Source organism: Carettochelys insculpta, chromosome 3 (assembly GCF_033958435.1).
Source record: "Carettochelys insculpta isolate YL-2023 chromosome 3, ASM3395843v1, whole genome shotgun sequence".
Classification (NCBI taxonomy): domain Eukaryota; kingdom Metazoa; phylum Chordata; order Testudines; family Carettochelyidae; genus Carettochelys; species Carettochelys insculpta.
The window spans coordinates 207,281,219-207,849,442 of record NC_134139.1 but is presented as its reverse complement, the minus strand read 5'-3'; the positions used below and the strand labels follow the sequence as shown (position 1 = coordinate 207,849,442).

The 568,224-nt window shown below is 52.8% G+C and overlaps 5 protein-coding genes and 18 non-coding genes across 35 annotated transcripts; 3 read left to right on the top strand and 20 right to left on the bottom strand.

The window, feature by feature from the left end:
• The first annotated feature begins 83,128 nt into the window (after positions 1–83,128).
• DRC1 (dynein regulatory complex subunit 1) lies at positions 83,129–105,822 on the top strand. Of its 2 annotated transcripts, XM_074989058.1 has the most exons (17): positions 83,129–83,302; positions 85,144–85,231; positions 86,437–86,549; positions 87,704–87,887; positions 89,945–90,082; positions 90,612–90,698; positions 92,240–92,362; positions 94,166–94,305; positions 94,615–94,749; positions 95,747–95,982; positions 98,653–98,798; positions 100,088–100,177; positions 101,725–101,811; positions 102,148–102,308; positions 102,570–102,713; positions 104,844–104,946; positions 105,639–105,822. In XM_074989058.1, the coding sequence occupies exons 1-17, from the start codon at positions 83,163–83,165 to the stop codon at positions 105,693–105,695; spliced, it is 2,172 nt and encodes a 723-aa protein (XP_074845159.1). In that variant the 5' UTR covers positions 83,129–83,162; the 3' UTR covers positions 105,696–105,822. The 2 variants fall into 2 exon arrangements, with proteins under 2 accessions (XP_074845159.1, XP_074845160.1); XM_074989059.1 differs by lacking the exon at positions 102,570–102,713.
• Positions 105,823–109,108: 3,286 nt separating this feature from the next.
• On the bottom strand, positions 109,109–381,614 carry OTOF (otoferlin). Of its 8 annotated transcripts, XM_074989051.1 has the most exons (48): positions 381,496–381,614; positions 357,288–357,346; positions 331,376–331,464; positions 303,131–303,230; positions 300,083–300,294; positions 294,908–294,994; positions 264,512–264,588; positions 259,365–259,491; positions 258,636–258,690; positions 258,037–258,168; positions 253,551–253,613; positions 251,878–251,962; positions 247,289–247,448; positions 245,070–245,256; positions 242,995–243,181; positions 242,204–242,427; positions 240,261–240,369; positions 238,632–238,815; positions 156,164–156,284; positions 154,523–154,623; positions 154,023–154,113; positions 153,448–153,564; positions 151,263–151,415; positions 149,046–149,235; positions 145,722–145,846; positions 144,840–144,974; positions 143,309–143,470; positions 141,129–141,248; positions 140,622–140,783; positions 139,854–140,016; positions 138,673–138,803; positions 136,768–136,797; positions 136,056–136,187; positions 131,927–131,993; positions 129,530–129,654; positions 127,324–127,458; positions 125,623–125,760; positions 123,734–123,861; positions 122,513–122,683; positions 119,735–119,895; positions 119,205–119,347; positions 116,954–117,042; positions 115,874–115,972; positions 114,241–114,482; positions 113,580–113,758; positions 111,176–111,276; positions 110,698–110,901; positions 110,134–110,267 (listed from the first exon to the last, which is right to left on the bottom strand). In XM_074989051.1, exons 1-47 carry the CDS (start codon positions 381,572–381,574, stop codon positions 110,721–110,723), a joined length of 6,108 nt encoding a protein of 2,035 aa, XP_074845152.1. In that variant the 5' UTR covers positions 381,575–381,614; the 3' UTR covers positions 110,134–110,267; positions 110,698–110,720. The 8 variants fall into 8 exon arrangements, with proteins under 8 accessions (XP_074845158.1, XP_074845152.1, XP_074845150.1 ...); XM_074989057.1 differs by lacking the exon at positions 110,698–110,901 and having other exon boundaries at positions 109,109–110,267; XM_074989049.1 differs by having other exon boundaries at positions 110,208–110,901.
• Positions 159,296–159,459, bottom strand: LOC142011701 (U1 spliceosomal RNA). The gene has a single exon (XR_012645172.1). It is a non-coding gene; the product is annotated as a U1 spliceosomal RNA (small nuclear RNA).
• LOC142011711 (U1 spliceosomal RNA) lies at positions 163,890–164,053 on the bottom strand. Its single transcript, XR_012645182.1, has one exon. It is a non-coding gene; the product is annotated as a U1 spliceosomal RNA (small nuclear RNA).
• On the bottom strand, positions 168,495–168,658 carry LOC142011708 (U1 spliceosomal RNA). Its single transcript, XR_012645179.1, has one exon. It is a non-coding gene; the product is annotated as a U1 spliceosomal RNA (small nuclear RNA).
• LOC142011714 (U1 spliceosomal RNA) lies at positions 173,089–173,252 on the bottom strand. Its single transcript, XR_012645185.1, has one exon. It is a non-coding gene; the product is annotated as a U1 spliceosomal RNA (small nuclear RNA).
• LOC142011707 (U1 spliceosomal RNA) lies at positions 177,694–177,857 on the bottom strand. Its single transcript, XR_012645178.1, has one exon. It is a non-coding gene; the product is annotated as a U1 spliceosomal RNA (small nuclear RNA).
• Positions 182,299–182,462, bottom strand: LOC142011706 (U1 spliceosomal RNA). Its single transcript, XR_012645177.1, has one exon. It is a non-coding gene; the product is annotated as a U1 spliceosomal RNA (small nuclear RNA).
• Positions 186,903–187,066, bottom strand: LOC142011705 (U1 spliceosomal RNA). Its single transcript, XR_012645176.1, has one exon. It is a non-coding gene; the product is annotated as a U1 spliceosomal RNA (small nuclear RNA).
• Positions 191,506–191,669, bottom strand: LOC142011704 (U1 spliceosomal RNA). The gene has a single exon (XR_012645175.1). It is a non-coding gene; the product is annotated as a U1 spliceosomal RNA (small nuclear RNA).
• LOC142011703 (U1 spliceosomal RNA) lies at positions 196,110–196,273 on the bottom strand. Its single transcript, XR_012645174.1, has one exon. It is a non-coding gene; the product is annotated as a U1 spliceosomal RNA (small nuclear RNA).
• On the bottom strand, positions 200,715–200,878 carry LOC142011713 (U1 spliceosomal RNA). The gene has a single exon (XR_012645184.1). It is a non-coding gene; the product is annotated as a U1 spliceosomal RNA (small nuclear RNA).
• Positions 205,319–205,482, bottom strand: LOC142011734 (U1 spliceosomal RNA). Its single transcript, XR_012645198.1, has one exon. It is a non-coding gene; the product is annotated as a U1 spliceosomal RNA (small nuclear RNA).
• LOC142011712 (U1 spliceosomal RNA) lies at positions 209,914–210,077 on the bottom strand. The gene has a single exon (XR_012645183.1). It is a non-coding gene; the product is annotated as a U1 spliceosomal RNA (small nuclear RNA).
• Positions 214,519–214,682, bottom strand: LOC142011709 (U1 spliceosomal RNA). The gene has a single exon (XR_012645180.1). It is a non-coding gene; the product is annotated as a U1 spliceosomal RNA (small nuclear RNA).
• On the bottom strand, positions 219,123–219,286 carry LOC142011715 (U1 spliceosomal RNA). Its single transcript, XR_012645186.1, has one exon. It is a non-coding gene; the product is annotated as a U1 spliceosomal RNA (small nuclear RNA).
• On the bottom strand, positions 223,718–223,881 carry LOC142011710 (U1 spliceosomal RNA). The gene has a single exon (XR_012645181.1). It is a non-coding gene; the product is annotated as a U1 spliceosomal RNA (small nuclear RNA).
• On the bottom strand, positions 228,324–228,488 carry LOC142011723 (U1 spliceosomal RNA). The gene has a single exon (XR_012645190.1). It is a non-coding gene; the product is annotated as a U1 spliceosomal RNA (small nuclear RNA).
• On the bottom strand, positions 232,745–232,908 carry LOC142011743 (U1 spliceosomal RNA). Its single transcript, XR_012645207.1, has one exon. It is a non-coding gene; the product is annotated as a U1 spliceosomal RNA (small nuclear RNA).
• LOC142011718 (U1 spliceosomal RNA) lies at positions 235,446–235,613 on the bottom strand. Its single transcript, XR_012645188.1, has one exon. It is a non-coding gene; the product is annotated as a U1 spliceosomal RNA (small nuclear RNA).
• A 25,788-nt stretch (positions 381,615–407,402) lies between the features above and the next one.
• Positions 407,403–451,076, top strand: CIMIP2C (ciliary microtubule inner protein 2C). Its single transcript, XM_074989048.1, has 4 exons — positions 407,403–407,476; positions 424,800–425,073; positions 427,112–427,224; positions 450,932–451,076. Exons 1-4 carry the CDS (start codon positions 407,403–407,405, stop codon positions 451,074–451,076), a joined length of 606 nt encoding a protein of 201 aa, XP_074845149.1.
• A 23,442-nt stretch (positions 451,077–474,518) lies between these two features.
• Positions 474,519–537,176, bottom strand: SELENOI (selenoprotein I). Of its 5 annotated transcripts, XM_074991502.1 has the most exons (11): positions 537,028–537,147; positions 503,864–504,007; positions 493,835–493,903; positions 493,399–493,507; positions 485,270–485,344; positions 484,490–484,752; positions 482,764–482,872; positions 481,127–481,175; positions 480,413–480,593; positions 479,024–479,206; positions 474,519–475,362 (listed from the first exon to the last, which is right to left on the bottom strand). In XM_074991502.1, the coding sequence occupies exons 3-11, from the start codon at positions 493,862–493,864 to the stop codon at positions 475,246–475,248; spliced, it is 1,116 nt and encodes a 371-aa protein (XP_074847603.1). In that variant the 5' UTR covers positions 493,865–493,903; positions 503,864–504,007; positions 537,028–537,147; the 3' UTR covers positions 474,519–475,245. The 5 variants fall into 5 exon arrangements, with proteins under 5 accessions (XP_074847603.1, XP_074847599.1, XP_074847604.1 ...); XM_074991498.1 differs by lacking the exon at positions 503,864–504,007 and having other exon boundaries at positions 537,028–537,176; XM_074991503.1 differs by lacking the exon at positions 503,864–504,007 and having other exon boundaries at positions 537,071–537,126.
• Positions 537,177–545,106: 7,930 nt separating this feature from the next.
• On the top strand, positions 545,107–558,392 carry LOC142010653 (interferon-induced very large GTPase 1-like). The gene is made up of 2 exons (XM_074989047.1): positions 545,107–545,144; positions 550,974–558,392. Exon 2 carries the CDS (start codon positions 550,978–550,980, stop codon positions 558,298–558,300), a length of 7,323 nt encoding a protein of 2,440 aa, XP_074845148.1. The 5' UTR covers positions 545,107–545,144; positions 550,974–550,977; the 3' UTR covers positions 558,301–558,392.
• Positions 558,393–568,224: the final 9,832 nt, after the last annotated feature.

Below are 568,224 nucleotides of genomic sequence, written 5' to 3'. Positions count from 1 at the left end.
CCAGTTTCCCTGCATTGTGTATATCCCCAGGCCTCTGGTCCACAAGCCACACCCTCAGGTCAGGTGAGCACATCTCGTAGAATCGCTCCAGGACCGCCAGCTTGACCAGGTCCTTTACGGACTGGGCTCCCATCCCGAACACCCACTTCCGGTAGTATTGCCTCAGGCAGGAGGCCGCATCTACATAGGTTTCCTCTGGCCTCCTCTGCGCCTCCTGGAACCTCTTCTTGTACATCTCCGGAGTCAGCCCGAACTTATGCAGCAGGGCCTGTTTGACCTGTTCATAGTCCCCAGGCTGCAGCCCCTCCAGCTGGCTGAGCACCACTGTGGCCTTCTGGCCCAGCAAGGGGGTGAGGTGCCGGAGCCATTTGGCTGGGAGAACCTCGCACAGCTCACAGGCTCGCTCAAAGGCGGTAAGGAACTGGTCCATGTCCCCTGGGTCCTGACACTGGGCCAGCACGCGCGTCTCCAAGTGACTGGCCACCCCGAGCTGCCTGGCCGTCTCCCCGCTTACCGCAGCTGGGGCCTCTTGGCGTCTCACCTCCGCCATGGCCCGCTCATGCTCCCGCTCTCGCTCTCTCTTCTCCCGCTGTCTCTCTTGTAGCTGGTGCTTGTGCTCACGCTCTCTTTCCCGCTCCTGGCACTCGTGCTCATGCTCTCTGTCCCTTCCTGGTGTTCCAGTTCCTTTAATCTCACCTCGAGCTCCAGCCATCGCAGCTCTGCAGCGGGGGACTCTGCCCATGATGGACTACCGCTAGCTGAGTGCAGCCTGGCGGGCACCGTGTCTGTCTGACGGTGTCGAGCCCCTGCTCCTGTCGGAGAGTCCGAAACGCTTCCCAAGGGTGACCGGCCACTTCCAGCCGGGACAGGATCTGGCCCCCTGGAATGGTCATTCTCTTCCAGCTGGGCAATCAGCTGGGCCTTGGTCACCTTCCCCGTGGTCAGGCCCCTCTCTCTGCACAGCCCTGCTAGCTCTGCCTTCAGGAGTCAGGTATAATCCATCTCCCCACTGTCTCCCGGGGTATCCACTTACCAGCAGCAGCTGCAGGAATTGCTCTGTTCCACCTCTGGCTCTTGTGAGGCCCATTCCTTCTCTTGTGCTTAGCCACTGCTGGGATCTCATCCGTGGGTGCAGTGCATCCCACTGCTGACACCAGTGTGATGGGGTTCATGGGTCCCCATGCACTGCACTCCGTCCGTTGGCAGGAGTGACTCTCACTCAGCAGGTACAACAGGAGGTTTATTAGGCAACAGATGCCCAGTTTCTCACAGAAGCGTTAGTACAGCAGTCAGAGACAGTCATTCCAACCCGTCCTGGGGAGAAGAGCCCAAGAGGTGCCCCTCTGGGGTGTAGCTTTCCCCCTCCTCAGGCTGGCTGCCTTCCAGCTCCCTCTCCCCCTAGCCTCTAACTGCCGCCCTCGATTCAAAACCAGCTCGGCTTCACCCTCCTCTTTGTTCAGGGCTGAGGTGTTACCTGCCAGCCTAGGTTATAGCCCCAGGGTCATCCTTAGCCACTGGGAGCTGCTCTGCTCGTCTCCCACACATCCAGCCTGAGTTTCACACATGCACTCCCCCAACTCCATCACAGCAGACATTCACACAGAAACATCTCTAGGACACAGGGATTAAACTATTGCCATAAAAAAGTACTTTATTAACAAAACAAAAGATGAAAAACACCAAAAAAACACATAAGCATACTTGTCTGCTGGGTGTAATAAAAAGCAACTAAAAATCACCAACCACAGAGAATTACTTCCCCAGGATTCATCTTAGAAGTTATAGAGTACAGGGGAAAAACACATCAACCAGCTGAGAAAGTCCCACACCAATCCAAAATAAAAATAATCTGATCGTGTCTAACTAAACATTTCCTTTCTACTTACATATCTATGTTCCGATTATGATGTGGCCAGGAGATTTACTTGATTAAGCCTGCTTAAAGTCCATCATCTTGGTCTGTTTCTTGCTGCATCAGCCACACAAAGACTCCCTCTCAGCAGGCAATTGTTTCAGTTTAAAAGAATTATTCTTTCTCCACATTGGCTCCCCTGACTGCTGTCCCCCCCAACCCCCAAGAACCCTGTCTCTGGGTTTAACCCTTTACAGGCATTCCTTCATTGCAGAGGTTCTGTCATTATTTGTGTCTGTCTGTGTGTTCCTTGACAGGAGTGTAGGCTAGAAGGCTATGCCATTTACATGTGTCAGAGAGGTTGCCATGTTAGGCTGTATCTGCAAAAATGATGCGAGGTCCTGTGGCACTTTATAGGCGAAGAGATTTTTGGAGCAGAAGCTCTGGTGGGCAAAGACCCACTGTGTCAGATGCAGAGCAAGGCCTTGCAAAGGGAATTAACACCAATAGCAAAAAGATTCTGTAGCTGTGTAAACAGAAAAAAGAGAAGTAGAGCTGCTAAATCCTGAGCATGGGGTGGAGATTAGGGGTTGTCTAAGCACGGGTCCTTCTGGCCTTAAAGCAGATGGAGAGAAGGTTTCTGAAGGTTCTTGCAGTTTGTGAACAAACACGCACCAAGGGCCAGGGGCTGGAAGCTGGAGTCTGATAAATTCAGACTAGAATTAAGGTGCTGTTATTTTACAGACAGAGCGAGTACCATGGGAACAATGTACTGTATCCAGGGACAGGGTGAATTCCCCATCATTTGACAGCTTTAAATCAAGACTGGATGTTGTAATACCACAGCGGTTCTGGGCACTGCCAAGAGAACCTAATCCACAGCCAAGAGAACTTAAATCTGGGCACTTGCAGCCCACGCCGTGATTTTCTTCTCACTAAGACAAACCAAATCGGCCACAAACGTACCTCTGCCAGCCCCACTGGCTAGCCAGAAGCCACACAAGCAAACCCACAGATTCTCCAGCTGTTCCAAACACACAGAGCAGCAGCCCCATTTACTCTCGTGTTAAAACCTTTTTCACCAAATCCACACAGCTTCTTCTGGGCCCCAAAGGGTCCAGCCACAGTCCCTGGTCAATATATACTTGGATCTTACCCAAATCACAGTGTCGTGCCAATCCTTGGGAATCTAAAATCTAAAGGGTTATTAATAAAAAAGAACAAATAGGGTCAGAGAAAAATTGTTAAAGTGATACGTTGCATACATCAATTGCAGCTACTGATGCAGGCCAGTGGTGTTTTTGCTGATTTCTTGAAAATCTCTGAAAACACAGGCCATGAGGGGTGGGATCCTAGGTCATATAGGCTTAGTTCATGGAGATGGGAAAACTGAAGACCAAGCTGGTCACTGCCAGGGCCTACTTTATAGTTTTCCATATGGAGGGAAAATTTCCTTTCTTCTTCCCATAGGCAATGGAGGTCAGGGTCACCTGACCCAGGTGGGCTGTCGTGGCAAACTGCCATTGGTTGCCAGTTTCATCAGCACGTACATTTATAGGGCATGTGGAATGGATGTCTGGGTTCAGCCCAGGTCACCTGACCAGGTGGGCTGCTGTGGCACTTTGCCGTGGGCTGCATTTCATTGACAAGTCCAAAATTCCTGAGTTGTGTATTCGACGTCTGAGCCTTTGCTTAGTCCATCCTCCTGGCCGGGGTGGTGATCTCACCTCCTGTTGTGAATCTTAGCACTGAAACATTTCTACTACAGCTACAATATCCATAACTTCACCTACAAACGTGACACAGACTTACAAGTAACACAGACAGATTCGGGGCATTGCCAGCTTTCATTAGACACCTCACTTGGCCCACCTGGCACAAGATTTGGTGCCACCGTGTACAATGGTAACCCACATGGCTTCCATCATCCATTTAAAAACCCAGTGATGTCACAGATGTGTCTTTCCATAATCTCTCCTCTACCTGCAACAGAAGTTTTGGGCTTGGTCCAGGAGTCACAGCACAAGTTCTCTGGCCTGTGCTGGGCAGCAGGTCAGACTGGCTGAGAATACTGGGCCACATAGTTCTAGGAATGTCGGATGAGAGTGGACACGTTGCTATGGTTGACCTATTTCACCGCCAGTCAAAGCATGCAAGAAACAAATGGCTAACGATAACCAGCTGGCACTGCACACACTGTGCCTGGAATGGGAGAGGGGCTGTCCGGTTATGGAGCCCTGCCCGTTATACCTTTTATTTTGGGGTCTCCTGGGGGGGAGTGTTTTGTGGGGACAGCTTGGGAGAGGACCACCACTGCCCGCTACCCCTGGTTTGTGTTGGACTCTGACTGATCCTTAATGCCCACTCCTAGGGGATACGCCTGGAATAAGCAGTATGTGTAACACTGGCCAAATGTATGTTACACCTCCTGCCACCAGCTGCACCAGGAGAAAAACACCCACCTGCGAGCCAATGGAGTTACTCCTTTAGCTCACCTGGTCTGTGCTAAGAGACCAAAATTCAGTCCCTGCTGTTCCACCCTGTGGGGGGTTGGTTACCAGTGAAATGCCTTTTCTTTGGACTGGATGAAAACCTGAACTGACCCTCATGAGATTCTGAGTTCCAGCTCCCAGGAATTAAGATGAACAAACCACAGAGCTGTCCCCTCCGGTCACCACAACACTGTTCTAATTTTTTCCATCCGGGGTGGAATACATTTTGTGATGTGCAGCTGTGCACCCTGAGGAGAAACACAGGCTGCCCACAGCGGGTGGCTGGAGGAGCTCGACTAATCAGCTGGGTGGCTCCTGAATCTCTCCTGGGTGGCTGTGCCACTGCTCAGCTCGCAGGGAACCCTGCACCAGAAACATCAGTATGCTTGTCATAGCAAGGAGAAGCTGGCATCTAACGCCTTGCGATGTTGCTACTGAATTCTTGGGTGGTCTCCCCAAAAGAAACACACACCCATATGCAACCTTTTGACCTATCCCACCTGGGCTTTGAAGGGGTCCCACTGCAAGCCTCAAACCTGAATTAGTAACATTCAAAGCACCGGAAGAGGCTGGCTGCTACTCCTGCTCACACAGGGCCACTTTTAAAGTCCAGCTGAAATCAGCTGAATGATTGGCTCAGCCAATGGAGCAGGCCCCAAAAGCACCTGTAATTAGGATAAATTCACAAGGGCTTTTCAACCCTATGCTTCAGGACAAACCCAGCTGGTGGGAATTTCACTTCCCTGTCCATAATTAGTATTTAGGGCCAGGGAGGTGAAAACTGTCTCTGAAACTTTCATTGCAGGCTAGGAATGGGCCGACAAGATGGCCCTATGGTTGTTCCCAGCTGGTAATTCTCACGGGCTTCTAAAATACAAAAGTAAAGCTCACGTTTGCTGCCTGGTGTGACCAGCTGTGCCAGTGGGAGAGGTGTTGTCCTGTCTCATCCTGGGCTGCTGGCCAGGTGAGCGAGGCTTAGGCTACGTCTACACTACCAGATTTTATTGAATTCTATTTTATACCACTGGGTTTTATAAATTTGATTTTGAATTGCTTCATTTCCCGGCAAAGTCCAACCAAAGTCGCGTGAGTGCCGCCACATGGAATGGCCAAACATCGACTGTTGCAGCAGTGCATTGTGGGAACCTATCCCACAATGCCCTCAGCCGCGCATTCTGCGCCCTTCCCCGGGCCCTGCTGTACCTCCGCTGCCAGCAGTACCCACCCTGCTGCGTCGTTCCCAGGTCCCTGCAGCTTGTGGGAGCTGGGAAATTGACCAGCGCTGCTGCGCCTGGTTTGCTGGAGCTGGGAGCCAGGCAAAGCAGGTAGCCAGGTGCAGCAGTGCTGGTCAGTTTCCTGGCTCCCATGAGTGGCGGGCAGCCGGAAGCCAGGTACAGCTGTGCCACTCAGCCTCTGGAGGCGAATGAATTCGATTCAAAGACATTGCGCTTCCACACCAGCCTTCATTCCAACTTTTAAATTCAAACTTGACGCTACACCCAGCCAGGTTCAATGATGTTCTGATACGGGTATCGAGCTAACGGTATTTACGGTGCTGACAGTCACTTGGTACAATTGAGCCAACTGCCTTAAATGTGAATTTATCTGGTGGTGTAGACGTAGCCTTAGGGCCAAGGGAACTGGGTGACACAGCAGAGTGGCCTCTCTCCATCCTCTTTGTAATTCCCCTTCAGGTGGTTGAAGCTTGCGATCAAATCTCTCTCTCTTCTCCTTTGTAGATTAACGAAGCCTCGATCCTTCCAGCTCTCCTCATAAGTCATGTGATCCTACCCCCTAATCATTTTTGTTGCCCCCCCCGCCACTGGACTCTCTCTAGTGCATCCACACCCTTTCTGTAATGGGGTCCCCAGCATTGGACAGAGTATTCCAGCCGTGGCCTCATCAGAACATAAGAACGGCCAGACCGGGCCAGACCAAAGGCCCAGCCAGCCCAGCATCTTGTCAAAAGACAGGTCAAGAGTTCAGCCAGAGCAATCCCTGTTGCAGGGGCTGTGGAATTGTCGATTTGTTGCCCGAGGACTCTTTGTAGCAGTGTAAACAATGCAGTGTTCACACAAGCGTGGTGCCGGTAGAAAGATGGCAGCAGACAGCTGATGAACGTGCTTGGAACGGGTTGAACTTCACCAGCAGAAGTGCAGGGTTTTGCCTGCAGGACTGAAAAGGGCGCATGCACTCATATAGGCTGTCAGAGGGCCCATTTTGCCTGTAAAACTTTGCAGCGTAGCCCAGGCCTGAGCACATCACAGCTACAGAGTTATCTCTATCACCCAAGCATGTCATCACATCATGGAATGCAATCATGTTGGTTTATTATAGAATGAGGGGGGTTGCGCTACAAAGATGTCTGCAAGAGAGACCTCAGAGAGGTAGACATTGAGCTGGACAACTGGGAAGAACTAGCAGACGACCGCAGCAGATGGAGGCAGGGGTTACACAAGGGCCTTCAGGAGGGCGAGATGAAGATCAGACAGCTAGCAGAGGAGAAGCGAGCGCACAGAAAACACAGTAAGGACTTGCCAGACACCCACCACATCTGCAAGAGATGCAGCAAGGACTGTCACTCTCATGTGGGTCTTCATAGTCACAATAGACGCTGTAAATGAAGTTGTCAATTGAAACTTTAAAGGGCGTGATCCATAGTCTATGCAGACTGAAGGATGCCTACTACTACTACTACTACTAATACTGAGGGGGGTTGCCATTAATATGTTCTTTTCCTTTAATTCCTTATTAGATGAATCCTGTACCAACTTCTCCTTATTTTATGTGGGACTGATGTCAGGCTGACTGGCCTACAGTTACCTGGGTCATCCTGCTCTGCTCTTTTTGTCTTTGAATGATATCAGCATTCATGTAGTCTTCTGGAATTTCCCTGGTAGTCCACGATCCATTAAAAATTAATATCAATGGGCCAGAGATCCCCTCAGCCAATTCTTTTCTCACTCTTGCATACAGATTCTCTGGGTGTGCTGATTTGAAGCTGTTTGTTCCGAGTAGCTGTTGCTTAACATTCTCCTTAGTTACCAATGCTACTTCATCCTCCTCAAGTGATGCTGGTATAGCGTCAGCCTCATCCTCCCATGTCTCTGAAGTCTAGGATAGGCAGCTCAGGCAATTCCATCAGTGTTATTACTTCGTGACTTCCTCAGAGGAACTGAGAGATGCTCACTAGTGTCTCACTTGTTGTCTGAGATGTGCTAATTAAATGCATGAAAGTCCTTGGTCCTCTGCACCGAAGAGCTGCACAGAAGAGCTGGGTACAGCAAGCCAGTATCTCCGGAGCAGTTTGGTTCTTTGGGACGTTTTCTCTCTGGAGTACATCTCCCCAAATATCCCGGATTCGGAAAATCACCAGACATGGCTTCATGGCCCCCTGGGCAGCCACCTTTTGAGGGGCTGAAATGGCAAGCCTTTCTAGAGGACCGTAGCCGCTATGCATCCTGGCCTTTACTCATCCAGGACCAGGGGTCAACTTGGAGTGAAGCCAAAGTGTAATATGTCACATTGGAAAACCTCAGAATCCTTTAAATGCAGCTTTTCAATTTCCCCACGCCGGAGCCTTTGCTTCCCTGCTGAAGAGAACAGCATCGTTAACACTGACACCCCCTCCTCAACCCCTGACTCATTCAGCTCCATCCGCACAGATTAGCTTCAGTATCAGGTGCCTGATAGATGCCACGGTGCTAGGTGTGGGACATACACACAGAGACAGACTTTGCCCTGAAAACCTTCCCAGGATCATCTGTCTATTAGAGATGGCGACTGACAGACACTCAACCAAGGCCCTGCAGCAAGTCAGTGGCAGAGACAGGAACGAAGCCCAGAACTGCAGATTTCTAGGTCTTAGCCACTGGATCATCCTCCTTCGCTCCCTCTTTGGAGCAGCCAAAAATAGCCCGAGAGATACAGCTGGCACCGCTCTCCATCCAGCCGTCCCACACCCGCCTCTGGCCAGCTCCACGCTCGGCCGTCTCAGACGAGAGTCAGTTTGCCGGGCAGGGTTATTCATTTCTTTGTGACGGGTAATAAATAAAACAAGCAGCATTTTCCACCTCCAGGAGAGGAGACTTCTGAGAAACGAATCCCGACCAGTCCGTCTTTCCTCCTCACACCAGCGCCTCCCAAATGTAATGTGGGAAAGCGGATTGTGCCATACAGTGGGCCCCCGGAGCCCAGCCACTCCTCAGTGTCACAGCAGCCGGGCCAGCTGGGACCCGTTTATTGCATTGCCTGGCATGCAGGCCTGCAGAAGGAGTCACCTGGGAAGCAGCACACTGGCCGGGGTGTGTGTGGAGAACACACGGGCTCGTCAGCTGGGGAGGTGGTGATCATTATTTAGAACTTGGGGGGCTGAGCTGGTTCAAGGAAACAGACCCAGCCCACCGGTGGTACCCCCGCCTCACCCCTTGGCTGATTAGGAGAATGGGGTGACATCTGGGGTTTGCAAAGAGCCAGGCAGCCAGTGAGGAAGGGGCAGCAGCATAAACTCCCCTGGGAGAGGAGGAAATGCCTCCCTCCCCGCGCCCCAGACGAAGCACTCCGAGAAACAGGCAAGGAAGAATCCCCCGAGCAGGAAGGATGAAGAAGCACAAAGAGGCAAAGCCCCTGGGAACAGGAGCTGCTGGCTGAGCATGTGGTGCCTGGCCAGGGCCGGGGGGTGGCTGGGAATTCCTCAGGCTGGTGAGCAAGCCAGTGGCTTCCCTCAGGCTGCACTAGTTCATGAGGCTGAAGTTAATTATGGGCTTTGGTGGACACTCTGAACCGAGCCTTGATCGAGCATCTAGCATAGCGCATGGGGAATTTTGCTCCTGATTTACACCAGTGTAAGGGGAGTCGGAGTCAGGCCCAGAGTTCTAGGCACCATCTTGCTTTTATTAGCAGCTTCCTGGCCAGCCTGGGTTGGAAAGCCGAGAGGCGGGGAGATCTCACAGGTCACCTGTTCCATCTCCAGGAGTCCATCACGCCGCAGCAGCCAGGAACGCTGCAGGCCAGCTGCCTCCTACTGCAACAGGCCAGAGAGTCAGTCCCACTTCAGCCAGGACCCTCCGGTGGCCTGGCCCCAGCAGCCTGCCCCCAGGACTTTAGAGGAGGCTGAGAAAATACGCTCTCAGTGAGGTGTCTGCCTTCTCCTGAAATTCTGGCCCCTCCCCTGCACTTCTGGCTCCTCCCCATGGGTGGAGTTACAGGGCTCGGCTCACTTTATAAAGGGGCTTTCCCGCCTCCCTGGTAGTTCTCCACGGAGGTGTCCCCTGGGCCACAGGCCTTCGCTAAAGCACCACCAAGAGTTTTGCCCCCAGGAGCAGACTGTGGTGAGAAAGGTGTTTCATTTTGAAAGGAAAATGCTGCTGACTGACTGGGTTCTTGTCTCTCGACTGTTTGGGTTTTTTTCTTTTGAACCCGTTCCATTTTCTAGGGTTGCCGTATTTGACCTTCCGAAAGAGAGGACCCCCTGAGCGGGAGTGTATCTGTATCAGTACCTACCAGCTCACCTTGTGTTAATGTGTTATATATACATGTAACCCTTCTGTTAACGCCAGATGCCTGCCAGAAGGGCCGGGTTCAACTCTTGTGGGGTTTTCCTATCAAGGATACAACCAACCGGCTCGAGCCCCCACCCAGTGGCCTGGGACAATTTCACCCCCGTGCTGGGTGCCTGTAAGGCGGTTCTCCCCCCGCCTCGCAAGCACAGAGTCTGAGATAGAAATGGCTTGTTTAATGACCGTAACCTACCCCAAGGTTACAGCGACAGATGCAGTATATCTAAGCAAAGAAGAGACAAAACCCCCTTCACCCAGATACCATCCCCATATGCAGTAGAACCCAGTCTCTTGCTGGGGCTCTTGGCCCTTTTCCACACACACACAGTTACAGGGTGTACCCTCTGCAGTGCAGTCCCAAACTCAAAGCCCACAGATACATCACCACGGCAATACTAGCTGTCCACTTGTCTGTAGCCTCCCCTTGCTGTCACCAGCCATCTGCCAGTCACCATCATCGCTCCTGCCAGCCGCCCGCCATCATCTGCTGCCATGCCACCGCTCCTACCAGCCACCCGCTGGTCCCGCTGTTGTCTGCCAGTCCTAACCCCACTGCTTGGGACTGCCCTAAGGCAGAACCCAGTGATTTCAGCTCTGTGTGGCCCCAGCTGCCACTCTGTGGCTACGTCTACACGTGAACGCTACATCGAAATAGCTAATTTCGAAGTAGCGACATCGAAATAGCCTATTTCGATGAATAACGTCTACACGTCCTCCAGGGCTGGCAACGTCGATGTTCAACTTCGACGTTGCTCAGCCCAACATCGAAATAGGCGCAGCGAGGGAACGTCTACACGCCAAAGTAGCACACATCGAAGTAAGGGAGCCAGGCACAGCTGCAGACAGGGTCACGGGGCGGACTCAACAGCAAGTCGCTCCCTTAAAGGGCCCCTCCCAGACACACTTTCATTAAACAGTGCAAGATACACAGAGCCAACAACTAGTTGCAGACCCTGTATATGCAGCACGGACCCCCAGCTGCAGCAGCAGCAGCCAGAAGCCCTGGGCTAAGGGCTGCTGCCCACGGTGACCACAGAGCCCCGCAAGGGCTGGAGAGAGAGTATCTCTCAACCCCCCAGCTGATGGCCGCCATGGAGGACCCCGCTATTTCGATGTTGCGGGACGCGGATCGTCTACACGTCCCTACTTCGATGTTGAACGTCGAAGTAGGGCGCTATTCCCATCCCCTCATGGGGTTAGCGACTTCGACGTCTCGCCGCCTAACGTCGATTTCAACTTCAAAATAGCGCCCAACACGTGTAGCCATGACGGGCGCTATTTCGAAGTTACTGCCGCTACTTCGAAGTAGCGTGCACGTGTAGACGCAGCCTGTGATTTCAGCTTTTGGTATCTCTAGTGCAGGGTTTCACAAACACCCTAGTATCCAGCTCTATCTTTTAACAGGTGGGGAGGGTTAGTGAAGCCAGGCTTATAGCTATTTGGCCAAGGTATAGGCAGGACCAAGACACTCAGCAAGCTGGCTCAACCAGTACCCCTCCCCTCCTCTCTCACAATGCTTTAAACCGGGGAGCCCTGTGTAATCAATGTCATATGCAGCTAAGGCGACTGCCCTGTCCCCCACAACAACCCAGAGCATTGGTGAGATCTCACAACTCCCACATTAAGTGTCAGCTTAAATTGTGATTTTACAACTACATGTTTACAATAGACCAAATCTCATGGCTGACTTGCTACCCATTAGGCTTTGCCTGAAAAGGTATCACACATGCACACCTTTGCATTCTCATGCAAATGACCTCTGGGAGACACATTCCTCCCAGCCTTCAGCAGCACTGCGTTCCTTCTGCCACATTCCCTACATCCATGAGTGTTGAATCAGCACAATCTCCGACAGTCCACTAAACTGAAAGTGTACGAGGCTGTAGTCCTGACCAGCCTCCTGTATGGCTGTGAAACCTGGACCTTGTACAGAAAACATATAAAACTGCTGGAGCACTTCCACACACGCAGCCTGAGGTCAATACTGCACATTCGATGGCAGGACAGAGTTACGAACCTGGAAGTCCTGCATAGAGCAGGAACCATGAGCATCGAATCCATGATTCGGAAAGCCTAGCTTCACTGGACAGGGCATGTAATACGAATGGAGGAGTCGAGAATCCCCAAGCAACTTCTCTACGGTGAACTCTCCCAGGGCAAAAGGCATCAAGTCAGGCCTCGCAAGAGGTATAAACACTGCATGAAGGCCAATATTGCTCATGCTGGTTTAAAACCAGATCAGCTAGAGCAGCATGCAAAAGACCAAACAGGCTGGCGTGCTCTCATACGACACACATATGACAACTTGGAAGAGCAGCGACGCGTACGCCTCATTGATGCTCGTGAGAGGCAGAAAGCAACAGCAGCAGCCGCACCAACAGAGCCAGGACAATTCCCTTGCCCCCACTGTGAACGCCCATGCCGTTCAAAGCTGGGACTCCTCAGCCACATGCGAGTCCACAACAGATGAGCCTGTGCAAGCTCAAGACGTCATCGTCAGACACGATGGACTACCTACAATATACGGTGATGCATTAATACAACATGAGTTCTGCCATCTGTCACCACTGAGAGCAGCCTCTTGCTGTCCGCTTTGGAGCCCCCCTTCAGGTAGTTGAAGACTGCTAGCAAATGCCACCCCTGAATCTCTCTTGGGCGGTCACCTAAGCAGCCAGCTTACGAGGATCACTGGCCCCGACCTGGCTAGGTTAAGGCATAGCCTCTACGGGCCCATGTACAGTGCCTGAGCTGCTGGAGTCACGTGATTATGTCAGGGTCCCATATTTTTGGTTTGATGGGTGCGGGGTGGGAGAAGTACATTTCTGGCATGTGGGGTGCTGAAGAAAAGCTGCCAAAGGCAACCGAAAGGGCAGCAGCTGCCTGAGCACAGACAGCCTGAGAATACACCACGGAGGCATCTCCCCAGGGGGTGAGCTGCACAGATGGCTGTTTTGAGGGAACCTGCTGATGCAGAGGTAAATATGGGGGAGCCCCCAGGCCTGGCCCCTGCCTCTCTCCACACGCCCACCACTCTGCGGGAGAAGAGGGACACCCCCAGCCCCTGCGACTCCCAGTGGCAAGGGCGCAGCGGTGGGGGAAGGGATGTGTCGGAGGCCCTCACCTGTGCTCACAGAGTCCCAGTACAACTCCTGGGGGGCCCTGCCTCCCCGCTGATCCTGGCTGTGTGGAGTCTCTTAGCGCGGTAATTGTTCTGACAGGCTGCCCGGCAGGGATGCCGCGCAAAGTCGTTAATGACCGGCGACGGAGCACTGGGAAAATGAGAACCGGCTATCGAAACGTGAGCGATGAGTATTATCCCTGGGGGTCACCTTCTGCAGAGCCCGGCAGGCGCTGATCCTGGCTCCAGCGGGAAGCCTTTCGTCCGGCCCGAGTGGGGTGCTTTTAATCTACCTCACAAATCCGCTCTTCCCAGCCAGTTCATGGTGGCCGAGGCTCTGCCCCCAGATCTGGGGCTGTTTGAGGGAGCTGCTCAGGACCGCGTGATGCCCTGGCAAAATGGGGCCGGATTCTGCACGGGGTGCGGGGGTGAATGGACACCGCTCCTCGCAAGCCCTCTGTGGTGCCTTAACGAAGGATACCGAGCCCCAGGCAGTCAGGTCAGGGCGGGTTAGGGGAGAGCCCTGGCTTTGCTCACGCACCCAAGCAACCCTTGATGTGGCGGGGGACTGAGGCGGCCCTGTGAGGCCACTTCTGCAGTGTCAGCTTTGGGAACCCAGCGGCCCTCTTGCGCCTCAGGGGGCCTCATTCTGACAAGGCGAGAGTCCTTCCTGGCTTCCAATGGCTGCACCATTCCAGCCGTCCAGCCTGTACCCTGACCCAGCCTTGGTAAATCCCCTCCTCAGCCGTCGTAAGGTTTTCTCCCAAAATGCTTACTAAATCCCCAACCCAGCCAGCTCCCCCATCAGCCGAATGGCGTCTTCCGGAGCCAGGATCGCCGCAGAGTTATCAGAGGACTTAATTCCATTTTAATTGCTCGGCCGTTCTTCCAATGACATCATCGCTTTCCTCCTGTCGGGAGTAATTACCTTTTCTTATTGTGTGCCTCGCCAAGAGACATAAAACGGTCTGAGCCGTCGCACGTCTGCAGCCTGCAGACAATTTCCGTCCGCCCGAATGGGTCCGCATAAGGGCCTTTTGCAGTGTCATCCACCCTGAGAAGGCTTCTTATTGGCTGAGGCGGATGGGAAATGTTGGAATAATAACACAAAGGGGCTATTTTAAGCAAAGCAAGATTATGCACAAGCCCCCACGATCCCCCCTCACGTTTCCCCCCAAGGGGCAGCTCAGCTCTGTAGAGTGCATTGGTTTAAAATGATCCTTGCTGACCAATTTAGGAAAAATTATATGCACACAGACTCAGCCCTTGGCTTTGCTTTCCAGAGCCCTTTCATGGGACACCTCCCCATCCACGCCACCAGGCCTCTTGCACGTGGTCAATAACAGAAGCAGTAAAAACTGTTCCCAATCTGCTCCCCAGCCTGGAGGAGATGACTGTGTGACCTGAGCGAATGTGTCTGTGTGGGCCCGTCTACACTACAGAGTTATTCCAGAGTAGCTTATTGTGGAGTTGTTATTCCAAAACAAACTATTCTGGAATAATGCGTCTACACTACAGAGAAGCCCCAAATTAAGCAAAACTTATTCTGAAATAGTAACAGAGTGGTAGCCATGTTAGTCTGTATTCCAACAAAACAAAGCAGCAGAAATGTAGCACTTTAAAGACTAACAAAATGATTTATTCGGTGATGAGCTTTTGTGGCACAGACCCACTACTTCAGATCAATTTCATTTCCAATAGACTGACATCTTCTTTGGTTCTCTGTATTTATAAACGTCAGTCTGTGCTGGAAATGCGATTGATCTGAAGAAGTGGGTCTGTCCCATGAAAGCTCATCACCGAATAAATCATATTGTTCATCTTTAAAGTGCTACGTTTCTGCTCTTTTATTCCGAAATAGTGTGTCCACACATAATAGAGCCTATTTCAGATTAGAGCCCCTGGAAACACTGCTACCAGGGATGCTAATCCAAAATACTCTGTCTACACAGCCACGTTATTTCAAAATAAAGTATTTTGGAATAAAAAAGCAGCCCAGTAGCACTTTAAAGGCTAACAAAATAATTTATTAGGTGATGAGCTTTCGTGGGACAGACCCACTTCTTCAGACCACAGCCAGACCAGAACAGACTCACTCGCTGAAGAAGCGGGTCTGTCCCACCAAAGCTCATCACCTAATAAATTATTTTGTTAGCCTTTAAAGTGCTACTGGGCTGCTTTTTTGCTTTGACAGTTTATAGACTAGCTGGACTCTCTCTCTGTTACTATTTTGGAATAGTTTATTTTGAAATAACCCCTAGTCCCTGCCTTCTCAGCCCCGTTCTGAAATACCTGTTTTGATATAAACAACAAGAAGTCCTGTGGCTCCTTATAGACTAACAGATATTTTGGAGCATAAGCTTTCATGGGCAAAGACCCACTTTGTCAGATGCATCTGACGAAGCAGGTCTTTGCCCATGAAAGCTTATGCTCCAAAATATCTGTTAGTCTATAAGGTGCCACAGGACTTCTCGTTTTTGAAGATACAGACTAACTCGGCTAACCGCCTGCTATTTTGGTATAGGCGCTGTTCCTCGTGGAATGAGGTTTACCAACTTCAAAATAAGATGGCCACTATTTTGAAATTATTTTGAAATGATTTCCAAATAGGGGTTGCATTGCGTAGACGCTCGCAGCGTTATTTCAAAAGAGCGTCTGTCCTTTCCAAATAACTTTGCTGTACAGACACTCTCTGTGCGAGGATGCAGAGGGAAAGGTGGGTCAAAGAGATGGGCTTTGCATTTGGTCCTGAGGCCCAGACCTGTGTTCCTGTCTGGGAGAGAGCTCCTCTGGCTTGGCCCACTGACGCATCCCGCCCAGGTGGATGGGTTTTTCATTCTGCTGGATCACCGCTGTGGTAGGTGGGCCTGAGACGGGGGCAGGGTCTCTCCTGTAGCCCAGGCCACAATAGGCTCGTGCATGAGGGCAGAAGGCCTGGATGCTGTGCCCTAAGGGTTGCCAGTGCAGGGTGATGTACTATGGAGCAGAGGGGCAGCTGAGTTCTGTCCCACTGGGGTTCTTCAGGCCACACGGTTTTGTTCCTCGATAGAATGAGCTGCAGCAATCCAGCCTACAGCTCATGAACGCTTGTCTCAGCATGCCCAGGTCTGTGCCAGCTGTGGCAGGAACTCATCTGCTCACCAGTTGCAGGTGGATGTGGGAACTTTCCACGGCTTAGCCTAGGTAGGCACCTGGGAGCCTGGAGGAGTCCAAAACACTATTCTGAGAGCAGCGTTTAGCTGCAGAGTTGCTAGTGTGGAATACACGTGTATCCCAGAATAACCGCTGTAGCGCAGCCATAGCCGTGGGTCTTTAAAGCAGGCCCTCAAGGCTGCAGCAAGGCCTAACAACTTGGCATAGGGGTACTATGGGGGAGGTGTGTTCTCACCTGAATCTCACCTGAGTTCAGCTTTAGCCCATGGCCCTTCATCCAGGGCTGATTTCAGCTGGCATAGGCTGGGGATACCTTTGGTTTTTATGTGTTGTTCTAAACCGTTTTGTTCTTAGAATTGCTGTGTCCGGTGCCAAACAGACTCACACACTGCGCTCTCCCCTAGAAACTTTACTTTTGTTCTTTCTTGGCTCTGCCTCCCACCGTATTCTAAAAATTAATGTCATTAGATCTGGCTACCCCTCCACACCCCTAGGCTTTACAGGGATCTACATAGCACTATTAAACCGGTGCCCTTATGCCCAACAGCAGCCGGGGGGAGAGGGATGGTTTTTAAAGACAGGCTTTTACACTCTTCAGCAAAACGTTAATGTTTTTAAAGTAAATTTTAAACTAAGGGCCTGTAGTCTAACACAGTAAAACTGACAACGCACACCCGGTGACTGGCTTCATTACCAACTGAGTGGCTCTTGCACAAGCCCAGTGTCCTGCTAACAGGCCTGCTGGACGGCTATTTCACTTTTAAGGTAGCTAGTTCATCTCTGGAGGGAGGCTCACGAGGCTGCAGCAGCCACAGAGCAGGGATAGCAAGAGGAGGCTGGGTGGGCATTAGGACCCAGTGGTGCCCCAAATTTCTGAGTGCCCTACGCAGCTGTGTGTTCTGTGCATGGGTGAGAATGGCCTGGCACACACACACACACACACACACACACACACACACACACACACACACACACACACACACACACACACACACACCCACCCCCCGCCAGGTGGCTCAACATTCATGTCTCTTTAATGACCCAGATGATAGATACGTAATGCAATACAGTATATGAAATACTAGATTTAATGTAGCATGTCATGGATGCAGTGTGTGGAATACTAGATTTACCCACCATTGCCTGGGTCCTTAACTCAATTAATTTGTGGTTTTATTGGACAATGAAATGAAAATGTACATTTAAGTCATTGCTGGGGAGGAGGGGGTGCAGAGTGCAGCCTGCCCCAGGGGAAGAGGACTACCCTGGCCCTCTCTCCCTTCAGCAGCTGGGGGCCAGGTGAGAAGTGCTTCCCCATGGCTGCTGCAGCTCCTGTGAGCACAGCCAGGGCAGGGGTGCATGTCCCCTCTCCAGCTGGGGCAGGTCCAGGTTCATCTGCTCCCCGGCACTCCCTAGCCAGAGGGAGAAGTGCAGCAAACTGTGTTCTTTCCCTGGCTCTCTGACGAAGGGGAACAGCCGTCCCTGTACAAACTGGGATGGGGAAGCTGCAGTGAGAGGCTCAGGGCTGGGGCAGTCCCAGGTGTGGGGTTGGGGGGTTAACCTCAGCCACGTGCTTTCACCAGCCTGGTGATTCTGTCTCTTTTCCATCTGGTTTGACGGGAAGCAACCCCATTTCAGGCACACCCTGTTGTCCTGGTGCAGCCGAGCCCTGCCTTTGCTTTGAGCGATGAGACAGAGCGGCTGCCTGCTGCATGTGGGAGCCTAGTGCTTACTGTTTCGGAAGAGTTCTGGGGCAAACAAAGGAGCTCTCTCAAACATAGAGCCCGTGTCTACACTAGCCCAAAACTTCGAAATGGCCAGGTAAACGGCCATGTCGAAGTTTACTAATGAAGCACTGAAATACATATTCAGCGCCTCATTAGAATGCCAGCAGCCACGACACCTGGAAATTGACGCGGCTCACCACTGCACGGCTCGTCCCGACGGGGCTCCTTTTCAAAAGGACCCCACCAACTTTGAAATCCCCTTATTCCTAACAGCAGATGGGAATAAGGGGATTTTGAAGTTGCCGGGGTCCTTTCGAAAAGGAGCCCCGTCTGGACGAGCCGCACGGCGGCGAGTCACATCAATTTCAAAGTGCCGCGGCTGCCGGCATGCTGATGAGGCGCTGAATATGTATTTCAGCGCTTCATTAGTAAACTTTGAAATGGCCACACTTGTATTCGTCTTTCGAAAGAGGCATGCAAATGAGGGAAATTGCAAATGCAAATGAGGCACAGATTTGCATGTCTGGCACCTCATTTGCATATTCTTATTTCAAACTAGCTTCTTTCGAAAGTAGAAAACCAGTGTAGACGCTGCGCTTTCGAAAGTAAACCCCATCTTCGAAACAATCCTTCTTCCCATAAAAAAGAAGCTATTTTGAAATAAGAATATGCAAACGATGGGTCAGATATGCAAATCTGCACCTCATTTGCATGTTCGATTTCCATACCTCTTTCAGAGAAGGAATGCAAGTGTAGACACAGCCAGAGTGAATTAACAATGCCCTGTCCTGGTGCCCCCCCCCGTGGGCTACACTTAGGGAATATGACCCGTCTGACCATCTCCAAAAGAGTCAGGGGACAAACCAAGCTTTGAATTCTGGCATCCTGCGTCCCACAGTCCTGTTGGAACCATTAGCCCACCGCTTTCTGACTGCAGAGCAATGCACCTGCCTGGTCAGAGCCTTGTTGCCGCCTGTCCTTTGGTGGCACAGGCTTGTAGTGCACTGAATGTCCCACTCTTGCAAGGGAAGGGTTAAGACCCCTGGAGCACCACCTGCCAATGAGTGCAGGGTTTGCAGAGGCAGCCAATCAGAGGGCAGCTTGCTGGAGCGGCCTTGCATATAAAGAGCTGCTCCAGCAAAGCTGGGTGAGTTAGGTGGGGGCCAGGGAAGGTGCAGGATCAGCTCCTAGTGTGCACCAGCGCCTTAGGCAGAACAGGCTCAGAGGAGCCAGGGAGAGGCTGCTGCTGGCCCTGACAGAGAGCCCCCGAAGGTGCAAGGCATCGCAGGGGAAGTAGCCCAAGGGCTAAGCCAGTGAAGGGGAGCGAGCAGGAGGGCAGGACGTGGCTGCTGCCAGGGGGTCACTGGGCCCAGGCTCTAGGTAGTGGGTGCGCCTGAGTCCTTTCCCTTGCCCTGCACCCAGCCACACCACCTGCGGCTTGCCCCCGAGGTAGGGGGCTCGCCAGAGTCTGTAGCTGGCCACACTGGTGAGTGCCCTGAACGTGGGCTGCTGGGATCCCCCAGAAGGTGACAAAGGTCTGCAGTCGGCGCAGGCCCCAAGCAGACAGCAAGGCTGAGCGGTGGCAGACGACCCTCCCGCCAGAGGGCTGCGCTGGGCTGGAGAATGAGCTCACTCCTTCACTGACCAGCAGGAGGCGCCGTGGGGCGGAGTTTGCCCCACGCCGAGGCTGGTTTGTTTTACTTCGTCAATGGGGTACACCCACCTCTGGTGTTTTCCCCACGGTGCTCCCTGTGCAGTTCCAGACAGGCGCTAGTAAAAGTCCCCCTGCTGGCAAACATCCAAGTGTTGTCAGAGGAGCAAAACAAACAAGCACAAAACATCCACCGCCTGGCTGCTTCTCTCCTGCAACGTGCCTCCCCGAAGGACTGTTCTGGGCTGGGGCGGAAGGCTGCTTGTACTCGACGTCTTCCAGAGAGCAATCCCAGGCCAAACCCAGAAGGTATTCAGGGATGGTAGAAAACAAACCCGCTGATTGACAAAGCGGCTTGTCAAATTAAAGAACAGCAAGCCCAGTTTCGCTCAGTTGTAGAACGCCAGGGCTGGAAGGGACCTCAGGAGGTCGTCGATTCCCGCCCCCGGCCCAAAGCAGGAGCAACCTCAACTAGATCATCCCAGCCAGAGCCTTGTCAAGCTGGGACTTAAAAACCTCTAAGGATGGAGATTCCATCACCTCTCTCAGGAACGCATTCCAGTGCTTCAGCACCCTCCTGGGGAAGTAGTTTTTCCTAATATCCAACCTAGGCTTCCCCCACTACAGCTCTTTGTCCCTTCATCTGTCACCACGGAGAACAGCCTCTCTCCATCCTCTTTGTAACCCCCCTTCAGGAAGTTGAAGGCTGCTATCAAATTCCCCCACACTCGTCTTGTCTGTACACTCAGTTGGCCCAAATCCCTCAGCCTCTCCTCAGCCATCATGTGCTCCAGCCCCTTAATCCACGTCAAATCAGATGTAAACTGCCTCAAAGTCAACAGAATAAATTTAACATGCATAAAAGGAGCTTCTGTTATGTTTGCAGCAAGAGCCAGACGACAAGCTGTCATATATCATGAAAGAGCATCTCGCTGTTGACAGCCACCCTCCAGGGTCATCAGCTGGCTTTGAGCCTGAGCATGGCAGTGTTAGAGCACAGACGTCAACCCCGGAAAATGAACCTTGTCCGCAGACAGCAGTAGGAGGCTGTTATCTTCTGTGAGTCAGTCACTAGACAGGGACATAACACGAACTTTACATTAAAACAAACAAGCAGCACTTTGAAGAATACAGGTACATCTAGGCTGTGTCTCCGCTAGCCTAAAACTTCAAAGTGGCCATGCAAATGCAAATGGCCATTTTGAAGATTGCTAATGAAGCACTGACATACATATTCAGACCTCATTAGCATGCGGGCAGCTGCGGCAGTTCAAAATTGCAGCGGCTCGTCCAGACAGGGGCCCTTTTTGAAAGGACGCCACCAACTTCAAAATCCCCTTGTTCCTATCAGCAGATATCAGCAGATAGGAATCAGCAGATAGGAATAGGGGGATTTTGAAGTTCCCAGGGTCCTTTCGAAAAGGACCTCTGTTTGGACGAGTGGCGCGGCAGTGAGCCGCGTCAATTTCAAAGTGCCGCGGCCATCCGCATGCTAATGAGGCACTGAATATGTATTTTAGCACTTCATTAGCAATCTTCGAAATGGTCATTTGCATGGCCATTTCAAAGTTTTGGGCTAGTGGAGACATGGCCCTACACTTGCATTCCTCTTTCGAAAGAGGCATGCAAACGAGGTAATTAGAAAATGCAAATGAGGCACATATTTGCATATTTGGCCCCTCATTTGCATATTCTTATTTCTAAAGAGCTTCTACCAGTGTAGACTCTTTTATAAGAAGAAGGATTCTTTTGAAGATGGGGTTTATTTTTGAAAAAGCAGCTTCTACACTTGTTTTCTTCTTTTGAAAGAAGTTTTTTTGAAATAAGAATATGCAAATAAGGTGCCAAATGTGGAAATATGCACCTCGTTTGCATTTTCAATTTCCCTCATTTGCATACCTCTTTCAAAAGAGGAATGCAAGTGTAGACACACCCTAACAGAATAATTTATTAGGTGATGAGCTCTTGTGGGACAGACCCACTTCTTCAGACCATAACCAGACCAGAACAGACTCAATATGTAAAGCACAGGGGTCCAAAATATTGTTATCAGGGCTGGCAAATCAGAAAAATTGTTATCAAGGTTGGCAAATCAGAAGAGCAGAGGGGTTGCAGGAGGTGGGTGGGGCGAAGAAGTTCAGAGTTAGATAAAACAAAGTATGTAAAAGAGTCCGTATAATGGACCAGGTAACTGCTGTCCGGGTTCAGACCTGGCCCGTTATAAGGATTCTTTTACATGCTTTGTTTTAGCTAACTCTTAACTTCTCCACCCCACCCCCCGCCTCCTGCTGCCCCTCTGCTCTTCTTATTTGCGTCTGTTCTGGTCTGGCTGTGGTCTGAAGAAGTGGGTCTGTCCCACAAGATCTCATCACCTAATAAATTATTTTGTTAGGCTTTAAAGTGCTACTGGGCTGCTTTTTTGTTTTGATGGAATACAGACTAACACGGCCGCCTCTCTGTCACACTTTAAATTGTGATGGGATCGTTATTGTGCCTCAAGTTACCAAGCAGAGCCCATCACTAATTAGCAGTCATTATGCATAGGCTAGAGGAGGCTGGACCTTAGGGTCATATGTTTGCATCCTGCTCCCGCTTCCCATGCGGCAGGAAGATCGGGAGCAATTTGTACAAGGGCCGGGGGACCTGCAGCCCATCAAACGTGTAATTAGACAGCAGAGCTCATTGCCACTAGAAGTCACTGGCAGCAAGTCCTGCCAAAGCTCAGGGAGAGACTGGTCACGTCTGTGGGTACCAGGAGCAGCCAGGGGCTATAACCCCAAATGCTAACAAGCATTAAATCTGCTCCTGCAGGGTTGAACCCAGCCTCTGGGGATGAAGTGCTGCGGGGAGGCCAGCACAAGCCACAGGAGGTCTCACCTCTGGTTTTCTTGCACCTTCCTCTGGCCAGCATGAGAGCTGAGGCGGCTGGTGACTAATTTAGCTATAACCACTCAAGAGCAAGATCTTGGCCTCGTTGGGGACAGTTCTCTGACAACGGCCCCTCAACGTGCTGCAGCAGTCGAAAAAGCAAACAGAAGGGTAGGAATCATTCAGAAGGGGTAGGCCAGTGGGTCCCAAACTTTGAGGCATCACACCTTCCTTTTGATTTTTGAGACCCTCACGCCTCCCACCTCTTCTTTACCATCCTCCAACCCCCCTTTAACAAGCAATTGAATTCGTAATTTAAAATAAACACAAAAACTTGATATAAAAATGTTACTTACAATTAAAAATAAGCACGGAGAGTTTTTCTTGGCCCCTTGTGGATGACTGGTGTAGCTCCAGCTGGACAGCTGCCTGAGCCCAGTGCCAGCTGCCAGAGCTGACTGTGCCAGCTGACCACCCGCCTCAGACTTGGGCTGCCAGAGCCGCCCACCCAAGCCCTGCGCCACCAGGGCCAGCCACCCGCCCGCCCGCCAGCTGTTGGGGCCCAGCCACCCGCCTGCCTGCCGGCCGCTTGAGCCCCACACTGCCAGGGCCAGCCAGCCACCTGCCAGCCCAAGCCACCCAAGCCCCATGCTGCTGGGGCCAGCCAGCCACCCACCAGCCTGAGCCCCGTGACCCGCCCTCCTGAGCCCCTCCTATCCCCCAAAGCCAGGCACCACCAACCCCCAGCTCTTACTGCATCCCCATCCCCCTCACCCAAGCCAGGCACCCCCGGCCAACCCCATCCTCCTCCCCCTTCCCAACCCACACTCACTCACCTTTGCAGGAGACCCCCAGCTCCATGTGGGTCTTCATCGGCTGCCTGCTTTTTATAGCGGCTGCACCAGGTCGCCCACATAAAATAGCAGGGGCTGAGAGCCGGAAGCAAAGGCCGGCTCTCTTTTCAGGTGAAGGGATAATGGGGGCACTGGGTTGCCTTGTCCCCCCCTCTGGAATTGCTGCATGCCCCCCAGTTTGGGAAACCAGTGGACAGAGAATAACATGGAAAATATCTTATTGCCTCTGAATCCATGGGACGCCCCCGTCTCGAACACTGCGCCCAGATGTGCTCGCCTCAGCTCAAAAAAAAAAATCTCGGCATCGGAAAAGGTTCAGAAAAGGGCCACAAGAATGAAGAGGGGCTTGGATGGGTGCCACGTGAAGAGAAATGAGAAAGTGTGGGGCATTTCGGCTTAGAAAAGCAGAAACTAAGGGGGGACCATGCTTAGAGGTGTATGAAATCATGAAGGTGTGGACGGAGTGAATAAGGAAAGTGATTTACTTGTGCCCCCAAGAACGAGGGGTCACCCAATGAAATGAATGGGCAGCAGGTTGAACCCTAACACAAGGAAGTTTTCCTTCACGCAGCCCAGGGTCGGCCTGCGGAACTCCCGGCCAGAGGAGGCTGTGAGGTCCAGGCCTTTAACAAGGTTCAAAAAAGACCTGGATAAAGTCGTGGAGGACAGGGGCCTCAGGCTGGAGTCTCATCAGGGCAGGGCTGCTAACTCAGGTGTCCTGGGTCAGCTTATGCCTGGGGATTGGCATCTGCTTTGCAGCCCCTGCACCCCCACCCCAAGATGCGCCGCTAGCGTAAGCCAGGGCTGGAGTGGTGTGAAGGCGGGGGAGAACTCTGCCCTCCCCGGCTCCTGGGGCTGGTCGTGGGGGCCAAGGCAGGACCTCAGCAGCCGTGGGGAGCCAGAAATGCGGCCAGGGCTGGGATCAAGTGGAGGGGTCTTGGCCAGGCGAGCTCGGTGCAGCAGGGAGGTGTGGTGGACTCCTCTTCTGACTCCGTGGGAGGCGGAAGTTGGAGGTGGAAGGACTAAGGAGTGGACCTGGACTAAGGAAGGACTAAGGAGCTGTGGACCTGGCGGGCCAGTAAGGGGTAAACAGGGATCCCTTCATGTGGATTCTGTGTCTGGCACTCACAAAGCAACTTTCAGAAAGCAGTTTGGCAGCAAATTCCCAGATTGGCCTGGGAGAGAGAGAGAGAGACAAAGGAGGGGGCAAGATCCTGGCTCCGGGGTCCCTTGGGGTCTCGTCTCCCCCACATGGATTGGACTGACTGTCCCTGCCTGCTGTACTGACTCCTCCGTACAATGCTGTGTCCTGTCGGCTAATAAACCCGCTGTTCTCCTGCTGAGTGAGAGTCACTCCTGCCTGCGGATGGGGTGCAGAGCCTGGAAATCCCTGAACCTCATTACAGCAGGGCAAGTAGGAGAAGGGCTCTGATGCCAGGTGTGGCCCCGAAGGGTTCCCCTCATGCCAAGCAGTGCTCTGAGGGCTGGTCAGACCAGCTAGCCACCTTGGCTTTCTTCCTAGGGCAGAAACAGAGCATCCTGGCGTCTCCCTGGCTCTTCCCCTGCCTCGAGGTTCCTCTGTCCACCCCTTCTCTGAGTCACCCCCAATGACTCCTTCCCCCTTCCTGGCTTGTTCTCCCACTAGCTCCTTTTCCCCAGGGTGGGTGGGAGTGGCAAGGGCTCTGCCTGGGAGTGCAGGCAGTGTGGTGGGGTCGGAAGTGGGTCTGGCCTGCAGGAGGGGGCTCTGGGGTGGGGAAAGGGGTTGGGGGTGCAGGCTGCAGTTGGAGGTGTGGGGCAGAGGTGTTTGGAGTAGGGGGGGTGAGCTCCAGGCTGGGGCAGGGGGTTGGGGTGCAGAGGGTTGAGGGCTCTGGGCTGGGGGTGCAGGTTCCAGGTTGGGTCATAGAATCACAGAACCCCAGGGTGGGAAGGGGCCTCAGGAGGTCATCTAGTCCAGCCCCCTGCATAAAGCAGGATCAACCCCCACTAAATCATCCCAGCCAGGGCTTTGTCAAGCCGGGACTTAAAAACCTCTAGGGATGGAGATTCCACCTCCTCTCTAGGTAACACATTCCAGTGCTTCACCACCTCCTGGGGAAGTAGTTTTTCTGAATATCCAACCTACACCTCCTGCTCTGTAACTTCAGACCATTGCTCCTTGTTCTGCCACCTGTCACCACTGAGAACAGTTTCTCTCCATCCTCTTTAGAGCTCCCCTGCAGGAGGTTGAAGGCTGCTATCAAATGGCCCCTCAGTTTTCTCTTTTGTAAACTAAACAAGCCCAAATCCCTCAGCCCATCCTCATCGGTCTTGTGCTCCAGCCCCTTAACCATTTTTGTTGCCCTTCACTGAACCTGCTCCAGCACATCCACCTCCTTTGTATACGGGGGGGGGGGGGGGGGGGGGCCCAAAACTGGACACAATATTCCAGATGTGGCCTCACCAGTGCTGAATAGTGGGGAACAGCCACTTCCCTAGATCTGCTCGAAATGCTCCTCCTAATACACCCCAAGATGCTGTTAGGCCTGGTGACGAGGGATGTGGAATGCAGGAGAGGGCTCCAGGCTGGGGCTGAGGGGTTTGGTGTATGGGCTGGGGCTCAGGGCTGGGACAGGGGGTTGGGTGCAGGCTATGGGCTCCAGGTAGTGCTCCCAGGACATGGTCAGCCTGTCCCTAGGTGCAGGGAGCTGTGGAGTCAGTGCTGAGATAGGGGGCAGTGTGAGGGGTCTCTGAAGCCCTCCCTACACAGAGGAGCCAGAGCTCTGCCAGGTGCTAGGTAGGGAGCTCACCAGCCCTCTGAACAGTGCAGGGAGTGGTGCTGGCCAGGGTGCCAGGGCCCTTTTCGACCGGGTGTTCTGGCCAAGAACCAGACCACCAGTCACCCGGACATCCTCTATGATTCCTCCAGTGGGAAAGGACCTGTCCTGCTCCACCGCTGCTGCATCCTGGCACAATGCCGCAGCTGCAGAGTGCGACCAGTGCCGACCTCAGGTACACAGCCTCTGCCCCAGAGTATTGCACTAGGGGTCTCCTGATTTACACCAGCCTGAGATCAAAGAACTGGCCTGGCCGGCACCTGGTCCCTCTCGAGGTCCTTTCCAGGTGCAGTGTTCAATGATGTTCTTGCTTGCAGGACTTTTGGGCCCAAACTCTGCTCTCTGGTGTGACTCCACAGGCTTTGCACAGCTGGAACCTGATTGGCTTGCACTGGACTGAAAAAGTGTAAGTGCCAGTGCATTGCACCAGGTGTGAACAAGAGCACGACCCAGGCAGGGCACAGATCCCAGGCGCTCTCGTCCATGACAGTTGTGGTAGCGGCCGCATGTCCAGGCATCCGGCTGCCGTGGCTCAGCGCTGGTTATCTGACGTGACTCAGCCCATCGCTACTGTTCTCCTGGAGCCATTATAACACTGGGGAGCCTGTGGTGCAAAGACACCTCCCACCGGGGAAATGAGCTGCTAAAAAGAGCAGCCCCCGGCTTCAGCGCAGACCGGAGCTCCCCTCGCCGACTGACGACGCGCTGCCCCGGCCTCAGCGCCAGGTCACTGGCTGCTCCTGTGACTGCATGTCGAGCCCGGCTGTCAAGGGCCATCAAGGTCAATGGAGGCAGAGCCCAGAACATGAGCCAAGATAGACCTGCCAGCTGGGGGCATGCACGGCATTCGAGAGGCAGCGTTGCCTAGTGGGTTGGGCACTGGCCTGGCGTCTGGAACTAGCCCAGGCTGTGCCACTTTGCTGCCGTGTGACCGGCCCTTGGGCAGCTCTGTGCCTCCGTGTTCCCCCGCAGCCTTAGTCTGGCTTTTCGACCGTAAGCTCTGATTCCAGGGACTGGCTCTGTCTTTGTGCCTGCACGGTGCCTAGCCCATGAGGCCTCTATCTTTCCATAGGGCCTGCAAGCACTGATCCGAACAACAGAATCACTCAGTAACGGACTTGCACAGCACGCAGGCCTGCAGCGGGTCCTGCGCACAACTCCCACGTGGACCAAGCCAAGCCTGGCAGAACCCCCTGCGGTCTAACCCCCTGGACCTTGGCAAACTTGCTCCGGCGTCCGCATAGCCAGCACCAGCCTTTACCGCAAAGCAATTTCATGGCACTCGAGACCAGAAGGGACCAGTGTGGTCAACCCTGCATGACAGCCTGAGTCCCCGCGCAGCTGCGGGGGGGTCATTAAAACAGCCCAGGCGGCATCACAAATGGTCAGTGACAGAGACCCTGGGGGAAGGGTGTTAGCGGTCAATTACCCTCGTGGGATAAACACACACCTCTCTGCCAGGCTGGGGGATCTAGCTGCAGCTTCTGGGCACTGGTTCCCCATTGTGGATGCTTAGAGCCAAGGCTACAGTTCGGTCACGGATTGTGGGACTTTCTGGGACTTTTGGAACGTGGGAGAGGAGTTCCAGGCTGCAACTGAGGAGTTCGGTATGTGGGCTGGAGCTCAGGGATGAGCTGGGCTTTGGGGTTTGGTAGGGGGCCAGGGAATGAACTCCGGGCAGTGCTCTCTGGGGCAGGACCAGAGCAGCTGGCAGCCCCAGGGCCGTTGGAATGGCTGAGCGGTAGCCAGCCCTGGGGCTCCTGGAGTTGGGTCAGCCCTTGGGTCGGGAGCAGCAGGAATCAGCCTTTGCTGCAGGACTTACAGGGATGGGACCAGCTGCAGGCCCGACTGCACTCTCTTTGCCCCAATGCACATTTACTGCAAGTCAGAGGCAGGCCGTGGGCATCCATGAATTTTTGCTGTGGCCTGTCCACGACTGTGACTAGAAATACCCCCGCTAAGACCTCTGTGTGATGGAGTGGGGGATACGTGTGTACCTGTGTCTCACACAGGGTGTGGGGCTCCTGCTGAGGGTAACCTGGCGACCAGGTGACACCTCTGGGCTGCAGACAAAGGGGGAGGTGGAGCCTGAGGGGTTTGAATTGGAACTGGGAATTGGAAGCAGTGAGTCTGGGCTGAGAGAGAGCGAGACCAAGGAGGGCACAAGGCCCCGGCTCTGGGGGCCCCTCGGGGCCTCCTCTCCCCAACATGGATTTGACTGGCTGTCTCTGCCGGCTGCACTGACTCCTCTGTACGACGCTGTGTCCTGTTGGCTAATAAACCCGCTGTTGTCCTGCTGAGTGAGAGTCACTCCTGCCTGTGGCCAGGGTGCAGAGCTTGGGGGACCCCGAACCCCATCACACTCTGCCTTACTCCTAGACTGTGATCAAGTCCCACCTTGGCTGCCTTGCGACATGAAATAGAACTCCTCCAGTCTGGCCCTGCAGGGCAGGTGCTCCGACCCTTTAATCAGTCCCAGGGCCCTTCTCCGGCCCCTCTTTGATTTATTCTGGAGATGCTGCACCCAACACCGGCCACAGGGGTTCCAGCTGCAGTCGCACAGCGCCAAAGACAGAGCTGAGATCACCTCCTTGCTCATGCTCCAGCTTCCAGTGCTGCTCAGACAGGTAGGGCATTGAAACAGGCAAGCCAGGCAAAGGGGCGAGAGGGGAAACTGAGGCAGAGCGAGGGGGGCGGGGCGTGGCCTGCTCAAGTTCACACAGCAGGGCAGCAGCAGAATCTAGCTCTGCCTTAACCCTTTGTAGCCCCCTCCCCAGCCCCTTCCTCCAGCACCACAGCACGGCCTCAAGAGAAGCCCCGTTTGCAACGTCACTTTCATACTCGTTCCTTGCTGCTGCTAAACGAGCCCCTGGGCAGCCTCAGCCGGGGAGTCGGTGGAAGCCCAGCAGCTGCGTATATAATCAAAGTCCGTTGGGGCTGGTTTGATGGAGGTAAGACGGGCCGAGCCACAAGCCCAGAGTTCTGTGCCGCTGAGTCGTCCCTCCCCTGCAGGGCCATTTCCTGATTTCACGATTGATTTCGAGCTGCTGTCCCTGGCAGAGCCGCCTGCCGTTACGGCCCAGCACCAGAGGCTGGTGCAGAGTGCCGCTGCTGGATGGATTCCCCTGCGGCGGAACGGCCATCGGAGCGCTTTGCGTTCCCCTCCTTCGCTGGCTGCTGCACCCTGGCACCCTGGGCACCTGCCCGCCCAGCTGGAGCTCTGAGTGCCAGCCCACGTCCAACGGCAGCTGGGCACCTCTAGGATTCTGGCCCCACGTCCACAGCTCTGTACAGCTGCGGGAAGGCTCCTGGCTGGCTCTCCGGTCCCCACCTCCACTCCTGGCGCCCCCCGTGTACACGGCCAACTGGCGAGATTGGCCTGGGGTGTTCCCATGCTCTGGCTATTCCCAGAGTTCCCACACTTCGGCTGTCCCCGAGGCTGCGATCAGGCAGTGGCTCCCAGCGCTGAGGAGAGGCAAAGGTCTCAGGACTGCTGCTGGGACACAAAGGGGAGGCCACTGCTCCTGTCCCCTCCATCTCTGCACCAGTCTCAGCTCAGGGGGACCTGGGCCTGCGCTAGCCCAGATCTGTGACACTGCAAGGCAGGCCCGGCACTCCAGAGAGAAGCCACCTCCCCAACCAGCTGCCCTGGCTTCCTGCCCCTTGGGGATCCCTGGGCTGGGCTCACAGTGCTGCTCTCTAAGGCCTTTTTCTGCGGCCCCTTTGAGGCAGCAGCTGCCATAAACATATCAAGAAGCAGAGGGGCGGCTGTGCTAGTCTGTACCCGCAACAGCAACGAGCAGTCCTGTGGCACCTTCTAGACCGACGGATTTTATGGAGCGTGAGCTTCCGCGGGCAAAGACCCAGAGGCATCTGATGAGACACCAAAGCTTATTGTCCAAAAAATCTCTCAAGGTGCCGAGAAGCAGAACGTCACAGCTTCTCCTGCCCTCCAAATTACATCGAAACACCTGGACAGGAGCTACTGCTGTCCCCCAAAACCAAGCGGTCCTGGAGCACCGCAAAGACCAGCACTTTGATTTCACCTCCCGTCTCCAGAGAAAGATTCGGCCCTCAAGCTGTGCCCAGAGAGCTTTGTCTGATCGCCTTCGGTCTGGCAAGGGAGCCCTTCTCCAGAGCACGAGCCTGAAATCGAGACAGCTTTATTGTCTCGCCTTTCTGCTCCCTGCTTCGCTGCTATTTGTATTCTGGCCGGGTCTAGGCTCGTTTCTGGCTGGGGCATAACTCATTTGGCAAGGTATAAATGGCGGCGGGGCGTGATAGGGCTGGAAGAGGCTGGGATTGGGGAGAACTGCTGTTGGGGAGGTCTTTGGTTCGACACGATTGGTTCAGGTTCAGCTGGGCAGGGCTGACTTTTAACTATAGAAGCCAGGCTCCAAGGGGGAGGTCTCGGGAGCTAACTGCAGGGTACAGAGTGATGTGCCAGACCTCAACACCGTCCCGCTATCGCGGGCCGCAGCTGGGGTGCGCAGGAGAGCTGACCGTGCCTGGCACCCTGTCGTACTGGGAGCGGTGAGCAGGGGCTGCACCAGGCTCAGGGTATTACTGTGTAAGGCTCTTTTGCAGCACGAGGCCGGCAAACCCACAGAGAAGCGAGCCCTGAGCACTAGGAGCTGGGTAAGGGTCCGTGCCTTTTGCCGGGCGCCCTAGGAAGTGGACCATGACATGTTGGCACCTAGGCTAACTGGGTTATCTGCAGACAGATGAACTGGGGTGCCCAGAGTACAGGGGCGTCAGCTCAGGTCGGGGGGGACAATGGGGCTGACAGCCACCCCAGGCTCCAGAGCAAGGCTGGAGGCAGCCCAGCCTCCACTCCTGCCGAAGAGGTGGGGCTGGGGCAGAAGGGGCGGGGCTGTGTGTGGAAGGGGCGGGGCTTAGGGCAGCCAGCCTTCAAGCCCTCTCCCACGCTGGCGGAGCGGCAGGAGCACAGCATCGCCCCAGCCCCTGGGAACTGCTCCGGGTGGCAGTTCAAGGGGGCCAGGAGACCCCAGACATCCCTGAAGAGCTGGCCTGGGGCAACTGCCCCTGCTGTTGTGGGGGGCTGGGCTCTCCCTTCCCTCCAGGTGGCTGTGTGCACACGCCTGCGTTAGAACCGCCCCCGCTAGTGACAGATGGGTGTGGTGCCGTGGGGCCCTCGTCTGAACACACACGCCTGCCCCCAGGGATGGCGCCCATGGCGAAACGCTGCTCGAGGATGAAAAATCTTAGTGGGAACAGTGCCCCACACACCCCCCGCCCTGAACCCCCACCCCAACCCCCTGCCCTGAACTCCCACCCCAACCCCCTACCTTGAACCCCCATCCCTTTGCCCTGAACCCCCCCAACCCCACCCTCTGCCCTGAACACCCCACCCCCTGCCCTGAACCCCCCAACCCCCTGCCCTGAACCCCCACCCCCACCCTCTGCCCTGAACACTCCCACCCCCCCGCCCTGAACCCCACACCCCCACCCTCTGCCCTGAACACCCCGTCCCTCTGCCCTGACCCTACCAACCCAACCCCCCTGCCCTGAACGCCCCATCCCTCTGCCCTGAACCCCCACCCCAACCCCCTGCCCTGAACCCCCCAACCCCCTGCCCTGAGCCCCCACCCCAACCCCCTGTCCTGAACCCCCCACCCCCACCCTCTGCCCTGAACACTCCCACCCCCCCGCCCTGAACCCCACACCCCCACCCTCTGCCCTGAACACCCCGTCCCTCTGCCCTGACCCTACCAACCCAACCCCCCTGCCCTGAACGCCCCATCCCTCTGCCCTGAACCCCCACCCCAACCCCCTGCCCTGAACACCCCCATCCCTCTACCCTGACCACACCACCCCAACCCCTTGCCCTGAACGCCCCATCCCTCTGCCCTGAACCCCCCACCCCAACCCCCTGCCCGGAACCCCCCATCCCTCTGCCCTGAACCCCCCACCCCATCCCTCTGCCCAGAACCCCCTGCACTTCACCCAACACTTACATTTCTCACAGGCACTGTTTTGTCACAGTGGGGGTCGGGGGAAAGGTGGGGACAGTCCACTACCCATAAAAATGTGTTACTTGCACCCCAGGTTATGAATAAATGCAAAGATTGGAAGGAGGTTCCAGCCCAAGTGTTTCTCTGTTGATTTGAGAGTATAAACACCATCACCGTGACATTCACAGAAGATGCTTAAGTGTAAGAGACTCTGCCGCCCTCAGAAATGTTACAAAGTCCACAGGAGCTAAGCTTATGTACCAGCTGGAAGAGAAGCAGAGCACAGGAGACACCCAGCTATAAAATGGCTGGGTGTTAAGTGCAAGGAGTGGTTGTTTCTGCATAGTGCCCACTAGCAAAGGGGTTCTGGGAGAAAGCCTGTTTCAGGGGGAGGGATAGCTCAGTGGTTTGAGTGTTGGCCTGCTAAACCCACTGTTGTAAGCCACAGAATCACAGGGCTGGAAGGGACCTCAGGAGGTCATCCAGTCCAGCCCCCTGCTTCAAGCAGCATCAACCCCTACTAAGTCATCCCAGGCAGGACCTCGTCCAGCTGGGACTTTAAAAACCTCAAGGGATGGAGAATCTACCACCACCCTAGGCAATGCATTCCAGTGCTTCACCACTCACCTGGTGAAGTAGTTTTTCCTAATATCTAACCTACACCTTTCCCTCTTCAACTTCTGACCATTACTTCTTGTTCTGCCATCTGACACCTCTGAGAACAGTTTCTCATCCTCCTTTTTAGAGCTCCCCTTCAGGAAGTCAAAGGCTGCTATTAAATCGCCTCTAAGTCTTCTCTTCTGTAAACTAAACAAGCTCAAATCCCTCAGCCTCTCCTCATAGATCTTGTGCTCCAGACACTTAATCATTTTTGTTGCTCTTCACTGAGCCTGCTCCAGCAAATCCACCTCCTTTTTATACTGGGGGGCCCAAAACTGGACACAGTATTCCAGATGTGGCCTCACCAGTGCCTAATAAAGAGGAATAATTACTTTTCTAGATCTGCTCGAAATGCTTTTCCTAATGTACCCCAGTATGCCGTTAGCTTTCTTGGCTACAAGGGCACACTGTTTACTCATATCCAGCCTTTCATCCACCATAACCCCTAGGTCCCTTTCCATCGTACTGCTGCTGAGCCAGTTGGTCCCCAGCCTGTAACAATGTTTGGGATTCTTCCGCCCCAGGTGCAGGACTCTACACTTCTCCTTATTGATCCGCATCAGATTTCATTTGGACCAGTCCTCCAATTTATCCAGGTCCTTCTGGATTCTGTCTCTACCCTCCAACGTATCTACCTCTCCCCCTAGTTTTGTGTCATCTGCAAACTTGCTGAGGGTGCAACCCAGTCCCTCATCCAGGTCATTAATAAAGATGTTGAATAACACCAGCCCCAAAACCAAGCCTTGCGGCACTCCGCTTGAAACAGACCACCTTCCAGATATTGAGCCATTGACCGCTACCCGTTGGGCCCGACCATCAAGCCAGCTTTCTATCCATCTTATAGTCCAAGGATCCAATCCATATTTCCTTAACTTATGGACAAGAATGTTGTGGGAAACCATATCAAAAGCCTTGCTGAAGTCAAGGTATATCACATCCACTGACTTCCCCATGCCCACAGAGCTTGTTATCTCGTCAGAGAAGCTAATCAGATTGATCAGGCAGGACTTGCCCCTGGCGAATCCATGTTGGTCCAACCCTTGGAGGGCCATCTATAGATCTGCAGCAAATGGATTGAAAAAAAATCTGCTAAAGATGGAGATAGGTCCTGCTGTGGGTGCTGGACCCTGGATGAGATGACCTCTGAGGGTTCTCCCAGCTCTGTGAGATAGGTATATCCCTATAATTCAGAAGGGCATTTGCTACCCTGCTGAGGAATCAACATTTGTGTGTAACCAGCTGGGGCCCTCCCCGTCAGCTGACTCAGCCCATTTCCAAGGAAAGAGTCTCTCAGGCAAGGGTGAAATGAAACTAACTGGAAGAATAGGTGCCCCACGCTGTCACTCCCCCCAGAATTGGTGACTTGGAATAAGAGGGAAGTTTTCAGAGAAAGATCCCAGCAAATGGTCCTTCTTTAGCCCTGCTGCTCTCACAGTGAAGCATTTCTAGGTGATAGAGCAAAGAATGACCAGTCGGGGGGGAGGAGGGTGGCAGAGAAGAGTGAAGTAGCTTTTTCAATGAGTGTGGCTGGAGGTAGGTGGGGGACTCAGAGAAACAGCAGAGCCAGAGATGCTTAAAGGACGTGTCCTGCCTTCCTTCCACTCCTGGGCAGAGGGGAGGCAGGAGCCAATGTCCTGCAGTGTCAGGGCTCTTGCTGGGTGGGGGGGCTGTCTCCCTCACTCCCAGGATGTCCCTACTGCAGTGTGTGGGTAAAACTGTGCCCCCTGGCCAGTGAGCATGGAGCCCATTGGTACAACGCACGGTTGGACCCGCCGTGGCTTGGTAGAATTAGCGTTCGCCAGTGTCTGATGATGCTGAGGGCCTCACGGCTGCAGGGGAAACTGGCGAGGGAGACCAGAGCCTCCTCCATCACGGAGCTTTGCAAAACCACCCCCCGTTGCTCAGCCTGTGCCTCCTCCAGTGAGCAGCTGTCCTGCTGCTGCTTCTGCCACCTCCCGCCTTGGCTGGGAGCCGGCAGCTGGCGCTCCGGTTGCAGGAGGGAGATGCCAGAGCGCAGCCTGTCAGGAGTGAGGCTGTTAACGGCAAAGAAAAGAAATGGGGTGTGTCTACACTTGCATTCCTCTTTCGAAAGAGGTATGCAAATGAGATAAATAAAAAATGCAAATGAGGTATAAATTTGCATATTTGGCAACTCATTTGCATATTCCAATTTCAAAAGAGCTTCTTTCGAAAGAAGAAAGCCAGTGTAGACACTGCTTTTTCAAAAGTAAACCCATCTTTGAAAGAATCCTTCTTCCCTTTATTTAATGGGTGCGTCTACACTAGCCGGCTACTTCGAAGTAGCTGGCACAATGTCAAAATAGCACATGTTGCGTCTACACGAGCTGTGAGCTATTTTGACGTTGAAATCGACATTAGGTGGCGAGACATCAAAATTGCTATTCCTATCAGCAGATGGGAATAGCGCCCTACTTGGACGTTCAACGTCGAAGTAGGGCGTGTGTAAATGATCCGTGTCCAGCTATGTCGAAATAGTGGAGTCCTCCATGGCAGCCATCAGCTGAGGGATTGAGAGACACTCTGTTCAGCCCCTGCGAGGCTCTATTGTCACCGTGTGCAGCAGCCCTTAGCCCAAGGCTTCTGTCTGCTGCTGCTGCTGCAGCTGGGGGTCCATGCTGCATGCATGGGGTCTGCAGCTGGTTGTCGGCTCTGTGGATATCGTGCTGTGCAGGCCGAGTGTGTCTGGGAGGGGCCCTTTAAGGGAGTGACTTAGGGCTTTGCTGGCCCCTTATTTCGGCGGGGAGCGCTTGTGTGTGTGGACGCTCCGCATTTCCTTCCAGGGCAGCTCCTTTCAACGTTCTCCATCGCTACTTGGATGTTGAACGTCGATGACACCAGCCCTGGAGGGCGTGTAGATGATACGCGTTGAAGTAGCCTATTTCAATGTTCTTATGTCGAAATAGGCTACTTCAACGTAGTGTGCTAGTGTAGCCGTAGCCAATAAGAAGAAGGAGTCTTTCGAAGATGGGGTTTAATTTTGAAAGAGCAGTATCTACATTGGCTTTCTTCTTTCGAAAGAAGCTCTTTTGAAATTAGAATATGCAAATGAGGTGTCAAATATGCAAATTTATACCTCATTTGCATTCCTCTTTCAAAAGAGGAATGCAAGTGTCGACACACCCAAAGGGAAGAAGGATTCTTTCCAAGATGGGTTTACTTTTGAAAGAGCAGCGTCTACACTGGCTTTCTTCTTTCAAAAGAAGCCCTTTTGAAATCAGAATATGCAAATGAGGTGCCGAATATGCAAATTTACACCTCATTTGCATTTGTGATTTGCCTCATTTGCATTCCTCTTTCGAAAGAGGAATGCAAGTGTAGATGCACCCCATGGTGGCGGTGGAAACACTGCTTCCCTGGGGCCAGCTGTGGCTGCTGACGAGGGCCGGCTCCTCCATGGTGAAGCCACCTGCCCTGCACTGCAGGCTCGTCCCCTTCCCCCTTCTTTCAAGACCCCGGGGGCCACACCGAAGAGCGGGGAAGAAACAACGCAAGCTGTCAATCATTGCTGCTTTGGCCGGCAATGCAGAGCTGCATTTATGTGAGCTGTTGATTTGCCTGTGGCCTTTGCAGCAGGGACACTGATCCCTGAGCTGTTTCCATCTCCTCCACGCTCTGCGATTCAGGGCCGTATCCGCAGCTGACCATGTAAACCAGCACCCTGGGTGTCCACAGAGCCCTACCCAGCCTGGTGGGCTCCAGAGCAGCCCCAAACTTTCCGCCGAGAGCTCCCCAAGAGCGGGAGCGTGGGGGAAATGTGCTAAGAGCAGCTGGGGTGTCGTTTAAATCCCAGCTTGCTCACAGGCAGGCGGGCGTGGATGGGAAAAATGCTGCAGATGCCATTTACATCAGCCAAGGAGCCTGTGGCGTTTGCTGGGGTGGCTTGCAGGGGGATGCAGAGAACAGCCCCTTGGAAGCAGGAGGTGAAGTGGGTGTGATCCTGAGACCTGGACCGAGCCCAGGGAGTCACGAGAGCTGGGTCCTGCCTCAGCTTTGACGCGCTGCAAGGCCAAGGGCAAGTCTGTCTGCTTGCCTCGGTTGCCCCATCTCATGGTGCCGCTGGGTGCGAAGCGCTTTGAGTTCTGGAGCACGTGGCTGGTACCAGTGAGACACCAGACTCCGGCCTCTGTCTCCCGGTTCCCAGGCCTGGGGCTTGGAGCCGGACCGGGAAGGAAGGGGGTTATTTTGAGTAACCGCTTGTGCGAGGCCGATCTGGAAGGGGCTGTGAGAGGAACTCTGCTCGGTCTCCTGGCCAGAGGAGAGCGACTGCCAGCGATGTGCCAGCACAGGCTGGGAGCTGGAGGGTGGTGGACGATAAGAGGGGGAGAGAACCCCAGTGCTCTGTCAGCCTGGATCATTCCACTTCGGTGCCCACACGTCCCAATATAGGGCACCTTGTCTTAAACACTCAGCTACGCGCCTCCCCACCCGTAAAAAGTGCCGTCATCCTGTACACTTGCTATCTGCTCACTTGATACGAGGCTAGAAGGCCCACCGCCCTCTGGGGACCACCAGGGTGTTTGCCACAGATGGCAGGGCTGGGGAATCTTATACAGTCTCTCCCCAGAGCTGCCTTCCAGCTCAAGGGATGCCAGAGGTCTTGCAAGCTGCATCAGTACAGACTCCCTGAAAGGCAGCCACCTCTGGGGAGGCCAGCAGAGAACAGGCATGAACCTCTGCACAAACAGAGAAGGCAGCGTCGGGTGGGGGGGCGGAAACGGAACCACCCCATGGGCCAAGAAGGAGGTCGCTACACCCCTGTCCTGCACCCCCTCCCGCCCAGAGCCCGCACCCCTCTCCTGCACCCCCAACACTCATCCGAAGCCCCTGTTGGATGAAACAAGTTCCGTGGGGGAGGCTCAGGGCCCTGGTGATGCCATCTGAGCCCCCTGGCTGGGACAGGCAATAACAGCGGGAGGCTCTGGCCCTCTGGGCTGCGCAGAGCAGCCTGTGGCTGGAGCCCCCAACAGCTGCACTTACTGGCTAGTGCAGAGGGCCGGAAGGGGACCCAGGTCCGCCCTGCTCCTCAGCTGGCAGTGCCGTCCCCTCCCAGTCAGTCTGCACAGGTCATCCACAGCAGAGTCCGGCTCCATCGTCCCACTTTCTGGGGGGTCACAGCACCGCAGCAGGAGCCTGCCCCACACGCCTTTGCTCCTCCTCAGCTGTCCATCCCCCTGGAGCAGCAGGGGCGGGGGGCGTGGCCGGCTGGGCCCACAGTGATGGCTCAAGCCCTGGTGGCCCCGTCCCCAGGAGGGCTGTGGGATGTTGGCTCCAAGGAAGGAGATGGGATGTTTAAAAGGGGGAACAGGTGGGACCTGGAATTGAATTCTCCTTGTCAAAATCACAGGCTGCCAGGAGACAAGGCTGCCATTGACCCTGGAGAACAACAAGAAGTCCTGTGGCACCTCATAGACTAACAGATATTTTGGAGCATAAGCTTTCGTGGGTAAAGAGCCGCTTCATCAGATGCTTGAGTTGGGGGGTGGTTTCAGAGGGGTATTTAAAGAGTGGGGTCCCAGTAAGAGGGAGGGCCAGGGCTGACAAGGTCCATTCAGCAAGGTGGAAATGGCCCAGTATCAACAGCACTTATCTAAATAAGAAAAAACAAGTTAGATCAGACAGGGGGATGTGAGCCATTGTCAGAGTCTAATGGGGAGATATTAACACCCAGGGCAGAGAAGCTGGTTTTGTAAGCTGTGAGCCACTCCCAGTCTCTGTTTAATCCATGGTTAATGGAGTCAAATTTGCAAATAAATTGCAGCTCAGAGATTTCTCTCTCCATTTGATTTTTGAAATTTCTTTGTTTTTGTCCTCAGCCTTAGTGGGGGTTGATCCTGCTTGAAGCAGGGAGCTGGACAAGACCACCTCCTGAGGTCCCTTCCAGCCCTGGGATTCTGGGATTCTGGATCCCTGGCTGATTCCCTGTTCTGTTCATGCTCTCTGGTGCACCTGGCATTGGCCACTGTCGGCCGACAGAGTAGATAGACTTAGTTCTGACCCTCTCATGCTGCAGGTACAGCTCTGGAGAGCCTCAGGGTGGATAACCCTGTGAGGGGGCTGATCTACTAACGCTGGCATGCAGCCAGTAACAGGAACTGAGGCAGGCTGGCTTTGGACCAGTTTCTGCCTCAGTTTCACCTTCCTTGGCCAGCTCATTCTCCATGCAGGCTGCACCGCCAGGGCCCAAAGAGGACTGGCTGTGTGAGGCCATTTACGCTGTGGGATGGGTGAATTCATACCCCTCCTCACCTCTGAGACACTCCCTCAGGGAGCCCTGGCTGCCCAATTTATCACTCAGCGGGGCTGGGTCCGAGTTATTCGGCCCTAACTACGTGACCTCTGAACTAAATCTCTTTATCACAGGTGGAGGGGTGCACCTGGCACAGGTCAGGCTCCACCCCAACCCTCCTTTCCTCCTGAGAAACGGTTCCACCCCTACGAGAGTAGACGAGTTCAGAGGACGGCCATGGGAGTGGTTACTACTACCACTGCTTCACCCTTGTACTCCGCGTGGAGCACAGGTCATCTACACGTGTCCTCCACTTCATCTGCCTTGGGACAAAGCTTCTAGCTGACCCCAGGAGTGCTCTGGTTGTTGTCCTTCAGTCTCAGTAGATCTTCTCCACGTTGTCCGAGGTCTTCCTCCTTTGCATTTTCCTTGAGGGTTTCGTGTGAGAACTCGACGGGCTGTGCTGGGTGATGGTTTCCTGAGAGCGTGGCCTGGCCATCCCCACTTTCTTCTCTTCATTTCAATGTCAGTTCGTTCTTGTCCTGCTCTGTTCCCAAGCTCCTCAGTTGCAATCAAGTCTTGCCATTGGATGTGACGGACGTACCTCCAGCATCTCTTCATGAATGTCGGTAGCTTGTGACCTGAAGACTTTTTAAGCACGCCAGGTCTCGCGTCCAGGCAAGAGCGCACTCTTCACGCTTGTGCTGAGGATTCACAGTTTCATCTGTGCAGATATTATTTGTGAATTCCATATGGGATGGAGAGCCTTGAATGCAGCTGCTGCTTTCTCTATCCTGGCACTGATAGCTGTTCCTCCATCTCTGCCCATAACGCTCCCCAAGTAGGTGAACTGCTCCGCATCTTCCAGGTCATCCCCTCCCAGTGTGAGGGTGGTGGTGTTGGGCTGGTTGATCTTAATTATCTTGGTCTTTCCCTTGTTAATGCTCAGTCCAGTCAGTGAGGGAGTGGATAGGGGCTGGGAACAATTCTAACATGACCAGCCATTGAAAGGGTTGGGACTGCGCTGTTTAGAAAGGAGACAAATAAGAGAAGCTGCAATGCAAGCAGTGAAAGTAACGAATGGTTTGGAGAAGAGCCATCTGGAGCTTCTGCTGTCCCCCATTCACGTCGTGAGCCGGGGGGCTGGCACTGAAGTCAAAGCAGGCAAATGCCAACCTGCTCAATGGAAATACTCGTCTACAGAGTACTTAGACAGGGGAGCTCCCCACCACCAGCCGGGCACTGCCTCCTGGCCTCTGCGGGGGTTAGCATCTGAGACAAACACCCTCGCCCACAGTTTGAGGGGCATCCCGCTGCCTGGCCCTCTGGTCTGCAGCTTCCCCCTTCTCCAGGAGCTGCAGGGTCTTCTCCAGGACGTTGCCCAGCAGCAAGGCCACTCAGCACCCCCCTTCCAGGGAGAGGGTAGCAGCAGTCCTAGGCAGGGGCCCCATTCACTGCCTGAGAGCTCTGCCTCACCCTCTTTGGGGTCCCAGTCCAATAACCCTCAGCTTAACAGCTGTGAGCTTTCCTCCTTCTACCCTGCCTGCCATTTCCTGCCTCTGGTTCCCCTCCTTTCTCCGGGCCTGCCAGCTCCAAACCTCCTCCCAGGGCTGCCTGCCTTCCTGCAGCCTTTCCCGCTGTGGCCCTTCTCTGTTACCAGCTACCTGGTGGACAGCGGAGCCTGCTTTCCACTAACTCCCTGCTCCCCGCTCCAGGTGTGGCCTATGGACTTAGCTGGCTCCTTCAGCCCCCTCACAGGGCCATCCACCCTGAAGGTCTCCAGAGCTGTACCTGCAGCGTGAGAGGGTCAGAACTAAGTCTATCCACCCTGTTGGCTGACAGTGGCCAATGCCAGGTGCACCAGAGAGCATGAACAGAACAGGGAATCAGCCAGGGATCCAGTATCCCAGAATCCCAGAATCCCAGGGCTGGAAGGGACCTCAGGAGGTCGTCCAGTCCAGCCCCCTGCTTCAAGCAGGATCAACCTCAACTAAATCATCCCAGCCAGGACCTTGTCCAGCCAGGATTTAAAAACCTTGAGGGATGGAGAATCCACCACCTCTCTAGGCAACGCATTCCAGTGCTTCACCACCCTCCTGTGAAGTTGTTTTTCCTAATATCCAACCTACACCTCTCCCTCTTCAACTTCAGACCATTGCTCCTTGTTCTGCCATCTGACACCACTGAGAACAGTTTCTCACCCTCCTCTTTAGAGCTCCCCTTCAGGAAGATGGAGGCTGCTATTAAATCACCCCTCAGTCTTCTCTTATGTAAACTAAACAAGCCCAAATCCCTCAGCCTCTCCTCATAGGTCTTGTGCTCCAGCCCCTTGATCATTTTTGTTGCCCTCCACTGAACCTGCTCCAGCAAATCCACATCCTTTTTATACCGGGTGGCCCAAAACTGGACACAATGTTCCAGATGTGGCCTCCCCAGTGCCAAACAGAGGGGAACAACCACTTCCCTAGATCTGCTCGAACTACTTCTCTTAATGCACCCTGGTTTGGCGACAAGGGCGCACTGTTGACTCATTTCCAGCCTTTCATCCACCATAACCCCTAGGTCCCTTTCCGCCGTACTGCTGCTGAGCCAGTCGGTCCCCAGCCTGTAACAATGTTTGGGATTCTTCCGCCCCAGGTGCAGGACTCTGCACTTCTCCTTGTTGAACCGCATCAGATTTCTTTTGGCCTAGTCCTCCAATTTATCCAGGTCACTCTGGATTCTATTTCTACCCACCAACATATCTACCTCTCCCCCTAGCTTTGTGTCCTCCGCAGACTTGCTGAGGGTACAATCCCTCCACTGTCACCCACTCCCAGCCTCTCACAAAGTCCAGGAACACCAGCCCTGCCCAGCCTGGCCAATAGCCACAGATGGAGCTGTCCTCCAGGGATTTATCCAGCTCTTTTTTGAACCGTGTTACGGTCTTAGCCTTCACTACATCCTTGGGCACAGTCCAGTAATACATTTGGCCCTGTCCACGTTTCTATAGATACTGAAGTGCAGCCCAAGAGCCAGCCATGACCGGCAAATCCCTAGAGTCGCGACTGCCTCCCTGGGATGAGAGCCAGGACAAAGCAGGCCGTTTGATGGCTTTTAGAGCTGGTGATTTCAAGCTCTGCTGGAGATACAAGTCCTGGCAGCTGTTAGGGTTGTGAGCAAAGTTCCTGTTAGATTACAAAGGTTCCACCTGTTCACAGCTGTTCGCAGACGATGCTGCTGTAGTGTCTCACACAGAAGACCAGCTTCAAAAACTGCTGGATCAGTTCTCCAAAGCGTGCAAGGACTTTGGGCTTACCATCAGCCTAAAGAAGACAAACGTACTCAGTCAGGATGTTGCTGAATCCCCATCAATCAACACTGACAGCTATACGTTAGAGGTCGTCCACGAGTTCGTTTACCCCGGGTCCACCATCACTTACACCCTGTCATTGGACACTGAGCTAAATAGGAGGATCAGAAAAGCAGCCACAACTCTGTCCAGACTCAGCAAGAGAGTGTGGAATAACAACAAGCTGTACACTCACACCAAAATGCAAGTCTACAGAGCCTGCTTCCTCAGCACCCTCCTTTATGGCAGCGAGACTTGGATCCTGTATGCCCGCCAGGAAAAGAGGCTGAACGTCTTCCACTTGCGCTGCCTCAGGCACATCCTTGGAATATCATGGAAGGACAGAGTGACCAACACCGCCGTCCTCGAGCAAGCTGGAATCCCAACCATGCACACCCTCCTCAGGCAGCGTCGACTCCGCTGGCTTGGCCACGTCCACAGGATGAATGATGGAAGGATTCCAAAAGACATCCTGTATGGTGAGTTAGCCTCTGGCAAAAGACCTCCCGGACGCCCCCAGTTGCGCTACAAAGATGTCTGCAAGAGAGACCTCAGAGAGGTAGACATCTAGCTGGACAACTGGGAAGAACTAGCAGACAACCGCAGCAGATGGAGGCAGGGGTTACACAAGGGCCTTCAGAAGGGCGAGATGAGGATCAGACAGCTAGCAGAGGAGAAGTGAGCACACAGAAAGCACACTAAGGACTTGCCAGACACCCACCACATCTGCAAGAGATGCATTACGGACTGTCACTCTCGTGGGGGTCTTCATAGTCACAATAGATGCTGTAAATGAAGTCCTCAATTGAAACTTTAAAGGGCGCGATCCATAGTCTATGCAGACTGAAGGATGCCTACTAGACTACTACTACTAGATGTACACTCACACCAAAATGCAAGTCTACAGAGCCTGCATCCTCAGCACCCTCCTTTATGGCAGCGAGACTTGGACCCTGTATGCCCGCCAGGAAAAGAGGCTGAACATCTTCCACTTGCGCTGCCTCAGGCGCATCCTTGGAATATCATGGAAGGACAGAGTGTCCAACACTGCCGTCCTCGAGCAAGCTGGAATCCCAACCATGCACACCCTCCTCAGGCAGCGTCGACTCCGCTGGCTTGGCCACGTCCACAGGATGAATGATGAAAGGATTCCAAAAGACATCCTGTATGGTGAGCTAGCCTCTGGCAAAAGACCTCCCGGACGCCCCCAGCTGCGCTACAAAGATGTCTGCAAGAGAGACCTCAGAGAGGTAGACGTTTAACTGGACAACTGGGAAGAACTAGCAGACGACCGCAGCAGATGGAGGCAGGGGTTACACAAGGGCCTTCAGAAGGGCGAGATGAGGATCAGACAGCTAGCAGAGGAGAAGCGAGCACACAGAAAGCACACTAAGGACTTGCCAGACACCCACCACATCTGCAAGAGATGCAGCAAGGACTGTCACTCTCGTGGGGGTCTTCATAGTCACAGTAGACGTTGTAAATGAAGCCCTCAATTGAAACTTTAAAGGACGCGATCCATAGTCTATGCAGACTGAAGGATGCCTACTACTACTACTACAAAGGTTCCACCTGTATGCAAAAGTCGTGCAGAGACTGGCACTGGGCATTTAGTGCCCCTTCTGAATAGCGTGCCACCAGACCCTGTCACCAGACAAGGGGTGTGTTATCCCCTTTGTGTGTTCATGGAGAAACCGAGTGCATTCATAGGAGTTCCGGGCCAGTGGACAGATTCCATGCTTGCCAGGACCTGGGTTCTGGCAGGTTTTCTGGGGTAGTTTCTGGCTTTTATGTCTGAGTTGAAGATGGCCCCAGACTCACCTGCAGCATAGAGGCTGCCGCCAACAAAATTGCAAAAAACCAGCAAGAGAGCCACTAACGTGTGAGATATAAAATACAAGGCAAAATGCTGCATTCCTGCTGTGCAAGGGGTCGGGCTTTGGGTGTTCTGTGGGGCACTGCACAAGAAAGCATTGTAAAGTGGGCCGCAGGGCCCCTGCCTCAGAACCCCACTAAGACAGCGACGCAGGGGGTCAGGAAATACATTACCCAGGGAGGCAGTGGAATCGACCTCACTGGGGGTGGGTTTAAGAGCAGGATGGACAAACGGCTGCCAGGGCGGGTCTAGACAACATCCAGTCCTGCCCGGAGTGAAGGGGCCTGGGCCAGACGACCTCTCGAGGTTCCTTTTAGTCCTACGAAGCTATCGGGATGGAGGGGTGGGGAGGGGCGTTGTCGGATTGTCCCACGTCTGCCCGAGACAGCTTCCATGGAAGCAGCTGGTGCTACCACCGCCAGAGACAGGGCATGGGGCTAGGTGGCTTGTTCTGCTTGGGGTAGCCCTGTGCCCCTCCGCTGCCCTGCTCTGTGACACCTCTGTTCAGACCGAGGCGCAGGTTGTCCAGTGACCGGACGATAGAAGTGATGGTGACACCCAACCTCAAGGAAGACTCACCAGCAGCCACACGTCACACCACAGAAATACTAACCCGGGAACCTATCCCTGCAACAAGCCCCATTGCCAGCTCTGGCCACATCCCCATACTGGCGATAACCACAGCAGCCACACCACCAGGGGGTCGCACACCTGCACGTTCACTGCTGTGATCTATGCCCCCAAGTGCCAGCTGTGCCGCTCTCCCATGTGCATTGAACAAACGGGACAGCCTCTGCACCCAAGAGTGAATGAGCATAAAGCTGACGTCAGGCACCGGCACACTCACAAACCCGGCGGGGACCTCTTGAATCACACAGGACGTTCCGTAATGGACCTGAAGGGAACCAGCTTATCACGAAGGGGTTTTACCACCGGATTACCAAGGGCGACCTCCAAACTGGAATTCGTTTGCAAATGTGACACGTGTAACCTGGGGATTAACCAAGATCTCAATGATCTTACACATCACAAGGACAATTTGCCCATCGTTGATGTTCGGATGAATGGCACCTACCCCACTTCATAGGAACATAAGAACGGCCAGACTGGGTCAGACCAAAGGTCCATCTAGCCCAGTATCCTGTCTGCCGACAGTAGCTAATGCCAGGTGCCCCAGAGGAGGTGAACCGAAGACAATGATCAAGCGATTTGTCTCCTGCCATCCATCTCCCGCCTTTGACAAAAGGCTAGGGGCACCGTACCTTACCCCTTGCTAATAGCCATCTATGGACCTAACCTCCAAACATTTATCGAGCTCTTTTTTAAACTCTGTTAGAGTCCTGGCCTTCACAGCGTCCTCTGGTAAGGAGTTCCACAGGTTGACTGTGCGCTGTGTGAAGAAAATCTTTCGTTTATTAGTTTTGAACCTGCTACCCACTTCACTTCATTTACTCTTCCCAGAGGTCCTCTTAATGATCAGTGACTTCCCTCCCTTTTTTCTGTTTTTCCTTTTTCTTTTTCCTTTCCTTCTTTTTCTTTCGTCCCCACTCCCTGCTCTATATTCACCCCGTTCGCTCAGTTCAGCTCCAGAATCTGATGAAGTGGGTCTTACCCACAAAAGCTCCTTACCCAATAAATAAAATTGTTGTCTGTAAGGTGCTACAGGACTGCTTGTTTTGGGGATTTTTTGCATGTGTGCGAAACTGCAGACTAACATCACTCCCGCTCTGAGATTAACGCAGACCCAATTTACACAAGAGCAAAGCTTTGCGCACCAGGACATGTTGCACTGGTGTAAACTGTGTGTGCACGAGCCTTTACACCACTGGCTAAAATCTCTCAGGAAACAGCCTTGACCTCGCATGAGAGCTGAGCCAAGCACGGCTGACGATGCCTGTGAAATCAATGGGAGTCGGATTCAGCCCTTTGCAGAGTTGAAATATGTTCGTGCCAACCCTCCTTCTTATCTAATGTCTGTATTTCTCGGATGCCAGCCGCCACCCCTCAGTCCCTGCCGAGCCGGTGCTGTGTGCAGCCGGCTTGCTCTGCTTTCCAAGCTGATCGATAATAAGCTATTTAAACGGTGCTGTGTTTGGGGTAATGGCATTAGAGAGTCTGGATGGGAATTAGAAAAACAACACCCGGCTTTATTAAGAAGCTTAACTCAATTGCCCTGAAGGAAAGTTGAAGCTTTGTGCCTTGATCTCGGCCCCCGCCGCTCTCCCTGCAGGGTTCAGGGTGGCAGCAGCGGAACAGGGCAGAGAAACAGACCGAGCAGTGCAATCTCTGTATTGCCAAAGCGGTTGGGCACCGTGACAAAGCGGACATTGTGTGAATTTTAAGTCAGGTGGTGTGTGCTTCCTCCTGGCCTGTAGTACCACCAGGTGAGTGCCTTAGTTTCCCAAGGCACAGCACCAGTGCACAGTGGCGAGGGGCATTTTGGGGGGGGGACTTCTCACATGGCCCTCCATGGCCTTTGTAACCTAGCAACAAGATGCCACCTATTCCTTAGGAAACAGGACAGTGGAGGGAGGAGGGGCCTGGCTGGATTGGAGCTGGGCTGGGGAGTGGGGCCGTCTGGTCTGGATGGAGAGGGAGGAAGGGGGCCAGGGCCTGGCTCGGGGACCCCTCTGGGCCCCTTTCCCCGGGGTGATGGTACTGACAGCTGCTGGTTCCTGTGCTGACAAGTCTGTTCGACGCCTTGTCCCTCTTGCCTCATAACCCTCCTGTTCTCCCTGCAGAGTGAGAGCCACGTCTGCCTGCGAATGGGGGGCAGGGCCCGGTGTGCCCCCCCGGCTGCATGACAGCTCCTGTGGCCAGGCTGGGGCATGCTCTCGACTGCTGTACTGGGAGACGGCTGCAACAAGGCGGAGTCACCTCCAGTCCTGATGTCACGTCTGGGGGAACAGGATCTGCCCTTAGGGGAACACCAATTCAAGGCCAAGCTCTGCTCTCAGCCATGGCCCTGTTTGTGCATCCCACTGTGAAGTGCCTGCAAGCTGCCAGGTGCAGAAGAACAGAAGGGCCACACTGGGTCCAACCAAAGGTCCATCTAGCCCAGTGCCCTGTCTTCCAGCAGTGGCCAGTGCCAGGTGCCCCTGAGGGAGTGAACAGCACAGGGAACCAGCCAGTGATCCCTCCCCGGGACCTGGGCACGCTGGGCATCATGTTTCCAGAACGACTTAAAGTGACCAGGGAGGGGCGGCACATAACCCAAAAATAATAGGTAACTGAGGGCCCATCATTGCATCTTCAAAGCAAAAGAAGAACAAGCCCAAGCCACTCGCTCAGGAAATGGCCAACTGGCTGGCCAGCTTCTCAGGGCTCTCCCAGGCCGGGGTTCTGGGCAGGTCCATCGGAGCCATGCAGCTGGTGCTGGAAAGGACGCATGAAGCACCGGGAAGACAATACGGCACATGTGCTGGGGCGCTCTGATGTCACTGGATTTTAAAATGAGCACGAGAACCATTATTGTAGCCCTTGCCCTGGGTGGGCACCAAAGCTTGTGCCACGAGGACCAAGTGAGGTGTCTAATGGGAGCTGGGGATCCATTGAATCTGGTTATGCTGCTCACATGTTTGTATCATTTTGATGTGTGGAGTTATAAGGCTGGCTCTGGGCTTGTATGGGAAATGTGAGTTTCTGGGTGACCGCAATAGGAGACACGGGAGCAGGTAAAGCAGAAATTAACTCCAATCCACGCCTGAGGAATTTGGCTGTGGACATGTCGCCCGGGAGACTGCCAATAGCAGAATGCCCAAAATGGACATGGACAGGTGACCTGCTCGTGGACAGGCTCCATCTCCGACGTGCTTCCACACAGGAAGGAACAATGGAATTCCCTCCACATGGGCAGGGGCGTAAGCGGACCCTGAGGCTCCTCCATCTTTGTCTTCAGTCCAGCCCCTCACTTCAGGAGCACCTCTGCTGTGTGCTGAGCCCGGAAGGATTGCTGACCCATCTGAGCAGAGGAGGTGCTCCAGAGACTTCTACGATAGCAGCCTCTGCTGCAGCCTGCATCAAGCACTTTGTGACCGATGTGCGTAATTTGGTTGCTTTAACAATTTGACTCTCACCTTCTCCTTTCTGTTTATTAATAACCCTTTAGATTTTAGCTTCTCAGGGGCTGGCACAGTTTGCTCTTTGGGGTAAGATCTGAGGTATATTTTGACCTGGGAATGTGGCTGGTCCTTTGGAACTGGAAGAGCCTGTTTGGATTTGGTGAGGTTGGTCTTCATAACCTCTGTCCTGAGTGAGGAGGGGACTGGCCGTGGCACAAGAGAAGCTGGAGTGTCTGAGGGAATTGCTGGCGTGACTTCTTGCCAGCCAGTGTGGCAAGAGAAGTGCTCTGTGATGGGTTTGGTGCCTTATAGTGGAGGAGTCCCATTCTTGGGCTGCAAGAAGGCTCGTTTAAGCAATTTACCCATGTTTGGCTCTCTCAGCAGTGCCTGGGAAACCTCCGATATTACAGGCCCACTGCAGAGGTGTGCCCTGAGCGACAACAAATGTAGGTTTTCCCCTTCGATGGTGGAACTTCTGCTGCCGAGGTGTTACTGGAAAGAGGTATTTTTATCTCTCTCGATGCCTCCTGCTGTGATGCTAACGTCTCCTGCTGTGGCAGTCTGCAGAGACAGTGTCACACCGCAGCTGTTTTATCACGCCTAGAGAGCTGAGGAGGGTAACCCTGTTACGGAGCCGCTTCTTCGGGAGGCTCGAATGATGAGGTCTTGATCTGCCCTTGCCGCACAGGAAGGGGCTGGGCTGCTTGTGGGTGACGGGCGGGGCCATGTGGAGGGCAGCTGGCCCGTGCCACATGCCACTGGTGGCAGAGCAGGGGGGAGGCACTCGGTGGCAAACAAGGGAGGTGTGTCTGCTGTGGCATGTCTCTTCCCCAGCTGCAGCGAGGTAGCTCACATGAGAACGGGATGGACTCCTCCGACCTGCAGTGCCGTCTCTTGTCCGGCACCTGGCGCCAGGGCTGTCCCATGCATCCACTCACTTTGCTGCTCCAATCTGCACCCCACTTCCCAGCCCTCATCAGCCACACCCTGCTCACACCACTGGCTCCTCAAGGGCCCAGCCCACGCCCCCAAGCTCCCATCCCACCTCCCCCGGGCCACCAGGCCTCAGCATGCATCCCTGACTTCAGCGTTACCTCCTCTGCCCAAGCATCCCATCCCGCAGCTGGGCTCACGCTCCCCACAGCACTGCTGCCTCGGCCTCCTTGCAGTCCCACTGAGGGCAGGTCTGTGTCACCGGTATCAGCCACCAGCAACTTCGCTGGACTGGTGACACGGTTTGGACGTCTGATCGGCGCTGCCCAAAACCGAGTCTGGTTTCCGAGTTGGAGGAACGCCAGAGGAGAAGAACATGGCACTTTGCAGCCCAGGGTGAGCCAACTCCAGAGTCAGGCTTGGCCCCTTTCAGCACAGCCATGCAGGCAGATGTGGTTCTCCAGGGCTGGGGAGAACCCTGCTGGCCAGAGAGGTGCTGTTTGAGGCCGGGTGGGCTGGAGGTACGGTAGCCAGACCCCACGAGGGGGGACAGTCTGTGAAACCTCCTTGCGTGAGAGTTCATTGGAGGGGGAAACTGAGGCTGGGGTGTTGCCATTTGTCAGGCAGTGAGGGGGTCCCCAGGCCTTGCCCCCACCCGCAGGCAGACATGGCTTTCGCTCAGCAGGGAGAACAGGAGGGTTATTAGGTGACGGGGACACAGCGTAGAACAGCCTTGTCAGCACAGGGACCAGCAAGTATGATCCACCTTGGGGAGAGGGGCCCAGAGAAGTCCCCGAGCTGGGCCCTGTCACGCTTCCTCCCTCTCCAGCCAGACCAGACTGCCCCACTCCACAGCCCAGTTCCCATTCAAACCAGCCGGGCCCCTCCTCCTGCCTTTCTCTTGTTTCCGGGGGAAGAAAGGGGGCACCTGGCTGCCAACAGCCTGGAGCCCCATTGCCTCCGTGTGAGAAGCCATCGCACCAAAACTCCCATCACCGCTGTGCCCTGAAGCTGTGCCTAGGGAAACTGAGGCACCCTCCACACATTACACATCTCATAGGGCTGGAAGGGACCTCAGGAGGTCATCTAGTCCAACCCCCTGCCCTCTTGGCAGGGCCAAGCACCATCCCTGACTGAAACCTATTTGCCCCAGACCCCTAAACGGCCTCCTCAAGGCTTGAGCTCACAGCCCTGGGTTTAGCAGGCCCATGCTCAGGCCACTGAGGTTGCTCCAGGATAGCAGAAAGCACACGCAACCCAGCCAGGGGGATGAAATCCCCCCACGCACACGCACTTTGTCACACCACTCTGAGCAGCTGCGACTGTGTTGGAGCAGTGCCCAGGACAGCAGCAGCCCAGTTGTGACTGGGTGATCTCCGAGCGCCGGAGCAGCCTAAGGGCCCTTTCCACCACTCCCCAGGGCCGATAGGAGACGGGAGTCCTTCTCGCGCACGTCTCAGCCCTCGGCCATCGCCGTTTTGTTCGGCAGAAGTTCTTCCAAAGCCTCCTCGCTGCCAGACCCGGGGCCCAGGCGCCTGTCGCCGAGTCGCTGGAGGTGAAAGGGGAGGGGGTCAGTCGTGGGTGTTCTTTAGCTCACAGGGAGGAGATCGCCGTGGGTCCGGGTAAAGAGGGACAGGAAAGAAGAAGAGCCAGTAACTGTGCAGGGCAGAGGCTGCACGTGTTCTGGCAGTGGCCGGGTGCGTCAGCCAGAGGACCCCATGAAAATCGTAGCGTCACAGACCTATAAAGCTGGAAGGGACCTCGAGGGTCATTGTGTCCAGTTCCCTGCCCAAAGCAGGACCAGGCTCCATCTATAACATGGTTTCCCAAACTGGTGGGGGTGTGAAAAAATTCTGGGGGGGAGGTGAGGTGACCTGGCCCTCCCCATCATTCCCCCCAGCTGAGGAAAGATCCGGCCTTTGCTTCTGGCTCTCAGCCCCTGCCACGTTACGTGGGCGACCCGGCGCACTGGCTGTAAAAACAGGCAGCTGGTGAAGACCCATGTGGAGCTGGCTGTCTCCTGCACAGGTGAGTGAATGTGGTTGGGGGCGGGGAGGATGGGGTTAGATGGGGGGCTGGGGGTGCCTGGCTTTGGGGGAAGGGAGGGGTTCAGGTGGACGGCTCGTGGGGCTCAGGTGGCTGCCTTGCAGGACTTGCAGGGCTTGGGCAGCTGGTCCTGGCAGCGCAGGGCCCAGGCAGCTCGGGCTGGTGGCTGGTCCTGGCCACGCAGGACTCAGGCAGCTCGGGCTGGCAGGTGGGTGGCTGGTCCTGGCAGCGCAGGACTCAGGCAGCTCGGGCTGGCGGGTGGGTGGCTGGTCCTGGCAGTGCAGGGCCCAGGCGGCTTGGGCTGGTGGCTGGTCCTGGCAGCGCAGGGCTCAGGGAGCTTGGGCTCGTGGCTGGTCCTGGCCGCGCAGGACTCAGGCAGCTCGGGCTGGCGGGTGGGTGGCTGGTCCTGGCAGTGCAGGGCCCAGGTGGCTTGGGCTGGTGGCTGGTCCTGGCCGCGCAGGACTCAGGCAGCTCCGGCTGGTGGGTGGGTGGTTGGTCCTGGCAGCGTGGGGCCCAGGCAGCTTGGTCCTGGCAGCGCAGGACTCAGGCAGCTCGGGCTGGCGGGTGGGCAGCTGGTCCTGGCAGCTCAGGGCTTGGGCAGCTGAGACTGTCATGTGGGCAGCTGGCCTGGCAGCATAGGGCTTGGGGCCGCTTAGGCAGCTGGCCCCAGCTGCACAGGGCTTGGGTGGCTCAGGTGGGTGGCTCTGTCAGCATAAGTCTCGGGCAGGCAGCTGGCACAGGGCTCAGGCACCCGGCCAGCTGGGGCTGCACCAGGCACCCGCAAAGGGCCAGAAAAACCGTATTTATGCTTATTTTAAATTTGAAATAACATTTTTGTGTCAAGTTTTTGTGTTTATTTTAAATTAGAAACTGAATGTTTTGTTAAAGGGGGGTTGGATGATGGTAAAGAAGAGGTGGGGGGAGGGTTTCTCAAAAGTCAAAAGGGGGCGCGATGCCAAAAAGGTTGGGAACTCCTGCGCCAGCCCATCCCTGACAGGTGTCTGTCTAACCTGCTCCGAAATATCTCCACTGATGGAAATTCCACAGCCTCCCCAGGCAATTTAGTCCAGCATTAGATCCCCGGCCACCTTGGCTGACAGCCATGGATGGATCCTCCCCTAAGCTTACCCAGTTCTCATTTGAAGCCAGCTATAATTTGAGCCATGCCACATCCTATGGCAATGAGTTCCACAGGTTACTTGTGCGTTGAGTGAGAAAATACCTCCTCTTCTTTGGATTGTTCCTGATGCCTCTTGATTTCATCCCTGCTTCTGCACTAACTCACACTTCTCTGCTCACTTTTTCCACACCGTTCACGATTCTCTCATACCTGCCCCATCGTTGTCTTTTCTCTAAGCTGCGCAGCCCTCATCCCTTTAGTCTCTCTGATACAAACCACTCCACATCCTCCATCACCTTTTCTGCCCTTCTCTGGACCTTCTCCTGTTACTTCCCAACTTTTCTGAGTGAGAGCAACAGGAACTGGACACTCTTTTCAAGGCGTGGGTACAGTAAGGATTTATATAGTGGCATTGCAATATTTTTCTGTCTGATTATCTGTCCCGTTCCCAGAGGTTCCTAACATTTGGTTAGTTTTTGGCCTGCCACTGCTCCGTGAACAGCTGTTTGCAGAGAACTACCCACGGTGACACCTAGATCTCTTTCGTGAGTGATGACACAAGTCCCATCATTGCCTGTGTGTCACTGGAATTATTTTTCCCAACTTTTTTTTTTTGCATCTCTCTGGGCTGTGAGGTGCTGCTGTGTCACAGGCAGGGAGAAGGCAGGAACTTGGATCAGCCCTGATACCGGGCAGAGCTTTGGCACTGTGATGGAGTGGGGGATTCCTGTGTGTGTGTGTGAGTGGCTCACAGAGGGTGTGGGTCTCCTGCTGAGGGTAACCTTGACAACCAGGTAACACCTTTGTACTGGAGACAAAGGGGGAGGTGGAGCCTGAGAGATTTGAATTGGAACTGGGAGTTGGGAAGCAGAGAGTCTGGACTGAGAGAGAACGAGACCAAAAAGGGGGCAAGGCCCCGGCTCTGGGGTCCCCTCGGGGCCTCCTCTCCCCAACATGGATTTGACTGGCTGTCTCTGCCGGCTGCACTGGCTCCTCTGTACGATGCTGTGCCCTGTCGGCTAATAAACCCGCTGTTCTCCTGCTGAGTGAGAGTCAGTCCTGCCTGCGGACAGGGGGCAGAGCTTGGGGGACGCCGAGCCCCATCACAGGCACGCCTGCAGAGAGAATGAAATGTGACTCTCCGGGGATGTCTACACTGCAGTGACCTGGCCTGTGCCAGCGGATTGGTGCTGGCTCTGACTGCAGGGCGATTTCACTGCCACGTAGGCATGCACCTGGGGTGACGCTGCAGCTCAAGATCTGGGACCCCCGCACCTCGCCGGGTCCTAAAGCCTTGCAGCCTCCCAAGACTGAACATTTACGCTGCTGTAAAACAGCTCTAGCTCGAAGCCCATGAGCCGGGCTCAGCTGGCACGGGCCGGCCGCAGGGTGTCCCTTTGCATTGTAGCCATCAAGCGTTTGTGTTTATTTTAAATGACAAATTGACTGTTTTCACCATGGCGCTCACCATTACTTTGCTAGTCTGCTCCGGGGACAGCGGTCTCCAGTGGGGAGTGGCTGGGCGGTGCAGGCACAAGGTTGATTTTGCTGTCCAAGCAGGGAGGGGAGAAAAGAACAGCACTTCCCTGCAGGGCGGTGACTTGTAGCTCCGCTGACATGGATCCATGAGGACCGTGCGCTGGCTCCGTCTGAAAGCACCGTTAACTGGCGGACAAGCCGGCCTCAGCTGCAGTAGCCGGGGCTGGGATCCCAACACATCCAAGATCTGGCTGAGCAGACGTTGGGGCAGCAGTGAAGCCCTGTGCAAGAAGTGCACCGCACAGTCCTGTAGCAGGAGGGCAGGTCCCCTGGCTCCAGTGCAAAGACAGGGGAGTAGCAGAATGCTTCCTGGACGTCCACTGAGCACAGGGCTCATGGCTGTGGCTGGCTCTCGTATTGGACATGCCAGGGGCCAGGGCTCTGTCTTTGCTCAGGGACTACCCAGCCAGCTGACGCTGAGCTGGCATAACTGTTCCCCTGTCCCTGCTCATCTGCCCAGCACAGGGGGCGTTGATGGGCAGAGGGTGTCCAGGACTCAGCACCCAACGCTCTGCTGAAAATGTCACCACCTTCCATCCTAGCCAGCTGGAGCAGTGAGTGGTCAGTGGTCTTGCACACCCGGCCCTGGGGCCACCCAAACAAGCAGGCATCCCAAAGATGTGGCAGCTCTTGGGCAAAGTGACTTGCCCATGGCTATGAGGTGAATCAGTTGCAGAGCTGGGATTAGCCTTGAGGACCTTCATGCTCCCTGCCCCATGCTCAGAGCATTCACCCTGAGCCAGTCAGACTGTCAAGGGCTGCTTGCGGAGAGAGAAGCAAAACAAACAAACTCCTCCATGACAGTTTCAGTAAACCCCCCCAGCAGGTCTGGCAAGGAACAGCTGCCTGAGACGTGCGCTTTCATCCGGTCTGCTGCAGCAGCGAGCAGCTTAAGGGATCTGATGCTGGTGAGTTTTGAAATGGTAAAGTTGCAAAGAAAGAATTGGCCGTGCTGTGACATTCCATAACCACTTCTGCAACGCACGCAGGAGGCAAACAGATTAATCGCCCATAGGACGGGAACCCAAATGCGTGTGTGTGGGTGGGGTGGGTGTTTATTCAGCTTGATCCACACTGTCCTGCTCCCCCCCCAGGTCTGCAGAATAGCTGAGCTGCCTGTTCTGTCTTACATCGGCGATGCTTTGATGGACAGATGTCACTCTAGTGTCTTACCAGCACCCTTCCAGAGGGATTGGCCCAGCAGTTCTGCTTGCGGCGGGGAGCGGTGTGGAGTAACATGCTCAGTTCTTTCTCCTTTTTCCATTGTGCGGGGGAACCAGACATCCAGTCTGCCGTTTGGAACCAGGGCTTACTGCCAGAAAACCAGCACCCCCACCCAAGCGACGAGAAGCAGCGTGTCTTTCCCGGTGCTCTGTGAAGCAATGAGTCATTATTTGATTTGATTTTTGCAGCGGCTCTGAGCCCCTGGGGCTCCCACAGCACCCAGGGAAATTCAAGCCAATTTCTGATGCCCCAGAAGGGATCCGGTTCTCTGTCGGATGAACTCACCCCAAGCATTTTACAAAAAATCACATCTCCTGTGTTTTCCCTTTAGTCTCGTGCCATCTGTAAGGAATGTGCCAGCAGGAGCTCAGTGCTGCTGAAGGATCTGGGGAATGTGTCCTCCAGAGGTCATTTGCATGAAAGTGCAAAGGTGTGCATATGTAATGCCTTATAAACAAAGCCTGATGGGAGCAGGCAAAGCAATGACGTTTTGTCTATTGTAAACAACATGTTGTAAAGTCACATTTTATACTATCACCCACTGTAAGAAATGTGGAGTCTCAACAATGCTTGAAGTTGTTGTGGGGGTACAGGGGAGCCACCAGTGCTGTGTAAGATATAGATTGCAGAGGGCTCCCTCCCTCAAAGCATTGTGAGGAGAAAAAGGGGGTGGGGGACAGTGGTTGAACCAGTTGGCTGGAACCTGTTTGGCTATACAGCTGTAAGACCAGTGTGACTAGTTCTCTCCCCAGCTCCTGTTCAAAGGCAGACCTAAGGGTAGGTCTATATTTTTTTCTGTGAGAATCCACCTCGGTGGATACGGAGATGCTGTGGCTAGGCCCATGGCTGAATGCCACTATGAGCTGAAATCGCGGGCAGCTGAAGCTATGAAGAGCTAGAATCACAGGGTCTTACCTACAACAAAACCCACAAGACATCAGTGGGTGGCTGGCAGGTTTGATTGGCAGGCAGGCAGCAGGCGTGACTGGGAGACGGCAGGTAAGAGAAGCAGTGGGAGGCAGGCAGGAGCAACCGGTGGGGCAGCTGGCAAAGGCAACCAGAAAGCCGGACCAACACAAAGGGGGCATTGCCTCAGGTCCAATGAGGGAACGCATCAGGGTGAGGGGTCAGGGCCTGCACGGACTGGGCCGAGTTGTAAGTGGGGCAGTTGAATTGCGGGTATGGAGAAAGTTTGGGTGTGTGGATTGGCTGGTTACAGTATTGGACTGGTGAGCCTGAGAAGCAAAGGACACGGTTCAGTCCATTTGAGCTGGGACAGTTACTTGAGGGTTGGTTATGAACTCTGGGTGTGGTATTTTCCCAAGTTTATGCCAATTAACTTTTCTGCCTTTTCCATTTAAAGTTTCTTTTCTACACTCAGCCTCTGCGCTGGCGAGTGGGGAAGCATTGCCTCTCCGAGGCGCCCAGGGGTGTGTGAATTTCCCAGGCTGCTGGGTGGGGGCTCGAGCCAGTTCTGCGTGAGATGGATGAAAAGGATGTTAAATCCAGCCCTGGTTGCTGCCAGCTCCTTCCAGCAGAAGGGTTACACACGTCTCTCTCTCTAAAAGCAACCGTGGCTACTACGTACCAGTCTCTCCGGGCCTTAATGGTCTCTGCCGTCTGCCACTTTCATCGAGAGAAAGTTCTAATTGTGGTATCAGTAAATTTAGCTGGGGGACAGGGGCAGAGTGTTATTCTCCTGGATGAAAACGTCGCAGGAAAGCTGTCATTCTCTTGCCCTCTGCCATATGGTTTCATTTTCCATACGGCTGTACAACAAAAATCTAATCAGGAGAATTCTCAGCTCCCTTCACGCTTGGTGGCTCAGTCGAAAAGCCCTGCAGAATTATAACACCTCCACTGCCACGGAGATGGAGAAGCTAGTGGTACTTTTCGCCGGTAACTCTGCACCGGATGGTGAGAGAGAGAAGGGTTGTGTGATGGGGTGCAGTCACAGCGGACCCCTGGGGATGTTCCCTGGTGTTCTGACACCCACCTTCTCGCTCTTTGGGGCTTCCCCCCACCCCATTCTGCTGGGTCAGATCCTCTGGTCTCCCCCAGCTGAGGCACAGTGTTGGGGTTACCACCCCCCTGCAGAGCAATGCTGCCACTGGTTAACCACAGCTCTGGGGGGAGGCAGTCGTAGGGCCCAGCACTCAGGGAATCAACCCCCAGAAGGGATAAAACCCCAAATGTCTCTCTCCAGGCAAAAGAAGTGCACAGGGAGGGTGGGTTAGCGAGACCTTGGAATTAGGGGAAGGAGACATGCCCGGTGCTAGCCCTCCCCAGGTGACAGCAAAGTACTCGGGCCTTGATTATAGGCAAAAGAGTTTTTATTAAGCAAAACAGCAGACCAGGGTCAGCGACCCTTCCGAGGCGGCGCGCCGAAATTTCACCTCTGTGTAGAGCTGGTCTTGGGGGCTGGCAAGCCGGGCGGTCACCACTTTCACGGGGCTGCCGCACATCCGGTCTGGGCTTGGCTTCTGTCTCCCCTGCGCTGGGCATCCCCAGCAGGCACTCGGCTCCCACGTGGCCCCCGACACTCCGCCTGCACTCTGCTGCTGGGCAGGGGCTCTGGTCCCAGGCCAGCCCCGCCGGGCTGTGTGCTCCAGGATTGGCCAGCTGCGGGGTGTGGAGGCGGGGTGGAGCGCTGGGCTTGGGGTTATTGTGGGGGGCCGCCCTTTTCAACCTCAGTCCCCTGTGCTGAAAGCTCAGGGCTTCCAGAAGCAGCTGATGGCACTGGGGCTGCAGCGAACCACCTTTAGGGTACTAGCGGCCCCCTGGGGGGCCCGTGAGGGCTCATGCCTCAAGAAGGTGTTGTGTGCCGGGGCAGGGATCCATCCACTTGGGTCTGCCAGGCCTCATCCAGACTGAGAGCACTTCAATCTCCTGGGCCACACAGTAGCAGACTTAAAAGTAGCTATCCTACAGCAAAAAATTTCAAGACCAGACTCCAAAGAGGAATTTCTGAGCTACAATTCGTCTGCAGATTCGACACCCTCAGCTCAGGCTTAAACAAAGGCTGCGAATGGCTGGCTGAATACACAAGCAGCTTCCCCTCCCTTGGTGTTCACACCTCCAGATCAACTGCTGGTAGTAAGCTTCACCCTTCCTGACTCAGCTAACCTTGTTATCCCCAGCCTTGCTCTGGCTTATTTATACCTGGCCCTGCAGATTTCCAAGACCAGCATCTGATGAAGTGAGTCTGTGCTCACGAAAGCTCATGCTCAAAACTTTTCTGTTAGTCTATAAGGTGCCACAGGACCCTTAGTTGCTGTTACAGATCCAGACTAACACGGCTACCCCTCCGATACTTGACATCCAGCTTCCCGCGTGCCAGGGACAGCTCCCTCTTGGCCTGCCCAGCCCCTATGTCTCCCACTCTTGGTCCAGGTGCCAGCAAGCGCAGAATTTGCAGAGCGCTCTGGTATAGGGCCAGAGGAGCGAGGAGGTGCTGTAGAGAGGCCCAGCTGGCAGCCGAGGGGCACGTGGGGCAAAGGGACTCGCCTCCCAGTAGGAGGGCAGGGGAGAGGGCATGTGCGGTGCCCACGTGGGAGGCCTAAGAAGGGAGCCGAGGGAGTTGAAGCAGGTGGGGAGGCTGGTGTCTTGCCAGGGTGCCTGGGAAGAGACAAGAGTCTTTCTCCTCAAGGAGGAAGTGAGATTGTCAAGCCATGAGAAGTCATTCTTACTCTCTACTCCGCGCTGGTTAGGCCTCAGCTGGAGGATTGTGTCCAGTTCTGGGCACCACACTTCAAGAAAGATGTGGAGAAATTGGAGAGGGTCCAGAAAAGAGCAACAAGAATGATCAAAGGTCTAGAGAACATGAGCTATGAAGAAAGGCTGAAGGAATTGGGCTTGTTTAGTTTGGAAAAGAGAAGATAGAGGGGGACATGGCAGCAGTTTTCAGGTATCTAAAAGGGTGTCATAATAAGGAGAGAGAAAACTTGTTCTTCTTGGCCTCTGAGGACAGGACAAGGAGCAATGGGCTTAAACTGCAGCAAGGGAGGTATAGGTTGGACATGAAGAAAAAGTTCCTAACTGTCAGGGTGATCAAACACTGGTATGAATTGCCTGGGGAGGTTGTGGAATCTCCATCTCTGGAGATGTTTAAGAACAGGTTAGATAGATGTCTACCAGGGATGGTCTAGACAGTACTTGGTCCTGCCATGAGGGCAGGGGGCTGGACTCGATGCCCTCTCAAGGTCCCTTCCAGTCCTAGCATTCTGTGATTGTATGATTGTTCTCCCGGTGCATTCACTGCAAGGCTTCCTCCTCCTGGATCCAGACCAGGAGTGCTCAGAGACCCTGGAATCTTGGGGAGTGTTGTACCTGTGGCTGGGGTGGGGCCAGAAGGCCTCTGGGGAGCCTTGCAAGCTCTGCGCCCCTGTAGAAAAAACCGTTGCATGTGGCACACACTGCACCACTCAGGGTTCCCAGGGCGGCTTTCGAGAGCGCCAGGCCCCTCCCAGTGACGCTCATGGAGCAGACGTTCCCTCTCGTTTTTTTTCCATTCACAGGCAGGATAAATTTTGTTCTGTGCACCGAGGCTTGTCCAGATGCGCACCTCTCTTAGAACCACACACTGCCAGCTGCAGGCACTTGGCTAATCATCTGGATGGCACCTGACTCTCCTCTGGGCAGCGGCCCAACTGCTCAGCTCACGGGGCTCATGACCTGTTCCCATGTTCTCTCAGGCAAAACTCCTGAGCCCACAGCTGGCCTGCGGCTTAGTGACCTGAGCCTGCATACAGGCTAGCAGAGGAGGGCATCTAAATGGGTTGGTCACCTTTTGAGTTCCAGCCTGGCTGAGGTCGGGGCCCCTTAGCGCTCGGCTCTGAACAGGCGCGTATTGAGAGACTGCCCCTGTCCCGAACAGCTTGTGGGCTAAATAAATAAGCCAAAGAGTGGGGAGGAAAGTACTGTCTTCCCCACAGGTAAGAGGGGAAACTGAGGCACAGAGCGGGACTGTGACTCCCCTGGGTCTCTCAGGCAGCCTGTAGCAGAGCAAAGAACCGAACCAAGATCATTTGGATCGAAGTCCAGTGCCATAATCCACAAGGGGATTCCTCCTTTCTAGCCCAGAGACCCCCGTTACTGCCAGCTCTCGAGCCCCAGGGGAGAGCTTACAGCTGCTTTCGGAGCTCTGCATGCGAACGCCTGGACTTTACGGAGACTCATGATTAGGCTTTTGTGAGCACTCCGTACGTGGGTGCGTCTGGGCAGCCATTCATCTAGTAAGCCCTTAATTCAGCTCCTGGCACTGTCCACTTCTCTGGGGCCTATCTGGTGCCTTAACGGCCGTTCCCTGGGTGCCAGCATTCGCATAGTGCACCCGCTGTGCAGGGGACGAACGGCAGGGTGCAGGCCGCACACTAAGCTCCGACGTTTGTCGCCTGGCCTCACGGCGCTCTGATGTATGGCAGGCTCTCACGTGCCCAGCGTGGGAGGAAACTGTGCAGTAACTGACTCCTCAGGCTTTTTCCTCTCCCTCCATCGTGGCTGTGAAGACGGGGAGGTCACTTCATCCCTGACGGACATGGAGTCAGAGCCCCGCACACAAAGGAAGCTGCGGCGTGGGGGCCGCACAGACTCCAGCTGCACCCCTGGTCAGCTTTCCGCACGAGGCAGACCCTTCTAGTAGAGTTTTGCCCATTGGGGTTTCCATTTGGGGTCTCCATCGAATTTGGGTGGGAGGTGGTTTGAGTCAGACCCTTCGATACCGTGGATAGACAGAACAGAGCCCAATGTAACCGCCCAGGTCTCTACCCAGCCCTCTCGACCCGCATCCGACCCCCTCGCACGCTTGCCTCTGTTGACACAAGTGGTGTCTGCGCCTCCTTCCGCGTGTGTGCGGAGGTTCTGCTTTGTTAGGGTTTTGCTTGTGGCGAGGGAGATTATTATGGTCTACGCAAGACGCCAGCAAGGCCTGGCACAGGTGCCATGACTGGCACACAAGCTAATTTTCATCGGCACCCAGGGTGGGAACTCACAGAATCCCAGAATCCCAGGGCTGGAAGGGACCTCAGGAGGTCGTCTAGTCCAGCCCCCTGCTTCAAGCAGGATCAAACCCCACTAAGTCATCCCAGCCAGGACCTCGTCCAGCTGGGACTTAAAAACCTCAAGGGATGGAGAATCCACCACCTCTGTGGGCAACACATTCCAGTGCTTCACCTTCCTCCTGGGGAAGTAGTTTTTCCTAATATCCAACCTACACCTCCCACTCTGTAACTTCAGGCCATTGCTCCTTGTTCTGCCATCTGACACCCCTGAGAACAGTTTCTCACCCTCCTCTTTAGAGCTCCCCTTCAGGAAGTTGAAGGCTGCTATTAAATCACCCCTCAGTCTTCTCTTCTGTAAACTAAACAAGCTCAAATCCCTCAGCCTCTCCTCATAGGTCATGTGCTCCAGCCCCTTAATCATTTTTGTTGCCCTTCGCTGAACCTGCTCCGCAAATCCACATCCTTTTTATACTGGTGGGCCCAAAACTGGACACAATATTCCAGATGTGGCCTCACCAGTGCCAAATAGAGGGGAACAACCACTTCTCTAGGTCTGCTGGAAATGCTCCTCCTAATGCACCCCAATATGCTGTTAGCCTTCTTGGCTACAAGGGCGCACTGTCTACTCATATCCAGTCTTTCATCCACCATAACCCCCAGGTCCCTTTCCGCTGTAGTGCTGCTGAGCCAGTTGGTCCCCAGCCTGTAACAATGCTTGGGATTCTTCAGCCCCAACTCAGCCCGGCCCTTCTTCCTGTAGGGGGCTGGGAGCTTGCTTAGCCCCACCTGCAGATTAGCGAAAGACCAGCTAATGCTACCAAGCGCCACGTCCCCAGGAAAGCTCTGCCGCTTAATCAATTTATGAATAAAGCTGTTGTAAGTAGGACTATTAGTGACTTTAAAAAGTCTCACCAGCATTGGGACTGTACACAGTTCTCTGCTTCCACCAGGTAGCTGGCCCCCTGGTCCATGCATTGATTGCTCTGTCTCGCATGAGAAAAGAAAGGTGCCTGCTGCTTGGCAGAAAGAAGGGGCAGGTCCTTATTTCTGGGGGGAGTCTGGGACTGGTCCCCAAGGGCTGTTGTGTGTCTCATAGAGGAGCTTTACCCTGATGGTCAGGAGCTCATTATCTCCATACCTATAGCCTTAGCCTCTTGCTCATTAAGGCCATTGTGGTGGTGGGTTTTGGGATACGGAAGTTTTGTACGTTGGGCTGAGACCCATCAAACTCATTTCACCTGGGCCGTCTGCCAGGTCTGTGTGGTGAATAATTCACTGCTTCCCAGCCTGAGAGGACAGGCAATAGCTAATGGAGGCCTGGGCCTTAAAGTGGCTAAATCAGTTCAGGACAGAGCTGGAAGGCAGAGGGCAGGGCACACGGACAGCCAAGATCTGGGAATGGGGCCCCGGGGGTGGGCTGAGGAGAAGCCCTGAAGGACAGAAGAACCTACTGCTCTGGAAGGAGACATTTCTGTTATGACTTGGTTGGAGGCTAAGCCACAGCTCCAGCCCAGATAGGTGGGGGGAGAGCTTGAGGAAGGAAACTGAGGCGGGGGAGCAACCCCCATGGCACCATGGAAGAGCCAACTTCTCTTGGTTGCCACTGAGCAGTACTGGGTTCTAACCAATGCCCAGGAGGCAAAAGTCTGCAGCCCATTGTCAGCTGTCCTGTTCCCCATTGTGAAAGATGGGCCGGCAGATATTAGCAAGGTAGTAAATCACATTATGCATTTATCAGGGCTGCCTCCCACCTCTGACACTCTGAGTGCACAAAGAGGCGGCCTGCAGAAACCTTAAAAATCCCTTGCCTCTATAGGCTCTGCTTTAAAAAGCTCCCCAAGGTCACAGATTTCCTGACCCTGGGGAGTAGTTGCTACTGACACCACCAAGTGAAAAAGCCCCTCTTAACACTCAGGAAGACACACTTGGATGCCTCCCTGTGGGCTAACCCCGGAGCTTCACGCTTTCCTTGGGAGACGGCTTGAAAACAAAGAGCTGCAATCGGACAGCTGACCTTGCTCTAGGCAGGCATTCACACAGACACTCCTCTAGGACACAGGAATCAAAGCACTGCCTTAAAAAGTAATTTCTTCACAAAACAAAAGATGAAAAAATGCCAAGACAGTAAATAAACATACTTGGTTGCTAGATATAATCAAAGCAAGTAAAGACTATCAATATTAGCACACAGAAAATTACTTCCCTGGGATTCAGCTTAGAAGTTACAGAGTACATAGGAAAAAGCATCAACCAGCCTGAGAAGTCACTCACCATATCCGAAATACAAATAACCTGATCGCGTCTAACTGACATTTCCTTTCTATTCACATATCTATGCGCTGATTATGATGTGGCCAGGAGATTTACTGGATTCATCAGTATTTTTGGTCTCTCCCTGCTCCAGGTGCAGAACCAAGACGAAGATCCTTTAGCCTACAATGGTTCCATTCAAAAAATTAGCTTATCTGGGTGTGCCCTGCAAAGACCTCCCGCCCCTCTGGGTTTGCAGACATTCATTCACGACAGCATTAAACATCTGAATGTTGATTCTTGACTGGCTTTCCTCCCCTTCAGCTCCAACACAACTCTGGCATGTCCACTACTGACAAGCTGTTTGTTACATAAAACACTCCTCACTTCTCCACTGTCCGGGTATTTCGACACAGTTCACAAATGGGAGAAGGCTCATTCTGGAGCCTGCCCAGCCCGTCCCTGTGGCTGCCAGGTGGCTCCCTCTAACTCAATGTCCTTTTTTGTAGCATTTCTGGAACTTGCGCCCCAAACTGAAAGACGGTGGAGAAGTGAAACTGACCTCGGAGCAGACAGAAGTGCACCTGGCCAGAGCTGAGGGTAAGCCCACAGAGTCCAGATTGCGCCCGGCCTTCAAACACGAGGAACAGAAAACAGCCTGCAGCCAGCATCGTGATGTTCATGGACAGAACCTTTGGAGGCCCAGGGGAACTCAGGGTGGTCTGTGCCTTGCAGTGGGTGGCTCTGTATTTAAACTAGAGCGTGGGAATTGGACCATCCAGGTTCTCCTCCTAGGTCTGTCACCAACCCCTCATGTCACCTTGTGTGAGTCCTGTCACGGCTCCGTGCCTTGGCTTCCCCTTCTGGAAAAAGGGGACAATGAAACCTGCTTCGGAAGGCTGTTGTCAGCTGAGCTCACTGACGTCCGGGGATCGCTGGAGGGCAGGCGCTACAGAAATGCGCTCTGTTGGGGGCCCGCTTACACCGGATGGGCACAGACTGGCAGCAGGGACAGAGCAGAGCCCCCCCGGGAAAGCCTCAGCAGGCTCAGGCCCCCCTGAAGCAGCAAGATGCGCAGTGGGAGTGTACAGCTCTTGTGCCCCTTCGCAATCCCTCTGTTCAGTGGTAGCTCCGCCTTGTGTCTCGGATCCCTTGGGGTGGCTGGTTCCTCTGCCTGGCAGAGCCCCCCAGATGCCTTGGATTTCGGGGAATAGCTTTCCTAGTCCTCTTTCTCCCCTCCTCGCCTGAGCTGCAGCCTGGCCCAGTCCAGGCCCAGAGCCTCCAATGGTGCAAAAGCACCTACTGCGCAGCTGTTTCCAAAACTCACCCGCCTCTACCCTGGAAGTAAACTGCCTCTGTGCTCAAAGACACCATGTGCGATGCCAGCCCGGGGCAATAGTTATTTTCAAAATGATTTAAAAAAAAAAAACAGGCTCAGTTCTTTATTTGCATACTGTGCAGGGACTCTCAGTCAGGATCGGGGCCTCTAATGAGGCAGTCTGCCCCTTTAAGGGCAGGAGGTCGGCCCTGTCCCGTGAGCCCAGCTGCCGCACCTGGGATGGGACGTGCAGGTTAACCAGAAGAGCCACCTGGCTACAGAAGGGCTGAATCCCCATGAAGAGCATCAGGGAGAGGCTCGGGGGGGCGAGGAGAACAGCCAGTGGGAAGGTGGAGTTGAGTGATATCATAAGACGCACTAACAGGATTGTTGCGAGCAAGACCCGAGAAGTCATCCTCCCGCTCTACTCTGTGCTGATGAGGCCTCAGCTGGAGGATTGTGTCCGGTTCTGGGCACCACATTTCTAGAAAGATGTGGACAAATTGGAGAAGGTTCAGAGAAGAGCAACAAGAATGATGAAAGGTCAAGAGAACAAGAGCGATGAGGGAAGGCTGAAAGAACTGGGATTGTTTAGCTTAGAAAAGAGAAGACGGAGAGGGGACATGATGGTGGTTTTCAAGTACCTCAAAGAGGGTTATAAGGAGGAGGGGAAAAAATTGTTCTCCTGGGCCTCTGAGGACAGGACAAGGAGCAATGGGGCTTACACTGCAGCAAGGGAGGTTTAGGCTGGACATTAGGAAAAACTTCCTACCTGACAGGGTGGTCAATCACTGGAATAAATTGCCTAGGGAGGGTGTGGAATCTCCATCATTGGGATATTTAAGAGCAGATTAGACAGACACTGGTCAGGGATGGTCAGATGGTGCTTGGTCCTGCTGTGAGGGCGGGGACTGGACTCGCTGACCTCTCAAGATCCCTTCCAGTTCGTGTTCTATGGTCCTTTGTGGGCAGGGTTGCAAACCTAGTGAGGAGGGCTTTAAACTAGGTTTGTCGGGGGAAGGTGACACAAGCCCAGAGGTAAGTGGGGAAGGAGGAGGGAACAATCAAGTGGGTTTCCTGGGTGAAGAGGAGAAAGTGGGCCAATTGGCCCCTTCTCTAAGATACTTGTACACTAATGCCGGAAGCCTGGGGAACAAACAGGAAGAATTAGAGGCCCTTGCACAGTCACACAAGTATGAGGTGGTTGGAATAACGGAGACTTGGTGGGACAATTTGCATAACTGGAGCACGGTCATGGACGGTTATAAATTGTTTATGAAGGACAGACAGGGGAGAAAAGGAGGGGGAGTTGCGCTCTATGTGAGGGAGCAGTATGATTGCTCAGAGCTCCAGTATGAGGAAGGAGAAAATCCGGTTGAGTGTCTTTGGGTTAAGTTTAGAGGTGATGTTGTAGTTGGTGTCTGTTATAGGCTGCCAGATCAGGGAGATGAGATAGATGAGGCTTTCTTCAGGCAGCTTAGTGAAGCTTCCAAATCACAGGCCCTGGTTCTCATGGGAGACTTTAATCATCCAGACATTTGTTGGGAGACCAATACAGCAGCACACAGACAATCCAGGAAGTTTCTGGAAACTACTGGGGATAACTTCTTGGTACAAGTGCTGAAGGAACCGACCAGGGGCCGTGCACAACTTGACCTGTTGCTCACAAACAGGGAAGAACTAGTAGAAGAAATAGAAGTGGGCGGGAACCTGGGCTGCAGCGGCCATGAGATCGTAGATTTCAGGATCTGGACGAAAGGAAGAAGGGTGAGCAGTAACATACAGACCCTTGATTTCAGAAGAGCAGACTTTGACTCCCTGAGAGACCGGATGAGCAGGATCCCATGAGAAACGAAGATGAAGGGGAAAAGAGTTGAAGAGAACTGGAAGTATTTTAAAGAAGTCTTACTGAAGGCACAGGAACAAATAATCCCGCTGCGTAGTAAGAAATGCAAACATGGTAGGCAACCAGCTTGGCTTAACAGGGAAATCCTTAGTCAGCTTAAATTCAAAAAGGATGCATACAAGAAATGGAAATGAGGACAGTTGACTAAGGAGGAGTATAAACATACGGCTGGAGAAAGCCGGGAAGTAATCAGGAAAGTGAAAGCACAATTGGAACTGCAGCTGGCAAGGGATGTGAAGAGTAACAAGAAGGGTTTCTACAGACATGTGAACAATAAAGAGGTTATCAGAGAAGGTGTGGGGCCATTACTGGATGAGGGAGGTAACCTAGTGACAGATGATGCAGGAAAAGCTGAAGTACTCAATACTTTTTTTGCCTCAGTCTTCACAGACAAAGTCAACTTCCCAATGATGGTCCTAGATGATGCAGTACGGGAAGGTGGAGGGCAGCCAGCTGTGGGGAAGGAACAAGTTCTGAGCTATCTAGAAAAACTAGATGTGCACAAGTCCATGGGTCTGGATTTAATGCACCCCAGGGTACTGAGGGAATTGGCAGAGGTCATTGCTGAACTTTTGGCCATTATCCTTGAAGACTCTAGGAAATCGGGGGAGATACCGGATGACTGGAAGAAGGCAAACGTAGTGCCCATCTTTAAAAAAGGAAAGAAGGACAATCCAGGGAACTATAGACCCGTCAGCCTTACCTCAATCCCTGGGAAAATAATGGAGGGAATCCTCAAGGAATCCATTTTGAAGCACTTGGAAGAAGGGAAAGTGATCAAAAGTAGCCAACAGGGATTCACCAGGGGCAAGTCCTGCCTCACCAATCTGATCACCTTCTATGACTATGTAACAAGCTCTGTGGACATGGGGAAGTCAGTGGATGTGATATACCTTGACTTCAGCAAGGCTTTTGATACCATCTCCCACAACATTCTTGTCCATAAGTTAAGGAAATATGGATTGGATCCTTGGACTATAAGATGGATAGAAAGCTGGCTTGATGGTCGGGCCCAACGGGTAGTGGTCAATGGCTCAATATCTGGATGGCGGTCTGTTTCAAGCGGAGTGCCACAGTGCTCGGTTCTGGGGGTGATGTTATTCAACGTCTTTATTAATGACCTGGATGAGGGACTGGGTTGCACCCTCAGCAAGTTTGCAGATGACACAAAACTAGGGGGAGAGGTAGATACGTTGGAGGGTAGAGAGAGAATCCAGAGGGACCTGGATAAATTGGAGGACTGGGCCACAAGAAATCTGATGCAGTTCAATAAAGAGAAGTGTAGAGTCCTGCACCTGGGGCGGAAGAATCCCAAACATTGTTACAGGCTGGGGACCGACTGACCCGGCAGCAGTATGATGGAAAGGGACCTAGGGGTTATGGTGGATGAAAGGCTGGATATGAGTAAACAGTGTGCCCTTGTAGCCAAGAAAGCTAACGGCATACTGGGGTGCATTAGGAGGAGCATTTTGAGCAGACCTAGAGAAGTAGTTATTCCTCTTTATTTGGCACTGGTGAGGCCACATCTGGAATATTGTGTCCAGTTTTGGGCCCCCCAGTATAAAAAGGATGTGGATTTGCTGGAGCAGGTTCAGCGAAGGGCAACAAAAATGATTAAGGGTCTGGAGCACAAGACCTATGAGGATAGGCTGAGGGATTTGGGCTTGTTTAGTTTACAGAAGAGAAGACTTAGAGGTGATTTAATAGCAGCCTTCAACTTCCTGAAGGGGAGCTCTAAAGAGGAGGGTGAGAAATTGTTCTCAGTGGTGTCAGATGGCAGAACAAAGAGTAATGGTCAGAAGTTGAAGAGGGAAAGGTGTAGGTTCGATAGTAGGAAAAACTACTTCCCCAGGAGGGTGGTGAAGCATTGGAGTGCATTGCCTAGAGAGGTGGTGGATTCTCCATCCCTTGAGGTTTTTAAGCCCCGGCTTGACCAGGTCCTGGCTGGGATGACTTAGTAGGGGTTGATGCTGCTTGAAGCAGGGGGCTGGACTAGATGACCTCCTGAGGTCCCTTCCAGCCCTGTGATTCTGTGATTCTGTCCTATGAAGCCTACAGGCAGGAAATGGCTGCTGGGAGTGACTGGGGTCTCACAGGGAATCCAGAATGGAAAGGCCCCGGTCAGCGAAGGCTGTAGAGACCCCAGCGGGAAAGCCTGGACTTCATCTGGGGACGGATTTGGTTTAATAAATCCAGCACCAAGGATGGTTGTGCCTGAGCCAGTGTTTGTTTGAGTAGTTTGATGTAAGTGTAGTACCCAGATGCACTGAGACCTCATCTGGGGTGAGTGAAGTCTCTGCTTGAGAGCCAGCTGGCCTTTAGCTCATGTGGTAGAGTGCAGGGCTTTAGACCCTCTGCTTGCAGGTTCCGTCCCTGAGGCTGGCAACCTGGGATTGCCAGCATTACCTCCGGTTCCCTGAGCTGATGAGGGAAATGGCAGCAAGATGGCTGTGGCATAACATCAGACCACAGAGGGGGCTCAGGAGGCAGCTGGCTAAAAATAAAGTGAGCTCAGGATGTCCACCTGTCCCTGCAGTGCAGATGCAACCTGAGGTTCCTATGGGGTTATGGAACTTGGTGACTAAGTTCCCTTGGTGCTTTGAAAATCTCACCTCTGATGACTCTGGAGGCCTTCATCTTTGGTGCCTGGCTTGCCACACCCTGAGAAGGTGTGGGGTATAGATACTTTTAAGTACACACAGAGCAACTTTCCTTCCATTTCAGGCACCTTGGGTCGGGCACTCCAAATTGTTCTCAGTGGTGTCAGAGGGCAGAACAAGGAGTAATGATCAGAAGTTGAAGAGGGAGAGGTGTAGGTTCGATAGTAGGAAAAACTACTTCCCCAGGCGGGTGGTGAAGCACTGGAATGCGTTGCCTAGAGAGGTGGTGGATTCTCCATCCCTTGACGTTTTTAAGTCCCGGCTTGACCAGGTCCTGGCTGGGATGACTTAGTAGGGGTTGATGATGCTTGAAGCAGGAGGCTGGACTAGATGACCTCCTGAGGTCCCTTCCAGCCCTATGATTCTGTGATTCTGGGGGAGACGATTTGGATGAAAAACTAGGCTTTGTCCACGACTTTTTCTTTTTAAAGAAAAATGTCACTTTGGGACATTTTTGGCCGGACGTTGCAAAGTAGAACGGCGTTTGTCTGCAATCGAAGATTTTGCGGTGCTTTTTCAAAACCTGGAAAATGTTTCAAAGTTCAAAACTTGAAGCTCTCCCCAACACACAACACTTTCTTGACACTAAATGCAACTAAATCATGCCCAGTTGTGGGATGTCTCCCCCCGTCTTTTCTTTTCTTTTCTTATCTTGCCCCGGCTCTTTAACTCTTCAGAACTTTCCCCAGCTTTGGGGAAGTTGGAAAGCAGCAAAAGAAACAGCAAAGCTCCTGTTATTGTGCAAGCAGAGGCCATTTGTCATTTGCAAATGCTGGTGGGTTTGTTTGACCAGTTCAAACTGACCCGATTAAATCTATTCTCTTCCCTTTGCTGTCAGTTTCCTACCACAGAAGGCCAGGTTTGCTCTCATCCATCAGAGCCATGCCGCGGGTAAGCCCAGTCGTTCATCTGTGCATGGAGGATAGCAGTGGAGGTTTCAAATCTCCTGCCAAGCCTGAGTGTGTTACCTCTTGTCCAAAAGCCGTCAGTGATTTTCCCCCTGCACCTTCATGACCAGCAGCCTGCTCCTTTCCCAAGCTGCTAAACACAGTCAGTCCAGCTCCCTGGCCTAACAATCTCCTTTCATGACTGTCTCTCAGTGGTGCAGTCAGCCGTAGGCTCTGGGAAGGGCCGCCAGCTGCTTGTTTTGAGCCCCAGCTGCGGAGGGAGGCTGATACCCTGTGCTCTGAGCTGGCCTCTGAAGAGAACAACCGGAAAAGATTATTTCTTCTTTCGCCTGGCAGATGCGCCACCCAGTGGTAACAACTGGCTAAACTTTCAGCAGGGCGAGGAAGATGTAATTATTTAGCAATTACGGTTGCTAATTTGCATGTCCCAATTACATTATTACATGGATTTACACTAATTAGAACAATTAGTATGCATGGGGGGAACAGTAACCATTTTGACCAATAGAACAACTTTGCTACACCGGCACTGAGTGCTCTAGGGAATAGGACCGAGACCCCGAGAGGAAAGGCTCATGGCTAACCCCAATGGACAACCCCCTTCTCCAGTTAGTCCCCTAGGCCACACACCCAGACCTTGTCCGACATGAGGACTTGGCCTGACTCCACCTCTGCCTCTTCCTTGTGGAGACAAGGACCAGTTTCCAGCTGGGGCAAGTTCCAGCTATGCAAATCACAGCTCATCCTGTCTACAGGAGCTTTGCTGGGGGCTGGTTAGGCTACGGCTCAGTTCTGTTTCTGCTGCTTTCTCTTCTCTTCTCTTCTTCTGTAGATTTCACCTTCTGGTTTATGGGCATGCCCAGCCTTCTGGCCATCTCAGAGACTGCCTCTTCCTCTCCCGGTCCCCCACGATAGGCCTCCTCATGATTCCACTCACCCGGTTGCCCTCCCAAGCTGAAGTAGTAGGACCTGGTGACCCAGTGGAGGGTCCCTGGCTTTGCAGGCGTTGAGGAGCTCCACTGGCTGTATCTGGTAACTTGCAGGGCAAGACACCTTCATGGCTTTTGCTTAACTCCAAGTGGGCTTCCCTGGTCAGCAGGTGGGAGAGAGGGAGGCCGTTTCGTGGTAATGCTAATCGGTGTTAATACCAATGGAATTCCACAGTTGCAAACCAGACTGGAATCTGGCCCTACATTTCCAGCAGTTGGAACTGTTATTGTCTTTGGGTTTTCCATCATGATCAGTCCTGGGTAACTAGAATAGCCTCTGTGTGTGGTGCTCTTCCGCTTGACTCTACTTGTCCCTCATCTGATTTATCTGTTGTCCATATAAATCCCAGGGTGGTTCTTGGTTTCCTTCAAATGAACGGACCACATACAAACACTTCTGTCATAGAATCATAGAATCCCAGGGCGGGAAGAGACCTCAGGAGGTCATCGAGTTCAGTCACCCCCCTAAAGCAGGACCGTAGCGAGCCACTGCGGCCTTCCAATAGTCTCAGAGGTGGAGGAGGCTGCTCAGAGGCCCCCGGTAGGCGGGCCCTGAGCAGGAACACCGGTGCCCCGCCCCTCAGAGGGCGGGGCCTAAAGCCACAAGGGCCAGGGGCGGGGCTCGGGGTCTATTACCTGCTGGGCCGCCGTGCTGGGAGGAGGCTCCTGCTTGGGCTCCTGGGTGCCAGGGGCAGGGAGTCCTCCGCCGCCGCCCGGCCTGTCGGCGAGAGCTACCCCCCAGCTGCCCTGGGCAGCTACGGATACGGATGCCACAGGGGACCTATCCGGACTTCCCAGATCTACCAGGACCCTCACGCCGGTGGAGAGGCCCCTCCCCAGAGGGCCCGCCAGGCCCAGACAGATGGCCTGGGGCGAGCCACCCAGAGGCCCCAGGAGCAGCTGACCCCGGAGTTCAGCCGGACCCCTGCAGTGCAGAGGGTCCCGATTGCCTTGGACCCACCGTGCTGCCGCCGCCAGACTACCCCAACGACGTGGAGATGTCGGACTGGCCAGAACCCCCGAGGGCAGACGACTTGGAGGGGACCTACCCGCCAGGACCTGCCGACCAGGCTGACTGGGACCCTACCCAGATGGAGGTGGAGGTAGGAAGTGGACCGGAGAACGCTTCACCGGAACCCATGGCGGTGTGTTGCGGCCTGGATCCCCACCGCCACGGGCAGGTGTAAGTGACCCACAGGGTCCCGGGCCGGGTCGCAGTGGAGTGGGAGGGCCTGCGACCCCCTACCCCCTCCCTGGTGGGGTCAACCCTCGCCGGGCTAAAGCCAACCCCGCGCTGCGGACAGCCGACTCCATGTACCTGCTGCCCCGCCCTGAACTGAGGGCTGGGCCTTCCCCCAAATGCTGCGTAACTGCAGACTTACCTGTCGCCCCACCCCGCCGCAAGGGCTGGAGCCATCCAAACTGCTTGCGGGCTGCCTGCTGCCTTGCCCTGAGGGAAGGGCGAGCCTTCAGTGCCACCTCGCCCACGCCAGAGGCAGCCTCCCCAGCTGGGGCTGACCGCCAGCTGGTCCCTTAAAGGAGGCTAAGCCCGGGTCCCGCTAGGACCGTGGGCAAGCTGTGGTAGCCCGTGCCACCCCGCGGGGGGCACTGTCGTAGCACGGGTCTCTACAAGGACCAAACCCAACTAAATCATCCCAGCCAGGACTATGTCAACCCAGAAATCAAGAAAACCTCTAGGGATGGAGATTCCACCCCCTCTCTCAGTAACACACTCCAGTGCTTCACCTCCCTCCTGGGGAAATAGTAACAGAGAGGGAGCCGTGCTAGTCTATATACTATCAAAACAAAAAAGCAGTGAAGTAGCACTTTAAAGACTAAGAAAATAATTTATTAGGTGATGAGCTTTTGTGGGACAGACCCACATCTTCAGCCCACAGCCAGACCAGAACAGATTCAATATTTAAGGCACAGAGAACCAAAAACAGCAATCAAGGTTGACAAATCAGAAAAATATTATCAAGGTGAGCAAATCAGAGAGCAGAGGGGCAGAAGGGGGGGAGTGAAGAATTAGATACAGCCAAGTATGCAAAACAGCCCCTAGTTTTTCCTAATATCCAACCTAGACCTCCCCCACTGTAACTTCAGACCATTGCTCCTTGTTCTGCCATCTGTCACCATTCAGAACTGTCTCTCTCCATCCTCTTTAGAGCCCTCTTTCAGGAAGTTGGAGGCTGCTGTCAAATCACCCCTCAGTCTTCTCTTCTGCAAATTAAATAAGCTCAAATCCCTCAGCCCCTCCTCATAGGTCATGTGCTCCAGCCCCCAAAACATTTTCATTGCCCTCCTCTGGACCCACTCCAATGCATCCACATCCTTTCTATACTGGAGGGCCCAGAACTGGATGCAATACTCTAGATGTGGCCTCACCAGTGCCGAGTAGAGGGGAATAATAACTTCTCTAGATCTGCTTGAAATCCTTCTCCTAATGCACCTCAATACGTCGTTAGCCTTCTTGGCTACCAGGGCACACTGGTGACACATGTACAGCCTCTCATCCACTGTAATCCCCAGGTCCTTTTTAGCTGCACTGCTACTTAGCCAGTCGGTCCCTGGCCCGTAGCAATGCTTGGGATTCTTCCATCCTAAGGGCAGGACTCTGCCCTTGTCCTTGTTGAACCTCATCAGATTTCTTTTGGCCCAATCCTCCAATTACTCTAGGTCACCCTGGCTCCTATCCCTACTCTCCAATGTATCTACCTGACCCCCTAGCTTAGTGTCATCTGCAAATTTGCTGAGGGTGCAATCCATCCCCTGATCCAGGTCATTAATAAAGATGTTGAACAATAGTGGCCCTAGGACCAGTCCTTGGGGCACGCCATTTGAAACTGGCTGCCAGCTACTGGAGCCATTGACCACTACCCTCTGGGCCAGTCCATCGAGCTAGTTTTCTGTCCATCTTACCCTCCATGGATCCAATCCATACTTCCTTAACTTATGGGCAAGAATGTTGTGGGAGACTGCATCAAAAGCTTTGCTGAAGTCAAGGTAGATCACATCCACTGACTTCCCCATGTCCCCAGAGCCAGTTACCTCATCATAGAAGCTAATCAGATTGGTCAGGCAGGAGCTGCCCTTGATGAATCCATGTTGACTACTTGTGATCATTTTCTTCTTTTCCAAGTACTTCACAGTGGATTCCTTGAGGATCCACTTCATGATTTTCCCAGGGACTGAGGTAAGGCTGACCAATCTATAGTTCCTTGGATTGTCCTTTTTTTTTTTTAAAGATGGGCACTACATTTGCCTTTTTCCAATCATCTGGGATCTCTCCTGAGCTCCACGAGTTTTCAAAATTAATGGCCAAAGGCTCTGCAATGGCATCTGTGGGTTCCATCAGTACCCTTGGGTGCATTAAATCCAGACCCATGGATTTGTGTACCTCTAACTTTTCTATGTAGCTCTTAACCTGTTCTTCCCCATCAAGGTCTGGCCCTCCTTCCCATCTGGCATTGCCTAGTGCCACAGTTTGGAAACTGATCTTATCTGCGAAGACTGAGGCAGAAAAGCTGTGAGTAGTTCAGCTTTACCTACATCATCTGTCACCAGGTTACCGCCCTCATTCAGTAAAGACCCCACACCCACCCTGATCACTCTCCGATTGTTAACATGCCTGGAGAAATCCTTCTTGTTGCCCTTCACATTCCTTGCCAGCTGCAGTTCCAATTGTGCTTACGCTTTCCTGATGACTGCTCAGCATTCTCCAGACAATATATTTATACTCCATATTTATACTGTCATCTGTCCAGGTTTCGACTTCTGATACACATGGTTTTTGAGCTTGAACTTGTCAAGGATTTCCCTGTTAAGCCAAGCTGGTTGCCTACCATGTTTGCTTCTCTGTAAGAGAGACCTCAGAGAGGTAGACATCGAACTGGACAACTGGCAAGAACTAGCAGACGACCGCAGCAGATGGAGGCAGGGGTTACACAAGGGCCTTCAGAAGGGCGAGATGAGGATCAGACAGCTAGCAGAGAAGAAGCGAGCGCACAGAAAGCACACTAAGGACTTGCCAGACACCCACCACATCTGCAAGAGATGTAGCAAGGACTGTCACTCTCGTGTGGGTCTTCATAGTCACAGTAGATGCTGTAAATGAAGTCCTCAGTTGAAAATATAAAGGGCGCGATCCATAATCTATGCAGACTGAAGGATGTCTACTAAACTATGCAGTGGGATGGTTTGTTCCTCTGCCTTCTATAAGACTTTAAAATACTACCAGTTTTCCTGAACTCCTTTCCCTTTCATATCCATTTCCCAAGATATCCTGCCCATCACTTCTCTGAAGGAGTCGAAATCTTTTCTTCTGAAATCAAGAGTCTGTATTTTCACTGCTCGCCTTTCTTCCTCCTCCAAGTTGAGGACTTGAGCCCTGCAGATCTGCAGCTATGCATTTTATATCCATGGACCGCTTTTGTGGCTTCGATGGAGGTAAACGCTGTGTACCTGTGCAGGGTTGTTTTAATGACTCTTCACCTGCACTCGCTTTGAACATAGTCTAAATTGTAGTTGAATCTAGATGCCGATGCCTCGAGATATTTTATTTGTGAGATTGAATTTCCTCTTGCACAAGCCGGGGAATTCCGAGGGGGAGGAGGAAGGCTTTATTACCTCTTTATAAGAAGCTGATAAGGTGAGGTTGATTTTTGGGAGAACACTTCAATCTCCCTGGACACGCAGTAACAGATTTAAAAGTAGCAGTCCTGAACCAAACCCAGAAAGAGGGAGGGCCAGAGTCTTACTCTGACCCCACTCCTTAAATACCCCTCTGAAACCACTCCCATGACTCAAGCATCTGATGAAGCAGGTCCTTACCCATGAAAGCTTATGCTCTGAAATATCTGTTAGTCTATAAGGTGCCACAGGATTTCTTGTTGTTCTTGAAGATACAGACTAACACGGCTCAGTCTCTGATACGTGTCCCATCATTGAAACATCTGAACGCTGGTGTGAACGCTCTGCTTTGCTTATTCAGAATTATTTTCAGGGAACATAAGTACCAGCGAGGAGGCAGTGTGTTCCAATGGGTGGAGCCCGGCCTGGGCACTCAGAAGACCTCTGTGCTACTTCCAGCTCTGCCACTGGCCTGTTGCATGAGCCTGCGTAAGTCATCTCTCTCTACCACAGTTTCCCCATGAGTTTAAGTCTTCTGTGAGGTGCTTTGATAGATCCCAAGGCCAAACTGGAGTGTTGTAATCATCTGACCTGCAGGGACACTGAGGCAGGGAGCCAGAGTAACCCAGAGCCTGGCACTCTGCAGTGCAGGGAGAGTCCGCCACCACCAACACCAGGAACTGAGGTGACCGAGCAGACACTTGCTACAACACTCCACGTGTACAAGAGCGAGCTAAGAAAGCCCCTTCCCAGCAGAAACGCTGCCATACGGGCCAAGGAGACGCTGGAGCTGCACGCGGAGAGGAAGGATATCTCGGGAGAAGAGCTGAGCCCGGGGGTGCAGGCAGGTGAAGTCGGTGGAGATCTCCCCAGCATCCAGCAATCCCAGGAAACCCCTGAGGCACCAGGCCCTGAGCAGCTGGCCAGGTCCATCTTTGGCTGTCTCATCGCCGGGCAGGTTGCACACGACCTGCAGCTCAAGCACCTGATGGAAATGCTCAGCAGCCCCTGCCCTGCGGCAGAGCACGTCCCAGTGGGACACTCGCTTTGCCAGCAGTGCCGCAAGGTGTATCCAGCACAGAGGGAGGGGGAGAAAACTCCGGAGGAGACTCCAGGGGCTGGGGAGCTGAATGGTTTTCATGACATCGTGGTTCCACCTGGGTCCAATAGAACCGTGAGTTCAAAGTTGTCCCAGGACCAGCCACCACGGAGCGTCTGCAAGAAGTGCAGTAAGCGTCGGCGGAAGAGGCCCGCTGGCTCCACAGGGGCTGATGTACCCAGAAGATCCTGCAGAGTTCCAGAGGGATGGGCTCCAGGAGACACCCCGGCACCATCTGACCGCAGCACCATGCCTGTGGTGTGGCTCCTTCAGCCGACAGCAGCCAGACGCGGGATGGAACGGGGAGAAGGGCTCCCACCAAGCGTCCCAAGATGGTGTCCATTGCCACCAGCACAACAGGGCTTCCGCAGGCCAGGGAGAAAGCAATGGGGAGTCCTGACCCTGCTGCTCCAAAGCCCCCCAGAGCTAGGACACCACCCGCTTGCAAACCTTTGCCAAACTTCACAGCAAAGTGAAGTCCCGAATGGCCCAGGACTCTGGCACAAATACACCCAACACTCGATACAACAAGCCCCTTTTGGAAGGTCAGGACCTCCCGGGGGGTCCGGTTCCCTCACTATTGAATTCCACCCTCCCAGGGTGCAAAAGCCACCAGTTCCCAACACACCCAGCTGGACGATATCTTGTTGAGAATTGACCCTTACTTGGCAGATGCAGCGGATGCCCTGCACAAAAGGTCTCCTCTTCCTCCCAGGATTCCTTCACCTCTGTCCTGTGGAGTCCCAGTTACTCATCCCTGGGAGAATCCTCCCGGAGCTGGTTGGAGCCCCTTGGCCACACCAGGCAGACGGTGTCTGTGCTGGGCTGGGAAGGAGCCACTTGTCCCATCCAGACCCAGCTTCCCTCCAGGCCTCCTGTCCAGAGCAGCCCAGACTGGCCAGAGCAGCTGGCCAGGGCTCACTCCCGGAAGCATTCCAGGGCAGCGGCACTGAGAGGGGAAGAGACCCAGGATCAGAGCAGAGCGTTCCAGAAGGGCTGGCAAAGCTCAGGCTCCTCTGGTTCCTCATGTCCCCCAACCCCGGTACAAGATACCATCCTGGAGACAGGCAGGAGGGACACTGAGGCAGGGAGCCAGTGTAACCAAGAGCCTGGCACTCTGCAGTGCAGGGAGAGTCCGCCACCACCAACACCAGGAACTGAGGTGACCGAGCAGACACTTGCTACAACACTCCACATGTACAAGAGCGAGCTAAGAAAGCCCCTTCCCAGCAGAAGCGCTGCCACGAGGGCCGAGGAGACGCTGGAGCTGCACGCGGAGAGGAAGGATATCTTGGGAGAAGAGCTGAGCCCGGGGGTGCAGGCAGGTGAGGACAGTGGAGATCTCCCCAGGATCCAGCAATCCCAGGAAACCCCTGAGGCACCAGACCCTGAGCAGCTGGCCGGGTCCATCGTTGGCTGTCTCATCGCCGGGCAGGTTGCACACGACCTGCAGCTCAAGCACCTGATGGAAATGCTCAGCAGCCCCTGCCCTGCGGCAGAGCACGTCCCAGTGGGACACTCGCTTTGCCAGCAGTGCCGCAAGGTGTATCCAGCACAGAGGGAGGGGGAGAAAACTCCGGAGGGGACACCAGGGGCTGGGGAGCTGAATGGTCTGCAGGACATCGCGGCTCCACCTGGGTCCAATAGAACCGTGAGTTCAAAGTTGTCCCAGGACCAGCCACCACGGAGCGTCTGCAAGAAGTGCAGTAAGCGTCGGCGGAAGAGGCCCACTGGCTCCACAGGGGCTGATGTGCCCAGAAGATCCTGCAGAGTTCCAGAGGGATGGGCTCCAGGAGACTCCTTGGCACCATCTGACTGCAGCACCATGGCTGTGGTGTGGCTCCTTCAGCCGACAGCAGCCAGACGCGGGATGGAACGGGGAGAAGGGCTCCCACCAAGCGTCCCAAGATGGTGTCCATTGCCACCAGCACAACAGGGCTTCCGCAGGCCACGGAGAAAGCAATGGGGAGTCCTGACCCTGCTCCTTCAAAGCCCCCCAGAGCTAGGACACCACCCGCTTCCCAAGTCCCCATTCTGAAGCAGGTCTTACACCACCTGAAGCAAACCTTTGCCAAACTTCACAGCAAAGTGAAGTCCCGAATGGCCCAGGACTCTGGCTTAAATACACCCAACACTCGATACAACAAGCCCCCTTTTGGAAGGTCAGGACCTCCCGGGGGGTCCGGTTCCCTCACTATTGAATTCCACCTTCCCAGGGTGCAAAAGCCACCAGTTCCCAACATACCCAGCTGGACGATATCTTGTTGAGAATTGACCCTTACTTGGCAGATGCAGCGGATGCCCTGCATGGCCACACGTAAATAAAATTTTGTTCTTGCAGATGTCGAGGCCACTTGTGAACAGAAGCCGGCCGTGCTGGGAGCAGAACAGGCAACCCGCTGCGTGTTCAGAACCGACCTGGGGCTGCACATCAAAGGGGGGGTGGCAGTGGGGGAAATGCCCTAACCATGTTTACAGGGAGGTGGAAGCAGACGACTCCCAGGGGAACATGCCCGGCTGAGAAGCGACACGTACCCGTAGCCAAAGGGCCGGGCTCTGCTGGGGTGAGGGGGTCTGGAATTGCCCCGCTGTGGACACAAAAGCTGAGGGAGGACTGGGGCAGGTAGGAAGGGAGGTCCAAGAAGCACAGAGCAGGAGGTGGAGAGATCTGCTACAGGCCAAAGCGAGTGACACCCCCATGGAGGGTGACTGATTCACCCTGGCCCGCACAGCACCCAGGAGCTGAGAGGCCCAGGGGCTCGGGGCAGGAGCGGGGCAGGGAGACCCTAAGGGCTCAGGTGGGGTGGGCAGTCCTTTCTGGTGGGGCCACGCCAAGATTTTGCAAAGGGGTCAGGGCTGCAAATTCTTCTGCAGGCGGGGCGAGGTCTGGGATGGAGGTTGGGTGCAGAACGGAGCTCGGGGCTGGGGCTGGGGTACAGGAGACGGGGGGCGGAGGGAGGTTGGGGGTAGGACGTGGAGGTGGACATCCAAGGGTGGTGGCTCTTGGCGCTTCCCCTGCTGCTTCCGCCCCCATTAGAATCTCCCTGCTCCTGTTCTCCGGAAACCGGCCAATGGGAGTTGAGAATTTGTCCTGCACGGCCGCCACCCACAGCCCAACCGCTCAGCTCCCATTGGCCAGTTTTGATGGGTGTGGCCAGCACAGGAAACTCTCACCTGAGCAGTCACAGGGCCGGCCGTGAGCTGGATCAAAAGGCTTGGTGGGCCAGATCTGCCCCCAGGAGCGCAGCGCGGCCAGCGTGGGGAGCAGAACGGGAACCACTTCCTCGTGCCTGGGCAGACCCGTGGCTGGGGGTGAGGTGCTGCTCACTCCCTTGCAGAGGCAGGTTCTGTTCCAGCAGGACTCCTGGGCCTCAGAGGGACAGCAGCCCTGAGTCCTACGTTAGCTGCCCCCAGCCCCACGATGGGAGGACAGGACATGACAGGCGGCACTAGGACCCAGGGAATGTGCTGTGTGTGATGGCCCTGCAAGGAGCTGCTCCAGCCTGGGAGCTATTGGGGTGTCAAGCCCAAGGGGCTGAATGAGAACAGCCTACGAGAAACCCAGGCACTGGTTGCTCTTTCCCAAGCCTTAAAGGCGCAGGAGGGTTTGGGGCCTAGTGCAGGAGGGTCGGGGTGAGGCTCTGTCTCCTGCAAGGAGAAGTTCAGAGAGAGGGTCCCAACCGTCCCCTCTGCCCTTAAAGTCTATGGAGCCCCCTGAGCTGGGAGTGCTGCAGGAGGGGTCCCAGCTGAGGAGCCCAAAGCTCCTTGAGCCCTTCCAGGGGCGAGTCCTTCTGCTGCCAAGCTCACATCCCTTCCCCCTCTGCCTGCTGCTTGGGGCAGCCCCACAGAGCACCTGCCACCCCCTTCAGGCAGCTCACTCCCAGAATCAGGCCCCACTGGGCTTCCTGAGTCCTGCCCAGCTGTGCTGAGCCCGGCCCAGCCCCAAAGGCCCAGGGCAGTGACAGGTTTACAGGAGGAGCTCACTGTGCACCTGTGTTTCTGGCCGTGCACTCAGCAGCACCACATCAGGGAGGGTCGGAGTTTAGCACCTAACTCAGCTGCAGGGACCCATCAGGCTCCTCTCGGTGACTGGCAGCACCAGGGGGACGTATGGGGAGGTGGGAGACCCAGCAGCCAGTCCCCTGCACCAAGGACTTTTTAAACAATTTCCCCCGCTGGGGCACAGCAACAGGACGAGAGCCTGAGGGAGCCCCTGTGTGGCTGTCCTGCAGCCAGTGCTCAGAACACCCCACCCCTGGAGGTTGCATCTCCCAGTCCAAATTCTTCTTCCGTCACCAGGAGGGAGGGACTTGAACCTGGGTCTTCTCCTTTCCCAGGCTCTGCGGATCCCTTTCTGGGGGCTAGGACACCACCCGCTTCCAAAGTCCCTGTTCTGAAGCAGGTATTATTGTGTCTCAAAAAATACATCTCCAAGCTTCAGAGCAAAGTGAAGTCCCAGATGTCCCAGGACTCTTGCTTATAAATGCCCAAAACCACATTCTCCAAGTCAGACTTTATCAAGGTCAGGTCCTCCCAGGGAGTCTGGTTCCCTCGCTATTGAATGCCACCCTGCCAGTGTGCAAAATCCACCAGCTCCTCCACCCGTCACTGGACTGGTTACTTTATCGCTTTCTGGAATCGATCCTTCCTAGGCTGTGCAGCGGGTGTCCTCTGTGTCCTCACGGGAATAACATTTTGTTCTTACAGCTGTATGGGCCAGTTGTTGGTAGAAGCCGCCGTGCTGGGAGGAGAATAAGAGCCAACCCACTCCGTGTTCAGAACCGACCTGGGGCTGCACATCCAAGGGGGGCGGCAGTGGGAAATGCCCTAACGATGCTTATAAGGAGGTAGACACAGGTGACTTCCAGGGGCGCATGGGCCGTGCCCAGCTGAGAAGCAACATGTACCAGAAGCCAAAGGGCCAGGCTCTGCTGGGGTGAGGGGGTCTGGAATTGCCCCACTGTGGACACAAGACCAGAGGGAGGACTGGGGCAGGCAGGAAGGGAGGCCCGAGAAGCACAGAGCACGAGGGGGAGAGATCTGCTGCAGGCCAGGGGGGCTGCTGCGGAAGCCCACCCTGGGTCACCTGGAACTCCTGCAGCAGTGGGTCTGTCCCACCAATGCTCATCGCCTAATAAATCATCTGGGTAGTCTTTGAAGTGCAGCTGGTGTACTTCTGTGTTTTGTGAAGAGGCTCTCAGGGGTTGTACGGGGGGTGCGGGGGAGCCATGCACGGAGAGAGGCTGTCAGGTGTTGCACGGTGTGGCGGGGGAGCCAGGCACGGAGAGAGGCTGTCAGGTGTTGCACGGGGTGGCGGGGGAGCCAGGCACTGAGAGAGGCTGTCAGGCGTTGCACGTGGGCGGCGGGGGAGCCATGCACGGAAAGAGGATGCCAGGCGTTGCACGTGGGCGGCGGGGGAGCCATGCACGGAGAGAGGATGCCAGGCGTTGCACGGGGGCGGCAGGAGGGCCATGCACGGAGAGAGGCTGTCAGGAGTTGCACGTGGGCGGCGGGGGAGCCATGCGCAGAGAGAGGCTGCCAGGCGTTGCACGGGGGCAGCGGGGAAGCCATGCGCAGAGAGAGGCTGCCAGGCGTTGCACGTGGGCGGCAGGAGGGCCATGCACGGAGAGAGGCTGTCAGGAGTTGCACGGGGGCGGCGGGGGAGCCATGCGCAGAGAGAGGCTGCCAGGCGTTGCACGGGGGCAGCGGGGAAGCCATGCGCAGAGAGAGGCTGCCAGGCGTTGCACGTGGGCGGCAGGAGGGCCATGCACGGAGAGAGGCTGTCAGGAGTTGCACGGGGGCGGCGGGGAAGCCATGCGTGGAGAAAGGCTGCCAGGCGTTGCACGGGGGCGGCGGGCGAGCCATGCACGGAGAGAGGCTGTCAGGAGTTGCACGGGGGCGGCGCGGGAGCCATGCACGGAGAGAGGCTGCCAGGCGTTGCACGGGGGCGGAGGGGGAGCCATGCACGGAGAGAGGCTGCCAGGCGTTGCACGACAGCTCCCCATGCACTGACGCCCACTGCCGCCCGCGGAGCAGGCTGCGGGGCCAGGCCCGGCAGACGTGCAGACTCCTGCAGGAGGACGCGCCCCGGGCCGCAGACCGACGCCGCGTGTGGCGAGCAGGTGCCCGGCACTGAACCCTGCGGCGGGGGGAGGGGGGGGGGGGAGGAGCGCACGTGCACGTGGCGGGGCGGGGTCGTACGTGCGCGGGGGGCGGGGCCGGAGGGGGCGGGGCCCCCCCGTCGCTCTCTGCCCCGACTCCGCGCGCCGCGTTGCCTAGCGACGCTGGGCCGGGCCGGGCGCCATGAGCCGGGCGGCGCTGGCCGAGGCGCAGCCCGAGGGGCCCGGGGGGCCGCGGCGCCCGTCCCTCAACTCGGAGGAACAGGAGGAGCGGATCGCGGCCCGGCGCTTGCGGATCGCGGCCCGGCTGGAGGCCAGGCGCCGGTGAGAGCAGGGCCGGGATCGGGCCCTGACACCCCCCCCCCGGAGCGGGGCCGGGATCGGGCCCTGACACCCCCCCCCCGGAGCGGGGCCGGGATCGGGCCCTGACACCCCCATAGAGCGGGTCCGGGATTGGGGCCCTGACACCCCACCCAGAGCAGGGCCGGGATCGGGCCCTGACACCCCCCCCCGGGAGCGGGGCCGGGATCGGGCCCTGACACCCCACCCAGAGCTGGGCCGGGATTGGGGCCCTGACACCTCACCCAGAGCTGGGCCGGGATCGGGCCCTGACACCCCACCCAGAGCGGGGCCGGGATTGGGGCCCTGACACCCCACCCAGAGCGGGGCCGGGATTGGGGCCCTGACACCCCACCCAGAGCTGGGCCGGGATTGGGGCCCTGACACCCCACCCAGAGCGGGGCCGGGATCGGGCCCTGACACCCCCCAGGAGCGGGGCCGGGATCGGGCCCTGACACCCCACCCAGAGCGGGGACGGGATCGGGGCCCTGACACCCCACCCAGAGCGGGGCCGGGATTGGGACCTGACACCCCCCCCGGAGCGGGGCCGGGATCGGGCCCTGACACCCCACCCGGAGCGGGGACGGGATCGGGGCCCTGACACCCCACCCGGAGCGGGGACGGGATCGGGGCCCTGACACCCCACCCAGAGCAGGGCCGGGATCGGGCCCTGACACCCCCCCCGGAGCGGGGCCGGGATCGGGCCCTGACACCCCACCCAGAGCGGGGCCGGGATCGGGCCCTGACACCCCCCAGGAGCGGGGCCGGGATCGGGCCCTGACACCCCACCCAGAGCTGGGCCGGGATTGGGACCTGACACCCCCCGGGAGCGGGGACGGGATCGGGGCCCTGACACCCCCCGGGAGCGGGGCCGGGATCGGGCCCTGACACCCCACCCAGAGCAGGGCCGGGATCGGGCCCTGACACCCCCCGGAGCGGGAGGGGACCTCGGGAGGTCATCGAGTCCGGCCCCCGCCCAAAGCAGGATCAACCCCAACTAAAGCCTCCCCCCCAGGGCTTTGTCAAAACCTCTGGGGATGGAGATTCCACCTCCTCTCTAGGTAACCGATTCCAGTGCTTCACCTCCCTGCCATCTCAACAGAAGGGGTCAGGGACTCCTGCCAGCCTCTCAACCTCACGGGCAGGTGATGGGGGCACGTGCGGGTATAAATGGAGGCGGTGGGTCTCAAGAGCTGTAAATCCATCAACTTCACTCTGAACCTTAATGTTTGTTAAACAAACAAACAAGGATTTGCCTAGAGTCAGAAAGTCAGTGTTTGAGTGGGACAGGGGCACCGTAGGAGTCCTGTTGTGAGCCTGGCACGACCAAGCCGTCCTTTGTGGGAACCCAGGGACTAGCCCTTCCCCTCCTTGAGCTATAGCTTATTGCTCACATCAGTGTGACCTGATCTGTGGGGGCAGCAGCCTTAGAAGCAGAACAGCTGCTAACAGAAAGCTGGCCTTGTCCGCATTGGATCAAATAGGCCAGTGCTCCTTTAAAATCACTGCCTCCCCTCTATGCAAGTGAGAGCTATAACCAAACACAGAGCCATCAACTGGAGCTTGCTAGGCAGGAGATGCTGCCGTGTTCTGCCATTGCAGTAACCCTGCAGACATTTCTCAACTCTCGTGCTAAGCTGGGGGTTATCTTAGCCAGTTTCCTCCCATCAGAGGCGTGGAGCATCTGGGTCACTCTTCAGGCCAAGGACTGAGATGATTCCCCCTTGTGGAATCTTACGGGTTCACAGACGAGGTGGGCTGGCTCGGGCGAGCTATCTAAGGTGACACATTAGTAAAGAGTTTCTCTTCCCCTCGTCTGCACACAGGGAGGCCCTTGGAGAAGATCCAGATGTGAAGGAGGCTGAGGCAGAAGAGCTCAGCAGGAGCCACAAACAGATAGAAGAAAGCAGACAGGTTAGAACCAAGCTGTGGCAGTTTTGGTCAACATGGGCAAGTCATGTAGAGCCTCTAAATGGCGTGTGGCTCTAGGAGCCTTTTCAGACAGCCTCTGGTGTCCTGGCTCCGAGCGAATGGATGGCTCTGTGTGTCTTCACGTAGCACAGTCACACAGGACCTCATTTCTGAGAACCACAGCCCTGTGCCAGGGACATCAGCTCATGAGTGGGCTGAAGCACCCGAGCTTCTGCATATTCACCCTCAGGAGTTCCTGAAACCAGGTTCTGATTTCCAGCTCTGCACCTAAAGCCTGGGCAATGCACCGTATGCTGAGCTTCTGAATGCAATGCATGTCATGTGGTGCTTGCTCATGGCTCTAAGGGAGTAGCGAAGCTAGAACCCACTAAAAGAACTGCTGCTCTTGGCGGTGCTTACAGTTCTTTCAGAATGCCTGCACGGAGCTGCCCTGCAGGCAATACATGTGCCTAGAGTGCATTTGACTCCTCCCAGTATATCCAGAGCGTTGTGAGACTGGTGAGGCGGGCAGGCATGGGGGTGCGCGCTGGGAATCGTCCCACAGACCCATAGTCAGCAGGGGTATGGAGCTTTTTTCTTCAATGGAAGCAGCAGGTGTGTGTGCTACTTTTATTTAGGCTGTGTCTACATGTGCCCCAAACTTCGAAATGGCCATGCAAATGGCCATTTCGAAGTTTACTAATGAAGCGCTGAAATGCATATTCAGCGCTTCATTAGCATGCAGGCAGCAGCCGCGCTTCGAAATTGACGCTCCTTGCCGCCGCGCAGTGCGTCCAGACGGGGCTCCTTTTCGAAAGGACGCCGCCTACTTCGAAGTCCCCTTATTCCCATGAGCTCATGGGAATAAGGGGACTTCAAAGCAGGCAGCATCCTTTCGAGAAGGAGCCCCGTCTGGACGCGCCACGCGGCGGCAAGGAGCGTCAATTTCGAAGCGCGGCTGCCGCCCGCATGCTAATGAAGCACTGAATATGCATTTCAGCGCTTCATTAGTAAACTTCGAAATGGCCATTTGCATGGCCATTTCGAAGTTTGGGGCACGTGTAGACACAGCCTTAGGTACCTAAACATGGATATAGGTGCCAGACAATAGGCCCCCTGGCTTGCCAAACGCTGGCCAAATAGCCCTGCCTTGCAGTGAGTTTGGGCCCCTTTGCAGTGGCAGCTGTGTCATTTTGCTGCCTTCGCAGAGGCTGGCTAAGCTGCTCAGGGATGGCACGCAGCTCGTGACGAACATCCAGGTGGCTGCGGACGCGAGGGAGACCCAGAGGAGGGCGGAGGAGGATGAAGTGAAGAGACAGAGGTGAGAGAGCCCACGTCGCTGCTGTGTCACTTACAGGACGACTAGGCCCTAAGCATCCCCGGAAAAGGCCAGCTCAGACCAGTCCACACACTGCCCAACTGGGGGTTGCTTTGGCAACTCACCGGAGACGAGAACTGTGCTTAATTTATACAAAGGCACAAATTGCAGCCTGTAGTATGCGGCGTGGGTCTGGAGAGGCCGGGCGTCCCAGCATGCAGTGCTGCCTGCCTGACTGGCTCTGCGTGGAGCTCTGCATGCTGGGATGTGAGCCTTCCCCAGCCCATGCTCTGGCATGGAAGATGATGGTGATTACTTGTGAGAACTCCGTGGCTTGTCCTGAGATGACCTATGTCCGTCTCTCGGCTGGCAGCAGTGCTGGAAGTCTCATTAGGGAAGAGAAAACTGCCACTCGGTCCCTGGCCAGGGCCCCTCCAGACCGGTTGAGTCGCACGGCAGGGCTGTGAGAGGGAGGCATGCACTGTACCTGCTGCCAGTATTCCCTGTAAGCTGAGCGCTTGGACAGCCACACCGGAGAGGTTCAGGTGCCGCTCGCTCAGCTGATTAGCAGAACGCCCACAGCTAGCAGCGTGTGTTTCTACTGATGGTACACATTTGTACATGCCTCAGTGCACATAACAAAATTTAATCCACACATGCTCGGAAACAATTAGTGAGACCCCTGCCTGCTGCATGGATGGGTGGAGGTCTTCAGTCCCTTGTGCTGAAGATCCAGCACCTTCTGCTGGTGCTAACCTGTTGGGAGCAGTGACTGTTAGCAATGTGGGGTGCCTGTGATGCTGGCCTCTTGCCAGCCCCATATCACCTGATGGGCATTTCCCCAGCCAGTTTGCTCTGGCCAGTTTCTGCTTGTGTGGGATGTTCCCTTTGACTCCAGTGTATTCCCAGGGCGCTGAGACAGCCCAGACAGTTATTTTCCTGCAGCCAAGGTTGCAGAGCCCTGGACGTACAGGCTGCAGGGCCATATTGCTTAGTTCAGGGAGCCTTTTTGTTGGGGCTTGTTGCCCCATTGAGATCTTGTCCACACTTTGGTTTGAAACTGAGTCAATGTCAGCGTGGACGGGTCTAAGAGCAGCCTCTGGACTCTCCACCAGCCCCAGCTGCATCACCTAGCTTGTGCTGGCTGCTCCCTGCAGGCTGGAGAAACTGGAGAGTGAATCCAGGACCAACCAGGAGAAGTTTGAGGAGATCACTGTGAAATGGGGCTCAGCCCGGGAGAAGAGCATCCCTCAGGACCTGTGGGACGTGCTCAACCAGCAGCAGCAGCAGTGTGCTCTGCTCATCGAAGAGAAGAACAAGCTCATCGGCGAACTGCAGCAGGTAGCGTGGCAGCGGCAGCATGTTAATGGTTGAAGGACACTGTCCAAGTGTAAGGGACCTAGGTCTGACTGGCTGTCCTCTTTGGCCAGGGTCCTGTAGTTCCCCCCCAATAATAAATCATATGCAGAGACTCAGCGTGCACTCACCCCCGGCAGTAACACACAGCATGCGCAGCCCTCTGATACCTGCGTGGCATGCCACCAGCCCCTTTCTGGGGCTGGTCCCTACTCTGAGTGCAGAAAGAGGGGACCCACAGAAACCTTACCTATACTTTGCCTCTATAGGCTCTGCTTAAAACTCCCCAAGGTCACAGATTTCCTGACCCTGGAGGAGGCCGGGTAATCACTGCCACCACCCAGAAATACACACTTGAATGTCTCCCTGAGGGGTCTCCCCACGCTTTTCCCTTTCCTTAGGAAACAAAGAGACGACAGCTGACGGCTGAGCCTTTTCTCTAGGCAGGCATTCACACAGACACTCCTCTAGGGCACAGGAATCAAAGCATTGCCTTAAAAAGTAATTTATTCACAAAATACAAGATGAAAAAATACCAAGAAAGTAAATAAGCATACTTGGTTGTTGGGTATAATAAAGTGACTCAAAACATCAGGGTCAGAGCAGGCAGAATTACTTCCCTGGGATTCAGCTTAGAGGTTACAGATTACAGGGGAAAAATCACCAACCAGCCTAGAAAGTCCCACGCCAAACCCTGAAATGAAAATAACCTGATTGTGTCTAACTAAACACGTCCTTCCCACTTACATATCTATGGGCTGATTATGATGTGGCCAGGAGATTTACTGGATTCATCAGCAATTGGTCTCTCCCAGCTCCAGTTGCAGAGCAAAGGTGAAAACTACTCAGCCCGGAGATACACATCTCATAGATCTGGAGGGGACCTCAGGAGGTCACGAAGTCTGGTCCCCTGCCCTCTTGACAGGACCAAGCAGCACCCACCCTTTTTAAAAAAAAAATACCTGTTTGCCCCAGATCCCTAAATGATTGAACTCACAGCCCCGAGTTTAGCTGGCCAAGGCTCAACCCACTGAGCACTCCCATCCTGCAGTTATTTCACCTTCAGAAGAATCCCTCTTCCTCCCCAGTGGCTCACCTGGCTGCTCCCCACAGAGATGTTTGTAGCCGTAAGAGATTTAGCTGAATCAGAGTGTTGTGTCTCAGAAAACGGGCCCTGGTCCAGTCCGTGGTAGTGCTTGCTAGTGACGTGGGTCTGTCGTTAGTCGAGCTTCCTCTTTCTTCCCAGCAAAGCTCTGCAGAGACTGAAGGCTGGTGTGGCGCTGGGTTTGGGGGGTGTTGGGAGGGAATGTCCCTCTCTCCATGGCCCTGTCTCTTGGTTGGGTGTAGCACAGCTTCTTGGCCCTGGTGCTCTTCAAGAAATGCCCACAGCTCCCGAGGGCCTCGCTCATGTGTCCGAGGGGAGAGTTCAGCCCTTAGTGCTTGGTCTGGCCGAAGCCAAGCCCAGGACAGCACAGAGGGCAGGAGCCGGGGGATGAGGGGCTGTGCTGGTGAGCTGGGCATGTCAGGTCACTTTCCACTGTGCAGCACATGGGATGCAATGCTCCTGCTGGGGGAGGAGACACCTGTGGGTCTGCCCCCTTCCCCACCTAAACAGCACTCTGAACCCTGCCCGCGCTGAGGTCTTGGTAACCTGCCGCTAGCTCAACCTCACCAGTGCTGGTGGGATTATGTGGCAGGCAATCAGATACTGCAGTGATGGGGAACAGGGGGATCCATGGAAGGGACGGATGAATCCAGAGCAGTGTGCTGGCTCAGGCATCTTACCTAGACACAGAAATTGGAGCTGGAGCAGCCTAGGACTCTTGGGGCTTTCTAATCTTACCCCGTGAGTCCAGACAATAGCTCAGCACTGGGGCTTCCTTCTCCTTGCCAGCGCGTGTGACAGATCTGCCCATCGTCTCTCATATCTCCTAGCCACTCTTCTGTTCCCTAGTCGCTTTCCCGGCTGCCTGAAGGGGCAGATGCTGGGTGTTGGCTGTCAGGTGCTGTGCTTGTCAGGTGTCTCTGCTCTTCTCCCGCAGGAGCTGAAAAGCAAAGATGAGCAGTACGTGAAGGATCTCAAGAAGCAGTCGGACGACATTAACCTGCTGCTGGAGAGAATGGAGGAACAGATCAGAAACCTAATGAAAACCTACCGCCGGGAACTCATGCAGATTGAGGTAGCAAATGGCTGCAGAGCAGGCTGGGAGCAAGCAGCCAGTTGTTCCCAAGGTAGATCCAGCAGGGAGTGGGCCTCCCTGGGATTCTCTCCAGCAAAGGGCTGTGCTGCTCATTGCATGGGCATTGCAGCAGTGCTGGGTTGTGGGCTGCACTCGGGTGTCTCTGTTGTCCAGCGCTCTCGCTTTGTCAGCTAGAAATAAACACGCATGGCTGAGAATTTCACCCACCAGCCCCCGAGTTTGGCTGAGTTAGGCCTGTCCACCTGGCAGCCATGGCTCTGGGTACGGTCGGCGTGACAGAGAGAGCACGTTGTGTCTGGTTCAAGCAGTGGACATAGCTTTCAAAGGACTGGTTCTCCTTCCAGCTCTGCCCCAGGCCCTGGTGTGATACTGAGCACAGGAAGAGGATGCTGGGCCTGTGCCTGGTGGCACGCCCCTTGCCATTTCTCCCAGCCTGACAAGGCTTATGCAGTGTGGCAGAGCTTGGGATGTGCCTGGCGACGTGCTCACAGCCCTCCCTCCTTTTCAGAAAGCTTTTGAGCGGGAGCGGCAGGAGCTGCTGAACAGCAATAAGAAGAAATGGGAGCAAGCCATGCAGGCCCACAACACGCAGGAGGTAAGGGCCCAAGGCTGGCTCCTGGGGCCTGTAACTGAGATTCTTCAGGGGTTCCTACTGGCTAGGGCTGGGGCGACTTGGCATTCCCACAGCACAGGCTCAGGCTCCCCTGCACGCCCCATCCTCATCACTCCAAACCTTGTGGAAGACACAGGAGGTAATTGTCCCTCTCGGCTCAGCGCAGGCGAGGGCCCAGCTGGAGCATTGTGGGCATTTCTGGGTGCCGCACTACAGGGAAGATGCTGATGAAGGGAGAGAATCTAGAGGAGAGCAACCAGAATGGCCAAGGGCTTAGAAAACCTGAGCCTGGTTAGTCTTAGGAAGGCTGGAAGGTGGGGACCCGAGAATAGCTCTCAAATCTGGGAGGGGATCAGTGAGTCTCCATGGCCACTGAAGGAAGGACAAGGATCAACAGGCTTCATCCGTAGTAAGGGAGAGTTAATGTAAATTTTGGAAAAAAGTCTCTAGCTGTGGAACAGGGAGGTTTTGGGAGCCCCATCACTGGAGGTTTGTAAGAACCTGTCAGGGCTGGTCCGGGTTTGTTTGGTTCTGCTTCAGCACAGGGGCTGGACCAGATGGCCTCTGGAGGTCCCTTCCAGCCCTGTGTTGCTGTGACAGTGTGATTCTGTAATCTCAGAAGTGGAGGGCTGGAAGGGAGATGAAGAGGTGATCTAATGAAGCCCCTGCCATGTAGGTGGGGTGAAAGGTACTTCCATGGGGCGGGAGAGGCGCGCTGGACTAGTACACACAGCACTCCCCCTTCCTTCTGCCCTCCCTCCGTCACTCTCACCCCTTCAGCCAGGGTTGCTTGCTTTACTCTGATACGGGGACCAGCAAAGCTGGGCGAGTTGCCTTGGGGTCAGTGCACAGGGCAGCTAGGGACCTGGTGATGGGCAGGCTAGAAATGAACGAACAGCTGGGGGATCCCCCCGCATGGCTGGTCTTCTTCCACTCGGTTTTTGTTTGATTGACTTTTGGGCCAGATTCTCAGCTGGCGAAGATCTGCTGAGCTCCAGCTGTCTTCTGCAGAGTGGTGCAAATTCACACCCACTCAGCACTGGCCCAGGTTTGTACGCAGCCCATTTGCTGCGCTGGTGCCTCGTGGCGGCTGTGAGGTGCTGAATGAAGAACTCCAGAAGAGCAAAACAGGCGGCCACACTTCCGGGGTCTGAAAAGAGAGGGGTGGGATGGGCGTCGGATTAGCCTGGCTGACAGGCAGGCGGGGACTACAGCAGACAGCTGGCTCTACCGTCTGTCCCAGTCATCCACATTACACACCGCTTGTGCTGTGTGCAAGGGAAAGGCGAAGCGTTGGTCTCTGAGGCACAGACTGCTTAGTCCTGGGCCCAGGGAATGACACTCCTGCCTGGTTTGTTAATAGCCTAGGGGGACATTGTCCCTGCTGGGCTGCTGCCTGGAATGATCCCTGCCCATCCTGGCTTCAGCACGGCCAGGGCAGCTGGGACTGAGGGCTGAGCCCCCAGTCTGGCCGTGGGGACGCTGTGTGGTCACTTGACTCTCCCCCGGTCTCCTGCCCTCAGCTGCAGAACCTGGTCATGCGCATGGAGAAAGTGGAGGAGTACGAGAAGCAGCTGAACCAGCTGCGGGTGCAGGACGCGGAGGAGTACGCCGCCATCAAAATCCAGCTGGAGAACGATGTGCAGGTTTGGCTGGGGGGCCCCACGGAGTGAGCAGGGCCCATACGGAGAACACGGCGACCGGGCTGCCCTTTTAGCAGGGCTGAGCCAGAGCATGGGTTGTACCGAGAAGGGAGGGAAAGGTGATGGGCTCAAATGCTCCCAGCCTTCCTGGGGCTTGGCTACACTGGGCAAAAAGCTAACTGTGGCACCCATCCCCCGGCTGGGCTGCACTCAGGCTTCCTCCTGTAAGATTGCTCGGCCTGCACCCTAGATCCTTGCAGTCACTCCAGCTCTCTTCCAGCCGGCGGGAGCATTGACCCCATCTTTTAAGGAGTTAATCTGGCCGGCACATGATCAGCACCTGCTAACTGTGTGTGAGGCTCAGGCCTGCCTGTTACAAGGCTAAAAACCTTGGTGCCTGCCCCCCTTTCTCTGAGGGGGGCTCCCCTCTGGCTAGGTTATTCCGGATTTACCCATGCTTGCTGTTTCCTGTTGAGCAGCTGGCACTGACCACTGGACCCTTGGGCTACGTCTACACGTGCAGCCAACATCGAAATAGTCTATTTCGATGAATAACGTCTACACGTCCTCCAGGGCCAGCAACGTCGATGTTCAACTTCGACGTTGCTCAGCCCAACATCGAAATAGGCGCAGCGAGGGAACGTCTACACGTCAAAGTAGCACACATCGAAATAAGGGTGCCAGGCACAGCTGCAGACAGGGTCACAGGGCGGACTCAACAGCAATCCGCTCCCTTAAAGGGCCCCTCCCAGACACAGTTGCACTAAACAACACAAGATACACAGAGCTGACAACTGGTTGCAGACCCTGTGCCTGCAGCATAGATCCCCAGCTGCCGCAGAAGCAGCCAGAAGCCCTGGGCTAAGGGCTGCTGCCCACGGTGACCATAGAGCCCCGCAGGGGCTGGAGAGAGGGCATCTCTCAACCCCCCAGCTGATGGCCGCCATGGAGGACCCAGCAATTTCGACATTGCGGGATGCGGATCGTCTACACGGTCCCTACTTCGACGTTGAACGTCGAAGTAGGGCGCTATTCCTATCTCCTCATGAGGTTAGCGACTTCGACGTCTCGCCGCCTAGCGTCGAAGTTAACTTCGAAATAGCGCCCGACGCGTGTAGCCGCGACGGGCGCTATTTCGAAGTTGGTGCCGCTACTTCGAAGTAGCGTGCACGTGTAGACGCAGCTTTGGTGTGCCTGGAACCCTGATTGCAAGCCTCCTGCATGACCGCCATTCCTATTGCAGACCTGTCGCTGGGGAGTCAAGTAACCCTCATCAGACCCATGTGTCTTCAAGGCTCAGATGGCCACGCGCCCAGCAGCAGGGAGGCAGAGAGAGTCTGAGGCTTTGGCTTGGAGAGTAAATGCTGCCTCTTGTGGCGTGCTGTGAGGACAGCTGGGTGGGGGCCTTGTAATGCTGGCGCTGACGGTCCCCAGGCTGGGGGGCTGTGAGCAGGGAGTTCGGAGCCTGACTCTGCTTGGACCAGGGCCGGGGTGGAGGTACAGCTCTCCATGCTGCTCCCCGCGGGGCTGTCCAGGGGGTGAGGCTCTGAGTTCCCCTGCTGGGGAAGCTGTTACACTCTGCATGGCACTGAGTCGGGGGTTCTTCAGTGTGTCAGTATAGAAAATGTCTATAGCACCTCTGGGTGGGGTGGGGGGCCGGGCACAGGGCTTGTCCTTTACCGAAGGAGCTTCTGCTCTAGAATGCCTGTTTCTAGAGCCAGCCATGGGGGGGCAGGACAGGCTGTGTCCTTGCAAACCTTCCCATGCCCACCAGCGGAGGGCTTTTCATTTTGGGTGGGCTTGCAGATCCTGGAGCAGCAGCTGCAGCAGATGAAAGCTGTGTACCAGCTGAACCAGGAGAAGCTGGAGTACAACTTCCAGGTGCTGAAGAAACGGGATGAGGAAAACACCATCATCAAATCCCAGCAGAAAAGGAAGCTCAACCGGTAAAAGACCTGCCCGTGCGGGGTGGTGCAGGGGTAGTGCCCACAGCTGGCCTCAGCCCTCTCTGGTCACAAACCATGTTCTCACTCCAGCCCATCTCGTCCGCCTCTCCCACAAAGTGCCCGCAGTCAGGCCTTGCACAGGGCTCTGGGAAACCCCTCTGCAGGGGCCGCTCCAGTGGGCTGGGCAGGAGGAGGGGCCCAGCTAGAAGCACACTCCTGGGCTGCACTGGGACGGTCTAGTCTGTGTATGTCCCTCTCTGGCCATGCACAGGGATGGGTTGTCCTGAACTCCTTGCTCTTGCTCCTCAGGCTACACGATGTGCTCAATAACCTGAGAATGAAACTGGCCAAGCAGATAAAGCAATTCCAGGAGGAGAACCAGACCCTGACAGCCGACTACAAGCGCATAGGGGAGCAGTACAAGGATCTGCAGCGGACGCTGAGGTATGGGCTGTCCCAGAGACAGAGCCTCTCTTCGGTTAGGGAGAATTCGCTTGGGTGCCGGGACCTCGGGGCTGCATCACAGAATCATAGAAGACTAGGACTGGAAGGGACCTCGAGAGGTCATCGAGTCCAGCCCCCTGCCCCAATGGCAGGACCAAGTACTGTCTAGACCATCCCTGATAGACACTTATCTAACCTGTCCTTAAATATCTCCAGAGATGGAGATTCCACAACCTCCCCAGGCAATTCATTCCAGTGTCTGACCGCCCTGACAGTTAGGGACTTTTTCCTAATCTCCAACCCAAACCTCCCTTGCTGCAGTTTAAGCCCGTTGCCTCTTGTTCTATCCTCAGAGGCCAAGAAGAACAAGTTTTCTCCCTCCTCCTTATGACTCCCTTTTAGATACCTGAAAACCGCTATCATGTCCCCCCTCAATCTTCTCTTTTCCAAACTAAACAAGCCCAGTTCTTTCAGCCTTTCTTCATAGGTCACATTCTCTAGACCTTTGATCATTCTTGTCGCTCTTTTCTGGACCCTTTCCAATTTCACCACATCTTTCCTGAAATGCAGCACCCAGAACTGGACACAATACTCCAGCTGAGGCCTAACCAGCGCAGAGTAGAGCGGGAGAATGACTTCTCGTGTCTTGCTCACAACACACCAATTAACGCATCTCAGAATCATGTTTGCTTTTTTTGCAACACTGTTGACTCACATTTAGCTTGTGGTCCACTATCACCCCTAGATCCCTTTCAGCCACACTTCTTCCTAGACAGTCGCTTCTCATTCTGTATGTGTGAAACTGATTGTTCCTTCCTAAGTGGATAGCAGCCACCCTCCACTGGTGGCTTGCCTGAAGATGGCACCTTGCTGTAGGCTCTGCAGTCTGCTTCACTGTCGGAAGGGCAGCTGCAGGGCCCACATGGCACTCAGTGGGCAGCTGTGTGGGGAGAGAGGAGCCTCGGAAGCTTGCGCTAGGCCTGTCCCCTCTCTGCAGACACTTTGCCGTCGTCGATGCCCAGAAGTTTCTGGAGATCTGGCTGATGAACGAGGAGGAAGCCAAAGGGCTGATGTGGAAGGCTCTCGATGCCGACCAGGTCATTCACACCCAGCAGCTGGGGCTGCCCTGGACAGAGCCTGACTATTGGTTCCTGGACAACGTGGGCCCCATCGTTCTTCAGAAGACAACCAAATCCGCCAGCAAACTGGCCCAGGAGGTGATGGCATTAACAGGTGGGCCACGGCCTCTCTCGCCCCTCTTCTCCCAGGGGCTCACACCTGGCTCCCTGCCCCCAGAATGGGTGGGGCCAAGAGCAGAAGGGCTGGGACTTAGGGCTCCACAGCGTTTCAGATGGACCAGGAGCTTCAGCCACCTTTGAAGTGGCAGGCCCTGGGGCAGCTGCCCCTTTTGCCACCCCCATCCCCATCAGCGGGCCTTCCTCAAGGGGTGTAATGCCCAGTCCAGCAGCGGTGGGCCTGTGCCTGGGAGAGGGAGGTTTGCCATCTGCTTGTCTTTTCAGCGTCCTCAGGCTGGCCAGGAGCTGGGAAGGGGGCAGCTGGGGGGTGCTGAGAAGAGGGGGAGCTGTGGCCTGACCCCTGGGAGGGCTGCCTGGAGAGAAGGGAAGGCAGTTGAGGGTGGAAGGCCAAGGCCAGACAGCAACGCAGGTAGGCCAGTGCTGCCCCTGACCAGTCAGGGGGCGGGGCTAGTGCTGCCTGGGGCTAGTTCAGGGGGTGGGGCTAATGCTGCCTGAAGCTGGGTTGGGGGTCGAGCTAGTGCCTGGGGCTGGGCCGGGGGCAGGGCTGCAGAGCTCCTGCCATGCTCTCCCAACCCTGGCTGCTCCTGGAGGGGAACGGAGAGGCTGTGGAGGGGCTGAGCAGCCCTTCGCCCTTCGAGGCTGCAGTGAGTACGGAGCCGAGGGGACGCACACCGGTGCTCTCAGAATCATAGAGTGCTAGGACTGGAAGGGACCTCGAGAGGCCATCGAGTCCAGCCCCCTGCCCCAATGGCAGGACCAAGTACTGTCTAGACCATCCCTGATAGACACTTATCTAACCTGTTCTTAAATATCTCCAGCGATGGAGATTCCACATCCTCCCTTGGCAATTTATTCCAGTGTTTGACCACCCTGACAGTTAGGAACTGTTTCCTAATGTCCAGCCTAAACCTCCCTTGCCGCAGTTTAAACCCGTTGCCTCTTGTTCTTTCCTCAGAGGCCAAGAAGAACAAGTTTTCTCCCTCCTCCTGACTCCCTTTTAGATACCTGAAAACCGCTATCATGTCCCCCTTCAATCTTCTCTTTTCCAAACTAAACAAGCCCAATTCTCACACCCTGGCTCCTCGCAGCTCCTCTGAGCTTCAGTAAATGCCCCTCCCTTGCCCACCCACTGAAGGGGCAGCATCCTTGCTACCCCTCCTGTCGTGCACTGTACACATCTCTGCTGAAGACCAGCCTGTGTGCTTTGATGGGGCTGCTCTGCCTCTGCTCAGCTCCTTCCTGGGTGTGCAGTCGTCCTGCCTAGCACTGCGGGAGCAGCAAATGAGGTAAATCAAAAATGCAAATACGGTATACATTTGTGTATTTATCGCCTCATTTGCATATTCTAATTTCGAAAGATATTCTTTCGAAAGAAGAAAGCCAGTGTAGGCGCTGCTCTTTCGAAAGCAAACCCCATCTTCGAAAGAATCCTTCTTCCCATTGAATAAAGGGAAAAAGGGTTCTTTTGAAGATGGGTTTACTTTCGAAAGGGCAGCGTCTACACTGGCTTTCTTCTTTCGAAAGAAGCTCTTTCGAAGTTAGAATATGCAAATGAGAAGTTGAATACGCAAAGTTATACCTCATTTGCATGTTTGATTCACCTCATTTGCATGCCTCTTTCGAAATAGGAATGCAAGTGTAGACGCCCCCTGAGTGCAGAAAGTGGGGCCCCTCAAAAACCTGACAAATCCCTTGCCTCTACTGTCTCTCTTTTAAAAAGCTCCCCGAGGTCACAGGTCCCTGACCCTGGGAGGTAATCGCCGCCACCACCCAAGCAAGAAAACTCCCCTTTAACCCAGGCAGATACACGTGGGTTTCTCCCTGTGGGGCACCCCAAGCTCTTAACCCTCCCTTAGGAGAGAGCTTGGAAACAAAGAGCTGTAATCTGGTAGCTGACCTTTCAGTTTAGGCAGGATGTCCAACCTTGTGGCTTGCCTGGGCCACACTGAGTGAGGAGGAATTGTCTTGGGCTGCATATAAAATGTATAATATAGTTAATGTATATAAATCACATAATAATGTTAAAAGTTTACGATCTTGTGGGGCCGCATTACTAGCTGTCCAGGGCCGCATGCGGCCTGTGGGCCACGGGTTGGACATGCCTGGTTTAGGGCATGAATACACACAGACTCTTCAGGAGGACACAGGGATCAAACAATTGCCTTAAAAATGTAATTTGTTCACTAAACGAGAGAACACAGCTCAAGGCATTCTGGTTTCAGCACACAGAATTACTCCCCTGGGCTGGGCTTCGGCTTGGAAGTGACACAGTTTGGGGGAAAGAATCAAATCATAGAAAGCCTGAGAATTCCCACCGAATCCAAAAATACCTGTAACCTGATTGCGTCTGACTAACCCTTTCCTGCCTACTTCCACCCCCTGTGCTGATTAGGAGACAGCCAGGAGATGCGCTGGATTCATTCCAGCGTTTTTGGTCTGTCCCTGCTCCAGTTGCAGCCCCAGACAGCAGCCCCTCGGACTGCGATTGTCCTCAGTTTAAAAGAATGTCTCTTTCTGCCATTGGCTTACCTGATGGCCCCCTGCAGAGAGTGGGCCCTATAAGGGTTAACCCTTTCCCGGCATTCACTCAAGACAGGAGCAGAGTAGCGGGTGGGTCTTCTGAGCTTTCCCCTTGCTTGTGCTCCAGAGAGCAGCCAGCCGGAAGGGGAGGAGGAGGAGGGTGCGGAGGAAGGGAGAAACGAGGTGGCGGAGGCTGGAGAGAAGGTTAAGCGTCCACAACATGTCTCAGTGAAGACCATCAAACATATCCTGGAGCTCCTGTGTGACGAATCGGTGAGCAGGGTGTCCCGGCCAGCACCCACCGGACGGCTCCTTCTCTGCACAGCTCCTCAGACCTGAGGTTTCTCTTTCCCTGTCTTCCCCGGCTCATGGAACAAAGGTTTCCACCCCGCATCCTTTGGGCTGTGCTGGGCAGCCTCTGGCTTCCAATACATGGCACTGGGGTCCACGTGGTTTCTGTGGCAGCCCCCTGCACAGAGCAGCTCTGATCCCCTGGGTGCTGCTGTAATACACGGAGTAAACCCTCCAGCGTCTCAGCGGAGGGGTCCTGTTCAGGGACAGTCAGACTGTCTGGCCAGGTGTGCACGCAGGGGACAGACAGACAGGTGCCTGAGTGCTGCTGCCTTGCAGATCTCCCTTAGCCCAAGTGGGGCTTTCAGGCTCTGAGGTGCTGCCTGGCCAGGCAGTGGCTCTCGCTGCAGGGAGAGTGGGAGGGGAGATGCTGGCCGGTGTCTGTGCCACCTGCCTGCCCCGGCTCGGCTGAGGGAATGGAAATGGCTGGTATCAAGTCCCTGCTGGTTGGAAGCACCTGGGACTCTGCTGCAGTGATTGGCTGAGCTGTGTTCGCAGCAGCCTGGCTTTCCTGGGACCAGCAGGATCAGACTGAGAGCTCTCTTGCCGGGTAAACCCAGCCCTGTAGGTGCACTCAGCCCCACGCCATCAGCTCTGCCCACCATCCCAGGGCCACTCGGTCAGAGGGGACCGCATGGGCCATTCCTTACCAGTGGGGTAGTCTGCCTCCCTCCGCGTCACTGACGCCTTCTGGCGCAGGCAGCTGCTAGCCCGGGGCGGGGAGTCCCCAACTGTTGCAATCAGAGGTGGCAGGTTAGAGCCTCCACCCCAGGGCTAGAGAGAGCGTATCTTACCCTGCCCTCTCTGGCCGTCTCTGCTTGTGGTGCCGCCGCCCGGCTGCCATATCATTGGGGTTAACATTCCCCCGCGGTGCCCATCAGACACGCTAGTGAGTGAGTCCCGGGCGCAGGGCCAGGGCCCCGCACATGCCCTGCTGTCGGAGGAACTCCGAGGCACCGTGGGGAGCTGCCACACGCTAGGGCGTGTTTGCAAATGTTATTCAGACCCTCTCTGACCACGTCTGCGCTGAGCCAGGAGCTGGGCTGCGCGTTGGACCTGGCTGAGAAATGTCCCACTCCCCCTGCACCCCTTGGGTCCCTCTACATTGGGCAGACTGACTGTGCTGTGGCTGGTGCTGCCTGTTGGGTGAGTTAGCGGCTCTGTGGTCGCAGTGCAATGACCCCCCATGCGCCTTGTGATTTCCTCCCCAGGGCTTCCTGATCGAGAGCAAGCTGCTGGGGCTCCTGCAGCCGCTGGAGCGGCACGAGCGCGTCCTCATGAAGCTGGACGCCATCTTTGCGGTCAGTATGGCCCCAGGTGGACAGGGCAGGCAGGCAGGACCCCCTTCCAGGCCCGGCCCTGTGTGCTGGGGAGGGGGACGGTGCCTGCGGGCCGACAGCTACTGCGTGGGGGTGTGGTGCCCATGGTGCTGGGAGGGGGAGTGCAGCACCTGCGGCCTGAGAAGTACTGGGGAGAGGTACAGCGCCCGCGGGCAGAGAGGTGCTGGGGGGGGTATGGCGCCCGCGGGCAGAGAGGTGCTGGGGGGGGTACGGCGCCCGCAGGCAGAGAGATGCTGGGGGGGGTACGGCGCCCACGGGCAGAGAGGTGCTGTGGGGGGGGTACGGCGCCCGCGGGCAGAGAGGTGCTGGGTGGGTACGGCACCCGCAGGAAGAGAGGTGCTGTGGGGGGGGTACGGCGCCCGCGGGCAGAGAGGTGCTGGGGGGGTACGGCACCCGCGGGAAGAGAGGTGCTGGGGGGGGTACGGCGCCCGCGGGCAGAGAGGTGCTGGGGGTGGGTACGGCGCCCGCGGGCAGAGAGGTGCTGGGGGGGGGGGTGCGGCGCCCGCGGGCAGAGAGGTGCTGGGTGGGGTACGGCGCCCGCGGGCAGAGAGGTGCTGGGGGGGGTGCGGCGCCCGCGGGCAGAGAGGTGCTGGGGCGGGAGTGCGGCGCCCGTGGGCAGAGAGGTGCTGGGGGGGGTACGGCGCCCACGGGCAGAGAGATGCTGTGGGGGGTACGGCGCCCGCGGGCAGAGAGGTGCTGGGTGGGGTACGGCGCCCGCGGGCAGAGAGGTGCTGGGGCGGGAGTGCGGCGCCCGTGGGCAGAGAGGTGCTGGGGGGGGTGCGGCGCCCGCGGGCAGAGAGGTGCTGGGGGGGGTGCGGCGCCCGCGGGCAGAGAGGTGCTGGGGCGGGAGTGCGGCGCCCGTGGGCAGAGAGGTGCTTGGAGGTAGGGGGTACAGCTCCCGCAGGCTGAGAGGTGCTGGGGGGATACGATGCCTGGGAGGGGAGGAAGGGAGCGTGGTCCTGGCACTGTGACACCCCGTTGCCCCCATAGGACGTAGCAGAGTGACTGTGTGCATTCAGCTGGGGATAGGGCGGGGCCCTGCCTGGAGATTTGAAGGCAGAAAGAGTGAGAGACAGGAGGTGGCTGATGCCAGTTCTTCCCATTGCTCCCAGTGGGGCATTTGCTCCAGCTCCAACCCATTTCCCATCCCCAATCCACCCCTGGGCCATCCCTGGCCAGCTCTCCAGCCCTTGTATACAGGCACCCCATCCACAGCCGACAGCCCTGCCGCACCCACCCCAGCACCGCTTCTAATGGCTCCCTCCCTCTCGAGGTCCTCCGTGGGCTCCCCCTCCCCTCTTGCCCTCAGAGCCGGGCTCCTCACCCCAAAGGGCTTTGGAGCTGCAGGACAGGCCCTCTTCTGCGGCAAGCATGTGCTGCTGCAGAGCTCTGAGTGGGGTACGCCTGCTGGGCTCCGCTCCAGCCCCCTTCATGCTGGGACGGACCCACGGGCAGGGACCAGTGACACCTGCCGCCACTCTACCAGCCTCTTCTCTGCCTCACTCCAGGCCCTGGGGATTGACAAGGAGAAGGACGTGTACGCACTGGTGGATTTCTTCCTGAAGTTGAAAACCCAGCAGGTTGTCTCTGGCCAGGTACAGTGGCCATGGGCCTTGCCAGATGAGACCACAGCCCCCGGCGGAGAGGGGGCTTGGGAATGGAGTCAGTGTCACTCTTACCAAGAGCCCTGGCGTGGTCCAGAGGCAGTGCTGGGCCCAGCAGCCATGACACCATTGAAATCAGCAGAGTCTAATCCACTTCCACCCTGTGCTTTGTGCCAGGAAACAGAGCTTTGTCCCAGGCGCTGAGCTCGGCCTAAGGGTGGCCAGCAGCCTCCTGGGTTAGCACTTGGGTGCGGGTGCTGCGGGCTGGGGGATTGTGAATGGTGCGGCTGTGGCTGGTGTTCACTCCCATGGCCGGCTGCCGTGCAGACTGAGGCGGCGGCAGAGGAAGAGGGAGCTGCAGTGGTGGACGACAAGGAGGCAGGCAAAGCCCCGCAGAGCTCGGCAGCGTCACTGAGCACTTTGCTCTTCCACCCTGACGACGTACTCAAGGCCCTCAGAGCCTTTGTCCAGGACTTCCAGAAGCCGAGGTGAGAGGCTGGGGCAGGTTCCCCACCTCTGCGGGGGCAGCTCTCTGGCTGGGAGCAGCCTGGGCTGAACACGTGGGGCGGGGAGATCAGGCAGCTGTGTGGAGAGAAGCCAGGCCCTGCCCACTGGGAGCTGGGTGGTAATGCCGGGGCTGCCCCAGGCTAGGGCCTCTCCTTTCAGAGCTGGCTGGGCTGCATGAAGACCCCTGTAAGGCTGGCGCTGAGTGGTGCCATGAGCCCCGGGAACCTCTCTCTGCTCCGCAGGGACAAGCAGCCACAGGCGAAGAAGGTGTCGGAGGAACGGGACAACTCCAAAGACTCTGAGTATTGGGCAGCCCTGGCCTGCGTCATCCCAGAGCCAAAGCTGAAGCTTTGGGATGCGCTGCAGGCGGCTCTGGAGAAATACCAGTGAGTTCCCAGCCCCAGGCCCCCAACAGTCCCACCCTGCAGCCACTGGAGACGTGCCGCTGAGCCCAGCAGCTTACTGGGACGTTCCTCTGGGCTGCCAATGCGCACACGGGCCTGGTCTTCACCAGGCATAGCCGGCGGGAACCTGCAGACAGGATGTGCACAGGGTTAGCTGGCCATTAATTAACTGGGGGAGGCCGTGCATGCTGGAAGGGCGACCCCGGTGGTGGGACAATAGAACATCAGATTTTTGCACCCAGCTGATCTTTCCCACCCCGGAGCGAGTGGCCCATGACCAGAGCATGGCTCTGCTGCACTGCCTCCCTGACAAAGCTCTTTCACCAGCGCCTCCCCAGCATCAGCAGACAGACCCCTCCCTCAGCTGAGCTGAGCTGCCCAGCCTGGAAGGAGCCAAAGCCCCAGCAGTAGTAGGGCCCTGCTCGGTCAGTGTCATTCTTGGAGTGCTGGCTTGTATCTATCCGAGTTCGGTGTGCATGGTGCATCCTCGACTGTTGGAAAGTTCTACCCTCCTGCTACCTGTCGGGTGGGCTGGGGAGCCCCCTCGAGTGGCACCAGTGCGGAGCCTTATATGTGACCCAGCTGACCCAGCCTCCCCCTAGCTCGTCCTTACCACTCGTGCAGGCTGGTGGAACCATGGTGAGGACTTGCTGCTGCACATTTCCCTGGCTCTTCCCAGATCATGCCCCATACATGAAAATGCTACGACCTTACTAAGGTTCTCTCTCTCTCAATCTCTCCCCCACCCTCCACCCTGCCCCCCCCCGCCCCACCCCACACTGCCTGTTATGGTGCATTCCATGGGAGGTTGACTTCTTGACCGTCCCTGGTTCATGGTCCCCTCCAAGAAATCTGCCGAGCTGCGACGCGGGCCTCTGTACACACACTTACGTCTCACTGTGCTCTTGTGCAGCAGTCCAGTCAGGATGCAGCCTTCGGGGCCACTTTGCTGGAGTCAGCCACATGCTGACCCCAACCCATCTTCCAGAATTGGGCTTGGGAAGCACCTGACTCGAACAGACATGAAGAAGCCCTCAGAAGAAAAGCCAGTTACTCCCCAGTGTAATCATGGGTCTTGGAGATGTGGTGCTCACATCTATGCAAAAACCACCCTTCTTCCCTGTTGTTGGAGTAACCAGCTAAAAGGAGCTCTAAGGGGTGGCCAGGTTGGCAAGGTCTCAGGCTGTGTCTGCACAGCGAAGTTAACTCGAAATAACAGCCATCATTTCGAAATAACTTGGTCAGCGTCCAGACGACACACACGCTACTTCGAAAGAAAATCAAACTAGTGGGTGTGTTATTCCGACTCTGGTACTCCTCATTGCGGGTGGAATAACGCCCATTTCAAAATCACTGGGTCAGAACAGGCGCTATTAAGGCACGGAATAGCGTTATTTCAAAATGAGCTGTCATGGGCATTCAGTGGCACCGCCGAAATAGCACTCTGGGCCCAGAAATGCTATTTTGAAACGCATATTGTGTGTGGATGTGTTATTTCCAAATACGATATTTCAAAACATCTTATTTCGGAACAGCGCTGCCGGGTAGACGTAGCCATGTAGGGCTCCACACCGGAGCTACTCCAGGGGGCTCCTTGCCAACCCGACGGGCAGCAATGGGGGTAAAACTTTCCGACTTCTGTGCACACGGCGCATGCACCTAACTCAAATAGACACAAGCAACCAGTGCTTTTTTTTGTGCTGGTACTTGCTGTTTCTGAGTACCAGCACCTCGGCAGCCCCAGTGGCAAGAACCCCGGCAGGGTGCTGGCTGAGTACCGGCGCCTTTCCCTTAAAAAGCACGGTGAGCAACACGTCTGGAAGGACGACGGTAAGTAACCAGCTTTTTCTCCGGGATGTGCTCTTCCTCTCGGGCCTGGCTGTGGAAGGAGCTGTGCCGAGCACAGGATCGACCTGACCTGCTGGGGCACTTTGTGGGTGATGCAGTAAGCGTAGCCAGGCTGGAGCAGGCCCGCCCCCCGGGTGCTCTCAAGACAAGCGGGGCCTATGCTGGGTGTGGGACATGCACAGGGCCCGTTAAAAGCCCCCAGGGCCCTGGGGAGGTGGCTGTGCCCTCGCGGGGGGTTAACCTCTGCCCTTCCTCACTGTGCAGCTCCGTTCTGAGCCAGCGGGCGAAGCTGCTCACCGAGCTGGATGGGCTGCAGCGGCAGAACTCGGAGCTGCGCATGCTGCTGCGCCAGTACCTCACCTCCAAGGTGAGCAGGACGCGGACGCCTTGCCGGGCGCTTGTGGGGCTGAGCGCTTAGTGCTAAGGCTGCCAGAGGCCCCGGTGGGTGGGGTGAGACGTCATGGGCTGCAAGCAAGCAGAAGAGGTGGTTTCTGAGCTGTGGGACAGGGACCAGGCTGGTCCTTGGGGCTGCAGCAAGGGCCTGACCGGGCGTCTCTGCCAGCAGCCGAGGTGGGGCTGGGCGCAGGGCTGGCAGGGGCGCTGAGGTCCTGCAGAGCAGTAGGGCAGTGGGGTGGACCCAGCAGGGACCTCTCCGAGGCTGTGTGTGTGTGTGTGTGTGTGCAGAGCAGGAGAGAGGTGCTGCGCGAAGGCCCCGGGCTGGCGGACAGGCAGCGCGCCTCACGCTGTGCTAAGGCCTGAGCACTCATGCCTGGGAATCCGGCACCTGCCCAGGCCTGTCACTCGCTGCACGTGGAGGGGCCAGGCAGGGTGGGCAGCAGGGGCCGCTCGCGGAGCAGCCGTCGCCTCCCATGGAAAGGGGCCTCAGCCCGGCCTAGGCAGGGCCGCCGAGTGGCAGGGGAAGAGTCCTGCCCCAGGGCCGTGTGGCTCGTCTCCCCCTGGCGGCTAGAACCTGTGTGTAACGCCGGGGGGCGGGGGTAGCTGGGCGGTGGCTGTGGGGTGCCCCGTCAAGCCACCACACGGCTCCATCTCCCGGCGCAGGTGAACGAGGTGCTGCTGGTCCCGCCCACCCACATGATGGAGCTGCCGCCGCCGTGACCGGCTGTGGCCAGGTGCGCCGGCACCCAGAGTGAAGCCATTGCCCTCCGTCCCGCCCAGGAGCCTTTGGTGCTGGATTGGTGGCATTCCCGGGCCAGCAGGGCCTGCAATAAACCCCTCGGACACAGCTGCCTGTGGGCGCCTCCTTGCTGGGGAGAGCTGCTGCTCCTGGGCTGGGGCCGTGGCTGGCTGCCGCCTCTGAGGCACAGGCTGGTGCTCTCACTACTCCTGCAGCCTTGGTGCTGTGTGATTGCGGTAGCCTGACACCCCTTGTGTTACAGTGGTGGCTGACGGGAGCCCTTCCTGCCATGGGGCTGGTCCCATCAAGCGCCCCAAAGCCCTGACCAGCCGCCTGCTCCCATCCTCCCCCCACCACCCGGCTGCCGCACGCTGCCTCTTTGGAGAAGCCCTGGCCCCTGCAGCTGGGACCATGACCTGCTCAGCCCTGGGGTCAGCCCTGGCGTCAGCCCTAGCCTGCCTCGCACCCTGCTCAGGATGGGCCCTGGTCTGAGGCTAGTTTTATGTGAGGGGGCAGATACGGGGCACTGCAATGGTCACATGAGATGAGTGTGCACACAGCCCCCCCCCCCCCGCCCATGTAGTGACAAGAGCACAGAATCATAGGACTGGAAGGGACCTCAGGAGGTCATCTAGTCCAGCTCCCTGCTGCAAGCAGGATCAACCCCCATGAAGTCATCCCAGCCAGGACCTCGTCCAGCCAGGACTTTAAAAACCTCAAGGGATGGAGAATCCACCACCTGTCTAGGCAACGCATTCCAGTGCTTCACCACCTGCCTGGTGAAGTTGTTTTTCCTAATATCCAACCTACACCTCCCACTCTGTAACTTCAGGCCATTGCTCCTTGTTCTTCCATCTGACACGACAGAACAGTTTCTCACCCTCCTCTTCAGAGCTCCCCTTTAGGAAGTTGAAGGCTGCTATTAAATCACCTCTCAGTCTTCTCTTCTGTAAACTAAACAAGCTCAACTCCTTCAGCCTCCCCTCATAGGTCTTGTGCTCCAGACCCTTAATCATTTTTGTTGCCCTCCGCTGAACCTGCTCCAGCAAATCCACATCCTTTTTATACTGGGGGGCCCAAAACTGGACATAATGTTCCAGATGTGGCCTCACCAGTGCGGAATAGAGGGGAACAACCACTTCTCTAGATCTGCTCGAAATGCCCCTTCTACTATACCCTAGCATGCCGTTAGCTTTCTTGGCTACAAGGGCACACTGTTGACTTCTATCCAGCCTTTCATCCACCGTAACCCCTTGGTCCCTTTCTATCATACTGCTACTGAGCCAGTCGGTCCCCAGCCTATAACAATGCTTGGGATTCTTCCGCCCCAGGTGGCGACTCTACACTTCTCCTTGTTGAACCGCATCAGATTTCTTTTGCCCCAGTCCTCCAGTTTATCCAGGTCACTCTGGATTCTGTGTATCCTCCAATGTATCTACCTCTCCCCCAGTTGTGTGTCAGCCACAAAGTCCTTCATCCAGGTCACTAATAAAGATGTTGAACACCGGCCCCAGAACCGAGCCCCTTGAAACCGACTGCCATCCAGCCATTGTGCCATTGCCCACTACACATTGGGCCCGACTGTCAAGCCAGCTTTCTATCCATCTTACAGTCCGAGGATCCAGTCCATAGTCCTTAACTTATGGGCAAGAATGTTATGGGAAACTGTATCAAAAGCTTTGCTGAAGTCAAGTTATATCACATCCACTGACTTCCCTGGCCACAGAGCCTGTTACCTCGTCATAGAAGCTAACTCTTGTGTGGCCTGGGGTGCCATGTGAGGCATGCGGCCGGGGTTGGGGGAAGAGCCACACAATTCATGTGCATATCAGGGCTGGGCCAGGTGTGTCCCTGCACACAGGGATTGGTGCTGTACCAACACCTCACACCACCCCCCCCCATGCAAATAATGTGCCAAGACTCCCAGCCCTGCAGGCAGGGCAGCACAGCCAGCTGCTGCGAGGGTGTGAGCAGTAACCGCAGGGAAACTCAGGCATGGTGCACATGTTTGATATGTGGGAGCTCACTCAGGGCCAGGCATTCCAGCACCCAGGCCGAGTCGAACAGAGCTCACCTGCGGCCGGCTGCTGACTGGGCAGCTTTGCTGTTAGGCTGGGGCTGCACCCACGTGCTGTGCTAGTAACAGGCCCTGCTCCACTCAGGCTGGTACAGCCCTGGCGGGGGCTGGGGGGCGCAGCAGGTGCTTAGGGTTGACAGCTACAGCTGTGCCTGCCGGGACCCTGGCTAAGCAGTACCGGTGTGAGGTATGAAGCTGTATAATGCTGTGGCCACCCCAGGGGTTCTCCCAGGGCAACAGCAGCACTCAAATCCCTCCCGCCACTGCCCCAGCCAGCATTTCTACGGGCACAGAGTGTGGCAGGGACACCGCAGAATCCATAACATGGCACGGCTGCATCATGACAGCGGGGCCCTGCCCTGGGCTGATGAGGGGTGGGCTCTGGCAGGTGCCTGCTCAGTTTTTTTCCGTATGTTGGTGGAATAAATTTTGTTATGTGCATCACATGCTGCGGGCTGTGGGCGCGCTGCTAATCAGCTGGGTGACACCTGAATCCCGCCTGGGTGGCCACCACTTGCACAGCTTACAGTGACCACTGACTTCTGGCACTGTAGGGACCCCAGCACCCTGGGCGGTGGGCACCAGGGCAGTGCAACCTGCCAGAGCCTGAGCACTGGCTACACTGGCGTTTGGACTGGCAGACAGTCACTGGGCTGTGGTGTTTGCCCCCCACCCCCCCCGCCCCACCCCTGCGCAGCGCAGCCCTGGCAGTGGCTGCCTTTCTCAGGTCACCCCATGGCGTAGTTGGCAGTGCCGAGACACAGCAGCGGCTGCTGCTGGGCCAGCACCCCCCCGACCCCCCCCACAGTCCAGCTGGGGCCCGGCCTGGCCCAGGGCTGCACACGGCCAGATGTGGGGCAGGACAGGGGCGTGTGCCATTCGCTACCCCCGCCCCCAGCCATGGAACTGTGTGGGGTGGGGGTCAGCTTCACAATTGTACAGTCCCCTCCCCCCGCCATTGAAACAGGTGCAGGGGGAGTGGGGGGGGGGAACCAAGGTGGAATCCCACCTCTCCTGCCCCCTGGGCTGTACTGCCCGCCCAGCAGTGGAGCTGTGGCTGCGTGTTGCTTGCGTGCCTGTGGTGCACACAACCATAAACTCACACATCCCACCCCCCAGCCTGCTGGCTTCTGGTCCCGTCCCCCCCACCAGCTGAGCCCACCCAGTGAGGGGCTAAACCAGCATGGAGGAGACGCCACAGCCCGGTCCATGGCACGCCCTGAACACCAGCCCCACACTGGGAGCTTCCGGTTGGTTTCTCTTTATTTATTGACAGCTAAAACAAAAAGAGACAAACAAAGGAAAGAGGCTCCTGGCTCCATGCGGGCATGTCCCTGCCCACCCCTCTGCCCAAGCCCTGGGGCCAGCCACTCCGCTGCACTCGGGCCAGGCCTCCGCCCCCGGCCAGTCAGCCCAGGGCGGGAGATCGGTGACCACCACATGCCTGCTTGCTGCCCAGGGCCTGGCCCATGCCCAGATGAGGTGCTGAGCCTGGGAGGGAGGGCAAGGCTGTGCCACATCAGCTTGCGCAGCTAAGGCCCAGCAGTGGCAGGGACTTCCCAGGGCCAATGGGCTAGAAATGAGCCCTGCCAGGTGCCCCCTGCCTGCCAGGCGCCGGCCTGAATGGCAGGGCTGAGGCAGGGTGGGCAGCTGCCTGTACGTCGGTGCTGGTGTCCCGCTGGGCTGGGGCGGTGCCAGCCCCACTCAGTGACAGCCCAGGGGGCACTGGCCTCGGCCTTCAGGCCTGCGGCTGGTTCGCTGCCCATTACTTTCACCCAGGGCTGGAGACTTGGGACTGTGTGCGGGGTGGTGAGACGCTGCCTGTCTGGAAAGCCCCCCTGCTGGTCACCTCGGTTTAAAGCCCCCCCCAGCCCGTTCCCGAGGGCCCTGCTTCGTGGGGCAGCTCTGGCCGTAGAGCAAACCAAAGCAGCTCCTTTCCTCCATGCCAGGCCAGCTAGGGGTGCCCTGCTGCCGGAAATGTGGGAGGGAGCAACTGGCCCCCTAGTGTGCAGAGAGCCACAGCCGGGCCTGGCTGCTGGCCTCTGCTGCTGGCGGCCAAACCCAGAGCCAGTGTGCCCAGCTCGGACACCGCTTAAGCTGAGCGGTTGGCGCTGCTCGCCCGTGCAGCGAGTGACGGGAGCCCGGTGACCCCCTCCCACCGCCTCCAGCCTCAGAAGAGAAATACACCAAAGGGAGCCCAAAAGCAAACACAAACAAGGGGCCAGCCGCCTCCACCGCCCAGTCTTGGCGCCGCCCCGGGAGGCCAGCAGGGGTGTGGCCCTGCCCGGGGCAGCCTCACGCCCCCAGCAGCTTCTTGACCATGTAGCCGGGCATGCTGTAGAGGAAGAGTCCCACCATGGCCAGCAGCAGCAGCGCCAGCACGATCTTCACGATGAGCCACTTGTAGCGGGTGCAGATCAGGTACTTGATGGACTTGAGCGGGTTGAGGAACCAGATGAAGGAGGTGTCGGGACGACTGGCCAGTGGGCGGCGGCAGGAGGACGGGGACGGGGCAGAGAGGAAGAGATGCGCGGCCTGGGTTAGCAGCAGTCAGGCCAGCAGCTCAGCACTCCGGGCCTTGTGCAGGGGAAGGGCCTTCTCCTACCCACCAAGGTCCCTTCTCTCTCGGCTGTGCCCCACAGCAGTTCTAACTTGGGGCCAATTTCCCCTCTGCCCTTCCAGGCCACAGTCCAGCTGCTCACCAGCCCCAGGGACCCAGCTGGTCTCCTGCTGGCCAGTCTCCACTGAGTACCTGCGCCCCTGGGGCTAGCCAGGGCTGAGGTGTTGCCCCCCTGCCAGCCCAGCAGTGCCCCCTTAGTCCTGGGTGACTCCCCCTGCTCCGCACATCCAACACCTGCACTGGCCCCCAGCCAGCAACCGAGCCCCAGGCATGGAGGGGGCAGTACCATGAACACTGGGGCCGGTGCTCTCAGGCCCCCAGGAGCTTCTTGACCAGGTAGCCGGGCATGGAGTAGAAGAAGAGGCCGACCAGGAGGAGCAGCAGGAGAAGGAGGAGGAGTTTCAGAAGGAGCCAGCGGTATGTGTGCCAGATGAAGTAGCGGATGGACTTCAGGGGGTTCAGGAACCAGATGAAGCTGGTGTCGGGGCGGCTGTGCGGGGCGGCGGGACGGGGAGGGGCGAAGAAAGGCAGGAGATAAAGGTTGACAGAGACAGACACAGAACTGGAAGTGCGGGGCGGGGGAAGGGTAAACCCGTACCATGGGGTGTCCCCACCAGTGCTCAGACCTCTAGTCTCAGCTTTTCCCCCACTGCCCGCCTCGGCCCCAGCCCACACCCTGCCAGAGCCCCCCTGGCTGGGGCAGCCCCGCAGGCTGGGGTGTGCTGTTTGCCAGCGCAGAGGGCCGGTCACCCCAGCTCCCTTACTTGGGTTTCTCCAGTGGGTCGGGCTCATTGCGGGCCAGCCCGGCAGGGGACTTCTCCGCCTCCTCTGCCGTCAGCAGGTGCAGCTCTGCCTCCACCTTGCCCTGGGGGGTGCACAGAATGGCTCTGAGACGGCTCCGTCTGAGCCCTCCCAGAGGAGCAGGATGGGGCAGGGGGTCGGCCCCAGGCCTATGGCTGGAAAGCAGCCGAATGCTCCCTGGGGTTTAAGAGGAACATGCAAACTAGTGTTGCAACCACCGTTCAAGGTAGGCACCAAACCTTGGGCCCAGTGAGGTGTCTAATGCGAGCTGGGGGTTCACCAAACCTGTTTATACGTCTGTGCCAGTTTTATATGTGCGGTTGAAGCACTGCATCTATGGTTCTGTTAGAAATTTTGGCTTCTGGGAGATCACAATGGAAGGCACGACAACCTATTGGGAAAGGTTCCCAGACAAGAGGTGTCGTACTTGATGGACTAAGGGCTGTATCGGATTCCAATCAACCTCTGAGGAATCTGGCTGTAAGGTGTAACCCAGCAGAGAGGCAACGGCACACTGCCTAAAGAGGACACTGACTGGTGACCTGCTCATGTGATAGGTGCCATCTCAGACTTGTTTGCACACAGACTTGTTTCTTACTAATCTATTAGAGTTCTTGGAAGGGGTTAACAAACATGCAGACGGGGGAATCCAGTGGACATAATATACTTAGATTTCCAGAAAGCCTTTGACAAGGTCCCTCACCAAAGGCTCTTATGTAAATTAGGCAGTCATGGGATAGGAGGAAAGATCCTTTCATGGATTGGGAACTGGTTAAAAGACAAGAAACAAAGGGTTGGAATAAATGGTAAATTTTCACAATGGAGGGGGGTAACTAGTGGTGTTCCCCAAGGGTCAGTCCTGGGACCAATCTTGTTCAACTTATTCATCAATGATCTAGAGAAAGGGGTAAGCAGTGAGGTGGCAAAGTTTGCAGATGACACCAAACTGTTCAGGACAGTCAAAACCAAAGTAGATTGTGAAGAACTTCAAAAAGATCTCAGCAAACTGAGTGATTGGGCAGCAAAATGGCAAATGAAATTTAATGTGAGTAAGTGTAAGGTAATGCAGATTGGGAAAAATAACCCCAATTATACATACAATGTGATGGGGGCAAATTTAGCTACAACAGATCAGGAAAGGGATCTTGGAATTATAGTGGATAGTTCTCTCAAAACATCCACGCAGTGTGCAGCGGCAGTCAGTAAAGCAAATAGGATGTTAGGAATTATTAAAAAAGGGAGGAGGCTGTGAAGGCCAGGACTCTAACAGAGTTTAAAAAAGAGCTTGATAAATTTTTGGAGGTTAGGTCCATAAATTGCTATTAGCCAAGGGTAAAGTATGGTGCCCCTAGCCTTTAGTCAAAGGCTGGAGACAGATGGCAGGAGATAAATGGCTTGATCATTGTCTTTGGTTCACCTCCTCTGGGGCACCTGGCACTGGCCACTGTCGGCAGACAGGATACGGGGCTGGATGGGCCTTTGGTCTGACCCAGTACGGCCGTTCTTATATTCTTATGTTAAGGCAATTCATGCCACATGGGCATGGGCGTAAGGGGACCCTGAGGTTCCTCCATCTTTGCCCTCAATCCAGCTCCTCACTTCAGGAGCATCTCTGCTGTACACCGAGCCCGGGAGGATTGCTGCCCCAGCCTAACAGAGGAGGTGCTCCAGAGAGTTCAAAGACAGCAGCCTCTGCTGCAGCCTGTGTCGAGGACTTTGTGACTGATCAATCATAGAACACCAGGACTGGAAGGGACCTCAAGAGGCCATTGAGTCCAGCCCCCTGCCCCAATGGCAGGACCAAGGACTATCTAAACCATCCCTGATAGACATCTATCTAACCTGTTCTTAAATATCTCCAGCGATGGAGATTCCACAACCTCCCCAGGGAATTTATTCCACTGTTTGATGTGTGTAATTTGGTTGCTTTAACAATTTTACTTTCACTCTCTTCTTTCTTTCTTCTATTAATAACCTTTTACCTTCTCAGGGGCTGGCACAGTTTGCTCTTTTGGGTAAGATCTGAGGTATATTATGACCTGGAAATGTGACTGGTCCTTTGGGACTGGAAGAACCTGTTTGGATTTGGTGAGGTTGGTCTTCATAACCTCTCGTCTGTGTGAGGAAGGGATGGGTTGCGGCACAAGAGAAGCTGGAGTGTCTGAGGGAATTGCTGGTGTGACTTCTTGCCGGCCAGTGTGGCAAGAGAAGTGCTCTGTGATGGGTTTGGTGCCTTATAGTGGAGAACCCCCAGATGTGGGCTGTAAGTTGCCCTGGTCTAAGCAATTTGCCCTGATTTGGCCCTCTCAGCAGTGCCTGGAAAACCTCCAATATTACAACCTGCCCCGCCCGCTCTGGCAGCCTCACCGTAAGCTCCAGCTCGTCATTCTCATTCCTGGCCACAAAGGGCCACCAGCCCTTCACCCTCTTCTGCTTGAAGATGGAGACTAGGGGCAGGTCGCCCTCGTTTGTCACCATTTCCATGCTGCACTGCTTGGCTGTCTTGGCGCCGCGTGGGAAGCGGTTCAGGTCCAGCTCGATGGCCCCTGAGGGAGAAGCAACCACAGCCCTCCCAGCCTGCTGGCACTGATGGGGGGTGCCCTGGCCAGGGGCAGCTTTTGGGCCCACCCCCTGAGCTTTGGGGAAGGTGTCAGAGGATGGGCACCCAGTTGGCTCCTTGCACCAAACATGGCAATGCCTCGTCCCCGGCTTTCCCTCTGCTCTTGGCTCTGGATCTCTCTACCCAAGAGAGACCGGCAGCTCCTTGGATGGCTTGTTCATCCCTGTCCCCACCCCAAAGGGTTCATCTCTCTCTGCCCCGTCCAGCCCACTCTCATGGCCCTCGACATTGTCCACATGCAGCTGCTCCCCAGATGTCGGTCCTGCCAGGAGGGCAGGGATGGGACTTGATGACCTCTTGAGATCTCTTCCTGCTCCTAGTGGTCTATGGGTCTCTGTTGCTTTCCCTGCCACCCAGCAGCCTGGTGCCTCGCCCCCAACGCAAGGCCGGGCCAGCACACCTACGCACCGAGGAAGTCGTCGGCGGAGAAGTGGTCAGCATCCCAGACCTGCAGGGTGAGGCGAGCCGGGATCTTGTACTCTGTTTCATCCCAGGAGAACATGGACTCCTTCTTGGACATGACGATTTTCTCCTCGGCCATCAGGTAGTCGAAGGGGAAGATGTAGCGCCAGTTGAAGTTGCCCTCGCCGGTGAGCGAGTGGTAATGCACATCCGTGTCTTGCTTGTCCTCCTGCTGCCCCTTCAGCCACCTGCAAGGACCAGACAGCTGGGCAGGGGGTGGGGCTGGTCAGTGGGGGCATGGGGCAGCCAGACTCCCCATGTGCCACGGAGGTGCAGAGACAGAACCTTGGCTCGGCACGTGGCCCAGAGACACACCAATGAGCACATGCAAGGACAGGGCGCAACAGGCCACAACCACAGCAGAGGCAGAGGGACGCACTCAAAGTAGCAGCGGGAGAAACGTGCAGCACCAAGAGCCCCAGTCAGCCCCCAAGGGGTGGGCACAAGGACCATGTGGGTGCAGAGCAGACACGGAAATGGGGCACGTGGACAGACCATGCAGAGCAGACACGACAAAGGGGGACACGTGGACAGACCACGCAGAGCAGACATGGAAAGGGGGCACGTGGACAGACCACGCAGAGCAGACACGGCAAAGGGGGACACGTGGACAGACCACGCAGAGCAGACATGGAAAGGGGGCACGTGGACAGACCACGCAGAGCAGACACGGCAAAGGGGGACACGTGGACAGACCACGCAGAGCAGACACGGCAAAGGGGGCACGTGGACAGACCACGCAGAGCAGACACGGCAAAGGGGGACACGTGGACAGACCACGCAGAGCAGACATGGAAAGGGGGCACGTGGACAGACCACGCAGAGCAGACACGGCAAAGGGGGGACACGTGGACAGACCACGCAGAGCAGACATGGAAAGGGGGCACGTGGACAGACCACGCAGAGCAGACACGGCAAAGGGGGGACACGTGGACAGACCACGCCGGGCGCAGAGCAGACACGGCAAAGGCGGACACGTGGACAGACCACGCAGAGCGTACACGGCAAAGGGGGGCACGTGGACAGAACATGCCGGGCACAGAGCAGACACGGCAAAGGGGGGCACGTGGACAGAACATGCCGGGCACAGAGCAGACACGGCAAAGGGGGGCACGTGGACAGAACATGCCGGGCACAGAGCAGACACAGCAAAGGGGGCACGTGGACAGACCACGCAGAGCAGACACGGAAAGGGGACACGTGGACTGACCACGCCGGGCACAGAGCAGACACGGCAAAGGGGGCACGTGGACAGACCACGCAGAGCAGACACGGAAAGGGGACACGTGGACAGACCACGCCGGGCACAGAGCAGACACGGCAAAGGGGGCACGTGGACAGACCACGCAGAGCAGACACGGAAAGGGGACATGTGGACAGACCATGCAGAGCAGACACGGCAAAGGGGGGCGCACACTGAGGCAAACCCAAGAAGCAGATTGTCCGTTATTCCCCGCCCGCAGACCGCCCCCCCCCAGCGCCCAGCCCCCAGACCAAGCCCCAACGGACCCTTGAGGGAGGCGGTGGTGCCGCAAGCAGCTCACACGCAGGGGAGGCCGGCTCACCACTCTGTACCTACCCCCTGACAAATATGTCACTGGATTTCTCCCCCGTGAAAAAATCATCGTCCTCCAGGATGACCTCATCGGTGTTCCAGATGATCACTCTCAGCTCGTATCTGGCGGGGACAAGCAGGTCAGGTGAGGCCAGGCCAGGGCAGGGTGCGGCTCTGACCCGGAGGGGTTGGATCCTGGGCTGAGGCCTCGCCCTGGGGAGCCCCTCTGCAGGCCTGGGGAGGGCTCAGCTGTGAGTTTTGGGGCAGCCCAGCCCTGGGCCTTGCAGCTGGTCTGGACCAGAAGAAACCATTGGAATCAGCTGATCTGACATCCTGCTGAATGCCAGCCTGGGGCCCTGGGCGTGGTCGGCTGTATGCTGGCTCCGGGCTGGCACCTGGGCTGCAAAAGCCCCCTCCCTAACTCAGCTGCTGTCCCTGGACAGCACCACTCCCAGCTGCCCAGACATTCCAGCAGAGCCCAGCGACCGACCCCACCTTTTCCACCTGGGGCCAGGCAGCCAGCAGAATGGGCGCCCCTGCCCCTAGTTCTGGCTGTGGTGTCCATCCCCAGGGATCCCCCACCTGCAGGCTCCATAGGGCAGGGGCCCACCTGAGGCCACCAGCCTGTAATCAGTGCTGGTCATGGGCCAGGGCTCCCGCCCATGGGACCATCACTCCCGCAATGGTTCCCTGCTGACCAGCTAATGATATGCTCCATGCTGAGGGCTGCAAGGACCCCAGGCTGCAGCCTGGTTGCTGAAGAACAGGGAGGGCTTGTGGGGTTGTTAAAATGCTGGCCTGGCTCCAGGCACAGGCTCTGGCTGTAATCCAGGCCAGACATGCAGGGGTGGACAGCCACAGGGGTGGGGGTGGGGTTGCTCCTGGCTCGGTGTGGTGGGGACTTGCCGTTGGCCCCAGTGACTGCTACTTGCGGAGCCCAGCAAACACCCGGCAGGCAGGAGTTAGGTAGCTCCATCTAGGCTCAGGCCTGGAGTGTGGTGGGGGGCTGGTCAGGAGCCCCAAACAGGCCCCACGGCTCCCCCATCGCAGCAGCAGGAGGGTGACTGATGTGGGGGCTGGTCTCAGGCTAACGAGAGTCACTACCTCTTTGGCTTCCTGGGAGAGATGTCGATGGCGGGACCTGGTGCTGGCATGTCCATGGGAAACATGTCCACCCACATCTCCAGCCGGCCCTGAAGTGTCAGAGAGACCCAGTTAGCTCCCCCACTGCCTCCCTTTCCTCGATGCCTTCCCCTCCTGCACGGCAGCCCCGGCCTAGCAGTGACCGTCACACGACAGCCCCACCCTGGCGGTGACAGTCACACGGCAGCCCCGGCCTAGCAGTGACAGTCGCATGGCAGCCCCGGCCTAGCGGTGACAGTCACACGGCAGCCCCGGCCTAGCAGTGACAGTCGCACGGCAGCCCCGGCCTAGCAGTGACCGTCACACGACAGCCCCACCCTGGCGGTGACAGTCACACGGCAGCCCCGGCCTAGCAGTGACAGTCGCACGGCAGCCCCGGCCTAGCAGTGACAGTGGCACGGCAGCCCCGGCCTGGCGGTGACAGTCACACGGCAGCCCCAGCCTGGCGGTGACAGTCACACGGCAGCCCCGGCCTGACGGTGACAGTCGCACGGCAGCCCCGGCCTAGCAGTGACAGTCGCACGACAGCCCCACCCTGGCGGTGACAGTGGCACGGCAGCCCCAGCCTGGCGGTGACAGTCACACGGCAGCCCCGGCCTGACGGTGAGAGTCACACGGCAGCCCCGGCCTGACGGTGACAGTCGCACGGCAGCCCCGGCCTAGCAGTGACAGTCACACGACAGCCCCACCCTGGCGGTGACAGTCGCACGGCAGCCCCGGCCTGATGGTGACAGTCGCACGGCAGCCCCGCCCTGTCGGTGACAGTCGCACGGCAGCCCCGGCCTGATGGTGACAGTCGCACGGCAGCCCCGCCCTAGCAGTGACAGTCACATGGCAGCCCCAGCCTGGCGGTAACAATCACATGGCAGCCCCGCCCTAGTAGTGACAGTCACACGGCAGCCCTGGCCTGACGGTGACAGTCACACAACAGCCCTAGTCTGACGGTGACAGTCACATGGTAGCCCCGCCCTGGCGGTGACAGTCGCACGGCAGCCCTGCCCTAGCAGTGACAGTCACATGGCAGCCCCAGCCTGGCGGTAACAGTCACACGGCAGCCCCGCCCTGGTAGTGACAGTCACACGGCAGCCCTGGCCTGACGGTGACAGTCACATGGTAGCCCCGCCCTGGCGGTGACAGTCGCACGGCAGCCCCGGCCTGGCGGTGACAGTCGCATGGCAGCCCTGGCCTGGCGGTAACAGTCGCACGGCAGCCCTGCCCTAGCAGTGACAGTCACATGGCAGCCCCAGCCTGGCGGTAACAGTCACACGGCAGCCCCGCCCTAGTAGTGACAGTCACGGCAGCCCTGGCCTGACGGTGACAGTCACACAACAGCCCCGGTCTGACGGTGACAGTCACATGGTAGCCCCGCCCTGGCGGTGACAGTCGCACGGCAGCCCCGCCCTGGCGGTGACAGTCGCACGGCAGCCCCAGCCTGGCGGTAACAGTCACACGGCAGCCCCGCCCTAGTAGTGACAGTCACACGGCAGCCCTGGCCTGCCGGTGACAGTCACACAACAGCCCCGGTCTGACGGTGACAGTCGCCCGGCAGCCCCGCCCTGGCGGTGACAGTCACATGGCAGCCCCGGCCTGGCGCTGACAGTCACATGGCAGCCCTGGCCTGGCAGTAACAGTCGCACGGCAGCCCTGCCCTAGCAGTGACAGTCGCACAGCAGCCCTGGCCTAGCAGTGTCATGCGACAGCAGACACCGTACACCAAGTTTGCACCCCCCCAGCTCCCTGCACCCCACAGGCTGTCTCCTGCCCAGGGGCACAGTGGAACGAGACGAGGTACTGAGTGGACCCGTGGTAGGTGGGCGGGGGGGGGAGGCCGAGGGCTAGGGGTGCAGGGGGAGAGGGCGAGGACACAGGACCAAGAGCTGCATGAGGCTGGGGACGGCAGCCACCGGCCTACACTGGGGAGCTGGGGGATGGGGCGAGGAGGTATGGGGAAGTGGGGGGATAAGGAGCCAGTGCCAGCTGCTCTGATGGCCCCCAGGGGCGACCGCTTGTGGGCGCAGGGGAAGGGGCTGCCTCTGGAGCGCTCTCCAGCTGGGGACACAGGATGTGGCTGGGCTGCTCGGCCGGGGCGCTGCCTGGCAGGCGGGACCCCACGTGGCTGAGCAGGGCAGGCGTTCCCCGGGGGTCGGCCGGGGCGCTGTGCTGTGCTCTCCCCTCCCCAGCCGGCACAGCGAGGGCCTGGGCTGGGCGGCACCTGCTCAATGCCGGGCTTGTCGGGGTTCAGCAGCGGCCGCGTCTCCACGTGTTCGGGGACGAGCCGGCAGCCCACGCGGGGGATCTCCTCCCAGTGGCGCAGCGCCGCCAGGGCCAGGTGCTCCTCCGTCTGCTTCTTCTGACCTGCGGGTGCGGAGCCGGCGCTGAGCCGCCCGCCCAGGCGGGAGGATGCCCAGCCCCGAGGGGCAGGGCACAGGGCAGGGCCTGGCTCCCCTCTTGGGTGCGACCCCAGCCCTGCAAGCTGGGGGGAGCCCTGGGGGGCTGAGCTCAGGCCACGCCTCCTGCCTGCCTCTCAAACCCTGTGGCCCAGGGCCCCCCACATCCTCCGTTGCCCCCTCGCAGCCCGGCCCGCTCCGAGAGGCGCCTGGCGGGTCTCGGGCTGGAGCCGCCGCTCAGAGCAGGTGTCAGAGAACCCCCCGGTGCTGCCCCTCGCTGCCGGTCAGCCCCTGCGGCTGCCACCCAGGGAGAGCCGGGGAGCAGGGCCCAGCCAGGGGAGCGCCGCCCCCTTACCGTTCTCGTCCTCCAGCTCTGTGGGGCCAGTGAAGACCCGGTTGGCGACTTTCACCCGCCCGCTGGGGCCGTAGTGGGGCCCGTCCGCCTTGCCCTCCTTGCACAGCCTGGAGAGGATCTGCGTGGGCTTGGCCGGGTCCCGCCACGCGTTGTAGCCGTGTCTGGGGACGCAGGGCCGGGGTGAGGGGGAGCCGCTGCCCCGGGGGGAGTCCAGCCCACGCCGCCAGGGCTGGCGGGAAGGTGCAGTTGCCCTGGCTGGGGCCAGGAGTCAGCCAGGAGGGGGAAATGCAGGACAATGGCCTCCCCCGCCCAAGCCCTGCGCGCCCCACGCAGCTCTGCCAGGGCACCCCACCCCAACCCGCAGCTCCCCAGCCCTGGGCTCCCCACGCAGCTCTGCCAGTGCCCCCCACCCCAACCCGCAGCCCCCCAGCCCTGGGCTCCCCACGCAGCTCTGCCAGGGCCCCCCACCCCAACCCGTAGCCCCCCAGCCCTGGGCTCCCCACACAGCCCTGCCAGTGCCCCCCACCCCAACCCGCAGCCCCCCAGCCCTGGGCTCCCCACACAGCCCTGCCAGTGCCCCCCACCCCAACCCGCAGCCCCCCAGCCCTGGGCTCCCCACGCAGCTCTGCCAGTGCCCCCCACCCCAACCCGCAGCCCCCCAGCCCTGGGCTCCCCACGCAGCTCTGCCAGGGCACCCCACCCCAACCCGTAGCCCCCCAGCCCTGGGCTCCCCACGCAGCCCTGCCAGTGCCCCCCACCCCAACCCGCAGCCCCCCAGCCCTGGGCTCCCCACACAGCCCTGCCAGTGCCCCCCACCCCAACCCGCAGCCCCCCAGCCCTGGGCTCCCCACACAGCCCTGCCAGTGTCCCCCATCCCCAACCCGCAGCCCCCCAGCCCTGGGCTCCCCACACAGCCCTGCCAGTGCCCCCCACCCCAACCCGCAGCCCCCCAGCCCTGGGCTCCCCACACAGCCCTGCCAGTGCCCCCCACCCCAACCCGCAGCTCCCCAGCCCTGGGCTCCCCACGCAGCTCTGCCAGTGCCCCCCACCCCAACCCGCAGCCCCCCAGCCCTGGGCTCCCCACGCAGCTCTGCCAGGGCCCCCCACCCCAACCCGCAGCCCCCCAGCCCTGGGCTCCCCACGCAGCTCTGCCAGGGCACCCCACCCCAACCCGTAGCCCCCCAGCCCTGGGCTCCCCACACAGCCCTGCCAGTGCCCCCCACCCCAACCCGCAGCCCCCCAGCCCTGGGCTCCCCACACAGCCCTGCCAGTGCCCCCCACCCCAACCCGCAGCCCCCCAGCCCTGGGCTCCCCACGCAGCTCTGCCAGTGCCCCCCACCCCAACCCGCAGCCCCCCAGCCCTGGGCTCCCCACGCAGCTCTGCCAGTGCCCCCCACCCCAACCCGTAGCCCCCCAGCCCTGGGCTCCCCACACAGCCCTGCCAGTGCCCCCCACCCCAACCCGCAGCCCCCCAGCCCTGGGCTCCCCACGCAGCTCTGCCAGTGCCCCCCACCCCAACCCGCAGCCCCCCAGCCCTGGGCTCCCCACACAGGTCTGCCAGTGCCCCCGCCGACCCGCAGCCCCCCAGCCCTGGGCTCCCCACACAGCCCTGCGAGTGCCCCCCGACCCGACCCGCAGCTCCCCAGCCCTGGGCTCCCCACGCAGCCCTGCCGGTGCCCCTCACCCCCGACCCGCAGCCCCCCAGCCCTGGGCTCCCCACACAGCCCTGCCAGTGTCCCCCATCCCCGACCCGCAGCTCCCCAGCCCTGGGCTCCCCACACAGCCCTGCCGGTGCCCCCCCCGACCCGCAGCCCCCCAGCCCTGGGCTCCCCACACAGCCCTGCCAGTGTCCCCCATCCCCAACCCGCAGCCCCCCAGCCCTGGGCTCCCCACGCAGCCCTGCCGGTGCCCCCCCCGACCCGCAGCCCCCCAGCCCTGGGCTCCCCACACAGCCCTGCCAGTGTCCCCCATCCCCGACCCGCAGCTCCCCAGCCCTGGGCTCCCCACACAGCCCTGCCGGTGCCCCCCCCAACCCGCAGCCCCCCAGGCCTGGGCTCCCCACACAGCTCTGCTGGTGCCCCCCACCCCCCCCAGCTCTGGGCTCCCCACACAGCTCTGCTGGTGCCCCCCACCCCCCCCAGCCCTGGGCTCCCCACGCAGCTCTGCTGGTGCCCCCCACCCCCCCCAGCCCTGGGCTCCCCACGCAGCTCTGCTGGTGCCCCCCACCCCCCCCAGCCCTGGGCTCCCCACACAGCTCTGCTGGTGCCCCCCACCCCCATCCGCAGCCCCCCAGCCCTGGGCTCCCCACACAGCCCTGCCGGTGCCCCTCACCCCCATCCGCAGCCCCCCAGCCCTGGGCTCCCCACACAGCTCTGCTGGTGCCCCCCACCCCCCCCAGCCCTGGGCTCCCCACACAGCTCTGCTGGTGCCCCCCACCCCCATCCGCAGCCCCCCAGCCCTGGGCTCCCCACACAGCCCTGCCGGTGCCCCTCACCCCCATCCGCAGCCCCCCAGCCCTGGGCTCCCCACACAGCTCTGCTGGTGCCCCCCACCCCCCCCAGCCCTGGGCTCCCCACACCCCTCCGCTGAGGCCCCTCAGTCCTGGCCTGCCCGAGCCCCTGTGAGCTCCTACACACGCTCTGCTGATCCGAGTCCCGGCCGGCAGCCCTGCTCGCCCCCACGGGGTCCCACAGGCCGGGCGGGGGGGCTGGTGGTCAGAGGCTGGCTCCCTCCCTCCAGCCTGGCAGGGCAGGGCCAGGGGCGGCCGCGTTCCCGTACACGGAGTAGGTCTGGGAGATGCCGCAGGTGGCCCGGTGTTTGCTGTAGTAGCGGTTCTCCAGGTCTATCTTGGTCTCCCCGATCAGGTCGTCAGAGCCCACCAGGTCCCAGTCGAACACGGCCACCGTCAGCATGGACTCCATGGGGAAGGTGGCCTCGATGTCGAAGGACCTGGGGGTGGGGCAGAGGATGAAAGAGCCGCTGGCCCGGCAGCCCTGGCCCCACACACCGCAGCGCTGGGCTCAGCCCCTGGGCAGCCCTGGGACCTCTGTGCCCATCGCTCCCCCCAGGGCTGTCGAAGCCACGGCCGGGCCAGCCCCTCATGGGTCCTGGTCCTGGCTCCCTGCTGTGCTGCTAGGCTCCGCCCCCTCTCCATGCCAAGGCTCCGCCCCCGCTCCACTCCAGGCTCCGCCCCCCCAACATCCCCGCGTGGGTCTGTCCCCCCACTGTCCCCACAGGGCTTCACCCCCCGCACTCCACCCCGAGGCCCTGCCCCCACTGCCCCACACTTCACCGCGAGGCCTTGCGCCACATGGTCTCTCTCCCCCCGGCCCAGCAGCTGCTCACACGAGGTGGGGCCGGCAGAAATGAGCAACGGTGGGGGAAGTGATGGCAAGGACCAAGTAGGGGGTAGCCAGGGGGGAGAGAGGAGGGAGTCGGGGTGAGGCCGGGGGGGAGAGAGAGCAGGGAGCCGGGGGTGAGGCCGGGGGGAGGCAGAGAGCAGAGAGCCAGGGGGGGAGGCTGGGGGGGCAGAGAGGAGGGAGCCGGGGGGGAGGCTGGGGGGGGCAGAGAGGAGGGAGCTGGTGGGGGAGGCTGGGGGCAGAGAGGAGGGAGCTGGGGGGAGAAGCTGGGGGGCAGAGAGGAGGGAGTCGGGGTGAGGCCGGGGGGGTGCAGAGAGGAGGGAGCTGGAGGGGGAGGCTGGGGGGGCAGAGAGGAGGGAGCTGGTGGGGGAGGCTGTGGGGGCAGAGAGGAGGGAGCTGGTGGGGGAGGCTGCGGGGGCAGAGGATGGAGCCCGGGCAGGGGGAGGAGATGGACAGGCTGAGTTGGCTCCAGCCCAGTCCAGGCCCTGGCTCCCCCCTGTGTGCAGGGCCTGGCCCCAGGCACCATTGGAAACCCGGCCCCGGTTGCAGTGGGGCACCGCTCCCGCCCCTCCAGGGCTGGGCTCTGTGGCCTGTGACGGCCCCCCGGGATCTCAGCGGGGCGCCTGCGGCAGGGCCTCACTTCCCGAAGATGGGGTTCAGCTGCTTGGAGATGTAGTTCTCCTTGTCTTTGATGTCCGTCTTGCCCAGCTTGATGGAGACGTAGGGATCGGCCTTCCCGTTGATGTCGGCCGGGTGCAGGTCGGTGGCCTGTGAGGAGGACAGAGGCCGTTGCCCCGCGGGGTTCCCGAGTCACGTGCCAGCCTGGCGCTCGCTCTCTGCTGCCAGGGCCACGTCCCTGGCTGGGCAGCCCCCCCATTTCCTCCCGGGAAAACGACAAAGCGCCGCGCGACGCCTCCGCCCCTCGGAAGAGCGCAGCCGGCTCGGCCCCAGCCCAGCGAGCCCAACACCTCCAGCTGGCCGTACGCCCAGGGCAGGGCTTGCACCCCCAAGCTCCCTGGCCACGGCGGACCCATCCTCCAGGCATGGGCGACGTGTGGGGGTGCACAGGGGGGCCACATGCACCCCCCCATCGCCCCCCACTCACACGCGTGCCCCCTGCAATGAGTATGGGGGGGAGTCCTCCCCCACCTCTGCAGTGGCACATCCCGAGCTTGCTACTCCTGGGCCGTGCCATTTGGGGGGGGGGCTCCCCTCACGCCCGCCGGATGGGGAGGGGGTGGGGCCTAGGCAGAGAAGGGGCACTTGGCTGGTTCCCCCCACAGAACCCCCACCCTGGTCGCTTCTGCTTGCAGGAGATGCTTTCGTCCTTAGAGCACCGGCTTCCTGCAGCCCAGCTTCTCCCCAGCTCTGCTCTGCAGAACAGGGAGTCCCGGCAACGACTCGCCGGCGTGCGGGAAAAGAGCTCAGGTCTGTATTTTCCCTCACTGAAAGCGGATACAATGATGCTTCCTCACTGCTGCGGTACCTGGCTAAGGACTTCCCCTGGCTTTGGCTGCGTATGTCCCTGTTTGGGTTTGCTTCTGTCTGAAGAACATTTTCCTGGGCTCCGCACAAAGACCGGCAAGGTCTGGTGCTCTGCGTTCTCCACTCGCATGGGAAACCCGGGACGCAGGGCTTGTTGTGTCTCTACCAGCTTTTGGGACCCAGCGGTTCTCCTGGCCTTCTCGCCCTCCCTTGGCCAGGAGCTCCACAGCGTGGCTGGGCCGTAGGTGAGGAAGAGCTTTCCCTGGGGTGTGCTTTACAGCTGCTGCCTGTTCATTTCATAGGGCCACCCCTTGGTTCCCCTTCTGTAGTATCCAGAGGCACCGAGCCCTCATCTGGGGTGGGTGAAGTCTCTGCTCTACTGTCTCAGCTGAGAGCCAGCTGGCCTTTAGCTCACCTGATAGAGTACAGGGCTTTAGACCCTCTACTTGCAGGTTCTATCCCCGGTGCCAGTAACCCAGGTCTGTTGGTGTCACAACTGGTGCCTTGGCTGGGAAGAACTGCTGGAAGGTCTCAGAAGCTCAGGGTGTTTCCTCAGACCAGGGAAGCATGTAATACCCAAAGGCACTGAGACCACATCAGGGGTGAGTGAAGTCTCTGCTCTACAGCCTCAGCTGAGAGCCAGCCGGCCTTTAGCTCATGGGGTAGAGCACTGGGGTTCAAACCCCATCATCACAGGTTCTACCCCTGGGGCCAGCAACCTGGGTCTGTGGGTGTTACACTTCCCTTCGCCTCCTCCTGGCTCAGATGCAGGCATTTTTCATCCCAGAGCGCCTCCGCTTGCCCCCTGCGCACATCCCCGCACCTGATCTCCCTCACGGGCCTGGAGCCTGCCATGTTCAAGAGCTTTTCATCCACACTGGGCACGACTTGGAAACAGCAAATACCATTGGAATCCACAGGACACAAACTCGCCGGACACAGACCCCTCCTGCTCACTGGAGCCTTGTTGATTTCAGCTCACCCTCCGTGCTCCGGCCACGGAACAGGGCCACAGAGCACACGCTGCCTGGCCGGTACACTCACCCTCACGACATACACGCGGACCAGCACGTTGATGGGGTCGTTGCTGGGGATCCCCTGGAACATGCCGAAGTTGGGGTCGTAGCTGGCCTCCTTGGTGAGGTCCTCAGGTAGCGGCACTTTGTAAACGCACATGGAACCCTGGGGAGAGGAACAACCATCCCGATTGGGAGCCCACCCTACGCTCGGCCTGTGGACCGAGCAGCCCTACTGGCCACTCCCCAAGGTCCATTACCCTGGGGTGAACCCAGAGCCACCATCGGCTCCAGACATCACACGTCTTAGCTAAGCTGCGGCGGGTGCCGAAAACAGCATTAAGGATGAAGCAGTATTTTGGTGAGTCTCGTGAAAACAATCTGCCACCTGATTGGCCAGGGCTGAGGACCATGGGAGTGGCCGGTAGGCCCAAGCACTGAACAACTAGCCAATAGGCTGCCTCAAGCTGGTGTGACACTTTTCCGACCTTGCAACAAGTCGTCCTATTTTAAGGAATCTGAATGAGGAGACCCAAAGCCAAGTGAACGAAGGCTACAGAGCGGCTGGGCCCTCCGTCTATAGACACAGCTGTTCGTACTCTGGGGGTGAGGCTGTGTAGGGCAGGGTGTGGTTTCTTCACATCCCTGACCAATGTAGCTCTATTGACCTTTTACAAGTAGACCAAGCCTCAGCGTCTGCAGGTAGGGAATTTGGAACTGCTTAGAGCCAGCTCCAGAAAACCTAAGGAGAAGAGAACATCTGCTCAGGAGTCACCACATGATCAGCTGCTTTCCATGCTCCTTGGACTTACACTATGAGACAGGTGAGGAACCGCCAGCTGGGTTCTCCTGCGGGAAATTCGCTGCCATAACTATGAATATTTCAGGGGCTTGTTGCTGGAACAGATTGGAAAACTTTTGTGGAACTCTTTTCCATCAGCAAACTCTCCTTCCAACATTTCCAGATCAAAACGGGGCAGCATTTTTGTTCCAAATTGACTTGGATTAAAGAAAATGAAAAAGGGCCCAAATGTAACATTTGGGCCGGCCAGACCCACGTTTCTGTCAGGACGTTGGTTCGCAGTAAAGTTTGGTCATTTTCTCCCAATTCAGGATGAAGTCCTACCCCCAAATCTTCACAGCTTTGGCAGGATGGAAAACCCATTTCCCGACCAGCCTAGATCGTAAGAGGCTGTGAGTGAGTAGTTGTGTGAGGTGCCATCGCATGGGACCAGCCTCATAAACCCTTCCTCACTCGAGTGAGTCCTGCCCAAGGAAAGCCCCACTGGTGCCCAGAGGGCACCTGAGTTGAGATCACTCCAGGGGAGGAGTCATTATGGGAGCGTCCCGTAATCTGGGAAGCCGGGAGAAAGGAAGCATTTGCGGAGGGACTCGGTTTGGGTGTAGGCGCTGGCTTTAAATGGTGGCCAGCCTGTGTGGATCCGGCAGGGCACATCTCTGGCTGATGCGAGCAGGTGGTGCCCCAGGGACAGGGCAGGCCATGTACTTCCGCCCCTCCACTCTCCAGAAGTAGCTCTGATCCCGTCAGAGTCCTGCAGATACATCCCCTGGAGGTCTCCCTTCCAGGCACTGCTCCGTCTCAGCCTGGGAGAGCTGACTCGGTCTAACAGGGCTGAGACATTGGAGGGCTCAGCTGAGTTCCCCACGCATTGCTTGTTGGTGGATCAGAATCCATTTCCCTGCATGTCCGGGGCTGCATCCGGCTCACCTTGAACCTGCCCACGACCCGCTCTTCCTCCGTCGCCGTGTCGTCGTTGTCCCCGATCTTCCCCCGGAAGAGGCTGAAGGTGTGCAGCCAGTCTTCAAAGTTGTCAAACTCTGCCTCCAGTTCTTTATTGTACACCTGGGAAGGCAGAGCACAGAAATAGCGGCGAGGGGCACGTGTCATAAAATCATAGAATCCTAAGGCTGGAAGGGACCTCAGGGGGTCATCAAGTCCAGCCCCCTGCCCAAAGCAGGACCAACCCCAACTAAATCAGCCCAACCAGGACTTTGTCAAGCCGGGACTTAAAAACCTCAAGGGATGGAGATTCCACCACCTCTCTGGGCAACGCATTCCAGTGCTTCACCTCCCTCCTGGGGAAGTAGTTTTATCACATCCAACCTACATCTCCCACTCTGTAACTTCAGGCCATTGCTCCTTGTTCTGCCATCTGACACCACTGAGAACAGTTTCTCACCCTCTTTAGAGCCCCCCTTCAGGAAGTCGAAGGCTGCTACCAAACAGCCCCTCACTCTTTTCCGCAAACTAAATAAGCCGAAGAGCAGCAGGGCAGTCTGGGAGCTCAGCACGCCCCACGGCCGTGGGCTGCCAGCTCCCATGAAACGCTGCTGTGGGTCGGGCACTTGCCGCTATTCATCCCTTTTTCCTGTTACAGCCTCGCTGCCCGGTAGCAGACGCAGCTCTGCTTCCTGCAGGACCTGCCCTGGGGGGTTTTCAAGTGGCACGTAACAGAGGCTGAGCCTCCCCGACCCTCTCTGCACAGCCCTGGGGCTGGGCTGCGGAGGGGCTCAGAGCCAGGGGTCCCTGTCCTCCAGCCATGGGTGGAATAAATTTTGTGCTGTGCACTGAGGCACGGCAGATGTGCACCACCACTGGGCGCACAGGCTGCTGGCCGTGGGCGCTCTGCAAATCAGGTCGGCAGCACCTGACTCTCCCCTGGGTGGCCGCCCGAGCACTCAGCTTACAGGGAACATAGCTGAGCTCCCCTGGGCAGCTGGTCTCCTCCGGCTGCGGGGTGGGGGTGTGCCTCTGGCCCTGGTGGGGGCGGAGGCTTGGACAGAAGGGGCAGGGAAGGGGGGGCTCCCCTCCCTGAATTGGGGGGTTCACAGGCCACCCATCATCCAGCTGAAACTGGAGCAAGCAACGCCCTTTGCACCCATTCCCTTGGGACACTGAGCTGCACGTCTGACTCCCAGCGATGGCAGAGCCCTGGGCAGCACCCAGAGCTGGAGCACCCCCTGGTTTCTCCTTGACCAGCTCATGGGAGTAAAGACGCTCCAGCGGCAATGCCCTGGGGCTCTTATCTCTGCCCCCGACATCACCTGAGCCCCTCCCAGGCCTATGAACACACGCGCTGCCCTAGTGGTCAGACCAGGGCCCATCTAGCCCAGCCTCCTGCTCTGTACCGAAGGTCCCTGAGGAGTGTACGGACCAGCGGCTACGGAGCGAGCCACCCGTCTCATACACAGAGCTGCAGGGCTCTGCCTCCCTGGCCCCTGGCTAATAGCCAGTGACAGGACAACCCTCCACGAGCTGATCTAGTTCCAGCTGCACTTTCGGCCTCCACAACCTCCCAGGGCAGCGAGTTCCCCGGTTCGGTAGGTGGGCCAAGGTGGGGATTGAACCACGTCCATGGGGCGACCCTGGGCTTCTGCATGGCGGGAAAGGGTCATTAGCACCTCTCGACACAACTTCCCACCTCCCTCCTGATTTCACAGCCCCGATGCTCTGCCCCCGTGGCCGTGGCTTTGCTAAGCTGAGCGGCCCTGAGCTTGGTGGGCTCTCCTGGCCCGGACGCTGTTCCATCTCCGGGACTGTCTTTGCTGCCCTTCTTCCAACCCGCTCCCGTTCCCCTCTGGCCTTTCCGGAGGCGGTGACCAGAACTGACGCCATACTCAGGGCGTGGACTCAGCGCGGGGCTATACAGCCTCTGTCTCATTTTCTATCCCTTTCCTAGCACCGCCTAACCTGCTGGCAGCTTGGCTGGCCGCTGCCGAGGAGAAGCTTTCATGGAGCTATCGACAGGAACTCCAAGGTCCCTCTTGGGTGGGAACAGCTAGTTTAGAACCCAGCGCTGCGCAGGTAGAGCTGGGATTGTTCGTCTCAGTGGCTGGGCCCATACAGCTGTGGGCTGCCGGTGCCTCCCCCTCTCAAAGTGGCTGGGAACTGGGCCCAGCCCAGCCCCACTCACCTTCAGCTCATCGATCTTCTGTTTGCTCTTCTTCTCGGGGGCCTCGGGTGGCTGCTGCTGCTTCTTTTTCTTGTCCTCTTTGGGCACCTTGGCCTTCTCCTTGGCCTTGGCCTGGGCCTTGGAGCCTTTCACAGGAGAGTCATCAAGTTTGATTTCTGAGTCCAGGGGGAGAGATGGGTGGGACAGGTGGAGATGGGGGCGGGTGGGATGGACACAGGCCACTCAACCATGGTGTGCATGAAAGCTGACAGACAACCACTAGCCCTACGCCCTGCGGTTCATGTTGGCAACCCTGCTCCAGCAGGTCAGCCGGGACAATCTCGGCTGGGGTGGAACCGCCCCTTGCAGATGGACCATTGGTTAAACATCCTTTCTGGGGGTCCAGCAGGGCTGGGTTCCCTTCTCACATGGGGGAGATCCAAGGGGACCCTGGTGTCAGCACAGCTACACTGGCACTGGTGTGAGGAGAATCGAGTTTTAAGTCTCATTTGAAAGCCAACATGGCGAGACCCTTATTCACCCCTCTGCCCCGGAGCAGGTAAGTTTGCCCACCCCGCCCAGCACCCATGCTGCTGCTCCGGGGGAGCAAACCCCGGCAGGGTCTGAAGCTTAGACCTTCAGCCCCAAAGCCCAGAGCATGACCACGAGCTGGAGGAGCAGTCCCACGGGTGGCAGCAGTAGTAGGCTGTTGCGCTCTCTGCAGACCAGCCATGACACACACGCCGCTCCCCTGCAGCCAACCCGGGTTTGCTCCAATGGGACCTACCAATGCAGGGCCCCAAGCTCTAAGGCTCCCCCCGCCCCAGGTCTTTGGGGGTTTCCTCCTCCTTCGCTGGCTGCCTTGCCAGCTTTCATGGCCTCTTTGCCATGCAGGTGAGGATGGACAGCCTGGGACAGACGGATGCGCGGTGTGAGAGGGGAGGGTGGAAGCTGACTGTGGCCAGGCTGCGCTTGGGAATGGCTGGCAAAAAGAGGGGAGGGAAGCCAGAGACACAGGGCCAAGAACAGCCGGAGTGACCACATGATCGGGGTGGAGGGATGTGGGGCCAGAGCACAGCCCGGTGCTTGTCTATGGCAAGGCCAAATGCTGAGGTCAGGCTTCCCCCTCCCAGCTGGCTGCTCATTCCATGCACCCGGGCCTTTTCGGAAGGCAGATTTCCCGCCAGGAGATCCCCTGGGAGCTGCGCTTCCACACGCTGTTTTGGAGTCGGAAAGAGCTTTTTCTGGACTCCGAATCACGTGACCCTATGCTAATGAGGCACCGGAAATTTACGTCCGCCCCTCATTAGCATTTTCCGGGCTGTTTATTAGCATGCTGCTTTCGGAACGAGCGGCATGTGTAGGAATGGCCATGGTGATTTCTAAAAAGAACGCTCCCTGCTTCTGAAGAGCCAGAGATCTCTGAGCCCTCCCCACTGCCCAGCCAGCCCAGCCCGGGAGGAAGGGACAGACAGAAAGCCTAAGAGAGTCTGCCACTGCCATGCCGTGACCAGTGACACGGGCTAGGCCACGGGTCAGCACCCTTTCCGAGGCAGAGCCAAAATCTGGCCTTTCCACCTCTACGTCCGGTCCAAGGGCCAGAGACACTTTCTAAAGTCGCTAAGGCTACAGCTACATGGGCAAGTTCTCTCGAAATCAGGGCAGCTGTTTCCAAATAACTCGGGCAGCATGGAAATGACGCACGCGCTAAGCCGACGTCCATTCGAAAGAGCGGGTGCGTTATTTTGCTTGCGGCACGCCTCACGCCCAGAGGAATGGCACCTATTTGGAAATAGGGCCTAGGTGGCGCCGGCGGCACGATTTCAAAACAGCACCAGGGCCCAGAAATGCTATTTCGAAATGCGCATTGCGCGTGGTCGTCTGTTTTGAAATAGCTTATTTCGGAACAGGGCTGCTGTGTAGATGTAGCCTGCTCATCCTACTTACGACAGCTGCATCAATAAATAAATGACGGTGCGGAGCTTTACCGTTTAGCTGGTGGTTGGCAGCATTTGCTGGTCTTTTATTAACCCACAGGCTTTGAGCAAGCTCCCAGCTGCATGGGGGAGAAGGGGTGGGGCTGAGCTCTTGGCATCTGTGTCGGGGATTACAGACACCTGCTCTAGACACTAACCGCTAGACCTCATTGTCTCCCTGCTGCATCACACCTACGCCCATGGGTGGGAGTCCACCACACAGCAAGGCTTGTGGGCGGGTCTGGCAGACCCCCAAGCTGAGATCCATCATGTGGTGTGTTTGGCCTCACTCGAAACAGGCGATAAGATCCCAAAGGCACCGAATTTAGCAATGCGGCGCTGATTTCGGGCTGAACTTTCGGAACCGCGCGAAAGCTGTCCGTGCTGACCCCGGTTCTGCAGATCCCTGGGTTGCTTTGGTATCTCGCTTTCAAAAATTTACCCTCTGCAATCTCCAGTTCCTCCTTCTCCTCTGCCTCTGCTGCAGCTGCCTCCTGCTTCCGGAGTTGCTGGAGAGAGATGAAACAGGCAATGAGATGCAGAGAAGGACAGGTCCATGAGCGACTCTTTCTAAAGTTTTCTTTCAACTGGGGACGGGTAGAAAATATAGAAATGCAGCCACCTCTGGGGTGAAGCACAGTGACAGTATGAGAGTTCACAGCCACTGCGCAGGACAATGAGTGGTGAAACAACCAGCTGACCTTGCACGAGGCCCTTCACACAGGCAACATGTAAGCTGGGATTTAGCTGGGTGAATAAAATGGAGGTATTTATTCACTGCAGAGTCTGAAAGGATGCTGGACAGACAAAGACTCGGATGTCAAATATCAGAGAGGTAGCCGACTTAGTCTGTATCTTCAAAAATAACAAGAAGTCCTGTGGCACCTTATAGACTAACAGGTATTTGGGAGCATAAGCTTTCCTGGGCAAAGTCCGACTTCGTCAGATGCACGAGTGGGACAGGGGGTAGGTCAGAGGAGCATTTAGAGAGGGGTCTCAGCAAAGGGAGGGCCAGAGCTGACAAGGTCTATTCAGTCAGGGTGGGTATGGCCCATTATCGGCAGTTAATGTGGAGTTGTGAACATCAAGAGAGGAGAAAACAAGCCAGTTCAGTCATGGGGGATGTGGCCCATTGTCCGATGTCATATACCCCTCTCAGGGATTTGGGACTTGTCATCTGGGATGCAGCCAATGGCAAAGTGCCACAGCAGCCCACCTGTTGCCATGGGAAGAAGAAAGGAGTTTTCCCCTCTGTGACGTGACTGGATTTTTGAATTGAATATGGAAGATATCTCTGTCACCATTGTACAAAGTGGCACCAATTCTTGCGCCAGGTGGGCCAAGTGAGGTGTCTAATAAAAGCTGGCGATGCCCTGCAGCTGTCTGTGTTAACTGTACGTCTGTGCCATGTTTGTAGGTGAAGTTACGGATATCAGCTCTATAGCTGTACTAGAAATGTTTCAGTACTGAGATTCACAATAGGAGTCCAGGATGATGGACTGAACAAAGACTCAGACGTCGAATACCCATCTCACGAACTTGGGACTTGTCAATGGAATGCACCCCCTGGCCTGAGCAAAGGAACTGAAATCTGATGCCCAGACGTCCATTCCACCTGCCCTGTAAACAGACTGGGTTGGGCTAGCAAAACCTGCTCCCAATGGCATTTTCCCACAGCGGCTCACCTGGGTCAGGTGACTCTGACCCTCCAGTGTCTGATGGGAAGAAGAAAGAACTTCTTCCTTCCACTTGAAAAAGTGTAAGATGGCCCTGGCAGTGACTTTCAAGAGTCAGCACAGGACACCGCTGGTCTACATCAGTAGCTGGGACTGACATACATAAAGTATCGCTGTAACAATTTTTCTCTCTTACCCTATTTTCTCTTCCTTTGTTAATAAACCTTTAGATTTTAGAGCCGAAGGATTGGCATCGGCATGGTGATTTGGGTAAAATCCAAGTATATATTGACCAGGGACTGTGGCTGGACCCATGGAAGAACCTGTGTGGATTTGGTGAAATAGGTTTTAATAACCTCTCACCTGAGCAGGAGGGTTGCTGGTTTGGGCGTTAGGAGCAGCTGGAGAACCTGTGGGTTTGCTTGTGTGGCTTCCGGCTGGCCAGTGGGGCTGGCAGAGGTACTTCTGTGACTGGTTTGATTTGCCTTAGTGAGAAGGAAATCACAGCCTGGGCTGTAAGTGGCCCGGGTTTAAGCAACACACACAGGTTGGTTCCCTTGGCTGTGCCCAGAACCCGCTGTACTATTACACAGGACAGAACATAACATTTTACTTCTAAAAATTTCTGCGGGAGGGGTTGTTTGTTTGATTGCATGACCAACGCAATTTGACAAGTTCAATATGAACTTGAAAAATTCTCGAAGGGTCCTGTGGGACCTTATAGACTAACAGAAAAGTTTTGAGCATGAGCTTTCGTGAGCAAAGACTCACTTCATCAGATGCATCAGTCTCTGCTCACGAAAGCTTGTGCTCAAAACTTTTCTGTTAGTCTATAAGGTGCCACAGGACCCTTCGTTGCTGTTACAGATCCAGACTAACACAGCTACCCCTCTGATACTTGAAAAATTCTCATGTTTGCAAAAAAAAAAAAAAAAAAAGTGGTGGGGCTGGGGGGTTGACCAAAAGACTCAGATGCGAAATTTCACCCAGCTCTAGCTGTTCGGGAGCAGGGATGCTGTGGGTTTTCACAGCACCCAGCACAATAGGGGTTATAACGGAGACTTCAGTTCTGTGATAACACAAATAATCATAGAATCATGGACAATGAGGGTTGGAAGGGACCTCAGGAGGTCATCTCATCCCACCCCCTGTTCTAAGCAGGACCAACCCCGACTAAATCACCCAGCCAGGGCTTTGTCAAGCTGGGACTTAAAAACTTCTAGGGATGGAGATTCCACCACCTCTGTAGGCAACACATTCCAGAAAAATAAGTAATAAATTTCTGTCAATAACATCCACTCCTGCAGTAAACAAAACAGAACAAAAACTCCCAGCTGGAGCTCGGCTTTTTATCTCTTACCTGATGAGATACCAGCTGAAAAGTCCTCCTCATGCCCATAAGGCAGGAAGGGGATGGAGAGGGGGACTGTGAAAAGTGAGCTGGCTGGTGTGAGAAGGATTAAAGGAAGCTTTCAGCCACCTTTGTAATCCATAGGACTTTGGGCCAGCCAGACACTTGGCCAAGCCTCTGTAAATTAGAGCTGCCTCAAGGCTGCTCTAAGTTATGTTCTGGATGCTGGGGTAGCTGCTGAGACCCAAGGCTGGGAGACCCTCTGTTCCAAAGGCCCCTGTATGCCACACTGGGAAAACAGGCGCAGATCAGATCAGAATCAGAGCCCTAAAAGGCTCAGCAGCTCAGTGCCAGCCCCGATGCTTCCACAGGTATAATGCAAGGGTCAATACCCTCAGCTGGGAGCTGCTCCAGAAACACCCAGACCTTCGTTGAGGGGCTGGATTCACCGGGACCTAGGCACTGCTTGGGGGGAAGCAAAGCAGCCCAGCTCCCCGAGCCGGCGGGGGAATCTGGCCCTGGAAAATTAGCTGAGGAGATGAAATAATGGCTCAGCTGCACCTGGCAGTGCGAGTGCTCCCGTGGGTCGGACCTCTGGCTCCCTCCCTTCCTGCCCCACCCCACAGGTGCTGGCTTTTATTTTTCCCTTGGGGCTTCCCCTCTGCTCTGCCCTGAGGCCCCGCCCCCACTTCTGAAGGCTCCACCGTTGCTCCGCCTCTTCCTGTTCTGCGCTGCCTCCTCCCTGCTGCTCGCTGCTCTCCCCCTTCCCCCCAGCTCCTTCCCACAGCTGCCAAACAGCTGTGGCTGGTGGGTGTTCACCCGCTGCTCACATTTCCCACGGCAGCTCCCCGCAGTCCGTGCCTCTGCCCTCTCCCACCTCTTAGAACCAGAGAATCCCAGGGCTGGAAGGGACCTCAGGAGGTCATCTAGTCCAGCCCCCTGCCCAAAGCAGGATCAACCCCCACTAAGTCATCCCAGCCAGGGCTTTGTCAAGCCAGGACTTAGAAACCTCTAGGGATGGAGATTCCACCACCTCTCTGGGCAACGCATTCCAGTGCTTCACCACCCGCCTGGGGAAATAATTTTTCCTAATAGCCAACCTACATCTCCCCAGCTGCAACTTCAGACCATTGCTCCTTGTTCTGCCATCTGACACCCCTGAGAACAGTTTCTCACCCTCCTCTTCAGAGCTCCCCTTCAGGAAGTTGAAAGCTGCTACTAAATCACCCCTCAGTCTTCTCTTCTGTAAACTAAACAAGCCCAAATCCATCAGCCTCTCCTCATCGGTCTTGTGCTCCAGCCCCTTAATCATTTTTGTTGCCCTCTGCTGAACCTGCTCCAGCAAATCCACATCCTTTTTATACTGGGGGGCCCAAAACTGGACACAATATTCCAGATGTGGCCTCACCAGTGCTGAGTAGAGGGGAACAACCACTTTTCTAGATCTGCTCGAAATGCTCCTCCTAATGCACCCCAATATGCCGTTAGCCTTCTTGGCTACAAGGGCGCACTGTCTGCTCATCGGCACACTGTCTACAGTTTACCTCCTTCATCGTCTCAATGGAAGCAAAGTACTTGGACCACCAGTCCAGCATGCTCTCATCTGGCTCCTCCTCCTCTGCCTCGTCCCCCCCGCCTTTCTTCTTCTTCCTCTTCTTCTCCTTCTCCTCCTCCGACTGCCCGAGCCGAGGGAGACAAAAAGCGGGAGAGCAGGGAAGGGCGGCTGATGAAGTCCCGCAGCCAAGGTGGGGAAACAGATCCCCCGTGACCCAGCCTGTGAGCTGTCCGTTCAAGGGGGGGAAACTGAGGCACAGAGCAGCGCCACGACCCCTTCGGACACGCAGGGAGCTGCCGGCAGATTTGGCGCTGTACTTGGCGACTGCAGGAGCAGCTGCTCCTTGCTGGAAGCCGGATGGGGGCGTTCGATGGCTGGAGTTGGCTGTAATAACCCTATTTGGGCCCCCCATGAGCTGGGGTCGGGCTGGCTCTGGGCGTGTCAGTCGCTGCACCAGCCAGTCCCGCGCCTCCACCTTCCTCCAGTGCAGCTCACCGCAGCCACGCACAGGAGCTGGGGCTCAATGGCCAGGCAGGAAGGCCTGGCTGGGCTGTGGGTCGGGCCCATGCTGCCGGTGAGCTAGCTGGGCCCAACTTCCTCCCCGGCAGCACCACAGATGAGGGCTCTGCAGCTGGGGCAGCAAAGCCAAGCATGGCCGGTCCCAAGCTGAGCAGAGGGGCAGGGGCCAGCCCAGCACTTACCACATCGACCTTGACCACCGCGTCCGAGTTCTGCCGCACGGGACGAGAGGGCGTTGGGCGAGGGGGAGAAACAAACAGTTAGTGCAAGTGCCCAGCAGGGAAGGAGGGTCCCCAGTGTGCTTTGCACACACACGGCCACGGGGAGCTGGGAACAAAGCCAGCACAGACACACCCACCGACGGAAGGAACAACGCAGCCAAGGGCCTCAAACGGACAAGGACAGGTAAGTGCACTGACGAGGCACAGACGCCTTCCGGGGAAAGACACCTGCAGGGCGACGCCAGCTACTTCTCACAGTGCTGGACGCCAGGGTGATGGGCTCAGGAGACAGTCAGGGATCCGCAGAACAGATGGGAGCATTTCCCTTCTCCTGGCTCTGCAGGCCAGCTTGTTATTGTAGGGTCCTACGTGCATGCTCAGGAGGAGAACCACGGCTTGTTGATGTGATGCACTGCGCACGCTGGTTTGTTTTTGTAGGGTTGCTCACGCGTGCTTGGGTGGCAAACCATGGTTTGCAGCTGTGTGAGCTGGGCTGTTATTGTAGGGTTGCTGGGCGGGTGCCTTGGTCTCGATGCTTGTCACGTGGCTGGAGTTTTTTTTTGGTCTGGAAACTATTTTTTGCTCAGTGTGGCTATTGGCTCCAGATGTTGTGCTGGAGGGGGGAGGCGCCTTGTGAGGTGTCAAATGAAACCTGATGATGCCCTGAATCCCTGTACGCTACTTGTGTGTCTGCATCATGTGTGCAGGTAAGGTTAGAGATTCTAGCTCTGCAGCTGTGTGAGAAATGTTTCAGTGCCGAGGTTCACAAAGGGAGGTGGGGCTCCACCCCAGCCTGGGGAATAGACGGAGCAAAGGCCCAATGGCCAACACCCCTTTTGTGATGGTGGGATTTCCCTACTGGGGCTGCAACGAATGGAAACTCAGCACAGAGACCCACCAGGTCAGGTGATAAGCCAAGGCCTACGGAGAAGAATGGAATTTTCCCTCTGCTTATGAGAAGCTCTAAGATGGGCCCTGGCAGGGACTTTCTTTGTTCTTCAGTCCTGACAAGTTAAGCCTGTCTGGACTGGGGGCCCATCCTGGAGAGGATGATGTGGATTTAGCAGTGTCCACCTTGGATCTTTTGTCTCATAGGCTCCAAGGGTCCATGTCCCAGCCTGTGGACCCCAGTGGGCCGGATCTACAGCGCTCCAATGACTGAATCTATGTAACCTGAAATAAACTTTCAGGGACGTTCAAGAATCAGCAAATAACATCCCTGGCTGCATCAGTAGTTGTGACTGATGCATGTAAAGTGTTGCTTTAACAATTCTTCTCTCCAACCCATTTCGTGTTAATAAACCCTTACATATTAGATCTAAAGAATTGGTGAGTGCATTGCTTGGGTCAGATCCAAGTATGTATTGACCAGGGTCTGGGACTGGGCCCTTTGGGGTCTGGAAGAACCTGCGTGGTGTTTGGTGAAACAGGCTTAAGAGCCTCTTGCCTGAATTTGGGGTTGTTGGTCTGGGCTGGTAGCAGCTGGGAAGTCTGTGGGTTTGCTCGTGTGGCTCTGGCTGGCCAGAGGGGCTGGAGGAGGGGCTGTGGTGGCTGGTTGGATTTGCCTTCGCAAGAAGGAAATCCCAGCCTGGGGCTGTCAGGGGCCAGATTTTAAGCAAAGTTACCCTGGGTCGATTTCTCTAGCTGTGCCCAGAACCCCTGTCCTATCACAGTGCTGTGCTGCACGGGCTAGTTTATCATTGCAGTGTTGCTGGACAGGGGCCCGGGGCTGTGTGTGCTGTGCTGCTGAAGGTTTGGTTGAAAGTCCAATGTGACAGGCGGCCCCTGCTTCGTGTTCCCCTCCCACCCCTCCTGGGGTCTGTAGTACCGCACAGAAACCCACCACCTGCTCCCGTGGCCACTCACCGCCTCCAGCTTCACCATGGTCTCCATCTTCTTGATGGGCACCTCCGGCTCCATGCTGATGACGATTTCACCTGGGGGATGACAGTACAGCCCTCCGTTTGCCAGCGCCAGGGAGCCACGGAGCAGTTTAGCTGGAGAGAGGACGGGGAGAGAGAAAGGCAGAAGAGAGCCAGTGGAGAGGAGACCCCGAGAGATCAGCCGGCAGGAATGCCAGGGAGGAAGGTGCCAGGGAGGATGGAGACAGGAAGAGGACCTGCCTCCGAGCAAGAATCAGGGAGGAGGAAACGCCTGGCAGTGAAGGAAGCCCAGCCCCGCCGGAGCCGCTCTGTGGGGAGGCCGGGGGCTCAAGCCAGGCCATCACCCGGGGCACCATGTGGACCGCAGGCATCCGGCCGCCCGCAGGGACTCTGGGGTGGCAGCGTTACGCGCCGAGCCGAGCCGAGCCGAGCACGGGTCAGACAGAGGCACCGCATCCGGCCTTTTCACCCGGCGACCAGCAACCCAAGCAGCTGGGCGGGCGGCGCAGGGCCAGTCCCAGAGCACCCTGCGAGGAGCTGGGGCAGCTGCACGAGAGACGGCCGTTGCCCCTGTAGTCCCCAGGGTTGTTCATCCCTCTCGCAGTAGTGCCATCGGCCGGCACAGGGCCTCCCAGACAGGCTCCCTGCCCGGGACACGCTGCCGCTCTGTGCTGCCCGGAGCTGGGTGTGGCTGGGCGGCGCAGGGACACCGACCCATTCAGGATACAGCACTGCAGGGCATTTGTTACAGACCCGCTGAACAAGCCTGCGAAGTGCCCACCCACCCACACCCCCACCAGCTCACACTCCCTCCCTGGAGCCCTGCCTGGCTGCCAGCCCGCTGGCCGCTCAGTTAGATACTCGAGCGAGTGGGAAACCCCACGTCCTGTCTATCAGTCGCCGCCCATCCCTGGCTGCTCTCTGTCGGGCTGGGGGCCACAACCTGCCCAGGAGCTGTGCTCCCTCTCAGCTGAGTTTGCGGACGGCCGCCCAGCAGAGGTGCCGGGGCCACCCGGCCGGTCAGCAGAAGCTCCCGCAACCGGCGGCGGGTGTGTCCCCCGTTGGTGCTCATCCGCGCACAGCTTGATGCATGTAACAAAAAGTATTCCGCACCTGGATGGAAAAATGGGAGGGACCCAGCCGGGGCGCCCCTGTCCCCAGTACCTGCCGTGTTCCACTGCTGGGCTTTCTTGTCCAGGGGCCGGTGGATGAACCGGCGCAGGGAGCTGACGGCGTGGGAGCCCACCAGCGTGTACCGGCCGAAGGCTCGGCAGTCCACCACCCGGATGTTCAGGGGTGGGTGGAGCAGCTCATTCTCTGGGAGGTCCTGCAAGGGAACGGGTGCCCACCGGGGGTGGGGCAGGGTTTATTTTGGAGGGGGGGGAGATAAGCCCCTGCCCGGCTCACACGGGAACCCCAGCAGAGGCCCAGCACACACTGAGTTTCCTTCCCAGCCACGCGGGCCTCTCTCCCGCCGGGGGAAGGGCAGCGGGGGTTGGGCCCCTCTCGGGGCAGGGGATTGCTTTCCATTGGGGGAGGACGCAGGGCCCCAAAGCACGCGGGTGGGGGAGGGGCCCCTACTAACTGCCCTGTGTTAATGGAGACCAAGCGCCCGCCGGGGCCTTCGCAGCACGGCCGAGCAGAGCCCTGCAACCCGTATCGGCCCAGTGGGGAAACTGAGGCAGAGGGAGTCATTGACCTGCCCACGGCCACCCGGGGAGCAGCTGCCCAAGCTGGGTCTCAGACTAGCACTCAGGACACTGCCCCTCTCTCACCCGGCCCAGCAGCTCCTGCCAGACCCCTCCCCTGCGGCCCCCCTGGCCCTGCCCAGGAGGGGTAGAAATGGCCCCTCCCAGTCTGCCTGGTGCTCTGCCCGGCCGGCAGGGCTCAACCAGACCCCCCCCGCTTCTGCCCCGGAGCGGCCGCACTCACCACTTCGAACCACTTGACCAGGGTGCTGAAGTTGGGGTTTTTCTTGTAGTTCTGGATCAGGGCGGACTGGACGCCTTTACCGGCGCACTCAATGTCCACCCGCGGCCGGTCCACCTGCGCCAGGTTCACCCGCTTCAGGTCCCGCAGGCCCCAGAACAGGATCTGGGCAGAAGGGACGACGTGGAGGTGAGGAGCTGGGCACCGGGAGCAGGGCAGGGGTGTGTTCTCAGCCAGAGCAGACAGCTGCCGATTCTGGTTGAGAGCTCCTGTCTGTGGCCTGCCCCCTGCCGTGCCAGGGCAACCCTGCCCTGCCCTGCCCTGCCAGCAGCAGCCTGGCTCATGCCCCATAGGGCTGCCCCAGCAGAACCAGCCCCACAGGGCCTCTGCCTACAACATGCCTGCATGACCCACTGCTGCGCTGCGGATGTACCTGAGCCAGTAGCCATAAGCCAGTGACCCAGGAAGCAGCTGTGAGTGGTGCCTGAGCCGCTGCCGCAGGGTTATTACCTCCACTCTGTATTTACTCAGCACAGGCCGGATCCCCAGCGGCACTGGCAGGATGGGACCCTGCTCCGTGTCCGTCGGCCCGTCGATCGGGGGCAGGTCCGACTTGCCAGCCGGGCCGATCTGGAGAGACAGGACGCTGATTGGAAGCGGCTCCAGCGAAACGGCACAGCCCTGTCGCTGGTTGCCTTGGGCCCGGCCCCTGCATTGGCTCTGCGGGGCGGAGGGCTGCGTTTTCAATGACGGCGGTGCGACGTTCTGCACCCCGTCTCTCCCACGGGGACATGTCGGGCACGGTGTACAGCCGCCATTCTCGACGCCTCACTCTGCCAACCGGCCACCTCCCCCTGGATTGCATGCGCTGCCATTGGGCGTGAAGTTACGAAACCCCATTACGTGTCAGTCACAAACGTGCGGAGTGAGCGGCTTCCCCAGTGAACTGAGCGCTGGGAGGCCCTCCAGGAGAGAGTCAGGTGCTGCCCAGCTGATTAGGCGAGGCCCAGAGCCGCCCGCAGCAGACAGCAAGCGTTTCTATTGGCGGTACACATCCACTCGCGCCTGGGCGCACCCAACAATCTCTGTTCCTCCCGTCTACGGAAAAACTTAGGGGTAACTTTAGCTGGGAGGCCAGAGACACCCAGAGGAGCCTTTCAGGTGGGACGTGTTAGCCGGTGGTCATTGCTGCCACCAACACCCAGGAAGGGAAGGAACGCCGAGCACAGGAACTCTGCAGGCAGGGGCTTCCTCCAAGGAAGCAGAGACAATGGCCAAGGTTTGGCAACGGAGATGGACGTTCCGCCTCCCACGCGCAGGCTCTCCTGCACACAGGGCGAGCCCACTAAAGATGGGGAGGGCCTTCGGCACGCGTGTGATGGGATTGGATTGTAAGATGAACGTGCAAAACAGTGTTGCAACCGCTGTCGGTTTGCACCAATCATGTGCCAAGTGGGCCAAGGGAAGTGTCTACGGAAAGCGGGAGGGTCACTGAATCTGGTTATGTTGCTCATAGGCAGGTGTCACTTTTATATGTGTGGCTGTAAGTATTGGCTCTGGGCTTACAGTTGAAGTTTTGGTATCTAGGAGCCCACGGTAGGAGGCGTGGCACCCATTGTAAGAGGGTTCCTAGCCAGGCAAAGCGGTAACTGAGTCCAGTCCACAGCTCAGGAATTTGGCTGTGGACACGCAGCCAGAGAGGCTGCTAATGGCAGAACACCCAAAAACGGGCGTGAACAGGTGACCTGCTCATGTGATTCTCCATTTGGGACATGCAACCACACTGGGAGGAACAATGCAATTCCCTTCACGTGGGCAAAGGTATAAAGGGGACCCCGAGGTGACTGCATTTTGTCTGTAATCCCCCACCTTCAGTCTGTAATCTTCAATCCTGCTATCACTTCAGGAGCACCTCTGCCAGCGTGGGGTTGAACCCGCAGAAGAAAGCACAGACTCACAGAACACTAGAGCTGGAAGGGTCCTCGAAAGGCCATCGAGTCCAGCCCCCTGTCCAAAGCAGGACCAACCCCCACTAAATCAATAAAGATGCACCAACCTTCTCTTAAATATCTCCAGCGATGGAGATTCCACAACCTCCCCAGGCAATTTATTCCACTGTTTGACCTCCCTGACAGTAGGGAAGTTTTTCCTCATGTCCAACCTAACCCTCATCGATCTGAAGCAGCGGGTCTGTCCCAGGGAAACTCATCACCTAATAAATCATTTTGTCAGCCTCTAGCGTGCTCCGTGACTGCTGGGTTGTTGGAATACAGACTAACACGCCCACCTCTCTGTTACTCCCTGGCTGCGGTTTAAGCCCATTGCTTCTTGGCTTAGTTTCACACACTCCTCCTTGGAGATCCATTGCCCCCGGTCTCCCAGCCCAGGCCGGCTGTCTGTCTGGGAGGTGCGCTAGCCGCGCACGGGGGTGACGGTGAAACACCAGTAGCAGATCCCACTGCGCCGTGCGGTTCCCTGGTGACCCGCTCGGCCAGGGTTCGTGCTCTGTGGCACCAGCGCCAGGACAGCCTGCAGGCTGACCTGCGCCCTCCCCTCCTGGGAGTATCTCCAGGCACCGCTCATGCCGGCTGCGATACGCGAGTCACCGCCAGCAGCCCCAGTGCTGGGGCCGTCACCTGGGGGCACCCCTCCTCCATCCCTGCGCCCTCGTCCCGGGGCAACGCTGTCACCTGCAGCAGCTCGAAGGCCGCCAGCAGGTCCCCGGCCGTGGAGTTGCCCCGGTAGATCTGGTAGTACTCCAGCTGGGGCGGGAAGCGCGGGGGGGCATAGGGCTCGTCCGACATCTTCACCACCGGCTTGGCAAAGGTGCGGCCCATGAAGTCTGCCTTGCCCTGGAGAGGCAAAGGGACAGTGTGGGTGTGTTCCACCAGGCCACTGACCATCCCGCCCCAGGGCTCCCCCCAGCCTGGGCGGGCAGGCGTGTGCGGGAAGAGAAGACCCTGCAGGGCACTCTGAAATCCAGAGGTGCTGCCCCATTCCCCAGTGGTCTGGTCATGCCGGGGTCACCTCCTAGCTGGCACCTCCTTCATATGCCACCGGCTCTGCCCACTAGGGGTGGCAGCCGGGCGCTGGGATCACAAGGGGCTGGGGCTGGGGTCAGGGAGAGTCCGCAGAGTGGGGGGCAGGGGATGGTGTGAATAATGGGGGTCTGCAAGTTGGGATGGGGGTGGCCTGGCAGGGCGGGGGGACTAGAGGGGACAGTGGGGGCTGCAGGTCGGGATGGAGGGGCCCTGGCAGGGCAGGGGGACCAGAGGGGACAGTGGGGGCTGCAGGTCGGGATGGGGGGGCCCCAGCAGGATGCGGGGACCAGAGTGGACAGTGGGGGCTGCAGGTCGGGATGGGGGGGACCAGAATGGACAGTGGGGGCTGCAGGTCAGGATGGAGGGGCCCTGGCAGGGCTGGGGGACCAGAGTGGACAGTGGGGGCTGCAGGTCGGGATGTGGGGGGCCCGGCAGGGCTGGGGGACCAGAGTGGACAGTGGGGGCTGCAGGTCAGGATGGAGGGGCCCGGCAGGGCTGGGGGACCAGAGGGGACAGTGGGGGCTGCAGGTCGGGATGGGGGGGGGCTGGCAGGGCTGGGGGACCAGAGGGGACAGTGGGGGCTGCAGATCGGGATGTGGGGGGACCAGAGTGGATAGTGGGGGCTGCAGGTCGGGACGGGGGGGCCCGGCAGGGCTGGGGGACCAGAGTGGACAGTGGGGGCTGCAGGTCGGGATGGGGGGGGCCCGGCAGGGCTGGGGGACCAGAGTGGACAGTGGGGGCTGCAGATCGGGATGTGGGGGGACCAGAGGGAATAGTGGGGGCTGCAGGTCGGGACGGGGGGGCCCGGCAGGGCTGGGGGACCAGAGTGGACAGTGGGGGCTGCAGGTCGGGCCTGACGTGCTGTGGCAGAGCTAACAGCCTGACTAACACCTCCAGGCTTTGTCATCAGTCGCTCACAATCTCACTCACATCAGCTGGAACATTCAGCCCCGGTGCCATGGGAGGCGCCTGCAAGGAGCTGGGCCGGCTGTATAAATGCTCCCGCCCTTGTGCTCTGCTGCCTGTTCCATCAGCCTGAGGGTGGCGCTGGGGGCACTTAGGGGCAGTGACAGGGAAATGTGGGTTTCTACAGCCAGCACCAGCACAGCGTCCTCTGCACGCCTGCCCTAACCCCCCACCCCCGTCCCCAGCTCTGAGCTCCCCGCGGGCGCTGCCTTACCACCGTGTCCTGGTCGTAGACCTCAATGACAATGATGGGGGGGTCGTCCCGCATCTCGTGGGCTTCCCCGTACAGCTCCACGTTGTCGAAGACCAGCATCTGGTCCCAGGTCGGGCACAGCGTCTCGTTGAGCACCTAGAGGAGCAGGAGGGAAAGGGCGCTGGGGCGGGGTTTCGGGGAAGAGCAGGACAGCAGGGTCCTGGAGACAGAGCAGGTGGCCGCCCGTCTCCTGGAACTTCCTACGCCAACGCATTTGAGAGACCAGGTGACAGCTTTAAAAACGCCCCCGTGAGAGGTCTGCCGCTGAGACAGAAAGCCCTCGGTATTGCCTCCTGGCTCGCGGAGCTTCGCCGTCACTCGGCGCAGCCTGGCCTGCCCTGGAAGGCACCGGCAACGAATGACGTGGGGTCTCATGGCTGGAACACAGTCCTGGGAGCTGCCCGGAACTCCGACACTGACTCGCTGCCCGACCTCGGGCAGGTCACTTGGCCTGCTTGTGCCTCAGTGTCTCTCTGTGCAGAATGGGTCCACAACAGGTATCTCCCGGGCGACAGTCAATCGGTGCATGTCCGACAGCACCAGCAGGGCTCAGACCCGGCTCCTTGGCGCTGCGGTGCAGCCTTGGCTGGGTGAAACTAGATGGGCCCTGCTGATGGCTGGCTATGCTCAGCAGCCTGTAACTCGGCCATGGGCCAGGCCCAGTGGGGCCCCTGTGGCACCCTGTACGCCAGCTCATCAGCGGTCTGGGGGGTGTGCAGGGTGTGGATTACCCCTTCTCCTTCCGCCAGGCTCGCTGCATTTGGGGCCCCGAAATTCAGCCCTGGGGGTTGGGCTGCAGACCTGCCCAGCCGCCCGCCCCCAGCTCGGGGGCTCCGCCCTTACCTCAGTGCACTGGCCCTGGGTGATGAAGAAAACCCGGGCAAAGGGGTCGGACAGGCCACTGCTGTCGGCGGCGAACAAGCTTCTGGCCTGATACATGTGGGCTCGGAGCTGGAAAACCTGCTTCTCTGGAAGGAAAGGAGGCCGTGAGATGCACAGACCTCTGCACGGCAGTGGCCCCAGCTGTGTCCTGAGCCGCGGCACGTACAGCAGAAGGCAGGAGGGTGCAGACGAGAGGTTAACGCTGTCCCAGCACGGACACGGGGGAGAGGTGCACACCTGGGTCCACACTCCCCCAGACCTGGGCCGTTTCCATTGTCGGGCAGGGGCTGCTCCAGACAGAGCAGTGCATGTCGGACACAGCCTGGAGCTGTCGGGATGCAGCGGTTTATATGAGACACACAAACCGGGGCTGCTCTGGATGGGGCGGTGCATGCGGGAGGCACAGACTGGGGCTGCTGTGGATGGGGCGGTGATGCAGGATGCACAGACTGGGGCTGCTGTGGATGGGGCGGTGATGCAGGATGCACAGACTGGGGCTGCTGTGGATGGGGCGGTGATGCAGGATGCACAGACTGGGGCTGCTCCGGATGGGGCGGTGCATGCGGGATGCACAGACTGGGGCTGCTGTGGATGGGGCAGTGCATGCAGGATGCACAGACTGGGGCTGCTGTGGATGAGGCGGTGCATGCGGGAGGCACAGACTGGGGCTGCTCCGGATGGGGCAGTACATGTGGGATGCACAGACCGGGGCTGCTGTGGATGGGGCGGTGCATGCGGGATGCACAGACCGGGGCTGCTGTGGATGGGGCGGTGCATGCGGGAGGCACAGACCGGGGCTGCTGTGGATGGGGCGGTGCATGCGGGATGCACAGACCGGGGCTGCTGTGGATGGGGCGGTGCATGTAGGAGGCACAAACCGGGGCTGCTCCGGATGGGGCGGTGCATGCGGGAGGCACAGACTGGGGCTGCTGTGGATGGGGCGGTGCATGCGGGAGGCACAGACCAGGGCTGCTGTGGATGGGGCGGTGCATGCGGGAGGCACAGACTGGGGCTGCTGTGGATGGGGCGGTGCATGCGGGAGGCACAGACTGGGGCTGCTGTGGATGGGGCGGTGCATGCGGGAGGCACATACTGGGGCTGCTGTGGATGGGGCGGTGCATGCGGGAGGCACAGACTGGGGCTGCTGTGGATGGGGCGGTGCATGCGGGAGGCACAGACTGGGGCTGCTCCGGATGGGGCGGTGCATGCGGGATGCACAGACTGGGGCTGCTCCGGATGGGGCGGTGCATGCGGGATGCACAGACTGGGGCTGCTCCGGATGGGGCGGTGCATGTGGGATGCACAGACTGGGGCTGCTCCGGATGGGGCGGTGCATGTAGGAGGCACAGACTGGGGTTGCTGTGGATGGGGCGGTGCATGCGGGAGGCACAGACCGGGGCTGCTCCGGATGGGGCGGTGCATGCGGGATGCACAGACTGGGGCTGCTCCGGATGGGGCGGTGCATGTAGGAGGCACAGACTGGGGCTGCTGTGGATGGGGCGGTGCATGTGGGAGCCACAGACTGGGGCTGCTCCGGATGGGGCGGTGCATGCGGGATGCACAGACTGGGGCTGCTCCGGATGGGGCGGTGCATGCAGGAGGCACAGACTGGGGCTGCTGTGGATGGGGCGGTGCATGAGGGATGCACAGACTGGGGCTGCTGTGGATGGGGCAGTGCATGTGGGATGCACAGACTGGGGCTGCTGTGGATGGGGCGGTGCATGAGGGATGCACAGACTGGGGCTGCTGTGGATGGGGCGGTGCATGAGGGATGCACAGACTGGGGCTGCTGTGGATGGGGCGGTGCATGTAGGAGGCACAGACTGGGGCTGCTCCGGATGGGGCGGTGCATGCGGGATGCACAGACTGGGGCTGCTGTGGATGGGGCGGTGCATGTGGGATGCACAGACTGGGGCTGCTGTGGATGGGGCGGTGCATGAGGGATGCACAGACTGGGGCTGCTGTGGATGGGGCGGTGCATGTAGGAGGCACAGACTGGGGCTGCTGTGGATGGGGCGGTGCATGCGGGAGGCACAGACTGGGGCTGCTCCGGATGGGGCGGTGCATGCGGGATGCACAGACTGGGGCTGCTCCGGATGGGGCGGTGCATGTGGGATGCACAGACTGGGGCTGCTGTGGATGGAGCAGTGCATGAGGGATGCACAGACTGGGGCTGCTCCGGATGGGGCGGTGCATGTGGGATGCACAGACTGGGGCTGCTGTGGATGGGGCGGTGCATGCGGGAGGCACAGACCGGGGCTGCTGTGGATGGGGCGGTGCATGAGGGATGCACAGACTGGGGCTGCTCCGGATGGGGCGGTGCATGAGGGATGCACAGACTGGGGCTGCTCCGGATGGGGCGGTGCATGTAGGAGGCACAGACTGGGGCTGCTGTGGATGGGGCAGTGCATGTGGGATGCACAGACTGGGGCTGCTCCGGATGGGGTGGTGCATGAGGGATGCACAGACTGGGGCTGCTGTGGATGGGGCGGTGCATGCGGGAGGCACAGACTGGGGCTGCTGTGGATGGGGCGGTGCATGCGGGAGGCACAGACTGGGGCTGCTGTGGATGGGGCAGTGCATGTGGGATGCACAGACTGGGGCTGCTCCGGATGAGGCAGTACATGTGGGATGCACAGACTGGGGCTGCTCCGGATGAGGCAGTACATGCGGGATGCACAGACTGGGGCTGCTGTGGATGGGGCGGTGCATGAGGGATGCACAGACTGGGGCTGCTGTGGATGGAGCAGTGCATGAGGGATGCACAGACTGGGGCTGCTCCGGATGGGGCGGTGCATGCGGGATGCACAGACTGGGGCTGCTGTGGATGGGGCGGTGCATGCGGGATGCACAGACTGGGGCTGCTCCGGATGGGGCGGTGCATGTGGGATGCACAGACTGGGGCTGCTGTGGATGGGGCGGTGCATGTGGGATGCACAGACTGGGGCTGCTGTGGATGGGGCGGTGCATGAGGGATGCACAGACTGGGGCTGCTCCAGGTGGGGCGTTCAGCACAGAGGCCAAGCTGGGCCACTCCTGACCTACGGCCGAGGTGCTCGGTAGTGCCAGGCAACGCTGGGCAGGGACTGCTCAAGCAGCACGGTCTCCGCCCCCCCAGGTGTCCCGTGGGAAGGCGCAGCTCCCCATACAGGCTGCCGTCAGTCCCAGCACTGCTCCAGCCCTGCAACGCCTGGCCCAGCCAGCGTCCAACCAACTGGCAGCCCTCCCCCACCGTGGGTCCCCAGGAGCGGCACCCAGGGAGCAGAGAGCACAGGCGACTCTTACTAGTGTAGAGGAGGCTGATGGGAGGGAAGGCCTGGAGGCCAAGGCCCCTGCTAGCTTTCTTCTCCTCGAAGCCGCAGGGCAGGCCGCTCAGGAAGTCCTTACGCTGCTTGTTAAGCCCCAGCCACAGGTAGATTTCCATCTTGGCCTGCACTGTCCAGCCGGCCGGCCCAAATCCCCTCTTCCCAGGCAGCTGGGAACAAGGGGCAGAGCTTCAGTGGGGCGCAGGGCACCCCAGACCTGGCCAGACCCACCTGCCTCTAAGGGGTCACCCACCACACCCACCAGCTCAGCACCCACCTCCCGTCCTACAGGGTCACCCACCGCGCCCTTCAGCTCAACACCCACTTCCCGTCCTACAGGGTCACCCACCGCGCCCTCCAGCTCAGCACCCACTTCCCGTCCTACAGGGTCACCCACCGCGCCCTCCAGCTCAGCACCCACTTCCCGTCCTACAGGGTCACCCACCGCGCCCTCCAACTCAGCACCCACTTCCCGTCCTACAGGGTCACCCACCGCGCCCTCCAGCTCAGCACCCACTTCCCGTCCTACAGGGTCACCCACCGCGCCCTTCAACTCAGCACCCACCTCCCGTCCTACAGGGTCACCCACCGCGCCCTCCAGCTCAGCACCCACTTCCCGTCCTACAGGGTCACCCACCGCGCCCTCCAGCTCAGCACCCACTTCCCGTCCTACAGGGTCACCCACCGCGCCCTCCAACTCAGCACCCACTTCCCGTCCTACAGGGTCACCCACCGCGCCCTCCAGCTCAGCACCCACTTCCCGTCCTACAGGGTCACCCACCGCGCCCTCCAGCTCAGCACCCACTTCCCGTCCTACAGGGTCACCCACCGCGCCCTCCAGCTCAGCACCCACTTCCCGTCCTACAGGGTCACCCACCGCGCCCTCCAGCTCAGCACCCACTTCCCGTCCTACAGGGTCACCCACCGCTCCCTCCAACTCAGCACCCACCTCCCGTCCTACAGGGTCACCCACCGCGCCCTCCAGCTCAACACCCACTTCCCGTCCTACAGGGTCACCCACCGCGCCCTCCAGCTCAGCACCCACCTCCCGTCCTACAGGGTCACCCACCGCGCCCTCCAGCTCAACACCCACTTCCCGTCCTACAGGGTCACCCACCGCGCCCTCCAGCTCAGCACCCACTTCCCGTCCTACAGGGTCACCCACCGCGCCCTCCAGCTCAACACCCACTTCCCGTCCTACAGGGTCACCCACCGCGCCCTCCAGCTCAGCACCCACTTCCCGTCCTACAGGGTCACCCACCGCGCCCTCCAGCTCAGCACCCACTTCCCGTCCTACAGGGTCACCCACCGCGCCCTCCAACTCAGCACCCACCTCCCGTCCTACGGGGTCACCCACCGCGCCCTTCAGCTCAACACCCACTTCCCGTCCTACAGGGTCACCCACCGCGCCCTCCAGCTCAGCACCCACCTCCCGTCCTACAGGGTCACCCACCGCGCCCTCCAACTCAGCACCCACCTCCCGTCCTACGGGGTCACCCACCGCGCCCTTCAGCTCAACACCCACTTCCCGTCCTACAGGGTCACCCACCGCGCCCTCCAGCTCAGCACCCACTTCCCGTCCTACAGGGTCACCCACCGCGCCCTCCAGCTCAGCACCCACTTCCCGTCCTACAGGGTCACCCACCGCGCCCTCCAGCTCAACACCCACTTCCCGTCCTACAGGGTCACCCACCGCGCCCTCCAGCTCAGCACCCACTTCCCGTCCTACGGGGTCACCCACCGTGCCCTCCAACTCAGCACCCACCTCCCGTCCTACAGGGTCACCCACCTTCCGTCCTATGGGGTCACCCACCGTGCCCTCCAGCTCAGCACCCACCTTCCGTCCTACAGGGTCACCCCTGCGCCCTCCAACTCAGCACCCACCTTCCGTCCTACAGGGTCACCCACCGCGCCCTTCAACTCAGCACCCCCTTCTGCTCTCTGGAGCCAGAGTCACCTGGCATTTTTTGTCATCTCTCCCTTACCTGCTCCACGCAGCCTAGCAGGAAGCCTGCCCTCATAGCTCAGGTGTTGGTACCTCACCTGCAGCAGTGGCCAAACCCTGACACTTAGCTCCTTCCTACCCTTCTCCCAGCCCCTCTGCCCCTCCCCGGCCTCTCTTCACCCCCTCCCGTGTCTCTCCAGCCCTTCTGCTCGTGTTGGCTGTGGTGGTCCCATCCCAGCACAGGCTGGTTACCCTCAAGAAGACGGTCTTCACTTTGGCGCAGTCCTTCCCGGTCTCCTCATCCACGATGGAGTACAAGATGTCCTTGGAGGGGATGCGGGCATAGGCGATGCGCTTGCCATTGCTCATCATCCAGATGAACACATCGGGGATGCTGTGCTGCGGCTGCGAACCCCAAAAAGGCCGCACTCAGCATGTCTGCTCACACCCCTCCGGGAGCAGCGGGAGACGTCCCACCTGTTCTCCCCTCATTCGCGACGCTGGCTGAGGGCACCACAGAGCTTAGAGCTCGAGGAGCACCAGTTTAACGGACTCTCTTGGGGTGGGCTTGTCTAGTGTCTCCTGAGGCCCGGTCACTCTTGGGTCCCCCGCACTCCTCCTTCGAGAGGGTTTAAAGCCTCCCCGTGTGGATTCATGGATTCCAAGGTCAGAAGGGGCTATGGCCATTGCCTGGTCTGGCCTCGTGCAGAGCACCAGGCTGCAGGACCATCCTGCATCGATTTCACGAGACCTGACTGCTCCTCAGGGTCGTCAGCGGAGGGGGCCAGCGCACAGACCTCAGGCTGCGGAGGGCCCTCGGTGAGCTCTAGCTTCCTGCTGTACACTGCGTGCGTAGCACAGAACCGCCAAACTGCTGTGGGGCGTTCCCACAGCCACCCTGGGGTTTTGTCTCCCTGCAGTTTTGATCTGGAAAAGTCCCACCGGGCTGTGTGTTGTTTGCTTGGTTCGACAATGAACTGCATCTGCCTGAACTGCCCAGGGCCTCGTGGGCATTTCTAGATTCTAGGAGATCAAGGCCCCAAGAGACCACTGCAATCAGCTCGTCTGCTCCCCTGCGTGACGTGGGCCAGAGACCCGCCCCACAATAAACCACAGAGCAGAGCTTGTAGAAAAACATCCAATCTCAGCTTAAAAATGGTTCAGTTTAGCAGCATCCTTCCTGAGTTGTGGCCACCAGTAGTAGGCTTACCCCACGCTTTTCCATCAGCCAGGCTGCAGGGCCAAACTACATTTCCCATGATACATAGCAGGCACGGCCCACTGGTACGGGGGGGGTCACTGTGGGGTATCATGGGAGATGTAGTGCACCCAGGGAGCTGGGCCCATAGATGAGAATGAGGAGCGGAGGCACCAAAACTAGAACTCCCAAGAGGCACCGACAAATCACTGTGTTTTGGCTCCCACCTGAAACAGGCCTGGGTAGAGGCAACCAAAAGTGCTCCCCAGAGCTCGGACAGGGCCAGCGCCATGCTGTGGGGAGCAGGGACCAGGCTGCATCTGCCGGCCGGTTTACAGACAGACTTCACTCTATTCCAGGCTGATGACGTAGGAGAGTTAGTAATGTCACCCTGGTTTTGCAGCACCACTCACAGTGTGACCAGAGTCCCCAGTCAGCTGTGATGTTAGTGGATTGCGAGATGAACTTACTAATTGCTGCTGCAGCCTTGGTTCTATGCACTGACTCTTGCACAAAATGGGCCAAGTGCAGTGACTGCCGAGAGCTGACGACTGGCTGGTTCTGTTTCTGCTGCTCATAGGCACGCACAAGTTTTGTACCAGAAGTTTGGAGTATTGCCTCTGTACTTATATTTCACTGGTTTGCTTCTGGGAGACGTCAACAGTCTGGGCCAACCTGTTGTGAAGGGGTTGCAAGTCAAGTGCCCAGCAGCTTGCCACTGGCAATGGGCCTTAACAGGTGCCAATCCACATCCGAGGACCAGCTTGCAAGCGATGGCTGCTACCTAGAAAGGACCGAGCCAGGTCACGTGCTCTGTGATGAACTCTGTCTTGCAGGACTCCAAACATTTCTGCAGCAAGAACCATGGGATTCCCTCCACAGGGGAAAGGGTCTAGAAAAGGCCCTGGGGTTCCCCCGTTTGGCTAATCCCCTCTGAAGGATCTCTGCTGTGCACTGAGCTGGAAAGAACTAACGACCCAGCCAAACAGAGGATGACAACGCCTACACTAGGAACCAACTTTGAAATGCCCATGCCCATGGCCAAATCGGTGAATACTAACGAGGTGCTGAAATGAATATTCGGCACCTCATTAGCACACGGCCGGCCGCGGTTCGCTCATGCGCGGCTCGTCTGTATGGGAGTCCTTTTCGAAAGGACCCTGCAAAGGTCGAAATCCCCTTCTTCTTATCAGCTGATTCTCCTTGTTCCTGTCACCCGAGGGGGTGGCTCCCGCTCACCTCATCTGCCAGGAAGCGGAGCTTCTGCAGGAAGTTCTGCACCAGCTTCAGCTTGTCCCTCATCGTGTTCTTCTTCACCTGCGACCGCAACGTCTTGGCTTGCTGGCCCATGTTCTCCTGCGGGTGCAACAGCCGGGGCACAAGGTGAGCAAGCCGTGAAAAGACCCGAGGGATGGGACAAAGATGGGGTGGGGTGGGAGGATGGTGCCTCAGTTTCCCCATCTGTAATAAGGAGAGGGTGAGGCTGACTTCTCAGGGAGGTAATTGACTAGCACCTGGAAGACGCAGGAAGGGGTTAAGGTGAGGCACAGAGAGTTATGCCCTAGTGAATGGGGATGGGTGGGCAGCCTGGGATGTGACAGGACAAGTCTTTGCTCTGTCCTATGGGGGGTGCAGCTACTACACTCCGTACAGCCCTGGAGGCTACCAAACGAGGGCCAGCAGGAGTCAGAAGCACTGGTGAGTGGTTGGGCTGCAGGCGTCTTCCCCCAAACACCCCCAGCAGGTGCAGCTTCTCCTGGGGGTCCCCCTCACGCTGCCCCCCCCTGCTGGTCCCACCCGCCGGATGGTCTCACCAGCTCCCGCATGCAGGATTTGAGCCGCTCTCGGTCCAGCCTGGTCCGGGCAGAGAGGCTCTGGTCTTTGTTGGCGAGGGTGACGAAGCGGCTGGCAGGGGAAAGAGACACAAGCTCAGCCCCAGCGTCAGCCCCGTGGGGCTCAGGGGAGGAGGGACAGGGGCCGAGGGTGCGGGAAGGGGCTGAGATGGACGCACGTGGTGAAATTTCCCCCTGTGGGGCCAGACTGTGATACCTCGGGGAGCATCCCCCGGCCCTGCCAAGGCGAGCCAGGCCTGCTAGGAATTCTGCAGCAGACAGAGGGAGAGTCCCGTGCTAAGCTCCTGCCAGGCTGTCAGCCCACCCTGCACTCTACCTTGTGGCTTACTGGCACACTTTGCTGGCGGGTGCACGGCTGGCCGCGGCCTCGGGTGTAACACTCCCTGGTGGGCGAGTCCTGCAGCCTTCCTACCACCTTCGTGCCAGGGCTCCACCCTTTCCCCTCCCTGCTTCCCACTCACAAGCAGCCGCTGCTCAGCTCTTCCAGGACCCCTCGCAGCCGGCGCTCCGGGTGCGGCTTCTCGGTCTTTATCATCTCATGCACGTCGTTGAGCCCCTCCTCCTGGGACGGCGAAGAGAGAAGGCAGCGGCGTGTCACGGGGATAGGACAGAAGCCCAGCTCCCCGGCAAGCCATGTCAGCGTGGGCACAGCATGGCCAGAAAGCCCTTCTTCTCTCTCCAGGTTGGGGGAACTCGGGGACACCTTGGGTCAGCCAGCCCAGTGCCATGCGGTGAGGCCTGGGACCAGCACAGCTTGCAGAGCCAGAGGGGACCAACTCTGGGCCTTCTCTGGTGCTTTTCCCCTTGGTGGAGAATGCGGGCAGCCTAAGGTCATTTGGACTGAATTGCTCTAGCCTGACACAGCAATGGCAGAAGCAGAATACTAGTGGCATTGACATGGTAAAATGTTCACCCTGAAGCAACAGGAGGGAAAGGAAACCAAGCAAAGGAACCAGCAGGGGTGGGTATTAGCTGAAGGGCCCTCTCCCCTTGCTAAATGGGTATCGCATGCGGAATAGAGGCCATTTCATTAAGGGTGCAAGAGATGCTTGGAGAGCAGAGGTCAGTGGGAGACCACATGCTAATGCCACCCACTGTCACCAGATAAAGAAGCAGATCTCAAGCTGGGTAAGGAGAACTTAGCTAACAGCATTTAATCGGGCAAACAATGACTTCTCGATAGCTGAGGTTGTGGAATCCCCATTCTATTATGATTGTCTCCACTTTCCTACTGGTTTCTGTCTGATCTCTGTATAGTTTGTAATCGTTTCTGGCTGCTGTAGAATTAATTGTGCTAGGCATAACTCAAATTAAAGTGGTGCAGTGTGATTGGTTAGGTAATTCTGTTGAAGTAGTTTGTGATTGGTTAGTAAAATGATACTAAAATAACTGGCTAAGGTAGAGCTAAGTGTAACCAACACACCTATGCAAACTCATCCCCAGGCACAGAACTGCCAGACCCTGAGGTGCAGCAACCAGCATCCAGAGAGTGACTTTGTCTGTCCCAACAGGGGACGGCTGCTCCCTTATCAGGCCTGATGAGCATGACACGGAGTGCTTAGCAAGTATTCTGCTTTCTTGGTGATTGCAGATCAATAGACAATAAGAATATTACTGTGTGAGGCTTTTTCAGTGGCACAGATCCTGCAGACCTGCAGGGAATTACACCCTGAGCCCTAGGAACTGGGTAAAGGTGGACATTTAAATTACCAGGGTCATGCGTTGAGCCCTCAGGATTGGGTAAAGGTGTGTGTCCCTGCAGTGTGGAAGGGATAAAGAAATTTGTGTGGGTAACACCTGTGACCTCACTCCTTTTTGTTGGGGCATCTCCTGGGGTTCCCTCCCCCTTAAACTAACGAGGCCAGTCTCTGGAGCCTTCTGTTGTCCCTCAGCTTCGAGCTGTTACTAGCGCTGCCCCGCTGGGCACCAGCGTCCCAGAACTAAACTCCATATGTGCCTGGCTCTGCCGGCGTGGTCCCTGGGACGGAATCATGCAGTGGGCTGGTGCAGACACAGATGTCAATGCAGGGGAACTGGTGTGGTGTCTGCAGCCCACCTGGGGTCCTAGTCCCCTGGGAGCCCTATCCCCTCCTTGGACTGACCAGCTTGTCTGCGATCTTGTCCATGATGTTGGCATTGTAGAGCCGCCGCCTTTGGTCCTGCCACCAGCTTTTGATGTAGATGCAGGGCTTCTTCTCAAAGTAAGGCAAGTGGAAGTAGTTCCTGCAGGGGACAGAGGAAGGATACATGGGCATGTGAATGCACCAGGGGGGCAACTGCTGTCAGAGGGTAGCGTGCAGGCCCTGATCCTGCACAGCCTTGCCCAGCGCCCAGCAGGGGCAGATGAGAGTGGAGGCCACACAAAGTGCTGGAGGTGTCTTCCAACCCCACTGAAGTCCACAGAAAGACTCCCATAAACCTCAGTGGGCGTTGGGCTGGGCGCCAGGATCAGACCTGCGCACTGCGCACACAGAAATCTTTAGCTGCTTGTTTGCAAATACTTTGCACGGACGTAGCTCTGATACACTCTCACAGAACCCCAGACACGGAAGGGACCCTGCGTGACCATCGAGTCCAGTCCCTGCGCTCGGGGCCGGAGCAAGCACCGTCTGACTATCCCCACAGGTGTCTGTCTAACCTGCTCGTAAATATCTCCCATGATGGAGATTCCACAACCTCCCCAGGCAATTTATTCCGGTGTTTAACCACCCTGAGAATTAGGAAGTTTTCTTCAAGGCGTCCAAACCTCCTTGCTGCATTGAAGCCCAGTGCTCCTTGTCTTATGACCAGCAGCTAAAAAGACCTTCCTGGCTGCGCTGAACCTAGGCACCAGTGACCCCCAGAGTCCCGCAGAGCCTGTGAACACAGCCAGGGAAGGCCTTGAGGGAGTGTCCGGAAGGCAAGAGCGGCATTTTGGGAGGCTGACTGGGTGACACGGCTCTGGAGACCAAAAGCCCCAGTGTGGCTGATGGTGTTCACAGAATCACAGAACCATAGGGCTGAAAGGGACCTCAGGAGGTCATCTAGTCCAGCCCCTGCTTCAAGCAGGATCAACCCCTACTATGTCATCCCAGCCAGGACCTGGTCAAGCCGGGACTTAAAAACCTCAAGGGATGGAGAATTCACCACCTCTCTCGGAAACGCATTCCAGTGCTTCACCACCCTCCTGGTGAAGAAGTTTTTCCTAATATCTAACCTACACCTCCCCCTCTTCAACTTCAGACCATTGCTCCTTGTTCTGCCATCTGACACCACTGAGGACAGTTTCTCACCCTCCTCTTTAGAGCTCCCCTTCAGGAAGTTGAAGGCTGCTATTAAATCACCCCTCAGTCTTCTCTTCTGGAAACTAAACAAGCCCAAATCCCTCAGCCTCTCCTCACAGGTCTTGTGCTCCAGCCCCTTAATCATTTACGTTCCCCTTCGCTGAGCCTGCTCTAGCAAATCCACATCCTTTTTATACTGGGGGGCCCAAAACTGGACACAATATTCCACATGTGGCCTCACCAGTGCCTAATAAAGGCCGTGTCTACACGTGCCCCAAACTTCGAAATGGCCACGCAAATGGCCATTTCGAAGTTTACTAATGAAGCGCTGAAATGCATATTCAGCGCTTCATTAGCATGCGGACGGCAGCGGCATGCTTCGAAATTGACGCCGCGTGTCTCGTCCAGACGGGGCTCCTTTTCGAAAGAACCCCGCCTACTTCGAAGTCCCCTTATTCCCATGAGCTGCAAAAAAAAGCCAACATGATTCTGGGACGCATTAACAAGTGTGTTGTGAAGAAGACAAGAGAAGTCATTCTTTCGCTCTACTCTGCGCTGGTTAGGCCTCAGCTGGAGGATTGTGTCCAGTTCTGGGCACCGCAGTTCAAAAAAGATGTGCAGAAACTAGAAAGGGTCCAGAAAAGAGCGACAAGAATGATTCAAGGTCTCGAGAACTGACCTATGAAAAAAGGTTGAAACAATTGGGCTTGTTTAGTTTGGAAAAGAGAAGATTGAAGGGAGACATGATAGCGGTTTTCAGGTATCTAAAAGGGAGTCATAAGGAAGAAGGAGAAAACTTGTTCTTCTTCGCCTCTGAGGATAGAACAAGAGGCAATGGGCTTAAACTGCAGCAAGGGAGGTTTAGGTTGGACATTAGGAAAAAGTTCCTAACTGTCAGGGCGGTCAATCAGTGGACTAAATTGCCAAGGGTGGTTGTGGAATCCCCATCACTGGAGATATTTAAGAACAGGTTAGATAGATGTCTCTCAGCGATGGTTTAGACAGTACTTGGTCCTGCCATTGGGGCAGGGGGCTGGACTCGATGGCCTCTCGAGGTCCCTTCCAGTCCTAGGATTCTAGGATTCTCTGCTTCTATGTTCAACAGCCCCAGCCCCGCGGCTAAAACCGGGGCACTCCACTTGCTGGCCGCCAAGGGCTACACTAGAGACGTTTGAAGACACCACTAGGGTTTGGGCTACAAAACTCGCAGGTCGGCCACACACAATGTGCCTTTTGTAAACAGAAATTGGCAACAGAAAGCCGTCCGCGTAGACGCTCCGGAGGACTTTGTTTGGCCACGGAGCGATCAAAGGATCCATCCGCTCTTACGCGTAGACACGATCTGTCGACAGAAGATTTGGCGGTACGTCTCTTGCGACACTAAGTACTCTTGAGAGATGCTTCTAGCGTAGACGTAGCCTCAGCTACGAGCCTAAGTCTAGACTAGAGGGTTTTGTCGGCAAAAGGGGCATTTTGTCCACAAAACCGGGGAGCTCCCAAATTCCCAAGGCTTTCTGTCAACTGGAAGTCCACAGAAAATAGCACTTTTGTCAACAGCCGCACGCCGCTCCTCCTCACAAGCAATAACACTGCTGTCCACAGACATCTGGCCACAGGAAGCTACTCTGGACGTGCCAACAGGCCCTCTCTCCATAGTCAGGGCTTGCAGGACACCAGACAGCCCTAGCTGCTATGTTTCCACTTGGCTGTTTTGTCTAGACAAGGGTCAAGCAGGCCAGCTGCCCACCATCAACAGAGAAGATCTCTTTTGTCTTCCCATTCACAAGAAGAAACTAAATTGTTCACAGAAGTCTTCTTGCAAAGTATCTTGCAACAAAGCCTTCAGGACAAAAAGCATTGTAGTCTAGACTCACTTGGATACACAAACCAATCCATAACAGTTGTAAAGAAAGCATTCTAGCCTGTTCTATCAACTCATCCAGTCTGGTCTATTTTTGCCATACTTAGTATCAGGGGAAAGCACGAATGCAGTCCCCCACTACCACAAATTATGCAGTTGAGTTTCCCCCTTGGGGGAAATCACAGGGGTCAGCAACAACCACAGTGCAATGGAGAAGCCTCACCCTGGGAAAACCACCTTCCAGATCATGGTATTTCCCCTGCCAGGTAAGTATGAGAGACTCACCCCCATGCTGAGCTCCACCTCACGCACCCCAGGCTCTCAGCATAGGGTGGAGGTGGCCTCGGCCCTCTCACAGGCCCCTTCCACACCAGCCACCACTGCCACAAGCTTCCCTGTCATGGCCCAGCCTCGCATTCATCTCCACAGAAGCCCTGGCTACCAAATTCAGGCCCTACTCAGCAGCCTGCCCCCTCTCCCACAATGCTCTGCTCACCCAGCCATCTGAAGCCATGCCGTGGTCGTCTAGATTTGGAAGGAACCTTGACAGCTCCTCTGGGCCAGTCCCCTGTGTCACCCGATTGCATTTTCCTATTGCTGCGGAAGCCATCTGATGTGCCCAGTGTAGCTGTTGGCCCCAAATATTGTGCTGGCGGCCCCTGGGAGGTGTCTCATGATAGCTGAGGATGCCCTGAATCTAGGGATGCTACTTATAGGTCTGTGCCATGTTTGTGGGTCAACTTCATAGATTTTTAGCTCTCTAGTTGTCTTCGGAATGTTGCGAGCCAAAAGTACACAACGGGAGGGGTGATTGCCACCCACGCCAGGGCACTTGATTGAGACAAAGGACAATACCCTTCGAGGGAACTGAGTCTGTCTCTTGGAAGTCATCCATTGCCACTTGGCCGCAACAGCCTACATGGGGCTGGTGACTTTAGGACCCTCAGGGGCTTGATGACAAGGAGAAAGGTTTTACTGCCTGGACACAAGACACTTCCAGGAGGTAGACCTAGCAGCATCCATCTTGTATTTCATCTTGATACTTTGGTCTGGGTCCTGTTTCCAGGGATCCGTTTTCTAGCAGGCTGACTTCAGCTCGCCGGATCTCCACTTCTCCAGGAAGCAAAGATATGGAGCCTGAAATCGTTTCCCTTATGGGGTGGACTTTCAGAGACTTTCAAGAATCAGCAAGGAACACCGCTGGCCGGCATCAATAGCCCTAATGGACGGATGTCAAGTATTGCTTTCACCATTTTTCTCTCCAAACCTCTTCTTTCTTTTGTATTCCTAAACCTTTAGCTCTTAGATCTGAAGGATTGGCACACGTGGCGATTTGGGTTAGATCCACGTATGTAGTGATTTGAGACTGCGGCCGGGCCCTTCGGGCCCAGAAGAATCCGTCTGCCCTTGGGTGAAATAGGTTTCAAAACCTTTCGCCTGAGTTGGGCTTGTTTGGTCTGGGCTGCTGGAGCAGCTGAGAAGTGTGTGGGTTTACTTATTTGGCACCTGGCTGGCCGCTGGAGCTGGCAGGGCTACTTTTGTGGCTGATTGCATTTGCCTTAGTGAAAAGGAAATCCCAGCCTGGGGCTGAAAGTAGCTTGATTTTAAGTCAACCTCCCCTGGGTAGATTTCTCTAGCTGTGCCTGGAAACCCCCTCATATCACACCCTGTACTCAGGGCACCACCAAGCACCAGTTACACCTGCCCTGAGAGGTGCTTTTGTAACCTGCTTTTCAAAATCTCCAGCGATGGGATTCCACAACCTCCCCAGGCAATTGACTCCAGCGTTTATCCACCCTGACAGGAAGGAAGTTTTTCCTAATGCCCAACCTAAAGCTCCCTTGCGTCAATTTCAGCCCATTGCCTCTTCTAGCCTCAGCGGCCAAGGAGAAGAAGTTTCCTCCTCCTCCACCTAGGATCTCCCTTGTAGCTACGTGAACGCTCTCATCGTGTCCCTTCCCAGCCCTCTCTTTTCCAGACTAAACAATCAGACTTTTCCAACCCTCATAGGTCACGTTCTCTGGATTTTTAATCATTTTTATTCGTCTTCTTTGGACTTCTTCCAATTTGTCCAGATCTCTCCTAACACGTGGCCCCCAGAACCGGACACTCCGCTTGAGGCCTCATCAGCACAGAGCACAACAAAAGATTGACCGCTCCAGTCTCGCTTGCAATGCTGCTCTTAATCAAGCCCAGGACGCTATGGGTTTTTTTAGAATCAGTGCCACACTGGGGTGATTCCTCTTCAGCTTGGACTCCACTACCAGCCTCCATCCCTTTCGGAGCGCTCCTCCCCAGACGGTCACTTCCCATTCCATAGCTATGCAAAAACGGATCCTTCCTCGGTGCCTGCTCCTGCTGCTGGACAGCCCCCGCCAGGCCTTTCAGCAGCCCTTTGGAGCTGCTGCAGCTCAAGCAGCTGCTGGCGCTGCTCTGCCACCCGCATGAGGCAGGAACACAACTCCACAGACGGCAACGGGACTTCAAGCCCCCTGTCGTCCTCCAGCCCAGAGGCAGCCTCAGCAGTGCCGAGTAGAGGAGAAGAATCACTTCCCCATCTGCTGGCAAAGCTCCTCCTAATGCACCCCAATATGTCTTGCGCCTCCTTGGATACGGGGGCACTCTCTTGGCTCATGGCCAGCTTCTCAGCCCCTGTCAGCCCCAGCTCCATTTTGGCTGCACTGCAACTTAGCCAGTCACTTCCCAGCCTCTAACAATGCTTGCAATTCCTCCCTCCCAAGTGCAGGACTCTGCCCTTGACCTTCTTCCACCTCAGCAGATTCCGATTGACCCACTGCTTCAATTGGCCGAGGACACTCTGTACCTCACCGCTGTCAGCCAGCGTAACTACCTCTCCGCCTACTTGGAATCATCCAGTCCATTCTCCGCGTCATCAATGAAGATGTTTAGATATTGGAATAAAAAGGACGCTTCTTAAGTTTGCAGATGATCCCAAGTTGGGAGGGGTTGCAACTGCTTTGGAGGAGAGGGTCGTCATTCCAAATGATCTGGATAAATTGGACAAATAGTCTGAGGTAAACAGGATGAAGTTTAATAAGGACAAATGCAAAGTGCTCCACTTGGGAAGGAACAATCCGTTTCACACATACAGAATGGGGAGAGGCTGTCTAGGAAGGACTCCAGCAGAACAGGATCTAGGGATTATCGTGGACCACAAGCTAAATATGAGTCAACAGTGTGATGCCGTTGCAAAAAAAAGCCAACATGATTCTAGGACGCATTAACAAGTGCGTTGTGAACAAGACAAGAAAAGTTATTCTTTCGCTCTACTCTGGGCTGGTTAGGCCTCAGCTGGAGTATTGTGTCCAGTTGTGGGCACCGCAGTTCAAAAAAGATGTGCGGAAACTAGAGAGGGTCCAGAAAAGAGCGACAAGAATGATTCAAGGTCTCGAGAATGTGACCTATGAAAAAAGGTTGAAACAATTGGGCTTGTTTAGTTTGGAAATGAGACGATTGAAGGGAGACATGATAGCGGTTTTCAGGTATCTAAAAGGGAGTCATAAGGAAGAAGGAGAAAACTTGTTCTTCTTGGCCTCTGAGGATAGAACAAGAGGCAACGGGCTAAAACTGCAGAAAGGCAGGTGTGGATTGGACATTAGGAAAAAGTTCCTAACTGTCAGGGCGGTCAAACAGTGGACTAAATTGCCAAGGTTGGTTGTGGAATCCCCATCACTGGATATATTTAAGAACAGGTTAGATAGATGTCTCTCAGCGATGGTTTAGACAGTACTTGGTCCTGCCATTGGGGCAGGGGGCTGGACTCGATGGCCTCTCGAGGTCCCTTCCACTCCTAGTAGTCTAGGATTCTCTGCTTCTATGTTCAACAGCCCCAGCCCCGCGGCTAAAACCGGGGCACTCCACTTGCTGGCTGCCAAGGGCTACACCAGAGACTTTTGGAGACACCGCTAGGGTTTGGGCTACAAAACTCGCAGGTTGTCCACAACCAACGTGCCTTTTGTCAACAGAAATTGGCAACAGAAAGCCGTCCGCGTAGACTCTCCGGAGGACTTTGTTTGGCCACGGAGCGGATCAAAGGATCCATCCGCTCTTACGCGTAGACACGATCTGTCGACAGAAGATTTGGCGGTATGTCTCTTGCGACACTAAGTACTCTTGAGAGATGCTTCTAGCGTAGACCTAGCCTCAGCTACTAGGCTAAGTCTAGACTAGAGGGTTTTGTTGGCAAAAGGGGCATTTTGTCCGCAAAACGGGGGAGATCCCAAATTCCCAAGGCTTTCTGTCAACTGGAAGTGCACAGAAAATGGCACTTTTGTCAACAGCCGCACGCCGCTCCTCCTCACAAGCAATAACGCTGCTGTCCACAGACATCTGGCCACAGGAAGATACTCAGAACATGCCAAGAGGCCCTCTCTCCATAGTCAGGGCTTGCAGGACACCAGATAGCCCTAGCTGCTATCTTTCCACTTAGCTGTTTTGTCTAGACAAGGACCAAGCAGGCTAACTACCCACCATCAACAGAGAAAATCTCTTTTGCCCTCCCATTCACAAAAAAAAACTAAACTGTTGACAGAAGTTTTCTAACAACAAAGCCTTCAGAAAAAAAAAGCACTGCAGTCTAGACTCACTTGGATACACAAACCAATCCATAACAGTTTCAAACAAGACATTTTAGCCAATTCTATCAACTCATTCAGTCTAGTCTATTTTTGCTATACTTAGTATCAGGGGAAAGCACGAATGCAGTCCCCCACTACCACAAATTATGCAGTTGAGTTTTCCCCTTGGGGGAAACCACAGGGGTCAGCAACAACCAGAGTGCAATGAAGAAGCCTCACCCTGGGAAAACCACCTTCCAGATCATGGTATTTCCCCTGCCAGGTAAGTATGAGAGACTCACCCCCACGCTGAGCTCCACCTCACGCACCCCAGGCTCTCAGCATAGGGTGGAGGTGGCCTCGGCCCTCTCACAGGCCTCATCCACACCAGCCACCACTGCCACAAGCTTCCCTGCCATGGCCCAGCCTCGCATTCATCTCCACAAAAGCCCTGGCTACCAAATTCAGGCCCTACTCAGCAGCCTGCCCCCTCTCCCACAATGCTCTGCTCACCCAGCCATCTGAAGCCATGCCGTGGTCGTCTAGATTTGGAAGGAACCTTGACAGCTCCTCTGGGCCAGTCCCCTGTGTCACCCGATTGCATTTTCCTATTGCTGCGGAAGCCATCTGATGTGCCCAGTGTAGCTGTGGGCACCAAATATTGTGCTGGTGGCCCATGGGAGGTGTCTCATGATAGCTGAGGATGCCCTGAATCTAGGGATGCTACTTATAGGTCTGTGCCATGTTTGTGGGTCAACTTCATAGATTTTCAGCTCTCTAGTTTTCTTCGGAATATTGCGAGCCAAAAGTACACAACGGGAGGGGTGATTGCCACCCACGCCAGGGCACTTGATTGAGACAAAGGACAATACCCTTCGAGGGAACTGAGTCTGTCTCTTGGAAGTCATCCATTGCCACTTGGCCGCAACAGCCTACCTGGGGCTGGTGACTTTAGGACCCTCAGGGGCTTGATGACAAGGAGAAAGGTTTTACTGCCTGGACACAAGACACTTCCAGGAGGTAGACCTAGCAGCATCCATCTTGTATTTCACCTTGATACTCTGGTCTGGGTCCTGTTTCCAGGGATCCGTTTTCGAGCAGGCTGACTTCAGTTCGCCAGATCTCCACTTCTCCAGGAAGCAAAGATACGGAGCCTGAAATCGTTTCCCTTATGGGGTGGACTTTCAGAGACTTTCAAAAATCAGCAAAGAACACTGCTGGCCGGCATCAATAGCCCTAATGGACGGATGTCAAGTATTGCTTTCACCATTTTTCTCTCCAAACCTCTTCTTTCTTTTGTATTCCTAAACCTTTAGCTCTTAGATCTGAAGGACTGGCACACGTGGCGATTTGGGTTAGATCCACATATGTAGTGACTTGAGACTGCGGCCGGGCCCTTCGGGCCCAGAAGAATCCGTCTGCTCTTGGGTGAAATAGGTTTCAAAACCTTTCGCCTGAGTTGGGCTTGTTTGGTCTGGGCTGCTGGAGCAGCTGAGAAGTGTGTGGGTTTACTTATTTGGCACCTGGCTGGCCGCTGGAGCTGGCAGGGCTACTTTTGTGGCTGATTGCATTTGCCTTAGTGAAAAGGAAATCCCAGCCTGGGGCTGAAAGTAGCTTGATTTTAAGTCAACCTCCCCTGGGTAGATTTCTCTAGCTGTGCCTGGAAACCCCCTCATATCACACCCTGTCCTCAGGGCACAACCAAGCACCAGTTACACCTGCCCTGAGAGGTGCTTTTCTAACCTGCTCTTCAAAATCTCCAGCGATGGGATTTCACAACCTCCCCAGGCAATTGACTCCAGCGTTTATCCACCCTGACAGGAAGGAAGTTTTCCCTAATTCCCAACCTAAAGCTCCCTTGCGTCAATTTCAGCCCATTGCCTCTTCTGGCCTCAGCGGCCAAGGAGAAGAAGTTTCCTCCTCCTCCACCTCGGATCACCCTTGTAGCTACGTCAACGCTCTCATCGTGTCCCTTCCCAGCCCTCTCTTTTCCAGACTAAACAATCAGACTTTTCCCACCCTCATAGGTCACGTTCTCTGGATTTTTAATCATTTTTATTCGTCTTCTTTGGACTTCTTCCAATTTCTCCAGATCTCTCCTAACACGTGGCCCCCAGAACCGGACACTCCACTTGGGGCCTCATCAGCACAGAGCACAACAAAAGATTGACCGCTCCAGTCTCGCTCGCAATGCTGCTCTTAATAAAGCCCAGGACGCGATGGGTTTTTTTAGAATCAGTGCCACACTGGGGTGATTCCTCTTCAGCTTGGACTCCACTACCAGCCTCCATCCCTTTCGGAGCGCTCCTCCCCAGACGGTCACTTCCCATTCCATAGCTATGCAAAAACGGATCCTTCCTCGGTGCCTGCTTCTGCTGCTGGACAGCCCCCGCCAGGCCTTTTAGCAGCCCTTTGGAGCTGCTGCAGCTCAAGCAGCTGCTGGCGCTGCTCTGCCACCCGCATGAGGCGGGAACACAACTCCACAGACGGCAACGGGACTTGAAGCCCCCTGTCGTCCTCCAGCCCAGAGGCAGCCTCAGCAGCGCCGAGTAGAGGAGAAGAATCACTTCCCCCATCTGCTGGCAAAGCTCCTCCTAATGCACCCCAATGTGTCTTGCGCCTCCTTGGATACGGGGGCACTCTCTTGGCTCATGGCCAGCTTCTCAGCCCCCCTCAGCCCCAGCTCCATTTTGGCTGCACTGCAACTTAGCCAGTCACTTCCCAGCCTCTAACAATGCTTGCAATTCCTCCCTCCGAAGTGCACGACTCTGCCCTTGACCTTCTTCCACCTCAGCAGATTCCGACTGACCCACTGCTCCAATTGGCCGAGGACACTCTGCACCTCACCGCTGTCAGCCAGCGTAACTACCTCTCCGCCTACTTGGAATCATCCAGTCCATTCTCCGCGTCATCAATGAAGATGTTTAGATCTTGGCATAAAAAGGACGCTTCTTAAGTTTGGAGATGATCCCAAGTTGGGAGGGGTTGCAACTGCTTTGGAGGAGAGGGTCGTCATTCCAAATGATCTGGATAAATTGGACAAATAGTCTGAGGTAAAGAGGATGAAGTTTAATAAGGACAAATGCAAAGTGCTCCACTTGGGAAGGAACAATCCGTTTCACACATACAGAATGGGGAGAGGCTGTCTAGGAAGGACTCCAGCAGAACAGGATCTAGGGATTATCGTGGACCACAAGCTAAATATGAGTCAACAGTGTGATGCCTTTGCAAAAAAAAGCCAACATGAATCTGGGACGCATTAACAAGTGTGTTGTGAAGAAGACAAGAGAAGTCATTCTTTCGCTCTACTCTGCGCTGGTTAGGCCTCAGCTGGAGGATTGTGTCCAGTTCTGGGCACCGCAGTTCAAAAAAGATGTGCGGAAACTAGAGAGGGTCCAGAAAAGAGCGACAAGAATGATTCAAGGTCTCGAGAATGTGACCTATGAAAAAAGGTTGAAACAATTGGGCTTGTTTAGTTTGGAAAAGAGACGATTGAAGGGAGACATGATAGCGGTTTTCAGGTATCTAAAAGGGAGTCATAAGGAAGAAGGAGAAAACTTGTTCTTCTTGGCCTCTGAGGATAGAACAAGAGACAACGGGCTTAAACTGCAGCAAGGGAGGTTTAGGTTGGACATTAGGAAAAAGTTCCTAACTGTCAGGGTGGTCAATCAGTGGACTAAATTGCCAAGGGAGGTTGTGGAATCCCCATCACTGGAGATATTTAAGAACAGGTTAGATAGATGTCTCTCAGCGATGGTTTAGATAGTACTTGGTCCTGCCATTGGGGCAGGGGGCTGGACTCGATGGCCTCTCGAGGTCCCTTCCAGTCCTAGGATTCTAGGATTCTCTGCTTCTATGTTCAACAGCCCCAGCCCCGCGGCTAAAACCGGGGCACTCCACTTACTACCCACCAAGGGCTACGCTAGAGACTTTTGGAGACACCGCTAGGGTTTAGGCTACAAAACTCGCAGGTCGTCCACAACCAATGTGCCTTTTGTCAACAGAAATTGGCAACAGAAAGCCGTCCGTGTAGACGCTCCGGAGGACTTTTTTTGGCCACGGAGCGATCAAAGGATCCATCTGCTCTTACGCGTAGACACAATCTGTCGACAAAAGATTTGGCGGTACGTCTCTTGCGACACTAAGCACTCTTGAGAGATGCTTCTAGCGTAGACGTAGCCTCAGCTACTAGGCTAAGTCTAGACTAGAGGGTTTTGTCGGCAAAAGGGGCATTTTGTCCACAAAACCGGGGAGCTCCCAAATTCCCAAGGCTTTCTGTCAACTGGAAGTCCACAGAAAATGGCACTTTTGTCAACAGCCGCACGCCGCTCCTCCTCACAAGCAATAACGCTGCTGACCACAGACATCTGGCCACAGGAAGCTACTCTGGATGTGCCAACAGGCCCTCTCTCCATAGTCAGGGCTTGCAGGACACCAGACAGCCCTAGCTGCTATCTTTCCACTTGGCTGTTTTGTCTAGACAAGGGTCAAGCAGGCCAGCTGCCCACCATCAACAGAGAAGATCTCTTTTCTCCTCCCATTCACAAGAAGAAACTAAATTGTTGACAGAAGTTTTCTTGCAAAGTACCTTGCAACAAAGCCTTCAGGAGAAAAAGCATTGCAGTATAGACTCACTTGGATACACAAACCAATCCATATCAGTTGTAAAGAAAACATTCTAGCCTGTTTTATCAACTCATCCAGTCTGGTCTATTTTTGTCATACTTAATATCAGGGGAAAGCACGAATGCAGTCCCCCACTACCACAAATTATGCAGTTGAGTTTCCCCCTTGGGGGAAATCACAGGGGTCAGCAACAACCACAGTGCAATGGAGAAGCCTCACCCTGGGAAAACCACCTTCCCGATCATGGTATTTCCCCTGCCAGGTAAGTATGAGAGACTCACCCCCACGCTGAGCTCCACCTCACGCACCCCAGGCTCTCAGCATAGGGTGGAGGTGGCCTCGGCCCTCTCACAGGCCTCATCCACACCAGCCACCACTGCCACAAGCTTCCCTGCCATGGCCCAGCCTAGCATTCATCTCCACAAAAGCCCTGGCTACCAAATTCAGGCCCTACTCAGCAGCCTGCCCCCTCTCCCACAATGCTCTGCTCACCCAGCCATCTGAAGCCATGCCGTGGTCGTCTAGATTTGGAAGGAACCTTGACAGCTCCTCTGGGCCAGTCCCCTGTGTCACCCGATTGCATTTTCCTATTGCTGCGGAAGCCATCTGATGTGCCCAGTGTAGCTGTTGGTCTCAAATATTGTACTGGCGGCCCCTGGGAGGTGTCTCATGATAGCTGAGGATGCCCTGAATCGAGGGATGCTACTTATAGGTCTGTGCCATGTTTGTGGGTCAACTTCATAGATTTTTAGCTCTCTAGTTGTCTGCGGAATATTGCGAGCCAAAAGTACACAACGGGAGGGGTGATTGCCACCCACGCCAGGGCACTTGATTGAGACAAAGGACAATACCCTTCGAGGGAACTGAGTCTGTCTCTTGGAAGTCATCCATTGCCACTTGGCCGCAACAGCCTACCTGGGGCTGGTGACTTTAGGACCCTCAGGGGCTTGATGACAAGGAGAAAGGTTTTACTGCCTGGACACAAGACACTTCCAGGAGGTAGACCTAGCAGCATCCATCTTCTATTTCATCTTGATACTTTGGTCTGGGTCCTGTTTCCAGGGATCCGTTTTCTAGCAGGCTGACTTCAGCTCGCCGGATCTCCACTTCTCCAGGAAGCAAAGATATGGAGCCTGAAATCGTTTCCCTTATGGGGTGGACTTTCAGAGACTTTCAAGAATCAGCAAGGAACACCGCTGGCCGGCATCAATAGCCCTAATGGACGGATGTCAAGTATTGCTTTCACCATTTTTCTCTCCAAACCTCTTCTTTCTTTTGTATTCCTAAACCTTTAGCTCTTAGATCTGAAGGATTGGCACACGTGGCGATTTGGGTTAGATCCACGTATGTAGTGATTTGAGACTGCGGCCGGGCCCTTCGGGCCCAGAAGAATCCGTCTGCCCTTGGGTGAAATAGGTTTCAAAACCTTTCGCCTGAGTTGGGCTTGTTTGGTCTGGGCTGCTGGAGCAGCTGAGAAGTGTGTGGGTTTACTTATTTGGCACCTGGCTGGCCGCTGGAGCTGGCAGGGCTACTTTTGTGGCTGATTGCATTTGCCTTAGTGAAAAGGAAATCCCAGCCTGGGGCTGAAAGTAGCTTGATTTTAAGTCAACCTCCCCTGGGTAGATTTCTCTAGCTGTGCCTGGAAACCCCCTCATATCACACCCTGTACTCAGGGCACCACCAAGCACCAGTTACACCTGCCCTGAGAGGTGCTTTTGTAACCTGCTTTTCAAAATCTCCAGCGATGGGATTCCACAACCTCCCCAGGCAATTGACTCCAGCGTTTATCCACCCTGACAGGAAGGAAGTTTTTCCTAATGCCCAACCTAAAGCTCCCTTGCGTCAATTTCAGCCCATTGCCTCTTCTAGCCTCAGCGGCCAAGGAGAAGAAGTTTCCTCCTCCTCCACCTAGGATCTCCCTTGTAGCTACGTGAACGCTCTCATCGTGTCCCTTCCCAGCCCTCTCTTTTCCAGACTAAACAATCAGACTTTTCCAACCCTCATAGGTCACGTTCTCTGGATTTTTAATCATTTTTATTCGTCTTCTTTGGACTTCTTCCAATTTGTCCAGATCTCTCCTAACACGTGGCCCCCAGAACCGGACACTCCGCTTGAGGCCTCATCAGCACAGAGCACAACAAAAGATTGACCGCTCCAGTCTCGCTTGCAATGCTGCTCTTAATCAAGCCCAGGACGCTATGGGTTTTTTTAGAATCAGTGCCACACTGGGGTGATTCCTCTTCAGCTTGGACTCCACTACCAGCCTCCATCCCTTTCGGAGCGCTCCTCCCCAGACGGTCACTTCCCATTCCATAGCTATGCAAAAACGGATCCTTCCTCGGTGCCTGCTCCTGCTGCTGGACAGCCCCCGCCAGGCCTTTCAGCAGCCCTTTGGAGCTGCTGCAGCTCAAGCAGCTGCTGGCGCTGCTCTGCCACCCGCATGAGGCAGGAACACAACTCCACAGACGGCAACGGGACTTCAAGCCCCCTGTCGTCCTCCAGCCCAGAGGCAGCCTCAGCAGTGCCGAGTAGAGGAGAAGAATCACTTCCCCATCTGCTGGCAAAGCTCCTCCTAATGCACCCCAATATGTCTTGCGCCTCCTTGGATACGGGGGCACTCTCTTGGCTCATGGCCAGCTTCTCAGCCCCTGTCAGCCCCAGCTCCATTTTGGCTGCACTGCAACTTAGCCAGTCACTTCCCAGCCTCTAACAATGCTTGCAATTCCTCCCTCCCAAGTGCAGGACTCTGCCCTTGACCTTCTTCCACCTCAGCAGATTCCGATTGACCCACTGCTCCAATTGGCCGAGGACACTCTGTACCTCACCGCTGTCAGCCAGCGTAACTACCTCTCCGCCTACTTGGAATCATCCAGTCCATTCTCCGCGTCATCAATGAAGATGTTTAGATATTGGAATAAAAAGGACGCTTCTTAAGTTTGCAGATGATCCCAAGTTGGGAGGGGTTGCAACTGCTTTGGAGGAGAGGGTCGTCATTCCAAATGATCTGGATAAATTGGACAAATAGTCTGAGGTAAACAGGATGAAGTTTAATAAGGACAAATGCAAAGTGCTCCACTTGGGAAGGAACAATCCGTTTCACACATACAGAATGGGGAGAGGCTGTCTAGGAAGGACTCCAGCAGAACAGGATCTAGGGATTATCGTGGACCACAAGCTAAATATGAGTCAACAGTGTGATGCCGTTGCAAAAAAAAGCCAACATGATTCTAGGACGCATTAACAAGTGCGTTGTGAACAAGACAAGAAAAGTTATTCTTTCGCTCTACTCTGGGCTGGTTAGGCCTCAGCTGGAGTATTGTGTCCAGTTGTGGGCACCGCAGTTCAAAAAAGATGTGCGGAAACTAGAGAGGGTCCAGAAAAGAGCGACAAGAATGATTCAAGGTCTCGAGAATGTGACCTATGAAAAAAGGTTGAAACAATTGGGCTTGTTTAGTTTGGAAATGAGACGATTGAAGGGAGACATGATAGCGGTTTTCAGGTATCTAAAAGGGAGTCATAAGGAAGAAGGAGAAAACTTGTTCTTCTTGGCCTCTGAGGATAGAACAAGAGGCAACGGGCTAAAACTGCAGAAAGGCAGGTGTGGATTGGACATTAGGAAAAAGTTCCTAACTGTCAGGGCGGTCAAACAGTGGACTAAATTGCCAAGGTTGGTTGTGGAATCCCCATCACTGGATATATTTAAGAACAGGTTAGATAGATGTCTCTCAGCGATGGTTTAGACAGTACTTGGTCCTGCCATTGGGGCAGGGGGCTGGACTCGATGGCCTCTCGAGGTCCCTTCCACTCCTAGTAGTCTAGGATTCTCTGCTTCTATGTTCAACAGCCCCAGCCCCGCGGCTAAAACCGGGGCACTCCACTTGCTGGCTGCCAAGGGCTACACCAGAGACTTTTGGAGACACCGCTAGGGTTTGGGCTACAAAACTCGCAGGTTGTCCACAACCAACGTGCCTTTTGTCAACAGAAATTGGCAACAGAAAGCCGTCCGCGTAGACTCTCCGGAGGACTTTGTTTGGCCACGGAGCGGATCAAAGGATCCATCCGCTCTTACGCGTAGACACGATCTGTCGACAGAAGATTTGGCGGTATGTCTCTTGCGACACTAAGTACTCTTGAGAGATGCTTCTAGCGTAGACCTAGCCTCAGCTACTAGGCTAAGTCTAGACTAGAGGGTTTTGTTGGCAAAAGGGGCATTTTGTCCGCAAAACGGGGGAGATCCCAAATTCCCAAGGCTTTCTGTCAACTGGAAGTCCACAGAAAATGGCACTTTTGTCAACAGCCGCACGCCGCTCCTCCTCACAAGCAATAACGCTGCTGTCCACAGACATCTGGCCACAGGAAGATACTCAGAACATGCCAAGAGGCCCTCTCTCCATAGTCAGGGCTTGCAGGACACCAGACAGCCCTAGCTGCTATCTTTCCACTTAGCTGTTTTGTCTAGACAAGGACCAAGCAGGCTAACTACCCACCATCAACAGAGAAAATCTCTTTTGCCCTCCCATTCACAAAAAAAAACTAAACTGTTGACAGAAGTTTTCTAACAACAAAGCCTTCAGAAAAAAAAAGCACTGCAGTCTAGACTCACTTGGATACACAAACCAATCCATAACAGTTTCAAACAAGACATTTTAGCCAATTCTATCAACTCATTCAGTCTAGTCTATTTTTGCTATACTTAGTATCAGGGGAAAGCACGAATGCAGTCCCCCACTACCACAAATTATGCAGTTGAGTTTCCCCCTTGGGGGAAACCACAGGGGTCAGCAACAACCAGAGTGCAATGAAGAAGCCTCACTCTGGGAAAACCACCTTCCAGATCATGGTATTTCCCCTGCCAGGTAAGTATGAGAGACTCACCCCCACGCTGAGCTCCACCTCACGCACCCCAGGCTCTCAGCATAGGGTGGAGGTGGCCTCGGCCCTCTCACAGGCCTCATCCACACCAGCCACCACTGCCACAAGCTTCCCTGCCATGGCCCAGCCTCGCATTCATCTCCACAAAAGCCCTGGCTACCAAATTCAGGCCCTACTCAGCAGCCTGCCCCCTCTCCCACAATGCTCTGCTCACCCAGCCATCTGAAGCCATGCCATAGTCGTCTAGATTTGGAAGGAACCTTGACAGCTCCTCTGGGCCAGTCCCCTGTGTCACCCGATTGCATTTTCCTATTGCTGCGGAAGCCATCTGATGTGCCCAGTGTAGCTGTGGGCACCAAATATTGTGCTGGTGGCCCATGGGAGGTGTCTCATGATAGCTGAGGATGCCCTGAATCTAGGGATGCTACTTATAGGTCTGTGCCATGTTTGTGGGTCAACTTCATAGATTTTCAGCTCTCTAGTTGTCTTCGGAATATTGCGAGCCAAAAGTACACAACGGGAGGGGTGATTGCCACCCACGCCAGGGCACTTGATTGAGACAAAGGACAATACCCTTCGAGGGAACTGAGTCTGTCTCTTGGAAGTCATCCATTGCCACTTGGCCGCAACAGCCTACCTGGGGCTGGTGACTTTAGGACCCTCAGGGGCTTGATGACAAGGAGAAAGGTTTTACTGCCTGGACACAAGACACTTCCAGGAGGTAGACCTAGCAGCATCCATCTTGTATTTCACCTTGATACTCTGGTCTGGGTCCTGTTTCCAGGGATCCGTTTTCGAGCAGGCTGACTTCAGCTCGCCAGATCTCCACTTCTCCAGGAAGCAAAGATACGGAGCCTGAAATCGTTTCCCTTATGGGGTGGACTTTCAGAGACTTTCAAAAATCAGCAAAGAACACTGCTGGCCGGCATCAATAGCCCTAATGGACGGATGTCAAGTATTGCTTTCACCATTTTTCTCTCCAAACCTCTTCTTTCTTTTGTATTCCTAAACCTTTAGCTCTTAGATCTGAAGGACTGGCACACGTGGCGATTTGGGTTAGATCCACATATGTAGTGACTTGAGACTGCGGCCGGGCCCTTCGGGCCCAGAAGAATCCGTCTGCTCTTGGGTGAAATAGGTTTCAAAACCTTTCGCCTGAGTTGGGCTTGTTTGGTCTGGGCTGCTGGAGCAGCTGAGAAGTGTGTGGGTTTACTTATTTGGCACCTGGCTGGCCGCTGGAGCTGGCAGGGCTACTTTTGTGGCTGATTGCATTTGCCTTAGTGAAAAGGAAATCCCAGCCTGGGGCTGAAAGTAGCTTGATTTTAAGTCAACCTCCCCTGGGTAGATTTCTCTAGCTGTGCCTGGAAACCCCCTCATATCACACCCTGTCCTCAGGGCACAACCAAGCACCAGTTACACCTGCCCTGAGAGGTGCTTTTCTAACCTGCTCTTCAAAATCTCCAGCGATGGGATTTCACAACCTCCCCAGGCAATTGACTCCAGCGTTTATCCACCCTGACAGGAAGGAAGTTTTCCCTAATTCCCAACCTAAAGCTCCCTTGCGTCAATTTCAGCCCATTGCCTCTTCTGGCCTCAGCGGCCAAGGAGAAGAAGTTTCCTCCTCCTCCACCTCGGATCACCCTTGTAGCTACGTCAACGCTCTCATCGTGTCCCTTCCCAGCCCTCTCTTTTCCAGACTAAACAATCAGACTTTTCCCACCCTCATAGGTCACGTTCTCTGGATTTTTAATCATTTTTATTCGTCTTCTTTGGACTTCTTCCAATTTCTCCAGATCTCTCCTAACACGTGGCCCCCAGAACCGGACACTCCACTTGGGGCCTCATCAGCACAGAGCACAACAAAAGATTGACCGCTCCAGTCTCGCTCGCAATGCTGCTCTTAATAAAGCCCAGGACGCGATGGGTTTTTTTAGAATCAGTGCCACACTGGGGTGATTCCTCTTCAGCTTGGACTCCACTACCAGCCTCCATCCCTTTCGGAGCGCTCCTCCCCAGACGGTCACTTCCCATTCCATAGCTATGCAAAAACGGATCCTTCCTCGGTGCCTGCTTCTGCTGCTGGACAGCCCCCGCCAGGCCTTTTAGCAGCCCTTTGGAGCTGCTGCAGCTCAAGCAGCTGCTGGCGCTGCTCTGCCACCCGCATGAGGCGGGAACACAACTCCACAGACGGCAACGGGACTTGAAGCCCCCTGTCGTCCTCCAGCCCAGAGGCAGCCTCAGCAGCGCCGAGTAGAGGAGAAGAATCACTTCCCCCATCTGCTGGCAAAGCTCCTCCTAATGCACCCCAATGTGTCTTGCGCCTCCTTGGATACGGGGGCACTCTCTTGGCTCATGGCCAGCTTCTCAGCCCCCCTCAGCCCCAGCTCCATTTTGGCTGCACTGCAACTTAGCCAGTCACTTCCCAGCCTCTAACAATGCTTGCAATTCCTCCCTCCCAAGTGCACGACTCTGCCCTTGACCTTCTTCCACCTCAGCAGATTCCGACTGACCCACTGCTCCAATTGGCCGAGGACACTCTGCACCTCACCGCTGTCAGCCAGCGTAACTACCTCTCCGCCTACTTGGAATCATCCAGTCCATTCTCCGCGTCATCAATGAAGATGTTTAGATCTTGGCATAAAAAGGACGCTTCTTAAGTTTGGAGATGATCCCAAGTTGGGAGGGGTTGCAACTGCTTTGGAGGAGAGGGTCGTCATTCCAAATGATCTGGATAAATTGGACAAATAGTCTGAGGTAAAGAGGATGAAGTTTAATAAGGACAAATGCAAAGTGCTCCACTTGGGAAGGAACAATCCGTTTCACACATACAGAATGGGGAGAGGCTGTCTAGGAAGGACTCCAGCAGAACAGGATCTAGGGATTATCGTGGACCACAAGCTAAATATGAGTCAACAGTGTGATGCCTTTGCAAAAAAAAGCCAACATGAATCTGGGACGCATTAACAAGTGTGTTGTGAAGAAGACAAGAGAAGTCATTCTTTCGCTCTACTCTGCGCTGGTTAGGCCTCAGCTGGAGGATTGTGTCCAGTTCTGGGCACCGCAGTTCAAAAAAGATGTGCGGAAACTAGAGAGGGTCCAGAAAAGAGCGACAAGAATGATTCAAGGTCTCGAGAATGTGACCTATGAAAAAAGGTTGAAACAATTGGGCTTGTTTAGTTTGGAAAAGAGACGATTGAAGGGAGACATGATAGCGGTTTTCAGGTATCTAAAAGGGAGTCATAAGGAAGAAGGAGAAAACTTGTTCTTCTTGGCCTCTGAGGATAGAACAAGAGACAACGGGCTTAAACTGCAGCAAGGGAGGTTTAGGTTGGACATTAGGAAAAAGTTCCTAACTGTCAGGGTGGTCAATCAGTGGACTAAATTGCCAAGGGAGGTTGTGGAATCCCCATCACTGGAGATATTTAAGAACAGGTTAGATAGATGTCTCTCAGCGATGGTTTAGATAGTACTTGGTCCTGCCATTGGGGCAGGGGGCTGGACTCGATGGCCTCTCGAGGTCCCTTCCAGTCCTAGGATTCTAGGATTCTCTGCTTCTATGTTCAACAGCCCCAGCCCCGCGGCTAAAACCGGGGCACTCCACTTACTACCCACCAAGGGCTACGCTAGAGACTTTTGGAGACACCGCTAGGGTTTAGGCTACAAAACTCGCAGGTCGTCCACAACCAATGTGCCTTTTGTCAACAGAAATTGGCAACAGAAAGCCGTCCGTGTAGACGCTCCGGAGGACTTTTTTTGGCCACGGAGCGATCAAAGGATCCATCTGCTCTTACGCGTAGACACAATCTGTCGACAAAAGATTTGGCGGTACGTCTCTTGCGACACTAAGCACTCTTGAGAGATGCTTCTAGCGTAGACGTAGCCTCAGCTACTAGGCTAAGTCTAGACTAGAGGGTTTTGTCGGCAAAAGGGGCATTTTGTCCACAAAACCGGGGAGCTCCCAAATTCCCAAGGCTTTCTGTCAACTGGAAGTCCACAGAAAATGGCACTTTTGTCAACAGCCGCACGCCGCTCCTCCTCACAAGCAATAACGCTGCTGACCACAGACATCTGGCCACAGGAAGCTACTCTGGATGTGCCAACAGGCCCTCTCTCCATAGTCAGGGCTTGCAGGACACCAGACAGCCCTAGCTGCTATCTTTCCACTTGGCTGTTTTGTCTAGACAAGGGTCAAGCAGGCCAGCTGCCCACCATCAACAGAGAAGATCTCTTTTGTCCTCCCATTCACAAGAAGAAACTAAATTGTTGACAGAAGTTTTCTTGCAAAGTACCTTGCAACAAAGCCTTCAGGAGAAAAAGCATTGCAGTATAGACTCACTTGGATACACAAACCAATCCATATCAGTTGTAAAGAAAACATTCTAGCCTGTTTTATCAACTCATCCAGTCTGGTCTATTTTTGTCATACTTAATATCAGGGGAAAGCACGAATGCAGTCCCCCACTACCACAAATTATGCAGTTGAGTTTCCCCCTTGGGGGAAATCACAGGGGTCAGCAACAACCACAGTGCAATGGAGAAGCCTCACCCTGGGAAAACCACCTTCCCGATCATGGTATTTCCCCTGCCAGGTAAGTATGAGAGACTCACCCCCACGCTGAGCTCCACCTCACGCACCCCAGGCTCTCAGCATAGGGTGGAGGTGGCCTCGGCCCTCTCACAGGCCTCATCCACACCAGCCACCACTGCCACAAGCTTCCCTGCCATGGCCCAGCCTAGCATTCATCTCCACAAAAGCCCTGGCTACCAAATTCAGGCCCTACTCAGCAGCCTGCCCCCTCTCCCACAATGCTCTGCTCACCCAGCCATCTGAAGCCATGCCGTGGTCGTCTAGATTTGGAAGGAACCTTGACAGCTCCTCTGGGCCAGTCCCCTGTGTCACCCGATTGCATTTTCCTATTGCTGCGGAAGCCATCTGATGTGCCCAGTGTAGCTGTTGGTCTCAAATATTGTACTGGCGGCCCCTGGGAGGTGTCTCATGATAGCTGAGGATGCCCTGAATCGAGGGATGCTACTTATAGGTCTGTGCCATGTTTGTGGGTCAACTTCATAGATTTTTAGCTCTCTAGTTGTCTGCGGAATATTGCGAGCCAAAAGTACACAACGGGAGGGGTGGTTGCCACCCACGCCAGGGCACTTGATTGAGACAAAGGACAATACCCTTCGAGGGAACTGAGTCTGTCTCTTGGAAGTCATCCATTGCCACTTGGCCGCAACAGCCTACCTGGGGCTGGTGACTTTAGGACCCTCAGGGGCTTGATGACAAGGAGAAAGGTTTTACTGCCTGGACACAAGACACTTCCAGGAGGTAGACCTAGCAGCATCCATCTTCTATTTCATCTTGATACTTTGGTCTGGGTCCTGTTTCCAGGGATCCGTTTTCTAGCAGGCTGACTTCAGCTCGCCGGATCTCCACTTCTGCAGGAAGCAAAGATATGGAGCCTGAAATCGTTTCCCTTATGGGGTGGACTTTCAGAGACTTTCAAGAATCAGCAAAGAACACCGCTGGCCGGCATCAATAGCCCTAATGGACGGATGTCAAGTATTGCTTTCACCATTTTTCTCTCCAAACCTCTTCTTTCTTTTGTATTTCTAAACCTTTAGCTCTTAGATCTGAAGGACTGGCACACATGGCGATTTGGGTTAGATCCAAATATGAAGTGACTTGAGACTGCGGCCGGGCCCTTCGGGCTTAGAAGAATCCGTCTGCCCTTCGGTGAAATAGGTTTGAAAACCTTTCGCCTGAGTTAGGCTTGTTTGGTCTGGGCTGCTGGAGCAGCTGAGAAGTGTGTGTGTTTACTTATTTGGCACCTGGCTGGCCGCTGGAGCTGGCAGGGCTACTTTTGTGGCTGATTGCATTTGCCTTAGTGAAAAGGATATCTCAGCCTGGGGCTGAAAGTAGCTTGATTTTAAGTCAACCTCCCCTGGGTAGATTTCTCTAGCTGTGCCTGGAAACCCCCTCATATCACACCCTGTACTCAGGGCACCACCAAGCACCAGTTACACCTGCCCTGAGAGGTGCTTTTCTAACCTGCTCTTCAAAATCTCCAGCGATGGGATTCCACAACCTCCCCGGGCAATTGACTCCAGCGTTTAACCACCCTGACAGGAAGGAAGTTTTCCCTAATGCCCAACCGAAAGCTCCCTTGCGTCAATTTCAGCCCATTGCCTCTTCTAGCCTCAGCGGCCAAGGAGAAGAAGTTTCCTCCTCCTCCACCTAGGATCACCCTTGTAGCTACGTGAATGCTCTCATCGTGTCCCTTCCCAGCCCTCTCTTTTCCAGACTAAACAATCAGACTTTTCCAACCCTCATAGGTCACGTTCTCTGGATTTTTAATCATTTTTATTCGTCTTCTTTGGACTTCTTCCAATTTGTCCAGATCTCTCCTAACACGTGGCCCCCAGAACCGGACACTCCGCTTGAGGCCTCATCAGCACAGAGCACAACAAAAGATTGACCGCTCCAGTCTCGCTCGCAATGCTGCTCTTAATCAAGCCCAGGACGCTATGGGTTTTTTTAGAATCAGTGCCACACTGGGGTGATTCCTCTTCAGCTTGGACTCCACTACCAGCCTCCATCCCTTTCGGAGCGCTCCTCCCCAGACGGTCACTTCCCATTCCATAGCTATGCAAAAACGGATCCTTCCTCAGTGCCTACTCCTGCTGCTGGACAGCCCCCGCCAGGCCTTTTAGCAGCCCTTTGGAGCTGCTGCAGCTCAAGCAGCTGCTGGCGCTGCTCTGCCACCCGCATGAGGCAGGAACACAACTCCACAAACAGCAACGGGACTTCAAGCCCCCTGTCGTCCTCCAGCCCAGAGGCAGCCTCAGCAGTGCTGAGTAGAGGAGAAGAATCACTTCCCCCATCTGCTGGCAAAGCTCCTCCTAATGCACCCCAATATGTCTTGCGCCTCCTTGGATACGGGGGCACTCTCTTGGCTCATGGCCAGCTTCTCAGCCCCCCTCAGCCCCAGCTCTATTTTGGCTGCACTGCAACTTAGCCAGTCACTTCCCAGCCTCTAACAATGCTTGCAATTCCTCCCTCCCAAGTGCACGACTCTGCCCTTGACCTTCTTCCACCTCAGCAGATTCCGATTGACCCACTGCTCCAATTGGCCTAGGACACTCTGCACCTCACCGCTGTCAGCCAGCGTAACTACCTCTCCGCCTACTTGGAATCATCCAGTCCATTCTCCGCGTCATCAATGAAGATGTTTAGATCTTGGCATAAAAAGGACGCTTCTTAAGTTTGCAGATGATCCCAAGTTGGGAGGGGCTGCAACTGCTTTGGAGGAGAGGGTCGTCATTCCAAATGATCTGGATAAATTGGACAAATAGTCTGAGGTAAAGAGGATGAAGTTTAATAAGGACAAATGCAAAGTGCTCCACTTGGGAAGGAACAATCCGTTTCACACATACAGAATGGGGAGAGGCTGTCTAGGAAGGACTCCAGCAGAACAGGATCTAGGGATTATCGTGGACCACAAGCTAAATATGAGTCAACAGTGTGATGCCGTTGCAAAAAAAAGCCAACATGACTCTGGGACGCATTAACAAGTGTGTTGTGAAGAAGACAAGAGAAGTCATTCTTTCGCTCTACTCTGCGCTGGTTAGGCCTCAGCTGGAGGATTGTGTCCAGTTCTGGGCACCGCAGTTCAAAAAAGTTGTGCGGAAACTAGAGAGGGTCCAGAAAAGAGCGACAAGAATGATTCAAGGTCTCGAGAATGTGACCTATGAAAAAAGGTTGAAACAATTGGGCTTGTTTAGTTTGGAAAAGAGACGATTGTAGGGAGACATGATAGCGGTTTTCAGGTATCTAAAAGGGAGTCATAAGGAAGAAGGAGAAAACTTGTTCTTCTTGGCCTCTGAGGATAGAACAAGAGGCAACGGGCTTAAACTGCAGCAAGGGAGGTTTAGGTTGGACATTAGGAAAAAGTTCCTAACTGTCAGGGCGGTCAATCAGTGGACTAAATTGCCAAGGGAGGTTGTGGAATCCCCATCACTGGAGATATTTAAGAACAGGTTAGATAGATGTCTCTCAGCGATGGTTTAGATAGTACTTGGTCCTGCCATTGGGGCAGGGGGCTGGACTCGATGGCCTCTCGAGGTCCCTTCCAGTCCTAGGATTCTAGGATTCTCTGCTTCTATGTTCAACAGCCCCAGCCCCGCGGCTAAAACCGGGGCACTCCACTTACTACCCGCCAAGGTCTACGCTAGAGACTTTTGGAGACACCGCTAGGGTTTAGGCTACAAAACTCGCAGGTCGTCCACAACCAACGTGCCTTTTTTCAACAGAAATTGGCAACAGAAAGCCGTCCGTGTAGACGCTCCAGAGGACTTTTTTTGGCCACGGAGCGATCAAAGGATCCATCTGCTCTTACGCGTAGACACAATCTGTCGACAGAAGATTTGGCGGTACATCTCTTGCGACACTAAGCACTCTTGAGAGATGCTTCTAGCGTAGACGTAGCCTCAGCTACTAGGCTAAGTCTAGACTAGAGGGTTTTGTCGGCAAAAGGGGCATTTTGTCCACAAAACCGGGGAGCTCCCAAATTCCCAAGGCTTTCTGTCAACTGGAAGTCCACAGAAAATGGCACTTTTGTCAACAGCCGCACGCCGCTCCTCCTCACAAGCAATAACGCTGCTGATCACAGACATCTGGCCACAGGAAGCTACTCTGGATGTGCCAACAGGCCCTCTCTCCATAGTCAGGGCTTGCAGGACACCAGACAGCCCTAGCTGCTATCTTTCCACTTGGCTGTTTTGTCTAGACAAGGGTCAAGCAGGCCAACTGCCCACCATCAACAGAGAAGATCTCTTTTGTCCTCCCATTCACAAAAAGAAACTAAATTGTTGACAGAAGTTTTCTTGCAAAGTACCTTGCAACAAAGCCTTCAGGAGAAAAAGCATTGCAGTATAGACTCACTTGGATACACAAACCAATCCATAACAGTTGTAAAGAAAGCATTCTAGCCTGTTTTATCAACTCATGCAGTCTGGTCTATTTTTGTCATACTTAATATCAGGGGAAAGCACGAATGCAGTCCCCCACTACCACAAATTATGCAGTTGAGTTTTCCCCTTGGGGGAAATCACAGGGGTCAGCAACAACCACAGTGCAATGGAGAAGCCTCACCCTGGGAAAACCACCTTCCCGATCATGGTATTTCCCCTGCCAGGTAAGTATGAGAGACTCACCCCCACGCTGAGCTCCACCTCACGCACCCCAGGCTCTCAGCATAGGGTGGAGGTGGCCTCGGCCCTCTCACAGGCCTCATCCACACCAGCCACCACTGCCACAAGCTTCCCTGCCATGGCCCAGCCTAGCATTCATCTCCACAAAAGCCCTGGCTACCAAATTCAGGCCCTACTCAGCAGCCTGCCCCCTCTCCCACAATGCTCTGCTCACCCAGCCATCTGAAGCCATGCCGTGGTCGTCTAGATTTGGAAGGAACCTTGACAGCTCCTCTGGGCCAGTCCCCTGTGTCACCCGATTGCATTTTCCTATTGCTGCGGAAGCCATCTAATGTGCCCAGTGTAGCTGTTGGTCTCAAATATTGTACTGGCGGCCCCTGCGAGGTGTCTCATGATAGCTGAGGATGCCCTGAATCGAGGGATGCTACTTATAGGTCTGTGCCATGTTTGTGGGTCAACTTCATAGATTTTTAGCTCTCTAGTTGTCTGCGGAATATTGCGAGCCAAAAGTACACAACGGGAGGGGTGATTGCCACCCACGCCAGGGCACTTGATTGAGACAAAGGACAATACCCTTCGAGGGAACTGAGTCTGTCTCTTGGAAGTCATCCATTGCCACTTGGCCGCAACAGCCTACCTGGGGCTGTTGACTTTAGGACCCTCAGGGGCTTGATGACAAGGAGAAAGGTTTTACTGCCTGGACACAAGACACTTCCAGGAGGTAGACCTAGCAGCATCCATCTTCTATTTCATCTTGATACTTTGGTCTGGGTCCTGTTTCCAGGGATCCGTTTTCTAGCAGGCTGACTTCAGCTCGCCGGATCTCCACTTCTGCAGGAAGCAAAGATATGGAGCCTGAAATCGTTTCCCTTATGGGGTGGACTTTCAGAGACTTTCAAGAATCAGCAAAGAACACCGCTGGCCGGCATCAATAGCCCTAATGGACGGATGTCAAGTATTGCTTTCACCATTTTTCTCTCCAAACCTCTTCTTTCTTTTGTATTTCTAAACCTTTAGCTCTTAGATCTGAAGGACTGGCACACGTGGCGATTTGGGTTAGATCCAAATATGAAGTGACTTGAGACTGCGGCCGGGCCCTTCGGGCTTAGAAGAATCCGTCTGCCCTTCGGTGAAATAGGTTTGAAAACCTTTCGCCTGAGTTAGGCTTGTTTGGTCTGGGCTGCTGGAGCAGCTGAGAAGTGTGTGTGTTTACTTATTTGGCACCTGGCTGGCCGCTGGAGCTGGCAGGGCTACTTTTGTGGCTGATTGCATTTCCTTTGTGAAAAGGATATCTCAGCCTGGGGCTGAAAGTAGCTTGATTTTAAGTCAACCTCCCCTGGGTAGATTTCTCTAGCTGTGCCTGGAAACCCCCTCATATCACACCCTGTACTCAGGGCACCACCAAGCACCAGTTACACCTGCCCTGAGAGGTGCTTTTGTAACCTGCTCTTCAAAATCTCCAGCGATGGGATTCCACAACCTCCCCGGGCAATTGACTCCAGCGTTTAACCACCCTGACAGGAAGGAAGTTTTCCCTAATGCCCAACCGAAAGCTCCCTTGCGTCAATTTCAGCCCATTGCCTCTTCTAGCCTCAGCGGCCAAGGAGAAGAAGTTTCCTCCTCCTCCACCTAGGATCACCCTTGTAGCTACGTGAACGCTCTCATCGTGTCCCTTCCCAGCCCTCTCTTTTCCAGACTAAACAATCAGACTTTTCCAACCCTCATAGGTCACGTTCTCTGGATTTTTAATCATTTTTATTCGTCTTCTTTGGACTTCTTCCAATTTGTCCAGATCTCTCCTAACACGTGGCCCCCAGAACCGGACACTCCGCTTGAGGCCTCATCAGCACAGAGCACAACAAAAGATTGACCGCTCCAGTCTCGCTCGCAATGCTGCTCTTAATCAAGCCCAGGACGCTATGGGTTTTTTTAGAATCAGTGCCACACTGGGGTGATTCCTCTTCAGCTTGGACTCCACTACCAGCCTCCATCCCTTTCGGAGCGCTCCTCCCCAGACCGTCACTTCCCATTCCATAGCTATGCAAAAATGGATCCTTCCTCAGTGCCTGCTCCTGCTGCTGGACAGCCCCCGCCAGGCCTTTCAGCAGCCCTTTGGAGATGCTGCAGCTCAAGCAGCTGCTGGCGCTGCTCTGCCACCCGCATGAGGCGGGAACACAACTCCACAGACGGCAACGGGACTTCAAGCCCCCTGTCGTCCTCCAGCCCAGAGGCAGCCTCAGCAGCGCCGAGTAGAGGAGAAGAATCACTTCCCCCATCTGCTGGCAAAGCTCCTCCTAATGCACCCCAATATGTCTTGCGCCTCCTTGGATACGGGGGCACTCTCTTGGCTCATGGCCAGCTTCGCAGCCCCCCTCAGCCCCAGCTCCATTTTGGCTGCACTGCAACTTAGCCAGTCACTTCCCAGCCTCTAACAATGCTTGCAATTCCTCCCTCCCAAGTGCACGACTCTGCCCTTGACCTTCTTCCACCTCAGCAGATTCCGATTGACCCACTGCTCCAACTGGCCGAGGACACTCTGCACCTCACCGCTGTCAGCCAGCGTAACTACCTCTCCGCCTGCTTGGAATCATCCAGTCCATTCTCCGCGTCATCAATGAAGATGTTTAGATCTTGGCATAAAAAGGACGCTTCTTAAGTTTGCACATGATCCCAAGTTGGGAGGGGTTGCAACTGCTTTGGAGGAGAGGGTCGTCATTCCAAATGATCTGGATAAATTGGACAAATAGTCTGAGGTAAAGAGGATGAAGTTTAATAAGGACAAATGCAAAGTGCTCCACTTGGGAAGGAACAATCCGTTTCACACATACAGAATGGGGAGAGGCTGTCTAGGAAGGACTCCAGCAGAACAGGATCTAGGGATTATCGTGGACCACAAGCTAAATATGAGTCAACAGTGTGATGCCTTGGCAAAAAAAAGCCAACATGAATCTGGGACGCATTAACAAGTGTGTTGTGAAGAAGACAAGAGAAGTCATTCTTTCGCTCTACTCTGCGCTGGTTAGGCCTCAGCTGGAGGATTGTGTCCAGTTCTGGGCACCGCAGTTCAAAAAAGATGTGCGGAAACTAGAGAGGGTCCAGAAAAGAGCGACAAGAATGATTCAAGGTCTCGAGAATGTGACCTATGAAAAAAGGTTGAAACAATTGGGCTTGTTTAGTTTGGAAAAGAGACGATTGAAGGGAGACATGATAGCGGTTTTCAGGCATCTAAAAGGGAGTCATAAGGAAGAAGGAGAAAACTTGTTCTTCTTGGCCTCTGAGGATAGAACAAGAGGCAACGGGCTTAAACTGCAGCAAGGGAGGTTTAGGTTGGACATTAGGAAAAAGTTCCTAACTGTCAGGGCGGTCAATCAGTGGACTAAATTGCCAAGGGAGGTTGTGGAATCCCCATCACTGGAGATATTTAAGAACAGGTTAGATAGATGTCTCTCAGCGATGGTTTAGATAGTACTTGGTCCTGCCATTGGGGCAGGGGGCTGGACTCGATGGCCTCTCGAGGTCCCTTCCAGTCCTAGGATTCTAGGATTCTCTGCTTCTATGTTCAACAGCCCCAGCCCCGCGGCTAAAACCGGGGCACTCCACTTACTACCCGCCAAGGGCTACGCTAGAGACTTTTGGAGACACCGCTAGGGTTTAGGCTACAAAACTCGCAGGTCGTCCACAACCAACGTGCCTTTTGTCAACAGAAATTGGCAACAGAAAGCCGTCCGTGTAGATGCTCCGGAGGACTTTTTATGGCCACGGAGCGATCAAAGGATCCATCTGCTCTTACGCGTAGACACAATCTGTCGACAGAAGATTTGGCGGTACGTCTCTTGCGACACTAAGCACTCTTGAGAGATGCTTCTAGCGTAGACGTAGCCTCAGCTACTAGGCTAAGTCTAGACTAGAGGGTTTTGTCGGCAAAAGGGGCATTTTGTCCACAAAACCGGGGAGCTCCCAAATTCCCAAGGCTTTCTGTCAACTGGAAGTCCACAGAAAATGGCACTTTTGTCAACAGCCGCACGCCGCTCCTCCTCACAAGCAATAACGCTGCTGACCACAGACATCTGGCCACAGGAAGCTACTCTGGATGTGCCAACAGGCCCTCTCTCCATAGTCAGGGCTTGCAGGACACCAGACAGCCCTAGCTGCTATCTTTCCACTTGGCTGTTTTGTCTAGACAAGGGTCAAGCAGGCCAGCTGCCCACCATGAACAGAGAAGACCTCTTTTGTCCTCCCATTCACAAGAAGAAACTAAATTGTTGACAGAAGTTTTCTTGCAAAGTACCTTGCAACAAAGCCTTCAGGAGAAAAAGCATTGCAGTATAGACTCACTTGGATACACAAACCAATCCATAACAGTTGTAAAGAAAGCATTCTAGCCTGTTTTATCAACTCATCCAGTCTGGTCTATTTTTGTCATACTTAATATCAGGGGAAAGCACGAATGCAGTCCCCCACTACCACAAATTATGCAGTTGAGTTTTCCCCTTGGGGGAAATCACAGGGGTCAGCAACAACCACAGTGCAATGGAGAAGCCTCACCCTGGGAAAACCACCTTCCCGATCATGGTATTTCCCCTGCCAGGTAAGTATGAGAGACTCACCCCCACGCTGAGCTCCACCTCACGCACCCCAGGCTCTCAGCATAGGGTGGAGGTGGCCTCGGCCCTCTCACAGGCCTCATCCACACCAGCCACCACTGCCACAAGCTTCCCTGCCATGGCCCAGCCTAGCATTCATCTCCACAAAAGCCCTGGCTACCAAATTCAGGCCCTACTCAGCAGCCTGCCCCCTCTCCCACAATGCTCTGCTCACCCAGCCATCTGAAGCCATGCCGTGGTCGTCTAGATTTGGAAGGAACCTTGACAGCTCCTCTGGGCCAGTCCCCTGTGTCACCCGATTGCATTTTCCTATTGCTGCGGATGCCATCTAATGTGCCCAGTGTAGCTGTTGGTCTCAAATATTGTACTGGCGGCCCCTGCGAGGTGTCTCATGATAGCTGAGGATGCCCTGAATCGAGGGATGCTACTTATAGGTCTGTGCCATGTTTGTGGGTCAACTTCATAGATTTTTAGCTCTCTAGTTGTCTGCGGAATATTGCGAGCCAAAAGTACACAACGGGAGGGGTGATTGCCACCCACGCCAGGGCACTTGATTGAGACAAAGGACAATACCCTTCGAGGGAACTGAGTCTGTCTCTTGGAAGTCATCCATTGCCACTTGGCCGCAACAGCCTACCTGGGGCTGGTGACTTTAGGACCCTCAGGGGCTTGATGACAAGGAGAAAGGTTTTACTGCCTGGACACAAGACACTTCCAGGAGGTAGACCTAGCAGCATCCATCTTCTATTTCATCTTGATACTTTGGTCTGGGTCCTGTTTCCAGGGATCCGTTTTCTAGCAGGCTGACTTCAGCTCGCCGGATCTCCACTTCTGCAGGAAGCAAAGATATGGAGCCTGAAATCGTTTCCCTTATGGGGTGGACTTTCAGAGACTTTCAAGAATCAGCAAAGAACACCGCTGGCCGGCATCAATAGCCCTAATGGACGGATGTCAAGTATTGCTTTCACCATTTTTCTCTCCAAACCTCTTCTTTCTTTTGTATTTCTAAACCTTTAGCTCTTAGATCTGAAGGACTGGCACACGTGGCGATTTGGGTTAGATCCAAATATGAAGTGACTTGAGACTGCGGCCGGGCCCTTCGGGCTTAGAAGAATCCGTCTGCCCTTCGGTGAAATAGGTTTGAAAACCTTTCGCCTGAGTTAGGCTTGTTTGGTCTGGGCTGCTGGAGCAGCTGAGAAGTTTGTGTGTTTACTTATTTGGCACCTGGCTGGCCGCTGGAGCTGGCAGGGCTACTTTTGTGGCTGATTGCATTTCCTTTGTGAAAAGGATATCTCAGCCTGGGGCTGAAAGTAGCTTGATTTTAAGTCAACCTCCCCTGGGTAGATTTCTCTAGCTGTGCCTGGAAACCCCCTCATATCACACCCTGTACTCAGGGCACCACCAAGCACCAGTTACACCTGCCCTGAGAGGTGCTTTTGTAACCTGCTCTTCAAAATCTCCAGCGATGGGATTCCACAACCTCCCCGGGCAATTGACTCCAGCGTTTAACCACCCTGACAGGAAGGAAGTTTTCCCTAATGCCCAACCGAAAGCTCCCTTGCGTCAATTTCAGCCCATTGCCTCTTCTAGCCTCAGCGGCCAAGGAGAAGAAGTTTCCTCCTCCTCCACCTAGGATCACCCTTGTAGCTACGTGAACGCTCTCATCGTGTCCCTTCCCAGCCCTCTCTTTTCCAGACTAAACAATCAGACTTTTCCAACCCTCATAGGTCACGTTCTCTGGATTTTTAATCATTTTTATTCGTCTTCTTTGGACTTCTTCCAATTTGTCCAGATCTCTCCTAACACGTGGCCCCCAGAACCGGACACTCCGCTTGAGGCCTCATCAGCACAGAGCACAACAAAAGATTGACCGCTCCAGTCTCGCTCGCAATGCTGCTCTTAATCAAGCCCAGGACGCTATGGGTTTTTTTAGAATCAGTGCCACACTGGGGTGATTCCTCTTCAGCTTGGACTCCACTACCAGCCTCCATCCCTTTCGGAGCGCTCCTCCCCAGACCGTCACTTCCCATTCCATAGCTATGCAAAAATGGATCCTTCCTCAGTGCCTGCTCCTGCTGCTGGACAGCCCCCGCCAGGCCTTTCAGCAGCCCTTTGGAGATGCTGCAGCTCAAGCAGCTGCTGGCGCTGCTCTGCCACCCGCATGAGGCGGGAACACAACTCCACAGACGGCAACGGGACTTCAAGCCCCCTGTCGTCCTCCAGCCCAGAGGCAGCCTCAGCAGCGCCGAGTAGAGGAGAAGAATCACTTCCCCCATCTGCTGGCAAAGCTCCTCCTAATGCACCCCAATATGTCTTGCGCCTCCTTGGATACGGGGGCACTCTCTTGGCTCATGGCCAGCTTCGCAGCCCCCCTCAGCCCCAGCTCCATTTTGGCTGCACTGCAACTTAGCCAGTCACTTCCCAGCCTCTAACAATGCTTGCAATTCCTCCCTCCCAAGTGCACGACTCTGCCCTTGACCTTCTTCCACCTCAGCAGATTCCGATTGACCCACTGCTCCAATTGGCCGAGGACACTCTGCACCTCACCGCTGTCAGCCAGCGTAACTACCTCTCCGCCTGCTTGGAATCATCCAGTCCATTCTCCGCGTCATCAATGAAGATGTTTAGATCTTGGCATAAAAAGGACGCTTCTTAAGTTTGCACATGATCCCAAGTTGGGAGGGGTTGCAACTGCTTTGGAGGAGAGGGTCGTCATTCCAAATGATCTGGATAAATTGGACAAATAGTCTGAGGTAAAGAGGATGAAGTTTAATAAGGACAAATGCAAAGTGCTCCACTTGGGAAGGAACAATCCGTTTCACACATACAGAATGGGGAGAGGCTGTCTAGGAAGGACTCCAGCAGAACAGGATCTAGGGATTATCGTGGACCACAAGCTAAATATGAGTCAACAGTGTGATGCCTTGGCAAAAAAAAGCCAACATGAATCTGGGACGCATTAACAAGTGTGTTGTGAAGAAGACAAGAGAAGTCATTCTTTCGCTCTACTCTGCGCTGGTTAGGCCTCAGCTGGAGGATTGTGTCCAGTTCTGGGCACCGCAGTTCAAAAAAGATGTGCGGAAACTAGAGAGGGTCCAGAAAAGAGCGACAAGAATGATTCAAGGTCTCGAGAATGTGACCTATGAAAAAGGTTGAAACAATTGGGCTTGTTTAGTTTGGAAAAGAGACGATTGAAGGGAGACATGATAGCGGTTTTCAGGTATCTAAAAGGGAGTCATAAGGAAGAAGGAGAAAACTTGTTCTTCTTGGCCTCTGAGGATAGAACAAGAGGCAACGGGCTTAAACTGCAGCAAGGGAGGTTTAGGTTGGACATTAGGAAAAAGTTCCTAACTGTCAGGGCGGTCAATCAGTGGACTAAATTGCCAAGGGAGGTTGTGGAATCCCCATCACTGGAGATATTTAAGAACAGGTTAGATAGATGTCTCTCAGCGATGGTTTAGATAGTACTTGGTCCTGCCATTGGGGCAGGGGGCTGGACTCGATGGCCTCTCGAGGTCCCTTCCAGTCCTAGGATTCTAGGATTCTCTGCTTCTATGTTCAACAGCCCCAGCCCCGCGGCTAAAACCGGGGCACTCCACTTACTACCCGCCAAGGGCTACGCTAGAGACTTTTGGAGACACCGCTAGGGTTTAGGCTACAAAACTCGCAGGTCGTCCACAACCAACGTGCCTTTTGTCAACAGAAATTGGCAACAGAAAGCCGTCCGTGTAGACGCTCCGGAGGACTTTTTTTGGCCACGGAGTGATCAAAGGATCCATCCGCTCTTACGCGTAGACACAATCTGTCGACAGAAGATTTGGCGGTACGTCTCTTGCGACACTAAGCACTCTTGAGAGATGCTTCTAGCGTAGACGTAGCCTCAGCTACTAGGCTAAGTCTAGACTAGAGGGTTTTGTCGGCAAAAGGGGCATTTTGTCCACAAAACCGGGGAGCTCCCAAATTCCCAAGGCTTTCTGTCAACTGGAAGTCCACAGAAAATGGCACTTTTGTCAACAGCCGCACGCCGCTCCTCCTCACAAGCAATAACGCTGCTGACCACAGACATCTGGCCACAGGAAGCTACTCTGGATGTGCCAACAGGCCCTCTCTCCATAGTCAGGGCTTGCAGGACACCAGACAGCCCTAGCTGCTATCTTTCCACTTGGCTGTTTTGTCTAGACAAGGGTCAAGCAGGCCAGCTGCCCACCATCAACAGAGAAGACCTCTTTTGTCCTCCCATTCACACGAAGAAACTAAATTGTTGACAGAAGTTTTCTTGCAAAGTACCTTGCAACAAAGCCTTCAGGAGAAAAAGCATTGTAGTCTAGATTCACTTGGATACACAAACCAATCCATAACAGTTGTAAAGAAAGCATTCTAGCCTGTTTTATCAACTCATCCAGTCTGGTCTATTTTTGTCATACTTAATATCAGGGGAAAGCACGAATGCAGTCCCCCACTACCACAAATTATGCAGTTGAGTTTTCCCCTTGGGGGAAATCACAGGGGTCAGCAACAACCACAGTGCAATGGAGAAGCCTCACCCTGGGAAAACCACCTTCCCGATCATGGTATTTCCCCTGCCAGGTAAGTATGAGAGACTCACCCCCACGCTGAGCTCCACCTCACGCACCCCAGGCTCTCAGCATAGGGTGGAGGTGGCCTCGGCCCTCTCACAGGCCTCATCCACACCAGCCACCACTGCCACAAGCTTCCCTGCCATGGCCCAGCCTAGCATTCATCTCCACAAAAGCCCTGGCTACCAAATTCAGGCCCTACTCAGCAGCCTGCCCCCTCTCCCACAATGCTCTGCTCACCCAGCCATCTGAAGCCATGCCGTGGTCGTCTAGATTTGGAAGGAACCTTGACAGCTCCTCTGGGCCAGTCCCCTGTGTCACCCGATTGCATTTTCCTATTGCTGCGGAAGCCATCTGATGTGCCCAGTGTAGCTGTTGGTCTCAAATATTGTACTGGCGGCCCCTGGGAGGTGTCTCATGATAGCTGAGGATGCCCTGAATCGAGGGATGCTACTTATAGGTCTGTGCCATGTTTGTGGGTCAACTTCATAGATTTTTAGCTCTCTAGTTGTCTGCGGAATATTGCGAGCCAAAAGTACACAACGGGAGGGGTGATTGCCACCCACGCCAGGGCACTTGATTGAGACAAAGGACAATACCCTTCGAGGGAACTGAGTCTGTCTCTTGGAAGTCATCCATTGCCACTTGGCCGCAACAGCCTACCTGGGGCTGGTGACTTTAGGACCCTCAGGGGCTTGATGACAAGGAGAAAGGTTTTACTGCCTGGACACAAGACACTTCCAGGAGGTAGACCTAGCAGCATCCATCTTCTATTTCATCTTGATACTTTGGTCTGGGTCCTGTTTCCAGGGATCCGTTTTCTAGCAGGCTGACTTCAGCTCGCCGGATCTCCACTTCTGCAGGAAGCAAAGATATGGAGCCTGAAATCGTTTCCCTTATGGGGTGGACTTTCAGAGACTTTCAAGAATCAGCAAAGAACACCGCTGGCCGGCATCAATAGCCCTAATGGATGGATGTGAAGTATTGCTTTCACCATTTTTCTCTCCAAACCTCTTCTTTCTTTTTTATTCCTAAACCTTTAGCTCTTAGATCTGAAGGACTGGCACACGTGGCGATTTGGGTTAGATCCACGTATGTAGTGACTTGAGACTGCGGCCGGGCCCTTCGGGCCCAGAAGAATCCGTCTGCTCTTGGGTGAAATAGGTTTCAAAACCTTTCGCCTGAGTTGGGCTTGTTTGGTCTGGGCTGCTGGAGCAGCTGAGAAGTGTGTGTGTTTACTTATTTGGCACCTGGCTGGCCGCTGGAGCTGGCAGGGCTACTTTTGTGGCTGATTGCATTTGCCTTAGTGAAAAGGATATCTCAGCCTGGGGCTGAAAGTAGCTTGATTTTAAGTCAACCTCCCCTGGGTAGATTTCTCTAGCTGTGCCTGGAAACCCCCTCATATCACACCCTGTCCTCAGGGCACCACCAAGCACCAGTTACACCTGCCCTGAGAGGTGCTTTTCTAACCTGCTCTTCAAAATCTCCAGCGATGGGATTCCACAACCTCCCCGGGCAATTGACTCCAGCGTTTAACCACCCTGACAGGAAGGAAGTTTTCCCTAATGCCCAACCGAAAGCTCCCTTGCGTCAATTTCAGCCCATTGCCTCTTCTAGCCTCAGCGGCCAAGGAGAAGAAGTTTCCTCCTCCTCCACCTAGGATCACCCTTGTAGCTACGTGAATGCTCTCATCGTGTCCCTTCCCAGCCCTCTCTTTTCCAGACTAAACAATCAGACTTTTCCAACCCTCATAGGTCACGTTCTCTGGATTTTTAATCATTTTTATTCGTCTTCTTTGGACTTCTTCCAATTTGTCCAGATCTCTCCTAACACGTGGCCCCCAGAACCGGACACTCCGCTTGAGGCCTCATCAGCACAGAGCACAACAAAAGATTGACCGCTCCAGTCTCGCTCGCAATGCTGCTCTTAATCAAGCCCAGGACGCTATGGGTTTTTTTAGAATCAGTGCCACACTGGGGTGATTCCTCTTCAGCTTGGACTCCACTACCAGCCTCCATCCCTTTCGGAGCGCTCCTCCCCAGACGGTCACTTCCCATTCCATACTTATGCAAAAGCGGATCCTTCCTCAGTGCCTGCTCCTGCTGCTGGACAGCCCCCGCCAGGCCTTTTAGCAGCCCTTTGGAGCTGCTGCAGCTCAAGCAGCTGCTGGCGCTGCTCTGCCACCCGCATGAGGCAGGAACACAACTCCACAGACGGCAACGGGACTTCAAGCCCCCTGTCGTCCTCCAGCCCAGAGGCAGCCTCAGCAGTGCCGAGTAGAGGAGAAGAATCACTTCCCCCATCTGCTGGCAAAGCTCCTCCTAATGCACCCCAATATGTCTTGCGCCTCCTTGGATACGGGGGTACTCTCTTGGCTCATGGCCAGCTTCTCAGCCCCCCTCAGCCCCAGCTCTATTTTGGCTGCACTGCAACTTAGCCAGTCACTTCCCAGCCTCTAACAATGCTTGCAATTCCTCCCTCCCAAGTGCACGACTCTGCCCTTGACCTTCTTCCACCTCAGCAGATTCCGATTGACCCACTGCTCCAATTGGCCGAGGACACTCTGTACCTCACCGCTGTCAGCCAGCGTAACTACCTCTCCGCCTACTTGGAATCATCCAGTCCATTCTCCGCGTCATCAATGAAGATGTTTAGATCTTGGCATAAAAAGGACGCTTCTTAAGTTTGCAGATTATCCCAAGTTGGGAGGGGTTGCAACTGCTTTGGAGGAGAGGGTCGTCATTCCAAATGATCTGGATAAATTGGACAAATAGTCTGAGGTAAAGAGGATGAAGTTTAATAAGGACAAATGCAAAGTGCTCCACTTGGGAAGGAACAATCCGTTTCACACATACAGAATGGGGAGAGGCTGTCTAGGAAGGACTCCAGCAGAACAGGAGCTAGGGATTATCGTGGACCACAAGCTAAATATGAGTCAACAGTGTGATGCCTTTGCAAAAAAAAGCCAACATGAATCTGGGACGCATGAACAAGTGTGTTGTGAAGAAGACAAGAGAAGTCATTCTTTCGCTCTACTCTGCGCTGGTTAGGCCTCAGCTGGAGGATTGTGTCCAGTTCTGGGCACCGCAGTTCAAAAAAGATGTGCGGAAACTAGAGAGGGTCCAGAAAAGAGCGACAAGAATGATTCAAGGTCTCGAGAATGTGACCTATGAAAAAGGTTGAAACAATTGGGCTTGTTTAGTTTGGAAAAGAGACGATTGAAGGGAGACATGATAGCGGTTTTCAGGTATCTAAAAGGGAGTCATAAGGAAGAAGGAGAAAACTTGTTCTTCTTGGCCTCTGAGGATAGAACAAGAGGCAACGGGCTTAAACTGCAGCAAGGGAGGTTTAGGTTGGACATTAGGAAAAAGTTCCTAACTGTCAGGGCGGTCAATCAGTGGACTAAATTGCCAAGGGAGGTTGTGGAATCCCCATCACTGGAGATATTTAAGAACAGGTTAGATAGATGTCTCTCAGCGATGGTTTAGATAGTACTTGGTCCTGCCATTGGGGGAGGGGGCTGGACTCGATGGCCTCTCGAGGTCCCTTCCAGTCCTAGGATTCTAGGATTCTCTGCTTCTATGTTCAACAGCCCCAGCCCCGCGGCTAAAACCGGGGCACTCCACTTACTACCCGCCAAGGGCTACGCTAGAGACTTTTGGAGACACCGCTAGGGTTTAGGCTACAAAACTCGCAGGTCGTCCACAACCAACGTGCCTTTTGTCAACAGAAATTGGCAACAGAAAGCCGTCCGTGTAGATGCTCCGGAGGACTTTTTTTAGCCACGGAGCGATCAAAGGATCCATCCGCTCTTACGCGTAGACACAATCTGTCGACAGAAGATTTGGCGGTACGTCTCTTGCGACACTAAGCACTCTTGAGAGATGCTTCTAGCGTAGACGTAGCCTCAGCTACTAGGCTAAGTCTAGACTAGAGGGTTTTGTCGGCAAAAGGGGCATTTTGTCCACAAAACCGGGGAGCTCCCAAATTCCCAAGGCTTTCTGTCAACTGGAAGTCCACAGAAAATGGCACTTTTGTCAACAGCCGCACGCCGCTCCTCCTCACAAGCAATAACGCTGCTGACCACAGACATCTGGCCACAGGAAGCTACTCTGGATGTGCCAACAGGCCCTCTCTCCATAGTCAGGGCTTGCAGGACACCAGACAGCCCTAGCTGCTATCTTTCCACTTGGCTGTTTTGTCTAGACAAGGGTCAAGCAGGCCAGCTGCCCACCATCAACAGAGAAGATCTCTTTTGTCCTCCCATTCACACAAAGAAACTAAATTGTTGAGAGAAGTTTTCTTGCAAAGTACCTTGCAACAAAGCCTTCAGGAGAAAAAGCATTGCAGTATAGACTCACTTGGATACACAAACCAATCCATAACAGTTGTAAAGAAAGCATTCTAGCCTGTTTTATCAACTCATCCAGTCTGGTCTATTTTTGTCATACTTAATATCAGGGGAAAGCACGAATGCAGTCCCCCACTACCACAAATTATGCAGTTGAGTTTTCCCCTTGGGGGAAATCACAGGGGTCAGCAACAACCACAGTGCAATGGAGAAGCCTCACCCTGGGAAAACCACCTTCCCGATCATGGTATTTCCCCTGCCAGGTAAGTATGAGAGACTCACCCCCACGCTGAGCTCCACCTCACGCACCCCAGGCTCTCAGCATAGGGTGGAGGTGGCCTCGGCCCTCTCACAGGCCTCATCCACACCAGCCACCACTGCCACAAGCTTCCCTGCCATGGCCCAGCCTAGCATTCATCTCCACAAAAGCCCTGGCTACCAAATTCAGGCCCTACTCAGCAGCCTGCCCCCTCTCCCACAATGCTCTGCTCACCCAGCCATCTGAAGCCATGCCGTGGTCGTCTAGATTTGGAAGGAACCTTGACAGCTCCTCTGGGCCAGTCCCCTGTGTCACCCGATTGCATTTTCCTATTGCTGCGGAAGCCATCTGATGTGCCCAGTGTAGCTGTTGGTCTCAAATATTGTACTGGCGGCCCCTGCGAGGTGTCTCATGATAGCTGAGGATGCCCTGAATCGAGGGATGCTACTTATAGGTCTGTGCCATGTTTGTGGGTCAACTTCATAGATTTTTAGCTCTCTAGTTGTCTTCGGAATGTTGCGAGCCAAAAGTACACAACGGGAGGGGTGATTGCCACCCACGCCAGGGCACTTGATTGAGACAAAGGACAATACCCTTCGAGGGAACTGAGTCTGTCTCTTGGAAGTCATCCATTGCCACTTGGCCGCAACAGCCTACCTGGGGCTGGTGACTTTAGGACCCTCAGGGGCTTGATGACAAGGAGAAAGGTTTTACTGCCTGGACACAAGACACTTCCAGGAGGTAGACCTAGCAGCATCCATCTTCTATTTCATCTTGATACTTTGGTCTGGGTCCTGTTTCCAGGGATCCGTTTTCTAGCAGGCTGACTTCAGCTCGCCGGATCTCCACTTCTGCAGGAAGCAAAGATATGGAGCCTGAAATCGTTTCCCTTATGGGGTGGACTTTCAGAGACTTTCAAGAATCAGCAAAGAACACCGCTGGCCGGCATCAATAGCCCTAATGGACGGATGTCAAGTATTGCTTTCACCATTTTTCTCTCCAAACCTCTTCTTTCTTTTGTATTTCTAAACCTTTAGCTCTTAGATCTGAAGGACTGGCACACGTGGCGATTTGGGTTAGATCCAAATATGAAGTGACTTGAGACTGCGGCCGGGCCCTTCGGGCTTAGAAGAATCCGTCTGCCCTTCGGTGAAATAGGTTTGAAAACCTTTCGCCTGAGTTAGGCTTGTTTGGTCTGGGCTGCTGGAGCAGCTGAGAAGTGTGTGTGTTTACTTATTTGGCACCTGGCTGGCCGCTGGAGCTGGCAGGGCTACTTTTGTGGCTGATTGCATTTCCTTTGTGAAAAGGATATCTCAGCCTGGGGCTGAAAGTAGCTTGATTTTAAGTCAACCTCCCCTGGGTAGATTTCTCTAGCTGTGCCTGGAAACCCCCTCATATCACACCCTGTACTCAGGGCACCACCAAGCACCAGTTACACCTGCCCTGAGAGGTGCTTTTGTAACCTGCTCTTCAAAATCTCCAGCGATGGGATTCCACAACCTCCCCGGGCAATTGACTCCAGCGTTTAACCACCCTGACAGGAAGGAAGTTTTCCCTAATGCCCAACCGAAAGCTCCCTTGCGTCAATTTCAGCCCATTGCCTCTTCTAGCCTCAGCGGCCAAGGAGAAGAAGTTTCCTCCTCCTCCACCTAGGATCACCCTTGTAGCTACGTGAACGCTCTCATCGTGTCCCTTCCCAGCCCTCTCTTTTCCAGACTAAACAATCAGACTTTTCCAACCCTCATAGGTCACGTTCTCTGGATTTTTAATCATTTTTATTAGTCTTCTTTGGACTTCTTCCAATTTGTCCAGATCTCTTCTAACACGTGGCCCCCAGAACCCGACACTCCGCTTGAGGCCTCATCAGCACAGAGCACAACAAAAGATTGACCGCTCCAGTCTCGCTCGCAATGCTGCTCTTAATAAAGCCCAGGACGCGATGGGTTTTTTTAGAATCAGTGCCACACTGGGGTGATTCCTCTTCAGCTTGGACTCCACTACCAGCCTCCATCCCTTTCGGAGCGCTCCTCCCCAGACGGTCACTTCCCATTCCATAGCTATGCAAAAACGGATCCTTCCTCAGTGCCTGCTCCTGCTGCTGGACAGCCCCCGCCAGGCCTTTTAGCAGCCCTTTGGAGCTGCTGCAGCTCAAGCAGCTGCTGGCGCTGCTCTGCCACCCGCATGAGGCAGGAACACAACTCCACAGACGGCAACGGGACTTCAAGCCCCCTGTCGTCCTCCAGCCCAGAGGCAGCCTCAGCAGTGCCGAGTAGAGGAGAAGAATCACTTCCCCCATCTGCTGGCAAAGCTCCTCCTAATGCACCCCAATATGTCTTGCGCCTCCTTGGATACGGGGGCACTCTCTTGGCTCATGGCCAGCTTCTCAGCCCCTGTCAGCCCCAGCTCCATTTTGGCTGCACTGCAACTTAGCCAGTCACTTCCCAGCCTCTAACAATGCTTGCAATTCCTCCCTCCCAAGTGCAGGACTCTGCCCTTGACCTTCTTCCACCTCAGCAGATTCCGATTGACCCACTGCTCCAATTGGCCGAGGACACTCTGCACCTCACCGCTGTCAGCCAGCGTAACTACCTCTCCGCCTACTTGGAATCATCCAGTCCATTCTCCGCGTCATCAATGAAGATGTTTAGATCTTGGCATAAAAAGGACGCTTCTTAAGTTTGCAGATGATCCCAAGTTGGGAGGGGTTGCAACTGCTTTGGAGGAGAGGGTCGTCATTCCAAATGATCTGGATAAATTGGACAAATAGTCTGAGGTAAACAGGATGAAGTTTAATAAGGACAAATGCAAAGTGCTCCACTTGGGAAGGAACAATCCGTTTCACACATACAGAATGGGGAGAGGCTGTCTAGGAACGACTCCAGCAGAACAGGATCTAGGGATTATCGTGGACCACAAGCTAAATATGAGTCAACAGTGTGATGCCGTTGCAAAAAAAAGATAACATGATTCTAGGACGCATTAACAAGTGCGTTGTGAACAAGACAAGAGAAGTTATTCTTTCGCTCTACTCTGGGCTGGTTAGGCCTCAGCTGGAGTATTGTGTCCAGTTGTGGGCACCGCAGTTCAAAAAAGATGTGCGGAAACTAGAGAGGGTCCAGAAAAGAGCGACAAGAATGATTCAAGGTCTCGAGAATGTGACCTATGAAAAAAGGTTGAAACAATTGGGCTTCTTTAGTTTGGAAATGAGACGATTGAAGGGAGACATGATAGCGGTTTTCAGGTATCTAAAAGGGAGTCATAAGGAAGAAGGAGAAAACTTGTTCTTCTTGGCCTCTGAGGATAGAACAAGAGGCAACGGGCTAAAACTGCAGAAAGGCAGGTGTGGATTGGACATTAGGAAAAAGTTCCTAACTGTCAGGGCAGTCAAACAGTGGACTAAATTGCCAAGGTTGGTTGTGGAATCCCCATCACTGGATATATTTAAGAACAGGTTAGATAGATGTCTCTCAGCGATGGTTTAGACAGTACTTGGTCCTGCCATTGGGGCAGGGGGCTGGACTCGATGGCCTCTCGAGGTCCCTTCCACTCCTAGTAGTCTAGGATTCTCTGCTTCTATGTTCAACAGCCCCAGCCCCGCGGCTAAAACCGGGGCACTCCACTTGCTGGCTGCCAAGGGCTACACCAGAGAATTTTGGAGACACCGCTAGGGTTTGGGCTACAAAACTCGCAGGTTGTCCACAACCAACGTGCCTTTTGTCAACAGAAATTGGCAACAGAAAGCCGTCCGCGTAGACTCTCCGGAGGACTTTGTTTGGCCACGGAGCGGATCAAAGGATCCATCCGCTCTTACGCGTAGACACGATCTGTCGACAGAAGATTTGGCGGTATGTCTCTTGCGACACTAAGTACTCTTGAGAGATGCTTCTAGCGTAGACGTAGCCTCAGCTACTAGGCTAAGTCTAGACTAGAGGGTTTTGTTGGCAAAAGGGGCATTTTGTCCGCAAAACCGGGGAGCTCCCAAATTCCCAAGGCTTTCTGTCAACTGGAAGTCCACAGAAAATGGCACTTTTGTCAACAGCCGCACGCCGCTCCTCCTCACAAGCAATAACGCTGCTGTCCACAGACATCTGGCCACAGGAAGCTACTCTGAACATGCCAACAGGCCCTCTCTCCATAGTCAGGGCTTGCAGAACACCAGACAGCCCTAGCTGCTATCTTTCCACTTAGCTGTTTTGTCTAGACAAGGACCAAGCAGGCCAGCTGCCCACCATCAACAGAGAAGATCTCTTTTCTCCTCCCATTCACAAGAAGAAACTAAATTGTTGACAGAAGTTTTCTTGCAAAGTACCTGGCAACAAAGCCTTCAGGAGAAAAAGCATTGCAGTATAGACTCACTTGGATACACAAACCAATCCATAACAGTTTCAAACAAGGCATTTTAGCCAACTCTATCAACTCATTCAGTCTAGTCTATTTTTGCTATACTTAGTATCAGGAGAAAGCACGAATGCAGTCCCCCACTATCACAAATTATGCAGTTGAGTTTCCCCCTTGGGGGAAATCACAGGGGTCAGCAACAACCACAGTGCAATGAAGAAGCCTCACCCTGGGAAAACCACCTTCCAGATCATGGTATTTCCCCTGCCAGGTAAGTATGAGAGACTCACCCCCACGCTGAGCTCCACCTCACGCACCCCAGGCTCTCAGCATAGGGTGGAGGTGGCCTCGGCCCTCTCACAGGCCTCATCCACACCAGCCACCACTGCCACAAGCTTCCCTGCCATGGCCCAGCCTCGCATTCATCTCCACAAAAGCCCTGGCTACCAAATTCAGGCCCTACTCAGCAGCCTGCCCCCTCTCCCACAATGCTCTGCTCACCCAGCCATCTGAAGCCATGCCATAGTCGTCTAGATTTGGAAGGAACCTTGACAGCTCCTCTGGGCCAGTCCCCTGTGTCACCCAATTGCATTTTCCTATTGCTGCGGAAGCCATCTGATGTGCCCAGTGTAGCTGTGGGCACCAAATATTGTGCTGGTGGCCCATGGGAGGTGTCTCATGATAGCTGAGGATGCCCTGAATCTAGGGATGCTACTTATAGGTCTGTGCCATGTTTGTGGGTCAACTTCATAGATTTTCAGCTCTCTAGTTGTCTTCGGAATATTGCGAGCCAAAAGTACACAACGGGAGGGGTGATTGCCACCCACGCCAGGGCACTTGATTGAGACAAAGGACAATACCCTTCGAGGGAACTGAGTCTGTCTCTTGGAAGTCATCCATTGCCACTTGGCCGCAACAGCCTACCTGGGGCTGGTGACTTTAGGACCCTCAGGGGCTTGATGACAAGGAGAAAGGTTTTACTGCCTGGACACAAGACACTTCCAGGAGGTAGACCTAGCAGCATCCATCTTGTATTTCACCTTGATACTCTGGTCTGGGTCCTGTTTCCAGGGATCCGTTTTCGAGCAGGCTGACTTCAGCTCGCCAGATCTCCACTTCTCCAGGAAGCAAAGATACGGAGCCTGAAATCGTTTCCCTTATGGGGTGGACTTTCAGAGACTTTCAAGAATCAGCAAAGAACACCGCTGGCCGGCATCAATAGCCCTAATGGACGGATGTCAAGTATTGCTTTCACCATTTTTCTCTCCAAACCTCTTCTTTCTTTTGTATTTCTAAACCTTTAGCTCTTAGATCTGAAGGACTGGCACACGTGGCGATTTGGGTTAGATCCAAATATGAAGTGACTTGAGACTGCGGCCGGGCCCTTCGGGCTTAGAAGAATCCGTCTGCCCTTCGGTGAAATAGGTTTGAAAACCTTTCGCCTGAGTTAGGCTTGTTTGGTCTGGGCTGCTGGAGCAGCTGAGAAGTGTGTGTGTTTACTTATTTGGCACCTGGCTGGCCGCTGGAGCTGGCAGGGCTACTTTTGTGGCTGATTGCATTTCCTTTGTGAAAAGGATATCTCAGCCTGGGGCTGAAAGTAGCTTGATTTTAAGTCAACCTCCCCTGGGTAGATTTCTCTAGCTGTGCCTGGAAACCCCCTCATATCACACCCTGTACTCAGGGCACCACCAAGCACCAGTTACACCTGCCCTGAGAGGTGCTTTTGTAACCTGCTCTTCAAAATCTCCAGCGATGGGATTCCACAACCTCCCCGGGCAATTGACTCCAGCGTTTAACCACCCTGACAGGAAGGAAGTTTTCCCTAATGCCCAACCGAAAGCTCCCTTGCGTCAATTTCAGCCCATTGCCTCTTCTAGCCTCAGCGGCCAAGGAGAAGAAGTTTCCTCCTCCTCCACCTAGGATCACCCTTGTAGCTACGTGAACGCTCTCATCGTGTCCCTTCCCAGCCCTCTCTTTTCCAGACTAAACAATCAGACTTTTCCAACCCTCATAGGTCACGTTCTCTGGATTTTTAATCATTTTTATTCGTCTTCTTTGGACTTCTTCCAATTTGTCCAGATCTCTCCTAACACGTGGCCCCCAGAACCGGACACTCCGCTTGAGGCCTCATCAGCACAGAGCACAACAAAAGATTGACCGCTCCAGTCTCGCTCGCAATGCTGCTCTTAATCAAGCCCAGGACGCTATGGGTTTTTTTAGAATCAGTGCCACACTGGCGTGATTCCTCTTCAGCTTGGACTCCACTACCAGCCTCCATCCCTTTCGGAGCGCTCCTCCCCAGACGGTCACTTCCCATTCCATAGCTATGCAAAAACGGATCCTTCCTCAGTGCCTGCTCCTGCTGCTGGACAGCCCCCGCCAGGCCTTTTAGCAGCCCTTTGGAGCTGCTGCAGCTCAAGCAGCTGCTGGCGCTGCTCTGCCACCCGCATGAGGCAGGAACACAACTCCACAGACGGCAACGGGACTTCAAGCCCCCTGTCGTCCTCCAGCCCAGAGGCAGCCTCAGCAGTGCCGAGTAGAGGAGAAGAATCACTTCCCCCATCTGCTGGCAAAGCTCCTCCTAATGCACCCCAATATGTCTTGCGCCTCCTTGGATACGGGGGCACTCTCTTGGCTCATGGCCAGCTTCTCAGCCCCCCTCAGCCCCAGCTCTATTTTGGCTGCACTGCAACTTAGCCAGTCACTTCCCAGCCTCTAACAATGCTTGCAATTCCTCCCTCCCAAGTGCAGGACTCTGCCCTTGACCTTCTTCCACCTCAGCAGATTCCGATTGACCCACTGCTCCAATTGGCCGAGGACACTCTGCACCTCACCGCTGTCAGCCAGCGTAACTACCTCTCCGCCTACTTGGAATCATCCAGTCCATTCTCCGCGTCATCAATGAAGATGTTTAGATCTTGGCATAAAAAGGACGCTTCTTAAGTTTGCAGATGATCCCAAGTTGGGAGGGGTTGCAACTGCTTTGGAGGAGAGGGTCGTCATTCCAAATGATCTGGATAAATTGGACAAATAGTCTGAGGTAAAGAGGATGAAGTTTAATAAGGACAAATGCAAAGTGCTCCACTTGGGAAGGAACAATCCGTTTCACACATACAGAATGGGGAGAGGCTGTCTAGGAACGACTCCAGCAGAACAGGATCTAGGGATTATCGTGGACCACAAGCTAAATATGAGTCAACAGTGTGATGCCGTTGCAAAAAAAAGCCAACATGACTCTGAGACGCATTAACAAGTGTGTTGTGAAGAAGACAAGAGAAGTCATTCTTTCGCTCTACTCTGAGCTGGTTAGGCCTCAGCTGGAGGATTGTGTCCAGTTCTGGGCACCGCAGTTCAAAAAAGTTGTGCGGAAACTAGAGAGGGTCCAGAAAAGAGCGACAAGAATGATTCAAGGTCTCGAGAATGTGACCTATGAAAAAAGGTTGAAACAATTGGGCTTGTTTAGTTTGGAAAAGAGACGATTGAAGGGAGACATGATAGCGGTTTTCAGGTATCTAAAAGGGAGTCATAAGGAAGAAGGAGAAAACTTGTTCTTCTTGGCCTCTGAGGATAGAACAAGAGGCAACGGGCTTAAACTGCAGCAAGGGAGGTTTAGGTTGGACATTAGGAAAAAGTTCCTAACTGTCAGGGCGGTCAATCAGTGGACTAAATTGCCAAGGGAGGTTGTGGAATCCCCATCACTGGAGATATTTAAGAACAGGTTAGATAGATGTCTCTCAGCGATGGTTTAGATAGTACTTGGTCCTGCCATTGGGGCAGGGGGCTGGACTCGATGGCCTCTCGAGGTCCCTTCCAGTCCTAGGATTCTAGGATTCTCTGCTTCTATGTTCAACAGCCCCAGCCCCGCGGCTAAAACCGGGGCACTCCACTTACTACCCGCCAAGGGCTACGCTAGAGACTTTTGGAGACACCGCTAGGGTTTAGGCTACAAAACTCGCAGGTCGTCCACAACCAACGTGCCTTTTGTCAACAGAAATTGGCAACAGAAAGCCGTCCGTGTAGATGCTCCGGAGGACTTTTTTTGGCCACGGAGCGATCAAAGGATCCATCTGCTCTTACGCGTAGACACAATCTGTCAACAGAAGATTTGGCGGTACGTCTCTTGCGACACTAAGCACTCTTGAGAGATACTTCTAGCGTAGACGTAGCCTCAGCTACGAGGCTAAGTCTAGACTAGAGGGTTTTGTCGGCAAAAGGGGCATTTTGTCCACAAAACCGGGGAGCTCCCAAATTCCCAAGGCTTTCTGTCAACTGGAAGTCCACAGAAAATGGCACTTTTGTCAACAGCCGCACGCCGCTCCTCCTCACAAGCAATAACGCTGCTGACCACAGACATCTGGCCACAGGAAGCTACTCTGGATGTGCCAACAGGCCCTCTCTCCATAGTCAGGGCTTGCAGGACACCAGACAGCCCTAGCTGCTATCTTTCCACTTGGCTGTTTTGTCTAGACAAGGGTCAAGCAGGCCAGCTGCCCACCATCAACAGAGAAAATCTCTTTTGTCCTCCCATTCACAAGAAGAAACTAAATTGTTGACAGAAGTTTTCTTGCAAAGTACCTTGCAACAAAGCCTTCAGGAGAAAAAGCATTGCAGTATAGACTCACTTGGATACACAAACCAATCCATAACAGTTGCAAAGAAAGCATTCTAGCCTGTTTTATCAACTCATCCAGTCTGGTCTATTTTTGCCATACTTAGTATCAGGGGAAAGCACGAATGCAGTCCCCCACTACCACAAATTATGCAGTTGAGTTTTCCCCTTGGGGGAAATCACAGGGGTCAGCAACAACCACAGTGCAATGGAGAAGCCTCACCCTGGGAAAACCACCTTCCAGATCATGGTATTTCCCCTGCCAGGTAAGTATGAGAGACTCACCCCCATGCTGAGCTCCACCTCACGCACCCCAGGCTCTCAGCATAGGGTGGAGGTGGCCTCCGCCCTCTCACAGGCCTCATCCACACCAGCCACCACTGCCACAAGCTTCCCTGCCACGGCCCAGCCTCGCATTCATCTCCACAAAAGCCCTGGCTGCCAAATTCAGGCCCTACTCAGCAGCCTGCCCCCTCTCCCACAATGCTCTGCTCACCCAGCCATCTGAAGACATGCCGTGGTCGTCTAGATTTGGAAGGAACCTTGACAGCTCCTCTGGGCCAGTCCCCTGTGTCACCCGATTGCATTTTCCTATTGCTGCGGAAGCCATCTGATGTGCCCAGTGTAGCTGTTGGCCCCAAATATTGTGCTGGCGGCCCCTGGGAGGTGTCTCATGATAGCTGAGGATGCCCTGAATCTAGGGATGCTACTTATAGGTCTGTGCCATGTTTGTGGGTCAACTTCATAGATTTTTAGCTCTCTAGTTGTCTTCGGAATGTTGCCAGCCAAAAGTACACAACGGGAGGGGTGGTTGCCACCCACGCCAGGGCACTTGATTGAGACAAAGGACAATACCCTTCGAGGGAACTGAGTCTGTCTCTTGGAAGTCATCCATTGCCACTTGGCCGCAACAGCCTACATGGGGCTGGTGACTTTAGGACCCTCAGGGGCTTGATGACAAGGAGAAAGGTTTTACTGCCTGGACACAAGACACTTCCAGGAGGTAGACCGAGCAGCATCCATCTTCTATTTCATCTTGATACTTTGGTCTGGGTCCTGTTTCCAGGGATCCGTTTTCTAGCAGGCTGACTTCAGCTCGCCGGATCTCCACTTCTCCAGGAAGCAAAGATATGGAGCCTGAAATCGTTTCCCTTATGGGGTGGACTTTGAGAGACTTTCAAGAATCAGCAAGGAACACCGCTGGCCGGCATCAATAGCCCTAATGGACGGATGTCAAGTATTGCTTTCACCATTTTTCTCTCCAAACCTCTTCTTTCTTTTGTATTCCTAAACCTTTAGCTCTTAGATCTGAAGGACTGGCACACGTGGCGATTTGGGTTAGATCCACGTATGTAGTGATTTCAGACTGCGGCCGGGCCCTTCGGGCCCAGAAGAATCCGTCTGCCCTTGGGTGAAATAGGTTTCAAAACCTTTCGCCTGAGTTAGGCTTGTTTGGTCTGGGCTGCTGGAGCAGCTGAGAAGTGTGGGGGTTTACTTATTTGGCACCTGGCTGGCTGCTGGAGCTGGCAGGCCTACTTTTGTGGCTGATTGCATTTGCCTTAGTGAAAAGGAAATCCCAGCCTGGGGCTGAAAGTAGCTTGATTTTAAGTCAACCTCCCCTGGGTAGATTTCTCTAGCTGTGCCTGGAAACCCCCTCATATCACACCCTGTACTCAGGGCACCACCAAGCACCAGTTACACCTGCCCTGAGAGGTGCTTTTCTAACCTGCTTTTCAAAATCTCCAGCGATGGGATTCCACAACCTCCCCAGGCAATTGACTCCAGCGTTTATCCACCCTGACAGGAAGGAAGTTTTTCCTAATGCCCAACCTAAAGCTCCCTTGCGTCAATTTCAGCCCATTGCCTCTTCTAGCCTCAGCGGCCAAGGAGAAGAAGTTTCCTCCTCCTCCACCTAGGATCACCCTTCTAGCTACGTGAAAGCTCTCATCGTGTCCCTTCCCAGCCCTCTCTTTTCCAGACTAAACAATCAGACTTTTCCAACTCTCATAGGTCACGTTCTCTGGATTTTTAATCATTTTTATTAGTCTTCTTTGGACTTCTTCCAATTTGTCCAGATCTCTTCTAACACGTGGCCCCCAGAACCGGACACTCCGCTTGAGGCCTCATCAGCACAGAGCACAACAAAAGATTGACCGCTCCAGTCTCGCTCGCAATGCTGCTCTTAATAAAGCCCAGGACGCGATGGGTTTTTTTAGAATCAGTGCCACACTGGGGTGATTCCTCTTCAGCTTGGACTCCACTACCAGCCTCCATCCCTTTCGGAGCGCTCCTCCCCAGACGGTCACTTCCCATTCCATAGCTATGCAAAAACGTAGCCTTCCTCGGTGCCTGCTCCTGCTGTTGGACAGGCCTCGCCAGGCCTTTCAGCAGCCCTTTGGAGCTGCTGCAGCTCAAGCAGCTGCTGGCACTGCTCTGCCACCCGCATGAGGCAGGAACACAACTCCACAGACGGCAACGGGACTTCAAGCCCCCTGTCGTCCTCCAGCCCAGAGGCAGCCTCAGCAGTGCCGAGTAGAGGAGAAGAATCACTTCCCCCATCTGCTGGCAAAGCTCCTCCTAACACACCCCAATATGTCTTGCGCCTCCTTGGATACGGGGGCACTCTCTTGGCTCATGGCCAGCTTCTCAGCCCCTGTCAGCCCCAGCTCCATTTTGGCTGCACTGCAACTTAGCCAGTCACTTCCCAGCCTCTAACAATGCTTGCAATTCCTCCCTCCCAAGTGCAGGACTCTGCCCTTGACCTTCTTCCACCTCAGCAGATTCCGATTGACCCACTGCTCCAATTGGCCGAGGACACTCTGCACCTCACCGCTGTCAGCCAGCGTAACTACCTCTCCGCCTACTTGGAATCATCCAGTCCATTCTCCGCGTCATCAGTGAAGATGTTTAGATATTGGCATAAAAAGGACGCTTCTTAAGTTTGCAGATGATCCCAAGTTGGGAGGGGTTGCAACTGCTTTGGAGGAGAGGGTCGTCATTCCAAATGATCTGGATAAATTAGACAAATAGTCTGAGGTAAACAGGATGAAGTTTAATAAGGACAAATGCAAAGTGCTCCACTTGGGAAGGAACAATCCGTTTCACACATACAGAATGGGGAGAGGCTGTCTAGGAACGACTCCAGCAGAACAGGATCTAGGGATTATCGTGGACCACAAGCTAAATATGAGTCAACAGTGTGATGCCGTTGCAAAAAAAAGACAACATGATTCTAGGACGCATTAACAAGTGCGTTGTGAACAAGACAAGAGAAGTTATTCTTTCGCTCTACTCTGGGCTGGTTAGGCCTCAGCTGGAGTATTGTGTCCAGTTGTGGGCACCGCAGTTCAAAAAAGATGTGCGGAAACTAGAGAGGGTCCAGAAAAGAGCGACAAGAATGATTCAAGGTCTCGAGAATGTGACCTATGAAAAAAGGTTGAAACAATTGGGCTTCTTTAGTTTGGAAATGAGACGATTGAAGGGAGACATGATAGCGGTTTTCAGGTATCTAAAAGGGAGTCATAAGGAAGAAGGAGAAAACTTGTTCTTCTTGGCCTCTGAGGATAGAACAAGAGGCAACGGGCTAAAACTGCAGAAAGGCAGGTGTGGATTGGACATTAGGAAAAAGTTCCTAACTGTCAGGGCAGTCAAACAGTGGACTAAATTGCCAAGGTTGGTTGTGGAATCCCCATCACTGGATATATTTAAGAACAGGTTAGATAGATGTCTCTCAGCGATGGTTTAGACAGTACTTGGTCCTGCCATTGGGGCAGGGGGCTGGACTCGATGGCCTCTCGAGGTCCCTTCCACTCCTAGTAGTCTAGGATTCTGTGCTTCTATGTTCAACAGCCCCAGCCCCGCGTATAAAACCGGGGCACTCCACTTGCTGGCTGCCAAGGGCTACACCAGAGACTTTTGGAGACACCGCTAGGGTTTGGGCTAGAAAACTCGCAGGTTGTCCACAACCAACGTGCCTTTTGTCAACAGAAATTGGCAACAGAAAGCCGTCCGCGTAGACTCTCCGGAGGACTTTGTTTGGCCACGGAGCGGATCAAAGGATCCATCCGCTCTTACGCGTAGACACGATCTGTCAACAGAAGATTTGGCGGTATGTCTCTTGCGACACTAAGTACTCTTGAGAGATGCTTCTAGCGTAGACCTAGCCTCAGCTACTAGGCTAAGTCTAGACTAGAGGGTTTTGTTGGCAAAAGGGGCATTTTGTCCGCAAAACCGGGGAGCTCCCAAATTCCCAAGGCTTTCTGTCAACTGGAAGTCCACAGAAAATGGCACTTTTGTCAACAGCCGCACGCTGCTCCTCCTCACAAGCAATAACGCTGCTGTCCACAGACATCTGGCCACAGGAAGCTACTCTGAACATGCCAACAGGCCCTCTCTCCATAGTCAGGGCTTGCAGGACACCAGACAGCCCTAGCTGCTATCTTTCCACTTAGCTGTTTTGTCTAGACAAGGACCAAGCAGGCCAACTACCCACCATCAACAGAGAAAATCTCTTTTGCTCTCTCATTCACAAAAAGAAACTAAACTGTTGACAGAAATCTTCTGACAACAAAGCCTTCAGAAAAAAAAAGCACTGCAGTCTAGACTCACTTGGATACACAAACCAATCCATAACAGTTTTAAACAAGGCATTTTAGCCAACTCTATCAACTCATTCAGTCTAGTCTATTTTTGCTATACTTAGTATCAGGGGAAAGCATGAATGCAGTCCCCCACTATCACAAATTATGCAGTTGAGTTTCCCCCTTGGGGGAAATCACAGGGGTCAGCAACAACCACAGTGCAATGAAGAAGCCTCACCCTGGGAAAACCACCTTCCAGATCATGGTATTTCCCCTGCCAGGTAAGTATGAGAGACTCACCCCCACGCTGAGCTCCACCTCACGCACCCCAGGCTCTCAGCATAGGGTGGAGGTGGCCTCGGCCCTCTCACAGGCCTCATCCACACCAGCCACCACTGCCACAAGCTTCCCTGCCATGGCCCAGCCTCGCATTCATCTCCACAAAAGCCCTGGCTACCAAATTCAGGCCCTACTCAGCAGCCTGCCCCCTCTCCCACAATGCTCTGCTCACCCAGCCATCTGAAGCCATGCCATAGTCGTCTAGATTTGGAAGGAACCTTGACAGCTCCTCTGGGCCAGTCCCCTGTGTCACCCCATTGCATTTTCCTATTGCTGCGGAAGCCATCTAATGTGCCCAGTGTAGCTGTGGGCACCAAATATTGTGCTGGTGGCCCATGGGAGGTGTCTCATGATAGCTGAGGATGCCCTGAATCTAGGGATGCTACTTATAGGTCTGTGCCATGTTTGTGGGTCAACTTCATAGATTTTCAGCTCTCTAGTTGTCTTCGGAATATTGCGAGCCAAAAGTACACAACGGGAGGGGTGATTGCCACCCACGCCAGGGCACTTGATTGAGACAAAGGACAATACCCTTTGAGGGAACTGAGTCGGTCTCTTGGAAGTCATCCATTGCCACTTGGCCGCAACAGCCTACCTGGGGCTGGTGACTTTAGGACCCTCAGGGGCTTGATGACAAGGAGAAAGGTTTTACTGCCTGGACACAAGACACTTCCAGGAGGTAGACCGAGCAGCATCCATCTTCTATTTCATCTTGATACTCTGGTCTGGGTCCTGTTTCCAGGGATCCGTTTTCGAGCAGGCTGACTTCAGCTCGCCAGATCTCCACTTCTCCAGGAAGCAAAGATACGGAGCCTGAAATCGTTTCCCTTATGGGGTGGACTTTCAGAGACTTTCAAAAATCAGCAAAGAACACCGCTGGCCGGCATCAATAGCCCTAATGGACGGATGTCAAGTATTGCTTTCACCATTTTTCTCTCCAAACCTCTTCTTTCTTTTGTATTCCTAAACCTTTAGCTCTTAGATCTGAAGGACTGGCACACGTGGCGATTCGGGTTAGATCCACGTATGTAGTGACTCGAGACTGCGGCCGGGCCCTTCGGGCCCAGAAGAATCCGTCTGCTCTTGGGTGAAATAGGTTTCAAAACCTTTCGCCTGAGTTGGGCTTGTTTGGTCTGGGCTGCTGGAGCAGCTGAGAAGTGTGTGGGTTTACTTATTTGGCACCTGGCTGGCTGCTGGAGCTGGCAGGGCTACTTTTGTGGCTGATTGCATTTGCCTTAGTGAAAAGGAAATCCCAGCCTGGGGCTGAAAGTAGCTTGATTTTAAGTCAACCTCCCCTGGGTAGATTTCTCTAGCTGTGCCTGGAAACCCCCTCATATCACACCCTGTCCTCAGGGCACAACCAAGCACCAGTTACACCTGCCCTGAGAGGTGCTTTTCTAACCTGCTCTTCAAAATCTCCAGCGATGGGATTTCACAACCTCCCCAGGTAATTGACTCCAGCGTTTATCCACCCTGACAGGAAGGAAGTTTTCCCTAATTCCCAACCTAAAGCTCCCTTGCGTCAATTTCAGCCCATTGCCTCTTCTGGCCTCAGTGGCCAAGGAGAAGAAGTTTCCTCCTCCTCCACCTCGGATCACCCTTGTAGCTACGTGAACGCTCTCATCGTGTCCCTTGCCAGCCCTCTCTTTTGCAGACTAAACAATCAGACTTTTCCCACCCTCATAGGTCACGTTCTCTGGATTTTTAATCATTTTTATTCGTCTTCTTTGGACTTCTTCCAATTTCTCCAGATCTCTCCTAACACGTGGCCCCCAGAACTGGACACTCCACTTGAGGCCTCATCAGCACAGAGCACAACAAAAGATTGACCGCTCCAGTCTCGCTCGCAATGCTGCTCTTAATCAAGCCCAGGACGCGATGGGTTTTTTTAGAATCAGTGCCACACTGGGGTGATTCCTCTTCAGCTTGGACTCCACTACCAGCCTCCATCCCTTTCGGAGCGCTCCTCCCCAGACGGTCACTTCCCATTCCATAGCTATGCAAAAACGGATCCTTCCTCAGTGCCTGCTCCTGCTGCTGGACAGCCCCCACCAGGCCTTTCAGCAGCCCTTTGGAGCTGCTGCAGCTCAAGCAGCTGCTGGCGCTGCTCTGCCACCCGCATGAGGCGGGAACACAACTCCACAGACGGCAACGGGACTTCAAGCCCCCTGTCGTCCTCCAGCCCAGAGGCAGCCTCAGCAGCGCCGAGTAGAGGAGAAGAATCACTTCCCCCATCTGCTGGCAAAGCTCCTCCTAATGCACCCCAATATGTCTTGCGCCTCCTTGGATACGGGGGCACTCTCTTGGCTCATGGCCAGCTTCTCAGCCCCCCTCAGCCCCAGCTCCATTTTGGCTGCACTGCAACTTAGCCAGTCACTTCCCAGCCTCTAACAATGCTTACAATTCCTCCCTCCCAAGTGCACGACTCTGCCCTTGACCTTCTTCCACCTCAGCAGATTCCGATTGACCCACTGCTCCAATTGGCCGAGGACACTCTGCACCTCACCGCTGTCAGCCAGCGTAACTACCTCTCCGCCTACTTGGAATCATCCAGTCCATTCTCCGCGTCATCAATGAAGATGTTTAGATCTTGGCATAAAAAGGACGCTTCTTAAGTTTGCAGATGATCCCAAGTTGGGAGGGGTTGCAACTGCTTTGGAGGAGAGGGTCGTCATTCCAAATGATCTGGATAAATTGGACAAATAGTCTGAGGTAAACAGGATGAAGTTTAATAAGGACAAATGCAAAGTGCTCCACTTGGGAAGGAACAATCCGTTTCACACATACAGAATGGGGAGAGGCTGTCTAGGAACGACTCCAGCAGAACAGGATCTAGGGATTATCGTGGACCACAAGCTAAATATGAGTCAACAGTGTGATGCCTTTGCAAAAAAAAGCCAACATGAATCTGGGACGCATTAACAAGTGTGTTGTGAAGAAAACAAGAGAAATCATTCTTTCGCTCTACTCTGCGCTGGTTAGGCCTCAGCTGGAGGATTGTGTCCAGTTCTGGGCACCGCAGTTCAAAAAAGATGTGCGGAAATTAGAGAGGGTCGAGAAAAGAGCGACAAGAATGATTCAAGGTCTCGAGAATGTGACCTATGAAAAAAGGTTGAAACAATTGGGCTTGTTTAGTTTGGAAAAGAGACGATTGAAGGGAGACATGATAGCGGTTTTCAGGTATCTAAAAGGGAGTCATAAGGAAGAAGGAGAAAACTTGTTCTTCTTGGCCTCTGAGGATAGAACAAGAGGCAACGGGCTTAAACTGCAGCAAGGGAGGTTTAGGTTGGACATTAGGAAAAAGTTCCTAACTGTCAGGGCGGTCAATCAGTGGACTAAATTGCCAAGGGAGGTTGTGGAATCCCCATCACTGGAGATATTTAAGAACAGGTTAGATAGATGTCTCTCAGCGATGGTTTAGATAGTACTTGGTCCTGCCATTGGGGCAGGGGGCTGGACTCGATGGCCTCTCGAGGTCCCTTCCAGTCCTAGGATTCTAGGATTCTCTGCTTCTATGTTCAACAGCCCCAGCCCCGCGGCTAAAACCGGGGCACTCCACTTACTACCCGCCAAGGGCTACGCTAGAGACTTTTGGAGACACCGCTAGGGTTTAGGCTACAAAACTCGCAGGTCGTCCACAACCAACGTGCCTTTTGTCAACAGAAATTGGCAACAGAAAGCCGTCCGTGTAGATGCTCCGGAGGACTTTTTTTGGCCACGGAGCGATCAAAGGATCCATCTGCTCTTACGCGTAGACACAATCTGTCAACAGAAGATTTGGCGATACGTCTCTTGCGACACTAAGCACTCTTGAGAGATGCTTCTAGCGTAGACGTAGCCTCAGCTACTAGGCTAAGTCTAGACTAGAGGGTTTTGTCGGCAAAAGGGGCATTTTGTCCACAAAACCGGGGAGCTCCCAAATTCCCAAGGCTTTCTGTCAACTGGAAGTCCACAGAAAATGGCACTTTTGTCAACAGCCGCACGCCGCTCCTCCTCACAAGCAATAACGCTGCTGACCACAGACATCTGGCCACAGGAAGCTACTCTGGATGTGCCAACAGGCCCTCTCTCCATAGTCAGGGCTTGCAGGACACCAGACAGCCCTAGCTGCTATGTTTCCACTTGGCTGTTTTGTCTAGACAAGGGTCAAGCAGGCCAGCTGCCCACCATCAACAGAGAAGATCTCTTTTGTCCTCCCATTCACAAGAAGAAACTAAATTGTTGACAGAAGTTTTCTTGCAAAGTACCTTGCAACAAAGCCTTCAGGAGAAAAAGCATTGCAGTATAGACTCACTTGGATACACAAACCAATCCATAACAGTTGCAAAGAAAGCATTCTAGCCTGTTCTATCAACTCATCCAGTCTGGTCTATTTTTGTCATACTTAGTATCAGGGGAAAGCACCAATGCAGTCCCCCACTACCACAAATTATGCAGTTGAGTTTTCCCCTTGGGGGAAATCACAGGGGTCAGCAACAACCACAGTGCAATGGAGAAGCCTCACCCTGGGAAAACCACCTTCCAGATCATGGTATTTCCCCTGCCAGGTAAGTATGAGAGACTCACCCCCACGCTGAGCTCCACCTCACGTACCCCAGGCTCTCAGCAAAGGGTGGAGGTGGCCTCGGCCCTCTCACAGGCCTCATCCACACCAGCCATCACTGCCACAAGCTTCCCTGCCATGGCCCAGCCTAGCATTCATCTCCACAAAAGCCCTGGCTACCAAATTCAGGCCCTACTCAGCAGCCTGCCCCCTCTCCCACAATGCTCTGCTCACCCAGCCATCTGAAGCCATGCCGTGGTCGTCTAGATTTGGAAGGAACCTTGACAGCTCCTCTGGGCCAGTCCCCTGTGTCACCCGATTGCATTTTCCTATTGCTGCGGAAGCCATCTGATGTGCCCAGTGTAGCTGTTGGTCTCAAATATTGTACTGGCGGCCCCTGGGAGGTGTCTCATGATAGCTGAGGATGCCCTGAATCGAGGGATGCTACTTATAGGTCTGTGCCATGTTTGTGGGTCAACTTCATAGATTTTTAGCTCTCTAGTTGTCTGCGGAATATTGCGAGCCAAAAGTACACAACGGGAGGGGTGATTGCCACCCACGCCAGGGCACTTGATTGAGACAAAGGACAATACCCTTCGAGGGAACTGAGTCTGTCTCTTGGAAGTCATCCATTGCCACTTGGCCGCAACAGCCTACCTGGGGCTGGTGACTTTAGGACCCTCAGGGGCTTGATGACAAGGAGAAAGGTTTTACTGCCTGGACACAAGACACTTCCAGGAGGTAGACCTAGCAGCATCCATCTTCTATTTCATCTTGATACTTTGGTCTGGGTCCTGTTTCCAGGGATCCGTTTTCTAGCAGGCTGACTTCAGCTCGCCGGATCTCCACTTCTGCAGGAAGCAAAGATATGGAGCCTGAAATTGTTTCCCTGATGGGGTGGACTTTCAGAGACTTTCAAGAATCAGGAAAGAACACCGCTGGCCGGCATCAATAGCCCTAATGGATGGATGTGAAGTATTGCTTTCACCATTTTTCTCTCCAAACCTCTTCTTTCTTTTGTATTCCTAAACCTTTAGCTCTTAGATCTGAAGGACTGGCACACGTGGCGATTTGGGTTAGATCCATATATGAAGTGACTTGAGACTGCGGCCGGGCCCTTCGGGCTTAGAAGAATCCGTCTGCCCTTCGGTGAAATAGCTTTGAAAACCTTTCGCCTGAGTTAGGCTTGTTTGGTCTGGGCTGCTGGAGCAGCTGAGAAGTGTGTGGGTTTACTTATTTGGCACCTGGCTGGCCGCTGGAGCTGGCAGGGCTACTTTTGTGGCTGATTGCATTTGCCTTAGTGAAAAGGATATCTCAGCCTGGGGCTGAAAGTAGCTTGATTTTAAGTCAACCTCCCCTGGGTAGATTTCTCTAGCTGTGCCTGGAAACCCCCTCATATCACACCCTGTCCTCAGGGCACCACCAAGCACCAGTTACACCTGCCCTGAGAGGTGCTTTTCTAACCTGCTCTTCAAAATCTCCAGCGATGGGATTCCACAACCTCCCCGGGCAATTGACTCCAGCGTTTAACCACCCTGACAGGAAGGAAGTTTTCCCTAATGCCCAACCGAAAGCTCCCTTGCGTCAATTTCAGCCCATTGCCTCTTCTAGCCTCAGCGGCCAAGGAGAAGAAGTTTCCTCCTCCTCCACCTAGGATCACCCTTGTAGCTACGTGAATGCTCTCATCGTGTCCCTTCCCAGCCCTCTCTTTTCCAGACTAAACAATCAGACTTTTCCCACCCTCATAGGTCACGTTCTCTGGATTTTTAATCATTTTTATTCGTCTTCTTTGGACTTCTTCCAATTTCTCCAGATCTCTCCTAACACGTGGCCCCCAGAACCGGACACTCCACTTGGGGCCTCATCAGCACAGAGCACAACAAAAGATTGACCGCTCCAGTCTCGCTCGCAATGCTGCTCTTAATAAAGCCCAGGACGCGATGGGTTTTTTTAGAATCAGTGCCACACTGGGGTGATTCCTCTTCAGCTTGGACTCCACTACCAGCCTCCATCCCTTTCGGAGTGCTCCTCCCCAGACCGTCACTTCTCATTCCATAGCTATGCAAAAACGGATCCTTCCTCAGTGCCTGCTCCTGCTGCTGGACAGCCCCCGCCAGGCCTTTTAGCAGCCCTTTGGAGCTGCTGCAGCTCAAGCAGCTGCTGGCGCTGCTCTGCCACCCGCATGAGGCGGGAACACAACTCCACAGACGGCAACGGGACTTCAAGCCCCCTGTCGTCCTCCAGCCCAGAGGCAGCCTCAGCAGCGCCGAGTAGAAGAGAAGAATCACTTCCCCCATCTGCTGGCAAAGCTCCTCCTAATGCACCCCAATATGTCTTGCGCCTCCTTGGATACGGGGGCACTCTCTTGGCTCATGGCCAGCTTCTCAGCCCCCCTCAGCCCCAGCTCTATTTTGGCTGCACTGCAACTTAGCCAGTCACTTCCCAGCCTCTAACAATGCTTGCAATTCCTACCTCCCAAGTGCAGGACTCTGCCCTTGACCTTCTTCCACCTCAGCAGATTCCGATTGACCCACTGCTCCAATTGGCCAAGGACACTCTGTACCTCACCGCTGTCAGCCAGCGTAACTACCTCTCCGCCTACTTCGAATCATCCAGTCCATTCTCCGCGTCATCAATGAAGATGTTTAGATCTTGGCATAAAAAGGACGCTTCTTAAGTTTGCAGATGATCCCAAGTTGGGAGGGGTTGCAACTGCTTTGGAGGAGAGGGTCGTCATTCCAAATGATCTGGATAAATTGGACAAATAGTCTGAGGTAAAGAGGATGAAGTTTAATAAGGACAAATGCAAAGTGCTCCACTTGGGAAGGAACAATCCGTTTCACACATACAGAATGGGGAGAGGATGTCTAGGAAGGACTCCAGCAGAACAGGAGCTAGGGATTATCGTGGACCACAAGCTAAATATGAGTCAACAGTGTGATGCCTTTGCAAAAAAAAGCCAACATGAATCTGGGACGCATTAACAAGTGTGTTGTGAAGAAGACAAGAGAAGTCATTCTTTCGCTCTACTCTGCGCTGGTTAGGCCTCAGCTGGAGGATTGTGTCCAGTTCTGGGCACCGCAGTTCAAAAAAGATGTGCGGAAACTAGAGAGGGTCCATAAAAGAGCGACAAGAATGATTCAAGGTCTCGAGAATGTGACCTATGAAAAAGGTTGAAACAATTGGGCTTGTTTAGTTTGGAAAAGAGACGATTGAAGGGAGACATGATAGCGGTTTTCAGGTATCTAAAAGGGAGTCATAAGGAAGAAGGAGAAAACTTGTTCTTCTTGGCCTCTGAGGATAGAACAAGAGGCAACGGGCTTAAACTGCAGCAAGGGAGGTTTAGGTTGGACATTAGGAAAAAGTTCCTAACTGTCAGGGCGGTCAATCAGTGGACTAAATTGCCAAGGGAGGTTGTGGAATCCCCATCACTGGAGATATTTAAGAACAGGTTAGATAGATGTCTCTCAGCGATGGTTTAGATAGTACTTGGTCCTGCCATTGGGGCAGGGGGCTGGACTCGATGGCCTCTCGAGGTCCCTTCCAGTCCTAGGATTCTAGGATTCTCTGCTTCTATGTTCAACAGCCCCAGCCCCGCGGCTAAAACCGGGGCACTCCACTTACTACCCGCCAAGGGCTACGCTAGAGACTTTTGGAGACACCGCTAGGGTTTAGGCTACAAAACTCGCAGGTCGTCCACAACCAACGTGCCTTTTGTCAACAGAAATTGGCAACAGAAAGCCGTCCGTGTAGACGCTCCGGAGGACTTTTTTTAGCCACGGAGCGATCAAAGGATCCATCTGCTCTTACGCGTAGACACAATCTGTCGACAGAAGATTTGGCGGTACGTCTCTTGCGACACTAAGCACTCTTGAGAGATGCTTCTAGCGTAGACGTAGCCTCAGCTACTAGGCTAAGTCTAGACTAGAGGGTTTTGTCGGCAAAAGGGGCATTTTGTCCACAAAACCGGGGAGCTCCCAAATTCCCAAGGCTTTCTGTCAACTGGAAGTCCACAGAAAATGGCACTTTTGTCAACAGCCGCACGCCGCTCCTCTTCACAAGCAATAACGCTGCTGACCACAGACATCTGGCCACAGGAAGCTACTCTGGATGTGCCAACAGGCCCTCTCTCCATAGTCAGGGCTTGCAGAACACCAGACAGCCCTAGCTGCTATCTTTCCACTTGGCTGTTTTGTCTAGACAAGGGTCAAGCAGGCCAGCTGCCCACCATCAACAGAGAAGATCTCTTTTGTCCTCCCATTCACAAGAAGAAACTAAATTGTTGACAGAAGTTTTCTTGCAAAGTACCTTGCAACAAAGCCTTCAGGAGAAAAAGCATTGGAGTATAGATTCACTTGGATACACAAACCAATCCATAACAGTTGTAAAGAAAGCATTCTAGCCTGTTTTATCAACTCATCCAGTCTGGTCTATTTTTGTCATACTTAATATCAGGGGAAAGCACAAATGCAGTCCCCCACTGCCACAAATTATGCAGTTGAGTTTTCCCCTTGGGGGAAGTCACAGGGGTCAGCAACAACCACAATGCAATGGAAAAGCCTCACCCTGGGAAAACCACCTTCCCAATCATGGTATTTCACCTGCCAGGTAAGTATGAGAGACTCACCCCCACGCTGAGCTCCACCTCACGCACCCCAGGCTCTCAGCATAGGGTGGAGGTGGCCTCGGCCCTCTCACAGGCCTCATCCACACCAGCCACCACTGCCACAAGCTTCCCTGCCATGGCCCAGCCTCGCATTCATCTCCACAAAAGCCCTGGCTACCAAATTCAGGCCCTACTCAGCAGCCTGCCCCCTCTCCCACAATGCTCTGCTCACCCAGCCATCTGAAGCCATGCCGTGGTCGTCTAGATTTGGAAGGAACCTTGACAGCTCCTCTGGGCCAGTCCCCTGTGTCACCCAATTGCATTTTCCTATTGCTGCGGAAGCCATCTAATGTGCCCAGTGTAGCTGTTGGTCTCAAATATTGTACTGGCGGCCCCTGCGAGGTGTCTCATGATAGCTGAGGATGCCCTGAATCGAGGGATGCTACTTATAGGTCTGTGCCATGTTTGTGGGTCAACTTCATAGATTTTTAGCTCTCTAGTTGTCTGCGGAATATTGCGAGCCAAAAGTACACAACGGGAGGGGTGATTGCCACCCACGCCAGGGCACTTGATTGAGACAAAGGACAATACCCTTCGAGGGAACTGAGTCTGTCTCTTGGAAGTCATCCATTGCCACTTGGCCGCAACAGCCTACCTGGGGCTGGTGACTTTAGGACCCTCAGGGGCTTGATGACAAGGAGAAAGGTTTTACTGCCTGGACACAAGACACTTCCAGGAGGTAGACCTAGCAGCATCCATCTTCTATTTCATCTTGATACTTTGGTCTGGGTCCTGTTTCCAGGGATCCGTTTTCTAGCAGGCTGACTTCAGCTCGCCGGATCTCCACTTCTGCAGGAAGCAAAGATATGGAGCCTGAAATCGTTTCCCTTATGGGGTGGACTTTCAGAGACTTTCAAGAATCAGCAAAGAACACCGCTGGCCGGCATCAATAGCCCTAATGGACGGATGTCAAGTATTGCTTTCACCATTTTTCTCTCCAAACCTCTTCTTTCTTTTGTATTTCTAAACCTTTAGCTCTTAGATCTGAAGGACTGGCACACGTGGCGATTTGGGTTAGATCCAAATATGAAGTGACTTGAGACTGCGGCCGGGCCCTTCGGGCTTAGAAGAATCCGTCTGCCCTTCGGTGAAATAGCTTTGAAAACCTTTCGCCTGAGTTAGGCTTGTTTGGTCTGGGCTGCTGGAGCAGCTGAGAAGTGTGTGTGTTTACTTATTTGGCACCTGGCTGGCCGCTGGAGCTGGCAGGGCTACTTTTGTGGCTGATTGCATTTGCCTTAGTGAAAAGGATATCTCAGCCTGGGGCTGAAAGTAGCTTGATTTTAAGTCAACCTCCCCTGGGTAGATTTCTCTAGCTGTGCCTGGAAACCCCCTCATATCACACCCTGTCCTCAGGGCACCACCAAGCACCAGTTACACCTGCCCTGAGAGGTGCTTTTCTAACCTGCTCTTCAAAATCTCCAGCGATGGGATTCCACAACCTCCCCGGGCAATTGACTCCAGCGTTTAACCACCCTGACAGGAAGGAAGTTTTCCCTAATGCCCAACCGAAAGCTCCCTTGCGTCAATTTCAGCCCATTGCCTCTTCTAGCCTCAGCGGCCAAGGAGAAGAAGTTTCCTCCTCCTCCACCTAGGATCACCCTTGTAGCTACGTGAACGCTCTCATCGTGTCCCTTCCCAGCCCTCTCTTTTCCAGACTAAACAATCAGACTTTTCCAACCCTCATAGGTCACGTTCTCTGGATTTTTAATCATTTTTATTCGTCTTCTTTGGACTTCTTCCAATTTGTCCAGATCTCTCCTAACACGTGGCCCCCAGAACCGGACACTCCGCTTGAGGCCTCATCAGCACAGAGCACAACAAAAGATTGACCGCTCCAGTCTCGCTCGCAATGCTGCTCTTAATCAAGCCCAGGACGCTATGGGTTTTTTTAGAATCAGTGCCACACTGGGGTGATTCCTCTTCAGCTTGGACTCCACTACCAGCCTCCATCCCTTTCGGAGCGCTCCTCCCCAGACGGTCACTTCCCATTCCATAGCTATGCAAAAACGGATCCTTCCTCAGTGCCTGCTCCTGCTGCTGGACAGCCCCCGCCAGGCCTTTCAGCAGCCCTTTGGAGCTGCTGCAGCTCAAGCAGCTGCTGGCGCTGCTCTGCCACCCGCATGAGGCAGGAACACAACTCCACAGACGGCAACGGGACTTCAAGCCCCCTGTCGTCCTCCAGCCCAGAGGCAGCCTCAGCAGCGCCGAGTAGAGGAGAAGAATCACTTCCCCCATCTGCTGGCAAAGCTCCTCCTAATGCACCCCAATATGTCTTGCACCTCCTTGGATACGGGGGCACTCTCTTGGCTCATGGCCAGCTTCTCAGCCCCCCTCAGCCCCAGCTCTATTTTGGCTGCACTGCAACTTAGCCAGTCACTTCCCAGCCTCTAACAATGCTTGCAATTCCTCCCTCCCAAGTGCAGGACTCTGCCCTTGACCTTCTTCCACCTCAGCAGATTCCGATTGACCCACTGCTCCAATTGGCCGAGGACACTCTGCACCTCACCGCTGTCAGCCAGCGTAACTACCTCTCCGCCTACTTGGAATCATCCAGTCCATTCTCCGCGTCATCAATGAAGATGTTTAGATCTTGGCATAAAAAGGACGCTTCTTAAGTTTGCAGATGATCCCAAGTTGGGAGGGGTTGCAACTGCTTTGGAGGAGAGGGTCGTCATTCCAAATGATCTGGATAAATTGGACAAATAGTCTGAGGTAAACAGGATGAAGTTTAATAAGGACAAATGCAAAGTGCTCCACTTGGGAAGGAACAATCCGTTTCACACATACAGAATGGGGAGAGGCTGTCTAGGAACGACTCCAGCAGAACAGGATCTAGGGATTATCGTGGACCACAAGCTAAATATGAGTCAACAGTGTGATGCCGTTGCAAAAAAAAGCCAACATGACTCTGGGACGCATTAACAAGTGTGTTGTGAAGAAGACAAGAGAAGTCATTCTTTCGCTCTACTCTGAGCTGGTTAGGCCTCAGCTGGAGGATTGTGTCCAGTTCTGGGCACCGCAGTTCAAAAAAGTTGTGCGGAAACTAGAGAGGGTCGAGAAAAGAGCGACAAGAATGATTCAAGGTCTCGAGAATGTGACCTATGAAAAAAGGTTGAAACAATTGGGCTTGTTTAGTTTGGAAAAGAGACGATTGAAGGGAGACATGATAGCGGTTTTCAGGTATCTAAAAGGGAGTCATAAGGAAGAAGGAGAAAACTTGTTCTTCTTGGCCTCTGAGGATAGAACAAGAGGCAACGGGCTTAAACTGCAGCAAGGGAGGTTTAGGTTGGACATTAGGAAAAAGTTCCTAACTGTCAGGGCGGTCAATCAGTGGACTAAATTGCCAAGGGAGGTTGTGGAATCCCCATCACTGGAGATATTTAAGAACAGGTAAGATAGATGTCTCTCAGCGATGGTTTAGATAGTACTTGGTCCTGCCATTGGGGCAGGGGGCTGGACTCGATGGCCTCTCGAGGTCCCTTCCAGTCCTAGTAGTCTAGGATTCTCTGCTTCTATGTTCAACAGCCCCAGCCCCGCGGCTAAAACCGGGGCACTCCACTTGCTGGCCGCCAAGGGCTACGCCAGAGACTTTTGGAGACACCGCTAGGGTTTGGGCTACAAAACTCGCAGGTCGTCCACAACCAACGTGCCTTTTGTCAACAGAAATTGGCAACAGAAAGCCGTCCGCGTAGACTCTCTGGAGGACTTTGTTTGGCCACGGAGCGGATCAAAGGATCCATCCGCTCTTACGCGTAGACACGATCTGTCGACAGAAGATTTGGCGGTATGTCTCTTGCGACACTAAGTACTCTTGAGAGATGCTTCTAGCGTAGACGTAGCCTCAGCTACTAGGCTAAGTCTAGACTAGAGGGTTTTGTTGGCAAAAGGGGCATTTTGTCCACAAAACCGGGGAGCTCCCAAATTCCCAAGGCTTTCTGTCAACTGGAAGTCCACAGAAAATGGCACTTTTGTCAACAGCCGCACGCCGCTCCTCCTCACAAGCAATAACGCTGCTGTCCACAGACATCTGGCCACAGGAAGCTACTCTGGACGTGCCAACAGGCCCTCTCTCCATAGTCAGGGCTTGCAGGACACCAGACAGCCCTAGCTGCTATGTTTCCACTTGGCTGTTTTGTCTAGACAAGGGCCAAGCAGGCCAGCTGCCCACCATCAACAGAGAAGATCTCTTTTGTCCTCCCATTCACAAAAAGAAACTAAATTGTTGACAGAAATCTTCTGACAACAAAGCCTTCAGAAAAAAAAAGCACTGCAGTCTACACTCACTTGGATACACAAACCAATCCATAACAGTTGCAAACAAAGCATTCTAGCCTGTTCTATCAACTCATCCAGTCTGGTCTATTTTTGCCATACTTAGTATCAGGGGAAAGCACAAATGCAGTCCCCCACTACCACAAATTATGCAGTTGAGTTTCCCCCTTGGGGGAAATCACAGGGGTCAGCAACAACCACAGTGCAATGGAGAAGCCTCACCCTGGAAAAACCACCTTCCAGATCATGGTATTTTCCCTGCCAGGTAAGTATGAGAGACTCACCCCCACGCTGAGCTCCACCTCACGCACCCCAGGCTTTCAGCATAGGGTGGAGGTGGCCTCGGCCCTCTCACAGGCCTCATCCACACCAGCCACCACTGCCACAAGCTTCCCTGCCATGGCCCAGCCTCGCATTCATCTCCACAAAAGCCCTGGCTACCAAATTCAGGCCCTACTCAGCAGCCTGCCCCCTCTCCCACAATGCTCTGCTCACCCAGCCATCTGAAGCCATGCCGTGGTCGTCTAGATTTGGAAGGAACCTTGACAGCTCCTCTGAGCCAGTCCCCTGTGTCACCCGATTGCATTTTCCTATTGCTGCGGAAGCCATCTAATGTGCCCAGTGTAGCTGTTGGCCCCAAATATTGTGCTGGGGGCCCCTGGGATGTGTCTCATGATAGCTGAGGATGCCCTGAATCTAGGGATGCTACTTATAGGTCTGTGCCATGTTTGTGGGTCAACTTCATAGATTTTCAGCTCTCTAGTTGTCTTCGGAATATTGCGAGCCAAAAGTACACAACGGGAGGGGTGATTGCCACCCACGCCAGGGCACTTGATTGAGACAAAGGACAATACCCTTTGAGGGAACTGAGTCTGTCTCTTGGAAGTCATCCATTGCCACTTGGCCGCAACAGCCTACCTGGGGCTGGTGACTTTAGGACCCTCAGGGGCTTGATGACAAGGAGAAAGGTTTTACTGCCTGGACACAAGACACTTCCAGGAGGTAGACCTAGCAGCATCCATCTTCTATTTCACCTTGATACTTTGGTCTCGGTCCTGTTTCCAGGGATCCGTTTTCGAGCAGGCTGACTTCAGCTCGCCGGATCTCCACTTCTCCAGGAAGCAAAGATACGGAGCCTGAAATCGTTTCCCTTATGGGGTGGACTTTCAGAGACTTTCAAGAATCAGCAAAGAACACCGCTGGCCGGCATCAATAGCCCTAATGGACGGATGTCAAGTATTGCTTTCACCATTTTTCTCTCCAAACCTCTTCTTTCTTTTGTATTCCTAAACCTTTAGCTCTTAGATCTGAAGGATTGGCACACGTGGCGATTTGGGTTAGATCCAAGTATGAAGTGACTTGAGACTGCGGCCGGGCCCTTCGGGCTTAGAAGAATCCGTCTGCCCTTGGGTGAAATAGGTTTCAAAACCTTTCGCCTGAGTTGGGCTTGTTTGGTCTGGGCTGCTGGAGCAGCTGAGAAGTGTGGGGGTTTACTTATTTGGCACCTGGCTGGCCGCTGGAGCTGGCAGGGCTACTTTTGTGGCTGATTGCATTTGCCTTAGTGAAAAGGAAATCCCAGCCTGGGGCTGAAAGTAGCTTGATTTTAAGTCAACCTCCCCTGGGTAGATTTCTCTAGCTGTGCCTGGAAACCCCCTCATATCACACCCTGTACTCAGGGCACCACCAAGCACCAGTTACACCTGCCCTGAGAGGTGCTTTTCTAACCTGCTCTTCAAAATCTCCAGCGATGGGATTCCACAACCTCCCCAGGCAATTGACTCCAGCGTTTAACCACCCTGACAGGAAGGAAGTTTTCCCTAATGCCCAACCGAAAGCTCCCTTGCATCAATTTCAGCCCATTGCCTCTTCTAGCCTCAGCGGCCAAGGAGAAGAAGTTTCCTCCTCCTCCACCTAGGATCACCCTTGTAGCTACGTGAACGCTCTCATCGTGTCCCTTGCCAGCCCTCTCTTTTCCAGACTAAACAATCAGACTTTTCCCACCCTCATAGGTCACGTTCTCTGGATTTTTAATCATTTTTATTCGTCTTCTTTGGACTTCTTCCAATTTGTCCAGATCTCTCCTAACATGTGGCCCCCAGAACCGGACACTCCACTTGAGGCCTCATCAGCACAGAGCACAACAAAAGATTGACCGCTCCAGTCTCGCTCGCAATGCTGCTCTTAATAAAGCCCAGGACGCTATGGGTTTTTTTAGAATCAGTGCCACACTGGGGTGATTCCTCTTCAGCTTGGACTCCACTACCAGCCTCCATCCCTTTCGGAGCGCTCCTCCCCAGACGGTCACTTCCCATTCCGTAGCTATGCAAAAACGGATCCTTCCTCAGTGCCTGCTCCTGCTGCTGGACATCCCCCGCCAGGCCTTTCAGCAGCCCTTTGGAGCTGCTGCAGCTCAAGCAGCTGCTGGCGCTGCTCTGCCACCCGCATTAGGCGGGAACACAACTCCACAGACGGCAACGGGACTTCAAGCCCCCTGTCGTCCTCCAGCCCAGAGGCAGCCTCAGCAGTGCCGAGTAGAGGAGAAGAATCACTTCCCCCATCTGCTGGCAAAGCTCCTCCTAATGCACCCCAATATGTCTTGCGCCTCCTTGGATACGGGGGCACTCTCTTGGCTCATGGCCAGCTTCTCAGCCCCCCTCAGCCCCAGCTCCATTTTGGCTGCACTGCAACTTAGCCAGTCACTTCCCAGCCTCTAACAATGCTTGCAATTCCTCCCTCCCAAGTGCAGGACTCTGCCCTTGACCTTCTTCCACCTCAGCAGATTCCGATTGACCCACTGCTCCAATTGGCCGAGGACACTCTGCACCTCACCGCTGTCAGCCAGCGTAACTACCTCTCCGCCTACTTGGAATCATCCAGTCCATTCTCCGCGTCATCAATGAAGATGTTTAGATCTTGGCATAAAAAGGACGCTTCTTAAGTTTGCAGATGATCCCAAGTTGGGAGGGGTTGCAACTGCTTTGGAGGAGAGGGTCGTCATTCCAAATGATCTGGATAAATTGGACAAATAGTCTGAGGTAAAGAGGATGAAGTTTAATAAGGACAAATGCAAAGTGCTCCACTTGGGAAGGAACAATCCGTTTCACACATACAGAATGGGGAGAGGCTGTCTAGGAACGACTCCAGCAGAAGAGGATCTAGGGATTATCGTGGACCACAAGCTAAATATGAGTCAACAGTGTGATGCCGTTGCAAAAAAAAGCCAACATGATTCTAGGACGCATTAACAAGTGCGTTGTGAACAAGACAAGAGAAGTTATTCTTTCACTCTATTCTGGGCTGGTTAGGCCTCAGCTGGAGGATTGTGTCCAGTTGTGGTCACCGCAGTTCAAAAAAGATGTGCGGAAACTAGAGAGGGTCCAGAGAAGAGCGACAAGAATGATTCAAGGTCTCGAGAATGTGACCTATGAAAAAAGGTTGAAACAATTGGGCTTGTTTAGTTTGGAAAAGAGACGATTGAAGGGAGACATGATAGCGGTTTTCAGGTATCTAAAAGGGAGTCATAAGGAAGAAGGAGAAAACTTGTTCTTCTTGGCCTCTGAGGATAGAACAAGAGGCAACGGGCTAAAACTGCAGCAAGGCAGGTGTGGATTGGACATTAGGAAAAAGTTCCTAACTGTCAGGGCGGTCAAACAGTGGACTAAATTGCCAAGGGAGGTTGTGGAATCCCCATCACTGGAGATATTTAAGAACAGGTAAGATAGATGTCTCTCAGCGATGGTTTAGATAGTACTTGGTCCTGCCATTGGGGCAGGGGGCTGGACTCGATGACCTCTCGAGGTCCCTTCCAGTCCTAGTAGTCTAGGATTCTCTGGTTCTATGTTCAACAGCCCCAGCCCCGCGGCTAAAACCGGGGCACTCCACTTGCTGGCCGCCAAGGGCTACACCAGAGACTTTTGGAGACACCGCTAGGGTTTGGGCTACAAAACTCGCAGGTTGTCCACAACCAACGTGCCTTTTGTCAACAGAAATTGGCAACAGAAAGCCGTCCGCGTAGACTCTCCGGAGGACTTTGTTTGGCCACGGAGCGGATCAAAGGATCCATCCGCTTTTACGCGTAGACACGATCTGTCGACAGAAGATTTGGCGGTACGTCTCTTGCGACACTAAGCACTCTTGAGAGATGCTTCTAGCGTAGACGTAGCCTCAGCTACTAGGCTAAGTCTAGACTAGAGGGTTTTGTCGGCAAAAGGGGCATTTTGTCCACAAAACCGGGGAGCTCCCAAATTCCCAAGGCTTTCTGTCAACTGGAAGTCCACAGAAAATGGCACTTTGGTCAACAGCCGCACGCCGCTCCTCCTCACAAGCAATAACGCTGCTGACCACAGACATCTGGCCACAGGAAGCTACTCTGGACGTGCCAACAGGCCCTCTCTCCATAGTCAGGGCTTGCAGGACACCAGACAGCCCTAGCTGCTATGTTTCCACTTGGCTGTTTTGTCTAGACAAGGGTCAAGCAGGCCAGCTGCCCACCATCAACAGAGAAGATCTCTTTTGTCCTCCCATTCACAAGAAGAAACTAAATTGTTGACAGAAGTCTTCTTGCAAAGTACCTTGCAACAAAGCCTTCAGGAGAAAAAGCACTGCAGTCTAGACTCACTTGGATATACAAACCAATCCATAACGGTTGCAAAGAAAGCATTCTAGCCTGTTCTATCAACTCATCCAGTCTGGTCTATTTTTGTCACACTTAGTATCAGGGGAAAGCACGAATGCAGTCCCCCCACTACCACAAATTATGCAGTTGAGTTTCCCCCTTGGGGGAAATCACAGGGGTCAGCAACAACCACAGTGCAATGGAGAAGCCTCACCCTGGGAAAACCACCTTCCAGATCATGGTATTTCCCCTGCCAGGTAAGTATGAGAGACTCACCCCCATGCTGAGCTCCACCTCACGCACCCCAGGCTCTCAGCATAGGGTGGAGGTGGCCTCGGCCCTCTCACAGGCCTCATCCACACCAGCCACCACTGCCACAAGCTTCCCTGCCATGGCCCAGCCTCGCATTCCTCTCCTCAAAAGCCCTGGCTACGAAATTCAGGCCCTACTCAGCAGCCTGCCCCCTCTCCCACAATGCTCTGCTCACCCAGCCATCTGAAGCCATGCCATGGTCGTCTAGATTTGGAAGGAACCTTGACAGCTCCTCTGGGCCAGTCCCCTGTGTCACCCGATTGCATTTTCCTATTGCTGCGGAAGCCATCTGATGTGCCCAGTGTAGCAGTTGGCCCCAAATATTGTGCTGGCGGCCCCTGGGAGGTGTCTCATGATAGCTGAGGATGCCCTGAATCGAGGGATGCTACTTATAGGTCTGTGCCATGTTTGTGGGTCAACTTCATAGATTTTTAACTCTCTAGTTGTCTTCGGAATAGTAGTAGTAGTAGGCACCCTTCAGTCTACGTAGACTATGGATCGCGCCCTTTATAGTTTCAATTTAGGTCTTCATGTACAGCGTCTACTGTGACTCTGAAGACCCACATGAGAGTGACAGTCCTTGCTGCATCTCTTGCCGATGTGGTGAGTGTCTGGGAAGTCCTTATTGTGCTTTCTGTGCGCTCGCTTCTCCTCTGCTAGCTGTCTGATTCTCATCTCGTCCTTCTGAAGGCTCTTGTGTAACCCCTGCCTCCATCTGCTGCGGTCGTCTGCTAGTTCTTCCCAGTTGTCCAGCTCAATGTCTAGCTGTCTGAGGTCTCTCTTGCAGACGTCATTGTAGCGCAATTGGGAGAGTCCGGCAGGTCTTTTGCCAGAGGTTAGCTCACCATACAGGATGTCTTTTGGAATCCTTTCATCATTCATCCTGTGGACGTGGCCAAGCCAGCGGAGCTGACGTGACGCCAGAAAGACAGCAACCTTGGAGAAAGCTGAAAAGTTCAAAGAGACCCTCCAGGAAAATCTGCGCAGCGGCCCCGGGGTCGCTGATGTGACATCCAAATGGCAACATCTGAGGGATACAGTTTACAACACGGCCTTGTCGGTGTTTGGAAGAAGAGCTAGAAACACGAATGACTGGTTTGAAGCTAACTCAGATGAGATGATTCCAGTCATTGAAAAGAAGCGCGCTGCACTCCTGGAGTACAAACGCTCACCAAGCCAGAGTACCCAGCAAGCACTTACAGAGGCCAGAAGAACAGTACAGCAGACAGCCAGGCGCTGTGCCAACAACCAGTGGCTCCAGCTATGCAGCAGCATCCAGACCTGTGCCGACTTTGGTAATCTCAGAGGAATGTACGAGGGTATGAGGAAGGCATTAGGACCCACCCAGAACAAGATGGCACCTCTGAAATCCAAATCTGGTGAAGTCATCGCTGACAAAGCCAAACAGATGGAGCGCTGGGTTGAGCACTACTGCAAGCTGTACTCACGTGAGAACGTTGTGGTTGACGCAGCCCTCGATGCTGTCGAGCTCCTACCAGTAATGGACAAACTGGATCAGGAACCGACTGTGGATGACCTGAAGAGAGCCATCGACAGCATTGCAGCAGGAAAGGCCCCTGGCCAGGACGGTACCACCAGAGGTAATCAAGTGTGCTGCGGACACACTCCTGGAACCCCTACATGAGCTGCTGTGCCTGTGCTGGAAAGAGGGTGAGGTTCCACAGGATATGCATGACGCTGAAATTGTAACGTTGTATAAGAACAAAGGAGACAGAAGCGACTGCAACAACTACCGTGGAATCTCCCTCCTAAGTGTCACTGGTAAACTGTTCGCTCGCGTCATCCTTGACAGACTCCAGAAGATTGCTGAGAGGGTGTACCCTGAATCGCAGTGCGGATTCTGCGCAGAGAGGTCTACCGTTGACATGGTCTTCTCTCTAAGGCAGCTGCAGGAGAAGTGCAGGGAGCAGAGGAAGTCACTCTACATAGCCTTCATCGACCTAACCAAGGCCTTTGACTTGGTCAGCAGGGATGGTCTGTTCAAACTGCTCCACAAGATAGGCTGTCCTCCACGGTTACTCAAGATGATCCAGTCGTTCCACGAAGACATGAGAGGAACCATCCAATATGACGGCGCATTATCGGATGCTTTCTTCGTAATATTGCAAGCCAAAAGTACACAACGGGAGGGGTGATTGCCACCCACGCCAGGGCACTTGACTGAGACAAAGGACAATACCCTTCGAAGGAACTGAGTCTGTCTCTTGGAAGTCATCCATTGCCACTTGGCCACAACAGCCTACCTGGGGCTGGTGACTTTAGGACCCTCAGGGGCTTGATGACAAGGAGAAAGGTTTTACTGCCTGGACACAAGACAGTTCCAGGAGGCAGACCTAGCAGCATCCATCTTCTATTTCATCTTCACGACAGCCTACCCGGGGCTGGTGACTTTCGGCCCTCAGCGGCTTGATGGCAAGGAGAAAGGTTTTATTCCCTAGACACGAGAGAGTACCATGAGGTGGACCATGATAGACAGGTTTTCCGGGACACCAGACAGCCCTTGGTGCTGTGCTTCCACTTGGCTATTTGGTCCAGACAAGAGCTGGGCAGTCCAGCTGCTCTTTGTCAAAAGAATGGGCTCTCTTGTCATCTCATTGACAATTGGGCCCCAAACTGTTGACAGAAGTTTTCTCACAAAGTATCTTGCAACAAAACTGGCAGAGGAAAAAGAACGTCAGTCGAGACACAGCTGGAATCATAGAATCATTGGGTTGGAAGGGACCTCAGGAGGTGATCTAGTCCAGTCCCCTGCGTCAAGCAGGATCAACCCCCACTAAGTCATCCCAGCCAGCACCTTGTCAAGCTGGGACTTAAAAATCTCGAGGGATGGAGAATCCACCATATCTCTGGGCAACGCATTCCAGTGCTTCACCACCCTCCTGGGGAAAGAGTTTTTCCTAATATCCAACCTACACCTCTCCCTCTTTAGCTTCAGACCATTGCTCCTTGTTCTACCATCAGACACCACTGAGAACAGTTTCTCACCCTCCTCTTTAGAGCTCTCCTTCAGGAAGTTGAAGGCTGCTATTAAATCACCCCTAAGTCTTCTCTTCTGTGAACTAAACAAAAGCCAAATCCCTCAGCCTCTCCTCATAGGTCTTGTGCTCCAGACCCTTAATCATTTTTGTTGCCCTTCGCTGAACCTGCTCCAGCTCATCCACATCCTTTTTATACTGGGGCCCCAAAACTGGACACAATATTCCAGATGTGGCGTCACCAGTGCTGCATCGAGGGGAACAACCACTTCTCTAGATCTACTCGAAATGCTCCTCCTTATGCACCCCAATATGCCGTTAGCCTTCTTGGCTTCTAGGGTGCACTGTCTACTCATATCCAGCTTTTCATCCACCATAACCCCTAGGTCCCTTTCCGCTGTACTGCTGCTGAGCCAGTCAGTCACCAGCCTATAACTACGCTTCGGATTCTTCCGCCTCAGGTGCAGGACTCTACACTTCTCCTTGTTGAATTGCATCAGATTTCTTTTGGCCCAATCCTCCAATTTATCCAGGTCACTCTGGATTCTCTCTCTACCCTCCAACGTATCTACCTCTCCCCATAGCTTGGTGTTGTCTGCAAACTTGCTGAGGGTGCAATCCAGTCCCTCAGCCAGGTCATTAATAAATATGTTGAACAACACGGGCCCCAGAATGGAGCCATGTTGCACTCTGCTTGAAACTGACCGCCATTGAGATATTGAGCCATTGACCACTTCCCATTGGGCCCAACCATCAAGCCAGCTTTCTATCCATTTTACAGGTCCAAGGATCCAATCCATATTTCCTTAACTTATGGGCAAGAATGTTGTGAGAGACTGTGTCAAAATCTTTGCTGAAGTCAAGGTGTATCACATCCACTAACTTCCCTGTGTCCATAGAGCCTGTTACCTCATACAAGTTACTCAGACTAGTCAGGCAGAACTTGTCCTTGGTGAATCCATGTTGGCTACTTTTGATCACTTTCCCCTCTTCCAAGTGCTCCACAATGGATTCCTTGAGGATCTCCTCTGTTATTTTCCCAGGAACTGAGGTAAGGCTGACAGGTCTGTAGTCTTCCAGATCATCCTTTTTTCTTTTCCTAAAGCTGGAAACATGCATCAATACACAGCACTTGCAAACCAACCTAAAAAAGTATCCTAACAGTCTTTATCAATCCATTTATAATCTTGTCTGTCTTTACTACACCAAGCATCAGGGGAAAGCACGAATGCAGTCCCCCACTACCACAAATTATGCAGTTGAGTTTCCCCCTTGGGGGAAATCACAGGGGTCAGCAACAACCACAGTGCAATGGAGAAGCCTCACCCTGGGAAAACCACCTTCCAGATCATGGTATTTCCCCTGCCAGGTAAGTATGAGAGACTCACCCCCACGCTGAGCTCCACCTCACGCACCCCAGGCTCTCAGCATAGGGTGGAGGTGGCCTCAGCCCTCTCACAGGCCTCATCCACACCAGCCACCACTGCCACAAGCTTCCCTGCCATGGCCCAGCCTCGCGTTCATCTTCACAAAAGCCCTGGCTACCAAATTCAGGCCCTACTCAGCAGCCTGCCCCCTCTCCCACAATGCTCTGCTCACCCAGAGATCTGTACATGTGCTCCCATAGCTCCAATTCAGGTACCAGGGATGGCTGCCTCACAGGGCTGAGGTCCCATACAGACATCTGGGAAGTGGGTGGGTAGAACGCTGGTGGGAGAGGCTATTGGACCTACTGAGCTCTTGGGAAAATGAACGAGAAAATGGGGGCGGGGCGCAGGTGACAGGTGTCAAAGCAGGGAACCAGAGGGGATCACTGAGCAGAGAGGGCCAGACAGCGCCCAGTGCTCCTTTAAGCTGTCCAGAGAGCCAGGACACGCCGCCCCCAGGAACTCTGCCTGGATACTTGACGCAAGGAAGGAAGAGAAATAGACCGTACAGTTGCTCCTCATCCCGCCTCATCCTCCTGGTGTTTCAAATGGCCACTTCCGTGAGGGCCAGAAGGTGGCTGAGGAGGAGCTCCTGCGACCTCGTGGGGCCATGGACGGGGTGTGTGCAAATGAACATTGGAGGGGTATAATGCAGCCAGAAGCTCAGGAGGACGTTCTGGAGGAGCGGGATGGGGGGCTGTAACCTGGTGCACTCAAGGCAGCCGTGCGCTAGGTTCTCCCACATGCCGCTGAAAGGGGCAGGCATTGGGGATGGGGTGAACCATGCCAGGCACACCCTTGTGCTCACGTTTCTGTGAAGGAGCCGCCAACCGACATCCCCGAGGGGATGCGGGACCAGGTTGGAGGAGAGGCTAGCCCACTGGGGTTCCTCACCCTCTTGCGGTGGCAGGTAGGGCTGCCACTTGGTGTCAGGGCAGCACTCGAGGGTGAGGGGCTGAACGTGTGGAATATGAGCATGTACAGGTGGTTTCTGGGCAGGGTCCAGAAACAGACCAGCTGTAGGTCACACAGATGGCTGGGGTTTCCAAGGGCAGAAGGATGGGAAGTGGGGGTGGTGAGGCGCTCGTATAACAGGGTCCCAAAACAAGGGTCAAAGGATTTGCAGTGGAGGGTGGGTGTACCCTCTCGTGGTGTTTGCTGCGGGAAGTTGAGCGAGGGATGTGACGATGCTGCCCATACATCCTGGAGTACGTGCAAGGCAGTGCGAAGGGTGGAGAGCTGCATTCAGGGACCAAGACCCTGGGGATCCACCTGGCTCCCCTCCACCATAGTCCAGAGAGTGTTTGACCTGAGCGGTTGCTGCCAGGAGCAGCCCTCAGTGCACCAAGGGAGACTTCACCACCTACACACTCAAGGATGGGTTGAGTAGCAGGGCCTCCACAAGGAGGTCTGCCCCTCGGTGGACACAATGGACTTGGTTGCTGAGAAGAGCTTCCTGGTAGAACTCGGGCAGCTCTGAGAGGTCTTGCAGAAGGTCCCTCAGGTGGAGAAAGAAGAGCTGCCAGTCATATTGGAGCCCTCGGAAGCGGCGGAGGAAGGCGGGTGACAACAGGCTCCACACCAGACTACCGGCACCATACAAGAATCTCTGCCAGCCAGGGAGAGAAGGTGCAGACCTGGCAGTGGATGTTAACAAGGCTCCGATCTCCCTCTTCTAGGGGAAGACTTGGGACCTCTGCAGAGGCCCACTGCAGTCCTGGCCAGAAGAAGTCCAGCACCATTTTCTGGAGCCTGGACAGGAGATTCAGGTCTGGCTTCAGGGTGTTGAGATTGTGCCAGAGCATGGAGAGGACAAGGTGGTTGAGCACCAGCACACTCCCCTGGAGCAAGAGACACAAGAGCAGTCCTGTCCACCTCCGCAGCTGCTCACCCACCCTGGCTTCCAAAGCCTGCCTCTTCTGCAGATGGGAGGGAGGCATGGCTGAAAGATAGCTGTTGAGACCGGAGCCATGGACCCATGCTCCATGAGCAAAGATAGAGGCAGGGTGGTAGTAGTAGTAGCATCCTTCAGTCTATGTAGACTATGGATCGCGCCCTTCGTAGTTCCATTTGGGATCATCATTTGCGGCGTTGACTGTGACTGTGAAGGCCCACAGGAGAGTGACAGTCCTTGCTGCATCTGTTGCATGTGTTGTGGGTGTCTGGCAGGTCCTTACTGTGCTTTCTGTGGGCTCGCTTCTCCTCTGCCAGCTGTCTGATCCTCATCTCACCCTTCTGAAGGCCCTTGTGTAGTTCCTGACTCCATCTGCTGTGATCGTAGGAAAACGGTAGGAAAACACTAAAACTCCCTTTTAGGGACACACCAACACAGCATTTCCAGAACAAATGGAGAACTCAGAGTTAACACCCAGACCTAAGGCAGCAGCTGAGAAAACACTACAACATGATACAAAAAAATAAGCATAGCACCACCTGCAAAGCACTCTGCAGCTTCAGAGCTCTGTCCGTCTTTGCCACACCAAGCACCAGAGGAAAGCACAAATGCAGTCCCCACCTCACAGAAATTGTACAGGTGAGTTGTCCCGAGTGGGAAGAAATCACAGGAGTCAACCACTCTCCCAAGGTACAAGGGCTGAGCCCCACCCTGGGAAAACCATCGTCCTGATGACGGCATTTCGCTTGCCAGGGAAGCAGGAGAGATTCCCCTAGAAGTCCCCTCTCTGCGCCACCGCCCCCCCCGGCTCTCAGCATAGGGTGCAGCCTGCCGCAGCCCTCTGATGCCCCATCCACATCAGCCCCAGCTGCCACAAGCTGCCACGCCAGGGCCTGGGGCCGGGCCCATCTCTACCCCGGGCCCGGGATGCCGAATTCGTGCCCTAACTCAGCTGCCTGCTCCCCCTCCCCCAGTGCTCGGCTCACATGTCGCTCTGAGTATGAGCTGCTGCAGCTCCGCCTCAGGAGTCCTCCCCACAGCCCTTTCAGCTGCCCTGAGCTCAGGCGGGGCCAGCGGCTGGCTCTCACATGGCACAATTTGGGCAGCACCCATGGGACTTCAGGTCTGCCTCATTCCCGAGCCCAGCTGGGCTGTCCGCACTTCTGACCTGGGCTCTGCAGCTCCTCAGCAGCCAGAGCAGAAAAGGAGCCAAAAGGATGTGGGAGAGTCAAGACAGTGGGGGGCGGGGAAGTTCCTAAGCAAAAGCATCCAGCGCCTACCCCCGGCTCTGCCACAGACTGGTGGGGTGGCCTTGGGCCAGTCACTCAGTCTGTCCGGGCCTCAGTTCTCCCAGCCAGAAAACGGGCTGGTGGCAGTTCTCTTCCTCACCCCAGCCTTGGGAGGGGAAATGTGCCGGAGATATGGGAGATGCGTGCACAGGGAGGCAGCGAGGGAGGGTTGCAGAGGCGGGGCAGAGATTGGCTCTATTGTGCAGAACAGCGTCTGCTGGGAAAGGGAATATTTCCCTCATTTTGTTTCTAAAAACAAAATCCTGGTTCTGTGGTATTTAGCAAAGCGGTGCCCCCCCCCCCGCCCCCGCCGTGTCACCAGACCGCCCCCCATTTCCAAGCGGGGCCCCGTTCGCCCTCAGTCCAGCATCCCTTCGCCCCAAGTCAGCCTCCCCCTCACCTCTGCCAGTCCCCTGCGCACAGGAGAGAAACATCCCACATGCGCTGCCTGGGCGATGCTGCACAAGGTCGCCCTGGTGCGGGCCTCTGCCTGGCCATGCACATGGGGGCTGCAGTTCACCCCCAGCGCATGGCTGGGAACGGCCCTGCCCACTTGCCGAGCCAGCAGGGTTCTCTGCATCCTTCTTAATTCCCAGCCCTCGGGGGGCCGGGCTGGGAGGGGTTTGCCCCGGGGCAGCTCTGGAAGGTGTGACCGTGTAAGTTGGGTCCCTGGACCCGGACACGCCCCTGTTGGCAGGCTGAGCTTTGAGGCTGGTGCTTGTGAGCGGAAGTGGCCCTCGCAGAAGGCCAAGGGCAAAGACCCAGCACCGACCAGTGCCACATCTCCCCTGGCGCCGTGTTGCATTTCTTTGGCTCAGTTCCCTTTGCCCAGAGGTTTCTTTACTACAACAACAGCACCAGGGGAGGACATGGGGACTGGAACTTCACCAGACAGGCCGACGGCCTCTCTCAGCACATGGTTCCCCTTAAGCTGCCCTGGCCGTGTCATCTAGACACTGGCTGGGTGTCTCCCGTAGGCGTAGGCCATCCTGCCCCCCCGCAGGCTGGCACTCAGTCAAGGGAAGAATTCCTCTGCCCATGTGCTGGAGCTGAATGTTTCCCTGTGCAGAGCAGCCGAGGCCTGGGGCATCCTGCCCAGTGAGACATCATAGCTCTGTCAGTCAGGGTGTGAAAATGGGCTGCCCAGCCCTGGCCACGCGGCTCTGCTGACCAAGCCCCTAGAGCAGATAACAGCTTTCGGGGGGTGCTGCGGGGAAAGTGGTGTAGCAGCTGCACTCCCAGACAGAGAGCAGACTGGGCAAGCCACAGGCACCCAGGAGCAGCACTTTGCAGGTGCCAGGGGAAACAATCGGCAAAACAGCCACGCTCTTCCCAAGCAGGTACAATAGGAGAAAGGTGAACACAGGACCAGACACAGCAGCCACAAAGCACCAGAGGAGACAGAACATCCCACAGATCACTAACATAGCCCCACAAAGCCACACTCAGCAGTAAGACCAACGCAAGCGTTTGTGCTGTCAGCCAAGCATGAGCTGTTCTGCCTCCAGCCTCCCCCTTCCACCCCACCCCACCCCACGGACCCGAACTCTCCGCACATGGTGGATCCTGCTCTGCCCTGACCCTGCACCACAGCAACCCCCTCTGCTGCAAGCTGTCCCACTGCAGCCCTGGGGCCAGACCTGTCTCCCCTCTGCAGATCACTGCCCTTCCCACAATGCTCTGCTTGTACCTGTATTTGCATCTGTGCTCACAGGCCCATCCTGTAGGCTGCCTGCCCAGGCCTAGCACCCCCTAGCACCCCGTCCCTGCCAGCCTAATAGCCCCACGAGCCCCAGGCTGGCTCTCCTGGTGCCCAGAGGTGCTGGAGCACACAGAAGAAAGACCCTTCACAACTTCCTAGAGCTCCAGCAGTGCCTCTGGCAGGAGGACCTGGCCAGACGTCCCCCAGCCATGCTGGTGGTTTGGAGGGCAGTTCCCCCTCGGCAGGTGAAGCCCCATGCTCCTCCTGGACTGCACTGGGCTGTGTTCTAATGATGCCAGCAAGGCGGGATGAGCCCGGAGCTGTGCTTTCTGGTGCCTGGGAGCAGGAGCCATGCACGGGAGGGGCATTAGGATCCCAGGCCAGGGGCCAGCAGCAGGGCGCTAGGGGAAGAGGTGCTACCAGAGTTTTTCCTCTTGTGTGCCAGGGATGCTGCTCCATCCCAGGCAGCCAGCGCGCTGCACCGGGCAGCCTCCCAGGCAGACAGCGGGGCCAGGGGCTGCCTGGGAGAGGGCACAGCGCCCCCGACCCCTGCCTGGTAATGTGCCATGGGAGACCCCCCAGGGGGAGGGGAGCAGGCTTGGGGTGGGAGCAAGTCACAGGGGGAGGTACGTTCCACCCCGCTGGCGCCCGCTTTACGTCGCTCTCCCTAGGTGCCTACACCTGGGAGGTAGGAGGCCCCGATCTCTGTTCCACCAGGGTCCCCCCTCCACCTCTTCCCCAGCAACTTTCAGCACCGCCCCCTCCCATCGGCCAGCCCGGCGCCCTGCCTGTCAGTGATCAGCGGCTTCATTGGCGGAGTGCAGGAGACGGAGACCAGCTCCCCGGCGTCGTCGGCTTCATCCTCGCTCGAGTGCTGCAGCAGCTCCGTGTCCTCCTCCTCGCCGTCCCCACCATCCCTCTTCCTCCTCAGGCTGGGCCTGGCCGGGCCGTCCAGCTGGTTCCCATAGTTGCCTGGGGGCGAGGGCGGCGAAAGGAACTCGTGACTATGGCAGCCCCAGGCTGGGCAGGGCTTGCCCCGGGCTCCGTCAGTCGCGGCTGAGTTTGGGTGGGAAGGAATTTCCACCTCCCCCGCGGGGATCCACCACCCCAAATGCTGGCGGGGGCTCGGCTCCCCGGGCAGGGGTGTGTCTGTTACTTGCTCCTCTCCTACCCGGCTACCAGGAGAGAGTCTCTGGCTGCTCCAGGGCTGCACACGGGAGGCAGCCGGGCCGGAGCGTCAGGAGTCCAGGTGCCCCTACGCCCGCCACCGACGGGGGACTGCGGCAGGTGCAGACCTGCCCGAGCTGGTGCTGGTCCAGCTGGTTCCAACAAAGGATGTTAAAGGTTAACGGGTGGGGGCTGGGGCAGCTCCCCCACCTGCTGCTTCGGCTCTGTGGGGCCCGCTACGGGCAGGAGATGCTCGTCTGTGGCGGGCCTGTCCCGGGAGCGCTGCGGGCAGGGGGCTCTGGCTGGCAGAGCAGCACTGCCCCGTTTAAACCGTCAAACGTAACATTTAACTGGTCAACTAATTCAACGGGATTTTACTTCCTCATTCCATCAGCAGCTGCAGCGAGGCTGGGGCAGCCTGCACCAGGCCGGGGTGAAGCTTCCCCGTAGGGTATCCAGCCCCTGTCTTGCCGCCTCTGGCTGAGGCTCTCAGTGCCCCCATGACCCTGGCAGGGACACAGAGCAATAGCTCAGATACAGCCACTGGGAGCCCCCGGCTGCACCCCAGTTCTCCCCTTTTTCTGCAGCCTGCCCCACTGGGCCTCCACTTTGTCACTTCTGCGCTCACCTTCCCCAGCCCTGCTGTGGCCTTGGGACCAGAAAAGTGCAATGGGGCCGTGGGTGGGGAGTGAGGCCTCCTCCAGCCCTGGGGTTAGGGGTGCGGGGACAGCTTTCCAGGAACCCCTAATCTGCTGCTGCCCTTCTCCCCTGGTGGCATGGTGTCTGGGGGGGGTTAGCCTCCCCCAGCCTCTATTATGTGCCAGCCATGGGGTAGCCACTAGCATGCACAGCCAGGGTCTCAGGTGGACTTGCACAGCCCCTGTTGCTGTGGCTTCATCGTTACTGTTGCTGGAGCTAGCTGGATCCAACCCAGGTGCATCTAAACGTGCTGCAGCCTCTCCTCTGATGGCAACGTAGACGGACTCGATGTTTGTTCCTGGGGGGCCTTTGTCACGTGGCCCAGGGGGTTACGTTTACACCCCGGAACGGAGAGATGCTATTCTTCCCAGCGCATCTCAGGCACGTGCCGGCCTGCCCCGCCCAGAGGTGTGTTAGCTCAGACGGCTCCAACCAACCCTGGCGATGATGCAGGATTGCACTGGCCCTCAGTATAGCCTCCCGGCCCACGGGCCTTCTCCTGGGATTCCATCACCTCTATTGGGTTAAACCCGCTTCACAAAAATACCAACCTATGGTGACCTCAAAGTTGATTGGCTTGTCCCCAATCTTCCTGTCGATCATGGTCGCTTCCAGGAAGGCCCCGAAGAGAAAGAACTCTTCCATTTTGCCAGTGCAGTTCTGCAGGAGCAAGTACAGGCTGTTAATGCGGGGTGGCGGGGGCGTAAGAGACGGGCTGAGCTGGTGGATAGAACTATAAGGTCCCTCTGCAAAGCATTTGGGAAGCTGGCACACAGGCAATGCACTTTGGTGTCTGCACTAGCTCACAGCTCAGGGGAGGCAGCGTTGTTGGTTTTCCAGGGGCTTTCGTTCCGAAGAAGATGCCACAGCCACAGCCCTACAGACTGGAGGTCTGTTTTCCCGCTGCATGGGCTGCACTGCTAATGCACCTTAATCTTGGTCTAGGGAGCATCCCTCTTGTTGGTAGAGGGTAGCTCAGTCTCCCTTTGGCCTTCCACGCGGTGGTGGCATTGATATGAGACAAGACCAGAGCTGGATGAATAATGGGCTTCGCGGTTTGTTTTCAATAAAAAAGGAAATTCATTTTGGGTCAGACCAAAACTGAACAGTTTTTGAAACGTTTCGTGACTTGAAAGGGAAAATCCCCCACTTGCTTCAGGTCACACAAATCACGTGCTTTGAGATGGAATATTTTTCAGTTAAAAAAAAAAAAAAGGAGAAAGTTTTCAACCAAACGTCATTTTGATCTGACAAGCAGAAATGTTTCATTTCAAAATGGCTGAAACAAACAGGGATGGTCTAGACAGTACTTGGTCCTGCCATTGGGGTAGGGGGCTGGACTCGATGGCCTCTCAAGGTCCCTTCCAGTCCTAGTGTTCTATGATTCTAAAAGGACTCCACTTTTCAGAATTAGTTCTTAGGGCTTTTTCTCCCTAAATGAGCTATTCAGGGAAATTAATGCACAATCAATCAGAGAGGGAGCTGTGTATGGAAACCATCTTGTATAAGAAGCCATTTCACATCCCTTACTTCTGCGCATACACAAGAGCCTGTCTTTTCCTTGACCTGTTTGGGAATAGCAGGAAGGATGAGCTCTGTGGAATGCGTTAATGGACTGTTTGGAGTTAAGGCTCCAGCTCCCTGGTACCTGTTTCTCTTTGCTGCTAACGGTTTCTCTTTGAGAAGTGATTTACGATTCTCTAACTAATTGCCTCTGACACTGGGCTTGTTTGTATAGGGTATAAAATACTAGAGTCAGCTGCATCCAGCAGCCTTGCTGGACCTGGTTTTACTAATGTCCAGTTTGGCTCATCTGTTGCCTTATTGAGTTCAATAAAGCTGAATGTTAGCGGCCTAAACACAGAGAACTCTTGTGCTTCAACATGTGTCAGTGTGTATCTTTGAGAGCAAGATGTCCAGCGGCACCTTTTAGACTAACAAATATTTTGGAGCGTAAGCTTTTGTGAACGTGCTCCAAAATATCTGTTAGTCTATAAGGTGCCACAGGGCTTCTTGTTCTTGAACAAACAATCGAAACACTTTTTGGGGTCACCAAAACTATATTTTTTTGCCCCAAATGGGCTTTTATCAAAAATTATCGGCCTCCTTTAGATACAGGGACTTTCATCTTGGTCACCGTTCAACCCCCACCAAGAGGTGGGGGACAGCTGACCACAGACTGGGAAGCTCTTTGGCAGTCTGTGTGAAATAAGGGTCTCCGGTGGCCGGTTTCTAAGAGGACAGATGTCTCCAGATCCCAGAAACCACCACCTGGCTGGCACTAACTTTCCTTCTTAGTGACCATCCCGAGAAAGGCCGAGGATGACATAGGTGGAGATGGACTGCTACTGCCTCAGACGCACCACCCTGAGAGAGGAGGGCAGTCTGAGGGGCAGGAGACGAGCAGGACTCAGAAGGGTGAGGTAATCTGACCATCAGCTTGCAAGATGTGGTGCTGAGCTGGCTAGGGAAAGCAGGGAGGAGGTTGACTCACATCTGCGACCGGCATGGTCTGCTCCACTTGCACCTCGGTGGAGCTGGTGATCTCTGGGTTGCTGGTGTCCAGGATCTCTACAGCAAGGCTGAGGAGCAGCCGGGCCCTGAAGGAGACCCCCTCGCCCAGGCCCTCATTCAAGTCCTGGTGCTCATCCATCAGGGTGTAGTTCCGGGTGGAGCCGTACATGTTCACCCAGGCCGGGCCAAAGGTGGGCAGGAAGCCTGCAGCCAGGAGAACAGCATAGTGAGTGGGGAAAGCGCAGGGCCGACCCCAGGAAATGGCCTGCCCTGAGTGGTGTAGGCATGCAGGTAAGTGTGAATGAGCATGCTTGCACCCCTGTGTGTATTCACATGGGCCCATCCACGCAGACGTAAACACAGGCAGCACCACACTGACCAATATGGTCTTACTGCTGCCTTGTGGTGCCCCGTCTGTTTGTCGCCCCTCTCACACTTAGCTGGTAAGTGCTTTGGGGCTGGGGCGAGTCAGTTCTCTGCTTGTACAGTACCTAGCGCACTGGAGCTTTGGCTAAGGCTCACAGTGGCCACAGAAACACAAGCAACAACCTCATGGGAGGGCGTCCCTTTTGCCCTGAGCTCGTGGCTCTGGCTCTTCAGACGTGATTAGCGGGTTTTTGGGCCCAGCTGGAGATGCCTGACAAGGGCCTGAGCTGCAGACGGGGGCTGTGCAGCATTTTCTGAAGCCTCTTGGCTCACTGATCTCTAAGCTGATGAGGGAGGTAAGCGACACTGAGGCTGGGGTGTGGCAGATCGGCCACCGGGCGTTACCTTTATCCCCTTCGTTGGAGATCTTGCGCAGGTCAATGAAATGGGTCCCGATGGCCATGTCGTTGACCTTGTCTGAGTCCCGGATCTGGACTTTGAGCCGTTTGCACAGTGGGGGGAACATCTCTGTGCAAACGATCTGCTCGTTCCACAGCGGCTCATAGCTGCTCTTCTGCACCGACGTTTTCCCCTGCCGGGCGGGAAGCACAAGAGCAGGATGGCCGAGTGGTCTAAGCTAATGCCCCAGGCAGCCATCACCCGCGGTAACCAATGGACCTGACCCTGAGCCAGGGAACCCCTCCTGCCAGCAGATCCAGTGGGACCTCCCCAGGCCTGGGGACTATTGTAAAACATTCAGCAACGCTGGGCACGTGTTTAGGCAAACCCAAGGAATGCGGCGGTGACAAAGGAGGGGGCTGTAGGGATTTTATTCCCCCGGGTTATGTTGTGTGTGTTTCCGACTGTCCTGCAGTAACGCCATCTGGGTGCCTCAGTTTCCCCAGGCACAGCACCTTTGCCTAGTTGGCAACGGACCTTTCGGTGTAATCGCTTCGCCCACATACACAATGGCCACGACCTTCATAACCTGAGCCCGGAAGCGGGGTGACCAGGTAATACCTTTTGCCCACAAAGCAAGGCAAAGGCTGGAGGCGGGGCCTAGTGTTTAGGATTTAAACTGGGCAGTGAGGAGTGGGACAGTCTCAGCTGACTGGGGAGGAAGCAGGGAGGGCTGGGGCCCTGGCTTTGACCTTCTCAGGGTCCCCTCTCCCCAGGATGAATTGTATTGTCTGTAACCACCCCCAGGTGCTTTCTCTCCCTGGGTGTGGGGGTTACATACCTCCCCAAGCTGAAGTAGTGCATCCAGTTGAAATCCCTGACTAATCCCCATTTGTAACCACCCACAGGGGGACTTGAACTTTGGACCTCTGGAGCTTAGTGCAGGCACCTCTACAGTTTGGCTACATCTACATGTGAAGCCAACATCGAAATAGCTTATTTCGATGTAGCAACGAAATAACGTCTACACGTCCTCCAGGGCTGGCAACGTCGATGTTCAACTTCGACGTTGCACGGCACCACATCGAAATAGGCGCTGCGAGGGAACGTCTACACGCCAAAGTAGCACACATCGAAATAAGGGTGCCAGGCACAGCTGCAGACAGGGTCACAGGGCGGACTCAACAGCAAGCCGCTCCCTTAAAGGGCCCCTCCCAGACACAGTTGCACTAAACACCACAAGATCCACAGAGCCAACAACTGGTTGCAGACACTGTGCCTGCAGCATGGATCCCCAGCTGCCGCAGCAGCAGCCAGAAGCCCTGGGCTAAGGGCTGCTGCCCACGGTGACCATAGAGCCCCGCACGGGCTGGAGAGAGAGCATCTCTCAACCTCCCAGCTGATGGCCGCCATGGAGGACCCGGCAATTTCGACGTTGCGGGACGCGGATCGTCTACACGGTCCCTACTTCGACGTTGAACGTCGAAGTAGGGCGCTATTCCCATCCCCTCATGAGGTTAGCGACTTCGACGTCTCGCCGCCTAACGTCGAAGTTAACTTCGAAATAGCGCCCGATGCGTGTAGCCGCGACAGGCGCTATTTCGAAGTTAGTGCCGCTACTTCGAAGTAGCGTGCACGTGTAGACACAGCTTTTGTGCTAAAAGCCAGCTCCCGCCCAGCTAAGGCAGAAGCCAAAGCTCACTTTGTCTCCCTAAGTGGTGCAGGTGCCACTTTCTGTGACAGTGAACAAGCCCTCAGGTATGTGGGTTACAACTACTTCTGGTTCCCGTGCAGCCAAGCCTGCTTGACGCTGGGTCCCTGTTAACCAACCCGCCTTCTGTTCTCCCTGCTGGATCTTCTCTACACACCTCCAGTGGTTGCATTGAACTACGAACTGGGGTGCAGGGCCCAGTGACTCCCCCGCACTCCGTACTAGTGGCAAACATGGCAGCTTTGCCCAGCGACAGCCGTTCTGTGGGGCTGGCTCAGAACCTCACTGACTTTGTGACATCCTGACACACCAAGGCAGGGTCTGTTGGCGTCACCTCCCTGTTGCACAGATCAGTGAGTCACCTGCTTACCTTCTGCCCTGCAAACAGCACCTGGACGTAGGGGTCCACCAGGTCCTTGTTCTCCCCGATAAGCGCCTTCTTCACGTTGGCCATGAGGCTGGTGTTCATGCGTGGCAACCCCTCTGCGCGGTAGATCTTGATGTAGAAACGAGCCCACTGCCGCTCTGGAGGGACACCATCTGGAAGAAGCAGGTTCCTGCAGCACAGACACAGAGAGACCGGGCTGGAGATCTTTGCTGAGCCTGAAGGGAGGAGTTGCCTGGTCATGTCGTGGATGAAGGACGGACTCTGTGGTCCAGACTTCCATAAACGGGCACAGGTTGACCTGTACACTCCACCATCTCCCTTCTGAGGGAGGGAGGGCGGAGACAGGTGACTACGTCTGGAGCCTCGTTGCCTTCATTGCTAGGTCTCAGCAGCCGTGGTATGAAGGCCCGTTTTACGGACCTGGCCAGGTCTCTGTGTTTGAGGATCTTCCGCCTCACTGTGCATGAGACCAACAGGCTGGATCTCATGGCCAGGTTCTCATCCAGATGGCCTCTGGTCTTGCTCTTTATTTCCACCCTGAGACCTGACCAGGCACAACTGTCTAAAAGGGCTGGAGTGCTGAATGGGCAGCAAACAGGCTGCGCAGTGGCATTGTCCAGGTCTCACAACCATCACGCGGAGCAGAGGTGGCCATTTTGAGAACAAAATGGCACCCTACTTGTGTCAAAAGGGCCGCTTTGCTGACCCGGCCCCACTGCAGCACAGCGTTGTCTGGGGCGAAGTGGGCTGACTTCCGGGTGGCCGCAGTGGACAACGCTGCTGGTTGGGGAAAAATGGGCCCTCAGTTTCCTCCCTAAAACTGTAGTGATGTCAGGTGGGGGCAGAATAAAGGCCAGGGTGATTGCAGCAAGTGCTATGGGACGTCCCTTCAAGCCCGGTTGCCGTGGAGTGTGCTTTGTAACCAGGCCGGTGCCCGGGGCCTGGCTTTAAAGGCCACAGGCACCATTACAGCCTTTCCATTTGTGCATTGGTCAGAGGGTGACCTAGGTTTGGACCCTCGTGGACTTCTGTCCCCGGTATTGTGTAGGGATTTCCAGTGCTCAGCACTGAGCCCTCTGGAGGTCCGCACCGCCCCCCTGCACCCCACAGCATGGGGAATGCGAGGAGAGCTTCCCCGCAGCGTCCTGACGATGAGCTGCTCTAAAGGGGACGGCCATCTGCTTCAGCCCATTCGGTCTTGGGGATCTTTGCTGAGATGCCAACAACATGGCGGGCTGCCACAGCGGTTTAACCACACGGGCACAAGGCCAAGACCTCCCCAAAGTATTTCGCCAATTGACAGCAATTTGTCTGTCGGTCATGACTGCTCTGGGCTGTACTGGAATGGATGCCCTGGTAGTTAAAGCCCTGTGTGACAGGGGGGTTGCCCTGCACTGGTAGAGAAAGGGTTAAAAGCAGCCCTAAGACAGGGCTGTGCTGGGAACCAATCAAGGGGAAGGCTTGTGGCAGCCAATCAGAGTCCAGAAGGGCTGTATAAAAGAGATGGCTGAGCAAGGTGAAGGCACTTTTGCTGCAGCCCTGGAGGGAGAGGGACTGAGCTGTCTGCTAGAGTTGGATACCATGGGCAGCGTAGTGCTGGGGACCTGGCGGGAGAGCAATGCCCAGGCTGCAAGGCCTGAGGGTACCAAGCCGGCAGAAGGCAGCAAGTCCAACCCCTTGCCAATGGAGAGCAGCCATTTCAGACTGCAGTTTGCCCCTGGGGTTAGGACTAGTTGGACTGGCAGTGACCCACTGAGTCAAGTTGGGCATAGGGGCTTGGGGTTCCTGGGAGGGGAGGACCTCAGAGCATGGGGGAAGGGTTCTGTGGTCAGGGAGAGACACAGGACCAGGTATAAAGTGGAGAACAAACTGATGGGCACCTGTGGGTGAGACACCAGCCTGAAGAGGGTGTTCCGCTCTGTAGGCTGGATGAGCAAATTCCCCAAGTGACCAGCAAGAGGCATCGTGATGGTTAGTCCTGCCATTACACCCCGTTACAAATCCCTGAAAGCCACCCATCTAGCCCAAGGGGGTGCAGGTCACAAGGACGGTCTGTGAGCGGTGAGAGGTGCTAATGGCTGGAGGTGGCTGTGCCCAGCAGGAGAGCAGACTCCTTTTCCCCAGGCAGAGACAAAACCCAACAGGGAGAGACAACAGGTGGTTAGTTCTGAGGTGTTGAACCTGTCTCCGTAGCACCTCACCCTTCAATGTCGTCCTCGTCTGTCTCGTTGGCTTTGTGCGGCGTCTTGATATTGTCCCCTTTCCCCACCACGGCGATGTCGCACTTCAGGTAGCCTTTCAAGCCAGCCGTGATGTCCTCGGGGTCAGACAGGATGGCCCATTTGTGGTAAAACTGGTGCTCTGGAAGGCAGGCAAAGGCAGTCGCCAAAAGAAGGGTGTTACTTATGGGGTAGGAAGTGGTATGACCGTTTTCCACATCCTCCATGTGCGGCTGTGTCTCAGCTCCCGAGAGCACGAGGAATACAGATGGGTCTCTAGGCTTCTTAGTCTTATAGTTTTTCTCAAAGGGGAAAACCCCAAAGAACTTAGCTTGTAAAATACTACCTGCCCGTTTCCAGGCGCTCCAAGCCACACACAATCCCAGGGCTGGAAGAGACCTCAGGAGGTCTTCGAGTCCAGCCCTGTGACCAAACCAGGACCAACCCAACTACATCATCCCAGCCAGGGCTTTGTCAGCCAGGGACTTAAAACCCTCTAGGGATGGAGATCCCACCACCCTTCTTGGTAACACATTCCAGTGCTTCACCACCCTCGTCGTAAAATTGTTTTTCCTAACATCCAACCTAGACCTCGCCCACTGCAATTTGAGACCATTGCTCTTTGTTCTGCCATCTGTCACTACTGAGAACAGCCTCTCTCCATCCTCTGAAGGGCCCCCTTTCAGGAAGTTGAAGGCTGCTATCAAATCACCCCTCAGTCTTCTCTTCTGCCAACCAAACAAGCCCAAATCCCTCAGCTTCTCCTCGGAGATCATGTGCTTCAACCCCCTCATCATTTTGGTTGGCCTCCGCTGCACCTTCTCCAAGGCATTCACATCCTTTCTATACGGGTGGTGGGGGGAGGCAGAACTTGATGCTATACTCCAGATGTGGCCGCACCAGTGCCAAATGAAGGGGAGTATCACTTCTCTAGCTCTGCAGGCAACGCTTCTCCTAATGCACCCCAATATGCCACTAGCTTTCTTGGCTACCAGGGCATGCTGTTAACTCATATCTAGCCTCTCGTCCACCGTAACTCCCAGGTCCTTTTCTTCACCCTTTTCATGCTTGTTTATTTAGGGAACTACCTCAGGATTTTGTGTAGCACTCATAGCTTCTAAGGGGAGGAGACGCCCATGTGAGTGCCCTTGTGAAGTACACTTCACACCCTTTGGGCTGTTTCACCTGCATTCTGCCCACCAATCCAGCTCAGCCGGGACAATCTCTCACATGCTAAACCTCTGAGCAGCTTTGACAAGCTGCTGTCAGAATTTTATAAAACTCAATCTGCCACAAACTGGTTTCTTTCCTCCTCACCCCACACCTGGCATTTCTCCCCAGTTTCACCCCAGCACAGCTGCTGGATGGGTGAGATTCAAGCCTGGACATGAGCCAGTTGCTGGGTTGCTCTCTTGTGAAGTGCTGTGACTGGAGGTGGGAACTCCATAGAGACCCATTCTTAAGTACTGCCAGAGAAGAGTGATGTCCGTGGTATAAAGGGAGGCCAAGCCCCTGCAGGCGTAACCCCTTTCCACTGGGATGCAGCTGTTGGTCCCAGTCTTGGCATGCCCTTATTGTGCCTCAAAATCGCAGCATTGTGCTGTACAGAAACAAGTTATTTTAGACCAGTTTTAGAGGTTTCTTAAACATATTAGACGATATCACCTTCCAAGGCAGCTCACTGCAACTCAAGGGTCTAGGAACCCTTCCAACCCAGAGACCACTTCATGCCAACTGGCAGAAGTGACGGGGGAGGGGGCAGATATGGAGAGGGACCCCCGGGAGCTGATGTCTACATAGTAATAAGTCAAGGGTGGGATGTGAGGTCTCTAACACTAGACAGAACCAGGCTACTCATCATAACCAGTGTGAAATGAATGTAGGGGCTGGAGCACATGCCCCATGAGGAGAGGCTGAGGGATTTGGGCTTGTTTAGTTTACAGAAGAGAAGACTGAGGGGTGATTTAATAGCAGCCTTCAACTTCCTGAAGGGGAGCTCTAAAGAGGAGGGTGAGAAACTGTTCTCAGTGGTGTCAGATGGCAGAACAAGGAGTAATGGTCTGAAGTTACAAGGGCGGGAGGTGTAGGCTGGATATTAGGAAAAACTACTTCACCAGGAGGGTGGTGAAGCACTGGAATGTGTTACCTAGAGAGGTGGTGGAATCTCCATCTCTAGAGGTTTGTAAGTCCTGGCTTGACAAGGTCCTGGCTGGGATGATTTAGTTGGGGTTGATCCTACTTTGGGCAGGGGGCTGGACTCGATGACCCCCTGAGGTCCCTTCCAGCCCTGGGATTCTATGATTCTATGTCAGGATGGGGGTGAAAGTAACTTAATTTTTTACAGATACTCTTGTATTCCCTGCCCCCCCCGCCTCCCCTGATGGAAAGGAGGGGCGCAATATGACAGGACCTGCAAGAAACATCAGTGTAGGGGGAAGTGAGGGGGCTCAGGGCCAGAAGGTTGGGTGCCAGGGGTTGCAGGAGTCAGGGTCAGAGGGGTGAGGGGGAGTTCATGGAGCTGTGGGTGGTGCAGGAGTCAGGGCTGGGGGTGTGAGGAGGGGTTTGGGATGTTTGGGTGCAGTGGGGCTTTCCAGCTTGGAAGAGAGGAGACAGAGGGGGGGATTGAACAGAGGTCTGTGAAACCATGACCAGTGCAGAGAAAGTGAATGTGGAAAAGTTATTCACTTATTCCCACCGCCTGAGAACTAGGGGGTCACCCAAGGACATTAACATGCAGCTGGTCTAAAACAAACACAAGGAAGTATTTCTTCATGCAGCGCGCAATCAGCTTGTGAAGCTCCCTGCCAGGGGAGGTCAGGGGATTGGCCTGGTAAACCCGGGGTAGCAAGTCCAGCCCTTGAGGGGGCCTTTTGAGGCTCTGGGGCTGGTTAGATCGAAAAATCTCAGGGATGGTGATAGGTCCTGCTGTGAGGGCAGGGGGACTGGACTTGATGGCCTTGCAAGGTCCCTTCCAGTTCGATGAGACGTGTATATCTCCATGTTCCAAACCTTTGCAAGGCCTCTAGAGTATAAGGGGCTCAAAAAAGAGCTATACTAATCCACGGAGGACGGGTCCATCATTGGGTGTTAGGCAAGATGGACGGGGGTGGTCCGCTAGCCTCTGTTTGCCAGACGCTGGGAATGGGTGACTGGCTGATTCCCTGTTCTGTTCCCTCCCTGTGGGGCACCTGGCACTGGCCACTGTTGAATGACAGGGCACTGGGCTGCATGGACCTTTGGTCTTATCCATTATGGCTGGTCTTCTGTTAGATCAGCTTAGATGGGTTTTCACCGTTAACATCACTAAGGGATCCACATCAGCCCCAAGGTCTGAGAGAGACAAGGACGGGGAAGGGATATCTTTTATTGGACTGACTTCTTCTGGAGAGAAATATTCCCCCCCGCCCATCCCTTGTCTCTCTGACATCTACGCGCTGTGAGTCCAGCAGAGCGGTGACCCGGGGATGTGACAGCTAAGCTGAGGTGGTGTGGGCCTCGCTTCTCAGCCGCATGACTGGGAGGGGGAATGGAAGGTTAAGCTGCACATAAGGAGTCGGGGTGTCAGTACTCGTAGCAGCAATGCCTCGAAGTCAGGACCCTGGATAAGAAAACCCTGCAGTGTAAAGATCAGGGTCCCCATGAACAGCAGAGGCAGGGCACACTGAACAGGGACTGGCTCCTGCGAAGTAACCGAGCCCATCCCAAAACGCATGGCGCAAAGGCGCGGTAAGGCAAAAACGTCTGCAAAGGAGGAGGTGGTCTGTGGAACTTGGTGTGTGTGGGACACCCCAAGCCCAGCCCCTGCGCTGGAGCGATCGCTGGGGGCCAGATAGAGGAGTGGGGCTGAGGAGATGCAAAGTCAAACGGAGGCTGGGGGAGCCCGATTGCTGGATGACGTGCTCCCCCAAGCGGGAAGGATCAACAAGTGTATCGTTCCTGTGGGAACGGAGTGGTGCGTCGCTAACCACTGTCAGTCGCCTGTGGACTGAGCCAGGGCCTCTGGGGGAGGGCCGTGCGTTGGGGCATGCCTATCGCTCACACGTGGGGGGACCACGCAGCCCGAGCAGGCTGGGGGCAGGGCTTGAATTGCCGGGGACGGGTGGGTTGAGGGAGCTGAGCCCTGGCGGATGCACAAAGGGCCCATGGGAGGGAGGCCCTGGAAAGCCCTGAGAGGTGTTGCCACCTGCCCTGTCGACTGGAGGGATGTGCAAAACTAAGTCCCAGTCATAATGGTTCTTGTTGCGCATGCGCACAAACACACACTGAGGGCAGAATGCAGGTGGTCCGACCTTTCTTCAACAGACCTAGAGTGCAGCTGCTTCTGTTGGGGATATGGCATAAACTAATCACGCCATGGGCTGGGAACAGCGTGATGGTCTTGTCGACACGTCGCTGGTGAGCACAACAACCATCTCCAAGACGCGCCGATAAAACCCTCAGCCCCGCCCCCTTCCCTCCATTTAAACAGACCCCCTCAGAGGCCACGCTGACCCCTCAGTTCACAACTTGGGGGCTGAGCGCAGAGCTTTCTCCAGGCATGCCCCCCCCCACCCCCAGTCACGGCTTCGTACCCGGCTGCGTGTAAACGGTTCCAACGTCCATCTTGAAGGAGCCCACCAAGGTCCCGCTGCGGAGGAGGTTCTTTGAGTGGATCACCTGTCAATCGACACAGGCCAATGCAAGTCAGAATGGGCAGAGCTGCTGTCGTGCCCCGCTGGGTGGGGAGCGGGACAGCGGGTCCCGGGGTAAGGAGTCAGCCGCCCCCGTCTGGCAATGTCACAGACTGGAGGGGTGCGGGTGTTCTCCTTGGTCTCTCTCGAGCGTGTGCCAAACACGGCCAAACCTGGCACCTCTGCCGAGGAGCCGCAAGGCAGGAGGCTGCTACGGCTCAGCACCGAGGCGCGTGAGCAGAGCGGTGTTTGCCTGCTCAGGTGGGATATGGCTGGATTTTAAAATGAACATGAGAACTACTGTTGTAACCACTGTCCTGGTTTCGCACCAACTGGAGCGCGAAGGGAGCCAAGTGAGGTGTCTAATGCAAGCTGGTGATTCACTTAATCTGTTTATCCTGCTTCTGTGTCTGTGTTGTTTTTGTATGTGAAGTTATAGATATTGGCTCTGTACTTGTAGGCAAAGTTAGGACACAATAGGAGGGGGGCAGCCTGCTGTGAAAGAACACCTAGCCAGGGAAAGCGCAGGGGGTTCTAATCCACGCTCAGGAATGTTGTTGGGACGTGTCGTCTGACCATGCTGCCAAGGGCGGAAAGCCTCAAAGAAGGATAGGATAGACAGGTGACCACAGCAGGTAGTTCACCATTGAGTGAACCAAAAGGAGGGTCTTTCCTCCACATGGGCAAGTCTATAAAAGGATTCTGGGCAGTCACCATTCTGCCATCAACCTCCATCATGCCTGCAGCTTGCAGGAACTGAGCCTAGAAGGATTGCTGATCCATCCTAACAGGGGACATATTTCCAGAGACCATCATGATACCAAGGAATTTATGACTGATGTGTGTAAATTATTGCTTTAACTTTTTCATCCTATTCGGTCTTTCTTTTATTAGTAAATGTTTAGATTCCAAAGGATTGGCCCAGCGTGTTATTTTTGAAAAGATCTAAGTAAATATTGACCCAGGAATGTGGCTGGTCCCTTTGGGGGCTGGAAAGACCTGTGTGCATTTGGTGAGATTGGTTTTCATAACCTCTCATCTGTGTGAGGAGAGATACTGGGTGTAGCACAAGGAAAGCTGGAGTACTTGAAGGATTTGCTTGTGCAACTTCTGGCTAGCCAGGACGGCAGCAGAGGTGTCTTCGTGACTGGTCTGGTTGCCTTAAGTAAAGGAACTCCAGTCTGGGCCGTAAGTGACCTGATTTTAAGCAATTTATCAAGGTTTGGCTGTCTTAGCAGTGCCCAGGAAACCTCCTGTGTATTACACCAGGACCAGAAAAGTGGGATGGGGCTGAGGTGAACCAGCTGGGATAAAGGTGCTGAGACTGGAACTTCAGCCTGTGCTTTAGTCCATGAGTGAGCCCTGCCTGGAATAATGGAGAGCCCTGGGCTAGCAGAAGGGGCTGTGGGCCAGGACCGAGGGACACTGGCAAAGCTTTTGGTGAGGGTAGCTGGTACAGCATCTGCCAGCTGCTCCTTCCTTCCCTCTCCCCCAGGCTGGCCAAACGGGCTCTTTCCGGCCACGCTCTGAGAGGGCCGTGAGGAGGTGGCAGCCGCACGCACTCACACGCTTACCGACAGCTTGATGATTTTATCGAACATGACGTCCGGGGGCACGTGGAAATCGAAGACGAAGTACTGCAAAGGAAAGGAGAGAACCGTAAGGGCTGGGGACAAAGGAACCATCAAGATGGCCGCCAACAACCATCCCGCACTCGCGGAGATGACAAGCCCTGGCGACGCTACACAGGTGATGCAGCTGCTGGAGAGAGGCGGCATGGAGAACGTGATTTGCTGTGATAATGAAATGGTGGGGGAAGGATCGGTAAACTCAACACCGAGCACTTCTTGCTCCAGCATGCTGAGCCGGGCTGGGCTTACCCGTACGCGGAATAAGCAGCCACGTAGGGCACTGAAAGAGTTGAGTGTTTTTGCCAACCCACCTGCCACTTCCTCTCTGTGCTCTGTGGCTCGGCTTCTTCCGGAGAGGCTCTAGCTTGTTTTAAAGTATAGCTCAGTGGTTTGAGCATCAGCCTACTAAACCCAGGGTTGTGAGCTCAGCCCTTGGGGGGCCTGTTAGGGGTCTGGGGCAAATAGATTAAAAAAAAATCTGTCAGGGAGGGTGCTTGGACCTGCCCAGAGAGCAGGGGACTGGACTCAGTGACCTCCCTTCCAGCTCTATGAGATGTGCATATCCCCAAAGGGAAAAAAACACCAGCGCTATTTGGAGAACCTGTGAAAGGGCCATCCTCGTGGTAAGGAAGCCATTTAATGGGAACTGGCCAGGCTCGGGCGTATGCTGTCATTTTCTGAGTTTATTGAAAGTTTACTGAGGAAGTGGGTCTTACCCACAAAAGCTCATTGCCCGATAAATGTGTTAGTCTTTCAGGTGCTGCAGGATTGCTGGTTTGAGTTTACTGTGTGAGGGGGCAGGACCGTAGCCTAAAAATTGCTTTTAAATATTTCATTAGCATGTTGCTGAAGATGACAAAGTCACATCTCCAAAAACTCATCCCACTCCCACCATGACAGGCACAAAGGCACCAGTTTAACAGTACTACGTATGGCTCCAGGCATCCGAAGGGCGGCCTGAGTCTGAGGGTATTGGCTGCCTCCCTCTCAGGAGCCAGGGCTTTGTGGCGTTTTCGCTCCTCCTTGTCACACGCGGACACAATGCCTGGGACTGACGCTGTTACCCCCACGACCCTGTCCAAAAGCGGGGCCTGCAGCAGAACTGGGCTCAGCTGAGCTAACGGCACAGCTGGACTGCCCTGTGGTGCCTGAGGGGAGGAAGCATCAGCTGCATTTGTGCGTGGCTACAGTGGCTCCTGTGCCTGTTTCTTTCCAGCCTTCCCTCGCTCTGGTTCCGAGCCGTGGCACTGGAACCTGACTCCACTGGTAAAACCCCCGGGGGCTACACCCTGCAGCCAGGCAAACAACAGCCAGCTGTCACCCAGCAGCAGCTGTAACTCGCTCGCACTCCATTGCCCCCGACCTGTGGTGGACACAGACCACGGGAGGTCCTGCTTCAAAGGGTGTGACAGGCAGCAGCCTCCTGGCTCCTGATTGGCTCCCCAGCCTATATAAGGGGTGATACAAGATGTGTCTTATTAGGTCTTTCTAAATTGGCTTCAGCTATAGCTTGCTTCGGACTTTTCCTCCAGACTCTGGCCCTGAACCCTGACTCAGACTCAGACTCAGACTCCTTGGTGTTAGCCCTGGGCTGGACTTTGGCCACTAACTCTGTAGCCTTTGCTAGCTTACAGGCCTATAGAAGTGACTGTAGTCTGATCGCGGTAGTTTGATTAAGGCTTTGCTTTCATATACCCACATGTCAAGAAGCCGTTATAGAATGGCTAACTTGGGCCCAGGGGAGGCCTGTTTTTCCTCTCAGCAGTAACGCAAGCAGCCTGCCGGTCAGACCTGGCACAAGGGGCTTTTTGCAGAATTTTTCTTTTTCCCCGGTTATAGGAAAAGTTAAGGTTAAAATAGCAACTTTGAGTTATCTGCATCAATCCTCGCTGCCTGCGTCACTGTCCTCTATCATGTAGTGTCCAAGCTTTCCCCACCGACCTCTTACTGGAAAGGTGTGATGGCCATACCCTAATTCGAGTAGAGGTCACAGAATGGTGTTTTTGTTGACCTCTGCCGGAAGTTGGTATGGGATACGGGCAGGGGGTACAACCCCAAGTTAAGGTCACCAAGTAACGTGGGGTACTTTGGGGAATTCTAAGGAACCAAAGCCTAACTGAGCATCAGTATTTAAGCTCTGTGAGGTAAAACGGTACAAGAACCCCTCGCTGCATGTGGCAGGAGGCGCAGTACAGAATTTGTACCCATGATGTGCCTAGCACCTTGCCAGAGCTGTTATCTGCTGCTATTGCTCTTCTGAGAAAAGCCTTTGTTTTCCTATTCTTTGACTTTGTATTCCACCCACGGCAATAACCCCTCCCTCGCCCACCAAAGCGAGCAGGCCTCGGCTTCTGGCAGTCTGGGGGAGTCAGTGAGTACTGTACTCTGCTTGTAGATGCTAAGCTGACACCACAGCTACAGTTGGTGAAGTGAATTGTATTAGCTGTCTTAGCACTGTTAAGTACGAATCTGTTTCTAACCAGATGTTAACTGTATTTGACATCTTTCAAAACAACAAAGCAGTCCAGTAGCACTTTAAAGACTAACAAAATAATTTATTAGGTGTTATTTATTTATTAGGTGTTATTTTGTTAGTCTTTAAAGTGCTGCCGGGCTGCTTTTTTGTTTTGATAGTATATAGACTAGCACGGCTCCCTCTCTGTTACTATTTGACGTCTTTCAGGTTGTATCTGTTACTTGCTGCTTTGATGCTGTCATGCTGCTAAAATAAACAAACCAGCAGCCTGTGGAATCACAGGGTTTCTGGAAATCTCACCTCAAGCCCAGGGCAAACTCTGTCCCAGGTTATAATGTTAACCAGGGAAAGGTGCGAATCTTTAATCTCTAATTTTTTACGTCAGATTGGCAAGCATTCCCAAATCCACAAATTCCCACAAAATTCCCTGTGGTTAACAGCTCCTCGGCGACTCTCAGTCTCAGGTTTCACCCTGCTCTGGCCCTGGGTCGTGTCTGCCTTTGTCAGGGTCCTTACACTGGGCTCTGATTCATAAGCATGGCCACAATGGGTCAGATCAAAGGTCTGTCTAGCTCAGTGTCCTGTCTGCTGACAGTGGTGAGTGCCAGGTGCCCCAGCGGGAATGAACAGAACAGGGAATCATCAAGTGATCCATTCCCCGTCGCCCTTTCCCAGCCCAGACAAACAGAGACTAGGGCACCATTCCTACCCATCCTGGTAAAGAGCCACTGATGGACCAAACCTCCATGAATTTATCTGGCTCTCTTTCAAACCCTGTTATAGTTCTGGCCTTCACAGTCTCCTGCGGTGAGGAGTTCCGCAGGTTGAGTGTGCGCTGTGAGAGCAAATCTTTCCTTTTCTCCATTTTAAACCTGCTGCCTGTTACTTCTATCTGACGGCTCCTGGTTCTAGTGGTATGAGAAGGAGTTCTTCCTTATCTCATTCCTGGCTATTGATTCCTGCCCCAACCAGGCACTCGCACAGGGGCACGTCTGTTCAGAGCAGCCAGACCTGGGTCAGGTGCTGCCTTATTAATCTGGAAAGACCTCAGCCAAGCAAGCCCGTTTCTGTAGGGCTGACACGCCCTGAAGAGCCAGTGTTCTGCTGGAACATGAGGCTGGTCCTGTGGTCTGTCCTGCCCTGGGCAGCCAGTCCCACCTAGCCCGTGGCACAGTACTACAGGGGCCTGTAATTCCAAGTATTTGGCCATTGGGCAGCCAAGTGGCAGTTCTCTGGCTAGAGGAAGAGCTGGTCAGATTGCACCTGGACACTTCCGAGCCTGGACTATTGCCAGTTCAGTCCCCTGAGGTGGCCTGTGATGAAGTGGGGGGTGTGAGGATTTTATTCCCCTGTTCAGGTTGCTTGTGTTTCGCGATGCTCTGTAGTAACACCAGCTGAGGGCCTCAGTTTCGCTGGGCACAGCATCAGGGCATAGGGATCAGGGGAGTTTCAGGGTGATGACTTCTCACACGTAGGCGAGGGGGCTCCATGCTCTTTGTAACCTACGCAACTAGGTAAGAGGTGATACCTTTCTTCCCCAGGAAACAGGACAAAGGCAAGAGAAGGAAAACTGGGCTGGGCGGTGGGGCAATCTCCTCTGGCTGGAGAGGGAGGAAGGGGGCCAGGGCTCTGGCTTGGGGTCCCCTCTGGGCCCCTCTCCCCAAGATGGATGCTTCTGATGGCTGCTGGCTCCTGTGCTGACAGGTCTGTTCTATGCTGTGTCCCTGTCGCCTAATAAACCTGTTCTCCCTGCTGATGGAGAGCCATGTCTGCCTGCGGGTGCGGGGCAGGGCCTGGGGACCCCTTACTGTGTGACATGGGCCTGTACATATTAATGGCTGGATCCCACCCTTCTCTTCTGCTAACTCTGAGTGAAGAAGGCAAACTCCCAGCTCTGTCTGTTCTCTTCATCCAGCGACGCCAGGAGCCAGGTCTGGTGAGAGGCCAGCTCACCTCATTGTAGTAGGGGCAGTTGGTTGACTCCTTCATGGAGGTGTATTTCTTCTCTTCCCCCACTTCTACGCACACCACGGGGTCCATGTTCAGCCCCACCAGCTGCCGGGCCTCGATGACCGTGATGCTCACCTGGGGAAGGAGATATGGACACCCATCTTTGCGAGAGACAAGTTGGTTGCTTCTCCGCGGTATCCGCTGGCCTGCGTTAGTCGGCTGAGGTGAGATCAGGGCTGACGGGAAGGTGGCAGAATGACAGCCCTGGAGATTCCAGGCAGGGTCAGCTCACCTACCACGCTGCTGCTTCCCTTGGCAGCTGGCGTGCACCGTTTCCTCACCCGTGTGCAATCAGTTCCCCGCCCACCCTGAGACCGGCAAAGCAAATGGCTGAGTTCAGAGCCTCCCCACAGGTCAACGTGGCCAGAGGGACCCAGGGGGTTAGAGAAACAAAGGAAAGGCCTGGAACAAACGTTCTCAGGGTGTCTGTCCCTCTCCTGCCCCCTTTCAATCTTCCCCACTGGGCATTCTGCCCCCACATCCCACCTCTAGCCCCCGGAGCACGTGAAGGACAGGAAAGAGGTCACAGCGGCCCCACGTACTTGGTAATCCATTGGCCGGCCGGCGCTGGGCTCCATTTTAATGTCAGGCTTTGACCTTTGAAGGGGGAAAAGAATCAATTGTCATAAAACAAAGATATGAGCAGCACGTTCTCTTGAGTGTCTCATAGAATCAGAAGATTAGGGCTGGAGGAGACCTCAGGAGGTCATTGAGTCCAACCCCTGGCTTAAATCAGGGCCAGCTCCAACTAAGTCACCCAGCTGGGGCTCTGTCAAACCTGGCCTCTCTCTCTGGATCCAGGTTGTGTCTGCACTGTGTGATATTTTGGACGATACCATTCATGCAGCCACAGCGTTGCAAAACGAAGCGTTCACATGAACCAATAATAGCTGTGCTTTGTTCACAGGCATTCATTTTCAACCTTGAAGGTCAGGGGTTTGACAAAAGTCATTAGCACAGCTGGAATTATTAGTTCAAGGGACAAGACCTTTTATTTTGACTTTTCGTGCGTGGCAGTGTGAACGCGCTGTTTTTTTCAGAGGGGGGAGTGTTTTTTTATGCAAAAAAAAGCCCCAAAAGTGTAGACAAGCCCTAAGCAAAATGAAACCCCCAAGTTTTGCCTTCTGCATGTGGCAAAATACCAGGCAGGTCTTTAAAGAGCCACCCCGATAGCAGTTCTCGCTCTTCATCCCCTTGAAGATAGGAGGGGTGGGCAGCTGGACGGAGGGATGTTGCTTTCTGTCTTTCCCTAGCTCAGGTCCTTCCCTCACCTCTTATTTGACACATTGGTGGTCACAGCTGTGACTGAAGCCAGAGAGATGGTGTCTGGGTCGAGGCCTCCTCCGAGCCGCATGGCTTTCCGGTCCAGGTCTTCTGTCTCTAGAACGGCCGGTTCATCTGGTGGATGCACATGAACACAGACAAAAGAACGACTTTCCCCAGTGCCGGTGTCTCCCCCAGAGAACCGTCTGTTAAATACCAAATGGCTCAGTGAAGGCCAGTCAGTGCTCCCATTCCTCCAACCCCGGCATGAAAAGGCCAGTGTCACTGCGCCACTTTACAGGCCCTGGGTTGCAAACTGCAGGAATGGAGGTATGCTTCCATTAGGAGAGGCTCTGTCATTACAGCAGCTAGAGAAGGCTACAAAGAGCAGGAGGACCCAGAGGTGGATGGAGGAGATGGGCTCCTTATTGCATACGCTCGTTTCTCTCTCACTGCTCAGAACTTGCAGGGTCAGGAAGAATTTTCTCTGAGGTTACACCATGGCTCAGGTGGATGTACAGGGGCAGGTAGGGATCCCCAGGACTCCCCAAAAGCAGCTGGCATCGGCCACAGCTACAGAAGCAAACCAGACTTCATGGACTGAGCCTGAGTGGCACAAAGAGGGATACAAGCGGTTCCCATGTACTATGAGGTGAGATGCTGAAGGGGGCGGACCGTTGGTTTGTTTGGATGTGGCAGAAGGTGGAACACCACAGTAGATCACAGCTGTTTCAGATGGGGAAACACTTCATCCCTTTCCCCCAGGCTTGCTCCCTACCGGGCATGTCTTATCCTGTCTAGTTTGAAATGTCTCCTGCAAAGGGACCTTCTTCTGCCACTTCCCCCAGGAGCGTATCTACAGCCTAACCCGTCTGTCGCTCTGTGTTGGAGAGTGCCCTGATGTTTATGTTTTCCTATTCCTCATCATGGTCCCTAATTAAATACCCCAGCACCTTGATAAATGATTCCCCTCCCTCCTGGGGATCTACAGCTTTCAGAAGCCCACTGGCATGTCTCCGCTAAGCCACCATTTAGCCATGCCTGGTGGGTGCATGTGAAGCGTCTGGATACCCCTACGTGGGATAGTTAACCACCCATAGGTGTGTAGGTTACACACTGTCTGCTCCAGCCTGGGATGCTGGATAAGGACTGCTGGCCAGGTCTGGTGCAGAATGGGGCAGGATCCCAAGCAGCGGGAGGAGGGAAAGAAGGTGAGCTGCCGCATTCGATGACCCATTGGTCCATTTATTCACACTGGCCAGCCCGGTGCCCCTCTTCCCCTCCTGGTTCCATTGCAAAAGGGGTTGAATGAGACGTCGCTAACCTGTTGTGTGACTGTCTCATGACTGGATATGGAAGCCATTCCATTTGCCCAGTGTATCTACTGGCACCAAAATATTGCGCCGGGGGTGCGGGGCGTGTGAGGTGTCTAATGAAAGCTGAGGAGGCCCTGAATGTGTGTATGCTACTTACCTGCCTGTGTCGTGTCTGTAGGTAGAGTGATGGGTTTCAGCTCCGCACTCGTATTAACATTGTTTTCGTGCTCAGATTCACAATGGGAGGTGTGAACACAGCCTCAGACAGGATAAAGGGCTTAACAGAGGCTCAGACATGTGGGACTTGTCAGTGGAGTGCAGCCCTCTGGTCAGGTGACTTTGGGCTGAGCAAAGGAACTGAAATCTGATGCCCAGACATCCTTTCCACCTGCCGTGTAGATGACTGGGGCGTGCTGGCAAATCCAGCCACCAATGGCATTTTGCCACAGCGGCTCACCTGGTCAGATGGCATTGACCCTCACGGGGCTATTGGAAAAAGAAAGGGCTTCCCCCGCCCCAACCCCCCGAGGGGAAAACTATAAAAGGGGCCTAGGAGCATCCATCCTGGAGAGCAGTCCTTTGTCTTGAGAAAGTCTTTTGACCTTGTTCCTGTTCCAAGGACCCATGTTCAGCATGCTGACCCCAGCATGCAGCTGGCCAAATCTACAATTCTCCAGTAGTTAAAACTATGTAATCTGGAATCTTACCCTGATGGGGTGAACCTTCAGAGACTTTCAAGAACCGGCACAGAACATTGCTGGCCTGCATCAATAGCTGGAATTGATGTGTGCAAAGCATTGCTTTGAGAATTTTTCTCTCTTACCCTGTTCTTTCTTTTTTGTTAGTGAATGTTTAGATTTTAGAGTCTAAATGATCTGGCTTTTGTGCTGTGATTTGGGTAAGATCCGAATATATATTGGCCGGGGTCTGTGGCTGGACCCTTTCGGGCTCAGGAGAATCTGTGTGGAGTCGGTGAAATAGGTTTTAAGAACCGCTCATCTGAGTCCAGGCTTGTTGGTCTGGGCTGGTGTAGCAGCTGGGAAGTCTGTGGGTTTGCTCTGTGTGGCTTCTGGCTGGCCAGGGGGGTTGGCAGAGGTACTTTTGTGGCTAATTGGATTTGCCTTAGTGAGAAGGAAATCCCAGCCTGGGGCTGTAAGTGGCCCAATTTTAAGCAAAGATACTCTGGATTGATTTCTCTAGCTGTGCTCAGAAGCCCTGTCATATTACAGTGACGGTATCTGCTTGGCTTACACATGAATGCTCCAACCCCTAGTGAAAAGGTAAGTACCGCACAGTGTATTTTGATATTAACACAATGTACGCCAAGCGACCTTGTAATCACTGCAACATACCCAGCTCCTGGCCTCTCAGTGCCACCACAGAGGCTTCGTGGTAATTACACCTGAGCCTACTGAGGTATTGGCTAGTTGAGCCTGCTACAGCCCTCCTGAGCTGCCAGGACTAGGTAAGCAGAGAGGACTCACAAGGCCTCTTCAGTGGGTAACACAGAGCTACAGTTTGGGGGAGCAAAAGATGGGTGGCAGTGTTTCCTCTAGTTTGTCGCTATCCCTGAGCAGAATCACAGAATCACAGAATCAAAGGGCTGGAAGGGACCTCAGGAGCCCATGTAGTCCAGCCCCCTGCTTCAAGCAGGATCAACCCCCACTAAGTCATCCCAGACAGGACCTTGTCAAGCCGGGACTTAAAAACCTCAACGGATGGAGAATCCACCACCTCTCTAGGCAACGCATTCCAATGCTTCACCACCCGCCTGGTGAAGTAGTTTTTCCTAATATCCAACCTACAACTTTCCCTCTTCAACTTCAGACCATTCGTCCTTGTTCTGCCACCTGACACCACTGAGAACAGTTTCTCACCCTCCTTTTTAGAGCTCCCTTTCAGGAAGTTGAAGGCTGCTATTAAATCACCTCTAAGTCTTCTCTTCTGTAAACTAAACAAGCCCAAATCCCTCAGCCTCTCCTCATAGGTCTTGTGCTCCAGACTCTTAATCATTTTTGTTGCCCTTCACTGAACCTGCTCCAGCAAATCCACATCCTTTTTATACTGGGGGGCCCAAAACTGGACACAATATGCCAGATGTGGCCTCACCAGTGCCGAATGAAGAGGAATAACTACTTCTCTAAAACAGCAACGAAGGGTCCTGTGGCACCTTATAGACTAATGGAAAAGTTTTGAGCATGAACTTTCGTGAGCACAGACTCACTTCATCAGTGAGTCTGTGCTCACGAAAGCTCATGCTCAAAACTTTTCTGTTAGTCCATAAGGTGCCACAGGACCCTTTGTTGCTGTTACAGATCCAGACTAACACGGCTACCCCTCCGATACTTCTCTAGATCTGCTTGAAATGCTCCTCCTAATGCACCCTAGCATGCTGTTAGCCTTCTTGGCTACAAGGGCACACTGTTTACTCATATCCAGCCTTTCATGCACCATAACCCTTAGGTCCCTTTCCATCGTACTGCTGCTGAGCCAGTCGGTCCCCAGCCTGTAACAATGTTTGGGATTCTTCCGCCCCAGGTGTAGGACTCTACACTTCTCCTTGTTGAACCGCATCAGACTTCTTGTGGCCCAGTCCTCCAATTTATCCAGGTCCCTCTGGATTCTCTCTCTACCCTCGAACAAATCTACCTCTCCCCCTAGAATACATTTTGCTATGTGCACTGAGGCATGTACGGATAAGCACCACCATAGAAACACAGGCTGCCAGCTGCGGGTGGCTGTGGGCGCCCCGCTAATCAGCTGGGCAGCACCTGACTCTATCCTGGGTGGCTGCCTGCCCAAGAGCTCAGCTTATGGGGAACGCTGTTGGATGAGGACAGGATATCACTCTGTGATACCCAACACAGATGCAGCACATGGGGCTCAGCCCCCCCAGCCCAGGTATGGCAACAGCCAAGAAAAGATTGGGCTCTAGACGCAGCCTGCTCTCACCAGTGCATCCTGCCCAGAGATCAATGCTTGACATGTCCCAGTGTCTGAGCTGCCACAGGGGGCAGCAGCCCAGGTGTGCGCCAATATCGAATTTCAATAGCTCCTTCCCTGGCCAAGCCTCTAACCCTAGAAATGTAGGTCTGGGAGGGACCTCATCTAGTCCAGTCCTCTGCACTCGGGGCAGGATTAATTAGATCCTCTCTGCCAGGTGTGTGTCTGACCTGCTCTTAAAATCCTCTAGGGATGGAGATGCCACAAGCTCTCTCAGCCGTTTGTTACAACTTTGCCAAGAATTTAACCCTTGCTGCAATTCAAGCCCGTTGCTTCTTGCCCTCTCCTGAGAGGTTAATAAAACAATTTTTCACCCTCCTCCCTGTAACAACCTTTTATGTCTCATCTTTTTACCACCTACTCTCCTGCTGCTTTTCCCTGTTGTCATGTGCTCTCAGGTGAAATAAACCTTCAGCGGGCTGACAGAGCCATCTCTTTATCAGTCATTAGGGCTGGCTGGCAAAGGGTGAGGATTTTCCACAGCAAATATTTAAAAGGAAACAAAATTTCCCCCTGCAAAAAATCTGCCCCCCTTCACCCCCATTTCCAAGGGAAAGAAAGAAGAGGAAGAAAATCCTGGAAAATGAGGGTTTAGTTTGGTTTTGATAAAAAACTGAAAAAAAAAAATAAAAAAATTGCAAGGTGAAAATGTAAATATTCATTCTCTCCCCACCCCGGCAGTTGGTCTGTACCACATAACATAAAGAAGAGGTGGAGCAATGCAAGGTTGTTTTTGGTCTGCATATCACTGCCCGAATGGATGGCATCTGCCAAGCCACCCAGGCTTGGGGGGGTTCTTGCCCTGCACGGCCCCAGCTCTGCACAGCCGCACCTACCTTGCTTTCGGTGAGAGTCCTCCTTTGGAGGTCGTATCTTGCCCAGCTTCATCACTGAAAAGACTCCTTTCCCGGCTCTGCAAGAAGCGAGGGGGGGAAGGTAGAATTCATTGAGTTCAGGGGGCTGTGGGTATTTTTGAACAAAGCACTGTGGGGGTTAACTTACCCCCACGAAGGGTGCTCTACCTCAGGACTCAGATTTTCATCTGGAGATTTCAAAGAGTTTCACAAACGAGGTTAGTTGCATTGTCTCCCTTTCGCAGGTAGGGAAACTGAGGCACCAAGCAAGGGTGTGATTTGCCTCAGGTCACCCAGCAGGGCAGACAGCAGAGCAGGGAATAGAATCCAGCTCTCCTGAGTCTTAATCCACTCTGCCTCTCTTGCTAAACAGCCAGATACCAAACTAGAGTGAAATAGCTGCTAAAATATTCTACCCCCAGTCTTAAATAACAATTAGCCTCTCCCCGACTTGAGCCACAGTCCTCCCACATGGGAGCGAACACACCCCAAATGGGTCACGGTGACGCATCTCGTGGTCCTTCAGCGATGTGACTTTCCCCATATGCTTCCTACCAGCCCCAGGTCAGCGGTGGTGGCGGATTTCCTAGAACAGCAGGGCCAGCACAAGACCTACGCACCGCCGACAACTCACATCAGCTGTGCTTGGTCTCTGCACTTGGGGGGAATTTTTACCCTGAATAATTTTGACCAATAACACTTATCCGGCAGTGTTCGGCCAGCTGCTCATTGTAAATATTTAACAGCTGGGGCCAGATCCTCAACCATGATGACTTTTCCCAGAGCACTGTTCATTTCAATGGCGCTACAACAATTCACATCCCCTGGGGAGGTGGCCCCTGAAAACCAAGTTGTGCTGATTGCCTGGGACCGGCTACACAGATCACATGGTATTTTTATGATGGCTGATTGGGTGACAGCATCTCAGGGTCTGGCTTATGCATTCAAAATTCACTTGCTGTTAATATTCATTGATGACTTGGCACCTTCCCAGACGTTCCTGCTAGCAAAACCACTTGCTAGAATATTTACTCAACATGTGCTGGCTTATAATGGGGATCGGGATATTCTGGTGACCTTAGGTTCATAGACTTTAAGGACAGAAGGGATCATCATGATTGTATAGTCTGACCTCTTGCAAATTGCAAGCCACGGAACCTCTCTTGCTCACTCCAGCTACAGCCCTACAACCTCTGGCTGAGTTACTGACATCCTCAGATCATGGCTTACATTACAGATGTCAAGACCCAGCAGTCAGACGCCTGGGAAAGAATTCTCCGGAGTAATTCAAAGCCCTACCCCATCAGCAGGCGTTGGAGATATTTGCTGGTCGCAGTTGAAGATCTGATTTACAGCCACAACGTGCAACCAAGGGAAAGCTAGGCACAAGGCGGGCTTGAAGCGCAGCCAACGTGAATTGAAATGGATATTCGTGGCAAATATTTTGTGCTGTTTGTGCAGTTCTCGGGATAACCTCACCAGCTGGTTCAGAGTAGCGGGCTAGCTTAGTGTAACACTAACTAAATGTACTGGTTCCCAGGCTGGACAGAATTTGGGACCTGAGGTTAATATAAATACCTAGTAAAATTTAGTTCTTTAATATGCTGACGGGGTGGTCTCATATGACAGTATAATAAATATACACAGTTTGCATCTCCGTCGTCCGGCACCCTCGGGACCTGACTGGTCCCAGACAAGAGAATTTGCTGGACAAAGGGAGGTCCCCTCATCCAACTCCCCAGTCTGCTACCCGCTCCTCTTTCCCCCTCCAGCCTCAGGGCCTCCTTGTCTCCTGCTGAGCCAACACCAGCCTGGCCACCTCTGGCTGCAGATACTGGTTCCAGCCCAATGCTGGATACGGCCCCAGCCAGCGCTCCGGCCATGTGGGTGCCAGCTCCACCTCAAACGGCCTGCTGGCATGGCCCCAGAGCTGCAAGTGTGGCCCTGGCCCTGCAGATGCCAGCTCCAGCTGGGGTGACGAACACTGCCCTAGCCCCACAGGCACAAACCCAGGCCTGGTCCCGGTCCCGAGGCCAGCTTTGGACCAGCCATGCTCCCAGCATGGTCCCAGCCACACAGGTAGCTGGTGCAGCCCCCACCAGGCTGCTGGCGTGGTCCCAGACCCCCTGAGGCCTCCAGCCAGCTGTCACCTCTGGACAGGTATGCAAGCCCCGCTGGGCTTCCCTGCCTAAGGTGACCGGGCTCCCTCCACCAAGCTCCTCATCTGGGATCTCTGGTTCAGTAACAGCCATGGTTCTGCTGGTCGAAAGATGTTGCTGGACGAGAGAATTCTGGTTTTGGGAGAGTCAACCTGTACAACAAGTCGTTACAAGTACTTCTGCACTTTCGTCTCATGTTACTGGAGCTGAAGGAAAAGCTAGATGAAGTTTTCCAACCAAAAATTTTTAGGTGAAATATTAGAACATAAGAACATAAGAACGGCCATACTGGGTCAGACCAAAGGTCCATCCAGCCCAGCATCCCATCTGTGGACGGTGGCCAATGCCAGGTGCCCCAGAGAAGGAGAACAGAAGACAATGATCAAGTGATTTATCTCCTGCCATCCATCTCCTGCCCTTGTTCTGAAGGCTAGGGCACCATACTTTATCCCTGGCTAATAGCCATTTATGGACCTAACCTGCAAAAATTTATCAAGCTCTTTTTTAAACCCTAAGAGAGTCCTGGCCTTCACAGCCTCCTCGGGCAAGGAGTTCCACAGGTTGACTGTGCGCTGTGTGAAGAAAAATTTCCTTTTATTAGTTCTGAACCTACTACCCATCAATTTCATTTGGTGTCCCCTAGTTCTTGTATTATGGGAAAAGGTAAATAATTTATCTATATTCACTTTCTCCACACCATTCATGATTTTATATACCTCTATCATATCACCCCTCAATCGCCTCTTTTCCAAACTGAAAAGTCCCAGTCTCTCTAGCCTCTCCCCATATGGGACCCGTTCCAAGCCCCTAATCATCTTAGTCACCCTTTTCTGAACCTTTTCTAATGCCAATATATCTTTTTTGAGGTGAGGAGACCACATCTGCACACAGTACTCAAGATGTGGGCGTACCATAGTTTTATATAGGGGAAGTATGATATCTTTTGTCTCATTATCGATCCCTTTTTTAATAATTCCTAACATCCTATTTGCCTTACTAACTGCCGCTGCACACTGCGTGGATGTCGTCAGAGAACTATCCACTATGGCTACGTCTACACGTGCAGCCAACATCGAAATAGCTTATTTCGATGTTGCGACATCGAAATAGGCTATTTCGATGAATAACGTCTACACGTCCTCCAGGGCCGGCAACGTCGATGTTCAACTTCGACGTTGCTCAGCCCAACATCGAAATAGGCGCAGCGAGGGAACGTCTACACGTCAAAGTAGCACACATCGAAATAGGGATGCCAGGCACAGCTGCAGACAGGGTCACAGGGCGGACTCAACAGCCAGCCGCTCCCTTAAAGGGCCCCTCCCAGACACAGTTGCACTAAACAACACAAGATACACAGAGCTGACAACTGGTTGCAGACCCTGTGCCTGCAGCATAGATCCCCAGCTGCCGCAGAAGCAGCCAGAAGCCCTGGGCTAAGGGCTGCTGCCCACGGTGACCATAGAGCCCCGCAGGGGCTGGAGAGAGAGCATCTCTCAACCCCCCAGCTGATGGCCGCCATGGAGGACCCAGCAATTTCGACGTTGCGGGACGCGGATCGTCTACACGGTCCCTACTTTGATGTTGAACGTCGAAGTAGGGCGCTATTCCTATCTCCTCATGAGGTTAGCGACTTCGACGTCTCGCCGCCTAACGTCGAAGTTGGTGCCGCTACTTCGAAGTAGCGTGCACGTGTAGACACAGCTTAAAACTCCAAGATCCCTTTCCTGATCTGTCGTAGCTAAATTTGACCCCATCATGTAGTACGTGTAATTTGGGTTATTTTTTCCAACATGCATTACCTTACACTTACCCACATTAAATTTCATTTGCCATTTTGCTGCCCAATCACTCAGTTTGCTGAGATCTTTTTGTAGTTCTTCACAATCCCTTTTGCTTTTGACTGTCCTGAACAACTTGGTGTCATCTGCAAACTTTGCCACCTCACTGCTTACCTCATTTTCTAGATCATTGATGAACAAGTTGAACAGGATCGGTCCCAGGACTGACCCCTGGGGAACACCACTAGTTACCCTCCTCCATTGTGAAAATTTACCATTTATTCCAACCCTTTGTTTTCTGTCTTTTAACCAATTCCCGATCCATGAAAGGATCTTTCCTCCTATGCCATGACCGCCTAATTTACATAAAAGCCTTTGGTGTCGGACCGTGTCAAAGGCTTTCTGGAAATCTAGGTATATTATGTCCACTGGGTGCCCCTTGTCCGCATGTTTATTAACCCCTTCAAAGAATTCTAATAGATTAGTTAGACACGACTTCCCTCTGCAGAAACCATGCTGACTTTTGCCCAACAATTCATGTTGTTCTACGTGCCTTGCAATTTTATTCTTTACTAGTGTTTCTACTAATTTGCCTGGTACTGATGTTAAACTTATCGGTCTATAATTGCCAGGATCTCCTCTAGAGCCTTTTTTAAATATTGGTGTTATATTGGCCGTCTTCCAGTCATTGGGTACCAAAGTGGATTTAAAGGATAGGTTACAAACCACTGTTAATAACTCTGCAATTTCACATTTGAGTTCTTTCAGAACCCTTGGGTGAATGCCGTCTGGTCCTGGAGACTTGTTACTATTCAGCTTATCAATTAACTCCAAGACCTCCTCTAATGTCACTTCAGTCTGAGTGAGTTCCTCAGATTTGTCACCTAATTCTGAGTTGATTAATAGGTTTCACATATTCCTGTTGATTTCACCAAACTGTTTATTTCAAAGCAAACACTAACACCACCAATTTAAAAAAAAAATCATTTCAACGTTTTTAAAAGGCGACGTGTTGATGTTTGATTTGGAAATAATTTTGGGTTTAGAAATCTAAAGAATTTTTTTAAAAAATCAGAACACTCACAAACTGCTCAAAATGTAAACAAAACATTTCATTTTGGGCAGAGAAAAACAAGGAGTTTGACCCCAAACCATTTTATTTATTTTGATTGCCAAAAATATTTAAAATTTTTCACCTCTTTTATGTCCAAAACCATTATTTTGTTTCAATTTTTCAGAATTGCCAGCGATCTGAAAAATCTATAATCCACCCATCTGCAGCCGGAGGCTCACTGATACTTGTGGAACTGTATTATCTGCTGTTGGCCAAGGACAGGCACCTGTCCTCTTGGTGAAAATATTGCCAAACCTGGACAGTTTTGTGACTTTTTCACTTGAATCATAAAGTCACAGAACACTAGAACTGGAGGGGATCTTGAGAGGTCATCATGTCCAGTCCCCTGCCCTCACAGCAGGACTAAGCACTGTCTAGAACATCCCTGAAAACTGTCTGTCTAACCTGCTCTTAAATATCTCCAGAGACGGAGATTCCACACTCTCCCCGGGCAATTTATTCTGGTGTTTGACCACCCTGACAGTTAGGAAATTTTTCCTAAATTTCCCTTGCTGCAAGGTAAGCCCATTGCTTCTTGTCCAATCCTCAGAGATCAAGGAGAATAACTTTTTCTCCCTCCTCTTTGTAGCAATCTTTCAGGTACTTCAAAATTGCTATCATGTCCCCTCTCAGCCTTTTCTTTTCTAAAGTAAACAAACCCCATTCTTTCAGTCTTCCCTCAGGGACCAAGTTCTCTAGACCTTTCATAATTTTTCTTGCTCTTCTCTGGACCCTTTCCACATCTTTCTTGAACTGTAGTGTCAAGAACTGGACACACTACTCCAACTGAAACTTAACCGACACAGAGCAGAGCAGAAGAATTCCTTCTCATATCTTGCTCACAACACGCCTGTTAATGTATCACAGAAGGCTAGAACTAAGAGGAACCTCAAGAGGTCGTCAAACCCAGTCCCCTGCCTCATGGCAGGACCAAGCACCATTTAGATCACCCCTATGAGATATTTTTCTAACTTGTTCTTAAATATCTTCAATGATGGAGGTCATGTTTGCCTTTTTTGCAAAAGTTTCACGCTCTTGGCACTCATTTAGCTTGTGGTCCACAAATGAAGCTTGAAGAATGAGTCAGCTGGAAGTTGGGACCAGAAAGAGCACTCAGTGCTATTCTTTAGGCATCAAGAAGCGGAAACGAGGCCCCTAGGCACAACTACCAGTGAGCAAACCAACACCGATATTGAGTGGACTATTTGTGGCCAACCCAATGGCTGAAGTTTGTGACTGACAAATGCACCCACAACAATGAGAATGGAGGGAAAAAGGATTCACTGGTAATTTGTACATTCACAAGTGAGATTCACCCCCTGCAGTTTCGCAAGGCATAAGACCCAGCCATGAATCACGCTCTTTGCAGGTCTCGTGTGGGACTAACGCGACGTAAAGAAGGGTGGAACTCAAAGGGCGGGTTTCTGCTTGTGGCGAATCCAACACGTCCATCTGTCTTGGGCAGGTGGGCAAAAGAGAAGAATGGAAAAGCATTTCTGAATCTGGCCTGATCTCTGCCCCACAACCACTGTCCCTTCCTCAGCTTGCAAAGAGCTTCTCCTTTGAGAACTTTTCTCTCGCCAACTGCCTCTTTCCCCTTGGGACCGTTAGCTGACTACAGCAGTTATCCCTCCAGCTGTAATTGAATGTCATTCTTTTTAATTAGTCTCTCAAAATCCCAAATCCACCTCTGGCCCAGGGATGCTACAAGAGAGCAGCCCGCTGGCCGCAGATTAACCCATAATGAAAAGCCACTGAAGCCATGTTATTAAATATTAAGGTTTGTGTTCTCTTTGGGAACAAAAAGGGGAGGCAGCTGGCGTGTGTGAAAGGCAGGTAGAGGTGGAAGGTTCAGCCCTGCCGTTGGGGCTGCTCGGAGAAGAAAATGCTCCTAATGATCTTCCGTGTGGTTTGGATGGGACTCACAGGCCTCGTTCAGCAAAGGTCTAACCCCTCCCAGCACATCCATTCAGCCCAGGATTGCAGTTAAGCACGTGCTTACCCCGTTTGCTGCATAGGGGTGGGTTTAAGTGGGTGGGTTTAAGTGCTTTGCCGTGCACCCGCAGGGAGGGTTATGAACAGCCCCTGGATTGTCTGATGTGGTCACTAGGAGGCTGGTGTCATAGCCCCACACTGCTGGTCCAGCTCTCAGCCCTTTTTCACCTGCCAGCACAGGATCTCCTGCTCAGGACAGTCCACAGCTCACCCTGCCACCAGGGTCATCCCTCGGATTTCTGGGGCCCTGCACAGCACTGTTAAACCGGGGCCCCTGTGCCCAACGGCAGCCGCAGGGTGGGGGCTGCATGTGACCATTTTTTAGCTATGGGATTTCTTCAGCAACACACGAACGAAATATTTTTAAAGCAAGTTTTAAACTAAGCTCGTGTAGCCAAACAGCAAATTCAGAAAGTGGCCGTCTATACCTGGGGTTGGCAAATGCCTGTTAAATGGCTTCATTACCACTCAACTGGTTCTTTCTGCTAACGGCTCTGGGGCTTTTTCCCTTTTCAGTTAATCGGATCCTGTCCGGAGGAAGCAGAACCACAGACCAGGGACAGGAGGAGGCAGCTGGGTGGACATTAAGATCCAGCAGTGCCCCAGGTTTTCCGGTGCCCTACACAGCTGTGCATTCCCCGTAGGCATACGGATGCTCTGCCTGTCCCTGATCTCAGCGTTTCCCAGGGACCTTTGCAACCTCCTCTCCAGGCCCTGCCTCACTGAGCCATCCTCTGAATCAGGTCAGAAGTGGACAAGCTGCTTCGTTTAAAGGGGCCAGTTCCCCCACATCCAGTGCAAACGGGGATTCCAAAACACATGCCTTGCCTTCGGCTTGTGACCGGGATCTCCCAATCTGACCAACGCCGCACGGAGCAGGAACACAAGGCAGAGACCCAGAAGCAGAGAATCGTAGAATCCCAGCGCTGGAAGAGACCTGTCGAGGTCCTCGAGTCCGGCCCCCTGCCCAAGGCAGGACCAGCCCCAACCAACCTGCCCCAGAGAAGCACGCCTTCCATTCCCAGTAACAAGTCGGTGACGACAGGAATGCAGCAACTGGGGAAGAGCTAGAAAAATTCCAACTTCCGGGGGAAGAGAAAGAGGAGGCGAGAAAGAGAAGGGTGCAGGACTAGGATGGCCTTGTGGCCGTCACGGACAGAAACGCACAGGGTTTGCATTGGGCAGAGAACGCCCCAGCTAGCTCCCCACACCCACCCCCGACCCCCCCAGCGCTCTGTCTCCCACCTGGCACCCTTTCAGGCCAAGGTAAAGTGAGAGACAGCAAATCCGCCCCTGCCTCCCCGCAGCTTCACGCGCAGCCGGGTTCTACCTTCACCAGCTGACCGTCCAGAGTCCGGCTTTCCCCGGGGAGATGGGCAGAGACAGAGCACCTACCGGGCTGCGAGGACACGTGATGGCAGCTCTACCAGTGTGCGTAGCAGCCATCCCTGCCAGAGCCTGTGCTAGAGGGCGCGGGGGGTGGGGTTAAGGGAACAACAGCAGCCTCCCGCCGGGCGGAGTTCCCGGGATGGCCAGGGGTTGATTTGGTGGGGGGCTGAGGGGAGGCTCTCCCACCGATTCTCTGCCTCCAGCTCTTTGCTGTTATTAAACAAGGTTAAGCCCCCCTAGCCCACCACACCCCAGACCCGGCGGGGAGCTGCCTGGATGGTGCAGATGGGGAGCTGGTGGGAGATGAGAGCTGATACTGTCCCTGCATGAATATTGGATGAGGGCCTGCGAACCTGAGACAACAGCACCTGCTCTGCGTCCTTGCAGGTGGCCCCGGCCCTGTGCAAAAGGCTCCGGCCTGGTTTTGCCAGGACAGCCTCCCAGTCCCCCTTCCGGCGTCTCTCCCCAGGGGTGTGGGTAGGGAGGCACCTTGCGGGCATGTGTATGTGCAGGGGGGGCAGGCCCCCTCTCCCCACAGCCTGTGTCGCAGATGGGGCCTAGCCCAGGGTCTGGTTACAGCCAGCTGCTGAATTATTCACCACAGGCTCTGACTCTTTAACCAGCGCTTTTTGGGGGAGGGAGAGAGGGGTCCTGGCCGCCTTTCGTCTGGTGACTCCAAACCAAATATCCGTGGTAGTGCCTTAAAGAGACAGGATGTCGGCTTAAAACCAGCAGCTGGCCCCTGTGCCCTCATCGAACTGCTCCCACCCAGCAGGTCCGAAGGGTCCTGAGGATTTCCCCTCCATACACACATATTTCCATGGTGTAGAGATACCGTCACTGCTGCTATGCCACCTTCTCTGGGCACAGCGTGCGTGGTTGGGGTGGCCCAAAGGGCAGCCGGGTGTAAATTAGAGCAGCCCCAAGGCTGCTAAATCAGAACCCTCCACTCCTTTGTGTCAGTGTCCGGTACGGACGGAGGAGGATGATAGCACATGGTACAAGACCATAGGAAACAGACCCAACATCGGCAGTATTGTTCCTATTCCTTTTCTGGAGGGGACTGAAATTCTGTCCAGTGCAGAGATCTGGCACCAAGTCAATCCAGTGGGACCGTGAGCTGGTCTCCACACTGGCATCAGTTTCACCCTATCAGAAGACGGGAGGGTAGTGGGGGCGCTAACGCCAATTCCTGCTGCCATGACATATCCACTAGCTCACGCCAGGCACGCCAACAGCGACACAGGCAAAGCTGGTGTCACCACAGCAGAACTAGAGAGCTCAGAGACCTGCCCTGGCACCCCCATGCGTGGAGACTAGAGAGGCAGGGACCCGGAAGGAGCAGTCCCAGGTTTGCTCTCCAGCCCTGCAGGAACTCTAGGGAGTCCTCACAGCAAAAGCCAAACATGTGGAACGGAGGGGAAAGCTGAGAAGTGTGGGTGGGACGAACAAAGGAGAAGGCGTCCATTGACATTGACTCTGCTTGGGAGACTCTTCTCAGCCAGGAGAGGCAGACGCGGCTCGGCTCTGAAATATTTTAGGGCCATTTCTTAACAGAAGGAGAACGTGAGTTTTTTGTCCATTTCTACTAGCTGGTCCAGACAGAGGATTAAAAACCTACTACTGCCACCAGCTCAGGGAGCTACCCCTGTTGCTCAAGAAATAGAGGTCTAGTGGGGTTTCACTACGGAAAATAAAAAGCCCTCAGTACTGTGTTCTTTCCTTGATCAGTGCTCAGCTGAGAGCCTACAGACCGACAGCCCTACTCACATGGCCGGCCCAGTACCCACGCCCCACATGGAGCTCTGCCAACTATTCTGCCCTGCCCGGGCTGTGGAGCCTACAGGAGAGGAGGAGGGAAGATCGCTTGCCAGGCCCACTCCAACCCGCAGCCCTCGGCTCATGCAGCCAAGAGAGGGACCCCAGATTCACAGGTGAGAAGGACATAGTGATCGTAGTCCATCCTGGGGAACACAAGCCCTAGGACTGCCCAATTCATGAACTGTCTCATCTAGAGTGTCTGAGATCAGCAGTTCCCAACCGTGTCAGTAACCCAGCCCACTTCAATGAGACAGACAACTCCAGCTCTTTCCAGCTGAATCGATTGCTCATAAACATCATATTAACTTCCATTTACTACGGTTGTGGTCTCACTAGAGAGGCTGGCAACATAATAGTGCATGAAAGCTAAGCCAAGATCCAATGCATGAATGTTTCCAATCCACCACAGAATGCACCATCTCAGACAGCGAGCACAGGCACGCTGGCAAAATCTGCTCAGCGCCATTCTGGGGACGTTGAGTAACTGAGTAACCACTGAAAGCAGCTCCCCTCCCCGCCAGCTCACTGGAGCCAGGACATGGCATTTAAACCACGTCCCAGCTCCTACGGGGTCCCGCTCTCCTTCCCTCCCCACCGTCACAGCAGGGAGTGGGGGCGGGCTCCCCGCCAGCTTGTTCAGGCCAGGAAGCAGCATATCAGCTGCCGCCCAGCACAAAGAGGGTCTTACGGGGTCAGTGTTTCCCCTCTGCAAAGAGCCACCAAGGGGGAGAAATTGACGAACCTTGTGCCAGCTGGGACTCAGGCAGCCTTGCTGCTTGAGCCAGTTAGCGCCCAGTCGTCACTTTCTCCACCCCCTCCCCCGTGGTGGCTCTGCTAAGAATGGCAAGGAGGGGAAACTGACAAAATCTCAAGGCACACTCAGACAGTTCTAATAGCACACCAGTGTGCCACGGCACACCAGTTGAAAACCACTGTCATAGAAAGCTGCCTTGTCTCCCGGCTGCAGTCCTAAGCAGAGCTGCTTTTCTCAGTGTCCCGGGCCTGGGGTCAAGACGATAATGTTGGAGGAGAAGGAGCGACCCGGGGTCGGCTCTGCCCCCCACTGTGCCTGTAAGCTAGCGAGAGTGCGCAGGGAGAGGACACCTACTTGTGCTCGCCGTCTCTGCCCCTTTTCATCTTCTCTTTGCCTTTGCTGGAGCCAGCAGCCGGGTAGCACAGGAACAAAAGGAAAACAAGCCAGTGGGTGCCATTACCAGAGTGAGCCCCAGCCGCACGAACGGCCTCTCCCCTAGCCACATCCTCAGTCGCGCACCACTCAGCGGAGTCCCAGGACTCAGGGACTCAACGCCCCAATACATGGAGGGAGTTCAGGTTCAGCGGTCACCTTTGTGCCCTGGATCGGTCTCTCTACCTGCCCCCCCAGGCCCCCTTCAGCCCCTGAAGGAACAACCACTGAGCGTCTGCCGTAGGGGCAATGGGGGAACTGAATCAGAGCTCAGCGGAGATGGAGGTGCCTCGTGTTCTGCCGCGTGCTCAGCGCATGAGTGAATAGTGAGCGTGCAAGTGTGTGTGTGCATGGGTTTGTTCTCCCTGCCCCGGGCAGCGTCACCTTCCTCGCCCCGTTTTACACACTGGGGCCCTCGCACACTAGATCAGAGCCCCCCAAAGTGAGCCTGGACTTGGGGGCCCCACAGAGACATGAATGAATTCGGGCTTTTCTTCCTGATTCGTGGCCCATTCCCACAGCCCTGGGTTTCCACTGGAGTGCATCAGAGACCAGAGACGGGAGCAATTCATGGGCTGGGGGGTTCCCTGACATGCCCATCACTGTGGTATCCGAGCTCTCACCCCATGCTCTGAATCTCAGCAGCTGGTCTGTACCAGGGCTTCTCCATCTTCACTGTGACCCCTTTGCACAACAGCTTCACCACACAGCCTAAACCCCAGCTCCCTGGGCAGGGGGCCTGCAACCTGAGCCCCGCCCCTGTGGGCTAGGGCTGGGGCACAGGCCCTGCAAGTATAAGCCAGCTCTGGGGCCCCAGTAAATGGGTGCTGTGGCCCTCTTTGGGGTCTTCAGCCCCAGCTTGAGAACGGCAAGTCTAGATTCTCCATGCTGCTTCCTTTTCCTGCCCTGTCTTTCCTCTCCGGTTTCCTTTTCTTTGACGCTTCTTCGTCCCTTTCATCTGACCCTGCCTCCTTTTTGCTGTGGCTTCTCTTTCTTCAGCCTTCCCCCAGTTGCGTGCTCCTCCTAATCCGTTTCTGGTCTGTGGCGCTCTGCTCCTGGGCCCCTGGCTTTCTCCCAGCTGAGTGGAACAGCTGGCACTTGGGAGAAATTTCATCTCACCCCCTGCTCTTCCCTGGCTCTGCTCGGCTGTGGCAGGAGTGCCAGGCTGGAGAGCAACAGGGAGGGTGGGTTGGGAAATCGACAAATTCTGGTGCAACCGGGCTGCACTGACCAGTAATCTCCTGCCCTTCTCTCCTCCCTTCTACCTCTGGGCCCTTCCCTTTGCCCCTAGAAGGCCCAGCCCACCGACCTCCCTCCATTACAGCGGAGCAGAAGGCAAGACTTGCCTGGCTTCCCTGGGCACTTGGGAACTCAGGCAGGAAGATGATGGCAGAAGAGTGAAAATCCTCACTCACCCCCATGTGCCCCGCCACGGGGCCTGTGTCAGTTGCACTTTTGCACACCCAGCACTGCCCTCTGCTGGCTGCAGTCAGACCTCCTTGAGCATTTTTGGCGGCTCCATCACCTTCCAGCAGAGGATGGGCCGCATGGGAGTGTACGACCCGGGACTGGGGACAGCTGATGGACACTCTCCCGCAGAAGCCTGCATTCGAGAGCAGTTGGGACTAACTTCTGCTCTCCTGGCAGCCCATGTGTGGCTCGTCCGGAGCCCGTGGGGAGCACAGCCAGGGAGCGCAGAAAGTTGGGAAGGTCTCACGCTACCTGATGCAGCTTCCCACTCAGGGACTCTCTCTCTAGGGCAATCACTCTCTTCCCCCTTCTCCACTTCGCTGAATGCCCAGACTCGACTACTGCACAAGAGGGCAATTCACTCGTCCACACGGGCTCCTCCTTGCCTAGCAGAACCGCTGTCCCCTGCGCTGCAGCCAACCAATGCTTGGCTCTTTGCACTGAGCCCTACCAGAAGGACAGACAATGGGAAAGATGCACCCGCCAGCCCATGGACATCAGCAGCCATATCCTCACTCAGACGAGCTGGGAATTTGACCCTAGGGTATTTTCATTCAGTTAAATTAAGACGCCACCCGGGGAGCTGAGGCTGGCGCCAAAGCTGCCGGGGTCTTTGCACTGAGTCCCATGGGCTTTGGGCAGGCCCGTAACAGTATAAAACACACAGAAAAAAAGCAGCAGCCGCGCTGGTGCAAGGGAAGGACTCTAAGGAGACTTGGCCATGAACGAAGCCTATATGATAAATAGCCCCCAAGCAGCCTTGCACTTATGCGTGTGTATATATATATTTACACAAGTATTCGTCAGCCAATAACCAGACAGTAGTGAACAGCAGAGACAAGAGAACACAAAAACTCCCATATATACATATCGATGCCAAACAAGGACAACTCAGCCATATGCATATATGCCATATATATATATACGCACGCTCGATAAAAGGGCTTGCGCTCGGTGGCATTTGCTTTTAGTACTCAAAGGGTTAAATGTCCCTGGCTGTGCTGTGCTCGCAGCTCGGTGGCTCTAGTCCCATAGGCGGGAAGGAGTCAGTTCAATCCCCACATGTGGCACTGAACGCGTGCGATGCTTTTCTCTCTGGCCAGGTGTACGTATGTGTGTCAGTGGCTGTACCTGCCTCCGCACACATGTGCAGGAGTGGGCTTGAGTTGCCAGAACAAATCATTTGACTGTGCTGTGTCTCCTCCCTAGTTCTCATAGCGGATAACAATCTGCTGCTGCTGGCAGCCAGGGGAGTTCCTGTTTTAGCCCAAGCAGCAGCTCTAGTGTTACACGCTAACGCTTCTGAAGAATGAGGCCCTGCCGATGAGCTGGGAAAGGGGCTGTCATGTGGAGGAGCGATGCAGCCGGCTACAGCAGCTGCATTCATCCTTTCCAAGCCACTGCATCCCTTGCCGAGACTCAGAGCAGCACCGGCTGCCTGTGCGTCTGTGTGTGCTGGGTGTGCCACACAGTGTGGGCTACAGAGTGTGCTCACATGGGTGGGAGGCTGGCAGTGCCGGGTGGAGCTCCGGGACTGCACAGGGGAGAGCTGAACCTGGACAGGGTTGGACCCTCCCTCGCGATTCTTCCTTTCATGAGCCAGCGATTGCTTTGTGGGGGAGGGCAGACCACATGGTCCTTGGCTGTGTCCAGCACCGGTTCTGTGTCTATGGCTGCTCCTGCCATTGAACAAGGAGCAAGGCACATGAGAACATGGGGAGGGGGGCGAATCCTTGCTGGCTTCGACATCTGCTTTGTGGTTGCACTTCATGAGCCAGCCAGGAGCCTGGTCCGTGGTCGCAGGGCTCTGCTAAGTCTATGGTCCACATGCCAGCCGTGAGCCTGGATTTATGGTCACTGGGCATGGCTAAGGCTGTGGTCCATTGCCAGCTGTGAGCCTGGATCTGTGGTCACTGGGCTCTGTTAAGGAGCGCAGATCCCGGCCCTGCACAGAGGATGCATTTGGTCCCTTTTTGTCCAGAAGCAGGAAGGTTTCAAGCACTCAGGGACGTGGGGAAGAGAGCTCAGCAGCCGTGCTGCTACTCTGGACTAAGACCGGAGGCTGGGGAGGGAGCACTGACCCCTGCTAGCAAGGCACGGGGGAGGGTGTCAGGGTACCTGAATGGTAAAATGAGGTGCCTTTTCTCTCTCCCCTTAGCTCTGAAATCACAAAGATCAGTCTAATCAGACACTAGCCGCTGGGCGGCAAGAACTCACGCCCCACACCCCATGCTCATGCGCCACGCCACTGCAAAACGTCACTCCTACCACCAGGACAGGCCTGGGCCCCGGGCCGGAGCCAGCGAGGCCCAGACAGTGGGGAGGGGAGTGACAGCCAGCCAGGTACGTATGGAAGCCCCACCCCACCAGGGCCAGCGTGGGGCAGTGAATGAGTGGAAGGAAGCCCTGCTCCATTAAAGTGATGGGGGGGCGGCGGTGGAAGCTCCACCCCCCACGGGGGTGGGGGAAGGGCGAGAGTAGAAGAAAGCCCCTCCCCCTTTGCAGACATGGCGGGGAGGGGGAAGAAGCGCTTTGCACAGGCTTTGCCAACGTCACACCATGCCGGGCACCGCCCTGGGGCCAACACACAACACATGCCAGGCAGGTGCCAGCGCAAGGGAGGCCTCGCGCCCCTTACCTGGGGTCTCCTTGGGTATCACTGTTCGGAGGAAACGCCATCGATGGGGTGAGTGCGAGAGCAGAACGAGCCCACCCCCAGCTCTGTGCATCCTTCTACTGCCCCGTCTCCCCAGCAGCCGCACAGAGAGGGACAGAGGCCCAGGGCTGCGATGGTCCCTGGCCGGACAGCTCCCTGCTCAGCAGGTTCCACTGAGTGCAGCTTAAAGCCCAACAGCTGGGGAGGCAAAGGCCTGCCCCAGAGCACCCCCTAGTCTGAGACTCCACACTGCCCAGGGGAACCTCCTCCTGGCTCACCAGTACTGTGCCGGCCCCCTTCTCTCAGCCAGCCACCCCAACAGCTCACCGATTCAGGCCCCCACCTGTGTCAACCCCAGCCCCTGAGCTGCAGGCAGGGTTCCCTGTAAGCTGAGCGCTTGGACAGCCACTCAGAATAGATTCAGGTGCCGTCCCGCTGACCGGCAGCCTGTGTTTCTATGGGTGGTGCACATCTGCATATGCCTTGGTGCACACAACAACATTTATTCCACCCATAGACGGTAAAAATTAGAGCAGACACTGACTGCAGGGCCCGGAGGAGCCTGTCTGCAGAGCCCTTGGGAGCTGTGAGCATGGCTTAGTGTGCCTGAGCCAGGAGTGTGGCTCACAGCCACGCAAGGAGAAAATCCCTGCTCAGCCCTCCTGCCTTGGGCTCAGGGGAGCTGCTCCCTCTCCCCACTGCATGAGCAAAGGGAAGAGGTGCTGCAGGTGAGAAACATGTTCCCTCGTGAAATTCAGTTTTTCTGAATTCAAACCCCTTTACAGCAAAGCGTCGGTTTCAACAGCAAAAAGGTGAAATGGCCCGTTTCGCCCTCCTCGGTCCCTTTCGCCGAAAGCCAAACATTTCCTCAGGCTAGAAAGGTCACCCTGGTCACCCTCATTGTTTCAATTAATTTTGGTTAGAATAATAGAATCACGGAACACTACAACTGGAAGGGACCTCGAGAGGTCATTGAGTCCAGTATCCTGCCCTCCCGGCAGGACCAAGCACCATCTACATCATGAACAACAAGTCTTGTGGCACTTTATAGACTAACAGATATTTTGGAGCACAAGCTTTTGTGGGCAAAGACCTGCTTCATCAGTTGCATGAGCTGGGGGGGAGGGTGGTTTCAGAGGGGTAGTTAAAGAGTGGGGTCCCAGTAAGAGGGAGGGCCAGAGCTGACAAGGTCTATTCAGCAAGGTGGAAATGGCCCAGTATCAACAGTACTTATCAAAAGGGGAAAAAACAAGTCAGACCAGACAGGGGGGTGTGAGCCATTGTCAGAGTCTAATGGGGAGATATTAACACCCAGGGCAGAGAAACTGCCTTTGTAAGCTGCGAGCCACTCCCAGTCTCTGTTTAATCCATGGTTCATGGAGTCAAATTTGCAAATAAACTGCAGCTCAGAGATTTCTCTCTCTATTTGATTTTTGAAATGTTTTTGTTTCAGGACTGTCACCTTCAATCTGCCACTGAGGCTGCGTCTACACGTGCACGCTACTTCGAAGTAGCGGCAGTAACTTCGAAATAGCGCCCGTCACGTCTACACGTGTTGGGCGCTATTTCAAAGTTGAAATCCACGTTAGGCGGCGAGACGTCGAAGTCGCTAACCCCATGAGCGGATGGGAATAGCGCCCTACTTCGACGTTCAACATCGAAGTAGGGACGTGTAGACGATCCGCGTCCCGCAACATCGAAATAGCGGGGTCCTCCATGGCGGCCATCAGCTGGGGGGTTGAGAGATACTCTCTCTCCAGCCCTTGCGGGGCTCTGTGGTCACCGTGGGCAGCAGCCCTTAGCCCAGGGCTTCTGGCTGCTGCTGCTGCAGCTGGGGGTCCGTGCTGCATATACAGGGTCTGCAACTAGTTGTTGGCTCTGTGTATCTTGCACTGTTTAATGAAAGTGTGTCTGGGAGGGGCCCTTTAAGGGAGCGACTTGCTGTTGAGTCCGCCCCGTGACCCTGTCTGCAGCTGTGCCTGGCTCCCTTATTTCGATGTGTGCTACTTTGCCGTGTAGACGTTCCCTCGCTGTGCCTATTTCGATGTTGGGCTGAGCAACGTCGAAGTTGAACATCGACGTTGCCAGCCCTGGAGGACGTGTAGACGTTATTCATCGAAATAGCCTATTTCGATGTCGCAACATCGAAATAAGCTATTTCGAAGTTGGGTGCACGTGTAGACGTAGCCTGAGTGTCCAGGGAGACTGAAGCCTGTGGGAGAACACTTCAAACTCTTTAAATACCACCCCCACACTCATGCATCTGACGAAGCAGGTCTTTGCCCACGAAAGCTCACGCTCCAAAATATCTGTTAGTCTGTAAGTTGCCACAAGACTTCTTGTTGTTCTTGAAGCTACAGACTAACACGGCTCCCTCTCTGATACGTCTACATCATATTTATCCAACTTGTCATGAAATATCTTCAGTGATGGAGATTCCACAACCTCCCCAGGCAATTTATTCCAGTGTTTAACCACCCTGACAGGTAGGAATGTTTTCCTAATGTCCAGCCTAAACCTCCCTGGCTGCATTTCCAGCCCATTGCTTCTTGTCCTGTCCTCAGAGGCCAAGGAGAACAATTTTTCTCCCTCCTCCTTGCAACCCTCTTTTAGGTACCTGAAAGCTTCTGCCATGTCCCCTCTCAGCCTTCTCTTTTCCAAACTAAACAAGCCCACTTCTTTTAGTCTTCTCCCATGACTCATGTTTTCTAGCCCTTTAATCATTTTAGTTGCTCTTCTCTGGACCCTCTCCAGTTTTTCCACATCTTTGCTGAAATGTGGTGCCCAGCAGGGCACCCAGTCTTCCAGTCAAGGCCTAATGAGTGCAGAGTCAGACGGAATTACTTCTTGGGCCTTGCTCATAACACTCCTGTTAACGTATCCCAGAATCACATTTGCTTGTTTTACAACAGCATCACACTGATGACTCATACTTAACTTGCGGTCCAACTCTGAGCACTAGATCCCTGTCTGTGTTACTCCACCCAAGGGAGTCCCTTCTCCTTCTGTATGCGTAGACTTTCCTCTTGTATTTAAATATCTCTGTAATTGTATCAGAGAGGGAGCTGTGTTAGTCTGTAGTTTCGAGAACAACAAGAAGTCTTGTGTGTTACAGACTAACAGAAGTTTTGGAGCATAAGCTTTCGTGGGCAAAGACCTGCTACACAGATTACAGTGAGAGATTGTGCCACACACTCTGACTCATGCATCTGACGAAGCGGGTCTTTGCCCATGAAAGCTTATGCTCCAAAATATCTGTTAGTCTCTCTGGTGCCACAGGACTTCTTGCTGTTCTGTAACTGTAGTAGCAGTAGGCATCCTTCAGTCTGCGTAGACTATGGATCGTGCCCTTCGTAACTCCATTTAAGATCGTCATTTGCAGCGTCGACTGTGACTGTGGAGGCCCACATGAGAGTGACAGTCCTTGCTGCATCTGCTGCATGTGTAGTGGGTATCTGGCAGGTCCTCGCTGTCCTTTCTACGGGCTCGCTTCTCCTCTGCCAGCTGTCTGATCTTCATCTCGCCCTTCTGAAGGCCCTTGCATAGTTCCTGCTTCCAGCTGCTGCGGTCGTCTGCCAGCTCTTCCCAACTATCTGGGTCGATGTCTACCTCCTTGAGGTTCCTCTTACAGATGTCTTTGTAGCACAACTGGGGGCATCTGGGAGGTCTTTTGCCAGAGGGTAGCTCGCCGTACAGGATGTCTTTTGGGATCCTTCCATCATTCATCCTGTGGATGTGGCCAAGCCAGCGGAGCCAACGCTGCCTGAGGAGGGTGTGCATGGTTGGGATTCCAGCTTGCTCGAGAACGGCATTGTTGGGCATGCTGTCCTTCCACGATATTCCAAGGATGCACCTGAGGCAGCGCAAGTGGAAGACATTCAGCCTCTTTTCCTGGCGGGCGTACAGGGTCCAAGACTCGCTGTCGTAGAGGAGGGTGCTGAGGATGCAGGCTCTGTAGACTTGCATTTTGGTGTGAGTGTACAGCTTGTTGTTATTCCACACTCTCTTGCTAAGTCTGAACAGAGTCGTGGCTGCTTTTCCAATCCTCCTGTTTAGCTCAGTGTCCAATGACAGGGTGTCAGTGATGGTGGACCCGAGGTAAGTAAACTCGTGGATGACCTCTAGCGTGTCATTGTCAATACTGATTGATGGAGGTTCAGCAACGTCCTGACCAAGTACGTGTGTCTCCTCTAGGCTGATGGTAAACCCGAAGTCCTTGCACGCTTTGGAGAACTGATCCAGCAGTTTTTGAAGCTGGTCTTCTGTGTGTGTCACTTCAGCAGCATCGTCTGCAAACAGCACGTCTCTGATGAGCACTTCCCACACCTTAGACTTAGCCTTCAGCCTTGCAAGATCAAACAGTTTCCCATCAGATCTTAGCTGCGTCTACACGTGCACGCTACTTCGAAGTAGCGGCACCAACTTCGAAATAGCGCCCGTTGCGTCTACACGCGTCGGGCGCTATTTCGAAGTTAACTTCGACGTTAGGCGGCGAGACGTCGAAGTCGCTAACCTCATGAGGAGATAGGAATAGCGCCCTACTTCGACGTTCAACGTCGAAGTAGGGACCGTGTAGACGATCCGCGTCCCGCAACGTCGAAATTGCTGGGTCCTCCATGGCGGCCATCAGCTGGGGGGTTGAGAGATGCTCTCTCTCCAGCCCCTGCGGGGCTCTATGGTCACCGTGGGCAGCAGCCCTTAGCCCAGGGCTTCTGGCTGCTTCTGCGGCAGCTGGGGATCTATGCTGCAGGCACAGGGTCTGCAACCAGTTGTCAGCTCTGTGGATCTTGTGTTGTTTAGTGCAACTGTGTCTGGGAGGGGCCCTTTAAGGGAGCGGCTTGCTGTTGAGTCCGCCCTGTGACCCTGTCTGCAGCTGTGCCTGGCATCCCTATTTCGATGTGTGCTACTTTGACGTGTAGACGTTCCCTCGCTGCGCCTATTTCGATGTTGGGCTGAGCAACGTCGAAGTTGAACATCGACGTTGCCGGCCCTGGAGGACGTGTAGACGTTATTCATCGAAATAGCCTATTTCGATGTTGGCTGTACGTGTAGACGTAGCCCTTGTGTGCAGCAAGATGCCCTCTGTTGAGGATCCGAAGGCTTCAGGGGGAGTGCGAAGATCCCGAACAATGTCGGAGCAAGGACACATCCTTGTTTGATGCCACTCCTGATGCTGAAGGCATCCGATAATGTGCCAACATATTGGATAGTTCCCCTCTTGTCCTCGTGGAAAGACTGGATCATCTTGAGTAGCTGTGGTGGACAGCCTATCTTGTGGAGCAATTTAAACAGTCCATCCCTGCTGACCGAGTCAAAAGCCTTGGTCAGGTCAATGAAGGTGACATAGAGTATCTTCCTCTGCTCCCTGCATTTCTCCTGCAGCTGCCTCAGGGAGAAGATCATGTCAGTGGTAGATCTCTCGGTGCGAAATCCACACTGGGATTCAGGATACACCCTCTCAACGAGCTTCTGGAGTCTGCCGAGGATGACGCGAGCAAACAATTTACCAGTGATACTTAGGAGGGAGATTCCACCGTAATTGTTGCAGTCACCTCTGTCTCCTTTGTTCTTATACAAGGTTACAATGTTGGCATCCCACATAACCTGTGGAACCTCTCCCTCTCTCCAGCACAGGCACAGTAGCTCATGTAGGGGTTCCAGGGATGTGTCCAAGGCACACTTGAGTACCTCTGGTGGTATACCATCCTGGCCCAGGGCCTTTCCTACTGCAGTGCTGTCAATAGCTTTCTTCAATTCGACCACAGTTGGTTCCTGGTCCAACTCGTCCATGACTGACAGGAGCTCGACGGCATTGAGGGCTGTATCAACCACAGTGTTCTCGCATGAGTACAGTTCGGAGTAGTGCTCGACCCATCGCTCTATCTGTTTGGCTTTGTCAGTGATGACTTCACCTGATTTGGATTTCAGAGGTGCCGTCTTGTTCTGGATGGGTCCTAATGCCTTCTTTGTGCCCTCCTGAGATTACTGGTAATCTGTAACTGCAGGCTCATGGAATCATTGCTAGAGGGGCTGCAGTGGGCATTTTGACTCATCCTGGGCTAGATACAGGGGTTAGTACATTGCAGTGATCCCAAAGCAAAATGTTTCCAAATGTTGGTTCCACGGGAAATGTCGTGGTATCCACTTGGACAAGTCAAACTGAACGGCACAAGAATGGGAAACTCTCTGCAAAGGGGTTTTGTGTCTCTCTACTACCCCAGAGCTCCCTTCTGGAGCTAAGCATGCATGTAATTTTCCTGCTGCTGGACAAGGCTCTGGATTCACAGGGTTTCACCCCTGCGACACAGAGAATGCTGCAGCAGCAAAGTCCACTCTCTCGGTCTGTTGAGTCCTGGGGCTTCTGCAGAGAATGCAAAAGGGGGAGGGGGCAAAGATGGTGCCTTTGGGACCAAAGATACAGGGGACATGTATATTATGTCATTGCCCAGAGGCTGCTGAACAGATGAGCCAGGCTATAATCATGTTGAGCATATCCCACTCCTGACACTGTTAAGTACCTTTCTACACAATCATGTGGGTTTGAAGGATCACAGGAGTGAAGAGCGGGTGCTGTGAGGAGGGTAGGACAAGAAGGGTGGGATCAAAGAGAACTGCCCCCCACCCCGCAGAACTGCACACAGTCCCCGCCAGGGTTGAAGTACCTTGTTACTGACTTGTATCCATCATTGAGCTTATTCCTCATTTCAGACATTTTACTGAGTTAGGTGCAGAAAGAGAGAAAAAAATCACGTCAGATTTAAGAGCATCCTGCCAGCAGCAAGAAAAGCATTATCCCTAGGATAGACTCCTGGAACTGATCCAATGCTCTGGCCAGATCAGATCTTCCCTTGGCAAGACAATCTACGATATTGTCCCATGTAATGATACATTTGCTTGTAATCAAATGACTTAGCCACTAAATATGTCTGTGTGCTGACCGAGGTGATAGGCCTGGTTAATAATACAGACAAAGCTGGGGCTCAAGCTGTGTACAAGCTGGCTTGCTTGTGTCAATAATTTACTTCTGTTTTTATAGTAAATGCCTTTAGTGTAAGATGGGTGGTGATTCCACATGCCTTGATATCTCCTTGGCCATGGTTGCACAGGATACTTGGTCTACCAATTGAAATCAATCCCTGGAAGAGAAACTGCAGGGAACATCCTCTCTGTTCCTGCTCTTCTACAGTCTCTGCTCATGTTCTCAATCACTGCAGAGCATGTATGAAATTAACCTTCCAGGTAGCCACGTGTCTGCAAAACTCATGGCACCCTGAGGATGCATGGCTGCAGCACAGTCATTGGAGCACACTGGTCTAGACCCAGTAGCTGATCTGATGTCTGATATACATCATACTGAAGGGCTATGACAAACTTCCTGAGGGGCTAAGCTCCTCCGAGGCAGGGGACTGGCATGCAGGCCTGTACGCGCAGGGCTCTGATGGATGCAAATGCACGCTCTGCATCTGGTTTCTCACCCTTCCTCTCTGCTGCATGGTGCGGGGGAGCCTGCAGGGCATGATGGGGAAACACACAGCACCCTGGGAACTGTAGTTTCTTGGCCAGCTTCTTGCCCAGAAAGCTGGTCTGGGAGCAGGGAATGAACTACATTTCTCAGCATGCACCTGGCCGCTAGCAAGAGGAAAGGGAGGGGGACAAGGGAAAATTGTTTTTCCCTTACGATACTTCAGCAAGACCTATAAAACCTTTATTTCTGTGTATATTTTTAGTATGTTATAACAAAAGCATTTTACTGTCCGCTGTTTCTATTCAATTTTTTCATTAACCTCTCCTATGCACACTCATTGCACGACTACTTTGAATTCCTTTATATTTAAAAAAAATTGCGATCCACCTTTAGGAAAATTTAGCATCCGTCACTCCCCAAAATTCCTGTTTTCAGGCCTGCACTGAGCTAATTAATGCTGGTCTAAGCAGCTGGTCACAGTGTGGCACCATCAGCAAAGCAAAAGAGAGGAATGCATCAATAATTCACTGCGACCAGATTGCGTTGGGCTATAGAGACCGGTGCCCACTCATGCATTTTTAACGGAAAGCAGTGATCAGGTTATGTTTTCAGGGCGCTTGTTTGGGGCTGGTCCACAACCCTCCCTGCTCTTACATTTTGTCTTGGCCTTAACTAAGGAGAGAGAGGGCTTTGACACGGTTGCTCCCTGTCCTGCTGGGATGCTGCCCGGGGGAGATAGGCCAGCCAGTCTGACAGCTGTGGCAGGGCCAGGGTGGAGGGCCCCCTCAGAGGGAGCCCAAGCAAGCGGAAAGGCCTGCGGAGCACCAGCAGGGTGATCACAGGCAGCTGGGCAGCAGATGGCTCAGGCTAACTGGGACCAGCTGACTCCAAGGCGGGCCTAATAAGAAGCCTTTAAAAGCCCTTCACAGGGGCAAGGGTGTGGAGGGGTGTGAGAAGCAAGGAGACCAGGGCTACGTCTACATGTGCCCCAAACTTCGAAATGGCCATGCAAATGGCCATTTCGAAGTTTACTAATGAAGCGCTGAAATGCATATGCAGCGCTTCATTAGCATGCGGGCGGCAGCTGCGCTTCGAAATTGACGAGCCTTGCCGCTGCGCGGCGCGTCCAGACGGGGCTCCTTTTCGAAAGGACGCCACCTTCTTCGAAGTCCCCTTATTCCCATGAGCTCATGGGAATAAGGGGACTTCGAAGTAGGCGGGGCCCTTTCGAAAAGGAGCCCCGTCTGGACGCGCCGCGCAGCGGCAAGGCTCGTCAATTTCGAAGCGCCGCTGCCGCCCGCATGCTAATGAAGCGCTGAATATGCATTTCAGCGCTTCATTAGTAAACTTCGAAATGGCCATTTGCATGGCCATTTCGAAGTTTGGGGCACGTGTAGACACAGCCCAGAGCAGTGACAGAAAGCAGGTTGGAAAGGAGCAGGAACCGCAGAGGGGGAGTGAGGAGCTGCAGCAGATGGAGAGGGGGGCTCGTTACAGCTGCAGCCTGAGAAGGTCCCAGGGGGAATCGTCGGGAGAAGTGGCCCAGGGACAAGAGATGTTGCTCCAAGGCCTAAGGGAGTCAGCCCTTCCCACCAGCAGCCGCATAGGGGTCCCTGGGCTGGAACCCGGCATGAGTGGGTGGGGGCTGGGTTCCCCTTAGACCACCCCTCACCCCAGTGAGGGCAACTGGGCCCTGAAGTGAGACCAGAGGCCCAGGAATAAGAACAACTTTGTCACAAGGTCTGCTCATTCCTTCTCCCACACAGGTATTTACCCAGAATGCTCCTCTTCGGCATCTTCTCCCAGGCTGGGGCATTGCAGAGGTATAAAAATACAGTGAAAAAGAGTCAGTCGCGGGGAGCCTCTGTGTTACAATCATTACTTGTTAAGGGCCATCGGGGGCAGATGCATTTGGCAGTGAAAGGCCCATGAGCACTGCCCAGAGACAGGGAAAGAACTCCTTGCAACTCCCGCCCCACAAAAAACCTTTCTGCCTCTTCCCAGAGCTTTGCACCCAGCTGTGCTGTGTATTCTGGGTAAAACGCATGCCAAATGGCAATGACAGCTGGACACGGGTCGCAAGCCCAACAAGAAGGAGTGGCTCGTTAGAAGGTCTGGCTACAGCCTGCCTGGCTTGAAAAAACCACTGTGGGCAGCGTTGCCTGTAAGCTGCACCCTTGGGTGGCTGCGTAGGAGAGATTCAGATGCCATCCAGCTGATAAACAGAGTGCTGAAAGCCGGCCGTATGTGTTTCTATTAGCGGTGCACATTGGACATGCAGCAGTGCATATCACAAAATTTATTCCACACAGGGATGGAAAAAAATTAGTGGGAATGCTGGTTGTGGGATCCTGGTCTTCGGGGAGATTTGTTATTATTGTTCAGGAGCTAAAAGCACACTTAGCTCCTCCCGGCGCAACACAACCACTGCAAATCAAACCACCACACCAGCGGAGTTTGCAAACCGAAAACTTTCATGCACCTGCTTCCCTGGCAGCACCTGAGCCAGCCCTGCTGACCCCAGCAAGACCAGGGGCTTGCAGTTAAATTCATGAGTGTTTCTGGGATGGGGGCCTGGCGTTTGCAGGGGTACAACCAAGGTGGATCAAAAAAAGACACGGGGTGAGGAGCCAGATTGGCACAGAGCTGCTCAGACTGAGGAGGTTACTTCTCTTCGGCTGGTGGGGATTTTGGCTTTCCTCCCTCTGACTCAGAGGGTCCTTCTCTTCCTACCCCTGCCTCCCTCTGGCTCACAGCCTCCCAAGCCACCGACCGGCAACGGCCCTGTAGGAAACCCCTCAGAAGAGAAAACAATGGCGGAAAGAGACCAATCCGGTGGTGGCGCTGATGTCTTTAAGACAATACTTGGTGCTTTTCACCACTGGCGCTCACAGTGCTCTGCACGCATGGCATCGCGTGACAGATGGGGAAACTGAGGCACGGGTCAAGGCAATGATTTGCCCAACACAACAGGTGAATATAATCCAGGAGCCCAGGGCCTCCACTAGGGTTTCTTTGCTCCAGTGGCCAAAAGGAGGTGCAACAGCCAGTCCGGAGCAGCATGAGGGTGCCACACTCCCCTCCCCCTGCTCACCTCCAGCCTCCTCTTTAAGGATGGTTGGGAAGCTGGGAAGCTTGAGCACCGCTGCAGAGTAGCCCCCAGCAAATGGGCAGGGCTGCCATGTGTTCGAGCAGTCCAGGGGCTCTCCAGGCTCAGCATCTGGGGTGCAAAGGTGCCTTAAAGTCCCCTCAGCCTGCCCCTCCCTCTGTGTCTTGCCACCAGAGAGAAACAGCCCAGTGCCTTGTCCCTGTTCTGGATCCCCTGATCCTAGTGGGGTGCTTGGCCTGGCTGGAGAGGACGGGAAGAACCTCTTCATGCTCCTGCACCCCCTGCTAGCTACAGAATCCCTGGCTGTGGGCGCTAGCTGGGCGGAAGGAATCGTAACAAAAGTACCAGTGTTCTGGAGACAAGAGCTCACAGTGCCACCTAGTGCAGAAAGCCGATCGAAGTGATCAGTGCTGTAGTACCCTGTTTCATAGGCTTTCTGGCTACATCCACGCAGCAGCCCTATTTTGAAAGAAATGACTCTGGAAGCGCTACTCCGACCTAACGCTGCTACGCTGGCCGGCGGGGTCGGCCCCTGCATTCCTCCTTCGAAAGGGGCATGCAAACGAGGGAAATCGAAAATGCAAATGCGGCGCTGATTTACATAGCTCGTGCTTCATTTGCATAACCTCTTTTCGAAAAGGATTCTTTCGAAAGAACGAAAAAAGTCACGTGGCTTAGTGCACCACTGGGAGGCGCTTCAGGTCCCGGGGTGACGAGTGTGGTATAAAGGGCTGTCAGGCTACGTCCGCGCTAGGGGAAAACTTTGAAGCGGCCATGCTAATGGCCGAATGGGAGACTACTAATGAGGCGCTGGAATGAATATTCAGCACCTCATTAGCATGCTGCCGGCCACGGCGCCTCGGAAGTGCCGCGTTTCGCTCACGCGCAGCTCGTCTGCACAGGGGGGTCCTGATAGGAATAAGGGGATTTGGAAATGTGCGGGGGCCTTTCGGAAAGGGCCCCCGTATAGCCGAGCTGCACGGGAGGGAAACGCGGCCCTTTCGAGGTGCCACGGCTGGTGGCATGCTAATGAGGCACTGAATATTCATTTCAGCGCCTCATTAGTATCCTCCGATTCGGCCATTAGCATGGCCCTTTAGAACTTTTGGCCAAGTGTGGCCACAGCCCATTAAAATAACGTCATATCAGGCTGCTAAGAAGAAGCCCCTGTCCTAATGGCCCACAGCCAAAGAAACAGCCCTCAGGAGTGCCTGTGGGAAGGAAAACGTAGTCGGACAGCAAGAAACTTCTCATTGGAAACTGGGTTTGTGGAACCTCCTCCTCTGATTATGGCTCTCACTTTGCTATTGTTTGTCTGTCTGACCTCTGTCCGGTTTGTAACTGTGTCCGTCTGATGCACAAGCAGTTTCACTTGGTGTAAATCAGTGAAGACGCCAGGGACTGACTGGCCAGGGAATTCTGTGACAATAGGTGGGGGTTGGTTTGTAAAATTTTCGTGGAGTAATTGGTTAAGGTGGAGCTAAACAGGGCACAAGTTTTACTATATAAACTGGGCTCCAAAAGGAAATTCTTTGGGAACCAACTTCAGGACATGGCTCCAAGATGGAAGCTGCCAGATCTCCGCGTAAGGAACTTGCCAGTGTAGACACAGCCAGGGACTCACAACTTATTTGGCAGCTACTATAACGTTGCAAGAATTGCAGCTGAACAAATTCCATACAGTTCATCCAGTCCTATTGAAAGAATATGAATGGAAACTCCATTTTTTGCCTGGACAAAACTCTTCTGGATACACTTTTATTTCTGGTCGCAGTTCAGCCTGGGATAGAATATTATTCCAGTCAGAAGTTCTTCCAAGACGTTTACTTTCAAACGTTACATTTTCTCTCGTTAGTAAAGCTTCTGAAAGCAGCAGCCTAGATAACGTCACATGGCTACGTCTGTACTAGCCCCCGCCTTCTGAAAGGGGGATGCTAATGTAGTACCCAGAGGCGCTGAGACCTCTTCTGGGGTGGGTGAAGTCTCTGCTCTACAGCCTCAGCTGCAAGCCAGCTGGCCTTTGGTTCATGTGGTAGAGGGCAGGGCTTTAGACCCTGTGTGCACAGGTTCTATCCCTAGGGCTGGCAACCTAGGTCTGTTGTGTCATGCTAACGAGACAGTTTGGCCAATGATGAGGCAGTGTTAGAATATGCAGCACCTCATTAGCATAAAGCCAGCTGTAGTGATTCAGAAGTGCCACTTTTGAATCGTGCTCTGCCTGTGTATAGAGGAGCCTTTTGAAAGGGCCCCCCTCCCCACCCCTGGTCTCTGAAAGCTCCTTATTCCTATTTTCAGCTTTGCACAGGGACAGAGTGTCACAGCGCAGGCATGATGCTTCCCCTGGTGGGCTGCCTTTGTCCTGCCAAGGTGAGGGCTCATCTTGCAAGTTTCACACCTTTCAGCTCTTGTGAGGTAGGAGCTGGCTCTGAGGCGAGCCAGGCTAGAGACAGAGCTGCCGCCCGGTTGACTGCTGGAGGACAGAGCTTCGGGGCCTGCCCCGAAGCACAAAGTGGCAAGCCCCCAGGGATGCCCGTCCCACCAGAGGGGAAACTAGATTCTTGGGGCCATGCCCCAAACTTATCCGTTAGCCTCTGGGTGGGGGCTGAAGACTCACACCCCAGGCCCCAGCAAGGGGGCCTAGCCACTAGGCCACCCTGCCATTGGTGGGAACCATGTGTGATGGGGTTTGGGGTCCCCCAAGCTCTGCACCCCATCTGCAGGCAGGAGAGACTCTTACTTAGCAGGAGAACAGCACGTTTATTAGCCGACAGGACACAGCGTTGTACAGAGGAGTTAGTGCAAGCAGTTAAATCCTTGTTGGGGAGAGGAGGCCCCAAGGGGACCCCAGAGCTGGGGCCTTGCCCCCTCCTTGGTCTCGCTCTCTCCCAGCCCAGACCAGCTGCTTTCCAACTCCCAGTTCCAATTCAAGCCCCTCAGGCTCCACCTCCTCCTTTGTCTCCAGTACAAAGGTGTCACCTGGTCGTCAAGGTTACCCTCAGCAGCAGACCCACACCCTCTGTGAGCCACTCACACACACACACAGGTATCCCCCACTCCATCACACCATGCAAGAAAGGTTGCTGATCTAAGGTGACCATTGGTCCCGTATTGGGCGGGACGATCCTGTACTGGGGATGCCAGAAAGGCATCCAGCCTTATTTTTTAAAGGGATGAATTGTCCTGTATTTGCCCCTCTACACACACACCTTTTCCGCTAGCAGCTGTGCAGGCCCAGCTGCTGGTGGGAGTCACTTCCCAGGGCCTCCGTGAAGCAGGGGGAGCACTGGGGGCTGCTGATTCCCCAGGGCTCCCAGGGGGGCTGGCAGCCGTGGCTTCCCTGGGGCTCCAGGGCACCCCTGGTGGCTGCGGCTTCTCTGGGTCTCCGGAGGACCTTTGCTCTTTGCCGCCTCCCCGGGGCTCCTGCAGAGCCCCAGCAGCTGCCGTCTCCTTCCCGGCTCCTGGGATATTTGGAACAGGGAGATACATTTGCCCTGTGCTGACCCCCTGCATGCACTGAGCTCCAGAGGTCTCAGGCTCGGTTCCACCTGTCGGCATTACATCAGCACTGGATAGAGCTGGTGCTTCGACTGTCTCCCAGCTGGGATGGAAGAGGAGGCCCTGTCCAGGCAGGTTCCCACAGACAAACTGGACTGTGCCTGGTAGTCCTGTTAGGCTCAGACCCATGTGCTCCCAGAGGGAATATGCTCTGGAAAGCGCAGCCCTTTATCCAGAGGCCTGGTGCGGGGGAGGCTGCCTCCATGCTGTGAGGCCTCTGTGCACCGTTGCTGATTCAGCAGGGATGGGGAGTTCAGGCCTGCAACTCACACAGCCCTTGGCTCTTTGCTGGGCTGCCCATGAAGGAGACACTGGTGGAGGTGGCTAGAGAGCTGGAGTCTCCATCAAGAGCCAGGCTGAGCCCTTCAGCTCTTTCACACGAGCCACCCCACAGCCATCAGCTGAGAAGAGCTTCTGTCGCTCCTGACCTGGCTGCTCTGGGAGCATTGCCGGGAGGGTGGAAGGATCTACAGCTCCGGAGACCCCTGCTCTCGATACCCCCCCATCCTCTGCACTCCCGACAGAACAAATGGCTCCACCCACAGCATCTCTGCAGCTGGGGCTGGATGCTGGGGGGGCAGGCGACTGGGGAAGCCCCAGGTTTAGGGTCAGCACACAGCACAGCACAGCACAGCACAGCACACTGCAAGCTGACGGCACAGGCCCGGCCTGGCCCGATACCTCGTGTTGAGGGAGCCCTGGCTCAGGGTGTCTGCCTCGCCCAGGAGTTCGTCCTCGCTGTGATAATACATGTCGTCCTCTTCGGACCTGGGAGCGGCAACGCAGTGAGCTCAGCTTAGCCGGCAAGGGCCGTGGGACGATGGGGGACAGTTCCATCAGTGATAACGCAGCCACTGGGGTGCAGGTGGACCAGGACAGCACAGCCGGCAGGGCCAGTCTCCAACCCCTCAGCACGAACGGCTGCTCTGGGGCTTAACTCCCAAATCTCACTACAATGTACAGCCAGTAAGGGGCATGTTGGGTGAACCCCCCTGGCCCCCCAAGAAGTCAGTGAGAGTTCTCCCATTCACTCTCCCCAACGTGCAGGCAGCTGCAGCTGTTTCCTCTGACCCCAAGGACTGCACACCGAGAACACCCTTGAAATGCAGCCACTTCTGGGGTGGGGCATGGCAGCTGGCTAGCAGGGAGCGTCCAGCAAGGCTGCAGAACTGGAGCAATTTAAGGGGGACAGGCTAGAATTATCCTTACTCTGTGTGGTCCAGACAGCAGGCCTGACACCTCCTAGCTTGGAGAAACTGGGGCGGGAATTGCTTACAATTGACAGCTTGCTAATTTCATCACTTAACAAATCCTGGGAAAGCCCAGGCCACATCCCTAAAATGCACCCTCCCCAACAGAGCCAGGGCTTGATCCTGAGCAGTCCTGGGCATTTGCAGCTCCCCAGGCCTCAGCCCTTCTGGGCATGAAGAGCAGCCGGCTGCTCCCTGCCGGGTGTTCAGGTGGTCTCTGAAAGGGGTGTAAGAGATTTTGTAAGAGACTTTGGAGCTGTCAGACCAGGGAGTAACTCCCCATCTGCCAGGGAGCACTGCAGCTTTCAGGCAGACTGCAGCCAGAAGCCCTGTGTGCTCATGGTGCCGGTATTTGAATCCCAAACATTGTTACAGGCTGGGGACCGACTGGCTCAGCAGCAGTACCGGGGAAAGTGATCTAGGGGTTATGGTGGATGGAAGGCTGGATATGAGTAGAAGAAGGCTAACGGCATCTTGGGGTGCATTAGGAGGAACATTTTGAGCAGATCTAGAGAAGTGGCTGTTCCCCCCTATTCGGCACTGGTGAGGCCACATCTGGAATATTGTGTCCAGTTTTGGGCCCACCAGTATAAAAAGGATGTGGATTTGCTGGAGCAGGTTCAGTGAAGGGCAACAAAAATGATTCAGGGGCTGGAGCACAAGACCTATGAGGAGGTGCTGAGGGATTTGGGCTTGTTTAGTTTCCAGAAGACTGAGGGGTGATTTAATAGCAGCCTTCAACTTCCTGAACGGAAGCACTAAAGAGGAAGGTGAGAAACTGTTCAGTGGTGACAGACGGCAGAACAAGGAGTAATGGTCTGAAGTTACAGAGGGAGAGGTGTAGGTTGGATATTAGGAAAAACTACTTCCCCAGGCGGGTGGTGAAGCACTGGAATGTGTTGCCTAGAGAGGTGGTGGAATCTCCATCCCTCAAGGTTCTTAAGTCCCGGCTTGACAAAGCCCTGGCTGGGATGACTTAGTGGGGGTTGATCCTACTTTGGGCAGGGGGCTGGACTAGATGACCTCCTGAGGTCCCTTCCAGCCCTGGGATTCTGTGATTCTATGATTTGGCTGCGGTTTAGCCTCCAAATTCCACCCTCAGAACTCAGGCGTTAGCTGGGCCGGTAACTTCATCTCTGACTACGAAACACTTTGCGTCAACCGCTCACAGCCCCAGCCATCCTGAACAATCGCGCTTGATGCCATCAAAATGCAGCCAGCTCGGGGGTGGAGCCAAAAACACTCCCAGCAACAATACCCAACACTCAGACAGAAAGGAAGTTTGGACCTAGGACATGGCTCTTTCTCTGGGATCTTTACATTCCCTAAGCAGCAGCTCGGAAGCTGATCTAGAAGGTCTCGCCTGATCTGATGGAATGTGAGTTACGTGGCTCACAAATGCAAATGGGTGTTGAGCGTGCAAAGATTTGAACCTGCTTTTGTAGGACTATAAACCAAAAAGCCAGGCAACGAAACCCCCAGCTGCTCTTCCACACGGTGCAGACACGACAGACCAGCTCTCCTTTAAATCCATTAGCATCTTCCCTGCACAACAAATGCACTGCGCTATCGAGCACTGAAGCTGATCTATGGTTTCAATTCGACTGGAAAGCCACAGGATGTCTCCTAAGTCTCAGAGTAAATTAGCTGCTTGCCGGAGCCTTTCCAAGCCTCTGGGAGCACCTCCTGCTGCACCCTGATAGGAGGAAAGAACAATTTCCTCCTTAAGCAGTCACGCAGGAGACAAATCTGCAGAGAAAAAACGAGCCAGCCGCAGCCCAGAGAGTGCGGCTGGCTCTATGCGAAACCCCAGACTGGCCCTCTGCTGAGAAACTGGAGAGATTTTAAATGCCGGATCTGTTTCGAAGGGATGTGAGTTACCACTGCAGAGCCAGCCTGTTGCCTGCCTCTCTTGGGACAGGTGCTGTGTGGCTCTGAATATCCATTGCACCGTGTCACGGGCAGTGACGGCCCTTAGGAGAGCTTGGGCAGGAGAACAGGGAACAGCCCCCCGCAGCCTGTGTGGGAGGAGGGGGGCAGAACAGACCTCACCTTGGAGCTCTTACAGCGGTTTCCCTCAGTCCCCAAACACGGCTGGGTCCGCAGCAGGTTCCCTGGGGTGAGGTAGGAGCACCCTGATGGTGACCCAAGTCCCCGCCCTCATGTAAATTCAGGTTCTTCCGGGTCCCTTGAGCAGGGGGGTTGCTGAGCAGCACCCCTGCGAATAGACCGCACTTTCAAATGCCTCGGCCTGCTCCTGCTCTCAGAGCCCAGGTGGAGTCACTCACCCAGCCCCGAGGGGCTCAAGATCAGGCCCGATGGCCCTAGCCCCTGTGGCTGCGAAGAACCTCTGGCTGCATGCTGCTTGCCTGCACTCCTGTGTCGTGCCACAGAGGCAGAACCAGCAGCCAGAGCTCCTGCCACTGGCTTCGCTGCCTCTGGCTCCCCGGGGGACCTGGGCACCGGGGTGTTCGCCTCTCCGGCTGCAGGGAAGGGAGCCCGGCCTCATCACGCCGCACCAGGCTTGGCACGACTCGACAGACGCCGGCTCAGCAACACACAGGGGAGGAGAGAGGCCGTGTCCACGTTTTGGATCAGAACGTTCAGTCTCAAAGGGACCCTGGGGACTCCGGTCAGCACTGCTGACCGACTGGGTGGTTTACAGTCTGGCTGGCTGGCTGGGCTGGCGGGCTCCCTTCCTGGCCCTGTGAGGCACCCGCAAGCGGCGATGTCTCCCTCAGACCCAAGGCAGAGGGACACTCAGGGGTTCTGCACATTGCCCCGGGCCAACTCTGCAGCTCCCATTGGCTGGGAACCACAACCAATGGGAGCAGTGGCGGTGCGGCCCGTGGGCGGAGGCAAGGCACACTGCACAGAACAGCCTGGCTGTGCCTTTGCCTAGGAGCCAAGAAACCTATTGTCAGTTCTGGGGAGCCCCCTGAGGTAAGTGCTGCCCAGATCCCCCTTCCTGCACCCCAACAGCCAGGCACAGCCCTGAACCCCGCTCACACCCAAACTCCCTCTCAGAGCACACCCCCTCCCACACCCCAACAGCCTGCCTCAGCTTGGAACTCTTCCCACACCCAACCCCCCTCCTGAGCCTGCACCCCACTCTCCTCCAGCACCCCTCTCCCAGGCTTGAGCCTCTCCATTCCCACACTGAAATCCAGCCGCCAGATCCCACCCCAGAGGTGGCTGCATGTCGGCAGTGCCGTACGCTGCCTGTGACGGGCCGCGGGGCCCTTTAGGATTCAAAGGACTCGGTAAACACCAGATATCACCACCCCATCCAATCCGAAGCAGAATAAGGAGTAATGGTCAGAAGTTGAAGAGGGGAGGTGTAGGTTAGATATTAGGAAAAACTTCTTCACCAGGAGGGAGGTGAAGCACTGGAATGTGTTGCCTAGAGAGGTGGTGGATTCTCCATCCCTTGAGGTTTTTAAGTCCTGGCTGGACAAGGTCCTGGCTGGGATGACTGAGAAGGGGTTGATCCTGCTTGAAGCAGGGGGCTGGACTAGATGACCTCCTGAGGTCCCTTCCAGCCCTATGATTCTGTGATTCTGTGTGATTCTAACCAACAGCCAGCTGCCTGATCCCCCCAACTTGTATTTAATTATATCTGCAGTTCACCCTCCCCTGGGGCCGATGACAAACCTCGATAGCAGGTTTACTCGGCTCCATGCAGGGCCCAAGATGAGCGGTCTAGGGGAATCCCCAGCTACTGTGGCCCAGCACTGGCGGACGCTTCCAAATCGTTCCTGAGATGTTCTCAGCAAACCGTATGAGCTACTCTCCTAAGGGCTGGAGAACACACCCTGGGGGCATGGGTATGCCCTGCATAGACCTCACCGTCAGCTACCAACATTGCAGTCCTCTCCTACAACCTAGTGAGCCAGCCAGGCAAACATCGGACCCTGGGGCAAGGGGCTGATCTCTGATTCTCAGCCAGGCCTTAAATTGCACCCAGCATCATGGATGTGTTCCTGGGTGGCCAGAATATGCCTGCATTTGCCAACGTGGGGGCCTTTGATATCACCAGTTTCCCCTGACACTTAGCACTGCACTTCCAGCGTGTTAGATGTGATGGAGCCTTTTCCTGACCATGTTCCCCCCTAGTCAGCCTGTAACCAATGTCTCTTTCAGGGCCCAGTTCACAGTGGGCACGGAGAGAGCCTGGCCTCAAGCTGACTGGAGGATGGGTTTTATTCTGAGGGGCAGAGCTTGGCTAAGGAAGCAGGAATCCCAGAGTGAGTTGGTCGCGCTGATTTCCTATCATGTTGGAGAACCATTTTTTTCTGAATCGAGTTTCAAGACAGAGGAGAAGCAGAGGCAGCCGTGGCCTGCCACACCTGCAGGCCAACCAGCATCATATGGGCATGGCAGGTGTGCAGTGGGAAATAGCAATCCAGCAACAACACAGAAGTTAGGCACAACTGCTGTGGCAGGTACAACAATACCCTGTGCTGCAGCTTTACCTGAAGATGGTGGTGCTAGGGATAAAGACAAACCCAGCCTTGTATCCCCCACCAGGACCCACCCACCGCACGCTCAGGCCAAGACCTCTGCCCACACCGGGCAGTGCAAGGGAATGGAACTCGCGTGTTACCTCCGGAAGTGCCTCTCTGCTGACTGCAGGCTGGGGTTGGATTTGCCAGGAGATACCGCAGGACCCTGCCGCTGCCCAGGGAGCAGACTGTCCGTCTCAAAGGGGCCTCTGCCGTCCAGCTGGGAGTTAGGACTCTCCAGAAATTCCCCATCATTCCAGGCACCCACAGTGCCATCCAGGGCCTGGTACCGGATCTCTATGGAGACGCTGGTCTGGAACACGAAGCATGCAGGTGAGAAGATTTACTCCTATACGCTAAGCCCTGAAGAAACCGTGAGAGCATCTCCCTGGCCCTCCTGTGTAATGCCGGACAGAGAAATTCCCCCACCGACTCCTGCTTTGCATCCACCACGTGGCGTTTGGCTAAGGCACTGATATAGAGAACACAGCTCGCTCGCCCAGGCGGCTTCGGATGCGCCCTCTGTGGCCCTTTGCAGCCCAGGCTGTTAGAACGCAGTGTGATTTCATTATTGACTGATCTAAGGTCGGCACCAAGCGGGACACTTGTACTGCGTTATTAACCACCTAGCAGGTGGACCGGGAATTGCTCAGCTCCTCAACTTTCTTATCTGCTCCTGACCCCTGTCCCGGGAGTGGGGAGAGTGGGACAGGCCTGTTCCCGGGGGCCTGTCATTGGCAGGGTGGGGGCTGGTTTGGGTTACGTGTCCTAGTCGCCGGAGGCCAGGCATGGGGCCTGGGCGGACTGGCGCTGGGCTGCAGCACTGGGCCCAGCCTGAGCTCTGTGAGGGGAATAAGTGGGGGCTGGGGGCCAGGACAGTGCCTCAGCGCTGGGCCCGGCTTTGGACTGAGTTCCAGAGTGAGTCGGGGGAACCAGGCCGGGCTGTGGGCTGAGCTCTGGGGTTCGGGGCAGGGAGGCCAGGCCATGGCTCTTTCCGCTAGCCCCAGCCAGAGCAGCGGGGCAGGGACGGACCGTCAGAGCCTCAGGTGGTGGGAGGGCGGGGCTTTTGTGCCTTCCCCTAATGACAGCAGCACCCAGAGGAGCTGTGGCAGCGATTTGGGTGGGATGCCAGTGCAGGGCCATGTCAGTGGGTGGAAGCACCGCAGCTGCCTGGAGGCCCCCGCCATAGGGAAATCACACATCAGCCCTAGGCGCAGGACTCAGGCTGCAGAGCCCTGGCAAGGTTGACACCAGTGGGTTGGAGACCCCATCCCCTCCTCTGCAGAACTCGCCCCTGGAGCTGCAGCAAAGCAGGGCACCTGGAAAGGGTTTTGAGAGAACGTACGTGGCTGAATGCTCCTCTCTGTCGTAAAAGGTGCCATGGATACCGCATGGGAAAAGGGGAGTCTAAAATCTTGCTTCGACCAGCTACGTCCACCCACCCAACCAGTCCTGCCTGGCCCAGACGCAACGGCCCTGCACGCGGGCTCCGGGCAGGCCCTCAGCACTCTCAGGAGAGGATATTCCAGGGAGGTGATGGCTAGCCCAGAGCAAGAGGCATGAACGCAGGGGTGTGAATGTTACAGGGAGGTTGTGGAATCTCCATTGCTGGAGATATCTAAGAGCAGGTTAGACAGACACCTGTCGGGGATAATCTAGGTGGTGTTTGGTCCTGCCAAGAGGGCAGGGGACTGGACTTAATGACCTCTTGAGGTCCCTTCCTGTTCCAGTGTTCTATGATTCTATGAAATGTATTTCTCTCATGGGCAGGGAAGGACTCAGGATGTGGTTCCAAGGACTCACAAGTGATCTCTGGGGGATCTAGTTGCTTTTCACTCCATTGGTCTGTCTGCCAAAGGTTCCTGCCAAGTCCCCAGGCATTGCTAGTTTGGCATTTGTAACTGGGGCTTTGAATTTTTTTTCTAAGAATAGCACAAGGGTCAGCTCATTCATCTCCGCAAAGTCAGGGAAGAATTATTTTGCAGATGGGGAAACTGAGGCATCAAACCCAAAATGTGGCTTGCCCTGGTCAGACGGTCAGTCCACAGCAAAGCCACAGGTAGGACACCTCTCTTCTTCGTCTCCAGTCCTGCACTGACTCCTCTAGTTACGGAGTCGTAGAGTTACAGCCAGGAGGGATCTCAAAGCCAGAGGGTTTCACTCAGGAACTCCTGTACTGAGCCCAGTGGCTTGTGTTTGGGTAACATACCTTCCCCGGTGACCTCAGTCTGGACCAGAAGACACCAAGAACAAGAGAATGTCTCATTTCCCTTGGTAGTGCGTTCCAACAGCGAATAACCTTCCTGGTACTAAGGCGTGCAGGACTGTCAACTGGAATTTATTTGTCTTTAGCATCCAGCTCCTGTTTTTCAGTCTGCCTTTCTGCACCCTTTAGTACCTGATATTTCTACTCGAGGAAGACAGCTTATATAGGCTTGTGGGAAGTCAGGGTTTTTTTTAACAATTTCAACCCATAATACAGGTTGAACCTCTCTAATCCGGCACTCCCTCAACCGGCAACTTCCATAATCCGACGGTATTTTAGTGAGCCGGACGACCACTTAGCATGAGCGTGGCCAGGTTTCCCGCAGCCCCACAAAGTTTCTTTGCAGCCACCCATCCTGGCTCTGAGTGTTTGGTGCTGCTATTTAGCTGTAATTTACCCCTCAATGTCTTTTAAGAGCCCAGTCAACAGCGGAAGTGTTGGCAATCCTCTTTGACGATATAGAGCTCCTGTGGTCCAGCAAATTCTCTCGTTTGGTGCCAGAAACACCCCAAGGGTGTTGAATCAGAGAGGTTCAAACTCTGGAAGTCCCCTGGGAAGCGGGCACTGCCCTTGGAGCTGGGGTGTAATGCCAGGTGGTTTTCAGCAGGCGAGCACCATTTCCCCGAGTGGGGACTGCCACGGCCAGCTCGAAGTGTGGACACACACCCCTCCAGGAGTCTTCACCAGACATTGGTCAGATTAACAGGGAAGAGCTGCCAGGATTGGGGGATCCAGGCGCCTGGGTGGGCACTGGAGGGTGACATTTTCACCCACACTCACGCAGCTCTGCCATCCCCCTCCCAACCCGCGGGGGCAGCAGCGCCTCACGCGCACATTGCAGGCAGGCAGAAAGGCCGAAAGCGGCCACGGTCGGGTCACCCACCCGGATGGCGGAGTTATTGTCGTCTATTAAAGTGTCCGTCACCTCCAGCTGCCCCTCCTCCACCACCTTCTGCAGGACCATCCGGAACGTGCCGATGAGTCTAGGAAACAAACGGGAGAGAGCGTGAGAACCGCAGACCCAGACAGAGGCAGCGCATCCCCACCGGCCGCAAGCGGCCACCAAAGGGAAGGGAACGCCCCCAGCCGGATGCCAGGGGAGCAGGTGTGGGCGGGGCTTCATCTCCATTGCCACTTTGGTTTGCGTTTGCCTGGCATGGGGGCAGAGTTTCGCGACGTGCAGGATCCATCGAGAGACCGTGGTGCTCACAGCGCAGGTGCGGTCCCCACCAGCGTTACACTTGGGTCTGTAATGGGGCGCCCTGGCCATGTGGGCCAGGCTGAGGACCAGGGATCCCGCTACTTTTATCCACCCAAGAGTGGAATAAATTGTATGTGCCCCACGGCATGTGCGGACATGCACCACCAATAGAAACACAGGCTGCCAGCTGTGCGTGTTCTGCTAACCAGCTGGGCAGCACCTGAATCTCTCCCGGCTGCCGCCCAAGCGCTCAGCTGCCAGGGAACACAGCTTCCAAGCTATCTGGTCATCCGTCCTTCCAGTCATCAGCCCAGCTCTGCTCTGTCACACGTCGCTGCTGCCGCCCAACTCCCAGATTACCCGTCACTGGCCCCTCGTGCCATGGGCACCCTGCTCCCCAGCACGCAGCCGCTGCAGTAACGACGGTGCTGCTGCGGGTCCACGCATCCATCCTTGCGTTGCCCGGGCGCATCCTCATTAGCAACGCTTAGACTGTCAGTGTGGGCCGTTGCAGAACGGCTCCTGCAGGCCAGCAGCCGTCGGTGTAAGCGCTGCAATATTTACATTGGGGCGGGCAAGACACAGCTTTTTGATCTGGCCCATGGCCCAGCCTGTGGGACCCCAAGGCAGGCTCTCTGTCTGCCGCAGCCAGAGGCTGCCCAACACGGCTGGTGGGTCCCTCTGGGCACTGCACCCCCCTTGGGGAGCGGGTGGAGACTTTGTGCAGTGCTCTGGCCCCAGCCCAATCATCTCATCTCCCATTGGCTGGAAACCCCTGCTCCCCACCTCCCTTCCCCAGGTCACTGGCCAAACCCTCTGCACCCCCCTTCACGTCACTACCCCCTTCCCCCCAGGTCACAACTCCCCCAGAGCCAGCACCCCCCTACAGCCTTCCCCCAGGTCAGAATCTTCTCCCACACCCAGAGCCATCCCTACCCCTGCACATCTGCCACTCCCCTTCCCCTGCCCCACATCACAACCCTCTCCTTCCAGCCACTTTCCCTCTCAACCCCCACCCCCAGCCTCCGTCCCAGACCCTGCACTCCTCCACAGAAAAGTGAGGCCCTTGGCCACATACAACAAGCTCTGAGCGGCTCAACCCCCTCAAAAATTACTGCCCACCCTAGTGTACACTGCCACCACATCAGCCTAGACAGCGCAGGGAGCTGGAGGTATCGCCCTGGTGGAGAGGGGTGGTTACATTCATATTCAAATGTAGATCTTTGTTTAGTTCATAGAATCACTGAATCCTAGAACTGGAAGGAACCTCGAGAGGTCCCTGCCTTCACAGCAGGGCCAGGCACCATCTAGACCATCCCTGCCAGGTGTCTGTCTAACCTGCTCTTAGACATCTCCAGAGATGGAGATTCCACACGCCCCCAGGCAATTTATTCCAGTGTTTAACCACCCTGATAGTTACAAAGTCTTTCCTAATGTTCAGCCTAAACCTCCCTTGCTGCAGTTTAAGCCCATTGCTCTTTGTCCTGTCATCAGAGGTTAAGGAGAATATTTTTTCTCCCTCCTCCTTGTAACTCCCTTTCAAGTTATTGAAAGCTGCTGTCATGTTCCTGCTCAGCCCTCTTTTTTCCAGGCTAGTAGTAGTAGTAGGCATCCTTCTGTCTGCATAGACTATGGATCGCGCCCTTTATAGTTTCAACTGAGGACTTCATTTACAGCATCTACTGTGACTATGAAGGCCCACACGAGAGTGACAGTCCTTGCTGCATCTCTTGCAGATGTGGTGGGTGTCTGGCAAGTCCTTATTGTGCTTTCTGTGTGCTCACTTCTCCTCTGCTAGCTGTCTGATCTTCAGCTCGCCCTTCTGAAGGCCCTTGTGTAACCCCTGCCTCCATCTGCTGCGGTCGTCTGCTAGTTCTTCCCAGTTGTCCAGCTCGATGTCTACCTCTCTGAGGTCTCTCCTGCAGACATCTTTGTGGCGCAACAGTTGTTCAGGACAGTCAAAAGCAAAAGGGATTGTGAAGAACTACAAAAAGATCTCAGCAAACTGGGTGATTGGGCAGCAAAATGGCAAATGAAATTTAATGTGGGGAAGTGTAAGGTAATGCATGTTGGAAAAAATAACCCAAATTACACGTACTACATGATGGGGTCAAATTTAGCTACGACAGATCAGGAAAGGGATCTTGGAGTTATAGTGGATAGTTCTCTGAAGACATCCACGCAGTGTGCAGCAGCAGTTAGTAAGGCAAATAGGATGTTAGGAATTATTAAAAAAGGGATCGATAATAAGACAAAAGATATCATACTTCCCCTATATAAAACTATGGTACGCCCACATCTCGAGTACTGTGTGCAGATGTGGTCTCCTCACCTCAAAAAAGATATATTGGCATTAGAAAAGGTTCAGAAAAGGGCGACTAAGATGATTAGGGGCTTGGAAAGGGTCCCATATGTGGAGAGGCTAGAGAGACTGGGACTTTTCAGTTTGGAAAAAAGGCGATTGAGGGGTGATATGATAGAGGTATATAAAATCATGAATGGTGTGGAGAAAGTGAATATAGAAAAATTATTTACCTTTTCCCATAATACAAGAACTAGGGGACACCAAATGAAATTGATGGGTAGTAGGTTCAAAACTAATAAAAGGAAATTTTTCTTCACACAGCGCACAGTCAACCTGTGGAACTCCTTGCCGGAGGAGGCTGTGAAGGCCAGGACTCTATTAGGGTTTAAAAAAGAGCTCGATAAATTTTTGCAGGTTAGGTCCATAAATGGCTATTAGCCAGGGATAAAGTATGGTGCCCTAGCCTTCAGAACAAGGGCAGGAGATGGATGGCAGGAGATAAATCACTTGATCATTGTCTTCTGTTCTCCTTCTCTGGGGCACCTGGCATTGGCCACCGTCGGCAGATGGGATGCTGGGCTCGATGGACCTTTGGTCTGACCCAGTATGGCCATTCTTATGTTCTTATGTTCTTATCTGGGAGGTCTTTTGCCAGAGGCTAGCTCACCATACAGGCTAAACAAACCTAATTCTTTCAATCTTCCCTCATATGTCATGTTTCCTAGGCATTTGATCATTTTTGTTTGTTAGGGCAATGTAAGCTGTCTTGTGCCAACCAAACTCTGGTGTGTAGACCAGACTTCAATGACTTCAGAGCCAAGTTCATCTGGGACCTTCTGCCCACCTCTTCCAACCCCTTTGCTGTTCCCTCTGTGACCCCGCTATGGAAGTGTAACCACAGATAGGCAGACTCAATGCTGGGACCTCTGGAGCTTGATGAAGGAATCTCTATAGTTGGAGCAAAAAGTGAGCTGGCTCTCAGCTGAGGCTGGAGAGGACTCTTGTTTGTTTTCTCTGTAAGTGGTCTAGCTGCCACTACATAGGTCAGTGACCCACACTGCATAGGGGCGTGGGTTCTAGAAGCACCATCCTTTGCATATGAGTTTGGAGATATGCATCTCCTAGAACTGGAAGGGACCACAGGAGGTCATCTAGTCCAATCCCCAGCCCTCTTGGCAGGACCAAGCACCATCCCTGACATCTATTTGCCCCAGTCCCTAAATGGCCTCCTCAAGGATTGAGCTCACAAGCCTGGATTTAGCAAGATAATGCTCAAACCACTGAGCTATCCCTCCCCCTTGCTGTGGTCCTCTGTGAACACAATGGTGTAACCCGATCAGAGTAGGAGACACCTTTGTGTGTTATTGGTAGTCTTATGGTTTAAAAGTTTCAGTTATCCAACCAGGGAACAGAAATAATGCCGTGTGCCCAAGTGTATTTGGATTTGCAGAAAACCCTTGACAAGGTTCCTCACCAAAGGTTCTTGTGTAAATGAAGTTGTCACAGGATAAGAGGGAAGATCCTTTCATGGACTGAGAACTGGTTAAAAGGCAGGAAACAGAGTGTAGGAACAAATGGTAAATTTTCCAAATGGAGAGGGGTAACTAATGGTGTCCCCCAAGGGTCAGTCCTAGGACCATTCCTGTTTAATTTATTCATAAATGATCTGGAGAATGGGGTGAGCAGTGAGGCGGCAAGGTTTGCAGATGACGCTAAACTGTTCAAGATAGTTAAGACCAAAGCAGACCGTGAAGAACTTCAAAAAGATCTTACAAGACTGAGTGATTGGGCAATAAAATGGCAAATGTAATGTGGATAAATGTAAAGTAATGCACATTGGAAAAAATAACCCCAACTATACATAGAGTATGACGGGGGCTAATTTAGCTACAACTCATCAGGGAAGAGATCTTGGAGTCATCGTGGATAGTTCTCTGAAAACATCCACACAGTGAGCAGCGGCTGTCAAAAAAGCAAATAGGATGTGAGGAATCATTAAAAAAGGGACAGAGAATGAGAAAGAGAATATCTTATTGCCCTTATATAAAACCATGGAACGCCAACATCTTGCATACTGCGTACAGATGTTGTCTCCTCATCTCAAAAAAGATATTTTGGTATTAGAAAAGGTTCAGAAAAGAGCAACTAAAATGATTAGGGGTTTGGAACGGGTCCCATATGAAGAGAGATTAAAGAGACTAAGACTTTTCAGCTTGAAGAGAAGACTAAGCAGGGGGATATGATCGAGGTATATAAAATCATGAATGGTGTGGAAAAAGTGAACAAGGAAAAATATTTACTTGTTCCCATGATATGAGGACTAGAGGACACCAAATGAAATTAATGGGCAGCAGGTTTAGAACTAATAAAAGAAAGTTCTTTTTCAAACACAGCACACAGCCAACCTGTGGAACTCCTCACCAGAGGAGGCTGTGAAGGCAAGGACTTTAACAGGGTTTTAATAAAGAGATAGATCAATTCATGGAGGTTAGGTCCATTAATGGTAATTAGCCAGGGTGGGTAGGAATGGTGTCTCTGGCCTGTTCGTCAGAAGCTGGAGATGGATGGCAGGAGAGGGATCGTTACCTGTTTGCTCCACTCCCTCTGGGACATCTGGCACCAGCCACTGTTGGCCGACAGGATACCGTGCTAGATGGACCTTTGGTCTGACCCAGTGTGGCCGTTCTTATGTTCTTGTGCTCAACCACAGGCCACCAACTGAACTGTTCATGAGCAACAAAACAGGTGGAAATGATCAGACCAAACCACCTGGCAAAATTCACAACTGCTCACTTGGCCAGTACCTCAGCCAGAGCGGCAGGGGGATCCTATGTCAGCCCTTGTCTCGTAAGCGAGGAGATGCCCCAGACGGTCCACCCCTCCAGCCTGGTGCACTGCCAAGGAGATGATGCTTGAGAAGCAGACAAGCCCACCTGCCCAATTGAGCTACTATGCCCATTCGGTGCTCTTGCTGCTCTTTCGGAGAGGCCCGTCAGAGTCACATCCGAGGGGCTCTTTCCTGCCTCACCCCAAGCAAGCTCAGCGGTACTGGCGTGCAGCTGTTTTGTGCTCACTTAAGATGCCGTGTAGCCCATTAAATATGAACTGCATGCATGTATCATTCCGCGGCGTATGCAACAAATAACGCATGGTCACCTCAAACAGGGACTGGATCACAGAATCACAGGGCTGGAAGGGACCTCAGGAGGTCATCTAGTCCAGCCCCCTGCTTCAAGCAGGATCAACCCCCACTAAGCCATCCCAGCCAGGACCTTGTCCAGCCAGGACTTAAAAACCTCAAGGGATGGAGAATCCACCACCTCTCTAGGCAACGCATTCCAGTGCTTCGCCACCCGCCTGGTGAAGTAGTTTTTCCTAATATCTAACCTACACCTCTCCCTCTTCAACTTCTGACCATTACTCCTTGTTCTGCCATCTGAAACCACTCAGAACAGTTTCTCACCCTCCTTTTTAGAGCTCCCTTTCAGGAAGTTGAAGGCTGCTATTAAATCACCTCTAAGTCTTCTCTTCTGTAAACTAAACAAGCCCAAATCTCTCAGCCTATCCTCATAGATCTTGTGCTCCAGACTCTTAATCATTTTTGTTGCCCTTCGCCGAACCTGCTCCAGCAAATCCACCTCCTTTTTATACTGGGGGGCCCAAAACTGGACACAATATTCCAGATGTGGCCTCACCAGTGCCGAATAAAGAGGAATAACTACTTCTCTAGATCTTCCACGTGAGCCTTCCAGGCAAGGTTGGTCTACAGCTCCTCAGGGTCAAGGCACTTGGAACTCTGGAGCCTCTCTAAAAGCTTGAAAAGGTTTCCTCGGCAAAATACTTTCATTGGTTTAAAATTCAGACATGAGGTTTGTTTCTGTAGGGTTGCTCATGAAGGTAGAACTTTCCAAACAGGCTTGTTTTCCTTGGGTTACTTGCCCTGAGCTGGGCTCTGCAAACTGGTTTCTTTAGGAAGGACTGCTCACCCTGTCCTGGGCATTGCAAACCAGTTTTATTTACGTAGGGTCGCTCAGGGAGCCATGCTGCTGAGCCGTGCTCGGCTACTTTGCTTTTAGAGGATACGAGGAGTGGAAAAAGGCTGGAGACATTTGTTCTGAGATAGCAGCAGGTAAAGGGCTGAACAGACATTGTCAGGTTTGTCTCAGTCTATAACACAACCTACTTCTCTCCCCTCTCTCATCTGTTTGGAAGTGTCTTGTGTCATCCCCGTGCTGTTAGTACATGATGTGACCTTTCAGCAGTCCCAGGGACACACACTGAAGGGTGGTGACCAAGGCTCCCTCTGAGCCGAGTGCTTGAGAGGCTACCCAGGAGAGATTCAGGTGCCGCCCAGCTGATTAGCTGAGTGCCCACAGCTCCCACAGCCGGCAGTGTGTGTTTCTATTAGTGGTGTGCATCTGCACATGCCTTGGTGCACATAACGAAATATATTCTACCCACGGTTAGAAAAAACTGGAACGCTGGTGGTGACCACTTCAATGATGCCTTTATGGAAAGACGGACCCCATGGTGCGCTGGCCCCTTCACAATCACATTAATCTGGGGCCACAAAGTCGAGGGGAAAAAATCGTTCACCAAGTTCTTGGAGCGGTGGGAAGAGGAGCAGATCTACGAGCAATGGTGCCGTCTTGCCACATTTGGATAAGAGCCAATTACACCCCAGAACTCCCCCCAGTAATTCCTCTCCCTCCATGGCGCTGGATTCCTGCAAACCCTCTGTCACCAGCAGAGATGTTCAGCCAAGCTAGACACTCTCAGGTCTGACACCTTTTCCCTCCTACACCTGGCAACTGCGTCCTCATTTCCACTGCTCTCCCTGGATCCTCCTCTTCTGGAGCCCACCCCGGCCGGGCCTGGGTTTGCATGTACACCTGTGAATTACTGAGAAGGTGTTTGGCTTCTGATCAGCCTTCTCCCTGCCTCCCCCGGTGCTTCCCACAACGGTCCCGGTGGGAGGGGATGAAATATTCAGCAGCCGGTTGTGCAGTAAGTTACTTCCAAGTGTTTCAGAATTCACCCAACACCTGCCCATCTCCTTCCCTGTCTCCTCCACTGACGGAAAGGCAGGGACCGTTCCTGAGTCACTCAGGGTGTCTGCAGTCGCATTAGCTGTGTCAAAGCTGCTTTTGCTGCCAGGGCTCTAGATTCTTGTCCCTTTAGTAGCAGCCTCCCCATGGAGCCTCTGCCCTCTTCAGGCAGCAAGGCCTGTATCCCTCCAGCCTGGGACTTTATCTTCCAGTGCCTTTGTGAATCAGGGTGCTGGGCAATCCCTCTCCCACGCCTGATGCTCCAGGCATGCTCTGGCGCATGTCACTGACGTGCGACTTCCCTTCTTTCACTCAGTCTCTGTACTAGCCTAACACCACTCCCCTAGCCGGCTCTGCATTGGTAGACCTCCAAAAGCACCTGTCTGCTTCACCTCAAAGGCTGCCCAGTTCAAATCTCAAGACAGAAACGAGCCACCCAGGGAAGCTGGGCACTGCACTGAACTAGCTTGTGTGGGTCCAGGAATGACTTCTCCATAACCTGCATAAGCCGTCCCTCCTACCTCCTCCCCAAAAGCCCATCTGTCCCATGCCTGGGGCTGCTGGGCCAGGGAGCCATTCCCTTTGCTGCACAGTGGCTTACTGCAACATGCTGGTAAACGACGGCTAACACAGCACACCTCATCCACCACGCCTGCTCCGTCACACCACTGCCAAACACCCAGCACACGGCGGGTGAAGGGCTCTGGTGGTAAACCCCTGACAGATGCTCCAGTCTGTCCCCAAGGTGACTGGTTTGGACTGCAGGCTCTGGATGACCATGACAGCCTTTGCGAAGGGCTGGAGTCAGAACTGCTTGGAATTTCTCCAGGTCTGGCTGAGGGTCAGAACCAAACCCAGAACAGGCAATTTGCCAGTTCCAACTCAGCCAAAGTTTGGCAAATACGGTGTGTGGGTTCACATCAGCGTGACTTCAGGACTCAGACCTAGTTCTGCTCCAACCCTGCACTTCCCTTAACACTAAAACTGAACCTTGGCTGATTCATGAACCCCCAACCTCCATCCTGGCTTAGTTGTGAACCCCCAATGACCCTGAACCCCAACCTCAGCCTCCTCTGAGTTCACACGCTGAACACAGCCTTGTTAGCCTGCTTCTGACTGGCCTTCCCATTCCTATCAACACCCCAGCACTGGTTGTGGGCCACCATTGATGGAAGTGGATGTGTTCACCCTTGAGCAAGGTTTGATTTCCAGCATTACCATGTCCTGCCAGTAACGGCCTCTGTGATGTGCAATGCATTGGGGAGGGCTGGGAATTACGGACTGTGCTGCCAGGCATGCTGGGTGGGTGGTTAACAGATTGGAGAACCAAACCAGAGCATTCTGACCATGTAGTCCAATCTCCTGCACAACACTGGCCAGGGACCTGCCCTGTGCAGAGCTTCCAGAAAACCACCCAGCCTCCGCTGAGAAAGCACCAGTGGCAGAGAATCCACCACACCCTTTGGCACAACCACTAGAAATTTGCACTGCCCAGTCCAAGCCTGACCGTCTTCAACACCCAACCATCGGCCCTGGTTCCTCCTCCTCTGCTAGATTGAAGGGCCTTTTATAATGACATTTCTGGGGATCCTGGAGGCACTTATCAACTATCATCATCACCCCTTCATCCTTCCGCTTAGGCAATGGACACGCCTCGAGCTCCTTTGAGCCTATTACTGGGTAGCCGGTGTTCTAACCCTTCACTCCATCTGGCGTCTCTTCTCCGAACCAGCGTTCCCAGTAAGCTGAGTGTTTCAGCAGCCATCCAGGAGAGAGTCAGGTGCCACCCAACTGATCAGCAGAGCACCCACAGCTGCCCACAGCAGGCAGCATGTGTTTCTATTGGCGGTGAACATCTGCACATGCCTCACTAATACTACTGCTACTCGTTCACTCTTGTACTCCGCCTGGAGCACAGGTCATTGACACGTCTCCTCCAGTTCTCTCTGTCTTGGGACAAAACTTCTAGCTGGCTCCAGGAGTGCCCCAGTTGTTGTCCTCCAGTCTCAGGAGATCTTATCTACTCTGTCCGAGGTCTTCCTCCTTTGCGTTTTCCTTGTGGGTTCCATGTGACAGCTTGACGGGCTGTGTTGGATGATGGTTTTCTGAGAGGGTGGCCTGGCCATCCCCACTTTCCTCTCTCGATTTCAGTGTCAATTGGTTCTTGTCCTGCTCTGTTCCAAAGCTCCTCACTTGTGATGAAGTCTTGTCATTAGATGTGACGGACGCACCTCAGGCATCTCTTCATGAATGTCTGTAGCTTGTGGTCTGAAGACTTTTTAGCACGCCAGGTCTTGCTTCCACACAAGAGCGCACTCTTCACGCTGGCGTTGAAGATCCACAGTTTCATCTTCGCAGATAAGATCTGTGAACTCCATATAGGATGGGGAGTCTTGAATGCAGCTGTTGCTTTCCCTATCCTGGGATTAATATCTTCACTTCTTCCTCCATCTATGCCCATAATAATCCCCAAGTAGGTGAACTGCTCCAAATCTTCCAGGCCACCCCCTCCCAGTCTGGTGGTGGTGTTGTTGGACTGGTTGATCCTCATAGTCTTGGTCTTTCCCTTGTTAGTGCTCAGTTCACTCACTGAGGCAGGTCTGTCTAGTGTTGTGACGCTTTATTTCATGCTTTCATGTTAGTGTGAAAGAAGGGTGACATCGTCAGCAAAATCAACATCCTCTAGCTGTTTGTGAGGTGTCCACTGAACGCCTCGTTGATGGCCATCTCTTGTCCTGCTCATAATCCAGTCCTTTGTGATCAAGAACAGGAAAGGTGACCATAGGCACCCTTGCCGCGCTCCTCAGAGTATGCTGAAGGATTCTGTCAAGACACCATTGTGAACAACTCGGCGTGTTGAGGGTTCATACTTTGAACAAACCAAGTTGATAATTTCGGATGGGATGCCAGGGTGTTACAGCAGTTTCCACAAACTGTCTCTGTAAATGCTGTCAAAGGCTTTGCCAAAGCCTATGAAGGTATGTACAGGGCGAGTTCCATTCGAGTGACTGTTCTGTGGTCACTCCGAGAGTTGCAATTTGGTCAGTACAAGATCTCTCACTTCGGAACCTGGCCTGTCCTTCCCTGTGCTGTCTACCAATTTCTGTCTTCATGCTCTCCAAGAGAAGCCTGTGTAACACTTTTCCTGGAATAGACAGTAACGCGATGCCCCTCCAGTTCTTGCATTCCTTCGGGAGCTTGCTGAGGTAGCCACGTTTCCAGTCTTGTGAGATCTCGTCTGTGTCCCAAATTGATTATACCTCATGTTGACTGGTGTCTGCCTACCTGCCTTGATTGCTTCTGTGGGGATGTTGTCTGGATCAGGTGATTTTCTGCTTTTCAGTGGAGCAATGGCTTTTACGATTTCTTCTTCTGTAGCTCTGCTGCTGTTAATCTGCAGCGGCATATTTGCAGGTGGCAACTCCAGAGGTTTCATGTGGGCAGGGCAGTTCAGTCGCTCTTCAAAGTGTTCCTTCCGTCCACTGAGTGCTCTCTTGGGTCTGTTTGAGTATGAAGCATAGGGGGGAAAGCTGAGAGGAAGCTGGCCCCACAGACCAAGCCTTCTCTCACCCAGGACAACCACCCAGTTTGGTATGTGGAATGTTCGGACCACACACCCATTGGGGAAGACTATGCAGATTGTAGCAGAGAGGAAACGCCTCAGTGGACGGAAGAAAATTCAGTCCAACCATGGAAGGAAAAAATTAAAGGAAACATCGCTTTGAATCCTCAGCGACTGATCAACATCCTTAGAATCGCAGAGTCATAGAGCTGGAAGGGACCTCAGGAGGTCATGGAGTCCAGACCCCTGACTAAATCAGGACCAACCCCATCTAAATCATCCCAGTCAGGACCTTGTCAAGCCAGGACTTAAAAACCTCGAGGGATGGAGATTCCACCTCCTCTCTCAGTAACGCATTCCAGTGCTTCACCACCTCCTAGTGAAATAGATTTTCCTAATATCCAACCTAGACCTCTCCCTCTGTAACTTCAGACCATTGTTCCTTGTTCTGCCATCTGTCACCACTGAGAACAGCCTCTCTCCATCCTCTTTGTAATATCCCCTCAGGTAGTTGAAGGATGTTCTCCAATCCCCCTTTGCTCTTCTCTTCTCTAGACTAAGTGAGCCTAAATTCCTCAGCCTCTCCTCATAACTCAAGTGCTTCAGCCCCCCAAGCATTTTTGCCCTCCGCTGGACTTTCTCCATGGCGTTCACATCCTTTTTGTAATGGAGGCCCCAGAACTGGACGCAGTATTCCAGATGTGTCCTCACCAGTGCTGAATAAAGGGGAATAATCACTTTCCTAGATCTGCTGGCAATGCTCCTACTAATGCACCCCAATATGCCATTAGCCTGCTTGGCTACAAGGGCACACTGTTGACTCATGTTCAGCTTCTCATCCACTGTAGTCCCCAGAACCTTTTGACCCCAGTCTGCAGCAGTGTTTGGGATTCTTCTGTCCTAAGTGCAGGATTCTGCACTTGTCCATGTTGAACCTAATCAGATTTCCCTTCACCCAATCCTCCAAATCTTGGAGACCAGCACAGTAGACAGGTTTCCAGCAGCAGTTGCACAAGTGCCAAAGACAGAGGTCATCCTGTTTAAGGTTCTCGTTTATACATCCAGGGATCCCATTAGCCTTATTGGCCACCATGTCATGCTGGGAGCTCATATTTGGCCACTTATCCACCACAATCCAAGTCATTGCCTGTCTGAATGGAGTTCCCCCTCTTGTAAGTATGGCTTGCAGTCTTTGGTCCCAGGCAGGTGCATGTACAATGAACTTTACTAGAATGCATATTATTTCTGGTCCCCCAGCTCACCAGCTCTGCATCCGAGACCTGCTCTCTTCATGACTTACGGCTCCCCTCTTCTCCGGTGGATCGTCCAACTTTATCAGTCAGGGTGCTGTTTTCATCCACACCCTTGGAAAACATGCTAAGTTGAGGTGGGCCACGAGCCAATCCCTGCAGCAGCCAAAGGAAAGGCGACCTCTTGATGAAGATTCCTCACTGATAACGATACTTGAGGCCTGTCAGCTCTTAGTCCCTTTAATACATCCTGGGTAAATTTCCACTGTTCCAGCTTCTTAATCTAAATATCGCTTGGTGCCCAACCTCCTTACAGAAGTCTAAGTCTATTCCATGAACACCGTGACCGTTATTGACCTGACCTGCAATTGGGACCAAGGCTGGGGCTTCCCACAGAGCACAGAGCCAGTGGGAATGTATTGTAAATCTGGTGAAAGAGCTCTGGGCTCACAGCCTATGTGTTTGGGGTTCCTTACCAGGCCAATGGGAAGAGCCTGGGCTCTCAGGAGAAGCAGTGGAGGGAAGAGAGCCCTGTGAAGGGGTAACTGGCATTTTGTTTATCCCCTGCAGGGCAGGATTTGCTTGACAAGGTCCTGGCTGGGATGACTTAGTGGGGGTTGATCCTGCTTGAAGCAGGGAGCTGGACTAGATGACCTCCTGAGGTGCCTTCCAGCCCTGGGATTCTATGAGTCTAGAGAGCTGCAGCAATCAAGAAGCTGGGGAAACTGAGGCAATGGTGGCATGGCAAGCCATGGCCGCCATCAGCAAGAGCAGTTAGTCAGGGAGCTCAGTGTACACAAGGTAGTCCTTGGCCCCAGCCCCAGCAGATGCCAGACCAGCTTATCTCCTAGAGCAGGGATGGCCAACCTGCGCATGCGACTCTTTGAGCCATTAAACGTGACTCCTGCTGGAGCCATACCCTGGGAGTGCTGTCCACCGCTCTGCACACATCCCAGAGCCTGGTGGGAGACGTGCGTGGCAGCAGGGGTGGCGGCTCTGGTGAGTCACTGGCACCGAGTTTGAGTGAGGGGCTGGGGGTGCCTGGCTCTGGGGGAGGAGTAGGGCATTGAGCCACGTATTATGTATTTCCAGAGAGATAGATAGATAGATAGATAGATAGCTGGGGCGAATGGGGATAGATAGATAGATAGATGGGCGTATGGGGATAGATAGAGATAGCTGGGGCGAATGGGGATACGTAGATAGATGTATGGGGATAGATCGATAGATAGACAGATGGGGTGTACAGGGATAGATAGATCGATAGATAGCTGGGGCGTATGGGGATAGATAGATAGATACATGGAGCGTATGGAGATAGATAGATAGATGGGGTGTATGGGGAAAGATAGACAGACAGATAGCTGGGGCGAATGGGGATAGATAGATAGACAGATAGGTAGATAACTGGGGCATATGGGGATAGATGGACAGATAGATAGATAGATAGATAGATAGATAGATAGATAGATAGATGGGGCATCTGGGGATAGATAGATAGCTGGGGCATACAGGGATAGATAGATAGATGGGGCGTATGGGGATAGATAGATAGCTGGGGCGTACAGGGATAGGTAGATAGATGGGGCGTATGGGGATAGAGAGATAGCTGGGGCGAATGGGGATAGATAGATAGATCGGGCATACGGGGATAGATAGAGCGTATGGGATAGATAGCTGGGGCATACAGGGATAGATAGATAGATAGATAACTGGGGCATATGGGGATAGATGGATAGATAGATAGATGTATGGGGATAGATAGATAGTTGGGGCATACAAGGATAGATAGATATATGGGGATAGATAGATAGCTGGGGTGTACAGGGATAGATAGATAGATAGATAGATGGGGCGTATGGAGATAGATAGATAGCTGGAGCGTACAGGGATAGATAGATAGCTGGAGCGTACAGGGATAGATAGATAGATGGGGCGTATGGGGATAGATAGATAGCTGGGGCGTACAGGGATAGATAGATGGGGCGTAAGGGGATAGATAGATAGCTGGGGCATACAGGGATAGATAGATAGATGGGGCATATGGGGATAGATAGATAGCTGGAGCATACAGAGATAGATAGATAGCTGGGGCATATGGGGATAGATAGATAGCTGGGGCGTACAGGGATAGATAGATAGATAGATAGATGGGGCGTATGGGGATAGATAGATAGATAGATAGATAGATAGATAGATAGATTGGGGCGTATGGGGATAGATAGATAGCTGGGGCATACAGGGTAGATGGGGCGTAGGGGGATAGATAGATAGATAGATAGATAGATAGATAGCTGGGGCATACAGGGATAGATAGATGGGGCGTAGGGGGATAGATAGATAGCTGGGGCATACAGGGATAGACAGATAGATGGGGCATATGGGGATAGATAGATAGCTGGAGCATACAGGGATAGATAGATAGCTGGGGCATATGGGGATAGATAGATAGCTGGGGCGTACAGGGATAGATAGATAGATAGATGGGGCGTATGGGGATAGATAGATAGCTGGGGCGTACAGGGATAGATAGATAGATGGGGCGTATGGGGATAGATAGATAGCTGGGGCGTACAGGGATAGATAGATGTATGGGGATAGATAGATAGATGTATGGGGATAGACAGATAGATAGCTGGGGCGTACAGGGATAGATAGATGTATGGGGATAGATAGATAGATGTATGGGGATAGACAGATAGATAGCTGGGGCGTACAGGGATAGATAGATGGAGCGTACGGGGATAGATAGACAGATAGATAGTTGGGGCATACAGGGACAGATAGATAGCTAGCTAGCTGGGGCCTGTGGGGATAGATAGGTAGATAGATGGGGCATACGGGGACAGACAGACAGATAGATAGCTGGGGCCTATGGGGATAGATAGCTGGATAAATAGATAGTTAACACGTGGCTCTTTGCACTCTATCTGTGGCTCACTGATTGGCCACCTCCGTCCTCAAGTATCCCCTCCCCACTGACCCGTTTCCATGGAGGTCACCCGGGGAGGGCAGGAGTGAGATGTGAGATTGTGTGTGCAGAGACGAGGCCAGAGCCAAGCGAGGGTGAGGTGGTCCCATATGAATCCTGCGCACTAAGCAGGGTATCAGTGAGACAAGGAAAGGCGAAGAGACAAACTCTCTTCATCCGTCACAAGGGGGACCCTTAACACCACAGGAACATAGGTGCCACCAGGCTGCCACAGCCCACAGGCCCATCTCCCCTGGGCTACGTCTACACGTGAAGCCAACATCGAAATAGCTTATTTCGATGTAGCAACATCGAAATAGGCTATTTCGATGAATAATGTCTACACGTCCTCCAGGGCTGGCAATGTCGACGTTCAACATTGACGTTGCACAGCACCACATCGAAGTAGGCGCTGCGAGGGTACGTCTACACGCCACAGTACCACACATCGAAATAAGGGTGCCAGGCACAGCTGCAGACAGGGTCACAGGGCGGAATCAACAGCCAGCCGCTCCCTTAAAGGGCCCCTCCCAGACACAGTTGCACTAAACAACACGAGATCCACAGAGCCGACAACTGGTTGCAGACCCTGTGCATGCAGCATGGATCCCCAGCTGCAGCAGCAGCCGCCAGAAGCCCTGGGCTAAGGGCTGCTGCCCACGGTGACCATAGAGCCCCGCAGGGGCTGGAGAGAGAGCGTCTCTCAACCCCTCACCTGATGGCCGCCATGGCGGACCCCCCTATTTCGAAGTTGCGGGACGCGCAACGCCTACACGGTCCCTACTTCGACGGGCGCTATTCCCATCCCCTCATGGGGTTAGCGACTTCGACGTCTCGCCGCCTAACGTCAAAGTTAACTTCGAAATAGCGCCCGGCGCGTGTAGCCGTGACGGGCGCTATTTCGAAGTTAGTGCCGCTACTTCAAAGTAGCGTGCACGTGTAGACATGGCTCTGGTGTCGGGTCTGCAAGAGCAGCCCTACGAGGTGCTCCAGAGGAAGGCGTGCAAAACCACAGTGGGCAGCAGTGAGCTAATCGGCCCCCAAAGGAAGCTCCTTTCGTGGCCCCAATAGTGAGAAAATCTTACACTTTTTATCCAGGAATTTAAAACTGCCTACGGAGCTCTGTGATGAATGAAAACAGAGAGTTGTCTCTCCCGGCACGGTTCCACCCAAGTACAACCCAAGCATTGCTTTGCTTCCCAACAGCTGCACACGCTTCGGCCGCATTGGGGAAGAGATCTTGGGGTTATCGTGGCTAGTTCTTGGAAAGCGTCCACGCAGCGTGCAGTGGCAGTCAAAAAAGCAAACAGGAGGTAGGGATTATTAAAGAAAAGGGATAGAGAACCTCTCCTTCAAACAGGAATTCACTCAGGGAAGTCCTGCACTATATGGGAACTGCTTCTGTTCACCGAGCTCCCTTCTGGCCTGAGGATCGGCTCCCTTGATTTTTAATGGGAATTCCTGCCAGCGTTTGCTAAAAAGCATTAGGCGACTCCTTACTCCTGAGGTGGCTTTGGCTGGGAGGCCACCCTGCCCCACATTTTAATGTGCATTTTATTCCAGGCGTTTAACAAATAGTCGCGTGATGCATTTTGCCAGCACTGCACAGATTGAGGAAGTAAGAACGCTGTGCTACAGAGGGGGAAATTACAGGGGAGAAGAGCTTGGTAAGCGTTAATGAAAAAGGCTCTGGGGAGGAAGGGCCACGTCTGCAGTAATACTTGCTGATGGGGCGGGGGTGCCTGTGACTGTTTCATTCTCCTTCGAGCTCCACGTTCCTGACTGGCTGAAGGTCACAAGGGACAGGAGCACTTGGGGTTGTCCTACACAGAGATCAAACTCAGTGCCTTAAACTGAGGCCTGACCCTGGCCCCCAACATTATGACACAGGTGATGCCTCCCTTACCCCGCAGGCTGGGGACCCGACAGGTCCTGAAGAAGAGAATTTGCAGGACAAGGGAAGGTGCAGGGCTGTGTTCGGGGGCTTCTGGAGCACCAGCCTCCAGCCTCCCTCCCCTGGGGCACTGGCCCAGCCCAGGCTCCCAGAGGCTGCTCCAGGGCTCCAGCCAGCCCCTGCCCCCCCTCAGGGGAGATGGAGGCTACAACTCCTGCTGCATACTAGCCCCCCAGCTCCTGCTGCTGAGGGGCAGGTGGGGATGCCAACTCCCGGCCCCTGCTGCCCAGAGGGCTCTGGTTCCCGGCCCCTGCTGCTGCAGGCTCCAGCTCCCAGCCCCCACTGCAGGGGGGTTCTGGTTCCCATCCCCGCAGCAGCATCCTGCCCCACTACTGCAGAGCTGGAGGGCCTTGGGCTCCTGGACCATGGCAGCCTCCTCCCTTGCAACCATGGGGCAGGCAGGGACTCCAGCTCCCAGTCCCACTGGGGCTCCTGCACCTTCCAGCACCTCTCTCATCTGGCAATATCCATGATGATGCTGGATGCTGCCGGACGAGAAAGTACTGGATTGAGAGGTGTAACCTGTGCTGTAAAGAAAAAACTCACTGTGGGCTCCTTTTATTTCCTTTCTGGTTTTAGAGTCTAGGCTGTTTTTCCAAAACCACAAGAGCAAGACATTTACCTTTTCTTTTTAATGAACGCAAAGGTTTTCAGTCACGCCACTGGGGATATAGAAAAATACCATCTTCTGAGAGGATTTATGTGCAATGAGACACCGAACCATTGAAATTTGAATTGTCCTGAGCATTTTTCAGATGGAGCCCGTATGAGGAAGGGGAAAAGAAACCTCCAGGGGGGGACAGTGGGACTTTGCCAAGAAAATCCCAAGATGCTGAGCAAACTTCTTGTCACCATCTCCGCAACACTGATTTAAACGTCAGCTGGAAGTAAAGGCATATGGACTTCATCCCTCTGCTCGGTTTGACTCTCTGCACACCAGTCACTCAAAGCATTTTCAGGTTGAAGGCTCCAGGATATTTTGTTTTGCAAATGTAGAGAGAGGCGCGAACAAGGTGCGTGCTTTTTTGCAGAAAGGCAAATGAATGTTTGGGTTTTTTTTACCTTTAGAAACCTGAACATAGAACACGGGACGCAAAAGCTGGGCTTGCAGGGTGACGCCACTGTGTATCTTCTCTTCCAAATCTTAAACAAAAGGCCCCTGACTCTGCCAAGAAATCCCTTCACCCACGTTATTGCCAACCAACAAAATTAGAAGTTTTTAAAACAATCACAGCTGAGGGCTGTAGTGAGGCTGACTAAAATAATTTGTTGTTAGGCTTTCAGCCACTCCGCTCCTGTGATAGCAGCAGCTGACAGACCTTCCAGTCACCAAAGAGTTTGGTAGCTTGGCCAGGCCTGGACTTGCTAATGTAAAAGAACCCATGCAGGGAGAACACCTCTCTGTCAGCAAAAGCGCATACTGCCTTAGTACACCATGAGAAAGAAAAGTCACGAATGCAGCGCTCTCAGCAGTGGTCATTGACTGTACATCCAATGCGCCGATCCAAGTAAATCGGGGCTGTTTGTTTCTCTCACTGACGTAAACCTGGATGCTTGTGAGCAAAGATTATTGTAAAAATGACGAGAAGGCCTGTGGCACTTTATCGACTAACAGATTTTTTGGAGCATGAGCTTTCGTGTATTGCACTGACAGCTATTTATTGCCCTGTATTGTTTTAAATCTGTTGTATTTACTTCCTCCTCCACTAGAGACCTTGTCTCCGCTATTCATTGTTCTCCGCAGCTTCCTCTTTGGCCTGTTACGATTAGCCTCCCTTTCCACACTTGTCATTGCACAACCATGCAGCCCCCCCATCCCCCATGAGGCCCCAGCCCTCAGCCTATCCAGAAACTGGAGCCAGGCCATGATAAGAGCCGCCCAAGGAGCCCAGGCCACTGTGGGGAACCCTGGAGCATTCACCTGCCCAAGAGAAGCTCTTGGCCTGTTTCTCTGCCTCGTGCAGAGTGTGTCAGCCAGGGCAGGTGGAGGGTTTGGGGCACCTCACATTGGCCTGAGCTGTCTGGGACAGGTCTGAGGATGGCCTGGCTGGGGCGGGGCCTCAAGGAAAGAAGAGGAGCAGGGGGTTGGGTCTTGTGGCAATGTGGGGCTCAGCCCCAGCTCAGTCTGCCACCAAAAAGAGGGGTGTGCCACCCCCCGGACCTCAAGCAGGTGCAGAGCAGCGCCACAGGGTCCCTATCCCAGGCGCTCAGGCTGGGACCAGGACTTGAACTCCGCATTTTGGGACTGTCCCACCCACCGGGGGACAGGTGGTCACCCCACTGCCCACCGAGGCAGGATGAAGGGGATCCACGGCGAGTTGGGATGGGAGACGGAGAATTACTCTGCTAAGTGGAAGAGATGCTAACACAGCCACTGACCCGCATTCACTGAGGATAGAAGCAGCCCACCCCGCAAACAGCCGGGCATTCGGCCTGCTGGGAGCTTTCAGGAGGGCCGCGTGATGAGTCTGGTCGGGGGGAACGTGCCTTTACAGGGCACCGGAGCCGGATGTCTGAGCTCAGCTCAACCCTGTCAATCTTTTCCAACAGGCTGCCAAAGCTCAGGGTTAAGGCAGCTGGTGAGGAGTGACAAGAGAGTCCAGCAAAGCTGGGGAAGATTGTAGCTGCTGTTTGTGTCACCCACACACTATAACAAAAAAATAACCATTGAGCCAGAAGGGACAGCAATGGTCAGCGCATCTAACACGTGGCACTGCGGCTTCCTTTTGAAAACCTCCAGTGAAGGAGCATTTACAACCTCCCTGGGCAGTTTGTGCTGTTGAAGTAAAACATGGGTCTTACCTAGCACTTTTCATCCACAGCTCCCAAATCACTTGACAAAGGTGAACCGTACCATGCTCCCAATTTCACAGATCATAGAATCCTAGAATCCCAGGACTGGAAGGGACCTCAGGAGATCGTCGAGTCCAGCCCCCTGTCCAAAGCAGGATCAACGCCAACTAAGTCATCCCAGATAGGAAATCCAAGGCACAAAGGGGAGCAGGGACTTACCCAAGGGCATGTAGCAGACCAGTGGCAGAGCCAGAAATAGCCCCCGCATTGCCTGAACACCTGTGCTCTAGCCAACCAGCCACACTGCCTCCTGCCACTGAAATGCAGCCACCTCTGGGGTGGACTTTTGGAGCTAGTTTAAAAAGTGTACGGCAGCACAGTACAGAACTCCACCATGAAACCACTGAGAGCTCCATGCCAGTCCCAAGCCTGGATGAAGGAGGAGGGTTGGTCAGATGTGTGTCGATGCGCTGACCATCAACCAACAATACAAATGTAATCTGATGCCAGTACAACCAAATGTTAAAAGATGCTGGCTTGGACTTTGCCCGGATAAACAAGGTCCGCGATACTAATCGAGCGATCGGGGTTGGGTCGATAAGCTGGCTACTAATACGGTTGTTGAAAGATATCAATGATAATGCAGAGGCAGCGGTGAGAACATGCGGGGAGTTGGGAAGTTGGTTTAAAACAAGTAGAGGTATGAGACAAGGAGATCCAATATCGACAAGTATCTTCATCACACATCTAGGGAGAGCGATGGACAAGATCAAGGAAGAGATAGAAGGGATATCTGTGCATGGGAAAAGAATTAACAACTTGAAGTTCGCGGATGATATAGTTATCATTGAGGAAGATGAGGAGAAACTAGCAAAAATGGTGCAGGTTTTGAATGAAGAAGGGAAGCGGTACGGACTGATTATGAACATCGATAAAACAAAAACAATGGTATTTGGATATAAGGAAATAGGAAGGAAGATCATTGTGTGGATGGTATTGAACTAGAAAATGTAGAGAAGTTCATATATCTGGGGAGCAACATATGATCTAGACTGCAAGAAGGAAGTAGCGACTAGAATAGCGAAAGCAAGAGCGAGTTTGAAGGCGATAGATAAGATCTGGAAAAGCAAAGCAATTAGCTAAAGAACGAAGCTGGGTGTCTTGAAAACGTGTGTATTCAGCAGCATGTTGCATGGATGTGAGACATGGGTGATAACGAAAGATTCGAAAAGAAGAATATTGGTGTTCGAGAGGAGTTGTTATAGAAAGATTCTGGGAATAAGATGGATGCAGAAGGTCACCAATGAGGAATTCTATAGGAAGATACAGCTGAAAGAGAACCTGCTGCAGAAGGTTATAAAACGGAAGCTACAACTATTTGGACATATTTGCAGAATGGACAACGAATGAAAAATCAAGACTCTAGTATTCGGCATAATGGATGGTTGGAATAGGAGAGGCAGACCCCACAGGGAATGGGTAGATGATGTAGTAGATTGGTGCGGAGCTGGTCTACAGAAACTAAGCCACTCTGCACTGGAGAGGGAAAGATGGAAGGAAATAGTGAGAGAGGCATCAGACACCAACGGGCGCTGAGCCCACGGTTATTGATGATGATGATGAGCACAGTATAGGAATTGAGCATGTGCCCAGTGCAGTGTTATACCCACTGGGAAATCTTAGGGAGGCAGATCGGAATTACCCACGCTGGAAGAAACCCAAGGATGAAGGAAACATTTCTGTCTAGCAGGAAGAGTTCTCACAACAGTCGGAACCTCTGTTTTGTTAAAGCATCTTCAGCGGTACAGCCCCTCCTAGAGCCCTGGTCCCAGCATGATTGACTCAAGGGGACAAGCAGTTATTGAATCACAACCACCACAGCCCGGATTTTCCTTAGAGAGGTTTCCCATCCGCACACGAACCAGGCCAAACAGGGTAAGCTGGGGAGAGCTGCCAGGGTCCCAGCCAGCGGCAAGACAACTTTACATGTCATTTCGGAACCTGGCTAGTTTCCCCACATTCTGCTGTTGCTACAGGAATTCTGCTTTTGATTGCTGCCTTCACACTCTGTGACTGAAATGATACCAAGCGGCAGACGGTGCCTGAAAGCTTCGGGGGCGGCGGTTTGATCCAAAGGAGCTCAATTCTGCAGTGACGTCTTTGCACAAAGGCCCAAACAAAGCCTGTAGTTTTGTGCCAGAAAGTACAGCGCAACATGCAAAGCTCTTGGAATTGGGCTCTTTGCTGCCCCAGGTAATGAAATCCGACCCCCAGCTATTGTCTCCCTCTCTGGCTCAGCTGCACGTAGGTGGAATGTTATTTGCGCCGGCCCCTGCACCAGGTTCTCAGCGCTGACATGTTCACAATGCAGCTTGCAGCCCTCCGGTGGGTTGGATAGCAGCTGCGGAGAAGGGGCAAAGAGCTCTGCAGAGCCTGCCCACCCCTAGAGCTGAATGCACAAAGGCAGCCGAGCAGCTTTAGCCCTACTCTACAGACAGGAAAACTGAGGCATAGACTGAGACGTGACTTGCCTGGTAAATCAGAGCTGGGAGTAGAAAGCTAATCTCACACCCAGCGCACTCACCATTAGACCAGGCTGCCACCTTGTCCAGGAATAAGACTAAAGAGAGTGTGAACCTGTGGCTAACCCTCAAGATTTTGACTCCCAGTCCTTACTCTGACCTGATTGCCCTGAGCCATCCTTGCGTCACCCCATGTATCTGCTCCCCCTTCCTGTTCGCACACCTGGCTCCCCAGTACCACGCGCTGCCTCTCAGGTTACGCCTGCGTGGCAAGCACGTCTGAGCCCCAGGCTGCAGACACAGGTTCATGCCATGGCATTAAAATGAGCCGGGTTGACATCCGGACGCTGGCTGGTGTTTGCGGTCTGAAGCCCATCCCTCTCCCCTGGCCCCAGTGCCTGAGCGCCAGCATCCCCCCCCACCTGCACCCACCCGACTGCCCTTCCCCGTCCCCCACTCCTTCCCTGGCACGGAGCGCTTTGAGGTCTGGCCTGACTCTGCAAAGGAGCCACCTGCCCACCCCCCATTCTGATGTTCTCCCCAAAGGAGACCCCCCCCCCGGATCTTGGCTTGGGGGCATTACAAGGATTTGTTCAATGCCGACTCCTGCCCCAGCTGCCTTTACCCCGTGGCAGGAAGCGGAAGCCTCACGCAGCCAACGGCGGCTGCAGAACTTCCAACGTTTCCAGAAGGTGACAGACCAGGGGTTGGGTCCTTTCCTCTACGCAACTCTGGCCCCGTCACCCGCTTTCACCCAACTCGGAATGGAACCGCCCATTCAGTGGGAAAACGGTTCCCCTGGCGTTTCTCTGGCCAGCTCCACTTGGGCTCCTTCAACAGAGCCTGGGGCCAGGAGGGGCCGGGGTTCCCTTGAGTTTTTCCCATCCAGGGTGTGATGGGGTGAACCAACCTCACATTGGCCCTGGGGGTGAGGGCCAGGCTTATAGGCTGGAGAAGGCCCTGCCCCACGGCCCTGCTGGGCATGCTCCCGCTGCAGCCTAGTATAAAGGCCAGCGAAGCCGGTCAGTGGGGGCTGAGCACCGGGGGAGGGCAGCAACCTGCAGGGCAGGACTCGGAGTGAACCTGAGGGACTGGGCCACTGAGCCCGAACTGAAAGGACTGTTGCAGGCAGAGGCCCGGGGCGGGAGGCCCTGTCAAGCATGGGCAGGATAAATTTTATCACACTGAGTTGTGCGGATGTGCACCACTCATGGACATAGGCACTGCCAGCCGCCGGCGCTCTGCTAATCAGCCAGACAGCACCTGAATCTCTCCTGGGCAGCCACCCCAGGGCTCAGCTTACGGGGGCAGCTGGACGGGACCACTGTGATCATCCGGCCTGACCCCCTCCACCATAGCATCCAGGCCGGAGACCTGCCCTCAAGCACCTCCTCCTTGAACCAGAATCGGGGTCTCCGGAAGAGGGGGTAGGACAGAGAGCAGGACCCCCACCCTCACTGCTGCCCAGCTGTGAGTGCAAGCGACAGGGGGCGGGCAGAGGACAGTGGGGAGGTGTGCATGGGGGTCAGGCTTGGGCAGGGACTTAGAGGGGACGGGCGGGGCGAGGCCAGGGCTCAGGGAGAAGGGGCGGTGCTGGGATGGGGTTTTGGGTCACTGCTGCTATTCCTGGCTGGAGACGCTCTTTTAGCAAAACAGCCCATCTCGACTGTCAGATGGCCAGCGGTGGAGCGCGCTGCCCATCCTGAGGCCGGTAGTCCCAGGGGTTAACCCCTCTCCCTGCTGAGTATTTACTCCTCCTCTCCAGCCCCGGGCTCTCTAGCTTCCACTTCCGGCCACTGGATCTTGTTGGAACCTGTTCTGCTGCACTGCAGACCCCTCGACTGTTGTACTGATGTCCCCAGCTGTGTCCTCGGCGGTGATCAAGCCCCTATGCCTGCCCCGTCTGGATGGACAGACATACGACGTGCTGCCTACCCATCCTCCGCCTGGCTGGCTTGGCGTGTCTCTTGGGGTGCCTGGAGAGAGCTCCCCAGGAAAAGACTGCTTGCCCTGCCACTGGTTCTCCAAGAGCCAGGCCAGCTGGTGTCACCCCCTACCCTCCGGCGAGCCAAACCACAAGCGGCCGTCAGCCTGAGCTTGGGCCCTGTGCCCAGCCCAGGGAAAGGATCCGTTTCCAAACTAATTAGCTGTCTGTCCACTGCTATTCCAGGACGGAACAAAAGCCCCACTATGAGCCATGCAACAGCCCCTCCGCCGCGGCCCTTTGAATAATTCACACTGAGCCAGCATCGGGTGTCATGCTCTCAGCAGTGTCTGCGACAGAGATCCCTTACCACACCCGTGCATTATTCAGCAGCACAAGGATCACCTTCCCGGCCACGGCGAGAAAGCCCGTGCCCTGCATCGTCTGGTTCCCCCACCGCTGGAGGATTAACCCCTTTGGCCTTGGTGCTAAAGCTTGCACGTGGGACAGACGCTTGGTCAGCAGGCCAGGAAAGATGCAGGAGGTCTGCATCAGCTCCTGCCTCTGCCACATGCCCCTCACGTGAGCCCAGCAGAGTCCCTTCATCTCCGCCTGTCTCAGGTCCCCAGCTGTGATATGGGCGTAACACCTGTGCAGGGGCCGGCCAGGTCAGCGTGCTCACCCCATCCAGCACAGCAGCCTCGGGCCAGGAAGTTAGGGTTGTTTCAGGCCACCCCTCCAACACACAAAGACACAGACACACCCGTGGCGGCAAAGCAGCCGCACCCTGGGACAGTCAGCACCAAGACGCAGATCTCTGCTGCGTGAGCTAAGGGAGCTGCTCCATCAGCTGACAGCAGTGCTAGGTTGTTAACCTCCCTGTGGCTGAGCCGCCAGAGGGGGATGACAGCATGGCTCTGCTAGCGTAAGTGAGTCTGCTCCCGGCCCCCTTGCTCCTGTCGCACAGCCAGGCTTTCAGAAGCTCTCGGCCGTCTCCCCCCATAGGCAGATTTCAAAGAGAGCTTCTCTCGCCGGACCTGCCCCAAGTGGCGAGGGCTGGACTGTGCTTAGTGAGCCTACCGAGGAAGAGGCTCAGGGGGCGCAGCATGGCACTGGGGTATAAGTAGAGACAGGGAGCGAGCTGCATGCCCGGGGACAAATCAGCAGGTGCTCAGCACCCACCAGCAGTCAAGCTCCGCTTTTGCCCCCTCCCTCTTTTGCTTCCCACCCATGAGTGGCCCCACTGACCAACTCTCCCCCCTCTCCCCCAGCACCTCCCGCCCACCCCAGACCAGCTGATTGTCAGCGTCCGAAAGGTCACGGGGTGGCGCTCCCCTCGGCTAGAGGGGAATTTGGGGCTTAGGGACATGGGGAGACAATTTCTGGCCTGGAGGGGTATTGACTCTAGCAGACAAAAGCCGGACACCTAGCAATGGCTGAGAGCTGAAGCTGCACAACCCCAGCCCAGGGTAAGAGGCAGATTGTTAACCATAAGAACAGCTGACCGGTGCCAACAGTTGCCCAGAGGTGCGGAGGATTCTCCAGGGTTCGTGGGCTTTCACTGGAGACTTCCTAAAGGATTCGCTCGAGCTCAGCCAGGGGTTCTGGGTTCTATGCGGGAACCCTGGGTGAAACTCTTGCCTGTGTCCTGGTTCCTTCCAGCCTGGCCATCTGTGACCTGGGGAGTGCAGTGCAGCTGGGGTTGACTTGCACAGGGTCAGCGCTGCTGGGGGGACATTCTGAACAGCTGATGGCACACAGGAGCAGCTGGTTTTGCAGGCCTGGGCGGTGCCTGAGGGACCTTCCTGGAGGACTCAGAGGCAGAGAGCTTGCCTTGTGGCAGATGCCTCCTGCCTCCCCTCAAGCTGGTGGGAGCTGCAGCCCCCTTGCCCTGTGAATTGGAATCCAGGCCATTCCAAACCTGCTGGCTCTGCAGCCGATGTGCCTTGGAGCACAGAAAAAGTCTATTCTACCTATGGATGGAAAAAAAATAGAGGGACCCTGGCAGCGATGCACACAGGAGGTCAGACCAGACGACCCAGTGGTCCCTGCTGGCCTCATGCTGTCTGAGCACAGCTCCTGGGTTGTGTAAGACCCCCAGAACTTCTCGTTGGTGCCCACTGCAAATGACTTCCTCTGAGCAGCCCTGTGCCGACCCCATGGTCCTGTCAGGGGGCAGCTGAGGCCTGGGATCGGAACAGCCCGAACCCTGCCAGAAAGAGCCTAGATGGAAATGGGGGAAGATACATTGGAGTCCATCAGTTTACACCCACTGAGGATTTGGCCCTGTTTATTCTGAGCGCAGTAAATCCAGGGCAGAGCTTTAGCTAACCAGTCCTGTGAGCGATTAGCTTTATGTGGAGAAAAGGGGACGACATGCTTTGTCTCTGAGGAAGCATGAGTGTGAAACCGTGAGCCTGGCCAGCTGAATAATAGCAGCCAGGGCAGAAGCTCTAACTCCTTGTCCCAGGCTCTGGGAGTGAGTGTCTTTTCCTTCCCTATGTAGCAGAAAACCCTGGTAGAAGCCTCTGCAACGCCGCCTCCTCCCCATCTTCTGGTGCTGTTACAGACAGCTACATCGGCTTCCCAGTTCTTTCCCTTGGCATGAGAGCAAATGCTCAGTCTTTGAAGGAACGCTGCGCTGTTAATTTTGCTGTGCAATGATTCTTGGAGGAAAGCGGTGGCAGACAGAGACGTCGCTCACTAGTCTTCTTACATGGAGGTGATTTCTCCAAGACAACAAGCAGCTGACTGAGGACTGGTGTGAGGGCCAAGGTGACTCGGAACGAGCCAGGCCCGCATGCTGCTGGGGATGGCCTCTGTGGTAGGACAGGTTCACACATGCACATAAAGCAAGTCACATTTGGGTGCAGTGAAGTTAGCAGCGCAGCTGTGGCAGGATTGGGTCCCTGTACCTATAGTCACAGACGGGCTTGTACTCAAGACAGCGATAAAACGAGACCGGTCTGTAAAGGCAGCTAATCTGACTAAGAGGCCTGCCTGGCCCTCATTGCCATAGCATCATCCTTCTTCTCCGCACCAGCCTTGTAAGTGACCTGCTCTCCCCGAAACCCACCTCCCCTCGCCAGCAGGGACATTTTCCAGTGCTCCAGGGGTGGGGTTGGGCTCCGCCCTCAGGGTGGACACAGAACATATATGCCCAGCTGAAGAGAGCCCACCCCAGACACAAGCAGATAAGGGCCTCGAGCTGCTCAAGATACGCCCCCCGACACACTTTATTTATTAGCGTGTGTTGTGTGGGCCCAGTGCATTCCTGCTCAGGGCCCCCAACGATTAGCACCACCTCTACCCAACTGAAACACCCCTTTGGTTGCACAAGGCTCCCAAGGAGCACGAGGCCGAGTCAGGTCCTATTTGATAGTTTAAAGCCGTTCATATTTCACACCCCTGCCCGGGGAACCACCTGTCCAGATCCTCTCTTGAGACAAGTCAAGACTTGCCGGGGGGGCTCTGAAGAACCTTGAGAGCACCGGGAAGAGGGGAGGGGAGTGGGGCTGGGTTACGCGCTGGCTTCTAGGGCCGTGTCTGTGGCACTGATTGCCTGGCCCGGACGTGGGGAGAGAGAACTGGGGCTCACCTGTTGGTAAAGACTTTGCTGTAGTTGAACACTTGTATCTCCAGCATCTCGTTGCCGTCGATATTGGTGGCGATTGGCCATCGGAAGGTCTGTGGGAAAAGGGGAGAGGTTAGACGGGGGTAAGGGAGTTACACCCATAGGAGTCAGCTCCTCAGCTGGTGCAAATCAGCAACATTCCTCTGTGTTCCCGTAGCTCCCAAAGGCTGCAGCTGAGACCAGCGACTGGCGCAGGACACAGACAGAGATTCTGCCCCTTTCCACCCCCCCGTGCCAAGTGTTCCCACCAATTTTTTTCCATCCATGGGTGGAATCAATTTTGTTATGTGCACCAAGGTATGTGTAGATGTACACCACCCATAGAAACACTTGCTGCCAGCTGTGAGCACTCTTCTCATCAGCTGGGCAGCGTCTGACTCTCTCCTGGGTGACGACCCAAGCACACAGTTTACAGGAAACACTGAAGAGCTAAGGCAGACAAAAGGTGAGTGGAGAGAGAGGGGGGAAGGCCTTGGAAGTGTTAAAGACCATTTGGAAAGGGAAAGAAAATAAGACAGGAAGTATTATAATGCCACTAGATCAATCCAGGGGTGCCCAGGCCTTGAATACTGTCCATGGTTCTAGTCACCCCAACTCAGAAAGGATACAGCAGAACTGGAACAGGTTCAGAGCCGTGTTTCCTATTGGCTGAGGACTTGGGCGGCTGCCCAGGAGAGATTCAGGTGCTGCCCAGCTGATTAACAGAGCGCCTGCAGCCTGCAGCCTGTGTTTCTATTGGTGGTGCACGTCTGTGCATGTCTGGGTGCATGTGACAAAATTTATTCTGCCCACACATGGGAAAAATTAGAAGGACCCTTGTCTTAGAGAAGGACAACAGGTACAGAATGGCTTCCGGACAGACTAGAGAGACCAGGACTGTCCAGCTTAAGAAAGAGACGAGTAAGGGATGAAACTGTAGTTGTCATGAATAAGAAGCAGTCCTGTAAGCAGCCTTACATGCTAACTAATTTATTTATTAGCTAACGAGTGTGGTCTCTAGAACATGAGGCCAGCAGTCTGACCACTCGGACGCACTCTCTCTCAAGCTGCCCCCTATGTCATCTTTACTGGAGGCTGACGAAAACAATGGCTTTATTGTCTCCTGTATCAGGTCCCTGCACTTCCAAGCAAGGTTAATGGGCCAGGAGTGATCTAAGCCAGGCCAGAAGGGGTAGTCACTTGCAGTCCTCAGGAGGGAGCAAAGGAAGGCCACTTTCAGCAGGAGACCCCACGAAACACAGGCCTAGCGCTGATAAGGTTTCATTCTCAGCACTCGCCCTAGCACGAGGCTGATTGTTTTTTGCAAGCCAAGCACTCGGCCTACTGGGACAGTTCATGCAAGGAAGTTACAAATGTTCCTCAACTGTCCCAGCTGAGCTATAATCCTCTCCAGCCCACTGGGAGTTCAGGAAACCTCATTACTGAACTGCAAACAAATCACTGTAGGAAGGCAGCCATCGCAAGCAATTCAGAACAAGGCGGAGCATGGAGGCAAATCTCTCCAGCTGCTTAAGTATTCCTGCAGATCTATGGGTTGATTGGAGGAAAACAACAATCACTGATTTCAAAGGGAAGTCCAGTGGCACCTTATAGACTAACAGATATTTTGGAGCATTAGCTTTCGTGGGCAAAGACCTTCTTCATCAGATGCATGAGTTGAAGGGGTGGTTTCAGAGGGGTATTTAAAGAGTGGGGTCCCAGAAAAGGGAGGGCCAGAGCTGACAGGGTCTATTCAGCAAGGTGGAAATGGCCCATTATGAATAGTAGGTATCAAAAGAGGGAAAAACAAGTCAGATCAGACAGGAGGATGTGAGCCTTTGTCAGAGTCTAATGGGGAGATATTAGCACCCAGGGCAGAGAAGCTGCCTTTGTAAACTGTGAGTCACTCCCAGTCTCTATTTAATCCTTGGTTAATGGAGTCAAATTTGCAAATTGCAGCTCAGAGATTTCTCTCTCCGTTTGATTTTTGAAATGTCTTTATTTCTTTGTTTTTGTCCTGACTTTGTGAGACAGAGAACCTGGCACTTCCCTAGGTAAGCTGTTCCAGGCCAGCTAAAATGTGGCTTATTTCTACTTTGAATTTGCCTAGTTTCAGTGTTGAATGATTAGATGCAGGACCTTTTGTATGCCGGACTGAAGATCCCTCTCGGATCAGAACCTCAGCTGTGTAATGAGATGGTGTCATTTTCTCTTCTATGGTTGGGGTCCTGAAAGCTCTGTCCTTGGTCCTGAAGCATTTACTGAAATCACTAACTCCCCCACTTTCAAATGCAACCACTTCTGGGGAAGAATGCAGCAGCCATTTAACAATGCACGGTAACACAATAGGAGAGTTTGAGGGAAGAAGTGAAGAATCACGTGGTGGAAAGCAATGTTCCCACTAATCTTCTCCATGCATGTGAGGAATAATTTTTGTGTGCACCATGGTGCACACAAGCAAAAACAACCTAGCTAGGGGCACTCTGCTTACCAGCTAGGTGGCATCGGAATCAATCCTGAGAAGCCGCACGCGTGCACAGCTTACAGGAAACACTGCTGGAAGGGGATTTAGGGAGGCAAGTACCTGGGATTCCAGCAGGATGCAAGAAAAAATGCACCTAGCCTTGCAAAAACAGTACCAAGGAATTTGTAATTATCCGCATTGGCCAGGACTTTGCTTGTCTCATGTGAAAGAGGAGAGAAACACAACACCCCGTTTCCCTCCCCAGGCCCCCCTCCGCCCCACGCTCATCTGAGGCTTTGGTTTAGTACTGGCTCAGCAGGAAGGTCTCCTGCCACTGAATCACAAGCAAGGATGTGTAGCCTTAAAGGTCTCCTGTCCAAATTATGAACAGATGCAAAACAGAGACGATACAACGCAGTGTGCAACAGCTGCCGAAGGACCTAGAGATCACAGTGGTAGTGTCAGATAGGAACTATCCCTGGTGGCGGGAGCCAGGAGAAAAGAGCACTTGTCTGACATTAGCAAAGGTGAATGGGAGGCTGTTTGCGGTAAGCCACAGAAATCATAATACCGAGGAGCAGATCATTAGGAAACGGGCCGAGAGGTGCCTGCTGGAATCATCCCTGTTCTGTACAGGTTGAACCTCTCTAGTCTGCCAACATTTGTAACCTGGCGGGATTTTAGTCAGACGGATGACCACTTATTATGGGTGTGGCCCAGTTTCCCATGGCCCCATAAAGCTTGTTTCCAGGCACCAGTCCTGGCTTTCAGTGTTCTGTGCTGTTATTTCGCTGTAAATTATCTCAAGTGTCTTCTAAGAGCCCACTCAACAGTGGAAGTGTTGGGAATGTGCTACACAATATTGACCTCCCATGGTCTGGCAAATTTTCTCATTAGGCACATGTCAGGTCCCAAGGGTGCCAGATCACAGAGGTTCAAGCTGGAGAATCTGCGGCAACCAGGAGATAAAAGTTAGTCAGAAAGTTAGACACCTGGATTTTTTAACACACTCTGAGGCATGTGAACGCTGCCCAGGTTTGAAGGCTCAGAGTCAGATCTCCCTTGGCCCCTAGGCCAATTCGCAAGGGATGTGTCAGTTGCTTCATTTCTTTTTGAAAGAAATGTTGCAAGGTGGAAGATTTTTTTTTCCTTCCCAAATTATTTAGTCCTGAGCAACTCAACAATAATATCCCAGCGTAGATGGCCCAGATCTTATGACCACCCCGCAACACAATAAAGAAACAATTATTTTCCACGCTTCCAGGCGGAGGTGATAGTCAGGAAGTGACTGTTATTCTCACAAAATTCAGAAAAGACATCTCAACAGCAACAGCCTTGCTGTTTCTACAGGGCAATGAGCATCAAGGCTCTTGGAGAAAAAGCCTGCTCTGCCACCATGGATGCAAGTTAGGAAAAACAAATCATGACCCAGAGAAATATACCATCAAAAGTTTTTTGTTAGACTATGGAACTCACTGCCTCGGGACTTAGCAAGAGGCCAAGAACTTGGCAAGAGTTGGAAGTTTACGTGGATAACAAGTATATCCAGGCTTGTTACTGTGACTGATAACAAAGCATTCAGAAGACAGCTTAAACTTTAACAGCAACGAAGGGTCCTGTGGCACCTTATAGACTAACAGAAAAGTTTTGAGCATGAGCTTTCGTGAGCACAGACTCACTTCATCAGATGCTGGTCTAACGAAGTGAGTCTGTGCTCACGAAAGCTCATGCTCAAAACTTTTCTGTTAGTCTATAAGGTGCCACAGGACCCTTTGTTGCTGTTACAAATCCAGACTAACACGGCTACCCCTCTGATAGCTTAAACTTTGTGCTTCAGGGTTCAAGTCAATTTCTAACTAGGAGGGATAAGGAGGAGACCTAAAGGGAGACATATTATTCCTTCCTCTGAAGAAGTCAGTGCTGATCAACCCATGATTTTACTGAAGGCTTTCTCATGCTATACTTCTGGTTGGACCTCTCTCACCCGGCACCCTCAGGACCTGACTAATGCCGAATGACAGGACTTGCCAGACCACAGCACCATCCCCACCTCTGGCACTCTACAAATGACATGTTAAATAAAACAATGAAGCCTAGCAACCAACACCGTTTCATTCTTCAGCAATCTAGTAGGAAATGGTATTTTAATTGCCAGCGATTCACATCACTCACAATCTGTCCCCCAGGGCGGAACTGTTCCATTAGCACAGTTTCATAAAACATCCGCTTTGCTAGCTCGTGCTTCACTGTCACCGCATGAGCCTGGTGTGGCTGCCAGGCTAACTGCATGGGGCTTCTAACTGGATCCACACTGCACAGGGTGCCTGGCAGCCCCAGGGGGTTTTCACTGAGCAGCTGTCAAACTGCTTCCCTGTCTCTTCGCCTGGGAAAGAGCAGAGGGGACTGGTTGGGGTAAGGGATCAACAATGGGATCTTGCAGAGTTGAGTGATTCGAATCTGGCCCACCTCCCAGTGGTCCTGGCCATGCTAGCTCTGACTTCGACTTCTGGTATCACCCCTCAACCAGCCAATGCGTGAGGAAGATAGAAGGAAGGGCAGCCAATCAGAGTGGGGCAATGCCACAGACCGTGTTCCCCGTAAGTTGAGCACTTGGGCGGCCACTCAGGAGAGATTCAGGCAATGCCCAGCTGATTAGCAGAGAGCCTACAGACAACCACAACGGGCAGCCTGTATTTCTATTGCTGGTGCACATCTGAGCATGCCTTGATGCACACAGCAAAATTTATTCTGCCCATGGCTGCAAAAAGTTAGAGGGAAGGCTGCCGCAGCGGCTAACCAGCAAGAGAGAAAGGCAGGCAAATAGTGGAGCAAACAGAGCCAGCGATTCAAAGTGGAACCAAAAAGCCCAAGCAGCAGAGTGGTACGGCGCTCCCAGAAAGAGGAATGGAAGGCAACCGCCCTGCTCGCTGGCCCCTGGAAATTGCTGCAGGCAGATCTCATTGCCACGGCTTCAAGAGTTTCACAACTGATGTTGAATGTTACGACCCCGTTCTACCAAAGGGCAGCTGTGACATGCTTGGAGAAGGTCCCTCAGCTTAGCAGAGCTGGGAACAGAAGCCAGGTGTTCAGGCTCCCCACAGCCAGAGAGTGCAGCTTGCTCACAAGCGGGGAGTGATGGACCATGCATTCCCTGGGTTAGGGGCGCTCACTCCAGTTCCAAGGGGACAGTGTTCATTGTATACACAGCACTAATGGGCCTCTCTGACTGCAGCCGCAAAGGGCCCGGCTTTCCTTCCATCCCTTCCGTTCCTCTTTCTGGGAGTGCCGTACCACTGTGCTGTCGGGTTTTTTGGTTCCACTTCGAATCGCTGACTCTTTTTGCTCTGCTCTTTGCCTTCCTTTCTCTCTTGCCAGTAGCAGCTGGGGGCAGCGTTCCCTCTAATTTTTTGCAGCCATGGGTATAACGCCCTGTTGTGAGAGAGGCTGTGCCTCAAAACAGCGCCCTGGAACCCCCATGTTCACCACTGGCCCATATAATGATGATAGGTGCTGTACAACATATGCCTTGGTCAATTCTCCTTTTAAAGATCTTGATTTGTTGAACGTCGATGCCTGGCTGGATTACATGGGTGACGCCTGTATGTGGAGTGATGAAGTTTTGCTGCAAGTGTGTTAGTGAAACACATGGTGAAGGTGGGACAACCCACAGCCAGCCTTTGTGGTGCAACGTTGGAGCAGCTAGACGCTGCGGATGGCTCATTAAAGGGATGCCTACACCCAACGATCATCCTAGGGCCTGTAAACAATGGAGACTCCCCAAAGATGGCACAAAGACAAAGAAAACGGCTTGGCCCATGTCATAGCAAAGCCGCTCCCCTACATCCACAGCAAGCTGGGGGAAGGGACATTACCGCTTGTCCTCACTCCCTGCACCACTCAACCCCTGGAGGACACAGCTCAAATGGAGGAAGTGGTCCCTGGCTGAAGGAGTGACCCAGTGTGTGTATGCAATGTCTGTAACCTCCTTGTGCTGAATGTCAGGGCAAGACACTGCTTGATTCAAACACCATTTCATTTTGAATAGTAACAGAGAGAGCGTGTTCGTCTATACGCTATCGAAACAAAAACACAGACCAGTAGCTCTTTAAAGACTAACAAAATAATTTATTAGGTGGTGAGCTTTCGTGGGACAGACCCACTACTTCAGACCACAGCCAGCCCAGAACAGACGGTCTGTTCCCAGTGGGTCTGTCCCACAAAAGTTCACCATCTAATAAATTATTTTATTAGTCTTTAAAGTGCTACTGGACTGTGTTTTTGTTTTGATACCATTTAATTTACAGAACTTAAGATTATGCATTTACTTTATGTTCTTTGGCATCCATCTCTGTCCATTGAGCCTCTAATCCCTCACCAGCTACATTTCCGTAGTTCTGAAACCAGAGTGATATTTTTCCCAAAGCCATGAGTTTCTCCTGGAGTGCTTGGGAATTCTCACCTCAGGTTACAAAGGCTGGTGTGTGTCCTTTCCACACTGAGGGAGGGGATAGTAAATGTACCCCTGTTGGGTTTCTGAGAAGGGCAAGATGGTACAGTTCTGGGGTGAGGGGCTGGGGAGCTGAGGGTGGGGGAAAATTATCATAGAATCATAGAATCCCAGGGCTGGAAGGGACCTCAGGAGGTCATGGAGTCCAGCCCCCTGCCCAAAGCAGGATCAACCCCAACTAAATCATCCCAGCCAGGACCACGTCAAGCCGGGACTTGCAAACCTCTAGGGATGAAGAATCCACCACCTCCCTAGGCAACACATTCCAGTGCTTCACCTCCCTCCTGATGAAGTAGTTTTTCCTAATATCCAACCTACACCTCTCCCTCTGTAACTTCAGACCATTGCTCCTTGTTCTGCCATCTTACACCTCTGAGAACAGTTTCTGGCCCTCCTCTTCGTAGCTCCCCTTCAGGAAGTTGAAGGCTGCTATTAAATCACCCCTCAGTCTTCTCTTATGTAAACTAAACAAACCCAAATCCCTCAGCCTCTCCTCACAGGTCTTGTGCTCCAGCCCCTAATCATTTTTGTTGCCCTTCGCTGAACCTGCTCCAGCAAATCCACATCCTTTTTATACGGGGTGGGGGGGGGTGCAGAAGTGGATGCAATATTCCAGATGTGGCCTCACCAGTGCTGAATAGAGGGAAAAACCACTTCTCTAGATCTTCTCACAATGCTCCAAATTGGCTTTTCTATTCTTGGTTCATGTGTTGCTGGGAGAAACATCCATGGAACTGAGGTGGACGTTTCCCTGCCTGTGGATGGCTGTGTGAGTGCAGGACATGGAGGGGTCTTCAGTTTGTCACAACATCACCATTGTGAGAAGGGGCCCAAGCTGGTGAGACAGATGGCTTAGTGGTCCCCTAGTGCCAGGCTACACCCCAGGAAAGCCTCTCATCAGGGTTTCCTAGAGATGGAGGTGAGGGATGCTGGCAGAGAACAGGGTGTATATGTGTGCACACAACACAATTTGGATGTGAACTTCATTCCACTTTAACGGCTAATCCTTGGGGGGATAATAGCCTTCTACTGCTGCTGGTCACTATGTTCCTTTAGCTCAACACTGGGCTCAAACCCACTCTCAACTCAGGCCTGCCTCCTGTGCACCAACCACAGCTGCATCTGCCACGGCTGTCAGTTGGCCACCTCCACCCACCACAAAACTCCCCAGCGGCAGTTAACAGAGAGGGCGCAAAAACCTTTCATCTCACACCTTGGCTGCCCTGGGAAGAGCTCACAAAGAGGTTGGAGAACTATGGGGAGGTGGATAACTGGGCTCCCACAACTGGCAGAGCTGTTAAAATCCCAGGCTACATTTAGATCCAAAACTACCTTGTTCCACTCAGCGAGGCTTTTGTGATGCCAGTCGGGCAGAACAACATCCCCCAACCAGCTCACACACACTGAGCCTGGGAGGACTGTCAGCTCATCACCAGAGAACCTCTGAAACACTACGCAACCTGCACAGCCCAACCTCTGACTGTTGCTCCCATTTTACAGGAGAATCAATTTGTCCCCCAGGTGAAATTCACCCCCTGCATGATGCGCCATGGGCTGAAGTGGGACCTGTTACAACAGCCATAATGAGGCCCCTGCCTGGTGCTCCACCCAGGGGTGAATTTCACCCACAGTAGATCTGTGCCCTTATATCCAGCTGTGGTAAGAAGGAAGGCCTAAGACCAGACAGCACAGGCCTGGTGTGAGGCCTGAGGCTGAGCAACAATCGACAAAACATGGCTCAATGCAAAGCTAAGCTGTGAGCAAGAGGCAGACCTCTGCTAACAGAACTTGGCACAGACAGGGCTGAGAGTACAGAACGCTCATTGGTAATTGGCCCAGGTGCAGGACAATAAATGGGCATGAGTTGAAATCACAAGGTCTCACCAGCTCATTAAAAGATACCTTGATACCTGCTCCTGACAGATACAGACGTAGGTTCAGGAAAGAGTCTAAAATGACAGCGTGATGGATAGAGATGATCTAACCAAACCACGAGGTACAGGGCGATGGGTGGTATCTAAGTAGCATCAGAAAGTGGTAACCTGACAATGTTTGAGGGTGGTAACCTGACACATCAGCAGTGAAGCACGCTTTGTTTGTACCTGTATATAATGTGATATCTTGGGGGACTGTTTTTGTCTGACCTAGGGGGCAGTAGAATTCCCACTGGCTGTGTCAGTCCGTCACTGCAGGTACATCTGTGCAGTGTATCAGTACAGTATATTATACTTGACCACTGTTGTTTGTACTTTGCTTGGCAATAAACCCAGGCTGGGCACCTTCAATCCTTACCTTGACTGTGGTTTTTGAGAGGCCTCGGCTGTGCTCAGTGGGCCGGCCCGCGTCATTGAACACAGATATATACACACGCAAGCACAAACGCACGCACTAACTGACACACATAAGCAACCAGAAGGGTGGATCCAAAGATGTGTGAGGACCCCACGGCAGCAAGTCTGCCGTACTACGCCAGCCCCCCGCCCACTCTGCCGCCCTTGAGCTGAACTCACAGACTACTCTGCACTCCTGTCCAACAGGATCAGTTCCACTTTCACCCCTTCTTAAAGGAAGACAGACTCTCTGTCCCGACTCTGCAAAATGTGCAAATTCCCGATCTACGCAACCAAAAAAACCTGATGCTTGTGCAAATGCTCCATCCAGAGGCTCCCTTGAAACGCTGGCCCTTTAACACCTTCCACACAGCTCTAGAAGCTTTTCCCCCGCAGCAGCAGCAGCAGCAGGTAACAATGGGGCTGGTAGAAGGCGTAATTGGCTGTTTTCCTTCGCAGCCCGCCTCAGCATCGAGGTGCATTATTCTCCCTTCGTGGGCTTCACGAAACAGCTCAAACTGAAGGTGAATTTGGGCAGTGCAGGCAGTCACTAGCTTTGGATTGCACAGCATGCAGCAGAAATCAGAAGGGGCAGTTGGGATCAGTTAATTGCCTCAGGGTTTCTTGTGCTCCTAAGCCACAAGGAGAAAATCTCGGTAACCATCTGTCATTTTAACAATTCCAGAAGGCTAGTGGGGACACCCCCCTTCCACTCAGACTATGTCCAAACCATCCCTGTATGGACACCCCAGTCCGGAGTAATGTCCCTTGATTCTGGAGTCTTTCTCGCAGAACAGTATACTCCTTTCGGGCTCTGCCAGGCAGTGTCCCCATGGAGACAAGCCGTTGGGCACCACCAAGTGTGTGGCTCTGAAAAACACATCACCGATCGTGAAACCCAGGCATTTGTGCACTTTTACCTTGTACTAGACATGTTTCCCTGGGGGAGAAGAGTGGTTCTCAAATGGAGGGGGGTCCTAAATCCAAAGGGGGTGGCAGGCAGGGGAGATTGCAAGGTTATTGTGGGGGGGTCATGGCTTTGTCATCTTTACTTCTGTACCGCCTGCAGAGCGGGGCACCCAGCTCTGAGAGCCGCACGCTGCTGGCAGCAGCTCAGAAATAAGCCTGACAGTACCATACTAAGCCACTCTGCCTTCTGAACTGCTGGCAGCAACCACTGCTCTCCGACCGCCCAGCTCTGAAGGCCGCACCATGTCCTGCAGCAGAGCAGAAGGAAGTGTAGCAGTACCCTCATCCCCCTCTTACAATAAATTTGAAAACCCTCCCCACACAACCCGCTTTTGGACAGGACCCGGGCAGAGTTACAACACCATGACAGTTCAGATTTAAATATCAGCAATCATGAAATTAACCATTTTTTAAATCGCCTGATCACGAAATATGCCAGCCTGGACTGTGAATCTGGTCAGGCCCTAGCACCGAGCCATGCAGCCTTCCTGCAACTGGAAATTCTCCACAGTCCCGGGCATGCACTCCACCCCCACCCACACAAGCAGCTGCTCCCCAGCCTGGCCGCATAATGTGCTCTGGGTCCCGCAGGCATTCGGACACCCTCAGCAGCGAACCCAGAGCCTTCCCACTCCAAACACAGAAGGCCTGTCTCCACGCAAAGTGGAGTTAGAGGCCAGGCTGGCCTTGAACCCCATCCACAGGGAAACCTCCTTCGCCCAAGAGGAGTGGATGCTTTTCACTGGAAATGGAGCAACGCATCAACTGCTAACACAACCGCGGTGTGCTGCTCGCACCATCCGCCCGTGCAGCTCTGTGGGAATTTGCACAGAGCCGGCCGTGGGGCAAGGAGAGCCAGGTGGCTGCCTTGGGCCCCGCGCCTTCATTGACTATACCCATCCACTAAGCACCGACCAGGCCCTGCCATCAGCGGGCCGCCTTGGGTTGCACCCACCAGGCACAGGCCAGGCCCCACCATCAGTGTTCCGCCTTAGGCCCCGCCCACTGGGCCCACCGGCCAGGCCCCACCATCAGTGCACCGCCTAAGCCCCGCACACCAGGCCCACCAGCCAGGCTCCACTATCAGTGTACCGCCTTAGGCCCCGCCCACCTGCTAGGCCCCACCATCAGTGTGCCGCCTTGTGCCCCGCCCACCAGCCAATTCCCCCCCCATCAGTGTACCGCCTCCTGCCCCACCCACCCACCTTAGGCCTCGCGAACTCCTTGGCCAGACCTGATTTCGCGCCATGGCTGCTCTCACTCCAGCTAGGCTACTCCGGGAGGCGTTAACGCTGCTGTGAAGGCACCTCTGCCATGATAGCCAAGGGGCCGGTCTCTAGCTCGGGCGAGAAATGTGAGGAGCTCAGGGCTCCACCTCTGCCCATGTTCTGGGGGAAGGGGTGGTGGGGGTTATGGCCATGTGGGGCAGTGCCAAGGCCCACAGTACTCCCAGCACATCCATTTTCCAGCAGCATCGCCGCCTCCACAAGCCTCCGCAAAGGCCTGGCAGGGTTGCCTGGCAACCAGGAGGCCGTGGGAGCAGGCGGCCCAAAGGAAGCAGCGGATACACTAACAGAACCAGGCTGCCTGGAGTGGCTTAGGACGCTAATTACCAGCAGTCCCGTATGTGGCGGGACCTGTCCGCCGCGCCGCTGGGGTGGGGAGCCGGGAGAGAGCGTTGGCAGCCGGTGAGGCGAGCACAGAGAACAGCAGTTCGAGGGTGACCCAATCACCTTCCGCTTTGGGCAGTGCAAGGCCTTGGGTTGCCCGAACCTGGGGTTACATCCCTGATCCCCTTGGCTGGTCGCCATTGCTGGACCGACCCTCCATGAACTTGTCCAGTTGTCTTTTGCACCTGTCTTTACGACATCCTCTGACAAGGAGCTCCATGGGCTGACCGTGTGCTGCGTGAACAAGCACTGCCCTGTGTGCGTATTAAATCTGCTGCCTATTCCTTGAGTTGGATGACCCAGGGATGGCTGTGCCCGATGCTGTACAAATACAGAGCAAGGCGCCAGGTGTTGTACAAATACAGGGCAAGGTACCAGACTCTGCCCGAAGAGCTGACAATCTAAGTAGAAGACAAGAGACAGCAGCTGGTCACAGACGGAGAGCACGAGCAACCAATGTGGCAATGCTGGCACAAGCAGAATAGGCAGGTTCGTACCGCTTGGCACTTTCTCCTGTTTTTGTACAGCGCCTGGCACAGCAGGGTCTGAGATGCTACCTCAGCTGGAATCCTGCATAATAAGGATGTCTTATTCTCCCTGCTCTGAAGGAGATTCACAGGGAGCTGAATGATCCCGAGGCCCGGTCCAGCTGCTGCCTTCTCTCCTGCAGGGTGAGCGACCGGAGCTGGGTCAGAATGCCAAAGCCACCCCACTATCTACCACGTCTGTCCCTCGCCAGCCCGAATGCAGACACCAGAGAGTGCTCCAGCCCCGAGGGCCCATACTGCCGCAGAGCTAGAACAAAGGAAGGAGAAACACTGAGCCCCATGATGCAGGAAAAGCCAACAATCCCACGCCTTCCCTTCCAATCCACACAAGTGCATCACATTTAATTTCACTGGCATCAAGGCAACTGCTAATTAATATCTTGCAGCATGAACAGCGCCCCGGATCCACACACACCTTGGAGCTGCAGGAGCCTGGCCCTTAGCCCTTGGAAACAGGCGAGGTGCCCCTGAAAGGCGACCAGCTCATTTATGAGCTTGCAGGGGAAATTGTTTGTATTCTCCTTCGTGGTCAGTTGCATGAACAGTATCAAAGCACCAGCGCCTGGAGGGGAGAGGATGAGACTGGAACTAGCCAGGAGTGGGGGCCATCTAGGGCTAGGTAATTTCCCTGCCCCTCATCCTCCTCCACTGACCCCTAGCTGCCCATGGCCCTCAAGCCCAACCCGCAGCTCCCAGACCCTTAGTCCAGTATGACTGTCGTACAGAACCTCTGACTCTTGACCTGCAGCCTGCCCATCTCTGCTGTCCCTACGCTGCCCCCCTTCCCGGCTCTGCTTGCCTCGCCTTTTACCCCTGACGTGCCCTGTCTGGCCCTTGCCCATGGTGCGGCTCCTCTGCCCTCACACCACAGAACAGGCACTCGCTGTGTGGGTGTGCCGGGGCCGGCGTACCCTGGGAATACACAGTGGGTGCTCAGCACCCACCAGCAGCCAAGCAGATCAGCTTCTCCCCTTCCCCCAGCTCTCCCAGCTCCACCTGCTCTGACCAGCTGTTCAGCAGCTTTCAGGAGGTGCTGGGGGGAGGATGAGCAGGGACCAAAAGAAGAGGAGAACCTCACAGGGCGGCAGCGTAGGCAGACTGGGAGTGAGAAGGAGCACCAGGGTTCAGGGCTTCGGGGAAGGCCTGGAATAGGGCTGGGGCGGGGTTTGAGCTCCCCCAGGACCTGGGGAAGTCAGCGCCTCTGTCCCCCACAACCTCCCAGGGGGTTTAAATCCATCACAGGGAGTCCCTGGCACCTGGCTGAGGTCACTGTTCCAAGGGTCAGTGTTCTAAGTGCTTTGAGGTGGGATGAAGGCTCCGGGGGGTCACAACTTGCCCACGGAAACACTCAGAGTCAACGGGATTTATTTCGCCCACTGGGAAAACTGCACTCAGGAGAGAAATTCCCATGGTGCTTCAGCTCACTGCAATCCACCCACGAGCCTCTCAGGTGCATCCCTGAGCTACCCTGATGCATAATGCAGTTCTGGTCGGGCTGGTCCCAACACAAACCTCTGAGAACGACCCTAAAAACCTCACTCTGCTCTGAGCAGCAGCTGTTCCTTGTCACTCGCTGTCCGAACACCCATTCAGTTTTCAACACATGTCTTTATACCTCCCCTGGGGGTTATTTATTTTCCTTAATGCTACTCTATTAGAACCCGTGCGAAAAGCCAGGCCACTGGGTGGTGATCTATCTGATCAATCAGCTGAAAGCCCCTTGCAGATGAGAACATGCAATTCACTCCCTACAAAACCTGCACCGGCTTTCGCTTGGGTAATGTTCACACATGGGGAGACAATCTGGGTAGAAACAAACATTACTCTAGCTGGGAGATGGTGATGCCACCCTGCTTTATTTCATAGAATTCAGAACAGTGCCACACAAGACCCCCAGATCAGAGAGAGACAAAGCAGGCTGCTCCTTATGGCTGAGAGGCACAACTCAGCCTGCCTGATTTTAGACTGGCAGCCAAGTGTTGCACCATTCTATCCTGCACCAGGCAGCCTCAGTTTCCCCAGCAGCCAGGAGAAGGGTCCCCAGCCATTGATGGCTTGCATCCCATCTGATTCCCCCTATTTCCATAAGCTGATTGAGCCACACAGAACATCAGGCCAGACCTCTCACTCTGAGTAGAGTTCTGGCTAATTAGAACGAGGGTTCACAAACATAAGGAATCCTAAGCATGTAGAGCTAGGGAGTGGGTCTAGGACACAGCCCATCATATCGGGCAGTCCATGGCTTCCATGCACTGGCAGCATCCTAGAGAAGGAACTGTGGCTTAAGGAGATGTACTTCCCTCTCTGCTGCCCCCCTGGGGTAGTGCTGCTGGCCTTCAACAGCATGCACCCTGCAATCCTGCAGTGCCTGACAAATGAGGGGTGGAGCCTGTCCTGTCTCCGCCCACCCGACCTAGCCGACACATCGCTGTCCCACGGGCCGGGCTGGTGAGATGCCCACACAGAGTTTGTGTGTGGGAGAAGGTTCCTATTCCCACAGGTGAACATGGAGTCCTAGATAGCCCTTCGCACAGCATGGCCGGGTTTGCCAAAGTCGCTTTATCCGTTGCTCACTGCGCCCCCTGAGTACAAGCTCCTCCATCCCCTGCCGTGGCAGCCCAGCTCTGCCGGGTTCCCAAAAAGTCTTGGCCCTTCGCAGTATAAGCTCCTGGGGGAAAGGATCTCCCCGCTCCGTACACTCGTAACAGCACATCCCAGGCTGTGCAAACACCAGAGCAGAGGACGGGGGAGAGAAGTCAGAACTTCTGTGTTCCCCTTTCCCCTTTCTTTCCCTGACTCGCTCACTTCACAGCCAGCTGGACCAGGCAGGCTGCAAGGCTCACGTAAAATTGTGAAATGCTTCCAGAGGACAGACAGACAGACAGCAAAGAAGCAATGCTGCCGAAACACGAGGCAGACTAACTACATCATCATCATCATCATCATCATCAATAACCGTGGGCTCAGTGTCCCTTGGTGTCTGATGCCTCGCTCACTATTTCCTTCCATCTTTCCCTCTCCAGTGCAGAGTGGTTTAGTCTCTGTAGACCAGCTCCGCATCAATCTACTATATCATCTATCCATTCTCTGTGGGGTCTGCCTCTCCTATTCCAACCATCCATTATGCCAAATACCAGGGTCTTGATTTTTCGTTTGTTGTTCATTCTGCAAATATGTCTGAATAGTTGTAGCTTCCATTTTATAACCTTCTGCAGCAGGTTCTCTTTCGGCTGTATCTTCCTATAGAATTCCTCATTGGTGACCTTCTGCATCCATCCTATTCTAAGGATCTTTTTATAACAACTCCTCTTGAACGTCAATATTCTTCTTTTCGAATCTTTCATTATCACCCATGTCTCGCATGCATACAACATGCTGCTGAATACACACGTTTTCAAGATGCCCAGCTTCATTCTTAAGCTAATTGCTTTGCTTTTCCAGATCTTATCCATTGCCTTCAAACTTGTTCTTGCTTTCGCTATCCACCGCCTTTAATCCAAAGGCCAAGCTGCATGTATGCAGCCTCTCAAGCACCCCTTCCTACAGGCCTTGCTAGATTCTAGGGAGTCTACACACACCCTTATCCTGAAGAACGTTCTCTTCTGATTAAGCAGTAAGTCTGATAATGCTATAGTCGTGACACCTCCTGCCAGTCTCTGGGATGGACTGAATGCCCAAAATGGACACGGACAGGTGACAGGCTCCATCTCCGACATGCTTCCACACAGGGAGAACAATGGATTTCCTTCCACATGGGCAAGGGCATAAGGGGACCCTGAGGTTCCTCCATCTTTGTCTTCAATCCACCTCATCACTTCAGGAGCATCTTACTATGAACTAAACCTGGAGGGATTGCTGACCCAGCCTAGCAAAGGATGTACTCCAGAGACTTTTAAGACAGCAGCCAATTCCATCTGCTGCAGCCTGCATCAAGAACTTTGTGACTGGTGTATGTAATGTGGCTGCTTTAACTACTTCACTCTCACTCTATTCTTTCTTCCTTTTTATTAATAAACCTTTGGATTTTAGAGTCCAAAGGATTGGCCCAGCATGCTCTTTCAGTAAGATCTAAGGTACTCATTGACCTGCGGATGTGGCTGGTCCTTTGGGACTGGAAGAACCTCTGTGGATTTAATGAGACTGGTTGATGGGAAGCTGGAGTGTCTGAGAGAACTGCTTGCGTGACTTCTTGCTGGCCAGTGTGGCAAAATAAGTGCTCTGTGTGATGGCTTTGGTGCCATACTGGGAAGGACCCCCAGTCTGGGCTGTAAGTAGCCCCATTCTAAGCAATTTGCCCTGATTTGACCCTCTCAGCAGCACCTGAGAAACCTCTTGTATTCCAGTTGCCCCAATGTGCTAGGACCTGTACAGACAAGAGTCGGTCTCTGCGCCAGAGAGCTAATCTGACTAAACCAGAGAGCAAAGGCTGAGAGAGACAGCCTGATATCCTAATTTTCCCAATGGGAAGCTGAGGCAGGGAGCGAGCTCAAGGTAACCCAGGGCAAACTCAGCATCAGTCCAAAACCAGGAATTTAATAAACCAGCCAGTCCCAGTGGATAACACCTTCTCTTGGCAGCACTGCTGTGGCAGAAAGGTGTCGCTCTGCCTGGGTAATGGCAGCGGGAATTCAGAAACCACATGCTGACCATGGTATTGAACTTCACCCTCTGAGTCAATGCCATGGCCCCATCCGATGTAAAACCGAGCAAGGCAGCCCTTTTCAACCACAGGATTACCCAGGAGCTTATCCTTCCTGAGCTTCAGAGAACAGCAGGTTTTGCATATTTCATTTAGCAACGAACAAAAGCACAATACAAAGCTCTGGAGCAGCCAAAATACAGCCCGGTAGGAGATTCAGGAGGTTTTAAGAACCAGCAAGAGGAATTAATCGCTGATTAGCTCTTGTTTTTCAAGGGACATCCAAACTTGGTGTCACACTGAGTGATTGCAATTATCCTTATTTCTTGATCGTTCCAGGCTTGGTGTTCAACTACTGAGTATCACCTCCTGCCTTCAATGAGCCGGGCTTTATGTGAGATGTGGGATGGTGATGTTTACCATTGAGGGTCTACCACGGCTGATAAAACAGCATGGGTGTTGGATTGCAGAGAACTTCCTGGTTCACTTCCTTGGAGAATCCCTGATGTTTCATCTGGGCAGCCTCATTTTGCATACCTGGTTCCTAAATCATTGGTGTGAAAAGAAGGTCGCTAGTGCCAGCTATGCTGTTACAAGAGACTCACCCAGAAATCTGACGAGGTCCACCAAGGATAAGCGCAGAATCCTGCCCGTGGGATGGAAGAATCCTAAGCACTGTTACCAGCTGGGGGCCCACTAGCGAAGTAGCAGTGCAGCAGAAAAAGACCTGGGGATTACAGCAGTTGAGAAGCTGGATATGAGTCAACGGTGTGCCCTGGTAGACAAGAAGGCTAATGGCATATTGAGGTACATTACGAGGAGCATTTCCAGCACCAGATCCAGAGAAGTTATTCTTCCCCTTTATTCGGCACTGGTGAGGCCACATCTGGAGTATTGCGTCCACTTCTGGGCCCCCCAGTATAAAAAGGATGTGGATGCACTGGAGCGGGTTCAGCGGAGGGCAACAAAATGATTAGGGGGCTGGAGCACATGACCTACGAGGAGAGGCTGAGGGATTCGGGCTTATTTAGTTTGCAGAAGAGAAGACTGAGGGGTGATTTAATAGCAGCCTTCATCTTCCTGAAGGGGAGCTCTAAAGAGGAGGGTGAGAAACTGTTCTTACTGGTGTCAGATGGCAGAACAAGGAGCAATGGTCTGGCGTTACAGTGGGGGAGATCTGGGTTGGATATTAATTAGGGAAAACTATTTCCCCAGGAGGGTGGTGAAGCATTGGAATACGTTGCCTAGAGAGGTGGTGGATTCTCCATACCGAGAGGTGTTTAAGTCCCGGCTTGACAAGGTCCTGGCTGGGATGACTTAGTTGGAGTTGGTCCTGCTTTGGGCAAGGGGCTGGATTTGATGACCTGCTGTGGTGTATTCCAGGCCTGGCCTTCTATGATTCCACGAACACACCGAGGATGGGAGCAGGCAGAGAGGGGCTCTAAGCCTCGTCCTGTGCCGCCAGGCTCTTCAGAGGTTGCTGCAAGTGGCAGTGCTGTTTGCTTCATGGAGGTTTTAGGTCAGGACCGAGGCCCTCGGCAGAGGAGCACATGGGATGTGTCAGTCCTGCCTGCCCCGGCCAGCCTCTCCCACTCCCTCCTGTAAAGAGGGCTAAGCCTAAAAGCTACTCCTGAGATCTAAGAAGCAAGCACGTTTCCCAGGCACCCAATCCAGCATCCCCGCCACCCTGAGCCGACGCGTTTGTCACCAATGGACAGACTGTTCTCTCTGTACCGAGGGGCTTTGGGGTCAGGCCACGGCAGAGGAAGGGCCTTTGTCTTTAAATACCCCTCAGCCTTCCAGCACCTGGCCAGAGAATCACCCCCAGGCTTATACGGAGGCCAGAGGACCAGCTGGTGCACAAACAGCATGTGCCCAGATTGTCCTGTGCAAAATTGCAAAGCTTTCCCCATACGAGACCTCCTTGTGGTGGGAGGGGGATTGCAGCAATGCGTACGGGGTAGGGCTACGCACGTTGCAGGAACCAGATGGGATGAAACAAGAGGGACAACGGAGATGTTTTGCTTTCAGGGTGCCAGATTCCGCTGCTTTCCTTCCACGCTGTTTTTGTCCTACCGGTGTGACGGAAGTGACCGGCACTTAAAGCAATGGCCTGCAAAGTGAGGCGCATGCTGATGGCACAGAGCAGTCAAGGGGCATGTGCTCCCTCTGCATCCCATCAAAGTGCTGCTAGGTGTCAGTCCATGCGTGGTGGGAGGGCAGCTCAGTGGTTTGCGCATTAGCCTGCTAAGCTCAGGGCTGTGAGCTCAATCCTCGAGGTGGCCATTTAGTGGCCAGGAGTAAATAGGCTTTAAAAGAACCCATTGGGGTGGTGCTTGGTCCTACCAAGAGGGCAGGGGACTGGACTTGAAGATATCCTGAGGTCCTTTCCAGCTCTATGATGTGTGTATCTCCACTTACATCCCACACACTCTTGGTATGCAAGTGCAGATAGCAAAACTACCCTGCCCTCTAAAAACATCTTGCATAGGAGGGTCTTGTGGCCCACTGAGCTGAAGGAGGCCTGCTCACTAGCCTAGGTTGCCCCTTGCTGGCTAAAGGACGGCTTGTTTCTGCCCTAGTGGGGTACAGCGCTGAGCATCCGGAAGGGAAGGCACTGGCTGGAACAGGAACCATGCTTGATGTGTGCTCCTTGGCCATGGTCCCCAGCTGGGTATTTGAGTACAGTAAACCCTCAGTCTCATGGACCCCAATTCAGCAGACTTCAGGCACACCAGACATCTGCCCATTGCTCACAAAGTCTGCTGGGGTCAGTGACCTCCTAAATCCCTCCCCCCCCCGCCAAAAAAAGTAAAGGGTTAGGTGGCCGGCCATGGCCTGGAGGAGCTGCCATCTCCTCCACCAGAGCTACCATGCAGCTCTCCCCCCAGGGGTTGGGGGTGTACATGGGCAGACAGCAGTTGCACCCCACCCCTGATGGGAGGAGCGTGTGGTGGCTCCGGCAGCGGCTTCTCCAACCTGCGTGGTGGCTCTGCTTTAGCTGTGCATGGAGGGGTGCCGCTAGCCATGCACAGTGAGGTGCCAGCCACATGGAGATCCAGAGGGTCCTCCAGCAATAGGTCTGGTAAGTTAGGGGGGTTTGGGGGCTGCAGATGGGGAAACCTGGCAGGGGCAGTAAACCCCGGTATTTAACAGATCTTTGGGAACAACGGACGACCCTCTCCCCAACTGGTCCATTAAATCAAGAGTTTACTGTAGTTGCATAAAACGGCTGTGCTATAAACCTAACGTAACCTCCTTCTCCCCTGTGCTGCGGGCTACAGAGCGAGAGCGAGAGCGCGAGCACGCTCGAGCTGCTGGACTCTGTTGCTCCACGTTCGCCTTTGGCTTGGCGGGCGGCATCCAATATACTGTCCGTGTTCCTGGACTCGCATCTCCCCGCCAGTCGCAGCACTAATGAGATGCGTAAACAGCCAGAAGAACGGGTCTCTCCTCTGCCCATTGTTTGACGTGACACACCACGCCAGATAATGACTGCCAATGTAATTAGCCAGCTCGGAATGGCATTCATCTGCCAGCACATCTCCAGCCCGGCGTGATGCCTGCTCCCCCTGGGCATGCTCATTAGCGAATTAGCTTTGAAGAGTCCAGCACAGATGCTGACTGACTCACTCCAAGAGTCAAATGAGCTGCCCTGCAGACAGCGGGGCAAGAGGTTTGCACGATGCTGGGCTTCATTAGCTCGCCCCGGAGAGGCAGGACGAGCCGGTGCTAACAATCAGATCCAGATTCAATTCATCGCTCTGCAATATGTTTCCTGTGTGAACGTGGGCAAGTCACATATGGTGTGTCCCCACGGGGAGCTGGGGGTGAGATTCCCCACTCAGGAGCCATAACTCTAGCCCAGGGGTCTTCAGCCTGAGGCTCCGGAACCGCACACAGCTTTTTAAGGCCTTCTTTGCGCCTCCCGAGGCAATAACTGCAATTAAAAAAAAATCCCTCCTGATTATTTTTGATAAATAGCGAAGGTCCTGCAGTAAACATGTATCGCATTACAAGTCCTTGTGTGCGCGCTGTTCTCAAAACAGGGGTTACAAAAAGTACGGTTTGATGTTATTTATTAAGGATCATCTGGTGTTGACATGTGTTGTAGCTCTTAAGTTATTGAGTTTTTACTGAATTCGAAAAAAGGATCTTCTTGTTATTTTGGCTGCCAGCCCACGCTCTAGCCAGAAGGTCCGAACCATTCACTCTCAAGGCCGCTAGCCTCTAGCTGCTTCTTGTTTCAACATGCTACATAGCAAAAGCTTGTGTCCTCAAGCAAGGAAGCACCCCTCTAGCACCAAGCAGGGATGCACCCTTCATCGCTGTGTGCCTCAGTTTCCCTTCTGTACGATAGGAATCAGAGCACTGTCCTACCTCACAGAACCTTTGTGAACATAACTACATTCAAGATGGCAAAGCGTTCAGAAACTAAGGTAATGGTGGCCATGTAATTTCACCCGGGACGAGGAAATGGAATGAAAGAAGTACATCAGTGATTTGGTGTCTTAAAGAATTGGGCATTTATCTTCCCAGTGCGTGGTAGGAATGACAATAAACACTTGGTTTGTACAGCACTTTCCCCCTTCAAATCACCCCGTTCTGCAGCAGCAGAAGTTGAGGCACAGAAAGGGTTATACGATTTGCCCATGGTCTTCAGAATTCCCACTCAGCCTGCTAGACCGCAGCTAAGTAAAACTGACACTGCTCTGTCAGAATGGCTGGGGATGGTAAGGACCACACTTCTCACAGCTGATTTTTTTCACAGAAAAATGGCAAATGTGCAGATTCTTTTTCAGATGGAGAAAATGGAAATTAAATATTTTGTTTTGTGCTGGGATCGTTTCAGGTTTAATCTGTGTCCGAGCTGCTCCAGAACCTCATGGGAATTTTTGTTTGGATATTTCATGCCTGTTTTCTCCCTAGTGGCCCAGGCTTCCAGGCTGGACTACATCTCCCATTATGCACTGGGGAAGGCCATAGTGCATCATGGGAGATGCAGTCCATGTGGGGTTCTTAAACTACAGCTCCCATAAGACTTTGTGACGTGTCAGGTCGACCTTTTACTTCAGTTTAACAAAGTGAAGTAAATCAAAGTTTTTCATTCCACGCGGAGAGTAATTTGGGGCAAAGCCAAATGTGGAAACATTGGAATTTCTGGGACGGGAGTTCAGGTTTTGATCAGCTTGACAATTAAGTATGATTACCCTTTCAACCAGGTAGGGAAAAGAGGACATCGATTTTGCTGACAATGTTGCCTGCCTGCCTGTCACACTGATATGAAAACATGAAAGAAAAGGTCACAACACTAGACAAAACTGCCTCAGTGACTGGACTGAGCATTAACAAGGGAAACACCAAGACAATGAGGATCATCCAGTCCAACAACACCACCATCACACTGGGAGAATATGGCCTGGAAGATGTGGAGCAGTTCACCTATTTGGGGAGTGTTATGGGCCAAGACAGAGGAACAGACAAGGATATCAGTGCCAGGATAGGGAAAGCAACAGCTGCATTCAAGGCTCTCCACCCCGACTGTCACAAATAATATCTGCAAAGACGAAACTGCAGATCTCCAACACAAATGTGAAGAGTTCGCTCTTGTATGGATGCGAGACCTGGTGTACTAAAGAGTCTTTAAATCACAGGCTACAGACTTTCATAAACCAATGCCTGAGATACATCCTTCACATTAAATGGCAAAGCTTTGTCACAACTGAGGAGCTTGGGAAGAGACCAGGACAAGATCCACTTGATGGTCAAACCAAGAGAAGAAAGTGGGGATGGCCAGGCCATACTCTCAGAAAACCATCATCCAGCACAGTCTGTCAAGGAAAACGCAATAGAGGAAAACCTCGGACAACGTGGAGAAGACCTACTGAGAATGAAGGACAAAAACTGGGTCACTCCTGGAGCCAGCTAGAAGTTTTGTCCCGAGACAGGGTGAAGTGGAGGAGACTTGCAGGTGATCTGTGCTCCAGGTGTTTAAGTCAAAGTAAGTCAAGACTCTCACCAAAGAGTGGCAGATGATGGTTCTTGCAGGAACAGCCCATGCAGAAGAGCTGTGGGTTAGCTGTTCTTTACAAAATTCCTTGCCCGTGCTGGTGTATGGTTCCTCCACAGGAGAGGGGAGCAGTCTGGCTTGGTCACTAACATCAGCGCTTTCCAATCTGAGTCCCCGCATGGGGTCGTTTTAGCCTGTACCTGGGTACTGTCTCCTGGCTCTTTCGTCGCTGGACGTAGCTTTGTGGAGTCTTTCAAAGAAGGTGTGGAGGCAAACCTAGAAAGGAGGCAGAGCCAGCCAACCTGGGGTCCTTTACGCCCGATGCCCCCTGAGGAATCAGAAAGCCTTGGGATCTCTGCAGGTCTATCTGGACCACAAACCAATGATCACGGGGCTGGAGGGATTAACTGAGGACCAGTTGAAGACCTCTAAGTCCCAGTACGAGTGGGGGCAAGGGGAACATCCCGGAAGGTGAAAACATCACAGAGGAAGGAGGTTTGTGTGACCCAAGGGGCTAGAACCAGGCTGAGGGACAATCTCGCAGGCCAGCCCTGGTCCAACAAGGCCCATTGGTTCATGCTTCACTTAAGAAGCCGATGGGTCCAGAACATGCTTAACTTCCAAGCCCACGAAACACTTGTCGTGCTGGATCGGGGCCAGCACACTCAGCCCTTTCCAGTAATGAGCAAACGGTTGAACAGCACTTCCTCCTGATGGGCCATGCCAGGCTGGGGAGCAGTTCTCCCAGCAGGAGAGAGGTGTTAAAAGCCGGGCTGGGTTCAATGATGGGGGGAACAGAGCAGTGAGGAAGCTGCATGCTGTAGACAGAGTTTTCTGCTTCCTGGCTTGCAGGAGGAAGATTCATTTGGATCTGGCCATTGCTCCAAGCCCAGGTTGGAAGGATGAAATTCATCCCCTGTGGAGAGGGGCACCAGAAGGCCAAAGAAACCCCCTGAACCTGCTGTAGTGAGAGCCCAGCAGCCCTGCTGGGGCCAGCACCTGCAATGAGGACAGAGACGCCGCGCCATCCTTGGAAGCAGCGAATGACACAGGCAGGTGGGTGACCTCCCAGGAGCACCTGCAGTGCAGGGGGGTTAGCCATTCCCTGCTGTTCCTCTTCCGAGTCAGTGAGCCACCACCCGGGGGCGCTGGGTTCGAGACGGTGCTAAGGCCCTGACCTCCTTCAAGGCCCCGTGATGCTCTACTGGGAGCTGAGGGTGACACTCGGGTGTCCTGGCTCAGTATCATTTTGGGATATTGCAATTCACCCCTGAAAACGCCCCCTGTGATCTCTATTGGGAACGGTGGTGTTCTGCTCTTCCTGGCCTTGGAGGCTATGCCATGGGGCTCCTGCTCCTGCTCCTGCTCCTTCTCCAAACCCTCTCTGGCTGCTAGCCGCCCCTGGGCGCCTCCCTCCCGCCCCAGCCTGCCCTCCAAGCACCACAAAGGAAACAGCTAGCAGTGCGCGTAAGGCCCCCTCGCCTGGGCCCAGAGCAGGTCATCGGCAGGGCTGAATTCCAGCGCCATCAGAACCCGAGTCTAAGGAATAAGTCCATTAGCTGGTAGCAGTAGTAGACCGTTATCTGCTGCACAGGCTAGGTGCTGGATGGGGCCAGGACACACATTGCTGAGGAGTATTACACCATATATAAGAAGCTTCTCTTGCCATCTTTTCCCTTTAGGCTCTTTGGCCTTCCTTACCAGCCCATGCCTGACCCTTCTCCAGTTCTGTCCAGTGCTGTCCTGCAGCTGACAGCAGAAGAGTCCCAGGGCTGGGGTGTGGCTCTTATGGCGGGTTCGTCCCGCACCGTGCATACCTATGGCACCATCTGCAACTAGGAAGTGTCGCTCTGCATCGTTGGACAGCTGCCCTGTCCCGTCTCAGAGCAGGCAGGCTCCCTTTGGGAGTGGGGAAGGGCCTTTGTATGTAAGTTACAGAACCTCTGGGGAAGTGGGCTGCTCCACGAATGCTCATTACCAGAATTCTACTAAATTGCCTCATTTCGGATCCAGAGCCATTTGCATCCCCTTAGCCTACATGGTTTCCTCCCAGGGATTCTGCTTTAAGAGCAGATTTTGGGACTTCGCCCTGCAGTGACCAGAGGGACTTCACTTTGGCAACGCAGCTGACCCCTGACAGCTCACATGCTGCCTTCTGAGCAACACCAGCCCTGTAACACCCCGAGGCTTGGAAAGGGAGGATGTGGCGACCACAGATCTACCTGATCAAAGGGGGTGTGTTGCCTGGCACTTACAAGCAGGGGGTTGTGACCCAGCAACTTCTCAGGTCTTGTCCTGGTCCCGCCACTGACTCCCTCTGTGGCCTTGGGCAAGTCACTTAACCAAGTGCGTACGCATAGGCCCACCAACAAGAGGGCAAAGAGGACGGTTGTCCCTGGGCCCCTTTGAAATGCCAAGCGGCTGTGAGAGAGTGGAGGGGGGGGACCCGGTGTCACAGTCCAGATGGTGCTAACAGCTGACTGCTCTGAGCCCCGCCCCTACTGCTCTTGGCCCCGCCCGTTCTGCTCTTGGCCCTGCCCCCCACCTTTCCCTCCCGGCTCATGGCAGCTGTGGATGCCACTGTGCACACAAGTATGAACTAGTGACAGCTTCATGCCTCAATCTTTATTCTTAGTGAGATGGCGGGGGCTTATCAGAGGAGGTCAGAGCGTGTGCAGGAAGAGACTGATCAACACAGAAACCCCTCGCCTGCACCCTGCCCCGTGCAAAGTCAGTCGACCGGCCGAACGCGCCTCTTACCTCATCGAACCTGGCCTCCCCCTCGCAGTTTTCAAGCACTCGGGTGTAGAAGGAGAGACCTGCAGAAAGGCAGAGGGCTGGTTACTTCAGAGCCAGGAAGCATCTGTGACAGGGCGGGGGGGCTGGTACCTGGAGGAGATGGGGTGATTGGGTCGGGGGGGGAGCCTGAAAGGACCTGAGACTAGTTTTGTGCTGGGGGAAAGCAAAGGGGGTGTGTCGGAGCAGGGGGGCCCCCACGGCTGGGACCCGGAACAACTTGCAGGGGTTCATGCGGCGCACACTGAGCATGGAGGCAGGGGAACATTTGTGAGTGTGACTCATTACATACAGAGTGCATGCGCCGGGGATGTGTGTATTGTCTGTGCACACGGGTACATGTATACTGAGTATGTACACGTGGGTGTGCATGCAGGGTGTGTGCCCTGTGTGACTCATGTCCAGCTTCTCATCCAGGGTGTGTGCGGGCTCCACTCGTGTGCAGGTAGGTGCACACTGAGCACACAGGGTGTGTGTGGGTTCCACTCGTGTGCGGGGAGGTGCACGCTGAGCACGCAGGGTGTGTGCGGGTTCCACTCATGGGCGGGGAGGTGCACGCTGAGTACGCAGGGTGTGTGCGGGCTCCACTCGTGTGCGGGGAGGTGCACGCTGAGCACGCAGGGTGTGTGCGGGTTCCACTCGTGTGCGGGGAGGTGCACGCTGAGCACGCAGGGTGTGTGTGGGCTCCACTCGTGTGCGGGGAGGTGCACGCTGAGCACGCAGGGTGTGTGCGGGTTCCACTCATGGGCGGGGAGGTGTGTGGGAGTGAATATGCAGGGTGTGCACGAGTCCCATTTCCCCTTTATCCTGGGGTCGAGGGGGCAACCGACCAGGCAGGGCCCGGCACTGGTGGGGGTTTCCATCACAGCCGGGGTTTATCCTTTGGTTTAGTGGCTCTCAGGTCCCCCACTGTCCACACCATTTCAATGCCCTCACAACAGAGCCAGACCCTGGACCCGGCTTCACACCAGACCATCTGAAGGGTTATCGACACTATTCCGCACCAGGGAAGGGGGTGCGGCCAGGGGGGGAGTGTCTCATCTGGACATCTCAAACTTTGGGAGAGTTTAGCTTTGGAATTGCAATCTCCCAGCTCCTGGGAGTTCAGCCCGGGGACTGGTGTGGGGCCCTCTCTCCTGGCGGTGCCCATGCACCATAGGGGATCCTTCGACAGCCCCTCTCTGAGTTTATAATGAACTCCGAGACCCACGTTCAAGCAGATCTACCAGCTCTGGCCCATGCCCCTCCCCCACCTCACTCTCCAGCCCCCCAACGGCTCAGAAAACCGACTATCCGAACCCAGGGCTGTGCCAGTGAACCGCGATTTAAAGTCCTGCATAGTAGTGAAACCCACAGACAGCTTCACTTTAAGCCCCGAGAAGCCAAGCCCGCCCCAAAGCATCTCCGCCTGCTCACATCCCGGTTGTTTGATCAGAGCTCGTGAATTTCATTCACTGACTCATTGAAAATACCCAGGGAGAATTTCAGAGGTTTTGCTTCCCCCAGTCAGCAGGGATTGCGAGGGGGGTGAGAGCACAACTCTGACAAGCCGAGGGGACATCCTGGAAGTGGGGAACAGACCGGCGAACCCTTCAGGATGGGCCATGGGAATTTCTAGTGGTTCTCCCTGTTCCTGATGGGGAGAAATAAACACCTCCCCCTTTAGCTCAAAGGGCGCAGTGCGCTTCCGGCCGCTCTGCTTGCTATACTCTCTCTGACTTTGTAGACTCAACATTGTTATTTAATACCCACTGTGCAATGTGCAGAGACAGGCTTTATTAAAATGCTAATTTTCAGACACTCAATCCAAACGAGCCCTTTCTGTCTGCAAGGTAATATTGCTTCCTGGGCTATTAAAGACTTCTTTGGTGGGGGGTCCAAATTCCAGGGACCTCTGAGCGTCTGCAGGCCCATGCTCAGAACTCTGGGGGTAGCGTCTGACCAGCATCTGATGAAGTGAGTCTGTGCTCACGAAAGCTCATGCTCAAAACTTTTCTGTTAGTCTATAAGGTGCCACAGGACCCTTCGTTGCTGTTACAGATCCAGACTAACATGGCTACCCCTCCGATACTAGGTCTGCAGAGTAAAAGTGCACCTCACTGCACCACATACTGAGCTGCTACAACCTTGAGACAGGTGGCAGCGTGGTACAGTGCCCGCACTTCCCCGGCCTTTCTGATTTAACTGCCAGAGGGGTTTACAAAATGAGGCGCTTGTAACCTGGGGACCGAGGCTGAGGATTCCTGGGTTGTCTGCTGAGGACGCAACAGAATCACAGAATCACAGGGCTGGAAGAGACTTCAGGAGGTCGTCTAGTCCAGCCCCCTGCTTCAAGCAGGATCAACCCCCACTAAGTCATCCCAGCCAGGACCTTGTCCAGCCGGGACTTAAAAACCTCTAGGGATGGAGAATCCACCACCTCTCTAGGCAACGCATTCCAGTGCTTCACCTCCCTCCTGGTGAAGAAGTTTTTCCCAATATCTAACCTACACCTCTGCCTCTTCAACTTCTGACCATTACTCCTTGTTCTGCCATCTGACACCAGTAAGAACAGTTTCTCACCCTCCTCTTTAGAGCTCCCCTTCAGGAAGTTGAAGGCTGGTAGTACAACCTGGTAGTGCTTTTCGCTTGCACCAAGCCGGAGCATTTACCTTGAGTCTTTCCTGCATGATAAGTATCAGAGGGGTGGCCGTGTTAGTCGGTATCTTCAAAAACAACAGGAAGTTCTGTGGCACCTTCCAGACTACATAGATACGACTACGAGAGATTTTTTGGAGCATAAGCTCTTGTGGGCACAGACATGCTTTGTACTGTCTGCGGGAGGGTATGTATAACACGTGCAAGCACCAACAGGTAGACTCGACCCTGTGACCACTGGAGCTTGGTGCAGGAGTCACTACAGATTTATCTGACAAAGCGGGTCTTTGCACCTGAAAACACATGCTCCAAAAAACTCTGTTTGTCTGTAAGGCGCCGCAGGACTTCTCGTTGTTTCTTGCGTGAATTCTTTCCCCACAAAATCACCGTTCGCTCCAGGGCGCTGGAGAAATAGCTCCACTTCTACCTAAATTAAAGTTCTTTGCTCCAGGAGCATGAATGCCTGTGCGTGCCCACCCCACTGACCGCCAGCAGGGGTACAACCCCTGGGCTCTGCAGGGCAGGGGCCACGTTTATTTCTGAGCTTATCCAGCACCTGGCGCACAAGACGCTACTCCTGAGATGTGCGGGGGTGGAGGGTGGATAAGTGGTCGGAAGCTGCACTTTTCTATGGAGCAGGTGTGGGGCCTGGGACAGAGGTTGGGTGCAGAAGGGAGCTCGGGGAGGGCTCAGGGGTGCAGGAGAGGGGAGTGGGGGGTCGGGGAGGGAGGTTGTGACCTGGGGGAGAGAGCAGGAGCAGTGCAGAGGCCGGGCAGGGCAGGTGAGCTGAGGCGGAGGGGAATGGGGGGTTCAGAGGGTTTGACCCGAGGCAGGGAGTTGCGGAGCAGGAGGGGCTGGGTGACACAGGCAGAGTCTGGGCTGGAGATGCTCAACTAGGCAGCTCCCGGAAGGATCCCCAGGCAGCCTCGCTGTCTGCGGCAACCCGCATCTGCTCCAGACGTGCCATGCACCTCGGGGGGAGCTCTGTGCACTGCTCCCGCCCCCAGCCTAATCACCGCAGCTCCCATTGGCTGGGAACCAGCCAATGGGAGCTGCGATGATTAGGCTGGGGGCGGGAGCAGTGCATAAAGTCGTCTTCATCCCCTGCTTAGAGGGAGCCCTGAGCCATTTTGAGCATCCTCAGGTTGCAGCCGGCTGGGGGTCCCTCTGGGGCAGGCCGTTGGCCGGGTTATAAGGCTTGGTGGGCAGGATCTGGCCCCTGCAACAGACCCTGACAGAACAGATATAAAACCTGCAGGCACATCTCTCCCGACACAACAATCAACGCCCTCCCTCTGCCCCCCATCACACACCTCTTAAGAGCCACAGGTCCTTCCCCGACTTATTGCCTCAGCCTGGGGTGGGATAGCTCAGTGGTTTCAGCATTGGCCTGCTAAACTCAGGGCTGTGAGCCCAACCCTTGAGGGGCCCAGTTGAGGATCTGGGGCAAATGGGATGGTGCTTGATCCTGCCAAGGGGGCAGGGGACTGGACTTGATGACCTCCTGAGGTTCTCCTTCCAGCTCTGAGATGCGCACCTCCATGTCTATATGTAATGCCAGCAGACCTGGGTTGCTGGCCCCAGGGATAGAACCTGCAAGCACAGGGTCTAAAGCCCCACCCTCTACCACCTGAGCCAAAGGCCAGCTGGCTCTCAGCTGAGGCTGTAGAGCAGAGACTTCACCTACCCCAGATGAGGTCTCAGCGCCTCTGGGTACTACACTTATCACAGCTGTGCAGTGAAACCAGGCAATTGCTCCAAGTTGACATGGGTGTGCCACCATCCCAGTGACCACTGTGGGGGCTGATGTCCACACAGCCCTCCTTGGGTTGGTGGTGTGTGTTCTCGCCAGAAGACTCCCACCAACTGAAGAGGGGCATGGTGGAAGATGGAGGCAAGACTCTCACGTCCATGCAGCTCCCGCTCGGAGTCCACCTACCCCCTGGGGTTCTTCATCTTTCCATCCTGAACCAGGAGCAGAAGCAGCCAGATAGGGCTTCTTGCTTCTGGTGGAGAGATCCATCCCCAGAGTCCAGTCAGCAGCCAAGCTCCCAATGGGGACCACAAGGGGTAGCAGAGCACAACTCAGGTGGGTCACAACCCAAGTCGGGAGTTTGGGTCACAGACCAGCTTAAAGCAGAGACCCAGGAGCAGCCCAGCTGGAAGCAGGATTTTTTCTGAAGCTCACAGCTCCAACAGAGAAGAATGACAGCCGGCAGCTGGGAAAAGAAAGGCAATGTCTACACAGGCTCTGCACCACCCTAACCAGGGCTGTCATGGGGTATTTTTGCAAAATAGTCTCTCTGCGCTCCCTCTCCTCCAAATTAAACATGTCTCTGGTTCGCTCGTTTTTATTTATCTTCACCCAGGAAAAAATCCACAAAAATTACTAACTAGTACAGCAATAGAACAAAAATGTATCTTCAACCTTAGGAACATATTTTACACAGATCATTAAACATAACAATCCATCAATCAAGTGTGATTCTTAACAAACGATGGACATGGAGCCTGCAGCAGAATAGGACTGGGAAGTCCAGCCCCCTCCTGCAGCGGGGCAGAGCTCTGCAGCATGGGAAAGAGGATTAATCCCTTAGCTAGCAGCAGCTGCTTGCCCAGGCTGGGGTAGGGGCCAGCAAAGCTAATCTGGGGGGAGGGGGGGGCTGCAACTCACTGAAGCTCTGTGCCTGATTATGCTGCATGTGGGGTGAGTGGCCCACTTGCTCTGGCCTCGTTATAGTGCTGGCCCTAACTACACCAGCACAAGCCCTGTGCCTCTGGGGGAGCTGCTGTGATGTTGGTGTAATATGGCACTTACCCGTACGGGAGCAAGGTGGTAATGTAGCCCCTGACATAGTTAGGCAGACATAAGCTGCCTTATGTGACCTAACTCTCTAGTGTAGGTCAAAACCAAGGAGAGATTCTGGTTCATGGTTTATTACAAGGGACTGTCAGACACCACCTGCAGAGGTGTGGATTGCCCATTTTATTGTGTATCATTTCTTGCAAACACGTATTAACTCCTTAGGCTGAACACCCTGTTCCTGGTTCGTGCCCAGCTGTGACGCTCCAACTCTGCCACAAAGCTTGGGGCTCCCTCCCAAGACGAGATGAACGAGGAAGGTTGATCAGATGAGTGACAAAGAACCATACAGCAGATGTTGGCACTAGGATGGATAGCAGAGAAAGCTCGATGAAAGAATAAGAACTACACTTGCTTCGTCAATTTTCAAAAGACATTTGACAGTGTAGATCAGAAAGTGACTTGGGCGGTGCTGGAGTCGTACAGAGTGGATAGCAGATGGATACAGTTGTTGAAGGGTATTGACAGCGACAATGTGGAGGCAGCAGTGAGAACGTGCAGAGAGTTGGGAAGTCGGTTTGGAACCAGCAGAGGAACGAGACAAGGAGATCTGATATCGCCGAGTATCTTCATCACACATCTAGAGAGAGCGATGGACAAGATCAAGGAAGAGGCAGAAGGGATATTGATGCATGGGATAAGAATTAACAACTTGAAGTGTAACAGCAACGAAGGGTCCTGTGGCACCTTATAGACTAACAGAAAAGTTTTGAGCATGAGCTTTCGTGAGCACAGACTCACTTCATCAGATGCTGGTCTTGGAAATCTGCAGGGCCAGGTATAAATATGCCAGAGCAAGGGTGGGGCTTATTTATACCTGGCCCAGCAGATTTCCAAGACCAGCATCTGATGAAGTGAGTCTGTGCTCACGAAAGCTCATGCTCAAAACTTTTCTGTTAGTCTATAAGGTGCCACGGGACCCTTCGTTGCAGTTACAGATCCAGACTAACACGGCTACCCCTCCGAAACTTGAAGTGTGTGGATGATATAGTTATCATTGAGAAAGATGAGGAGAAGCTAGCGAAAACGGTGCAGGTGCTAAACGAGCAAGGGAAATGGCACGGACTGATTACAAACATCAATAAAACAAAACCAATGGCATTTGGAGATAAGGAAATAGGGAGGAAGATCAGCGTAGATGGGATTGAACTAGAGAACATATAGAGAAGCTCACACACCTCGGGAGCAACATAACGTATGATCTAGACTGTAAGAAGGAAATAGCGACTAGAATAGCGAAAGCAAGAGCGAGTTTGAAGGTGATGGATAAGATCTGGAAAAGCAAAGCCCTTAGCTTAGGAATGAAGCTGGGCATCTTGAAAACGTGTATTCAGCAGCATGGTGTAGGGATGTGAGACATGGGTGATAACGAAAGATTCAAAGAGAAGGACATTGGCATTCAAGAGGAGTTGTTGTAGACGGATCCTGAGAATAGGATGGATGCAGAAGGTCACCAATGAGGAATTCTATAGGAAGATACAGCCGAAAGAGAACCTGCTGCAGGTTATACAATGGAAGCTACACCTATTCGGGCATATTTGCAAAACAAATGACAAGCAAAAAGTCAAGCCCCTGGTATTCGATATAATGGATGGTTGGAATAGGAGAGGCAGACCCCACAGGGAATGGGTAGATGATGTAGTAGATTGACGCGGAGCTGGTCTACAGAAACTAAGCCACGCCGCACTGGACAGGGAAAGGTGGAAGGAAATAGTGAGGGCAGCATCAGACGCCAAGGGGCACTGAGCCCACGGTCGTTCATGACGGCGATGTGACACTCTGGTCGCTTTCCCCAGCCCAGCAGAAGAACTCTGTGCAACTCAACAGTGTAGCTCTTCCTCCACCAAACGCTGGTCCAATAAAAGAGATCGCCTCAGCCACCTCGTCTCTCTCATCTCTTTGGGGCTGCGCAGCAAAATGCCCTGCCCCCTCCCAACGCCATCACTCAGCTCAGCCCAAGCCTGCTCAGGCACCTGAGAACACTGGTTCATGCCAGGTCTGTTTGGAGACTTCACAAAGGTATTTGTGTTGCCCCTGGGACTCTCACACCCATCCAAAGCAACCCGGTTGTGCTCCTGTGTGTCGTACGCCAGGCACAAAAGCCTGCACCCACATTCCCAGCCGCGTAGGCTGGAGCTCTGGACTCTCCCTTCGTACCTGCCTCCACAGGACAGGCAACGTAATGGAAGAAGTCCCTGGCTGTGTTGCAGGTTCAATAAGGACACGTGCAGAGTCCTGCACTTGGGCCAGAAGAATCCCAAGCGTTGTTACAGGCTGGGGTCCGACTGGCTCGGGAGTAGTTTTGCAGAAAAGGAGCTGAGAGTTGTAGTGGACGAGAAGCTGGACATGAGTCAACAGTGTGTCGTTGTAGCCAAGAAAGCTAATGGCATATCAGGTTGCATCAAGAGGAGTGTTGCCAGTAGATCCAGAGAAGTGATTATTCCTCTTTATTTGGCTTTGGTGAGGCCGCATCTGGAGTCCTGTGTCCAGTTCTGGGCCCCCAATTATAGGAAGGAAGTGGATACACTGGAGAGGGTCCAGCGGAGGGTGACCAAAATAATTAGTGGGCTGGAACATATGATCTATGAAGAAAGGCTGAGGGAACTGGGACTGTTTAGTCTACAGAAGAGAAGACTGAGGGGGGACTTGATAACAGCCTTCAACTTACTGAAGGGCAATCACAAAGCGGCTGGAGAGAGGCTGTTCACAGTGGTCACGGATGGCAGAACACGGAACAATGGTCTCAAGTTGCTGTTGGGAAGGTCCAGGTTGAACATTAGGAAAATCTTTTTCACTAGGAGGGTGGTGAAGCATTGGAATGATCTACCCAGGGGAGCAGTGGAGCCTCCATCCCTGGAGGTGTTTAAGTCTCGCCTCGACAAAGCCCTGGCGGGGCTGATCTGATGGGTTTGGCCCTGCCTAGGGCAGGGGGCTGGACTCAGTGGCTTTTTTAGGTCTCTTCCAGCTCTATTGTTCTATGATTCTATGAAATACATAGGCTCTCTAGAATCTCACAGCAACTCAGTATTTAAAGACCTCTTCAGCGTTACAGACACATCGAGGGAAGAGACCCTGGAGGCCCTCGGGTCAGGGCTGGCCCCCTACCAGCTAGATTTGAAAGTCTCCTGTAATGAGACTGTCACCACCTCCGTGGTAGAGACACCACATCTGTACTGCCTGACAAAGCTCCCAGAGAGGGGATGTTCCCAGATGTGTCAGGGAAGAGCCCTGCTCATGAACAGCACCCAGGACAACCCTGATACTGTCACTGGCTCTGCTGCTGATTTGTCAGGTGACCAGAATAACTTCACATTGCCCCGTGCCTCAGTTTCCCCATGTGTGAAATTAAGATTGTGGCCTGGACAGAGGGTACAGACCTGCCTAGCAGGGAGTCTATAGGGACAAATGAGTGCTTGGGAGGGTGCCGAGATCCCTGGTTGAAAGAATATTCTCTCCACGCTTGCTTTTGCAAGTTTCACCCCTTTACTGCTGAACAATTCCCTCTGTTCCAGCTTGTTTCTGGAGGACCCTACAGACGTGTGACTTTTTATCCCCTACTTGAACTAAAGTCAAGCAGCAATTCAAAGCAATCCTCCTGCTCAAATGCACATTCAACCTGTCGCCTCCCGCCCTGCTTCTGACTCAACTCCTTTCTTGCAGTCAAAGAATCCTACAACCGAAGGCGCACACCGCACCCACACGCTACACTGCTGGGGAGGTGTGTGTAGGGGAGGAGTGTGGGAGCTGCCAGCAGAGGAGCTAAACAAAACAACCCACACATACGACACTCAGCCGGCTGTAACAATGACAGCAAAGTAATAATAACAATGAGCATTTGCACAGCATATTCTGTGCAGATCCTAACGTGCACAGCGAAATTACAACTGACTGTAAGCTGTGCGGAGGGATCCTGGCTTCCCCACCCCTGAAATGCAGCCACTTCTGGGGTATGACAGGGTAGCCTGCTAACTGCTCCCAGCAATGGTGCACACACCAGTCCAGACAGCATGGGGTGGGTATTGAAATTACCAGGAGCTCACGCGGGTGGCAGGATGGAATTATTTGGAGACATTGTAAATAACGCCTGGCTGTGGGATCTAAATGGCCAGAGATGGTGGAATCTGGGTGGCTCTTTGTTAGTTGTGTTGCAGTAAAGCCTGGGAACCTGAACAGTGCAAGGTGCGGTGCAAAGGTACCAGAAACCTGCCCGTGCCCCCAAGAGTTTACAGTCAGAGTATGAGACCGGCAACGGGTGGATACAGTCCGATGGGAGGAGCCCACGCAGAACCTAGGACGATTGTGAAAGACGGTGGCTCCAGGAAGAATAGTGCTCCAAGTGCTCAGAGAGAAGAGCGCCTCCTGCTGAATTTATAGCACTAGGGTTTTTCCACCTGAGTGTTTCCTACCCCTTAGCATTTCTCTAGCACTGCAAGAGCTCTACCCAGCTGGGTCCCCACCCCAGGGGGCTGCAGTTTGAGAAGCAGACACGTTGCAAGGCTGTTTATTGTCTCCACCAATACCAGCAGCACAACTTCCTGCCAGCACAGAGGGAGACAGAACCAGAGCAATGTGGGGTTGGACAAGACCCCGAGAAGTCCTGGAAGCCAGCCCCCTGTGACCATGGAAACCCAGACCAGCCCTGACACGTTTGGCCGACGGATTGCTGAACACTTCTAGTGACGGATTCCGCAACCCGCTTTGGAAGCCTGTTCCAGAGCCGAACTCTCCTGAGAGCTAGAGATTTTTTTCCTAATAGCACCGCCAACTTTTGGTTACTGAGGGTTAAGCCTTCTTGTCCTTCCTCCAGTAGACCATGGAGAACAACTGGTCCCCGTTCTCTGTCTAACTGCCCCTACCAGAACGCTTTTGTCAGACGCCTCCTCAGCTTACCAGCCCAGTTATCTTTGACCCTTCAGATCTTCCCAAACTTTTGGCTGGTCTCTCCCCAATTTGTCCACATCTTTTTGCAAGGGTGGTGCCCAGAATGGGACATGAGACTCCAGCGGAGAGATGAGGACTACCACCTCCGGTGTCTTAAGCACCACACTGCTGTCAATACATCCCCAAGGACACTGCCCCGTTTGAAGGGCATTGCAGCGTTGGCTCATATTCAGCTTGTGATGCGCTATTATTCCCGGCTGTTGTTGCTCATTTTGTAGTTCCGCCTCTGACTTTTCCTCACTAAGGCTGTCTCTACACGAGCATTCCTCTTTCAAAAGAGGCATGCAAATGAAGGAAATCAAAAATGCAAATGAGGCATATATTTACATATCTGACACCTCATTTGCATATTCTTCTTTTGAAAGAGCTTTTTTTGAAAGAAGAAAAGCAGTGTAGATGTGGCTCTTTCAAAAATAAACCCTGTTTTCAGAGGAAACCTTATTCCTAAAAGAAAAAAAAAATAGGACTATTGTTCCTTCAAAAACAGGGTTTATTTTCAAGAGAGCCGCATCTACATTGCTTTTTTTATTTTGAAAGAAACTCTTTCTAAAGAACAATATGCAAATGAGATGCCAGATAAGTAAATCTGTGCCTCATTTACATTTTCAATTTCCCTCATTTGCATGCCTCTTTCAAAAGAGGAATGCTAGTGCAGACGCAGCCTAAGGCCGTGTCTACACTCGGCCAAAATTTCAGAAGGGCCACGCTAATGGCCAAATCAGACGATAGTAATGAGGTGCTGAAATGAATATTCAGCACCTCCTTAGCATGCTGCTGGTTGCGTTTCGATCATATGCGGCTCACTGATAGGAATAAGGGGATTTAGACTTTTGCGGGGTCCTTTCGACGTACACGAGCAGCACACGATCGAAATGTGGCACTTCCGAAGTGCCACGGCAGGCACCATGCTAATGAGGCGCTGAATATTCATTTCAGCGCCTCATTCGTATTCTCCTACTTGGCCATTAGCATGGCCCCTTTGAAATTTTGGCCAAGTGTAGACACGGCCTAAGTGAAGTACTTTGCAATTGTTTTTATTGAATTTCATGTGGTTGATCTCTAGAGCAGTGGTTCCCAACCTTTTCACCAGTGTGGGCCCCCAAATTCTTCCCTGACCCCAATCGCTCCCCTGACTAGTCGCGGATCCCTGCCAAAGCCAATTTTAGCTGCTACATACACTTCAGCCAATGAAAAAGGAAACTTCAGTCAGCAATAAATAACATATTGGAAGAGATTTAATTTAAAGATAATAATTGGGTATTGCAACTTTGCAACTGATTGAAAACTTATTTTCTATAATCGTTTTTATAGATCTTATTTTTTCACTGACTCTCTGCAATACCCTCGCAGGCCCCCAGGGGTCCACAGACCCCAGGTTGGGAACCACTGTCCTAGAGGGTAACTTGGGAGGTGAAGGAGGAAGACTGCAAAAGCCAGCTGGTATGTACTTGCTTGTGAGAACATACCTGCAGCCATGGGATGACTCAGTGACTTGGGAGGCTGGAATGATAAGGAGCAATCCAGGAAGGAGACTAGAACTGATCAAATCCTGAAACATGTCAGGCAAAACCCCTGCTCATCCAGCTTGGAAGTGCTGCGGTGCCTCCTTGGTCTTGTGGTTCAGATTGCTCAGACACCCAGTCCTCCTCCAGGAGTGGGGCTTTCACGTCAGACTACGTTTCCCATGAGGTCTTTTCTAAGAGTGGCGAGAGGCAGTGCATCATGGGAGTGCCTGGCTCCCAGGCAATGCTCCTTCTACTTTTTTCCATCCCCATAGGGAATAAATTTTCATGTGCACTGAAAGGTGTGAATGTGCACCACCAGTACAAATAAAAATTAGCTCTGGGTGCTCTGCTGAACAGCTGGGCAGCCTTGGACTGGTTCTTGAGCAGCTTCACGAGCACACAGCTTTCAGCGAACTCTGCTCCTGCCTTGGCCATCGCATGTGGGTTACAGAGAAAGGACTGCCCATTTGAAAGCAGCCTCAAGGGTCAGCGTGTGAGGGGGTGAAATCACAGAAATCCCCTTGTGCTGGCCCCCCTGGCATGCTGATCGTGCCACTGGCACCCACTTTCTTGCTGTCTGGGGCTCCCCACCCCACTGTCCTGCTATGCCAGATCCTCAGATCTCCCCCAGCCAAGGCACAGAGTTGGGGTTACCCCCACCTGCAGAGCAGCACCGAAACTACTCTAAGGCTGTGTCTACACTAGCTCCCTGCTTTGAAGGGAGCATGGTAAGTAGGGTGTTGGGAGATGATTAATGAAATGCTGTGGTGCATACGCAGCACTTCATTAAGCTAATTCTCCCCCGCGGCAACTTCAACATGTTAAACTTCGAAATGCCGGCTCGCGTGTCTCTGCGGCTCACCCGCCGGTACTTCCAAGTGCCTGGGCAACTTCGAAGGCCCTTCACTACTCAAAATTTTCTTCAAAAGTACCACGGCAACACGAGCTGGCATTTTGAAGTTGCCATGGGGAAGAATTAGCTTAAGGAAGTAATGCATTAATGATCTCCTGACACCCCACTCCCTTCGGGGTAGGGAGCTTGTGTAGACAAAGCCTAAGAGGGCTCAGCCTCCAGGACACCAACCCCCAAATGGGACAGTAATGCCAACAGACCTGGGTTGCCAGCCCTAGGGAAAGAACCTGCAAGCATAGGGTCTAAAGCCCTGCACTCTACCACGTGAGCTAAAGGCCAGCTGGCTCTCAGCTGAGGCTGTAGAGCAGAGACTTCACCCACCCCAGATGAGGGCTCAGTGCCTCTGGGTACTACAGGACCAAAGCCCCAAACAGATCCATCTTACCCCATGTAAACGGTTACACCATGAAAGCCCAGAACTTTAGTGGACTTGATCAATGAAAAAGAGCTGCACAGTCGTCGTTCCTCTTCTCAGGGTATAATTGTTTACACTGGGCTTCATATTGAACAAAAGTGTTTTTATTAAGTATAAATGGGAGGATTTCAGTGGCTGCAAGTGAAACTTTACAATCTGGAAAAGCAAAGCAATTAGCTTAAGAATGAAGCTGGGCGTCTTGAAAACGTGTGTATTCAGCAGCATGTTATATGGACGTGAGACATGGGTGACAATGAAAGATTCGAAAAGAAGAATATTGGCGTTCGAGAGGAGTTGTTATAGGAAGATTCTGAGAATAGGATGGATGCAGAAGGTCACCAATGAGGAATTCTATAGGAAGATACAGCCGAAGGAGAACCTGCTGCAGAAGGTTATAAAACAGAAGCTACAACTATTTGGACATATTTGCAGAATGAACGATGAACAAAAAATCAAGACCCTGGTATTCGGCACAATGGATGGTTGGAATAGGAGAGGCAGACCCCACAGAGAATGGGTAGATGATGTAGTAGATTGGTGTGGAGCTGGTCTACAGAAACTAAACCACTCTGCACTGGACAGGGAAAGATGGAAGGAAATAGTGAGAGAGACATCAGACACCAACGGGTGCTGAGCCCACAGTTATTGATGATGATGATGATAAAGTGAAACTTGTCAGATCAAAGTAAGTTACTAAATTATAATGAATGAAAAATGCTTAGCTCATACTAAGAAACTTGTTACATGCAAATTCTTACCCTAAACTGGTGTTCTAAGCATCTCTTTCACAAGCTAAGCAGCCTCCTGGCTTGGGCCCGATCCTTCCCCCATTCAGTTTCAGATGTTTCCAGACAGCATCTTAGGGGGGGCAGGGTCTCCTGGTGCCCAGTAACTCCCCCTGTTCTTCATCTTCCCATTCTTACATTCCTTTTGCACCAGGTGGAAATTCTTTGTGTTTAGTTCAAACTCTTCTCTCCTTGAGTGGAAAAGTACCAGAGTCAAACTGGATTTCAGTATCAGGTGGCCTAGCCGCATGTCTTTCTAGGACCAACCTCGGTTTGGGCTTATAGGGTAAACAAGGCTATTCACAAGTTGTTGAGTTGATCCCTGAGCCATTAAGTTTCTGGGACATCTGTAATGGCTCTTGTTAGCGCATTTTGAATCATAAACAGATCCATGCTTCATACACAGGAATGATACATGCCCCAAAATAGGATGGGCACATTCAGCTGACTCTAGCATTACAATTGACAGGTTACCTGAGGTATTCTGTCTAAAGCAGCTTCAAGTTACGCACGTTTATAGTCACAAGCCAATTCTCATAAGGCAATGTGGGGAGGATCACACTTAACATTTTAGCTGGGAGAGGTCCTTTTGGATGACAATCAGTTCTGAGTGAATGAATGAATGAATGAATGAAATTTGCCCCTCTGTAAAGTGCCTAGACACTCTTAGGTGGGAGAACATTTAACATCTGATGCCAGCATGAAAGCACACCCATCAGAACAGTTTTTGCATACTAAAAAGCAAAAGCATGGTCCTATATGTTGGGAAGAGCAGCTGGGGCTAATCATCTCTCTGCCACTGACTCACTTTATGGCCTTTGGAAAATCACTTCCACTCCACATACCTGCTTCCCCTCCCATCCTGCAGCTGTCTTGTTTATTTAAACTCTTTGAGGAGTTCTTTGGGGCAGGCACTGTCTCTCATTCTGTGTTTGTACCATGCTTAGCACAACTGGGCACCAACTGCTTCTGGTGTGATGTTGCCAGTGTTCCCTGTAAGCTGAGCATGTGGGCAGCCACCCAGAAGAGATTCAGGTGCCATCCAGCGGATTAGCAGAGCACCCACAGCTGCTCAGAGTGGGCAGCATGCTTTTCAGTTATAGGTGGTGCACACAGCACATGCCTTGGCGCACAGAAGAAAATTTATTCTGCCCATGGATGGAAAAAAATGAGAGCGAATGCTGGTGTCACCCTGTGTTGCTAGCCGTATGCATGAGGCTTCATACGCCCCAGGATGAACCTGTGTTAGAGAGACAGTCTCTGGCTGCCCAGTAACAGAGAGTTAGTCTGCATTCTAACTGCTGTTTTCTTTCCGCTGGCTGCCCGTGAGTTTCCTGGCTACCAAAGGGAGGACTGGCGTGATCATCCTGAGCTCTCCAGACCTGGGCAACGCTCCCTTTCTCTGCCCCTTCTGAGATCTCATTTAAAGCTGAGGAGAGGGGAGCAGGGGAGCCCAGGCAAGGCAGCCTGAGCCCCGGCGAGCTCCTTACCCTCATGTGCCTGGCACCAACAGCCTGTGCAGGAGGAAAGAAGAGCCTAAATACAGAGCAGTCACAGGGAGGCAAATCAGTAACAGGCCTGTCTGAGAGGCAGGCGAGAGAGGGAGGGAGGGTGTCACCGGAGGGGGAAGACAGGCCTGTGTGGGGCTCTCTCGGCTGGGCCAGGGTCGAGGCACCAGCTGGAGACTCGGGACACCCCGGTTCAGTTACCTGCTTTATGCCAAACTCCCTCAGGCCAGTCACTTGGATTTTGTGCCTCAGTTTCTCATCCGCCAAATGGAGGCCCTAGAACCTCCCTACCTTGCAGGGAGGCGCAAGGACTGATACTTTACAGAGCAGGGCGTGGGTAGGCACAATAGTAACAGGGCCGGGTGAGCACCTGGACAGCTAGAAACCAATGATGCCCTCTCCTCCGTCACTCCCATCGAAGTGCAACGCTGAAAGGAACCACCGAGGGCAAAATCCAGCCCCGGTGCATTGGTGTATCAATTCAGGCAGTGGATGTCCCTCACACTAGAAGAACAAGGTCAGAGCAGATGTAACAACCCAGTGGCAAATTCAAAGTGGGGTGGGAGAAATTTCACACCCAGCACAATTGGCCAGTGGAACTCACTGCCACTAGACAGCACCGAGGCCAACAGCTAAGCCGCGCGTTATTAAAACTGAATAATGAGACTGTCCAGAGATAGACACCTGCCTGGTGGGCCTTGCCCACGTGCTCTGGGTCTGACTTATTGCAAGCTTTGGGGTCAGGAAGGAACTGCTTCCTGGCTCAGATTGGCACAGACCCCTGGAGGATCGTCCTCCTCTGCAGGGCAGGGCAAGGGCTCACGGGCAGGTTTAAAGGAGCAGCAATGGCAGAAAATACAAGAGCTGAAGGGAAGTTCTCCATCCGAGCTTCTCTTCAATGGAAAATTGGGCTGTCACCCAAATGAAGGTTTCCAGGGAAACGAGGGTCTCCTGGCCTCTGCAGTTTCCAAGACTTTTTTTTTTTAATGTTTTTCAACAAAAAAGTCAAAATTACCCCTGGAAAAATACCCGTCTGCTGGGATGGTTTTTGACCGGCTCTGAGCACCTGCTTGATGTCACACAATCACATTGTCCTCCGCTGACTCTGGGAGACACAAAACCCAGGCTTACCACAGCCGGCAGAGGTGAGTGTAACAGGTAGAGGCTCTGGCCAAGATTTTCCAAGTGGGGGACCTAAGGACAGGAACTATCAGAGGTACTGTGGGTCCACAGTCATCGCAGACAGCTGCGGGTGCTGGTGCAGCAGCTCAGAAAACCAGCCAGCTGGTGTAGGCTGAAAACCTGGGCATCGTCTTCTGGAGGCCAAGCTCCTGAGAGCTGTGCCCAGGGCTGCCTCCATGCAAAGCAGGACTCCTTCTGGCTGAGTGTGCAGCCATGCGTCCGCTCCAAAAGGAGCATTCTGTGTTCCTGAAGATTCCTACAGGTGAGTTACACCTCCCAGAGGAGCCTGGACATCGCGGTGATGGGCAAATGTCCAGAGAGTTGGAATAGAGATGAGCCAGACAGCACATTCTGGGTTTAAAGGTACTTCCTGTAGCTTGCCGGTTGGTGGGAAGAACAGTAGTAACTTTGGTCGCAGTCCAGGCAGCAGTAATTCAAGAAGGAAATTCCATCTGTGGCACATCCAGGGATGACATCTGCTGCAGGGTGGGACACCCACCCTCTGGGAGTGTTGTGTTCCTCTGCACAAGGGTTTGGAAGGAGTGTGGCTGCCTTTGTGATCACTTTGGGTCTGTCTGTCTAGGCACCAGTACAGCCTCCACCCGCTTCGCCTGTGGGAGGCCTGGCCAGCAGGCCGTGAATGGAGCGACCTCTGGTGAGGTCCAGTGGGACCCTCCTTAATACAAGACTGCAGCTCAGCCGTAAGAGTCTATAAAGAGTGTGGAGTCCTCCCCAGGAAAGCTACAGAGACAGGCAAAGAGGCTGCTACCCCCACCATGCAGGGGCTCCTTGAGGTTTGTACTAGAGCTAAGCAGCAAATTAAAGTTACTGCATCCACGTATCGTACCGGTGAGGTGCCTGTGCAGCCTGGCCAGCTCTTGCGAGCTGATTGCATGTCTCCTGAGCGTTGGTGTTTGTCTGAGAGCCCCCAGGCTCCTGGAGGCACCCGACGAAGTCAGAATCTCAGTCTTCAGTTAAAAGACAAAAAGGTAAATTTCCAGCCCCCTGGGCTGCAGTCAGGCCCAAAGAGCTGACCCGCGTGCGAGCTAGAGGCTCAGAGAGCAATCAGAAGAACTCTCCTGTTGATTAGTTTTTAAAATTGCAGGAACTAACCCCCACTTGGGGGCCTGACTCATGGTTCAGTCCCATCAGGACCCGGGCCCTTAAACAGTACCAGCCCTGGCTGAGCTGCATCGGGGGCTTGGTTTCCAGCCCTGGGGAAGAGTCTGCAACTTCAGCTACATGAACAACTCAGCTCAAGTCAACGTCCTCAGATCTCCCACTGCGCTGACTCGACAGCTGGAGCTCTCCCGGCGACTTCGCTGGCGCTTCTCCTTCCAGTGCAGCACCGAGGTTGACGGGAGAGCGATGAGTTGTCGATTTAGCGCCGCTCTTCTAGACCGGCTAAATCAAGCTCCGGGAGATCAATCTCCAGGCGTCAATCTCTGCTTCAGGGCAGACAAGCCCTCCTACTGGCGGAGTACCGGAGTCGCCAGGGGAGCGCTTGACAATTGATTTATCTTGTCTTTGCTAGACATGATAAATCAACTCCCCCTGGATCGATGGCTGCCTGTCGATCCTGGCTGGCAGTGTAGACAAGCCTGGATGCTCCCAGGCTCCGTGCACCTTCCACGCTAGGAGTGAGACCCCCGCTCACCCGCACACGCTCACCCAAGCTCTCATGGTGCTAGTGCAAGCGTCAATAGCGACGTGGCTGCAGTACCCCGGGCAGCGGAGGCATGGCTTGGCCACGTCGATTACATACCCACCCACTTCAGGCAGGGCTGAGCTGTCTCTCTGCTACCCCTTGCTGGGCTCCTGCTTCTTGCTGCTGTTTATACCGGCATTAGCTCCACGACACGACCGCAAGGATGCGCGTGCAAGCAGGGGATTGGCACTGCTCACTCACGTGGACGCAGCGAACGAGCACACCATGCACAGACTGGCAGGCAGTGGGGGGTCCCCAGGCCCAGCCCCCCACCCGCAGGCAGACGTGGCTCTCCCTCGGCAGGGAGAATGGGAGGTTCATTAGGCAACGGGGACACAGAAGAACAGACCTGTCAGCACAGGACCAGAAGCCGTCAGTACCATCCGTCTTGGGGAGAAGGGCCCAGACGGGGTCCCTGAGCCAGGCCCTGGCCCCCTTCCTCCCTCTCCAGCCAGACCAGACAGCCCCACTCCCCAGCCCAGTTCTATTCAAACCAGCCAGGCCCCTTCTCCTGCCTTCGGCCTGTTTCCCTGGGAAGAAAGGTGCCACCTGGTTGCCTAGGTTACAGAGGCCATGGAGGGCCACGGCCTAAATACTGAGAAGTCATCGCATGGAAACTCCCCCTCACCACTCTGCACTGGTGCCGTGCCTAGGGAAACTGAGGCAGCCACCTTGGGTTACTGCTGGACAGTAGGAAGCACACACGGCTAACCGGGGGAATAAAACCCTCACTCACCCACTCTCACAGACAGCCACTTGTTAGGAGTTAGCACTGTCTGGCCTGGTAGAAGAGCACGAGGAGCCCTGTGACTGGCTTGTGACCCCTGTTACATTCACACCAGTGCCTGGCCACCAGAAATCATCGGTCTTCCAACTGCTGCCCGCACTGGGTGCCGAAATCACCCCTGCATGCCGCCTAGACGGGAACCGGCTGCCTGGGAGCCTCTGGGCTCCTGGCAGTGCCGAGCCTGGAAAGACAGCCACAAACCACGCTCCGGACTAGCCAGCCAGAGCCCCGACTCACCAGCACATAGCCGAGGGAGTGACTGTGCCCCGGTGCTGAATGCAACAGACAAAACACAGCCCCCACACTGCTCCCTGTGGTCTGTGGAAGTGACTGGGGATGATGCAGCAGAGTCCTGCAGAAATTGCTCTGAAAGCCAGGAGAGCGCACCAGAGAAACGAGGCCCTGAACGTGCAGGGGGGCTGTCAGTCAGGACCAGGGTGCACACGCAGAGCTGGGAACAAAGGAGTCAGCAGGAAGGGCAGATCTGGAGCCGGGAGCTGGGCTGAGCTAGCAGGGAAGTGCAGGGTGGGGTTGAGGGGCTCTGGTGGAGCTGGAGGGGTGAGCCCACGGCTGGCACAGCAGAGGACTGCGCAGTGGGACGGAGGGGCACAAGCAGAGCGGCGTGGGAGGCGCTCGCGGTGCTTTCTCGCTGGACAATTGGCTCCCGCTAATTCTCAGACTCGCTCATTGTCAGGAAAACCGATTTGGAACTGCAGCAAGCCATGGGCTCTGGGGGCGTAATGAAATAAAAACAAAACCTTAGGCAGGGTTTTGCAGAACACGACTGTGTCGAAACAGCTACAAAGCGCTGTAAAGATCGGGGTGTCGGGTCATTGACCAGAGAGTCCAGCCTGGACACAGGAAATCTTCATATTACAAATGTCCCTGAAACAATAACCTTTCCCTGAAATGCTTCTGTTGCAACACAGCAACATTTGTGATTAAAAATCCTGTCGTCAGAACCCTGCAATCTAACCAGTGCAGGAGTAAGCACCCAGCAGTTGGAGAGGACACGCACAGGCTCATTTGGAGCCAGTCAGGCCTGCCAAAGACCAGGGCAAAAGGGGCAATGACCCCAGGGTGGAGCAATTCAAAGGGGTCCAGATCTCCCAGCCGCTGCTACTCTGCACAGCTTGGGAACTGGGGAGTGGGACATGTTGCGGTCCGGGCAGCGGTAAGGGCTGACTTCCCTTGACCCCGCCCCTTCCAGGGTGCAGAGTCTGCCCCCCCGCGCCCAACAAACAGCACTATCCCTGCAGCACAGGCTAGTAGGACAAGCAGTTACCTAGCTCTTGGTTGGGATTATGTGTGGGCAGCTCGCTCACACTACCACCGCGACATGGGTATATTCCAGCACACACACTCAATCCAAAAAAAAAAACGGCGAGGAGTCCTGGGGCACCTTAGAAACTAACAGAGTTATTTGGGCATCAGCTTTCACGGGAAAGGACCCAGAAAGGGCCCACAACAGCTTATGCCCAAATAAACCTGTTAGTTTGTAAGGCGCACCAGGACTCCTCGTTGCTTTTGCAGATACAGAAGGAAGTGGCAATCCCCCCCCGAGATTTTCACAAGCCAGAGGAGCATGTGAACGTCCCCCGCCGACCTGGATATGACACCCAGGGCGAGGATGTAGATGCACCAGTTCTACAACACCATCTGCTTTGGTGTCCGCAGGCCAGGCTGGGCAACTCTCACGCCCCTTTTCACAGACAGGGAACCTGATGCCCAGAGAGCCCTGTTGCTTTGCTCGCCGTTGCACGGGAAATCTGTGTGTGGCGAGGGAAAGACAAGGTCACGCTTGCAAAGCCAGAAGGGTGCTGCTGCTCAGGTGTAGCTGCCCTCCAGCTACCAATTGTGCTGCTGAAGGCCTGGATGAACCACCATTCTGCCAGGTCAGGATGGGCTGTTTCACCAATGTTGTTGGGTGCGAGCTCCCCAGGTCCATGCAGTTATGCCTGGCTAAAGATGCCTTACACTGCTGACACTCCCTACACAGCCATAGGGGTGTAAGCGCACTGACCCCAACATACCTGAATCCACACTCATGGGTGTGTATTGCTGACGACCACACTGGGGTAGCTGCACTTGTGTGTGCAGACAAGGCTTCCCGGAGGCAGACCTACAGCTGCAAGGATGTTCCAAGCAGCTCAGCCCAGGGTGAAATTGCATGGTGGAGAAAACATCCATGCCCTGGCTACAGTGTAGCCAGGGCCATCCTTACCCACGTACAAAACATACAGCCTGAAAATTTGGGGAATTGCGGGTCTTAAAGGCCACCCATCAACCTCTTGCTATCCCTGCATGTGGCTGTGGCAGCCTCGTGAGCTTGCATCTGGAGAGGCGCGAATTAACCTGAAATAGCCTTCCAGCAGGCCTCTCAGCAGAACATCAAACCCAGGAAAGAGCCATTCCAGCCCTAATGAAGCTATTTAACAGGATTTGCCAGCCCAGGTCTATTCTGTCAGTTTCTGAAAGTATGGTGTTGTACAAGCTACAGACATTCATAAACAGACGCCTAGGGTACATCCTTCAAGACCCGGTCACAAAGGAGGAGCTCTGGAACAGAGCAGGACAAGAACCACTTGACATTCAAATCAAGAGAAGAAAGTGGGGATGGCCAGGCCACGCTCTCAGAAAACCATCACCCAGCACAGTCCGTCGAGCTCTCACATGGAACCTGCCAGGAAAACGCAAAGGAGGAAGTCCTCAGACAATGTGGAGAAGATCTACTGAGACGGGAGGTCAACAACTGGGGCACTCCTGGGGTCAGCTAGAAGTTTTGTCCTGAGATAGAGTGAAGTGGAGGAGACGTGTAGATGACCTGTGCTCCACGTGGAGCACAAGGGTTGAAAGAAAGAAAGAAAGAAATGCAGGACCTAGTTTAAAATTTGCTTTAAAATATTTCATGAGTGTGTTCCTGAAGATTATGAAATCACAGCACCAAAAACTCATTGTCATCCCACCAGCTGCAGTTGGACAGAAGGGCACCGGTTTCATAGTACTGTGTAGAGTAGAGAGAGAGTAAGCTTCTTCCACTCCTCCATCTTGAAGCATGGCCAGTGAGGACCGTTTGCCAGCACCCCCATCCTGTACTGGGTAGGGCCCCATAAATCCTGATGACGGCCCAGACTGTAGCTTCCCTGCCTGGCTGCTGGAGTGGCACTGGGAGAGAAAAGCATTTATATATCACCCCAGGGATCTTGCCCCCCTTCCTGTAACTCAAGCTCCTCTGCACACAAGTGTCACCAGATCTGTGTGCTGCTCCCTGCAGGAATTACGACAGTGGCAGTTCACTCTTGGCGAGTGGAGCTCTGCTCCTTGGGTTTCAGAGAGGTCCCTGTGAGAGGCTGTTTCAGCAAAACCAGGAAGAAGTCCGGTGGCACCGTAAGATTAACAGTTCAGTACGGCAAAGCTTGTGCCGTAAGACAAGAAAACGGTTAGTCTTTAAGAAATCTTCTGGACGCTTTGGTACACAGCTGAAATCCCCTTCTGCTTGTCTCCACTAGGCTAATGGGTGACCTGTCCTCTGGCTCACCGCCGCGCTGCTGGGGAGACACTGGCTTAGCCCTCTCCAGAGAGGGGTTTGCACATCTCCTGGGGGAAGACTGAATTGCTGATGGGTTAAGAGGGGCTTGGAATGAGGAGGCTGGGAGAAAGCAGTTCCGTGGGAGGACAAAGCAGCTGCCCCAGATGAAGACAGGCGCAGGACAGAATCTAGGACCCCAAGATGTGAAGTCAGTTTCATTCCATATCCCTTATGCCTGGGGGAGGTTAGGGGAGGGGAGTTGGTGAAGTGATCAAACGATCATAGAAACCCAGGGCTGGAAAAGACCTCAGGAGGTCATAGAATGCAACCCCCTGCCCAAAGCAGGACCAACCCCGATTAAATCACTCCAGCCAGGGTTTGGTCAAGCTGGGACTTAAAAACCTCGAGGGATGGAGGAGATTCCACCACCTCTCTAGGCAACGCATTCCAGTGCTTCACCACCCAAGGGGTGAAGTAGTTTTTCCTGACATCCAACCTGCACCTTCCCCCTTAACTTCAGACCATTGCTCCTTCTTCTGCCATCTGTCACCACTGCGAACAGCCTCTCTCCATCCTCTTTAGAGCCCCCTTCAGGAGGTTGAAGACTGCTGTCAAATCCTCACATCTGCTAGTCTATAAGGTACCACAGCGCTTCTTGCTGCTTTTGAAGACAGAGACTATCTCAGCTGCCCCTCTGATACTTATCCAATGGCCCCTCACTCTTTTCTGCAAACTAAACAAGTCCAAATCCCTCAGCCTCTCCTCATAGGTCATGTGCTCCAGCCCTGGCGGAGCTGCTGGGTACTGGCCCTTTCCACAGCCGGGCGCCTGCCTTTGTCGCACGTGGCCCTTCCACCTCCCCAGACCCAGGCTGGCAGGCGCTTGCCCCGGTGCCCTCCGGCGAGGCCGCTCTCCAGCCCGGAGGGGGCTGCGTGGCCGCCCCGGGGGGCTGGAAGGAGCGGCGGGAACCTCTGACAGTGTCGCTCCAAGGGCTGGAGAGGCGCAGGGGGCCGCCCGGGCAGCGGGTACCAGGCTCCCAGAGGGGGCCAGAGGCCCCAGCAGAGGGCCCGGCTCCCCGGGGCCGCCCGGCACTTCCCAAACTTTCCCGGCCCGCCCGCCCCCCCCTCGCCGGGGAGGGAGGCGCACAGAGCTCCCCGGCCGGCGCGCCCCACGGCGCAGCGCGCCCGGCCCAGAACGCGGGTCCCGCCGGGGGCCTCTCCCCCGGGCCGAGCCCCCCCGGGCGCGCAGCTCCTCGCCCGGCCCCGGGGGCAGGCGAGCGGCACCCGCCGGACCCAGCCGGGGGCGGGCGGAGGCAGCCAAGGGGCGACTCTCCGCCGGGCGGGGGCGCAGCCGGCCCCAAGCAGCCCCCGACCCCCCGGGCCGGCGCCCGGCCCCCTACCTCGGAACGCCGCCTTGGCCAGCCGGTCCCCCTTGCCCCGCAGCTCCGTGACCGCCTTGAGGCGCACGAGCAGCGCCATGGTGCGCCCTGCGCCGCGCCAGCCGAGCCGAGCCGCACCAGCCGCGCCTCCCCCGGCCGGTCAATTATTCAGCAGCCGTCCGCCGCGCTCCTCTGCCGGCGCCCCGGCTCCAGCCCCCGACGCCCCGCCCCGCCCCAGCTCTGCCTTGGGGCTGCCCCGGACTCCTGGGTCCCCCCGCCCGGCCGCGGACTGCAGCCCGCCTCCCGGGTGCCCCTCAGCAGCGGCCCCTCTCAGGCCTGCCAGGCGATGCCCAGTCTCCAGGAGGCCCGGCCCTGCCGGAGTGGGGAGAGAGAACCAGCTGGAGGCTCCTGGCCTGCTTGGAGACCTGCCAGGGAGCAGCTCTTTGCCAGGTCCAGGGGTGGTTGTGCCCATTTCACAGATGGGATCGAAGGGGCTGTGCGTGTTCGCCCCGGACTGGGCTGGCCTGTGGGGTGTGTTTTAAGCGGGCCGAGGAGGCGATTCGAATGGGACCTCAGCGCACAGACAGGCCAAGGATGTTCACTGGGGCAGAGGGTGAAACTGAGGCACGGGGTTGCTAAGTGATTTTCCTAAACACACAGGGGGGAGCAAGAGCCAAGATGGGTTTAGTCTCCATTGAGCCCACAGAGCCGACCCAGCAGAGGCTTCAATCTGGGGCCTTCAGCACCGCTGCACAGGTGTCTAGCACTTAACTGTGTAACAGGTGGAGCTGTGCTGCCTCCAGCAACCAGCCAGCCAGAGAGAGACAAACTGTCCCTGGCCTGGATTTCCAGCACCTGCAAGAGAGGGGCCTTTGCTAGGCTGTAAGTGTGTGAGCTGAGCCATAGGTCAGCAGGGGATTTCACCACACAACTCCCCCCACTGGCCTTTCCCCAGAGCGGCTAGAACTGGGCCAGCAGGACACCACCAGCTCTGCACGCCCAGCAACCACTGGGGCAGTTCAGCATCACAGCCAAACTCGCTGGTCCAGGCCGGTCACTGGAATCCACATGACCTCCCCCTGCCACCCACAGCCCCACCACCACTGCCTCCCACTGCTCAGGGGCTTTGCTCGTCCTTTGGAGTTTCTTGACACGCCTGCCCCAGCTCCCCTCATATCTCAGTTCCTTGGTCTTCTCTTCCCTCTCAGGTGTTGTAATTTCAAAGACCCCAGTTACCAAGTAGGACCAGGTGCTGCCCAGAGAACAGAGCCAGGCCCTGGGTTTAGCTGCTTTCCTGCCCCCAGAAGGGCCCTTGCTTCTGGAGGAAATTTCAGCTCCAGAAAGGAGAAGAGTCTATTGCTAGAACAAGTCCCACCCCTAGGCAAGGGACAGCCAATTACCAGAGCAGGAGGGTGGAGCTAAGTCCCTGCTGTGTGTATATATAGTCAGTAAGACACACACCCAGTGTTTTCTATCAAAACAAAAAGCAGTCCAGTAGCACTTTAAAGACTAGCAAAATAGTTTATTAGGTGAGTTTTTGTGAGACAGACCCACTTCTTCAGACCAGGGCCTGTCCCATGGAAGCTCACCTAATAAACTATTTTGCTAGTCTTTGAAGTGCTACTTGGGTGCTTTTTGTTTTGATGATGTATAGACTAGCACGGCTTCCCCTCTGTTACTATCCAGTGTTTTCTGTAAGCCGAGCACCTGGTGGCAAACAAGAGGAGAGAGTCAAATGCTGCCCTATGTAACCACCCACAGGGAGAATGGAACCTGAGACCTTTGGAGCACAGTGCAGAAGCTGCTGTAGTGTGAGCTAACAGCCATCTGCCTCTCAAGCTTGAGCTGCCCTATGGTGGAAAGTCAATTTCTGTCACACAATTCTAGCTATGCCATTAGCATATCTAGAGTCAACTGACTTACCTGGGGTAGCCCGGGACTCAGAAGCCTTGGTTTAACCTCCCTTACTCCACATGATAACATGGAGTACAGGGGTCAACAGCTGAGTCCAGAGAGGCAGATATTTGCCATATCTGCAAGACTGAACTCCAGAAGATCAATCTGCCCATGTCGGTTCACCCTCAGCTAAGGCTGTAGGAAAGATTCATTCTTTCTTTGCGTAAGTGACCCAGGTGTCACTCCATGGGACAGTGAGCCACACCCAGGGGTGTGGGTTACATGCAGCTGATTAGCAGACCAACGTCTGTTTCTACTGCTGGTACGCATCTGCACATTCCTTGGTGCACAGAACAAAATTTATTCTGCTCGTGGATGGGAAGAATTAGATGGAACATTGGGCTTGGCCTATGTTGCTCTTGCAGGCATGTAGGTTATGAAGCCTCTAGCCTGAATTTCAGAAAGAACAGGTGTCCTCTGCTTTACAGTATTAACAAATCACTCCCAGTGTTCTCTTTTGGGCTCTTTGCCCCTGTTCTCTAGTGCCATGGTGTCCAACACGCTAGCCACCAGCCCTGTGTGGCCATTTGGCTGGTTGAGTGTGACTAGTTGGTGTGGCTAATAAATATGTTTTCAAAATAATGTGCCTAGTCTGCTATAGAAATTGGAGAGGGCCCAGAGAAGAGCAACTAAAATGATTAAAGGTCTAGAAAATATGACCTAGGAGTGAAGAGAAGGCTGGGAGGGGGCACGATCATAGAATCATAGAACACTAGGACTGGAAGGGACCTTGAGAGGCCATCAAGTCCAGCCCACTGCCCCAGTGGCAGGACCATGTACTGTCTAACCCAGCCCTGATAGACATCTATCTAACCTGTTCTTAAATATCTCCAGCGATGGAGATTCCACAACCTCTCTTGGCAATTTATTCCAGTGTTTGACCGCCCTGACAGTTAGGAACATTTTCCTCATGTCCAACCTACACCTCCCTTGCTGCTGTTTAAGCCCATTGCCTCTTGTTCTATCCTCAGACGACAAGGAGAACAAGTTTTCTCCCTCCTCCTTATGACTCCCTTTTAGATACCTGAAAACCGCTATTATGTCCCCCCTCAATCTTCTCTTTTCCAAACTAAACAAGCCCAATTCTTTCAGCCTTTCTTCATAGGTCACATTCTCTGTGCAGCTTTCAAGTATCTAAAAGGGTGTTACCAGGAGGAGCGATTAAAATGACTCTCCTTAGCATCCTATAGGACAAGGAGCAATGGGCTTAAATTGCAGCAAGGGAGGTTAAGGTTGGAAATTAGGAAAAAATTCTCATCAGGGTAGTTAAGCGCTGGAATAAATTGCCTATGGCGGTCGTAGAATCTCCCTCAGTGGAGATATTTAAGAACAGGTTGGATAAATGTCTATCAGGGATGGTCGAGGTGCTTGGTCCTGCCATGAGGGCAGGGGGCTGGACTCGACGACCTCTCGAGGGCCTTTCTAGCGTTCTATGAGACTGCTTCAGAACTGGCTGGACACCACTGTTCCAGTGGCCCAACACACATCAGAGCTACCGAGGCCTTGCACAGGGGGTAGGAAAGGCAGCCGTGTCCTACCGACCTTAGATAACACACAGCGTCGATTTACACCTTATTCGCCCCCTGGGCACAGCCTCTCTGTCCTTGGGAAGGAGCGGGAATGGAGGTGTGGAACTGATCCTCTCCACATGGGAAGCAGCCCTGGGTGATTCCTGTCCCACCCACAGCCTCGCGGGCAGCTGTGCAGCCCAGCTCTGCCTGTGCAAGTGAATGGAGCCCCAGCCCCACCCCTGCTCCTTCCCCAGCACAGGGCAGAGAGCCTACTGGAAAACCTGGGTGACGGGCAGGTGCAAGCCCACCCACTGCTAGAGGCCCCTCCCCCAGCTTGGCAGGAGGGACCCCTTGACCTGGGATCCAGATGAAGTTCTGGGACACTACGGAGGAACGGGGTGGGAGTGCAGGCTTCAGGTTCTGCAGAAAAGGACCTGGGCATAGAGGTGGATGAGAAGCTGGACACGAGTCAACACTTTGCCCTTGTAGCGAAGAACACTAACAGTATATGGAGCTGCATTAGGAGGAGCACTGCAAGCAGATCAAGGAAAGTGATTAGTCACCTCTAGTTGGCACTGGTGAGGCCACATGTGGAGTACTGTGTCCAGCTGCGGGCCCCCCAGTACAAAAAGGATGTGGATGCATTGGGGAGAGTCCAAGGGACGGCAACAATAATGCTGAGAGGGCTGGAGCACATGGCAAATGAGAAGAGGCTGAGGGATTTGGACTTATTAGTCTACAGAAGAGAAGAGTGAGGGGGGATTTAACAGCAGCCTTCAATTACCTGAAGTGGGGATTATGAAGGGGATGGAGAGAGGCTGTTCTCAGTGGCGACAGATGATAGAACGAGGAGCAATGGTCTCAAGTTACAAAAGTTGGATGTTGGGGGAAAAACTACTTCCCCAGGCGGGAGGTGAAGCTCTGGGATGTGTTACCTAGAGAGCCGGCAGAATCTCCATCCCTAGAGGTTTTCAAGTCCCAGCTTGACAATGTCCTGGCTGGGATGATTTAGTCGGGGTTGGTCCTGCTTAGAACAGGGGGCTGGACTCGATGACCTCCTGAGGTCTCTGCCAGCCCTGGGATTCTGGGATTCTATGATGAGGGACCCAGAGGAGGACAGCATGCGGAGAACCCCCAGCAGCGCCCACTGCTCCTAGGAATAGTCTAGACAACCAGCAGATGCTGCCCAGATGCGTCACCAGGGAGGGAGGGAAATAGGCCCCACTACCGTGGACCCCGCCCCCCTCTTCTCCAGCCGCCTGCGTCTGGCCTCAGCCAGGAGCAGACTGATGAAGACGTCTCGCAGCTCCACAGGGCCATGACAAGGAGCACCAGGGTAAGCAGGTGTGCAGAGAAGTGCAGCCATAATGTCAACTAGGGGCTTCTTCTGCAGCTTCTCTGCCTCATCGCTGCGCCCCGCTGGGCTGACTCAGCTGCTCACCTTGCTCCAGCCCCCCACCAGCAAGCTGTCCCTATTACCATTTTAACCAGTAACCCACTTTTAACTCCTAAGCACCCCAGAATGCTGCGCCCACTGTGCCTAATTGGGAATCCAGCCCTGGTTATGTATGTTGGGTTTTGCGTCTATACACCTGTGTTAACTGCAGTCAAGGAATTATCCCAGTCACTGGCTTGAAGGCTTGTCTGCATAGAGAAATTGACCGGCACAACTACAGCAGTATCATTAGGCCGCTCTGGCTTTGCCAATGTATCTTCCCATGGGGATACGATTCCCCAGGAAAAATGATTTTATTCTGGTATAATTACTCATCGTATACTGGCATAGCTACAGCCACACAATTAGACCCCTATAGTTCTGCCAGTTTTTCCCCCTGTGGAGATCAGCCCGAGCTGAAAGGGGAGATGGATCTTGCTGCAGAACTGCTGTGTGTGCAAAGAAAGCTGGCGAAAGAGTCATTGGAGAACTCCTGGGCTAGAAGAGAAACAAACATCCCTGCTTTAGAAGCATATTGGCTCACATCATGGAATGGAAGAGCTGTGGTGTATTTTAACCAGGGAACTGCTCTAAGTCCTTTTTGCTTTCTGTACACTGCAGCTCTCAACCTAAGGTTTACCAAAGACAGGCAGGCACGTCAGCCCATATCCTTAATGACAGTTAGCTACTTTTAACTCCCATTATGGGATTTATACACCTAAGTAGATCTTTGAGAGCCTGAGCCTTTTGTGTTCAATTTTGGTGCAGGCTGCCCCACAGGAGACACACACTGTTCCCTCTCTGGGAGACTTTACTTTTGTTTATTCTTGTTTTCCTTCCTCTTAAATGAAGCAGTTTTCACTGAGACTTTCAGGCTGCTACCGATATGTGGGAAAATGTGATGAAAGTATCGAAACAAAAAAGCAGGAAAGTAGCACTTTAAAGACTAACAAAATAATTTATTAGGTGAGCTTTTGTGGGACAGACCTAATAAATTATTTTGTTAGTCTTTAAAGTGCTACTTTACTGCCTTTTTGTTTTGATAGTATATAGACTAGCATGGCTTTTTCTCTGCAATAACAGTATGTATGTAACAGCCCATTGTCATCTCTGAAATTATATATCCCCGTTTGAACAATTCCAAGAAGTGTGACACACCGAGCCAATCTAGAAGAGCCCTTTGCATTGCCAGATAAAGACATATAAGGGGCTAAGCCGTTATGAACATACAATGGAATACAGGAAGTCAGACACCATTCTCAGTCTATTACCATCCACTTCTATTAGAGGCCTTGGATTCTTGTCATTTTGCCAGAGAAAAGGGTCATTAAGCTCATTCATAAGTATAGGTAAGTGAATGAAGTCATTGGAACTAATATTGTGTCATTTCCTATTAGGTTCATAATTATATCTTGCCACCACTGCCAAAGTGCAACAAGGCTTTCTAACATCAGAGAGAACATTGGTCGGGTTTTGCTTACTGTGTATGTGGTCACTGAGCATTCCCCTGGTTGGACCTCAGGGACTGGATGAGAAGAGAACCGCAGGCCCTCTTCTGGCAAAGACAACTGTGGTTTTTTGCAGGGTATTGCGACGCTGTGGTTAACGGACCCTGACCCCCGAGTCTTGGATCGGGTTCAGCTGTGAGGCATGGGGCTCAGACTGGAGGTGAAGAGGAGTAGTGTAGATGTACGGGGTTGGGTGGAGCCCACCTCAGAGATCCACCCCCAGTCTGGGCTCAGATGTCTATATTGCGAATGTACAGCCCATGGGCTTTGTGAGCCTGAGTCACCTCTGAGCAACCAAAATGATCCCTCATGTAGACTGCAACTCCTCCCTTTCTCCTGCCTGTCCTTCCTGAACAGTTTGTACCCTTCCATCCCAAGTTCTAGCTCCTTGCAAGCAGCAAATTTGCCAAGATTCTAGGTCCGGACAGCAGATGGATGACTCTGTCCCTCTTAGGGAGGAGTCCCTGACCACCACCACCACCTATCTTCTTGTAGCGGGTGAGTGGTCGTAGAACCTGTAACCCTAGGACTGCACATCCCATGCCTTACAAACCGTGGGGTCTCCTTCTGATCCATTTCTTGTGAGGTATCAGCCTCAGCTATCTCCACCATATCAGCTGTGGAGAGAGGCTGAAAGCGGTTACTTAACTCCACTGGAATTGGAGAGACCTGAACTGGTTTTCTCCTCCTGGAGGTAACATGCTTCCACTTCTCCTTGCTTTGAGCAGCCTGCTCTTCCTGCAGTATTATATGGTGCCTTCTATCCAGAAAGTCTTCACCCTCTCTGATGGACCTGTGGGTTGATATTTGCACCTCAAGTCCTCCAACCTTCTCTTCCAAAATGGTTACCAGCTTGCACTTGGTACATATAAAATTCTTTCTATTGTCCAGGAGGAAGATAAACACAGCACATGCCTTGCAGGTCACAACAGCAGATTTCTCAGTAGCCATGTCACTATCCATTATTCCCCTTTCTTCAGAGAGTTTCCCTAGATGTTACTAGTGTCACCTTGAAGGGCACAAGAGAAACAAACCTATAAGACAGGGACAACTGGTATGAGACTCACCCCCAAGGTGAACTCTCAGGCAAACTCCCTGTTAGCTGCTCACAGGTGTTTGGTGTGGCTGCCTTATTATAAGGTGGCTGGGTTGGCTAGGCCTGGCTCAAAGCCTTGCCTCCAATCTATCAGCCCCTGAAGGCCCACCTGGAACACAGCACTCCCAATTCACACCTTGCAAACTTATCAAATGCTCTTCCTGAAACAGGAAAGGAAGAACTTATCAAACTGCCAAACACGCTTTCAAACTGCCCCTCTTGCAAAACAACTGCTCAAACACACAGGCACAATGAAACCCCCCAAGACCCACACTCGCCTGAGTTCCTCTTGGATGTGCCCTGGATTGTCCTTCTTTCCATTTTTTTAAACTTGGGCACTACATTTTTCTGTTTCCAATCATCTGGGACCTCTCCCAATCGCCGTGAGTTTTCAAAGATAATGACCAAAGGTTCTACAAAGACATTTGCTAACTCCCTCAGTACCCTGGGGTGTATGAAATCTGGACTCATTGATTTGTATATGTCTCGCTTTTCTAAATAGTTCTTAACCTGTTCTTTCCCCACCAAGGGCTGACCACCTCCTCCTCACAGTGCATTGCCTTGGGCAGTTTGCTCTTTTGGGTAAGATCTGAGATATAACTGACCTGGGGAGGTAGCTGGTCCTTAGGAACCGGAAGAATCTGTTCAGATTTGGTGGGAATGGTTTTCATAACCTTTCATCTGTGTAAGCAGGGCCCTGATTTGGCCCTATTGGCTGTGCCCAGAAAACTGCCAGTATTACACCTTCCCACAAGGAATCCCATCCCCGCCCACCGGGGTTATGTGCCACTAACAGTCACAGATCAGCTACAGACACCTCCTCCAACCCGTCCCGCTACACACTCAGCCAGCTCGGCACTGAACTGAGATCCGACGGATGCCCAGGGCTGCAGAAAACGCTTTTGGGGTTTTCTCCCCATCTTGGAGTACGGCTGTGGCTTGTTCGGAAGCTGCTAGGCACATGAGGGACCTGGCTCTGACTCCAGGGTTAGGATGTGACGCTGCCGGAGGGGTTAACCCTTGGTGGTTGGTTGTTGAAATGTAAGTACCAAACTCACAGCTCTGCATCTTCATTTATTTCTGATTGAAGCTATTGTGAGTTCACCTGGTATCTACCTGAAATCCGTCAGTCTATAAGCTGCCACGGGACTTCCTGTTGTTTTTGCTGTTGTAAGTAGGACGATTAGTGATTTTAAAAAGTATCCCCAGCACTTGGCCCAGGCAGAGAGCTCCAAAGGTCACATTGTGGCGCTCCGCCTCGGAAAGGTTGCTGACCCTTGATACACAACATCCCCTTGAATAAGTCCTCCCCAAGGGCAGAGCCATGAGCGCTCGAAAGCAGCCCACCAGCGAGATTGGGGGCACAGGGGACAGTTACCCCAGCACCCAGAATTTTGAAGGGGCCCGGAGCTTCCCCCGTGCCCTTTTTGAAACATCGGCCTGCTTCACCTGGCGCTGAGGGCTGGGAGGCGGGAGCTCAGTGCCTTGATCTGAGCGGTGCTAAGGACTAACTGCCCTAGGCCCTGCCCCTTCTGCCCTTGGCCCCGCCCCTTCCGGAGCATGGATCTGGGTCCCCCTTCCACCTCACCCCGGGGCTGGTGGGGGCTGTTGGTCCAGCTGCTTGGAAGCTGCAGTGGATGTGTGAACAAATGGCTTTCGGCAGCTTCCTACTCAGGAGACGCTGGGGTGCTTCTTGGAACCTCTCAGATGATCACTAGAATCCCATAACTGCCACTGCAGCCCGCAGGGCCACCTCTGCAGAGCCCTGCCATCACCCCAGCCCTGCCTACAGGTGCGCCAGCCTCACCAGACAAAGGCATCACCCCACCGGCATTTCCAGGGTGCAATCCAACCGTCCAGCTTGCTCTTCTTTGGGTCCATCAGTTGCTGCCACGTCTGGTCGGATATCACCCACGATGGGAGGAATGAACACCGGCAGAAGACGTTTCTTCCAGTGTGGAGTTACATGTCCTGCCAGCTGCAGACAAGATACTGCAGGCAACACACGTTGGCAATGGCACGGCGTCAGCAGGCCGCTTTCATTGCAGGACAGAGGTGCAGAACCGTTAGGCAGCTGAGGCTGGAGAATCCTTTAAGCGTGGCGGAAAAAACCATGCGTAGCAGAGAGTGCCTGAGCCAGGCTGTGCTGCAGTTTTCTATCAGGGCAGAGAGCATTTAATTTTCTAGTGCGTGATTTTGCTAACAGAAACATCACCACCAGTCGTTGCTTAAAAACGCTTTCTGCACTCGGCTGCTCTGTCGTTGACCTCAACAGCAGCAGGAGCAGACCTCAGATCTGGTTTTATCACCATCCTAAGCCAGCTCTTCTTGCTGCTTAATAACTGAAGTCACCAGAAGGCTGTTCACAGCCCAGGGCCCCTAGACTAGAGACAGCAGAGAGAGGACATCTGCCCTCTGTCCCAGGAAGGAAGGCAGCTGCGGTGCTGGTTCCTAGGAGGTGGCCCCCTCACAGGGAGTGCTTTGGTTCTGTGTATTCACATCAGATACAGGAGACTTGATGGCTCTTGGGACATGGGGCTTTCACCTGAGGGCAGCCAGCAGATCCCACCCAGTTGGTTTGTGATGGAAAGATGTTCCCAGCAGAGGGTAGCATGGAAGGGCCAGCCCAGTGAGGCGGGTGCGAGGCTTGAGAGAGGGAGAAATGATCCAATCCTCTGCTCCACCACCAGTTTCCTGTGAGACCTTTCCTATGTCACTTAACCTCTCTGTGCCTCCCTAAAACGTGGTTACTAGCGCCGCCTGCTGTGCGTGGGGGAGGTACGCACCCTGAGGCTTGTGCGGCATGCAGCTGCCCTGTGAATGGTGCCCAGGGATGAACCTGAGGCAGACAGGCAGGTGCAATCCTGCTTGTGCATCCTGCGTACTGAGTCCTGCTCCAGTTGTACACCTTCGCCTGCACGCTCCCTCAGTCTGCCCATCACCTCGCACACTAAGAGCTACCCTATTAATGTATCGCTGTAATCTGTGGATTGTCATGTGGTTTATAAAGGAGGTCATGAACATTACCCCCCTTCCCTGCTTTACTGCTGGGAAATTGAGGCAAGGAGCAAGGAACAGACTTGCTCGAGGTCACCCTGCAGCAGAGCTAGGAATAAAACTGAGGCCTCCTGAGCCCCAGGCCTGTGCTTTGTCCACAGCCATCTCCCACTGAGCTGCCTGCACAAGGGGCTCATCCCCATTCAGATACCCAGGATTCATGCACGAGGTGGGAGGGGCAGCCACGCCCGTGGTGCTGGAAGCCTGGGAGGGCTCAGGAACCCATGCTGGGGAAAGGCACTTTGTCGTCCCCTGGGGAGGGCACAGCTAGCTCTGCAGGGAGTCTGGCCAAGAGTTCGGGGGACTCCACAGCATCCTGACTCCAGTGGGAGTGTGCTGCCGAAACCTAGCGCCTGGGGGGCAGTGACAGGGCACCAAGCACCTGTGTGGGGGGCTCAGGGCTCTGGCAGATGTCCCAGAGCAGCACAGAGCCCAAGGCATCCCCAGGGTGGGAAGGCTCCACCCTGTTTCTCCCTGGAGAGGAAACTCTACCAGGAGATGCCAACAGAGTGAGGGTATGCCCACAAAATTAACCACCTGTTGGGGCAGTGGGACAGCAATATGGAGAGACAGCTGCTGCTTCCTTATGTATGCGCCTGGTCGTCCTTGGTGCCTGTCTCCCCTCCGTGGTTTCTCATGATTGCAATTGTTCTGCACTTCCTCACCTGCCGCAGCTTCAGCACGGCCCCTGGAAACTGATGGGGGTTTCTTCCTGCCCTCCTTCCAGCCCCCAGAGAAAGCCCCATCAACATAACGGCCAGCAGGGAGGGCTGCGATGCTTTTATTAGGAGAGTAACAACTCCTCACCTGTCTTTAGTGCCGCTATTGGAGACACTTAGAGTACTTCATAGAGAGACATCAGTCTCTTCTGTGGGGAGCAGCCATGTTAATAGTGTTACAAGAAGGTGAACTGACGCGTGTCGGCGTGTGAGCACTTATTGACATGCTGGATGTGTGAGTCTAGCCAGCTGCTAAGTGTGCGAGTGCACCACACCCAGGCGGTGTTATGTGGGCACTAACCAGTGCCTGGGAATCAGCAGTAAGAACTCCTGGGACACCGTTTATGCCCCATATCGTTCGCATACATAAGGCATCTCTCTGCCTCATTGTCCCCCCAGTCCTTTCCAATCCCAGCTGCAAGATTCTCTTCTCTCACTTGCCTCACTTTCCCCCTCATCGGGTTGCTGTTCCCCTCTGCAGTGACATCATTAAATCGAAGGAGCTTCAGGGACATGGCTGCCATGAGTGGGGTTCTAGCTCCCTTACGCTGCAATCTACAATTAGGGGCACCAAAGTGGGTGGCACTCTGCCATGGGGCAGTTTCCAGGAGAGCCACACAAATCTGACTCAGTGACAGGTTAGGTAATAATCATCATATCGTGGAAGATGAGGCTTGGAACAGATTTCAGGAGGTCATCCAGTCCAGCCCACGACTCAAAGCAGGACCAACCCCAACTGAATCATCCCAGCCAGGGCTTTGTCAAGCTGGGTCTTAAAAACCTCTAGGGATGGAGATTCCACCACCTCTCTAGACAACACATTCCAGTGCTTCACCACCCTCCTGGGGAAGTAGTTTTTCTTAATATCCAACCTACACCTCCTTCTCTGTAATTTCAGACCATTGCTCCTTGTTCTGCCACCTGTCACCACAGAGAACAGCCTCTTTCCATCCTCTTTGGAACTCCCCTTCAGATAGTTGAAGGCTGCTGTCAAATCCCACCTCACACTTCTCTTCTGTAGATTAAATAATCCCAGTCCCCTCAGCCATGCCTCATAAATCACGTGCTCCAACCCCCTTATCATTTTCATTGTCCTCCCCTGGACTCTTTTCAATTTGTGCACAACCGTTTTGGAGCGGGGGGGACCCCAAAGAGGATGCAGCAGTGCTGAAGACAGGGCAGTAATGACTTCTCTCCATCTACTGGCAATGCTCCTTCCAATGCAGCCCAATGTGTCGTTAGCCTGCTTGGGGACAAGGCATATTAGGGTTCATCTGCGGTGTCATTGAACCCTTGCTCCCCACCCCAAAAGTGGAGTCTCCTCTGTCCACCTCCCTTCTGGGAATCCCCTTTAAAGCACAGAGTCCGGTTCAGCTGCAAACCTGCAGGCCCTGCAGAGACCCAAAGTCGCATGAGAATCAGCTGTTTGCGGCATTCCGGCTCTGGGAGGGAGGGGGAAGAGCAGGTAAGTGTGGCACTCTGGTGTCCCAGTGTGTGGGGAGGGGGTCAAAGGGGCAGGGAGCATGGGGCTGCAGGTGGACACTCAGCAGTGTGCTCTGGACCCCTGAGGTGAAGGAGGGCCACTCATGCAGCCCACCCACTATTCATGGTTGCCCATCCCTGGGCTAGATGATCACAAGGGTCCCTTCTGACCTTGGCATCACGAATCTATGAAATAATAGCCACTGTACTGGGGCGTGGTCCTGCTCCCACAGCCAGCACCAGCTCACCCATGGATTCCAACAGGAACCCAATGGGGCCATGACACCCAATTGAGGAAGGACCCCGACAGTTCATTTTTTGGCTTCCCAAAATGCCTGCGGGGGCAACCACACAGCCTCAGGATTTGGGTTCCTTTGGATCAGTGTCCTCAAGCTGGGGTGTTTCTCTGAATTATTCCAGCTGCTCCAGTCTGTGACAATGGGCTGCTGTTGGTTCTCACCAAAGCAGGCTCCTATCAAAGACCCCAGCCCCTGTTTTCTGGCTTCCACCAGAAATAGCAGGGCAGGTGCCCCTCACTGTGCGATTCCATTCCTTCTCATCCCAGCAGGAACTCACAGGGATGGGAGACAAGCCACCAGCCACCCTAAATATTTTAGGCTCTCAAAAAAGGCTTGAGTGTTGTTAGATTTTAACCAAATTGATTCACCCACGTAAGGGACAGGATGGCTAGGTGGCCAGACTGCATGTGTCCTCCAGTAATTCCTGCTCGTGGATGTGACTCCTTGGGGAGCCGAGCAACAAAAAGCAACCCTAAGGTTATAGAATCACAGAATCCCAGGCCCTGGAAGGGACCTCAGGGGGTCATCGAGTCCAGTCCCCTGCCCAAAGCAGGATCAACCCCAACTAAATCATCCCAGCCAGGACCTTGTCAAGCTGGGACTTAAAAACCTCTAGGGATGGAGATTCCACCACCTCTCTAGGTAACACATTCCAGTGCTTCACCACCTCCTCGTGAAATAGTTTTCCTAATATTCAACCTACCCCCCACCCCTCCGTAACTTGAGACCATTGCTCTTTGTTCTGCCATCCCTCTCTACTGAGAGCAGCCTCTCTCCCTTCTCCTTACAGCCCCGCTTCAGGAAACGAAAATGCCGTCATGTAGCCTTTAAAGGCTAACAAAATAGTGTATTAGCTTTTGTGGGGCAGACCCACTTCTTCAGATGTGGAAAAAGTCTTGCAAGTGAGCGGGTACAACGAACATACACTTGTTCCTCACTATAGGAGTACACTTGGTCCCCAGCTTTCTGCTCGTAGGTGAAAACTCAGAAGCAGGACATTAAATTGCCATTAAAATACATGTAAAAGTCTCTGATGGGTTCCTAGGTCTCCACACTCAGGGAAGGAGGGGCAGCAGGTGCTTTGGAAAGGTAAGTGAACCTGGGGTTGGGGGGGTTGCAGAGGGATAAAGGCTGGGGACAGTTTGGGGCCATGAGTGGGAGGGAGAGTTAAAACCTGGAGGCGGCTCTGGTGGAGGAGGTGGCGGCTTGTTCCTTCAGGCTGCAGCAGTGGTACCTGGGGCAGGGGGCGTGCAGAGAGCAGTGGGGATTCGGGATGGGACAGGGTTGGTGTTGGGAGCGGGTGGGGAAGGGGGCTTGCACGGGGAGTCGCCGCAGGGGGAGTGTTGGGAGTGGGCCAGGCGGGGCTGTGGGTCTCCCCACCACCTGGCCAGGGACCCCGCGGCTGCCTCATGTAAGCAGGGAAGTTCACTCGGATAGTGAACAATGGTAAGTATATGTGTCCCTCGTTTTACCAAGTACTCGTAAGTAAAGTACGCGCTAAATGAGGGATGAGTGCATAACATAAAGATAGAAAACAAACAAACAAAGAAAAAAGACATGGAAACTGACAAATCATTGTGGGGGCAAGGGTGGGGAGGAGGGGGAAGAAAATGACTCTATTAGGGTTTAAAAAAGAGCTCGATAAATTTTTGCAGGTTAGGTCCATACATGGCTATTAGCCAGGGATAAAGTATGGTGCCCTAGCCTTCAGTACAAGGGCAGGAGATGGATGGCAGGAGATAAATCACTTGATCATTGTCTTCTGTTCTCCTTCTCTGGGGCACCTGGCATTGGCCACTGTCGGCAGATGGGATGCTGGGCTGGATGGACCTTTGGTCTGACACAGTATGGCCATTCTTATGTTCTTATGTTGACTTACTGCAAGTGGCTATTAAGTGCCTTGCCTGAGCTCTCTACAAATATCAAAGATGGGGGAACTGCCTTTGTAGCATGAAAGGTAATTGCTATTTTGTTCATCTTTGAAGAGCTCCAGGGTGGCTTTTTTGTTTTGTTTTGATACAGACGAACATGGCTTCCTCTCTATGACTATTTCCCTTCAGGAAGTTGAAGGTTGCTATTTAAATCACCCCTCACCCTTCTCTTCTGCAAACTAAACAAGCCCAAATCCCTCAGCCTCTCCACCTAGGTTGTGCGCTCCAGCCCCTGAATCAGGTTCATTGCCCTCTGCTGGACCCTCTCCAATGCATCCACGTCCTTTCTATACTGGGAGGCCGAGAACTAGATGCAATACTCTAGTTGTGGCCTCACCAGTGCCGAATAAAGAGGAATAACATCTTCTCTAGCTCAGATGGAAATGCTCCTCCTAATGCATCCCAATCCCCAGTGGGAGTATGTTTGAAACTGCCTCAGGCCAATTCCAGAATGGAGGTGGAATAAACTCCCCCTCTTCAGCACTGAGCTCTCTGCCACCTGCTCCTTTCCCACTCGAGCTCTAAGGACTGCCTGCTGTTTAACAGCATGAGTTTAGCATGGGGATGGTGCTGCTTTCTCCTGTTCCACAAAATATTTTCTTCAAGCTGTTTCAGGGGAGGGTGCTAAATGCTCTTCATTTGCAAAATAATCTCAGCCAGGCAAAGCATGTGTAGAGACACCCGAATGGCAGGCTGCCTTCAGCACAGATAGGAAAATGCTTTTAACAGCAAGCCGAGTCAGACACAGAATTTCTTTGTCTCAGTCTTACTTTTGCCCGTGGGCTGATATGAATTCCCATCTATTGGTATCCTGCCGGGGCTCAGCAAGCATCTCTGTGCAACAGATTAGAAGTCATGTGTTCTATTTTCTCCTCGGTCCCTTTGTTAAATGTGCATCAGGCTGAAAATTAAAATGCACAGTGAAAAGAGCCTAGCTTGAGCCATGAGGCTTTCCTTTGATGGCTACTGAGCCTTGAAGTGAGAGTCTGCTCAGTGAAGTGGCTTTGTGAGCTAGCACTGAAGGGAGAGCTGCACTCAGAGGGACAAGTATCGGAGGGGTAGCCTTGTTAGTCTGGATCTGTAACAGCAACGAAGGGTCCTGTGGCACCTTATAGACGAACAGAAAAGTTTTGAGCATGAGCTTTCGTGAGCACAGACTCACTTCATCAGATGCTGGTCGTATCTCCAAGACCAGCATCTGATGAAGTGAGTCTGTGCTCACGAAAGCTCTTGCTCAAAACTTTTCTGTTAGTCTATAAAGTGCCACAGGACCCTTCGTTGCTGTTACCTCCCCTGAAAGTGAACTTAATGTTTACACCTCCTGTTCTTCCCCAAATTAATCAATGAACCAATCAAGACATAATTAAGATGATAAAGGGATTTTATTTCTAGCCAATTCCTCACATACACAATCAACAAATAAATAAATAAATTAAAAAGTTCGTCAGGACCACCGTAATGAGACGGCTGTTGCTGCTCTCGGTCAGTAAGGACAGAAATTCGAGGGACGGTCTTGGACAATGCTAGGTACACGTCATGCCTGGCATCCAACTGATTTCTAGCCTTTGTCTTCACATGGACCAACGTTGAAACTCCCGATTCACAGAGATAGGTTGTAGCAAATGGGCTCAGGGCTGGAAGAGCTTTCTTTGCCAAAACTGGGGCGACAGCTATTTGAGAGCACCAAAATTCATCAAGATTTTGACTACAGAATCCTTGCTTCAGCAAAGCTTTGCTCTGCAAATCGATGAGGTCGTCCTTCTGCATGTCAGCATCATCCATCGAGTCCAAATTAAAGGTGAAAGGATTTCGAAACCACTCGTCATTTTTCAATTCATCTTTAACAAAGTAGTTATCAAAAGAGTCCATGAGATTTTCCAGATCCCTCAAAATATCGCCTTGAATCCAATCTGGGACCGTCGCTAACAAATCCTCTCCAGGGAGAAGAACATTTTCCAGAGTAGGAAAATTTGCATAATTGTTCTTTGCCACGTGTCTCTTCCAAAGAGCCAGTTTTTGCTGGAAGGCAGCAATCTTCTTATTTGCATCCAGAACAGCCACTTCTGACCCTTGAAGTGAAACGTTGAGGTCATTCAATTGTGAGAATATATCTGCAAGATAGGCCAATGACACAATAAAACCTCTGGGCACCCGCATGGTCCCAGACTGTACCAACATTTTTATGGCTAACCTGAAACAACGCTTTCTCAGTTCTCGTCCCCTAGCGCCCCTCCTCTGCCTGCGCTACATTGATGACATCTTCATCATCTGGACCCATGGGAAGGAGGCTCTTGAAGAGTTCCCCCGTGATTTCAACAGTTTCCACCCCACCATCAACCTTAGCCTGGACCAGTCCGCACAAGAGATTCACTTCCTGGACACTACTGTGCAGATAAGCGACGGTCACATAAATACCACCCTATACCGAAAACCCACAGACTGCTATTCTTATCTACACGCCTCCAGCTTCCACCCAGGGCACACTGCACAATCCATTGTTTACAGCCAGGCACTAAGGTACAACCGTATTTGCTCTGATCCATCAGACAGAGACAAACATCTACAAGACCTTTACCAAGCTTTCCGCAAACTACAATACCCACCTAAGCAAGTGAGGAAACTGACTGACAGAGCCAGACGTGCACCCAGAAGCCACCTGCTACAAGACAGGCCTTACAAGGAAAACAAGAGAATGCCACTGACCATTACATACAGCCTCCACCTAAGGCCTCTCCAGAGCATCATCAGTGATCTGCGACCCATCCTGAACAACGATCTTTCACTCTCACAGACCTTGGGAGGCAGGCCTGTCCTCGCCTACAGACAGCCTGCCAACCTTAAACAAATCCTCACCAGCCACTATAGATCACAAACCAGTGACTCTAGGCCTGGAACCAGCCCCTGCAATGGTCCTCGCTGCCAACTCTGCTCACATATCTACACCATTGACATCATCACAGGACCTAACATCAACCAGACCATCAGGGGCTCCTTTACCTGCACATCTGCTAAAATAATATATGCCATCATATGCCAGCAATGCCCCACTGCAATTTATATTGGCCAAACTGGATGGTCTCTCTGTAAAAGAATAAATGGACATAAATCAGACGTCAGGAACGGTAATGTACAGAAGCCTGTGGGAGAACAATTCAGTCTCCCTGGACACTCAGTGGCAGATTTAAGGGTGACAGTCCTGAAACAAAACAATTTCAAAAATCAAATGGAGAGAGAAATCTCTGAGCTGCAATTTACTTGCAAATTTGACTCCATTAACCATGGATTAAACAGAGACTGGGAGTGGCTCGAAGCTTACAAATGCAGCTTCTCTGCTCTTGGTGTTAATATCTCCCCATTAGACTCTGACAAAGGCTCACGTCCCCCTGTATGATCTGACTGGTTTTTTCCGCTTTTGGTAAGTACTGTTGATACTGGGCCATTTCCACCTTGCTGAATAGACCTTGTCAGCCCTGGCCCTCCCTCTTACTGGGACCCCACTCTTTCAATACCTCTCTGAACCACCCCCTACTCATGCATCTGATGAAGTGTGTCTTTGCCCACGAAAGCTTATGCTCCAAAATATCTTAGGCTATAAGATGCCACAAGACTTCTTGTTGTAATGAAACCTTGAGTTTCAAACTCTTCACACAGTTTGTTTTCCTTTTCTTGAAAAAACGTGGCTATCTCAGTTCTAACCACCGTAACATGAGTGAAGACTCTTCCACGTGAAAGCCAGTGTACTTCTGTGTGATATAACAATACTTCATGAGCAGCTCCAATTTCTTGGCAGAATATTTTGAAGAGTCCATGGTTCAAAGCTTGAGACCGGACGAAGTTCACTGCTTGAACAGTGGTATCCATGGGTGATTTCAGTCTTGGAGAAAGAGTTTTTGACGCCAATGCATGATGATGTAGAAAACAGTGGATGGCCTCCACCTGTGCGGCCTCCACCTGCATCAAAGCTCCAAAGCCAGATTTCTTTCCCGCCATGGAAGGTGCACCATCAGTGCATATGAAGCCCAGCTTCGCCTTCCAGTCCAGTCCATTTTTTGAAGAGAACTCGTCGATTAGCTGATACACATCAGCAGCTTTTGTCGTAGCCAACAGGGGTTCACAGAACAAAGGCTCTTCTTTGTTGCATGTTTCAGTGGCATATCTCACAAAAGCCAAGAGCTGACTGCATTGAGCCTCATCAATACTTTCATCCAATTGAAGTCCAAAGGGCAGAGTCACTTTCTTGAGTTCCTCCCTGAGTTGATCCAAAACGTCAGATGACATCTCCAGAATTCGACAACTGATCATGTCGTCATACAGAGGTATTTCAGCAATCTGTTTCCTCTGTTGCTTTCTGAGAACAACTTCGACCATTTGAAGGGCACAAGGCTTGATCAGAGTCTCAGCAAATTGTGTGAGGCTTTTTGTTCTTTGCGACGAGACATGCCACTTTGTAGGAGGCCTCAAGGAGTGGCTTCTGAGTAGATCCAAAACCCAACTTGGGTAAAGTGCCTGATGAGTGGAATCGAGCTTTCTTCTGCTCCAGCGACTCCAGCAAGTCTCCAGAATTCCCTGGGTGCACATTTGCGAAATGCTTTCGGAGTTTGGCAGGCCTCATGTTATCATTACAGAGAACTTTTGCACATAAAAAGCACTGAGGTTTTTCGGTTCCATCGCGGTCAAGACAGCACATGAACCCAAATTTCACATAATCCTCCCTGTATTTCCTTTCCTTTGACATTTTCTCGTCTTCTTGAGGGTACACAAAAATGTAAACTAAACTATCGACCGTGGTAGAGTTAAACGCAAAAACAACTACCTGCGCCGAAGACAGACTGAAAACTGAACCAGCGTGTGTGGGCAAAGCACGTGCCAATACGGTGCAACGCAAGAGAAAGCGGCATGCCTGACCTCGAACAGGCATAATCGAGGCGCAGGATGTGTGTGAAGACTGCAGTAATTCTACAAAGGTGCAATATTGTGTCTAATCTAATTTTTTAAACGTATCAGCCTTGAGGAAAAATATCACCTCGTTGCATCAGCCAATCAAAATGTATCACTGTTAGCAAGATGTTCGTTTCTGTCGTAACCAGTTTAAAGCAGTTTGGTGGAATATGGTCGAATAGCTCTAACGGTGAAAGTAGACATTATGCTCTTAAGTATCCGATCTCATCCCAAGTTCCCCTATATTTAATTAATAAGCAATTAATTTTAATTTTAATTCATAATATTAATTATAAAGAATTCTAAACTTTAGAATTTTATACAGTGAGAAAGCAATTGCGATAAATTTTCTGGGAGGCACCTCACACCTCCCCTGTACCCTCTCTGCACCTCCCCTGGGGAGGCGCACCCCACAGGTTAAGAACCCCTGTTCTAGATAAAACCCCGGATGCACCAGTGTGGAGGCATCGCCACGTCCTCTATCCTATCTTGACATGAACTGGTCATTGTGCATCTGTTTTGTTTAACATGTAGAGGAAACCACCTGTTCTAGAGATAAGATGTTCTATAAGCTATAGGCAGGGATACTCTGTAACCTTTATAGATTATTGGCTTACTGTGCTTATTTCGTCTTTCTGCTAGGACCTGTCCAGGCATGGTTTCCCCCCACCCATCAATAATCTATATAATCAATTGTAATCTATTGTCTGGCCGTGCTTCACTGAGTCCTGATGGGCGAAGAGGCACTCCACCAGCGCTGTGTGTAATAAACCCTCCTGCTTGCTTCATACACGGTGTCCAGACTTTGTTCCAACATCTACAAATACAAGGGTTTACAAGCTCTTGAATGATCAGCTAACTGCCTTGTTTTGCATAACGCATATTCAAGTTATGCATTTTCATATTCAAAAATACATTTCCATTAAAATTATGAGGGCACAGTGTGACACCTGGACTATATAAGGCTCCCAGCAGGAAGAAGCTGTCTGAGCAGCACGTTATTGCCCACAGGTTGCTGATAGACTACTTTTGTGTGACCTCACCTTGTCACCCTACTCTCTTGCCTGACCCTGTTTCACTTGATTCTGATGTGCTGCAAAACCAGAAATAGCTGGGCTGGCTCCAGGAAGGAACACTCGAAAGCAGCCAAATCAGAGTGGTAGCCGTGTTAGTCTGGATCTGCAAAAGCAACGAGGGGTCCTGTGGCACCTTATAGACTAACAGAAATGTTATGAGCATAACCTTTCGTGGGCAAAGATCCACTTCGTCAGCTTGTGCACCAAAATATGTTAGTCTATAAAGTGCCACAGGAGTTCTTGTTGTTTTTGAAGATACAGACTAACTCGACTACCTCTCGGATACTTAGAATCATAGAACACTAGGACCGGAAGGGACCTTGAGAGGTCATTGTGTCCAGCCCCCTGCCCTCATGGCAGGACCAAGTACTGTCTAAACCATCCCTGATAGACACTTATCTAACCTGTTCTTAAATATCTCCAGAGATGGAGATTCCACAACCTCCCCAGGCAATTCATACCAGTGTTTGACCACCCTGACAGTTAGACCTTTTTCCTAATCTCCAACCTAAACCTCCCTTGCTGCATTTTAAGCCCATTGCTTCTTGTTCTGTCCTCGGAGGCCAAGAAGAACATGTTTTCTCACTCCTCCTTATGACACCCTTTTAGATACCTGAAAACCACTATCATGTCCCCCCTTAATTATCTGTTTTCCAAACTAAACAAGCCCAATTCTTTCAGCATTTCTTTATAAATCATGTTCTCTAGACCTTTGATCATTCTTGTTGCTCTTTTCTGGACCCTTTCCAATTTCTCCACATCTTTCCTGAAATGCGGCACCCAGAACTGGACACAATGCTCCAACTGGGGCCTAACCAGTGCAGAGTAGAGTGGAAGAATGACTTCTTGTGTCTTGCTCACAACACACCTGTTAATGCATCCCAGAATCAGGTTTGCTTTTTTTGCAACAGCATCACACTGTTGACTCACCTTTAACTTGTGGTCCACTATAACCCCTAGATCCCTTTCCGCCATATGCCTTCCTAGACAGTTGCTTCCCATTCTGTATGAGTGAAACTGATTGTTCCTTCCTAAGTGGAGCACTTTGCATTTGTCTTTATTAAACTTCATCCTGTTTACTTCAGACCATTTCTCCAATTTGTCCAGATCATTTTGAATTTTGACCCTATCCTCCAAAGCAGTTGCAATCCTTCCTAGCTTTGTATCATCTGCAAACTTAATAAGTGTACTGCCTATGCCAATATCTAAATTGTTGATGAAGATATTGAACAGAACTGGTCCCGATACAGACTCCTGCAGATATACCTTTCCAGCAGGATTGAGACACTTTTAACCTCCTAGACTTCCATACAAGAAGGGAAGGGAAGGGAAAGAGGGGAAGAGAGAAAGGGGATTGGCTGAAAATATCTCCGATGCCACAATCCCACTGAAGAGTAAGATAGTGCATAGCTGATTTTCCTCAATTCAGCCTCTGAGGTGCATGCTGGAGACTCAGTCTGCAGGGAGTGGCATGTGCCTGGGTTGGAGGGCTCTGGAAGAGCAAGGGACGGCCATGCAGCCAGCTGGAGAGAACTGGTGGTTTCCTATGGTGGAAGGGGAAACCACCACTGCTCGTTGTCTGGTTGTGCAACCTTGTCACGCTCCTCTTGAGGTTTGGTGAGTGGCAGCTGGGTGTAGCCCCCAGGGGGGCGGGAGGAGACAGCTAGCCATAAGAGCTAATGCCAAACCCCTGGGGGTGGGGGGAAAGCTGACAGTGGGATGAGCCTGTTCACAGGAGCCAGACACTGATAGACAGTACACAGCTGGCTAGGGCACCATGAAATCTGGGGCAATGTGCTGTGTGCCAATGTAACTGTGTATTTTGTGTACCGGTATGGACAGGCCTGGCTGCTAAGGAATACCGGCTGGGAAATGCAACCTTAAAACACAGCTTCGAAATGCAGCGTATATTATAAGCCACGGGTCAGCATCCCCCCAGCACCGGTGCCAAGAGTGGCACGTGAGCCGATACAGATCAGCACACAAGGCGGGAGCTCAGCCCCACCCCTCCTCCTCCATGCAGACAGGATCCCGCGGATTAACAAAAGACCAGCTAATGCTACCAACCACCCCTAAGAGGTAAAGCTCTGGGTCTTAATTTGCTGACGAGCAAAGCTGCTGTAAGTAGGACTATTCGTGACTTTAAAAAGCATCACCAGCCCTCGGACCATACACAGAGGTCAAAAGGGCAGATTTCGGCACTCTGCCTCGGAAAGGCAGCTGACCCTCACCAAAGGTTCTTACGTAAATTAGGTGGTCATGGGATAGGAGGAAATATCCTTTCATGGATTGGGAACTGGTTAAAAGACAGGAAACAAAGGGTAGGAATAAATGGTAAATTTTCACAATGGAAGGGGGTAACTAGTGGCGTTCCCCAAGGGTCGGTCCTGGGACCAATCTTGTTCAACTTATTCATCAATTATCTAGAGAAAGGGGTAAGCAGTGAGGTGGCAAAGTTTGCAGATGACACCAAACTGTTCAGGATAGTCAAAACCAAAGCAGACTGTGAAGAACTTCAAAAAGATCTCAGCAAACTGAGTGATTGGGCAGCAAAATGGCAAATGAAATTTAAGGTGGGTAAGTGTAAGGTAATGCACATTGTGAAAAATAACCCCAATTATACATGCAATATGATGAGGGCAAATTTAGCTACAACAGATCAGGAAAGGCATCTTGGAATTATAGTGGATAGTTCTCTGAAAACATCCACACAGTGTGCAGCGGCAGTCAGTAAAGCAAACAGGATGTTAGCAATAATTAAAAAAAGGATAGAAAATAAGACAAAGAAAATCTTATTTCCCCTATATAAAACTATGGTACGCCCACATCTTGAGTACTGTGTGCAGATGTGGTCCCCTCACCTCAAAAAAGATATATTGGCATTAGAAAAGGTTCAGAAAAGGGCAGCTAAAATGATTAAGGGTTTGGAACGGGTCCCATATTAGGAGAGGCTAGAGAGACTGGGACTTTTCAGTCTAGAAAAAAGAAGACTGAGGGGCGATATGATAGAGGTATATAAAATCATGAATGATGTGAAGAAAGTGAATACAGAAAAATTATTTACTTGTTCTCATAATATAAGAACTAGAGGACACCAAATGAAATTAATGGGTAGCAGGTTCAAAACTAATAAAAAAGTTTTTCTTCACACAGCGCACAGTCAACCTGTGGAACTCCCTACCAGAGGAGCCTGTGAAGGCCAGGACTCTAACAGAGTTTAAAAAAGACCTCGATAAATATTTGGAGGTTAGGTCCATAGATGGCTATTAGCAAGGGGTAAGGTATGGTGCCTAGCCTTTTGTCAAAGGCGGGAGATGGATGGCAGGAGACAAATTGCTTGATCATTGTCTTCGGTTCACCTCCTCTGGGGCACCAGGCATTGGCTACCGTTGGCAGACGGGATACTGGGCTAGATGGACCTTTGGTCTGACCCAGTGTGGCTATTCTTATGACCCCTTCTTATATTTCCAATCCCGGAATTTAGGGCCTCAAATCTCGCACATCCTGGATGAGAGAGTTTTGCCATTGACTCTGGCTGCAAGACGCGAGGCTTCATTTAGCTGTCATGGAATAATCTGAGCCAGATTTGCAGTTTTTCTACCAGATACTATGGATGTTAGAAATGCCAAACCAGAGCACGTTTATCCAACTGGAGCTACACGCCTCTCACAACTGGGGCTGAGAAAGGCGAATGCAGTCGCCCGTGGGTCCCCAGCTCCTCCCAAGGGCAGCAGCACATGTGTGTGTGCTGCTGAGCCTGATGAAAACCAGACAGTGAAAGAGACGTGGCCTTGCTCACACACAGCACAGACGCGGTGATTTTACGGGTTAGTGCAAACAAACCGTACCTGGCAGGAGAATTCTGCTTTGCATGGATGGAAAACAGCATACGCTGTCCAGGGCCTGTCTGCTCACCTCCAGGAGGATAGCATGGGATGGGACAGGTCCGGAGAAGGGCACAGTAGGAGACCTGGGGGAGGAACAGCGGAAGAGAGACTAGAAGGGTTAGGGCTGTACAGCTTAGGAGAGAGACAACTAAGGGAGTGGGGGTGTGACAGACGTGTGTGCAGTCTTGACGGTGGGGGGCTCCTGGCTGGGGGTGCTGGGGGAGGGGTACTTCTGCTGGGGGCCGGCGGGGTTGGAAGGTGGGGGGTGGTGGCTGGGGAGATGCTGGGGGGGCCAGTGGTGCGGAGCGGGGTTCATAATGCGGGGTGATGGGGGGCAGTGGTGGGGGCTTGTGTCTAGGGGTGCTGGGGGAGGGGTATTTCTGCTGGGGCCGGCGGGGTTGGAAGGTGAGGGGTGGTGGCTGGGGAGATGCTGGGGGGGCCAGTGGTGCGGAGCGGGGTTCATAATGCGGGGTGATGGGGGGCAGTGGTTGGGGCTTGTGTCTAGGGGTGCTGGGGGAGGGGTATTTCTGCTGGGGGCGGGGGGGTTGGAATGTGGGGGGGGTTGGAAGGTGAGGGGTCGTGCCTGGGGAGATGCTGGGGGGGCCAGTGGTGAGGAGGGGGGTTCATAATGGGGGGTGACGGGGGGCAGTGGTGGGGGCTTGTGTCTGGGGGTGCTGGGGGAGGGGTATTTCTGCTGGGGGCCGGCGGGGTTGGAAGGTGAGGGGTCGTGGCTGGGGAGACGCTGGTGGGGGGTTGGAGGGCGGCTCATGGTGGGGAAGGATGTTGGGGGGCAGTGGAGAGGGCTTGTGTCTGGGGTGCGGGGGGGCTGGTGGCTGGGCTATGCTGGGGGGCGCTGGGGCCAATGGGGGAGGGGCCGGCGGGGGGAGGGGGAGAAGCTGGGGGAACAGCGGCCCCACCCCCCGGGGCCGGTTGCCCGGAGACGGCGTTTGTGACCCGGCCCCGCCCGGCGGCTGCCCCGGAGCGCGCGGGGACGGACCGGACCGGACCGGACAGAGCCGCGCCGCGCCGCGCCATGGCCTCCCGCAGCGCCGGGACCCTCCTGACCCACAGCCGCGCCGACTACGTGCCGCCCGCCCTCATGCCCGGGTAACGGGGGCCGGGACCGGCCCTCCCGCGGCCCCCCCCCGGGTCCTCCCGCACCCCCCATCCCCCACAGCCCCCCCCGGGTCCTCCCGCACCCCCCATCCCCCACACAGCCCCCCCCCCGGGACCTCCCGCACCTCCCATCCCCCACAGCCCACCCGGGTCCTCCCGCACCCCCCATCCCCCCCACAGCCCCCCCCCGGGACCTCCCGCACCTCCCATCCCCCACAGCCCACCCGGGTCCTCCCGCACCCCCCATCCCCCCTCACAGCCCCCCCGGGTCCTCCCGCACCCCCTAACCCCATACCCCACAGCCCCCTGCGTGCCCCATAGCCTCATCCCTTCACCCCCCCCACAGCCCCATCCCGGCACACTACAGCCCCCGCACCCCCCATAGCCTCATCCCCGCACCCCACAGTGCCTCTGCACCCCACAGCCCCCCATAGCCTCATCCCCTGCACCCCATAGCCTCATCCCCTGCACCGCCCCATAGCCTCATCCCCACACCCCACAGCCCCTCTGCACCCCACAGCCCCCATAGCCTCATCCCCCACACCCCCCGTAGCCCCCCTGCACCCCACAGCCCCCATAGCCTCATCCCCCACACCCCCTGTAGCCTCCCTGCACCCCACAGCCCCCATAGCCTTATCTCCCACAACCCCCCATAGCCTCATCCCACAGCCCCCATAGCCCCCTGCACCCCACTGCCTCCTGCACCCCATAGTCACACATAGCCTCACCCGCCACACACTCAGAGCCCCCGGGACCTCAGCTCCTCCCACAGCCCCACTCCCTGCACCCCACAGCCCCCCACACAGACCCGGGTCCTCCCACAGCCCCCCTATGTCCCCACAGCCCTGTGGGTCGCCAGCTCTGCACACAGCCCCACTGCACGCCCACATCCTGGTATCCTCCCACAGCCCCCAATAGCCTATACCCCCGCACACTCACAGCCCCCTGCGCCCCCACAGCCCCCTGGGACCTCAGCTTCTCCCACACCCCCTCACAGCCCAACAGGACCCACAGCCCCCCAGTCCTCCTACAGCTCCCCATAGCCTCACCCCACACACACTCACAGCCCCCTGGGACCCCGCAGCCTCACGGGAACCTTACAGCCCTCATAGCCCCATGGCACCTCAGCTCCTCCCACAGTCCCATCCCCACAGCCCCCTGCATCCCATCAGCCCGCCCACAGCTCTCCTCTCCTCCACAGCCTTCCTCAAGCTTCCATCACCCCCTGCACCTTCCCTAACATCCCCTGAACCCCCATAACTCCCCCGCACTCTCATCCAGCGTGGGACACCTACCAATTTCCTCATTTCCCCGCACACCCAATAACCAAGCCTGCACCCTTATCAACCCTAACTCCTCCACCCCCATTGTCCCTGGGACCCCAGCACCCTCACAAACCCCCACGAATCCACCATTGCTCCTTGCACCCCCATACCTCCCTGCACCCCACCATCGACCTCATTGCCATCTGCAAATCCCTGCATTCCTCACAACCCCCATAACTTCAAGCACCGCCCCAACCTCATGGACCCCCCTGAGCCCCTGGTTATCCTCATAGTCCCCTGTACCTCCATCAAACAAGAGACCTCCATAGCTCCCTGCACCCCATCAACCCCAGTAGCCTTCCGTAGCCCCCATTAACCCACAGGGATGCCTCATATCCCTCTGTGTCCCCGTTACCCCAGGAACATCCATAACTCTCTGCAGCCATGTCTACATGTGCACGCTACTTTGAAGTAGCGGCACTAACTTCGAAATAGCGCCTGTCACGGCTACATGTGTTGGGCGCTATTTTGATGTTAACATCGACGTTAGGCGGCGAGACGTTGAAGCCGCTAACCCCATGAGGGGATGGGAATAGCGCCCTACTTCGAAGTTGAACGTCGAAGTAGGGCACGTGTAGACGATCTGCGTCCCGCAACATCGAAATAGCGGGGTCTGCCATGGTGGCCATCAGCTGAGGGGTTGAGAGACGCTCTCTCTCCAGCCCCTGCGGGGCTCTGTGGTCACCGTGTGCAGCAGCCCTTAGCGCAGGGCTTCTGGCTGCTGCTGCGGCAGCTGGGGATCCATGCTGCATGCACAGGGTCTGCAACCAGTTGTCGGCTCTGTGGATCTTGTGTTGTTTAGTGCAACTGTGTCTGGGAGGGGCCCTTTAAGGGAGCGGCTTGCAGTTGAGTCCGCCCTGTGACCCTGTCTGCAGCCGTGCCTGGCACCCTTATTTCGATGTGTGGTACTTTGGCGTGTAGACGTTCCCTCACAGCGCCTACTTCGATGTGGTGCTGCGCAACGTCGATGTTGAACGTCGACGTTGCCAGCCCTGGAGGACGTGTAGACGTTATTCATCGAAATAGACGATTTCGATGTCGCTACATCGAAATAAGCTACTTCGATGTAGGCTTCACGTGTAGACGTAGCTTGCACCTGCCCGAGCTTCCTGTATACCTGCCCATGGGCTTCATAGCTCCACTGTATCTCCATTGACTCCTGGGACACATAATTCCCACATTAACCCCTGGAAACCAGCCTCCAGTTTCCCCTATCCTCCATTAGCCCCAGGGTCCCCTTTTTGAGAGATCCCCCCACCTCTAGCCCCCACATGCTGCTCCTGTCACCTTATGGACCCCCCTTTCCAGGAGCAGGTATCCCTCCCCACCCATTGATCCCATTCCCCCCCACATCCTGCAGACACTAACACATTAGCTCCACTCTCCCTTCCCTAGAGGTACCCCACATAATCACCCCCTACACACCCTGTCCAGGGCGTGGGAACCCCACATCATTTCTTCCCACCCTCTCTCTGCCCTGGCATGTGGGAAAATCCCTCTGGCCAGTCAATGCAGTTTCCCCACAGGTGACCTAACACACCTACGAGGAGAATGCGGAGGGCATGGTACAGCCACCCTTATTTCTGTGCTGCTGCTGGGGTGGCGGGTGTGTGTGTGCTGTCTTCAGAGCTGGGTGCCTGGCAAGCGGTCACTGCTCCCCAACCACCCAGCTCTGACGGCAGTGCAGAAGTAAGGGTGGCAATACTGCGGCCTCTTAACCTAACCTTGTGCCCTCTGCAGGTCCCTTTTGGGTCAGGCAGGCCCCCCAGTTTGAACAACTCTGGTCTCCACCCTGAAATCTATACAGCACTGGGGAAAAAGCCCGATTTCATGGCAAGGGGGAGGGAGGGGTGGGAGGAAGGGACACCAGATTTTCTGGTCTGTGATGTGTTTTTACGGCCATGAATTTGGTTGAGTCCTAATAATATCTTCCACGCTGCCAGCTCAGTACTATACGTCTACAGTTTTCCTATTAGCTGCTGCTGAACTGCAAAGGTACAGTCTGCAGTGCTCCTTTACACAGAGCCTGCTGCTTCCAAGTGGAGCCTTACAGCTGGGTTAATCCATTTTGCTCCTGGTTTGTCAGAGGGAGCCATAAATGATGCAGTCTGCCATTCCAGCTGCAATCTGGGCTCTGCTACCCATGGTTTACCTTGGGCAGGCTTTCCAGGAGCTCTTATTAGCAAGAGACTTATGGACTTGTGCTGGAGCCCTGATTGCTGTCTTAACTACAGCCAAACACCAGACTTCCCTTATTTACTGTTGGTATAGAACACCTGTGCTCTAGGTGCTTTGCAGGTGGGTAGTTTGACTGGGTTCTTGCCCTGACGTGCTTACAGACTAAATATTGGGAGCCTGGTGGCTTCTGGTGCATGGGAGCTTCTCCGTCTCTGGCACCTCCAGCACTGTCTGCTTGCCTCTCGTGATGTCTTGTGTTCTCTTGGCCTGTCTCTCTGTGATGCAGACAGGCAGGGTAGCTGAGCCTTTCGTGCCGCTGTCTGCCTTGGGTCCCCTCCTTGCCCAGCTTTCAACTTTTGCTTACTTTGTGCCTAGGATTGGCTGGGTGGGTTGTGATGTAACAGTGCTGTCTGGCCAGGCAGACTCAGTTGGATCTGAGCAGAGTTATCCTGGCACCTGGCTGCCGCTCTGGTAACATCACAGAAGTGGGAAGATGGGCAGGGGCAGACGGTTACTCTATTCCTCCAGTATCTCATGATTCCCCTTTTGGTTTCTGGTCCTCACGTCTATGTGCTGAGTCTGGAAGAGTAACAGTGAGATGCTGAGACATCAAAACATGTATCAGTTACACGGCTTGGAAAATTAGCGTGAACTAGGTCAACGCTGGGCACAAAGTGTTTTTTCTTGGCCTTTGTGTAAGTGTGTCGCACCTCTCAAGTTTTACACCGGAGCAGGGAGAGCAGCTGTCATTTAACCCTTTCGTCACATCTTCCCTCTGGCCATACCTTCAGAAGGGTTTTCCACAGGAGTCTGTGGAATAACACCACACAGGGAGGTACCTGGTACCCAGCCGCTTTGGCGAACGGCAACCCCAGATGGTAGCAGACTGGAGTTCAAAGCAGTTCCCTTCTTTTGCCTATGTAGACATGAATGACAGTGTAAAGTTTGAACCTTTCTAACCTGGACTTCTCCGGTCTGGCAACACCTAAGTGTGGCATCATTGGTGACCCTGTGGGGACTCAAAGGTTGGAGCACTTATGGGGAAAACCAGGTGGGCTGGGCCCAGGAGCATTGCTGCACTAGGGGCAAATGGAGCCTAGGAGTGGATCACGTGCACCCCAGCAGGCCCATAGCTGGAGCAGCTGAGCTCTGGGGTGGGGTGGGGGGTAGAGGGAAGGGAGAGAGGAGAGGAGGCAATGCCCCGAGGCCCACAGTGACCTATGGACAAGGAGACTGGGGAGGGGGCAGCTGGGGACCATGGGGCAAACATTGATCTGGCCGGTCCAGCAAATTCCCAGTTCTCGACTGGTCCAGGTCTCAAGGGTGAACCTTGAGAGAGGTTCAACATGTACCTTGGAAACAGTTCCACAGCCACGTAGGGCTTTATCCTGATTTTGTCCCCGTATAATAATGGGAAACGTGATCATAGTTAGGCTTTGTCTAAGAGTTCTGGTGTATTCCCCTCTCTCTCAAACCTCTTTCAGTCACACTTGGCCAGTAGATTCTCTCTGGCTCCAGAACTGCAATTACCAAACGGGAAAAGCCTAGTAAGTAGCAGGCTGCGTTGGAGAGATCAAAGAGCTACATATGGCTAAGTGACAGCTGAAGAGGACATGATGCTCTGCAGGTATCTGAAGACTGTAAAATACCGAGGAGGCAGCAAGACGGTCGGGGGTGGCAGAAGAGGAAGAAGGGGAAATTCAAAGGAAGGGAGTCATGAAAGCCCCGATGCTTGGGACATTTCAGTCCATCTTAGAGGGATTAGAGGATCTAATAATTCTTCTCAATGAACATTCATTTCTGTGTTATGAACAGGACGGCCATAAAGTCAGGGACTCAGAAGTTAGGAAATGCCAGAGTAATAGCTGTCCGTGCAATGTGTGCACGTGCATGACATGATTGCATCTTCTTTTTTCCTCAATGGACCAATGTTCCCTCTAATTTTTTCCATCCATGAGTTGAATAAATTTTATTCTGTGCACCAAGTCATGTACGGATGTGCACCACCAACAGAAACAAGCTGCCCACTGTGGGCGCTCTGCTAGTCAGCTGGGGGGCACCTGAATCTCTCCTGGGGTGTCACCAAAGTTCTCAGCTTACAGGGAACACTGCACAGGACCCTGCTTCACTCAGTGAATGGGTCTCTCTTCAATATTGCAGTTTAGGCTGTTAGCCTCTACGCAACCCCACGGTTGTGGGAGTAGGAAATGAGGTGCAAACTATTCTAGTGGAGTTCACAACAATAATTTATACATAAACCCAAGGAAAGTCAAGATGCAAAAAATATTAAGGTTGAGGTTTGAATCATAGCTAAGTCAGGAAATAACACAGGTGTGGGTGACTTGACAACAATTGTTTATCCACATTGCATGTATAGATTGGTAGTACTACATGATGGGGTCAAATTTAGCTACGACAGATCAGGAAAGGGATCTTGGAGTTATAGTGGATAGTTCTCTGAAGACATCCACGCAGTGTGCAGTGGCAGTTAGTAAGGCAAATAGGATGTTAGCAATTATTAAAAAAGGGATCGATAATAAGACAAAAGATATCATACTTCCCCTATATAAAACTATGGTATGCCCACATCTTGAGTACTGCGTGCAGATGTGGTCTCCTCACCTCAAAAAAGATATATTGGCATTAGAAAAGGTTCAGAAAAGGGCGACTAAGATGATTAGGGGCTTGGAACGGGTCCCATATGGGGAGAGGCTAGAGAGACTGGGACTTTTCAGTTTGGAAAAGAGGCGATTGAGGGGCGATATGATAGAGGCATATAAAATCATGAATGGTATGGAGAAAGTGAATATAGAAAAATTATTTACCTTTTCCCATAATACAAGAACTAGGGGGCACCAAATGAAATTGATGGGTAGTAGGTTCAAAACTAATAAAAGGAAATTTTTCTTCACACAGCGCACAGTCAACCTGTGGAACTCCTTGCCCGAGGAGGCTGTGAAGGCCAGGACTCTATTAGGGTTTAAAAAAGAGCTTGATAAATTTTTGCAGGTTAGGTCCATAAATGGCTATTAGCCAGGGATAAAGTATGGTGCCCCTAGCCTTCAGAACAAGGGCAGGAGATGGATGGCAGGAGATAAATCACTTGATCATTGTCTTCTGTTCTCCTTCTCTGGGGCACCTGGCATTGGCCACTGTCGGCAGATGGGATGCTGGGCTGGATGGACCTTTGGTCTGACCCAGTATGGCCGTTCTTATGTTCTTATGTAGTATAATCCACGATTAATAACATTGTGCATTTACAAAACACCCTTCATTCCTGTACTAATTTCAGTCTGGCCTCTTGGCGTTACTGTAAGAGAAATACAGCAATAATTGGTTTCCAAGTGCTTTCCAAACGTGAGCAAGTATGAGCACCACCTTCCAGAGGGCAGGCCTAGAGAGGGGGAAGTGGGACAGTCAGCCTCAGGACGTCACTGGCTAAGCTGTGACTGGAGTCAAGCCATGTGTCCAGTCCCTGGCAGTTACAGCAAATGCACAAAGGCCCGGAGATTGGTTGCGGTAGGACACATAGCTTTGCACCTCCTATTTTTTGTGCCTACAAATTCTCATCGACACTGTTCTGCAACCTGGTCAATATTTTTTCATTTCCAGTGAGTTTCACGTGTCCTGTAAAGTCTTTGCAACGTACAGGCTTTACTCAGGACTCCTCTGTAGGGCCTGTTTGAAGGTGTTTAATTTCAGTAATAAATCTGAGGGCTCTGCAGGTTCAGACTATTTTTGGATCAATCTGTTTTCATAAGAGCAAGCACACTGGGTCACACCAGCGGTTCATCTAGCCCAGTATCCTATCTTTGACAGTGGCCAGTCCCAGAGCCCCATTAGGCGTATACCGAATAGGACAATTTTCCATGATCTCTGTTCATTAAGTTAAAATCCCATGTTAGTATTGTAAGGTGACTGCATAAGATGGAGGAGCCTTTTTACTGTCTGGTGGAGGAAAACTGCAGAGGATTGTCTCAGTTTCTCATTAATATTTCGCTATATTGGTACATAATACCTCGTGCGATACCTGCGGGCCTTGAAAGTAGCTCACCTGCTTTTAGCCTTGTATATCAGAGGTGGCTAAACTGTGGCTCTCGCAAGCCACCTGTCTTTGCTTCCCCTCCCCCACTCTCCTTCTTCAAGACTGGAGGGGGAGCTCAGGGCCTCTACCTTGCAGCAGGATGGTGGAGTAGGGGCTTCTGCCCAGCAGGGAGGAGGGTCTCGTGATTTCAGCCTCACAAGGCAGGCCTGCTGAGGCCTGGGATTTCAGCAGGAGCAGGTCTGAAACCCCAAGCCCCAGCAGATGCCTTCCAAGATGCTGAAACACCAACTCCTGGCAGTTGTGCTCCAGCCCTCAAACTTCAGAAGGTTGCTGCATGAGGCTCAGTAAGTTTGGCCATCCCTGTTATCAGAGTGTCCTGTCCTTAGGAAGGTTTGGGGCAGCCACACCGGGCCCTGTGTTTTGGCAGGCCCTGCGAGGCCCAGGACAACCTCGAGAATTACCAAGGGAGGGCCTGTCCCCAGCAGCAAGGGCTGGGCCCACCCCTGTATTCTCCAGCAGCACCGGCACCTACGGGAAGTAGAGCACCCCAGCCCCAGCTTGCTTCCCCCACCAGTGCAGCTGGGAGCTGGGCGTGGAGGAAAGCAGTTAGCTGGCGTCAGGTCTCTCTCATTCCCACCACTACAGTGTGTACAGGGCGGGGGGGGTCCCCTGCTGCCAGTGATCCCCCATGCTGTGTCACTTGGGGAAGGGGCACAATGGGGCTGGAGCAGGGGAAGGAAGAGGTGTGGTGGAGCAGGGCTTGGGGAAGGGGTGGAGATGGGCATCAGACTTTCCTGATGGTAAGAGAAGGGTTGGCGCGGCTGTTCAGATGCGACCCAAGGCAGAGCTCAGTTCAGGGTGAGCTACTAGCAGGGAGTTGGGTGCAAGAAAACAAAAGGGCTTTGTTTTAGCTGTCCTCAGTTTCCAGCAGCTCACTGCCTGTGTGAGATTTACTCAGTGCCAGCAGAGGAGGCACTGCTGGAAATGAAAATGGCAGCTCTCACTCAGGCCTTTCTCCACCAGAAAGATGCTGGCAGGCAGCAGTGTCCTGCCCGACCTCCAATCCAAGGCAGGCAGGTCTTTCTCTGTGGAGGTGAGGGCTCCAGATCTGCCCCACTTCCTACTCAGCTGAGCTGTGGTCTCTCCAAGCCTGGCACCTGCCACAGGTATAGTGGGGGCAAGGCAGCTCATTAACTCTTTCTAAGCCAGCGTGGGGTTTGCATATGCCACTGCAGTCACCATAGCTGTAGTTCCTTCCCATTCTCCATGCTGGAAAAGGCAATAGAACAGCCTCTGTAGTTCAGAAGAAACAGTGGGTCAGGGGTCTCATATTTTGATGATGCTAGTTACTCTCATGCTCAGGTTGAATCAGATGATCGGAATCTGGGCCATTGCTGGCAGCAGCTGTTTTATTTACCACGGATCCTAAGATTAATGCTTCCGCTCTCGTGGAAAGTGTCCTGGGGCCTTTAATTACAGTGAATGAGCAAGACCTTGATGTTTCTTCTCATTCAAACATGAGCCCAGGAAAGCTCTCAGCTGTGGCCGTGCTTGCTGTCTCAAAACTCAGCATGTGCTGTGGGTCTTCTGAAACAATCCTGGCCTTTTTGTGCATGAGAAATTTGGATTGCTTAGGAAAATAAAGCATTCGAAAAACCCAGTTAGTTGTAGGTTTTCTCCCTGCCATGGAACTAGCTGGAACAGATCCCTGAGGAGTGATTTGGAGCATTCTGTCCGTGAGATAAGCAAAACAGGTTGATTTTATGAGGTGTACAGTAACTGCCAGTTTTGGTATGTCTGTGTAATGGGGATTGGCTCAGAGCAAGGAGAATTTGGGAACATCAAGGCCTGTCTTCAAGAGACATGTCTTAGTCTAGCCTCTCTCAGGATTTCACCACTGCGTTATGGGAAAACATATCCAAGAGCAATCTAGATATGTGGAGTTGTGAATGTTTCTCTTAAGGCTGAATTGGTCTTTTTCTCACTCCCCATCTGGATCCCACACATGGTGAACTGTATACATTGATTCTCTCCCCATCAGTCTCTCACCACTGAGATTGTCAGGATGACATTTTCACAGGAACCAGTGGGATGTAGGAATCCACTTCCCACTGAATTTTGTTTCCCTCTGGGTCCTTTTGCAGCTATTTCTTTTTTAGTAGCTGTTGGACAGATTTCTCTCTTCTCCCCTGAGATATTTCAGTTGTTTACAAAGCATATATCATCGAAACAGTGTCTGTATTTGGCAAGATCCTATTGTTTCAATCTCAAAACTGGGTAATTTTTTACCATTCAAAATGCTCTTTAGAGGCGATATGCAGAACATCTTTATCTTGCAGCCAGACGTATGCTGTATCCTTCTCTGAATTAGCACAGTCCAAAAGAAAAGCAAGTGCTCTGTTCAATCCAGCCACTTTCAGAATCTAAGACAGGATTAAATACACTGTCTGTGAATCCATCGCAAGTTTGCCCTCTTTGCTTCCATTATAACGTAAATTTTCCCTCTGAAATCAGAGGGTGTCAGCAGTACAGTAAAGCGGATTCTAAGCAGTCATTAAAATAAACCCGCATGAGAATAATGTCAACTTGCATCAACCCAGTGCAGACTTACTGAAGGCAGAAACGGTAGCAGAAGAGAGGGCTATATTACAGCTTCATAACCCTCCTTTCAGCTCACAGTAAGATATTCAGCTGCAAATGTTGCCAGAGCTAGCAGGAATTCCGCCCAATCTATCAGCTGGCGTAAATGAGCTCAGCAACACAGAGGTAAAAGGAGTTATGCCGCTTTGCACCGACTGAGAAGCTGGCCTCATCTGTGTCCCCTGGTGGTGAAGCATGGTGTACATGCCTAGCGAGAGCAAAAAGAAGTCCTGTGGCACCTTATAGACGTACAGATATTTTGGAGCATAAGCTTTTATGGAGCGGGTCTTTGCCCACGAACGCTGATGCTCCAAAATATCTGTTAGTCTACAAGGTGCCTCAGGACTTCTTCTTGTTCTCAAAGATACAGACTAACACGGCTCCCTCTCTGATGCCTGGTGAGGCAATTCTTGTTCCGTCCCCCTGCCAGAGCAGTCTAGGTATGATGGCACAACAGAGGGTAAGAAACGGCTCCTGCAGTGAATCTTAGCCAGGCTGCTGCTTAGTGGCCAGCAGACAAGAGATGCAATGGGAGAGGCGTTGGGGCCACCTCACCTGTGCTGCAGTCAGCTCCTGCAACTAGAGTGTTCAGTGACAACAGGGCAGCATGTGTCAGTGGCCAGGAAGTGAGCAGTCATGCCCAGTGGTTAGAGCAGGCACCAGTGCCAAGAGTCAGAACCCAAGTGGAGAGTGAGAGCTGAAGTCAGGAATCAGAGCCAAGGTGCAGGACCAGGCAACCTGGAGTGAGGGGAGGCAGGAGCAGAGCTAGAGCCAAACCTGTGCTATCACAGCCAAGTCTGAGTGCTTTGTCAGCTACTGCAGGGCTGAAGAGCCAGGCAGTTGACCCTCCCAATCCAGGCCAGCTGTGCTTGTTAGGCCAGCTGAAGATTAGCTCTGCTGCAGGCCTTGATTCCTGACAACACTCCAGCTAGCAATGCACGCACTTGCCAAAGTCCCCGGCGTGTTTGGATGGCCCGCTTGGAAGCCCATGCCACCATCTCTACATAGCTGGTTTTAGCCGTGCTAGCGAGATTGAGCCTGGGTGTCAAGGCTGATCCCCACTGTGACACTCCGAGTGCAGAAGGTAGGGATCCGCAAGGGACCTTGTCTCTATAGGCTTCTGCTTAAAAGCTTCCCAAGGTCACAGATTCCCTGACCCTGTGAGGGGGCTGCTACCACCCAAGCGAGAAAACCCCACTGGGGATGTCTTCCTATGGAGTGTCCCCAAGCTCTTAGCCCTCCCTAGGAGAGATCTTGAAAACAAAAAGCAGGGAATTAAGCTGCAATCTGATAGCTGACCTCTCAGTCTTAGGCCTCTATATACACAGGCCCTGCTCTAGGGCACAGGAATCAAATTGTGGCCTTAAAAAAGGTAATTTATTAACAAAAGTATCATAGAATCCCAGGGCTGGAAGGGACCTCAGGAAGCCATTGAGTCCAGCCCCCTGCTTCAAGAAGGATCAACCCCAAATAAGTCATTCTGGTCAGGACTTTGTCAAGCTGGCTTGAACCTTTCTCATCCAGCACCCTTGTGACCAGACTGGTGCCGGACAAGAGAATTTGCCATACCAGGGAAGGTCAGTATCATCCTGCACATCACCAACACTTCCACTGCTGACTGGGCTCTTAGAAGACATTTAGGGGTAAATTACAGATAAATAACAGCACAGAACACTGAGAGCCAGGACTGGTGGCTGGAAACAAATTTTATGGGACCGCAGGAAACTTGGCCTCACCCCAGCTAAGTGGTCATTCAAATAACTAAAATCATGCTGGATTAGGGAAGTTGCCGGACAAGAGAGTGCCAGATTAGAGAGGTTCAACCTGCATACCAATAACGTGATAAAGCATACTTGGTTGCTAGGTGTTACAGTGCAACTACAAAAAGAGTAAGTAAAAGCACAGAGAATTACTTCCCAGGGGTTCATTTAAGAAGTTACAGTGTATGGGGGTACATCAGCCAACCTGAGAAGTCTCACGTCAGACCCAAAATAAACAATAACGTGATCATGTCTGGCTATACATTTTTTTTCTACTTACATATCTGTATGCCCAGATCTCCTTGTGGCCTGGATATTTACTGAATTCCTTAAGCCTGCTCGGGTTCAAACATCTCTGTCTCTCTCTCCTCTGGCCACACGAAAGTAAAGACCCTTCAGCAGGCAACTGCTTCAATTCCAAGATCCCTCTTTCTTCCCGTTGGCTCATCTGGCGGCTTGTCCACAGAGAACCACCTCTCTCTGGGTGTAGTCTGTGACACGTATTCATTCATAACAGCAAGTAGGCCAGCCTGTGCTGCAGTCGCACTGCTGATTGCCACGTAAGTGAACCCAGAGGTGTGAGCACAGGGAATGGCAGAATCATTGCCTGGTTGCATGTGGTGGCGGAGGAGAGGGGCAGATGAGGAGGGGCGCACCTGGCGTGTTGCGTTTGTGATTGTGGCGCCTTCGAAAAGATGCCTGAGAAGCAGTGACAGATGTATGTCTGTGCAGACTGCATCTCTGCTGTTCACAGCGGGCCCATCATCCCCGGATCTATTCTAGGCAGCGTGCTGTCAGGGTAATTGCGGCGGCGTTTGCAACTCCCTTGCTTGCCATCAAGAGCAGCTCTCCTTGGTTCTTACAGAGCAATAACTGCAACCATCTCTGCCGTGCTGTTAGCAGCAATTGCCCCCTTATAATTGCACTATATCAGAGCGTCCCTGGTTCAGTAAATCTGCTAGGGCAGCCAGGTCCCCTCAGCTGGCCTCCCGTTGTCCAAGAGCTTCCAATTTACTGGCAACGTGGATGTAGTTCTGCAGCACGCATAGAGCCGCTACCCTGGCCTGGGAGATTCTTTGATCTGCTCATATATGGTGGTTTCCCCTCTCCTTTCCTGGACCATCTGTAAAACTCAACCCACCTGCCACCAAAGGAGCCAATTGGATTGTAAGTCAAAGGAAGTTGGCTTCTTGAACCTGGGGGCACAGGGGCAGAGATCAGTGTTCCCTGTAAGCTGAGCACTTGGGTGGTCATGCAGGAGAGTTTCAGGTGCTACCCAGCAGAGCGCCCACATCTGACAGTGTCTGTTTCTATTGGTGGTGGACATCTGCCCATGCCTCGGTGCACATAACAAAATTATTCCACCCCTGGATGGTAAATATTAGCGGGAGCCCAACTGTAATCTAAGCTTAGACCTCCGGCAGGAGTCCAGCCTGGGGAAATCACATCTTGAAGAATTCTTTATTTTAGTGGATGGGGCTCCCAAGGAAGAAAAATCCCCTTGCCCAGTAGTGAGCTAGAGGAGCCTGTCTTCTCATGGTGCAGCTGGTGCTCGAGGGCGGGCGGCTCACGCTAATGCCCAAGCTGGGGTATGTCGCCCCTCTAGTATCCGGCAGCTGTGTGGTGTAGGAGAGCTGCCTCCAGAGATTGCGTAAAGAGCTAGGTGCCTTGATGGGGGGTCACGCAGCTCTCATGGGGTAGATCGCTGCTGCCTGGAGTCGTGGCGGGTGGGAAGCACTTTCAGGGTAAAGAAGTACATGGTGTTTTCTGGGACAGCCTGGGCCTCCAGCTCCCCTTTGTCCCAGTCCTGGGGCCTGGCCTCACTTGTCTCCCCTGGCCAGAGGCAGAGGTCTAGGCAGAACATTGTTCCTCAGGCTTTGACCGTGGAGGGACAGCTCCACCAACCAGGAAGCCAGGTGGATTTGGTGCCTTATGGGGTGTGCAGCTGTTACTGAAGCACGCCCGTTAGCTGGTGTTGGTCAGCTGGATGCTCACACCCCCTTGCTCCTCCCACTGTAGAGCACCATGTCCCACCAGTCAGTTTAATTTCTGTGCCAGGAAAGATAATGGAACAAGTAATAAAGGAAATAGTCTGCAAACACTTGGAAGGTGGTAAGCTCAACAGCCAGCATGGATTTGCAAAGAACAAATCATGTAAAACCAATCTGATAGCTTTCTTTGATAGGATAATGAGCCTTGTGGATAAGGGAGAAGTGGTGGATGTGATATACCTAGATTTTAGTAAGGCGTTTGATATGGTCCCGCATGATATTCTGATCAATAAACTAGGCAAATACAACTTAGATGGGGCTACTTAAAGGTAGGTGCAAAACTGGCTGGATAACCATACACAGAGGGTAGTTATTAATGGTTCTCAATCCTGCTGGAAAAGTATAACAAGTGGGGTTCCGCAGGGGTCTGTAGTGGGTCCTGTTCCGTTCAATATCTTCATCAACGATTTACATATTGGCATAGATAGTACACTTATTAAGTTTGCAGATGATAACAAGCTAGGAGGGGTTGCAACTGCTTTGGAGGATAGGGTCAAAATTCCAAATAATCTGGATAAATTGGAGAAATGGTCTGAAGTAAACACAATGCAGTTTAATAAAGACAAATGCAAAGTGCTCCACTTAGGAAGGAACAATCAGTTTCACACATACAGAATGGGATGCAACTGTCTAGGAAGGCGTATGGCAGAAAGGATCTAGGGGTTGTAGTGGACCACAAATTAAAGATGAGTCAACAGTGTGATGCTGTTGCAAAAATAGCAAACCTGATTCTGGGATGCATTAACAGGTGTGTTGTGAGCAAGACACGAGAAGTCATTCTCCCGCTCTACTCTGCGCTGGTTAGGCCTCAGCTGGAGTATTGTGCCCAGTTCTGGGTGCTGCATTTCAGGAAAGATGTGGAGAAATTGGAAAGGGTCCAGAAAAGAGCAACAAGAATGATCAAAGGTCTGGAGAACATGCCTTATGAAGAAAGGCTGAAAGAATTGGGCTTGTTTAGTTTGGAAAACAGAAGATAGAGGGGCGACATGATAGCGGTTTTCAGGTATCTAAAATGGTATCATGAGGAGGAGGGAGGAAACTTGTTCTTCTTGGCTTCTGAGGATAGAACAAGAGGCAAGGGACTTAAACTGCAGCAAGTGGGGGTTTAGGTTGGAGATTAGGAAAAAGTTCCTAACTCTCAGGGTGGTCAGACACTGGAATAAATTGCCAAGGGAGGTTGTGGAATCTCCATCTCTGGAGATATTTAAGAACAGGTTAGATAAGTGTCTATCAGGGATGGTCTAGACAGTACTTGATCCTGCCATTGGGGCAGGGGGCTGGACATGATGGCCTCTCAAGGTCCCTTCCAGTCCTAGCGTTCTATGATTCTGTGATTCTGTGATGGATATGGGCCTTCCCTTTTCCTTAAGCACTGCAGGCCAGAGGTACTATGTGCATGCACCCTGCATACACCTGGCTGCCCTGGCCCCACCTGGGCACTACCTGCGGTGCGCTGTGATATATCTGGGGGAATGAGGCCACCAGGCACTAAATCAAGCACAGCGGGATGGCTTCAGCCTTTCCTGGATCTCTGGGAACTGCGTGGTCCCAGGATCACCACCTAGTTTTGAGAGATGGGTCCCCAGCCTTTTGCAGGGTGAGGTGCAAATCCAGCCCCTTTCTAATGACATGACATTGGGAAAACCCTGCAAGGCATTCCTCATGGTGATTTCCAACCGCAGGTCCCCTCTCGCTCGGCTGCGCCACCGGAGGGGCCCAGTGGCCTCTCATCCTTGTGCTGGAGGCGCCGTTCCTTGCTCTGCCACCCCCCTGCTGAGCAGTGTTGACCAAGTCACGTTCACCGCTCTCTGCCTCTGTTTCACTTTCCCGTTCATTGTGAGACTTCACTGAGCGCTGGGGGATCCTCTGATGAACGACACTACGGAGGTGTGAAAATAGCATGCAAGCTTTGCTGTGTTGGAAACTGAGATCCCCTCCTTTCCCGCATCCCTGTCAGTTTCCGAGCCGCTGTGGTTCTCCAAAGGGGGAACGCAGTCCCCTGCGTTGGGAGCCTGGCAACTCTCAGCAGGGATTCCAGCCACTTCTTTGCTCCTTGGAGGTGTAGCTTTTGTTGATGACATGGAAGAAGGATGAACGAGGAAGATGAAGGACTCAGACCAGGCTCCCTCAGACAGCAATTTCTCCCCGTATGGAACCTCACACATGGAAGGTGCTAATGAACGGACTGAAGATGCTGTAGGGCCCTCTGTGCTGTTCCAGTCTGACTGTGGCTCGATGCCTTTCATCTCACACCTGAACAAAGTCTGTGTTGGATGAGCTGCATGTTTGCAGCTGTGCAGAGACCAGCAGGGAGGTGGCGGGGAGGTGCTCGGTCACGGGGGCACCCTGGGATTCTGTTGCCAATGTGGACATACAACCGTCCTGGCTTTTATATTTAAATGGATGACAGTCAACTCCAACCTCACTCCTGTGCTCACCTGGGTGTCTGTAACCCTCCCAAACCGTCCTCGACACCAGCGGGTCTTAGCCCCATTTTGCAGATGGGGGAGTCGAGACACGGAAGATTCAGGGTCAGCATTTCAGGTGCGCCTTAATTCCAGGTGTCCCGCTGGGGCTCGAGGGTCAGAGATGCCGCGCACCAGTAACAGATGTTGGTGGCTGTGCGCTGCGAAGCTGATCTCAGGAGGCTCCAGTGGGACTCACCCGGAATTAGTGTCCACTTCAGGGACTTGGGCAAGGCTTGGTCAGCCTGCACACATCCCAGCTGGGGTCATGCTGTCAAGCTCCTGCCTTCCCTTCCTGCCCCTTGCACCGGTGCATGGCTGATAATGTCTTCAGCCCTGCCTGGGAAAATCAGGCTAAGAAAAGGCTTTGGAGTATGAACTGATGCCCCCAGGGCCTGACAGGAACCTCTCCCTCCTCTCTCCCTGGGTGGCTTTATCAGCTGGGAGCCCCGAAGGATTTTGCATGGGGGCCGCAGGACTGCGTTCCCTCTCTCGTGCGCTCAATTGGTGCTCAGGTGAGATTCCAATACCACCCAGCCAATTAGCAGAGTGCCCCCAGCTAGGTTTTGTGTCTGCTGGTGGTGCACGTTCTCACACACCTTGGTGCTTTTGAAGTTTATTCCACACACAGATGGAAAAAATCTGCCCACGGGTGGAAAAGATTAGTGGGAACATTGCTGCAGGGTGCACGTGGAGGAGAGCTGTGTGGCCACTCTCAGATGTGTCCAACCAGAGCCATCAGCCCCTCACTTCTGAACGCAATGTGTTAGAGGGACAGACAAAGGCCCTGTCTCCAGGGGGTGCCCCCAGCCTTTCCCTGGCCCTCATGGGGTCTGTCTCTTTTCTGCAGGTACCGTGGGCATGTCCCCGGCACGGTTTTCTCCTTTGGTGACACCTATGGGAACACGACTCTGAAATACTTCCAGGATTTCCGCAGTGCTGCCATGGAGACCAGCTGCTGCCCCTACAGCAAAGGCGGCCAGTTCCCCACCCTCTTCTCGCCTGACCCTGGCTTAGTGCTGGGGTGCAGGGCCCGGGGCTGGGACAGGTGGCTGCACGCCCCTTCCTATTCCCGCTTCAACCTGGACTTCAACCGCTCCCAGGAGCTGACGGAGTTCTACAAGGTGAGAGGGTGACGCTTGGGGTGGCCGACCTGCACACAACAGCCCAGTACCAGAGCACTACGCAGTAGGCCATGCAAAGCGGGCAGGCTCCCACCTGTCCCAGGGAGGGGCATCTTGGAAATACCCGGGGCTGAGCTAAGATGCAGCTAGCAGGAATGTACCATCAGTTGCCAGCAAAAGCCAGTGCGCTAGGCCTCTGGCACCCACCCGCCAAACTGAGGTGGTCTTTCCCCTGCCCTAATACTGCCTCTCAAGGCAGGTTGGGTCCAAATAGTGCTAAATAAGTTCATGGAGGACAGGTTCATCGATGGCTGTAGGCCAGGCCAGGCAGGGATGGTTTTCCTAGTCTCTGTCAGGGCTGGGAATGGGCGACAGGGAGGAATCACTGGCTGATTTCCTGTTCTGTTCATTCCCTCTGGGGCACCTTCCTGGCAGTGGCCAGTCGGCAGACAGGGCACCGGGCCAGATGGACCTTTGAGCTGACCCAGTCCGGCTGCTCTTATGTTCTGGAAGAAAAGAACCTAGAGCAGGCGTGGGCAAGATGCAGGCCACGGGCCGAATACAGCCCGTCAAGCTGTTTAATCTGGCCTGCAGCCCACCCCAGCAGGATGGCAAGACAGACTCTCCCACCCCCGTCCCAGACCCTGCGCCCCTCCCCAGGTCAGAATCCTCTCCTGCACCCACTCCACCTCCCTGACTGTGCACCCCAATTCCCTGACCCCAGTCACAACCTAACTCCCTCCCAGACCTCACATGCTCTCCTGCACCCCAGTCCCCTACCCCCAGCTCCATTCTGCACCCAACCTTCCTCCCAGACCCCACACACTCTCCTGCACTTGAGTCCCCTACCCCCAGCTCCATTCTGCACTCAACCTCCATCCAAGACCCCACACGCTCTCCTGCATCCGAGTCCCCTACCCCCAGCTCCATTCTGCACTCAACCTCCATCCCAGACCCCAGACCCCTCCACAGACCATAGAAAAGTGCGACCCTTGGCCACTTACCAAGATCTTGGAGTGCCCCCCCTCAAAAATGATTGCCCATCCTTACCTAGAGTGACAAGCACCAGGAAACCGCATTGGTGTGGTTCTGGGGCAGGCGTGGCTCACTCGCCTCCAAGGGTTTGCATGCTACAGTGCCTGGCCTGGCTGGGTGCGGAGGAGCAGGGCTGCCTTTGGGTGGTTACTGGGCAGGGGTCTCTGCGTGTTCCGCTGCCTGCGGGATCGCCGCAGGAGCGGTTGGAGGAGCCAGCCAGCTCTGCTTAGATGCCTGGCAGCTAAAGGGGAAATCCACCTGGTGCTGCTCCCAGCACAGGGCACAGCAGGGGGGTTGTCCCATTGCTCAGCACAGCAAAACCTTCTTGGTTCCCTGAACCCTCGTTCATGATCTGGACTGGGTGGGGCGGGGGAGGACAGCACAGAGCCCTGGGTGATAAAAGTGCATGAATCCAGGAAGAGACAGCATGAGAGGAGGGCAGAGGTGTGTAGGACCATGAGAGATGTTCCCCTGGCTAGACAGAGCACCTTCTCTCCAACCCAACCCAACCCAAACGGCCCACGCCCTTTACAGTTTGCACCCCGAACTCTGTGCTGTCTCTCCACTTCTCGGCCACGGAGAGGGCACAGAGCCACGCCTCCGTCACAGTGCATCAGGACTAAGCACAGCTTACCTTGCCGAATTCCTGAGCCAGGGCCCGATGCTATTTATCATGCTCGTCACTTACGTGGATGTGCTGCACAGAGGGCAGGTCTAGAAACACCGTTGTTGTTATTTCTGTGGTGATGAAGGATCCATTGCTTTGTGCATGTCTATGGGAAGAGAGGACCCTGCTCAAAGGACCTCTCCCAGGAGGCCGATCCCCATGTGAGGTTGGGCCCTGGGTGGGTGGTATCCTTCGCACAGGGAAGAAGGATTGCAGCATCAGACCTGCTATCTTTTTCGAATGCATTGGTATTTTAACTCTTCAGCGGCCTTGCCAGCCAGTGCTGCTCTGCTCTGCACCTTAAACCTGGCCTTGAGTACTTTGTCTGTCCTGCAGCTTTCCCAGAGGCATCGCGAGCAGTACCGTGACAAGACGGGGACGGTGCAGGTGGTTCCCTACTTTGTGCTGCCGGTCAAAGAGAAGGAGAAGTACCCCCACCCTCTTGATCTGTGAGTAGCAACAGCTGCCCCCACAAGCTGTGCTCAGCGGCCGCCCTTCCCTGCTCCTAAGTCCGGGGGGATAATGGAATGGATTCAGACAGCTTTGGTCCCTGTGGTGTGGGCTGGCTCGGTTTAGCCACAAATACCTATGGGGTTTCCTCCTCACTCACCCCCATTCAAAAGAAAACAGCCCAACACCGGCTGGATTCATCCAAAGCTAATAGTGGGGTGGAGGTTTGGTTGGTAATGTGGAAAGGACAAGCTCTGATTAAAAATCACAGCCGAGATTTGCCGAAGGACAGAATCCCAGAATCAGGCCTAGCTGGGTTTCATAGTCTCCCTGCTCAGCGGCTGCTGAGACCTGCGTAGGACCCAGAGGCACTGAGACCTCAGTTGGGGTGGGTGAAGTCTCTGCTCTACAGCCTTGGTTGAGAGCCAGCTGCCCTTTAGCTCACGTGATAGAGTGCAGGGCTTTAGACCCTCTACTCACAGGTTCTAACCCCGGGGCTGGCAACCCGGGTCTGTCGGCGTTACGCTTGCCAGCGCTTAAATCGATTTCCAGACGTGTTTTGCAGTAAAAGTGCCATAAGCACTTGTGTTCCTGTCTCCACGTGCTGCACCCATCCCCCTGCCTACTCCCCCCCAGCAAATCGGGCGCTGCCAAAGCCCCGGAGCCATTCAGGAACTGAGCAAGGATGGGTACTACTTCCTCTGCCTAATCTGCCAGTAGCGCACGATACAGTAAGCGTGCTCTGAGCTTGCCTACCAATGACCCGAGGGCAAGAATGGCCAGAGGGAGAAGGGGGATCTCCCTCACAGCTTGTAACTGGGGGTCACCTGGGGCAAGGGAGATGCCCAGTTCAAGCCCCCAACTCCACCTGAGGAGGAGAAGGGATTTTGAAGGAAGATTTGCACCTCTGTGACAAATACCCTACCCTGTGGTAGTCTGATCCACGGTTCTCCTGTTGAAGGGAAATAATGTAAAAGGTAATTGGAGCAGAAGGCTGGTCTCCCATGCCCACTGAGTGCTCTAACCAGTAGGCTACAGAGCCATTCCAGTGCCTGCTGGTGGTAGGGCTCTTTCTCTGGTTCTTCCCTGGGGAAGCTGTTCCACTGTGCACGAGGGTGTGTCCACGTTACAAGTGCTGCAGCACTGAAGTGTAGGCAGTTGCTACGGCAACAGAAGGAGTTCTCCCATCACTGCAGTTAATCCACCTGCCCAAGCGATGGTACCTAAGTCGGTGGAAGAATTCTTCCCTCTAGTGCTGGCCACACCAGGCTGGTTTAACTGCATCTCTCAGGGTGTCAGGTTTTCCTAACCCTGTGTGACATAACAAGGTCAGGGTGAGGTCAGTGCAGAGTTGGCCTGCCAGAGCCCAACACCCAATTTTCCCATTAGTCCCCTGGGGAGAGCCCTCCCCCGAGAAGTGACAGATCCCCCTTGAAATCCCTGTACCAGAGCCAGCCACCTCCAGGGGAGTGCTCTGAGTTGTAAGAGGCCTGCTCCTCTCTCCCCACTCCTGCTAAAACAGTATCGATACCGAACAGCAAGAGAGGGCTTTTGGCTGAGAGTCCCCAGCAGACGGAGGCATCTCCCAGCTGCCTATTTCCGAGGATGGGACTTAGCACCGCCCCGGGTTCGGCACTGCCGCTTGGCTCCATTAGGCAAGGAGGTTTCCCCCTTGGATTTAAAAAAGCCCGCACACATGCACACACAAACACACACCTGCCCTGCGTGACTAGCAATGACTTCTGGAGCTGTGCGTGCACAAACACCTCTCACAATGCAGTGCGTTTTCCCCACTGCGGTGGAGTCAGTTTCCCTTCGTCCCTGGTCAGTTTCAAGTTCTCTCCCTCCAGCAGCAGCTGCCGCCTGTGGGTTGGCTTCACCTCAAGGGATTATTATTTGCATCAGCTTTTGCTTGAGCTGTGGCTTCAAAGAGGGCCCACAGCCAGACCTCAGCCCAGAGACCAGCTCTATGGGCTTGGATTTGCCCACTAGGTTAGTGAACTCCTGCTCAATATGGTCTGAGCGCTGAGTTTGTAACAGCCCCTGCACAGGGGTGAGTAGCCCACAGTGCAGGATTTCACAGGGCTGCACCTCGCACAATGGCTTGTACGTGTGCCAAGCACTGACCAACGGGGCAAGCCGCACTGGCTAGCAGATGCATCTAAGTGGGGGCACCTCAGCTGGGCGCTCCAGGCATCGCTCAGGCACCTCAGATGGGCGTTTGACTGCTGAGGAGCTGATCCCTCATCCAGTCTCCACCCTGGGTAGCTCTGCTGAAGCCAGGGGGCAGGCCAGGTTCTAACCAGGCAGGATGTGCCCTGGGCTCATTTTAGCAACAGAAATTCAGGGGTTGGGCAGCTGAACAGGGAGCCCAGGTCTGAGCAGCTCTCTCTCCTCTGGGTTCTGGGTCAAACCCAATGACTCAGGGCCTGGATCTGCCGGGTGCTGAGCGGGCCCAACTCCCATGGAAGTCACTGGGGACAGATAGAGTCCGGTGCTTCCCAGCTGGCACAGGCATGGGCCTATGGGACGGAGAGTGAGGAGGGTTTAGGCAGCCCCAATCAAGGGAATGGATTGGGGCTGGTTAAACAGCCCTGTGCCTGCCTGGCAGGAGAGACAGCTGCCAACCTGTCTTGCTAGGGGCTATAAAGGCTGGGAGAAAGAAAGGTGGAAGGAGGAGGAGAAGACAGGCCAGAGGGGTGGAGCCCTGCGGGCTATTGTTCGCCAGGCCTGCTACTGCCAAGCTTTGGCTGTGAAAACCCTGTCATGTAGTAGCTAGTAAGGTCGGGGGAGGGAGCTGGCTGTAAACAGAGACCCCTGGAGTTTGCATTGACTCAAGGTGTCCTTGATTGGGTTGCAGGGGCAGGAACCCGAGGGGCCCAGTTTGCAGCTCACGTGGCCCTAAACGCCCATCAGTTCCTGCCTACAACAGTAGCTCACTAACAGAGCAAAAAGTTATTGAGAGGAACTGGATCAGTCCACTGGGAGGCAGGGCCTCTTGGTTTGGAGAGGGTTGAATTAGGCGTGCTTGTGTAACTGCCCTGAGTCAGGCTCAAACATGGGACCTCAGTGCAGGTGCCTCTACAGCTTGAGCTAAAGGCCAGCTGGCGCTCAGCATAGGCTGTGGAGGACACATATTCTTTCTCTGTGACGTGGGCTAGGTACCACTTGAGACAGTTAAACACACATAGGTGTGTGGGTTACACTTACTTCCTTTATCACACCTCTTATCCCTTTGTGCTAAGGCCTGTGGCTCCAGAATCGGGCCAATCAGCATCAACGGACTGACAAATATGAGGGTGACGTGAAGACGTCCTACTCATTATCGAGTGCCCACCAAGAAGGAAAGAAAGACTCCCTTTCGCTGTAGGTCTGAGTCCTCACAGCTCCTGCTGTCCTTTGCAAACAAACAAATGCATTAACCCAGCGAAGGCTCAGCCCTTAACACTCACACCCGAACACACCCCCATCATCCTGCAGACACTGACACAGTGCATTGCATTTGGCCACATGGAAACCCTGCAAGTTTAACTGCAGGCTGAACCCCTTGCCTAGTAGTAAGGAACAGGCAGGAAGCAGAACAGGATAAGGGGGGATGCTGTGAGGAGGGGATTGCCTCCCATGCAGGCAGGTGGGGCTGATGTTCTCAGGGGAAAGATGGTGGCTCAGTGGGTGTCTCTGGCTATAGCTATCCACAGCAGCTTCACCAGCTGGGAAAGTGGCTTCTTTTGCCCTACCTTAAACATGCAGGAAACCAGTTTGAAGAAGCAGACTCTTGCTCAAGGTGGTTTCACAAAAGGACTTACAGACCTGTGCTGGAGACTTCCTGGGGCTCTTTTAATGTGTCACTTTAGATTTGGGGTGGGACCCTGGAGAAGATGGCTTTTTAGCGCAGGTATCCATGTTCCAATTCAGTAGCAGGAGCTGGTTTTATCAGTGCTCGGGTTCCTTCTGCCTCTGCAGAGAAGCAAAGACACTCCAAGGGGCAGAAGTAGAGCTGGGTGAGTAACAAAGGTTTTGGAGGGTAGTAGCCCTGTTAGTCTGTAGCTTTACAAAAAACAAGCAGTCCTCACGAAAGCTCATTTCCTAATAAATAAAATTGGTAGCCTTTAGGGTGCTACAGGGCAGCTCGTTTTTTTTAACAAAGGTTTCAGCAATTCAAAAAATCCTGGGAAAAATTGTTTAAGGGCAAATGCAACACGTTGCTTTGATTCTGAACCTATTTTTACAGTTTGCAATTTTTTTAAAAATAAAATGAAAGGCCATTTGGAGAGGCCTTGTACACTTAAGAGCTAAGACAGTTCTTTTTGAAAATGTCAACACGAAATGCTGATCATTTTCATGGTTATTTGCCCAACCAAAGCCATGTGGTGAAATGCCAACTCTTCTGTCCCAGGGGTGGCTGCATTTTCCTGGTGGGGGAAGTGATCCTACAGAGTTGGCCTGTGGAGTTCTCCAGCAGCTACAGTAAAACCCATGCGGATGCTCTGGCGCTGGCTGTGCTGGGAGCTCTCTGAGTGAGCGAGGCTGGTTCTAGGTTCCTGTGCATCCTACAGCAATGGACAGAGCTAGGCATGCCCCATTGGGTGTGCGTCTCTTGAAGGACCTGCTCTCAGCAGGGGTTTACAGGGCTTCCTCTGCTAGCTCTGATTTTTGGCCCTTGGAAGGTGTTTCCTCAGCACCCAGGGGCTCTGTCTGGGCGGGAATCACAGTCAGTTCTGAGCATGTCGCTATTCTAGCTCAGAACTCCCCACACACCCTCTTCTCCACCTCCCCCCTAGGCTTGTGTAACCCCATCCACTCCCCAGGGCTCAGCCGTCCCTCCCTCCCGGGGTTACATATCCCCCGCCTCCAGACCTATTGCCTGCACTTCACTCACTGTCCCTGTAAGTCTCATCCTGGCTGGCTTGCTGTCCCTGCCAGCTGAACAGGGTCAAATTGATCTACTCTCCCAAACTGGCTCCTCCCTGTCCGCCATCGTGGAACTTCCGTGTGCACCCGTTTCCTTCGACTCCTAACACAGATCTTCCTTCCCGCACGGTTCCTGCACGTGCTCTTTCTGTTCTCCCTCGAGGGGTCAGTCTCTTGTCCACACCCTGCTCCTCTGCCACCGCCACTGCTGCTGTCTCTTCTGCTTGGGTCTCTTTGGAACCAACCACACGCCCCTCCAAAATGCTGTCTGAATGGTCCTGCTCCCCCTGACCTCTGAGCATGGCACCAATGCTCCCTTTGAGTCTCTTCTATGTCTGACCTCTTGTCCGTCCTTTCAGGGCCATTCGTCTCCTACTTTCATCTCTCATCTGCTCTCCTTTTGCGTTCCCCCTCTTGCCCCCTACTTCATGCCTGGAAATCGCCATCACCTGTGTGCCAGCCTTGGTTCCTGGTCTGTATCCTCCTCCCCCAGCTGTCTCTGTGCTTTCTGGAGCCAGCCTCACCTCATGCAAGTGAGCTGCGATCATCCTTTCTCCAGGCCTCAGTTTCTGTGGCTGTAAAGTGGGGCTGACGACACACACTTGCGAAGGGCATTGTGTTCTAAGACTGGAAAACACCAGCTGAGGGCTCTGTGCCTCAGTTTCCCGACCACCGAAAGACACCTGTTTGGAGGCTTGCTTGGCTGATGTCTGTAGAGTGTTGTGAGCTCCTTGGATGAAGATGCAAGAGTCTTGAGGACTATTACTGAGAGCCACAGGCTTCATGCATTGTTGGTGAGTCTGGTCCGCATTGCTGCCTGCTCGGGCTGTAGTTCAAACAAGAATTATTTCAGGAGGTCAGACGCAGTGATCACAGTGGTCCTTCTGGCCTTAGCATCACTGAAGAGCGGCACAGGAGGGCCCAGCCTGCTGCCAGCACGTGCCCCCAGTGCACCAGCCATAGAGCTGGTTCTGTCCCTCCAGGCAGCCTGATGGCCTGTCCCCCGGTCTGAGAGAGGGAGTCCCAGGTGAGTATACTGCACAGGGGGAAGGCTGAATAAGCAGTTCAGCTCAAGGATGGGAGCTGGGGGGCAGAGGGGGCTGCAGGGGGCAGTGCGATCTGCCCCAAACCCAGGCTGTTCATGCTTTGCAGCAACGCATCTGCGTTTGCTTTTGTCTGGACACCTCTGTAATCACCGCCCCCACCCCAGGACTATGTGCTGGGTGCAGGATGCCTGTGCAACATCAGCCTTTGCCAGGTCTGCTGGCATTCCTTTGGCTGCCAGTATTTTAGGTTTGTTCTCTTCCCTCTGCTTTCTCCAGCGTTCTCTCCTCCCACTTCTCCCGCCCCCGCAGGGTACACTGGCACAAAACACTACGTGTTTCCATTGCTCTCGTGTGCTAAAACATCCAGGGCTTATTTCTAGACCCTGAATTTGTACAGGGGGGAGGAGGGAATTGGCTTCTCTGCAAAGCCAGCCCTGCGAACTACCTGAGTGCTGCAAAGAAGGACGAAGCTTCTGTTCCCGGTTCCTTAGCTCCCCGCAGGCTGGTTTAATTAACCCTTTGGTGCTGGTTGCCCCACTGCACCTGCTGTGCCGTCTGGGTTCCTTTCTGCTAATGGAACGTTAAGACATTTTTGGAACGTTCAGACACAGGAAGGGCCCCTATCCCTGACACGTGGCGACCCTGACTCCATGGGCATCTCCGTGTTGTGCCGTATGGCCAGTTGCAATCGGAGCTTTTGGCTGTCCCTGTTTTGCGTGACCATGAGGCAGGCGAGTGCAGCGTGGACTGCGAGACCACAGCCCTGCGAGAGCCAGCTGCGTGGCAGATGCAGCCTAGCTGGGTGAGTGAGGATGTCTTGTACACATGTACTGGGGTGGAGGGAAAGGGGTGCACTGAAGATTGCCTGCTTAAATCTCTGCCTTGGGAATCTCACGCTTTCATGTACATTTCGCAGGCTCCACCTCTGAGGAGGAGATGTGAACTGTAACCCTCTGACTTTCCTGACAGGGTCCTCGCTCACTGGACATTTCAGTAGGACTCTGGGCAGTAGAAGGACATAGGCACCTGTAAGAGAGGAAGCAGATCCCTGGGCTCACAATTCACATAAATAAAACCTAGAACAGAAGAACAGCCATACTGGATCAGACCAAAGGTCCATCTAGCCCAGTGTCCTGTCTTCCGACAGTGGCCAGTGCCAGGTGTCCCAGAGGGAGTGAGCAGAACAGGGAATCAGCCAGTGATCCGTCCCCTGTCATCCATCTCCAGCCTTGGACAAACAGAGGCTAAGGACACCATCCCTGCCACCCTGGCTAATAGCACTGATGGAGCTATCCTCCAGAGATTTGTCTAGCTCATTTTTGAACCCTGTTAAACCTAACTTGTGATTTCAGCAGCGTAGTGTGATATTCCAGCAAACCATTTTTTCTGTTTCCTACTGTCTAACCTTTCTTTCCATTAAACGCCTTTTCAGCCCTGCGCATGGTATATCTTCCCTGGAAGGCACTTTGGAGAACGAATGAAACGAAGACATCGCAAGGCACCAGAGACTGGAAAATGAGCGCCAGAGATGGAACAGGATTTTAGTCAGACTGTGCTACCTAAAAACACTTGGGAGGAAGGACTTCTTTGTAGAAGAGATTAGCTCTTAGTGCAGATTTCCTGAGAGCCCAAGCAGTTCCCCATTGAAAGCAGGGAAGGTCAGACTTGACATTTCCAGTACTCTGAAGGCAAAACATGAGTCGGCACAAAATGCCCAAACCTGTCAGGCTTTGGACATCCATGCCGAAGGAGTGCAGAGCCACCAGCTGGAGCTCCTTGGTCTGTGAGCTACCAAGCCTGTGAGGCAGGGATGGCATCTGGGACTCAGAAGTTCAGGCTCCAATCTTTAGCCAGAGCACAACTCAGGAGGCAGGGAGGCTGAAGGCCACTTTTGCACTCTCCTCCTGTTTCTCCTCCTGAGCTGGACTGGTGCACAGCCTTTGTTAGACCAGCATGAATGATGGTCTGATTTATGCTGCATACCTACCACCCCCCTTTCATAGAATCCACGGCCCGAAGGGATCGCTGTGATTGTATAGTCTGGGTCCTTGTATAACACAGCCAGAGAAGAGCCCCACAATGACTCCTAGAGGAGAGGAGAGCTTCTAGAAAACTTTTGTCCAGTCTTGATGTTGAATTGTCAGTGATGGAGAACCCACCACAAACCTTGGTCATTTGTTGCAGTGGTTAATTACTCTCACCGTTAAAACTGGAGGCCTTATTTACAGCTTGTTAAAATAAATAGTGTGAGCTCCTGCGGCGTATCACGACAAAACGTCTTTTCTAGTCTTGCGATCATTCTTCTGGTTCTTCTCTGACCCCATTCCAGTTTATCAACATCCTGCTGGAACTGCAGGCACCAGAACTGACTGTGGAACTCCAGCAGCAGCCGCACCAGGGCCCAATGCAGAGGTCAGATGACCTCACTGCTCCTATTCTAGATTCCCTGGTTAACAGGGAAGCCCCAGCTACACCTGTGCCCCTTTGCCCAGCCCCTTGATGTCAGCAATGGGGCGCAGGGCTTAGGAGCCTTGAAGCCGGTGCTGCCCTGCAGGCAGATTCATCTCTGCAGCATGATCATGGCTGGTTCCAGTGGCTTTAGGCACTCTGAGTGCTGGCGGAGCAGTGCAGAGGAACACGGGCCAGGAGATTAACAGTGGCTTGTGATCGGACCGTGGGTCTCAGCTCACACACACGTGCGCATCAGGCACTGCAGAATCCCCCCCCCCGAGATGGGGAGCAGCACCTGGACCCCAGGATGTGCTACGAGCTCTGGGGATGGAGAGCTCCAGCATCCAGGGACTGATCCGCTTTCCCTCTTCCCACATCTGTCATTCGCTCTCGTCTCCCAGGCAACGCACCGCTGCTGAGGCGGCACTGCGGCGGGGGGACTGCAGTTTGCGAACACACACAGGTGGGATCTCGTGTGAAGCAAAACTCAGGTCGCTTTAGCACCTGGCTGTGCTCAGCTTCCCAGAACGCACTGCTGCCGTGCTCCACCAGACAGTCACTTCCCTGCCCCTGCGGCTGGGTGCCCTGCCTTGATGCCCCTCCGCAGGAGGTGTGCCTTAGGCTTGCATTAAGAGCTGGGGGTCAGATTCGTCCCTGATGTAACTCCACTGACACCAGTGGGGTTTCACCCAGACCGTAGCAGCTTCAAGATGGAAACGCCACCATGAGGGGCACTAACTGACCATCCCAGGCTGGAGACTTTGGCAAAGGGACCAAAACCTGAACAGGCGATGGAGACTGAATCTCTTGTCCATCCTCTGAGGTGCCCCCCCGACTGGCGGCATCTCAGAGAAGATGGTTCCCCTGTCACAGAGGAATTCAGCCCCCAGGGCTGCCAATCCAGCACCCTTCACCTTGGCTTCAGGCCTTGGTTACACACTCCCATTCTCTTTTCTTCTGTTGTCCCAAGCAATCACGCGCTTTCTGGGTCCCATGCCCCCTCCGTCCTGCATGGGTGGGTCATTAGTCCCTATAGGCTAACTCCGTCAGTCCCAGACTGCCAATCAGCCGGCATCATTCGGCAGACCCAACCCTGCCCTCACACGACAGCAGAGCCAACCCAAGGGAACAGACAGGTTGCCAGGATGGTGTACAAGAGGGGCGTTGCTTAGCAGTTAAAGTGAAGGCTGAGTGGAGTTTGGAATTTCTGTCCTATAGGAAAAGCTAAGATTTCAGCACTTGTTTTCAATGCAGATCAGATGAAGAGTTGAACTCACAGAAGATTAGGGCTGGAAGAGCCCTTAGGAGGTCATTGAGTCCAACCCCCAGCTCCAAGCAGAGCCAACCTCAACTAAATCATCCCAGCCAGGGCTTTGCATGCCTGGCCCTAACCATCTCAAAGCATGGAGATTCCACCTTGCCCTGTTCTATCCTGCAGGTCGGGCGGGCAGAAACGTTCCACTGGAACATCGTCCTGCTGGACGTTCCTGAGCACAGGGCTGGGGTTCAGGAGACGGTGGTTCTGTTGCCAGCACTGACTTCCTGGTGTCCTTGGGCAAACCATGCAGAGCCTCAGTTTCCCCAGGTGTAAAAGGGGGTATATGAGAGAGCTGGCCCTCTGGTAGGCAACGGCACAGCAGGTATGTCTGCCTCAGTTTCCCTCCAGCAGGCTGCCCAGAAATAGTCCAAAACCTGTTCCCAAGTATAACTATACTGTGGTGTCCACATTAGCAGGGTCCCATGCACATAAATCATAACAAGACAACTCCCAATTCTTCAGCATCCCTGCCCCTACCCTGAGGGTCCTGCGTGACCCAGCATCCCTCACCCTACCCAGAGTGCCAGGCACAGCTCCAGCCTCCTCTGTTCCCACCTATCCACCACAGCCATCTCCTGTCCTTGCACCAGGACAGCCACCCCAGCCCTCCCCATCAGTAAACAACCCTGCCCTTCCCAGCTCGGCTGGGAGATGATCTTCACCGGGGGAGCATCACCTGCTCCGTCTGGCCCTCCCACTAATGCCCCGGGCTGTTGGCAGAGAAGCTCCTCTGCAGCCCAACCTCTGGTTTGCAAATATCAGCCTGCACACCGCTCAGCCCAGCCCCTGGGCTTCCCTTGCCTTCTGCTAGGAGTGACCATTCGGATCTGGCAGCTCCCATCTGCCCCACCTGACTCTCCCTCCAGAAGTTCGGACTCACTGGCTCCGACTGACCCAGGTGACCCTTCATTAACTGGGTCTCTCTCTCTGGTCCTTATCGGCGTCGCCCTGCCCTCTTAATTAGCCTGATGGGAGCACCTGCCCTGGCACAGGGGCCTTGGACCTACTTGTACTGGGGGCAGCTAGCCTGGGTCTATTCCAGTCCCTTTCCCATCTTAAGTGCGACATGGCCCCCAACTCCATCAATGCTGAGGCCTCCCCCTGCTCCCCAGCTTTAATGCTCTTATCAGTGCTCTGATTCCCATTGCACGGATGGGAAACTGAGGCACGAAGCACCCCATCGGCTTGACAGTCTGGATGTGCCAACGCTGGCAAGAAGTGCTGCGGCTCAGTTGAACAGAGCTCTGAACGTGGGACCCACGCTGAGGAGAGGCAGGATCACTGCTTTTGTGGCCAGAGGGTTGTGCGCGGGGAGGCTGCTGGGGAGATGAAAATGCTCGTGGAAACAAAGGGAAACCTGTTGAGTGCTGCTCAATAATACATGCGGTGCTGATGCGTCTTCTGCAGTGCAGAGGAGAGTTCTGCAAGAACTGCAAAACGGGGCCTAGGCCGTCTCCAGGGGCCCTCGGCGCTAATAAGCAACCAGCCGCTTTGGAACCATCCTGTATGGCAGTTTCTCTCCCTCCCATTTTATTTACCTTACGCATTCCTTGAGGAAGCCCTTTGGCTCAGAGAGCTGTGTCCTCCGAGCCCAGCAGCACTTGGACTCAGCCATGATGCTAGCAGCAGAGTTATCTGATATACCTTCCCTTTGAGAGTCATCAGTGCATGCATCCCAGGATCCCAAAGAACATCCCAAGTGTCACCTGATTCATCTGCACGTTTCTCTGGCCTGAAAGTGTGAGGCATACCTTCTCGTTGGCACCTTGGAATTGTGGGGGATCCCACCGGGAGCACCGTAGGGAGACAGCTCTATGGCTCCCTGTTCCAGCCCTGCCCATATCACCAGCGACTGAGTGAGCACCAGAAAGCTCTTCTGCTTGGAGCCAACTTGGAAGCTTCTTGATCTCCTGCGTTGCCTCATGCCTGCAGTGAAGACAACCGGAGTTTCCAAACGGTCTATTTAAACTATGGAATAAGTGAGTGGATCTGACTGTCCAGTTCTCACCCACATTGCAATTCATTAGCATGATACCACCACATACTGTGAGCTCCTGGGGCATCAGAACCTCTCTTGTTCCATATAATGGCACCGGGAGGCTTCTTCTCCTGAGGGATATTGGACCAGGTGTTTCAGGAACAGATGGCAGATCTGAATGGTCGCATGGGGTCTAGCCATCTGCTCATGACTACAAAAGGTAAAAGGCCCCAAACCATAGGCATCACAATTGGATTATGTCTCCAGGGAGAAGCAACTATAAATAATTTCATTTTTTAAAAAGTGAAAACCTCCCTAGAAAGGACACTAGGTTTGCAAAGTCATGCACTCAGCTGTCATGAAGTGCCAAAGTGAAGATTGCCGAGTTAACCTTCCCTTTACCAATTTGTGCATCTGCATTACGAGATAGTGATCACAGAATTAAAAATTGCCATGAGCTCAAGCCATGTGACCCCGGTGATATGTAGTGCAGACTATTGGCACAAACAGACTTCCACATAGCTTCAGTTTCAGCTTTGTCCTCTGTTTACCAGGAAACATAGCATGTCTGCTGATGCTACGTGGCACTCAGACATCTACTGGCTGCATCATCTACAGTCACACCCCGAGAGACGCCCATTCGAGTTATGAGAATTCGACTTTATGAGGAGTTTCATTTAATACCCCTACTTCAGCTTACGAGGCATTTCTTCGCATTTACGAGGACCGATTTGGAGGCTGGCGGTTCTGGTAGGCGAGCACTGAGGGGAAGGAGTCGGCCGCGTTGGTCTTGACGAAGAGGCCGTGCAGGGGGATGGCGGCGCCCTGCGAGAGGGCAGCAGTCTGGTGCGGGGAGGTAGACTTGTCCGAGTCCCGGCAGTAGATCACGCCGCTCTGCGAGACATGGATGCTGGGCGCACAGCCCATTCCGGCCCCGCTGCTGCCGCTCACCCCCCGGGCAGCTTGGGGGCCGCCACCGCACGCCCTGCACAGCTGTGCCTCGGGCACCGCTCGCCGTCTGTGGTGCTCCCTCCCATTTAGCGCCTGGCTCGCCCGCCTATGCCGCCTCAGCTGCTGCTGGCAGGGCCTCTCCACCATGCAGCCCCGCACGAGAGAGGCATCGCCCCTCACCAGCTGGGGGCCTCCTGTGCCTGCCTGCCTCCCCATGCAGCCAGCCCCTGGCAGCACCCCCTCCCCTTAACCTAAGCTGCGCTCAGGCCGGGCTGCCTCCCCGTGTCCTGCTCTGCCCTGCCCGCCCCCTTGCACCAGATTTAATGGGATTTGGTGTTGTTTTAGCATAAACGGGTGTACATGTTGGGGCTCAGGAACGCATAACATTTTTTCCCATTGAAATGAATGGCAATTACATTTTCAACTTACGAGAATTCACCCTGAGAGGTTTTCCAGGAACGAATTACCCTCATAAGACAGGGGAAGACTGTACTGCAAGTCTTTTCTTCCCAGAATCCCTCATCAAAACCCTGTGCAACTTCAATGGCAAATCAAGCTTTTATTCTTTCCTGAGCCCCAGTTTTACTCTGCGTCACCAGACCTCAGGCAGGCTGTTGAGGAATAAGGGGATTTCGAAACGTGAGGGGTCTTTTCAGAAAGGACCCCCGTGAAGGCGAGCCTTGCATGTTCATTTCAGCGTCTCATTAGTATTCTCCGATTTGCCCGTTAGCCTGGCCATTGTGAAATTTTGACCAAGTGTGGCCCCAGCCTCACTGTCCGACCTGTGCACAGAATGTGACAGAGCGCCTGTGGGAAAAGTCTGTGATCGTGTAGTTCAAGAATCTATTGTAATGAGTATTCACGAGAGGATGGAATTGCAGATGTGCATTGCCAATTGCAGAAGATATTACAGGGGCATCCTGCTTCCTCCTCACACACACACATGCTGAGAATTCACAATTTGCCATTGATTTCCGTGATGATGCCTTACAGAGGAACACACAGTGATCTCAATGTGTTCTTCACAGACTGTGGGGCAGGGGTGGACGCAGCCGGACAAGCTGCCGGCTCTGGCCCGTGACCCAGCAGGAGCCTCAGCCAGGGTTCCTGCTTGCCCCAGGCCTGCCCCACTCAGGCTAGGTGGCTGTGGGGACACGTGCGTCCATGAACGCTGTGAGCCTGGGGGAGGGGGAAGAGGCTTTGTGAGCTGCCCCCGCCCCCAGCACAATCTCGCAGCTCCCGGAGACTCTTTTCTGGCCAATGGGAGCTGCCTGTTGGAAGAGCAGGCAGTCCACAAAGTACACCTCCCTCTCCCTGGGGGGGTGCAGCGTTCAGAGCAGCACGCATGGCCCCTGCAGCCGGCTTCTCTGAGCAGGCTGTGGGGGCAGGTAAAGTGGAGATCCTGGCTGAACCAGCTGCTGGGCTGCTGGCCGGGAGTGGGCCAGGTAAGCTCATCCCGGCCCAAGCCTGCCTCTGGCCCCCCTCCTCCTGCATCCCTACCCTTGCCAGGCCTGCACCGCAATTCCCTGCCCCCGGTTACAACCCAAAACTCTGCCCCCTGGTCTGCCTCCTTCACCCAAGTTCCCTCCCAGACCCCACACCCTCTCCTGCACCCCAATCCCACACCCCAAACTCCCTCTGCACCCAACCTCCGTCTTAGACCCCGCACCTCCTCCATTAATATGGAGGAGTGCAGGGCATGACTACTTTCAACATGCTTGGAGGGGCTCCCCATCTAAAATTATTGCTCCTTCCCCCTGGCTATAGCACCCGATCTTGTACGACGCTCCTCATCCCCAGCTCCCACTGACTTTGGTCTCTGCAGCTTCCTGAGCAAAAGACTGGCTGTCTTTGGCAATCAGATTCTGCCCGTCTCTGGGGGTGGGGGGGTCACTGGAAGTGGATTTTGATATACTTGAAATTGAGAGAAACGGCCAATCCATTGTTGTCTGAGCGGACACGTGGGACTTTGCAAAATGCTAAGCTGCGCGGATGCCCTCTAGTGCCGGGAGAGAGGTTAATTTTCAGGTTGCTCAGCAGATAAAAAGGACTCAGAGAGTTTTAAGCCAGAAGATTGGGATCCTCTCGTCTGACTTGCACTGTACCAAGCAGAGACCGTCAGCCGGTTACCCCCCCAGATCAAGCCCAGGAAGCAGCGTTTGGCTAAAGCGCTGCCCAAAGGCAGCCAGGCCTGCCATGGAGGTGTCAAGCCATGGAAGAGCCACCACTTCCTCTGGTAGTTTGTTCCAGGGCTTGATCCCCACCCCTGGCAGAGACGTGCATCCAGGTTCTCACTGGAATTTCTCTGGCTTCCGCTCCCAGCCACTGGCCTTTGCAGGTGTATTCACTCCAGATGGCCTTAGATGCTGTAACCACATCACCATTTAGCCTTTCTGATCGGCTTAACCAGAGGTCTGAGTCTCATGGCCCATGGGCCATCCCTGTCCATTCCAGTGCTCCCTGCCCCACCCCTCCGTTGTGCCCCATCCCCCGGGTATGTGGTCTGGCATGGGGAGTACATGGGGGCTTGATTGCACTGTGCCAGGCCCTCCCCTGTGATTCCCAAGGCTGTGCCCCCAGGGAACGGGATGCAGTGGGATGAGGGGGTGGGGCTGTGGCAGGAGGGGGCGGGGCTTGGGGCCCTGGAAAGGGACGGTTCCTTCCTGACCCCGGTCTGCTTGTGCTCCTGGGCCAGATTGCAAAACTGCTCCCACCGGGGCTGGCTTTGAGCTCTGAGTTTGATACCCCTGAGCTAAACAGAGCTCTGGAGGCTCACGCAGTCCAGCGTCTTCTCCAGCCTTGGGCCCTGTGGTGGCCCTTTTCTGTCCCTGGCTACTTTCTCATGTCATTTTAAACTCTGGCCTCCACAAGTGGCTGCAAGATTCTGGTATTGGTCTCCCCAGTGCCACCTGCAGGACTTTGAGCTCCCCCACACACCCCTGCCCCACTGCAAGGTTCATCTTAGCTCTCATGGGGAGCACGCTGAGTTGCTCACCCTGTGTGACCCAGAAATGGCTTGCAGGAGACGAGAAGGGCATAGGAGGCAGGGTTTTCCTCCTAGGCTCTTGGCAGTCACTCAATGAGGAGAAGGACATCTTCTGGTCACCCTCCTATTCATGAGTCCGTCGATGGCTGACCAGCCTGATTCTGGAGCCGCAGGTCTGATCCCAGACCGGGCAGGCATTGGTAGCTATTGGAAGGGTGTGGGGCAGTTTTTGATGCCCGTCTCTGCCTCCCTGTGTGTGCCCTGCTACAGGACCTCTCAAATTGTGCTATCTCTTCACGGATCACCACTCTCCAGTGGGGACGGCCTTGGGCAAGGTTCTCCCAGGTGTCGACACCGATGCTGCACTTTTTCACGTGTGCCTTCAGCACATCCTTATATTGCTTCTGCTGGCCCCCAGCGCTCCTCGGTCCTTCTTCCAACTCGGAAACCAGAATCTCTTTAGAGAGGGGGCTGATCAGACGTCCCAACCAGTCCAGCGAAGTTGTTGGTGAATGATAGTGGCTTCAGTGCTGGTCACATTCTCCTGTGCACGTTGAAATCTCTTGTTGGGCTTTGGTTAGATTAATGATAACATTAGCACACATTAAAATTAACGTGCAAGCGGGATTAACAATGTAGGGCTTTGATAAGTACTTTACAGGTTGATTACAACCTGACCCCGCCCTCCCCGCCCCCGCTAAGCCTTACTGTAGTGTTTGTGGGGAGGTACTGCACAGTCAGGTGTATCTGCTTCTTTGTTTTGGTCTAGTCTTGGCCTTCTCAACAACCTCTGGCAAGGAGTTCCACAGGTTGACTCTGAGCTGTGTGAAGAAGAACTTCCTTTTGTTTGTTGTAAACCTGTTGCGTATTACTTTCATTTGGTGTTCCCTAGTTCTTGCGTTATGAGTAGAAGTAAATACCACTTCTATAATTACATTCTCCACACCTGTCATGATTTTATACAACTCTGTTGGGTCATTGAGGGTTTATTTATCACTGTGTATAACAAGCTAGTCATCTCTATAATGTCTGTTGACCATTTATTACCCCTGTACTAGCCAGTCAGAAGCAGACGGCTACTACATGTGCTTTACCTTGAGTTAGCCTTTTGAAAATGCACTCACTGCTTGTACTAAATGCCTGTTCCACCTTGTTTTAGCTTGATGCTGGGAGTAGCTGTCCACGACCTGCAGAAAAGCTCTGCGTGGCCCAAAAGCTTTGCATTTCCCACCCCGTGGGGCCGACAGCCACCATGGGCCCTGAGGCAAGGTGGGAGGGGGACAGGGCCTAGGGCAGAAGGGGTGAGACCTAGGATAGAAGGGGAGTGGCCTATGCCCAGAAGGGGCAGGGCCTAGGGCAGAAGGGGTGGGGCCTAGGGCAGAAGGGTCAGCGCCTGGGATAGAAGGGGAGGGATCTAGGGCAGAAGGGGCAGGGCCAGGGATAGAAGGGGAGGGGACTCGGCAGAAGGGGCGAGGCCAGGGATAGAAGGGGGGCCTAGGGCAGAAGGGGTGGGGCCTGGGATAGAAGAGGTAGGGAGTAGGGAAGAAGGGGAGGGGCCTGTGATAGAAGGGGCAGGGCTTAGGACAGTCAGCCCTTAGCACCGTTTGGAGCATGGTGCTGCCCTCCTTCCCTGCCAGAGTCACACAGAACAGCAGAGCAGCGCTGCAGTGGCGGTTCGAAGGGGCACTAACAGTAGCTGCAGCGGCCAGCGCTCCAGGCCCCTTAGAAACACCAGGCCTCAGGGCAATTACCCGCTTGGCCCCACTCAGCAGGCCAGCTCGCAGACTCAAGTATCTCCAACACAAGAGGTTCCATCCTTGACCTGCTCGCTGTGATGCAGAACCTTTAGTATCGTGCAGCTTCCTAACAGGTTAAATCTGAAAGCTTCTTCAGAGCCAGGCTGAGGTCCGGTGGCGCTGCCTGTCTCTAGGGTCTTTTCCTTCCAAAATCGGACCCCAGCAGACTGTGCAGCCTCTGCAAGTCTGGTGCAGTAACTCCCTGTGCGCCAGCACCCCCACTGTGCTCTCAGTGCCGATATTTACTGTGCATGGGCAGGGAGCCAGTGTTGGGATGAACCCGCTCGACCTTCCGTCTCTGGAGACCTGTGTTCCCAGTCTAAGATCGGGATAGAGGTAAAGTGGAGTGTCTCGGTTTGAGTGTCATCCCGTCAGCCTAGCACAACCCATCAGGGTTTGAGCCCAGCTCAGGGGTGGTTAAGGAACGGACCAGCAGAAGCAGTGGGGTTCAAATCAGGCTTAGAGGGGTCATCAGCAAAGCTGGGACAGCAGGGGAGGGAAAACAGGACAAAGGAATCACCTGAGCTGTGTACGGGGACCAAGGCTGGACCAGCATGTGGGAAGGTCACAGGTCAGGACTGAGAGACGTTGGCAGAGCTGCCTGGGGCCGAGGAAGCTAAGACTGAGGTATAGTGACAGCAGTGCATGAGAAAGGGGTGTCTGGTGTCTGTGACACTGTCCTCCATAGTGCCAGCTAGACCACTGACACAGAGAAAGAAAGCTGAGGGGCTGCCAGCTTTTAGTTCAAACACTAGCAGCTCCTGCACTAAGCTCCAGAGGTCCCAGATTACAGCGATAGCAAACACAATAATGATGAAATAAAATTCAGTCCCATGCAGGGGCCAGAACAAGGTCTGTGCCATATTTCAGTCCCCTTCACTCCTGCTTTGAGAACTTCTTTGGTGGCCCATCCCTTTGCCAGCCCTTAGTACTGTGGAAAACCTCCACCCAGAATCCCTGTGCATGTTTCATGCACAGAAACCGAGGGAATCCCTCCCACCCCTGCTGCCTCTTTCCAAACACATGGTGGGAATTTCATGTTGAGATTCAGCCAGAAGCAACTCTTGTCCCTAAGGGTTTGTCTGTAGCGGGGTTTTCTTTATGGGGAAACCTCTTTTTTTCTGGAAAATAAACCCTTGTGTCCACACGGCAAAGCTTGCTGTTGTGGAATAACGGCATTACACTTGAAATAGCAACTCCGCCGACAAATGGCTTGCAACGACCTCGCCCCTCACCCTTTCAGTTCTGAAGTGGACTCCATGCATACTAAGCAGAGGTCGTTACAACTCAGTTGGCCTCCCGGGGCGTCCCATCGTTGCTCTCATTTCGAAACTGGGCTCTCTTGTGTGAACGCTCCATTTCGAGCTGCTGTTGGGATGTGAACGCTCTTTCCAGAGATAACTTGTTTAGGCCTCAGAATGTCAAAATAAGTTACTTCCGAAACCCTGCAATGCAGGCATAGCTTAAAAAGTTCCCGAAAAGAGGCGTCTCTGATGGAACCGGGAACTGCTGCACCCAGCACTCCAGTAATGGGCTGTCCTGAGTCAGAGCTTAGCACTGACACTCTGATTGGGTTAGAACTCAGCAGGGAATAAACTGATATTAGGTGCTCTGGGATGGCCATGCCAGCCTGGATAAGCCCTGGGGGCCACTAACCCCATGACATGTCCCTGTCAGCTGCAGCATCAGCTGCTTCAGAGGAAAGCATCCGACCCCTGCAGTAGCCAGACGTGGGATGTCCTGCTCCCTACCCCCCACCCACTAGCTCTCCTGGGGGGGCGCATCCCCCGGGTCTTCGTGCTGCAGCAAGCTGCTCGGCTCTGAGATTCTCTTCTGGGGAACTGTGGGAGAACTCTGCAGGGTTCCCTGTGAGCTGAGCACTTGGACGGCCGTCCAGCAGAGATTCAGGTGCTGCTCAGCTGATTAGCAGAGCACCCACAGTGGGCAGCCTGGGTTTAAGAACATAAGAACATAAGAATGGCCATACTGGGTCAGACCAAAGGTCCATCCAGCCCAGCATCCCATCTGCCGACGGTGGCCAATGCCAGGTGCCCCAGAGAAGGAGAACAGAAGACAATGATCAAGTGATTTATCTCCTGCCATCCATTTCCTGCCCTTGTTCTGAAGGCTAGGGCACCATACTTTATCCCTGGCTAATAGCCATTTATGGACCTAACCTGCAAAAATTTATCAAGCTCTTTTTTAAACCCTAAGAGAGTCCTGGCCTTCACAGCCTCCTCGGGCAAGGAGTTCCACAGGTTGACTGTGCGCTGTGGGAAGAAAAATTTCCTTTTATTAGTTTTGAACCTACTACCCATCAATTTCATTTGGTGTCCCCTAGTTCTTGTATTATGGGAAAAGGTAAATAATTTTTCTATATTCACTTTCTCCACACCATTCATGATTTTATATACCTCTATCATATCGCCCCTCAATCGCCTCTTTTCCAAACTGAAAAGTCCCAGTCTCTCTAGCCTCTCCCCATATGGGACCCTTTCCAAGCCCCTAATCATCTTAGTCGCCCTTTTCTGAACCTTTTCTAATGCCAATATATCTTTTTTGAGGTGAGGAGACCACATCTGCACGCAGTACTCAAGATGTGGGCGTACCATAGTTTTATATAGGGGAAGTATATCTTTTGTCTTATTATCGATCCCTTTTTTAATAATTCCTAACATCCTATTTGCCTTACTAACTGCCGCTGCACACTGCGTGGATGTCTTCAGAGAACTATCCACTATAACTCCAAGATCCCTTTCCTGATCTGTCGTAGCTAAATTTGACCCCATCATGTAGTACGTGTAATTTGGGTTATTTTTTCCAACATGCATTACCTTACACTTACTCACATTAAATTTCATTTGCCATTTTGCTGCCCAATCACTCAGTTTGCTGAGATCTTTTTGTAGTTCTTCACAATCCCTTTTGCTTTTGACTGTCCTGAACAACTTGGTGTCATCTGCAAACTTTGCCACCTCACTGCTTACCTCATTTTCTAGATCATTGATGAACAAGTTGAACAGGATCGGTCCCAGGACTGACCCCTGGGGAACACCACTAGTTACCCTCCTCCATTGTGAAAATTTACCATTTATTCCCACCCTTTGTTTTCTGTCTTTTAACCAATTCCCGATCCATGAAAGGACCTTTCCTCCTATCCCATGACCACCTAATTTACATAAAAGCCTTTGGTGTGGGACCGTCTCAAAGGCTTTCTGGAAATCTAGGTATATTATGTCCACTGGGTGCCCCTTGTCCGCATGTTTATTAACCCCTTCAAAGAATTCTAATAGATTAGTTAGACACGACTTCCCTCTGCAGAAACCATGCTGACTTTTGCCCAACAATTCGTCCTCTTCTATGTGCCTTGCAATTTTACTCTTTACTAGTGTTTCTACTAATTTGCCTGGTACTGATGTTAAACTTATCGGTCTATAATTGCCAGGATCTCCTCTAGAGCCTTTTTTAAATATTGGTGTTATATTGGCCGTCTTCCAGTCATTTGGTACCAAAGTGGATTTAAAGGATAGGTTACAAACCACTGTTAATAACTCCGCAATTTCACATTTGAGTTCTTTCAGAACCCTTGGGTGAATGCCGTCTGGTCCTGGAGACTTGTTACTATTCAGCTTATCAATTAATTCCAAAACCTCCTCTGTCACTTCAATCTGAGTGAGTTCCTCAGATTTGTTGCCTAAAAAGGCTGGCTCAGATTTAGGAACCTCTGTAACATCTTCAGCCGTGAAGACTGAAGCAAAGAAATCATTTAATCGCTCCGCAATGGCACTGTCTTCGTTGATCGCTCCTTTTATATCTTTATCATCCAAGGGCCCCACTGCTTTTTTAGCGGGCTTCCTGCTTCTAATGTATTTAAAAAACATTTTACTATTGTTTTTTGAATTTTTGGCTAGCTGTTCCTCAAACTCTTTTTTGGCTTTTCTTACTACATTATGACACTTAATTTGGGAGTGTTTATGTTCCTTTCTATTTTCCTCACTAGGATTTGACTTCCACTTTTTAAAAGCTGCCCTTTTCTCTCTCACTGCCTTTTTAACATGGCTGTTTAGCCATGGTGGTTCTTTGTTAGGTCTCTTACTGTGTTTTTTTATTTGGGGTATACATTTAAGTTGGGCCTCTAGTATGGTGTCTTTAAACAGTTTCCATGCAGCTTCCAGGGATTTTAGTTTAATTACTCTACCTTTTAGTTTCTGTTTAACTAGCTTCCTCATTTTAGTGTAATTCCCCTTTTTGAAATTAAATGCCAGAGTGTTTGACCGCTGCGGTGTTCTTCCCAACACAGGAATATTAAAAGTTATTATATTGTGGTCACTATTTCCAAGCGGTCCAGTAACAGTTACCTCTTGGACCAGATCCTGCGTTCCAGTCAAGACTAGATCGAGAATTGACTCTCCCCTTGTGGGTTCCTGTACTAGCTGCTCCAAGAAGCAGTCATTTAAGGCATCAAGAAATTTAATCTCTGAATCCCGTCCTGAGGTGACATGCACCCAATCAATATGGGGATAATTGAAATCTCCTATTATTACTGTGTTTTTTATTTTGATAGCCTCTCTAATCTCCCTTATCATTTCAGCATCACTATCACTGTCCTGGTTAGGTGGTCGGTAATATATTCCTAATGCCATATTCATATTAGAGGAATGAATTATTATCCATAATGATTCTATGGAACATTTTGATTCCTTTAGGATTTTTACTTCATTTGATTCTATATTATCCTTCACATATAGTACCACTCCGCCACCCGCACGACCTGTTCTGTCTTTCCGATATAATTTATATCCCGGTATGATAGTGTCCCACTGATTGTCCTCATTCCACCATGTTTCTGAGATGCCTATTATGTCAACTTCCTCCTTTGATATGAGGTACTCCAGTTCACCCATGTTATTAGACAGACTCCTAGCATTAGTGTAAAAGCATGTTAGAAAACTACCACTATTTATATGTCCGCCTTTCACAGACGTGTTGGATTTTTTTATATGCGATTGTTTCACATCTGATCTTGCCCATATATTATTTCCCACGTTCCCTATCTGACTAACTTCTAGGGAATCCCTATCTATGGAGCCTCGTGTAAGAGAAGTCTCCGTCCGATCCAGGTGCTCCCCCGCACCAATCGGCTTTCCCCCACCTCTTAGTTTAAAAACTGCTCTACGACCTTTTTAATGTTTAATGCCAGCAGTCTGGATCCACCTTGATTTAGGTGGAGCCCATCATTCCTGTATAGGCTCCCCCTACCCCAAAAGTGTCCCCAGTTCCTAATAAATCTAAACCCCTCTTCCCTACACCATCGTCTCATCCACGCATTGAGACTCTGAAGTTCTGCCTGTCTATCTGGCCCTGCGCGTGGAACTGGAAGCATTTCAGAGAATGCCACCAAAGATGTTCTGGATTTCAGTCTCTTTCCTAGTAACCTAAATTTGGCCTCCAGAACATCTCTTCTACCCTTCCCTATGTCATTGGTACCAACATGTACCACGACGACCGGCTCCTCCCCAGCACTGCCCATAAGTCTGTCTAGATGCCTCGAGAGATCCGCAACCTTCGCACCAGGCAGGCAAGTCACCATACGGTTCTCCCGTTTCTATTGGTGGTGCACAGGACTCAGTGCATGTAACAAAATTTATTCCGTCCATGGGTGGAAAAAAATAGAGGGGACCCCCCCCTCCTCTGTCCTGAGCACCCAGGCTGCGTGGGGGATTTGGAGAAGGCATGGAGGACTGGCTACGTTTGGGGGGGTGAGCTGCCAGCCTTGGCAGAAGCATTCCCAGGGCTCTAACCTACACCTGCAGCACTGAAAGGAGAGGGTGGTGTGTAATTGGCAGGGGGCTGGGACAATGCCTGGTGAGCAGCATGTGCCATCTCTGAACAGAATTAGACGGGAGGTCGACTCGGGGCTGTCCAGGTGCATTTGTACAAGCAGAACCTCAGACACACGTGTAATTTACCAGCTGCTGTTACACCACCACACATCCTCCATGAGAAGATCCATCAGACTTTACCTGTGGCAGCAGACTGAGTTTCCCTTTCCCACCCTCCAAATGCTTTCAGAGTCAGGACCAAAGCATGCAGCCCTTGTTCACGCCGATGTGCACAGAGGCACCCCAGTGACCTCAACAGAACCACTCGCGCAAGGCTCCATGTCTCCTCCGCATGCCCCTCCCCTTCCCCTGGGACACATCTGGGGGCGGGCTGAGCTTTCAGGGGCTGGTCCCCAGCCGTGTAACTCCCCTTCTGCTCCTCCCTAGCTCGCCGCTGAGCTCGAAGACCCAATGGCATTTGTTCCGGGTGTCTCCGGAGAACCTGCGCACGTACCAAACCTTCCCCTCGGGGAAGAGGGTGAGCTCCCAGGAGCGAGAAGTCAGAGACAGCTATTTTGAATACAGAGCATGAGCAGGCCAGCGGGAGGCCGGTTCCTAGATGAAGAAGGAGCAGTGAGAAATAAAGCCCTGGGAGCTCATGGCCTCCTGGATTGTCTCTCCAGGCTGCGGCTGTCTCACCGCCTGCAGTGCAAAGAGAGGCTCCCGGCAGGGCTGCAGTGTCAGTTACGGATCGTACCTCTGCAGCTGTAGCTCTCTGTATGCCGACAGCAACGACACTGAATGCAACAGATTCAGCAGCTGTTGGTGAGAATGTAGGGGCTTTGCTTGGAAAGGTCAGGGGTCAAAGCAGACGCTCTGCCCACAGCTCACACTGCACCAACAACCTAGGCTCAGCTCTCTTGTAATGTCAAGAGGCCCCACTCATGGCAGGTGGACAGGCCTTCACCTGTCCCGTTCCTCATACACTTTGTTGGGAGAGAAATAGTAACTAGAGTTGACATTTCAATGCCCATCATTAGGTTTCAGAGTTAAAAGCCACAGGGATAAATAGTGGCATTGAGGCTTCTCTCCGAGTTGTTGTTTCAGGCCCGCTGAAGACTCAGGGTCATATCTGGAGGCGTTTCTTCTCCAATATAAGGGCCAGAGGCTAGTTTTTAAATGAAAGCTCAGATTCTGGACCACAGATAGCAGGCAGCCAGGAAACACTCCTTTGCCTCCCCCCAGGTGAATATAAGAGCCACTTTCTGGTAGGTGTTCTTCCATCGCTGGTAACAAAGTGCTTCCTCATACACCTAAGAGCCAGAGTCAGCCTGTCGCTGAGCTGATCCTGAGTATCAGGCCAGGCACCAGCGAAGACTGACGAGCCCAGGCAGGGCAGCCCCATGCGAATTGCCCATCAGCTCAGTGCCAGGTTCACACTTCACCAGCCCCAGGAAGTCCCTCCTGAGCACAGAGGCCTTGGCTGGGCACCTGTGCGGGTGACAGGGACAGAAAAGCTTCAGCAGCGGCGCTGAAACAGCTGCTGCAGAGACAGCCGGTCGTCCAGCTCTGACTCGGCTTGCATTAATTCCAGCCGCATCGCTCCGCATGGGTGCTACAATGCGCAGTGCTCGCTGCTGTCTGTCCCAGGCAGTTCATAGATTCAGAGGTCCGGCTGGCATCAGTCCCTGCAAAGACAGCGCCACCATAGTCAGCCGGGGAATCACTGGTCCCAAGCAGGGCCCAGCCCGCGGTGGGACAGTCAGGCTTCAGCTGCTACCTGCTGGTGCTTGTTATTACTTTTTCTCTGCTAGATTAAAAAGCCCAAGAGTCTCTCCCCAGGGCGGACTGGTCGGTGCCCTGCAATCACCTCACCTTTCACCCTTTTTGATAAGCCAGATTGTGGGCCTTAAGATATGTCGGTACCCTGCAGTTAAACACCCCGGCTGGCCCGAGTCAGCTGACTTGGGCTTCCAGGGCTCTAAAACTGCAGCACCACGATCCAGAGTTGGGCTGGAGCCGGGCTCTGGGACTCAGGAAAGCAGTCACACTCGTACAAGTCTACAGGGCTAAATCTGCTTCCCCAGGCAGCAAAACTGTCTCCCTCGTGGCTGAGGCTGGGAAAGGAGCTCCCAGGAGTCCCTAACTCCCTTGAACTTTCAACATGGCTCCCACCCCAACTCGTCTCAGTTCCTTTGGGAGTCTCTGTCTAAAACTAAGACACGGGCTGTCACCTTCTGTGTAGCTGAGCTTCGTTTCTGCTGCAGGCGGGTCCCTAGCTGTGCTTAAGGGCAGGCTGGGCTGGGAGGTGCAGGCTGGCTGGCTCACAAGGATGGTCATCAGCATCCGAGGAGTCAGGTGACCATGTGAGGCTCTCAACTTTCTTTGAAAACAGGCCAGTCTCTTTCCAGTTCCAGAAAATGTAAACCTGAAAGGCTCAAAAACCAGAAGGCAGATCGAAGCCTGTGTTTGTGCTTTGCAAAGTAAGCTCCTGCTGCATAGGCCAGGCATGATTCTAGGGGCCCTGGGTCTGCAAGACGCTCCAAGGGGGTAACCCCAGGGCTGGCCATCAGCTGTCAGGGATCGCAGACCTGATCATAGGGCTAGTGCCAGGAACTCCTCGGCCCATTTTTTGTGAGCTTTGAGCATGGGGTGGGAAGGGGGTGACACCAGTAGTGGGAGGGTCTGTCCCTTCTACGCCAACCTGGGGAGCATAAGCCCCTCTTCCATAATCTCTGAGCACCCGCCTTCTTTAAGGATCATTATAGTTTAGGTTAACACGTGGAAAGTGTGGGTGGCAGATGAAGCTGCTGCTTGGGAAGGCCAGCTCCCCACCCATAGCTCACCCCTGCTCCACCCAGACCCTGGCCCTTCCCCACTCCCCACCTCCTCTCCGCTGTGTCTCTCTTCTCTCTGCTCACCCTTCTGCCAAACCCCTGAACCCACGTCACCAGTCACATTTGGGCTAAAAAAACTCTTCGACAATTTCTTTCTAAAGAAAATGCTGCACATTTTCCACTGTGTGCCAGGTTGTGAGTGCTGGACAATGTGCAGAAGGGACTTAATTATAAACAACTTGTTGCTGTAAGAACATAAGAACATAAGAATGGCCATACTGGGTCAGACCAAAGGTCCATCCAGCCCAGCATCCCATCTGCCGACGGTGGCCAATGCCAGGTGCCCCAGAGAAGGAGAACAGAAGACAATGATCAAGTGATTTATCTCCTGCCATCCATCTCCTGCCCTTGTTCTGAAGGCTAGGGCACCATACTTTATCCCTGGCTAATAGCCATTTATGGACCTAACCTGCAAAAATTTATCAAGCTCTTTTTTAAACCCTAATAGAGTCCTGGCCTTCACAGCCTCCTCGGGCAAGGAGTTCCACAGGTTGACTGTGCGCTGTGTGAAGAAAAAAAGTAAAGTCACAACTTTTGCTATCACCCAGTGTTTTTGTGCATCACTGCTGTGTAAGATATGGATTGCACAGGGATCCTTCCTTCTGAGCAGTGTGAGGGGAGAAATGGGGGAAGTGTAGTGTTTAAACCAGTTAGCTGGTAGCCTTTTGATAATATAGCTGTAAGATTGGTGTGATTAGTTCTTACTCTGCTGTTCAAAACTAGATCTAAACATAGGTCCATAGTTATTCTGCAAGAATCCATCTTGGTGGATACTGAGGTGCTGTGGCTGGGCTCAAAACTGAATGTTATTGTGAGCAGAAATCATTGGTAGCTGAACCAACTGAGAGCTAGAAGCACAGTTTTGCCTATGGCAAAATCCACAAGATGGCGGCAAGCAAAGGCAAGCAGAATGGCTGACCAGCACAAAGGTGACATTGCCTCCGGTTCAGCGAGGGAATGCAGCAGGGACATGTGTCAGCACCTGCACAAACTGGAGAGAGTTGTAATGGGGCATTTGAAGCTGGGTACAGAGGAAGTTTGGGTGTGTGGATGGGCTCTTTACAGTATTGGACTGTATCAGAGAGGTAGCCATGTTAGGCTGTATCTTCAAAAACAGCAAGAAGTCACAGTTGATGCTGCAAATGATTCCATCAGGGGCTCTGTCACCTGCATATCTACGAATATAATCTATGCCATCATGTGCCAGCAATTTCCATTGGCCAAACTGGACAGTCTCTGCATAAAAGAATAAATGGGCATAAATCAAACACCAGGAACAGCAACATACAAAAACCTGTGGGACAGCACTTCAGTCTCCCTGGACACTCAGTTACAGATTGAAAAGTCGCAGTCCTACAGCAAAAAATTCCAAAAATCAAATGGAGAGAGAAACCTCTGAGCTGACACTCATTTGCAAATTTGACTCCATCAACCAAGGATTGAACAGAGACTAGGAGTGGCTGGCGCCTTACAAAAGCAGATTCTCAGCTCCTGATAGTCACACCTCCACATTAGCATCTGACAATGGGCCACATCCCCACCCACCCCCACCCCAGTGAACTGACTTGATTTCTCCTCTTTTGATGTTCACCACTTCACATGAACTGCCGATGACGGGCCATTTCCACCCTGACCGAATAGAGTTTGTCAGCTCTGGCCCTCCCCTTCACTGAGACCTTTTCTTTAAATCCTCCTCTGAAACATGCTCCCTCCCACTGCATCATGGAGCTGACGAAGCGGGTCTTTGCCCACAAAAGTTTATGGTCCAAAATATCTGCCTCTTTCATTAAAAGTTTCTTTTCTGCACTCAGACTCTGTGCTTGCGAGTGGGGAAGCGTTGCTTCTCCAAGGCGCCCAGGAGTGTGTGAATTTCCCACGCTGCTGCGTGGGGGCTCGAGCCGGTTCTGTGTGAGATGGATGAAAAGGAACCCCTAGATGTTGAACCCGGCCCTGGTTGCTGCCGACTCCTTCTGACATTTAGTATCGGAGGGGTAGGCGTGTTAGTCTGGATCTGTAACAGCAACGAAGGGGCCTGTGGCACCTTATAGACTAACAGCAAAGTTTTGAGCATGAGCTTTCATGAGCACAGACTCACTTCATCAGATGCTGGTCTTGGAAATCTGCAGGGCCAGGTATAAATAAGCCAGAGCAAGGGTGGGGAAAACAAGGTTAGCTCAGTCAGGAAGGGTGAGGCTTACTACCAGCAGTTGATCTGGAGGTGTGAACACCAAGGGAGGGGAAGCTGCTTCTGTATTTAGCCAGCCATTCGCAGTCTTTGTTTAAGCCTGAGCTGAGGGCGTCGAATTTGCAGATGAATTGTAGCTCAGAAATTTCTCTTTGGAGTCTGGTCCTGAAATTTCTTTGCTGTAGGATAGCTACTTTTAAGTCTGCTACTGTGTGGCCTGGGAGATTGAAGTGCTCTCCTACGGGTTTTTGTATATTGCCATTTCTGATGTCTGATTTGTGTGCGTTTATTCTTTTACGTAGAGACTGTCCAGTTTGTCCGATGTATATAGCAGAGGGGCATTGCTGGCACATGATGGCATAAATTATATTGGTAGATGTGCAGCTGAATGAACCCACGATGGTGTGGCTGATCTGGTTAGGTCCTGCAAGGGTGTTGCAATTCCAGACCCCCTCACCCCAGCAGAGCCCGGCCCTTTGGCTACTGATACGTGTCGCTTCTCAGCTGGGCACGTTCCCCTGGGAGTCGTCTGCTTCCACCTCCCCGTAAACATGGTTAGGGCATTTCCCCCACTGCCACCCCCCCTTGGATGTGCAGCCCCAGGTCGGTTCTGAACACGGAGCGGGTTGCCTGTTCTGCTCCCAGCACGGCCGGCTTCTGTTCACAAGTGGCCTCGACATCTGCAAGAACAAAATTTTATTTACGTGTGGCCATGCAGGGCATCCGCTGCATCTGCCAAGTAAGGGTCAATTCTCAACGAGATATCGTCCGGCTGGGTATGTTGGGAACTGGTGGCTTTTGCACCCTGGGAGGGTGGAATTCAATAGTGAGGGAACTGGATCCCCCGGGAGGTCCTGACCTTCCAAAAGGGGCTTGTTGTATCGAGTGTTGGGTGTATTTAAGCCAGAGTCCTGGGCCATTCGGGACTTCACTTTGCTGTGAAGTTTGGCAAAGGTTTGCTTCAGGCAGTGGAAGACTTGCTTCAGAACGGGGACTTGGGAAGCGGGTGGTGTCCTAGCTCTGGGGGGCTTTGAAGGAGCAGGGTCAGGACTCCCCATTGCTTTCTCCCTGGCCTGCGGAAGCCCTGTTGTGCTGGTGGCAATGGACACCATCTTGGGACGCTTGGTGGGAGCCCTTCTCCCCGTTCCATCCCGCGTCTGGCTGCTGTCGGCTGAAGGAGCCACACCACAGGCATGGTGCTGCGGTCGGATGGTGCCGAGGAGTCTCCCGGAGCCCATCCCTCTGGAACTCTGCAGGATCTTCTGGGCACATCAGCCCCTGTGGAGCCAGTGGGCCTCTTCCGCTGACGCTTACTGCACTTCTTGCAGACGCTCCGTGGTGGCTGGTCCTGGGACAACTTTGAACTCACGGTTCTATTGGACCCAGGTGGAGCCACGATGTCATGAAAACCATTCAGCTCCCCAGCCCCTGGAGTCTCCTCCTGAGTTTTCTCCCCCTCCCTCTGTGCTGGATACACCTTGCGGCACTGCTGGCAAAGCGAGTGTCCCACTGGGACGTGTTCTGCCGCAGGGCAGGGGCTGCTGAGCATTTCCGTCAGGTGCTTGAGCTGCAGGTCGTATGCAACCTGCCCGGCGATGAGACAGCCAAAGATGGACCTGGCCAGCTGCTCAGGGCCTGGTGCCTCAGGGGTTTCCTGGGATTTCTGGATCCTGGGGAGATCTCCACCGTCCTCACCTGCCTGCAGCCCTGGGCTCAGCTCTTCTCCCGAGATATCCTTCCTCTCCGCGTGCAGCTCCAGCATCTCCTCGGCCTCTGTGGCAGCATTTCTGCTGGGAAGGGGCTTTCTTAGCTCGCTCTTGTACACGTGGAGTCTTGTAGCAAGTGTCTGCTCGGTCACCTCAGTTCCTGGTGTTGGTGGTGGCGGACTCTCCCTGCACTGCAGGGTGCCAGGCTCTTGGTTACTCTGGCTCCCTGCCTCAGTGTCCCTCCTGCCTGTCTCCGGGTTGGTATCTTGTACCGGGGTTGGGGGACGTGAGGAACCAGAGGAGCCTGAGCTTTGCCAGCCCTTCTGGAACGCTCTGCTCTGATCCTGGGTCTCTTCCGCTCTTGGTGCCGCTGCCCCAGAATGCTCCCGGGAGTGAGCCCTGGTCAGCTGCTGTGTGGGGTCTGTGGCTTGGCCATGTGCATCCTCCATCCAGCTTTTTCTTGGGACCGTGGGTGGCAGAGGAAGGGTCCAATCCTTCCTGGAGTGCAGCTGGAACGGTGCCAGGTCGGGCCTCACGGTGCCACCGCCAGCAGGATGGGGGAGCCGGCCACCCTGTCCTGGGGAAGAAGACATGAACCTCTGCCAGGAATCTTGCACCTTCCTGGGCAGCCCCCACCCCTGCTGCACCTGCATCCTGAGAATGTGGGTGTCCAGCTGCTTTATAATGTCACTCCCCAGGAAGAAGAGCTCCCCTGGGATGGGAACCACCTCATCCCTGGGCTTCTCCTTCCAGGACGGCTTGGGAGCCGGGGGTTGGGATTTCCACGGGGTGTCTGGCAGCCCCCACTCCTGCTGCAGCTTCTTCCGCTGCACGTGCCAGCCCAGCTTCTCCCTGACCGACCCCAGCAGGAACTCCATCTTTGACTCACCGAACTTCACCCCCAGCTCCTTCAGCTGGGATGGCAGGAGGCCGTTTGGCTGGGGGCCCTGGGGTTCGGATCTCAAAGCATAGCTGAGCCACATGATCCTGCAGCTTGGCCCTCCACAGTGGGCACCAGGCTGGCCGGGCTGTTCTCAGGGGCGCACATGGCCCTGTGGGCCTTTTGGGGCAGGGATTCTGAGGGGCAGACACACGGCTCCTGGGCCTCCTGTGGGAGCGGGGGGCTGGAGTCGGCTCTCAGGGGCTCTGGGAACTAAGGCAGAACTCCCTGTTGGGGCAGATCTGTGTGTAACCCCCAGGGCTGCTCAGTGCCCCACACCCCCCAGTGGCTCCCCCAGGGTGGGGGTTTGGGGAGCTGCCGGCGGAACTGCTGGGTGGGGTTTGTGGGCGGTGAGGGGTGAGTCCTGCTCCCGCCGGAGTCTCTCCATGTGCACATGGCAGTCCAGCTCCTCCCAGACAACGCTGCTCAGGAGGGGGACCCGGCTGAGGCCCAGCTCCGCCCTGGGGTCCCTGGGCATCTCTTTGACAGCGACTCAGTGTCCAGGGTAGGAGCTCCCAGCCGGCTCTGCAGGTGCTTCTGTCGGGTGATGAATTCTGAGCTGTGGGCTGACGGCAGGTCCAGCCCCAAGGGCTGCTCGGGCCAGTCTGGGCTGCTCTGAACAGGAGGCCTGGAGGGAAGCTGGGTCTGGATGGGACGAGTGGCTCCTTCCCAGCCCACCACAGACACCGTCTGCCTGGCGTGGCCGAGGGGCTCCGACCAGCTCTGGGAGGATTCTCCCAGGGACGAGGAGCTGGGAGTCCAGAGGACAGAGGTGAGGGAAACCCGGGAGGAAGAGGAGACCTGACTGCTCCCGAACGTCACGGCGCTCGTCCTGGGGGAGAGCAGACAGGGAGAGATGGGTCGTGGGCTGTGTGTGAAGGGGGCTTGGGCGCAATGCAAGGGGCAGCATCCGCCATATATGTTCCCCTGGTATTTTAGGGTCCTGGGGTGCCTGGTTATCCCTGCCCCCCCTGCTCTGACTGTCCCCTTGCACTCAGCCCCCATCCCGTGCCCCCATCCTTGGCCTTACGGCATCAGTACTTAATCCAGGCATGTGAACACGTCCTGTATCCTCCTCTCCGCCAGCCGGAGGCTCTGGGCCAGGCTGAGCTTCTCCAGCAGCACCCGGCGGCTGGGGAGCAGAGAGAGCTACCCAACTGCAGAACTACTAACAGTTGTATTGAACCTTCTGCTTCACGTGTCCCCTGTGCCGGATGTCTGGAGAACAGCTCATGTAACACTGATTTTTAAGGGCTCCAGCTACGACCCTTGCAATTAAAGCCACTAAACCCAATTTCAGGACCAGGCACATTGGCGGAAAGTCGAGCAAAGAGCAGAATTCTCACACATCTGGATGAAGGTGATTTGCTGGGGAAGAGTCAACCTGGGTTTTGGGACAGGAAATCCTGCCGCACCCAGCTACCAGAATTCTTAGAGGGGTTCAAGAAGTGTGTGGAGAAGGGGGCTCTGGTGGGTACAGAGCACCAGTGGGTAGCGGTCAATGGCTCAATGTCTGTGTGGTGGCTGGGATCAAGTGAGAGCGGCCCAAAGGTCAGTTCTGGGGCTGGTTTTATTCCACATCTTTACCCATGACTTGGATCAGAGGTTTACACCTGCAGCAAGTTCCCAGAGGAGTGTAAGTTAAGGGGTCAGGTAGATACACTGGAGGGTGGGGAGCGAGTCCAGAGTGACCCAGACAAATTGGAGGATTGGACCAAAAGAAATCTGATGAGGTTCAACAACGACAAGTGTAGAGTCCTGCGCTTGGAACAGAAGAATCCCAGGTGCTGTTATTACAGGCTGGAGACTGACTGACTAAGTAGCCGAACAGCTGAAAAGGACCTGGGGATGACAGTGGATCTCAAGCTATGTATGAGGCAACAATGTGCCCTTGTGGCCAAGGAGGTTAATGGCATATCAAGGTGCATTAGGAGGAGCATTTCCAGCAGATCTAGAGAAGTGATTATTCCCCTCTATTTGGCACTGGTGAGGCCACATCTGGAGTATTTCATCCAGTTCTGGGCCCCCAGAATAAAGAGGATGTGGAGGCATTGCAGAGGGTCCAGTGGAGGACAGGCAAACTGATCGGGGGGCTGGAGCACATGACCTAGGAGGAGAGGCTGAGGGCTTTGGGCTTATTTGTTTTGCGCAAGAGAAAAATAAGGGTTGATTTATCAGCAGCCTTCAACTTCCTGAAGGGATTCTAAAGAGAATGGGGAGAGGCTGTTCTCAGTAGTGGAGGATGGCAAAACAAGGAGCAATGGTCTCATGTTATGGAGTGGGATGTCTAAGCTGGATATTAGGAAAAACTATTTCACTGGGGGTAGGGGCGAAGCACTGGAATGGGTTATGGACAGAGTTGGTGGAATCTGAATCCACAGAGAGTTTTAAGCCCAGTTTGAGAAAACTCTGCCTGGGATGATTTAGTTGGGGGGTTGGTCCTACTTTGGGTAGCAGGCTTGACTTGATTACTTCCTGAGATCCCTGCCAGCCCTAGGATGCTATGATTCTAAGAACCTCCTGAGCCAACTCTTTTCAAACTCTTGGGGGTAGATGATTGAGACCTGCTGGTTTTCAAATACTTCTGCTTGGCCCCTGCCTTCAGCTGGTTGCCATCCAGTCTGTCCCTCTCCCAAGGATTCTCACTCACCTCCGATCTGGCGAGCCAGAGCTCAGCATAGAAGGCGAGAAACAGCAGTGTGAATCTCACAATGGGTAGGTCGGAGGCCCAGTTCAGAGCTAGGAGCAGTGAACCCATTTCCTCCAGCTCAGACACGAACAGTCACAGACATTCTCCAACCAGCAGCAAAGATCCAGGCTGCGCCTGTCAGCAGCTTGCTGCGCTGGCCTCAGGCAGGGACTGATGTCAGCTCTCGAGGTCAGAATGGGGCAGCCCTCCTGTCACCTCCCCCAGCCTGTGAACTGTCAATGCTGTTGTTAGATCAGGAGAGAGGTCAGGGCAATGTGACAAGGGAGCTGAGCTGCTGAGCTCCAAGTGAGGCTGGAGGAAGGTTGTCAGATTTCCCAGGAAAACCCTGGGTCTTTGCAGAGCTTAATGGCCCTTCAGCCCCCTTGGCAAGGGAACGGTCCCCCCTGCATAAGGGAACTCCTAAACCCCTCCAACTGAGGCAGAATCTCACAGCCTGAGGGGAGAAGCAGCCCTCACTTGATAATCTAGTGCTATGAGAGCAGAACCATTGTCCCCAGCCCATTCCTTCCAGAGGCAGGAGCTGGGCCCCACCAAGCTCATGAGAGTGTCTTCAAATTATTGAGATCTTAAAACAGTAATCCGGGGAAGTCTCCATTTTCCTTCCAGTGTCTGAGGCTTTCAGATGTGCTCAGTTCATGTCGCCCAGCTTCTCTTTCCAACCAGGAGGGCTTAACAATTGCTAAACAACAATTAAATAACATAAAAAAGCAGAGATCTCAACCAAATTACTTGATTCCAGCAGGGGAAGCTTTAAGAAATGCACCCAAAATTGTCACAGCGGGGTAGCCATGTAACTTTGTAACGTCCAACATAAACATTCTCATTAGTTTGCTTCATTTTGGGCCCCCCCCAGTATAAAAAGGATGTGGATTTGCTGGAGCAGGTTCAGTGGAGGGCAACAAAAATGATTAAGGGGCTGGAGCACAAGACCTGTGAGGAGAGGCTGAGGGATTTGGGCTTGTTTAGTTTACAGAAGAGAAGACTGAGGGGTGATTTAATAGCAGCCTTCAACTTCCTGAAGGGGAGCTCTAAAGAGGAGGGTGAGAAACTGTTCTCAGGGGTGTCAGATGGCAGAACAAGGAGCAATGGTCTGAAGTTGCAGCTGGGGAGAGGTGTAGGTTGGATATTAGGAAAAACTCTTTCACCAGGAGGGTGGTGAAGCACTGGAATGTGTTGCCTAGAGAGGTGGTGGATTCTCCATCCCTTGAGGTTTTTAAGTCCTGGCTGGACAAGGTCCTGGCTGGGATGATTTAGTTGGGGTTGATCCTGCTTTGGGCAGGGGGCTGGACTAGACGACCTCCTGAGGTCCCTTCCAGCCCTGGGATTCTGTGATTCATTAACTGGGCCTGCTAAATATTCCCAGCATGGGAGCTGTGTTAGTCTTTAGCATCACAAAAAAATCCAAGTGGTCCTATACCCATGAAAGCGCACGACCTCAAATAACTGTTACTCTTTAAGGTGTGACAGGACTGCTTGCTCTTTGTGGTCCTGCTAATGACAGGGTGTGACATTACTGGCTTTTTCAGTTAAAGCTGAAAGCCATTTCTGTCACCATCGTACGCAGTGGCACAAATGTTGTGCCCGGTGGGTCAAGTGAGGTTCTAATGAAAGCTGGTACCTGATTATGCTACTTACATATCTGTGCCATGTTTGTATGTAACATCTATATATTGGTTCTATAGCTGTATTCAAAATGTTTTAGAGCTCGGGATACACAAGAGGAGCTGTGGTCACCTCCCAGCCAGGATGAGCGAGAGGTGGTGGATTCTCCATCCCTCGAGGTCCCGGCTGGGATGATTTAGTTGGGGCTGATCCTGCTTGCAGCAGGGAGCTGGACTAGATGACCTCCTGAGGTCCCTTCCAGCCCCGGGATTCTATAATGGCCTATGTAACAAAGGCCCAAGTGTCAATGCCACACATTATCTAAATGAACTGGGTCTTGCTGGCGAACTCAGCAACCAATGGCAATGTGCCACTGCAGCCCACCTGGTCAGGTGTCCCTGTATGGACTATGGAGATAAAAAGGAATTTCCCTCTACCAGGGCAAGCGTATTAAAAGGACTCTGAGAATCACCATTTTGTCTCCAGTCGTCATTTTCCAGACTTGGTGAACTAAGGCAATGTGAAATGGGATCCTACCCTCATGGGGTGTGCATTCAGAGATGTTCAAGAAATCACACAACATCGCTGGCTGCATCAATAACTTTAACTGATGCCTGCAATGTAAAACCAATGAGAAGTCCTGCGGCATCTTATAGACTAACAGATTTTTGGAGCGTACGCTTTGGTGGGCAAAGACCCACTTCATCAGATGCAATGCAGTGGAGATTTCAGAGGCAGGTCTAATTATACAGACTCATGATTAGTAGGGAGTCCCAGTCAAGAGGAAGGCCAGAGCTGAGGAGGTCAATTCAGCCAAGGGAGGATGTGGCCCACTTGCAGCAGCTAATGTGGAGGTGTGAACCCCAAGAGAGGAGAAATTGTTTTTGTAAGGGGCCGGCCACTCCCAGTCTCTGTTCAGCCCTTGGTTGATGGTGTCCAGTTTGCAAAGGAATTGCAGCGCTGCAGGTTCTCTTTGGAGTCTGTTTTTGAGGTTTCTTGCTGCACAAGCAAGGAGAGGAAGAGCTCAGTGATTTGAGCATTGGCCCCTTTAAACCTAGGGTTGTGAGTTCAACCCTTAAGGGGGCCATTTAGGATCTAGGGCTAATACATTTAAAAAATAAGACCTTTCAGGGCTGGTGATAGGTCCTGCCAAGAGGGCAGGGGACTGGACTCAATGAGCTCTGAAGGCTCCTTCTAGCTCTCTGAGCTGCGTATCTCCTTTTTTATATATATATAGAGAGAGAGAGAGAGAGAGAGAGAGAGAGACCAACCTCACACTAGAACTACAAGAAGTCCTGTGGCACCTTAGAGACTAACAGATATTTTGGAGCATGAGCTTTCATGGGCGAAGACCTGCTTCAGCAGATGCCCAGGTCTTTGCCCACAAAAGCTGATGCTCCAAAATATCTGTTAGTCTATACGGGGCCACAAGACTTCTTGCTGTTCTCGAGGATACAGACTGACCCGGCTCCCTCTCTGATCCAACCTCACCCTGTTCTACATTTGACTTTTCGGGTGTGAGTGGCTTGGCTACAGGGCAGTTACAACGTGCACACACCGGCGGGAGAGGCTGAACAGAACAGCCCTGCTAGGGATGTGCTGTGAAAGAAAATTCTCCTTTAGCAAAGAAGCTGCAAATGGGGCACTTGGCTTTAGTCTTTCAAATGCTACAGGATGGCTTTTGTGTGCTGTGAAGTTACGGACTCGCACGGCTCCCTTGCTGTGACTCGTCAGCCGCTGCTCCTGCATTGTTCCTCCACTGTCTCTGGGCTATGCCAGCCACCCTTCGTCCGTGCACTGCCCTGCCATAGCCCCTGTGCGACCCCGGCTAGGCCCCTGCCCCACAGGTGCCGGAACTAAAGCTGCAGGGCTGCAGCAGCACCATTATCCCCCTCCCCCGGATCAGAGTAGTTACCATTGTATGCAGGGTTTACAGCATGGTCCTATGGCCCTCAGCACCTGCGATAGGCTGGCTCTGCACACTCCCTCCCACTGCCCTGCAGGCCAGGCTTCACCCATGCGCTACTCTGACCTCTGTGCAGCTGGTCAGCCCTGTCCAGGCACGGCCCCTCCCCGCGTCACAGGACCCACAAGCTGCCTGTGCATCGCCTCGCCCAGAAAACAGCAGCCCCGTGTTGGGAGGCTGCATTAGAAATGGTCAGATGCCCCGGAACAGTGGCAAAAGCCTCCAGCCGCTGCAATAAGAGGAAAGGGTGAGCACAGTTCCCAGGACAAGCGCCCGGGGCTGCCCTGACGGAGGGAGGGTGGGGCAGGAAGCTGTTGCCTTCTGCTGTACCCGCTGCCTGTGCTGGCCCTCCCCGCAGCCCTCAGGCTTCCGAGTTGCTAGGAGCTGGATAGTTGCTTGTAAGGGAAAAGGGTATCTGGTTTACAGCCACACCAGCCCCCTGCCAGGTCCGGCCAGAGCAGCTGCACTGAGCCGGCCAGCTCCAAGGTAGATCGTCACCCCGAGCACTTTGCAAAGGAGGTCAGTGGCGTTTTCCCATTATACGAGCAGCCAAGGGGGCGTGCTGGGAACAGAACCTCTCTTCCAACGCCCTGTGCTCTCAGCACTAGGCCCCACTGCCCGGCTCCAGGGCCTGGTTTGCACCAACTCCTTCCGCAGAACTAGTAACTAAAGGGGCATGGCCCAGGGCTGTTTGTCCTCTGCACCGGGGAAGTGCTGGGCTTTGCCTCACAGCCAGGCCCTGCACCTGCCAGCAGCAAAAGCAGCCCTGGCCGCATCAGGCGGCTGACACAGGCACCCCTTGAGCTCTGCCGTCGGGGGTGCGTGGCCGTTGCTGCACACTGGGATCCTGCAAATCAGCTCGTTGCTGTGCAGGTAGGACTTCAGCTTAGACAACGGGGCTTTCCTGCCAGCAGCTGGGAAAACCTCCCCCCCAGGCCAGCTCCAGCCACCCCTTTGGGGGCTCTCTTTGGGATCAGCAGCTACGTGGTGGCTCAGCTCTCCGCAGAGGGCACGGCCATGGGGGAAGCCGGGGGTTATGCGGGCAGGAAGCCGGCGCCAGGGACAAGTGGGTAGAAGATGACAGGGTCTGAAGCTGGGCAGCAAACTGCAGCCAAAGCCCAAAGGCCCTTGCATGTCCCTCCCTCCACAGCCTGCCCTCACCTGATCATTGGCAGGTGAATGTGCCCTACCTCATTTGCATCTCATTACCATGAGCCCAGTTACTGCCTGTGCTGGGTTGCAGCGCTTAGACAGATGCCGTTGAATGATCCCAAGCTGGGCTCTTACTCCCACAGGAGATGAGCTGAAGTCTGCTGTTTGGATAGTATTTTGCCAGGAGGGTGAAGGAACTTGACTGCCAGCTCATTCGCCTTAGGTGAAAGCTGGGTAATAAGAAGAATTTGCCCCATGCATTGGAACAAAGCAGCATCATAACCAGCCATCCCTCTAAATTTTTCCCACCCCCACAGGCAAAATAAATGGGCCCCACCAATAGAAATGCTACTGGCTGTGGGCATTCTGCTAAGCAGCTGGGCAGCAGCTGAACCTTTCCTGTGCAGCAAGTCAGGACTCCTGGGTTCTGCTCTCACTGCCATGGAATTGCAGAGACAGGTTTCAGAGGGGTAGGTGAGTTAGTCTGTATCTTCAAAGACAAGAAGTCTTGTGGCACCTTGTAGACCAACAGATATTTTGGAGCATCAGCTGTCGTGGCAAAGACCCGCTTTGTCAGATGCCTGAGTTGGGGGATGGAGTTCCAGAGGAGGTTTAAAGAGGGGGTCCCAGTAAAGGGGCAGGGCCAGAGCTGACAAGGTCTATCCAGTCAGGGTTGATATGGCCCATTGTCAGCAGTTAATGTGGAGGTGTGAACATCAAGAGCAGAGAAACTGCTTTTGTAATGGGCCAACCACTCCCAGTCTCTGTTCAATCCTTGGTTGATGGAGTCAAATTTGCAAATGAATCGCAGCTCAGAGATGTCTCTATTTTATTTCCAAAATTTTTTTATTGCAGGACGGCTACTTTTAAATCTGCTAGAGAACCCAGGAAGATTGAAGTGATCTTCTATGGGTTTTTGCATGTTACCATTTCTGATGTCAGATTTATGTCCATTTATTCTTTTACATAGAGACTAGCCGGTTTGGCCAATGTAAATTGCAGTTGGGTCCCTAAGCTTTGCAGTTGACCCTCCCCCACAAAAGCTGGATGTATTTCTTTACCTCATGGGACTGGTTCTGGGAGCCTGTACAGTAAACCCTTGTGTTAGGCTGGGGCTGTGTTCCTGCAATCCCCACATAACTCAAATTTTCACACAAATGGGGGTGGGGAAACCAAGCTGCAGCCTAGTTCCCACCTCATCTGGGTTTGCAGAGCTGACTAGCCCACCCAGAGAGCTGGGAATCAGGGGGCAGTCTGATTCCCATCTCCCTGTCACTTTCAGGATCTAGGAAACTGACCAGCCATGTGCCGGTCAGTTTCCCAGGTCCCACAAGCAGCGGGGAGATGGGAACTAAATGGCAGCCTGGTTCTCAGCTCCCTGCCACCGAGAAACTGACCACCTCATGTCAGCTAGGCAGGCTGACAGTCCCAGAGCGGCTTCAAGTTGTGCTTAACTCACAGTAAAGTAAGTTACTTGCAACTTGAAGCTGCATATAGAGGGTTTATTGCACTTGTCATAGAATCATAGAACACTAGGACCGGAAGGGGCCTCGAGAGGCCATCGAGTCCAGTCCCCTGCCCTGACGGCAGGACCGACCACTATCTACACCATCCCTGATAGACATCGATCTAATCTGTTCTTAAATATCTCCAGCGAGGGAGATTCCACAACCTCCCTTGGCAACTTATTCCAGTACTTGACCACCCTGACAGTTAGGAACTTTTTCCTAATGTGCAACCTAAACTTCCCTTGCTGCAGTTTAAGTCCATTGCCTCTTGTTCTCTCCTCAGAGGCCAAGAAGAACAAATTTTCTCCCTCCTCCTTATGACTCCCTTTAAGATATCTGAAAACCGCTATCATGTCCCCCCTCAATCTTCTCTTTTCCAAGCTAAACAAGCCCAGTTCTTTCAGCCTTTCTTCTTCTTGTCAGGCAACATCACTGGGCTAGCAGGACAGGAGGCGTGCTTCTGCTAAGGCTCTGGGGGGTGGAGTGTAACTGACTTTGAAAGGACAGGATTTGACTGCTCTGAAACCAGGGTGCAGAAAGCGCTTTGCACCCTACAGGGCTCCATGTTGGAGCCCAGCCTGTGCTGGAGCTGCTGGGTCGTGTCTGCTGAGACACAAAATGATTACTCTGGAGACTGCAGCCCTTTCAGCCCTCGGGGATTGTTCCCAGGTGAGCTCCCGGGGCTGGGGACCACTGCTCATTGCATGGGTGTGGTCCTTAGCACCACCCCGGCTGGGCTGGGATTGGAACCTGGCTGGTTCTGCTGTCATGGGCAGTGGCAGGAAGAGGCTGAGCTGCTCTGCTTGGGCTCCCATTGTTTCCACTCTATCCTGTTCCAGCTGGTCAACCTGCTGCCCCATGGCTACTATGCTGCAAACAAACGGCAGAAGGAAGGATTTTAGGCTAACTGACAGCTGGTTGCTGACAGTAAGGATAACGCCTTTTTCTGTAGCTACATTGTAAGGCCTTTGCAGCCAAGAGCACAGAAGGACATCAATGCAATGTGATACCAGCACCACCGGCACCAGAGAAACAGGATTTCTGGAGGTTAAAAATTGAGTTGCTATCACTCTGTCTGGCCAGAAACCAGCCCACCTGGCAGCAGCTGTGCTTGTGAAATCCTCATTTAATTTGGATCACGTAACAGATAAACATTCAATCTGGTATAAATCAAGTAAGGTGGCGGCGTAGGACAGGTTAGAGTTAGAGGTTTGTGTTACAATGGGACTAGCGGTTAGTAAAATGGTAGCAAACTAACTGGTTAAAGTTTAGCTAAGCAGGACTCAAGTTTCACAATAGAAACTGTGGCCCTAAAGGAAGTTTTTGGGAACTAGCTCCAGGACACAGCCCAGCTTCAGAGCTTCCAGACCCCAACATGCTGTAAAAACGAGGTCCCCCAGATGACCTGACCTCATCTGGCCAGCAGGAAAAGTTCATCAGTCTTTCTGGGAGTGGCGAGTATCGTCTGCTTAGAGCGAGTGTCCTGACTGTTTTGGTAACTTAATACATTAAGGATATTATGGTGAAAGGGTCTTTCAAGGGAAGAGACCCAACACGCCCGAAGGGTGTAAGGTTGGGTCTAAGCCCTGGAAATTGGGAAAAGGTGGCTGCACCCAGTGGGTGAGAGAGTAACAGAGCTGCTGGGTGGGTAACATCTAGGAACATGCCCCAGCTATTTGATGCTGTTAGCTCCAGTGTCCCCACCACAGAGCACGTGAGGGTATCCAATCAGACTGAACAACCCTCAGGTCAGTTCTCGAGTCTCCCCCTCTAGGGGCCAGATGTTCTACTGAAAGCAACCACAAAAAACGGACACGCGACACCCAGGAAAAGGCTTGGAAAATGTTATTCTTTACTCAAGTTTCATTTTTAATATTGTTTTACAATAAATATTCATCAGCAATCGCCTTTAACAGATTGGAATTCAAACCACTTCAGCACTGGAAGCTCCCAACCAGGGAGAGAGACATGGATCCTGATGAGACAAACAGGTTTGGTAGAACTCTGCATTGACAAGACACTACACAGTGATACTTCTGTTATTTTTGTTTTTAAATAAAGCTCTGTACAATCAGTTTGCTTAGCTGTGACTGCTCCCAGCTAGGCTACGGCCTCACCTGGGTGGGATGTAACATGCCCTGGCTTGCAGCCCCGCTCACTTAAGTGCTTGGAAAAATCCCATCCACAACAGCCAGCGTGAACCTTTCCTGCTATTTAATGCCCTTGGCCCTGCAGAGTCCACACTGCTGGGGTAGGAGTCTGCTGTGCTTCGTGTTCTGCAACTGAGGGCAGGCTGGGCTGATACAGGAACCAGGAAAAGCCCAGCCCAGCCCAGCCCTTGCACTGCAGGTTGAATGAGCAGGGCTGGCTATTAGGAAAGCCACGTGTCCTTGCAAAAGGCATTTGACCTGGAAAGCCTCTCATACACACCCACTATTGTTAGAGTCACCTTGAAAGCACTTTCAGCATGGGCTTCTCACATGCCCACCCCTGAAGCTCGCCCCACAGAGACGCCGCACTCAGTTAGGGTTGCCCCACAAGGAGGTGCTGTGTCAAAAGCACAGTGCACCGGACGAGTCTGACCAGCCCTCAAGTAATTGCAAATAGTTCCTGGTGGAATGGAGTGAATGAGGCAGATTTAAAACCTGAAATGAGACCATCACTCCAAACCCAATGCACCTGAACAAGTCAGCAGTTAGCAACAAGCAGCGCTACCTATTCATAGAGCTTTACTCCTGAGTTCTGTAAGACACTGCGTTGGCGGCCAGGTGAGGTACAGGTAGCAAACAGCTTTCCTCTGAGGTAGGGGACTGCTAAGAACATGACGCTAAGAGAGACCCCTGTTAGTCTTTTTGTGGGCGCTGTAAGCCAGGAATAAAGTGGCAATGGTAAGTCCAGCTGCAAGCCCGATTCGATCAGCAGCAAAGAGGTTCTACAAACCTCTGCCACAACCACATTTTAAAGTCAGCCTGTGCGAAAAAACTGGCTCTGCAGCCCTGGCTGCCGCCCCCTCCCATTCAAGTAGCGAGGCAGACTGGGTACGTAAGGCGAGCAAGGAACCAGCCAAGATTTCCCTTAGCTACAACCCTTACCGAGTGTGCTGTGGATTCGCATTGCGGCGACGCGCAAGCAAGCTCCCAGATGGCCCAGCTGATCTCAACACATCCTTCCTAGCCCGAGACAGCCAGCAACACACACAGGGCGGAGAGAGATTCTGCAGTGACTTTCGGCAGGCGGATGACTTTCCTTGTACTGTCGCACTGGTGATGGTAAGAGGAGCACGTTTCCGCTACAACCAAACCACACCACCTAAATCCAAGGGGGATTTCTTGTACGCCACTGTTCAATGCACCATCAGCTAGTGCCAGGGGCCTGTCACAGCTGCTCAAGTTACTTGCATAAGCAGCAGCCATGCTCTAACTAAGGGCTGGAGCACGCCTGGTGAAGACGCTCCATGGCGAAGATGGGCAACCAAGAATGGTGAGCAGGACAGAGGAGAGGCCTCCATCACCACAGGCTGCAGAAGCCTGTGGCCCACTGGGGTTCCACCTGTGACCCCCAACATCTCTTGTGCACTGGGCCTCTGGAGCTCTGCCCTCCCTGCTCCTCCCCCCTCTCTCAGGAGCTGCCCCATTGGCACTTCGTCCCTGCTCCTTCCCTCCCAGAGCTGGAATGCCATGAACAGATGATCTGGGGTGCGCCCGCTCTAGAAGGCGGAGGGACGAATGACCACAACGCATGGATCAGGCAATTCCTGGTGCTCCAAAGCGCTGGGAGGGCAAGGAGTGCAGGAAGTGTGGGGCACCCGAGCCCCAGCGAGAGGCCAGACAGGGGTTCCGTGGGCTGCAGGTGAAGCCCCAGCGTGCCATATTCAGCCCGCAGATTGCCCACCACTGCCCCACGCCGACAGGTGAGCACTCGTCTATTGCCTCAATTAGCCCACCTCCCTGGGAGAAGGAAGCTATATCAGTGGGAGAGCATCGCCTGGCGACGTAACACCGGCAGGGATGGCACTGAAGTGAATGCAACTTACATCGTTCGGGGGACAAAGGAGGGGGTGCCTTTTGCACCGAATGCGACAAGTTACGCCGACCCAAGCAGTCGCGTAGATCCACCCTCCATGTGCAGGAAAATGCAGCTGGGCCGCAGCTTCAAAAAAGCAAACCTTTGTAACTTTGGAAAACCACAACAGGCCAAAACAGTCTCCTGTGGGGGTTCAGATTCAGGACCCCAAAGAGAAGATGCCCGATTTGTAGCAGCCAGTTCTATTTAGGGAGTAAGGACTGCAGGAGCCTAAGCTAAGAACCCCCAAGAGCTGAACGTTTTTAGCTGCAGAGACCATGGAAAAAACAGGAAGCTGCATGGTAACAAGAGTCATCCAGTTTAAAAACCAGCCACGGGATTTGGTATCAGTAGATTCCCATCGGTACCCTCTGCCTCATAGCAAGCATCACAAATTCAAAACCAGCCACTGCATAGAGCGTGACAGGTCGGGTACAGTCTGTGGTTCCTGCTTTTGCCAATGTTTGTAGCCAACGGGCCAATTGCAATAGAAAGGCTTGTGAGGGATGACAACTTGGACTGCAATGGCTACTCTCGTTGGCATCCCATCAGCTCTGGAGACCTGCTAAGCCTGCACGTACACGCCCAACCTAAACACGTGTTCGTTACAGTTACGAGGCTGAACTCTGGGGGCTGGCAGACACTGCACGAGAGGGGAGACTTAGGTCTGCCAGCGAAGGGCCAGTCTGCATTATGCTTGCTCAGGAAGATGCCCCGTGGAAACGAAGCCGTTCTCTGAATGGAAGAAGCCACGCGAGGGCGTTTGTTTCAGCTCATGCCACTCACTTCACCCAAAGGCCAACGACAGGAATGTAAGGAGTCAAAAAGTGTCCTCAGCAAGTCCCTGGCTTCTCCAGTACAGGAGCATGAGCCAGACACCGTTCTCGCAACCGGCTTACTGAGATTTAATGGCAGACCGAAGACAGATGTGGAACGTTCTGTTTTGCAGCCAACCAGGCACGCTATGCGCGCTGACTCAGGCACGCTGACAGTCTCCGGGATTATTCACCCAAGCTCATCTCTTCCTGCCAATAATCCAGACCGAGGTACAAACGTGCAGATCGGAAGCACCCTTTCAAGCGCATTTTGAAGCGCCATAAAAGCAGCCACTCGCTCAGGGCAAGGCAGGGGCATTAAGAATTAAGGACACAAAACAGTAATTCTTTCACACGGGCTGAGAAAAACCAGAGCACGGAGCATCTCTGAGCATGGGCAACCTTGTTCAGGCGTCAGATTACTGTTGCTGAGTTTGGGGAAAGCCATGCACGCCTTGTGAATGAAAAGGCCAGGCAGAAGATGCAACATTTCCTTCCTTCACATTGTCTCCTTCCCAGCTTCTAAGAGACAGGAACAACAATGAATCCAACCCTCATGAGGGAAAGTTTATTTTTAAAGAGCCAATTCAAAGAAGCCACCAGTGTTTGTTTTTTTTAAATAAAATCAACCAACCCAAAGATTTTCTCCCTCACACTCACGCCTGCAGTGGTATGGCTGTAACCAGCTCGCTGGGATCAAATGCATTTCGTTCCCCAGAATCCATGACATCAAGCACACCAGTCAATCAGTTCAGCTAAAAGCTGGGTAACTGGAGCCTGTTTCTCGGGTAGGGTGGCGGAGCACGTCGGGAGCAGGATCTGACTTGTCACAGATCCAGTCCTGCTCTCAACTGCCCGAACTCAAGCAAAGCAAAACTTGTTTCCAGCACAATTTGACTGTGGATGTTTTCCTAGCCCCAGCTTGCAGCCAGTTAAGGCACCAAATTCCACAACTCCCTGAAGATGAGCATGTGTAAGTGAAAGGTATCTCTGGGTTTTGAGACATCCTACCCTAAGAACAAGTCAATGAAATGCACGAAGGCGTTTAAATTCCAAGTCCTGTTGCAGCTGCCAAACCTGCACAGCATGGAGAGGGGCTCTCTCTTTTTTCCAGGATAGGTTTCCATGCACTGCCTGAAGGAACAGTTCAGCATGTTCCATGGCCAACAGGAACAGTGCACTGAGGAAACCTAAATAATGCCCGACCGTCAGAGATGTTAATATCGTCCTAATCCGAACGCAGCAGTGCTGCCGGGAAGGGAGATGGAAATGACATGCTACAAAAAGAAATGTGTAGTGCATTTAGATTTATGTTTGGGCTCCGGAAATTCTTTAACATGACGAGTAAAGGGCACTGGCCCACGTATTCCACGATCCATCAGCATGCAAACGGAAAACCCAACCCTGGCGACGGGTCACCGCTGCAAAGGTGGATTTTGCAACAGGAAAAAAGTGTTCCACGGATAAAATGTGTCCCCCATTTTCAACATTTGGTATCAAATTCCTAATACACCTTGTGCAGCTACAAATTAAATTAATTTGCCCATAATTATATATTTAATTCAACAGCTACAAGTTTCAAAAATTCAAGCACAGTCCAATTCCTCTGTACACTTATGCTTTTTCTGTACAATGTCAGTAATATATATTATAAAGTAAGCTACTCAATAAAACTCCACAGGGGAATAAAAGGCTTTTCCCCCTCTCAGATTAGCACCTGCCTCCCGTTCTTGATGTACAGACACGAAACATTAACAAAAAACACTAAACCGTGTTGAGTCCCATCACTCCCCCACTGTCAAAAAAACATAATGGGAACAAGCAGAGAGACAGAAACAATAGTATTTTCCTGCTCAAAATTAAATTCTCTGCCCTTTGCCTTGCAAGGTGTCCCTCTATCCTTCAGCTCATGACACCACAGTGAGAATTCAAGTTCAAATTAAAACCAACCTATTTACAATAAATGCTGTGAACTGGCTTCTGGCTGTTATGTTTCACAAAACCCGCTCGACAATGACTCAAATTTACAAGAAAGAAAAAAAATATTAAATAGCAATTACAATTCAGATTTCCTAGACCAGGTGATTTCTCACCCACAAAGCTTCTCCTAAGGTCTGAATGACTTTGTTCCCACAATACATTATATATGAACATTTGCTGTGCTTGCTCACTTCCGGGTGCAGCCTGTCCAGAGCCTGGGTTTAGGTTGCACTCTTCATTCAAGCACAAATCTTCAGGCATACAACGAACAGAAAAGAAAATCAGCACTCAAACTTCACCACCACTTCACTAACTGAACTTAAAAAATAGCAACCACTGAACACAAAGGTAGGACTGGATGAGACGTGCGGCCCAACCACTGGGGCAGGTGTGCCCTAAATTAAATGAGAACTAAAAAAAAATAAGTCACCTCCACTTTTCCCCAAATACAATACCCCTAAGTGCGTGTGCGTATCTGTTGTTTTAAGAACTATTCGGGTGCTCTTCCAAGCTCTGGGATTGACCATGCTTCAGTTGTTATCTGGAGCTGTGAGTGTTTGTATACGGACTGTCTCCCCTCTGCCCAAAGGAACCATTGCTGCTAATTTCCCTTCATGAATGTGTGATCAAAGAACACATGTGGCCCACATATGGTTAACAAGAATAATACTGTCAAGATGTGGTCTCAGATACAGAAAAGCGGAGGGCACAGAAGCTGCCTTAACCACCCAGTTAAACCCCTCAATCCCCCAGTCCTCCCAGAGGAATACCATTCGAAGAAGCTTTTAAACAAAAGGTTTTGCATGAGTGGACATGTGTGCGTGCAAGCTGGGGACCATGTGAGTGGTCTGCTTCCTAGACCAGCATCAGGGACTTTGTGTGCAGCTAAGACATCCCCCTCTGACCCAGCAGCTCAGGCGTCTCCTTTACACATGCACTGGGGCCACTGCTACTAAGCTGGCTGCCAGGTTATTTTTGGACACCTGGCGTTCTGAGCAGCACCACCCATGTTCCCACGCCAGATCCACCTGCGGAGGTAGGACTTGCAGACGTTCAGCTGGTCTAGTACACAGGAATAAACGAACGGCTACTCCCAGCATCTGGGTTCACCATAGAGCTCTGGGTGTTTCTCAATGGCACTCAAGATTGAGACCCTGCCGCCCCCTGTGTCCGTCCAGAAGATAGATTTAGGTCTGTGGTGATGGCTGAAGTATTTACAGTCTATTTGCAGCAGTTATTTACAGTACTTGTGCAGAGTGCAGGCTGATTTTCTTTTCTTCCCCTTCTAGTCAATCCGTACCGGGCTTCTTTAGCGAGAAAGGGCGGATGTTGAAGTGTTTGCTCAGCTGGCTCACCTGGGGGACAGAGAGAGAAAAGTCGAGGCAAAACGATACACCAGCGGACATGCCTTGTACCTCTGCCTCACACAATCAGGGCACTCAGACGGAGCTGCTTGGTACTAGGGATATTCACAATTAACCAACAAGCCTCTTCCTAAACCGATGAGGCTTACTGGTTATGGTTAGCTAGCAGGGGCTCGCACTTCCACCCCAGCTGGAGTGGCCTCCCTGCCACAAATAGGGGCTGCTCCAGCCAGGCTGGACTGCCCCTACCCGCAGCACTCCCAAGCTGGGTCACTGCGAATGGGGGCTGCTCTGAAGCGCCCCCAACGCAGGGATCTTCCAGCCAGGGCCAAGCAGCTCCAGCCCCCAGCGTGCCTGCCCAGCTCTCCTGCCCCAGGGGAGTGGGTAACTGGTTAAACCTAGCGCTTAGCTGGTTCGCTACTTAACAGGACTTTGCACCCCTACTCGGTCGGGTTGTGAACTCGAGCGCAGGAACACAGCATGCTGGCACAGGGCTACATGAACGGGAAGGATGCAGGGTTCAGACTGCAAGGCTGTAAGACTGAGGTGCGGACATTTGGCAAATGCTGGAGCCTGGGTGCTGGGGCCCCAGGAAGGGGGCAGGACCTCAGAGCTGCTGAACGGCTGCACTGGTTTTATAGCCTCACAAGCTTGGACCTGCTGATGTGGGCCGTGTGGACATTCCCTGATGCAGACAATGGATCAAATGAGCTCAATGTGCAACTAACAGGGCTGGATCACTCCATGTGAGCACACAAGGCCTGAATCACAGGAACACCACAATCCTACTGGGCACGGCCTGGCCAGCCACACAACACTCCCTGATCACGCCCACAGCCTCCCACCAGCCCCAAACCTGCAGCACACGGGGCCCACAAGCTACTAGTTTGGTTTGTGGTGGAATAGGTGCACCAAAACGAGATGCAGGCAGATCCAGAAGACAATGGTCTCTCCTTCAAACTATGCCACCGGGTTTTGCACTGGGGGTCCAGCATTTGGTCCTCTAAGAGGTTCTGACAAGTACAAATATTTATCGGGGCTGGCAGTTTCTGATAGTTCGTCTCATTCCAGATTCTGGTGCACTGCAACCCGAGCAAAGTCTAGGAAACCCTCCAGGGTTCATATCTGGGCAGGTTTCAGCCCGTAAGCATTCAAGTTCTACAGCTTATAAAGCAATTGACACCCTCCTCAAGGTCACCGGCTTGCCTCATTACATTTTTACATGGGATGCTGATTGTTCTCTGAATCTTAAACACTTCATCTCAAAATGCTGTCTTGGGGCAGAGCGCTCTCCTGGCAAATTGCACATTGCAAACTAAATGCATTTAACTCAGATCGCTTTTAACTTCAGTCTTTCCTCAATGAATGCACACTTGTTCTTGAATGCATCTGGCCTGTTCAGAGCTGTGAAGCCAGTCCTACTTTAGCCAAATAAGTAACAAGGGCCTACAGTCATTCAGCTGAATACACTAGTCGTACATGAGCTGCATAAACACGCTAGCGGCTGGCTTGCTTCCAACAACTCATCTTCCAGAGCCTGATCATCATAAGCAGCTCCCAAGCCCTCCTTTCTAGCTCTGAGCTAACAGTCATAGCGCTAGACTGTCCTGCCACACCACTGCCACAAGATGACAGTAGAACAGAAGAACGCTCAAGAGGGCCTGTGCCAGGAGATGGTACATCTAAGATCGGGAGACGCCCTTTTAATCACCCTTGAGAAGTCACCTCTCCCAGCGACTTGCAGAAGGCAGACAGGCTCATTTCCTGCAGACGGGCAGCAGAAAGCCACGTTGGACCGAAAAGCAGCGTTCCGGGAATCGGCTGCGTGATAGATTATGCCGAGAGCTACGACAGGTCATCGGGCTGGCTGGAATTTCTGTTACTTCAAAGCAATTCACGGGGCTGGCAGGAAAAGACCAACACGCACAGCGTGGCAGCTAAGCAGCCCCAACATCCAAGACCTGCTCTTTCACCCACAGCTCAGGAGGGGAACTGCAGAGTCACTGTCGCCCCAACGCTGATCCCCCAAAGGGGTTCCGAATGGGCGGGGAATGGAGACAGGGATGATCTTCAGTCCAACATCCGAACATCACCCATTAAATCCTGCCTCAAGCCCATTTCTTGCAATGAGCTAGAGCAGGGAAGGGCAAAACATGGCCCCCCACGGGCCACATCCGGTCCAGCTAATGCTTCTGTCTGGCCTGCCATGACTCCCAGCAATTGAGGCTCTGTGGCTGCCCCCTTGCAACGCCCGGGCCACTAGAAGTCTTGCAGCGCACCTGTGCTCAGGCAGGCGGTCTGCCTGCCACGGCCCCACGCCACTCCTGGACGTGGTTGGCTGCTGGGGGCACATCTCTGCATGCTCCCGCCAGAGGGGGAGGAGGCTCCATGTGCTGTCTCCTGCCCCACAACCATCCTCACAGCTCCTGTTGGTCAGAAACTGGCCATTGGGAGCTGCGGGGGTGATGCTTGCAGGTGTGGGCAGAAACCCCCGGCTCGCTCCCCAAAGTCCATACAGAAAACACACCAGCAGCAATTGGCTGCTTCCGGTAGCAGCATGGCACCATGGAACCTGCCCGCCGGCCGGGAACTACCTGTACTCAACGACTGCGGCTCACGTACACACCAGATCAGAGCCCCCCTGTTCACACAAACTCCCTCCCAGGCCCCCCTCTGTTAACACAGTGGACATGCACGGCCTGTAACGACTTACCAAAATTCATGATGTGCCTCCCCCTTGCAAAAACTAAACACCCACCCCTGAGCGACAGCACGTATTTTTGATCTGGCTTGAAACACCAAATTCTCGGGTTCCCAGACTGACTGCTGGCTGCTCATTTTCCTGTTCGGAAGGGCAACCCAAAGGCCTCTTCCCACTGAGCAAAATGTCCACCATCTAGATATTCTGCATCATGCCAATTCCTTCACACAGTGACGGTCTCCTACAGTTCGGTATGCTAGCGGCTGCAACCTACACGAAGCAAGTTCTAAGGGAACAGCACCCAACTAAGCCTCTGGGCAACGTACTTAACATTAGAGAGAGGCCCAGCCCAGACTCTGGATCCCATTCTGATCTCTGCATTTTTACAACTGATAGAATCACAAAAATACCAGAACTCAGTTGCCTGAAATTCAAGTTTTAGCAGGGCTTGGTGCACACGTTTTAGGCTGCAACAGGATGTGCATCCAGGGTTTGGCTTAGAGGCCATCTTTAACTTAAATGACTAGAAGAATTTCTGTTGCAACCAGACAGAAGTTCTTGGTATACAGAATCAGCTTGCAGACGCCACACGCATTTAGTCTTTTTTCATGCCAGTGATTTCAAAACTTTTGTATTCATGATCCCTTTCATATAACAAGCCTCTGTGTGTGACCCACTCGCCATACATTAAAAATGGGGTCTCAAGGGTTTCAGCCCCCAAGAGCTGGCAGGTCATAACCACCAGGTCGCCACCTTGCGATCCCCAGCTGGGTCGGTCACAAGTCACAATGAGAACCCCAGTTTAATAGAAATGCCTCAATCTGCTTGGCAAATGCTTTAGGGTCACAGGTGTTCTACCAGCATTCCAGGGTTTCAGTGGGACAACGAAGTACATCCTACGAGCGGTGCAGGGACAGCCGAACCCTGTGTCCAGAGGCAGACTTCACTTACCACTCCTACGCCGTAGTGGATGTGCGCCAGGGTAAGGAGAGCCGTTAGCAGGTAAAGGAGAAGCTCCTCCCAGTGTGGTGCGATTCCGGAGATTGCCACGAAGATGACCAGGGCTAATGGGAGCAGCATCCAGTTGAGAGGCTGGCACCGAGTGCTACTCATCTGGCACACGATCAGCTGGCACTGGAGGGGGAAAGAGGTCTGTTAGACGTGCTCTGATTACTTTCCGACATGAACCGCTGTAAAGCACAAATCATCATTCACTCAGACTACGGCAAATGAGGCCCTGTGCGTCTCCAGATTGTAGTTAAACCATGGACAATCACACTCTGTAAAAGCTTCCTAAATACAGAGATAGTGTCTACGTTGACCTGAATGCCTCAGGTGCATATAACCAGAGAAGTCCACATCAAGAGGAAACAACAGGTTAAACCTCTCTCACCCAGGACCTGACAGGTGACGGACAAGAGAATTTGCTGGACCACAGGAGGTCAATGTTGTCTAGCACATTGTCAACACTCCCACTGCTGACTGGGCTTTGAGAAGACATTTAGGGGTGAAATAGCTAAACAGCACAGAACAGAGAGCCAGGACTGGTGGCTGGAAACAAACTTTATGGGATCCCAGGAAACTTAACCACACCCATGATAATTGGTCTTCTGGCTAACTAAAATCATGCATGGCTATAAATACTGCTGGGCGAGTATGTTCTGGATTAGAGAGGTTCAACCTGTATCACAAGGACTGATTTGCACTGAGGCGGCCAATTCTGATCAAGGTTGTCTTGCAAAGTTAGCAGAAAGCTCTGTAGAATGGGAGAGAGACAGTGAACACAGCCTCTGGGCACAGTCCAAGGCCAGGGTGATCCATGAATAAAGCTGTACAGGGTTCCCGAACATCATCCCCACAGCGGCCTGTTTGTCCATAGCTTAATAGTGTCCAGGATATTTGGGGGTGGAGGGATCTTCATGTAGGCAGGCAGCTGTGACAATTCATAGCTGAACCAGTATCACCAAGAACCCCGACCATGCAAAACCTGAGAGAGCAGGACCTCAGTTGAGAGATGTGGAAGAAAAAGCACATGCTGGGGTTTCTCTGGTTTGGGGAAAGAGTCAGATCTCGTTTACAAGATAGTTTTTCAGCTCTGATGGAGCTGGTGTTTCTCTCCCGGCCTGCTTCAGCGCCTGCCCTTTCAGTCACGTCAGTATAGCGAAGTGGTTTAGCTGAGAGAGACAATTCCCAAATCGTGACGTTTTCTTTGGAGTTTGTGACTCACCTTCCCACCTCAGACTAACTAGCACGACAAACTGCTGGCCCTCAGCGTTCTGTTAATTCCAATCGGCCACCCCCCTCTCCGGGTGCATTTCACCAGCGAAGCAGTGCTCTTACAGAAATGTTAGCAAAGGCTGTTCCAACCATGAAATAGAAGAGCCTGGGATGGACCTCCAGGATGTCCGATGGTGACGTGAAGATCCAGATCATGCACAGAATGAACAGCAACGCCGGCGAGAAGAGGGGCAGCATGATTTCATACACTGACCTGTGCTTCAAGGTGTTATTCTTATAGGCCCTGAAAGGTAAATGGAACAGAAGCCTTACTACCTGAAGCCAGAGCTTGTAACGGAGACGGGCACCAGCCTTCCCTAGGGAACTTTCCAACCCAGGTGAGCCCCCAGGTACCCTTCCGCATTAGCGAGCTACACGAGTCTCACACTGCAGCAGAGACGAGGAGATGCAAACGGCAGTGCACCCACTTGACTGGTGCTGCCTGGCCTGCATGCAGGGACCTGTGCTCTCAGCATGTCTCAGTGTATTAACTAAGGCGGCATCTTAGGTGTAGGCGCTGTCTCATTTGCGTTCAGGAGCGCCTTCTGGGAAGCTGCCAGTGCAGGTAAGGAAAGGCTAGTTGACAGAAACCTAAGCCAAGTCATGGCTCCTCATATTACATTTTGATGGTGCTGGGCCATCAATATAAGGTACTCACCACATACTTCCTTCTGTAATATTCTGCATGGCTAACTCCTAGCAGAACAGAACCACCACACCCAGTGCCTCAAACCCAGCAGAATTAATTAGCTCACAGGGTTCCTGGAAAAAACTCACCTGTGGAAGTTATACAAGCTCATGGGCAGAGTCACTGTGAGTGCACACCCTGAAAGAGAAAGGTCTAAGTTACTGCAGCCTAGGAACTGAGGCGAGTCCACCGTGATCACAGCATCCCTTCAGATATGACAGTCTATTTTTAAAACAGTCATTTGCAACATTACAGTAGCTAAAAGCTTACTCAAACCCACCATTAGCGCACTGCTGCTCAGATTTCATAATGGCAGTGAACATGATTTGTATATTTGACTGAACTCCTCAGAAAAGTGAAGTGCCAATATATGCATTTATGGAAATAACCCTAATTCTTTCAGTGAATATATATCTGCACTTTGACCAGAACTCAAAAGACACCACGTGGGCAGCAGAGAAAGCATTATCATTAGGTTTCATGAGAGGCCATGTTGCAAACAAAGTAAAGGTTATTACCAAGTCAGAAACAAACAAAACTACACATATTTAAACAGGCTGCATTTAGGATGTTAGAACCGCAATTGACAAAAGCTTCAGTTATTTGATTAAGTTTCATGGCACTCCCTGAAGGGCCAAAGTTGACAAAATCCCAACACTTCAAAATCAGGGTGCTCAGAAGCTAAAACTGTACTTTGACCATTGCCTGTCAGAAGGTAGAAGTCCCTCTGCAGGCATTTCTTTTAAAGGCCAGCGGTCCCAAATTGCCTCTCCTTCCAAAGGATGAGCCGCAAATACATTTGCAAGACAGCAATAAAACTACCGAATTCTGACTGGCCAATCAACTTAGACATGTTTCCAGCTCCCAGGCTGCAATGAAGGGCAAGTTCTGTTACACAACTGTGTCAAGAGCAGTAAGGATGTAGATTTACATCTTCCCATACTTGAGACTTAGCTCATTCTTGCTGCAGAGAGCTAAAGATCAATCTACTGCAACAGCTAGGTTACAAAACAGAGTCCGTAAGGAAATGCAGGCCCTAGGCACCTAAACCCCATCTTTTAGGGGTTGGACAGGCTGTAGTCACAGGCCAGTCCACAACCATCCTTGCTGCTTAGCTTGAGGGTGGAGCACTGCTTGCTGGGACCACCTGCCTTCTGGGGTTTTGTTTGTATTAAAGGAGGAAGCTGGCTGCAACCTTTTCCCTTTTATCGAAGTTAGAATGGTGCAGCCCTTGGCCAGTTCCCATCAAAACCTCAGTGGGACTAGTTCCAGGGTACGTCTTTACTACCCAGAAGATCAATTGGGTCAGAATCGATCTTCTGAAGTTCGATTTTATGTGCCCAGCAGGGACACGGAAAGTCACACTATCGGGGTCAACAGTTGACTTCTGTACTCCTCAGAGCTTCTCCCATTCACCTCCCTCTTCAACGGCAGCCAGGTAAGTCGATGTTAGATTAGCTGATTCTAGCTATGCAATTGCCGTAGCTAGAACTGTGCCTCTACAATCGACTTCAACGATTTGAGTTCACCCGGCCTCAGAACCTGTGCATTTTGCTGCTTTCAGTCTACATCAAGACTCGTTCTAGCAAGTTTTCTATACAGACACTTTAACAAGTTTCTCTTTGCTAAAAATATAAACCAACGCTGACTGTTTTTTAATGTGAAACAACTGGCTATCGGTAAAGCGGTGGTGGTTAAAAATAGGCTTCAACATGGAGCTTCTTACCAATAATCATTGTAGTGAATAGGTCTCTATATAAGAAATTAAACAGGAAAGGTGCATACCAGGCCTCAACTCCCACAATCGCTGTCACTATGTAGACAACTGAAATGGTCTGAAAAGGAAACGTGGAGAGAGCGCAGGCAGGTGTTAGCAGCTGGAAAGACACTGATCAAATGTGCTTCTGTGGTGTGACCATTCCTCACCCGGCAGTTCCATTCCAGGAGCTGCTGGCCTTGCTTTCTAATCAGGATTTTCACTAGTCAGGTTTGGCTTTTCAACCAGAGGAAGCCACAATACCCCAGGGGGTGCCGCAAACTTGAAACATAGAGATACACACAGCTTTTGGAACTGGAAGGGAACTTGGGAGCTCGCCAAGTTCAGTCCCCTGCCCTCACAGAAGGTCCCTGACAATTTTTAACATGCCCCAGCCTCCTGGAAGGCCCCCTCAAGGGCTGAACTCCCAACCCTGGGTTTGCAAGGCCAATGTATTATCCACTGAGCTATCCTTCACCCACAAGGTCTCGTGCCCCTCTTGCCAGGTTCCAACGCTGACTGCAGGTCAGGAACCAGACCAACTTCTGTTTCCAGCAACACGACCAAGGAAGCCTCACTCCCAGTCTAAAGAGCGAGGTCACACGAGAGCTGGGGTGAGGCAAAGCCTGGCTGGGCACAGTTTCAGGCTTGTCTGGAAAGCGGATAGTGAGGACAGGAGTCCGTGATGGTCTGCCCTGCCCTGCCCATGCTTGCAAACCTCTGAGCCATCTGCAGCCAATGGGGTTTGTACGTGCGCTTGGGGATAGCTCCACCCCACAGCCAGTGCAAACACAAGACACTCGTACTTCAACAGCACCGCAGTGCCAGCCACCAGAGCCAAATCGAAGTACCTCACTCCTGTAGCAAACCAAGCAATGGTCGCTTAGGACTGTAGGACGCAGAAGCAGGACCATGTGCCATGGACTACAGCAGGTGGTGATAATGCCCAGCCAGTGGTCCAGATCTAGCGCTCGGCTTGCCTGGATCTGGCACCTCAGCCTTGTGGCTCCCTCCTCAACATTTGGCCGGCTGTGGGGTGGAGATGTGGACCATGGATTCTGCCTAGCAGGGGGAAGCAGCAGCAGCTCCAGGGACTTCCACTGCTGTCCCTCCCACAGCTTGGGCAAGAGCAGTGCCGAGAAGTCTTTCTGCCGTTGTTGCTCTTACTGGCCGAAACCGTGGCCAATCAGAACAGCGGAGGGCGGTGCCTGAGAACAGTGGGGAAGCTGTGCCACGTAAGGGCCTCCCCCACTCCAACGCCCAGACCCCCAGGCAGCTCCTGCACCATCCTCCCGCCCAGACAGATCACATCCGCTGAAGAGAAATCGTATCCGTCCCAACCCAACCATGCAGGAAGAGTTTCGTTATAACTTCCGCCCTTGTCCCTTGATTCCTTAAACATCTGCACGACTTCCATCATGCAATCCAGGCTTCTTAAAACAGCTCCGATGCTACCGTTCCGTCTATTGCACTCTGCAATCAGGCAGGCACCATCCCTTCTGCCAGAAAGCTCTTCTGGCTAGGGTTTATGTTTGGCAATGACGGGCAGTTTGTGACTACTTGGACAGAGGTCACCCAGGGATAGATGCCAGGGCAGCAGATGGACCTACAGGTGCTATACAAATACTTCCGGCAATTAGTCAAATTGCTGGCTATTTTCCAAACAAGTATTTTGGAATCAAGAAGAGCTACTTACCACCTGGCTGATGTCATATCCCCAGGGCAGGAAGAGAATCCCTGTGTTATACTTCTCCCAGTGGGAGAGGATGAAGGAAAACAAAACCACCCACAAAAGGAGATAGAGAACGAAGACGCTGACGCCGGTGGGTCCCCGGCCAAAGGTGGAGTAAACCGTCACTACGAAGAACACACAGGCCCAGCTGTCCAGGCCATGGTCAAACAGCTCCCCCAAGGGACTGCTGGAGTTCGTTCGGCGAGCCTGCTTCCCATCAACACCATCTGGAAGGAAAGCGCACAGAGACGTCAAATCAAACACACCCCTGCAAAGCTAACAGCTCCTCTGCAGCTGCCAGTTAATGCAGGTAGTGCTGAGAAGTCAGCAGTGGGTTACAGATCCCAACACTGTCCCTGGAAGCACAGAGACTGAAACAAAAACAAAAAAACCTTAGAAAGCATCCAATTTAAAATATTGTAGGTGTATTTAATTAGCTAAACATGACGTCTGTGCTGACAAGAGAAATCTTGTACTTTTGTGTTCCTCCCTCTAACAAGTGGGTAAAGAGATAACAATCCCAAGTGGCAGACTCCAGAGGCCCCTCAGCCAGCCATACGTCACTCCCACCAGCACAGAGCAGCGGAATGGCAGGGAGCCGAGGAACTGCTGGGCAGAGGGGAAGGGATTGGGTTTGGAACCAGATTTACAACAAACAGTTCCCTTAACTAATTCAAGTCCAAGTCGTTGTGATGCTAGGCACCTTGGAAATCGAAGTTACAGTATAAGAATCTGTAGTCTTACCCAGCGTATAGGCTATAAAGTTGAGGATCCCCACGACGATCCACACTTGATTGGGAACATGCACATGATCAGGTGCTGTGGAGATTGGAAAGTTGAACACATGATTCATGAGGAAAAACACTTTGGTTTGAGGGATGTTTTCAATAAGAATTGTTTCAGCCATTAATTGGAACTGGGCTCCATCCAAACCCTTGAGACATAAGAACATAAGAACAGCCGTAATGGCTCAGACCGTAGGTCCATCAAGCCCAGGATCCTGTCTTCCAACAGCGCCAGGTGCCCCAGAGGAAATGAACAGAACAGGTAATTATCAAGTGACCAATCTCCTGTCACCCATTTCCAGCCTCTGGCAAACAGAGGCTAGGAACACCCTCCATGCTCATCCCAGCTAACAGCCATTGATGGACCTCTCCCCCATGAATTTATCTAGTTCTTTTTTAAACTCTGCTTAGTCTTGAGCTTCACAACATCCTCCGGCGAGGCGTTCCAGAGGTTAACTGTGCACTATGTGAAAAAATATGTCCTATTGTTTTAAACCTGCTGCCTAATAATTGCATTTGGCGACACCTAGTTCTTATGTTGGGAGAAGGAGTAAATAACAGTTCCTTATTTACTTTCTCCACACCAGTCATGATTTTATATACCTCTATCATATTCCACCCTTAATCGTCTTTTTTCCAAGCTAAAAAGTCCCAGTCTTATTAATCTCTCCTCCTATGGCAGATGGTCCATACCCTTAGTTTTGTTGCCCTTTTCTAAACATTTTCCAATTCCAATGTCTTTGAGATGGGGCAACCACATTTGCACATAGTATTCCAGATGTGGAAGTGCCATGGATTTATATAGCAGTAACATGACATTTTCTGTCTTATCTATTCCTTTCTTAATGATTCCCAACATTTTGTTAGCTTTTTTGACTGGTGCTGCACGTTGCGTGGATTTCAGAGAACTAGCCACAATGACTCCAAGAGCTCTTTGAGTGGTAACAGCTGAATCAGACCCCATCATTTTATACGTATAGTTGGGATTATTTTTCCCAATGTGCATTACTTTACGTTTATCAACACTGAATTTCATCTGCCATTTAATCATCTTCCTATCCCAGGGAGGCGCTTTTAAATTCTCCTCAGTGTGCGTGTACTACCAACTGGCGATGCAGCAAATCAGCCTTCACCTGCTCAGTTCTTACCAGCATTGTCTTATGCTTTTGCAAGGTATCCAGTGAATCCTGAAGACCATCCTCTGCTGAATTTGTCAAAGCACACCCTCAAATACAGCATCTGCTTCCCTTCCCCAGACCTTAAAACGTGCACCATTTTCAATGGAATGCACACACTTTCAACATTTTACGCATGAGCTACTTTTAAGTCCAAGACTTTAGAGCACAGGTAAAATTCTAGATTGTAATGAGGTGGGTTTGTATTTCCTGGGGTGGACATTAAAGTAGTTAATTACAGAACCACCATGCCACCCCATTTCATTGCTGGGATGGTTTTGCTGCAGCCTTCACCCTTCCACATTTACCCATATGAGGGACAAAAGGGTTCTAGATTTCTATGAAAAAAAACAAGGAGTCCTGTAGCACCTTAGGAGACTAAACAGATATTTTGGAGTGTCAGCTTTCACAGGCAAAGACCCGTTTTGTCAGATGTCCCAAGACTGCTTGTTATTTGTCTCCACATGACCCCTTGCAATGTTAGTGTCCAGGGCTATGACCACGCAGCCAAGTTACTTTGAGATAAGAGCTGTTATTTCAAAATAACTTGGCTGTTGTCTACATTATGCTCATACTATTTTGAAATAAAAAATAGTGTGCAAGTTATTTCAAAAATTTGTAAACCTCATTGCAGGAGGACCAGTACCTGTTTTGAAGTAGGTGCTGTTAAGATGCAGGGTAGTATCTATTTCAAAATACCAATTTCAAAATAAGCACTATTCCCTGTCTTAACAGCGCCTGTTTTGAAATAGTTACTTCAAAACAGGTGCTATTTTGAAATTAGCATTGTGTGCGCAGACTGTGTATTTTGAAATACATTTTTGGGTGTAGCAGACCTATTTCAGGATAGCTATTCCAAAAGAGGGCGGTTATGTAGACATAGCCTAGGATGTCCCAAGATTGCTTATTTGTCTCCACGTAGGGGAGGTTTCGTTGCTTTCATTTTTAAAATTTATTTTGTGGCAAGTTGCAGTCACAGGAGTTGAGAGAGTGTGATGCCAGGAGAAATGCTGATTGAGTGGGAGATCAGGGGAGTTCATGAGCCACGTAATCACGGTCCTACCGCTGAAAACAAGGGCACTTTGTCGTCATGGAAACATGTGGGCAAAGTCAGAAGTCCTCCACAGCTTCCTTACTGATGATTCCAACACTGGGCAAAAACATCTGAAAAAAGTGCGATTCTGTTCTGAGCTGGGACTGCATGAAAAACAGGAGGGACACAGTTTCACAGGCCTGAAAGTTTTGTGATACAGTTTAATCTCCTGTATTGCCTAGGCCAGAGATCTTCCCCTAGAGAACACCTTTTAGAAAAGATGTCCAATCTTGATTTAAAAATTGCCAGTGAGAATTCACCACAACCCTTGGGGAACTTCTCCTAATGGCTAATTATATTCGCTGTTAAAAAAATTTAGGCCTTATTTCCAGTCTGAATTTGCCTAGCTTCAATTTCCAGCCATCAGTTTGTGTCAGACTTTTCTGTGCTAGACTGAAGAAGCAATAATTAAATATTTGTTCCCCATGTAGGTATCTATCCCCATGCAGAGTAATCAAGTTGCCACTTAACTTTCTCTTTGTCAAATAGATTGAGCTTCCTGGGTCCACCGTTATAAAGACAGCTTTTCTAACCCTTTAATCATCCTGGTAGCTCTACTCTGAGAGCCCTCGTCAATTAACTCATAATAAATTATGGATACCAGAACTGGACCTGGGATTCTAGCAGCTCTCATGCCACTGCCAAATACAGAGCTCAATAACCTCTCTGCTGCTAATCAAAATTCCACAATTTATACACCCAAGGATCTTTTGGTCACAGCGTTACACTGGAGCTCACATTCAATCATCATCATCCACATGAGCCCACAACCTTCTCTTTCACTGCTTCCCAGGATAGACCCCTCCATCCTGGAAGTAAAGCCTACATTCTTTGTATACATTTACGATATGTTAAATATAAATGTATCCATCAAGAACAGACCCTACTGGCATATATGTTTGTCAATGACTCCACATCCTCCGTGCCAAGAAAAGCTTTTCCAGTAAAGACTCTTTGCAACCCTCCGAGTAAGGATAACATTTTGTCCAACAGATCACAGATCCCATGGCTTTAATGGGCCTCTGCCACTACTTTGGTTCCAGCCCCCACCAGAGCAGCTCCAAGACCGGAACTTTTACAAAACACACCCGTGACAAACCTGAAAAATGCGTGCCACTTTTTTTAGGGGTATCATAGCAAAAAGCATTTGAAGTCTGCTTCCTGTAAACAGACTAATTGCCGGATGAACAGATTACATCCTTGAATTACATCCTCTCTTGCCCCCCTAAACTGGGGGCATTAGATTGATAGCGAGATGATCAAGCAGTCGCAGATATGGCAACTAATCTCTATGACTTTGTAAGCAGCTAGTCAAACCTGCAACATTCTCCAGAGGGCTTAAGAACATAAGAACGGCCATACTGGGTCAGACCAAAGGTCTATCTAGCCCAGTATCCTGTCTGCCGACAGTACCCAATGCCAGGTGCCCCAGAGGAGGTGAACGGAAGACAACGATCAAGTGATTTGTCTCCTGCCATCCATCTCCCACCTTCAACAAAAGGCTAGGGGCACCGTACCTTACCCCTTGCTAATAGCCATCTATGGACCTAACCTCCAAATATTGAGACTACAGCAAGAGCAGGAGCAACATTCTTCTGCACCATGCCCAGCTACGATATGCTCATTTCCCCTAAAAATTCCAGGCATGACTTTGTGCCCACCACCACCCCTTAAAAGGAGTCAATGCAAGTTTTGCCATTGCTTTCAGGAGGGCCACAGTTACCCTCTTGTGATTCAAGACCTCAAGCGACACCCAACCTTCATCAATGTCGGTGACAAAAAACCCAGAGTTAGCAAGCTCGGTGTAATCATATCCAGCGCCTTTTGCTAAATCCTCAGACCACCAGCTCAGGCTGGCATTAGCTTTATACGTGTGCTAGGCAGACAGCTGTTGTGGCGACGAGCCTACCTGGTGAGCATGGTTTCTGGCCAAAGACACAAGAGATGAAATCTGAGACAGGGTTTAGGGGTACCAATACCACCTTCCCCATGTACCTGATTCTTCTGCCTGCTTACGCGACACAACTCTGCTGTGTTGACCAAGCAGGCCAACAAAGGTCCGGCTTCCAATCCTCCTCTAACTCAGCTACGAGAACAACAAGAAGTCTTGTGGCACCTTGGGTGCATCTACGCTAGCTGGCAACTTTGAAGCAGCTGGCACAACGTGGAAATAGTACACGTCGTGTCTACACGCACCATGCGCTATTTCACCACTGAAATTGATGTTAGGCTGCAAGACGTCGAAATTGCTATGCTTATCCAAAGATGGGCATAGCATCCTCGAAGTAGGGCGTGTGTAGACGATCTGCGTCCCCCTACGTTGAAATAGTGGGGTCCTCCATGGTGGCCATCAGCTGAGGGGTTGAGAGACGCTCTGTCCAGCCCCTGCAAGGCTCTATGGTCACCGTGTGCAGCAGCCCTTAGCCCAGGGCTTCTGGCTGCTGCTGCTGCAGCTGGGGGTCCATGCTGCATGCACGGGGTCTGCAACCGGTTGTCAGCTCTGTGGATCTCGTGCTGTGCAGGGCAAGTGTGTCTGGGAGGGGCCCTTTAAGGGAGTGGCTTGGGGCTTTGCTGGCCCCTTATTTCGACCGGGAGTGCTTGTGTGTGTGGATGCGCCACATTTCCATCCAGGGCTGCTCCTTTCGACGTTCTCTGTTGCTACTTTGACGTTGAACGTCGATGGCACCAGCCCTGGAGGGTGTGTAGACAATGTGTCTCGAAATAGCCTATTTCGATGTTCCTACGTCAAAATAGGCTACTTCGACGTAGTGTGCTAGTGTAGACGTAGCCCTTATAGACTAACAGATATTTTGAAGCATAAGCTTTCATGGGCAAAGACCCACTTCATCAGATCCATGAGTGGTGGGGGAGGGTGGTTTCAGAGGGGTATTTAAAGAGTGAGGTCCCAGTAAGAGGGAGGGCCAGAGCTGACAAGGTCCATTCAGCAAGGTGGAAATGGCCCAGTATTAACGGTACTTATCAAAAGAGGAACAAACAAGTTAGATCAGACAGGGGGATGTGAGCCTTTGTCAGAGTCTAATGGGGAGCTTTTAACACCCAGGGCAGAGAAGCTGGTTTTGTAAGCTACAAGCCACTCCCAGTCTGTTTAATCCTTGGTTAATGGAGTCAAATTTGCAAATAAATTACTCCTCAGAGATTTTTCTCTCCATTTGATTTTTGGAATTGTTGTTGTTTCAGGACTGCCACCCTTAAATCTGCTACTGAGTGTCCAGGTATATCGAAGTGTTCCCCCACAGGCTTTATACATTACCGTTCCTGATGTCTGATTCATGTCCGTTTATTCTTTTACGGAGAGACTGTCCAGTTTGGCCAATGTAAATCGCAGTGGGGCATTGCTGGCACATAATGGCATATTTATTATATTAGTGCAGGTAGAGGAGCCCCTGATGGTATGGTTGATGTTTGGTCCTGTGATGTCGTCACTGGTGTAGATATGTGAGCAGAGTTGGCAGCGAGGACTGCTGCAGGGGCTGGTTCCAGGCCTAGAGTCACTGGGTTTGTGATTTGTAGTGGCTGGTGAGGATTTGTTTAAGGTTGGCAGGCTGTCTGTAGGCAAGTACAGGCCTGCCTCCCAAGATCCGTGACAGTGAAAGATCATTGTTCAGGATGGGTTGCAGATCACTGATGATGCATTGGATAGGCCTTAGGTGGGGGCTGTATGTGGTCAGTGGACTTCTCTTCTTTTCCTCGTGAGGCCTGCTCAGCTTGTACACCTCAATCCTGATCCATAGCATCTGTTGCTTTTCTAGGCCAGGGATTCCTCTCTGCTGTTCTGCCCTGAAGCAAACTATAGCATACAGCATTTTATTCAGGTGTAAGCATCATCTACCATGTAGAAGGGCAGAGCAGGCCAAAGAACTCATCATGGTAATGGGTACCAGAAGAGTTCTAGTTTCTGCTCTATCAATAATTTATTGTTACACCTTGGTCATGCTACTTAGTCTGAGACTCAGTTTTCCCATCTGCAACGTGGGCAGCATATTCACTAACAGCTGAAGCCATTTAAAGGGTAACGTTTATGATCTGTTCTCACATATCTTACTCCCATTATGGTGGGGAAGGGAAGGAGGAAGAGGAAAAAAATTAACTGTGGTAGCCTCAAATACCATCTGTGCACTAATCTGTCTTCAGTTGCAACCACTGTCCCTGAAATCTGGTGATTAATAGCTGAAATGCCTTCAGACTATATAAGTGCCAAGTATTAGTATTTGGCTGGACACTGGGAAATATGATTTGACTGGAGCCAAATATCAACTGTAGTAGTAAGTTATAAAGTACCATGTTTCAATCTTCATTTCAGCAGGATATTAACACGGACAGTGAACTTGATATTCTTCTCCAATTTAAAACTTGCTATTACTGCACATTATGAGGAAAAAGCACAGCAGATCAAATATCAGTTTTATGGGGATGCCAAGAGAAAGGCATTAGCCATGAATGTCTTTCCATTCTACTCCAGTGACAATGACTAATCAGTGTGCAAAAAATATAAAATAGAGGTGGAATAATATACTCTGGTCTTAGGAACAATGCAAAATATTCACACCAGTGTGTTCAGGCAAGTAAGATAGGGCCACATTGCTTCCTCTTTGGCTTTCAGACCTTCTTTTTCCTTCCCTATGCCTTCTCTGCCAGCTAGCACTTAGTCAGATCTTTAGCGGGAGCCATTCCAGTTCGGGATGCCTAACAAACCAGCAAGCCCTACCTCGGAGATTAGGGGACGTGCTACAAAGACTTCCAGACAGCAAAATCATTTTAAATTCTCTCAAACGCAGACTAAAGAAATGTCAGGTGCTTGCCTGCACATAGACCACTGCAGCAGTGCCACTAACACTCCAGTGCAGAGGCTTGTAACACTACAAAGGGAAGAGGGTCTCCTTTTGATGTGGTTACCCCCACCTTACCAGAGGCTGTAGCTAGGCCCAGGGAAGAATTCTTCCTTGTATCTATCCTGGCACCTTTTACATCATGAGTTAAGTCAAAGTAGCTACGTTTCTCCAGGCGTGTGGATTTTTCACTCTGGAGATGAAGCTATGTTGATGCACGTTTTCAGCGCAGACCAGCTCAATATCAAAACAGCCTTGCGAGACTGCCATATACATTAGTTAGCCCAGATACAAAAGTCTGCTTGCTCACCCGTTAGTGTTATGACAACGAATTGCAAAAAAGACTGAGATGACTATTCCATCAGAATAGATCAAAATCCAAATTTACATTACTCTAAATCCAACAAAAGCAAGTACAAATGGTAAATTTTAGTTTTTCTACAGGGCATGTTTAGTCAGTTACATAGCTCTAGTATATGCATGCACTGATTTGGAAAAAAGTTCAACCGGCTGAAGATAAGCAGGCTAGGTAAGTTTAAAAAAAAAAAAAAAAAAAATTCACTTTTATCAGTGAGACAGGTTACATCATCAGCTATGCATTCTGTGCTCTTTCATAAGTAGCACAATGGGGTTTGTTTGGGTTGTTTTTTATTTTTAGTTGTATGTGTCAAAGTTCATCTTAACTCTAAAAGGAATAATGAACTATTTTGGTTGAGCTCTCTTTCTTTTTAAAACATTGGCTATTTGCCCCTTCCAAAGGAACTGGAAGGAATGTTTCACGTTGGCTGCGTTTTCCGTCCTTGACTCTTCTTGCCACGTGGCTATTCAAAACACCAAAAGAATGCTCCAGAGCAGTCGATAAGCAAGTCATATTAGTCAGCATGTGATATTGCGAAATTATGGCACCAGAAGACATAAGTATCAGATCTTATTACTTGCATGCTCTAAAAGTTACACTAAAAAAAGGTCTTACCGGAAGCATAAAAATCAGGGTCAAAGTATGCCATGAGGAAGAAGTTGAAGACAAGCAACAGGAAGCCAGAAAATGTTATCAGATTTGGAGCCAGCCATGTAGGGAAAATCTATGGGAAAGCAGCAAACACACACAAGAAAATTGCATCAGTGCGCGCAAAAGGCACCACACATTGCTTTTAAACCATATCAGTGAGGACTGGTGTTAGGTAGTGAGAGGGGCTTTTAGGATTTGCAATTCTCCAACACAAAATTTTAGACTTATGCAATTGTGTCCACAGTTATCGTTCTTGAAGGATGAGCCTTGACAGTCACAGAATTAACAAGGCAGAGTTTGATTCAGTTAAAAGGCAGCCCTGTCTATGAGGCTATGCCATGACAGAATATTGGTCCTTCCACTTCCAGCACAGAACCATATGACTGGCAGAAATTCTCACCTTCACTACAGTATTCCAGAACGGGTGCATAACGTAGAGAGAGAGTGGATTGCTGTCCACTGCACTGTACTGTGAAGAAAAGGAAGAGAAATATGGTAAGTTGAACACTCCAGCCGGTTGTCCAGAAAGCCATAGACACTATATCACATTATCTCAAAGTCGCCTGGCTACTTCTGGTGTCCTCCCAGGGCTACATGTCAGATAAATCCCAGTTTCTCATACTTGCGGCGGATAACCATCATTTGCCTATAGAGCAAGGAAACACTAACATTTTAAAGATGAAGTGAAAATCTGAAGCTAGGTCTGCCACCAGTTATGGAAATACTGCAGGGTCTGTCTCCGCACCCACGGTACTCCTCCCAGAAGTCATAATTTCAGGAAAAGTCTAACCATTGAATTTATATTCAAAGCTCAACTCCTCTGGTCCCTAAGGACTTCGTTGCAACACAACCCGATGCACATAAATGTGGAAAAACACCATGTGACTGGACATCTAGCAAAGTTACTATAGACAAAGGGGAACGAATGCAGCTCAGAATAAGTAAAAAACATCTTCTGACGGCTCTGAACAAATTCAAGGGCCCAATGAAGTTCACCCCAGAGAGCTGAAGGAAATAACTGGAAACATCTCGAAGCCACTGGCTATACTTGCAAACTCATGGAGACAGGTGAGTTCCCAGAGTAGTAGTAGTAGGCATCCTTCAGTCTGCATAGGACTATGGATCGCGCCCTTTAAAGTTTCAATTGAGGACTTCATTTACAGCGTCTATTGTGACTATGAAGACCCACATGAGAGTGACAGTCCTTGCTGCATCTCTTGCAGATGTAGTGGGTGTCTGGCAAGTCCTTATTGTGCTTTCTGTGTGCTCGCTTCTCCTCTGCTAGCTGTCTGAACTTCATCTCGTCCTTCTGAAGGCCCTTGTGTAACCCCTGCCTCCATCTCCTCCGGTCATCTGAGTTCCCAGAAGACAAGGGAAAACACCTGTCTTGCCCATCTTTAAAAAGGGAGAACAGGAGGGAGTGGGAAACTAAAGACCAGTAAGCTGTACCCCGATGTCTGAAATGCTAGTAGAGCAATGTATAAAACACTTAATTTGCAAATACCTGGAGGATGAAGGGGTGATCACTAGCCTCCAGCATGAATTTACCAAAAACAAATCACACCAAACCAGTCTGACTTCCTTTGCTGACAAGGTGACTAACTGGTTTGGTGGATAAGTGGACAGAACATACCTGGACTTCAGCAAGGCTTCTGACAGTCCCCTATGACATTTTGATAGATAAGCTGGAGAAAGGCAGGCTCAGCAGAACTCCCATTAAGTGGGCTCATAATTTGTCAAACAACCTCAGCCAAAAAGTAACTATAAATGAATGACGCTAGATTGAAGGAGTTTTCAGGTGTCATTCCAGAGGCATCTGTTCGAGGTCCAGTGTTAATTAACAGCTTCATTAGTGACCTGAACATAGGAATAGGGAGCATACGGGTAAATTGATAAATGACAAAGCTTTGGGGAAGAGAGAGTGGCCAACACTCTGGATGATAGAGCTAAAATTCAGAGGAAATTTGACACTGAAGAATTGGGATATAGTCAACAAAATGAAATTGAACAAAGACCATGTAAGGTGCTACACTCAGGGAAGGAAAAAAAGGTGCACAAGTACAGAATGGGGGATAACAGGCTGGTCAGCAGCAGGGCAATTATCTGTGAATTACAGCAGTCAACAATAAGTGAACGATGTGATGTTGTTAGGCAGTTGTGGGAGGTAGCATATGTAGATTTCAGTTGGATTAAGACAGGCGTAGTATACAGATCAAGGGTGGCAATAATACCGCTCTACTTTGGACTGTTTAGGCCTCAGCTTGAGCACCGTGATCAATTTTGACCACCACCGTACAGAAAGGAAGTAGAAAAACTGGAAAAGATGCAGGAGTCTCTGACAGATGACGAAAGGGCAGGAATGCAAGCCACACCAGCAAAGGCTGAAAGAAGGGGGTCTGTTTAGTTTGCAACAGAGGAAATTAAGGAGGAAATGATCATGGCCTTCAAATGCCTGAAAGGCTGCCATAAAACAGATGGAGCTAAGATCTTCTCTCTTGCCACAGAAGACAGGACAATGGGTTCAAACTACAGCATAGCAAATTTGGATGAAATAGCTGGAAACAAGCTGCCTAGCTGTAAAGGCAGGGGGCCAATGGAAGAGAATCCTGAAGCGGCTGTGGCAATTCTTTCACTGGAGGCTTCCAAAAGGAGGCTGGAGAGTCATCTGCTTTGGATCCAATAAATCCTGCCTCTCGACAGGGAGCTGGACTAGATGACCTCTGCAGTCCCATCTAGCATTGTGGTTCAATGAGTCCACAAATATCAGTTTCAAGTTATGACCCACACGCCTGCTCTTCACAGATTATGGCCAGCAGGGGGAGAAATGAAGGAAAGTTCTTTGCCTCTGATCCAAAGGCAAAGATAAAGCAGTATTCTGTGTTCAGCTGTGCCACCTAAGCCAGCCCCTGCAGGCACATCTTCAGGACCTGGAAGATCAATCCAGTCCGGGTTGAACTTCCAGGGTTCGATTTTGCACGCGTGGTGGGGATGCATGAAAAATCAAACTATCAGGGATTGACAGTTGATCCCTGTACTCAATCTTGTGAGGCATAAGAACGGCCATACTGGGTCAGACCAAAGATCCATCCAGCCCAGTAGCCTGTCTGCCGACAGTGGCCAGTGCCAGGTGCCCCGGAGGGCGGGGGGGAGGGAGGTCCGAAGACAACGATCAAGCGATTTGTCTCCCGCCATCCGTCTCTAGCCTCTGACAATCAGAGGCCAGGGACACCATTCCTACACTTGGCTAATAGCCTTTTATGGACCTCACCTCCATGACTTTATCTAGCGCCTTCTTAAATTCTGTTATAGTCCTAGCCTTTACAGTCTCCTCTGGCAAGGAGTTCCACAGGTTAACTATGTGCTGAGTGAAGAAGAACTTTCTTTTATTAGTTTTAAACCTGCTACCCATTAATTTCACTTGGTGTCCTCTAGTTCTTGTATTATGGGCACAAGAAAATAACTTCTCCTTATTCACCCTCTCCACACCTGTCATATTTACATACCTCTATCAGGTTCCCCCCTCAGCCTCTTCTTTTCTAAACTGAAGAGTCCCAATCTTTTCATCCTCGCTTCATACGAGACCTATTCTAAGCCCCTAATCATTCTAGTTGCCCTTTTCTGAACCTTTTCCAGTGCCAGGATATATTTTTTCAGGTGAGGAGACCACATCTGTACACAGTATTCAAGATGTGGGCATACCACAGATTTATATGGGGGCAGTAAGATACTCCTTGTCTTATTTTCTATCCCTTTTTTAATAATAGCTAACATCCTATTTGCCTTTTTGACGGCCTCTGCACACTGTGTGGATGTTCTCAAGGAACTACCTACAATAACTTCAAGATCTCTTTCCTGGTTAGTTATAGCTAAATTAGCCCCCATCATATTGTAAGTATAGGTGGGGTTATTTTTTCCAATGTGCATTACCTTACACTTACCCACATTACATTTCATTTGCCATTCTGTTGCCCAATCACTCAGTTTGATGAGATCTTTTTGAAGTTCTTCACAGTCTGCCTTTGTCTTGACTATCTTGAACAGTTTAGTGTCATCTGCAAACTTTGCCACCTCACTGCTCACCCCTTTCTCCAGATCACTTATGAATAAATTGAACAGGATTGGTTCTAGGACTGACCCTTGGGGGACACCACTAGTTACCCCTACCCTCCGTTTCCTGTCTTTTAACCCAGTTCTCAATCCATGAAAGGACCTTCCCTCTTATCCCATGACAATCTAAATTACACAAGAGCCTGTGATGAGGTACCTCGTCAACGGCTTTCGGGAAATCTAAGTATACTACATGCACTGGATCGCCCCTGTCTGCAAGTTTGTTAACCCCTTCAAAGAATTCTAACAGGTTAGTAAGACATGAGTTCCCTCTGCAGAAACCATGTTGACTTTTGCCCATCAAATTACGTTCTTCTACGTGCCTGACAATTTTATTCTTTACTATTGTTTCAACTAGTTTGCCCGGAACTGACGTTAAACGTAGCGGTCTGTAATTGCCAGGGTCACCTCTAGAGCCCTTTATGAATATTGATGTCACGTTAGCTATCTTCCAGTCATTTGGTACAGAAGCTGATCCAAAGGACACGTTACAAATTAGCATTAATAGCTCTACAATTTGCCATTTGAGTTCTTTGAGAACCCTTGGATGAATGCCATCCGGTCTGGGTGATTTGTTAACATTAAGTTTATCTATTTGTTCCAAAACCACCTCTAATGACACTTCAATCCAGGACAGTTCCTCAGTTTCATTTCCCCACAAAAAATGGTGCAAGTTTGGGAATCTCCCCAACATCCTCTTGCCTTCCACCTTTTGAAATCTTCCCTTCCACCTTTTGAAAGATGCCTTTTTATCCCACACTGCTTGTTTGACATGGGTGTTAACCCATGGTAGGTCTTTTTCGGTCTCAGTATGTTTTTTTAATTTGGGGTATAAATTTAAAGTTGGGCCTCTATTATAGTGTCTTTGAGAAGCTTCCATGCAGCTTGCAAGGTTTTTGTTCTAATCACTCTGACTTTTAATTTCTGTTTAACTAGCCTCCTCATTTTTGCATAATTCCCCCTTTTGAAACTAAATGCCAGAGAGTGTTGGACTGCTGAGGTGTTCTTCCCACCACAGGAATATTAAATGTTATTACATTATGATCTCTATTCCCAAGCAGTCCTGTAATAGTGACCTTGTGGACCAGATCCTGCACTCTACTCAGTACTAAATCGAGAATTGCCCCTCCCCTTGTGGGTTCCCGAACCAGCTGCTCCAAGAAGCAGTCATTAACGGCATCGAGAAATCTTATTTCTGTATCTTGTCCTGATGTGACATTATACCCAGTCAACATGGGGATAATTGAAATCCTCCATCACTATTGAGTGTTTAATTTGGTAGCTTAGCATTTCAACATCACTATCACTGTCCCGATCAGGTTGTTGATAATATATCCCTACTGCTATAATCTTAGTAGAGCTTGGAATTACTATCCATAGTGATTCTAGGGAACCTTTTGATTCATTTAAAATTCTTACTTCATTTGATTCTATGTTATCTTTCACATTATAGTGGCACTCCACCACCCACAGGGCCCATTCTATCCTTCCGATATATTTTATATCCTGGTATGATTGTGTCCCATACATTGTCTTCATTCCACCAAGTTTCTGTGATGCCTATTATGTCAATTTCCTCCTTTAATACAAGGTACTCTCGTTCACCCATTTTATTAGTCAGACTTCTAGCATTTGTGTAGAACCATTTCAAAGATTTGCATCTGCTTATTTGTCTTCCCATCCCAGATGTATTAGATTCTTTTATACATGATTGTCTGATATCTCCCCTCCTCTCTCCAATTTTTTTTTTCCTTTTCAACTAAAGCCTAGAGTATCTCTATCGATGGATTCTCCTCTAAAAGGAGTTAGTCTGATCCTCGTGCTCCTCTGCACCAAATCGGCCCTCCCCCATCTCTTAGTTTAAAAACCGCTCTATGACTAACATTTAGTGCCAGCAGGCTCCCATCAACCTCCCTCAGTGAGGGCAGCCAGGTAAATGGATTGTAGCTAAGTCCATGCCAGCTGTGCACTTGCAATAGCTGGAATTGCATATTTACAATTGACTTTAAGGTCTAGTGTAGATCTGGCTTCACTGACCAGAGCCCTGTTGTACTGTGTGCTGTATAAATACTTAGGGTATAAAAGTCTACACTTGAGTCAAAAGTGTCAGTTTCAGCTCAGACTTGGCCACACTCACTCAGAGCTAGTGTGCTAATACCACCACTGGAGCAGCCAACACAGCAGGAGCAACTACTCTGGTCAACCAGCTGCTACTCCGTCTGCACGCGCTACATTGCTACTTTTGGTAGGAGGACTCAATTAGAGGTTGCATGGGCTTGTTTCCTCAAGTTGCACATTACACCTCCTCCAGATTTCCCATACACGTTCCCTCAGAGACGGCCCTACCCCAGGAGCTTACCAAGCAATTAGCATTAGCATAGTAATTACAGAGACTGGAAGCCAAGATATCGAGCATTTATAGACTAACATATAATTAACTGAGTACTGACAACGTACTTGGAACTGTAAGTTAAAATATGGACACAGCTCCTGCCTCCAGAGAGAGGAGCCTCAGAGAATCTTGGACCTGGTCAGACCACAGATGCACCTTACTTACAAAGGGCTTGTTTTCACAACTGGGTGAGACACTGTTCCTAGGAACATCAAGGAAGGGTCCTGTGGCACCTTATAGACTAAACAGAAAAGTTTAGAGCATGAGCTTTCATGAGCACAGACTCACTTCATCAGATGCAGCAGCTCATGCTCAAAACTTTTCTGTTAGTCTGTAAGGTGCCACAGGACCCTTCGTTGCTGTTACAGATCCAGACTAACACGGCTACCCCTCCGATACTTGCTTCTAGTAAGTCTGACTAAATTGATGGAGGCTTGAAGTCAACCCGAAAGTGCTCTGCCAGCTTCCCCAGAGAAGTAAGGTAAGTCAAGGGGGATGAGTCTTCTTTTTGACGCGGCACAGTAAAGACACCAGAACAACATCGCTGGGGTAGCGTAACTGGGTCAAATTCCCCCCAATAGTGAAGACAAGCCCTAAAACAAATACACTCCTTCAGTGACTGAACAAGTACAAGACTGGACTGCTCTTCTGACTGACGTATTAAAGACTGACATGCATCTGCAAAGAGAAATAAGAAATGGCAAAAAAGAGGGGTAAGGCATATAGGTATATTTGAGGCTTATCTTCACTACTGGGGTAAGTGGACCTAAGTTACATCAGTCATGTGACTGGAATAGCGTAACAGGAGTTGATGTAGGCTAGAGTGACTTACCCCAGTGTCTTCACCGTGAGGCACTGACAGGAGGCACTCTCCTGTCAACTTACCTTACTCTTCTCTGGGAGCTCCGGTACCAAAGTCAAATGGAGAACATGATGCCATTGATTTAGCAGGTCTTCACTAGACCTGCTAAATCAAACACCCGCTCCACCAACTGTGGCAGCATCAATTTTCCAGAAACGAAGACAAGGATGTTGCATGAGGTGTCAAAAAACCACCCACCACCACCCACCTCACCCCTATAATCTGTCTCAGACCAATGGGCATAGACGTGGCTTGTGTGTTGGTGCCCCAAAGAACAGAGGAAACAGAAAAAAATATATATATCACACAGAACTCAATAGTTAGGACCTTGAGTTCCAGGCAAGTAGGTAGTGGATTTATTACAACCAGGCGGAGGTTATAAAAAAAAAAAAAAAAAAAATCACACATCAAATAGCCAAAGATCTGCAACCAAATTAGCAAGAGGAGCCATTTTTTTCAAATTTGGTTACAAAAAAGTCAATACTTCAAGATCTGCAATGCATGTGAATACAAGGTAGTCCTTAAATAGTCAAACTGTACTTTTTGTAACCCCTAGTGTAAGAACAGCGCACATGCAATAATTTGTACCAGTTGGATGTTTAAGTTACTTTCACCCCTGGATTGGACAGCAAATGAGGACAAGGAAAATGCTGTGCCTGGGGATAGGCTCTTAAGCAGGAACGAGCAATGTTCATGCCCACCCCCCACATTCTCTTCCCCCCCACATTCCCCTCCCCATTCCCAGGCTCTACCCCCCTCAGCCCACAAACCTGCCCCCCCATCTCCAGGCTTATTCCCCCAGCCCCGGCACAGCTGACAAGCTCCTCCAGCAGCACGTGCTGCCAACGTCGCTCCACGGCTGCTACCTCCTTCTTAGCGGGGCTGCCTGGCTCCAGCAGGAGCAGACTTGGCCACCCCTACCCCCAGCTCTCCTGCTCACTTCCCCCACCTGCAGTCTGGATGGGTCCCTGCCCTGCCACCCCTAAAGTAATGGAACTAAATTTAATTGGCTTAAACAGCCGGATCCCTCCCGCCGCCCCGCCAATTACATTTAGTTCCATTATTTCAGCCACAGCAGGGCAGAGTGCCACAAGAGGAGTTAGCAGCAGCAGCAGCAGCAACCAGAGACACAGATTGCCGAGCCCTGCCCTAGGCAAAGGGACACGCTTTTCAAAGTTGGCTAGCAATTCTCAACATGCAAACTGAGAAACTTGAGAGGTTTAGCTTTTTGAAAAGTGCTGGGTACCCACTCTGTGGAAATTAAGCCTGTTAAAAATTCTCTCCAATTGTGCACTCATAAGACATTAGTCGGTCTTAAAAATCTTAGCCTGGGTTAACATAACTAAGGTACTGTGCAGGATTAGTTGTCAGCCAGACATGCAACAAGCAAAACTTTTTTTTGAAGGCAGCCAGCATAGATGGGCAACGTTTACAGCTATTTTCTCATAGGCCTACATCATGTAACAACGAGACCCTCTAATTCCCTTAGGCTATTATTGCTGCACTGCAGTGTAAAAAGCCCAATGTACCAATAACAGTCAGAAAGAAAGTAACTATAAACGTTGCGAAATTCTCACTTGACAAGCACTGAATTTCCCACATGAGCAAAGGCACAAAACCCATCTCCCCACATTTATCATCATGAACAAAGAACTACTGTTTTCCATGCCTGTCTAAACAAGACCCCATCTCCTCACCACAGGCACATGGGAAAGTCGTTTTGAGGCTGCAGGATAATAAGAGTAAATAATTGTATGAGATTGAAGATTGTGACAAACCTGTCCTGTAGTTACATGCCACTGCTTCTGACTGACCTTAACTCCATCAGCCACTGACAGAGATGTAAAGGGGATTTGAAGACAAGGAAGTCATGAATTTAGCATGCTGACTTCTGGAGTTGACATGTGCACCGCTCCAGAAACAAACGTGTAGTGAAAGACCCCGGTGTTCACTTCTTTAATCAGACTAGTGTTTGAAAATGAGAACACTTGCTCATCAAGCATACTTAACTTTTAATAAAAAACACAGATTCTGCAAAAGTTGCTAGTTCTTGTCAGAAAATTTTCTACTCCCCTCGGTCTAGGGGAATTTTCAAACCCTCTGGAAGTGTCTCCTTTATAATTCATAAACTACACACTATCTAGTTCTAAAGAATGCTGCAAGTTTTTATCTGCTCTCTGTCTCCTAACAACTACTATCCAGCACAAAAGGTACAAAGATTATCTTGTCCAAAGTCCTTACGCCTGGATGATGTTTTGATTTAATCCCAAGAAAAAAAATTCAGAGATTATTAACATCTAGGCTGACTTATTTAGTGCTGGACAGTCTGATTTGGCTACTTCATTGTTCAATCCATAATTCCATCTATAGGAAACTTCCATACCCTGCATTCTATTATCCAAAACGCTTAAATAATTGGTATTTCAACCATAAGTTAATTTAGTTACATCTTCCACAAGTGCAGTTGTAGTGAAAGTAAATATAAATACAGAAAATATAGTATAATTTTAGTGTACAATACTACTGTTGGTAAATAGCGTACTCTGCATACATTAATTTGTTTCTTAATATCTAATATTGTTTTTCTGTAGTGTTATGCATTGCTAGGTATACCCCTCTATTACCCAGAGTATCTGAATATGCAGCAAACTCCCAGCCCTGGGACTGCTGGATATGAAAGAGTTTACTGCACATCACCCTGGAGAAGTGCTCACTGCACACCAAGCACAGCTGACAATTACCTCCTCCCTGAAAAAATCTCCCCTCCAGCTCTCTTACCTGGCAAATCTGGCATTATTTTAGTTAGCCTGGTGACCACTTATCATGGCAGTGGCCAAGTTTCTCCACAGTCCCATAAAGTCTGTTTATAGCCACCAGCCCTAGCTCTCCATGCCTTTTGTTATTCAGCTGGAATTTACCCCTAAATGTCTAAGAGCCTAGCAAGCAGTGTCAAGTATCGGAGGGGTAGCCATGTTAGTCTGGATGTGTAACAGCAAGGAAGGGTCCCGTGGCACCTTATAGACTAACAGAAAAGTTTTGAGCATGAGCTTTCATGAGCACAGACTCACTTCATCAGATGCTGGTCATGGAAATCTAGGAAGCAGTGGAAATGTTGGTAATGCTGTCAGACAATACAGATCTCCAGTGGTCTGCCAAATTCTCTCGTCTGGTCCCAGTGAGGTCCCAAGGGTGCCAGACTAGAAAGGTTCAACCTGTACAACCAAAGAAAAGTCACTTTCTAAAAGTTGCCCTCTCCCTCCTGAAAGAGCCACTCAGCCACTTCTTCTACGGTGTTTCCAAATGAAAGCAACACATATGTCCCTTTACCTTCTCGTTAGAAATAGAGGGGAACAAGGGCAAGAGAAGTCACCTATAAACATCAAAGCAAGACAGTCTCAAATTACGAGCACAGAAGTTACAGACCAGGAGATTTTATTAAAACTTTATTCCACCAAACAACTAGCAACACCCAAGAGGGGGCTACGAAAAGCAAGGTGGTGACGAAGAATCACTGAGGCAGAGACAAGACACTAAAGGAACTCCACTCATTGTGGTTAACGTTGTTGTGATATTAGGCTGCTGATTTGTTGGAGAGCATATTCACTTAAAGCTCACACTATGTTCTGTCATAGGCTACTTGAGTCACGCTGCTCCACACAAACGTCCAGTGTTCCAGCTGGGGAGCAGGGTCAGAGGAGTGGGGTTGACCCCACCCCACCCCACCCACCTGACATTTGAGCTGGGAAGCAGGGCAAGCACCTGCACCCTGACTTCGACCACTGGCAGGAGCACCAGGCCAGTGGAGCGGGGCAACCAACAGCACCCCAACCTTACTACACCTCTGCCGCAACCAAGAGTCAAAAGCCCCACTGTTTGAAAATAATTTAAAATAATGCACACGGTGCATCTCTTCTCTGGTGAAAATATTCCCTAGCACCTACCCCTCCCACCATTTACATTAATTCATAGGGGCAGGGGCCTGCAACCAAAATAGTGAGAAGAGCCCATTTTCCCCCCCCAAATTCAGTTACGAAATCAGTCCTTCCAGAGCCGCAATGCACGTGAGTACAAGACGGTCCTTACTAAATAACAAACCGTACTTTGTCACCCCATTTTAAGAACAGCGCGCACACAATGATTTGCATCAGAAAGTTAAGTTACTCCCATCTCCAGGCTTAACCCACCTCAGCCCCCAAATCTGCCTTAATCTTTATCCCGCCTCCATCCCGAGAGTTAACCCTTCTCAGCTCCAAACTACCCACCAAATCCGAGTCTTAACCTGCCCACTGAACCCAGATCTTACTTCGCCGTCCACCCCTCTCCCCCCGACACACATTTTGGGTACCCCCCCCAACTTCTCAGGCCAAAAACTGCCTGCACCTTTCCCAGCTGCTCCCCACCTGTCAGTGCTGGTGCCGGACTCATCTGGTCATCAGGCCAGGCAGAGAGAGCTGGGCCGGGTCCTGGAGGAACTGAGCTTGCACCAGGACATAGCTCCAGGCTTGGGGAGCTGCCAGCGGAAATGGGGAGGGGCTGCAGCTGCGGAGGAGCTGGGGTGGGGAGGGTGATGCGCTGCCCAGGGAGGAGGCGCCGGGCCTGCAGGGAGGGAAATTGTGCTCAGCTCCCAGGGGGCCTCCCCCTGCCCGGCTCTCACAGGGGCAGACTCAGCCACCCCTCCCCCCTGCTTACTTGCCCCCTGCGCAGCACCGGCAGCTCCCTGTCCTGCTGCGCTGAAGTAATGGAAGTCAATGGAATTGGTTTAATAGCCAGATCTCTGCGGGCTGCTAAACCGATTCCATTGAGTCCCATTATTCCAGCGGGGACAGGGCAGAGAGCCACAGGAGGAATCAGAGGCAGGAGTCAGCTGATGACTTGATGGCCAGCATGGGAGCCTTGACTTCTCTCCTCTGGCAAACTCCCTAGCTTGGGACTGCTCATATCCCAAGGGTGCCAGATTAGGGAGGTCCAATCTGCACAACATTAAGTGAGATGTTATGGTGATACATCAGTTTCCTCCCTACTCCCAGCGCCCTGTACAGTGACAAGACACAGACAACCCACTGCAAGTCTGAGACTAGCCTGACAATAAGATGTAGCTTGTCAGAGCGTATGTTACAGTCGTACCATGTCCTGCCAAAGGCCAACAGAATAATCCTGTTTCCCTATGTGCTGGTGAGCCCCAGACACACTTGCTTTGTGCAGTCAAATAAGGTAGCTTGGGAAAAGGAACAAGTTAAACCTCCATAAGCCTCTTGTGAGCGCGCTCAAATCCCAGGATTAACAGAACAGGAAGTTGAGGACATTGTGAAGGATCAGATTCCAGTTTAAAATGGGTGGAAAAGCACCCCCCACCCCTGTCCCAACCTCATATTTAATAGTTATGATTTATTTCCGTGTAAAGAATGTTACAAATAAGAGCAGACTCCAGTCCTTCATTAAAGAGAAAAACGGGACACCGAAATCTCTCCAATATTGTTTTTGGATAGCCTAATAGGAAATTTTTCTGCGCTCCATAACAGACACTGCTGTGGCATTTGGCAAACTGATAAACTGTATTTACTTTACCAGCCAGCAACTCTTACAAGTGGCCAAGTTGTGACACCAGCATTAGACTCTTGAACACTGATGGTTTAAATCGCATCACCACATACCACTCAGAAAATCAGCCCCTGGCGTACTGCAATGTTGAAGCACGGACTTCTAAGTGGCTTAAGAGCTAATGAGCTTTACGCTAATGGCAATGGGCAGGTGGAGGAGGAGATTTAAACAAACAATCTCTCTCATTAACCCCATAACCACTTGCCAACTGAACAATTTGGGCAAACAAGAAAAGGAGAAGGAAAACTAGGTCGAAAATCTTTCTAGACATCTTCATAGAATCATAAAAGAGTAGGACTGGAAGGGACCTTGAGAGGCCATCGAGTCCAGCCCCCTGCCCCAATGGCAGGACCAAGCACTTTCAAGACCATCCCTGAAAGCCATCTATCTAACCCCTTCTTAAATATCTCCAGTGATGGAGATTCTACCACCTCCCTTGGCAATTCGTTCCAGTGTTTGATCACCCTGACAGTTAGGAACTTTTTCCTAATGTCCAACCCAAACCTCCCCTGCTGCAATTTAAGTCCATTGCCTCTTGTTCTATCCTCAGAGGCAAGGAAGAACAAGTTCCCTTCCTCTGCCTTATGACACCCTTTTAGATACCTGAAAACTGCTATCATGTCCCCCCTCAATCTTCTCTTTTCCAAACTAAATAAGCCCAATTCTTTCAGCCTCTCTTCACAGGTCATGTTCTCTAGACCTTTGATCAATCTCATTGCTCTCCTCTGGACCCTCTCCAATTTCTCCACATCCTTCCTGAACTGCGGTGCCCAGAACTGGACACAATACTCCAGCTGAGGCCTAAGCAGCGCAGAGTAGAGTGTGAGAATAACTTCTCGTGTCTTGTTCTCAACACACCTGGTAATGCATCCCAGAATCATGTTTGTTTTTGTGCAACAGCATCACACCCTTGACTCATTATTAGCTCGTGATCCACTATAACCCCTAGATCCCTTTCTGCTGTACTCATTCCTAGGCAGTCCTTTCCCATTCTGTGTGTGTGACACTGATTGTTCCTTCCTAGTGGAGCACTTTGCATTTGCCCTTATTAAACTTCATCCTGTTTACCTCAGCCCATTTCTCCAGTTTATCCAGATCATTTTGAATTATGACCCTATCTTCCAAAGAAGTTGCAATCCCTCCCAGCTTGGTATCATCTGCAAACTTAATAAGTATACTTTCTATGTCAATATCTAAATCGTTAATGAAGTTATTGAACAGAACCAGTCCTAAAACAGACCGCTGCGGAACCCCACTAGTTATACTTTTCCAGTAGGATTGAAAACCATTAATAACTACTCTCTGGGTATGGTTATCCAGCCAGTTGTTCACCCACCTTATAGTAGCCCCATCTAAGTTGTATTTGCGTAGTTTATTGATAAGTATATTATGTGAGACCGTGTCAAATGCTTTACTGAAGTCTAGGTATACCACATCCACCGCTTCTCCCTTATCCACAAGGCTTATTATTCTATCAAATAAAGCTATTAGATTGGTTTAACACGATCGGTTTTTAACAAAACCATGCTGGCTGTTCCCTATCACATTACCACCTTCCAAATGCTTGCAGATGATTTCTTTAATTACCTGCTCCATTATCTTTCCTGGCACAGAAGTTAAGCTGACTGGCCTGTAGTTTCCCAGGTTATTCTTGTTCCCCTTTTTATAAATGGATACTATATTTGCCCTTTTCCAGTCTTCTGGAATCTCTCCCGTCTCCCACGATTTTCCAAAAATGATTGCTAAAGGCTCAGATACCTCTTCTATCAGCTCCTTGAGGACTCTAGGATGCATTTCATCAGGCCCTGGTGATTTGCAGATATCTAATTTTTCTAAGTAAATTTTAATTTGTTCTTTTCTTATTTCAACTTCTAACCCTACCCCTTTTTCACTAGCATTCTCTGTCAGGCATTCCTTCAGATTTCTCAGTGAAGACCGAAACAAAGAAATCATTAAACATCTCTGCCATTTCCAAATTCCCCGTTACTGTTTCTCCCTCCTCACTGACCAATGGCCCTACCCTCTCCTTGGTCTTCCTCTTGTTACCAATGTATTTGTAAAAAGTCTTCTTGTTTCTTTACGCTTGTAGCTAGTTTGAGCTCATTTTGTGCCTTAGCCATTCTAATCCTGCTCCTGCACGCTCGTGTTGTTTGTCTATATTTGTCCTTTGTAATTTGTCCTAGTTTCCATTTCTTATACGATTTATGTATTCACACTTCTCGTCCATCTTCTATACAAAGGATCCTCACATGCTTTGTAAGCTTCAATGAAACCTCAAAGCCCTCACAAGGAGGCAAGTATCTCCAGTTTACAGCGAGCAAAATTATCACTGGCAAGTGGGCCCTGCCCTGGATCACGTAGGAAGTCAATTTGCCTGCCGGGAACAGAACCAAGAACTCCTGAATTCCAGGACCAGGTTGTGCCACACGAATGTCTTTCTCCCTATAGGAAATTTACAGCAATACAGTGACTTGCCGATGGACAAGTTGCACAAATGCTCTGCATGTGTTATAGGCCGCCTACAGTCAAAGTCCAGAAGGGTTCACCTCATCTGTTCTTCTGTAGATCACCAATGCCACCCAGCACCCATATGCTAAACTCACCAAGCAAAGCTAGACCATAACCATTACAGCCAACAGTGGTGCTCCCGCCAGTATTTTTCAAGTTCATGGGCAGAATGACTTTTGTTGCCTGCACTAGTACAGAGATAATGAATCACAGAGTCATTCTGCACATGGAAGTGTGCGGCTTAGTGGATGGGCGGCAGAAGGGGGCTCAGGACTGGGTCAGAGGGTTAAGGTGAAGGGTATGACTGAGGATATGGCCACGGGATGAGGATGAAGGGTCTGAGGTGCAGGCTGCCCTGGAGAGAGAGGACCCCCTCCAACCATCTCCCATTGCAGTAGATTGGGGCCAGGTGAGAGGCGCTGGGACAGCAAGACATCTCTCCTAACCGCAGCCTTGAGCCTCCGCACGCAACAGGAAGCTGTGCAGCTGCACAGCTTAAAGGTAATTTAGGCCCACAGGGAACTAAACTATTATATGACACAGGCAAATAGTGAGAGACCAAGGCCCAGAAATGCCCAAGGCCCTGGAAATGTCACACAGCTAATTAAGTGTCGGAGGGGTAGCCGTGTTAGTCTGGATCTGTAACAGCAGCAAAGGGTCCTGTGGCACCTTATAGATGAACAGAAAAGTTTTGAGCATGAGCTTTCGTGAGCACAGACTCACTTCATCAGATGCGATGCTCACGAAAGCTCATGCTCAAAACTTTTCTGTTCGTCTATAAGGTGCCACAGGACCCTTCGTTGCTGCAACTAATTAAGTGAATTATATGTGGATGAATGTAGTAAGTGACCTGCACACAATTAGTTTGGTAAATGAGTAGCAATGACTTGGCTTGAAGAGAGCCCTCACTCAATCTCTCTTGGCTGGAAATCACATCAGGCCTCCAGAGCAGAGGATGTAAGGGAGTTGCTCATCGTCAATCATATTTCCAAACAGTAACAAAGATAGCCATCTTTGTCTATGCACTCATCCCTCGCTATATGAGCGCAATTGGTTCCTAACCTTTTGCCCGTAGGCGAAAACTCATAAGAGGGACACTAAATTCCTACTAAAGTACTTGTAAAAGTCTCTGATTAGTTCCAAGTGCTCAGAGCAGCAGCAGGTGGCACTGCATTTGAAAGGTAAGTGAACCTGGGCTGGGGGTGGGGGGTTAAAGGCTGGAGGCAGTTTGGGGACATGAGTGGGAGACATGGTGGTGGGCTGGGTCTGTGGGGAGGGGCAGAGTTCAGGCTGGTTGGGTCTGCGATGGGAGGGGTGTTAAGGCTGTGGGGCAGGTGGGGTTAGGCTGCAGCAGTTTAGCTGTGCAGGGGCCAGTGGGAGGGGTATAAGTTTTGGCGGTTTGGGTGCTAGGGGGCAGCAGGGGGTTTATGTTGCTGTGGTTCGGGTGTGCAGGAGGCAGCAGGGGTTTAAGTTTTTCAGAGGTTTGGAAGGCCGGGGGGGGGGGGGGGGGTTAAGTTTTTCGGCGGTTTGGGTGCATGGAGGTGGTGGGGACGTTTATGTTGTGGGGGTTTGGGTGCGTGGGGGCTGGGAAGGGGAGGTTGAGTTTCAGCAGTTTAGGTGCAAGGGCTGGCGGGGGGGTTTAAGTTGCAGCGGTTTGGTGTCTGCAGGGCTGGCGGGCGGGGGGGGTCAGGCTGTGGCATGTTGGAGTGGTGGGCAGGGGTAAGGCTCATATTAGTGGGCGGGGGGAGGAGTTCACTCATGTGAACTAGGGGAGGAATGTGTGTCCCTCATTTAAGTGAGTACTCATAAATAAAGTACTTGTTTAACCAGGGATGAGTGTATTCAAATCAAAACAAAGCAGTCCAGTAGCAGTTTAAAGGACTAACAAAATAATTTACTAGGTGGTAAGCTTCCATGGGACAGACCCACTTCTTCAGATCATAGCCAGACCAGAAAAAGAACAACAGACCCCTGGTCATTACCTACAGCCCCCCAACTCAAACCACTGCAACACAAAGACCTACAACCGGATGCCACACTCCAGAAGGCCCTAGGTAACAGGCCTGTTCTCTCCTATAGACAACTCCCCAACCTTACGAGGATTCTCACCAGCAACCAGAGGCTATACCACAATACCACCAAGCCTGGAACTTTTCCTTGCAACAAGCCCCATCACTGGATCTAACCAGGTTATTCACAGAATCACAGGCACAGTCTCATGTTCCTCAACTAATATTATATATGCCATCATGTGTCAACAATACCCCCATACTTTATATATAGGACAAACGGTAACCACTCTTTGACAAAGAATGAATGGACATAAAACAGACAACAAAAAGCTCTTAACTCACAAGCCTGTCAGTCAGCACTTTAATGGAGTGGGCCATTCTGTTAGTGACCTGAAAGTCTGTTTTACTGAAAAGGAACTTTAAGAATCGTCTGCAAAGAGAGAGTGCCCAGCTCTTTCTTATATTCAGATTTGACACATTAACACAGTGGTTTGAACCGGGACACCAATTACCTTGCCCAGTATAGGGACTCTTTTACATTACACACCTTGTTTAATCTGTTGAATAGTAACAGAGAGGGAGCCGTGCTAGTCTATATGCTATCAAAACAAAAAGCAGTCCAGCAGCACTTTAAAGGTTAGGAAAATAATTTATTAGGTGAGCTTTCATGGGATAGACCCACTTCTTCAGACCATAGCCAGACCAGAACAGACTCAATATTTAAAGGCACAGAGCACCAAAAACAGTAATCAGAAAAAAAATGATCAAGATGAGCAAATCAGAGGTGTGGGGGAGGGGGGAGGTCAAGAATTAGATTAAGCCAAGTATGCAGAGGAGCCCCTATAGTGACTCAGAAAATTCCCATCCCAGTTCAAACCATGTGTTAATGTGCCAAATTTGAATATAAAAGCCAGTTTGGCTGCTTCCCTTTGAATAGCAGTGCGCAAGTTTTTTTTCCAGTAACACGCATACTCTTAAGTCATTAACAGAATGGCCCATTCCATTAAAATGTTGACTAATTGGTTTGTGGATCAGGAGTGTTTTGTGCCCACTAACCCTTTGTCTAAGGGAGTTAGAAGTCTGTCCAATATGCAAAGCATCTGGGCATTGTTGGCACATGATGGCATATATGATGTTAGTAGAGGAGCATGAGAAAGTACCCGTGATTCTGTGGGTAACCTGGTTAGGTCCAGTGATTGTATTTCCAGAGAAGATACGTGGACAAAGCTGGCAGCAGGCTTTGTTGCAAGGAAAGGTTCCAGGACTGGTATTCCTGAGGTATAGTCTACACTCCAGGAATACCAGTCCTGGAGCCCTTCCTCCCCCTCCACTCTCTGATTTGTTCACCTTGATCATTTTTTTCTGATTTGTCAACTTTGATTACTGTTTTAGGTTCTCTGTGCCTTAAATACGGAGTCTGCTCTGGTCTGGCTATGATCTGAAGAAGTGGGTCTATCCCACAAAAGCTCACCTACTAAATTATTTTGTTAGTCTTTAAAGTGCTACAGGACTGCTTTTCCCTTTTAATATGTCCAAACACTGAGATAGCATGCTGATAAAATTACATCTCCTCCAGGAGGAAGACTTAAGGGAGGAAGACATAGGGCCAGGATGGTCTTCTAGGTGAAAGGCTCCTCAATTCATGGCTTAGAAATCACTTCAATTTCACATCTCAAATGTCAGTCTAACTTCCAAAACAAGCAGTCCTGTGGCACCTTAGAGACTCACTAATTTATTAGGTCATGAGCTTTCATGGGCAAAAGCTACCTGGTGAAAGAGAAATCTTGGACACATCTGGGACAGCTACAGTAAACAGTGTTCTTCTGGTGTGCAAATACAAACGCTGCTCCTTTTGCCGTCCCAGAGCAGACAGTTTCATCTTACAGTTTAGCCCATAATGCTTAACTGACAAAAGTAATCCAATTAGATAATCTGGCCAGTCTGCCTCAATCACCACCTTCCTTGGCTCTGGGATCTCCTTATAACCCACAAGGCAAATACAGAGTGGCAGGTTTAAACCCAGCACCATTTTTTCCCCCATAGTTATAACTCTTAAGGCACAAAAGATTCCACCTGGCCCACATGCAAAAGAACACCCTACACAATGCACCATGGCAGGTGGGTGAAGCTGTTGCTTGGGGAAGCAAGATGCCAAACACCTCCCCCGCCCCCCCCCCCCGTCTGTTGGGACTTCCATATTCCAATCCTGATCCACCTGGGCCCTGCTCCCACCCTCTTCTCATGGTCTCCCTCTTCTCTTCCCTCCCCCTCTCTGCTCACTCCTTCCAGCCAAATCCCTGAACCCAAAGCAGCAAATGATATTTGCAAGAAAAGCCCCCTACGAACCTTTAAAATTTCTTCCTAAAGCAAAACAGGCAGTCCCGTAGCACCTTAAACACTAACGTTTATTTATTAGGTAATGAGCTTTCGAGGGTAAGAGCCAACGTGCTAGGAACACAGCAGCAGGCACACGGCTGCTGCAGGGGGAAGAGAACAGACTTCTATGCCGCTTTGACATTCTTCAGCATTCTTCTACGCTGCTTTGACACGCTCCAAGCAGCTGAAGAGACTGTGGGAGAACTGGGAGGGTATTAAAGATGTGCAGAGATCAGTTCTGCCTTACCACACCACCGATGCACTGCAACAGACCCACAGTGAATTGTGCACACAGTTGCTGACGGTGCCCCCAATGTCAGCAGATGATCTTTTGTCAACTTTTGGGTGTGGACATAAGTTCCGTCAAGGAAAACTGGTAGCGTCAGGCTCGACACATGCCTGTTAAGTGGCTTCATTACCTCTTAATGGCTCTTTCACTGGTTCAGTGTTATGCTAATAGGTCTGACAAGCTGGAAAGGTTTTTACTTTTAAGCTAACAGATCAACATTCTTGAAAGATGACACCAGACACACAAATGCAGTAAAAAGCCAGGAGGCAAATGAAGTAGGCAGCAAGTATTTTGTTTAAAAAAAGACAGCAAAAATGTAGCACTTTAAGAAATTGATTTATTCGGTGATGAGCTTTCGTGGGACAGACCCACTTGTGGGTCTGTCCCATGAAAGCTCATCACCGAATAAATCAATACTCAGTCTTAAATGTAGCAGAAATGTTGCACTTTATTTTTTTTGTTAAAAGTACAGACTAACGTGGCTACGTCAGTTACTATTTTGTTTTAAGATAGTAACAGAGGTAGCCCTGCTAGTCTGTATTCTAACAAAACAGCAGTCATTGTTAGTCTTTGAAGTGCTACGTGACTGCTGGTTTGTTTTGTTTTAAGTAGTAATTGTCTACACACAATTTGGAGAACACTAAGAAATATCTAAATTTCATCTTTAACAGCGTGTGGACGGGTGGGTTAGTTTCATTATTTTGAATGGGAAACCCTACTGTGGGAGAGAACTCGAAACTGAAGATTTCTTTTTGGAAAGGGGTTTGGAATGGGACCAATATAAATCAATATTGCACCTTGGCTTGGCAGACGTTTATATTTTAATTAAGTAAATTCCGTATCACAGATCAGTAGCTCTTCTACTCACCTAAGTGCTCACTATGATTTGAAGAGCTCCACTGTGAAGATTAGCAATAGTAATCACAACGGCAACTAACAAAGACAAAACAAACAAAACATGCTCACCCTGCCACTCGGTTGCCTTTATGTTTCCATTAATGAAGCCATAAGATTATTAATTAAAAAGAGAAAGCAACACACTTTCACTCCTACCTCCCCAAATGCATGGGCCACTCTCCTACAGCAAGTGTGTGCCAGAAATGAATTGCAGCATAGGGAACACCCCCTGACAGCAACAAAAACAGAGAGCCAGAACAAAACATCCCATCATGTCTCCCCATCCCTCTCCCTACAAACACCCCAGAAGCAAACAGAGCTAGGAACTCAATGCATGTGTCACAATATCCAGTATGGTACCTTCAAAACTATCCACCAAGACTCACCCTGGCTGAAAACAGGACTTACTGCTAGGGATGTAAAATCCTGTTTAATTGGTTAACAGGTTAAATGTTAAATAGTCTCACATGGGCAAGCTGTCAGTCTGTATCTTCACAAAACAAAGCAAGCAGTCCTGTAGCACCTTAAAGGATTAACCATTTTATTTATTAGGTAATGAGCTTTTGTGGGTAAATGTTAAGCTTCATCGGTTAACCAATTAAACTAGGGCAGATGCTGTCTGCCCCAGCCCATTGTGTATTGAGGATGCTAAGGCTGGGCTGGAGCTCTCCCCCCCGCCCCTCCGCACCATGGCAGGCCCCACAGGGTGAGCAGCCCTCTGCCTGTGGCAGGCGGGGGGCTATGTAGGCTCCCACTGGGAAACTGTAACCTGTAATCCTCATCTATTTAGGGTAAAACTCACTGATTAACCAGTTAACCATTAACACCAGCGCAACCTATGTTAAGAAGAGTATCAAAAATTATTCTTCCAATTTGACACAAAACAGCAACTAAATTTCTCAAAATCCCAAGAGTTAACTCAGTTCAGAATCACCTGACAAAAGTTGAACAACTTTGCCAAGTGATGTAGTCCTCTTCCTTTTGTGAAATGTTCCAACCCACACTGACTGACTTACCACACATACCAACAGGACAATGGACAGCGTTTCAGCTGCCAAGAACCAGCTCTGTACAGGAGATTCCTAACTGACTGTTTTCAGCTCTCACCATGAGATGTGAAGGGCTCACGCAGCATTAAAACTCCATTTTAATCACACAACAGGGACACCAAGAAAACACAGAACTTTATAGCTCAGACATGAAAGCTGGCTTCCATGTCTAGAAAAGCAATGCTGCTCTGCAGGAATTCACTTACAAGTTACTCTCAGGGCATTTCAACATGACGACCTTAAAACATCCTACATTAGGTTGACTTGCATTCTCCACAGTAATTATGGCAGAGGCTGATGTCTAACAAGCCTCATTCTCTTGGTGATGCGCATGTCACCAGGAACAACCTGTGTTGCTGACAGCAAGGGCTCTCAGCTCTGCCAGAAGTGTGGGGAAGAAGCTGTCAGGGGCTTCTCACCTCCATGCTGGGAAATCCATGGACTAGAGTCAGGTCAGCTACAGTGCTACCAGCAGCAACTGAAAGCCCAGAGAGCAGGTGGTCCCAAAGTTGGGGGCCTCGGTGAAGATGGGCTCCAAGCAGCGAGCATGGAGCTAGGATCGGGGCAGCCTGACCTGGGGTGAAGACCCAGTAGCATCCGAGCTAACAAGCCAGGGTGTCCTACCAAGTTCATGGTGCCAGCAAAGTCTGTCTTGAACTTGACATGACAACCAACAACAGGATGTAAAGAATGCAGCATTTACATGTAACACCTAAATACACCAACAATAAGCCCCAGGCCTCCAGTTACAGACGGGCAATTACAGACCGGTAAGTCTAACATCAGTACCGGGCAAATCAGTTGAAACAATAGTAAAGAATAAAATTGTCAGACATGTAGAAGAACATAATTTGTTTGGCAAAAGTCAACATGGTTTCTGTAAAAGGAAATCATGTCTTACTAATCTATTAAAATTCTCTGAAGGGGTTAAAAAACATGCCAACAAGGGGGATCCCGTAGATAGATATAGTATACAGTACTTAGATTTCCAGATAGCCTTTGATAAAGTCCCTCACCGAAGGCTTTTGTGTAAATTAGGTTGTCATGGGGTAAGAGGGAAGATCCTTTCATGGATTGAGAACTGGTTAGAAGACAAGAAACAAAGGGTAGGAATAAATGGTAAATTTTCTGAATGGAGAAGGGTAATAAGTAGTGTTCCCCAGGGGTCAGTCCTAGGACCAATCGTATTCAACTTATTCATAAATTATCTAGAGAAAGGGGTTAGTAGAGAGGTGGTAAAGTTTGTGGACGATACTAAACTGTTCAAAATTGTCAAGACGAAAGCACAATAAAGAACTTCAAACAGATCTCATTAAACAGTGATTGGGCAACAAAATGGCAAATTAAATTTAATGTGGATATGTGTAAAGTAATGCACATTGGAAAAAAATAACCCCAGTATACATACAGTATGATGCAGGGCTAATTTAGCTATAACTAATCAGGAAAGATCTTGGGGTTATTGTGGATAGTTCTCTGAAAACATCCACGCAGTGTGCAGCAGCAGTCAAAAAAAGCAAACAGAATGTTAGGCATTATTGAAAAGGGATAAAAAATAAGACAAAGAATATCTTCCTGTCCCCATGTAAAACTATGGCACGCCCACATCTTGAACACTGTGTACAGATGTGGTCTCCTCACCTCAAAAAAAATATTCTGGCATTAGAAAAAGTTTAGAAAGGGCAAATAAAATGATGAGGGGTCTGGAACAGGTGCCATATGAGGTAAGGCTAAAGAGACTGGGACTTTTCAGTTTAGAAAAGAGGAGACTGGGGGGGGGTGGGATATGATACAGGTGTATAAAATTATGAGCAGTGTGGAGAGGGAGACCAAAGAAAAGTTATTTACTTGTTCCCACAAAATAAGAAAGAGGACAGCAAATGAAATTGATGGGTAGCAGGTTTAAAACTAGTAAAGTTCTTCACACAGCCAACCTGTGGAACTCCTTGCCAGAGGAGGCCGTGAAGGCTAGGACTACAACAGAGTTCAAAGAAGAGCTAGATAAATCGCCCATAAAAGGCTACTAGCCAGGGGGTAGGAATGGTGTCCCTGGCCTCTGTCAAAGGCTGGAGATTAGTGGCAGGAGACAAGTTGCTTGATCATTGTCTTTGGTTAGCCCCCTCTGGGGCACCTGGCACTGGCCACTGTCAGCAGATGGGATGCTGGGTTAGATGCACCTTTGGTCTGACCAAGTAATGGCCATTCTGATGTTCTTATGTTAGCTCCACCTCTACTGGAACATATGTTGGTAGAAGCAAGAATGTAGGTGTGTACATTGACAGTTGGGTCAAGCTTATGTCAGACTAACTATGTAGTGCTGACCAGGCCTCAGATAAAGTATGCTAGTAATTCCACTTAAGTGTTCATATTGCCAACAAGGTAAAGTCTTTCTGCACAAGCTGTTCCATTGGCATTACATCAAGTCTTATTAGACCCCTTAACTTCATACACCTTCACCATTGAGAGAAGATTAGCAGCACCTTTGTTTATATGACAACAATTCTCAACTTGAACCCAATTCTCTCTCAGTGAGAAAAAAAAAAGCTGAACTTTTCCTCACAGAAGAGCACACATATCTACTTACAATTTTGCTTTGTGCCACTTCCATCTGAGGGAGAAAAAACCAGTACTCAGAGATACAACAACAGTGTCTCAGAGAAATAATTTACCACTTACTATGGGTCACCAGTTCGTTGCTTAAATCCATCTGAGATAATCTCAAAGTTTAGTATATATGCTTTTCCTCTAAATAGGCACTGGAGAATGCCATTTGTACATGAATGCATTAACTGTTTCATAGAAGCATACCTCCTTAATTGCACATTGGACACTTGCACGATGGAGAATATTGTAGGTAGTCCGTCATGTCCGACAATGACGTCTTGAGCTTGCACAGGCTCACCGGTTGTGGACTCGCATGTGGCTGAGGAGTCCCAGCTTTGAACGGCATGGGCGTTCACAGTGGGGGCAAGGGAATTGTCCTGGCTCTGTTGGTGCGGCTGCTGCTGTTGCTTTCTTCCTCTCACAAGCATCAATGAGGCGTACACGTGGCTGCTCTTCAAAGTTGTCATACGCATGTTGTATGAGAGCACGCCAGCCTGTTTGGTCTTTTGCATGCTGCTCTAGCTGATGGTTTTAAACCAGCATGAGCAATGTTGGCCTTCACACAGTCTCTATACCTCTTGCGAGGCCTGCCTTGGTTCCTTTTGCCCTGATTACACAAGTTAATAAAGAAGCCCCAATGGAACTCTGTTGCAAAGTGGAGATTAAAACAGAATGTGAGGATATTATTTTAGCACACAGGTTAAAATAAGTTTACAGACAGCCATGTTTTTAGAAGATGCAGTTTGACAGAGTGTGATGGAGTGGGGGATACCTGTGTGTATGTGAGTGACTCACAGAGGGTGTGAGGCTCCTGCTGAGGGTAACCTTGATGACCAGGTAACACCTTTGTACTGCAGACAAAGGAGGAGGTGGAGCCTGAGGGGTTTGAACTGGAACTGGGAGTTGGGAAGCGGTTAGTCTGGGCTGAGGGAGAGAGAGACAAAGGAGGGGGCCAGGCCCCGGCTCTGGGGGCCCCTCGGGGCCTCCTCTCCCCAACATGGATTGGACTGGCTGTCTCGGCCTGCAGTAGTGACTCCTCTGTACGATGCTGTGTCCTGTCGGCTAATAAACCTGCTGTTTTCCTGCTGAGTGAGAGACTCTCCTGCCTGCGGACAGGGTGCAGAGCTTGGGGGACCCCAGAACCCCATCACACTGGTGTCAGAAGTGGGATGTTCTGCACCCCGAGGATGGAGCATCCAGCAGTAAGTGACCGGGGCCCTGGAAGAAGAGGGGCCTGCGAGACCCAGGTGTGCTAAAGGGCAGTGAGGTGCAGTTCCCCAAGGCGGAGGGGCCTGCGGCCGAACCCAAGCAACTGCGGTCGTGGTCCTCGAGAGGGGGTGTCACACCCGAGGAGGGGTTACTCCTGGGAATCTGTTGGAGTCAGTCCCAGAAGGTGGAGGGGCCGAGAGCCCAACCCCCAGGAACAAGTGACCCCTGAGGAGGCTGACGCTGAATGAGTTCTTCCCAAGACAGGGTGCTCATGGTCCCTGAGAGCGGGTGTCACACTGAAGAAGGGGTTCCGCTGGGAGTCTGTTGGAGTCGGTCCCAGAGGGCGGAGGGGCCTACGGCCTAACCCTGGGCAGCTTGTGACCCGCAAGGAGCCTGGCACACTGAAGGGATTCTTCGAGGAATCGTGGGGTGCAGAGGGCATCAGCCTGAGAGCCTGCAACCACGCTGAGCAACTCCACTGTGAAGTGGCAGCACCTGGAGACCGAATCGAGATTAAAGAAGCTGGACAAGGCAGCGTGGATGTGCAGTGGCAGAGCTGAGGGTTAAGGAGAATCCTGCAGAGGTGAGCCCGGATCGGGGCAGGGAACCCTGGACTGCCTGGAGCTCTGAACTGAGTGGCCTGCCGCAGCTCAAGGAGGGAAGGAGCGATTCCAACCCATCATCTACTAGTGGCCAAGACAGACCTGCGAAGAGTTTTCCAGGCCTGGGCCGAGGAAGGTCCCTGTGTGTCTGTGCAGGAAAGCAGCTGATCCACTGGGAATGGCAAGTTGTCTGTGAGAGAAGCTGCTCCACCTTCTGTGTGTGTGTGGAGACCAGCCAGGGGGCTGGGACAAAGGAGAAAGTGTCTCCCATTGTCTGTCTGTGTTGAACAGCAGCAGCAGCCTGGGGAGAGAGCAGAGCCTGCGTTTGGAAAAGGTGCCAATGAGGAAACTAGCCCATTGTCTGAGGAGGATTCCTCAGCCTAGGGTGGCTGGAGAAGGATCTACCAGAAAAGAGCATTCCAGGTGTGTCTCTGAATCCAGCCATGGGGGCTGGAGCAGAGGGAATGGCTCTGGGATGGGCAGTGGTATCCCTGCTAAGGACACTGGTCCTTGGTGCAAGAAAAGTGCTTCTGCTTCTGGGGAAGTGAATCCTTTGCCTGAGCCTGTGGGGGCTCGAGATGGAGCCAAGGTCCCAGAGCTGGATCTGAGGGCAGCTGAAGCCCAGATGGGAAGTGGGCCTACCTCTGTGTCTCTCAGGGGGGATGATGCTTTAACTTGGTCTAATCCAGTTAGGATCATCAGGAAATCCCAGAGACCAGACGATTCTGGTACTTGTTCTTTGCCTGATGCTGAGGTGTTATTGGGAGGGGGTGAGAGGACTCTGTCCTACCAGAGTCATCCTCTCCCCAGGACACAAGAACAGACGGGCAATGGAGTTATGCTGAGTGATGAAGATAAAGGAGCTGGTAGCAGAAGGGAGGAAAGGGACCCTGACCTTCTGTCTGGTGGTACTGGCTGTCTGCCTGGAGGGGGATTACGTGGGAATCTGCCTAACAGGCCAGAAGTGATCCTGGGCGTAGGTGAAACCCAGGAGCTGGTTGTGGCTCAAGGGAGCAGTGCCCCCGTGGAGGCAGACAGGGGTGAGTTATTGTTTGGGGAAGCTCTTAAGGAAGAGAATTTCCCTGAAGCTTTTCCTGACCCGTCTGTGGGGACTGCAGAAAATGGGAGTGAGGTGAAGGAGAGTGAACAGGAAAGGTGCTTGTCTGTAAGAGCCAGATCAGCCCTTTGACTGGGGAGAAGTTTGTTTCAGCTCCTGATGGCCAGGACCTGCCTGAGTATGAAACACTGGCTGTGCTCTGGAAGGGTCCAAAGCAGGCAGTGTAAAAGTTTCTCAGGAATTGGAAGTTGGTGCAAGTAAAGTAAAAACTCTCAGGGAATGTGAGCAGCCCTGTGAGAACCAAATAAAACAGCTGCACAGTCAGTCTCTGTAGGATGCAGGAGAGCGCCAGCAATTCCCCATCTCCAGATGCTAGAAACACTTATATTCTCACACTGAACTCCAATTCTGATTCCACGGGGAGGCAGAAGTTGGAGATAAAAGGACAAAAATGCTGTGGGCCTGGTGGGCCAGTAAGGGATAAACAGGAATTCCTTCATGTGGATTCTGCGTCTGGGACTCACAAAACAACTCTCAGAAAGCATTTTGGTTTGCAAATTTCCAGACTGGCTGGAAGGGGGCCGTCTCCCTGAGATCATCAATGGCCCAGCTCTTGTTAGAAGGGAGGGCACAGCCAGAGAGATCAGATTTCCACCCCAGGGGGCAAGGGAGAAGATTAGAACTTGATGGTGCTAAGAAAGGCCTCAGCCATTTATCCCCAAAATACCAGATTCTCAAGGAGGTTACACAAAAGTTGTGGTCTACCAAAGAGCAACGTAAATGTACAGTTGCAATGGGTTTGTTCTGTTACTCATGCTGACTGCTGTAACCAAGGGGTGCTGCTACCAAAAGCTGTAGAATTGTACCATGTACTGAATGTTTGGAAAGAGCCATGTAACATGATGACATTAATGTAGAAGCATGAGTTGTATGTTGAAGGAGTCTGTAACTCTGAAATGTCACCATTGTTCCCTGTAACTAGTCTTGCAACCTCTAACATGAGAAGAAACATTCCAAACCTATTGTGTGGCATGAAAGGGGAAACTGAGGCACACAGCCATTGTGGTGGTCTGGCTAAATGCCAAGGGTGGAAGCATTTGTACCTTCCATTACTGGACTGTAACTGAATTCCAAACATTGGCTGGAGCAGCTGTATGGACTGGTGGTCAGATGGGGCAGGACCCAGACCACAAAAGACCTGTTTAATCTGTTGGTGCTGCAGCATCTGTATGGGCTCTGCCCGCCCGACTTGAGAACGTGGCTGACGGACCGGGGCCGAAGCAGCGAGACCAGCCAACCCAAGGGAACTAAAGGGACTTGCCCGGCTGCATCACATGAAAAGGGCCAAGACCAAGCTCCTGACTTGGAGCCTCCCCCAGCAGGACTATGACGTGGAGGTGGTGCACATCGAGGGGAGAACAGAGGGTACAGCCAATGCCCTGTCACAAGGGGAGAGCCCCGAACTTCCCCAGGTCACCAGTTGAGTGACCCCGCTCAGTTCGGTCTGGAAGGGGGGAGAGATGTGATGGAGTGGGGGATACCTGTGTGTATGTGAGTGACTCACAGAGGGTGTGAGGCTCCTGCTGAGGGTAACCTTGATGACCAGGTAACACCTTTGTACTGCAGACAAAGGAGGAGGTGGAGCCTGAGGGGTTTGAACTGGAACTGGGAGTTGGGAAGCGGTTAGTCTGGGCTGAGGGAGAGAGAGACAAAGGAGGGGGCCAGGCCCCGGCTCTGGGGGCCCCTCGGGGCCTCCTCTCCCCAACATGGATTGGACTGGCTGTCTCGGCCTGCAGTAGTGACTCCTCTGTACGATGCTGTGTCCTGTCAGCTAATAAACCTGCTGTTTTCCTGCTGAGTGAGAGACTCTCCTGCCTGCGGACAGGGTGCAGAGCTTGGGGGACCCCAGAACCCCATCACACAGAGTCTAATTCCAGATTGTGTGTTCAGAGGCCAGATTCATGATGCTCAATAAAAATAAAAAAGTTACCACATTAAGTCATTTCCAGTTGGGCAAAAAAGTGTATACAATAAGGCCACCTGAGTAGAAAGGATAGCCAAAGGAAGTCTCTGATGCATAAGGGTTCAGTGGCTGAAAAGAAAGGATGCTAACAGCATACAATGAGGACAGTAATAAACAAAGGTTGAAGTATTTTTAAAGCCTCATGCATAGGGTTCTGTGAGATTTCCATGTGCTTTCCCACATTTGCTTTGCTCTGTTATGCCTGGTGTACACTAGGTAAAGTCAATCCCAGATACAAAATTCTAACTACATCATTACTAGCTAGAATCAATGTACCAGAATTGACTTTCTGCCTAGTGTAGGCTGGGGCTCTTTGGGCTCACGCCAACTTCCGTTACTCAAGCACAACAGCATGGAGTGCCAAGGTCGACAGCCGAACGCAGAGAGATCACTCCCTTAGAGCAGGGATCATATCTTAACACATGCTTTTATAAACACACTAATTGATATGGGATTAAGATAGGATATTTATTCAAAGCTGTAACATTAGAGCATCAGCTTGCAGCATGGTCAGTGGACGTGACTGACGATCACGGCATGTATGTTTTACTTTAATGTCTGTCGATGCCTGGGTTGGTTACTTATTTACTGTGCCTCAGTTTCCCCTCTGCAAAAGAGGGATAATGCTCAGCTACCTTATTTCAGGTACTTCTATTGCCTCCATCAGCGCAGTACCTGAGACACACTCCAACTTCAGCACAGTTACACCACCTTGCTGAAGCAAGGCAGTGCAATTGGTTTCCATTTTGTAGGTGGGGGCACTGAGGCATAGCGAGGGGAGGGGCTTCTGCAGGTCACACAGCATCCCTAGTGGCACTGAACGCAGGTCCTCTCAACTCTTGGACAACACCTTACCCTTTCAGGTCACACTTGTGAAACTGTGAATCGTTATGGTGGCATGGGGCGTAGTTTATACTTACAACAACCCCCCCCCCAACTTTTGATGTTTGTATTTTAAAAAAATATAAAGATTCCCCAGGGAATCCTGATCCCAGACAGAAACCCACAAGCCATATTTACAGTCTAGTCTAGTTAAGATAGCATCCTACCAGATTAGCTTTTGTACAAAGGGCAATGACTAAGGAGAGGACCTTTCAGTTTAAGATTGGGATAAATCAACAGGAAGCAGCTGTATTTGATGTGAGTCTGAAAATGCAATTTAAAGCCAAAATAAACCAGCTAGCAGAGCCACACCAAGGCAAACAAGGCTCTAGGTCCACATGGAACTGATGAGTTGGAAGCAACTTGGTACTTAGGCGTTCAATGCTGGTACTCATTAACTTGGCCTTGTTTCCCAACTGCAAGGTCACTATTTGTAGCACTGAATAATAAGTTTGCCACTTAGCAATGATCAGCTTTTCAGGTTCACCAGGGAAGAACAAGTTTTGTTCTCACAAGAACAGCAATGGTAGATCACACTCGTGAGGGCACTGTATATGCAGGCAGATTATTTTGGTGGGGGAGAGGGGAAGACCAACCAGAGCCTGGTAAGCAGTTAAGTCTTCTGCATGTCTGTCCGTGCTGCATCTTAGCCCTTCTAAGCTAGGCAGCCCTCATTAACCAAACCATCTGTCTCTCTCTTTCCCCCACCCCTCTACTCTATTGTGAAGAAAGTATCTACAGAATGGTGTTGAGGTGCCTTGCAGTAGGGGCCGCCCCAAAGAATGAATTCTGGACAAATGACCACAAAATTAATGCTATAGGTGGGAGACAAAGGTATTTTCATTCTCTGGAAAAACTAAGCAAAATACCCCCAATGAGTAGTGGACCTACCCGATCCTTGGTGTCTCTCTTGCTTCTAACATGTTTATAGAATGTCTTCTTGTTACCCTTCATATCTCTAGCTAGTCCAAGTTCATTTTGTACCTGCACCTTTCTAACCTTGCCCTTGCGTATACATGTATTGTTCGCTTATACTCATCCCTTGTAGTTTCTAATTTCCACTTTTTATGAGATGCCTCATTGATTTTGAGACCATGCAAGATCTCCTGCCTAAGCCAAGGTGCTCTTTTGCCCTCCTTTCTATTTGTGGTATTTGAGTGCCTGGCTGCAGGATAAGCTGAGGAGGAAGTCTATGGCTACGTCTACACTAAAATGATCTCCCAAAACTTCTGTCAACAGATTGCAGCCAGACTTCCAAGCCATTCTCCTGAGACAATGGCCAACTGGAAGCATGGCAAACGGAAGACGAAGTGGGTGGGGGAGCGGAAGGCTATCAACAGAAGGGCCACATTGTCCATTTACCGTTGACAGAACGCCTTGAGAATGTGGATGCTCTAGGGGTTTGTTGATAAAACACTTTAGTGTCAACAGAGACAAAGTTCACAAAAAAATCCATAAGCATTGGTTTCAATTATTTTTGGCCATCTTTGGGTGCTAGACACATTACAGTAAGTGCATATGAGAAGAGATAAGCACCCCCAAGATGCTTATTGTCCAAGTGATGAACTTGACAGGCAGGGGTTATAATCAGACCTCAGCAGGATTCTCTTTTTTCCCCATCCATGGGTTGAATAAATTTTGTTTTGTGCACCAGGCATACAAAGGTGTGCACCACCCATAGAAATGCATGCTACTGGCTGTTGGTGCTCTGCTAATCAGCTGGGGTGCTCTCCTGGGTGGCTGCCCAAGCTTTCAGTTTACAGGGAACACTGGACCTCAGTAGGCGATGTAGGGGAGTGAAAGAGCTTCGGCAATTCATATTACAAATTTTGATTAAGTATATATGGAGCAGAGAAAAGTGATTAATCTCTCTATTGGCAATACTGCTGAATTGGGTTTAAGGAGCCATCTGAATGAGGCAGAGGTGGAAAACTGACAGATTTCTGAAAACATTTCCTGCACAGAAAGCAGCATGGGAAAAAGGATCGGATCTGTCTGAGACAGGATGCTACAAGACAGGCATAGAGGTTAGCATGTGTGTCAGTGTACTGCAGGGTGAACTGGTGAGAGAAGAACATGCAGTGAGACCAGGTCAGAGACGGAGGCAAGAGCAGCAAAAATGGGGTGCCGTGGAAAAATGAAATACAGTAAACCCTCGATTTTACAGACCCCGATTAAGTGGGCTTCAGGAACAATAGACATCCTCCCATTGTTCCTGGAGTCCACCGGGGTCCATAAAACCCTAACTCCCCTCCGACCAAGAAAAAAAAAAGGTGGGGGGGACCACACTTACTGCACTCCATACATGCCCCACCCCGATGGGAGGAGCGTGTGGCAGTTTGTGCAGGCCACAAGGTAGCCCCTCCAGCCACGTGCCGCAGGATTTGAGCCAGGGTGGTGCCCGGGGGCTACTCCAGTGGTGGCTTCGATGAGCAGCAGGGGGGTTTGTTTCTTGGTTTGGGGGGATTGTTTTTTTTGTTTTTGGAGGGAGCAGTAAACTCCCATATTTAACAGACTTTTGGGAATAATGGACACTCCTCTCCCCCATTAGTCAGTTAAATGGAGGGTACACTGTGGAACCCTGAACTTGCATAGAAAAACAAACAAAAGGGCAAGCGGAAGAGGGTGAGAGAATTGCAGCAGTAGATAGCTTGGGCAAGAGCACCACTGGTGCTAGGAACAGACAAGATAAGAAGACTGCAGTAGCTGAGGGAAATGACAGGCACAAGTGCCCTAATCAAGCTCTCTCATCCAGGCAGAGTTTTTAAATGATGAACAGAAAGAGAGGAAGGTGGAGATGGCACACGTCACAACCTTCCTCCGAGTCTCTGAGTACCTACGGTCCCGTTAATTAGCTCTTATGCACAGGCACAGCACAGCGTCGAGTGCATCCTCTGCATGCACTCCGTTACTTTTTACAGAACCAGAAAACACACTTCAGAAATCCATAGGAGAGCAGAGAAACTTGTTACATTATGCAAAGAGGAAACAGACCCTGCTTTTAAGCAGATCTACCAAAGCAAACAAGAAAAGATTTCAGCAGGCACAAGGAACTATAAGAATGGTCTCTTGAAATTAAAACAATGCCACTATCTGAAGTGCTGTTGTATAGATAAGGTGGGGCTGTCATGTTTGTATGCACCACTCTTCCAGCTTTGCTGTGGCTCATTCCGAGTAATTCTCCATTAGCAGAAACACGGACAAAGAAGAGTTAAACAGCTTTCTTTATGGACATCCACCACAAAGCCAAGTCCCCAGGCCTCAAGACTACAGAACCGTGTATTAGTACGCTGAGCCAAGTCAACTGTGCAAACCCTAATCTTGTAACCACTTTCTGAGCCAGGGACTGGAAACAATTCTTTGATTTCTATAATGAGCTAAAGTACTCTCCAGACAGTCCTAACAAGCCAAGCCAAGCACCAAGTGTTAGTCAGCGAAGAGCGACACCTATAGTGGGATTTATTGCAGCAGAAATACAGCACAGTCATAGGAGTGTTTCCATAGAGGTTAGCCCCATCAGAAAGACTCCACATGTATTGATCTGAAGGCTAATTTGTCTAGCTACCAACAGAACATTTTCCCTATTCACAAAGCATCCCTATGACCACCTCCATGTGAAGCTAGCATTGCCAGTTCCTTACAGTAGTTTCCTAACCTACACGCCCTGTGACAGGAAGGACACTTCATACTATTAGAGCATCTCACACACTAACAGCTATTCAGCAGAGAGAGCCCACAGGAAGAGATCTTATTTCCAAGAACTGCTGGACACAGAATAAATAGTGAAACCATTTTTTTCCCCAATTGTCAGCATGAGAGGCTGTTTTCCAGCATCTTCACTGCAAAGTTAACTCTGGCTCTCTCTTAGGTTTTGCCTCTAGCCCAGCTCCCATCGCCCCCCACCACCACACCCCCCCCTCACCCGGGCAGGGTGAGGTTTTACAGAAGGCCTAACCAGCCCATCCAGGGGAGTAGGCAAAAGCCCAAGCATTGCTGAGGTTAAGGTTGGTAAGTCCTCCTAATGCCTTCCTCCTATTCATGACCCCCAGGTGACCAAAAGGACAGCCAAGATCTCCAGCAATCCACTGGGAAAGAGACAGAGCAGCTCACCTTGCAGCAGTGTTAACCATGGGCTATCCTCCCCAGACTGAGTACAGCAGCAGTGTTGATGCAGTGGGATGGACACTTGCATATGACTGCAGTGTGGCTGTTCACACCTAAGCTATGTTGGCACCAGGGTCAGCTATCTAAGTTAATGCTGCAGTGAAGATTGTATACCCTTAGATATTTTGAGGGCTACGGGTAAAGCCATTTAACCTCCTGGGTGAAGCGTGAATGATCTCCTTTTTGAGCCGATCAGTTCTTACACAGCTGGAAGTTGTGGCTGACGAGTGACCCAAGGTACCATCTTCCCCCAGCTCTTAGTTTGGTGAGCAGACCAGAATGCAAATTCTTATACAAGACACCGAGTCAAATAAAATCACCCCATGTGAGGAAGGCTCCTCTGCGACAGGAGGTCTGTTTCCTACCAAGAGGGACTCTGAGTGTGGACACACTTGCCCATTTAGCCTTTGTGTAAATACTGAATGTCACCTAGTCTCTTTGTTAGATGTTCCCAAAACCACAATTCATAAGATTCTAAATCCCTGCTCTGAAAACAAGGGGCAGAACAAAGCCAGCCCTGTTCTGTGCCTTTCAGCACGGGGGAGGCTGCAGGAAGTGATCATGACAAGTACACATCTCATGCTACTCTTCCGCCCCTTTCAGAGCAACACAGAGACCCTTTGCAAGATGCATGGGGTTGAAAAGTCACCAGTCACCTACTATCGGGAGGATTCAGTTTTATCAGCCAGAGACAAAAACATAAAATGAAGAAGATGGTGGTTCCAAAGACAAAACTCTGCCAAGCCACCCAGCTCTCACCCCACCCCCCACAAACACTTGCTGGGAAGTCATTCAGATTTTGGCCTGCACCTTAACCAGGGGCCCCCTTTCATAGCATCCCTAGGTTATCAGGTGTCTGAATGGCTGCTGTGGACATGAATAGCTTCCACCTCTTTCCCAGTACCCAAAGCCAAACACTTCTTCCCCTGCGAACGTTACTGTGCCTAATTCCATAGCTCCATCCAGCATCCCTAAGGAGCACCACTGTGAAACGTTCCTATTCTTGATGTTTCACAGCTGCCCCAGACTCCTATCAGCAGCAGGAAAACAGACCCGAAGGCCCGATTTCACACTGCTGCTGCTCATGGGTTCAGTGCATCTCCTCAGCAGAACAAACTCACCATAAGAGAGGCTCATCTGAACTTTCCTATTTATCTGGGCAGCTCTACCAGCCTAACACATCATTTGTAGCTTGCATTAGCAGAACACAAGACATACCATCAACTCTGGCGTGAATGTTTTTAGCAATGTCAACTAAACCAGAGACAGGCACTAATTCTACAATAAGAACATCTGCACTGGAAGTTATGCCAGTACTATATAATTATAGCAGTGTAATTATGTCAAAGGTTAAACATCACAGTCATTAAGGCTAGATACAATTTAATTTAATTAAAGTTTATGCCTTAAATTGGTGGCTTACCTATCAACCCTAGCATGGAAAAGCTACCCACTTGTTAGAAGAGGATTTTTCCCATTCAATTCTTGTCACACAAAATCAGGGCTCAGATTCATGAAGGGGCTTTTTGGGGATGGTTACCTGGTCAGTCAAAGGAAAAACAAGGAACAGAGTAGTTAGCTGCCTAAGTAGAGAGGAAGCCACAGGAAAAAGAAGGCAGATTATTACTGATAGACTGATACCAACTGCTGGCACAAAGAGCTAAACCATCTGCTGGGTAGTGGGTGCTATGAGTCACATCTGTAAACTACTCAGAATATAGGTGTGTCTTTGGCCATCTTCCCTGTAAAGCTTTCAGCACAACAATAAATCTCCCCCTTTTACATAGGCCTGCCTACACACTCACTATGATCAGCAGCAAACCGACAAGCTTACTGTTAACTTCTCCATGGCCCATGCAGTTAAAAACATTCCGAGTCACCCATACTAAATGCCTACACAGAACAGAGGGGTCATTTGGTAGCTATGAAACTGACAGGCTGGGTTGTGTTACAATGAACATATCTGTTCAGTTTGATCTGCATTGCACAGAGCAGTAAACTATCCTCTATAATCATTCTGACAAGTCTGTTGCTATGGCAGTGCATATAGCAAAGATCAAGACAACTAAACTATCTTGAAATGCAACTTGCTTCCCCCCCTCACCCCCACAGTTGAAGAAAAGATTTAATAGTTCCTCTAGAAAGCAATCAAGAATCCACTGGAGTGTAAAACAACACAGTTTCAGCCAAATCAAGAAGGGTCTTTTCAAAAAAGAATGCTAGTCAAGAAGAGAGGCCCAGCACACCTCCTGGTGTCATGTTTGAGAGACGAACGGAGACATGTATCTTGGCGGCAACAATGAACAAAAAGCCATCAAGATATCTGGTTGTCAGGTACGCTGGAGACAAAAACAGAACTGAATTACTTAGAACACAATGAAACAGTCCCAGCTGCTTGCCTTTAATGGTGCATATATTATGCTACCAGCAAGTACTAGCATGAGCATAGCTGTCCCTTGAAGCGACAGATTAGATACCTGGACTGAACAGGTAGGTTAGATGCATGTGTCTCTGACAGTGTGTTCTGGAAATTTCTCTAGAGAAGAAACCAAAGATTCTAACTTCCTGGCTTAGACTACCAAGTACCCAGCGACCCTTTACCCACCCCAGAGGTGCAGCTTATCTATACTGGGCAGTCATTTGGCCTGCTGTGGAAGTTCACTTTTCACTAAAACCGCATTGAAGATACTGTACATGCATTTCAAAAACCTGGTACTCAAGAGCAGCAGAGAGCAATCTCTGCTAGCCCAGTGTCGTTTTCAGAGACATTAATGCCGAGCTAGGGAAAGCAACAGCTGCATTCAAGACACTCCATCCCATATGGAGTTTGCAAATAATATCTGTGAAGACAAAACTGAGGATCTTCAATGCAAGTGTAAAATACATGCTCTTGTATGGATGCAGTACCTGAAGTACTAAGAAGTCTTCAGATCACAAGCTGCAGATGTGATTCATAAACAGATGCCTGAAATAAATACTTCACATCAAATGGCAACCCTTAATCACAAATGAGGAGCTTTGGAACAGAGCAGGACAAGAACCAATTGACACCGAACTCAAGAGTAGTAAGTGGGGATGGCCAGGCCACACTCTCAGAAAACCATCATCCAGCACCAGCCCGTCAAGCTCTCACATGGAACCCGCAAGGAAAACACAAAAGAGGAAGACCTCAGACAACGTGGAGAGGGTCTACTCAGACGGAAGGACAACTGGGGTATTCCTGGAGCCAGCTAGAAGCTTTGTGCCAAGACACAGTGAAGTGGAGGAGACTTGTGGATGACTTATGCTCCTTGCAGAGTACAAGGGTTAAGTAATAGTAGTAATCATGCTATCTATTACAGTCCTACCTTGCTCTGTATTATGTATTTCAGCAGATCTACTTTATTCGGCAGTGGTGAGGCCACATCTGGAGCGCTGTGTCCAGTTCTGGGCCCTAAATACAGAAGGGACGTGGATGCATTGAAGAGAGTCCAGCAGAAGGCAAACAAAATGACTACAGGGCTGGAGCACATGACCTACAAGGAAAGGCTGACGGATTTGGGCTTATTTAGTTTGTAGAAGAATAAGAGGCGAATTGATAGTAGAATTAAACTTCATGAAGAGAGGTTCTAAAGAGGATGGAGTCAGGCTGTTCTCAGTAATGAGGGACAAGGAGCAATGGCCTCAAGTTACAGTGCAGGATGTCTAGTTAGATGTAAGAAAAAACTATTTCCCCAGGAGGGTGGTGAAGCACTGGAATGTGTTACCCAGAGACGTAGCGGAACCTCCGTCCCGAGAGGAATTTAAGTCCCAGCTTGACAAGGCCCTGGCTGGGATGATTTAGTTAGGGTCAGACTTGCTTTGAGGAGGAGGCTGGACTCTACAACCTCTTGAGGTGTTTCCAGCCCTAGGATTCTATGATTCTATAACAATGACATCAGCAAAACAACATGCTTTGGCAGATACTAGTCACTTCTCTATCCTACAGTCGTCATAACAGGCATGATGATTAATAATGCTATAAAGATTTGCCAGCTTTTCTTACAGCACCCTTTTATTGTGGTGATCTCACCCAATCTGCCTTAAAAAACATTGCATTAAACATATATAGTTTTTCTGGGGATTAACTAACTCTTGGGGAAGTAGATGTGATTCAAGCATATCCTGCCAAAGCTTCCCCTTCTCCACATACCAGCTGCCTCCATCTTGAGGGACAATGAAAGAATGCAGATTATTCTGGTGGGAGTAGCAGGAACTGGCCATTCAACTGCTTTGGCTTCAAATGTGATATGTGAATTGTTAACACCAACTGGAAGCACAGGAAAGTCCCCCGAGTTGGAGAAAAAGTCACTTTTTAACTTTTAGGGAGTAATTTTTAAAAAATGAGATCCTGCACTCAGTAATTCACACTAAGTCATAGAATGTTGAATAGTAATAGAGAGAAAGCCGTGCTAGTCGATATACTATCAAAACAAAAAAGCAGTCAAGCAGCACTTTGAAGACGAACAGAATAATTTATTACGTGACCTTTTGTGGGACAGAAAGCTGTCCCACGAAAGCTCACCTAATAAGTTATTCTGTTCGTCTTCAAAGTGCTACTTGACTGCTTTTTTGTTTTAAATCATAACAGTGCTCCGAAAAGAACATCCTGCATTTCTGACCAGCTTGTGTGTTCAGAACGGCTGCACAGAGTATGCTGCAGGCACTTTCAGTTATTTTTCACAATACGGCACCCTTCTTACATGATGGAGAGAAGCTTATTTTCAGTCTGCAGACCTCTAGAGAACTCTGGGGAGCTCAGCAGTAGAACAGAGCACATTCAGAAGTCAATGCTCAGCACAATACAGTGCAAGGTTGGGTGGAAGGAAAGTCAGAAAAGATCTGAAATCTGCCCTGGGGTCCAGAAGAACCTGCTTCCAAAGTACTGCAAGATCTTTAACGAGAATTCTCAGAACTTTGTTCCATCACTAAAATATCTACCTGGTGAAGTGAAGAAAGACACTGGCAGACCTTGATGAGTACAGAGAAGTCACAGGACAGGCTCAGCAAAGAAAACAACAGAACTTCACTGGCTGTTACCTACAGCCTCAAGCTAAAACTCAATCAGCACACTGCCAATATACAACCTATCCTGGAAAATGACCCCTCACTCTCTCAGTTCTCACCTACAGCCAGCCACCCAACTTGAAGCAAATACTCACCAGCAACCCCACATCACATTGCAGAAACACTAATCCAAGAACCTACCCCTGCAACAAACCTTGCTGTCAACTCTGTCCACATATCTCTACAAGCAGTGCTATCACAAGACCTAACCACATCAGCCGCACCATCCTGGACTCATCCACTTGCACATCTACCAATGTGACATGTGCCAGCAATGCCCCACTGCCACATATATTGGCCAAACAGTACAATGTGCCAAAGGATAAACGGACAGAAATCAGACATCAAGAAATGAAATATACAAAAACTGGCAGAACGTTTTAACAAACTCCCTGGACACTCAGTAACAGATTTAAAAGTAGTCACCCTTTTACACATACCCAAAGCCCCCGGAACCAATCTTTAAAACCACACTACAAAGAGAAACAGCAGAGCTGCAATTCATTTGCAAACACAACACTATCAAGTTAGGACGAATAGAGACTTAGAATGGTAATCCCACTACAAAGGCCATGTTCCCTCTCTTGCTAGTCACACCTTCCCACCAACTGCTGGGATTGAGCAACATCCACCCGGAATAACTGGCCTAGACACTTGGTAAGTGACTCCTTTCTTTTGATATGCTAGCGTATCTCTCTGTATCTACGTGCATGTACACACACACACACACACACACACACACACGTCTTGGTGTTGGAGATGTTTCATGAAATCACAGAGGTAGGAATACACATTTCCACTCCATGAATCTCACAAAGTTGTTTTTACTCACCAAAGCTTATGCCCAAATAAATCTGTTAGTTTTTAAGGCACCACGGGACTCCTCATTGTTTTTGCAGATACAGACTAACATGGCTACCCCTTCTGAGACTTCTCACTAGTTAATGTTATTGCAGAAAGGGGTTTCTGTCAAGCACCTCCAACATCAAGACACAAAGTTGCCATTTATTTGTGTTTTACCACTTACGACCCAATTTGGAGTACACACTGAGATTGCTTGTTAGCCTGTATGAATTGTACACTTCCCTAAAATATTGGAGGGAACCAGACTAAGTAGCTCATGGCAGTGCTCTGGTCTCCAATCACTGTGAAGCAGCAAGCACACCCATGGTGCTGTACAACAATGCTTATTGTTAAACTGTTTGCTGGCAAGCTTGCGAGACTCATGCCTACACAACCATTCTATCAATGGCAGAAATCTTTAAACAGCAGAATACTGCTTTTGATACAGAGCTTTGGATGCTGGAGGCCGTACATGGGTGCGCCTGAGCAGGTTCCTTTTATCTGACCTTCAGACTTTTCAAGTGTCTTTGCCATCTGTAATAATACAGGCTTGCATATGCTAGAAGTTCACATGCAGAAAAAATAGCATTGGCTTGCACTGGGCCTTGAACAAGAACTCTTTCTGAAAATAACCCTGGAATAGCTACATGTTTCTGGTACGCAAAGGAGCAGAGAGTAACAGAAACAATTTGCACACCAACATTGTCAAAGGATAGGATGCTGATACACACACAAAAACAGATGTTAAAAATAGGATAAAAAGTAGGCCACATTTCCCTGAAACTTCCGTTCAAATTTACTATGATTAGAGTTGCTGTAGCATCCAAAAACCCACTCGAGGGAGGTCCCATTGTCTGCTTCAGTGCAGAGACAAACTGCTACCACATTTTCCTCAGTGCTGCTGTCTCAGAGAGCACAAGTTAAGAGGAAGAAAGAGACTAGCAAAAAAGGATACCATCTGTTCTATGAAATTTCCCAATTGGTTTTGGTCACCAGCTACCAAACTTGAGGAAGGGAATAGATATTTCCATTTTACAGATGTGGAAACTGTGCTTCCCCATGTCAGAGGAGCAATATGAAAACATCTGAAAGTTATGGGGCATACTGAACCTACAGGGATGGGTGGGGGGGGCGCGTGTTTCTTGGGAATTAAGATATAATTTTAGCCCCTGAAGGTGCAAACACTTATGCAATAAGCACAGCCCCAGAGAAATCAGACTATTCATGAGAATCACATTACGTATTTGCTTTTGCTTTTTTAATGCAGACTCACAGGCTACATTTTCAATCTTATGATTTGTGCCTATATCAGCTTTAGAAGAGTCATCTAAGATATACTACCACTGCAGCATTTTTAAACATTTAATATTTGATAAATTTTAATATAAAGTTGAATGAACATAAATTTTCAAAACCTTAACTTGACTTGATATTTTTAAAGCAAGTGATTTAACCTGGTCTGTCAGAGTTCATAACCTGTAAATGGAGATTAGCACACTCCTAAATCAAAAGGATGTGGAGAGCACAAATAAGCCATTCGTATGATAATGGAAGCCATGTAAGTACCTACAAAAGACAGAGCAATTCTACTCTTCAGGCACAGGAGTTCTCTGTTGTGGTTTGCTCAGGAGACTGAATCTCTCAGTGGTTGGCCCAGGACTGTGGAACTTGCTCCTTACCCAACATTTCCAGCCCGTGCGCAAAGAACACTTCTTTCCTCCCCTTTACTTTACTATTAGCCAGAGGTGCCATGGTTTTGGAAAGGCATCCTCACACAGGGGGAATAATCGTGTAGGGAAGGAAGTCACCCTGACTAACAGATAAATCACTATGTGCTGTATAAAAAATTAAATGGAATATAGCAGCACACAAGAACCAGACAAACAAAAAAAGCAGTCACGTAGCACTTTAAAGACTAACAAAATAATTTATTAGGTGATGAGCTTTCATAAGACAGACCCACTTCTCAAGAACCAGATTGTGAAAATAAGCAAAAGGAGAATTTAACCAGTCTAGTTTCACCATTGATGCAGAATGGAGGGAGTAATTAATAAAAATCAGTTGTAAAAAAAAAAAAAATAGGCACAATCCCACTAAAGTAAAAAGCTCTTTCCGTGGACTCATAATACATTAAACCTTATGCACTGCGAGAGTTCTTTGGGGAAGAAAAAGGGAGCCCTTCCAGCTATTGAACTTGGCTTGCTTTTAATTCACTGCCTCCTCATCCGACCTCACAAGCCCCGTGGGCCGGCTCAGGGTACAACCCACACACGGGGTTCAGAGCGTGCTCACACTAAGGGGAAAGGAAGAATCTTCCCCCTCTGCAGCTCCTTAGCCAGGCGAGGTGCTGCCCAGCTAAGGGGGAGAGGAGAGGTATTTCCTGGCCCGGCCGGAGCACCCACCGCCCCCTCCCGGCCGCCACGCAGGACACACCCGCACGCGGGGAAGATGGAGAACTGCACCACGCCCCCACGGCGGCTCCAGGTGAACCTGTCCCTCCGCCTGGGGCAGGTAGGAGCCGCCCCGCCGTCGCGGACCTCCTGGAGCGGCGGCTGCCGCGGGGCCGGCAGCGAAGGGGCGAGCCAGTGACCCCGCATCCCGGACAGGCGCCCGGCACGGTGCAGGCACCGCCGCCCCCCGCGCCCAGAGCAAGGGGCCAAGCCGCCCCGCCGCGCATCGCGGCCCCCCGTCAGCCTGGGCTCGTGTAGACCCCTCCTCCCCACGCACGAACTGCTCCCGGGCTCTCCCCGCGCACGGGCTCCCCACGCACAAGCTGCTCCCGGGCTCTCCCCGCGCACGGGCCCCCCACGCCACCCCCCCGGCTCTCCCCGCGCACGGGCCCCCCACGCACAAGCTGCTCCCGGGCTCTCCCCGCGCACGGGCCCCCCACGCCCCCCGGCTCTCTCCAGGCACGGGCCCCCTACACCCCACGCCACCCCCCCGGCTCTCCCCAGACCACCCCGCGCACGGGCCACCCCACCGGGGCTCTCCGCATACACCGGCCCCCTCTGCTCCGCTCCACCCCCCCGGGCACCTTGTAGTTGTCGAAGCCGGCCAGCTGCTCGGCGCTCACGTACTCGTAGACGGCCATGGCGATGGCGATGGCGATGGCGCGGGGAGCAGCCGCTCTGCGACCGCACGGCGCCGAGCCGAGAGAGGACTGGCGGGACGGAGCGCGGCTGACTTGGCCCCCGCCGCCTGCCGTAGCCGCCTCACGCTCACGCCCCGGCATCAGCCCACCGGGCGTGCCTGGTGACGCCATCGCGTCGGCCCCCGCCCAGCGGGGGCCCGGCAGGTCACAGGCGCGGCCTGGGGTCACGTGATATTTCGTTACCTTTCCCCCCTCCCCCACACCCAGGCCGTAGAGGGTCCTGAGCCTGCCTGGGGCAGGGTGGGGGCGGGGCAGAGCAGGGCTGCCCCATTGTAGGGGGAGGGGGCACGTGCAGCCCCTTGGTGGAAGGGGGCCCAAGGTGGGGTAGGGGAATCCCAAGCACCCTAGCAAGTGTGTGGGGGGGGGGGTGGGAATCCCATAGGGCCAGACCAGCCTGCTGCATGGGGGCCTATGGGGCCAGAGCAGCCTGCTGGGGCCACACACACCAGAGGAGCAGGTCCTGGCCTCTGTAGCCAGCTCTGAGGGCTGCCTTGCTTGGGTGCCCACGGGCAGTTTGCACACTGAGGCATGTGCAGTTCTGCAGTAGTAGTAGTAGTAATAGTAATAGTAGGCATCCTTCAGTCTGCATAGACTATGGATCGCGCCCTTTAAAGTTTCAACTGAGGACTTCATTTACAGCGTCTACTGTGACTATGAAGACCCACACGAGAGTGACAGTCCTTGCTGCATCTCTTGCAGATGTGGCGGGTGTCTGGCAAGTCCTTAGTGTGCTTTCTGTGCGCTCACTTCTCCTCTGCTAGCTGTCTGATCCTCATCTCGCCCTTCCGAAGGCCCTCGTGTAACCCCTGCCTCCGTCTGCTGCAGTCATCTGCTAGTTCTTCCCAGTTGTCCAGCTCGACATCTACCTCTCTACGGTCTCTCTTGCAGACATCTTTGTAGCGCAACTGGGGGCGTCCACCCAGAGAAATGCATGATGCCCCTGGTGGGTGGCTGTGGGCGCGCTGCTGATCCGCTGGGTGGCACTTGAATCTCTCCTGGGAGGCTGACCAAGCGCTCAGCTTTCAGGGAATGCTGCTTGTAACCACCTGTAAAGTTTCTTCTGCCAGGTGAGCTTTTCCTTTGCTGGGGAAGAGTGAGGAACGCGTTGTGAATCTTCTGACATCTGATCACACAAAGTCTTCTTTGTGCAGGTTGAACCTCTCTAGTCGGGTGCCCTCTGGACCTGACTGGTGCCAGACAAGAAAATTTGCCATATGACAGGAGGTCAATAGTGTCTAGCACTTTGCCAACACTTCCACTATTTCCTGGGCTCTTAGAGACCAACAAAAAGTCCTGTGGCGCCTTATAGACTAACAGATATTTTAGAGTATAGGCTTTCGTGGGCAAAGACCCGCTGCATCAGATGCATGAGTGGGGGCGGGGGTGGTTTCAGAGCCACAGGACTTCTTGTTGTTCTCCAAGATACAAACTAATATGGCTTCCTCTCTGATACTTGGGCTCTTAGGGGTAAATTAGACATTTGGGGTAAGTTAGAGCTAAATAACAGCACATCACACTGAGTGCCAGGACTGGTGGCTGTAAATAAGCTTTATGGGACCACTTGAAATTTGGCCACACTCCTCATAAGTGGTCATCCGGCTAACTAAAATCATGCCTGATTGCGGATGTGGCCAGACAGAGTTCAGGATGAGAGAGGTTCAACCTGTAGTTTATAGGGCCTTTTAGATACACAGTGTATATAGTGTAAATATTTGCTGTTCCACTACAACAGGAACAGAGAAGTGAAAACAATATAAATAGCATTCCACTGGTGTTCATGCAGTTTAAACTTCTGCATACATATTTAGATACATAGCAATTTCTTCGATACAAACAAATACGGTTGAAACACCAAACGCACTCATATGTTTAGCAGTCACTTTGATCTATACGGATACACAGGTGGACTGACCTGAGGCCAGGATAGTGAAAATTAGTCTTAACAGGTCTCCTGGGTACCCTCCCTTTATTAGAATCCACAGCACAAAATCCACAATCCTCACTGTTTACAGTCCTAGAAGAGGCCAACATTTCAACAGGCAATGGACTTCTGAGAACTCGAAACAACTTTCCCAGCAGCTATGCCACAACTGGGGAGTTCACTTTCAAGCTTCACCAGAATGACCCTGGACTTCAGCACCTCCATGATGAAAGGTATGACATCTTCAACGTAGCTTTCCTATTGCAATTACACACCCCACAATCCTCCCAAGGATAGTCAGTCCAGTAAGAGCAAGCAAGCCTGCATTTAGAATGTGGAAGGTATTCAGATGATGCCCATGCATACATACCTGGGCACACAAAACAGATGGACACTGAATTCCCCTCTAGATCAAAGCTGAGGCACTGGTGCTATGAAAGGGGGAAGCAGGACTACGGCTGCTTTTATTTGACCAGCTCAGTGGGTGAATTGCTGACCCCAGTCTGCCTGTGCCGTTCCTTTCACCAGCTGTAAATTCAAGCAGGAAAAATTTAGCATGTTAAGGCTCAAGAATGCAGTTAATGTGGCCTGGCCTCAGTTCAGTGTTGGCTGGAGTCTTCTCTCCAGTTGGTTTTACGCTGAGTTGAATTCAGTGGGGTTTACTGCAGGCTAAGTTTACTGAGACAAGAGTCGAACCTGGATTTATGAATGTATTTAAGGAAAGTAACAAACTTTCTGCCAGCGGGTACCCAGATTTCAAAATTGTCAATGTGGCCCTGAATGGCTGTGCTGCTGGCTTCAGACAAGCTCCATCTTACCATCCCTTTGTGGGTTTAAGTTTACTTTACATTAGCTGACTTAGTTTTACTTTTCTCTTGCTTTAGAGTTGTCATTTTAATAAATTTCCATTGAATAATTAAGCTAAAGAAGGGTGAGATAAAAAGACAATCTAATCTAATCACATGTCTGCAATTAATATACACAACTATTTATCACTCCATTTTTGTCTCCATGCATCTGTTACCCTCCTCTTCCCTGTCTCTCTCTGTGGCCTTATCATTATCCCTGCACGAGTCATCCCCTCTGCAGCGTCAGTCATGTGGAATGACCTCAATCAGTTCTCCAGGGTAAAGCCTCATCTAGTGGAAATCAGTACAGCTCAATGGAGCTATTCAGAATTAAACCAAATGGGGATCTGGGCCTGTATATGCATTCCAATTGCACCTGAAAATGTTCCTTTTCTCCATGGCCTGCTGGACTGTTTGATTTACATATCCCTCTCATACTGAAATGTGGACCAAATGGTTTAATTTTGTAATGCTATAAGGTAGAGTCAACTCAGATAAGCTTAGTCCTGATTTACATGTGGATACACTATCACCCTTCATTACATAACTTTTCCCATTATCTTGTAGAATTTGTTTACCTTGGACCTGGGTAAGTGACCTGTAAACCAGCTTAACTGTGCACCGGTCTTGGAAACACTGTGATACCAAGCTGATGCATGAAGCGGCTGGAACAAGCTCCTACACCATAATAATTTTTCTGACTTGTCAACCTTGATTACTATTTTTGGTTCTCTGTTCCTTAAATATTGAGTCTGTTCTGGTATGGCCATGATTTGAAGAAGTGGGTCTGACCCACAAAAGCTCATCACCTAATAAATTATTTTGTTAGTTTTTAAAGTGCTACTGGACTGTTTTTTTTCTCATAGTGTATCGACTAGCACGGCTATCTCTGTTACTATTTATGAGACTGTGTGTGTGTGTTTTTAACAGAGTCAGTACTCAGCTGCCTCTCCACCCCTGCCCCAGCCAATCTTGTGTCTGGGGCTGCTTAGGTGCCGGTACTCAGTACAGGCATGACAAAAAACTATACATAGACACTTCATACAATGAGTGGGGAAATAGATTTGGAAGTGGTTATTATCCTCACCTATTTTCACCCTCCTTGTTCCCTTTCCAGACAGCGAGTTTGTTCCCCGATAATCCGCTGCTACCAAGAAACTTGTAAAACTCAGTCTGTTTGCAGATAATTCCCTGGTTAAAAAAATGGTTGTGGCTGTGAGTTGAAAGGCTCTATCTGTTTGAAATTCACCCCCTGGCAGCAGGTAGGCTCAAGGCCTGGGCACAGTGAGCTGCTCTAGAAATGCCCTCAAAGGGTAACCCATTGCTGAAGGAAAAGCCCCCTACTTCTGGAGCAGGGAGAGCCGTGGCTGAGGCTGGCACCTCTACTTGGACAGCTCACTCAATCACATGGCTGAGGCTCTCACCTTAACTCAGCTGTATAACACATTCACATGGCTGAGGCTGGCCCTCTGTGCTGAGAAGCAAGACTGTCATTTTCAGCAGAATCATCTTTTTGCCGTGACTCAAATCGTTGCCAAGTTGGTTCAGCGCTGGCTCGTCTCTCCCGCCACTCTTCCGTTCAGAATAAGCCTAGAGATGACCTACGTTGCGGTCCAAAGTCAGAATGGGCCAAGCATAAATGTGCAGATTTAATATTGCACCTGGCATGTGTCCCAGACTTTTCTGTCATGGTTGCACCTTGTGCTTTGAGTTTAAGCTCCGACTCACAGCAGAATGGTCTGTAACTCACATGTGCAAATCCTCCCTCGTGCAGCAATTCAAATAACCCACCTCCCAAAATAAAACCTATCCCCTTTGAAAGAGATCCCATGTAAGTGTAACACTTCTATTAATGCCAGATGCCTGCGAGAAGGGCCGGGTTCAACTCTTGCGGGGTTTTCCCGTCAAGGATACAACGAACCGGCTCGAGCCCCCACCCAGTGGCCTGGGACAATTTCACCCCCGTGCTGGGTGCCTGTAAGGCTGTTCTCCCCACTGCTCGCAAGCACAGAGTCTGAGATAGAAATGGCTTGTTTAATGACCATAACCTACCCCAAGGTTACAGCGACAGATGCAGTATATCTAAGCAAAGAAGAGACAAAACCCCCTTCACCCAGATACCATCCCCATATGCAGTAGAACCCAGTCTCTTGCTGGGGCTCTTGGCCTTTTACCCCACACACAGTTACAGGGTGTACCCTCTGCGGTGCAGTCCCAAACCCAAAGCCCACAGATACATCACCAGGGCAGTACTAGCTGTCCACTTGTCTGCAGCCTCCCCTTGCTGCCACCGGCCGCCCACCATAGCCCTCCAGTCGCTGTCGTCCGCCACCGCTCCTACCAGCCGCCCGCCGCATCTCTTAAGCTGCGTCTACACGTGCACGCTACTTCGAAGTAGCGGCAGTAACTTCGAAATAGCGCCCGTCACGTCTACACGTGTTGGGCGCTATTTCGAAGTTGAAATCGACGTTAGGTGGCGAGACGTCGAAGTCGCTAACCCCATGAGGGGATGGGAATAGCGCCCTACTTCGACGTTCAACATCGAAGTAGGGACGTGTAGACGATCCGCGTCCCGCAACATCGAAATAGCGGGGTCCTCCATGGCGGCCATCAGCTGGGGGGTTGAGAGATACTCTCTCTCCAGCCCTTGCGGGGCTCTGTGGTCACCGTGGGCAGCAGCCCTTAGCCCAGGGCTTCTGGCTGCTGCTGCTGCAGCTGGGGGTCCGTGCTGCATATACAGGGTCTGCAACTAGTTGTTGGCTCTGTGTATCTTGCACTGTTTAATGAAAGTGTGTCTGGGAGGGGCCCTTTAAGGGAGCGACTTGCTGTTGAGTCCGCCCCGTGACCCTGTCTGCAGCTGTGCCTGGCTCCCTTATTTCGATGTGTGCTACTTTGGCGTGTAGACGTTCCCTCGCTGTGCCTATTTCGATGTTGGGCTGAGCAACGTCGAAGTTGAACATCGACGTTGCCAGCCCTGGAGGACGTGTAGACGTTATTCATCGAAATAGCCTATTTCGATGTCGCAACATCAAAATAAGCTATTTCGAAGTTGGGTGCACGTGTAGACGTAGCCTTACAGGCCACCCACCAGTCGCCATCGTCCACCACTCCTCCTACCACCCGCCTGCCACCATCACTCCCAACCCCACTGTTTGGGATCACCCTAAGGCAGAACCCTGTGATTTCAGCTCTGTATGGCCTCAGCTACCACTCTGTGGTTTCAGCTCCTGGTATCTCTCATGGGGGGTTTTACAAACACCCTAGGATCCAGCTCTATTTTTCCATCAGGGGAGCAATAGTGAAGCCAGGCTTATAGTTATATGGCCAAGGCATAGGCAGGGCCATGACACTCAGCAAACTAGCTCAACCAGTATCCCTTCCCTTCCTTTTTTTTACAATGCTTTAAACCAGGGAGCCCTGTGTAATCAATGTCATATGCAGCTATGGTGACTGCCCTGTCCCCCACAACAACCCAGAGCATTGGTGAGATCTCACAACTCCCACATTAAGTGTCAGCTTAAATTGTGATTTTACAACTACATGTTTACAATAGACCAAATCTCATGGCTTACTTGCTACCCATTAGGCTTTGCCTGAAAAGGTATCACACATGCACACCTTTGCATTCTCATGCAGATGACCTCTGGGAGACACATTCCTCCCAGTCTTCAGCAGCACTGCGTTCCTTCTGCCACATTCCCTACATCAGCAATGCAGTGTAGTTTCGCAGTGCCTTTCAGACAGCTTGAAACTCTATCCTCCACAGACATTAACTGCTTCACTTAGCTGAATGAAATGTCCACTCTGCAAGGTAAGGACAGCACTGTAAATGTCTACGTTGTCAGGTCCATAAGCTGGGGGAGAGGGGGTTGTAAAAGGTGTGAACACACCGCTCCCCCACGTCTGTTTTCTCTCCCTTATGCTCTGTCCAAGGGGAACCTGCAGGGCATGGTGAGGTAAGCCAGGGCATTCTGGGAGCTGTAGTTCCTTGGCCACTTCCTGGCCTATAGAGCTGACCCTGGAGCAGAGAAGGGACTATATTTCCCAGCATGCCCTTGGCTATTAGCTGCAGAAAAGGGAGGTGGGATGGTGTGAGGGAATACTGTTTTTCACTGATATTATTACAGCAAGATCCCAAAAGGTAATTTCTATAAGACCTTTATTATAGTAATAGGCATCCTTCGTTTACCTCAGGTCCACCATCACTGACACCCTGTCATTGGACTCTGAGCTAAATAAGAGGATCGGAAAAGCGGCCACAGTTCTGTCCAGACTCAGCAAGAGAGTGTGGAATAACAACAAGCTGTACACTCACACCAAAATGCAAGTCTACAGATCCTGCATCCTCAGCACCCTCCTTTATGGCAGCGAGACTTGGACCCTGTATGCCCGCCAGGAAAAGAGGCTGAACGTCTTCCACTTGCGCTGCCTCAGGCGCATCCTTGGAATATCATGGAAGGACAGAGTGACCAACACAGCCGTCCTCGAGCAAGCTGGAATCCCAACCAGGCACACCCTCCTCAGGCAGCGTCAGCTCCGCTGGCTTGGCCACGTCCACAGGATGCATGATGGAAGGATTCCAAAAGACATCCTGTATGGTGAGCTAGCCTCTGGCAAAAGACCTTTATTACTGTATAACTTTTTAGTATGTTATAACAAAATAATTTTCCTAATCAGTTTCCACTCAAATTTTTCATTAACTTCTCTTATGCACGCTCACTGCATGACTATTTTGAATTCCTTTCTATTTAAAAAAAATATGGTCCACATTTTTAAAGAAAAAAGCACTTCTTCCCCCAGAAATTCCTGCCTATGAGCCTGGTTGTTGCCTAGTTCTTCTGACCACAGCAGAGAAGTTAAAAACAGGATGATCCTGTTTCAAAGGTCTCTGCAGTCAGCCCAAGTGACATCTCATTTTGGCATTCGGCGTGTATGGTGCTTAGGAGCACACGGTTGCCCAGCCTCAGACGCACCCTGCAGAAATCTCTAGTATTGTTTGTGTATTTGAATTGCGTGGCATGCATTGTGAGAACAGCTGAGTTCTCTTACTGGAAATCTCAGCCGTTGAGGGGAATAGGTGTGGTTGCTGGTTTCTATGAAAGCGGAGCAAGCTGCAGTAGCAACTAGCGGCCAGTGGAAGGGAGTACAGGCGAAGTGAAAGTGAAAGAGGACACACTGCTGTGGAAAGCAAGGGAGGACAGCAGGAGAGAGGGAGCTGTCCTCTAGTGCCGGTAAGTTTCCTAAGGGATGGGAGGAACTCTCCTATTTGTGCCTATGGGTTTTTTTTGTCTGCCTCTGTTTCTTTGGTTCACTTATTCTCTGCGGGGTTAATGGACACCAGGGGGTGGGGGATTCTGGGGTCCTTCTGCTGTAGTTTTGGCCTGAGAACAAAGGCCAGTCAGATTCAAGGAAGAAAATAGAGCTTCCAGGGGGAGTAAATGTGCACATAGGCCCGGGAGCAGACTAGGGAAGGGGTAGGAGGCGGGGGCGGGCTGGGAAAGGGAGAGGGTGAGTCAGGCTCCAGAGCTGCTTGGGGGCAGTAATCAGTCAGGTGAAGGTGCCAGAAGCAGGCTGAGAGGGGTGACCCTGCCATCGTGGGCTGCTGGGCAGAAAATACATCCAGCGGCTGACTGGCAGAGCTGGGAGCAGGTCAGTGGGGCCAAGGAGCAGTAGGTAGGTCTGGAGTGGGTAGGAGACCTCAGGAATGGGCGGAGGGGACGGGACGGGGGTTCAGAGCAGGTCGAGGGGATAAATGAGGAGAAGAGCTCAAGCGTGTGAAGGGGGGTTAAATATGGGGCCGCAGGATCAGGAGCAGATGATGGGATAGTGGGGAAGAGAGTAGGCTCGGGTTACAGAACTAATCTGGGAGTTGTGGCTTCAGGGCAGGTCCGTGGGGTCTTTGCCATTGTTTTCGATGGAACTGGGGTTTGCCCTGTACCACGTATAGTCTTTTTATTACTGTTCTCTCGGTGGCTGGAGCGAAGTACCCCTGGGATTCTCTGCATGGGTTCTCAGACCTGCTGCTGGCCTTTGTCTTGGGTCTTCAGGGCCAAAGGCAGCTATAAGACCCCAGTAACTGATTAGCATCAGTGAGGTTACAGCAGGTGTGATTTTGGGTGCCTTGTGGTCCTCCACCAGATGCCAGATCAAAGCAAGTTGCACTAATTCTGTACCAGTGACACCTGGCCAGTAGACACCCATCTTGTAGCCTTCCCCACCGCTTATACCATGTCTTCGAAGCAATCTCACCGCAGGTGCTGGTGCCGTGAGGCCTCAGAGGTGCTAGCCCTGGTGGGTCCCAGTAGCCTCCCAGGGAAAGTGTGTTTTACTGAGGCTGGCGGGGTGCTGGTACTCTAGGGAAAGAAGGTTAATCTGCACAAGTTCCAGGTGAGCAGCAGCAGCTCCTGTTTGGTGCCTGGAGCCAGCCAGAGAGTCAGGGCTTCTTTAGCCTAGCGCAGGGTTCCTCTTCTGTCTGGGCTCCCTTCCAGCAGGATTCCAGGTCAGGCTCAGTGAGTGTCTCTCAAAGGGACCCCTCTGCGTGAGCATCCTGGCCACCTATGGCGGTTGCTGTCCCCCAGGTCCCACAGAACCGGACCTCCGGCATGCACAGCCTAACTCACGCAGAGCTCAGCAAACCGGCCCTGGGTGTCCTGCTCCGAACTCAACTTCCCTCCAGCTTCCTGCTTGCCCTGTGGCTGCTGCTTCAGCTTCTTGCCGGTGTTGGCGCAACCTGCAGCTGCCACGGCTTCCAAAGACAGCCTGATCGGTCCCAGGACCTTTCCCCATCCCTGGCCAGGACATGGGATGAACTGTGAAGAGGGAGCTGATGGGAGCTGTAGTGCTCTGCTTTGCTGTCCATCGCAGACTTCTCTGCTGGGAGCCGGGAGGGGAAACAGGGAACCAGGGGCCTTTCCGGTGCTGTGGAGGCTTGAAATCACTAGTCCTATTCAGTGCTCCCATGAGCTCAGTGGAGCAAAGGCAGGCCTGGGGCCAGGAGCAGGACAGGTGGCGTTGAGGGGGCAGACGTAGGCACAGGCTGTTGGGTGTGGGGAGCAGGCAGGTGCAGGACGAGATGGTAGATTGGTTCAGGAGTTGTCCGGGAAGATTAGAGTGTCTGGAAAGGGTGCCAGGGCAGGCGGCGAGGGCTAAGGTGAGATGCCCGAGATCTTGCTGCAAGGTGGCAGGGCTAATTGGGGAGACAAGCGGCCGCTGGCAGAACTAGGGTACGTGGGGAGGTCTTGTGTCCACAAACCATCAGCCAAGACTTAGAATGGATCAGGGCTGGGTCAGGGCAGCTCAGCCGGGCTGAGGGGTGGGTGCAGATCTGGGAGCAGCGTGGGGGGGTTAAAGATGGGGCTGGGGTTCAGAAGCGGGTGGGGGGGATAAATGTTGGGTGGGGGCTGGGTTTAGCATCGGGTCAGGAGGGAACGGGAGCAGCAGGGGAGGGATAAATGTACACAGGCGGTCCAGGCAACAGGCCCTAGTTCAGGAATCTGGAGGGGCTAGGCTAGGACTAGGTGAGCAACAAGACTAGGTAACAATCTGCCACTGCTGTGAGCAGGAGAGATGCGCACGGCAGGGGCATGAAGGGTCACATGCCCCCCAGTGCCATGGTAGGGAGGGCCAAGGGGCCAGCAGGGGGTGGGGGATCCCAGCTGCCAACTGGAGCTTGGCTGCCAGCCCCATGCCTGCCTCCAGGGTCTGCCCCCAACCCTGTTCACTTCTCCCTCCCTTCTGGAGACGTGGCCCTGCTCTGGGCCCCAGCCAGGATGAGTGTGTGTTTGTCGGGGGCGGGAGGAAGTTGGGAAATGGGTAGAATGGAGTATGGTCAGAAAGTGTCAGGTGAAGACGGGGCCTGGAGTGGATGGGGGGGATTTCCTGGGCCCTGCTCCCCTAGGGACGGCCCTGCCTGGGCCTAGGGGTGTTGGGGGGAAGAATCCTTGTGGTGGTGGTCCTTGTGTTCCTCCCCAGCAGTTGCCTCAAGTGACACAGGTCTGTGCAAAAACAACAAGAAGTCCTGTGGCACCTTGTAGACTAACCGATACAGTGGAGCATAAGCTTTCGTGGGCAAAGACCCGCTTTGTCAGACGCACGCATGGGGGGTTCCAGAGGAGGGTTTAAATATATGGGCCTGTGAAAAGGAGGGAGTCCGAGTCAAGGGGAGGGCCAGAGTTGACAAGGTCTGTTCAGTCAGGGAGGATGTGGCCTGTAATCAGTAGCTGATGCGGAGGTGTGAACATCAAGACCAGGAGAAACTGATTTTGTAATTGACCCGCCACTCCCAGTCTCCCTTCAATCCTTGGTTGATGGTGTCAAATTTGCAAGTGAATTGCAGCTCTGCAGTTTCTCTTTGAAGTCTGTTTTTGAAGCTTTTTTCTTGCAAGATGGCTACTTTTAAATCTGCTACTGAGTGTCCAGGGAGAGTGAAGTGTTCTCCTACAGGGTTTTGTATGTTGCCGTTTCTGATGTCTGATTTGTTTTCCATTTGTTCTTTTATGTAGAGACTGTCCAGTCTGGCCAATGTAAATCGCAGCGGGGCATTGCTGGCACATGATGGCATATGTTATATTAGTAGATGTGCAGGTAAAGGAGCCCCTGATGGTATGTTAATGTTAGGTCCTGTGGTGATGTCACTGGTGTAGGTATGTGAGCAGAGTTGGCAGTGAGTTTTGTTGCGGGGATTGGTTCCAGGTTTAGAGTTACTGCGTTGTGGTCTGTAGTTGCTGGGGAGAATATGTTGCAGGTTGGCGCTGTCTGTAGGTGAGAACAGACCTGCCTCCCAAAGTCTGTGAGAGTGAGGGATCATTGTCCAGGATGGGTAGTGGATCACTGAGATGATGCGTTGGAGAGGTTTTAAGTGAGGTCTGTATGGTGTAGTGGTGTTCTGTTGTTTTCCTTGTTGGGTCTGTCTTGTAGCAAGTGGCTTCTGGGTACCTGTCTGGCTCTGTCAATCAGTTTCCTCATTTCCTTAGGTGGGTATTGTAGTTTCAGGAAAGCTTGGTAAAGGTCTTATAGGTGTTTGCCTCTGTCTGAGGGATTGGAGCAAATCCAGTTGTACCTTAGTACAGTGATCTTGTGGTGTGCCAGTGATACTTTTTAAAGTCACTAATAGTCCTACTTAGGGCAAGGTAGGGGCTACAGCCCCAGATCCGCACTGCAGAGGAGACTCTGGGGGGCGGTCTCTGGCTCTATGAAAGAAGCTCGGGCGGGGGAAGGGCTCTGGCCCCGCCCCTGCCCCCACCCCCAGCTGGGCTTCTTGGGCAGCCTGTGGCCCTGTGGACCAGGCTCGGGGTGAAGGGGTTCTGGCCCTGGCCCCACAGAGGAGTCTCGGCGGGGGAAGATGGGGCTCTGGCCCATCACTGCAGCAGGGGCTCCAGGGGAGGCCTCTGGCTCTGGCCATGTTCTGTGACCCCCCCACTCTGGCCCTATGCTGGGGTCTGCAGGGAAAGAGGGGGCCCCTGTGCTGTGGTGGGGGCTCCATGCTCTGGACCTGCAGTGGGGGCTCTGGTCCCATGCTACATCATGACTCCAGCCCCAGACCCGTGGAGTAGGCTCAGGGAGGAGCAGGGGCTCTGACCCCAGTCCTGTGGAGGGAGCTCTGGGGGCAGAAGGGAGGCTCCAGCCCTGGCCCTGTGCTGCAGCGGGGCTCTGGCCCTGGCCCTGTACTCCTGCCCCCACCCATGCTGCATGGGGGGCCAGGTGGGGCTGGAGCCCCCATCACATGCCACTCTAATTGGCTCATATGCCAAGAGCGGCCCACATGCCGGGGTTGCTGACGCCTGGATTAATAAAATAGGGAACAACGAATTTTTTATTTTTGAAATTTATATTTACCTTTTCTTTTATTTGAGTCAAGCTCTATTCTAATAGAAATTGGAATTCCAATGAAAATGTGCAAAAATCCATTTAAAGTTTATTAGCTAAATAAAACTAACTTAAATGTGCTGAATATAAGAAAAAAGTTTATTAAAAATACTTTATATTTAAAACTGATGGATTTATTAAAGGAAATATGTTTAGTAAAGTGAAAGGCTGTTTCTGATCACCCCAGTCTTCACACCTAGTTTTTATTCAGAGCATGGAAGAGGAAAACAAAAGTTCCTGCTTCATCAGCTCCCAGTTAGTTATGTAATTCTGAATGAACTAGCCTCGTTGAATAAGCTGAAATGAAGAAAATATTCGCTTAGACCGACACAGTAGGCTACTGCTATGAGAAAAGCTAGCTTAGCTCTTCTGGTTCCAGGTGCTTAGAGAATGACTTCCAGCCATTCAGAGGTGTAACTTTGTTTAAAATGAGCCAGCAAACATACTGCTTAATAATAACTGTATTTATTGTAAACTATTTTAATACATTATAGTAAGCTTAGCCCTGTAAGCAGTTCTCACTAGTGGCAGGGTGGCCTAGTGGCTAGGGCCCTGTGGTGCCTGGGGGCCCGAGGTGTAGGCTTTCAGCCCACTCCCTACAGGTTGTAGTGTTAGTTTGGGGCATGGCCCTGAGACTCTACTTTCCCCTCCTTAGGGAGACGGTTCTCTGGGATTCTTCCCCTTTTAGCCTGGGGAAGGTTTTGGAGGCTGCGTCCTCCGGCGGCCAGCCCAGCCTCAGCTCCGGCTCAGGTCCTGCGAGTGTCAGAGTCTGCTCCTGCCTCTTGGCTGGTTAGCCCTGAACTGGGCTGGCTTCTCTACTTTTATCTTGCCTCCAGGCCTGACACTGGCGGCAGGTGAAACAGGGTTCGGCTAGTTGGGCAAACAGGCTCTGTTTAGCCCCTGCAATGCCTGGCCTTCCTTTCGCTCCCTTACAAGGCCTTAACATATGTTTTGCAATTGCCAATGTAATTTCAAATAGATTTATTTTTAAAAAGAAAAATACATTTAAATTAAATACAAAAACTTCTTAAATTAATTTTTTTAAAAGTCATAATTTCTTATCCACCATGGTTGCGGCTCAGTGCCGTGACGCAGTAGCTTACTGTACGTTACATAAGGCTGGAATAGATCTGATATAGGTAGCAGGGAGAGACGTCTTCTTCTAAGCACGATGTTATTTTTCTGCTCTATTTCAGAGCCATGTCTACAGGACAGGAAAACCCCAAGGATTCAGCTCAGGGAGATCTTGCAAAGGACGAACTAGCCAAAAGGCTGGAAGCAGTGGGATTGAGTGCAGAGTACTGGCTGCCTAAACTACGTGAACATCTTGGAGTTACCTCTACACAAGCCTTGAAACACCTGCAACGTAAAGACTACCTAAAGTTAGAATGCAGGATACAGCACCCATGGGAAAAGCAGGCACTCCAAGAGCTAATTAAGACAGACAGACAGGGAACAATGCAACAGGTGCAAGAGCAGCGCCTGAAGATGCTAACGAAGAGGCAGGAGCAGGCGAAGTTGGCGCTGCAGGAGCTGAATGCAATGCTGGAGCAAGGCAAAAGCCGCCACGAAGAAACTGTTAAAAGGAGAGAGGAGGAGCTGCAGCAAGTTATGGACATAGCCCCAGAGTATTGGGTGCCATCTGAGAAGCCATTGGTAGAAGTGATGGAGAAGGTGCACAAGGAGTTAAGCCTCTCGGAGGAGCTGATGTCCCAGAGTGAGAATCTCCCTGACAAGGAAGTTTTGAAACGGGCGTCGGGAGGACTGGCCTTGCAGGGCATTTACAAAACCAACCAGCTGGCAGAGATGATGGAGAAGCGAGAGCAGCTCATAGACATCCCAGAAGAATTTGAGCTCTCTGGCCCCCTGCAAGGGCCGTTGTTTGAGACGAAGGAGTTTTCATCTGCCCAAGCAGAGTCCATGTTCACGAGGACCATGGAAAAACTGGGCTTTAGCATGACAGTCATGGCCAAGGGTGGATTCATGGGGTTTAGTGTAGAAACCAGCTCAGATTTCAGCAGCTCTTCCGAATCTGAAGAAACCCACATGTCCCGCTCTGAACACACCTACATTTCCACCACCAAGTACAGCTACATCCCACTGGCTTCATGCTACTTCCCCAAGCACCAGCTTCGACTTTCTAGTGCAGCGCTTCTAGAGTTAAAAGAAATTGAGCAGCTTTTGAGTCACATCCCCGAGCCGGACAAGCTCAATATGCTGAAGAGCCGGTGTGGGAGTTTCTTTAACCGATTTGGGTCCCATGTAAACCAGGGCCCCCTTCACTTGGGTGGGATCTTCTGGTGGAAGGCGGCTTCTGAGGGATTCCAGGCTGAGCAGCTGGAGGAGATAAAGAAACAAACATCTGATGCACTCAGCTGTTACATTGGGTGTAGCTATAGTGGCTTGGCTTGGAGCGTTGCCGCTGGGGTAATGACATCAAAATCAGATTCCAAGGCATCCTTTCAGGGCACAGATAAAAAGCAAATGCAAACGGAGATTCAGCTGTATGTGACCAAGACCGGTGGCCCACCTGAAGTGAATGCACTCACAGTGTGGAAGTCAGGGCTATTGGCAAGTAACAAAACCTGGTCTGTTATTGACAGAGGCTCTCAGCTGATTCCAGTGTGGGACATAATCCTGTCCAATCACAGACAAGATTTTAAAGATGTTTCTCAAATGGGCAGTAGCCTCACAAGGGTCTATGAAGCCCTCACAAACCTAAATGCAAGTACATTGGTTGGAGAAGAAATAGTCAGCGCAGTGGATGAGGCCAGATCATTCTTAGAGCAAGTGAAGACCTGGACAGTCACTGGGGATGAAGAACAGCTGATGTCACTGCTCAATTTCAAAGAGAATCTAATTGAAAAAACAAACCACAACAAGACCTGGATTGACATCTGCCTGTCGGACAGAGTGCTTCAAGATTTCCTAGAAAAGACAGTTTCACTGTGCAAAGATTTACCTGTACAAAAGACCAAGTACACCAAGTTTCTGCTGCGCTGCCTTCTGGACCCTCACATCTATTCAGTTAAGAATTTTCCCAGTGCTTCATCTATTATGCAGTGGATCTTTCATGCTGAAGAAAAGCAGGAAGAAGCTATCAATGTTCATGAATTTTCTGATTTCATTCGAGTCCTTGAGGACACGAGGAATTACATACAGGCCATTACCTCTCCAGGAGCAGAGGAAAAACCAAGAGTTAAGGCCAGCTTGGATGTGAGCTTAGCTTTCTCTTCCTTGCGGAAGGCTCTACAGAACCTCGGGGAGATAGACATAGAGGTGTTACTGCTCTCCATTGCTGCCTGCGTGGGATACCGTGCAGAAAGTAGCACTTTTCAATATCTCCTCGGATGCTTCGAAATAAACTTCATGTTAAAGGAAATGCAAAAGGCACACAAGAAATATATGACGCTTAGGAAGCAGGACATTTCCAGAGCTCAGGCTTTCGTGCTGTTGACAGGTCTGACAGTGATCCCTGAAGTCGAAGTTGTGTCTCCAGAGGAGAAGAATAAACGTTTGACTTTTATGAAGCATCACCTGGGACACTTGTTGTCAGGGGATGTTGCTGATGCCCTTATGCAACTGAATGCTTGTGATGACTGGAATATCCTGGAAAGAAACCTAACTGCCCTTGTTAAAGGAAACTATGAAGCCTCCAATAGTAATCTGCAGAATCCGGATATAGTAAAAGAGCTAAGGAATATCTATCAAAGGGCTAAGCAGACAACAACCCAGCCAAAGCCACAGGCCCAAGTGCCACCAAGAGATGTGCAAATGTATGAAGGATTCAAAACTCAAGATGTTCTCAATTTGATCAAACGACTTGGGCTCGAAAAGTACTACCCAAGGAAGATGGGGATGGCTCATTTCCATGTGATAAACAAGACCTCTTTACATGACAGCCAACCCAGCACTGAGAGTGAGCTGCCGTTTTATTTTTTGCAAAAGCTGTTGATGCTGGACTATCGGGTAAGGTATTTGGTTTGCAAAGATGACTCTACAACAAAAGATGGGATATCAAAGGCATTGAAAGTGTCAGGCAAGGTGGATGAATCCTCAGATGCAACCTCAGATATCTATGAGGACTTTTTAAATGATGATGAGGGAACTAATGAGTCTTTTACACCAAGTCAGATGCATGTGCATCCGATGGACATCCAGATGGCAATTTTTCATTGCTCAGATGATTTCATGAGACAGTATCTTTCAACAAAGCTCGCTTTCTGCCAGTTTGCACTCCCACTTTTGGTGCCAAATCCTCATACTTCAAAAATAGAGTTCCCTCTTTGGGCTCTGAGCCAAGTTCAAAAGAATTGGCAGCAGGTTGAGAAGTCAGGAGCAGAGACCTGCGTTAAAAATTATAAGAACAAACTGATTTATCAAGCAGCTACGCCTGTGGTATCTTTCTCACGGATTGGTCATTCTCCTCATTCTTCTAAGTCTAAAATCCTCAATGCCCTGCTGAGTAAGCATAGGCATGACATTTTTTTCCATCGTGATTGTAGAGGCAGCAGCAAAGATTGTCTCCTGATGAAAGGGGTTGTGGAAGTCTCGTGGTACTGTCCAGGTGGAAAGAATGATGACAGGTTTGACAATTGCATTGCCTTCACTAATCTTCATGGGGACGCACGAGAGCATGAGCAACAGGTCAGATTTTTACATGAAATAGCGTCTATAAATGTGGTTCTCCTAACAACTTCTGACGAGAATGAAATAGGCAAGCAAATTATGAATGATTTTCTGAAATCTCCAAAGCCTTTTGTATGCCTTTTTACTGAAAAAGAAAACCCTGTAGCAAGTAAATCCAATCTAAACATAAAAATAGCCATGAAGAACAGAAATGAAGCGGAATTAATTGATGAACTGGCAACAACAATCAAAGATTTACTGGCTGGTTCCATTCCCACTGGTAGTCTTGAAACCTGCGTAGAAGTTGCCCGTCGGCATGGTTTTCACATTGATGAAGATAAAGAAGAGTGTAAAGAAGCCAAGTCAATGGCACAGACAGTGATGGCCCTCTTCAAGGAGAATAACTTATCAGGCATGAAGGAAAACCTCTTGCCTCTTCAAGGAGAATTATGGCACAAGTGGTGTAAGAAAGATAAGGAACTTACCCGCTTACAAGATAAGAAGGGAAGCATTGAACAGCACCGGAGCCAAATTGAATCAGAAAAACGTGCTATACGACATGATCAGATAAGGAGAGCATCCTCCCCCAGTGATTTAATGAGGTCAGTGCTGGAAATTCTCCAGTCCCATTCAGAGACCACCAAAAAATATTTCCTGCAGTGGTTGAAAGTATTTATGGATGACTTGAGCTCTGACCGTCTCTCAGAACTTCGCCAGAAATACCACGCCTTATGGTCACAAATGGTGGAAAACATACATCCAGGAGAAAATGATGACTCAAAGAGTATATTGAAAAGTGACTTGGAAAAAGTCTCAAATGACATAAATGCTTCTACAATTGGCCTTGAACACATTTTGAGAGAGGTTGCTCAGATTTATGAAGCTCTTGATACTTTTCCCCAAGAAGATCAACATTTTCTTGAACTTCCACAAATTGCAGCTGATTTGATGGCTTCAGGGTATCCCATTGAACTGATGGATGGTGATGTATCATATGTGCCACTGAAATGGGTGAGAGCTGTTTTTGACAAGTTGACTGAGAAGTTAGGAGACAAAAAGGTGTTTGTCCTTTCAGTGCTTGGCATCCAGAGTACTGGGAAGTCTACACTGCTAAATGCAATGTTTGGTCTTCAGTTTAGTGTCAGTGCCGGAAGGTGCACCAGGGGAGCATTTATGCAACTAATTAAAGTGGATGAGAACCTCCACCAAAATCTGAACATCGATTACATCCTAGTCGTTGATACCGAAGGGCTTCGGGCCATGGAATTACCCAGTAAATCAACACTCAATCATGATAATGAGCTAGCCACCTTTGTCATTGGCCTTGGCAACATGACTCTGATCAATATTTTTGGAGAGAATCCTTCTGAAATGCAAGACATCTTGCAGATTGCTGTCCAAGCATTTCTCAGGATGAAGCAAGTAAAGTTGTCCCCGAGCTGTTTGTTTGTACATCAGAATGTTGGAGAAATAACCGCAAAAGAGCAGAATATGGAAGGACAAAGACGCCTCCAGCAAAAATTAGATGAAATGACAGTCATTGCAGCTCAGCAAGAGTTCTGTGACGTTAACCGCTTTAGTGATGTTATCCGATTTGATGTGAACACCCATGTTCATTACTTTGCTCACCTCTGGGAAGGTGACCCACCAATGGCACCTCCAAATCCCAGCTACAGCCAAAACGTGCATGACTTAAAGAGCAAGATTCTCATGGCTGCCAAAAAGGAATCCCAGGGCAGTGTTTTAAGGCTGTCAGAGTTAAAAGGCCGAATTGGTGATTTGTGGAAGGCTTTATTAAATGAGAACTTTGTTTTCAGCTTCAAGAATACCCTGGAGATTGCAACCTACAACAAGTTAGAAACAATGTTTAATCAATGGACCTGGCAGTTGAGAAGTAACATGCTAGAACTGCAGACAAAACTGAGCAACCGAATTAAGAAAAGAGAAATTCATCACATCACCAGGAGAAGCCTTGAAGAAGAAATTAAAGAGAAATATGATGCGATCATTAATGACACAGATAGATATTTCACCGAGGATCAAGACTCTGAAATATTAATTCAGTGGAGAACAAGTATTGAAAATAAACTGAGACAGCTGAAAGAGTCACTGATTAATGAAACTGAGAGGAAATCTGAAGAACTTATCAAGCTGAAGAGGAACCAAAGCAAATTTGATGAAAAGAAATCAGAATATGAAAATGAGCTATTCAAAAGAAGCAAAGATCTCGCTCTGAGATTAAAAGGCAAGAAACTAAGTGAAGAAGAATTGAAAGAAAACTTTGACAGTCTTTGGAAACGATGGGTCTATGAAGTATCTTCAGATGCCCCTTCTGCTGAGGAGCCTAACATTAGCATGGATGTAGAAAATATTTTTCTGGAGCATTTTAAACAGGAACCCAATGTAGCAGTGAAAATTAAAGAATCCTCCTGGACAAATATGTTTTCTGTTGATATTTCCAAGCATATTGTCATGAAGAAAACACTAGGCTTGTTATCCAAGTCCCTGGATAATTGTGATAGAAAGAAGATAGAGCAGGTTACATCTCACATCATGCACCTTGTTGAGAGGATAATTGCTTTAAAGGAGCAGCAGAGAATGGATTATAATCAAAGTTACATTCACGAAATACTGAATGAAATCAGAAGAGAGGTGGACTCTGCATGCAATAACTCAAAATACACTTTTAATAATGAGTACAGAATAGAGTTATCATTGTATCTGTGCAAAATGGCAGCGGAACGGTTCAAAGAAATGCACAGAGCATTTAAGAATGCAAATGATCCAACCATCTACCTGGAAAATAAAAGAGGTGATTTCTTTAAATGTTTTCAAATTTCCTGCAAAGGAGCAACCTCCATTACCACATTTGCCGATTTCTTATGCGACAAGCTTTCTGCAGCCATCCGCCAGGCAGTCTATGACAAGACTGCGATTGAGATAGCCAGTGAGATGAGATGTAACTATTCAGCCTTCAATGGAAATCGATCGAAACTGGAAACCAGTATTCTGATATCCCTAGCAGAGGAGGAAAACTTTGAGAAGTACAGACAGTACATTCATTCCCCAAGAGAATTCTTGAAGAGTTTTATCAAGAAATGTGTTAACGATTATTGTTTAGACAAGAAAAATCCAAGGTTGAAACATCTCTTAAATATTTCCCTTGATTTATTCCAGACTCGTGTTATTTTAGCTATTCATGACTCAACTAGAATTGTCAAAGATAAAAATGGCACTGTATCCTTGTGGCTGGATGAATTTTGTGTCAGACTTGAAGATGACTTAGACCTTCCCAGAAGTGATCTGAAAAGCATTGAACATCAGGAAATAAAGGACATAGAGTTTCTGAAAGAGGCAATGAGTATAGCTCTGCCGCCAGTCCTAGACAACCTGAAAAAGGAATTTGCTGTGGTTGGTATGGAGGCACTTAAACAGGAACCTCATAAAATGCTATTTGACCAGCTGTGTGGGTGCTGGGAGCAATGTCCCTTTTGCAAGGCTCTTTGCACAAACACAATACCTGGTCATGACGGAGATCACAGTGTTACATTCCATCGTCCTCAGGCACTGAATGGTACCCAGTGGTATGGAACAGACCAGTTTGTCATTGATATCTGCTCCAGTCTCGTAGCAAGTGACTGCTTCATGGTGCTTTCTGAACAGAATCAAATTCCATATAGAAATTATAGGAAAGCAGGACCTGCTTATGCCAACTGGAGCATCACAGAAGACAACTCAGCTCAATCTTACTGGAGATGGTTTGTGTGCCATTTCAGGTCAATATTGGAAGAAGATTATTGTGCAAAATTTGAGGGCAAAGGAGCAATCCCTCTGGAATGGGCCGAGTTTACAAAGACAGCTGTAATCTCTGAGCTGAAAGGCATGCAAACTTAATATTGCATCCCCTGTAAAAAATGGGGACAGTAATGTACCAAACTTCACAACTGAAGTCATTCATTTTATTTTATCAGCCATTTATTATTGTGTGATTTAGTGATCTGGACAATTTATATGCTATTTCTTATATGACCAATGAATTACTAGATTTAAATTGTAGGATTACAGAAGTATAAAATTAAGAAGCATTCAGAAGTGAAGCGTGTGTTACATATACGCATAATTTGACTTATTATTTAAAAGTAAATATTGTGATGACATCACAAAAAAAGAAGAGAAGAAAAGAAAAAGAAAACATAATTCTGGGATGCATCAACAAGAGTATTTTAAGCCAGACAGGAGAAATAATTTTTTCCACTCTACTCTGTCTTGATTGGACCTGCACTTTAGTATTGTGTCCAGTTCTGGGTGCTGCATTTCAGGAAAATGTGGACAAGTTGGAGAAGGTCCAGAGAAGAGCAATGAAAATGATTACGAATTGAGCAAACATGACTTATGAGGGAAGATTGAAAGAACTGGGTTTGTCCAGTCTAGAAAAGAGAAGACCGAAAGAGGACATGATAACAGCTTTCAAGTATCTTAAAGGTTGTTATAAGGGGTAGGGAGAAAAATTGTTCTTCTTGGCCTCTGATGATAGGACAAAAAGCAATGGGCTTAAACTGCAGCAAGGGAGGTTTAGGCTGGACATTAGGAGAAGCTTCCTAACGGTCAGGGTGGTTAAACACTGGAATAAATTGCCTGGAGAGGTTGTGGAATCTCCATCACTGGTGATATTTGAGAGCAGGTTAGACAAACATCCAGCAGGGATGGTCTAGATCAGTGGTTCCCAAACTTTTTGGCATCCTGTCCCCCCTTTCGATTTTTGAAAAACTCTCACACCCCCCACCTTTTTTTTTTTTTTTACCATGGGCTGGCCAGCCACCCCAGCCACCTGAGAGCTGCCTGCCTGAGCCCCTCCCTTCCCCCAAAGCCAGGCACTGTCAGTCCCTCACCTAACCCCATCCATGTCCTCCCCCACCAACCCACACTCACTCACATTTGCCTCTGATTTAAATAAGAACAGTAGATATGTATGCCTGGCAGGCTGGGGGTAATGGCAGAATGTCATTGTTGTGAGGTGTTCTGAGCTCCTCTCTAGCCTGTCACAGGGCGGGAGAATCATCTGAGTGATATTCTCAGGCTGGAAAGAAAAAAATAGCTTCTTAGGCCGTGTCTACACTTGGCTGAAATGTCGAAAGGGCCCTGCTAATGGCCAAATCTGAGAATACTAATGAGGCACTGAAATGAATATTCAGTGTTTCATTCGCATGCTGCCGGCCATGGCACTTTGAAAGTGCCGTGTTTCGATTGTGCGCAGCTCGGCTACGCGGGGCCGTTTTCGAAACGACCCTGCACGTTTCGAAATCACCTTAATCCTCTCAGCTGATAGGAACAAGGGAATTTCGACATTTGTGGGGTCCATTCAGAAAGGGCCCCGTGCAGACGAGCCATGCACGAGCAAAACGCAGCACTTTCAAAGTGCCACGGCCGGCAGCATGCTAATGAAGTACTGAATATTCATTTCAGCGCCTCATTAGTATTCTCCAATTTGGCCATTAGCAGGGCCCTTTCGAAATTCTGGCCAAGTGTAGACATGGCCCCAGTGAAGTATCAGAGAGAGAGCCGTGCTAGTCTGTGTCAGCAAAAATAATGAGGAGTCCTGGAGCACCTTGAAGACTAACAAGTTTATTAGGGCGTAAGTTTGACTGGGGCTGCAGCTCACTTCATCAGATGCATGAAGTGAAAGTCTCACTGGGCAGGGGTACATGGATACAGAGATGGGAGTGTTATTCTTTTGCACAGAGACAGTCCGGTGGGTCCAACGACCTGCCAGAGGGGTATATAGGATGTTATGTGCCAGCAGGGCCCATCTGTGTGTACACTGGACAAAACCGGGCTGGCTCTACACAAAAGGATAAGTGGATACAAATCAGACGTGAGGAACGGCGACATACAAAACCCGGACAAACATACGAAACTTGTATGTCTAACATGCAAACATACAAATATGTGTAACGTACAAAACTCAGGGAGCACTTCAGCCTCCCAGGGACTTGAAAGTTGCCACCATATTTGGGGAGGGTGTGGAAAAAAACTAGAATGTGAAACGGCCCAGCTGGACTCTTCAGATGCCAACTTGATACCTTGAGAATGGGGCCGGCTAGGGGCTGGGAATGGCTGGCTCAGTACGGTAAGTCATTTCCCCCTTTAGGTTTTCTCATCTTCCTATCACTGCTGGAAGCAGGCTGCATTCATCCTGACTGAATTAGCCTCATTAGCACCGAGGTAACACTCCCATCAGTGCATGTATGTATTTGCTCAGCTCCTTCAGGGCAGGGGGCTGGTGGTGTCGAGGGTGCAGGAGTCAGGGCAGGAGGTTGGAGGTCACAGAATCATAGAATCCTAGGGCTGGAAGGGACCTCAGGGGGTCATCTAGTCCAGCCCCCTGCTTCAAGCAGGATCAACCCCCACTAAGTCATCCCAGCCAGGACCTTGTCAAGCCGGGACTTAAAAACCTCAAGGGATGGAGAATCCACCACCTCTCTAGGCAACGCATTCCAATGCCTCACCACCCGCCTGGTGAAGTAGTTTTTCCTAATATCCAACCTTTACAGGCACAGTAGCAGGACCAGCTATAGTAGCTAGAGTTGCTCTTTCAAGTAGGGAGAAAAATAAATGTAAACGTGTGACTTCATGTTTTGCAAATACAACAGGACTCATCTGAAAGAGAATTTGATTTTTAAAGTTCAGGCTCCTCTCTTGTGGCATGGTCTGACAGCTGCTTTCACAGTTCAGACCAATGATGATTGATATCTAGCAAAAGAGAAGAACCTGAACTTTAAAAATCAAATTCTCTTTCAGAGAAATACTTCACTAGGAGGGGCGGTGAAGCGCTGGAATGGGTTACCTAGGGATGCGGTGAAACCTCCATTCTTAGAAGTTTTTAAGCCCCAGCGTGACAAAGCCCAGGCTGGATTGATTTAGTTGGGGTTGGACCTGATTTGAGCAGGGGTTGGATTAGGTGACCTCCTCGGGTCTCTTCCAGCCTGTCATGATCATGAGGGTTAGCCAGCAGCTTGGGAGTAAAAGGGCTAACCTCCTGGGCCAGGTGGGGTTGGCCTATAGGAATGTAGGTAAGAATTGAATTTTGGCTCCTCTCTCTTCTGTTCTCTGTCTTTTTTCTTCATCTTCTTTCCAGCCATGAGGGAGAGAGAGACAGAATATCTCCCTCCAAGAACAGGCCCTCCAATCTTCTGTGAGTAGGGTAAAGTTTAGATAGATCCATTAGGCTTTGTTGTTTTACTTTTTGGGAAGTGGGATCTGATGTCTGTGCACTTTTTAGAAATGTTCTTTTACTCTCCTTGTAACTAAGTTCTAGGCCCATGGTGGAGACTCCCCATGTGTTTTACTTTGTGACTCTTCCATCTAGTCCTGAGGCTTGCAACACAAATATTGTTGTAATTGTGGGAGCACGAGCACCTGGTGGCCGGGCCTCACTCGCAAGGCAGAATGACCATACACTCCATCTTGGAACGCTATCATACAGCGGCGGGAAGGTCTGAAGTCAGGCCAGGAGAAAGAAATCAGAAAGTTGACAAGTAGTTGGAGAGTCCCCAAAGAGAACATCCTGACAAGCAGATAGTAAGCCCCCAAAGAGAACAGCTGGGGCTAGTAGCTGGAAGCCCCCCCAAAGAGAACATCTTGGTTGTACAACATCAGAGGGTCTCAGGGGAGGTTCAGAAAAAGACCAAGGACAGAGGAAATCTTGTAACATGTTCTAACAGGCCGGGAGGATAGAAAGCCCAAATTAGGTAACAAACGCTTTAATTGGCCAGGTATTGAACCCCCAAGTAAGAAACAGTATAAAAGGTGATTTAACAGGAATAAGGGGGTGGGCTCCTGGACACAAGGCGGAGGCTAGCAACTTCCAGTCCAGACAGCAGACCCCGGCCTGATCACCCGGACGTCACCACCACGAAAGGTCCCAACCAAGCCGTATCTCTGACTTGAAGGGCCGCTGTAACGTAGTTATTGGTGAGATGTGGGAGCATTGAATGTTATTGGTAAGTCACATGTAATTATATATAGTTATATGTAACCTAGTATTTAGCTTATGCCAAATAAATAACTCTCTCTCTATATATATATATATAACAAGTGTTAAGTAATTGTAGTTACAAATAAATGAATAAATCACTATTGGTAAATACCACTAGCTGGTCTAGCTGGGTCTGTATAGAGAATTATTGGGACTTAGAACAGCCACAGGGCATTGTGGTGTTCACAATCGGAGTGTTATTGTTCCTGGTACTCATAATACTGTGGAAACCTAGGTTTTAAAGTGGATACACTAAATCACATATTGCTGCTACACTATATCAGGCTGCTATAAAGGTGGGGTGGTTGGTCCCGGGCCACCCGACTCCCCCCGCTGTATCACACCCCACGCGCACCCACGGGACCCGGAGTAGGTCGGCTCATCGTCAGTAATAATAAAAGTTCTTTCTTTTTCCTTTTATTAACCTGGTATTGGTTAATGTTTGTGTCCTGGTTTTCACTTTTGGGGCTGAGATTTCCCAAGTAGTCTCTCCCTGGTTTCCTTATTATTACTTGGGTGGTGGCAGCGAATTTTATCCCCAAAATCTAAGGTTTTTAGGATTTTTAGGGGGAAGTTGATACCAAAACCTGGTAGATAAGGTTTTGGAGGTACTTTTGCTGGCCCCCACTTCTGCATTTATCTTGCTAGAGTGGGGAAAGAGCCATGACACAGCCCTATTAATTCTTCATGTTACAAGTCCCTTTCAATTCCAAAGAGTGATCTCCCAGGTCTGTGTCCATAGGTGTGCTCTGGCAAGATCTCAGGATGCTCTACAGTGGCTGCAGCTGTGCTGCTACAGCAGGCTGGACCACACCGTATACAGCTGTAGCGCCCCAGCGCTCCTGTCACTGATGAATGTTTTTTTCCCCCCCAGTGCTGCCATTTTTAAAGGCAGCTGGGCATCTCAGAGCCGCATGTGGCTCTTTAAGGAGCTTGCTCTGCTGCCGCCGTTCACTCCTCTGGCTCTATGCCTGCTGCACTGAAAGAATAGGACTCAATTTAATTGGTTTAACAACCGGCTGGAGGGGCTGCAGGGGGTTAAACTTGGGGCTGGGAGGGAGTTTGAGGCTGTGGGGGGTTAAGCCTGGTGGTGGGAGGGGCGTGGTTTGGGGCAGTGAGCAGGGAGGGGGTTAAGCCTGGGGCAGTTTGGGGCAGCAGGGGGCTAAGCCTGGGGCTGGGAGGGTGCGGGGCAATTTGAGGCTTGAGTTCCAGCACCTTTTTTGTAGGGAAAAAAGCACTGGTGGTTGCAGAGGAAAGCAGCTCTTGGAAGCTCTTGGGAAGAGACAACAAGAAGTCCTGTGGCACCTTATAGACTAACAGATATTTTGGAGCATCAGCTTCTATGGGCAAAGACCTGCTTCGTCAGATGCATCTAACAAAGCAGGTCTTTGCCCACGGAAGCTGATGCTCCAAAATATCTGTTAGTCTATAAGGTGCCACAAGACTTCTTATTGTTCTCGAAGCTACAGACTGACCCGGCTGCCTCTCTGGTACTTGGGAAGAAAGACATCAAAGACATTTGTTAAGCACCGCTGCCATCTACTGGACATTGGCAAAGCCGCTGGGAAACAACGCTGAGATCTGACAGCCCATTTGACAGGCGTCCATCAGAAATAACAGGTCAGGTACGGGCTCTACAGCAGGCCCTAAAACCTGAGGTCATTGCCCAAGAGTTCTGCTGAACCCACCAAAAAGCAGCAGAATGAGATATGCCACTGGTCCTTGGCCCAGCCCAAGGGAACACCACACCGAAGTGCTAAACAATTGCTTTTGGGGGGTTAACCTAGTCGCTTTCAGGCCGAATGCTGGAAAGAACCAGGAACTGCTTCATACCAGGGCTTGCTTAGTAATTACCTCCCTGAGCAATCTGTGCTTGGCAGCTCTCAGTCCTGGGACAGGATCCCCCTGGTGCTAGGGGCTGTACGTACATAGAACAACAAGACAGCTGCTGCCTCAAAGAACTTCCAGGCTCAGACGAGAGTATGTATGCCTTGGCGATAGCCTTAAGGCTTGATCAATGCATTATCTGAAAACCTGATGATTGATGTTGTTCGGGGGTACACCTGCATTGCCTTGTGTTGTGCGGTGGCCGCAGGCCTTGGTGAATTACTAGATTCGGTGTCTCTCTAAGAACTGATCTGGGAATCAGATTTTGTCCAGAATCAGGACATGCCATTCAAGTATGTGTAGATCTGGAAAGAACCCAGCTTCGCAGGAGGCTAACGTGCCCTGGGCTCAAAATACAGGGGCTACCCTGGTTAAATTCCGTTCCAGTGCGGGCTGAGCCCCTGACCAATCTAGTTCATTACATTCAGCTTTAAATCTAACAGGCACCTTTGCAGCTCTGTACCATGGAGCCTCCCCTGCCCTGCCATTCATGCTTATACCAAACACACATTCTTGGGTTAACTATATTGTCTCCAAATTAGAAGGGACAGCTGTGACCGTCTCGCTGTGACCCGTCTCGCTGCCCTGAATTAATTCCTGTTGGAACTAGAGCAAACCTTTTAGAAAACAAGCTGGTCTTGGTTTTAAAATGGCTGGTGGGGGAGAATCCACCCTGGCCTGTGGTCAGTCATCACTATGGTTAATTCTCCTCCATGGCCACAGTTTACACCTTATTGCCAGTCTGACAAAGTCCAGCTTCAACTTGCACCCATTAGATCGCTTTCTACAGCAGCGATGGGGTGAGAGGCCGCTCAGGTGACTGCAGGCACGAAGCCACCATATTATTTTTCCTCAAGCCATGTGCTGCTGTTCAGGCCTGGCTTCCCCGCTGGGGTAAGTTAGAACAGGTCCATCCATTTTAGTGGAGCTGTGTTGATTTACACCATCTGAGTGTCCAGCTCTGAGCGCACTGTTCAGTCTCTGAGCCATCCAGGTTTCAACACGAGGGGAAGAAACAAGCCCGAGGACCAGTGACTCGAGAACAGCTGGAGGCAATGAAAGCCTGTGGAGAACTGCAGCAGATAGTGCTAGGTGTCTGCAGCCGCTGGTTTGTGGTGGGCACCTAAGCAAACATGCAGCAGCCAAGTCTTTGGACCGGTTCGTCTGTCAGATGTGAGCTGCTCAGAAAAGTGATGTCTCTGGACCACAGTGGCAGCCAATACGTGGGACCCCTGAATTTCTCTGTGTGGCCACTCTTCCAGGAGGTGCCAGTGACGTGCAGTAGACATGGCAGTGGCCTGGGAGTCAGGGTACTTGGGCCCGACCTCCAGCTTCTTGTGGGAGCTCAGCAAATCACCTTCTCTTTGCCCGTTTCCCCACTGGTCTGTCTGTTAAGACAGTAAGCGCTTAAGGACGGAGATGTACAGTGCTAGGCACAACAGGGCCCCGATCTTGTCTGGCTCCCCATTCTGACAGGCACGCTCCTGTTCCCACCTCGCCCCAGTATCTCCACACTCTTTTCCTCTCAGGAAGCTCATGGGAACCCTCCTAACTTTGAAACGTCCTGGGAGGAGGCTGCAAACGACCCTCTGATCTTAGTCCTGGCTGCTCTGCTTGTCTCTTAAAGTAGCACCAGAAGGGGGGGGGGTGGCAATGAGCCCCTTGGCAGCTGTGCTCCTGCCTCGATTTCCCCTCCTGCAGGTCCAGCCCCTTCAGTCCCCTGCTCTGGGCTAAGCATGTGCCAGGGCTTTAAGGATTTTTCCCCTCCATCCAAAGGGTGAAGTTCTACTCCCCAGGGGTGGCCAATTCAGCCCTGGCTCAGAACAGGAGATGGGATTCAATGTTCTGCCAAGGTCCCCTCCAGTCTATCCCCCTCCAGGTGGCATCAAGAAATCCAGCAAGCACCCAGGAACCCAATAGTGGGGATTCAGCCCAACTATACACACTGTCTAGACCACCCCTTTCATCAGGGCACTTCCATGCCCCTTCCTCAATGAGCCCATAGGACCCTCCTCTACTCAGGGTTCCAGCCCTGGGCTCCGGTAGCAACCAGCAGAGATCGTCCAACTCTGTTCGTTGCCTCACCGGCTTCCAATCAAGCGATGTCTGTAGGGTTGCCCTGCAGGCCTTCCTAGTCACCATCTCTCAGCGTCTTCCCCAGACCCCACTGCAGAGAGTCTCTTAGAACTTTGACACCATCCAGCTGTCCTACATGGCAGCCTTCCTGTATCACCTGCAGGTCTCTCCCTCATCTGCTACGCATTTGTTCTCCCGGGAAGCTTCAACACGCACCACAGTGGGAGGCAGTTTTAACTAGGCACTGGTGGGGCCCAGCCCAACTCCTTCCAGGGCCATCTCACGCTGGGACAAGGGTGTGAAAAAAACAAAGCAGACATAGATCTTCACAACCCTCATATCCTATGAAGGAGACCAAGCTTGAAAGAGCTTTGCAGGTCTCCTTGAGTGACCCCACTGCCCAGTGCTTTCTTGGGTGCACCAGAGAGGAAAGAGCTGACACTTTGTCATCCAGGAGTTGTGTTCAGTTAATGGAAAAGTAACACCACCAACCATAACTGTCCTGCACGGGGGTGGAGCCAGATTACTCCCGTGCATGCACTCAACTTGCACTCACAGGCTACGTCTACACGTGCACGCTACATCGAAGTAGCTAATTTCGAAGTAGCGAGATCAAAATAGCCTATTTCGATGAATAGCGTCGACACGTCCTCCAGGGCCGGCAACGTCGATGTTCAACTTCGACTTTGCACAGCCCAACATCGAAATAGGCGCAGCGAGGGAACGTCTACACACCAAAGTAGCACACATCGAAATAGGGATGCCAGGCACAGCTGCAGACAGGGTCACAGGGCGGACTAGCGCTTCTGGGGCAACAGCTAGCCTCTCCCTTATAGGGCCCCTCCCAGGCACACTCAGCCTGCACAGCACGCGGTCTGAGGAGCCATAGGCACACAGACCCCGGGCGCCGCAGTCGTGGACCCCCAGCAGCAGCAGCAGCAGCAGCAGCCAGAGGTCCACCCAGCCCTCCCGGCAGGAGCAGGGCTTGCCCTGCTCCATGCCATGCGGGAGGCAGCTGAGCACCTCCTTGCCACAGAGGAGGAGCTGCCCCCAGGGCAGCAGGGCTCAACCCCTACCCCTGCAGCACCCTGCCCCCCCCGCCGCCTCACACGCCGGCGGCTGTGGAGTTACCCCACCAGCACTGACTGGTGGGAGCGGCTGGTGCTTGGGGAGTGGGACGACGACCGCTGGCTCAGGAACTTCAGGATGAGCCGGCAGACATTTATGGAGCTGTGCCAGTGGCTCACCCCCGCACTCAGGCACCAGGACACCGCCGTGCGGCGTGCCCTCACAGTGCAGAAACGGGTCGGCATCGCTGTCTGGAAGCTGGCCACTCCGGACAGCTACCGATCCGTGGGGCAGCAGTTTGGTGTCGGAAAGGCCACCGTCGGGGCTGTCTTCATGGAGGTAAGAGAACCCACAGGGGGAGGGCAGGGCAGGGGAGGGGGGCCCAGGCAGAGGAGGGCAGGGGAGGGGAGGGGAGGCAAGGGCGGGGGAGGGCACAGGAGGGCAGGGCAGGGGACGGCAGGGCAGGGCCACGCACACCCTGCTCACCCCTCATTGGTGCTCTCCCATGTGCTTTCTCTGCAGGTCGTGCGTGCCATCAACGCCATGCTCCTGCACAGGCTCATGACGCTGGGGGACCCACATGCCACCATCGCAGCCTTTGCCACCCTGGGCTTCCCCAACTGCTTCGGGGCTCTGGATGGGACTCACATCCCCATCCGCGCCCCGCATCACAGTGGAGGACGCTACCTGAATCGCAAGGGCTACCATTCTGTCGTCCTCCAGGCCTTGGTGGACAGACGGGGATGTTTCCA

Coding starts and splice junctions, on each gene's coding strand:
- OTOF (XM_074989057.1), bottom strand. CDS start 381,574: ATGGCGCTGCTCGTGCGCCTCAAGGCGGTCACGGAGCTGCGGGGCAAG. Junction 357,347..381,495: donor GGCCAAGGCGGCGTTCCGAG/GTAGGGGGCCGG, acceptor GCCTTTCTGCAG/GTCTCTCCTTCTACACCCGA. Junction 153,565..154,022: donor AATCCTGCATGCGGGAGCTG/GTGAGACCATCC, acceptor TTGCACCCGCAG/GAGAACATGGGCCAGCAAGC.
- DRC1 (XM_074989058.1), top strand. CDS start 83,163: ATGAGCCGGGCGGCGCTGGCCGAGGCGCAGCCCGAGGGGCCCGGGGGG. Junction 86,550..87,703: donor GATGAAGTGAAGAGACAGAG/GTGAGAGAGCCC, acceptor TGCTCCCTGCAG/GCTGGAGAAACTGGAGAGTG. Junction 100,178..101,724: donor AGCTGGACGCCATCTTTGCG/GTCAGTATGGCC, acceptor GCCTCACTCCAG/GCCCTGGGGATTGACAAGGA.
- LOC142010653 (XM_074989047.1), top strand. CDS start 550,978: ATGTCTACAGGACAGGAAAACCCCAAGGATTCAGCTCAGGGAGATCTT.
- SELENOI (XM_074991501.1), bottom strand. CDS start 537,084: ATGGCCGTCTACGAGTACGTGAGCGCCGAGCAGCTGGCCGGCTTCGAC. Junction 493,904..537,027: donor CCGGCTTCGACAACTACAAG/GTGCCCGGGGGG, acceptor TTTTCTTCACAG/TACAGTGCAGTGGACAGCAA. Junction 481,176..482,763: donor ATTCACTACAATGATTATTG/GTAAGAAGCTCC, acceptor TTTCTCTTTCAG/GGTGTGCACTCACAGTGACT.
- CIMIP2C (XM_074989048.1), top strand. CDS start 407,403: ATGGCCTCCCGCAGCGCCGGGACCCTCCTGACCCACAGCCGCGCCGAC. Junction 407,477..424,799: donor CCGCCCGCCCTCATGCCCGG/GTAACGGGGGCC, acceptor TCTTTTCTGCAG/GTACCGTGGGCATGTCCCCG. Junction 425,074..427,111: donor AGCTGACGGAGTTCTACAAG/GTGAGAGGGTGA, acceptor TCTGTCCTGCAG/CTTTCCCAGAGGCATCGCGA.